Raw genomic sequence first — 554019 nt, forward strand, 5'->3', positions numbered from 1 at the left:
CATGTGGTCTGATGAGACAAAAATAGAGCTTTTTGGTCTAAACTCCACTCGCCGTGTTTGAAGGAAGAAGAAGGATGAGTACAACCCCAAGAACACCATCCCAACCGTGAAGCATGGAGGTGGAAACATCATTCTTTGGGGATGCTTTTCTGCAAAGGGGACGGGACGACTGCACCATATTGAGGGGAGGATGGATGGGGCCATGTATCGCGAGATCTTGGCCAACAACCTCCTTCCCTCAGTAAGAGCATTGAAGATGGGTCGTGGCTGGGTCTTCCAGCATGACAACGACCCGAAACACACAGCCAGGGCAACTAAGGAGTGGCTCCGTAAGAAGCATCTCAAGGTCCTGGAGTGGCCTAGCCAGTCTCCAGACCTGAACCCAATAGAAAATCTTTGGAGGGAGCTGAAAGTCCGTATTGCCCAGCGACAGCCCCGAAACCTGAAGGATCTGGAGAAGGTCTGTATGGAGGAGTGGGCCAAAATCCCTGCTGCAGTGTGTGCAAACCTGGTCAAGACCTACAGGAAACGTATGATCTCTGTAATTGCAAACAAAGGTTTCTGTACCAAATATTAAGTTCTGCTTTTCTGATGTATCAAATACTTATGTCATGCAATAAAATGAAAATTAATTACTTAAAAATCATACAATGTGATTTTCTGGATTTTTGTTTTAGATTCCGTCTCTCACAGTTGAAGTGTACCTATGATAAAAATTACAGACCTCTACATGCTTTGTAAGTAGGAAAACCTGCAAAATCGGCAGTGTATCAAATACTTGTTCTTCCCACTGTAGCAGGCTCCTACTGGACAGTTTTTCAGCACCAATGGCTTGTCATGATTGTACTGTAATGAACAATTCCTCTGACTATACAATCACGTGTTTTACAGAGAATATACTAACCCACAGTATATTAAATGTATAATTCACATAGTACACTCTAAATACACAAGCGCAAATTCCAAGATAAGTATTTACCTGTTAGCGAGAGCAAAACCAATAGGAGAAGCAACATGACAGGGAAAAAACTAAATGTCCACTGAAACTATCCAAACCATTCTCTTCCCTTTTTGTCCTTCTGTTAAGCAACTTGGGCTTCGTCACAGGGGCATTTAATGCCAAGACTAAATTAAACTGCAATTCAGTAGCATGTATCAGAGGTGACTAAGGTCGTAAAGGGTTACACAGAGGGCACTAATTAATCACTACATCTTAAACCAGATAAAAGTAAATTCTGGAGGCTATAGAAGGTGAGTCTTTATGACCCCTTTTGGGCAACTAGCTTCTGTGACCCACCACACCTACTGGCATGTTACGTGTTCATTATTAAAATATAACATATAGGGTTACTAGTGTAAACTCCCTGAGAATCCTATATGATTGCAGACATGCAGTATCTCCATAGGCTAAGGTATGTCATATGATTGACTAGACTACAGCATTCACTCTGTTCTTATTCATGCAATGGGACACATTTTTATTCTCGCTGTCTCTCTCTCTCTCTCTCTCTCTCTCACACAAACACACACGCTCTCTATTTCTCTAGGGGTTTCGAGGCAGGAGGACAAAATATGTAATGTAACAAAGTAATCAATGACAGATTAACCTGAAAGCCCTCTAGTTATCAATACATAGATCAGCTGAGAAAACACCAATAAATTCACTATCTGGGATTGCTCTTTGTTTAGCATTTAGCTTACTGGAGGCTTGCAAATCAGCGTGCAAAAGAGACATTTCTGAGTACTGATCTCATGGCTTGTCGAATTTCAATATTCATCATTTAAATAACCATGACTTTGGTGACAGAAATCGGTAATTCACTCCTAATCAATATAACATTGTTATCAAACTCCATACAGTCAAGCATGATTGGCTTTTCAGACCACATAGATTTTCAAAGGGTTGGCTGCCCCCTGGTGGATAGATTCTACAGTGTTCTGTCTCCATAGGCCAGATGCAATATCCTGGGTTGTGTTCAAGACAGGATGGTGCAATGTACTGAAAGTTGTCCAACTGTTAGAAATGCCATAAACAAAGCCGACATGATTCCTTACTCTACATGTCAGAATAGCGTATATCCATTCTACACAATATATTTATCTCAACACAATATATTTCGCAACACACTACTTGGAATATGAGATATTCCAATATTAAAATAAATTGCTTTTATACAGTGAAAAACATAACAAATGACAGGAGTTTGTACAGTTCTGATATATTTCAGCACGTTTATTTATTCATTACTCAGAGGCACAGATATAATTTAAAGGGCTACCCTTCTACGCGTGCGCCCAAAAGTAACTTCCTACTAGAGTACAGCAGCATGTGAGGCGTGACAACTGAGCTGGACAGCAGCAGAAAACACACACACACACACACACACACACACACACACACACACACACACACACACACACACACACACACACACACACACACACACACACACACACACACACACACAGATTCTCCCTCAGAACGGAGGCTCACTCCCCAATCCCTTATAATTGCTTCATATAAAAGATTGTTACTATGTACAGAGAAAAGAGAAAGCGATTCGACAGATTTCTTCTCCTTCGACAAAGCCTCCACGGCCACCTTGAGGTAGATTACATTCTCTCGTCACTTTAACCAGGTAAATGGAACATATACTGCTAACATACTGTCACCCAGAAGCCTTAGTTATGTGTCCTCTAAAAAAGGTTTGAAGTTATCTCTTCTGCTGCTATTCAGCTCAAGTAAGCAAGCTGTGCTGTTTTTAGTTCAACTTTATTTCTTACACTATTAACAACGTGATGTTTCATATCACAAACTCAAAGATTGTATCTTTGGTGGCTAAAAAACTAAAATAAAAATACATTTTCAATTAACTTAAAATCAGTAACATAACCCATTCTCCGACTGGCTTCTCAAAAATCATTTTGATGAAATCTCTGCCAAAGTCTGTGTTTCCAATGTGTTAGAGAAAAACACAAACAAAACATATCTGCAAACAACTTGGAATATATACCTCAAATCACCCACCCACCCCCACCCACCCATCCCACCCCTCCATAAAATCAAAATACTCCAGTCCTGAAAAGTAACACTTAAAGAGTATCAGAGAATCAAGTATAACATAACTGTTAAGTGCAAACAGACACTACGACTACAAGTTACACAGGTGTATGTCGAAAAAACTAAACAAAAACACACCGGAGACATAAGACATTGTCTAACTGATGGTCGACACTATAACAACAGACAGGTTTTTTTCATGACATACTGTAGAAAAATACAATGTTCTGGTTATAAAATACTGCACAGCTACGAAAAGGTTTCAAAATAAACTGTGGATGTAAATACAGAAGAGTTAGATGAGTGATTCCTTCCTTTCTTTGCCCTCAATAGTTTCATATATCTGGCAACTTCCAGTTGCCTATAAAACTGGGCTTCATGTGCCCTAGAAATCACAGATGCCATCCCTTCCACTGTCGATATGTAGCCTAAAAGGAATTCATTTTTGTAACCACAAACTCAGTGTCGCTCATCAAAATGGTCTGTTAGGTAAGAATTTGAGTTCAAATGTGTTTACCTCTGTGCGTCTCCAAATCAAAAGCATTAAGTGGTTATAATATTGTATTTACAATTTGAAGGTGATCTTGCTTTTTCCCCTGCCCTACAAGCACGTTCGACTGTTGGCGCGTGTCCTGTGGCTGACATTGACAAGCATATACTTTCAGTCTTAGTCTTTTGGCACGTTTCTTCCTATACAAAGTCAAAATGATTCATCAGGGTCAGTTGAAAACATGAAACCTAGAGAATATGCACGTACAATTAAAACACAAATACTATAAGAACAAATGCTGACATTGAACACTATGATCAACTGATACCTATGGACCACACCTATATGATTGACCTATGAGACAGCATGTTTTCAGAAACTCTACTCACCTACCCCACTCTGCATGGTGCTCACCAGAGAGACAAAACATTGATGGTTCGGACCACAACATGTGACATAGCCATTTCATAATGAGACTCTTCCAGAATATTCTATTCCAGTACAGAATCTTGGTTTGGTGTCCTGTGATAGACGTGATACTAACAAATCACAACCATGTGAATGTAGTGGTGTCACTGTATTACAACATCCCAGCCTAAATACTTCTATTATCAGAGCCAAACAATGCAATGCAATCTACCGTATCAGTGCAGTACTGTACATCAAAGATGGAGCAAAACGCTGAGTGTCGATGTCCCTAACGCCTACAGTACCTGTACAACCAACAGTGGCTAGGCCATCAGAGGACGACTCCAACAAGCACATTTCCTTCTGTTTCAACTGTCAAGCAACACAATTATTGATTGAGGGTCACAGAGAAGTTGACCAATTCTTTAGATGGTGATTAATTCAGATTCAGTTTTAGTGTCAAACCATCTCATGATTTTCCTATACGTTGATATATAGATCGAATGGGTAGGTGAAATACCTTGATGACCCCAGTTGTCCTAGATTTGTGAAGACGTGAATTTAAAGCAGCACTCCTGCACCTGAAAATTGGATCTTTACAAAAAGCTACCTTCATTCCTTGCACCCTTGCATACAATTTCCAATAATCACAATAAATATGCTTTATGCTATGTATTGGGTGTAACACATTTAACATGGGCTAAATACTAGAATACTGTATATACTATGGCTATTTCCAAATGCAATGGCTGAACTCTGGGGCTTTGACCAATGTTACAGAGCCAATAAAACAGGGTCAATTAAGGAGACCCCCCAGGCAAGGTGGACCACCTTCTGTCTCTCAGGCCTGTCTGCAAGTCACCATATCAACAGCATCTATTGCACATTAAAATCCTTGGCCTATCCTTGCCAAAGCCCCCCACCCCATACACACACACACACCTCTTTCAGAACGTCATGCTGCACTCAACAACGAGACGACAATTAGCAACAAGCAACATAAACAATAAATCCCTTTGACAAATTAAATACATTATTAAACCTAGTTCTCCTAGTCCTAGTATGGACTAACCAGATCGATCCACTTCTGAGTTAGAGCCCCTAACTTCCTCAATTATAATTGAGGTTGACAGAACTCCTCTGTGAGTAGCTTCAGGGGAATAAGAGGGTACCAGTAGGACAGAAGACCTCAAAATATGACCCCACCTTTAATAAACAAGGGACAGTGGAGCCATAGCAACACCTTGATCTGTGGGACAGACTTGAAATAAAAGTATGCTTCTTTTTTTATTGTTGCCTCCATCCGTTCTAACAGAGCTCCGCTGTAGGCTTGAATACTGGAAAGAGTCACAGAAGCATATTATTCTAGATAACAACGTTCCTATTGAGTTTTTACAGATAATAGGTGAGAGCAGGAACCGTATTTATCTCTTTCAGGATTCAAAGTAGATTTGGTTCTGAGCTAAGGGAGACTTTAGAGGCAGCACGTTGACTTTGTGCTTCCTCAAATCTCTGAATCTTACTTGAAAGATGAGGACAAAGCCAAAATGTAAAACCAAAATGAAGGCAAAGATGAACAAACTAGAGAGACTATGCTGCGTCTGAAATGGTATAGTGCCAAAGGGTGAAAAGTAGTGCACTATATAGGGAATAGGATGCCATTTCAGCCACAGTCCATATTAACCCTGTGGTCCTCTGCTGATTATGATACACAATTACCATGAACAGACATGAAAACTGAACACAGAGAGTGAGGGAAGGAGGAGAAAGGAAGAACATCCATACAATAAACAATAACACGAGTCAAATTAAAAGTAATGTCAGAATGCTCTATCCTCCAGTCGGTCAGCATGAAAGGTAGGCCCCAGGACACATGCTCTTTCCACTAATCAGGCTGATGCTATGACATCACATTGCCCTGATTGGTCGTCCCCTTCCGAGGCCAAAAAGCCCTCTGTCCAGTAACATGGCCCCCCTCCGACTATCCCCCAGTAACCCCAAGGTTTGTTTTTCCCCAAAAGGCCCCGTATTGTCGTGGCGGTGGCCGTGTGCGCCGTTTCGTGGCCGCAAGATTTTAAGAGTAGATAGTGATGACCTCGCGTCCGCCCCCACGGACCAGGAGGACCCGGTTGAGACCTTCCAGTAGAACCTCCAGGAACTCCATGTCTGAGACACCAAGGGTCAAAGAGGAAACAAGTCACATCACATGACAGGGGTTTATGCAGGTCACGTGACAAGGGAAGTACATTAGCTCTAAAGCTATTAGTTATTATACGTTTTAAAGATACACTACATGACCAAAAGTATGTGGACACATGCTCGTCGAACATCTCATTCCAAAATCATGGGCATTAATATGGAGTTGGTCCCCCCTTTGCTGCTATAACAGCCTCCACTCTTCTGGGAAGGCTTTCCACTAGATGTTGGAACATTGCTGTGGGGACTTCCTTCGGTAGTGAGTGTTGCAACCGAGGACAGACGATTTTTACGTGCAACACGCTTCAGCACTCGGCGGTCCCGTTCTGTGAGCATGTGTGGCCTACTACTTCGTGGCTGAGCCGTTGTTGCTCCTAGATGTTTCCACTTCACAATAACAGCACTTACAGTTGACCGGGGAAGCTCTAGCAGGGCAGAAATTTCATGAACTAACTTGCTGGAAAGGTGGCATCCTATGACGGTGGCTCGTTAAAAGTCGTCTGTCAGCCAATGTTCCCTCTAAGAGAGAAGCACAAGATTGAATTTCACTCAACTTTCTAGAGCAGTGGTCACCAACCAGTCGATCGGTATTCCTAGTCGATCGCCAAACAGCTCTGTAAAAAACCCAATGATAAAGCCTTGTGTTCCTATTTTGTTTTAAATACAGTGTCATATAGCCTAACTCAAATTTTAAAATATAATTTTATAAAATGGCCTGAACAACAATGCATTGGCAGGGCAATTCAAGCAAAGCCAATATGTGGTGATAATGTATTGGGCCTATAGCTTACTGCACAAACCTCATTGCTACAGTACTGTTTTTAATTGGTTAATGTTGCATAGGTTAACGTTTTTTAAGTAATGTTAACAAAATAATCTGAGCGGTAGATCTCAGCTTGCATTTTAACTCAAAGTGATCTTCTTGACTCAGAAAAGGTTGGTCACCACTGTTCTAGAGTTCCTGTTAATACTATCAACGTTTCCCTTTACTGTGGCAATTGTGATCGAATCAACACAATATTAGCCACTTTCAATGCAACATACCGAAACAAAACTAACTATGCAAGAGATTTTGTTGTAGGCAGAATGCATCGGAGTAGGATTCTATTGCATTGACAGGCACAACTCAGGCACATACTCTACACAGACCGGTGTGCCATAACCAATCAGAGCTGCAGTACGCCTATATGCAAATAGACCATTGCCATATATGGATCTTTGCCATTTACTTTGAACTGGACTGTGTTTACAGCATGAGCGGTCACGAGTAGATGCGCTTGTTTTGAGATCAAAGCGAGAGCTGCATGTAGCCACTTGTGCACATTTTGTTCACATCCTTTGCTAGTTAGTGAGTTATTAGCCCAGTTATATTGAATTTGTAGTCAGCAATAGGGGAGTGATTGCTTCCTACAAGAGCACAAAACATATACATTTCTAGACATCTTTGAAAAGCGAGTCAGATAAAGAGATTTTTTTTTGTCTTAAAGAGGCAGTGCTGTATTTTGAGACAGGCTTGAATAAGCTAAGTAGCCAATAGGCAGAGGGTAGCATAATTTGTCTGATTCTCTGTAATAATGGTATGGGAATAATAATGCATTTTATTTTGTAAAGTGGTTTCTTGCATCAAACAACAAAACATTTTCAGTCATCTCCTTGTCTGAAGGACAAGTGGATAAACAGGTTAATGTCAAGCCCTGCATGTTTTTTTCTCAAATATCTCATGGAATGTAGGCCTACATTGAACACCACACATTGGCTGCTACTGTAGGCTGAATGATAGGACAGCTATTTCCATGTTAAAATGTTATGGGATGCATTTTCTCCATTGTTTCTGGTAGGCCTACATTATGATCAAATAGCCACAGTAGCCTACTTGGCCACTGTTAAAACTGTAACAAAGCGGGTACAGTCTCAGTGTTCACAGTAAATGCGCGCTGGAAGTTGCACAGAATTTTCACGACATTCAAGTTTGCGCTCAGCAGACCTGAAATTTGCTCAGTGCGGGAAAATGTTTGAGGGAACATTGCTGTCAGCAACGGGTGAGGCTGAAATAGCCAAATCCAATAATTTGAAGGGGTGTCCACATAATTTTGTATATATAGTGTACAATCAACAACTTAACTATTAACAACTAAACAACCTTTTCAAAGAGATCGTCCTCGACCTTGTCAGATCGCTGATGATGATACCTTTCAAGTTAAGTTGGGGTAAACATATTCAACTAAGCAATAAACAATTAATCTGACATGCATAGTCAAATTTGAATAAACAGACATTTGGCTGTAAAGGATACAGTTCTCGTCGCCCCCTCTGTTTTTGGGTGGTCCCGGCATGTTGAGCAGGACCAGGTGGGCTCCCTGTGACTTGTTGACCACCACCTCATTCAGCTTGACCGCAGTGTGCATCCGGCGCACATTGGACTGGTTCCTATACCACACAAGGGTGACAGTGAAGAAGAGCAGGCTGAACCCACCTCAACCCTGACCTCTAACTTCTGACTCTGACTTCTCCAATAATATTAATGGACTGGATTTACATAACGCTTTATCAGATGCTAAAGTTTTTTACATTGAATTCTAACTAGAAATATGGCGCTCAACTCCATTGACATCAATGTATGATTTAGGCAAAAGTTTGAGTAAATAGCCCATATCTAAAATGAGGATTTAACCAATAGTAACTAATCTACTAATCTGTCACTCTTCTCATGTAACACTCAATAGTCTAAACATTCAGTAATGACAAAACACTTCTTGATCATGTTTTTTTAAATGAGCAATTACAGTGCAATTGTCAGATTGGCAGCCTTTAGCACACAGATGAGAACATGAAGTAGGACAGCTGGTGGTTATGATAGTGAAGCCTTGGGAGTCATTATTTCACTCGGAATGAAGGCTCAGGATGGGCAGTCAAAGCAGCGTCACACTTCAAACAGCAGCAGTAGCAGTAGGGTGGCAGAGAGGATACGCTACAGGGGCCTGTTGTAGACCTGGTGTACTGACAAATACAATGGGCAAGCCTGTGGGTATGAAATATTCCACTGTATAACTAAGCAATAAGGCCCAAGGAGGTGTGCCTGGATACAGCCCTTAGCAGTGGCATATACCACAAACCCCCGAGGTGCCTTATTGCTATTATAAACCAGTTACCAACATAAAAAGAACAGTAAACAAGTAGTTTTGCATCATACCCATGGTATATTGTCTGATATACCACGGCTTTCAGCCAATTAGCATCCAGGAGTCAAACTACCCAGTTTATAGTACTGCGTGGTATACACACTATTCCAATATTCAATTGACCAGTTCAATGTGATATTGGGTGTAATATTGAAAGCCCTTCTTGAGTTAGAGTGCACAGCAACACCAAAAATGCAGAGCATGATATGCAAATGGTTTGAAGCAGAAATCACCACATCACAAATACAATGAGGCACTTCCAAAAAAACATACGCTTTCCACCCAGTTGAGATTTGACAGCTTAAGGACAATATCATGATGATTGCAATGACCAATTGAAATGGATTTTGGACCACTGATATTGTTAATTTTTTGGTTCTATTCCTATACAGAACAGATACATGGGCAATAAAGCAATATTGTTTACACGGCTAAGGTCTGTATGGAAAGCGCAATTTTGATTGCACATGCTACATAACATGACATGTGTACCCTCCCATCACGCAGGCACGCACGCACACACACACAAACACACACGCACACACACACACTTGTATGCACGCAGGCACACACACAGACACACAGTCCCAGTGGCTGGGAGGAGACAGAAAAGGACTACTGTACACAGACATTCATCCACACAGCCTACAGCACTATGGCAAAGAGAAATGTGACTTACAGACTCTCCCACTCTCTAGAAGGAGGAAAATGAGACAAAACAACAAAAAACGTCTTAGATGTTTTATAGAAACCCCTTGCATGTCTACTGTTGTACATGCCAACCACCCCACAGTTAAACACTTCCCTCAGTTTAAAGGGATGGTTCAAGTCAGATGTTTTCATTCCTCAAAAGTAGTCAAGAGGTGCGAAAACATCAGACAAACTTTGATTTGGAGGTGAATTATCCCTTTAAAACGGTCTCTATAGTATCCAAATCATATTTGGGCTTGTTAGATTTTTTGGCCTATGTAATGAACTAGCGGTTCTATCTGCCCTTTTGAGATGGTGGGTTCTGAGACACAAAGACATGATGGTCATTAGTCCAGACGGTGCATGTGGTCTGTGTGGTGGGGCCATGCATTGGATGTGTCCACACACACAGTCACACAGGTCAACATGGAACATGCCAACGCAGCCTGAACACACACCATGCAGGCCATGTAACCATTTCAAACCGACAGGCTCCGGGGCAGCTAGTGTGAGCAACTATCCACTTGGCTCCTCCATTTAAGCTATGGAAGGTTTAAGGATAAGAGGGTTCATACTTAGCACCTGACTTACGGTTTCATGTTGAAGATGTCGCGCACGCCCATGTTGGCCTCGGCGCGGTTGCGGTTGCGCTCGGTGAGGAACTTATCCTTGGTCCAGGTCATGTGGACCCGGTCAGGGCCAGCGTCGGCCTTGTCGTTCAGCGCGGCGTGAGACGCCGTGTTTCTGTCATGGATCAGCTGGGCCTGAAGGAGATGGAGAGGGAGATGATGAGAGAGCGAGATAGAGAGAGAGAGAGAGAGAGGGAGAGAGAGAGAGAGAGACTACAGGCTAGAAACTATGGCGTTACACAAACCTGGTAGCAAGGTTATTATAGTTTTGTGATTTTATATTAGTTTTTATTTCTATTAGTTTTTCCATTTTTATTTAAAATTCAGTTTAGATTTGCTAGTTTTTAGTTAGTAAAAATATTTATTTTTCGTTTTTATATTATTTAGTGTCAGTTTTAGTTGTAGTGTTAGGGGCAGAAAGCATGCATGGGAGGTATAGTTACTTGTGTTATTTAGAATGTCACTTCTTGCAACTGGGGGACAGTAATACTTAAGGTGATGGGTCAGGTCATTAGTTAGGTTTAAATTATAAAGTAAATCTCAATGTGACTTGTATTTAAAAATAATAACACATAGACTGGTGCAAAAAATATGGTGGAAGGAAACCCTCTCTCGCCCATGTTTACACCAATCCAATGCTTTTTAGTAGTACATGTGAGAAGAATCAAGTTAGCTACCTAGCCAATTTTTTCCCTTATAGCTAGTATATAGCTAGTGATAGTGAGGCACAAGCTAGGCCTATTTGAAACATTGCCATCTCCCGGCCACATTTACCCACCAGATTCAGTAGCTTGAAAGCCCTCAAAAAGCATGAAAACCCTATTGAACACCACATTAGATCTTTGTCTAACGTTTAAAATAAATTAATAAATGAACATAATTCATGACGGTTTTTATTTTATTTAGTTAGTTTTAGAGTCAAAGATAATAGTTTCAGTATAGTTGTAGTTTTTCAAACAGGTTTGTTAATTATTTTATTTCAATTGACTAAATAGTTTTTTCATAATTGGTTTTAGTTTTAGTTTTAGTTTACTATAATAACCTTGCCTGGTAGAAAGACCAACACCACTCATACAGTCAACAAACATAGTAAAAACATTTATGACTGACTAATGAATAACTAATGACATTGAAGTGTATAGGGTTCATCATACCAAAATCCATGACATGCAAAACAACACCAGTGTTCTCTACACAGGCCAATAGCTCTTTAATAAGGAGTGAGGCACAAAGTACTGTCTGGATCTACGACACTGTGAGATGGAGTAATGGTGACGTCCACAGGGAATTAACCAGGTGGAGGGTGATGAGTGGAGGAAGGAGGGATGAACTAAAGGAGGATTACACCACAGTGCACTTGACGAATGGCGCATGCGGAATGAGGTGAGTCCATAACGTCCATAGGCCACTACGGTGAGTAACCTACACAGTTACACAGCCACAATCTACCATAGATGGTCTATCCGGGGATTACTTTAACTGGACATTTTGACTGGGCTTTAACTTACTTTAGGTCCCTGACTGTTAGCAGCTGTGGCTGTGGCTGTGTAAGTGTGGTCTCTGAGGGTTGGTGACTGGGGGGTAATGGTAGTCTCAGTGGGGGTGAGGGGCTGCAGTCACAGGGGCATTGGGGGTACAGATGGGGGGTGTTGGCTACCTCGTCTTCCTGTGTGTCCTCCAGCTCTCGACTGGGGCCAGATTCTGAGCCCGAGGCTCCGGTTTGATTATTCCTCCTGATGGAGCTACGTGACGAGTCAGTGATACTCTGAATCTGAGAGCCGTGTTGGCCCATACCGCATACGCAGCCAGACAGGAGAGGGGGCCAAAGGTCATACAACGAACACTAGGCCAAGGTGGGCTAGGAGAGCCCTGATACCCACAACCCAATAACATACAGTGCCTTCAGAAAGTATTCATACCCCTTGACTTATTCCACATTTTGTTGTGTTACAGCCTGAATTCAAAATGGATTAAATGGATTTGTTTTCTCATCGATCTACACCATAACGATAAAGTGAAAACATGTTTTTATAATTTTTAGCAAATTTATTGAAAATGAAATACAGAAATATCATTGTAGAAGCACCTTTGGCAGCGAATACAGCCGTCTTTCTGGGTAAGTCTCTAAGAGCTTTCCACACCTGGATTGTGCAACATTTGCCCATTATTCTTTTCAAAATTATTCAAGCTCTGTCAAATTGGTTGTTGATCATTGCTAGACAACCATTTTCAGGTCTTGCCATAGATTTTCAAGTAGATTTAAAAACTGTAACTTGGCCACTCAGGAACATATACAGTCTTTCCTGGTAAGCAACTCCAGTGTAGATGTGGCCTTGAGTTTTAGGTTATTGTCCTGCTGAAAGGTGAATTCATCTCCCAGTGTCTAGTGGAAAGCAGACTGAACTAGGTTTTCCTCTAGGATTCTGCCTGTGTTTAGCTCCATTCTGTTTCTATTGATCCTGAAAAAAGTACCAGTCCTTAATGATTACAAGCATACCCATAACATGATGCAGCCACCACTATGCTTGAAAATATGGAGAGTGGTAATCAGTCATGTGTTGTATTGGATTTGCCCCAAACATAACACTTCGTAAGACAAAAAGTTAATTGCTTTGCCACATTTTTTGCAGTTTTACTTTAGTGCTTTATTGCAAAACAGGATGCATGTATTCTGTACATTTTCGTGGTCCTCTGTCGCTCAGCTGGTAGAGCACGGCGCTTGTAACGCCAAGGTAGTGGGTTCGATCCCCGGGACCACCCATACACAAAAATGTATGCACGCATGACTGTAAGTCGCTTTGGATAAAAGCGTCTGCTAAATGGCATATTATTATTATTATATTATTTTCACTCTGTCAATTAGGTTTGTATTGTGGAGTAACTACAATGTTTTCTCCTATCACAGCCATTCAACTCTGTAACTGTTTTAAAGTCACCATTGTCCTCATGTTGAAATCCCTGAGCGGTTTCCTTCCTCTCTGGCTACTGAGTTAGGAAGGACGCCTGTATCTGTGTAGTGACTGGGTGTATTGATACACCATCCAAAGTGTAATTAATAACTTCACCATGCTCAAAGGGTTATTCAATGTCTGCTTTGTTTAATAGGTGCCCTTCTTTGCGAGGCATTGGAAAACCTCCCTGGTCTTTGTGGTTGAATCAGTGTTTGAAAATCACTTCTCGACTGAGGGACCTTACAGATAATTGTGTGTGTGGGGTACAGTGATGAGGTAGTCATTCCAAAATTATGTTAAATACTATTATTGCACACAGAGTGATTCCATGCAACTTATTATGCGGCTTGTTACGATTTTTTTTACTCCTGAACTTATTTTGACTTGCCATAACAAAGGGGTTGAATATTAATGTTGTAATAATGTTTCGAAAAACATAATTCCACTTTGACATTATGGGGTATTGTGTGTAGGCCAGTGACAAGAAAATCTCAATTTAATCAATTTTAAATTCAGGCTGTAACACAACAAAATGTGGAAAAAGTCAAAGGTTGTGAATACTTTCTGAAGGCACTGTATGTCCTATCTATTTCCTGTATGCTTATAAGGTAATATCAGGGATTTCTAACCAAGTGAGGTCAGGGTACATCCATGGCTGTTCAATGTGACCCAAAGCAATGATATACTAAATCACATTCCCATGACACTTTTCTCTTTACAGACCAACTGATAATAAGTGCACTCAAGAAAGACACCTGAAACAACCGCATTGCATTTAAAACCCTTCAAGATATAGTTCTAAAGGAATATACCATGAATTTCCTGATAAAGGTGTTGCAAAACAATAACAGATTATATCAATACTTGCTTCCTATTGACTTGGCTTGCATCCCAAATGGCACCCCATTCCATATTTAGTGCACTACTTTTGACCGGAGCCTATAGGCCCTGTTCAAATGTAGTGCACTATAAAGGGAATAGGGTACCACTTGGGGCATAACATTGAAGGGTAATAGTTTTGTAATGAGTGTGCCCTGCAGACAGGGGGCGGTGTTACCTCTCTCTCCCTCTCCGTCCGCGACAGCTGCATCTGTTTGAGCATCTGAGAGCGCTGCTCCATCACCAGGGTCTTCTCGTAGGTGAAGGCTGAGATGTCGCTGTCGTGCTGTTCACACACACATTATCCAAAGGGTTAACTAAGCATCATACATGTTTTATATCTAACGAAACCCTGATGAAGCTCTATTGACTGAAACATTGTATTGGATTTAAAGTGTTTGAGGCATATCCAAGATCACCAGAGTGCTGGAGTTTCTTCCTTTTAATATCAAAAGAAGCAGACAAATATTAGAGACATTTAAGTGTGCTTGACTTGATTGAGCTACACATCAGGTTAGGTTTCGTCATCTCAAGTTATAGGTCAATAGAGAGATGTCAGTGTCCTAGAGGTCTACAGGTAAGCTCACCATCTCTACCACCTCCACCTCTGCGTCCAGACGGAGGTGGTAGAGGAACATCTGCAGGTCCTTCTTCATCTGAATACTGTTGTCATCCATATTAGCCACCGTGAAGATACGCATCTTACACTTCCTCCACACCTGAGATGCGGGGAGGGAGGGAGGGAGGGAGGGAGGGGGAGAAAGAGAGAGAGAGAGAGAGAGAGAGAGAGAGAGTATAGGAAAAAACAGTGAGAAAGAAAGAGTAGGAGATGGAAGAAAAAGAGAGAAGGCAAATTAAACACTCACTTTGATCTATGTGTAACGCGATGCAATGTGTGAACACAAGTCATCCCTAAGCCTAGTGTATGGGGGTATAATGATATGTGCGCCTATTTGTATGTGTTAATAACTAAGTGTGTGCATATGTTTGTGTGTTTGTCTGTGCATGTGTGTTTTTATATTCCCCCCCAACAGAATGTCAATGGCGTAACCATAGATACCTTGTGCTGGCGGAGGAGGAAGGGCAGCAACATAAGCAGTCCTCCGTCGTGGACGATCCACCACACGTCTATGGTGCCCTGGCCCAGGCGGTCTGCGTTGGTGGGGAAGCTGTCCACGTTCTTGGCCACCAGCAAGGCCTGATGGGCCGCCGTGGTCTCACGCACAGTCTCTGTGGAGGGGACAGAGAGAAATGCTGTTAAATTAGCGCGTGCACGCATGCCATCTCAGTAATGGTATTGCATAGGGTTACGTACCGTGTAATGGGGGTTACGCTCGCATGATGAGTTACCTTCCTGAGCTAATGTTAAGACATTTTTGGTGTGGTCTCAAATCCAAGTGGGTCACACTGACTCACCTATGAAGTTCTTCCAGGAGACGGGGTCGTTGGACTGTTTCCAGGTGCCGGGCCAGGCCATGAGGACCGTGTTGTGTTTCATGCCCCCAAGGCCTGCTGTCTGGATGAGGTGGGAGAAACCATCACGCAGGTTGGACGATGCCACCACGTGGCAGAAGCCCTTGGTACGCTCCATCGTCATCGACGACTTGATGTTCTGATGGAAAAAGTCACGAAGTGTGAGAAAAGGTTTCCACTAGTTACCACAGCCACAAGGTCAAAATTGGCTATATCGTAAAAATCTTGGTCTTAATTTAAGGTTAGGGTTAGGCATAAGGTTAGCAGTGTGGTTAAGGTTAGGTTTAAAATCACATTTTATGAAGATCAATTTTAGAAATAGGCGGGGTTTATGACTTTGTGGATGTGGTAACTAGTGACGAATAGAAAAGAAGGACAAGAATATGATTTCCTGATTTGACAGAATCGGAATGGACTCAACCTGGTAATTAATGTCTATGTTGGTCTACCAGTAGAAGGCAGGCAGTCTCTGCCAGTGGAATAAGACTGGAAATGTCAGCAGCCTCTAAACTCCTCTCTGGTTGGTTCTCTTAACAGGTCTCTCACAGACACATCTAGTAGTCTAAAGTGCCTTTCTCTCCAGACCTCTGTTCCTCCCTAATCAATGGTACGTCCAAGACTTTTACACCATATTTCTCTCACCTACCAGGTTCACGTCAGCACAGATGAAGGAGAGGAGACAAGGATAGGAAGCCACTTACGACTATAGAGTCCACGGTGTATAAGCTGAGCCCGTGACTACAGTACCTGCTCGGCCTTCTTGACCTCGGCCTCCTTGGTCATGTAAGTGCCCTCCAGGACGGAGCCCACGATGGTCAGGCCTTTGCCCGCTTTGAGCTGGGTGCAGAAGGAGAGCAGGCGTGGGTGTTTCACTGTGTGGTCAGAGTCCAGGTTCAATAGCAGCAGCATCTGGGGCCTACGACCCGGGAAGACAGGGGCGGTGAGACATCAGACAAGTCATACTGTATTATATTATACAAGGCTGACCAAGACCCATACTGGTCCAACACATTGCTTTGAATTTGAATTTCAGATTATTGCCTAGCTATCTGTATTAACACCTGGGAACATTGCTGTTACATTTGTACAGACATTTGAGTTCAAAATGAGATTGCCTTAAGCCTGCACGACTAAAGGTGAACTTTTAAACACATCTATTGAAGGGATTCCTGACGGCTGCAGCTGATTGGATTAACTGATTGGGTCGTTCCATGTCATTTCAGCAAGCCACGACACCCACCATCTCAGATTTTTCAGAAATCATTTCTGTAGTTAGAAACAGATAAGATTAGCATTCCTGCAACATTATTTTGTTTAAATATAATTTGATCTCTGAGAAATTAAGCTAATTGATTGCACCCATTTTAATTTATAGGATTCATATAATATTCTATAAATATTTAGTACCTAACATCCTATTTGGCCAAACTTTTTCTAACAATGAGTAAAACATGAGGAATCCAACGAAATGGTCAAAAGCCACCCACGGATTCCCCACGGCAATCCCACCCAAATATCAAGTATACAGTATCATGTTTCTATGTCTGGCAAGTAGAATGGAGCTGCGGCTCTGAGTATTGTTTCTTCATTTTATGTTATGTATTCTCAGTGAATTTGGTGAAGGTTTTTTTCCCCTGTTCGGAGAAATTAGTCAATGAAGTTGTTAGGTTTATGTCCCATCCTACATCCTAATATTACCAGGTTCTGACCACTAGATGGTGCTGTTGCTGCTGTTTGGTGAAGTAATTTAATGTCAAGAATCATCAGTGAGGATACAGCAGCTTGCTGTAGAGTGGGAAAGTCATTAAGAGCTAATTGTATTTTGCTGTAACAGCATGGTTTAATCATAATGAAAGACAAACACACACACTGTGCTGCCAGTCACAGTGTAGGGCACAAGACGCAACTGAAATGTTGAGGGTGAGTAGAGAGTGAGAGAGGATGGAGGAAGCTTGCCTTGAAGAGCTGGGCATCTTGTTATGACATGCATTATCTGAATTAGGCCCATGGAATTATACCTACGGAGGAGAGGCTTCTATGGAGTAACTTTGAATGTCTTTGAACTTCCGAGTTGGTTTAAAGTTGGATCAGAGAAAACATTAGCTAGCTAGCTAGCTAGCAAGCTTATGTGTGCAGAGCAGCACCAGAATTAAAAACACGTCTTACCTTTTTGTAGTTAATAAATCCAATGTGAAAACGTGATAACTATAGTATCCTTAACTAGCATTGAAAAAGTCAATCCATTCTTCTCTTATTAAACATTTCTCCCTCATTTCTGAATTACACTTGTAACGTCATCAGTAGGCTACAGTAACCTATACTTCAGAGGGCAGGGGCAGGTAGCCTACACATACGCACACCCACTGGCAAAGATTTCCAGCTGGCAGGCAGACGCTGGAATAAGTTTCTGAGTGACAGATTGAGGGCTTTGCATAGGAGCTTGTTGCGATTTTTGTGGGACTGGAAAAAAATGCTCCACATGAAAGAATGTTATCAACCGGTTCCCATGCTTTTAAAATAACGGTTCTGTTCCTGAACAGTACAGATCCCTTTCGGTTTGGGTTCTGTTCCTCAAATAATTTTGTTATTTTCTGTTTTTCTGTTCTGTTCCCTGAACCGGTTCCAACCCTTGGTTTTCTTACCTTGTAAGAAGTTTATGGACAAGGTATGACAGCAACTCATAAAAATAAAATCACCAGGAACAGCACCATCTAGTGATCAGAACCGGGTAATATCAGGATGCAGGATGGAACATAAACCTAACAACTTCAATTACTTTCTCTGAATAGGGAAAGAAAACATCACCAAATTCACGGAGAATATATTACATAGAATGAAGAAACAATACTCCGAGCCACAGCTCCATACTAATTGTCAGACATAGAGGATTCCTAACGGCTCCAGTACGGGTCCTGCTGTCGAAGGCTGGTAGCACAGCGCCAGTTACTGTGTAAAGAGGCTTAGGGGCGCGTCGCCAGCCGAGCGTGGGCGATGTATGCACGTAAGTACTTGGTAGCCTGCCATTCGCGTCAGGCCAGATGGCACAGGGAGAAATATTGATTTTGACGCTGTAGATTAGGGCATTCCCAGGCAATGGGACTGTGGGCAACGCCAGGGGCAGGAGGGAGAGGACCCAAGACCAAAGTTTGATCTCATTCTTTCCTGATGTAAATGCTCCACTTTTTGGACAGGCACTGTCATGGGGCTGCTATGCTTAGGCTTAACGGTATCTTTTTTCACAGTGAGATTACAGAGAAGGCTCAGAGATTCATCAAATAGTAATTATCTTTCTCTGGATTACTCAGATGACAAGTGGTAACAATTCACTACGTTCTCTAGCAGAAAATGATACTGTTGAGAAAGCCCCACAGTTGGTTATTGCTGGATGTTCAGAAATGCAGCGTCAATGATGGCACAAACAAACGTATACGCACATAAACCTAATCACATGCACACACATTCGCCCACCTCCAGTTCTTGGTGTGGGGCGGCGCCTCCTCCAGGCGAATGAGGGCGTAGCGGGCGGCGTTGAGCGACAGACCATTGATACCGTCGCCCCACTCCTTCTCCGCCCTAAAGATGGAGAGAATGAGATAAAGGAGGATTGAGGAACAGAATCTAACATGCATCCTATTTGTGATAAGGGAACCAATGTACCATGCTACTGTGGAATCCGGTAGCTCTTACCCTCTGTATTCAATGTACTTGTAGATGCAGCCAGCGATAAGCATGGCCACCAGGGCATAGTACCAGGAGGAGATGAACATCAGGGAGAGACACAGACTGGCGCCCAGGAAAGACAGAGCCCTGTGGGGGACGAGAGACAGACAAGAGCATGGAGGTTACAGTCAGTCATATAGGAGTACATTTTGACAGCCCAAAAATGACAAGCTGATTCCTTAAGTAATCAAACCTATCGTATCAATTCAGATACTCTGCAGGGTACTTGGTTCAAAAACAAGATTGACAGTAGCACATGTTAATGTGCCCATAGAAATCGGAATGCACCATAGCACTACAAACAACGGAGCTAGTTCCATGGAATAGCTCAGCAGTTAACAATGGGGCTTTACTGTGGTATATATTCACTGTTACTGTGAAACCTTAATCCCAGACAGCAAACCCCTCTCTGTTTTAGCACAGATCCATTTATCGCTGGACACGCCATACAGGTGTGTGCATTCACTATACAAGCTTACACGAGCTGTAGTGTGGACCTTGAATACTTGGCCAGTTTAGGGTAATGAAATGTATGCTGCCGAGTAGGGGTGGAGGCAGTAACAGAGTTCGTATAGACAGTGGCAAGTCAAATTCGAGGACTTTCAAGTATTTCTTCAAGCACTAATATTTATTTTCAAGGACCATCAATTTGTAATAGTTCATATTATGTAATTGTTTCTAGTCGCCACCATATGCCACTATATCACCACAGCCTCATGAAAAAACAACAACTTAGTATTCATCACTACCTTACAAGTTCTACTCAATAATATTCTGTTTCACTACTTATTTACTACATACATGAGTGGTAAGTCAGTACTGATGATTTGTAATTTGAGTAGTGATGAGCAGAGTTTTGGGACATGTCTTTATTGGGCATTTGGGAATCTACTACTTAATAGCTATGAAAAAGCATATTGATTCTGACTGGTAGCTAGTGTCGCCGGTCGGGAGAAGGGCGGTGGAGGCAGTGGGCTGTGTGAGGAAAACGGCACGTGAACGGCCACCAGAACGGCAGGAGCACGGCTCCCGCTTGATAAAGCGGAATATCGCGGGTGCCCCGTGAATGAGGCAACAAGAGCCCCAAGAGACTGCTATAGTACTTAAGAAAGCAGGAGAAAACAGTGAAGCTAATTTGAGAGGGTATTAGAACAGCCAGCAGCACCATATAGAGTGAGAGAGAGGTGCTCCCTTTTACCAGTGATAGAACTTGAAGCGGGGTCTCCAGTTAGGGGTGCGCAGCAGTGTCTGGAGGGCACAGGCCAGGTTGACAAACAGGTAGCACATCAAAAAGAACCTGAGAGGGAGAGAGAGATACAAAATGAGGGAGAGGTAAGATTACACACGACTACCATCTGTCAGTAAACCTCCAGAGACCAGTTCTGCAAAACTAGGATTAGGCTACAGTAGATGGGAGAGAAGGATGGATGAAAGGAAGAAAGGAAAGAAAGAGAGAAAGGTAGAGAGGGGTGTGAGAGAAGAGAAGAGGGAGGAGATGGAGATGATAGTAGAGGTACTCACATGGAGAGGATGGGGGCGACGGCGTCCAGAGAGGCGATGAGGATGCCGATCTCACAGATCCCACCAGTCAACAGCAGGGCCCAGGTGGGCTCTCCATTAGCTTTGCCATGACCAAACACCTGGGACACAGGGAAATGCCAGAGAGTTTGTGTGTGTGTTCCTGTGTGTGTCTACAGTGTGTGCATGTGTGTCGCTGTGTGTGTGTGTCTACAGTGTGTGTTTGTTCTGACCTGTAGGAATGGCACAATGCCGTCTCGTGCGATGGCCTGCAGCAGCCGGGGGGCTCCAGTGAGACTCTGCAGACCTGCTCCACAGCAGGAGAAGAACGAGCCAATCACAATCACCCAGGGGGAAGGCCAAGCAAGGATGCCAATCACCAGGTTCCCTTTGACCGAGTCCCCAAACCTAGGACAGACAGACACACACAGACAGATGTATTCATTAGAAAAGTACTCAGATAAAACGCACACACGTACACACGAAGACATGCATACCCACACTGCTAAAAGTAGAAAAATACCTTGCCAGCTAGACAGAAACCCTTTGACCATTGTGTGCCCAGTGTAATTGGCTTGAGCTCTCAACCTGACAGTGCTATATGTGTAACAAGGGGCTACTATGTGTCACAGACAAATAGCTTTTTTAAGGGGAAACTGTGATGTTTTCAAACCAATTTTCCAATGTCCAAAAAACCTATTTGGGCTTCTTATCTCTTAACAAGGAGACACCTTAACCCATGGTCTGTTTCTACTTAAGAAAACATGTGTTTTTAAGGTAACTACAATAATTAAATAAAAGATTGAATGTCGAGATGGGGCTCAAGAAATAAACAAGACATTTGTGCTGCTTTCATACCAAGTGTGAAAGGTGAAACAACACTTACTTGTCTCTGAGCACCACGCCCTCGATGCAGGCGCCAAACAGTATAACAGAGGAAATGTCTGGGTGACGCAATTAAGGAAATTAGCCTTCAGAGGACAAAAGAGGTGAAAAATAAACCAGGGTCACATTAATTTGAGCACCAAATGAAGTAGAGTATAGCAGGGAGAGACTACATGGACTTGTCCAATAAGGAATGCTCAATTGCAATTACCATTGCAAAATGTTTTGCTACGTTTTGCTATTTAGTGCCCAAATTAATAAAACCTAGCTTTACAGTTTACACATAACAACGCATTGACTTGTCATGTTTTATAATAATTTGGTAGGTGCTTAAATTTGTCCTATTAGACACTTGTATGGTTGGGCTGTTGTTGCTGTCATTACAGATCATTAAAGATACAGATGAAGGTGGTGGTGGCGATGGCCATGATGGTTCCTATGGGGATGGACTTCTGGGCGTCCCTCAGATCACCAGACCTGTTGGATCCAGCCATGATTCCTGTGAAGAGGGGAAAGCAAGTATTATAACATCCAACTTGTAAGTCGCTCTGGATAAGAGCGTCTGCTAAATGACGTAAATGTAAAATGTAATTATCATGTAAGAGCTGTGTTGCTGCTTGTACTTTGGGGGGTCTAGGCAGGGTTACTGTCAACCATCAACAGCGCAACAACAATTAATGTAAAAAAAATAAAAATGGAATACACTTTAATGAATAGTATGTACACCTCTTAGAAATAGCTTACTTATGCTTACTTACTACTTATTAATGAAAGTTATTCTAAAGTGTTACCCGAATGACCACTTGAAACAAGTGAATGTGCCTTGGTCTTAACCCCTTTACCAAAGAGCTCCTTCTATCTACAAAAATCCCTATTGTGTACCCTAGCAACGCTTCCCTTACAGGTGGATGTCCATGTGAACGTACCAGTGACGGAGGGGAAGTAGATCCCTACCAGCAGGGTGAAGAAGGTGGTGATGTCGTTGGCCACGTAGGGCATGTAGATGTCCTGGGAGGTGTCTGCTGCCGGCTCCGATGCCTGGTGCTTATTCTCTACCAACATGCCATTAGGACCGTAGTCCCCCCAGATGTTATCTATTTGAGGGGGAGAGGAAGGGGGGATGGAGCGGAGGGAGAGGGAGAGGGGGAAGGGAAGAGGGGGAGATGGAGGGGTGGTTAGGAGAGAGGGAGGGAGAAGAGAAGGAAGGGGAAAAAGAGAGAGAGGAAGGGCGAAAAATCCCTAGTCACTATCCTCTGAGTCTGAAGGAAGAACACAGAGTACATATGGAACTCATCAATCACCTGCCAGCACACGCCCAATTCCATAACTTAGCGAATTTGAGGACTTTGTAAGTGATGATGGGGGAGTGGACATCAATGTCAGAGTTTTGGAATGTCCTGAACATCTTGGACGTTGTGGTAACCCAAAACTATGACTGTGTAAAGTCTTCTGGCAGCTGTGGTAGACCTGCAGCTCAGCATAAATCTATGATGTATCTAGATGATACTGGGCTGATTGAATTGAAGACAGTCCCATCTATCCTATAAAAAAGATCCTGTCAGTAAATAAGCCAGGGAACACTTCAACAATACAGGACAAGACTTTCTTCAAGCATCACTCTGTTGGATCTCAGGAATGGATCACGTTTCCTGTATATCTTCCTAATCAAATTTTCATAAGAGCTTCAAAGGCAATATAGTAAGTAGTCAGAGGAACACATACAGCATTATGCTTTAGAAATAAACTAATGATCGTAATCCTGGTTTCCATTAGGATAGGGTTTTGTAAGACTGAGAGGAAGCACAGGCTTTACATAAAGGTATAGTTTACCCCACAATCAAAGTTTGTCGGATAATTTCATACCAAAAAAGTCCATAGTCTACTTCATCAGTTTTGCAGATCTCATTATATGTATTAGGAGAAATCTGCCATAACAAAATGCCAATTAATGAATAGAAAAGATAGCCACCATCTAGGGCAATCTTTGTAAAGGTAGCCTAGAGAGGTTGGTTAGTTTTTTTTCTTCTCACCTCTGATGACGCCGCTGGTCAGGCCAGGGATGCCCTGGATCACAGTGACATTGTTTAGGGTGAAGTACTCATTGCAGGTGGCGTTGAGGTCTGGAGAGTCACAGAACAGGGACCACAGCTTGGTGGTGACTGTCACGTTGTCCACCTCCATCGTCTTCAAGCACTGGTCGAAGTTTTGGTTCTGCAGCGTGCGGTTCCCCAACAAGCAAATACTGGGAGGAGGATATAGAACAAAACATTGAAATAATACATTTGACAAACAAAAAAACAGAGACCTTTGATGTTTTGAGGAGACTTATGATCTGAGGTAAGAGCAATGTGTGTGTTCTCTTCTAGTTGTTTCTGGTTGTACTTTTATACAAGGCTGTGAGTTTAGACTAGACTCACGGGAAGTCTGGCGGTTCGAAGGCGGTCTTGATGACTCCGGCGTATATGGCCAGAATGGAGAGGATGACACAGGCCAGGAAGACCAGGGCCAGCTTGTTGACGTACTTGACCCCCACGAACACCACCAGGGACATGAGGGTGAGGCAGCAGGTGCCGTACACCCGCATGTTGTTGAGCAGCGCCTCCGGCTCATCCTCCTTCTTCTCTGCCTTGAAGATGGCCGCACTAGGCACAATGTAGGTCTGGGAAGAGAAGGGAGATGGGGTGTCATCAGGGAAGTTCAGTTCAGTAAGGGTACAGCGTTTTTGTACGTTCAAAAACCAGCCTTATCTGGCAGTGTTGTTATTGGTTGTTATTATGTATACGGAGCAGGTGGTAGCAAAAACGATGGTATCTTTGCAAAGGACACTCACCAGCAGAATCTCTATAGTACCAAGGATGTACATGGAGCCAGCGAAGGTGGTCCCCAGGTAGAAGCAGAGCCCCACGGCCCCGCCGAACTCTGGCCCCAAGGACCTGGAGATCATGTAGTAGGAGCCTCCAGCTACAGACCAACAACAACGGGGGACAGAGTCAGTCACAACCACAGCCCTTGGGGAAACTCACTTTAGGGTGTAGTGGCACATATTGTTCCCTCTAGTGCTGGAACCCAACTCGCTAATCCATTTAATCTTCATTTGAAGTTTAAATTCAATGTAATGTCTTGAGGTGAAGGAAATTATAGGGCAGCTCAATTCTATTTTGAAAAAGTAGAAATGTACCATTATCCATGTTGGAAGCCTACCTGGAACCACACCATTCGTAGCAATGGCACTCATTGATATGGCGGTCAGCATTGTCTGCAAAGAGGGAAAAAATCTCAAAATATTAGATTAGGTTCAGCAGGGGCAGGATTTTTTAATCTAAAACTCATGGAATCTACACAAAAATAATCAAAGGGGAGCTTATCCCATATTTAGTGGCTAAACGACTCAGATATGGCTTATAAATCTTTGGAAACACAATCGTGGGCGGCTGGTTAATTGATATGAGCCCCTTTTCCGTGAAATCGGTCAATGTTTTGGGAGGGTTTAATGGGTTTCAAGGATATTTGCATCTGGCTGGTTGGTGGTTACATAACACTCCTCCTGCCCTTGAGCTGACACGGGTGGCAATGATTGACCAAAATAAATCTCTGTCCCCTGCTTCCTGCTTCCTGCTTCCTGCTTTGCTTTCAGGCCATGTGCTGAACTGGAGAAAAGCCAATTAGCTGGCAATTTACCCCCTAAAGGCAGCTTATCCATTTGAATGGAAGCAGCGTTCAACAGAAGGCTACATTGGTGTCTGTTATGTGGAATGTGTGAAATGGAAAGTGCTGTCCAGCGTCTATGTCTAGCCAGGTGGAAGTGAATAGGATGAATGTGTGTATCTATGTAGACACAAATTACACTCTTAGGAAAAAAGGTACCATCTAGAACCTAAAAGGGTTCTTCGGCTGTCCCCCATAGGAGAACTCTTTGAAGAACCCTTTTGGTTTCAGTACCATCTAGAACCTAAAAGGGTTATTTGGCTGTCCCCATAGGATAACCCTTTGAAGAACCCTTTTTGGTTTCAGGTAGAACCCTTTTGGGTTCCATGTAGAACCCTTTCCACAGAGGGTTCTCCTTGGAACCAAAAAGGGTTCTCCTATGGGCAGATGTGTGTACAACAACCTTAAACTCAGTAAATGAAGTTTCTTTATGTATTTCTGATTGCATCGAATAGGTGAGCTTTGTACACAGGCTCACCTCTCCTGCACAAGTAGGCTATTCTTTCAATTCTTTACTGACATACACTTTCTTCATTATTACTACTAGAGGACAGAATGCATTTCTTCTTAGTTGTGTGAACTCGTCTTCCACATGTCCCAAAAAATATTGGTTCACACAACTGCTAAACTTTATGCCGATCACCATTAAAGCCTACTATTACTTTAGTGATCATGTCGACACATTTTGACGAGCAGTGGCTCTTGAAATGACATAGATGCAGCAACAGACTTGTGACGTGCACACACACACACACACACACACACACACACACACACACACACAGCCTAAAGCTGCTCAATCCATTACAGTCATTAGGTAACACACTGGGAGTCGCGTGGCTTCTATTGTTCACTGCTCTTAAGCCGATGGGCGAGGAGGGGAGTTATTCCCTCCGATAGCGCAAAGACAGGAAGGGCTCAATCTTGTGTCTAGCCTTTCTCTTTCCCTCCGCACCAAAGCTTTGAGAAGCCATTGTCTGAGGGGGCTGGGTTTATAAATATAGCCAGACCCCTGTGTGTCAGAGAGGCTTGTGGCAAGGGGTGACAGAGAGGGGGATTAGACATCAAGCTGCCAGGTGTCATCAGTAGCGGGAGCTCTACGTCCCTCTAAGTCGAGCTCCACAGCTAAATATAGGAGGATCAGTGACCAGGACTGACTGAATCACACACCTACTCTCACTGTCAATCTTTCTCCCGCTCTCTTTCTCACACTACCCCCCTTTCATTCTTTTTCTCACACTCATACAACACCACCCCCCTAATTCAAAATTAGTTGGTAATATAGCAGATTTTGATGGCATTGTCTGCACAGTCTATTATATACATACTGTTAGTATTCACATCAATGACCACAGCCTTCAAGGATGTTGTTCAAAGAGAGATTTTGAAATAAATAAATCCCTCTATTAGTATCACCTAAGATGATCTATTATATTGACAAGATGGTCAAGTGACCACTTGAACAATGGAAATACATGTCCTCAAAGATGGAAGGCAGGCAAGAGGAGGCTAGATCAGGTGGGACCATTCTAGCGAATGAGAGGTCAGATACGCGTGTGAACAACAGGCACAACTCCGATATAAAAGTTGCCGAAATGCCACGTGCATCTATTTATATCAGTGCATTTGTAACATCCTAACCATTCCGGAACTTCAAATAAGCCTCAAGTAGCAAAATACCAATTACATTTTTTGTTGACCAAATTCGACACGCTCTCATTGACCTCCATACAAACATTCCTCACTTCATGGTCTTATTTTAGTGGACAGATTCTGGTATCACTGTCAAAATTTGGTCTATAGTGTTAAAAGGGATGGGAGTCTCCGATCATGTGTGGGTCTTTGTTCAACCTAACATAGTCTTCAGACTCTGGTTAGGTAGTGGTCCTCTGTAGCTCAGTTGGTAGAGCATGGCGCTTGCAATGCCAAGATAGTGGGTTCGATTCCCAGGGCTACCTATTTATAAAACGTATGCACGCATGACTAGGTCGCTTTGGATAAATAATAATATTATTATATTACTTACACAGGAACAGGTCATAACCACAATGGCCAGGGACTCCATGATGCCGGCGGTGCCCACGATCCAGGTGAGGCGCAGGAACAGGATGACCCCCAGGATGTTCTGCAGACAGGGCAGGTACACCCCGATTAACGTGCCCAACGCAGGACTCTGAGGAGGGAGAGGGCAGGGTGACGACAGGTAAAGGAGAACAGTTTCACTATATTAATCATATTCAACTAGTATTTATAATGGATTACATTTAAGATATTGCTTTTCATTATCTGTCATGACACTTTGATATGGGGGTAATCCCATCCACCACCATAGTGTACCACACAACTATAATATTGCTCAGACCCACTATTAGGACAAAATGCACAAGGAGTGAAAAGCATCGGAAAATAGTTTTTTCTTTAACCATTAAATATTATTGTCTGGTCTGGTGCCTTATATGACACCATTGCCTTGGCCAGTCGCTTAATAACACGTTTGTATGATACATTGAACTAAATCCTTGTTTGCCAAAGATGGCAATCGAAATCAAATACCCCACCAATAAATGTGTTTTTTGATAAATACAAGAAATACATTCATTCAAGGTAAAAAATATACCAAGGAGTCATGGAGATACAGTACAAGCATTGTTGCTTGAGGAAAATGCCCCATTCTCAGGGTATAATCAATAGCTTGACCTTATCGCCTCCTGGAAAATGTACAGCGAAGTAAACAGTCCTACCCTGCACCGCGATGGAACTTTCCAGAACTTTCATCAGAGGCATCCCCCTCACAGATCCATTCCATCAAAAGAGAAGTTTCGCAACAGCTCAAAAAAAGGAGGGGGCACCGCGATTATTAAAAGAAACAGAAATGTACCCGAATATCCCAGTAGAGTACCCTCCCCTATTTCTTCAAAGGGGTGGCTGCCTTTTTGACCATCTCTCAATCTAAACCTAAAGGAAAGTCCCACTGATCCCGGTCTGAGAGTGGAGAACCGGACAAGCCAGGGGTGTCATTTTCACTCCATCCTTGGCACTCTAGGACCAATCAGAAATGCTCATCCGCATCTGGTCTCCGTGCAGAAAACATGATGGGGCAATTGGTATGGGACAGGGGCTGTGGTTACTGTGAAATTGCACCACTTGGAAAACAGTGTGGGTATTTTCTTTAGATTTTTTTGCAGCAAACAGGCTTGGAAGAACAACTTAATAAAAGGTTCCTCCAGGCTGTAACTCTGGGAGAGAAAGTATAAACGGCTGGATTGTGTCAGACCCATGTAAGAGAATGAGGCTTTTCTTAAACATCATTTTTTAAAACTTTTAAATTAATGATAAATTCCCATTGATTCTTGAAGAATATAACTTATAGATGCTTCATGAGCTTAGTTCAACTGTCGCACCCCATCAGAAATCAAAATATAAGCATTTGTTTGCAAACAATGTAAATGTAAACAAACACTGTATACAGTGGGGAGAACAAGTATTTGATACACTGCCGATTTTGCTGGTTTTCCTACTTACAAAGCATGTAGATGTCTGTAATTTTTATCATAGGCACACTTCAACTGTGAGAGACGGAATCTAAAACAAAAATCCAGAAAATCACATTGTATGATTTTTAAGTAATTAATTTGCATTTTATTGCATGACATAAGTATTTGATCACCTACCAACCAGTAAGAATTCCGGCTCTCACAGACCTGTTAGTTTTTCTTTAAGAAGCCCTCCTGTTCTCCACTCATTACCTGTATTAACTGCACCTGTTTGAACTCGTTACCTGTATAAAAGACACCTGTCCACACACTCAATCAAACAGACTCCAACCTCTCCACAATGGCCAAGACCAGAGAGCTGTGTAAGGATATCAGGGATAAAATTGTAGACCTGCACAAGGCTGGGATGGGCTACAGGACAATAGGCAAGCAGCTTGGTGAGAAGGCAACAACTGTTGGTGCAATTATTAGAAAATGGAAGAAGTTAAAGATGATGGTCAATCACCCTCGGTCTGGGGCTCCATGCAAGATCTCACCTCGTGGGGCATCAATGATCATGAGGAAGGTGAGGGATCAGCCCAGAACTACACGGCAGGACCTGGTCAATGACCTGAAGAGAGCTGGGACCACAGTCTCAAAGAAAACCATTAGTAACACACTACGCCGTCATGGATTAAAATCCTGCAGTGCACGCAAGGTCCCCCTGCTCAAGCCAGCGCATGTCCAGGCCCGTCTGAAGTTTGCCAATGACCATCTGGATGATCCAGAGGAGGAATGGGAGAAGGTCATGTGGTCTGATGAGACAAAAATAGAGCTTTTTGGTCTAAACTCCACTCGCCGTGTTTAAGGATGAGTACAACCCCAAGAACACCATCCCAACCGTGGAGCATGGAGGTGGAAACATAATTATTTGGGGATGCTTTTCTGCAAAGGGGACAGGACGACTGCACCGTATTGAGGGGAGGATGGATGGGGCCATGTATCACGAGATCTTGGCCAACAACCTCCTTCCCTCAGTAAGAGCAATGAAGATGGGTCGTGGCTGGGTCTTCCAGCATGACAACTACCCGAAACACACAGCCAGGGCAACTAAGGAGTGGCTCCGTAAGAAGTATCTCAAGGTCCTGGAGTGGCCTAGCCAGTCTCCAGACCTGAACCCAATAGAACATCTTTGGAGGGAGCTGAAAGTCTGTATTGCCCAGCGACAGCCCCGAAACCTGAAGGATCTGGAGAAGGTCTGCATGGAGGAGATATATATAGCCTCCCTACTGTCACTTTATTTTACTGTATATATAGCCTCCCTACTGTCACTTTATTTTACTTCTGCTCTTTTTTTCTCAACACTTTTTTGTTGTTGTTTTATTCTTACTTTTTTGTTTAAAATAAATGCACTGTTGGTTAAGGGCTGTAAGTAAGCATTTCACTGTAATGTCTGCACCTGTTGTATTCGGCGCATGTGACCAATAAAATTTGATTTGATTTGATTTGATTTGAGGAGTGGGCCAAAATCCCTGCTGCAGTGTGTGCAAACCTGGTCAAGACCTACAGGAAACGTATGATCTCTGTAATTGCAAACAAAGGTTTCTGTACCAAATATTAAGTTATGCTTTTCTGATGTATCAAATACTTATGTCATGCAATAAAATGCAAATTAATTACTTAAAAATCATACAATGTGATTTTCTGGATTGTTGTTTTAGATTCTGTCTCTCACAGTTGAAGTATACCTATGATAAAAATTACAGACCTCTACATGCTTTGTAAGTAGGAAAACCTGCAAAATCGGCAGTGTATCAAAAACTTGTTCTCCCCACTGTAGCTCAAAACATGGTTAAAACTATAATTTTTATATCATGGATGGTCAGTCCATGAGTTTGAGAGTGGTTATATTTCTCCAGCCCCATCCTTCCGCTGTTCAGCAAATCAGTGGCAGGGACTCCACTTTGTTATTGTTCAAACTGTAGATTGCCCCTTTAAAGGACAGCACCAGATAAAGCAACAGAACACCAGATAAACAGAACACCAGATAAAGCAACAGAACACCAGATAAAGCAACAGAACACCAGATAAACAGAACACCAGATAAACAGAACACCAGATAAATTCAGCCCAGTAGAAAAAGAGATTGCATTAATGATTATCAATCATGCTTTTTTACCCCATGGGACCACAGGCCCCTTCAACTATCACACTGTCTCAGGAGGAGGTGCTCTGCTCAGCCTATTACACAACACCCAGACCTGGGATGTGTCCAAAATGAAAGCCTATCTCATATAGTGTACTACTTTTGACCAGAGCTCTGGTTAAAAGTAGTGCACTATATAGGAAATAGGGTTCCACTTTGGACGCCGACCTGCATTCAATTCTTGCTATTTTGACCACATTTCCTGAAGAAAACAACTGTCTGTGAGAAATATGACAAGAATGTGTTTTTGATGTCGTTGTGGTGGCCAGAGTGGTTTGATTTCTTTATGGGAGGGTGACTTTCTTGGAGCATAACAAGTATTTATTTATTTATTTGACATTTTGCAGGATGATATCTCTTGAGATGCACCATCTCATTTTCAAGAGTGTCCAAAAATTTAAATTTTAAAATACTTTGTAACAATAAAAATATGGCAACTACTGTCTAATAATAATAACAATGAAATAATGATAATGATAAAAAACTTACATTAACAGCATAAAAAAGTTGTTGTACAACTACTAATACAACTAATAAAAACAAATGCTACAACTACTAATGCAACTAATAAAACTAAGTACCTGTAATACAGACATAGGGTACCTTCAGAAAGTGTTCACACCCCTTGACTTATTCCACATTTTGTTGTGTTACAGCCTGTATTTAAAATTGATTACATTTTGATTATGTGTCCCTGATCTACACACAATACCCCATAATGTCAAAGTGGAATTTTGTTTGTAGAACATTTCTTAAATTAATACAAAATTAAATGCTGAAATGTCTTGAGTCCATAAGTATTCAACCCCTTTGTTATGGTAAGCGTAAATAAGTTCAGGAGTAAAAATGTGCTTAACAAATCACATAATAAGTTACATGGACTCTGCATGGGTTATGTGTTCAATAATAGTGTTTAACATGATTTCTGAATGACTCAGTCAAGCAGTGAATTTCAAGCACAGATTCAACCACAAAGATCATGGAGGTTTTTCAATGCCTCTGAAAGAAGGGCACTGATTGGTAGATGTGTAAAAAATAAAAAAAGCAGACACTGAATAAAGCAATTGTACACGAGAAAGCGTGCTAATGAACTTTTTTTGCATGGCTGTGTTGCGGTCATAGGTACGAGGCGGAGCCGAGTGTGCAATTGCTTTTCTATAATGGGTTACCAATAAATAAAAAACGTTATTTTGATAAATGTATCAAGGGGAAATAATGTCTAGATGCCTTTTACAGTGAAGATCAAGTTAATGCATTGGCTGGCTAGGCTGATGGGACAGTGGATAAGCAGAGATTTCTCAGATGGAACAGAAAACATGATTCCAATTTTTGCATCATAGGCTTACCTGTTCTAAACAGTTTTTTTTTAGTATGGCTTAGACCAACCCGTTGTAGAATATCCCTTTGAGCATGGTGAAATTATTTATTAGGCTTTGGATGGTGTATCAATACACACAGTCACTTCAAAGATACAGGCGTCCTTCCTAACTCAGTTGCCGGAGAGGAAGGAAAATGCTCAGGGATTTCACCATGAGGCCAATGGTGATTTTAAAACAGTTACAGAGTTTAATGGTTGTGATATGAGAAAACTGACATTGTAGTTACTCCACAATACTAACCTAAATGACAGAGTGAAAAGAAGCCTGTACAGAATAACCTGTACAGAATACATCATGTTTGCAGCAAGGCACTTAAGTAAAAGTGCAAAAACATGTGGCAAAGAAATTAACTTTATGTCCTGAATACAAAGTGTTATGTTAGGAGCTAATCCAACACAACACATCACTGAGTATCACTCTTCATATTTTCAAGCATGGTGGTGGCTGCATCATGTTATCGGTATGCTTGTAATCGTTAAGGACTAGGGAGTTTTTTTTGGGATAAAAATAAATGAAATACAGCTATAAGTACAGGCAAAATCCTAGAGGAAAACCTGGTTCAGTCTTCTTTCCAACAGACACTGGGAGACAAATTCACCTTTCAGCAGGACAATAACCTAAAACACAAGGCCCAATTTACACTGTCACTGCTTACCAAGAGGACATTGAATGTTCCTGAGTGGCCTAGTTACAGTTTTGACTTAAATCTATGGCAAGACTTGAAAATGGCTGTCTAGCAATGATCAACAATCAACTTGACAGAACTTGAATAATTTTTGTTAAAGAATAATGGACAAATATTGTACAATCCAGGTGTACCCAAAAAGACACCAATTACCGCCAAAGGTGCTTCTAACAAAGTATTGACTCAGGGGTGTGAATAATTATGTAAACAATTTCTAAAAACATGTTTTTACTTTGTCATTATGGGGTATTGTGTGTAGATGGGTCAAATACAAAAATATTTCATCCATTTTGAATTCCGGCTGTTACACAACAAAATATGGAATAAGTCAAGGAGTATGAATAATATCAGAAGTCACTGTACATACATTTTTATTTACAAATATCGGCACATTATGTTTCTATTAGTTAAAAACACAAACAGTTTGTTCTTAACATTTGAAAAAAACCTTTCTTAAATTCACTGTGTGATTGTAATGCCCTGATTTCTATAGGTAAATAATTCCGGTTGGGCCTTTGTATCTGAAAGATCTTACTCCAACCTCATGATGTAACTTTTGAATTTGTAATTGCTGCTGTTGTCAAAAGGAGTCGTGTGAGTCTTGTAAAGTTAGGTGTTTCTTAATATATACAGGGAAATTTAAGTTGATACATAAAAAAAATGTCTTCTGTTTGGGAGTAACAGACAATTTAGTGATTCATATTTTGTGCAATGATGTCTTATAATGGCATCCAATAATGAATCTGCAAAGATTGTTATAAATAACATCTAATTCGCAAAGTAAGGTCTTATTTGTGTTTTGATACATGATGTCACCATATTCTAGGATAGATAGTAGCAGTTGGGTTAGTAAGTATAAAGGCAACACTGATCAATCACAGTGTAACGCATGCAGACAAACCAAGTGAGAATGTTTGCATGTCCTTTGTGCTGCACACGTGTTGCACACTGAATGTTTGCTCTGGTCAAAGACCCTGTTCTGCAATCATTAATTCAGCAGTTTTTAAAAGGGTACAAAAAATCAGGAGAAAATACGTATGATGGGATACACTAACCAATTGAAGACATTTTATAGACTTGAAACCATAGGCTGTCCCATTTACAGTACCAACAGTCTAAACCAAGCTATTTCCTCCACACTTCAGAACACACACAAAGTCCCCACGTTGAGAGGATTACATTTGCTTTGTCATTATCACCTATATCAGGCAGTAGGAGTCGGATGTGCATGGAAGTGGCTTGTGTCACTACGTGGATCTGATGTCGTAAGAAAATAATTAAAAAACGTAATTGTCCACACAATGTGGAGACGACAGGCTTACCTTGACTGGTTTCTTAGTCTTGGCTGGCCCCTCGTCGTCGTCTGCCTCCTCGTGCTCTTTGACCCCCTGGGTGAGGTTGGTGTAGTTAGCCAGCTTGTTGAGCAGAGAGGATACCATGGGGTTGCTGTCCATCTCTTCCTGTGAACAAAAAATACCATAACACAAAAAGTGTCATAACACCTCTTAGCTTTCAAGCTCTCTGCATAAGGGTCAGGGAAATAACTTGAGAAGCGCAATGATGAGTGAAACGGTCAAGAGGAATTTAGAAACTGTACAGAAATCAAAGGAGATTAGAAAAGCTTTGCTGGAGCGAATTATAGTAGAGAAGTAGAAATAGATTTCACAGTCCATAATTCATGTTATTCATAGGATTCAATATAATGGATCACTACCACAGAGAGGTTAGGGCAGCCAAATGGCATTAGACAGTGCCTTTGAAAACTGGTTAGAAATAACAGAGAAAGCCCCTTCCACACAGTTTTTGTCCCACTCCATTTAGCATTGAATCCCTGATCAACAGACCTAAGTCAAAGCTTAGGTCAAAGGTCAAATGAAATACCACAGATAACGTTATATATAAATCAAGGCGGTTGGATGTTGACAGTTACCTCAAAGAGGGCCATGTTCTTCCCATCGTATAGATTCCCTTTGTCATTGTCTGTGTTGTTTATGAACGGACTGCTTTCCTTTGGCATGCCATCGCCTGTGGAAGCAGAAGAGACCGTTTTTGAGAAAACAAACCTCCATTAAAGTAATTGAAGTGGAAAATAAAATATTAAAATGACTGTTCAGCTGAGGTAAGTAAATGGATGACAAAGTAGGTTAACTGGCTGTTAACCAGAAGACTTATGGTAAAAGCTAAAACCAACCAGGGCCTGGTTTCCCAAAAGTTAATCGTTAGAACATTCGTAGGAGCATTGTTAAATCTCAAAGCTGTTTCCCAAAACCATCGTTATTAATGTTGCCTGGATAAGAGCGTCTGCTAAATGACTAAAATGTAAAAATGTAAAAAGACTCATAATCTACACCTGCCTCAGACCACTCATAGAACAGCTAAGTGCGCCGTTTGATCATTTTTTCACCTCCCGTGTCACTTTATACATAGGAGATCTCCACTAAACATAGAATCACAGATAACTTCAGAAGAAAGTTGACTACAAATACAAAGTTGCCAATCTCTTTTCAATTGATACAAACAAGCAACGTACAGTATAAAATGATGCTTCAAAAGAAAACCGAGATGACTGCATTAAAATATAAACAGTAAGCTATAGGCCTATTTGAATCATATTGAAATACATTTCATGTTCAATCAATTGAGCTCTATTTGCAGCCGCAGGTGGTACGATCTCTGTAGGAGCTGATTCGTCGTCAGTACTGTGAAATAAATCTAATGTTAAAATATACTTGAATGGAGAAAGCTGATCCGAGCTCAGCGCTCCCTTTCTTTCGATCCTATCAGTATCGACACATGTTCAAACGACGCACTTAGCGAACGTTCTTTCTGCGTGGTGTTTTGGGAAACGCATGTTAAATCTTTGGCCGCTGTAAGAAAGATGCATTGTTAAAACTCTTGAATGCCTAAGTTCCATCGTTATCAGGAAACGGGCCCAGTTTGTTTGGAAGACAACAAAATGACTCCAACATTCACTTCAGTGAGTTTCAGCTCAGCCCCATAGATTTTCTTTACTGGGACATTGGGGGCCATGATGGTGATCGATGTCTATACACTGGTGGTAATGGTTCATTGATCCAGCTATTACAGCTTGTAATGGAGTTCTGGATGAACCATGAACACACACATCCTCCTCATGGTTGAGATGGTTCAAAAACATGTAGTACGAGTATGTAATTATAGTCCGCTAGAAGCAACACATATTCATTGATTGATTACATTTTATTGACATTAAAATTAGACTTGGCTAATGCTTGAAATCCAGAAGAAAAGAGAATGTCAATAAAATACTAAAATGAAGACCGCCACAGAAGGCAGTGGCAAGTGGAGATTCTTCTTATTTAGCCACTCTCTCATTTCCAATGGGTTCTGTTTTAGCATTAGTGTCAGTCTGGCTAGCCGATACCATCAACAGAGGAAAAACTACTGACCTAGACAGAGCATGAAGACTAAACAAACAATGGGAATGAGTTGTTTTGATCTGTGTTACAACCAGGCCTAAAAGCCGACTTGTTACAACAATCAAATAAAATGAGAGGTAATTGTAGCAAATGGCTCAATCTTATGATTCTGTTATGCTAAATAAAGTTCCCTCAAAAAGGGTTGATAAGATGATTTAGGACCTACTAAATCGCATTAAGCAATCACTAGGCAATATATTTTGCAATACAAGGCTCTACATTGTTCACCTAAATATGCAGGCATAATTCATCCCATATATTTTATCCAATGCTACTTTAGCTAATGCTAGTTTTCAGAGGCTAATAGTATGACATTTCCTCTTGTGAGGGCTTGTATATCAACACACAGCAGACTGGAATGTCAGAGGTGGCCTAAGGCCCACCTGAGGCCTAACAGCCTATGTGGAGAACATTCTGGCACCAAACTGTGAGCCGAGCTGGCCCTTTACCCAGCATTCTGTAGAGCATCGCGCTAAGCAAATGTTTAGAGTAAGCGGAGTAGCAGACAGCCTCTACATAGGGGGTTAAGATACCGTAGGCCTACGTATAGCGCTACTGAGACATTTGCGAGCATCTCCCATTTCAACACACCCGATAGCCAGTGTCTCCTTTCCACACCCATTTAAGTAAATATGTGAGTCAACCAAATTCATTCATTCAGACCTGGTGGAGTGTGACCTGTGACTGCTGTGTGCTTTCATCTGTGCAACTTTTGCTGCTTGATCCAGCTGCTGGGAATGAGAGGCTTGCATCCTAAGCCCTGTGGTAATTGTAAAGAAAGTCAGAATGTCATTTTGTGATAGGGGCCATTAAAGTAGAGTAGAGGGTGGAGAGATTATTGCAAATAAATTGATAATGTGTGTGGGGAAGGATAACATAAATATAGGGAATGTGAGTAAATGTGTGGCGGCGTCCGAGGCAAGAGGAAGCGATTCCATGTCACACTTTCGCACTGACAGAAGGTACACGCTACAGGTAATCATTGGCTTTAATGACACTAAATCCCAATGTCATCAAATCCCCTTTGAACCGAGGGTTAATTCCTGTGTGCTGTGTCTAATATTAGTGTGGTGCGTTTCTACTTGCAGCATGCCACGTGTGTAAGGGAACCACTGTGTAAGGATGTCAATGGAGGAGTGATCCAGCAAGAATCCTGGAAGTCAGGATTGCTTTTCAATGGATGATTATAGCAACTATTTATGGCTCCAATAGCAATAGCAGGAAAGTGAAAGTAAAAATTGCATTTTAGTACTTTAGCAGACAATCTTATCCAGGTCGACTTACAGTAGTGAGTGCATTTCAAACTAGTTCATATTGGTTCCCCAGTGGGAATTGAACCCTCAACCCTGGCGTTGCAAGCGCCAATCTCTACCAACTGAGCCACACGGGACCATTTTTCTCAGAGACAATTCAACATTTGTTATTCATGTTCTGATATCATAAGCCAATCCATATTAAAGAACACCTTCAAAAGGTTCAGGTCAAGTTCATAAATCTAAGCAAAATAAAACACCTAACGAATGGTAACCAGACAACAATCCTGTATTGTACCAATTCTCAGTTTCCCAGAGCTATAAATGTAGATGCGACCAATGCCAATGACTCTGCAGAAAACCTGTATCATGTCCAATCATGAGACATCCCAGCAGACATCACAGCAGGTGATGAGATCCAAAGTCCCACAGTGAGCATCAACACATCCTCACCATGCCAAAGGAATTCACACTGACCCTGACACTCACAGGATAGGTCCATGTGCCAACTAGCCTCTGTCCAGTCCCCAACAACCGGATGTTCCGGTTTTCAGGGGAAATGGAAAGAGAGCATGTGATGCAACTTCCGCTTTTGGACGATAACAAAGCGACACTCCGTCCTAACTCCTCCTTTAAATTGACTGGATTGGTAGGACAACAGAAGAGAACCTCCCAACACTTTTTTCTTCTTCTTCCCGTCACGACCAATATGTAGGGATCTAGTTTTAGCCGTTTCTTTAGGTTATGTGCCAACAGAGACATGTTGTTGTGCAGGACTGGAATATCATTCAGATGACAATGAGATTACCTCGCAATGCATGTTCGCTCTCTATGCACGAGTTGAGTGTCTGGAGCATTTTACCAGAAGTGTTTGCATGGGAGGTGTGGGTCAATGTTTGAGTGAGTAAAGGGGGGAGGAGGAGGAGATTTGTGTGTCTAGTCTTGACAATAAATGAAATGTTTGTGTGTGTGTCTATGTGTGTGTGTGTGTGGGGGGGTGTAGGAGGAGGGAATGGAGAGGGACGTCGAGGGAGCAGTTGGAAAAAGTCCCAGGAGACACGGTCCAGTTCCATATTGGCTAGCCTACTAAGGCCAAGCTGGTGACCTAGTTTACGGACATGTGGGCACATCATCGCTGGCGTCATACGTGCCTATTCGTCCCTTTTCAAGGTAGGCAGCTACTCCAGGCCAGACAATGGACTGGTTTACCTCTTCAAATGAGAGAACTAGCTGGAGAGAGCGAGAGAGAGGGAAAGAACATCAGAGTGGGTGAGACGGCCAGAGAGAACACAAGAGGGAGAAATAGAGAGCGAGAGCGAAAGAGCGCGAGAGAGAGAGAGAGAGACATACACACAGAGGTCTGAATGAGTGCGGGTCGGGAAAGAGTATACCGTATCCATTGATGGGGCTGGCGGTTGTTATTCTCTGCAGCGATGTTGCGTGTCTCCCCATGTTGTGTAGATTCGGCTGGCTGCTCTAGAAGAATACCGGAATTCTCGTCATTCTTCTCTAAATCTGTGCACAACAAACGCTTGCACGCCATGTCTGGACCCAGGACAGCTCACATAGAAGATATGGGACCCATGCGGTGCCATTTTCACTATGTTCTTTTGGTCGGAGTCTGTATAGTATGGATTGATGTTTCTACGTCATAGTATAAAGGTCAAACTACCACAGAGGTTGTATAAAGCTTTGCCTGGCCATGCATTAAACAAGCTAACCAAGCAGTGGTCAGTTAAGTGGTTGAGTATCTTCTGCATCGTAATGTAAGAGTCTTACATTGGGCCTATCCTTTGCAGCACTGTGTGTATGTAGGGACTGAGAAAGACCCAACAGTTAGGCCTATCCCAGTCAAAACTCTTATTAGTGAAGCAAACATCTTACTGATGCTGAAGGCCTACAACCAATGTTCCCTGTAAGCTCCCCCGGAACTGCCGCGCAGAAGAAATATCAGCGCGTGCAGAGAAACACAAGATTGAACTTCACTCAACTTTCTAGAATTTTCCCCATTAGTTAACACTTTCAACGTTTCCCTTTACTGTGGGAACTGTGATCGAATCAACGCAATATTAGCCATTTTCAATGCAACATATCGAAACAAAATGATCTATGCAAGACTTAGTATGCGAAACTAACTATACAAGAGATTTTGTTGTAAGCAGAACACATCGGAGTAGGATTCTATTGCATTGACAGGCACGACTCAGGCACATACTCTACACAGACCGGTGTGCCATAACCAATCAGAGCTGCAGTAGGCCTATATGCAAATAGACCATTGTATGGATCTGCCATTCACTTTGAACTGGACTGTATTTACAGCATCAGCGGTCGTGAGTAGATGCACTTGTTTAGAGATCAAAGAGAGCGCTAGCGACCACATCTGTACATTTGTTCATATCCTTTGCTAGTTAGTGAGTTATTAGCCCAGTTATAGATAATTTGTAGTCAGCAATGGGGGAGTGATTGCTTCCTACAAGAGCACAAAACATGTGCATTTCTAGACATCTTTGAAAAGCGAGTCTGGTAAAGAGCTTTATTTTATTTTGTCTTAAAGGGGCAGTGTTGTATTTTGAGACAGGCTTGAATAAGCTAAGTAGCCAATATGCAGAGGGTAGCATAATTAGTCTGATTCTCTGTAATAATGGTATGGGAATAATAATGCATTTTATTTTGTAAAGTGGTTTCTTGCATCAAACAACACAACATTTTCAGTCAACTCCTTGTCTGAAGGACAAGTGGATAAACAGGGTAATGTCAAGCCCTGCATGTTTTTTTTCAAGTCTCATGGATTGTAGGCCTACATTGAATACCACACATTGGCTGCTACTGTAGGCTGAACGATATAACAGCTATTTCCATGTTAAAATGATATTGGATGCATTTTCTCCATTGTTTTTGATGGTAGGCCACTCTGTTAGGCCTACATTATGATCAAATAGCCACAGTAGCGTACTTGACCACTGTTAAAAATATCTCAAAGCGGGTCAGCCTTAGTGTAAACAGTACATTTGCTCAGTGATGAAAAATATTTGAGGGAACATTGCATACAACCAAAGCTTACCTTAACTTCCATTCTAAACAGCCCCTCAAAAACCAAGGGATAAGCAATTGTTATTGATCAGCCAACAGCATACCACTGCACTGTCAACAAAATAAACCAATGCAGTTTCACCCAAATCATTAGGCCTAAACAGCAACAATGGAGTTTATTGTACGTAGGGGCGGCAGGTAGCGTTGGGCCAGTAACCAAAAGGTTGCTGGTTCAAATACCTGAGTCGACAAGGTGAAGAATCTGTCGATGTGCCCTTGAGCAAAGCACTTAACTCTAATTTGCTCCAGGGGTGCCGTACTATAGCTAACTCTATAAAACAACACTGCACCTATCTGGTGTATGTGACAATAAAATAGATATAGTATTCCCCAGTAAGGCAACGGTGCTTTAAAGTCAAAGGTGAATTGATACAGTTCAATTGCAATCGTGAGAGAGGATTAGCCGTTCAAATTCAATTTACAAGGTGTCTACACAGGCAGACATGCCAGAACTACCCACGCAATCCCAGTCCATCCAATCAGAGAAGTTGCATAACTTGCACTGCATGAACTTAGCTTCAATTATTGTTATCCAGGAGTACAGCAATAGCCGACATGCCCTTTAACTCCAGTTCTCACAACTTTCCTATTCCCAAATGTTTTGATCAGAGCGAGAGGGTGCCCAACAGATTTTCGATACGAAGTTTGGCAATATTATTGCCTTTATTTAACCAGGTTTGTTATTGAGAACACATTCATATTTTCTAAAAATGACCTGAGGGCCAGACAATGAAGGGGCAGGTTCTGCAAATAATAGCCTATGTTTCTTGGGTTGACTCATTCTTACATGTTGCTCACTAGTCTTCCTGTTCTGCCATTGGTGAAAGTTGTGTAAACCCTAACCAATGTGCTCTGGTGAAGCATACAATGGCAACAATGTCTACTGTAAACAGCACTACTGAACTGAGAAAGAGACCAGAATCAAGACTAATTTTGTCAATTTATGTAAAGGAAAATTTGCATTTTACAAAGCAATGTCCCCCCAAAATTTGGTTGAGTTGAAGGAGGGTGTGAGTAGCCAATGAGTTGCCAACAGGAAGTGAGACTCCATAGAGACTCCTCTACAGCACCATCTTTGCCTAAAATGTTTGATATTTCGTTGTTCATTGCTGAGGTAAATGGTTGCAGACACAACCAAAAGTTAAACAATCTTACCAGCCACATTTTTTTTTACATCCTGGGTCATTGGGAGATGCCATTTTAGGTCCCCCATTAGCAGGGTAGGGTTAAAGAAACTATGTGGTGGGTATGCAGAGTATAATAAACCCCCTATCAGTTTCATGCAATCCCAAACCTATCAGGGTGAACTGCTGTAGACAAGGTCAAACGAGTAGTGGAGGTGCCCTGATTTCCACATAGATGAGTATGGGGGTGAGACAGAAGGGGAGGGTAACGAGGAAGAGGAAGAGGAGTAGGGAGGAGGCATGTCCTGTCTGTGTTGATGAATGAATGCAGGTGCGTGAGCACGGCAGCAGACCGTGCCATGCCAGTTGTGAGTCCTTGAGCATTAACAATCCCTCTGTCATGACTTCGCCTAACATACACCTGTACAGATGTCACAGCAGGTTTTTTTTAGACCATAGATTTTGTTGTAATGTTTGAGTCACTCAAATATCACATGAATACACATTATACATGGCAAAATTTATAGAATTGCAATAAAATTATATTCATTTTTTTTGGGGGGGGGTTCTCCAATGCTGGAAGGGGGGCCTGAGTGAAAAAGTTTGGGAACCCCTGCTCTTATCAGGGACAGCAGTACTCCTTACCCCGGAAATCTTACCTTACGAGGTCTGGAGTACTGCTGTCCCTGATTATGTTTAGCTAGTATGAAAATTGGAACAGAACCGACCCACAGCAAAAGAAAACTTCAGAATCCATATGAACATCCCTCTGCAGAACGAGTCAATATTTCTGCTTCCTTCAAACAGAGAGGGTAGGAAGACAAGAAAGAGGGGAAACTACTGTGCACCTGTGCTGTGTGACTGAGCTTCAGGTAGTGGTGAACTAATGGGGGAGGCCAAGTGTCTCAGTCTCTATGGTAATAAATGGCCACACACACTATTTATAACCGCTAAGCTCCCCTCAGTGGAAGCTCTGTACAGTAAGCTTTCTAGCACTCTCAATGTTAGTTTGCCTATGGCTCACGGTACGACAGCCAGAGAGAGTGGGAGTCAGAAAGTACTCCCTTCAATCCCTTTAACACGCCTTACTACAACTCAAGCCCAATACAGACACCAAAAGTCATCCCAGGTAAATAAATCCACTTAAAATACCAAGTTTGGGAAAATCACTACTGTAAGTTGCTCTGAATAAGAGCGTCCACTAAATGACTAAAATGTAAGTGTAAAACCTTCACTTGTACAATAGAGAAATGCACACAAAACTAAACATCTCAAGCCGACAGCTACAGAAAATCTATAGAACCCCATAGAACGCCCTGTCAATAGCCATACAATAGGTTAGTACAGCAGACTTTGCAGCACATGTTAATTAGGTAGCAGCCTGGATCTAGGGGGGTAAGAAGGTTAGCGAGATAGAAGTCTGACTCTAGGGGGTAAAAAAATCCTCCAGGTGAGAGTCGGCCAGGCACTTACCCCTCCGTCGCGACTGTGAGCCTTCCCCTTGCTCCATGCTGGAGTGGAGAGAGGCCGAACAGGGGAGAAGTCCCTGTAGTGCTGCTGCTGTTATGGGGGTCCCAGGTGACGGAGGAGAGGCCGGGAGCTGTGTGGCTATGGTAGAGACGCTACGTCGCTGAGCGCTCTGTGAGTGAGGACCAGCTCAGTGTGTGTGTGTGTGTGTGTGTGACACTGGCCGACTGAGATGGCAGCAGCCACGCATCACAACCCCCCCACCCCGATCCTGATCATCACCGCCTCTCTCTCTCTCGCTCACACACACACTCAGAGGGGAGGAGCAGCGAAAGAGGGCCGGAGGAAGGCAGGGAGAGGGAGAAAGTGAGAGTAGGAGAGAGGAAGAGTGAGAGACACAAGTAGGAGGAGGGAGAGAGAACAGCTAGCGCTATTATATTCCAAGCCTCTGAACAGAGTGAATGCTTCAGAGGAGATTTACTGCAGGTAGACAATACAGTACAGACACTCGCATCCTCTAGCACAAACGCAATTGCCTACATGCTAACACACATTCTGTCCTAAATGCCCACACGGGACATTATCCATGATCTGCCTGCCTTGAAACAAAACTGAGACCTTTGCAGGAAAGCCCTGTGCATGACTAAGCAAGTTCCTCTGGTCCATGACAAGACAGATTCATTACAAAACAACAAAAGCTAGAGTACAATCAATGACAGAATATGTTGCAAGCTGTCAAGCTAGGTTTATAAAGCAAGGGCACGTATTGCAAGAATAATGTGAGTTAACAGAGTGGAGAATTGGGTTTGAGAACACTTTATTATGAGTTTAACTGTCGTCTGACTTTCAGTTGACTTTGCAGTTGGATGTGAAGTTGGATGTTTGGAGTATAGTAGGGGATGACGCCTAGCTAAAGCTGATCAATGCAAGTTCTACTAGGGTTTGACATATGATAACTTTGCTCCTGGACTGTACGTTAGTCACATGGTACTGTAGGTGTCTGAGGTGGACAATCGAGCTGTAACCTCACTCCTGGGATTTAGGGAGGTTAGCCTAATCCCAACCTTAGATCACTAAGGTTAAAAAAACCACACAGTAAAACAACAGGACAACGATATGATAGTGTCAAACAGTAAAGTAATGATGCAATTTACTGGATTTATCTCTAAATCAGTCGATGTATTGCAACAGATTTCTTTACAAAACAATAGAACCCAATCTAATATTATGTCACGCCCTGACTTATGGGACTCTAGTATGTTGAGTCAGGGTGTGGAGTTCTATGTTGTATTTTCTATGTTCTCTTTCTAGGTGTTGTATTTCTATGTTTGGCCGGGTGTGATTCCCAATCAGAGACAGCTGTCACTCGTTGTCTCTGATTGGGGATCATACTTAGGCAGCCTGTTTGCTATCATTAGTTGTGGGATCTTGTTCCGTGTAGAGGCTTGTATTGTGTTTAGCCTGAGGACTTCACGTTACGTTGTTTTGGTTTGTGTGTTTATCTTTGTAATAAACATGTATGCATTTCACGCTGCGCCTTGGTCTGACCCGTCCTTCAACGACCGTGACAGAAGATCCCACCACCAATGGACCAAGCAGTGTGCCCAGGAGGAGCAGAGAGTATGGACTTGGAGGGAGATAAGAGATGATCTAGCAAGGCAGATGGAGGCCCTGAAAGGGATCAGGGGGGAGAAGGAGAGACAGCCCCAAGAAAAAAAATGTGGGGGGCTAAATGGGTGGTCGGGGATCGACAGAGAGGAGCCCCGACCACTGCACTCATGGGGGCTCAAGGAGGAGTCCTCACTGGAGGAGGACGGGGCACGGAGTGTAAAGGACGGAGACAGTCGTAGATCTCCTGCGCCCCGTACCTGCTCCCCGCACCAAGCCAGTGGTGAGTGTTCCCAGTCCGGCCCGGCCCGTTCCTGCTCCTCGCACCAAGCCAGTGGTGCGTGTCTCCAGTCCGGTACGGCCCATGCCTGCTCCTCGCACCAAACCAGTGGTGCGTGTCGCCAGTCCGGCCCGGCCCGTTCCTACTCCTCGCACCAGACCAGTGGTGCGTGTTCCCAGTCTGGCCCGGACCGTGCCTGCTCCTCGCACCAAGCCAGTGGTGCGTGTTCCCAGTCCGGTACAGCCCATGCCCGTTCCACCGGTGCCTGGTCCAGCACCGGTCAGCGGCTCCACTCCGGAGCCAGAGCAGTCCGCTCCACCGGTGCTTAGTCCAGCTCCGGTCAGCGGATCCACTCCGGAACCAGAGCAGTCCGCTCCACCGGGGTCTAGTCCAGCTCCGGTCAGCAGCTCCACTCCGGAGCCAGAGCAGTCCGCTCCACCGGTGCACAGTCCAGCTCCGGTCAGCGGCTCCAGTCCAGACCCAGACGTCAGCCCCTCTCCAGGTTCGGGGTCTCCCACACCAGGGCCCAGACAGGGCTCGGTGCATCGTGGGAGGATTGCCGATCCAGGTCCAGACGTCAGCCCCTCTCCAGGTTCGGGGTCTCCCACACCAGGGTCCAGACAGGGCTTGGTGCATCGTGGGAGGAAGGGAAGCAGCGCGCCGAGGTCCAGACCAGACCAGGGGCGCAACGGGGAGGCTGAGAGAATGTGGTCGTCACGCCCGGAGCCGGATCCGCCTCCGAGGCGGAATGCCCACCCGGACCCTTCCCTGTTATGTCAGGTTGGTGCGGTCGGAGTCCGCACCTTTGGGGGGGGGTACTGTCACGCCCTGACTTATGGGACTCTAGTATGTTGAGTCAGGGTGTGGAGTTCTATTTTGTATTTTCTATGTTCTCTTTCTAGGTGTTGTATTTCTATGTTTGGCCGGGTGTGATTCCCAATCAGAGACAGCTGTCGCTCGTTGTCTCTGATTGGGGATCATACTTAGGCAGCCTGTTTGCTATCATTAGTTGTGGGATCTTGTTCCGTGTAGAGGCTTGTATTGTGTTTAGCCTGAGGACTTCACGTTACGTTGTTTTGGTTCGTGTGTTTATCTTTATAATAAACATGTATGCATTTCACGCTGCGCCTTGGTCTGACCCGTCCTTCAACGACCGTGACATATTATTACATGTAGCAAAAGGAAATGGTCTGGTAAACAGTTTTTCCTATAATTTTTCCATGAGAAACAGTGACATATTCTAAGGACCTTTTCACCTGACTTTTCAAGAAAAAGGGCTGTCAATGAGAGTGACGGGAGAGCCCATAGCCTAAGTAGTCCTAGAAAGAGTTTAACCAATCTGGTTTGAGATATAGAATTAAAACGGATACTGCCATGCCAACAAGGTACCAACATCGTGGGCTGGTTTGCCAAGCTCTGCACCTGTATCCAGGCTGAGAGAGAGAACGCTTGCCTACTGTAATGCCCAAGTCCACTGCCCATTAATCACCTCTCTAAAATCATGTGAACTAGACAGTAAATCACTTAAAAAGATTAGACAAATCCTGTCCTTTTTATAAAACACACCACTGAACTCTGTGCTCTGGTAGGGACATGCAATGGCTTATGGTGGTCACTGGTCAGAGGCTAAACAGTAGTACTAGAACGACCTCGCTTTGCCATCCAGTCACTGGGATTGGATTGACTGCATCTTGATGTCCCCTCTGAAATGGCCTTGGATGAACAAGCTACACTTTGTCATTGAAGCAAAGCTGAGGAGAGTTTGATTGTCAACCTAAAGTATAGGTTGTGCTGCATATTGTGCATATATAATGCAACCAGACTGAAATATCACACAAAGTCTTAAGTGAGGTGAAAGAGAGATACAGTGCGGTCACCAAAAATAGGGATGCTATGGTGAGTAGAGGGAGGAAGCTTGGCTTACTGAGGCTCTGTCAGGTCTGTTGTACTCTGGGAAGCTGTAAGCTTTTAAGACCATCAGGTAAATCACTGTTGTCCATTACGTAACAGGGTGGTGCACTGAGAGTGAGTGAGAGAGAGAGAGAATGAGAGAGTGAGTGAGTGTGAGAGAGAGAGAGTGAGTGTGAGAGAGAGAGAGAGCGAGAGAGAGAGGAGGGACTGAAGGACAGAGGGGGGTCAGCTGGGGGGCGATGATCTGGAGGCTCAATTATATGCTTAAACCAACTGACATCAATTACTTACACATACATCATAATGCAAGCAGCATCTACTATAAAGAAGGTACATAGGCTAATACATTCACTACCGCATATCATCCCAAAACTCTTGTTTGTAATGTTGCATGGTGCTCCTCCTTGTAGAGTGAGGGTTGATCAGAAGAGGAGGTAGGGTCTGTTGAAAGTATTCAGGTTAAATGAAAACGTCTGTGATGCTTTTGTTCAACTCACTGATGGAACACAATGTTGCTATGGTTTCCTCTAAGAGAAGTGCTCACGTACTGGCTTGGCATTGATTAACTTATTTTGTGGCCTCTTGTGAAATAAAATGCTACCATGATAGCTATGATCAAATTTATTAATATGAATTGCATGAAATTGGATACATTTGATCAATTTGTTAAGTGAAAAAGTCACTGTTTTATTAATATCACAAGAGATGTTATCGTTCGTTCACACACATTCACAGGAATAAAATATTACATCAATAAAAACTGTTAAACAATAAATTATTCAACAAACAATCGGCCTAAATATTTTCAACAAAATTTTTCTAAGTCATGGCTGAGTTGGGAAACATAAGGCAGCAATGAATGCCTGCAACCTAAACTGACCTTGAATAAGCAATGATTGAGATGCGGAAATAAAAGTAAAATGGTTGTGAAATTCGCCATTGCATTTGTGGGGAAAAAGTTTAGTTCCTTAAAAGAATCCCTGGTGAAGTCAAACCATCACATGATAAAATCATATATTTTTTAAAGATTTGCATAACATCTTGTAATTAACTCCTGAGAGGAAGAAGTTTACACAAAAGTCACAGTATGCCACTAATTCTCAATAGACTAAAACACAAGGGTTAATGGAGAAATGGACAGGATGGAGAGAAGTCGAGGCTTCTCCAGAGGGTGTCACTGTTAGGTAGGTCGGAGATGCAGGACACAACGTTTTGGAACGTTCAGATAGAAATATGGTATGTAGAACAAACATGACTGACATGTTGAATGAGGAATAACGTTGGCTCTATTCATGCAATGTTCGAGAATGTTTTGCAACTGAACGTGGCCCTGGTGCACGCACGCGTGTACACACACACACACGCACACACTTCTTAACAAGAGATTGTCCTTTGTGTGATCGTGATGAAAAGCACGATTACACCAAAACAATAGGCTACCTTTTGGCCAAGGTTGCCCTCTCAATAAGCATCAATGCAATGCACACTTCCTAACGGCATTTGCCAAAGCAATGAACAGGGATACATGAACATGAATAGCTCAAGTAGGAACCAGGTGTTTTCCAGTTTCCCCTTCTAAATTCCAGAACCCATGGTTGTCACAGCAGCCAAACCATAAACGTAGGAAAACAAGCTGCGGGCTGACCACTTTAATAACTGAGGCAATGGACTGAGTGAATCAGCAAATTTACCAGGACTCAAGAGAACTAATGGATGTTCCTCTCTAATAGATTTGAACTTCGTAAACTAAGGCAACAAACAAGACAACTACAGTTTCCACTTCATTTGGTTGCATTATCCACAGTCAGTGGATCTCATTAGTGGGCCTAATGGATGTAAAAGCTACAACCTAATGCCCCACAACACTTCAAGGTTCTCTTGTTTTCACAACTCAAAACTATCTAGCGAATGAACAACAGAAGAATGTCAATAGTGTCGATCGAAGACCACTTAATGGTGGGAGAGTAAGAATGGCAGTGTGTGGGGTCTGTACTGTCCACATTCAAATGCAGTTAAAACCATCCAGAGGCCCTGAGTGGAGTCAACGTCAGAGGAGAAATAAACTAGCACCAGAAATGATTATAGCTAAACCCAGGAACCTAACAGAACAGCACAGAGGGAGGACAGAGAAAGCAGAAGAGTGGTAGTGTGTGTGTAAAGTCCTGAATCTAATGAAGAAGCATGTGGAACTCACGTGCGCCCTGCAGTTGGGCTGGCCTCCAGAGAGAGGGAGCGAAAGAGAGAGAGAAAGAAAGAAAGAAAGATAGAAGAGACAGAGAGGGAGTGACTGAGGGAGAGGGGAGAGAGGGAGGGAGAGAAAGAGAGAGGGGACAGAGAAAGAGAAAGAGAGGGGAGAGAGAAAGAGAAAGAGAGGGGAGAGAGAAAGAGAAAGAGAGGGGAGAGAGAAAGAGAAAGAGAAAGAGAAATAGAAAGCCAGAGATAGAGAGATGACAAAAAGCTATCCACCAACAGGCAGACATGTCTCTCTCGCTCTCTCCCACATTCAGCCCCAGGTAAGAGTCTAAAAACACTGCACAGACAAGAGAGGCCTAGTACAGTATAGAACATACATCACTTTTCTCTCCTAACCTTAACCCTCAGGCCATTCTGCAACAAATGGAGTGAGAGAGACTGAGTCCAAACACGGAGTGATTTTCACTTTCACCAGTGGAGGATGAAGTGCATTTGATTGTTTTTGAAGTAGGTTACATGGCCATTTTGTAATTTAACTCTCTTTCATAAGGCCTATAATTCTGTCATCATAATAATAACATAACATACAGTTGCTATGAGCTGACATGTGCTGTCATTAACTGTTTATGACATCTGCTAGCCTATGTAGGCCCTTATGACAGAGGGTTCAAGCATTATCAAATGTAGAGATATGCTCTATCAAGCATTCCTTAGTAAACCTTTGGAAAAAATGGTGTTTGACCAGCTAAAATGCTGTTTCACAGTAAACAAATTGACAACATACTTTCAGCACGCTTATAGGGAAGGACATTCAACAAGCACAGCACTTACACAAATTACTGATGATTGGCTGAGAGGAATTGATGCTGGAAAATTGTGGGGGCTGTTTTGTTAGACTTCAGTGCGTCTTTTGACATTATCGATCATAGTCTGTTGCTGGAAAAATGTATTGTTATGGCTTTACACCCCCTGCTATATTGTGGATAAATAGTTACTTGTCTAACAGAACACAGAGGGTGTTCTTTAATGGAAGCCTCTCCAACAAAATCCAGGTAGAATGAGGAATTCCCCAGGGCAGCTGTCTAGGCCCCTTGCTTTTTTCAATCTTTACTAATGACATGCCACTGGCTTTGAGTAAAGCCAGTGTGTCTATGTATGCGGATGACTCAACACTATACACGTCAGCTACCACAGCGACTGAAATGACAGCAACACTTAACAAAGAGCTGCAGTTAGTTTCAGAATGGGTGGCAAGGAATAAGTTAGTCATGAATATTTCAAAAACTAAAAGCATTGTATTTGGGACAAATCATTTACTAAAACCCTAAACCTCAACTAAATCTTGTAATGAATCATGTGGAAATTGACTAAATTGCTTGGAGTAACCCTGGATTGTAAACTGTCATGGTCAAAACATATCAATACAACAGTAGCTATGATGGGGAGAAGTCTGTCTATAATAAAGTGCTGCTCTGCATTCTTAACAACGCTATCAACAAGGCAGGTCCTACAGGCCCTAGTTTTGTCGCACCTGGACTACTGTTCAGTCGTGTGGTCAGGTGCCACAAAGAGGGACTTAGGAAAATTGCAATTGGCTCAGAACAGGGCAGCACGGCTGGCCCTTGGATGTACACAGAGAGCTAACATTAATAATATGCATGTCAATCTCTCCTGGCTCAATGTGGAGGAGAGATTGACTTCATCAGTACTTGTATTTGTGAGAGGTATTGACATGTTGAATGAATCGAGCTGTCTGTTTGAACTACTGGCACACAGCTCAGACACCCATGCATACCCCACAAGACATGCCACCAGAGGTCTCTTCACAGTCCCCAAGTCAAGAACAGACTATGGGATGCACACAGTACTACATAGAGCCATGACTACATGGAACTCTATTCCACATCGAGTAACTCACGCCAGCAGTAAAATTAGATTTAAAAAACAGATAGAAATACACCTTATGGAACAGCGGGGACTGTGAAGCAACACAAACATAGACACATGCACACAAACACATGATAACATACACACTATACACACAGGTACACATGGATTTTGTGTTATAGATATGTGGTAGTAGAGTAGAGGCCTGAAGGCACACACTTAATATGTTGTGAAATCTGTTATGAATGTATTCTATTGTTTTAAAAATGTATAACTGCTTTAATTTTGCTGGACCCCATGAAGAGTAGCTGCTGCCTTGGATCCATAATAAATACAAATACAAAATACAAATCAAATGTGGGCTATTGTTTAATATTTTCTACTCAGGGCAGGTTGGTGTTGAGCCATTTCCTGAGGAAATAGCATGGAAACCAACTTGTGTTAAGTAGTAGTCTGCCAATGTGAGGGGGGAAACATGCAGGAGGCTTATCAGTGGTACCACATTGCAGGTCAAGCGCCCAGGAGAGGGGCTTTGTGGGGCGGGTTCATATGGCTTAAAAACAGAATGTGTGATTGGACGAGGCCACCGTAGCTCTCTCGTCCCAGACTCTCAACCAATCCGTTCAACCGCTTTTTACCAACAAACCACAGTGATACAGAGCCTGTCAATCAAATGAGTGTGAAAGCATGAGCAAGTGAAGATGAGAAACCATGTTGGCCCGAGGGTGTACCAACGGGACTCTCTTTTGTGAATCTGGCTGGGGTTGTGTAACCTGTCGCTGTGTGTTTGTGTGTGGGCATGCATGTGTGTGCTTATGTGTGTGTCTGGAAAACCCCTCCGAGGCACGCCAGAGTGCTGATGACATGAAGGGATGTAGTGGGGGCTATGGATCAAGGCCCGGGTGAGGGGGGGAGAGGGGCAAAAGGCTTGAGGGTGGGCGCCCATTATTCAGAGAACAGAGATACCAAAGAGAGACTCTTCATTCATAACCGCATACACAACCAGCTTCCTGTGCAGTACACACGCTTCCCCTGCGGCAAACAAGTGTAAGAGGCCATGCTCTTTTTGTGTCATGTGACTACCTCCCTTTACCTCCCTCCAACTGCAAACAATCCCAATGAACACATTAGATTAGGCAATCCTCAGACAAGGGAAGGCACTCGGAGGAACACCTCCTATCGGTATGTTTGTGTATAGAAAACATCACTGGGCCTGTCATGCCAAATAGTGTCCCCCTGCCCAAAAGTGCCCCCCCCCCCATACCCATACAGAGAGAGAGAGAGGAAAAAAGTGAGAAAGAAAGTGACAGAGGGAGAGAGAGAGGTGGGAAGAGAGTGAAAGACAGAGAGAGATGGAGAGAGAGAGAAACAGAAAGAGAAAGACAGCAGTGCAAATGTACTTAGACTTTAGTATTTCAACAACTTGACCATCGTCTGTCCGAGCCACCCAGGAGGTATCCCATCCACCAGAGCCAGTGAGTTCGGATCAGTCTGATTCTCTGTGCTCTGAGTCGGAAGGGGACCAGCTTAAGGTAGGCCATACTTTCAAAAACTGTTGAAAAGTACATATCTCCACTAATCCATCAAATGTTCTCACAGGTGGCTTGCGTCGGACTGGAGGAACAGGGGCAGGTAAGTCCACTCACTGAACTAGAAGATACTAGTGAGGTTCTCATCACTAGTGTCCAACAGGGGCAGGTACAGTGAGGGAAAAAAGTATTTGATCACCTGCTGATTTTGTACGTGATGATCAGTCTATAATTTTAATGGTAGGTTTATTTGAACAGTGAGAGACAGAATAAAAACAACAAATCCAGAAAAACGCATGTCAAAAATGTTATAAATTGATTTGCATTTTAATGAGGGAAATAAGTATTTGACCCCTCTGCAAAACATGACTTAGTACTTGGTGGCAAAACCCTTGATGGCAATCACAGAGGTCAGACGTTTCTTGTAGTTGGCCACCAGGTTTGCTCACATCTCAGGAGGGATTTTGTCCCACTCCTCTTTGCAGATCTTCTCCAAGTCATTAAGGTTTCGAGGCTGACGTTTGGCAACTCGAACCTTCAGCTCCCTCCACAGATTTTCTATGGGATTAAGGTCTGGAGACTGGCTAGGCCACTCCAGGACCTTAATGTGCTTCTTCTTGAGCCACTCCTTTGTTGCCTTGGCCATGTGTTTTGGGTCATTGTCATGCTGGAATACCCATCCACGACCCATTTTCAATGCCCTGGCTGAGGGAAGGAGGTTCTCACCCAAAATTTGACGGTACATGGCCCCGTCCATCGTCCCTTTGATGCGGTGAAGTTGTCCTGTCCCCTTAGCAGAAAAACACCCCGAAAGCATAATGTTTCCACCTCCATGTTTGACGGTGGGGATGGTGTTCTTGGGGTCATAGGCAGCATTCCTCCTCCTCCAAACACGGCGAGTTGAGTTGATGCCAAAGAGCTCAATTTTGGTCTCATCTGACCACAACACTTTCACCCAGTTCTCCTCTGAATCATTCAGATGTTCATTGGCAAACTTCCGACGGGCCTGTATATGTGCTTTCTTGAGCAGGGGGACCTTGCGGGCGCTGCAGGATTTCAGTCCTTCACGGCGTAGTGTGTTACCAATTGTTTTCTTGGTGACTATGGTCCCAGCTGCCTTGAGATCATTGACAAGATCCTCCTGTGTAGTTCTGGGCTGATTCCTCACCGTTCTCATGATCATTGCAACTCCACGAGGTGAGATCTTGCATGGAGCCCCAGGCCGAGGAAGATTGACAGTTCTTTTGTGTTTCTTCCATTTGTGAATAATCGCACCAACTGTTGTCACCTTCTCACCAAGCTGCTTGGCGATGGTCTTGTAGCCCATTCCAGCCTTGTGTAGGTCTACAATCTTGTCCCTGACATCCTTGGAGAGCTCTTTGGTCTTGGCCATGGTGGAGAGTTTGGAATCTGATTGATTGATTGCTTCTGTGGACAGGTGTCTTTTATACAGGTAACAAGCTGAGATTAGGAGCACTCCCTTTAAGAGTGTGCTCCTAATCTCAGCTCGTTACCTGTATAAAAGACACCTGGGAGCCAGAAATCTTTCTGATTGAGAGGGGGTCAAATACTTATTTCCCTCATTAAAATGCAAATCAATTTATAACATTTTTGACATGCGTTTTCTGGATTTTTTGTTGTTATTCTGTCTCTCACTGTTCAAATAAACCTACCATTAAAATTATAGACTGATCATTTTCTTTTTTTTTTTTTTTTTGGGGGAATGGATCAGCTTAATATTGCAGATAGATTGTATCTTCTATCAATGTAATTGTCTGCATCACTTCCAATCCCCCATTTTTTTTTTTTTTTTTTTTTTTTTATATATATACTCCCCTTTATTACTTTTCAACCCCACCATCCTTTCCCTACTTGGAGTAAATTAGTGAACAACAATGCCCAGGTCTCTACTTCCGGTCTATACTTACTATCTACACCTTATGGACACAGTTAATTTTACAATAATTCTATTATATATATACATATATATATACATATACATACATACATACATATATATCATTATTATTATTATTATTATTTATTTATTTTTGCTCCTGAACTACTTCTACTCTCAACCTCTCCGATCGTTTTCATGATGTCCATCCGGTTTGCTTCTATATGCCATATCTTTCTAACTGTGCTCTTTCCCAAAAGCTCCCAACATACAGCCTATATACTTATTATGGACACAGTATGCTTTACATTATTAGCTATCTTTGTTATTATTTGTTGTTATTTGTTATTAGTCCCATCCTTCAGCTCTATTCAATACCTCCCATCTATCTCTTAACACCATCCATATCGGATTTCTATTTGCCATATATATTTCAACCGTACTGTGATGTTTTACAATAATTCTGAACCTTTCTATTCTCATTGCTTCTACAGATTGAGAGTTAAAAATAAACAGCTTTGCTAAAAGTATTATTATATTATTGATTGATTGACTATGACTTTTCAGATCACCCAGTAATGCTATCTGCAAGGTTAGTTCCAGGTAAATATTGCAATCCTTTAGCCATTCCTGGACCAGTGTCCAAAAACAAGCTACAAATGGACAGAACCAAAACAAATGGTCCAATGATTCCGTCTCTTCACAGCAAAATCTGCAGAGCTGGGAGGATTGTATCCCCCATATAAATAACATTCTATTGGTAGCAAGGATTTTATATAATAATTTAAATTGAAAGATTCTAATTTTTGAATCCGGTGTCGTTTTGCGTGTCAGTTCATAAACACTATGCCATGGGATCGGTACATCAAAGATCTCTTCCCAACTATTTTGCAATCTATATGGGACGGCTGTCAATCCTTTGGTCCTTAAGTGAAACTGATATATTTTTTTATTTATCACAGTTTTCCTTAACCAATTATGTTCTTTAATGCAAGGCCGACAGACAAGTTCCTTACTTTCTCCCCCCTCCACTTTCCTCTTCCATTTTTGCGGTAATGCTGCCATTATTTGGTTGTAATTTTGGGTAGAGCAGACATTTCCATATGTTTTTGTTAGCTGCATGTGCGTCATAACTCCACCAGTCCTACCGATGATATCATTTACAAAGATTATACCTTTTTTAAACATTCTGTCAAAAAATAAAGGTTTTTTGTCAATTAGTATATTTGAATTTAACCACAATATTTGTTGCATTATTTGTTCTGTCGTTTCTGGAGGATTAAATTGAAATTGCAACCAACTTTCTATGGCTTGTTTTAGAAATAGTGACATTTGGGAGATTATTTCCTTTTCAAATAACTGAAAGTGTGAGGTTGTAATCTGAATAAAGGGAAAAAGGCCTTTCTTGAACATTGGGTGAGACAATCTTACTAATTTGCTTGAGAACCAGTTCGGATTTAAGTATAACTTTTGTAAGACTGAAGCTTTTAGTGATAGGTCTAATGCTTTAATATTTAATAATTTCTGTCCTCCGAATTCATATTCATTATATAAATATGCTCTTTTAATTTTGTCTGGCTTGCCGTTCCAAATAAAATTGAATATTTTTTTCTCATATAATTTAAAAAACTGTTCGCTAGGCGTAGGCAAGACCATAAGCAAATAGGTAAACTGTGATAATACTAATGAGTTAATCAGGGTGATTTTTCCACAAATTGACAGGTATTTTCCTTTCCATGGTAGTAAGATCTTATCTATTTTTGCTAATTTTCTATTAAAATTTATTGAAGTGAGATCATTTATTTCCTTTGGGATATGTATTCGAGTATATCCACATCACCATCAGACCATTTTATTGGTAAACTACATGGTAATGTAAAAATTGTATTTTTTAGTGATCCAATACGTAATATAGTACATTTGTCATAATTTGGTTGTAATCCAGAGAGGTTAGAAAATGTATCTAGATCCTCTATGAGGCTGTGGAGGGATTCTAGTTGTGGATTTAAAAAAAACATGAATCATCAGCGTACAATGCCACCTTTGTTTTTAAGGTCTTTATTTCTAATCCTCTGATATTATTATTAGATCTGATTTTAATCGCTAACATCTCGATGGCCACAATAAATAGATATGCCGATAGTGGACAACCTTGTTTCACTCCTCTTGACAGTTTAAAACTTTCTGAGAAATAGCCATTATTTACTATTTTACACCTAGGGTTACTATACATGATTTTGACCCATTTTATAAGAGATTCTCCAAAATTGAAATGCTCCAGGCATTTATATATAAACCCCAGTCGAACTTTATCAAATGCCTTTTCGAAGTCTGCTATGAATAGCAGGCCTGGTTTCCCATATTTTCCATAGTGTTCTAATGTTTCCAATACTTGCCTTATATTATCTCCAATGTATCTTCCATGTAAAAAACCTGTCTGATTAGAATGAATAATATCCGGCAATACCTTTTTAATTCTATGCGCTATACATTTTGCTAGGATTTTTGCATCACAACACTGAAGTGTAAGGGGCCTCCAATTTTGTAAATGGACTGGATCTTTATATTTTCCACTTGTATCCTGTTTCAGTAATAATGAGATCAGTCCTTCTTCTTGAGTGTCAGATAATCTACCATTTACATAGGAGTGGTTAAAACATGCTAATAACGGTCCTCTTAGTATATCAAAAAAGGTTTGGTATACCTCGACTGGTATGCCATCCAACCCTGGAGTTTTCCCAGACTTAAAGTCTTTAATTGCATCCAGAAGTTCCTCCTCTGTAATTTCACCTTCACATGAGTCTTTCTGTGTGGCTGTTAATTTGACATTATCAATAGAAAAAAAAATCTCTACAATTAGCTTCAGTTAGAGGAGATGGAGGCGACTGAAAAGAAAACATATGCTTAAAGTACTTTGTTTCTTCCTTCAAAATGTCATTTGGTGAATCATGGGTGACTCCGTCAATTGTAACCAGTTTCATTAAGTTCTTTTTGGTAGCATTCCTATGTTGAAGATTAAAAAAGAATTTTGTGCATTTTTCCCCATATTCCATCCAGTTTGCTTTATTTTTATAATATGTTACACTTGATCTTTCTTGAATAAATTTCTCCATTTCTTTTTGTTTTTCCTCTAATTTATTCTGAGCCTCTATGTTACAGTTTTTATTGCCATCTATCTGTTCTGTTAGACTTTCTATTTCCTTTCTTAGTATAAACTCTTTTGACCTAAATTGCTTTTGTTTTCGAGATGAGTACTGAATTGCATGGCCTCTAAAGGCACATTTAAAGGTGTCCCATACAATAAGGGGATTCGCTGTACCTATGTTATGTTGGAAAAAAATCAGTTATAAATTCCTTTGTTCTAATTATAAATAAATTATCATCCAATAGGCTTTGATTAAATTTCCAATATCCTCGCCCACGTGGAAATTCAGTAAGAGTAATATATATGCCTATTACATGATGGTCTGACCGCATTCTGTCCCCTATCAACACTTTTTTTACTTTTGGTGCCAACGAGAATGAGATAAGAAAGAAGTCAAGACGACTAGCTTGATTCAGTCTCCGCCATGTATATCTCACTAGATCAGTATATTTAAGCCTCCATATATCTACTAGTTCTAATGTATCCATGACATTCACAATTTCCTTAAGAGCATGTGGGTGATTGTTTGTGGTGTGATTTCCTTTACGGTCCATTGAGCTATTTAAAACAGTATTATAATCCCCCACCATAATAATATTGTCTTGAGTTGCTTGCAGGCTTGATAATTTATTATATATATTGTCAAAGAATTGTGGATCATCATTATTTGGTCCATAAAGGTTAATGAGCCATATCTGTTTATGGTCCAATAACATATTTAAAATAATCCATCTACCTTGTGTATCTATTTGTACAATTTGCACATTTGGATCGAAATTACTATTAATTAATATCATCACCCCTTTTGAATTTCTTTGCCCATGGGAGAAGTATATTTCCCCCCATTCTTTTTTCCACGCTACTTCATCTCGAATTGTTGAATGAGTTTCCTGTATACAATAGATATTATATTCCTTCTCTTTGAGCCATGTAAATATTGTTCTTCTTTTGTTATTATCAGCTAAGCCATTACAATTATAACTGGCTATACTTATTTCACCATACACCATAATGAGATATAAGTTTCAAGTCTATTTATCATTATATATGTTTGTAAATTTACCAATAAAAAATAGCGTAATGATTGAGTGTCCATATAGCTGTACCGTGATATTTGCATTGCTACGGAGTAGCCCTTCAATTGTTCTCCACTAATTCCCCCGCTAAAGCCCCTTCCCATCCCAAGTTGAGCCGTCATCGCCGTGATCAGCATCCCACCCACGTCCCTCCGTATCCCTAAGGCCCCGAGAGGCCAGGACCCATCCATCGAAAACAGCACATAGTGCCACCCACAAAACAAAAGCAGGTCAACCGCCAAAAGCATTTCCAATGCTTTCACCTCTATATATATATATCTATTTATTTATTTTTTAATTATGCATATCCTATTTTTCATCATTATCAATTAATATGCGTAATAATGTCGGCAGTTCACGCGTAGGATTCTAACATATAACCCGGATTGCCATTGTATTACATTTAATTCCTTGACAAGTAATCATTATCCCAGCAAATAATTCCCGCGGTCCATCCCATACCCTCCCCCCCAACATCCCCACCCCCCCACAACAGACGTCAGACAAGCACACACGCACATACTCACATACTCCAACACACTCAACCCCTCCCCTCCACAGTCCACCATAAAAACAGACTGATCATTTCTTTGTCAGTGGGCAAACGTACAAAATCAGCAGGGGATCAAATACTTTTTTCCCTCACTGTATGGCCAGCTGCGCTCTGTGGCCGGATGGAGGACCTTCGGGGGGGTCATTCTTCCGCACACTCCTGGTAAGACAATTTGACAATTGATCATGCTCAAGCTCTTTTGCATGTGCAGCATCCAGAAGCAGGACGCCTCCTCGTGGTGGGCGTCATCACCATGCTGTCAGCAGTACCAACACTGGCCCAGGGGTTTGTCCAGAGCATCGCCATGCTGTCAGCAGTACCAACACTGGCCCAGGGGTTTGTCCAGAGCATCGCCATGCTGTCAGCAGTACCAACACTGGCCCAGGGGTTTGTCCAGAGCATCGCCATGCTGTCAGCAGTACCAACACTGGCCCAGGGGTTTGTCCAGATAGTCAATCTCAAGGCTAACCACTGGGTCACGGTAAGTAACCTTCGCTGCCAGGAAGGTACTGTTAAGTATGGGTTATGACTCCAGTGGTCATGACACCACCCCAGAGTTTCTCTCACAACTCACCTCTCTCTTATCTTTTCCAGGGACCTCTGTGACTGTGGAGTGGCCGGCAGTCCAGCAGTAGAAAGGGGGTACAGATTGTGGGTTGTCTGCTATTGCAAACAGTCTTACTCTCTGCAGAGATGAGGAACATAAAACATATTTTCTCTTGTTTTCAGGCTGGGCGCCTGGCACCATTTCCCAGTCCCGATTCCAGTCCCCGTCCTGGTTCCAGGCCTCCCATGGTGTCCACACCCTACACAACAAGCGGTCAGTGTCCACTGCTTCTGCCGGAAATACGTGAGAGAAGGTAAGGTGGTGGCCTGGTGCAGGAGATGCGGCAAGCATTTTCATGTGCCTTGTTTGTCTCATGTCGCCTATGTGCGTGAATTTGTTTCCCCCACCCTTGTTTTCACTGCTTGACCGGCTCCCCACCTCAAAACGGTAGGTATTTTACTACATTACATCTTGTTGTAAATTGTATGTTATTGTAAATAACCTTAATCATGTTGTAATATTGTTTTTGATTTGTATAAAGATAAGTTACGTTTACAAGCATGTAAATATTTGTATATTTTTCCATTTGTTTGCTGGTAAATATTTGAAACTTGCTTGAATTGGCTGTAAATGTATACATTTGTATACTAAATGTATTCACTGCAAGTTACATTTTCAATTGACTGAAATTGACTGTTTCTTACTGGTCCTTAACCCCTTCTCCCTAGCCATTAATCTTTTGTGTACAATTCCAAATCAAACTTTAGGCCAGGGTTGGTATGGAATTGGACATTGGTTTCTGGTTAGTGTTTGCATATCTGGAGGTTCTAGATTTGTGTACGTAATATGGCAGAAGTGTCCTGGGGCCCATTACACAGCAGGGTTGAGTCATCACCATATTACCACACCTATCCAAGCCCCACGTACCTTGACGTGGTGAGAGGGCTTCCAACTAAACCAGGCCCATGTTGTTGAAAATTAAGTATCCTTTATGTTTGCTTTTCCATCCCACCACCCCTGACTGAGACTGGCTGCCTGTCAAGGACAAGTGACAGGAAGAACTAGCCGCAGCACCTGTCTCTTGATTCTGCCTCTTCCCTCTCTCCTCATCATTTAACTCTTTCTCTCCTCTCCCTCCAGACGAAATTCTGCATCTAGTGATGTCTGATTGGCCAACAATCTGCCCACTCATCCCCTCCCCTCCTCCATCTCATTACATAATCTAAAGCTACTGTTATTGTCATGTTGTCATTATCTGCTAATAAAGTTTGCTAGCCGTATCATAGTGGGCACATAATATGTGAGATACACAGATGAACTAAAAACACTAGCACTGCAAACACTCAGCACAAAGAGAGCAGCAGTGCATGGACCTCGCAGTCTCCCTCTTCAAGTCCCCCTTCCGAGACTGGCTGCACGTTGAGAACAAGTGACAGGCAGAACCTCCCAACCACACAGCACCGACCTCTCTATTCCACACACCAGAATTAAGTATTTCAGTCTGATTGCCATGAGAGTGTAAAAAAAATAATCTGTGAAAATAAATGAATGACATGTCTGTACCACAAAAATATAAAAGTTTATATATTTAAATCGTAAATATTGCCAGCATGGTTTTCACAGCTGTTTCACAAAGTGTTCATTGCTGTAAATTGTAACGTATCTCTTGATGGTATTTGTTAGTTCAACATTATTAATTATTGTATCCTAGTACATATATATTCAACCATAGGGGTGTACTAATGAGCTATGCAAGATACAAAAATAATGAATCATAATAGAGGACTACTGAAATAAAATAATAAAAAATAAGGGAAGGGAAGCTCTAAATAAAAACATGCCAGCCAGACAAGGCAGTGTATGAATCAAACTGATTTGCATATGAATGGAGAAATTAGCTGACTTTGTGATCTGTAAGGTAAGTAACATTGTGTCAAGCAGATTACACATTTTATTTGCTATTTCTGAAACGTAGCAATGTTTAAGACATTGATTTCATGTTGTTGAAATGTTAACAAGGTACCAAAAAGTGGTTTGAAGTAATGCTTTCCTCTTAGCTAAACAAAACTCATTTAAACAGCAAAATTATTGCGGAAATCAGCTTTGTTTAACATAGCGGGGATGAAAATAATGTAATTTAGGCTGTAATGATCACCAGAATTGGATGCATTAGGTCATCAAACCGTTGATATAGCAATGGACGCTAATAGGATACAAACTATATTGAAGGCAGGTGCTTTCACACGAAGGTATGGTTCCTGAGTTAATTAATCAATTAACATCCCATCATGCTTATGGTCATGTATAAAAATACTGGGCAGGCCATTATTTTGGCTACCATGGCTATGCCCCCATAGGATGGCAATGCCCCCATCCACAGGGCACGAGTAGTCACTGAATGGTTTGATAAACATGATAACGATGTAAAATGTTACGATATAAAATGTAAATGTAAACCATATGCCATGGCTGTCTCAGTCACCAGATTTCAACCCTATGGGAGATTATGGAGCAGCGCCTGAGACAGCGTTTTCCACCATGAACAAAACACCAAATTGTAGAATTTCTTGTGGAAGAATGGTGTCGCATCCCTCCAATAGAGTTCCAGACACTTGTAGAATCTATGCCAAGGTGCATTGAAACTGTTCTGGCTCGTGGTGGCCCAACGGCCTATTAAGACACTTTGTTGGTGTTTCCTTTATTTTGGCAGTTATCTGTACATAAGATAACTACTGTAAGATTTTCAGGGTATACAACTACAAAACCATAATCCATTGATGGAGCTGTGTGACGAGTATTGAGGATACGAAGAGGCAGGACGCAGACGCAGGAATCAACAATGTAAAGGTTTACTTAACACTGAGCAAGAGAACAACAAAGAGCGAGTACATGACAAGACACTAACAATCACACACAACACAACACTGAACAGTCCAGGGCTATATAGGGGTGGTGATGAGATGAGGTGCAGGTGCGCTGGAGGTGATTAGGGTGCGTTGGGTTTCCATTCCGGTGTTGCCGAGGTGGTGCGCTCAGACTGGTGGCTCAGTAGACCGGCGAATCAGAGCGCCGGATGAGAGCAACGGGAAGAGACGTGACAGTACACCCACCCCCCCCCAGATGCACGGCTTCCGCCGCAGGATGTCACCGGCCAGGAGAACGACCCCGAGGATGAGGAGCATTTGGGGGGGGTGGGTGTACTGTGCCAGGAGAACGACCCCGAGGATGAGGAGCGGGCCGGTCAGGGCGGTGACAGTGGAAGTCCCGAATTAGGTTGGGGTCCAGAACGTCCCCAGCTGGAACCCAGCTCCTCTCCTCAGGTCCATACCCCTCCCAGTCCACCAGGTAACGGAGCCGTCCCCCACGGAACCTGGAGTCCAGCAGGTCCCTCACCGCATACGCCGGAATCCTGTCAATGTCCAGGGGCGGAGGGGGCGTACCCCGGGGGACGGCATCCGCCAGAGGACCAGGAACCACCGGCCTGAGGAGAGACACATGAAAAGTGGGTGAGACACGGTAGTGAGGGGGAAGGAGCATCCGGTCCGATACCTAATTTATCCGCCAGAGGACCTTAAACAGCCCCACAAACCGGGGGCTCAGTTTCTTGCAGGGCAGGCGGAGAGGGAGGTTTTTTGTGGACAGCCAGACACAATCACCAGGCTGGAATACAGGGGCCTCACTGCGGTGGCGGTCGGCTTGGTCCTTCTGCCGACAAATGGCCCTCTGGAGGAGATGGACATCGGCGGCATCCCAAACCTGCCCGGCCCTGTGGAACCACTCGTCGACAGCGGGCGCATCGGTCTGGCTGGGTGTCCAAGGGGCCAGGGCCGACTGGTACCCCAGGACGCACTGGAAGGGAGTGAGCCCCGTGTAGGAGTGAACGTGGTAGTTCTGGGCATATTCTGCCCAGGGTAGAAACCTCGCCCACTCACCCTGCCGGTCCTGACAGTGGCAACGAAGAAACCTCCCCAGCTCCTGGTTCATGCGCTCCACCTGCCCATTAGACTGAGGCCTATACACGGAAGTGAGGCTGGCTGAGGCACCGATCTTCTCCAGGAAAGCCTTCCACACTCGGGAGGTGAATTGGGGGCCACGGTCCGAGACGATGTCCTCTGGAAGTCCATAATGCTGGAAGACCTGTTGGAACAGGACCTCAGCGACCTGGAGAGCAGAAGGAAGACCAGATAGTGGCAAAAAACTGCATGATTTGGAGAACTGATCTACGACCACCAGGACTGTGGTGAAGCTGTCAGAACGTGGGAGGTCTGTGACAAAGTCTATGGACAGGTGTGACCAAGGTCGCTGAGGCACTGGGAGAGGAACTAGTTTGCCTGCCGGGGAGTTCCGAGGTGTCTTCATTTGGGCACATACGGAACAGGAGTTGATATAGCGGGAGACATCAGTAGTCAAGGTGGGCCACCAGTATTTTTGTGAGAGAGAATGTAGGGTGCGCGTCATACCGGAGTGCCCTGCCTTAAGGGTGGTGTGTGCCCAGATCAGCAGGCGGTCACGGATCCTGGTTGGTACATACATGCGCCCCGGAGGGGTGTTGGCAGGCGCTGGGTCCTCCTGAGCCACCAGGCAGATGTCTTCGTCCACATCCAAAATGACAGGTGCCACGATGAGAGACGGAGGCAGGATAGGACCCCCCAGATCCTTCCTTTCTCCGGTATGGTGCATCCTGGAGAGTGCATCGGCTTTCACATTCTGGGATCCTGGGCGGTAGGACAGAATAAACTGAAAGGGAGTAAGAAATTGGGCCCACCTGGCTTGACGAGAGTTCATCCGTTTCGCTGCACGTATGTGCTCCAAATTCCGGTGGTCAGTGAGAATCCGGAATGGATGGACTGCGCCCTCCAGCCAGTGTCTCCATACCTCCAGAGCGAGGACCACTGCCAACAGCTCCCTGTCTCCAACTCCATAGTTCCTCTCTGCGGGGGTAAGCTTTTTAGAGAAAAAGGCACAGGGATACATTTTCTCTGGCTTATCTTGCCGCTGGGAGAGGACCCCACCCACGCCCTCCTCAGATGCGTCGACCTCCAGGATGAAAGAACGAGCTGGATCTGGGTGTTTTAGGAGGGGCGCTGTGGTGAACCTCTCCTTAAGCTTCTTGAAGGCAGCGTCAGCCTCAGGGTTCCAGGCCAGCTTCTGAGGCCCCCCCTTAAGGAGAGAGGTGAGCGGGCGGCTATGGAGCTGAAGGACCTGATGAAACGCTGGTAGACATTTGCGACGCCCAGGAAGCTCTGTAGGCCCTTGATGGTGGTGGGGACTGGCCATGACCTGACGGCGTCCGTCTTTGCTCTTTCAATGAACACCCCATGAGGACTGATCCTGTAACCCAGGAAGGAGATAGCCTGTTGGTGGAATTCGTATTTCTCCCCCTTCACCGACAGGCTGTGTTCCCGGAGGCGGAGTAGGACCGCTCTGATGTCCCTGACGTGCTCCTCGAATGTAGCCGAGTAGATCAGGATATTGTTGATGTACACCACCACCTGTCTACTCAGCATGTCTTGGAACACGTCATTGACGAAGGACTGGAACACGGAAGGTGCGTTGGCGAGGCCGTAGGGCATGATGCAGTATTCATAGTGGCCTGAGGTTGTGCTGAATGCAGTTTTCCACAAATCTCCTTCCCGGATTCGAATCAGGTTGTAGGCACTCCTCAGGTCCAACTTGGTAAAGTACCGGGCCCCTCACAGCTGCTCGATGGCCGACGGAACCAGAGGGAGGGGTACCGGTACTTGGTGGTGACTGCGTTCAGCCCCCGGTAATCAATGCACGGTCTCAGTCCTCCGTCTTTTTTGGCCATGAATAAGAAGCTGGCAGAGGCAGGAAAGGTAGAGCGTCTGATGAACCCCTGTTTCAGGGTCTCCGCCACATACTTCTCCATGGCCTCAGTCTCCGCTATGGAGAGGGAGTAAATGCGACTCTTCAGAGGGTGTTGTCCCTCCAGCAGGTCAATGGCGCAGTCCCAGGGCCTGTGAGGAGGGAGACACTTAGCCTTGGAGGCAGAGAAGACATTGGAGAGATCTGCATACTCACGTGGAATGTTGGGCTGGAGGGCGGACTCCAGACTCTCCACTGACGTGGAACAACAAACCACCGGCAGGCAGGTCCTCCGGCATGAGGGGGACCAGGCTGTGATCCTCTTGGTGATCCAATTGATGGTGGGGTTGTGTAGTCTGAGCCAGGGCAATCCCAAGACGATCCGGTGAAGGGGTGACGTGACGATGTGGAAGGACAGCTACTCGTGATGCTCCGGTAGTGTGGGAATGGTGATGGTGATGGGGAGAGTGACGTGCGTAATGGTGCCTGATCCAAGTGGTTTATTGTCCAGCGAGGTGACGTGTAGCGTAGAAGGCAGTGGCACGGTGGGCAACCCCCATTCAGAGACCAGCTCCTTATCTATAAGGTTCCCCGCTGATCCGGAATCTATCATTGCCGTGGAAAGTGAAAAGAAGGAAGAACCATTCACCGTTAGTGGAACTAAAAACAATGGTTTGGTGACAGGTGATGACGGAACACTCACGGAGCGGCGACAGGAGTCATACCGCCTAGATAGGGAGCCGCCAGGAGATCTGTGGTCCGTGTTGGTGTAGGGGGTGCTGCCCACCTCCATGGGTGAGGACTCGGAGACAGGGCGGCTTCCATAGCTCAGATGGGGTGAGCGTCGAGGCTCCGGGAGGTGTTGGGAACGCAGTCGGTCTCTCAACATGTCATCAAGATGAATGGACGTGGCGATGAGGGTATCAAGGTCCATCTCGTGATGCAAGTTCCGTCGTGATGTCCTCCCGTAAGCCCCTCCTGAAGGCCGTGCGCAGAGCATGCTCATTCCAGCCGGAAGACGCCGCCACCGTGCGAAAGCTCAGTGCGTAATCGCACGCGGCCCCCTCTCCCTGTTGTAGCCGGAGGAGACGCTCACCCCCGTCCTTTCCCTCCGTGGGATGATCGAACACCACCCTGAACAGAGAGAGGAAGATGGAGTAGGGAAGCGCCGCTGCCTCACCTACTTCCCAGACTGCCATGGCCCAATCCAGCGCCTTTCCCTTCAGTAGAGAAATCACCAGCGCTATCCTGGCTTGGTCCGATGGAGATGCCCCACACTGACGCACCAGATACAGTGAAACCTGCCTCTACATTTCGTTGTTTTCCCGTCATAGCGCTCCGGCAGGGTGAGGGGTCGCTCAGACATTGGTGATAGCCTGGGAGGAGGTGGACTGGGTGCACTCGCTGCTCCCTGAGGTGAAAACGGAGCGATGGTCAGTTTATGCAGCGTTTGGAGCACTTCCTGCATGGCGGCGTTCAGCTGGGCAATCTGCTGCTGGTGCTGGTCGAGGCGCTGGGAAACTCCAGGAGGATTACCTGCTGCATCCATCTCCGTGATTGGTGTGTGATTCTGTGACGAGTACTGAGGATACGAAGAGGCAAGACGCAGACGCAGGAATCAACAATGTAAAGGTTTACTTAACACTGAGCAAGAGAACAACAAAGAGCGAGTACATGACAAGACACTAACAATCACACACAACACAACACTGAACAGTCCAGGGCTATATAGGGGTGGTGATGAGATGATGAGGTGCAGGTGCGCTGGAGGTGATTAGGGTGCGTTGAGTTTCCATTCCGGTGTTGCCGAGGTGGTGCACTCAGACCGGTGGCTCAGTAGACCGGCGAATCAGAGCACCGGAGGGGAGCAACGGGAGGAGATGTGACAAGCTGAGTCTAATTATTAAATCAGAACTGGACTAGTAGTCTAAAAAGATAACAGTCAGGCCATGGAATGTCAGGAATGATGAAGGCTATATTAAATAAAATCCTGGACTGGTTCTGCAGGTTTCAAATAGTAACTACTAGATTGTAGAACCTGCTGACACTATAATTTGCTTGCATTGACCAAAAAAATAGCATTCTACTAGTGAAAATACACATGGGGGATACTGTACTGCACAGGACTTTAGACAGACAGTGTGACTCTGGGTGCAAACATGAGAGCAGAAGAAACAGGTTGGAAAATACTGATTATAATCTAGACAAGAGAGCTATTTTATGCTATCTGCTTATCAACCGGTAACAGTCACTGCACAACTACATAGCATGAGTACTGCTAGGGTTAACAACACCACCACTGCAACAGACAGTCTGGCGAGGTAGCCTGGCTTCAAACAATACCAGGCCTGGGAAAAACAGGAAGCACATGCCTGCAGAGATACACAACAGACTGAACACTGTGCCTACTGTTAGTCTGGTACAGAATGTTTCACCTGCTATGTTCTGTACAGTGACTGTGTCCATACTGCTAAGTTATAGCCAATCTGTGTCAAGGAAGGCCATACACAAGCATGGTAAATTCACCCAACTGCATTGTTTTTCACATCCACTGAGCAAACATGCCATCAGCACAGATTATTTTGGTCAATGTAAATTCCAATTGGACGAACATGAATAAAGGCGCTGCTTCTCATTTGGGGAGAACTACATTTAGCTCAGCTCAAATTTCTGTTTGAAAGTTGTGTACCAAACCACAGGGCATGGAAGGACAGTTTTGTCAAAATCAGTTTTCAAAAGCTCAATAACCATTTATCAGTTTCAAAAGATGCCTGTTTATAGAAAGGGCTTTTCCAAGCCAAGGCCGATGGAACTAGCCCGGCTGTTTAGTTTGGCTGGCTAGTGCAGTATGCTAAAGGCACGATGGCTTTAGCTTCGTAAACCTTTGAATGCAATGCATAAGTGCATGCTACATCTGAAATGGTTTACTCGTACCCTGTTATTCAATGTTTTTTTTCCTTCTTTTTTATTGTGCTCAGGAATAATTTGACACAGATGTCAGGGTTTGTGTTCCGTTCCAGTTTAAATACTCCTAAAGACAGAGGGAGAGGCGGAGAGAGACAGACAGACAGGCAGACAGAGAGACAATAGGTGTTTCTTGCCTTCCTGAAATATCTGGTGGGGCTGTGAGCACAAAGTATTGGGGTAAAGACAATAGACTCACAAACAACTGGAGTAGAGGTCAAGATTGTCTCAAATTTCCCCATGTTTTTCATCTTGATCTAACCAAAGTCTAGTATTGTTATTAAGGGGCGTGATAGTGTTATATAGGTACTACAAAGCAGAAACCAGACCCATTACATCTCACTGAGGGGGTGGGATCTCAACTCCCCCCGCAGAGAACCAACTGGAAGCCAACAACTAGACCAATCAATAACACTGACCGCTATCTGACTCTCGCTTTCTCGCAGTCTGGGAGTCAATAACATCAATGCATGGGTTTCAAACCCGTTCCCAACAGACAGACCCCTGCCAGACAGCTTATATAACCCACCATAATGGACGCCACTATTCTTCCCAGTCTGTAGAATCTCACACAGTGGGCGGCCGTAATTGCAAATCGCGATGGAAATTAGGAGGAGGACCCTGATTGGCCCTCGCCTTGTGAAATAGTAGAAAAACTAAAACAGTAACAACGGTTTGGCACAACAATGGGGCTCTGTGCAGTTCATTAGCACAGACTTGTGGGAAGTTGCACTTAATGACCTTCCCTCGTTAGGGCTTGCAATTAAGAGTTGGCTCTGGTGTTGAACACGGGAATGATGATGCAGTGGAACAGCATAATATACAATAATAATAAGTCATTTAGCAGACGCTTTTATCCAAAGCGACTTAGTCATGCATGCATACATTTTACATACGGGTGGTCCCAGGAGCCATGCTCTACCAACTGAGCTACAGAAGACCACGTGGCATCCCTGTGGTAAACTCTATTGTAGCAACACATACATTTACATTTTAGTCATTTAGCAGACGCTCTTATCCAGAGCGACTTACAGTTAGTGAGTGCATACATTATTTTAATTATTTTATTTTATTTTTCATACTGGCCCCCCGTGGGAAACGAACCCACAACCCTGGCGTTGCAAACGCCATGCTCTATCAACTGACATACACATAGTAGTGTGTAGCAGCATGCTAATGGAACAGAAAGACACTTGCGTCTCAATTAGAGAAGATGTGCCATTAAGCCTCTGGATGCTACGGCTAATTATTTCTGCCAACGTGACTATGGAGAGACTGAGGGAAGGGAACAATGAGATCAAGAAGTGCAGTAGCATGGACTGCAAAGCTGGATCTGAGAGAGAGAAAGAGAGAGACAGGGAGAAAGAGAGAGAGAAAGAGAGAGACAGGGAGAAAGAAAGAGGGAGACAGAGAATGAGTGGGAGTCGGGACAAATCAAAACCCTCGGAGGCTTCGGAAGCGCTTCTCTCACATGAGTGTGTTGAGAGGTTCAGAAGGGTGTGACCCCGTCTACTGTCTCCCATTTTCTTAATTACCAAAACCCACAGAAACACAGCCATAATGACACTAAACAAAAACCCAGCTTAACCCAAATGTATAGCGAAAGCGATTCTATCCCTAAAATGACATGGCCACTTCTTTGATAGGGTCAAGAAAGTGACGTGCTTGAACCTTTCCATTATCAACCATCTCCTTCCAATATACGTGATCCGATACCTGATCTGATAACACAACCATGTTCATCCAATATACTGTATACACCTGATACAAAAAAAACAGCCAAAACACAACTACAGAGTCATGCTCAGCCGCAACTTAGCAACAGCTACTCTAGCCCATAAAAGTAATGTGCTCATCTCCCTTGCAGGGTGAAGGGGGTGAGTTGTGTGGAGAGCAAAAGCCCCCAGAATCCCTCTCTCACCTGGGAAGGGGGCATCCTCGTCCTCCTCTCTGAAAACATTGTTGTCGTCTAGATCATCGTCCTCCCGGGACTTCCTGCCATCCTTCACAGGAATCACTGTGAAGTTTGTAGGCATTTTCACACCATTTGCCTCTCAGCGATTTGCCTGTCCCTCTCTCCTTGTTGGTTCTGTTTCTCGCCTTCTCTGTTCAGTCTCTCTCTCTCTCTCTCTCTCTCTCTCTCTCTCTCTCTCTCTCTCTCTCTCTCTCTCTCTCTCTCTCTCTCTCTCTCTCTCTCTCTCTCTCTCTCTCTCTCTCTCTCTCGATCTCTCTCTCTCTCTCGATCTCTCTCTCTCTCTCTCTCTCTCTCTCGAAGTTCTCCGTTCTTGCCCCTATCGCTTGGATACCAAGTGCCCAATGTAACCAGCCCTCCCTCTCCAAATACGGAAGTGCTGAACTTCCCCGCCCTGTAGAGGAAGGCTCGGCTCGACACACACCGTAACGTCTCGATCTGCCCGGAGTCAGCTGTATTTCACATACTCACTCCACAACACAGTGCTGTCTGGGTGAGAACACAGAAAAGGAAGCAGACAGCATTGATAATGGAGTTACACTGATGGGGGTAGGGTGACATACTTCCTCTCCTTGGTCATCTGAACCACACACACACAGAGAGAGGGCTGGGCTGTGTCACAGACACAATGCACAAACGCACACACGCAGAGAGGAGGAGGGGGGTTTGGAATAAGAGCCTATGTGGAGTTATCAGTCCCAGTGAGAGGGGTAGCCGTCCTGCTTATCTCTCCAGTGTGATTCAGAAGGGTTAGCAATGCCACCCAGACAGCCCCTTCATGCAGCGATGGACGGACACCCTCTCACCCCTTGGCGCCTGGTTTGGAGAGGTTTTGATAGTGTGACCGTGCGACTCCACTGTCTACAGCGTTCCTGTGTGTGAAGCCATGGGAACTCTCACTTCACATAAATGACCACAGAACAAAGTATTGTGTTACTGTTAAATCATTCTAGTATTTGAATTGCCCTTCCCTCGGCAGGTAGAATAACAGCCCCAGGCCAGTATAAGCCCCAAAGGAGGCCGATAGAGTGTTCTGGCTACAAGGACACATCTGGCCTCACAGCCGAGTCAAACACAACTGCAACCCCTCCTCAGAATGACATCACCAATGTTCTGGAGGATCAATCTGGCTCTGAATACTGGAAGTCAGAGGGGAGGGGTGCCGCCTCCGGATGTGCAGAGAATAAATGCCTCCTGTAGCTCAGTTGGTAGAGCATGGCGCTTGCAACGCCAGGGTTGTGGGTTCGATTCCCACGGGGGGCCAGTATGAAAAATGTATGCACTCACTAACTGTAAGTCGCTCTGGATAAGAGCGTCTGCTAAATGACTAAAATGTAAATGCAAATGTTATGAGAGCAGCACTCTCACTTCCATATGAAGCAGCAGCCCATGACTGTAGTCACGTACACATTGACTGCTCAGGGTCAGTGTGTTTCTTCAGTTCAAGTGGTGCTCTGTTGCATTTGACTAGCCAACAGTGCTAAGAAAGTGAATCTGTCCATGGTGTTACTTCTAACTGCTTTTCAGTTGTAAAACTGACTATATGCAGTTGTTCTGTCTTTAGTCCTAGCATGTAGAATATCCTGAAATGTCCTGTCGACTGAACATTGATCTGTTCAACTTATGCATTCTTCACACTCGTGAGTTGACGTGCACAAAGAGTTGCACTTGTCCGGCGTAATCCGATACATGTTCTGGAAATCAGTGATTGCAAATTACATTAAGCAGGCAGTGAGGTAGGCTTTGTCAGGGGTGGCCAGGAGCGGATCATATTCCTCAGTCACTCACGCAGTAAAGGAGGATAGGCCTCAGCAGTGCTTTAGCTACCAAGGCTAACACATCTGGGAGGTAGCCTAGAGGATGGAGACGTGCAGAAGCTAACCAATGCTTTGCTGTGTTTTGTTCACATCTCACCCTCTCACAAGTGTTTTCCACCAGTACAGAAAGGTCACATGCATAGACATGCATGTTCATCCATATCAGTGTCTGATAATGCTGAGAAAGAAAATCCTGTTTTCAAGGAATCCCGTGCTATTGAGGACTCAATGTCCACTGAGAGAATTGACTGTAGCATGCAGACTACCCAAGGCTGTCTTAGTGTAAATGCTCTAGAGATCCCACACTCTGCCAGTGTGCCACAGCCTGAAGGGCTTAGAGAGAGACTAGAGGAATGTCTAATCATGAAGGATTTGATTTGTGTACGGAGAGAATCCCTCTTTGCATTCTGAAATTAGTCCAGGGGGGTTGGAGGGTAAGGAAAGACAATCAGGGGGGATATTGGAAAATACCTGGGAAACAATCAATCTACAACACTGTGGGAAACAATTGAACAGGGCTATGTGGCCAAATGGGTCAAAGGTTACCAAAGGGTTAAACAGTGAGGTGCCACAGATCAATGTGTTGAGGTCACACAGCATGCCGTCCAATGTAGGTCAGCAAGTAACTAAGGCCTGTTCCCTAAAGTATTATATTCATTGTGTATTACCAATAATCTATACAGCACCTGTGTCTCCTTTAAATAGGCAGGGAAGCATGAGAAGCTATCAGCTATCTTATTTTGCATGATTCTGACATGTATTTGAATTGAAATATGAATTGCTCCTGCTCTCTGGTAACAATTCTATAGGTTTTATTGATGTCAATATGGTCAAAGTCACAGGAGGCTGCTAACGGCTCATAATAATGGCCGGAACAATGCGAATGGAATGGCATCAAACACCTGGAAACCATGTGTTTGATGTATTTGATACCATTCCACTTTTTTTTTTTTTTTTTTTTTTTTTAGTCATTTAGCAGACGCTCTTATCCAGAGCGACTTACAGGAGCAATTAGGGTTAAGTGCCTTGCTCAAGGGCACATCGACAGATTTTTCACCTAGTCGGCTCGGGGATTAGAACCAGCGACCTTTCGGTTACTGGCACAACGCTCTTACCCACTAAGCCACCTGCCGCACTTATAGCACTCCAGTCATTACCATGAGCCACCAACCTCCTGTGGTCAAACTGATGATTAAGTAGGTGGCATATAGGCTATATAAACAGCATACCATATATACATTGAAGCTGGAAGGCAATGCATGGAATGGAAGGGAAGGGTGTAGGGGATGGGACTTCAAGATAAGGTTACTACCTTTCAGAGTAAGAACTAAGAATACTATCTATTGCCCATTCCTGGCACAGCAGATTGTATCGTATTGCTTGCCCCGGCCGGAATAGGGAATATCGAGCGATGGGGAAACATCAGAAACACAGAGATAGGGTTTCTAATGGTTTCTAATGGATCCACGTCAAAGTACACAGTGGGCCATGTCTATAGACTCCGCTTTCTCAATGTTTGTTTACACTTCCTGCCTGCCCATTGAGAAGATTACAGGCCAAGTCAATTACCCTTTTGATATTGGGGAAGAGATCTGAAACCTAAACAGAGTTGTTGTGACAGCAAATAATCCCTTGCGTATAATCTGCTACAGTGTGTCTGTCAGCAGCTCCATAAGAACATAACATAACATAACATAACAAAGCTGACTCATATCGTACAGACAGAGGTGGTTCTCCATTTCAAAACAAATCTTCCATGTAACGTTATGCTGGAGGTTTTAGCCTCCCCCTTTCCTCAAGAGTAAACAGAACCAGAGCAGGATTTGGGATGAATGGTGGCACACTGCTGCCACTCTCTGGCCATGAGAGGAAATACACCACCAGTGTATGGCACTGGAGGCCAATGTACAGTACCTTCACAAGTTAGCCTATAGGAATGCTTTTATATGTATATCCGCTCTATTCACGTCATGGTGGAAAATGAGGAAAGCTAATAAATGAAATGGAACCCTGCAATAATCCAATGGAAACAATCTATAGGCTATGGTGTATTATGCAGCTATAAAACTCAACACACTTCCCTTGCAAAAATGACAGAGGAAAAACGGCAGTAGGCCTAACAGCCAGGCGGACCAGCCATAATTCAGAAGCATTCATATCTCATTTGAAAAACAAATCCATGCTGGCATATGAGCTTTATCCCAAGTCAAATTTTCCACAGGTTTAATGGCTAAATAAAAAAGCTTTTTGGTTCCGTTTGTTGGCAACATTTGCATGATATTTTTACATGTTGAGAACAAGACTCATAAAATCAGCCCAAAGCTGAAAAAGGCTCAAGTCCAGACAATTAAATTGACACGAAATGAGACACCAGACCAATCAATCCAGTAAATGTTTGTTAGGCTACCTCTTTTACAGTTAACCTACAGATTACTGGAAGGTCTGTGTAACCTATAAATGTCCCAAATCTGACGTCACCCCATTGAAGTTGACATTAAAAACCGTTAGAGTTAGGTAAGGGTTATGGTTAAGGTTAGGGGTTAAGGTTTAGGGTAGAGACGTCCCAAGGATACCGGATAGCACTAACCAAAAAATCAGCTGACAGAGATGCTTCACATTGATTTTCCCTTGTGTGTGAAGATTACAGATAATCACATTGAAACCTGACATTTCCCTCCACTGGGATGGCATTGCAATAAAATTGAAGTAGAGACACAGCTACTGTGAGAAGATGTGTCACAGGCTGTGGAAAAACAGGTTTATTCCATTTCAAAACATTCAAGACCGGTCTCTCTCACCATGGGCAGGGCCAACAGTATGTATAGGCTAAATTACAGGAGGCTCTGTGAAACAAGTGACTCACAACACAGTATGTGTCTAACGACAGTGGTTGTGTTGAGCCATCAGAGCTGAGTACACCATCCAGACGACCGAGTCCTCATCAATCCCTTTGTAATCCCTGGCGTACCTGACATCTGGAGGATGTGTCCTATTTGTAGTCTCTCCCAATCCCAAATGTGCAGTGTTCAATGGGAGAGCAGCAGCGTTGAGATTTAGGGTCAATTCCATTTAAAATCCATCTATTCCAGAGATGAATTGAAATCCCTATTAAAGAAGCTCTATAAATGAAGTCTATGGATAACTGCTATAAATCTGCCATAACTGCTGGTCAAAGCACTTTTTCCACCACAGTAGATAGGGTTCAAGAGAGTCGTTAAGCAATTATCTTTGACAGGGTACATTTTGTAGAGTCACCTATTATCTCTATTTCCAAACTCTAATGTCTAAGGACTAAGAGCCCATGAAAGGTTTTTTTGAGGCATGGTGGCAGGGTTTCTTTAGTGCTAGGGAAAAAAGCAGAAAAAGTACTGCGCAATTCCATAGTAACGCTGAGACATTTTCACTTTAGAATGTATGCCAAGCAAAAACCATTGATTGCAAAGTTGAACAAACCATACACCTACTACCATACACCTACTACTTTTAACAATTGCCACTGAAAATGTTACTAAAACACATTTACTTGAGGAACAGTGCAGATACAAAGTTTGGTAACAGAATGACAGTAAAATCTCCCTCAGTTTTTTTATGTGACACCTCGAGTTTGAAAAAATATATTTAGGTTATTGAACTACAACATGACAGTTACAGAATGACATGGGTCATTGATCTGTACTATACATAAATGCATAGTTATGAATATACTGTATTTCTTCATGGTGATATATCCTGAAAAGATACACAAAGGTAGAAAAATGAAATATCCTCCTATTATTCTACACACTGGCTATTATTCTAATGAGCTCGTCTCCCAAACTACCTCGGAGGGTTTAGAGCTTGGGGTAGTCACCTCATACAAGTACTTGGGAGTATGGCTAGACGGTACACTGTCATTCTCTCAGCACATATCCAAGCTGCAGGCAAAGGTTAAATCTAGACTTGGTTTCCTCCATTGTAATCGCTCCTCTTTCACCCCAGCTGCCAAACTAACCCTGATTCAGATGACCATACTACCCATGCTAGATTATGGAGACGAAATGTATAGATCGGCAGGTAAGGGTGCTCTCTAGCGGCTAGATGTTCGTTACCATTCGGCCATCAGATTTGCCACCAATGCTCCTTATAGGACACATCACTGCACTCTATACTCCTCTGTAAACTGGTAATCACTGTATAACCATCGCAAGACCCACTGGTTGATGCTTATTTATAAAACCCTCTTAGGCCTCACTCCCCCCTATCTGAGATACCCACTGCAGCCCTCATCCTCCACATACAACACATGTTCTGTCAGTCACATTCTGTTAAAGATCCCCAAAGCACACACATCCCTGGTCGCTCCTCTTTTCAGTTTGCTGCAGCTAGCGACTGGAACGAGCTGCAAAAAACACTCAAACTGGACAGATTAATCTCCATCTCTTCATTCAAAGACTCAATCATGGACACTCCTACTGACACTTGTGGCTGTTTCGCGTGATGCGTTTTGGTCTCTACCATTTTGTCCTTCGTGTTGTTGTCTGTGCCTAACAATGTTTGTGCCATGTTTGTGCTGCTATCATGTTGTGCTGCTGCCATGTTGTGTTGATACCATGTTGTGTTGTCATGTTGTGTTGATACCATGTTGTGTTGATACCATGTTGTGTTGATACCATGCTGTGTTGTCATGTTGTGTTGTCATGTTGTCATGTTGTGTTGATACCATGTTGTGTTGATACCATGTTGTGTTGATACCATGTTGTGTTGATACCATGCTGTGTTGTCATGTTGTGTTGTCATGTTGTCATGTTGTGTTGATACCATGTTGTGTTGATACCATGTTGTGTTGTCATTTTGTGTTGATACCATGTTGTGTTGTCATGTTGAGTTGCTGCCATGTGTTGTTTTAGGTCTCTCTATATGTAGTGTTGTGGTGTCCCTTGTTGTGATGTTTTGTCCTACAAAATATATGTTTTATCACAGCCCCCGTCCCCACGGTAGGCCTTTTGCCTCTTGCTCGGCCGTCATTGTAAATAGGAATTTGTTCTTAATTGACTTCCCTGGTTCAATAAAGGTTAAATAATATACAATTTTAAAAAACAACACCAAATCTTTACCAATCATAGACGTCTATGTCTCACAAGTTTGGACATCACAGTACAGCACAGTAGAACACAGTAAAGTACAGTAGAGCACAGTAGAGTTCAGTAGAGCACAGTACAGCACAGTACAGCACAGTAGAGTTCAGTACAGCACAGTACAGTATAGTAGAGTTCAGTAGAGCACAGTTTAGTACAGTAGAGCATAGTTCAGTACAGTACAGTATATTTCATAATACTGTACTCTACTCAAGTGTGCTCTACTTTACTGTATAAACTCTACTCTACTCTTTACTTTATGTACTGTACTCTGCTGTACTGTGCTGTATTCTACTGCAACTGTGGTTTGTGACTACTATGATCGCGTCTGCCGATTTAGTAACAGAGTGATGCATTTTAATCACTTAAAGGGATACTTCAGGATTTTGGCAATTAAGTACTTTATCTACTTCCCCAGAGTCAGATGAAATCATGGATACCATTTTTATGTCTCTGTGTCCAGTATGAAGAAAGTTAGAGGTCGTTTTGTGTGCCAATGCTAACTAGCTTTAGCACAATGACTGGAAGTATATGGGTATCTGCTAGCATGCTAGTAGATACCCAAAAACTAAATTATTATCAGTAAAAACACTATAATTAATTGGTAGGTCTACCTTTACGTGTCACTTCTGTGAACTTTCATAATCCTCCCTCCTCATGAGAGAGAAACATTTGAAAAAAACTTAAAGATATGTGGGTTTTTGGGAACAAAATGACAAGACACTAGGCAATATTTCTTAAAGCAGGCAAATCATTTCTGCAAAACTAAATATAAATGTTGATATTGGCAGGGACCTTTACTTCAACATAATGTGTTTTGATGTATTTCTAATACCTTTCTAATTTCTAAAACTTTTTCTAGTAGATGTTTTTCAAGATCCCCTTTCCATCTGTGTGACAAGAAATCAAAGCTTTTGCTTATTCCTAATTTTAAGATGGAAAATGGTTGTAAAACATATTTTTACATTTTACATTTTAGTCATTTAGCAGCATCTATGTTTTCATTTGACACAAATATAGATTCTTAGCTTTCATTTGACACCACATTTGATATGCTCCTATAAGCTTATGGCTCATTTTACATGGAAATTACCAATGATCTATATATACACTAGATGACTTCTAGTGGGCGCTGTTTTGAAGCCACAGCGCCTCCATCTTGGCACTCCCCACCATTGTAAAAATATTATTTTGGAAGCTATAAAAATGCATTTATTAATGGCTACATTTGTTTTTCCCACGTTAATTATATTAAAGACACACTAATGCAGGGTTCTTCAATCCTGGTCCTGGAGGGCTGAAACACTTCTGTTTTTTATTTCTACCTGGTAGTTAATTGCACTCACCTGGTTTTCCCAGGTCTGAATTAGCCCCTGATTAGAAGGAGAGGATGAAAAACAGAGGTGTTTCGGCCCTCCAGGACCAGGATTGAAGAACCCTGCACTAATGCATACTTTTAAATTATGTGAGATAAACATAATGTTTTAATATATAAAAACATTTTCCTTAAAGTATAATTTTAGAAAGTACTAATGTTAGTGTCCCCACCAAAACAAAAAAATACTTAAATACATGTACAGTGAGGGGAAAAAGTATTTGATCCCCTGCTGATTTTGTACATTTGCCCACTGACAAAGAAATGATCAGTCTATAATTTTAATGGTAGGTTTATTTGAACAGTGAGAGACAGAATAACAACAAAAAAATCCAGAAAAACGCATGTGAAAAATTTTATACATTTATTTGCATTTTAATGAGGGAAATAAGTATTTGACCCCCTCTCAATCAGAAAGATTTCTGGCTCGCAGGTGTCTTTTATACAGGTAACGAGCTGAGATTAGGAGCACAATCTTAAAGGGAGTGCTCCTAATCTCAGCTTGTTACCTGTATAAAAGACACCTGTCCACAGAAGCAATCAATCAATCAGATTCCAAACTCTCCACCATGGCCAAGACCAAAGAGCTCTCCAAGGATGTCAGGGACAAGATTGTAGACCTACACAAGGCTGGAATGGGCTACAAGACCATCTCCAAGCAGCTTGGTGAGAAGGTGACAACAGTTGGTGCGATTATTCGCAAATGGAAGAAACACAAAATAACTGTCAATCTCCCTCAGCCTGGGGCTCCATGCAAGATCTCACCTCGTGGAGTTGCAATGATCATGAGAACGGTGAGGAATCAGCCCAGAACTACACGGGAGGATCTTGTCAATGATCTCAAGGCAGCTGGGACCATAGTCAAGAAAACAATTGGTAACACACTACGCCGTGAAGGACTGAAATCCTGCAGCGCCCGCAAAGTCCCCCTGCTCAAGAAAGCACATATACATGCCCGTCTGAAGTTTGCCAATGAACATCTGAATGATTCAGAGGAGAACTGGGTGAAAGTGTTGTGGTCAGATGAGACCAAAATCGAGCTCTTTGCCATCAACTCAACTTGCCGTGTTTGGAGGAGGAGGAATGCTGCCTATGACCCCAAGAACACCATCCCCACCGTCAAACATGGAGTTGGAAACATTATGCTTTGGGGGTGTTTTTCTGCTAAGGGGACAGGACAACTTCACCGCATCAAAGGGACGATGGACGGGGCCATGTACCGTCAAATCTTGGGTGAGAACCTCCTTCCCTCAGCCAGGGCATTGAAAATGGGTCGTGGATGGGTATTCCAGCATGACAATGACCCAAAACACACGGCCAAGGCAACAAAGAAGTGGCTCAAGAAGAAGCACATTAAGGTCCTGGAGTGGCCTAGCCAGTCTCCAGACCTTAATCCCATAGAAAATCTGTGGAGGGAGCTGAAGGTTAGAGTTGCCAAACGTCAGCCTCGAAACCTTAATGACTTGGAGAAGATCTGCAAAGAGGAGTGGGACAAAATCCCTCCTGAGATGTGAGCAAACCTGGTGGCCAACTACAAGAAACGTCTGACCTCTGTGATTGCCAACAAGGGTTTTGCCACCAAGTACTAAGTCATGTTTTGCAGAGGGGTCAAATACTTATTTCCCTCAATAAAATGCAAATCAATTTATAACATTTTTGACATGCGTTTTTCTGTATTATTTTGTTGTTATTCTGTCTCTCACTGTTCAAATAAACCTACCATTAAAATTATAGACTGATCATTCCTTTGTCAGTGGGCAAAAGTACAAAATCAGCAGGGGATCAAATACTTTTTTCCCTCACTGTAATTTTGTCATTGCAACATTTAATTGAAATACTGTAGAATTCCATTGATTCCTATGGAGGACTGCTTCTTCTGATGAGTGCCAATATGGCCGACCGGTGGCTTTACAGCCTCTCATTGGCGAATAGTTAGCATAATTGGAAATGACCTACTATTCTTTTCAACGTGGGGTATTTGAAGCCTTTTTGACCACATAGGCATACAGTTCCTGTACTGAAACGAACCCGGAGACCATTCCCTATCAGTGTAATATGGGAAAATGCCCATCTATCGAGTCAGATGATAAGATGATACCTTGGCATTGAAATCATTATCCCGTACCCCACCCATCATTATCCTATTTGGAGGGTGATTTGATTTGCCTTGTCACCAGACTTATCCCTTATCACTAAATGCATTACAATAAATTAAATGTTGGAATGAAGCTATTATTAAAGCACTGATTAAAATATCAAGTTTGTGTAAGTAAGGAGATAGAGGAAACAGATTCCAAACCCAGGGGAATTGGAGAATTTGAGCTGAGATGACAAACTATTGTAAATGTGCTTCTCTCACTGAAACACATCCACAAACATATTCATGCACTGCGTGCACACACTCGCTCTCGCTCTCTCAAATTCACTTGTTTTGGAGTGCACTCTCTCTTGACATTTGAATTAATTTGTATGGCTGTCAATAACTTCATATTAAACACACAATACCAACCAGGTTCGAACTTGCCCTTTTAATAACAATTCTATAAGAATGTTTTCCATGCTGCAATAAATCTATACAGTCTTGGGTGGTCCCAAATACACTAAGAAAAGCCAATTAAAATACAGAGCCCACTGCTTTTGATTCTATATTCAGAAATAGTGGAGAGTTTACTCATGAGCAGGCAAGGACTTGATCGTATAGGTGACCAGTCATTGCATAGCTTCCCAAAATTAAACTAGTAATGTTGTTTATTTGCGAGAACATCTTCATACAATATGTCATTCAGAATGTCGCTGACAGCACACCTTTCCATATTCAGGTGGACAACTATTGGTTGAAATGGGGTAAAGATGTAAATGATCTATTCTTTAATTGGTTATCCCTGGTGATGCTGGCTTGACAACTGAATCTAATTTTAGAGGAGTACACTTTCACTACAACCTGTTGCCATGCAACACCTGACCGGTGGTAGGAGAGGGACACAAACAGTTTAAAAAAATACAAGCTTATACATAATTGCAAAATTATTAAACATGACTATCATCATCAATTATTACAGTTGTGCATAATAGCAGCAGAACAGATGAACGAATGTAGCAAAAACAGCTTTGAATGTCATGGTTAATTAGCTAGTGAATTATTGAGTTATGATCACTCACAAACATGAATATGTTATTAAAATGTAGGCCCTATGTGCGTGCACATGATAAAGGTGTCGCTCATTTCAGCTCGTTCCTAATGTATGGGAAGTACCATACATCAAGATCTATACAAACCCCTGGGTTCCATAAGCATAAACAACCCGTAGTGAAATACCTAGCTAATCCCCAGTAGATAATAACGGGCTGAGTAGGAGACAGGTAACATTTTACCGTATCTGTTGGGCTCCCTACTGTACTCGAGGATAGGAACAGCGTCTTGTGGTTCTATGGAGTCGCCTTCTGCCACTTCGCTGTCAGGTACATGGTAATTGTTGCCCCCGTCGGAGCACTCCTCATCGCCCTGACCGACAGGGACGACCACAAACCTGTCGCTCATGTCCCTCCTGCGTCCTCCCTTATCACACTTCTTACGGTGGAGCAAAACCTCCAGGCTCAAAGCCGCTTGTGCTGTGATTCAAACTCAACAGTCTAATCGCCACCGGGCTAGCAGGTACAGATGACAGTATGTATGGAACACGAGAGATGATCCATGGCTTGAAACACTCAAGGCGTGTCCATCGCATAGTGTCCTCTCATTGGTTGGGGGGCTCGCGGACCGGTGTCAATCCGCCAAATATATTTCAGAATAGGGTAATTTATGAAATAAGTGTCCTGAATATCCTAATGATAAGGCAATTAGATACCAGCCCAAGCTCTTTCTAACATTCACAAGAATTGTTTTGTATTTTTATGATGATTTTCTCAAAATATAACCAGGTAGTGAGTGCACAGGCTACTGGAATGACAACACAGGTGTTTTTGCTGCATATGGGATATGCTCCATTTTTTTGCCATTATCTCATGCCCTTGTACCTTCCTGATCATTATGTGTGATTGTGCAACATATAATTGTAACATATGGGATTAAATGGAGTCCACAAAGATTCTTACTATATTGTAATTGATTGCATGTCAGCATCACTACAGCCTGCAGTGTATTTCTGTAATTCTGAACATTTATGTTGCTTTTGTCAGTAAGCATGTAAAGAACAGAGTTTGATTCAATCACATGAAGGACAAAACCCTCATTGTACAGAAAATGATTAGACTATTATACATCAGTTCACATACAGTGCCTTCAGAAAGTATTCACACCCCTTGTGGTCCTCTGTAGCTCAGCTGGTAGAGCACGGCGCTTGTAACGCCAAGGTAGTGGGTTCGATCCCCGGGACCACCCATACACAAAAAAAAAAAATGTATGCACGCACGACTGTAAGTCGCTTTGGATAAAAGCGTCTGCTAAATGGCTTATTATTATTATTGACTGTTTCCACATTTTGTTGTGTTACAGCCTGAATTTAAAATGGATTCAATTGAGATTTGGTGTCACTGGCCTACACACAATACTCCATAAATTCAAAGTGGATGATGTTTAAGTATTCAGCCCCTTTGTTATGGCAAGCCTACAGTGCCTTGCAAAATTATTCATCTCCCTTGGAGTTTTTACTATTTTGTTGCATTACAACCTGTAATTTAAATGGATTTTTATTTGGATTTCATGTAATGGACATACACAAAATAGTCCAAATTGGTGAAGTGAAATGAAAAAAATAACTTGTTTCAAAAAAGTGGTGCGTGCATACAGTGGGGAAAAAAAGTATTTAGTCAGCCACCAATTGTGCAAGTTCTCCCACTTAAAAAGATGAGAGAGGCCTGTAATTTTCATCATAGGTACACGTCAACTATGACAGACAAATTGAGAAAAAAAAATCCAGAAAATCACATTGTAGGATTTTTAATGAATTTATTTGCAAATTATGGTGGAAAATAAGTATGTGGTCACCTACAAACAAGCAAGATTTCTGGCTCTCACAGACCTGTAACTTCTTCTTTAAGAGGCTCCTCTGTCCTCCACTCGTTACCTGTATTAATGGCACCTGTTTGAACTTGTTATCAGTATAAAAGACACCTGTCCACAACCTCAAACAGTCACACTCCAAACTCCACTATGGCCAAGACCAAAGAGATGTCAAAGGACACCAGAAACAAAATTGTAGACCTGCACCAGGCTGGGAAGACTGAATCTGCAATAGGTAAGCAGCTTGGTTTGAAGAAATCAACTGTGGGAGCAATTATTAAGAAATGAAAGACATACAAGACCACTGATAATCTCCCTTGATCTGGGGCTCCACGCAAGATCTCACCCCGTGGGGTCAAAATGATCACAAGAACGGTGAGCAAAAATCCCAGAACCACACGGGGGGACCTAGTGAATGACCTGCAGAGAGCTGGGACCAAAGTAACAAAGCTTACCATCAGTAACACACTACGCCGCCAGGGACTCAAATCCTGCAGTGCCAGACGTGTCCCCCTGCTTAAGCCAGTACATGTCCAGGCCCGTCTGAAGTTTGCTAGAGTGCATTTGGATGATCCAGAAGAGGATTGGGAGAATGTCATATGGTCAGATGAAACCAAAATATAACTTTTTGGTAAAAACTCAACTCGTCGTGTTTGGAGGACAAAGAATGCTGAGTTGCATCCAAAGAACACCATACCTACTGTGAAGCATGGGGGTGGAAACATCATGCTTTGGGGCTGTTTTTCTTCAAAGGGACCAGGACGACTGATCCGTGTAAAGGAAAGAATGAATGGGGCCATGTATCGTGAGATTTTGAGTGAAAACCTCCTTCCATCAGCAAGGGCATTGAAGATGAAACATGGCTGGGTCTTTCAGCATGACAATGATCCCAAACACACCGCCCGGGCAACGAAGTAGTGGCTTCGTAAGAAGCATTTCAAGGTCCTGGAGTGGCCTAGCCAGTCTCCAGATCTCAACCCCATTGAAAATCTTTGGAGGGAGTTGAAAGTCTGTGTTGCCCAGCGACAGCCCCAAAACATCACTGCTCTAGAGGAGATCTGCATGGAGGAATGGGCCAAAATACCAGCAACAGTGTGTGAAAACCTTGTGAAGACTTACAGAAAACGTTTGACCCGTGTCATTGCCAACAAAGGGTATATAACAAAGTATTGAGAAACTTTTTTTATTGACCAAATACTTATTTTCCAACATAATTTGCAAATAAATTCATTAAAAATCCTACAATGTGATTTTCTGGATTTCTTTTTCTCATTTTGTCTGTCATAGTTGACGTGTACCTATGATGAAAATTACAGGCCTCTCTCATCTTTTTAAGTGGGAGAACTTGCACAATTGGTGGCTGACTAAATACTTTTTTTCCCCACTGTATAACAAAGTATTGAGAAACTTTTGTGATTGACCAAATACTTATTTTCCACCATAATTTACAAATAAATTCATTAAAAATGTGATTTTCTGGAAAAAATATTCTCATTTTGTCTGTCATAGTTGACGTGTACCTATGATGAACATTACAGGCCTCTCTCATCTTTTTAAGTGGGAGAACTTGCACAATTGGTGGCAGACTAAATACTTTTTTTCCCCATTGTATGTATTCACCCCCTTTGCTATGAAGCCCCTAAATAAGATCTGGTGCAACCAATTACCTTCAGAAGTCACATAATTAGTTAAATAAAGTCCACCTGTGTGCAATCTAAGTGTTTTATGATCTGTCACATGATCTCAGTATATATACACCTGTTCTGAAAGGCCCCAGAGTCTGCAACACCACTAAGCAAGGGGCACCACCAAGCAAGCGGCACCATGAAGACCAAGGAGCTCTTCAAACAGGTCAGGGACAAAGTTGTGGAGAAGTACAGATCAGGGTTGGGTTAGAAAAAAATATCCAAAACTTTGAACATCCCACAGAGCACTATTAAATCCATTATTAAAAAGTGGAAAGAATATGGCACCACAACAAACCTGCCAAGAGAGGGCCGCCCACCAAAACTCACAGACCAGGCAAGGAGGGCATTAATCAGAGAGGCAACAAAGAGACCAAAGATAACCCTGAAGGAGCTGCAAAGCTCCACAGCGGAGATTGGAGTATCTGTCCATAGGACCACTTTAAGCCGTACACTCCACAGATCTGGGCTTTACGGAAGAGTGGCCAGAAAAAAGCCATTGCTTAAAGAAAAAAATATGCAAACACGTTTGGTGTTCGCCAAAAGGCATGTGGGAGACTCCCCAAACATATGGAAGAAGGTACTCTGGTCAGATGAGACTAAAATTGAGCTTTTTGGCCATCAAGGAAAACGCTATATCTGCCGCAAACCCAACACCTCTCATCACCCCATGAATAGTTATGCACGTTCAAGTTTTCTGTTTTTTTGTGTTATTTCTTGTTTGTTTCACAGAAAAAAATATTTTGCTTCTTCAAAGTGGTAGCCATGTTGTGTAAATCAAATTATACAAACCCCCAAAAAATCCATTTTAATTCCAGGTTGTAAGGCAACAAAATAGGAAAAATGCCAAGGGGGGTGAATACTTTCGCAAGCCACTGTACATGTAGTATAATCCTTTTCATATGAAGTTGAACATTTTAGAAATTTCCCTTTAAGGTTAAGGTTAGGCATAAGGTTAGCCGTGTGGTTAAGGTTGGGGTTAAGGTTAGGGTTAGGTTTAAAATCACATTTTAAGAAGATAAATTGTAGGTAGAAATAAGTGGTGTTTATGACTTTGTGGCCGTGGTAACTAGTAACGACCGGAACAACTGCAGACATTTCCAGTCTACTGCAGTCGAAAGTTCATGACCATTGATCACATGATTGTTGTCAGAAAATTTTTATACCCATAATTCAACACACTTTGAGAGGCGGTGACCAACACTGGTCTTGACGAAAGTGATCCGCTCATGCCTTTTTATCAAAAGCAAACAGATAATCCTACTCATTACTCCACGTGCACAACAAATTTGTAACATATTGTAAGAATGGATTCGTTGAAATGTAGGTTTTTCAAGATGTAACATACCTAACGAAATGAATAACATAGTACACAATTGGATGACTGGCTGGCTGAAATTATACAAAAGTTCTGGGAGTATCACATTAGTAGAAGCGTTGGTGTTCTCAGAGCAGTCCTGCCAGTTTTGACTAGCATAATTTACTTTTCGTAGTAGGTTAGGAGAATTAACATGTCAGGTGAAGAGAATTAGGTTAAGGTTAGGAAAAGGGTTAGGGTTAGCTAAAATGATGAAATTCTCCCGTCGCGACTCGAACATATCTAGCTACAACCAGGTCTGACCTGAGAACACGCTATGTTTCCACTAATGTGATTCTGCAATGTTCTGGAGTGTCACTTTAACCTATGTCACTTTTGTTTTGAGGCGACTTCGCCATCGGCCAATACGGAGTACCTGGCTCACGCCTGGGAGACAGCCCAGTTCCATAATTAATGCAATCAACTCTAACCTGGTGTGGTGATACTGATGATTTGTCGCCACAGATGGTTTGTTTACTTTTCTACCATTGTGACTAGATGGAGTAGGCCTACAGCTCCATCTAGTGGTCGTGTCGGGTACAGCAGTTGTTGACAACTGTAGCATTGTAGCTAAACCTAACCCTAATTATTTTCCTAACCTTAGTCTCATTCCACCCACAACCCAGACAGTTTATTTTTATGTGGTTTATTCTGTGAGTTACTTCCTCAAAGATTTGTTGTAATACTGGGTGGATCTACTAGTAGGCTGGGTCTACTGTAGGTCTCAGTAAAGGCCTAATTTTGGTAGCTTGTCATCCACTACTCCTATGATTAAATTTACTCCCAGTTTACTCAATTATACTTAAAGTGGTAACTGTTATCAATTACTGTAGGCTGTAAAGGGTTCCATATCTTATGTGATAGAGATTAGTACACAGGCAAGGAACAGATGAACCAGCAGTTGCAGCCGGCTACACCATGATCTAAATGTGTCAAATGAAAGTGTGAAATGCATCTCTATAGGTCAAATTACAGTAGCTCAACGCACAATTATTTAGGGAAATTATACAGTTATTAACAGCAATTCAAGCCCTTTTTTTCTTGCGGATGAGACAGTAGGCTATAGGGCCAAACGGAAACTGCAAGAGCAGAAGCTGTCTAGGATTACAAGACTGGAGAAGGTATTGATAAGAAAATCTAGCCTAAGACATTATACTGTCTTCTGTACACTTCTGTACAAAAAATGTGCTATCTAGAACCTAAAAGTGTTCCTTGGCTGTCCCCATAGGAGAACCCTTTGAAGAACCCTGTTTGGTTCCAGGTAAAACCCTTATGGTTCCATGTCGAACGCTTTTGGGTTCCATATACAAACACTTTCCACAGAGGGTTCTATGTGGAACCCAAAAGGGTTATCCTATGGGGACAGCAGAATAACCATTTTAGAACCCTTTTTTCTGAGAGTGTATATTTCACTGTCACTGTTCATAACACTGACCATGCACTGCTCAGTCAGGAGTCCTTACTAGCATGGTTGCTGCTGGCTGGCTCTTTTGTCTGCTAGCGTCCTCCTAATTTTCTGTTGACGCTCTAGTGCTCTCCCATGGCTGTTGTCATAGTGACTCTTCTCTTCAGAGAAGAAAATAAAACAAATTGGCCTTCCTGCCCGTAACTTAATAGCGGATTGTTAGGTGGTTGCAGGATGGATTTGTCTTACGTAACCAAACACTTTAGTTTTGCTACACTGTGAGAGCAGTGAGTGGTTATTAGAATTGTTGGAGATTTATGCCTTACCATAAATACAATATCACTGTTGTTGTGACAAATAGCTTAGGCTTGTCTTTATACAACTTTCACCTTCTTAAAGCATCACGCTTATCTCCATTAGTTTTAGGACTCAAATCATAGCACATATACTATATAATAGCCATATACCAAAAAACAGGTACATCGCAATAAGGCCTGCTGTAGCGTATCTGCTATATAGATTCTATATGAGTCTGCTAAGACTTACCTACTGTGACACAATCATATATGTCATGTACTGTATAGAAAGGGCCTCTAACCTTTAAGTTTGCCCTTTCATGTCAGTGTAATGTGGGTCATGAATGTGAGGCGTGAATCAGGGTCAGCAGTATACCATGAAAGGCACCTTTTATTCAGCACCGGTACCCCACTGCTCTGCAACACCCAACTGTGGATCACTGACACATCGAGGATCACCAACAGCAACATTTTAGGCTTGGTAGGGGAGGGTACAGGGCAGGATAAGGTGGCTGAGGTGGTTATGGTGGTGGCTTGTGTTTTGTTCTTATATTAGGCCAGGGGTTGCAGTCTTGCAGATGGGATCCTGTTTGTAACTGGATCCCTTGAGTGTTGTCTATTCATAAGGGACTTGTGTGTGCGTGTGTGTGTGTTAGTGTGAGTGTGTGTGTGTGTTAGTGTGCGTGTAGGCTCCAATGGCTGTATTGACTGGCTTTGTAAATGCATGAGCAGGCATCTCAGAGCCTCCATTATCAGGTTATGAAACGTGGTCGATCAGGGTCCTCCGATTGTTTCCTCTCTGGTGGAGCCGAGTTAGCAACAGTAGCAGTAACAGTAGCAGCAGTAGGGTCAGTGTGGGATTTTGTCCCCCAGCCCCCATGCCTCTCTGGGGACTGTGTGACAGTGGTGATGGCCCCGGTCACAATGAAAAGAGAGGCCTGGAAGATGGATCAAAACAACTGTTGGGGGTGGTGGAAATTATGCAATAGGGCTCAACCCTTCTCTGTGTTTCCATATTCACTGTCATCACCCCTGGGGGAATGAATGCCAGGCGCTGGCTATGTTCTGTTACAGTGTGGCATGATTCATGACACAATCACAGCAATGACACTAGTGAATCCCCATTTCAATGAAAACCATTTAACTAACATCACAGTTGTTTACTGGCTAAAAGACCCTGGGGGTCTTTGAATCCGTTTTCCGCCCTGCGGAGTGGATTGGACTGGATTCTGCCTGCCTGGCTGGCTGTCTGTCTCTCAGGCTTTGTCTAAGCTGCTCTGGGTTATTTTGAGAAGTGGACAAAGAGGAATGGGATGGTTGACATACCAGGGGAGACAGACGGGCCACCTAACCCCACTGCATGGAGGGAGCAATAGGCTGCTGGGGCACTGCTTGTTCCCACACGACCTCCTCTCTCTCCTCACACGTTTACATGTTAATCGTGCTTAAACACTGTACATAGAAGCCACTTACCATATATATGCACATAGGGACCTGAGTGTCCTTTATAGTAGGCCTTATATAGATATACTGAACAAAAATATAAATGCAACATGCAACAATTTCAACGATATTACTGAGTTACAGTTCTTATAAGGAAATCAGTCAATTTAAATCAATTCAGGCCCTAATCTATGGATTTCACATGACTGGGCAGGGGCACAGCTATGGGTGGGCCTGGCTCCCAAGTGGGTGGGCCTATGCCCTCCCAGGCCCACCCATGGGGAGCCAGGCCCAGCCAATCAGAATTACTTTTTGCCGACAAAAGGGCTTTATTACAGAAATAAATACTCCTCAGTTTCATCTGCTGTCCGGGTGGCTGGTCTGTGGTCAGACGATCCCACAGGTGAAGAAGCCGAATGTGGAGGTCCTGGGCTGGCATGGTTAAACGTGGTCTGCGGTTGTGAGGCCGGTTGGACGTACTGCCAAATTCTCTAAAGCGACGTTTGAGGCAGCATATGGAAGAGAAAATAACATAAAATTCTCTGGCTACAGCTCTGGTGGACATTCCTGCAGTCAGCATGCCAATTGCATGCTCCCTCACAACTTGAGACATCCGTGGCATTGTGTTGTGTGACATATGTTACGCTACTGTTGCTCACCATTCAGACATACACTACCGTTCAAAAGTTTGGGGTCACTTAGAAATGTCCTTGTTTTCAAAAGAAAAGCATTTTTTTGTCCATAAAAATAACATCAAATTGATCAGAAATACAGTGTAGACATTGTTAATGTTGTAAATGGCTATTGTAGCTGGAAACGGCTGATTCTTTATGGAATATCTACATAGGCGTACAGAGACCCATTATCAGCAACCATCAGTCCTGTGTTCCAATGGCACGTTGTGTTTGCTAATCCAAGTTTATCATTTTAAAAGGCTAATTGATCATTAGAAAACCCTTTTGCAATTATGTTAGCACAGCTGAAAACTGTTGTGCTGATTAAGAAGCAATAAAACTTGCCTTCTTGAGACTAGTTGAGTATCTAGTTGAGTATCTGTTGACGTTGAGACTGGTGTTTTGCGGGTACTATTTAATGAAGCTGTCAGTTGAGGACCTGTAAGGTGCCTGTTTCTCAAACTAGACACTCTAATGTATTTGTCCTCTTGCTCAGTTGTGCACCAGGGCCTCCCACTCCTCTTTTATTCTGGTTAGAGCCAGTTTGCGCTGTTCTGTGAAGGGAGTAGTACACAGCGTTGTACGAGATCTTCAGTTTCTTGGCAATTTCTAGCATGGAATAGCCTTCATTTCTCAGAACAAGAATGACGAGTTTCAGAAGAAAGTTATTTGTTTCTGGTCATTTTGAGTCTGTAATCGAACCTACAATTGCTGACGCTCCAGATACTCAACTAGTCTCAAGAAGGCCAGTTTTATTGCTTCTTAATCAGCACAACAGTTTTCAGCTGTGCTAACATAATTGCAAAATGGTTTTCGAATGATCAATTAGCCTTTTAAAATGATAAACTTGGATTAGCAAACACAACGTGCCATTGGAACACAGGACTGATGGTTGCTGATAATGGTCCTCTGTACGCCTATGTAGATATTCCATTAAAAATCAGCAGTTTCCAGCTACAATAGCCATTTACAACATTAACAATGTCTACACTGTATTTCTGATCAATTTGACGTTATTTTAATGGACAAAAATATTGCTTTTCTTTCGAAAACAAGGACATTTCTAAGTGACTCCAAACTTTTGAACGGTAGTGTATATGGGACTTCCATGTGTGAGTCATATTGACAGATAAAGTGTTGCTTAAATAAACAGGAACCTATTCTAGACTTTGACTCAACTCTTGAGTGTGATGAGAATGCTTCCCTCAAGCTGTCTAAGACTGTTTTCCACTAAACCGTGGTGTGTGAGGCTAAGCGTAGTGGAGGTTAAACACAAGTAAACACAGTTTACCCAGGATTTTGTTAGACTGGCTTCCTATGCGAGACAGGGAAGAGAGGTACATCTATTTGTATCCTGGAGGAATTATAAGGTAGATGGACATTTGCCCTGTTCAGTCTCAAGCTGAATCAGCAACAGAGCTACAGTCAGGCCGCACTGAAAGATCATAAACCTAACACGTTGTACTGTAAGAGCTTTGATCATGTGACCGCAACAACCTTGGTTAGGCATTGACTAAGTATAAAAATATTTCTGGTTGTTGTAGTGAGATGTCCAATATGCGGTATCCATGACAGTGAAACATGGGAGATGTGTTTGCTTTAAGTGTTGTGAGGACCATACAGGCCTACATTTACCTCTTCTAGTTGTCATATACAGTAAGTATTTAAGGCAGAAATGAAAGTAGTTAGTCATCTAACCACTAGATGGCAGTAGCTACTCACATCTTCCCTTCACAGCTACACTACACTAACCTAACATAGTATGCGTAAAAGTAACGCTTGCAACTAGATCCCTACATACTGGTCTTGATGAGAAGAAAAAAAACTGTCAGTGGAGGTTCTCTTCTGCACTGTTCAACCAATCCAGTACATTTGGTGAAGGAGTTAGGACGAGTGTCGCCTTGTAACGTCCAAAAGCAGAAGTCGCGTCACAGGGTCTTTTTCTATTTCCCCTGAAAACCGATCTGGTTGTTAGGGACTCAGCAGAGGCTACACCTACACAGACATGTTCCTGACCACCAACCACTTTGAGAGTCAGTGAGACTGATATTGAGTTTTTTTTAAATCAACAGACTGCTTTAGTAATGTTTTGCCCTGCAAACATATAAGATTGCATAAAGCCTATGAGTAGCACTATGTTTTTACCACAGGAGGTTGGTGGCACCTTAATGAGGGAGGATGGGCTCGTGGTAGCAATTGGAATGGAATAATTGCAATGGTATCAAATACATGGAAATCATGTGTTTGATGCCATTCGCTCCGTTCCAGCCATTATCATGAGCCATCCTCCCCTCAGCAGACTCCCCTGGTTTTTACTCTATTGCTGAACACATGGTCATATTTATGTAACTTAGAATACTGTGGCATTGATCTGAGGGTAGAGTTTTCAGTCCTTTACAACCTCATGTTTGCGTTCATCCCTTACAGCTTAGCCTTATGGCTATAAAACTGGTCAAATCAATGTCACAATCTATATTTGCCTTAGTATTTACCAGTTCAGGTGCGTAGGTTGTGGAGTAAAGGAGTAACCTTCATCAGGGAACCTCACTGCTAAGGTTGATTATGCTTATCTAAGATGGATGGCATTTGGTACTTTTTGTGCTTCAGGGAGGTGTTTTAACTAGGTTAAACACTTGACACAGTGATACTCAAACATCATTTCCCACTCTGCACTGTCCTTGCATGCACTGGCCCTCTTACTCACCAAGGTCCTTACTGCTGTTTTTTTGTACCTTTTACAACCTTCATCAATCTGTTTTTCTATTCTCTTGCATGAGCAAGGACAGAGGAAAGAATCAAGAGTAGGAGACGTTTGTTGACTCTTCCAGGCCAAGTCTAACCGGGAAGAACAGGTGAAATACCCCCTATAGCTAACCACTGTGTGATTTCCTGTATTAGTCACAGGCCAGTATTGATTGGTTTCCCACTGTGAGTCTTGACACTGTTTTCTTCCCTACAGTTTGTTCATTATAACACAGAGACCATCATTACTATGGCAAACCATAGGAATGCCAGTTACCCTAAAGCCCCCTCCCTTTTTACCCCATCTTCTAAAATAATCTGTCCTCCCCTGCTTTTTTTTGTCCTCTCCTGTCGTCTCTTCCTACTGCTTGCATGACTCTAATGGTACCCGTTTTTACCATATACCGTAAAATGTCGGCACACACTTTTATAAGGTTCTGATTGTAAAATGCCATAGACAACAATTGTTGGCTTAGGTTCCTGAAGCCTGCTTTTCACATTGCTGATGTTGAATATTTGCTTTTTGTCTGATTGTACAGCTACACAAGTGACTGCTGTCGTCAATGCTTGAAGACTAACACTTTCCCCACTTTTAATGTCATTTCCAAATTCCAGTGCGCTAGTACAGTTTGAGAATACACAGTCAAGTCAATCAATCTGATCAAAAACACCCAATTGAAAAGAAGCGATACAACCCAAATGTTATACCATTTGATTTAATCCAATTAGGTCTTTATTGTATCTAATTAAAAGTAGTCAGGAGTACCTGAAAGGAAAACTGTCCCAAAGATAAAACATATGGAGGGCAAACTGAGTTGTAGAACATTCTAGAATGTTCTATCGGTTCGCTCTCTGCATGTTGCATGGGGGCAGTTGGTTGCCCCGGACAATGGTGCAGGTGAATCCTCGACTGTTTATGGGGCAGTTCAGGATCTGCCTGTTTGCTCAGCTAACATAGGCCCAGTCGTTTTCCCCATGCAGGCCTGCTGGGATCCAGGAGCCTAGCGGACGGACAGTGGCTGATCCCGGCATCCTGCATCCTGGATGCTCAGAGCAACTAAACCCCGTCCATGGAGACCCTCACCCAACGGGATTCTGAGTGCTTTGACCCCCAGGCCTCACACACAATAAGGTTAGCATGACAACCACAGTAAAAAGGAAAACAATCATTCTGCTAGATCTAGGTCGGATACATGAGTATACACATGGCAACGCGTGTCTGTGAGTTATGATTATAGAGGATTTCTATTGAAATGTGCCTATGGATAAGAATGGTAAGTTGCTTCAATCAATTTGCGTACTCAAAAGAAAACGTAATACGACAAAAAATACCAAATATTCTTATTCTTTCACATTTCAACAGGTTCAGGTAAGATATCAACATAATGTTACTTTTGTTAATGCCTGTGTCTGAATGCATTCTTTTGCATTGAACTGAATTTTAAGTTAAATGTCGGAGTCAAGATTTAAATGTCAGCTCACATTAATTTGGCACCACTCAGACCCAAGGATGGAACCACCATTTTGTGTCTTTCCTGTCACTCACACCAGTCCCTCAGACTCCTGCATAGGTGCCGTTGTAGAAGAAAGGCTTGTCAGTCACACAGTGACCTACGACCTCTGGGGTCCATCTCTGGACCTTGGGCTTGCCCTCTTTATCTGGCCGGACAATGACGGTACTACGGGATGACAGAGAGGGGTCCTCATCGAAGAAGTTGAAGGGGCGCAGGAAGAAGCCCACAGCGTTGCCGGGCGTCGCCGTATTGGGGATGTCCTCCGAGTGGGGCACGTGCAAGAAGCCCACTGTCACCCAGGCAACCAGGTCCTACACAAGAGACATTGTCAGGTTGATTGATGAATTGATTGATTGGATTTATTATTGAGTTATACAATTCCGTAACCTGTGTAAGTAAGGAATTATACACAGTTATGTCATCCAGGGTTGAGAAGAGTCTGAGAATGAGTTGTGTTATTGATAGCAGCAGGTCTCACCTGGTTGGTGATATTTTCATTGTTGCGGATGTAGTCCTCAAAGGAGACCACAGGCTCCCAGGGGTCGTTCTGAGTGTAGATACTACTGCTGGTGGGCTCACTGTCCTTGTGCCTGGTCACAGCCAACGGGTATCTACAGAGGAAAAGTAATCCATTATCACTCTCACTAATACAGATCATATGTACTGCACTTAGATAGACTGAATCAGAACTTTCTGACAGTAGATGATTAGATAGATAGATAGATAGATAGATAGATAGATAGATAGATAGATAGATAGATAGATAGATAGATAGATAGATAGATAGATAGATAGATAGATAGATAGATAGATAGATAGATAGATAGATAGATAGATAGATAGGGTTGGTGGGTGGGTGGGTGGGTGGGTGGGTGGGTGGGTGGGTGGGTAGGTAGGTAGTTTCCCATATTCTCTGGATTATCATGGAATGACTGTATGTAGTTCATGGTACCTGTACGCTTTATTCATTATTTTATGTTAGGGTTTAATGGATAGTACCCCTACTACCCTACCATATAATTAGATGGTGCCAATCTTTCCCATTCATTTTGGGTTGCGGTCTACAGCGGGAGATGGAGTGGAATTAACTGAGGTTGACTTTAGACCTCTTCTGATGTGTCAAAAGTAACATTTGATTCAATTTTAGGGTGAACTATCCCTTAAACTAGCTGTGTGTGCTGTTACCTGGACCAGCTGATGCCGTTCTCCTCTCTCCAGCCACGGGGCAGCACACTGTTGGCGTGGGAGTTGTACTGGATGCGGTACCCCTTCTGGTGACCCCACTTGTTCTTCTCATTGGGGTTGTAGAAGTGCACGTAGCGAGGGAACTTCTTGCCGAATCGGAAGGCTGCGCTGCGTTCTGTTTGGTGTTGCGTCTTGATGAGCTTGGATTGGACGACGGAATGTTTATGGCTCCACGGGTTGGTGAAGTTCACGTACTTCAGGTCCATCGACTCAAAGCTGTTCTCCCGACCTGGACCATTTGACAAAAGCAATCAAATACTGAACAAAAATATAAACGTAAAATGTAAAGTGTTGGTCCCATGTTTCATGAACTGAAATCAAAGATCCCCGAAATGTTCCATACGCACAAAGAGCTTATTTCTCTCAAATGGTGTGCACAAATTTGTTTACATCCCTGTTAGTGAGCATTTCTCCTTTGCCAAGATAATCCATCCACCTGACAGGTGTGGCATATCAAGAAGGGGGGTGCTGCTGAGGAGTATTTCTTTCTGTCTGTAATAAAGCCTTTTTGTGGGAAAAAACTAATTCTGATTGGCTGGGCCTGGCTGCCCAGTGGGTGGGCCTGGCTCCCAAGTGGGTGGGCCTATGCCCTCCCAGGCCCACCCATGGCTGCGCCCCTGCCCAGTCATGTGAAATCCATAGATTAGGGCCTAATGAATTTATTTCAATTGACTGATTTCCTTCTATGAACTGTAACTCAGTAAAATCTTTGAAATTGTTGCTTGTTGCGTTTATATTTTTGTTCAGTATGTTAATGGTGTCAAGCAGGGTTGGGATCAAGAAGGCTTGAGGTTTGCAATTAATTCAATTTCAATTCAGCAAGTCCAAAGAAGAATGGAAGTTCAATTAGTGTTAGTTCAATTAAAACCTCCCTTTATTGGCATTTGTTGATTTGAAATGCAGTTGACCTTAGCACTAATGTCAAGTTCTGCAGCAGATATTGCACAGACTAGGCATACCATTTCATGTGTGATTTATCAATTGTATTGCCCATGGCACGGAAATGAGAGCTTATTTTGTGTTTCTTGTCAATGATTCATCAAAATGGCTGACAATCTCATGTTATTGTATTTGGCTGGGAGCAACACTCATAAACTATCTAGGAGCATCAGTTATAATGCAATGTTTGACCAAAGGTCTAAAATACATTTTAGAATCTACTTCCCTAGAAGTGTGACCACGCTACCAGATTATTAAAACAGAACTCACCGGCAATATCAAGGTCAACCTTGTAGTGGATGAGATGAGTGTGCAGGTTTCCCAATACGTAGTTATACACCTTAGAGCCGTAGTGCAGTCCGTTAGGCGTAAAGAAGGTGGCATGGATGTAACCGGTGGCACTAACCCTGGACTCCATCACTCCGTTCTGGTAGAAGAGGAAGTCCCAGATGTAATCATAGTTATAGACGGTGGAGGTGGTACGAAGCACCAGCACGTGGTTCTCCAGACCCCCGAAGAAGTTGTAACCCCCCTGGAAGTTACTGTTGAAGTGCCTCCTCAGAGGCATCCCCGTGGTCATTTCAAACACACACAAGGCGTTCTTGTAGCGCATGGGCTTGTCCGTGTCGTAGTAATGGTGCAGGTCTAGAAAGGTTGCGATTTCAGGGCAGTCGATGCCAGGCGCCAGCTCGTAGTCCACGGTGCCCATGGCCCAGCCGGCGTCAATGTATTTGGTCTGCATGGCGGCGGGGGTGTCACCCGAATAGAAAGCGATGGCCTCCTGGAGACTGACCTCGTAGGCGATGCGCTCTCCATTGAAGCGCAGGTCGAAGATCTGGAGACCGGCGGACGAGCGGACACGGAAGGCAAAGGACCAGCCGGCGTATTCCACAAAGTTCCCATCCACGTGGTAGCGAGGGCCTTGGGGCTCCACCAGCTTGGGCCCGTGAATGTCGGTGCGTGTGTTGCTGTGCCCACGGGGAATGTAAGTGGAGTACAAGTCTTCATCGTCATGGTCAGGAAGCTGGACCTTCTCCAGCGATCCCTTCTCATATCGCTCCGCCAGTTCCTCCACGTTGTCAAAGTACTGGCCGTTGTACCACACCTTCTCCACCGTCCAGCGCTCGGGGTCCAGATCTTTATGGTTCACCAGGACCTCAAAGCCCACAGGGTGGATGAAGTAGCCCTCCACGAACTTCTGCAGCATGATCCAGGTCCTCCTCTCGCCCGACTCCAAACCACGGGGCGCGATGTCCGAAAACGTCAGGCAGCGGTCGGTGCAGTTGTGGAAGGAAAATCCGCCCGTGGTCTCAAACAGGACCTTGTGGACTTTGGCGGTAATCTTCTGCAAGATGTCTATGATGTGCGAGTACTCCGCCACTGTGATGGGTCGCGACTCAAACCGAATGGGCCGGTCTCCCTTGAAAGTCTTCCCTGTGTACGAAGTAGGGAATGGCAGTGGACTCACAATGAACTCAGTGATGTTGGGCTGGGCCTGGTTCCCAAACTGCACCACCACCCTGGCCTGGCGTGTGGGCTTGGCCTGGCCCCGGTCCAGGGCCCTCAGGGCCTCGTGCTTGCGAGGCAGGTGGAGCTCCATTAGCAGGATGCTGTTCTTCTTCAGGTCCTTGCCCCGGGCCGCTGTCAGACCCAGCTCTGGCTTGCCTTGCAGGTAGTCCCGGACGTTGCGCATCTCTCGGGGGGTCAGGTCGGCGAACATGGAGGCTCCGTGGTGAGCCCACTCCTGGCTACGAGAGGCTTCACATACTCCCAGAGCAACCAGCAGCACCAGCAGACAGCAGCACCTCATGGCCATGTCTATGGAGACACAACAAGTAGAGAAGACGGTCAGGAAGTATTGGAGAACGTGCTCTTATAGTCACCGACAACCCAATTCTTTCTGTTGAAATGACCCTTGCACTTGAGTTATTGAGTCTGACGCTTATCTAATAAAAACGCTTGAGTAAACCCTACACTGATCTTATAGCGTGCATCCTCCATTTCCTCCAGTGCTGAAAAGAGAAACATACATACAGTCGTGGTCAAAAGTTTTGAAAATGACACAAATACTAATTTTCACAAAATCTGCTGCCTCAGTTTTGATGATGGCAATTTGCATATACTCCAGAATGTCATGAAGAGTGATCAGATGAATTGCAATTAATTGCAAAGTCCCTCTTTGCCATGAAAATGAACTTAATCCCCCAAAAAACATTTCCACTGCATTTCAGCACTGCCACAAAAGGACCAGCTGCCATCATGTCAGTGAATATCTCGTTAACACAGGTGAGAGTGTTGACAAGGACACGGCTGGAGATCACTCTGTCATGCTGATTGAGTTAGAATAACAGACTGGAAGCTTTAAAAGGAAAGTGGTGCTTGAAATCATTGTTCTTCCTCTGTTAACCATGGTTACCTGCAAGGAAACACGTGCCGTCATCATTGTTTTGCACAAAAAGGGCTTCACAGGCAAGGATATTGCTGCTAGTAAGATTGCACCTAAATCAACCATGTATCGGATCATCAAGAACTTCAAGGAGAGAGGTTCAATTGTTGTGAAGAAGGCGTAGGGGGCCCAAGAAAGTCCAGCAAGTGCCAGGACCGTCTCCTAAAGTTGATTCAGCTGCGGGATCGGGGCACCACCAGTGCAGAGCTTGCTCAGTAATAGCAGCAGGCAGGTGTGAGTGCATCTGCACGCACAGTGAGGCGAATACTTTTGGAGGATGGCCTGGTGTCAAGAAGGGCAGCAAAGAAGCCACTTCTCTCCAGGAAAAACAGCAGGGACAGACTGATATTCTGAAAAAGGTACAGGGATTTGACTGCTGCGGACTGGGGTAAAGTCATTTTCTCTGATGAATCCCCTTTCCGATTGTTTGGGGCATCCGGAAAACACCTTGTCCGGAGAAGACAAGGTGAGTGCTACCATCAGTCCTGTGACATGCCAACAGTAAAGCATCCTGAGACCATTCATGTGTGGGGCTCACTCACAATTATGCCTAAGAACACAGCCATGAATAAAGAATGGTACCAACACATCCTCCGAGAGCAACTTCTCCCAACCATCCAAGAACAGTTTGGTGACGACCAATGCCTTTTCCAGCATGATGGAGCACCTTGCCATAAGGCAAAAGTGATAACTAAGTGGCTCGGGGAACAAAACATCAAAATTTTGGGTCCATGGCCAGGAAACTCCCCAGACCTTAATCCCATTGAGAACTTGTGGTCGATCCTCAAGAGGCGGGTGGACAAACAAAACCCCACAAATTCTGACAAACTCCAAGCATTGATTATGCAAGAATAGGCTGCCACCTGTCAGGATGTGCCCCAGAAGTTAATTGACAGCATGCCAGGGCGGATTGCAGAGGTCTTGAAAAAGAAGGGTCAACACTGCAAATATTGACTCTTTGCATAAACTTAATGTAATTGTCAATAAAAGCCTTTGACACTTATGGAATGCTTGTAATTATACTTCAGTATACCATAGAAACATCTGACAAAAATATCTCATAACACTGAAGCAGCGAACTTTGTGAAGACCAATACTTGTGTCATTCTCAAAACTTTTGACCATGACTGTACTGTAGCATATCTGGCATCCAGATTGGGACACATTCCCCCCACCCCCATTATCTTCCCCGCACCCCCCGTTCTCTTCCCCCCACCTCCCGTTCTCTTCCCCCCACCTTCCGTTCTCTTCCCCCCACCCCCGTTCTCTTCCCCCCAACCCCGGTTCTCTTCCCCACCCCTGTTCTCTTCCCCCACCCCGTTCTCTTCCCTCCACCTCCCGTTCTCTTCCTCCCACCTCCCGTTCTCTTCCCGCCACCCCCGTTCTCTTCCGCCACCCCCGTTCTCTTCCCTCCACCCCCCGTTCTCTTCCATCCACCCCGTTCTCTTCCCCCATCCCCGTTCTCTTCCCCCCACCTCCCATTCTCTTCCACCCACCTCCCGTTCTCTTCCCCCACCTCCCCGTTCTCTTCCCCACCCCCCGTTCTCTTCCCCCACCCCCGTTCTCTTCCCCCACCTCCCGTTCTCTTCCCCCGCCCCGTTCTCTTCCCCCCACCCCCTTTCTCTTCCCGCCACCTCCCGTTCTCTGCCCGCCACCCCCGTTCTCTTCCGCCACCCCCGTTCTCTTCCCTCCACCCCCGTTCTCTTCCATCCACCCCGTTCTCTTCCCCCACCCCGTTCTCTTCCCCCCACCTCCCGTTCTTTTCCTCCCACTCCCGTTCTCTTCCCCCCACCTCCCATTCTCTTCCCCCACCTCCTGTTCTCTTCCCCCACCCCCGTTCTCTTCCCCCACCCCCATTCTCTTCCCCCACCCCGTTCTCTTCCCCCCACCCCCGTTCTCTTCCCCCCACCCCCGTTCTCTTCCCCCACCTCCCGTTCTCTTCCCCCATTCTCTTCCCCCCACCTCCCGTTCTCTTCCCCACCCCGTTCTCTTCCCCCACCCCGTTCTCTTCCCCCACCTCCCGTTCTCTTCCCCGCCCCGTTCTCTTCCCCCCCCACCCCCTTTCTCTTCCCGCCACCTCTCATTCTCTTCCATCCACCCCCGTTCTCTTCCCGCCTCCCCGTTCTCTTCCCTCCACCCCCCGTTCTCTTCCATCCACCCCGTTCTCTTCCCCCACCCCCGTTCTCTTCCCCCACCTCCCGTTCTCTTCCCCCCACTCCCGTTCTCTTCCCCCACCTCCCGTTCTCTTCCCCCCACCTCCTGTTCTCTTCCCCCCTCCCCGTTCTCTTCCCCCCACCTACCGCTCTCTTCCCCCACCTACCGTTCTCTTCCCCCCACCCCCCATTCTCTTCCCCCACCCCCGTTCTCTTCCCCCACCCCCGTTCTCTTCCCCCACCCCCGTTCTCTTCCCCCACCTCCCGTTCTCTTCCCCCCACCCCCCGTTCTCTCCACAGCTGGAAAAGCAAACCTCTTCCTTCTCATACTACCCCTCCTCCCCCTTTCTTTACCACTCTTCTTTCTACTCCCTCTGGTCTTCTAACAGTATGGATTAGTTTCCATGCAGTGGGGATCTTCGTACAATGTTTCCTTTCCGCCCCTCTCTGTTTATATTGCAAGTGTATCGACACCTGCCAAGTCTGTTCTGTTCTCAGCAGCACACCAATGGGTCCTCACTTGAATCTGGGACTTATGTGTTACAGATTGCCTCTTTCAAACAGTTTGATTTTATAACATGCTTATGTAACCCTATTTATGTAATATTGGGATGTGCTGCAATGAGGCAGAACACGAAAAGCATGCAAATCAGAGCACTGTTGGCAATGCACGCCTTTGTAACAAAGAAACTGACCTACCTACGGTATGCACTTCAAACGTTGAAGGGTACTCCTGTTTCCAGCCCTGAGTGAAACAATGTTCCTTTGTCCAGAACCAGAACAGCCCAAGCAGTTGTATCCTTCCCTTTGCAGTTCCAATGGAAGAGACGTAGTATGAAAACAGGGCTCAATGAGCAGCTGCTTATATTGAACCTTCAACTTGGCAGCGACGGAACAGGATTGGTCACAGAGGGGTTGTAAAAGTGTTGAAATCTCAGGTCTATTGTATAGATCATTAATCCCACACATCTGAATTGAGAGGGGCTTGCAGACAAATTGAGCAACAAGAGGTTTTGAAATGATTTGATTAGTGTAGTATGCTGACAATTTACTTAATGGGTCAACTATTTATCCTGACAGAAGATAGTGGTTCAGTGCACATGAGTAATATTCCCCTAACACACAGGAGGTCTGAAATAATATATTTCTCATACGGAGTCTGGAAAATGAAAGTAATTTTCACTGTAAGCGCATAAGGGATTATTTGACCCACAATAGGTGAGTCCCCCCAAAGGAAATTAATCTGTCTATTTTATGGTACTCCCCACCCACAGGGAAATGCTTTGGTATTGTAAATCTCCTGGACACATACAACATTGTGCCAGTTTTTCTGTTTACTTTGAACTGGTCAGTCTACCTAGCCCTGAAAGGTTTCAAAGGATGTGCATATTACTCCTAAAGAATCATGCAAGATATTGCCAACATGATATTGGTGAACACAAACATACAGCATCCTGCACCTTCTAGAAAACCATCCAGGGGAGCACACTGTGTTGTCTCTGTTCCTCAGCAACACATCTACTCTAACCCTATACTTATCTCATAGAAAACCTGTGGACATCATATGAAGTCCTCAAAGTAATTTGCAACTTCAGTCCGTGGAGGAAAATACAAGATTATCAGTGTCTATAGAATTGACATGCCATTATACGGCACAGTATGTGTTTGCAGTGTTTATTGGCGCCTGGATTGGCACCAAACTAGTATTTACATACCTAGTTTTGCTTTTGTAAGTTATAGCGTTGCATGACTTTGTGAACTTGCCATCACGGGCCCCCTCATTATGGTGAGGACTATACAGCTATGAACAGAATTGACTTTTCGTAGCAGGTTAGGAAAACGTATGCAGCAGGTTAGGATGATTAACATAGCAGGTTAGGATAATTACATTAAGGTTAGGAACATGGTTAGAGTTAGGGTTTGTTAAAATGCTAAAATCCTCCTCGAAACTACTCAAAAATGAAGATTTTGACGATTTACACTACTGTTCAAAAGTTTGAGGTCACTTAGAAATGTCCTTGTTTTCGAAAGAAAAGCATTTTTTTGTCCATATTCAAATAATGATGGACATATTTTCATTAAAAACATTATTTTGAAGAATTTATTCACACTATTTCATCCTTCCACAAGATATAGTCCCGACACAAATATAGGGTTGCTACCCAAACCAGCTGGTCGTTCGTTCTATTGGTTCGGTTGCTAGAGACACGACCCAGTCGTTTAGTCTTTTTGTTCTGTATCTATGGACACGACCCAGTCGTTCGTTCTAAATGTTCCATTGCCATACTGGCTGGCAACATTCTTATCCCTTGCTTACTAGCCAACTACGGCTAACTAACAGTCACGCCAAAAAGCGCAGCCAGAATAACAGCAAAGTAGCCGCATTTGCATTTGTTTAAGCTGTTTTCTAGTGACATTTATTGGGATACATCCATAACAATGAGCTAAAGAGGCGCGATTTTGCCTGGCATAGAACATTTGCTCACTCGTCAGGACACTGTTGTTCAGAGGAGCTAGCCAACAACACAGCTAACACAATCACTTCAAACTGAAGCTGGAAAGACTGCAAACTAACTGCACTTTGTTTGGTTTTACGTTTTTCAATGTACATTTTTATGTATATATCCATAAAAATTATGCCAGCTGATTCATGATTTCGACTGGCTGAGAAACGCTGCCTGACTGTCTGTCTCGTCCCGACTCCCGACACATTCATTACTCTGGGACAGCTGGAGATCAAATTTGAATGTTGAAACAATGTTGCAAATGTCGGAGAGACAGACAGCAAGGTTTATATAAATCTCCACTGTTGAAAACTAAATGTTAGTCTAAAAGAAATGTGAGATAATGTCTAGATGCTTTTTATAGTGGAGATCAAGTTGATAAATTGCTTGACAGGGATGATGAGTCAGATGGAACAGAGTAAATATGCATTTTAACATCCTAGATTTAGCTGGTGGTAACTTGTGGAATAGACACCGGCTGGAATGCGGTTTTAACGAATCTGCATTCAGGATTAGACCCACCCTTTGTATAACTTTGATCATTCGATTCTCTCTGCTGACCAACTGTAGTAATGTCTTGGAAGAGACTGTATTTCTATTACTGTTTCACGGCATGCAATAAACCCTCTGTGGTAATAATGTCCTTTATAATATCGATTATATCTGAGAATAATAGAAGTCCAAATGAGTAACTTATAAACAGAAGTCATTGGGGTAGGGATCACTGTGAATGAAAAATAAATCATAGTGGCCTGTACAGTGAAAATGAAATGACGTGGAAATCAAATCAAATCTAATTTTATTGGTCACATACACATATTTAGCAGATGTTATTGCGGGTGTAGCGAAAAGCTTGTGTTCCTAGCTCCAACAGTGCAGTAGTATCTAACAATTCACAACAATACACACAAATCTAAAAGTACATAAATTGAATTAAGAAATATATAAATTAGGACGAGCAATGTCAGACTAAAATACAGTAGAATAGAATACAGTATATACATATGAAATGAGTAAAGCAGTATGTAAACATTATTAAAGTGACTAGTGTTCCATTATTAAAGTGACCAGTGATTCCATGTCTATGGTGCAGGGTTGAGTAACCGGGTGGTAGCCGGCTAGTGATGGCTATTTAACAGTCTGATGGCCTTGAGATAGAAGCTTCTTTTCAGTCTCTCTGTCCCAGGTTTGATGCACCTGTACTGACCTCGCCTTCTGGATGGTAGCAGGGTGAACAGGCCGAGTGGTTGATGTCCATGATGAGTACTGTAGGTGTCCTGGAGGACAGGCAGTGTGCCCCCGGTGATGCGTTGGGCAGACCACACCAACCTCTGGAGAGCCCTGTGGTTGCGGGCGGTGCAGTTGCCGTACCAGGCGGTGATACAGCCCGACAGGATGCTCATATTGTGCATCTGTAAAAGTTTGTGAAGGGGCCAAGCCACATTTCTTCAGCCTCCTGAGGTTGAAGAGGAGCTGTTGCGCCTTCTTCACCACACTGTCTGTGTGGGTGGACAATTTCAGATTGTCAGTGATGTGTACGCTGAGGAACTTGAAGCTTTTCACCTTCTCCACTGCGGTCCCGTTGATGTGGATGGGGGGATCCTCCCTCTGCTGTTTCCTGAAGTCCACTACACCAGGGCCCTCACCTCCTCCCTGTAGGCTGACTCATGATTGTTGGTAATCAGGCCTACTACTGTTGTGTCATCTGCAAAATTGATGATTGAGTTGGAGGCGTGCGTGGCCACGCAGTCATGGGTGAACAGGGAGTACAGGAGGGGGCTGAGCACGCACCTTTGTGGGGCCCCTGTGTTGAGGATCAGCGAAGTGGAGGTGTTGTTTCCTACCTTCACCACCTGGGGGCGGCCCGTCAGGAAGTCCAGGACCCAGTTGCACAGGGCGGGGTTGAGACCCAGGGCCCCAAGCTTAATGATGAGCTTGGAGGGTACTATGGTGTTGAAGGCTGAGCAATAGTCAATGAACAGCATTCTTACATAGGTATTCCTCTTGTCCAGATGGGATAGGGCAGTGTGCAGTGCGATGGCGATTGCATCTTCTGTGGATCTATTGGGGCGGTATGCAAATTGAAGTGGGTCTAGGGTGTCAGATAAAGTAGTGGTGATATGATCCTTAACTAGCCTCTCAAAGCACTTCATGATGACAGAGGTGAGTGCTACAGGGCGATAGTCATTTAGTTCAGTTACATTTGCTTTCTTGGGTACAGGAACAATGTTGGACATCTTGAAGCAAGTGTGGACAGCAGACTGGGATAGGGAGAGATTGAATATGTCCATAAACACTCCAGCCAGCTGTGCTGCGCATGCTCTGAGGACGCGGCTAGGGATGCCGTCTGGGCCGGCAGCCTTGCGAGGGTTAACACGCTTAAATATCTTACTCACTTCGGCCACGGAGAACGAGAGCCCACAGTCCTTGGGAGCGGGCCGCGTCGGTGGCACTGTGTTAACCTCAAAGCGGGTGAAGAAAGTGTTTGGCTTGTCCAGGAGAAATACGTTGGTGTCCGCGGTGTGGCTGGTTTTCCCTTTGTAATCTGTGATTGTCTGTAGACCCTGCCACATATGTCTTGTGTCTGAGCTGTTGAATTGCGACTCCACTTTGTCTCTGTACTGACATTTTGCCTGTTAGATTGCCATACGGAGGGAATAACTACACTGTTTTTATTCAACCATATTCCAAGTCACCTTGCCATGGTTCAATGCGGTGGTTCGCGCTTTCAGTTTTGCGCTAATGCTGCCATCTATCCACGGTTTCTGTTTTGGGTATGTTTTAATAGTCACACTGTGAACAACATCCCCTATACACCTCCTGATGAACTCAGTCACTGTGTCCATGTATACGTCAATGTTATTCACAGAGGCTACCTGGAACATATCCCATGATATGACGTGAAAACAATAAAATGACGTGGAAACAACGTTGATTCAACCAGTGTGAGCCCAGTGGGACATAACACTGGGAGATAGATGTCTTATCTACTTTATGTTCTGTGGAAACAAAGTAGTTCGTACCGGAACTAGCTGAATCAAGCATTTCATCACAGTCGATGGAAACCCTGTCTGAGAGTTAACTCATTTCTTTCTCTCTCTGGTAACTAGTGAAGTGAGTTGAAGGGCTGTGGCCGCGCATGGATCCAAAATGGCTGCCATGCTCCAGATGAGCGCTACAGACAGGCAGGGCTTTGGTGGCAGCTGTGTTTGTGTCTCCTTTCTCTGGGGGTCAAAGGGTCAGGCCAGGGATATTGGCCGGGCTGAAAGCCCCCCGGCTCCCGGCCATTGACATGTTTTATTAAATAAACGCCCCTGCCATCCTTCCCGAAACGCCTCTCTTTATAGGATTAGAACCAGCACAAACATATCCCTCTATCATGGATGAGGTCTCTCTTTTTTTATGTACCCCCTCTGTGTCACTCATTGTCACCCACTTCCCCCTCCTTCCTCCTCCTTCCTCCCTCAGCCCCTATCCTGCTATGTCCTGTACCGTTGGACAGGCAGGAGGCCCGAGTGTCACCATACTTCCGTCTGGTGGCCAATGGCGGCCCTCCCAGCTGTGACCCTCAGGCTTCTCGGCCAATGACGTGCTCCTCAGATGGCACTGTACTCCTCCGTGAATCAGACGCCGTTTATAACCCTGTGACAGGGGCACCCGCCGCTCATAAAGCAACAGATCCCCTTACTGAGGATAGACTTTCAGGACCTGACAGAGAGAAAGAAAATGAAGATACCTTGATCTAGGAAAGGGAAGTAAATCAGTGGTATACTGTATTAGGAGCAACAGTCAAAGGAATACCCACAGGTTATTGAAGTGCCAAGCTCTACCTAAAACCAGTTATATCCAGGTGAGAATTCTATTATTCTACTCATAGCCTTCAGTTGGCTGTATTTTATCCACAGTTGTGAAATTATTCTCCTAAAACATCTTATTTTTCTTGAGTAACCTGTGCCATCTCTGCCTATGCCAATGTAAACATTTATTTGTTGCCTTAGTCACTTAATATAATAAAGGGTTGCACAACCACAGTTTAACATTTTACTCCTGTATGTGTGTAAATATTGAGAGATTTGTTTCCTCAGAGGTCTATTCCAAGGCATCACAGAGCAGAGAGAGGGAGCAGTATGTGGGCTCTACTGATGTCTCTGCTTGGACTGCGTGTGGTGATGGTGATGGGGTAAGAACTGACCACCGTAGAGTCTAAGAGAAAGGAAACCCAATTTATATTACTTTACATCCGTGCTTAACTTGGGACGGAATAGTCCTCATATTTTGTACTGCTTGAGTACCGGCACCTCTTATACATGTAGAATATTGGCTTAAAAGTATTGCAGAGTTCCGGCACCTAAATATAAACAGTACCATCACCCAAAATGAGTATTGGCACGTTTTTCCATACATTTCAAGCGCAGCTTTACATCATAGCTTAATGTAAACAAGGTGCTCAAACTGTTTGTGAATGGTCTGTAAAGATTCTATACAAAGAGGACAGTTGAAGAAACACCAACACTGCCATTTTATATTGCATTTCTATGGTCCGCTAAACTATATATCTATTGCGAGGGGTTTTTCTGCCGACAAGTTAATCATATTTACAAATCAGCATGTATAAAAGATGCAGTGAAATGCTTGAGCGATAGCTCCCTCAACATTGCAGTAAAATAATAAATAATAACAAAGTTAAATTAATAAAAAAGTATAATTAGAAGGTAGTATGCAAATGTCACGCCCTGGCTCTGGGACTCTGTTATGTTGAGCCAGGGTGTGTTGTTTCTATGTGTTTTGTTTCTAGGTTCTTTAGCTAGTTATTTGTTTCTATGTTGGCCGGTGTGGTTCTCAATCAGAGGCAACGTGAATCAGCTGTTGCTTGTTGTCTCTGATTGGGAACCATACTTAGGCAGCCTGTTTGGCCACAGAGTTTGGTGGTATCTTGTTCTGTTTGGTTTGTGTAACCGTAGGACTTCACGTTTCGTATCGTTTGTTGTTTTGTTCGTTGTGTTGTACATTCAATAAATATTATGTACGCATATCACGCTGCGCCTTGGCCCGCTTCTTCTCAAGACGATCGTGACAGCAAAGTGATAAACTGACATGTAAACAATAGGATATACAGTTTAGATTATAGAGCATAGGATAGGATGAACTTTAATGTCCTCGAGGGGAAAATTGTCTTAGACACCCAGTTCTGCTGTATACAAAATAGACAATGTACATTACACACTCAACATAATACATACATTGGACGTGTGATGGACATTTTAATGTTGGTGCTTTCCTATTCTATACATTTCTATATTCTATTTATGTGCTGTTCTAATAACCAATTTCTGTGTTCATGCAAGTGACTGATCGGACGAATCCTCACTTATCAGTATCTGCAATTTGGCAGTACGCCCAGACCTTGTTTTTAGAACGTGAGGAGAAAGATATTTCAGTTTCAAGGTCTCAGCTTAGAGAGAAGAAGCCTCGTGAGGTATTGGTCTGTCACATGTTATGAACCAGTATTGGTCGGTCACATGGATGAAACAAAATGGTAATGATTAATGAATTATGCTAAATCATGCAAATACAACTTGTCTGTATATAGCCGTATATAAGACAACTTCTGGGACTGCCCCAGGGTAGCTTCTGACAGACATGTGTACTATGGTGCATTGAGTTGGTTGGAACCTGTCACGAATGCTGATGTGGATGCGGTGGTGGAGTCAAACGCAGGACACAGAGGAATAAGTCAAAACAACTTTACTATAACCTCGAAAGGTACATACAAAATAAACGGCCTCAAAATACACTAGAGGTGAAACAAATACGCAAGTGCGTAAAACCAACACGAAGAGCCAAGGTACCGAACCTATACATCCATGACAGGCGGACAATAGCACACAAAATACAAACATAACATAGGGGAACTTATAGGTGACATAATCAATACAGAATACGAAACAGGTGCACTAACTAGACATGACAAAACAAACATCGAAAACATCAAACGGTAGTAGCTAGTACTCCGGGAACGATGAACGCCGAAGCCTGCCCGAGCAAGGAGGAGGAGCAGCCTCGGCGGCATCCGTGACAGTACCCCCCCTTGACGCGCGGCTCCAGCCGTGCGCCGGCCCCGGCCTCAGGGACGGCCAGGAGGACGCGGAGCAGGGCGCGTGGGATGACTCCGGTGGAACTCCGTCAGGAGGGAGGGATCTAAAATGTCCCTCCTAGGCACCCAGCACCGTTCCTCCAGACCGTACCCCTCCCACTCCACGAGATACTGCAGACCCCCCCATCCGACGTCTCGAATCCACGATGGACCGGACTGAGTACGCCGGAGCCCCCTCGATGTCCAGTGGGGGCGGAGGAGTCTCCCGTATCTCATTGTCCTGGAGTGGACCAGCTACCACCGGCCTGAGGAGAGACACATGGAACGAGGGGTTAATGTGATAATCATTAGGCAGTTGTAACCTGTAACATACCTCGTTCAATCTCCTCAGGACTTTAAATGGCCCCACAAACCGCCGACCCAGCTTCCGGCAGGGCAGGCGAAGGGGCAGGTTTTGAGTCGAGAGCCAGACTCGATCTCCAGGTGCGTACACTGGACCCTCACTGCGGTGGAGATCGGTGCTCGCCCTCTGCCTACGGATAGCCCGCTGCAGATGTACATGCGCAGCGTTCCATGTCTCCTCCGAGCGCCGAAACCACTCATCCACCGCAGGAGCCTCGATCTGGCTCTGATGCCATGGTGCCAGAACCGGCTGATACCCCAACACACACTGGAAAGGGGTCAGATTAGTAGAGGAATGGCGAAGAGAATTCTGGGCAATCTCCGCCCAGGGGATATACCCCGACCACTCCTCCTGCCGGTCCTGGCAATATGATCTCAGAAACCTACCCACATCCTGGTTCACTCTCTCCACCTGCCCATTACTCTCAGGGTGGAAACCCGAGGTAAGGCTAACCGAGACCCCCAAAGCGTTCCATGAACGCCCTCCAGACTCTAGAGGTGAATTGGGGACCCCGATCAGACACTATATCCTCGGGTACCCCGTAGTGCCGGAAGACGTGGGTAAACAAAGCCTCAGCAGTCTGTAGGGCAGTAGGGAGACCCAGCATTGGGATGAGACGACAGGCTTTAGAGAACCGATCCACAACGACCAGAATGGTGGTATTCCCCTGGGAGGGGGGAAGGTCCGTGACAAAGTCTACCGAGAGGTGAGACCACGGCCGTTGTGGAACGGGAAGGGGTTGTAACTTCCCCCTGGGCAGGTGTCTAGGCGCCTTACACTGAGCGCACACCGAGCAGGAGGAGACATAAACCCTCACGTCCTTAGCCAATGTTGGCCACCAGTAGTTTTCGATAAGACAGTGCACTGTCCGGCCAATACCAGGATGTCCAGAGGAGGGTGACGTATGAGCCCAATATATGAGACGATCCCGAATCTCGAGCGGAACGTACGTCCGCCCCACTGGACACTCTGGAGGAGTAGGGTCAGTGCGTAACGCCCGCTCGATTTCCGTATCGACCTCCCACACCACCGGCGCCACCAGACAAGACTCCGGCAGTATGGGAGTGGGCTCAATGGACCTCTCCTCTGTGTCATATCGCCGGGACAGGGCGTCTGCCTTACCGTTCTGGGACCCTGGGATGTAAGTGAGCTTAAACACAAACCGGGCCAGAAACATGGTCCACCTAGCCTGACGAGGGTTCAGTCTCCTAGCTGCCCGGATGTACTCCAGGTTACGATGGTCAGTCAGAATGAGAAAAGGGTGTTGAGCCCCCTCAAGCCAATGCCTCCACACCTTTAGGGCTTGAACCACGGCTAGCAGCTCCCTGTTCCCCACGTCATAATTACGTTCCGCCGGGCTGAACTTCTTAGAGTAAAAAGCGCAGGGCCGGAGTTTAGGGGGCGTGCCTGAGCGTTGAGACAGTACAGCCCCAATACCGGCCTCTGACACGTCCACCTCCACCTGGAACGCTAAAGTGGGATCCGGATGCGCCAGCACCGGAGCAGAGGTGAACAGGTCCTTCAGTTTACCAAACGACCTGTCCGCCTCAGCTGACCACTGCAAACGCACCGGGCCCCCCTTCAGCAGGGAGGTGATGGGAGCTGCTACCTGTCCAAAACCACGGATAAACCTCCGGTAGTAATTGTCAAAACCCAAAAACCGCTGCACTTCCTTAACCGTGGTAGGAGTCTGCCAATTACGCACGGCTGAAACGCGGTCAATCTCCATCTCCACCCCTGACGCGGACAATCGATGGCCCAGGAAGGAGATGGACTCCTGGAAAAACAGACAGTTCTCTGCCTTGACATACAAGTCATGCTCCAACAGCCTACCCAACACTCGACGCACCAGGGCTACATGCTCTGCTCGTGTAGAAGAGTAAACTAGTATGTCGTCAATATACATTACTACACCCTGCCCATGCAAATCCCGGAAGATCTCGTCCACAAAGGATTGGAAGACTGAAGGAGCATTCATTAACCCGTATGGCATGACGAGATACTCATAGTGACCCGAGGTGGTACTAAATGCTGTCTTCCATTCATCTCCCTCCCTAATGCGCACCAAGTTGTAGGCGCTCCTGAGATCCAGTTTTGTGAAGAAACGCGCTCCGTGTAATGATTCCGTCATACTCGCAATCAGAGGGAGTGGATACCTGTATTTCACAGTGATCTGATTGAGACTACGGTAATCAATACACGGGCGCAACCCTCCATCCTTCTTCTTCACAAAAAAGAAACTTGAGGATGCAGGGGAAGTGGATGGCCGTATGTATCCCTGTCTCAGAGACTCGGCTATGTATGTCTCCATAGCCACCTTCTCCTCTTGAGACAGAGGATACACATGACTACGTGGAAGTGCAGCGCCTGCCTGGAGGTCTATTGCACAATCCCCCTGTCTATGAGGTGGCAATCGCGTCGCCCTAGTCTTGCTGAACACGAGTGCCAAATCCTCATACTCAGGAGGAATGTGCAATGCGGGCAATTGGTTCGGACTCTCCACAGTGGTCGCCCCTACGGAAACACGTAGACATCGCCCAACACACTGGTCAGACCACTCCTTGAGAGCCCTCTGTTGCCACAAAATGGTGGGATCATGGGTGATTAACCAAGGAAGCCCCAACACCACGGGATACGCAGGAGAGTCGATCAGATATAACTGAATGATCTCTTCATGACCCCCCTGCGCCTTAATCTTTAGTGGTGCTGTGACCTCCCTAATCAAACCAGATCCCAACGGACGGCTATCTAGGGCATGAATAGGGAAAGGCACATCTACGGGTAGGAGGGGAATCCCTAACTTAACACAACATTTACGATCAATACAATTCCCAGCTGCGCCTGAATCGACTAGCGCCTTATGCTGGGAATGAGATGCAACCTGGGGGAATACTACAGGTATACACAGATGAACAACAGAGAGCTCTGGGTGAGTTGGGCGCCTACTCACCTGGAATGACTCCCCAGTGCGTGCCCTGTTGCCTCGATCCCCTGGAGGCCCTCCCCAGCACCGAACCTCAGTGTGTCCTCTACGGCCACAGTTGGTGCAGGGGATGACCTCCCTCCGGATCTCTCTCCTCTTCTCTCTAGCGCCAGCACCCCCGAGCTTCATAGGGCTCGGCTCGGAGGTGCTGGGGGATGGAATGGACGGCCCCAACTCCGGACGTCCGCGGGTAGCCAGCAGGGTATCCAGACGGATTGACATGTCCACCAACTGGTCGAAGGTTAGATTGGTGTCCCTGCAGGCCAACTCTCGTCGAACGTCCTCTCGCAGGCTGCACCGATAGTGGTCGATGAGGGCCCTCTCATTCCACCCCGCATCCGCCGCTAGAGTCCGGAAGTCCAGGGCGAACTCCTGTGCGCTCCTCTTCCCCTGTCAGAGGTGGAACAGACGCTCCCCCGCCGCTTTACCCTCTGGGGGGTGATCAAACACAGCCCTGAAGCGGCGGGAGAACTCCGCGTAGCTGATGGTGGCGGCGTCTATTCCCCTCCATTCGGCATTGGCCCACTCCAAGGCCTTGCCGGAGAGACAGGAGATGAGGGTGGAAACGCTCTCGTATCCCGAGGGCGCCGGGTGTATGGTTGCCAGGTAGAGTTCCACCTGAAGGAGGAACCCCTGACACCCGGCTGCGGTGCCATCATATGCCCTCGGGAGCGAGAGCCGAATACCACTGGACTCCAGAGCTGGTATGATGGGGCTGGCCGATGGTGGTGGTAAGGTAGGAGGAGGTGTGGGCAGGCCTTCTCTTTCCCATCGGCGCAGAGTGTCCATGACGCCTTGCATGGCGGAGCCGAGTCGCTGGATCATGGCGTCCTGGCTGCTGACCCGATCCTCCAGTGACTCGGTCACCGCCGCTGCTCCTGCTGACTCCATAGTTGGTGTGTTATTCTGTCACGAATGCTGATGTGGATGCGGTGGTGGAGTCAAACGCAGGACACAGAGGAATAAGTCAAAACGACTTTACTATAACCTCGAAAGGTACACACAAAATAAACGGCCTCAAAATACACTAGAGGCGAAACAAATACGCAAGTGCGTAAAACCAACACGAAGAGCCAAGGTACCGAACCTATACATCCATGACAGGCGGACAATAACACACAAAATACAAACATAACATAGGGGAACTTATAGGTGACATAATCAATACAGAATACGAAACAGGTGCACTAACTAGACATGACAAAACAAACATCGAAAACATCAAACGGTAGTAGCTAGTACTCCGGGGACGACGAACGCCGAAGCTTGCCCGAGCAAGGAGGAGGAGCAGCAGCCTCGGCAGCATCCGTGACAGAACCTCTCCAGCACACTGACAAATAAACTATGATTCATTTAAGATTGACTTCGAGTGTCCCTGTGTAAGAATTTCCACAACACACGTTTCCCAATATACACATTCTCCACTTCTCATATAGCCATATACATAAAACACATTGCACATTTCCCTTACATTCAGTCAGTGACGTACTAACACAGCTCAGCATTACTTATTGCTGTTCAGGTATTTGATGGACATGGGAATGAATGATGCTTATAGGGCCCCGTGTAGCTCAGTTGGTAGAGCATGGCGCTTGCAACGCCAGGGTTGTGGGTTCGTTTCCCACGGGGGGCCAGTATGAAAATGTATGCACTCACTAACTGTCGCTCTGGATATGAGCGTCTGCTAAATTACTAAAATGTAAAAAAGAAAATGTAAATTCCTGTTCAGTTTACATGTGGGGACCCTATAGCGTCTGCCTGAGGGGAGGAGCTGATAGCCTACTCAGAGTGAAGCACATGGGAGGGGTCTGAAATAAGTTTCTGTGCTTGTCTGATAATGGTCTGTTCAGAAATAGTCTGCAGGGAGGGATGCCGCCTCACACCCATGACCTTCATGGCAGTTTGTGTCAGGTGGGCAATTTGAGATTTTAGTTGGACTGATAAATTGCCAAGCCAGACTGTGATGCCGAATCTCAGGATAATCTCTATGACCGCATTGTAGAAAGGGAGCATTATTTTCTGGTCAACTCCGAAAACTCTGAGTCTATGTAGGAAATAGAGGTGTTGTTGGACTCTGGTGCAGACACTCTACTTGGACCTTCCAGCTAAGCACACCATCCAGCTAAGCACAAGCATGGCGCTTGCAATGCCAGGAAGGTGGGTTCGATTCCCGGGACCACCCATATGTAAAAACATATATGCATTCATGACTCTGTCGCTTTGGATAAAAGTGTCTGCTAAATGGCATCTATTATTGTATTATATTATTCACTTAATTTCATGTTGTTTATCACCACTCCAGGCACTGGTGTGAACACACAGTGGAGGAAAGAGTGGACCGGATCATTTCCCCCCGTCTTCAGCGTGAGGTGGACTGTTCCAAGGTGTACCAATTCAACACGCAGGACTGGATGCTGGATGTGGACAGGATGCGCCACAAGCACGGGGGGGATGACGGCATTGCACTGTACTACAAACAACTGGGTCGCAAGGCTGTCTGCTTCATATACAAGTGAGGAGTTGATTACTATGACTCCAAAATGTATTATGACTCCAAAATGTTAAATAATGATATGAAAGCTGCAATGACTTGAATGTATAAGAACAAAATGAAGATGCAAGTTATTGAGTGTATTTTGTGTTGCCTTGTGTAGTTTGTAATACTATGTACTGTATGTGTTTTGAGCAGACCCCCTGAGATGGAGACCCAGCGGGTGAATAAGACAGTGAGGGGGTGCTGCGAAGGCTGGGGAGGACCGCGCTGTTCACAGGGTAATAACAACTTACTATACAGTAGTACCATTCACTTTCTATTGATGCTATATGTGTCCATCTTAATGATCACACTGGCTATTAGTAGACTTTTGACAACAGGAGGGAGTAAAAAATTGACTGCATATTGAGAAGAATTTAACATATTTCCTCATCATTCTGTCTGACTAGCTCTCTTTCTCTCTCTCACACTGTCCCCTGTCTCTGGTCCAGGCGTGGGTGTGCGGGGCCAGTGCTACTCCACATGGAGCTGCGAGGACTTCCCAGGGGTGCACAACTCCTCTCTGATGCCCATGGAGCAGTGCTGTGGCAGCCTGTGGGGCCTGAGCTGGAGGAACGCGTCTGACCAGACCTGCCTGTCCTGTACCTACACCCTGCTGACTGGTCAGTGCTGTAGGGCTGTACCACTCCCCACAGCGCCACCCTCTCTACCACTCATAATATTACACTGATTGAGGACAACATTTGTTAGTGGTCGAATTTGACAGAGGGCAGTTGTCTAATTGAGGACAAAACCCCACTCTATATTCTCTAATGGCTTTGAATGTCTAATGTACTTGATACAGATCACTCATTCGGAATAGGAGGTCTAGACTGTCAGATGTTTTTCTTGTGGGGTTAAATGTTGAGGTTCTTGGGAACTTTTACCAGAGGGGATTGGTTATAAATATGTCTGCCAGTTAAAGACAGGAAGTTATTCCTGTGTGGCCTTGACAAAGAGCTGCCTTGAGTCAACATAATGATTCACATGTGAAGATGAAAAATAATTCATAAATTCAACACTGACCTCTCCATTGACCTTTCCTCTATCCATTTCTCTTAATTTCTCTCAATTTCTCTCCCTTTAGACTCCCAGTCGTCTCCCCTTGTGCGGGGGGGTAATTTGGGGAGCGCCCGGAACCCCCAGGGCTCGGCCACCTGTCTGAGCTGGGGAGGGGCTCACTATCGCACCTTTGACAGAAAGCACTTCCATTTCCAGGGCAGCTGTACGTACGTCCTAGCATCGTCTACAGATGGGACATGGGCTGTGTACATCAGCACTGTGTGTAACGGTCGAGGAGACTGCAGCAAGGTACAGTAGCTTCCGATGAGCTGAACTTTTACTTCTTGTTTCTCCACTGTGATAGCCCATGTGTGGAGTGTTCTCCCACAAAGTAGCTTGGTGGATGCTATAGAATGTAGAGCTTGAACAAAAATGCACAATTTCTGCCACCCATTTAACATGTTTCTCTGTATTTGTGTGTTTGTTGATTTGTCATTCTCCCAGGCACTGAGGATGATGCTGGGATTAGACCTGGTTTCTGTTCACCTCAGGAACCTAACATTAAATGGATTGCTAGTTCCTCAAGGAGAACCGCTCTTTCAAAATGGTAATTCAAACATCCCCTAGTCAGAACAGTTGAAATGCTTGCCTACTCCATTCCTTTTCTTCTGCCTGTCGATTCTGAAATTGTTGCCAAGCAAGCTCACATTCACATTCACACAATACCCCCTGTTTTGTTAGCTAGCATGTACGATGACAACTTTCTCTGCTTTCCTTCCCTCCCCTCATCGTGTCCGTGTACAGGAGTGAGTGTGCATTGGCTGGGGGACTTTGTGTTTGTGGAGAGCGGTCTGGGGGTGCGAGTGAAGTTCGACATGGGCAACACCGTGTACCTGACTGTCACCGCAGAACACCTGGCCACCACCAGAGGGCTGTGTGGAGTCTATAACAACAACGCAGACGGTGAGGGGACCAGACATGGGCTTCCTAGCTTCCTTTCCTTATCTCCTTCCCTTCATGAGTATTGAACGCACCTTACTGATCGTAAGGCTATGAAAAAGTTGGAACACTAGTGACTTTTTCTCTGTGGTCCTTCAACTCTCTTTCCTGTGTCCTCACAGATGACTTCACCACAGTGACTGGGAGGGTATCTGAGTACGCTGCCAGTTTTGGGAACTCGTGGCGAGTGCCTGACCATCAGACTGAGGCACAGTACCATCTGAAAACTAGGCTAAATATATACAGTAGAGGCTCAGTAGAGCCTTCAGAAAGACTTGAGCTTTGGCTGTTTTAGGCATTCTAGGTAATGTAGTTCTCCCATCCTCCATGTTTATCAGGGTTGCAACGACGCAGCAGAGCTAGGCCACAGCTGTGACGTCACAGGGGATTCTGCTCTGCGCAGGGAGGCAGAGTCAGTGTGTCACCAGCTGCTGGAGAGCCCCTTTGCACAGTGTCACCACAGGGTGAGGAACTCCAACATGCAGTGGGGAGAACAAGTATTTGATACACTGCCGATTTTGCAGGTTTTCCTACTTACAAAGCATGTAGAGGTCTGTAATTTTTATCATAGGTACACTTCAACTGTGAGAGACGGAATCTAAAACAAAAATCCAGAAAATCACATTGTATGATTTTAAAGTAATTAATTTGCATTTTATTGCATGACATAAGTATTTGATACATCAGAAAAGCAGAACTTAATATTTGGTACAGAAACCTTTGTTTGCAATTACAGAGATCATATGTTTCATGTAGGTCTTGACCAGGTTTGCACACACTGCAGCAGGGATTTTGGCCCACTCCTCCATACAGACCTTCTCCAGATCCTTCAGGTTTCGGGGCTGTCGCTGGGCAATACGGACTTTCAGCTCCCTCCAAAGATTTTCTATTGGGTTCAGGTCTGGAGACTGGCTAGGCCACTCCAGGACCTTGAGATGCTTCTACGGAGCCACTCCTTAGTTGCCCTGGCTGTGTGTTTCGGAACGTTGTCATGCTGGAAGACCCAGCCACGACCCATCTTCAATGCTCTTACTGAGGAAAGGAGGTTGTTGGCCAAGGTCTCGCGATACATGGCCCCATCCATCCTCCCCTCAATACGGTGCAGTCGTCCTGTCCCCTTTGCAGAAAAGCATCCCCAAAGAATGATGTTTCCACCTCCATGCTTCACGGTTGGGATGGTGTTCTTGGGGTTGTACTCATCCTTCTTCTTCCTCCAAACACGGCGAGTGGAGTTTAGACCAAAAAGCTCTATTTTTGTCTCATCAGACCACATGACCTTCTCCCATTCCTCCTCTGGATCATCCAGATGGTCACTGGCAAACTTCAGATGGGCCTGGACATGCGCTGGCTTGAGCATGGGGACCTTGCGTGCGCTGCAGGATTTTAATCCATGACGGCGTAGTGTGTTACTAATGGTTTTCTTTGAGACTGTGGTCCCAGCTCTCTTCAGGTCATTGACCAGGTCCTGCCGTGTAGTTCTGGGCTGATCCCTCACCTTCCTCATGACCACTGATGCCCCACGAGGTGAGATCTTGCATGGAGCCCCAGACCGAGGGTGATTGACCGTCATCTTGAACTTCTTCCATTTTCGAATAATTGCGCCAACAGTTGTTGCCTTCTCACCAAGCTGCTTGCCTATTGTCCTGTAGCCCATCCCAGCCTTGTGCTGGTCTACAATTTTATCCCTGATGTCCTTACACAGCTCTCTGGTCTTGGCCATTGTGGAGAGGTTGGAGTCTGTTTGATTGAGTGTGTGGACAGGTGTCTTTTATACAGGTAACGAGTTCAAACAGGTGCAGTTAATACAGGTAATGAGTGGAGAACAGGAGGGCTTCTTAAAGAAAAACTAACAGGTCTGTGAGACCGGAATTCTTACTGGTTGGTAGGTGATCAAAGACTTATGTAGGGCGGCAGGTAGTAGTGGGTAAGAGCGTTGTGCCAGTAACCGAAAGGTCGCTGGTTCTAATCCCCGAGCCGACTAGGTGAAAAATCTGTCGATGTGCCCTTGAGCAAGGCACTTAACCCTAATTGCTCCTGTAAGTCGCTCTGGATAAGAGCGTCTGCTAAATGACTAAAAATGTAAAAATGTTATGTCATGCAATAAAATGCAAATTAATTACTTAAAAATCATACAATGTGATTTTCTGGATTTTTGTTTTAGATTCCGTCTCTCACAGTTGAAGTGTACCTATGATAAAAATTACAGACCTCTACATGCTTTGTAAGTAGGAAAGCCTGCAAAATCTGCAGTGTATCAAATACATGCACACACGCACACACAAACACCAACATACAACTCACTTTCCATATTACACAAACAGATTTCAATCAATAGAATATCATATTCCAGCAATGGTATGACAATGGTAACCAATAACACTGCTGTGAAACCCATGACTTTGCCTTTCTGGTCAGGTGGACCCAGCAGCCTACATTGACACATGTCTGTACCTGCACTGCAGCCTGGGGACCAGAGACAGAGAGGAGGCCACGTGTGATACTCTGGCCAGCTATGCCCGCGAGTGTGCCCAACAACACGTCATCATCACCTGGAGGAGCTCAGGACTGTGTGGTAAGGCCCCACAGCCCCCTCCAGACTTCCAGTATTGGAAAGTACCAGGAAATACCCATTGTCTGTTAGGGATTTACTGTCTCTCTCTCTCTCTCTCTCTCTCTCTCTCTCTCTCTCTCTCTCTCTCTCTCTCTCTCTCTCTCTCTCTCTCTCTCTCTCTCTCTCTCTCTCTCTCTCTCTCTCTCTCTCTCTCTCTCTCCCCCAGGGCGTGTGTGTCCGCGGGGGCAGGTGTTTTCTGACTGCGTGTCCTCCTGCCCACCTAGCTGCTCTTCCCCCCAGCCCCCTGCTTCAGGCCAGTGCAGGGAGGAGTGTGTAGGGGGGTGTGAGTGCCCCCTTGGCCTCTACCTGCACCAGGGGCTCTGCCTGAGGAGGGATGACTGCCCCTGTTTCCACCGCCGACACACCTACCAGTCAGGAAACACCATCCAGCAGAGGTGCAACACCTGGTGAGTGGCTGGAATTACATGTCCATTATTGGAGGTGTCCTAAAAATGTGGGCAATCAATGTTATTATTAAAAGCTTAACGTGGTCCTCATTAATATATTTTCTATGTCCTCTCATCCGACCCACCCTCCTTTCATACCTTTCTCTCTCTCTCTCTCTCTCTCTCTCTCTCTCTCTCTCTCTCTCTCTCCTCTCTCTCACCCCTCTCTGACAACCCCCCATTCTTACTTGCTACCTCTAAAACTCATTCTCTCTCTCTCTCTGTCCCCCCGTCTCAGTGTATGTCGAGCAGGTGCGTGGCAGTGTTCAGGGGAGAGGTGTGCTGCCCAGTGCAGCCTAATGGGTGGTCTGCAGGTGTCTACCTTCGACAAGAAGAGGTATTCTCTGCAGGGAGGGGACTGTGGCTTCACTGCCGTAGAGGTAAGACGCCATCAGGAACCATCTCCATAGTAACTGGAACTAACTGAAAGTTAACCCATAAGAGTCTAAGCCCTGTCTAAGCCAGGGGATGGGAGGGGGAGGGGGTACTACTAAGCTATATGGAATTGTTTAAAGAAGGTCATACCAAAGATTTTTTCGACTGGCACAAGGGGACCTTCAGACGAGTCTTGTGAGGCCTGTGGGCATCCTAGAGCAAACCGACATGTACATGTTCGTGAGAGTCTCACCTTTGCACAGAGGGGTCATATTGGTATGCAGCCCAAACGGTTCGGACGCTACAGACAGAAGTTGGCAGATCAGCTGTACTGACTTCAGACGAGACCCAAGACGCAAGTGGGGTTCAAAGAGAAAAACAGAGAACACCATAGTGTTCGTGAGTCTCATCTTTCTATAGAGGGGAATAATGGTTTATAGGCTAAACCATTTGGACGCTACAGACGATTTTGTAAGAAGACTGGTTTTCGGGACGTCTCATGGTCTGACAAACACCGCTCTAGCTCTGTCACCTTTCACTGCAGATGCGGAAGTGTTACATAGGCGGATGCGTTGGATTGAGGCGTATCCAATGCAAATAAACAAATATCTATAGCTTAAACTGATGGATTTCTATGGGGATTTGTGTATTATGCTAATTAGTTTTCAGCGGGGGCGTGGACATCGACCATAGGGATTTTCTAACGAGTTAAAGGCACATTTCTTGTAGAAAGTGCCAATCAAGAAATCATCTGACATTTTTCCTTTGTCTTATTACATATTGCTCCTTTAGAATCTGTCAGTATCAAACCACGATGGCTCTTGTGAAAAGTCAGGCTTTAGCTGTTAGTTAAGTGGAGACATCTTAAGCTTTTCTTACTGCAATTTGTAGATCACTAAGGCACGTCTATGTGTCTTTGCTAGTGTGTCTAAGTCTGTTTGTTAGAGGTGAAACATTTGTTGTGTATATGCAGGACTTTGTGTACAGGAAGCTGGTAGTGAACATTCGAGGTGGAGAGTGTGTGATGGGTGGCGGACAGGGCTGTCTGAGAGAGATGTCTGTCACCGCTCTACGCACCACAGTGACCATCACTGACACAGGTGGGCTGACAGAACTGCATTGCATTGGTGTTGTCTGTAATGTGTTTTTAATCAGTCAATCAATCAACCAATCAGTTTGAACTGGCTGGCGCAGAGCCCTCTATGCAGGAAAAAAAATATGTGGTACATTGTTGTCCTGTTCCAGGTGCAGTGACGCTGAATAGCCAAAGGGAGGCGCTGCCAGTGGTGACGGCGGACTTGGTGGTGCGGAGGGCCTCATCCTCCTTCCTGGTGGTACAGGCGTTTGGGGCACAGATCCTGTGGCATCTGGACGGGCCCCTGGCCCTCATCACCTTGCAGCCTGTCTTTGCTCACAAGGTAAAACTCTACCTAGCTCCTACTCTAACTTCATTCTTTACCGAACCAAGGTCCTGACTCTCTGGTTGTGTTTACACAGGCAGCCCAATTCTGATCTGTTGCTCAATTATTGGCAAAATATCTGATTGGTCAAAATACCAATTATTGGCAAAAGTTTAGAATTGGGCTGCCTGTGTAAATGCAGCATCTGTGGTGGTATTTAATTGATGTGTGTGTTTTCCCCCAGATCCGAGGGTTGTGTGGTACATTGACCTGGAATCAGCATGATGACTTCACCACTCCCGAGGGGGATGTAGAGAACACTGTCTCCTCCTTCGCTTCTAAGTTCACCACGGGGGACTGTCTCCCTCCCCGGGCGGCCCCGCTGGATCCCTGTGGCTCCTACAGCCAAAGGAGACAGTACGCAGAGAGTGTCTGCTCTGTCATACACAGCCCTGTGTTCCAGGTGTGTGTGTGTGTGTGTGTGTGTGTGTGTGTGTGTGCGTGTGCGTGTGCGTGCGTGCGTGTGTGTGTGTGTGCATGCGCTGTTCAGTACAAAAGCTAAATGGTTCATTTTGATAGTGTTTAAATGTAGAGATCGTTCCAACAAAGAATGCATTTCTCCATCTCTCCTTCTCTGGTCTCTGGAGGCCTGTCATGATGTGGTGGAGAGAGAGCCCTACCTGCGTCTGTGTCTGACTGAAGTGTGTGGCTGTGGCCCCCAGAAACCCTGCCAGTGTACCGTCCTCACCGCCTATGCCCGCCACTGTGCCCAGGAGGGCGTGCCTGTTAGCTGGCGCAACCACACCTTCTGCCGTAACAGCCAATGTTTATATACCTAATACGCTACACAATGTTCCAATGTTAGTAGGAGGTTTAGGATTATTATCATTAGGTATATTGGGGGCACAATTTGTGTAATGTCAAAGGTTCTGAAAATGATCAGTTAAATACGCCGATCAAATATGAAAAAAATACATGTACGTTTTCAAATACTCTTCCACTCCCCTCCAGCGGTGCAGTGTTCGGGGGGACAGGTGTACCAGGAGTGTGGTCGGCCATGCGGTGGTTCCTGTACTGACCTCCGGCAGGGCTGGAGCTGTGAGCAGGGCAACCGGAGCTGCGTGCCAGGCTGCCAGTGCCCTCCAGGCCTGGCACAGGACGACAAGGGCCAATGTGTGCCCGTCTCCATGTGCCCATGCGTGCAGGGGAACAAGCTGTACCAGCCTGGTAGTACCGTCCATAACAACTGCAACACCTGGTTCGTGCCTAGGGGTCAAGAGTCAAATGACTTGTTGAATGCCCTGGTTTTTCATTTTCCCCACTCAACCCAACAATGATCCTGGGCTTTTTAGTATGTTTCATCATCTACTTTTTCTCTCTACTGAATATGTTGAATTGCAACACTTTCTTTTGACAACTACCACTATGAGACAAAGGGTGACTTGGCTGACCTGGTGTCTACCCGATCGTTCTTGAGACACCAGATACAGACTCAAGTAATATCCCTATAATTCTAAACTTACAGATAATAATAATAATAATATGCCATTTAGCAGACGCTTTTATCCAAAGCGACTTACAGTCATGCGTGCATAATGTTTTTTAGTGTATGGGTGGTCCCGGGGTTCGAACCCACTACCTTGGCGTTACAAGCGCCGTGCTCTACCACGGCGCTTGAGAGGGAAAAAGAGATGACTGAATGAACTTAGTTACCCGGTAGATTTTTACAATCTCTGCGATAAATGCTGTGTCTCTTTGTGACCGACACGGCATGTGAAGGCGGCACAGTATGTGAAAGTCTTTATCATCTGAAGCTGGTGAACAGCTCTGATAAATGAAAGGTAAGCATGAGTCAGCAGAAGTTATCTTTGACCTCAGGGTAGAAGGTCTAAAGCTCTATGTAGGCCAAAGGCAGATACAGAAAGACTTTGTCTACCAATGGAACCATTGGAATTTGTAGACGCCGTAGACATTGTAGAATAGGTTTGTTGCTGAAAATTGGATGAAAACAAACATTGTGTCAACTGTGTGGTCATTCAAGCTCTAATGAGTTATGGGGGTGAAGGGCCATTGTTTAATGCAGTAGTGCATTCATTGTGCAATTTATTCCCTAACTGGTGACACTTTACCATAAGGGTCCATTAATAAACCTGCGTTCATGAATAAATAGTTAATTCATCTTTTATAAACCTTGATATATGTCTCCATATATGTGAAGGTTTTTTTGCAAGCAGTGGCATGATATGGTACTGTGATATGCAAATGGGTGTACTTCCAATGTGTTATCCGTTTGTTCGTCCCTCATCCAATCTCAGTGGTGTAAGAGCTCTGATGAAATCACTCTATGGCCTGCTCTCTGCTACGTCAGGATAGGTTGATTTCATTGCATCTCTTTGCCACATAACAGCAAGAGTTAACCGGCTGGTGAATAGCAGTTATATAGCCCCGAACAGTAGTCATTTATCTGCCGTCCATGACTCTAACTGACATTTTAATTGCCGGGTTGAATATAGTGTGGTAATGTGGAGTTTTATTCAGCTTTAGGATTGGCTTAGATAATGAAAATGGTGATTCCCCCCCCCCCCCCCACACACTTATTTTTCTTTCTCGCACTCTCTCTGTCTTTATCTCCACCCCCCGCCCGCCCTTCTCCCCTCTCTGTAGTGTGTGTGAGCGTGGGGTATGGAACTGCACAAAGGAGGTGTGTCCAGAGGTAGCCCATTGTCCAGGTTCTTTGGTCTTCCATCCACTCTCCTGTCTACTCACCTGCTCCAGTCTGGACGCACCGGGACAGGCATCCCCTGGACCCCCTCCCTCCCCCTGCCAAGAGCCCAGGGCAGGCTGTGTCTGCCCTCAGGGGACCGTCCTGCTGGTGGGTCCCTCCCTCCTCCTCCTCCCTGGATGTTTGTCCCTCCCATCTCAGCACATACAGAATGAAGTAGGAATGTCTTAGCAGTTAAAGATTACAATCAATAACTCCAGACCCACACTAAGCATTAAAAGTTGTCACCCCTCATCCATAGACAAATTTTTTTGGGTGGAGGGGAGGGTAGATCAGCTTTAATATTGTAGATAGATTGTGGCTTCTATCAATGTAATTGTCTGCATCATTTCCAATCCCCCATATATTTGCCTGCCACCCCAGGGTGATCGCTGTGTCCTCCCAGAGAAGTGTCCGTGTCACCATAACGGTCGACTGTACTACAACAATGACACAATCACCAAAGACTGCAACACATGGTAAGCACCTGGGTTAACAAGTGGTCTAATGTCCATTTCCATGATGTCTGTTCTGATCAAGCTATTACACTATATGCATTGGGAGAAATCTGCAGGCCTCGATCCAAAATGATTAGAAAACATTGGCACTATGGAATTAGATGGTACCAATATTTCTCATGAATTTCATATTGAAGCTTAAAAATGAAACCCGATCTAAATGCACATCAGTGTCTTTAACTCCTCATTGCCTGGGATTTGGGCTTTCCTTACAGCATATGCAAGGAGCGCCGCTGGCACTGCGGCCAGTCCCTATGTGCGGGGACCTGCGTGGCAACGGGTGACCCTCACTATGTGACGTTCGACGGACGCTGCTTCTCCTTTCTGGGCGACTGTGAGTATGTGCTGGCGCAGGAAGCGGGCGGTCTGTTCAGTGTGACGGCGGAGAACGTGCCCTGCGGCAGCACGGGGGTCACCTGCACCAAGTCAGTCAGCCTCAGTGTGGGCAACACCGCCATCCACCTGCTAAGAGGTAAGGGAGGGAGGGGGGGTGGGGGAGAGAGGGAGGGAGAGGAAGGGAGGGAGGGAGGGAGGGAGGGGGAGGGAGAGGTAGGGGGAGGGAGGGAGCAGGGACGAGAGGGAGGGGGTAGAGGTAGAGAGGGGGGAGGGGTAGACAAAGGGAGTTGGGATGAGAGGGGGGGGGGGATGGGGGATAGAGGGGGAGGGTGAATGGATGGTACGTGAGAGAAGATACATTGAGAGATATAAATACAATGTTGTATGTTAGAAAGTCATTAATGTTGATGTCAGCTATAAAGAAATCAGGATGAAAACAGAAGTTGACCGACCATACAGTGTACTGTACCATTATGTCCCTTTGTGTCCCAGGTAAAGCCGTGACAGTGAATGGCATGCCGGTCACTCTACCCAAGTCCTACTCTGGCAGTGGTCTGACTCTGGAGAGAGTGGGTCTGTTTGTGTCCCTCTCCTCCCGCCTGGGGGTCACTCTGCTCTGGGACGGAGGTAGGGAATACCAAGACACACACACACACACAGACACACACAGACACAGACACACACAAACACACTGGTGATCATTGACTGTGACCATTGACTGTGACCATTGACTTTGACCATTGACTGTGACCATTGACTGTAACAATTGACTGTGACCGTTCTTCTCCCCTCCTCTAGGCATGCGTGTATACGTGCGTCTTGCGGCCCACCTGAGAGGGCGAGTGGGGGGTCTGTGTGGGAACTTTGACGGGGACACAGAGAATGACTTCACCACGCGTCAGGGTAGCTTAGAGTCTACAGCCGAGCTGTTTGGCAACTCCTGGAAGGTCAGCCCCTCCTGCCCCGATGTTCAAGACCAGGACCTCCGAGAACCATGCACTGTGAGTGAAATACACACACACACACATACAGATTCAAGCCCACATGGAGATTAAGCTTTCACACACACACACACACACACACACACACACACACACACACACACACACACACACACACACACACACACACACACACACACACACACACACACACACACACACACACACACACACACACACATGCACATACACATACACATACACATACACATACACACACACACACACACCTTAACCTTTGTCCCCTATTCCAGATCAACCCCCACAGGGTGACGTGGGGGAGGAAGAGGTGTGCTGTCATCACCCAGGACCTGTTTTCTCTGTGCCACTCTGAGGTGCCCTACCAGCAGTACTATGACTGGTGTGTCTTTGATGCTTGTGGGTGAGTGGCTAACCTTGAAATCACAGACTGGAGAGGTGATATTAAGGATTGCATAGCTTCCACAAATCTAACAATGCATCAGTCCAAAATGGTCAGAGGTCCTAAAACAAAATTGATTGCAGAACAGGTTAAATAGAGGTAAGAGAGGTTATTACATACTTAGGTCAAGTTTATAACACCAGTATCCTATTCTCTTACAGATGTTTAATCTACTAACGACTCCTTATGAAGCACAATGTGTTAATTAATCACTGTTCTCTGTGTGTGTTAGATGTGACTCTGGGGGGGACTGTGAGTGTCTGTGTACAGCGATCGCTGCCTACGCTGAGGAGTGTAACCGTCGTGGCGTCTACATCCGCTGGCGGTCCCAGAAACTCTGCCGTGTGTACAGCTTCTCTTTCTGACACACACACACACACACACACACACACACACACACACACACACACACACACACACACACACACACACACACAGATACACACACACACACACACAGATACACACACACACACACACACACACACACAGATACACACACACACACACACACACACAGATAAACACACACACAGATAAACACAGATACACACACACACAGACACACACACGGATTGGACATTGACACTGATTGAGCAACATTCATTTGAATTGGCTAGACCTTGGATGGACCTTTTTACACATGTTTACACCCTGCGTGACAAAATACAGATTAACTCTTTCCATTCCTCTCTCCCTCTCTCCACCCTCCTCCTCTGTGTAGCCCTGCAGTGTGAAAATGGTCTGGTTTATGAGGCCTGTGGGCCGGCTTGTTCTCCCACCTGTCCCAGTGAAGCCCAGAGCCCTGACTCCCAGTGTGGGGCCTTCTCCTGTGTGGAGGGCTGCTTCTGCCCTGCAGGCACTCTCCTCCACAGTAAGACAACAAGAGCTGCATCTCAATCCAGATTATAGTTCCTTCCCCTCTGTCATCATTCACACCGGTCCTGGAGAGCGCCTGGGATGTGCAGACTTTTGTTCTACCCCAGCACTAAGACACCTGATTCAACTTATCATGGAATTCCGTTTGGGTGTTCATTAGTTGAATCCGATGTGTTAGTGCTGGGCTGGAACAAAACCCTGCATGCCCCAGAAATTCTCCCTGGTTTATCATTTCCTTGCCCTGACTATGTGTCTCCCCCTACAGGTGAAGGCTGCGTGGCGCCCTCACTCTGTCCGTGTGAGTGGGAGGCCTCTGTTTTCCCCCCTGGGGCCAGCATCACCCAGCACTGCCAGAACTGGTCAGTCTGTCCCCTCGCTATCGGCTCAACTCATACACCGTCACCCGTGTCGTGTGAGGCCAATTTGACATGTGGGCTTTTCATTTGGGGTGTCGAAACGGATACTTAGTAACACTGGTTCTCAGTTCAGCTTGACTGATTTCGTCATTTTACAAACCTGAGAGGAACATTTGATTAGTTGTGTGAATAGGTTTTGTGGTAGGTTATGTGGCTGGGTGAATTAATAGAAAGGATGCTAACTTCGATAGTAAGTCGTGTTAGGATTTGCCCTTTTTGTTTATGTGTACCTTTTATGTGTTTTTATTGGTTTTATGTATTCTGTATGTCTGCCCTCATCCAGCTCATGCATTGAGGGCTTATGGCAATGTGAGGGCTCCCCCTGCCCCACTCCCTCCCCCTGTCAGGAGTCAGAATTCCTGTGCGCGGGGGGGCGCTGCGTGCCCTCCCTATGGGTGTGTGACAACGAGGACGACTGCGGTGATGGCTCTGACGAGCTGTGCCCGTCTACCTGTGCCCCGGGGCAGTACCGCTGTGCCAGCGGGCCCTGTGTGGACCTGGCGCTGCGCTGTGACGGGCACCCAGACTGTGCCGACCAATCAGATGAAGAGTTCTGCGGGCCTGCCACCCCTGTGCCCCTGTGCCCGCCGGGGGAGTTCCAGTGTGCCAGCGGGCGATGCCTGCCCGCCAGCCGCGTGTGTGACGGACGCCTGGACTGTGGGTTCGCTGACGGGTCTGATGAGCAAGGTGGGTGGGATTGGAAATGTATGTCTGTCTAGTGTCCATAAGTGTGTTTAACTACTCGATGTGTGTAGGCGTCTGTTTTTGTACAATTTCATATTAGTATTAACAAGCCTAGGTGTGTATATTCATGTCTATAAGCATTTCTGTTCATGTATACGTTCCTTCGATTTTGTACTTTACATGTATGAGTCTATTATTGTCTTTCCCCCTCAAGTTCAAGTTCAACTGTTTTTGTGTGTGTGGTCAGAGTGCGGGGTGGTGTGTGGCGAGGGGGAGTTCCTGTGTTCAGGGGGCCGTTGTGTGCTCTACCTCCACCGCTGTGATGGCCATGATGACTGTGGGGATCTGAGTGATGAGAGGGGGTGTGTGTGCGCCCCGGGAGAGTTCCAGTGCCCTGGGGACCAGTGTGTCCCCACAGACAGGGTGTGTGACGGACACAAAGACTGTCCCTCTGGCACCGATGAAGCCGTCTGCCCAACCAAAGGTACATGACTCCTTACTATCAGTCCTCACTATCACTTGAAAATAATAGACATTATGATATGATACATTTGACTGCAATGTAAAAAACAGGTTGATATTGAGTGATACAGTACTAATGACACATTCCTAGAAATTACACATTTTCAAACAACATTGAGAGCTCTGAGGCCTCTGGAAACACAATCTGATCAGCAAATGTGACTTTAGTGAGTGTGAGTGCATGCGTGTACCTGTGTGTATAAAATGAAATTATAATAACTGGTGGGTGTTTGTATTTGTCCTATTTCATGTGTTTTTTGCATATCCCAACTCCCCCTGCGTTGTGTCTAAACCTTTGTTTCTGTGACAGTGACCTGTGCCCCTGGTCAGTTCCTGTGTGCTGATGGCACCTGTGTGACACCCACCAAGCTGTGTGACGGGGTGACAGACTGCCAGGGCGGAGAGGACGAGGACCAGAACAACTGTCACCCAGTTACCATGGCCCCAGTTACCATAGCAACACCCATCACCCCGACTGCACCCACTTCAGGTAAGAGCAACAACACTGTTTAGAATGTCAAGAGCGAAGGCTGGCACTCTGCCCAAGAGTTACTCAAGAGTGTCTCCCACACAACTCCAACTCCAACCCCCACCATAACTCCTACCACAAGGCACTCCTGAAAGGATTGGATAGGTATCTGCAGTACAGACTTATTACTCATCAGGATTGCTGGGTGAAATATACTTAATATTGCTTCACACAACCATATTGCTACATACAAATATACTTCATACAACCATCTTAATCCTCTCAGATCTATAAGACCTCCCTAGCTAGGTGCATTGTGGGTAAGGGACAAACTGACCCCCCTCTCTCTTACCCCAGCCTGCCAGCCCTATGAGTTTGCCTGTGCCAATGGGCAGTGTGTGCCCCGGGCTTGGCACTGTGATGGGGAGACGGACTGTTTGGATGGGAGTGACGAGCAGGGCTGTCCCTGGGTGTGTGGCCCCGGCCAGGTGCCATGTCTCAGTGGTGACCAGTGTGTGGACTACCAGCAGCTATGTGATGGTATACCTCACTGTAGGGACGCCTCCGATGAGAGCGTGGACAACTGTGGTTAGTAATGCACCTGATTGAAATACATGAAACATATATTTTGTGCTGACACCTACTGGATAGGAACCATACTATATAATACATGCATAGCAATACTAATACAGTGGGGGGAAAAAGTATTTAGTCAGCCACCAATTGTGCAAGTTCTCCCACTTAAAAAGATGAGAGAGGCCTGTAATTTTCATCATAGGTACACGTCAACCATGACAGACAAATTGAGATTTTTTTTCTCCAGAAAATCACATTGTAGGATTTTTTATGAATTTATTTGCAAATTATGGTGGAAAATAAGTATTTGGTCACCTACAAACAAGCAAGATTTCTGGCTCTCACAGACCTGTAACTTCTTCTTTAAGAGGATCCTCTGTCCTCCACTCGTTACCTGTATTAATGGCACCTGTTTGACCTTGTTATCAGTATAAAAGACACCTGTCCACAACCTCAAACAGTCACACTCCAAACTCCACTATGGCCAAGACCAAAGAGCTGTCAAAGGACACCAGAAACAAAATTGTAGACCTGCACCAGGCTGGGAAGACTGAATCTGCAATAGGTAAGCAGCTTGGTTTGAAGAAATCAACTGTGGGAGCAATTATTAGGAAATGGAAGACATACAAGACCACTGATAATCTCCCTCGATCTGGGGCTCCACGCAAGATCTCACCCCGTGGGGGTCAAAATGATCACAAGAACGGTGAGCAAAAATCCCAGAACCACACGGGGGGACCTAGTGAATGACCTGCAGAGAGCTGGGACCAAAGTAACAAAGCCTACCATCAGTAACACACTACGCCGCCAGGGACTCAAATCCTGCAGTGCGAGACGTGTCCCCCTGCTTAAGCCAGTACATGTCCAGGCTCGTCTGAAGTTTGCTAGAGTGCATTTGGATGATCCAGAAGAGGATTGGGAGAATGTCATATGGTCAGATGAAACCAAAATAGAACTTTTTGGTAAAAACTCAACTCGTCGTGTTTGGAGGACAAAGAATGCTGAGTTGTATCCAAAGAACACCATACCTACTGTGAAGCATGGGGGTGGAAACATCATGCTTTGGGGCTGTTTTTCTGCAAAGGGACCAGGACGACTGATCCGTGTAAAGGAAAGAATGAATGGGGCCATGTATCGTGAGATTTTGAGTGAAAACCTCCTTCCATCAGCAAGGGCATTGAAGATGAAACGTGGCTGGGTCTTTCAGCATGACAATGATCCCAAACACACCACCCGGGCAACGAAGGAGTGGCTTCGTAAGAAGCATTTCAAGGTCCTGGAGTGGCCTAGCCAGTCTCCAGATCTCAACCCCATAGAAAATCTTTGGAGGGGAGTTGAAAGTCCGTGTTGCCCAGCGACAGCCCCAAAACATCACTGCTCTAGAGGAGATCTGCATGGAGGAATGGGCCAAAATATCAGCAACAGTGTGTGAAAACCTTGTGAAGACTTACAGAAAACGTTTGACCTGTGTCATTGCCAACAAAGGGTATATAACAAAGTATTGAGAAACTTTTGTTATTGACCAAATACTTATTTTCCACCATAATTTGCAAATAAATTCATAAAAAATCCTACAATGTGATTTTCTGGATTTTTTTCTCCTCATTTTGTCTGTCATAGTTGACGTGTACCTATGATGAAAATTACAGGCCTCTCTCATCTTTTTAAGTGGGAGAACTTGCACAATTGGTGGTTGACTAAATACTATTTTCCCCCACTGTACATGCATTATATACAGTATGTACAGCAAATATATACACACCAACACGAGTACATGCATCCCATAAATGAATATTAACAGATGTTTGTAAAAAGAGCACCATCTGGGGTTTTTTAGGCTCCGCAAGGATCCCACCTTGCCCTGGGAGCTTCCCATGTGACAACCGCACATGTGTGAACGCAACTCAAGTGTGTAACGGAGTGGCCGACTGTCCACACGGAGAGGATGAGCTGGTGTGTGGTGAGTTGTGAGAGGAAAAGAGAATCTAATGCGATGCACAAACCATCCCTCAGAGCCATGGAGCTCTGCAAACCTAGTTTCAGATGGTCAATTTCACTGACTTTTCAATGTTGTTTGATTGAATTGAGCCCCATAGTCTGTGGTTGTATTCTCCTGTAACTAGATAAGACCAGCCCGTCCCCTGCTCCCCCTGGTGATAAGAACACCAGTCACACCTGTCCTGAGTTCACCTGCCTGGACGGATCCTGTGTCTCCTTCAAAGCAGTAAGATTCCCCTAACCAAACATTTTACTTCAGTGCTTTAAAACATTAAACAAAACAAATTCTTCAGGCCAAAAATACGCAGTACAGTATAATATCATACCATGTCATTTATTTGTATATACCTGGGTCATGTTCATTAGGACATGCAACAGTAAAAACATTTTACAACAGAAAATATTTCAGTTTCAGTCGTTTTTCTTCTGTTTGGTGCCTGATGAATATGACCCTGGTATTTTTTGCAAATAAAGTGCTGCCCTGAATGTTCAAGGCCCAATGCAGACATTTTTATATCAATATCAAATCATTTCTGGGTAATAGTTAAGTACCTTACTGTAATAGATTTCCATTAAAACAGGTAAAGAAAGTTTTATAGCAAAACATTTTCTTTGCTAGAACTGTCTGGGAGTGGTCTGAGTGGGGAGGGGAAAACTGAAAACTAGCTGTTATTGGCAGAGAGGTTTGGAACTCTCTTTGTTTATTGGTCTATTAACCAATTTGCCGCATGGTGATGTCACCATGGAAAGCAGAAAATCACGCCCATGCAAACCTGCTATTTAGAAGGTCAAGTGTATATTATATTTTCAACCAGTAACTATCAAGAAATAACACTGATAATTTTTTTTCAAGCTTTTACAGTGTTAGATTGATCAGCTGTATGATATAAAATGTGATATATGAAATAAAACACAGGAAAAACTGAATTTTGACTGCACTGAGCCTTTAAGTAGAGTGATCTAGGTGTGGTTCTAGTTTTGGTTCTTGGTGTGTGTTCTAGGTGTGTAATGGCATGGCAGACTGTGCTGACTCCCTGCTGGGGTCCTTAGGGGGGCCCTCTGATGAGCAGGGCTGTAGGAGCTGGGCCCCATGGGGCCCCTGGAGTCCCTGTAGCCTCTCCTGTGGGACAGGCTCCATGAGCAGGCAGAGACTCTGCTCCCTGGGGGACGCCCTGGGTCAGTGCAGAGGGGACGACACCCAGAGACAGCAGTGTTTCAGCACGTCATGTCCTGGTGAGAGATGGGAGAGACAAGACATATGGTGGCTGTTGTTATCATATGTGATATTAGTCAGCAGCAGTAGTACCTTCATCATCATCCTCATCATCATCATGTTTGTCTTCACAATCAGCATCGACATCATCATCATCGCAATCATCATTTCATTTTACATTTACATTTTAGTAATTTTTTTGCAGACGCTCTTATCCAGAGCGACTTACAGTAGTGAGTAGCATCTTCAACATCTTCATCATCATCATTGTCATTTGAATCTTCATTAGATTTGTTATCTTTGTTCGCCATCATAATCATCATCATCATCATCACTTGTTATTTATCACAATGTGAACCCTCTTTGCATGACATACTTGCCTCTTGTCAACAGTGGATGGGCAGTGGTTGCCGTGGGTGACGTGGTCTAACTGCTCTAAGGATTGTGGGGGTGTGGAGGTGAGGCAGAGGGGGTGCATCCCACCCCAGAACGGGGGCAGAGATTGCACCCAGCTCCCTGGAGAGTCTACCCTGGCCACGGAAATCAGTAAGTCCACTAAGACTGAAATATATTTGACCAGATATGGAAAGACTAATAATTGATTAAGTTCCATGAAATGAACTGCAAAGTCAAGCTTTCATCCTCTCTTGCATTGTCTCTCTCCCCCCCCAGAGCCTTGCCCTGAAGAAGGCTGTGCCAACGTCACATGTCCTAGTGGCCTGGTGAGACTCAGCTGTGCCCCCTGCCCAGTGTCATGTGGCCACATCAGCAGTGGCTCCATCTGTGACACGACTGCACCATGTTTCTCAGGTCAGAGAACAGGAGAGGAGGATGTGCTCTATAATCAATAATCAATATCACATTTATTGGCTGCAGATCCCAAGACAACAGAACGCTTACCAACATGGAGAATAGAGGATGACTGACAGTTGATATAAAGCACTGAGTTTAGCCACACAATGCAAAGCTCAAACATTTGTTCATGCTGGGGAGTTGTTGTATTTCCAAGCCCTAGTCTTCACGATTCTTCACTTTACACTCTCCCCCTCTCCCTCCTCCTCATCCCTCTCTCCTGCAGGTTGCTGGTGTCCAGAGGGTCGGGTGATGAACCATGCCCAGCAGTGTGTGTTGCCGGAGGAGTGTGTGTGTGAGGTGGCCGGGGTGCGGTACTGGCCTGGGCAGCATGTCAAGAAGGACTGTGAGATCTGTACGTGTGAGAGAGGCAGACCTCAACACTGCCAGCCAAACCCAGAATGTTCAGGTTAGTCTACACAACACTACACAGTACACCCTACTGTTAGGTTGTGTTCAGTTGGAAGAAATGTTATGGAAAATAGTGTACTTATATGGAGAGATTGTACCACTTCCTGTTTCAAAAGCACTTTTAGTCCCTACATCTTTTCTCATTTCCTGTCTCTTAAACAAGACCCAGGCTTCACCTTTGTTCAAGTTCAAGTTAAAAAATGTAACTGTCTGTACAAGATTCTGTAAAGGCTTATGAAAACAATACAGAATGTACTTGGACAAGATGTCTAGTCTGTACTAGACTGCTGCATCACTGACTGTCTGTGTTTTGCCGGCAGATGGCCTAGCGGTTGTGTTGGGCCAGGAACCAAAACCCTCATTGCTCTGGATAAGAGCATCTGCTAAATTATTACAATGTAACATAGTGTGTGTGTGTGTGTGTGTGTGTGTGTGTGTGTGTGTGTGTGTGTGTGTGTGTGTGTGTGTGTGTGTGTGTGTGTGCCAGTCCACTGTGGTTGGTCGACGTGGTCAGCTTGGGGGGAGTGTTTGGGACCGTGTGGGATCCAGAGTGTCCAGTGGTCCTTCCGCAGTCCCAACAACCCCAGTAACCATGGCAATGGGAGAAAGTGCAGAGGAATCTACCGGAAAGCTCGCCGGTAAGGGACACAGTACACATTAAATCACATTCATCATGTTTATACATGATGATAAATAAATCTACATACACTACAATACGTTTGAATGTTTGTTTAACACATTGCCTTTCCTGTCAACTTACAGACATCTCAATAAGACATTCTGCAAGTACCAGTGATACTTAGAAATGGTTAAGGAGTGGAATTCCTTTACTCCCATACATTTTTGGAACATCCTGCACTCTGGAGTCTGGCAGAGGGATGGTAACATGACACCGTGTGTGTGTGTGTTTGTGTGCGTGCCTGCGTCTGTGCGTGTCTGTCCCCAGCTGTCAGACCGATTCCTGTGAGGAGTGTGAGTTCCAAGGCCAGTCCCATGCAGTTGGGGACCGATGGAAGGCGGGCCAGTGCCAGCTGTGCCACTGTCTACCCAACCTCACAGTGCAGTGTGCCCCCTACTGCCAACATGCTGCCACTGGCTGCCCCCAGGTCAGAAACACTGAGGTTTACAGTAACTGTGCGTGTGTGTGTATGTTTTTTATTTATTTATTTATTTATTTCACCTTTATTTAACCAGGTAAACCAGTTGAGAACAAGTTCTCATTTACAACTGCGACCTGGCCAAGATAAAGCATAGCAGTGCGATAAAAACAAACACAGAGTTACATATGGGGTAAAACAAAACAAAGTCAAAAATACAACAGAAATACATATAATATACAGTGTGCAAATTTAGCAAGTTATGGAGGTAGGCAATAAAATAGGCTATAGTGCAAAATAATTACAATTAGTATTAACACTGGAATGATAGATGTGCAAGAGATGATGTGCAAATAGAGATACTGGGGTACAAATGAGCAAAATAGATAACAATATAGGGATGAGGTAGTTGGGCGGGCTAATTTCAGATGGGCTGTGTACAGGTGCAGTGATCGGTAAGGTGCTCTGACAACTGATGCTTAAAGTTAGTGAGGGAGATAAGTGTCTCCAGCTTCAGAGATTTTTGCAATTTGTTCCAGTCATTGGCAGCAGAGAACTGGAAGGAATTGCGGCCAAAGGAGGTGTTGGCTTTGGGGATGACCAGTGAGATATACCCGCTGGAGCGCAGACTACGGGTGGGTGTTGCTATGGTGACCAATGAGCTAAGATAAGGCGGGGATTTGCCTAGCAGTGATTTATAGATGGCCTGGAGCCAGTGGGTTTGGCGACGAATATGTAGTGAGGACCAGCCAACATGAGCGTACAGGTCACAGTGGTGGGTATTATATGGGGCTTTGGAGACAAAACGGATGGCACTGTGATAGACTACATCCAATTTGCTGAGTAGAGTGTTGGAGGCTATTTTGTAAATGACATCGCCGAAGTCAAGGATCGGTAGGATAGTCAGTTTTACGAGGGCATGTTTGGCAGCATGAGTGAAGGAGGCTTTGTTGCGAAATAGGAAACCGATTCTAGATTTAACTTTGGATTGGAGATTCTTAATGTGAGTCTGGAAGGAGAGTTTACAGTCTAACCAGACACCTAGATATTTGTAGTTGTCCACATACTCTAGGTCAGACCCGTCGAGAGTAGTGATTCTAGTCGGGTGGGCGGGTGCAAGCAGCGTTCGGTTGAAGAGCATGCATTTAGTTTTACTAGTGTTTAAGAGCAGTTGGAGGCTACTGAAGGAGTGTTGTATGGAATTGAAGCTCGTTTGGAGGTTTGTTAACACAGTGTCCAATGAAGGGCCAGATGTATACAAAATGGTGTCGTCTGCGTGAGAGGTGGATCTGAGAGTCACCAGCAGCAAGAGCGACGTCATTGATATACACAGAGAAAAGAGTCGGCCCAAGAATTGAACCCTGTGGCACCCCCATAGAGACTGCCATAGGTCCAGACAACAGGCCCTCCGATTTGACACATTGAACTCTATCTGAGAAGTAGTTGGTGAACCAGGCGAGGCAGTCATTTGAGAAACCAAGGCTATTTAGTCTGCCAATAAGAATGCGGTGGTTGACAGAGTCGAAAGCCTTGGCCAGGTCAATGAAAACGGCTGCACAGTACTGTCTATTATCGATCGCGGTTATAATATCGTTTAGGACCTTGAGCGTGGCTGAAGTGCACCCATGACCAGCTCGGAAACCGGATTGCATAGCGGAGAAGGTACGGTGGGATTCGAAATGGTCGGTGATCTGTTTGTTGACTTGGCTTTCAAAAACTTTTGAAAGGCAGGGCAGGATGGATATGGGTCTGTAACAGTTTGGATCTAGAGTGTCACCCCCTTTGAAGAGGGGGATGACCGCGGCAGCTTTCCAATCTCTGGGGATCTCAGACGTTACGAAAGAGAGGTTGAACAGGCTAGTAATAGGGGTTGCGACAATTTCGGCGGCTAGTTTTAGAAAGAAAGGGTCCAGATTGTCTAGCCCAGATGATTTGTAGGGGTCCAGATTTTGCAGCTCTTTTAGAACATCAGCTGTCTGGATTTGTGTGAAGGAGAAGCGGTGGGGGCATGGGCAAGTTGCAGCGGAGGGTGCAGAGCTGGTGGCCGGGGTAGTGGTAGCCAGGTGGAAAGCATGGCCAGCCGTAGCAAAATGCTTGTTGAAATTCTCGATTATTGTAGATTTATCGGTGGTGATAGTGTTTCCTAGCCTCAGTGCAGTGGGCAGCTGGGAGGAAGTGCTCTTATTTTCCATGGACTTTACAGTGTCCCAAAACTTTTTGGAGTTAGTGCTACAGGATGCAAATTTCTGTTTGAAAAAGTTAGCCTTTGCTTTCCTAACTGCTTGTGTATATTGGTTCCTAACTTCCCTGAAAAGTTGCATATCGCGGGGGCTATTTGATGCTAATGCAGTACGCCACAGGATGTTTTTGTGCTGGTCAAGGGCAGTCAAGTCTGAGGAGAACCAGGGGCTATATCTGTTCTTAGTTCTGTATTTTTTGAATGGGGCATGTCTATTTAAGATTGAGAGGAAATTACTTTTAAAGAACAACCAGGCATCCTCTATGTGCATCTGTGTGTGTGTGCTTGTGTGTTTGCGTACGCCCATGCCAGAATACCTTATGTTAAAAATGTGTTTTTCTAGCACTGTTTGACTAAGAGGGTTCTTATCTAAAGGAAATGTTTTAGCCTGTGTGTTTCCTCAACCCCCTCAAAAAAAGTATCTATAATTCTGTTGACACATGACTCACTAGTTTCCTGTCATGGCCCTGTGTCATAGCAACAGTCAAATAGTGTATTTTGTCTTGCAGGGTCAGAGTCTGGTTCCAGGGGAAGGTGACATGTGTTGTTATTGTGAAGGTAACTAGTATCTACAGTACTAACCATATGTTCCCCTTTTGTCAATGATTCCAACGCTCAATATCAAGCTGGAAAAAAAGCAATATTTGACTAAAATGTTAGCTGATATGATAGCTGGTGAAGTGTGTATTTGAAATGGAAACCTGAAGTAGGTGTTATATCTGACTTACCAAACACAGTTAACCTAGACAGAGGATATTAGGTGGTGACAGAATGCCAGTGGGAATGGGATTTTTCTGTGCTGAAATTCTCCCTATTGTCAGGTGACATTGGCACCATTTCAGTGGCAACGACACCTGGGACTGTGTCAGTGAGTGTCCAACCCTCCACCCCAACAGATGGCAGTATACCCCTGGTCCCCACATACCCCCTTCCACCTGGAGGTCAGTATCTTTGATCTATTTAACAATTTATTTGAATAGGGACCGATACAATGAAAACACAAATTGATTTAACAATAATCAGATGCATTGTCCCACATTTTAGCTTGCTAGCTTTTTGTCATTGCATCTGGTTTATGAATCATTTTTTATCTGATGTAAAGACCACTGATGAATATTGTTGGAGATCTACCAAATTGTAACGCAATATTTAATCTGTTGATCGGTGGTATTTGTAGTTTATCAAATATATTTGTAAGTATGCTGTTTTTGTGCTTGTATAGAGGAGTGCTGGTCACCCCTGGGGGTCCAGTCTCTCCCTGACTCCAGCTTCAGTGCCTCCTCACACCAGTGGGGTCACCCTCCACGGGCAGGGCGTCTGTACGCACGGGACCCCCACAAGGACCTGCAGGGCTGGAGCCCTGACACAGAGCAGTACAGGGACCTTCCTCCAGGGGCCCCCGAGGACCACAGTGGAGCTGTGCAGGCCCCATATCTCCAGCTGGACCTGCTAAGACCCCACAACATCACTGGTAATGAACCACTTCAACCAAACCAAAACAAATCAAATCAGGGGGTCATATAGCTTGCAGCCAAATAATGAGAGGGAAACTATGTGTGCCTGTGTACATGCACAAGTTAGTATTATATGGGTGCTAGTTATTCATGATATAAAAACTCTATCAATGTTTTCTCTTCCTCTACATACTCACTATTTCTCTCTATCTCTCCCTCTCTGTGTCCACCAGGTGTGCTGACTCAAGGGGGAGGTGTGTTTGACACCTACGTGTCCAGCTTTTACCTGCAGTTCAGTAACGATGGCAGACAGTGGTACACCTACCAGCAGCTGATTGCTGATGCCCGCCCCAGAGCCAAGGTGCCCACTACCCATCAACCCTAGCACCAACTACTTTCCAATGTCTATTCTAGCATGCCCACTTCATTATAGGAAGTATGCTAGTGTAGATATTGGAACAGAGCAAAACTCTAATTTGCTGTTGAATTTCACAGGAATCCATTTTCTCTCCCATCATCCAATTGAGGTCGTTATTGTAAAAGAGAATGTGTTTTTAATTACTTTCCTGGTTAAACAAAGGCACACAAAAAATCCAATCAACTTTAATGTTGATGCCCCAGGTGTTCTTGGGTAACCGTGACGACCGGAGTGTGTCCTACACCAGGCTGGACAGGATGGTGTTGGCTCAGTTTGTACGTGTGCTGCCACATGACTTCCAGAACGGCATCTACCTTCGCTTGGAACTCATGGGCTGTGGAGATGGTGTGTGTTGGACGAAGTATTTACAGTTGTGTGTATGCATTGGTTTGAAAAGCTGCTACATTTTCTATATTTGAAAAATAAATGTAAATCTACCAGACATCAGCAAAACAATAAGAATATATGCTATAGAGTCAATGTAAGTACAAATGGTTACAAAACAATAACAGTCCCCCTTTACACTCCTCCTCCACTCCCTAGGTTCCCGCTGGCTATCCACCCCCTCCCCTCTCTCCCCTCTCTCCCCGTTCACCCCGGCCCGGCCCTGCAGAGCTAGAGAGTTCCAGTGTGGTAACGGGCGCTGTGTCCCCACGGGGCCCAAGGGGGTTGTCTGTGATGGGATCAATGACTGTGGGGACGGATCTGACGAGCTGCACTGTGGTCAGTTCTGATATTTACCCAGCATGACTTGGCTAGTGATATGGTGATAGTAGTGACATAGTGATAGTAGTGATATGGTGATAGTAGTGATATGGTGATAGTAGTGATATGGTGATAGTAGTGACATAGTGATAGTAGTGATATGGTGATAGTAGTGATATGGTGATAGTAGTGATATGGTGATAGTAGTGACATAGTGATAGTAGTGATATGGTGATAGTAGTGATATGGTGATAGTAGTGATATGGTGATAGTAGTGACATAGTGATAGTAGTGACATGCATTAATCAGAGTTATCAGATAGTTAGACAGACAGCGTACATGAAGCAAGGCACAGTATGCTGAGAAGCATAACCAATTCCATTGGTTTCATGCATTGAACTTTTTTACAGGTACTCAGCCCTCCCCTACATCTACAAGCCCACGGGGCTGTCCCAGAGGTCAGTACTCCTGTCCGCCACCAGGGGGCTGTATTGATGCAGCGCTGCGCTGTGACGGAATCCCCCACTGTCCCAATGGAGAGGATGAGACAGGATGCCACCCTCATGATAATACCACCCAGGCAGGGAGGCCTTACAGACCCACACCAGCTCCTCTAAGGACTCCTAGTATGGCCGCTGTCACTCTGCCTAAGACTACCCCTACACCAACAGTAGGTCAAGGCACTCCTGATACTATTGAGTGTGAATGAATGAATGAATGAATGAATGAATGAATGAATGAATGAATGAATGAATGAATGAATGAATGAATGAATGAATGAATGAATGAATGAATGAATGACATTTTATTTTCGTGTCAAATCGCCAATTGGCAACCCATCCCTTATGGGATTAATTGACACACAAACAAACATTACAATAATTCACTGTGGTAATTAAATGATAAGTGTGTATTCATGTTTTCTGAGGTTGTGTGTCTTTTGTTTTCATGTTACAATAACCTTTCTTTTTTTCTATACCCCACAGGCAGGTGGCCCTGGGTATGGAGGTCAGTTGGACATGGATTGGACATGAAGTTGTTTAGAATAGTGTCATTGTTGAATTTAGCTTATGTGAAATTATTATTTAAAGGAATCAAATTTTGACTAGAAATGAAAATGATAGATTGTGGCTTGAGGTACTGAAGTATCTGAATTGGGATGCATGCAGGCATCTGTTCCTCTGCACTGGGATTGGAGGACGGGAAGATTCGCTACGGTCAGCTGACCTCGTCCACCCAACGTGAGAACAACCCTGCGGATGCCGGGCGCCTCAACATTGTGCCTAACGTGTGAGCTCTCAAAACCAATAATGTATCAATAATTACATATTTTCTTGTTCTTGAAATATTTTGTTATTGACTTGTTATTTGCATATTTGTTATCGACAAATGTTCTTATTATTACGTCTTATGTTGGTCTCATCATCTCATAGTCTGATCATGGAGGTTATTGACTTGTTAATTACATATTGACCTATTTTCTCATTCATTTGTCTCATGTCAGTCTGATCATGGAGCCTGGATGGAGCCCCCTGCCAGGCGACCCTCAGCCCTACCTCCAGGTGGACCTCCTAGAGCCCACCTGGGTGTCTGGTGTGGTGACCCAGGGCAGTGAGAGGATGTGGGGCTACCTCTCCAAGTACCGTCTGGCCTTCGCCCTGGTCCAGAGCCACTTCACTGACTACACCGAGACTGGAGAGAGGGGCAGTCCTGCCAAGGTAGTAATGATTATGACCATAATACACTTTATTTGTAAAGTACTTTTTACATCTCAGGTAGGTACCAAACCTCTGGAATGACAGAGCAGTGCAATTATGTTTTTCTTCTTCAAAATCAATGTTTAATGAGCTTCAGTAAGATGGGGAAAACAGAAAATTGCATAAAATCAGTGCTTTTGTATTGTAACCTATGTGATCTTGACATGATGAGAAATAATTGTTGATATATTTACATTAGGTCATATTTATGATCATAAACCTTCTACAAATAGTTCCACTGATACATGTGATATTAGCTCCAACTGTGCTGCAGTATCAGTTTACTGTTCCACTGTTACATACAGAGGTGGTATCAACTCTAACTATGCTGTTCCACCACTACAGAGAAGATGTCACGGCACACAGGACAGGAGAGATCCTCCTCTGGGAGAGACGATCTAGAAGCCATTTTGTCTCCTCTGTAATGTTTATTTGTCTTTATTTAAGCAGTTAAGTCATTGAGAACACATTCTCTTTTACAATAACGACCTGAAAGTCAGAAGAGAAATCCAAGGTGAAGCCTTTATAATTGACTTGAATCAGTTGATTTAAAAGCACAACTTTTTGTCCAACCTCTTCTCCTTGTCTGTGTACAAGGTGTTTGAGGTGCGGATGGTGGGCAGGACCCCGGTGACGCGTTGGCTTGGGAGGCTGGTCCGAGCTCGCTACCTCCGCATCATCCCAGTAGAGTTCAGACACACCTTCTATCTCCGCGCAGAGATCCTAGGCTGCAAAGGGGGTAAGACGTCTGACATCAGTCGGCAGAAAAGTTGAGCAAATATTTGAAATGGAAGAGCTTGTGTCTTTTTTGTCCTTTAAAACTTTTTCTCCTGTTTGTGCCTATTGAGCGCAAACTAGATGCTCTCTCCATGATACAGTACATCACACTTATCACACAAGTATTATTTTCTCATCCCCATCTGTCAGTCTAATGTAAGGATTCACCCTATATAACAGATGAGTTGGTGACCCCTAGCAGCGCCACAACTCCCCGTGGTGTTGGGGTGGTGACAGTGAAGCGCTGCTACCCGGGCCAGTTTGCCTGCCACACTGGGGAGTGTGTTCCTGTGTCTGTACTGTGTGACGGCCGACTGGACTGCAAAGACCACTCGGACGAGATCAACTGTGGTGAGTAGGGGTCACCGATGTGTTTAGAATATGGAACCATGCAATATACACGTGTTACTGAGAGGATGAAAGTCTATTTTCCAATGTAAACAGAGTAATAACATTGGAACATTGGCACCCATGTCTGTACTATTGCAATCTTTCAAGAACTGATTACATCACCACTTCAATTTCTCAAGTATATCTGGAACTGATATGAAGTCAAATGCACAAATGAACCACTCTCTACACTTCAGGCACAGTGCCCACCAGGGGTCAACCCGGGGTACACACCAAGGAGCCCCAGGATGGCCGCCCTGGCATTGCCACCACGGGCACCCCGGGTCTCAGTCCTGACAGCTCTGGGGGCACAGGGGAACCAGGGGTTCATGGGTTCACCACCCCCAGGCCAGGGCAGTGGACATCCATATCCACAGGGTACCCAGGGGTTGGGCCCAGCACTCTCCACCCCGGAATACCTGGACTGCAGTCTACAACAGGTGAGATTCTAAAAGAAAACTATTACTAGTGGCCTGTTTTTTATCTTGTTATCTAAGAGTGTGTGTGTGTGTGTGTGTGTGTGTGTGTGTGTGTGTGTGTGTGTGTGTGTGTGTGTTTGTACACTATATGTAATGTGGTGCTTGACATGATCCCTGACATAGCAGATCTGGTATTTTAACCAGTGTTCTCAATTGACCCATAAAAGCCCAGGTATTTATGAGTCTGGAGCACAGGTACTTCAGGCCTGAGGAAGGAGACGTCACTGTACGATGCTAACTAGCCATCTCGCTACATGTTTATGTGCTTGTTGGTTTGTTTATCCCTAGCTCTCTGGGTCACCACGACCGCCCATGATGGGGGCCTACCCAGAGTCCTGTGCGTGGAGGGCCAGTTCTCCTGCAGGCTGTTTGGCTGTGTGGACGCTGCGGTGGTGTGTGACAGTCACCAGGACTGTCTGGACGGCTCTGATGAAGACCACTGTGGTACAGTACATGTCACCAGAGTCTGGTTCAATTTCCCCCTTCTCCTCTCCTCCTTCTCCTCCTCCTCCTCCTCCTCCTCCTTCTCCTCCTCATTGTCATCATCATCGTCATCATCATCATCATCATCTTCTTCATCATCATATTTGACTCACAGATTACATGAGTTGACCTGAAAATGTGACAGCATCAACTATTACCATTGCCTTGCCTATACTGACAGACATAGGAGGGTGTTGTATCACCTATTGCTCACTGTAATAGTCCTGATCATATTCCTGCTCTTCCTCAGGTACTACATCAAGGCCAGCAGTGACGACACGGCGCCCCCTGGTGCCCAGCCCCTGCTCCCCCAAGCAGTTCTCCTGTGGCAGCGGGGAGTGTGTGCACCTTGACAAGAGGTGTGACCTGCACAGGGACTGTGCTGACGGATCAGACGAGCGAGACTGTGGTACGGCAAGCCGGGAGGGTCAAAACTGGGGGGCTGATTTACATTTCAGTATGATTTACAGTAGATTGCATTGAATACATTACAAAGTAAAGTGCATGGAGACCTTACAAAAAAAGTGCTGCATTGCATCCATAAAGGGCAAGGTAATGTCATCTGTCCTTGTCTGTGACATTGTCCCCTGTCATTGTCCAGGATCATTGTCCAGTAATGGTCATTAATTAATCATTAATCATGATTATTGATGGTGTCTATCTGTCTGTCTGTCCCCTAGTGAACTGTATCATGTCAGCGTGGACAGGCTGGAGCCAGTGCAGTGTGACGTGTGGCCTGGGTTCCCTGTTCCGCCAGAGGGAGGTCCTGAGAGAGGCGCTGGCCGGGGGAATGTGTGGGGGCGCCCAGTTTGACAGCCGAGCCTGCTTCCCTAAGGCGTGCCCCGGTGAGGGGGCACCCCGAGATCTGACCCTCTCTTTTGACTGTTTTTGTCTGTCATCCTCTCTTTTGACTGTTTTTGTCTGTCATCCTCTCTTTTGACTGTTTTTGTCTGTGTCATCCTCTCTTTTGACTGTTTTTGTCTGTCATCCTCTCTTTTGACTGTTTTTGTCTGTCATCCTCTGTTTTGACTGTTTTTGTCTGTCATCCTTTGTTTTGACTGTTTTTGTCGGTGTCTTCCTCTCTTTTGACTGCCTCTTCTCAAGATCTGTCAGTTTTTGTTTTCTTTCTTTCTTTCTGTCTCCCTTCTCTCTCTTCTTGTCTCTGTACTCATTCTTTCATCTCTCAATTGCACTCTCTTTTGTTTTACACTAAAGTGCTCCATAAGTGCTTTCATTTTTGCCAACGCAAAGACTCCAACAAGCCCTGCTCATTCAAAGTTCCTCTTCTTTCTCCTTCTCTCCCACCTCCCCCGTCCCTGCATCTCTCATCTCTCTATCTCAGTGGACGGTCAGTGGTCAGAGTGGATGGGCTGGTCCCTGTGTGACACCCAGTGCGGGGGAGGGCTGAGGGGGAGGAACCGGACCTGCTCCAATCCTCCCCCTAAGAACAGGGGGCGTGACTGTGAGGGGATGAGGCTGCAGACCCAGAGCTGTAACAGCCAGCCCTGCGGCCCCAACACAGACTCACAGACAGGTGAGATGCATATAAATGCGATATGTTTTCGACTGTCCCCATAGGAGAATCCTTTTCGGTTCCAGGTAGAACCCTTTTTGGTTCCAGGTAGAACTCTTTTGGGTTTCATGTACTGTAGAACCCTCTGTGGGAAGGGTTCTGCATGGAACCCAAAAGGGTTCGACCTGGAACCAAAAGGTTTATTCAAAAGGTTCTCCTATGGGGACAGCCAAATAACCCTTATTGGTTCTAGATAGCACCTTTTTTTCTAAGAGTGTACAGATGATCATGTTGCCTTATGGTTTGATCATGTTGTCTTATGGTTTGATCATGTTGTCTTATGGTTTGATCATGTTGTCTTATGGTTTGATCATGTTGTCTTATGGTTTGATCATGTTGTCTTATGGTTTGATCATGTTGTCTTGGACTATGGTAGGTTTGTAACATTCTATAAAAACAATATGAATTCTGTGGCACACACAATTGAATGGGCAATTTCCCATTAAATTGTTACTGATAATAGTGAAACTTATCATGTCAATTGCTTGCTGTCTAGGCTGTACTAAAGGCATGGTGGTGGTAAGAGAGGCAGACTGCCAGTCTGGTAGAGTGGAGCCATGTCCCCCCACCTGTTCACACCTACACTACCCCAACTGCACCTCCCAATGCATCACAGGTATTACGTGGTGTGTGTGTGTGTGTGTGTGTGTATGTGCGTGCGTGCTCGTGCATACATACATGGGTATATGCAGTGTGTGTGTGTGTAAGCATTCATGTGTGTGTCTGTCTGTAGTTAACGCTCTTCTGTCTCTCTACCCAGGTTGTCGCTGTCCGGCTGGTTTGTTCCTACAGGATGGGCGCTGTGTGAACGCCAGTCAGTGTGTGTGCCACTGGGAGGGACTGGCATTGCAGCCTGGACAAGAGGTCAGCAAGGACAACTGCAGCACATGGTGAGACGCACACACACACACACACAACACCAAGCCTGCCTACAACCCACATCATTCCTGAGCTTACAGTCAATAGTTTTGTTGCGTTGTGTTGTCGTTGTTATGTCATGTTGCTACATGTTGTCCCTCTTCTTCTCTCCCTCTCTACCAGTGTGTGTGAAGAAGGCCGTGTCTCCTGTGACAACTCCAGCTGTGTGGCCAGCTGTGATTGGTCAGCGTGGTCCTCCTGGACATCATGTGACAGCTCCTGTGGGGTGGGACTACAGCAGCGCTATAGGTGGGTTCACCTCACCAGCATCCCATCAACAGTGACACATAAACCATTGTGTGGCTCATCATGTGTCTCTGATGGCTTTCTGTCCCTGTCCCCTGTCCTCTGTCATCTGTTCCCTGTCCCCTCTCCTCTGTCCTCTGTCCCCTCTCCTCTGTCATCTGTCCCCTATCCTCTGTCCTCTGTCCCCTGTCCTCTGTCCTCTGTCCCCTATCCTCTGTCCTCTGTCCCCTGTCCTCTGTCCTCTGTCCCCTGTCCCCTATCCACTGTCCTCTGTCATCTGTCCCCTATCCTTTGTCCCCTGTCCCCATCCCCTGCCCCCTGTCCCTATCCCCTATCCCCTATCCCCTGTCCCCTGTCCTCTGTCATCCCAATGGTGGAACAAGCTCCCTCACGACGCCAGGACAGCGGAGTCACTCACCACCTTCCGGAGACATTTGAAACCCCACCTCTTTAAGGAATACCTGGGATAGGATAAAGTATTCCTTCTAACCCCCAAATTGTAAAGTGGTTATCCCACTGGCTATAGGGTGAACGCACCAATTTGTGAGTCGCTCTGGCTAAGAGCGTCTGCTAAATGACGTTAATGTGCCCTTGAGCAAGGCACTTAACCCTAATTGCTCCTGTAAGTCGCTCTGGATAAGAGCGTCTGCTAAATGACTAAAATGTAAATGTAAATGTAATCTTTCCTCTATCCCCTGTTCCCTGTCCCCTCTCCCAGGTCCCCTGTGAGCCCAGCAGGAGTGGTGAGAGTCCAGCCCTGTCCTGGGGACTCCTCAGAGGCTCGTCAGTGCTTCACCCCCTGTCCCCCTGGTAAGGATGAGGCGGTGTGGGGGGAGTGGACGGCCTGGTCAGAGTGCAGTAAGACCTGTTTCCACCACGTGGACGAGGTTGGGCTGAGGAGGAGGTTCCGCACCTGTAACACACCCACAAACACACACACCTACACACACACCAACATACACAGCTACACACACACCAACACACACACCGACTGTGAGGGAGACGCAGAGGAACAGGAGCCCTGTAACACCGTGCACTGCCCAGGTACATCCTCCACACTCACACTTTATGTTTTGTCCTGCATCCACCATATTGCTTTCTCAGATCAGTGTAGATGAAAGGTAGGATAAAACGTTACACTATTGAGATACAACCCCCCCACCCGTCTCCCCCTGTCTCCCCCTCCTCCCCAGTGAATGGCGGCTGGTCGGAGTGGTCCCCATGGTCCCCGTGCTCGTCAGAGTGTGACTCGGGGGCTCAGACCAGAGAGCGCTTCTGCAGTTCCCCTCCTCCACAGCACAGGGGCAGCACCTGCCCAGGGCCTCACATCCAGACCCGAGACTGCAACTCCCACCCCTGTTCAGGTAATTAACTGGAATCATACACACATTCTGGAATCAAACACACATTCTGGAATCAAACACACATTATGGAATCATACACACATTATGGAATCATATACACACATTATGGAATCATACACACATTATGGAATCATATACACACATTCTGGAATTCATCATAACAAGGCTTTTACTACTAGTGCACCTAGTTTTACCTGGTCAGGTAAACAGTAACATGTGTTAAGTTTACTACATATTATCTGTGGAACTTAATGTAAAGTGGTAAAATAATTTGACAGATTAAATCGCATCGCATTGGTGTGTGTCCCACTATCTGTGTTGCATTATACATATAGGAGTGTGTCCAGAGGGCATGGCCTACATGAGCAAGGAGCAGTGCCAGGCTCACGGTGGTGCGTGCCCACGGGTGTGTATGGACATGACAACAGAGGTGGAGTGTGCCACGGAGTGTTACGACGGATGCTACTGTGCCCTGGGACTCTACCTGCTCAACAGCACTTGTGTGCCCCTCACCCAGTGCCCATGCTACTACCAGGGAGAGATGTACCCAGGAGGAGCTGGTGTGAAACTGGACGATTGCAACAACTGGTACTGCCTTAGAATAAACTAAAAAATAATGTTATTTAAAATGAAAAAAATATGAAAAAGTATAGTATTGGGCCTTTTTCAGTAGTTGAGGGCAGCAGGTATTCAGAGAAAGTTTTAAAAACCCTGTGGGAATTCCATCTATGCATCCTTTTTTTTCTTTTGTCCTTAGCACCTGCCATAATGGAGAGATGATCTGTGAAACAGCGCCCTGCGCTGGTGAGTGTGGTACAATGCAGCCTACTCATGACATATTGTTGATGATGAATTTGATCAAATATGTTCACTCAGTATTCCTCAGGAAAGTGCGGCCCTGGTCGGATTGAAGCCGGCACCCCAAACAATCAAGAGAGACTGTCAACCTCTCTCTCTCTCTGTCTCTCTCTCTCTCTCTCTCTGTGTCTCTCTTTCTCAGTGGACTGTGGCTGGAGCAGCTGGACCCAGTGGAGCGCCTGCAGCAGGACGTGTGACGTGGGCGTGAGGAGGCGGTACCGCTCGGGGACCAATCCACCGGCTGCGTTCGGGGGGCGTGTCTGCAGGGGCGACAGGGTGGGGATGGACACCTGCAGTCTGGAGCCCTGTCAGGGTAGGGGAGGTGACAGACAGACACCATCGTTACACTCCTACAATAGGCTGGTTCATTTCAATGGCTCCTACAGGTGTTTTCTTGGTCATTACAATATACAATATAAATAGAATGAGTAGGAATGACATACAGTAGATCTAAATCCCACATGGGTTACGACGGTGATTGTGCAATAGAAAGAATTCAGAGAGATTATGTGAATATTGCATATTGTATGGCCACTGGTCCACATACCTATACTTATGCTGGAAATGTCTCACCCACAATGTCTACATCAATGTGTGTGTGTGTGTGTGTGTGTGTGTGTGTGTGTGCCTATGCCAGGTGTGAAGGAGCCATGGAGTGTATGGTCAGAGTGTTCGGTGACGTGTGGAGGGGGGTACAGGAACAGGACACGGGGACCCCAAAGAACCCATGGTACTGCCCAGCAGTTCTCTGCCTGTAACCTGCAGCCCTGTGGTGAGTACAGAGAGAGCGGGAAGGAGTAACCAGGCTCTGATCTCCAACTCTGACTTACAGTATGACCATGTCTTATGAGCTTTGAGGATGTTATATTTGGATATTCATGTATTCCTTTCTTTCTCTTGATGCTGACACCGAGTGCAGCATCTCTCTCTGAAGCAGACCAGGCCACCTTGAGTACCCTTATTGATTCAAGATCATAGATAGGCATACCAAAAAGACCTACAGACACACTAAAATGTTCCAGAAGCGACTATATACTGGAACTATGCTGTATATATCTACGCAGCTATGCGATGGTCTTTCACACTTGATCTGGGGCAGCAGGTAGCCTAGTGGTTACAGCATTGAAGCGAATGGTCGCTGATTCGAATACCCGAGCCGACAAGGTGAAATATCTGTCGACGTGCCCTTGAGCAAGGCACTTAACCCTAATGCTCCAGCGGTGCCGTACTACTATGGCTGACCCTGAAAAACAACACATTTCACTGCACCTATCCGGTGTATGTGGCAATACATACTTTTTTTTATGAAGGCTGAATTTGGTGCCATGTTTTTGCTGAGCTTCTTTCTTGATGTTCCTATGAGTTTTGACTGCACCCCAAATTGCATTGATTGATTGGTTGATTGATTGAGGCGTTGTCATCTCATCCACCCTGTGTTAGGTGATGGGACGGGCTGTCCTGGGGGACAGGTGCGGACGGTGTGTGTGGAGGGGCCGGTCACCTGCTCTGACATCAGTATGGATTATGAGAGGAATTGTACACCGGGCTGTCAGTGTCCACACGGCACTGTCCTGCAGGTCTTTCTGTCTATGCTCTCACACACACACATGCAAACTGGACATGAACATGGATCTTCTGCGTGCCACAAAACTGTGTTAACCCACTGAGCTAAAGCCTGGGCAATAGCTCAAAGAGAAAACGGACCGTTCTCTGTTTCCTTAGGATGGCAAGTGTGTGTGGGTGTCTCAGTGTCGCTGTGATGTGGATGGGGAGCAGTATGAACCTGGAGATGTCGTACCTAGGGACTGCAACAACTGGTATTGGGAGTTGTAATACACCTATACAGTAGTATACAGTAGTATACAGAAGCATACAGTAGCATACAGTAGTATACAGTAGTATAGCATCACATAGTATGTACGTGAAACTATTTCATTATATTAAACCTGAATAGACCTCTGACTGTTTCTCTCCTCTCCTTCACAGCACATGTGATTCTGGGAGGCTGGTAAACTGCACTCAACTCAGCTGTAATGGTGAGTAGGGCATTGGCTTACTAAAAAGTAGAGAGAAGTAGGAGGAAACCACAAGGGGGAAATTGGTTTTGATACAGAAATTAGTTTTTCTCGCAATTTGCTTTGTATTTGGTTATTGTTGCAGTTCCTAGCTTTAACCCAAACCTAACCATAACCACCCCCTCTCACAGTGGACGGTCAGTGGTCTTCCTGGACCCCCTGGGGCCAGTGTTCAGTGAGGTGTGGACCAGGTCTCCAGTCCCGCTACAGGTTCTGTTCTAGTCCACAGCGGTCTGGGAGTGGTCTGCCCTGTATCGGACCTGACCACCAAGACCAGCTGTGTATGACTGCTCCCTGTGATCGTGAGTAATGCCTTAATGAAGTGCTCTCTTTATATCTTTGAATGATAAATACATTACTGAATTAGGTTACACTTTATTTGGATAGTCCGGATTTTTCATCTGTAGATGCTCTACAGATGGTCATATGATCAACAAACTATCTGTTGATAAGCAACTGCTTGCTAAGGTTACGGTTAGGTTTAGAATAAGGGTTAGGGTAAGGGTTAGGGCTAGGGTTAAGTTTAGGGTTAGGATAAGGGTTAAAGTTAGGGTTAGAGCTAGGGTTAGTAGATAGTAAGTTGAAATGTTACTGATAATCTTTACAGATGGACTATCTACAGATGGACTATCCAAATTAAGTGTTACCCTGAATTATTGACACATACTATATAATTTGAAGTGGTGGCTTTTACATTTTTTTATGGATTATCTATGACGATTCAGCACACAACCGTTTTTGGAGTAGAATAATAATTTGATTGAGCATTAGTCCTGTACAGTACTCACCCTTTTTTTTTTTTGCTACTTTGGTTTAGCCTGTGTTGTGTCATGGTCTTTACAGGTAATGGTGGCTGGGGGGAGTGGAGCAACTGGACAGACTGCACCAAGTCATGTGGTGGGGGTGTTCAGAGCAGACGCCGGGATTGTGATAGCCCCAGTCCAGAGGGAGAGGGGGACTACTGTGAGGGGCTGGGCACAGAAGTCATCTCCTGCAACACTGACCACTGCCCAGGTACGCAATCAGAATGTATGTGAGTGTGTGTGTTTGTTTGTGTTTGTGTTAAGTGCCACTTTTATAGTCATTTGAGATGGTAAAACATATTTTTTTATTAAACATGTGATCTTTATGACAGAATGTTAAAAGTAGGTGAAATTACACTACCCAAGGCACTCTATTTGTGGAATGACACATCATTTTACTGTTCCACTGTTACAGACAGAGGTGGTATCAGCTCTAACTATGCTGTTCCACCACTACAGAGACTTTCTCTGGTAAAATCCTCAGATGTTTACTACAAAAGCAGGGAAAGACTCTCTTGGTGAAATTGTGTGTAAATGTGTGTAGGTGGGTGTTATTAACAGGGTCAGAGAATGACAGCTTTCCTCTTTCCCAGTCCAGCTGCACTCTGATCCTCTGGGGTCTCAGTCTATTTGAGAGAGGGACGCTTTGCTCTGATGAGGAACGAGCTTTATATACTCCTTTGTTATTTTCTACACGCCAGTGTCCTCTCCTTAAGGCGGTGGCCCCCTTCCACTGGTCAGACTCTGTGGCCACACCAACAGACCATAAGATACTGTCCCCAACCTCAACGTCCCAGCTGTGTGTCCCTGAGTTAAAGCCCTCAGAACCCAGAACCGATCGGTACTTATCAAATCTCTCTGGGTTGTCAGGAAGCTGCAGTGTCTCCGTACTATGTCTCAAACTAATCAGGTTGTCAGACAGGATGAGATGGGGGTGAGCAGTGTTGGGGTCTAGAGTCACAGGAGTGAACTGAATAATCTCCTGCATCTTCTCCCAGACTCTGAACTGCAGGTTGCCCAGGTATTTGGCCACATCTATCAGCGCTCCTGAAACCCTCTCTGGATCCATTGGTGTGCACTCCAGAGCTCTTTTCTTTATAGCCTGGTAATTCCGTATAAACGCTATGTCTTCCCCTCTCAGCTCCACCTTTATGTCTCTGATTGTGTCTGAAAGGGATGATATCTCTCTGCTCATCTCTTCAATGTTCCTCTTCATCATCCGACTCTTCCTCTCCTCTTCCTCCTTCAGTGCAGCAATCCTGACTACCCTTTCATCTCTTAAGAACTGGTGAAGTATTTTAAATTCCTCCATGATCTGTTTTTCTGTGTGCTGGGCCTGGCTTCTGATGTGCTGTTCTGTTTTATCGCAAGTTAGTTTCACTGCATCAAAGACCTTCAGCTTCTCCTGTAAGACCTTCAGCACAGACGTAAGTTCCTCCTTGTAGTTCTGTGCAGCCTCATCCACGGGACAGAACTTATGGTTTGCGTGTTTTCTAGAAGTCTGACACACCACACATGCAGGCTGATTATCCTCTACACAGAAGAGCTTGAGTTTCTCACCGTGCAGACTGCAGACCACCTCAGACCCTGCTGAAGCTCCCCCCTCCTCTTTCTGACTTCTCTCCTGTAAGAAGGATTCACACAGGTTTCTCAGCGCCAGTGTCGTATATGATGAATGGTGGCAATTATTGCTGTCAACAAAAGGAGTCGGCTCATACTGAACATTGATCATAAGGTTTATTCAGACCACAAGCTTCAGCATGAGTTTACAGACACGCGTGGTCCGGAGAGCAGTGTCGTTCAATTCTAATGTCTGCTCTGTCCTATCTTCTTCGTGTACCCCTATTTATAACCAATGCAACAAGATGGGCTCCCTCTGCTGGCCAGTTTACAATACACTTCCTGTCTATTATATGTTACATTATACTAACCATTGTCTTGTGATACTAACATAACCAACATTCCATTTCGTCATGAAAAACATTTAACAAAGGCATAATCTTCAGATACGACATTCCCCCCTTTCGAGACGAAATAAACGTCTCGAAAACAAACAGAATAAGATTATGACTATTAACCATTTATCTCCTTGAGTATCTTTAACATTAAACCAAACACCTTCTCCTCTAGAGTGTAAATACCTTTCTATGAAATACCTGTTTATGAAGTGTGAATACATTACTATGACATATGAAGAAATCTCTATGGAGTGTAAGAGCGAAAAACTGTCCAGCAGCCATCCATCCATATCAATCAAGACAGTAAAATTCTCTCACGGTCCCTCTGCCCCAGGCAACCACCGTCGGTACTCCAGATAACCTCATTAACCATGTAAATGCATTTGAAACTATGATGTAATTAAATACACATGTAAACAAAATCCTATCCATAAATATCCATTGTACGGCTGGTCAACCCATCGAATCGTACAATGAATCTCTCCCTTCCTAGACCTTCTCTGTCCCTAAACATTCACCGAAATAAACAAAAGCATCTAAGATCCTCATCTGCATTCAATAACATCAAACATCATTCTACTAAAATCAATACCTAAGAATATGACACAATTATGTATTACACATCAAATATGTCTATATTTCATTGCAGACACTGGAATGTAGTCCACTACACTTCATCTCCTCCGTATTCTCCTCCTCCAATCTCGACTTCCACTGCATCGTTGATGATGGAATCAGCCACACCCTCCTTGTTTCATCTCCTCCAGTCATATTGTCCCTTCATATTGTCTTTGTTTGAGTCACATGTTCCCCCAAATGCTTCTGGAATGAAAAGAAACGACCAAACAGTATCCTTTGCAAAACAACATTTTCAAATTAAACCTCCACATCAATTTAAAAGAATATAAAAATGACATATCAATGATGTATGAATCACATTATCCATTCCCCCCTTTATTCATAAAATCATTCTAAAATCATATTAAAATCAGCCTACAAAATGTTTTCTTTGAAACAATAAACATAAAATGATCAAATAATCAAAAAGGATATTTATCCATCAGTTCCACTTGTCAATCTTTATCCAGATCAGGAACAGTCAACACCGGCATCTGAGTGTTGTCTCCAGGCACCACTTCTCCAACCTATCTCAATCTCATAACTTTATCAAAAGTCAGTACAAACATCACACAGTGTTATCAAAGCTGAAACTAAAATCTGACCCATCACTGCCCCTACTGGCCTAACTGATCTTGCAACCAAATCTTATCAGATCTCTCAAATGTTACACCATATCATGGAAGAGGTCCCCCCTTCTCCCTTAGACTCATTCTCCAATGGTAGGCTTGAAGACTATGACATGTAGCCATGTCACCCTTTTAACCCTAGATTTAGCTGTGTTCGGTGCTAACTCTCTTTTAATGGTAAAAGCCTCATATGGAAGCTTCAATGTTGACATGTAACCAAATCCTGTCCATCCCTAATGTAAGAATATAGATGCTTTATCACCCCCAAACCCCTAAATATCTCTAAAATTCTCACATTGTCAGTCAAAAGCTAATCATTTAACCATCAAAGTCCTGCTTTTCTACTACCTGGTACATAAAAATTACATTATATTTGTCATCTCTAACCTTATGTTCATGCTTATCCAAAGTTATCATATAGCATCCCAATATGATATTCCCATAAAAATACCCTTTACCTCATATGTTTTATTAGAACAACAATAACTTTTAGCCCTCAATGTTTCACCTGAATACTTCAGGTTTCCATTGTTACCTGACCTTACTTTCCATCTAACAATTCCCATAGGGTAATCCCTTTACCCAAGAACACTTAAACCCTACTGGTCTGACAACTACATTATTTTATCTGTCAATGACTGTTGCCGATACCACAGTCATGACAAAGCATAACCCTGACCCAGACCCGCTAGAGGCTGCGCAACCGTCCAACACGTCTTGGGCTGGCATCCCCAACAGACATCAACCCTCAAGATTCCTCACTGATTCTTACAGAATCAGTTAATCTATCTCTAATTTTCACAACAGAGGAACGAGCAGCACTGATCAGATGCCCCCCCCCCTCTGTCATCAAAATCAAAAGACCTCATCCTGCAGCTTCCATGATGAATCTCTCTTCTCCATTTCAGATTAATCTATATTGCTCTCTACAACTATCTGCTCTGCTTTTTTAACCCTATTCGTCCGTAACCTAAACCCCCTGAGTCTCTCTTACTGCCTCCTTTAATTTCAGAAAAGTTGTTGTCATCCTTCCTACATTTGCTATTACCATCGTATCATTAATCCCTTCCCAAAGTTACCATTAACGTTGTTGATTTAGTTGATGAATTAAAACCCTTAATTCCCTCTAGTGGGAAACTACCAACATCCTATTCGATTATTCCCTGTTGGAGTGACTACTGTAATAAACTTATCCTTAACTCCCTCTGTGACTGTAGAAAGTTTTACAGACTTCAAATCTTCCATTATAAGCATCACCTTATAAATTACATAGCCCTTTAACCCATAATTCTTAACCGGTACAAATTTCTATGCTTTCACTAGATAAGTACACATATTCTCCCTGATCTTTATCTGTAACCTTACACAAAATAAGTGAACAGTCACTCCTAACCCTCTTCTAAACTATACCTCCTTTTACTCCTGGTCCTGATAACAACACTTATTCTCCATAATTATCTCTCCATATGAGAGAAACGTCCCCATCCTAAACCCTAATAAGTGTTTTCCCCCTAAAATTGGTGCTGTATTGGTTCCCTTATAATCAAATGCGATATATTTATGACTTTAATACCTATCAATGTTGAAAGAGTGAAATTGCTTCTCTCTGTTGTTCTAATAGACTGAAGTGTTAATGTCCTTATTTACTCCTAGTTTTCCCCCAGTTTTCCCCTAAAACTTTGAACTCTTTCCTTGTACTTCCATCCATCACCACTAGTGTCACTTTTTCCCCAAATCTCAGTCCTATCTCTAAATCCCTGACTTTCAAACTTTTGATTACACAAAGTACACCTATAATGACCTTGATCTCCCTGCTGGAAACTGTAAATATAGATACTCAATCACCCTCAAATCATTCAGCAACACATACTTTCTCAATGCATCTGCTCCTAATCGATTTAAACTCCTACCATATCTCCCCACTAAACTTTAAAATGTCCTTCCTCACTGTTCTCTCTCTGTCTTACTACTAACTTTGAAACTTAGCTTACTGTCTCAGAGTTCCTTCACCCCTAGTTCTCCTAACTTATTTTAATCTAATCTTTTCTCTCATAACATTTAAAACCTTTTCCCCTGATTTATTGACAAAATTCCTTCCCCACCAATTTTTAGAATACGTGATTGGGAATTCCCCACCTGCTCCTGACTCCTTTACACAGACTTGGCAAAACCGACTAAACACCTTTTAGCCTAACCTCAAATCTCTTAGTGTAAGAATATAACCCAAAATAACAGTCACCCCTATTAAGTTTTCAGACAGATTGTCTTAGACAGTCTAGTGTACATCTTATTGTACAATTCAATTCTCTTCCCAACACTGCAATAACAGTATCTTCTAATATTAGTATGTCTATTTTGATTAACTGTTTTACTACCTCAAATCCCTATCCTAATTCGTTATCAATTAGTGATATGTTTAACCTCTTTAGGCTGAACCCAGATAAGTTTTTCCCCTATTCACTATCACTTCTAATGGTCGGTTGTTTTTACTTCAATTGTTGGCTATTTTCTCTTCTTCTCTAATCGATGCTATCAGCTGATACCCCCCTTCTGGATATTCTAGACACTCTAGAATATTTAGTGTTCACCTGGAGAACAGGTGATCTTGAATTGCCCCTGTATCTTCCTTAAAAATGTTCTCTTGTTTCCTCCTGACTTGTTGCTGTGGATAAGGAACATCTGGTACCCCCCCTTTGGCTGGTACAATTGCATTTGATATTGTTCAGTTGAAGCTGTGACAGTGATTGTTGATTTGGTTCACTCTGATTCTTCATACTTTTCTTCTTCTCCACCACCAGTTATAAGTTGTATTTGATTGAGTTTTCTTCGTCCAGTTCTTCTCGTTGTGGACCTATCAGTATTCTTCAACAGGTTATCTTCTAAGTTCTGTTCTTGAAATATCATCTTCCATCATCTTCTTACTTTTCTTCTGTGCCAGTCCTTGTAGGACAAACTCCTCTTGAAAATAAAGCACCTTTAATCTCCAAATCTTCATCACTTTCTTCATCAGAACTCGAATCTCTTGTCTCCTTCTTCGTTCAACTTTCATCAGAGATCAAGTCTCCAGTATCCTTCTTTCCTCTCTTGCCACTTCCTTCTGATCACAGAGTCACCTCCACCCATGGCCTCTCATCAATCACTCTCCTCTTCATCCTCCTCATCTCCTTAAGTTCCCAGACATCCCGGTTTTCCTTCCGTCTTCTGGATTCATCTTCATCGTTGTTTCTGCTCGTATTCGTCTTCATCTCTGATGCCATAATCACCCTGCTGGATGATGTCTTTCTGCTGAATCCGTATGTGAGAAAGGTGTACTAACTTCTGCCATTAGTCTCTCCTAACACTACTCTAACCCTACTTTGATTACTTTGATTAAAAATGACTATTTTAATCAATTTTCCCCTATATCAAGCCCTTTTAAATTCCTTTATTGTGAACTATCCTATTTTAGACTATATAAGTTATATAGGCTTCCCCCTGTAATTCTTAATATAACCTAAACAAATCCATTAACCATCCTGAATAATTAAACCCAATTTTATTCCTATGTCACCAATTTATCCATTAGTGTTGAGTATATTACCACAACCCATCAAATGCAAGTAAATGCAAGTTAGTCATCTTCAGACTAAAATACCCATAAACAAAGCCTTCTAACCTTACAACCCTTCAATACTCCAATTCCCATAACCCCTTGCTCTATTAGCTCTAATTATCATAAATTTACAGAAGACTCCTCAATCCATCCTGGATTCCCAACACATCTGTAATTAAACCCCAGTGATGCACATAGCCTCCAAAATGCAATTTTTAATGAAATAGTATTTGCCAAGTCTATGTAAAATCGTCATAACATCACATATCCTGTTAGGGAAAGATTTTGTAACCACAATCAGTACCAAAACCTTTTTGACTTGATCCTCTGCCACGTGACGTGATCACTTCCTGTATCTCCTCGCTCCCCCTCTCTCCTGTCTCTCATGACAAGGGACAAAGACACAAGAACAGCTTTTAGTAGTTCATGCCATCACTGAGTATTTCCAACCATTCAAAATTCATTCGTTCTACATTATTCACTCTAAGACTAAACTCAGGACTAATTATAGATCGCCCAAAAACATTTTGCTTTTAATCCGTCATTTAATTATTTAATTCAATCTATTATAATCCATTATCCTATATTTAATTTATAAATTCAATAGGCTACAAAACAAGTTTCATCTTTAACCAATCGCAGTTTAAACTAGAATCATCGTGTTAAAATCTCTTTATGCGTATTTGTTCCGTCGTCTGTGTTCCTCTGTCTCCCCCTGCAGTTTAACCAATGTGTTGTTTTACAGAATTCCACGCATGCGCAAATATCATTTATTACATAGATCGCTCCAAAACATTTCATTCAATTTTAATCGTCTTTTAATTTAATTAATTATACTCCGTCAACATATATTTGATTTATACCTTTACTACATCTCGCCAAATAGTTTAACGTTCACATAACAGTTACTTTAACGATTTTAAAAGAGTCGTGTTCACCTCTCTTCTCGATAGCTCTTAAACCCCTAAAAGAAACCCCAAACATAGGACCTTACGCCCCCATTTTGTTTCTTCGACCGCATGTCGTAGATTTAGTGCTGTAAACCAAAACGTGTCCTAATCTCGTGTCATAAACTCCAACTCCCACGTTTGGTACTGTAGTGTCGCAAAATTAAACGCATGCGCAAATATCATTCCTCAATACAATTTCACCGTGAAAGGAAGATTCTCTACTCTCTCTCTCCAAACAGAATACCAGTCCAGCTGTAATTCCCCATTTCCCCCTTATAGTCAAACAACATTTAACAGCGCTCACAAAACATATAACCTGACTTACAAACACATAAACAAGTTTAAGAGACTTTCACCCGTCGCAACGGAATCTCTAAGGATACGTTAGCATGTAGCACACAACACAATTAGCCTGTAGCATTAGCATTTAGCTTAGCCTAAGATACACTATAGCATGATTCCCACTTTAGCCTTACAAAGATTAGCCTGAGCAACGATGTACCACGTGGCCCAAAACAATGAAGAATAAGCTGTAGCCTCTAGCTAACTGCGGTATACTACACAAATCAATATCCTGCACCGTTGCCAAATAAATAATCGTCCAATTCTCCCCGTCTAACTTTTTGTTGCCTTGAAAGATGAATCTCATATCAAGCGGTTATCCCCAACCAATTTCCCGTCGACCAGAGGAGGAGTATAACGTAGCTACAACCATTCACTTCATAATTCCCGCTTAAGAAATCAACCTGACCCAACCTAACTAAGTCCAGGATTTGTAGCCCACCCAATAATAATAATAAGAATTATTACGAGTCGCCCCGTTTCGAGGTCTTTTCCGTATTCACGGTGCCCTAACTATGCAGATATCTTCCAACCTTTATTCTCTACCAATCCATTGTCCTAAACATGCTATTATTCCCCGTTACCCATCAACCAAATTTAAAATATTTTCGTTCAGACTCCCAGTTAACAGCCATAACGCCACCCGAAACACGGTCGTAAGGGTACACTCCTCCAGTGTACATAAGCAGTAACAAAACCAACAACTTAGCTGTGTCTAGTCGGGTCATGACTCCAGACCAAAGTCAGCCTGAGTTAGCTTGATGACTCCAAATGCAGCAAAGAAGGATTGCATCATCCCTCCTGGCAAGCTCGCCATTCTGTCGTATATGATGAATGGTGGCAATTATTGCTGTCAACAAAAGGAGTCGGCTCATACTGAACATTGATCATAAGGTTTATTCAGACCACAAGCTTCAGCATGAGTTTACAGACACGCGTGGTCCGGAGAGCAGTGTCGTTCAATTCTAATGTCTGCTCTGTCCTATCTTCTTCGTGTACCCCTATTTATAACCAATGCAACAAGATGGGCTCCCTCTGCTGGCCAGTTTACAATACACTTCCTGTCTATTATATGTTACATTATACTAACCATTGTCTTGTGATACTAACATAACCAACATTCCATTTCGTCATGAAAAACATTTAACAAAGGCATAATCTTCAGATACGACACCAGGTTACGGTGAGCTGCTCCTGAGCCAAATCTTTTCCTGCATACGGGACATTCATTCACTTTTCTTTGTCTCCAATATTCCTGTAGGCATTCATTACAATAGCTGTGGCTACATGACAGGATGACAGGATCCTTGAAGATGTCACAGCACACAGGACAGCAGAGATTCTCCTCTAGGAGAGACGATTTAGCAGCCATTTTCTCTCACCCTCCTCTGGAATTGCCTTTGACCAGATATGTTAACTTTCACTTACTTAAAATTAAGAGTGAAGTCAACAGCAGCACTTAGAAAGTTTCCCCTATCATACACTCTTTTGTTATTCTCTTCAGACTTTCTATTTGTCACGCGTATATTATTTAACAGCACTGAAAGTTTCTTTTCCACACTAAATGAGAGATCCACGGAGAACTGCTGCTGTTGTTCTGTATTTCCTCATTCAGGACAGTTTCGTTTCTGGATTCTTCTTTGGGGTTCTATGGTGGTTGGCAATTCCAGCTAATGTACAGTACCGCCATCTAGTGGACTGCAATGTGGAGAAAGAGACTGTGTGTGTGTGTGTGCGTGTGTTCGTGTGTGTGTCCATGTGTGTTTATATGACTGACACTGTGTGTGTTTTCAGTTGCGCCTTGCTCTCAGGTCCCTGGGACAGTGTTCAGTAGCTGTGGCCCCTCGTGTCCTCGCTCCTGTGATGACCTGTCTGTGAGTGTCACAAATTGTTTATATTTTCCATAGACATTATCTATACACACAGCTTCTGGCTCTGTCAATATCTATACACACAGCTTCTGGCTCTGTCAATATCTATACACACAGCTTCTGGCTCTGTCAATATCTATACACACAGCTTCTGGCTCTGTCAATATCTATACACACAGCTTCTGGCTCTGTCAATATCTATACACACAGCTTCTGGCTCTGTCATTATCTATACACACAGCTTCTGGCTCTGTCATTATCTATTCACACAGCTTCTGGCGCTGTCATTATCTATACACACAGCTTCTGGCTCTGTCATTATCTATACACACAGCTTCTGGCTCTGTCATTATCTATACACACAGCTTCTGGCTCTGTCATTATCTATACACACAGCTTCTGGCTCTGTCATTATCTATACACACAGCTTCTGGCTCTGTCATTATCTATACACACAGCTTCTGGCTCTGTCAGTAAGACGTAGGCATTTTGCTGACTCCTTTGTTAACTTTGCACGAGGATGAGTATGATGATGATGATGGTGATGATGGTGCTTATGGTGGTGGTGGTTATAGTGACGGTGATGATCATTATGATAATGATGATGATGATGATGATGATGATGATGATGGTGGTGGTAGTTATGGTGGTGGTGATAATGATGGCAGCAATAGTTATGATGATGAAGATGATGATTATGTTGATAGGTATTATAATGATGATTATGCTGATAAGTATTATAATGATGATTATGTTGATAAGTATTATAATTATGATTATGTTGATAGGTATTATAATGATGATTATGTTGATAGGTATTATAATGATGATTATGTTGATAGGTATTATAATGATGATTATGCTGATACTTCTATTGCTGCTGCTGCTGCAGATTATGGGAACAGCAATAATGCTACACCCCCCCATATCCCCCCTCCCCTATATCCCCCTCCCCCCATATCCCCCCGATATCCCCCTATATTCCACCTATATCACCTCCTATACCCCCTGCCCCCCTGTGCAGCACTGTGAGTGGCTCTGTGAGGCTGGGTGTTACTGCACGGAGGGCAAGGTGCTGTCTTCCAACGGGACATCCTGTGTTGAGAGAGAAAAGTGCCCCTGTCTGGACCTCAACACCGGCCTGAGATTGTACCCTGGAGAGAGCACCACTGCCCCCGACAGCTGCAACAACTGGTGAGAGAGAGAGGAGAGGAGGGGGAGAGATTGGGAAGAGGGGAGCTTTGTCATGTTGTCTTTTGATATGTGTATATTGAAGCTTCAATGGTGTGACATAGATTGCGGTAGGCTAAAAGTAGTGGTGGTGTGTGTGTGTGCTTACTTGTGTTTGTGCGTGTATTAGGTTGTTATTGATGTCATTTGTGTTTCAGCACCTGCGAGGGAGGGAGGCTCAACTGCACCAGTGACCCCTGTCCAGGTAAGTAATAGGTACAGTCTGAATACCCAGTTTCCATTCACATTCAATATATACAGTATATCACCAAAAGCACATGGACTCACATGTATGTCTGATCCATCCTGAGTCTCCCCCACCCTCTCCCCTGGTGGATAGTGTCAGGTGGGTGGTGTGAGTGGTCTGGCTGGACCCACTGTTCTAAGACGTGTGGGGCAGAGTGGGTGTCCAGATATCGCAGCTGTGGCTGTCCAGAGCCCAAGGCGGGAGGAGCCCCCTGCCAAGGGGAACAGGAAGTGCACGGTGGGGTGGGAGTACAGATCCAGAGGCATCCCTGCCCTGTGGTCACCTTCTGCCCAGGTAACAACATAGTACTCACGTCAAAGGGTTTGTGACTTATAGGTAGACAACATTATAGTATGTGGTTAGTGTAATGGCATGGATTTTGCCTTCTCTACCTCCTCCTGTCTCACCTTTTCTCTCTGTCACCTTTCTTTTCTGTTCCTCTACCTCTCTCACCCCACTTGTCAATTCCGGCCCCTCCCCCTCTTTTGTCTATTTATTTCCACCCCCTCTCTCTGTCTCTCTCTCGATCAGTCCATGGTTCGTGGAGCCTGTGGTCGGGCTGGTCAGAGTGTGATGGCTGTGAGGGGGTGTCTGTGAGGACCAGGGAGTGTAACAGTCCTCCTGCCAGGTTTGGGGGTCTGCCCTGCCAAGGGGAGAGCCGGCAGAGCCGCGGCTGCCATGACAACATCACCGTCTGCTCAGGTCAGCTGATGACATCATGGGTGACATTTTGACTGTGCCAAAGTACGGACATGTTACAAAAATGTCATTTCAAATACTTGATTCAAAGTGACTTGGATGTTATGATTGGATTGAATTTCACTCAAATCCTGCTGTAGTAAGGAATATTGTTGTTTTGATCTCTGTTTACTCCCATGATGCTCCTCTCTTTCAGACTGTGGCGGGGTGCAGGTGGACTGGCCATGTGGGAAGCCCTGTCCACGCTCCTGCTCTGATCTCCATGGCGACACAGAGTGTCTGGACTCTGTGGAGTGCAGTATGACCTGTGGTTGCTCGGGTGATCTGGTGCTACAGGACGGCCAGTGTGTGGAGAGGGAGGAATGTCGCTGTAAATACCACAACAGCACTACTGGTGAGACCAATGGAGAACACTTACCTAGACAACATGTTTTTAACACAACTTCATTGGTAATTACTGTCCTACTACTCCTATTGTTTTTCTCAACTCCTAATGCTATACTAAGCTGCAGCGAGGTCATCAAACATTTTGAGTCTCTCTCTTCTCTCTCTCTCTCTCTCTCTCTCTCTCTCTCTCTCTCTCTCTCTCTCTCTCTCTCTCTCTCTCTCTCTCTCTATCCAGGTGGGTTAGACTCTAGTAACACCTCGTGGGCGTGGCCTGGTAGGTCAGATTGGCAGTTCGCAAATCCAGGAGAGGCCATCATCGCTGACTGTAAAAACTGGTACAGTACACAACCTCATGTTTCCCCACCGGTAGCATAGCATATATTATCAATACAGTTTTTGTAATACAGTCTGCCTCGGAATGTATTCACAATCTTCTTTCTCTCCCCTATCCCGCAGCACCTGTGAGGCGGGTGTTCTCCACTGTCAATCAGTCCCTGGTTGCCATGTCGACGGTGGCTGGAGCCAATGGGGAGGCTGGTCAGAGTGCTCGGCCCCCTGCGGGGGTGGAGTCAAGCTCCGCGTGCGTCAGTGTGATAACCCCGCTCCTCAGAGTGGGGGGAGGGGCTGTGCGGGCATGGCTGAACAGCAGAGAGAGTGCAACAACCACACCTGTACAGGTACACACTGGGACAGACTTGGTGGAAACGTAACATTACATATCATAGTAGACTTCACCCACACAATGTTGAATGGTGATGATGCATACACTACCTTTGAACAGATTGCATTATATACAACCCCCCCAAGACATATTTCTTGGCATACAGTAATGTACTTGATACTACCTTACTACCTCCAGAATACCATGGTACCTGATGTCCCCTCTCTGGTGTTGTGCCCTCATCCAGACTCTGGTCACTTTCTGACCTGGTCCCCCTGGTCCCCCTGGTCTGTGTGCTCAGTGAGCTGTGGAGGAGGGGAACAGTCTCGTACCCGTCTCTGCAGCTTCCCGCCCTGCTCTGGCATGAGGAGGCAGAGCAAGACCTGTAACACACAGGTCTGTCTCGGTGAGTACATGTAGATGTTACACGTGTTCCTGTGTGGTTCAGTTGGTAAGAGCCTGGTCGCGTGGTGCTAGTAACGCCAGGGTTGTGGGTTCGATTCCCCGATAAATAGCAGACCGTGAGATAAAATACAGTTCAAATTCCCTTGCTGCAGCTACCACTGGCACCCAGTGTAAGAATCCTTGTCCCTGTAGAGTCCATGTACTGTACCTGTAGTAGATAGCTCAGTGTTTTTTGCGGTAAGGTGCACAGTAGCTCAGGGAGCAGCCAATTAGATGGCACTGTGTCATTTAGACTCACACCCCCGATGACTACCCATTGTAGGACCACAGGGCCTTGCAAGGTGTGAAGGTGTTTTGGGCCATGCCGCAACATTTTGTTTGAGTTATACTTCCTGCTTGCGTTCATTCATCCACTACCCAGAGCCAATGGAAGTAAATGGCTGTGTCTGAAATGGCACCCTATTCCCTATGTTTATAGTGTACTACTTTTGACCTTGGCCCATAGGACTCTGGTCAAAAGTAGTGCTCTATATACGGAATAGGATGCCATTTCAGACGCAGTCAATCACTAATATGACCAACATGTGGTGCCAGAGTGAAGGATAACTACATAGTAACGCCAGGAAATGCAGCGTTGAAGTGAAATGCCTCTTAAAGTGAAATAGCTCGGCGGCGGTGGAGTAGTCTTCATTTTTCACTCTGGCTTCCCCTTCTGTCTCCTCATTGGGGCTATTTTTGGGTTCTGTGTGTCGTTACTATGAGTGATAGTCCTCTGAGAATTGAGCCTCTCGTTCCAGCTCGGACTGAGTCAGAGTCAATCTGTTGAATGGAAAAAGATTTGCTGCCGGGACGAATAGAACATTTCTCTCCACATTTACAGTAGTAGTGGTATTACTAATAGTAGTAACTATATCCAAGGTGGGAGTAGAGGTACTAGACAGAAGTAGTTGTTGTAGTAAAGGTAGTATCAGTAATAGTGATTAATTCTGTATTTTAGAAAAAATATTTTTATACTACACTGCTCAAAAAAATAAAGGGAACACTTAAACAACACAATGTAACTCCAAGTCAATCACACTTCTGTGAAATCAAACTGTCCACTTAGGAAGCAACACTGATTGACAATAAATTTCACATGCTGTTGTGCAAATGGAATAGACAACAGGTGGAAATTATAGGCAATTAGCAAGACACCCCCAATAAAGGACTGGTTTTGTAGGTGGTGACCACAGACCACTTCTCAGTTCCTATGCTTCCTGGCTGATGTTTTGGTCACTTTTGAATGCTGGCGGTGCTTTCACTCTAGTGGTAGCATGAGACGGAGTCTACAACCCACACAAGTGGCTCAGGTAGTGCAGCTCATCCAGGATGGCACATCAATGCGAGCTGTGGCAAGAAGGTTTGCTGTGTCTGTCAGCGTAGTGTCCAGAGCATGGAGGCGCTACCAGGAGACAGGCCAGTACATCAGGAGACGTGGAGGAGGCCGTAGGAGGGCAACAACCCAGCAGCAGGACTGCTACCTCCGCCTTTGTGCAAGGAGGAGCAGGAGGAGCACTGCCAGAGCCTTGCAAAATGACCTCCAGCAGGCCACAAATGTGCATGTGTCTGCTCAAACGGTCAGAAACAGACTCCATGAGGGTGGTATAAGGGCCCGACGTCCACAGGTGGGGGTTGTGCTTACAGCCCAACACCGTGCAGGACGTTTGGCATTTGCCAGAGAACACCAAGATTGGCAAATTCGCCACTGGCGCCCTGTGCTCTTTACAGATGAAAGCAGGTTCACACTGAGCACGTGACAGACGTGACAGAGTCTGGAGACGCCGTGGAGAACGTTCTGCTGCCTGCAACATCCTCCAGCATGACCGGTTTGGCGGTGGGTCAGTCATGGTGTGGGGTGGCATTTCTTTGGGGGGCCGCACAGCCCTCCATGTGCTCGCCAGAGGTAGCCTGACTGCCATTAGGTACCGAGATGAGATCCTCAGACTCCTTGTGAGACCATATGCTGGTGCTGTTGGCCCTGGGTTCCTCCTAATGCAAGACAATGCTAGACCTCATGTGGCTGGAGTGTGTCAGCAGTTCCTGCAAGAGGAAGGCATTGATGCCATGGACAGGCCCGCCCGTTCCCCAGACCTGAATCCAATTGAGCACATCTGGGACATCAGATGCTTTAGTCCAGGTCTGGGAGGAGATCCCTCAGGAGACCATCCGCCACCTCATCAGGAGCATGCCCAGGCGTTGTAGGGAGGTCATACAGGCACGTGGAGGCCACACACACTACTGAGCCTCATTTTGACTTGTTTTAATGACATTACATCAAAGTTGGATCAGCCTGTAGTGTGGTTTTCCACTTTAATTTTGAGGGTGACTCCAAATCCAGACCTCCATGGGTTGATAAATTTGATTTCCGTTGATAATTTGTGTGTGATTTTGTTGTCAGCACATTCAACTATGTAAAGAAAAAAGTATTTAATAAGATTATTTCATTAATTCAGATCTAGGATGTGTTATTTTAGTGTTCCCTTTATTTTTTTGAGCAGTGTATATACAAGTATTTCACAATGAAACTCTACGCACACATTGATCATTGCTCTCCTGTCTGCCCATCTTACCCAAACCTCTGCCTTGGTACCAGAGGTGGGTTGCCCCCCGGGTCGTCTGTACAGGGAGTGTGTGCGGGGCGAGGGATGCCCCTTCAGTTGTGCCCAGGTCAGTGGGCGAGAGGGCTGCTACTCTGAGGGCTGCGAGGAGGGGTGCCACTGCCCCTTGCAGACCTTCCAGCACAACAGAGCCTGTGTACAGGTCAGTTACAGTGGTTATTTAATGTGTATTTCAGATGAATGAAAGGATACTTCATGAGAATTTCATATGAATAAACAGTTATTTCAAGCGTATTTCGAATGAATGAAAACTTTATGTTAGTGTTTTTCTGATAAGTAAAAGGTTATAACAAGTGTATTCCACATGAAAAAACTGTTACTTCATATGTATTCCACACAAATAAACAGTTACTTCATATGTATTCCACATGAATAAACAGTTACTTCACATGTATTCTACATGAATAAACAGTTACTTTATATGTATTCCACATGAATAAACAGTTACTTTATATGTATTCCACATGAATAAACAGTTACTTAATGTATATTGAATAAGGGAGCTAGTAAACCAAGCACTGTGTTTCATGTTTAGGAGTGCCCCTGCCTGGTGGACAAGGAGCTCCTGACCTCACTACAGAATGTTTCTGTGACCCCAGTGTTGGCCCATCATAACCTAACCCAGGGGGACGCGTTCCAGTCTGGGGAAACGTTCATACACGACTGCAGTGTCTGGTGGGTGAGAGAGATACACCACATCACACAAATAAGCACAAATATGTTCTTTAAAAGCTATTTGTTGTTTTTAGAGTGCACTGTTACTCCCACATCAGGTGCTATGAATGTGTGGTTTACAATATAGCTTGAACCCTTGTGGCACACAATGGGACTGAGAGGTGTCATAACGTGACTTTCATTATTGTGATGACTATTATATATCGAATAATTACCTACTATGTTTAATTGTTACTAGATTAAATGAATCATGTAACAATTAACTCATTAGGAATTTGGGGCACCACGGGAAAAGTTGTTTAGCGAGTTACCGTTTCCCAAATTAACTCTAAAGATATCTAGATATCTCTTATCATTTAACAGTAATTTAGTAATCATTTACCTCATATCAGTCTCATTCTGAAAGCCGTAGGCTCTTTAAGTCTGCACGAACCCGGGTCTTACTGATCATTCCATACCACACAAATTGATTTAATTATTTATTTACTAACTAATTAAAAATGATAACACAAGATACAAACACGTACACGGTATAGGTAGGGATTCTAAACTTAATACAATGAAAATGGGTCCCTAGCGTACTACCACAATATGACACTTGTTACAATAGATTGCGAGTTAAAGAGAGAGAGAGAGAGAAAACACTTGGATACACATGGATCTACGCACACAGTAATCCTAATACTCTGCCCCAAACTGCCGCCCGTTTGGGAAGAAAAGCAATGCATGTATTTACGTGTTGGAGGTCTTCGTCATGTATCTCTGTTGGATCCAGGCCTTCATGTGAAGGGGTCGATTGGGCCTTCTCTTTCGGATGGCCTTTTAGATGTAAGGCTCAGATTGACAAGAGGTCACAATGACCTTCTTCTTAGTTGTCTGTTTACTTTCACTCGTTCTGGAAGTGGTCTTCTGAGGACGGTTAATCAGCCGTGTCGATGATCCCCTGTGGGATGATGAGAGCAGTGTAGTAGACGATGGCTTGAAGAGAGTAACAGGATGGTCCCACTTAAATTCACCTTCTTAGATACAGTACATAGAACAGCTACTCAGCCGTAACATTGATTGTTAGTGGAGGCAACTTTGTTGTCTTCACCTCGTGTTGATTTTCAGGGTCGGGACCAATATGGACAAAAGCTGCAGCTTGAGGTCTGTCTAGTCTGATCTGATCATTCTTATCTCAATCTTTTATGCACTCTGGTAAAGAGGGGCATTTCCATCATACTGACACGCTCTCTGAGCTCCCTCGGGCGTGGCTAGTTACGAGGCAAAAGTATTATCATCACTATGATTTTGTTAGAAAGCTAAAATCGCATTCCTATCTTCAGGAAAATATTGTCTTCCTCCTTGATATTTTCTACCCAAGGTAAAGGATGTAAGCCTGATATACACAGTGTAAAAGCTCTTCAAGTCACAATGTTTTCGTTATAACGCCTTTATACCATTTTTTATGACATCACAAAATAGACATTAATTTTCCATATTCCATTTCTCATCATTCCCAACGTTTGGATGTTGAAATATATTGTCCCAGTGTTCATTGTTGGATGTTGAAGTTTTTGGGCGGCAAAAAGTATCTGAAACAAAGGCATTCCTTTCACCATACTAGAGTGCCAGATATATATTCTCCTCCTCTCTAATTTATGGCAGGATTAAGGTGTCTAGACCGGCACAGCCAAATCAGAGTCAGGCAGGTACAGAACGGCAGGTAATCGGTAGGTCAAGACAGGCAAAGGGTCGTAATCCAAATCAGAGTCAGGCAGGTACAGGAGGGCAGGCAGGTTCAGGGTCAGGACAGGCAGAAAGGTCAGAACTGGGAAGACTAAGAAAAACAAACTAGAGCACAGGAAACACGGGAACACGCTGGTAGGACTTGACGAACTGGCAACAGACAAACAGAAAGCACAGGTATAAATACACAGGGGATAATGAGGACAAATGGGAGACACCTGGTGGGGGGGTGGAGACAAGCACAAGACAGGTGAAACAGATCAGGGTGTGACAAGGACATAAAGTTAATTTCATTTTTTGCAGTGCCTTGTTGCAAACAGGATGCATGTTTATTCTGTAGAGGCTTCCTTCTTTTCACTCTGTCATTTAGGTTAGTATTGTGGAGTAACTACAATGTTGTTGTTTTATCCTATCACAGCCATTAAACTCTTTAACTGTTTGAAAGTAACCATTGGCCTCATGGTGAAATCCCTGAGCGGTTTCATTCCTCTCCGGCAACTGAGTTAGGAAGGACGCCTGTATCTTTGTAATGACTGGGTGTATTGATACACCATCCAAAGTGTAATTTACAACTTCACCATGCTCAAAGGGATATTCAATGTCTGCTTTTTAAATGTTTTACACATCTACCAATAGGTGCCCTTCTTTGCGAGGCATTGGTAAACCTCACTGGTCCTTGTGGTTGAATATGAGTTTTAAATTCACTGCTCGGCTGAGGGACCTTACAGATAATTGTATGTGTGGGGTACAGAGATGAGGTAGTCATTCAAAAATCATGTTAAACACTATTATTGCACACAGAGTGAGTCCATGCAACTTCTTATGTGACGTGTTAAGCAAATGTTTACTAACATTTCATTTTTTATTAATTTGTAAAAAAAAAAAAAAAAAAAAGTTCCACTTTGACTTGATGGGGTATTGTGTGTAGGGCAGTGACAAAAAATCTCAATTTAGTCCATTTTAAATTCAGACTGTAACACAACAAAATGTGTAAAAGTTCAAGTTGATATATATATATATATATATATATATATATATATATATATATATATATATATATACATACATAGTTACAGGCCTAGTTGAACTATTCACAGCACTTACCTAACTTATTTTTTTACCCTCCTGTCTGCCTGTAGCGAGTGTCAACATGGTTTGTGGAACTGTTCCCTGGAACCGTGCCCTATAGACGGGGGTCTGTCCCCCTGGGGCCCCTGGAGCCCCTGCTCCCTGTCCTGTGGGGGCCTGGGCCTAAAAACCCGCACCCGAGCCTGCAGCCACCCAGCCCCAGCCTACGGGGGCAGAGACTGCCTGGGGCCCCGGCAAGAGAGCACCTACTGTCAGGCTCCGGACTGCCCAGGTACTGAACTGTACTCTCCAGGAATGTAATACCATCATGTAAGAAATATACTAAAATATGACATTAACTTATATGTTGTGTAATCCTTTTTACAGTGATCATCGGCCCCACAGAAGAGCCGTCTCTACCAGGTAATTCAACACTCCACACACCACAGGGCTTCCTTACTCTAGAGACCTCTGTCTGTCTCACTATTGAAGCTCCCCACTCTCTCGCTCTCACTTCTATCTACAGTATGAACTATTCTGTTCTATGAACTCCTTAATTGTACAATAAAGACTTGTTAAGGCTCAATTGATCTCCCTCCCTCCCACTATCCCTCCTCCCTGTAGATGAGAATGCAGGCTTCTCTCAGTGGTCGTCATGGACCACCTGCTCTCGGTCGTGTAGCGATTCCCTGACCCCGGCCCTCAAGTCCCGTCAGAGGCGCTGTGTCAGACCCCCCTGCTCAGGGGACACCCATCAGGAGAAGGCCTGCAACCTGCCCCAGTGTCCTGGTAATGTCCCCTTTCTTCCCCAACCCCATATCCTGATGTCCAGCTACTGTTCCCTCAGATATGCTCTAATGCAGTAGCCCTATGTGTATTTTCTCTTGGGTTGTATGTGTCCTTTTTCAGTACAGTAGGGAAGTGAAAAAATACAAACATTTTAAGCATGGATCAGTGGAGGCTGCTGAGGGGATGACGGCTCATAATAATGTCTGGAAACCATGTGTTTGATGTATTTGATACCATTCCACTAATTCCACTCCAGCCATTCCCATGAGCCCGTTCCCCCCAATTAAGGTGCCACCAACCTCCTGTGGCATGGATGTATAATGTAAATGATGCTGCAGGCCTAAGTGCTCCTTCTTAATCTCATTCATGTTAGCAGTGTCCCTTATATTGAAATACAACAGTCCTCACTATCATGTATGTCTGTCTTTTGCTGTGTGTGTTACCAGATGGCGGTGGGGTGTGTGTGGGGGATGACTGTGCCCAGAGGAACTGCACGTGGATGGAGTGGGGCGAGTGGGTGGCGTGCTCGCGCTCCTGCGGCGTGGGTCAGCAGCAGAGGTTACGCACCTTCCTGACCCCCGGGGTCAACGGTTCCTGGTGTGATGACATCCTGGGGGGTAACCTGGAGAATCGCTTCTGTAACATAAAGGCCTGTCGAGGTTGGTGGACCGACACTGTTATAGACACAGCTACTGTACATGCTGTTTGTGTTCGTTAACAGGGGTTGAATTGGAATTATGTACTGTCCACTAAAATGTTTTGCCATTCCAAACTTATTTCATCTGATATGAATGTGTGGAAATGAATCACTTCTTAATAGTCACTCATATATCTGAAAGCATTTGATAGATAAGCACACGGTCTAGGGTTGATTTTGTGCCCCAGAGTAGAGGCATATTTAAAGGACCCTCTCTCTGTGTGTCAGTGGACGGAGGCTGGTCTCGCTGGAGCCCCTGGTCTCGCTGTGACAAGCGCTGTGGGGGCGGGCGTTCCATCCGAACCCGCTCCTGCTTCAGCCCCCCGCCCAAAAATGGTGGGCGCAAGTGTGAGGGAGAGAAGAACCAGGTGAAACCCTGCAACACCAAACCCTGTGGTAAGACCGATCTCTCTCTCTCTCTCTCTCTCTCTCTCTCTCTCTCTCTCTCTCTCTCTCTCTCTCTCTCTCTCTGCTCTCTCTCTCTCTCTCTCTCTCGCTCTCTGTATCTCTCTCTCACCTCAGTCACCGACTGATAAAAAAAAAAGATGGATGGATGGAGAAGTGTTTTTAACCATACTTAGCCATGCTGTACTATCATAAATCTGTCTCTCTCCCAGATGAGAAGGGTTGCCCAGCGGGTCAGGAGTTTGTGCCCTGTGCCAACGAGTGTCCTCAACGCTGCTCAGACCTCCAGCAGGGCATCCAGTGCCAGGGCAACACAGAGTGCCAGCCTGGGTGCCGCTGCCCTAAAGGCTAGTGACTGGTCACATTTTCACTGTCAACTGTTCTTTTAGTCATGAATTGACATTAACTATTATACTGAGCTATATTAAGTATTGTACACAGATCAGATGTCTTCCATTGCATGTATAAATCTACTAATAACACTATAAATGTGTGTGATGTTCCAGGTCAGCTGCAGCAGGACGGGGTGTGTGTGCAGGTATGGCAGTGTGACTGTGTGGACTCTCTGGGTCAGAGCTGGGCTGCAGGCAGCTGGCACCAGGTGGACTGCAACAACTGCAGCTGCGCAGACGGACTGCTTTCCTGCACCAATCAGAGCTGCCAAGAGGCCAGCTGCACCTGGAGCTCCTGGTCCAATTGGGCGTCCTGCAGCACTTCCTGTGGGCTGGGCCAGAGAACACGCTTCAGGTGAGAAAATAAGAAAAGAGACACACACACACATACACAGGATATCAGATATTGAGTGTGTGTGTCCTATCAGATCTCTAATACCAGAGCGTGAAGGAGCGGTTTGCCAGTTTGAGGAGGTGCAGCACAAGTCATGTGACCCCGGGCCCTGCCCACCCCTCTGTGTCTATGACAACCAGGAGCTGACCGTGGGAGACACATGGCTGCAGGGAGAATGTAAACAATGGTGAGGTCGTAGAACTAAAATATAGATGATGAAATATCTTGATGATAGAGTGTTATAGGGGCATTAGTGGTACAGTGGTACAGATTTTTGTACTGATTTTGAATTCTAACATTTTCCGTGTTTTTTCTCTCAGTACATGCACCCCAGAGGGAGACTATTGCCAAGATATTGACTGTCGAGGTGTGTTAAATATGTTCTTATACCTACCTGCACATTTGATGTATTTGATGTAATGTTATGTAATATTGTTCTTCTTTGATGGATTGCAAAATCAAATTTGATCATTCAAAAATACACATACAACCATATCACTGCAGAGAGAATACCTCTCACTTATGATAAAAACAATATATCGCATTCCAAGTATTGTGATTGGCTGTGTATCCTGCCAATCACTCCTCTTGTGGTTGACAGTGGATGGTGGTTGGACGCCCTGGTCGGTGTGGTCGGACTGTCCGGTGACGTGTGGGCGGGGCACTCAAATTCGGAGCCGGGCCTGTATCAACCCTCCACCCCGTAACAACGGGACAAACTGCAGCGGACCGGAGAGAGAGGCCCAAGGCTGTCACACACCTCCCTGCCTCGGTAACACAGACTACTGTGGCTCAATTAGAAACCCAACCCTAACACTTTTCCTTAGGCCCTTAATGTAGATCTGACAGAATTGGACAAAGTATCATATTGATTATACCATTCAAATGTATTCATAATGAATAACACTCAACTGGCTCAAGGAAAGTGTTACCAAAAACGGACCTATTCCACCTGGTTCTGTTCTGAACCAAAGGGAGTGGTCTGCACTCTGCACGTATAGAAACTGTAATCTTACAGGTCTACAGGGACACACCTGGTTCTCTCTCATCACTCTGTCCCTCCCTCTTTCTGTTTTCCACCTGGTTCCCTCTCATCCCTCTGTCCCTCTTTTGGTTTTTAACTGTTGTTCTGAACCACACATTTCCTGTTTCCAGATGACCTTTGTCCCTGGTCACCATGGTCCCCCTGCTCCCGCAGCTGCGGTGCGGGGGTGGTGTCGCGACGCAGGGTGTGTGTGTGTGAAGGGGAGGAGGAGGGCGCCTGCCCCCCTGAGGTAGAGGCGGAGAGGAACAGAGAGGAGACCCAGCTGTGCTATAAGAGACCCTGTCCAGGTAGCATGACCTCAATAATATCCCCTGGCTGTATTCATGTCTACTCCTAGATACCAAGCTCATTCTATAATGGCATGGCAGAATATATTCTGTGCTGTCTGTTCAGACAATATCTGAAGTCTATTGGTAGTTATTATTATTATTATTATTATTATTATTATTATTATTATAATTCAAACCAAAACTTGATTTACTTAGTCTGACCAGGAAATACTGCTATCCAGCCTCTGCCACAAAGTAAACCATTAGGACACAAACCCAAAGAGTCAATCGCAGTCTCTCTTAGCTAGACAATACTTTCACAATACTTTTCTCCATCTTTGACTTCTTCCCTGTTGTGTGTGTGTCCAGAGTGCCCCATGTCAGAGTGGACTGAGTGGTCCGCCTGCTGCTGTGTGTCCCAGAGGCAGCAGCGTCACCGCGCACCGCTCTCACCAGCCACCAAGGGACAGCACTGTTCACATCTGGACACCCAGAGCAGAAACTGCACACTAGACCACTGTCATGGTGAGGCCACATAGTAATGCTATGTGTGGGTTTTCTCGGTTTGTGTGTATGTGTGCTTGGGTTTTCTCTCTGTGTGTGTGTGTGTGTGTGTGTGTGTGTGTGTGTGTGTGTGTGTGTGTGTGTGTGTGTGTGTGTGTGTGTGTGCACGCGTGATTGTTTATGCATGTGTGCGTGCGTGTGACATGAGATCTTCTCTCTTCCAGACTCTTGTGAGAAGTCGTTCCAGTACTTGGAGTGTGGCTCTCCCTGTGAAAAGCAGTGTGCACTGCAGGGGCAGAATGCGCTGTGTGCGGGGATACAGGAGTGTACCCCTGGCTGCTACTGCCCTCAGGGCTTGCTGCAGCAGAACGGGACCTGTGTGCCCCCAGAGCAGTGTGGCTGTGTGCACCTCCAACATCAGGCCTCAGGGAGACCTGTCTCTGTGATTGTCCCACAGGGGACCATGGTCACTATAGACTGCAGCACCTGGTGAGTGACTTAACTATTTTAACAAGTGAAGGAGAACCTATACAAAGTTTCAATATGATACCCATAGTCTCAGAATAGACACAAATAATAACAAGGAAGCAAAGGCCAAGAGAGAGAAACACTAAGATAGACCATTAAATAGATATGTATTTTTAAAGCTACTTTGCCCCCCCCTGGGGCCACCGTAGATAGATCCATACACGGAATAATAAGTTGGCCTTATAAAGTCTGCATAGCACAATGTTTATGAGATGGTTTTAGAGGTATTATGACTCTCTTTGTATTGTCTGATTCCTTCCCAGCCTCTGTCATAATGGGACGTTGCAGTGTGACATGCGAGAGTGTGAAGGTAAGACATACTGTAGTCCAGGGATCATCAACTAGATTTAGCCGCGGGGTGATTTTTTCTTGGGTGGATGGTCGTGGGACTGGAACATAATTACAAATAATTTGATATAATATTTCACTAAAACATAATCATTTCGAACCTTGCTTACATTTGTACAGTGGGGAAAAAAAGTATTTAGTCAGCCACCAATTGTGCAAGTTCTCCCACTTAAAAAGATGAGAGAGGCGTGTAATTTTCATCATAGGTACACGTCAACTACGACAGACAAATTGAGAAAAAAAATCCAAGAAATCACATTGTAGGATTTTTTATGAATTTATTTGCAAATTATGGTGGAAAATAAGTATTTGGTCACCTACAAACAAGCAAGATTTCTGGCTCTCACAGACCTGTAACTTCTTCTTTAAGAGGCTCCTCTGTCCTCCACTCGTTACCTGTATTAATGGCACCTGTTTGAACTTGTTATCAGTATAAAAGACACCTGTCCACAACCTCAAACAGTCACACTCCAAACTCCACTATGGTCAGGACCAAAGAGCTGTCAAAGGACACCAGAAACAAAATTGTAGACCTGCACCAGGCTGGGAAGACTGAATCTGCAATAGGTAAGCAGCTTGGTTTGAAGAAATCAACTGTGGGAGCAATTATTAGGAAATGGAAGACATACAAGACCACTGATAATCTCCCTCGATCTGGGGCTCCACGCAAGATCTCACCCCGTGGGGTCAAAATGATCACAAGAACGGTGAGCAAAAATCCCAGAACCACACGGGGTTCCTAGTGAATGACCAGCAGAGAGCTGGGACCAAAGTAACAAAGCCTACCATCAGTAACACACTACGCCGCCAGGGACTCAAATCCTGCAGTGCCAGACGTGTCCCCCTGCTTAAGCCAGTACATGTCCAGGCCCGTCTGAAGTTTGCTAGAGTGCATTTGGATGATCCAGAAGAGGATTGGGAGAATGTCATATGGTCAGATGAAACCAAAATAGAACTTTTTGGTAAAAACTCAACTCGTCGTGTTTGGAGGACAAAGAATGCTGAGTTGCATCCAAAGAACACCATACCTAATGTGAAGCATGGGGGTGGAAACATCATGCTTTGGGGCTGTTTTTCTGCAAAGGGACCAGGACGACTGATCCGTGTAAAGGAAAGAATGAATGGAGCCATGTATCGTGAGATTTTGAGTGAAAACCACCTTCCATCGGCAAGGGCATTGAAGATGAAACGTGGCTGGGTCTTTCAGCATGACAATGATCCCAAACACGATTTTCTATGGGGTTGAGATCTGGAGACTGGCTAGGCCACTCCAGGACCTTGAAATGCTTCTTACGAAGCCACTCCTTCGTAAGAAGCATTTCAAGGTCCTGGAGTGGCCTAGCCAGTCTCCAGATCTCAACCCCATAGAAAATCTTTGGAGGGAGTTGAAAGTCTGTGTTGCCCAGCGACAGCCCCAAAACATCACTGCTCTAGAGGAGATCTGCATGGAGGAATGGGCCAAAATACCAGCAACAGTGTGTGAAAACCTTGTGAAGACTTACAGAAAACGTTTGACCTGTGTCATTGCCAACAAAGGGTATATAACAAAGTATTGAGAAACTTTTGTTATTGACCAAGTACTTATTTTCCACCATAATTTGCAAATAAATTCATTAAAAATCCTACAATGTGATTTTCTGGATAGTTTTTTCTCATTTTGTCTGTCATAGTTGACGTGTACCTATGATGAAAATTACAGGCCTCTCTCATCTTTTTAAGTGGGAGAACATGCACAACTGGTGGCTGACTAAATACTTTTTTTCCCCACTGTATATCATGTGTCTCTCTATTATGCTTCGGAACAGATTTTCTAAATTAAAATCACTTAAATTGTATTAAACATTTTTGCTCTGAATACTTGGGGGGCCAAATAAAACCACTCACGGGCCAAATTCGGTTGGGGAACCCTGCTGTAGTACATCCATTTCCTGGTTTTAGAGATAGTACCCCTCTCTATTTCTGTACCCCTCTAAACCCTTCCCCTCTTTCCTTCTCCCTCTTCCCTCCCCCCTTCCAACCATCCCTCCCTCCCTCTCTTTCTCCTTCAGTCATTCTCAGTGAGTGGTCAGAGTGGACCCCTTGCTCTCCGTGTGTGCCTGCCTCCTCCCTGCAGTCCTCCTCCTCTCCCCAGGGTGGCGCTGCAGCCCTGGTGTCTGTCCAGCGACGCTACCGAGCCTGTCTGGACCTGGACTCAGGCCAGCCAGTCTCAGGGGAGGAAGAGGGGGCACAGTGCTCCGGGGAGCTGGAGGAGGAGAGGCTCTGCCCAGACCCCAATGCATGCAGAGGTGGGTGGTATTGTACACTAAGAATATGCTACACTCAGTCAATACTAAACAACTGTCATGACTCATGACGCTCTTCAGTATGATGATGATGATGATGATGATGATGACAATGACAATGATGCTGATAACGATGTTCATGCCAATGTCATTTCCAGACCTGTGCCAGTGGAGTGTGTGGAGTGTGTGGAGTGTGTGTCAGGAGCCGTGCAGTGGTGGGGTCAGACAGCGCCACAGACAGCCCCAGGCCTCCCCTCCAGGACCCCAGTGTCGAAAACAGCAGACCCAGACCCAGAGCTGCAACACTGGCCTCTGTCCAGGTACCCTTTAACCCTTTACTGGACATTTTAACTGGTTAACAATGTTCCTATACTGTATGTGCCTAAAACTTCTTACAATGTGGTCTAAAAGGAGACAGTGTTGATTGACTCCTTTCTTGTGTGATCTAGGCGAGCGCTGTGAGGACAGGGGGCGGGTCTACCAGGTGTCTTGTGCCAATCAGTGTCCCCGGAGCTGTACTGACCTCTGGGAGCATGTGCAGTGTCTGCAGGGAGTCTGTCACCCAGGTACTGGACCTATGACCTCATGTCACTGTGTCCCTTATATCAGTGTATTATACTGGAACACTTTGTGACTTTCAGTGTGCTACCCTCACAAGAAGAGGAAGTCCATCCCAACCTCTCTCTCTCTCTCTCTCTCTCTCTCTCTCTCTCTCTCTCTCTCTCTCTCTCTCTCTCTCTCTCTCTCTCTCTCTCTCTCTCTGTCTCTCTTTCTGTGTCCCTGTCTATATCTCTCTCTGTCTCTCTCTCTGTTTCTTTCCCTCTCTCTGTCTCTCTCTCTCTCTCTCTCTCTCTCTCTCTCTCTCTCTCTCTCTCTCTCTCTCTCTCTCTCTCTCTCTCTCTCTCTCTCTCTCTCTCTCTCTCTCTCTCTCTCTCTCTCTCTCTCTCTCTCTCTCTCTCTCTCTCTGTCTCTCTCTCTGTCTCTCTCTCCCTCCCTCTCCCAGGGTGTCGGTGCCCAGAGGGCTGGCTGCTGCAGGACGGGGTCTGTGTTCAGGTGTCGGAGTGTCGCTGTGGGGTTCCCATGGGCAACGGCACCATAGAAATCAGCCCTGCTGAGAACATCACACTGGACTGCAACACCTGGTGAGAAATCTGGTTAGGAACCTGGAGGATCTGGACTGCGACACCTGGTTAGGAACCTGGTTAGGAACCTGTAGGAGCCTCATATCCACACGCCCTCAAATTTATCAACACTAGAAATATCATTATTATAGGCCAAATCTTAACTTGAGTGTAACTTTTTTTGTACATATCTCCGACTGACATCAATGGAAGATGTATGTGTGAGTTACACATGCAGATCTCAAGTTTGAATTCGGCCCTCTATAATTACTATCACATACAAGTTATTGCAAACAAATTACTATGTGAGTATGGTTTAGTGCTAGATTTCACCACAGTCATAATCAGAATATGATTATCTGACATGACTGCCGGGCGGCAGGTAGCTTAGTGGTTAAGAGCGTTGTGCCAGTAACCGAAAGGTTGCTGGTTCTAATCCCCGAGCTGACTAGGTGAAAAATCTGTCGATGTGCCCTTGAGCAAGGCACTTAACCCTAATTGCTCCTGTAAGTTGCTCTGGATAAGAGCGTCTGCTAAATGACCAATTTATTTAATTTAAGAATTGTAGGTAAAGTGACCTGTTGCATCTTGTATGGTCTATTTAATGGAGGCATCTTCTCATAGAGACAACAGCTATTGTTTTAGCCTTAAGAGTCTATTGACGCACAGGTGCGTCAATCTAAGTAACATAATTGTTTTAAATCCCCATCAACATCCGTCAGTTTAAGCTAGAGATATCTTGTTTTTTTGCATGGGCTGCGTCTCAATCCACCGCATACGCTTGTGTCGGCCTTCCGCATCTGCGGTGGAAGGTGGCCGAGCTACATCCGTGTTTGTCAGACCATGAGACATCCCGAAGATTGTTCTTTTCACAAAAACGTCTTTAGCGTCCGAACGGTTTGGCCTAATATGAACACTCTATGGAAAGATGAGACTCTCACGAATACAATTCTGTTCTCTGTTTTGCTCTACCCCCCGCAAAGGCTTAGACTTTTAGTGGTTAATTAACAATCTATCCATCTCTACTCTGTCCCTGTGTGCTCCAGTGTGTGTGAGAATGGCACCCTGGGGTGCATCGACCTGTTGTGTCCCGTCTATGGTCCCTGGGGACAGTGGAGCGCCTGCTCAGAGTCCTGTGGGACGGGACAGAGGATGAGGATACGTCCCTGCAATGACACAGAAGGAGGGCCACCCTGTGCTGAGACAGTCCACACTGAAACCTGTGTGCTGCCCCCTTGTCTAGGTCAGTGACATACAACACATGGTACCAAATAATATGGATGGTCCCACACAGATGACCTGAAGATGGTCAACATTTACAATTTGGAGTTTATCTGTTTGTTAGTTGAATAAATTATAATTCTCTCTCTCTCTCTCTCTCTCTCTCTCTCTCACACACACTCCCTCCCTCTCAATTAAATTTAAGGGCTTTATTAGCATAGGAAACGTATGTTAACATTGCCAAAGCAAGTGAAGTAGACAGTAAACAAAAGTGAAATAAACAATCAATATTAACAGTAAACATTACACTCAGATGTTCCAAAAGAATAAAGACATTTCAAATGCCATATTATGTATATATACAGTGTTGTAACAATGTGCAAATAGTTAAAGTACAAATGGGAAAATAAATAAACCCTCCTTTCCAGCCGGGTGTGTGTTGAGTGAGTGGTCATCTTGGAGTGAGTGCAGCGCCTCGTGTGGTGGAGGGGTGTCAGTGCGTAACAAGACCGTCTTACAGGAGCCACAGCCCGGGGGACAGGAGTGTCCTACTCGCTTAGAACAGCACACTGCCTGTAAAACCAACAGCTGTCTACCAGGTAACACACAAGACACCAGGTAACACAAAAACTTGAAGTTGAGCATGCTTTTATTTTAGAACTATACGGGTGGAAAATAGAGACATGTATCATCATACATACCTGGTACACTTAATAACGTACCATTGACATATTGAAAGCACACATTTACTGAAGCGTACTGGTCCTAAGTATTGACATGAAACATGTGTCCCTGTGCAGAGTGTTCATCCATCCAGGTGTTCAGCCAGTGTGCTGGCTCCTGCCCCTACAGCTGTGAGGACCTCTGGCCAGAGAACCAGTGTGTATCTGGACCCTGCATCCCTGGATGCACCTGTCCCCCAGGCATGGTCAGTACGCTCAGGCATCGTCAGGCAGTGACAGTGACAGTGTGCTTATTACTGAGTAACACACATTTCATGGTCAGTACGCTCAGGCATGGTCAGGACACTCTACCTACATGTACATATGACCTAAATTACCTCGACTAACCTGAGCCACCGCACATTGACTCTGTACCGGTACCCCCTGTATATTGCCTCGCTTCTGTTATTTTACTGCTGCTCTTTAATTATTTTTTACTTATCTATTTTTTACATAACATTTATTGTCTTAAAACTGCATTGTTGGTTAAGGGCTTGTAAGTAAGCATTTCACTGTAAGTTCTACACCTGTTGTATTCGGCGCATGTAACAAATACAATTTGATTTGATTTGAGTCAATACAATGCGAAAATATCTGATGTCCTTGGTATTGCTACTTGATAGTTGTTATGTAGTTACCAGGTGAAAAGATGACTGTAATTTACACTAATCTAATCTAACCACCACGCGACATCTACCTGTCATCTGATCGTCTTCCTTCACCAGGTGCTGTACAACGGATCATGTGTCCCTCATGATGCGTGTCCCTGTTCTCCGCACTCCCTCCCGGGGACTCTGAACATGACCCTGGATGACCCCAAAGAAGAGGTGGCCTCTGGGACGGTCTTACAACACCAGTGCAACACATGGTAGTCAACACCTCCATCAGTAGCCATTATTATACAGTTACTTACTAAGGCTTGTAGTATATCTTCAAAACGTGTTTTGTTTAAAAGATATGCAATCCAATTCCATGATTGACAGATTTGATTTGGGATATATAGCTAGCCTATTACCTTTGATAAGAAGTCATAGCGGTTGATTGACAGATATACATTACCTAGACCCAACATACTGTACAGTATTACACATCTTTGGAATGTAACTGATCGTCTCGGCACCCAAAACCAGAACTTGTGTGCGTGCTGGCCAGCTATATTTATGTACAGTATTTATGTCTGTCACATGAGACTATGTAATGGAGAGTCTGTCAGACTCAGACGTGAGGTAAGTCATTTCATCTTTCAGCCCAGGGTTTTGATACACAGCTAATAGACTGAGGGACTGAGAGACATGATTGTTTGATTAACTGACTGTTTGAGTTTCTCATCTTTGGATCCTAATGTGTCATGTATTTATCAATCCCTTGATAAATACTCTCTCTCTTTCTTCCTCTCTTCCTAAGTGTTTGTCGAGGAGGAGTATTCAATTGTACCGAGGACCCATGCAATGGTGAGTATAGCTCTTTGACCTTATCATGTTTTAGTAGCTGTGTACAATGTTGACATGATACAGAAGCCATTGCGTGTAGGAAACTAGAAACCTGCTCTACCAGCAAGTGCCAGCAGGTGGCATATGATAACATTGTAGTTTCCCACTGTAGCAAAACTACCAAATTAAATATTTCCCCAGCTAGACTATCAACTACCGACTATCACCAAAGGATTTCAGTGCCCGAATCTCTCTGTGAAATTACCCTCCTTTGTAATGGACAGTATGTGTCAGACCAAACATATCTCTCCCTCCCCTCGCTTTCTTTCTCTCACCCTTTCTCTTCCTCTATGCCGCTCTCTGCCTCCATCACTCCTTCACATCCTTATCTTCCTCCATGCGTCACTCCAGTGGACTGTGAGTGGGGTAGTTGGTCAGAGTGGAGTCAGTGCTCAGTGAGCTGTGGTTCTGGCCAGCGGAGCGCCAAACGGACCGTCTTCCAGGCTCAGCAATACGAAGGGGCAGAGTGTGAGGGCCCGGCCCAGCATACAGCAATCTGCAGGGCCCCTGATTGTGGTGAGTGTCTGAGGTCTAGTATGTAGGCCCTAAGTGAGGGACTGGGATTGCATTTCATTCTAGGGCAGTGTTTTCCAACCCAGTCCTCTGGGACCCCCAGCCTTTGCACATACAGGTATCTGCCTAAATAAAGGAAACCACAGCATAAAGTATCTTAATAGGGGGTTGGCATGTCTTAACAGCTTCAATGCGCCTTGGCATATATTCTAAAAGTGTCTGGAACTCTCCCATAATTGTTCAATTGGTTTGAGATCTGGTGACTGAGACACCCACACACAAACACACACACACTTTAAACCTCCTATGCTCCTTTGAGACCCCTCTTTCAAAGTCACTGAGATCTCTTATTCTAGCCCTGGTAGACAAAATAATGGGCAACTGGGCATTTTAATACATGACCCTAAGCATGATGGGATGTTAATTTATTAACTAAGGAACCACACCTGTGTGGAAGCACCTGCTTTCAATATATTTAGTGTCCCTTGTTTACTCAAGTGTTTCTTTTATTTTGGCAGTTACCTGTATTTGTTCTAATGCAGCACAAACACCACTTGATGATACATTGATTTGTTGAATAAGGTGTGCTGGAGCTATAATTAAAACAAATATGTGACTTGAAAGGAGTTTGGTGTGTAGACCCAAACGTATTTCCCCCCCCATACTGTCTTCCCCCCTCCAGTTTGTTGTTCTTCCTACAACTCTCACTACTTCCCCCTGTAGCCTGTCCTGGTGGAGAGATATGGAGGAGGAGTGTATCGGAGGCTCTGTCTGTGTGTGAGAGGAGCTGTGTAGAGATCTACCTGACCTCCCCACTCAACTGCAGCGCCTCCGAGGGGTGTGTGTGTAAGGAGGGGCTCTACCGAAACGCAGAGGGCCACTGTGTGATCCCTGCACTCTGCCCGTGTGAGGACCAGGGGACGCTGAGAGAGGTACACACACAGACAAACAAACAAACGAGTATGTTTATGTACACTTACATACACCCAAAAAGTTACATAAAAGAGTACAATTATATGCACCTATGCACATAACCAGACACACACACACAACAAAAGGGCCCAACATAAACTCCTATCCCTCCTGCAACGCAGATTGTACCTCATTGTCCTTCCTCCATTGGACTCTCACTCCCCTCCTTCCATTCCATCTGTTTACCTGCACTCCTTTCAATACCTTTGTGTGTTCACACATAAAGGAGGGATAAATAACGATGATGGAGTGTATGTATGTGTGTTTGGGTGTGTGTGTGTGTGTGTGTATTCACACACAAAGGAGGGATGAGTAGTGAGGATGGGCATGCCCCGTGGGCCACATTAAAGTACAATGCCTTAAAGTACAATGCTCCACTATCAATAATGCAGGGTACTGTTGAAAGCTATTATAGTGCTACAGAAATGAACTGCACCACCTCTTTAAAGACGTATAATAAGAATATTTCATAAGAAGATATTATAGGAAGGATTAATCATGTGATGACAGGGGGTCGGTTTCTCCTCTTTCTCTTAAGTTGTCATGAATAATGTCCACATGAAGATCAATGTGGGGGTTATAATCAGCCACCTCAATCATTAATGGCAATAGCACTGTAATAGCCACTGCAAATGCAACATATTTATTGTCGGTGTGTGTGTGTGCATGTGTGTGCGTGCATGCATGCTTTTATGCATGTGTGTGTGTGTCTGTGTGTGTGTCTCACAGGCTAGCTCTGAATGGAAGGAGGGCTGCTTGGTGTGCCGCTGTGTGAACGGGCAGAAGCGGTGCCAATCGGGATGCCCACCACTGCAGTGTGAAGAGGTGAGAGATAAGAAACAGCACTTCCACTGACATCTCAGTTATTCTTACAGCTGGAGAAATTCCCAGAAAAAGCCAAAAGGTTTGGGGGGTTGTGTGAGTTACAGCCCAGAGCTAAATCAATATGTACTTAAACAAAGTAGTCAGTATTTTTCCCTTTCTCAGTTCTGTTCTCACCCCCTTTAAATAACTGGGTTCTCCCTCACCTCCAGATTAAGAGGCTATCACTAGTTGGCTATCAATAGCTACCTAACCTTTAAATAACTGGTTTCACCATATCTTTTTCCCCCTCCCTTTTTTAAGTAGCTACAAAAATAACTGAGGATCACACTTACCTCCCCTTTAAATAACTGAGGATCACACTTACTTCCCCTTTAAATAACTGAGGATCACACTTACCTCCATTTAAATAACTGAGGATCACACTTATCTCCCCTTTGTTTTCATATTTGTATTGGAGTTTTTCTTCTTATTTTGTGCAAGACAAAACATAACATGCCACCTGGTGGCAGACAAGCCACATAACATCCATAAACAACAAATTCAAACAATAAAAGAAAAAACAACACTAACAAACAATTCACAAAAGCACAAAGAGCAATAATAGTGATATAGTTAGTGTGCCTCCTTTATGACACTGGCAAAGTTGTGATGTGAGCTTGGGCAAGGAAAATAAAACAAAATGGGTGCATCTACCCGACCTGTACATACCCTTTAAAAGAAAACTCCACCCAAAAGCTATCTTTTGGTATTGGTTTCATTAGTCCATTGTTGATATACTGTAGTCCCAAAATGTTTTGCATGTCAGAAATCACATTTTCAAGATACTGTATATAACTTTCAAAATACAGAAATACAGCTGGTATGATGCATTTAGCATAATATGATGCAAAACGCAGCATCATATAATGCAAAATGCATCATACCTTCTGTATTTTGAAAGTTATATAGCTTCATTACTTGATTGCTGACATGTAAAACATTTTGGGACTATATCAACAATGGACTAATGAAACAAATACCAAAATATAGTTTTTGCGTGGTTTTCCTTTAAATAACTGGGGATCACACTTACCTCACCTTTAAATAACTGAGGATCACACTTACATCTCCTTTAAAAAACTGAGGCTCACACTTACCTCCCCTTTAAGTGGCTGAGCTGACCTTCACCCTCCCTGGGGCCGGGACAGGTCTGGAGCAGTGCATTGTGGAGGGGCGTGGTGGTGCACTTGCTCCTGTCAGCAGACCTCTCCTGGAAGATGATGACTCATTCCTGAAACAGCTCTATTCTATTCTCAGAGCGGGACATGTTGGGGACTCAATTACTAAGCTAAGATAGTGACAAGTATTTTCTCCTCTTCCTCCCTCTCCTCTCCTCCCATCCACACTCTTCTCCCCTCCCCTCCATTCTCCTCTCCTCTCATCCCCTCTCATCCTCTCCTCTCCTCCCATCTATTCTCTTCTCCTCCCCTCTCCTCTTATATCAGGGGGAAGTGAAAGTGGAGGAACCAGGCAGCTGCTGCCCAGTTTGCAGGAAGGAGTTCCCTGGTAAGAGTTCAACATAAACAATGCTTAGTCCTTCTCTTCCTGTATTTATAAAATATTTTGTGTGAAACAAAGTGCTTTAGGTCCTAAATTGTCCACAGGGCATGTAGAATAAGACAGCATTTATCTTTTTCAATGTTGTATAATGGCACAGTTGGTGAAGGGGCATTGAAAGTCAATGTGCCTTTGGAGCTCTCTCTCTCTCTCTCTCTCTCTCTCTCTCTCTCATTCATTAACTCAAACACAAAACCCTCTTTTATTTTCTCAACTCCCTGTGCTGCCCCATCATTATCCTCTTCCTCCGCCGCTCCTCTTATCTCCCTCTCTCCCTTTATCTCTCTGCCCTGTCCTATTTTCTCCTCCATTCCTCTCATCTTACCAGGGGAGCCCGTGGCGGAGTGTCGCCGTTACACGGAGGTCAGGAACATCACTAAGGGAGACTGTCGTCTTGACAACGTGGAAGTCAGCTACTGTAGAGGGCGCTGTTTGTCCAAAACTGACGTCATTTTGGAGGTTTGCTGATGTCGCTGCTTTCACCCACTCTTATGCACTGGGTTGGGATGCAGTGTTGCAGACAGAAATGTGAAATGTAGAGTGGACCTGATTCCCTATCCTGTAAGATAGAGAAAGAACCATGTCTATTCTATACAATACATTTCTATGTGAATTTTCTGTAATGTTGCAATAGGCCCCATTTGTGTGCTTTTTTTCACCAGTTGAATGTAGAGCTATTGGCACTTCATCCAGAACAGAGAGATCCTAGACCAATCACCACAGTGATTTTTATTTTACTCTTAAACTCCCATGGTAGAGAAATAATGTAATGACATCACTGTAAAAATGTGAGTAAGTAAAAATAAACATGATCTCAGCTAAATGTTTCACTACCTTCCGTTACCATGGTAGCTAAAATAGCTGGTGATTGGTGTCAGTTTCAGTCCCGAACTCACACCTCTCTCACACGCGCGCACCCTTTTCCCTTTCTCTACCTCTCCATCCCTCCCTTTCTCCTCCTTCCTCCCTCCTTCCCTCACTCAGGAGCCTTACCTCCAGTCGCTGTGTGACTGCTGCAGCTACCGGTTGGACCCTGAGAGCCCAGTGCGCTTCCTTAGCCTCCTGTGTGACAGTGGTGAGAGTGAGCCCGTCGTCCTGCCTGTCATACACAGCTGTGAGTGCACCAGCTGCCAAGGTGGGTACAGTATACTCTGACACACACGTTGACCCCTCCTTATCACCTCATCAGTAGCCTCTTTAAACCTCCCACACACAGACAGACAAACGCATAGCCTACAGTACACGACCAGACACTCACACACACACACACAAGCTCATATGCACACACATACGAACTTACATGTGCAAACAAACACACGCTCACTCACTCTCACACACACACAAATAGCCCTCCACACACACACACACTCTCTCTCCCACCCACCCACTTCCTGCCAGCGCCCATGCTGTTAGTCATGCTGTCTATCAGTCCATCACTCCCAACCGTCATGGCCGCTGTCTCTGTCACTCACACCCAGTTGCTGTCCCACTGTCCTTCGCTGTCTCTTCCACTCTTTGTCATTCTCTGTTAATGCACTTTAAACACTATGATGGCTGCATCCCCCCTGCTGAACTTATGTTTATGTTTCCCAACATGCATAATTCAATCAGGACCCCACTTAGAATAACCAAATATTGTAGTTATCCATAATCAACATGGCTGATTGTATTAGCTAATTTGATATTTATATCACAAGGCAATTCACAGCGCTCAGATTCTTCAATCATACAGTTAGGAGGGCATTGCCTGCTGACAGATTTTTTATTGAGCAATTCCATGTTTAACATGTGTAATAAAATAATGTATGTAATACATTCTCAGTGAAGACTACATTTAAGGAAGATCACAGCTGTCAATCTGTGTTACTCTTGATATATGATACTTTGACATTTTTATTACAAAGCAATTATCTTCAATAGCTCTTATTTCATGGATGTGTTTGCATTCTTTTCATACACAGGGGGAGATCTGTCCAGACGCTGATTGTGTGTGTATAGGCCTAGTGTGTGTGTATGCGGAGGGACAGACAGACAGGTGGATGGACAGACCAGGTGTCCTGATTTCCTGTATTATAGACATGTTCTGTGGTCCATAGTCATTATATGACTGGATCAACTATCATAGAGTGCCTTCTGAAACTCTCAGATCCTTTACACTGTACAGCATTTTGCTACTTTTCTAATAAATCACTAGTGGTTTTAATGAAAGCATTTTCTGTTTCAATGTATTATTCTGTAAAAAAAGATATATATATTTAAAGATTATGTAATACTATGTATGCTGCTGAATGTGACATCTATACCAGTATATTTGGTAAATCTAATCATATGCATGTCTTTGTGAAAAGATTGGCATGTCAAATTTAAACAAGCAGTCTCAGAGAGAGACAGAGACAGAGAGAGAGAGAGAGAGAGAGAGAGAGAGAGAGAGAGAGAGAGAGAGAGAGAGAGAGAGAGAGAGAGAGAGAGAGAGATTCACAACCGAAGGCAGACTGGAAGAGCTCACTGGGGGACGCTTACATGAGACCACCGCGTGACTGTGTCCTCTCTCTCCTCCTGACTAAATAAGGGAGTTGGAACGAGAGGGAGGCAGCTCGCCGCCCTGCGGAGCGCTATGGATCCCCCTCCACTTCACATTACCGCCTTAAAAATAAAATACATTAAAATCTATCAGGATAACATGTGTTATTGTGTGTTTGTTGTATTTAGTTAAGAGGATACTGTGTATTGGTTGGGAGAGTTGAGCATCATGCTGTTAAATAACATCAAAGTGCATCAGACAGTGCCAACAACATGCATGCTGAACGCAGAGCGCGCCCTTTGTCTTATCTCGCACTGGTGACGAAAGGGGAACCCCACATCCAGTGCTCTTGCATAGGCAGTGACGTGTCTGCTAGTTTGAAACCCCTTCATACACGAGACAATTGAGGGTGAAGCCCCAGCATCCTCCCATTAAATTAACAAAGCGCACCGAGAGTCCTAAAAAAGCGCATTTTGACAAAGAGGTGAGTCAACGCATTGGGCACTTCACACGCCAATTTAAACCGACCACAATCAGCACGGGTTTTCGATTGCAATTTCACCTTTAATTTTGAATTAGACTCACAGCCTCATAATGAATAGCGACTGTTGTGTGTGCCAGTTCGGTTAAATTCTAGCCTACGCAGTGATGTCATGTGGGTTAGCCTTCACCTGTGAATGTAAATGCAGCTGCACCTGTGTGGACAGTCACCTAACCGTTTGACCACAGAGGCAGCAGTTTGGTTTAGCCTATTTTAAACCAGATTATGTTAGCTCTCTCTAGTTAAAGCAGACAGTTCTTCAGAATAGTCGCATCTCTTTCTCTTTGTTAATTCGCCTGCGCAGCTTCTATGCTAGATGGGCTAAATTAATGTAGGATATTTATATTACTGACCACAATATTATCAAAATGATGATTATATTTAATGGCTGACGAGGTTGTGCTTTGTATTATCAGCCAATATTTCAACAGTTCTGTTTGCCGACGACGAAGGGTTAAAGAGGCGCTGTCGCCAACCCCGGTGAGCAGCAATCATCTATGTCGAGCGCACAGACCACTCTCCTCCAGAGCGACCACATCACAACGAACTAGAACGGACGTTACCCTACGTTTTCTTCAACTAGACTACTGGGTTATCTCTGTTGCTTCCATCCAGTGCACGGAAACAGGGAAGAATAAGAGAGCCAGGGGAGAAAACAGGACGCAACTATGGCAAAACCAAGGTTCCTTGGCAGGCTGACCGACTCCCCCTCCCCTGAGTCTGCAATGACAAATGACAAGAAGTAACCTCTCGTCTTGCCATTCACCTGACAGCATATCATTTTTGACAGCTCAAGGGACGTAAACAAACACGCGCTCCTATCCGTGGAAACTGTCTCGCGATCCTCCTGGAGCGCAAATAAAGTGGAGGCTCATTTCTAGAACGCTCCTTTTCCCTTAGAGGACTGTCCACTTGGTCCGTCTCATAAAGTTACAAAAACGTCGGTCGAGGACTACAGTATTTATTATTCTATGGCACAGTGAATGTCGTCCGTTTGTCGGGACTCGTCGACGTAGAGGTCAGCATCAGCGACACAAAGTCCAACAACTCCAGTGGGATAGCGTACCGCAAAGATGCCAGTCCGAAGGGGTCACGTGGCACCACAGAATACTTTCCTCGATACCATCATCAGGAAATTCGATAGTCAAAGTAAGTTGTTTGACAATTGCATGCATGAGGATGTATTATTTGCGTCCAATAATAAGTTTGTGTCTATTAGCCTATTAATACATAGCCTAAACAAATTGGATGACAACGTTCTCTAACATAGGCCTACCACATTCATTTTTCTTTGCATGGTAAGAAAACTGTGGCATGCTCTTTCGCACATTTTTGACAAATATGATGCAAATAATATTGAATAATTTATTCTCTTGAGAATAGAGATAGGCCTACACTCTGCAGCTTTAGGTTTTGAACATGTTATGAGGACTTTTTATGAGAGCAGACTGAAAATGAAAACATAACAAATGATGCTGGTATGGCATTATTGAGTAAAGTTAATAAACACAATGTTGCAAAATACAGCTTGCTTATTCAATTGCCTAAATCAAAGCCCTTGCCGTTAAAGTTTAAAATGGAATGAAAATAATCACCTCAGCACCATAGATTAGATTAACCATATTGTAAAATAAAGTCCAATCACTTCAAACTAAATTATTTTGACACCTTAAGTTTCAGTTTTGCATTTCTTATGCTGTGCGTAGGTGACAGGATATGTTATAAATATATATTTGTGGATGTTTTGTACATTCAACTAATTCTGTGTATACTGTACATATCCAGCAATGCCAAGAAGACGACTAACCAATCACCTTGAACACAGGAGATAGCCTAGCCCTGGAGTTTACACATTCACACAGTGCATACAGTACAGTTGCAGTCTCAAATCCTGCTGAGATGAAAGTATTTGGTCTCTCACTATTAAATGTGGTCTGTTAATGATCAACAATTGTGCTCACAAAACAAAGGCCATATTTATTGTTTTAAAGCTGCAATATGTAAACTTTTTGTGCGACCCGACCAAATTCATATAGAAATGTTAGTTATAGATCTGCCATTCTCACTAGCTAGGTTTCCTTCCAATTGGAGACAGATTTTCATGTGAATATTCTAAAATATTCTTAAAGAAAATGGAAAATGTTCGCTTAAGCGTTCATATACCAAAGAAAAATCTAAAATTCAATGTGTTTCCATTTGTCACAAAAACTGCTGCGTTAAAAAGCAAATGTGGGTAGGCTGTGCGGGTAGGCTAGTCTACATGAATATTTTTATTTGTCAAACGGCAGTCAAGCATCGATCATCATGTCACCAGAATCAGACCCTCGATATTTATTGGAAAGGGGCATCAAGATCACTGTGCACGTTCACCAACCTGTGAAGTTCATCTTAAATTATTTAATCTGTAGCCTAATAAACTGCATGCTTCCCAGAGTCGTAGTGGGGTAGATCACACACCATATCATCGCGTGACTCCAAGTTTACTTCGGTTATTATATAAATGTTTGCGCATAAAGACGTTTCCACCACCATTTCTCGCATAATTAATTTTACTGACACAAAAAGATCCCACCATGTCGAACGAACAAATTGTCTGTCTGCGTTTATAGAATTGTACCGAAACGTACTGTTTCCATTACAGCTGTCGTGATTTTTTTATACGGTATGACTTTTTTATACAGTATGAAAGCAAGTCTAAGAAGCGGTAGATCTGTTCTACAGTGTGTGCACTATTTCTATGCTTCCCGTTTTGTTTTGGAATGTTTTACTTTCGGTTTTGTACACCAGCTTCAAACACCTGAAAATACAATACTTTTGGTTATTGAAAATATATTTCACAGCGGTTTAGATGGTACAATGATTCTGTATACTATACTTGCTTGTTTTGTCACATAAACTGAAATTAGACGTGCCATTAGAATTTTAGCAACCAGGAAATGGCAGAGCGATTTCTGCATATTGCACATTTAATAGTTGAATGTTTAGTTTCAAAAAGAAAAGAAAGTAAACATGTCGCCTGATTGGAGCCGTGAGCTTTCAGCCCCTTGATGTCTGTATTTCAGTGTTGCAAAGTGTTGACAAGCTTCATTGGACCTCAATGGCCTGCGGTGCTATCTTTGATGCAAATCGGCCATGTTTTTCAATTTCTAAATTGTCCCGTAGATGTGACTTGCTTCCCAAGCATGGCTCATGGAGAGGTGGTAAACACTGGTGTCACGAACAGTCACCACAGCACTGCCTTAGGGAAATTCACTTGAATCAGGGCTGAGAGAGAGAGAGAATTTGAAAACAAATCGGATGTGAGTCAGAGGAGTAAAAAGTGAACAGGAATCAGCATCTAGCACCTCTGGCCTCAGCGAGAGCAGCCTGATGGTGGTGTCTACTCAGCCACAAACCACCTAGCCTTGTATGCCTCTTTTCTTGGTGCTCCTATACAGTGTCCTCCTCCTCAGACACTTTACTGAAAAGGACAAATCGGGTGCAGAGAATAGACCAATAAGCAGGAATTTATCATAGGGAACACTTTCCAAATTTACAGTTGCCCTTGAACCTTACAAAATGATGAATATATGCCTTTTGCACTACAGTAGCCTATGTCTAATTCCAGTTAAGCGTATAGTAATATTCTCAGTCTGCCTGCACCCAGAGCCCTTGCCTGCTAAAGGGGAATCATTGACGTTTTCTCCCTAGGGTGCATTGACAGTGTTCCATGCCAATAGTTGCTAGGCATGGATAACTCACTAGATTACTGAAAAACGAATGAGCCCTAGGCACCCCAAGGAGCTGCTGCATGTTCCTAAAGTTTAACATTATCTTGGTCAATGTTGAATTTTGTTATTGCTAGTCCTTATCTCCTTAAGTATGTCTGTGCACCATTATGAATTGGTTTCACTCAATTTTCTCAGTCATATGGCAAAGCATGATGTTTTGATTTCAGTCTGTTTTATTATGTTATTGATTACCGCCACTATGCGTCCTTTTACACTGAGTGTACAAAACTTTAGGAACACCTGCTCTTTCCATGATATACAGTGAGCGCCAAAAGTATTGGGACAGTAATTTTGTTGTAGTTTTTTTGGCTCTGTACTCCAGCACTTTGGATTTGAAATGATACAATGACTATGAGTTTATATGCAGACTGTCAGATTTAATTTGAGGGTATTTTCATTTTCATCCACACCAAATGAACCATTTAGAAATTACAGCACTTTTTGTACATAGTCCCCCCATCTTAGGGGACCAAAAGTATTGGGACAAATTCACTTATGTATATTAAAGTAGTAAAAAGTTAACTACAGTGGGGGGGGAAAGTATTTAGTCAGCCACCAATTGTGCAAGTTCTCCCACTTAAAAAGATGAGAGAGGCCTGTAATTTTCATCATAGGTACACGTCAACTATGACAGACAAATTGAGATTTTTTTTCTCCAGAAAATCACATTGTAGGATTTTTAATGAATTTATTTGCAAATTATGGTAGAAAATAAGTATTTGGTCACCTACAAACAAGCAAGATTTCTGGCTCTCACAGACCTGTAACTTCTTCTTTAAGAGGCTCCTCTGTCCTCCACTCGTTACCTGTATTAATGGCACCTGTTTGAACTTGTTATCAGTATAAAAGACACCTGTCCACAACCTCAAACAGTCACACTCCAAACTCCACTATGGCCAAGACCAAAGAGCTGTCAAAGGACACCAGAAACAAAATTGTAGACCTGCACCAGGCTGGGAAGACTGAATCTGCAATAGGTAAGCAGCTTGGTTTGAAGAAATCAACTGTGGGAGCAATTATTAGGAAATGGAAGACATACAAGACCACTGATAATCTCCCTCGATCTGGGGCTCCACGCAAGATCTCACCCCGTGGGGTCAAAATGATCACAAGAACGGTGAGCAAAAATCCCAGAACCACACGGGGGGACCTAGTGAATGACCTGCAGAGAGCTGGGACCAAAGTAACAAAGCCTACCATCAGTAACACACTACGCCGCCAGGGACTCAAATCCTGCAGTGCCAGACGTGTCCCCCTGCTTAAGCCAGTACATGTCCAGGCCCGTCTGAAGTTTGCTAGAGTGCATTTGGATGATCCAGAAGAGGATTGGGGAGAATGTCATATGGTCAGATGAAACCAAAATATAACTTTTTGGTAAAAACTCAACTCGTCGTGTTTGGAGGACAAAGAATGCTGAGTTGCATCCAAAGAACACCATACCTACTGTGAAGCATGGGGGTGGAAACATCATGTTTTGGGGCTGTTTTTCTGCAAAGGGACCAGGACGACTGATCCGTGTAAAGGAAAGAATGAATGGGGCCATGTATCATGAGATTTTGAGTGAAAACCTCCTTCCATCAGCAAGGGCATTGAAGATGAAACGTGGCTGGGTCTTTCAGCATGACAATGATCCCAAACACACCGCCCGGGCAACGAAGGTGTGGCTTCATAAGAAGCATTTCATGGTCCTGGAGTGGCCTAGCCAGTCTCCAGATCTCAACCCCATAGAAAATCTTTGGAGGGAGTTGAAAGTCTGTGTTGCCCAGCGACAGCCCCAAAACATCACTGCTCTAGAGGAGATCTGCATGGAGGAATGGGCCAAAATACCAGCAACAGTGTGTGAAAACCTCGTGAAGAATTACAGAAAACGTTTGACCTGTGTCATTGCCAACAAAAGGTATATAACAAAGTATTGAGAAACTTTTGTTATTGACCAAATACTTATTTTCCACCATAATTTGCAAATAAATTCATTAAAAATCCTACAATGTGATTTTCTGTATTTTTTTTTCTCATTTTGTCTGTCATAGTTGACGTGTACCTATGACTCATCTTTTTAAGTGGGAGAACTTGCACAATTGGTGGCTGACTAAATACTTTTTTCCCCCACTGTATTTGGTCCCATATTTATAGCACACAATGACTACATCAAGCATGTGAATACACATTTATTGGATGCATTTTCTGTTTGTTTTGGTTGTGTTTCAGATTATTTTGTGCCCAATAGAAATGAATGGTAAATAATGTATTGTGTCATTTTGGAGTCACTTTTATTGTAAATGAACACTTCAACATTAATGTGGATGCTACCATGATTACAGATAATCCTGAATGAATCGTGAATAATGATGAGTGAGAAAGTTACAGGCACACAAATATCAAACCCCCAAGACATGCTAACCTCTCACCATTACAACAACAAGGGAGGTTAGCATTTTTGGGGGGTATGATATTTGTGCGTCTGTAACTTTCTCACACATTTTTTTTGTCACTGTCCCAATAATTTTGTAGACAACTGACCAGGTGAATCCAGGTGAAAGCTATGTTCCCTTATTGATGTCACTTGTTAAATCCACTTCAATCAGTGTAGATGAAGGGGAGGAGACAGGTTAAAGAAGGAATTTTAAGCCTTGAGACAATTGAGACATGGATTGTGTATGTGTTCCATTCAGAGGGTGAATGGGCAAGACAAAATATTTAAGTGCCTTTGAATGGGGTATGGTAGTAGGTGCCACTGCCAGGCGCACCGGTTTGAGTGTGTCAAGAACTGCAATGCTGCTGGGTTTTTCACGCTAAACAGTTTCCCGTATGTATCAAGAGTGGTCCACCAACCAAACGACATCCAGCCAACTTGACACAACTGTGGGAAGCATTGGAGTCAGCATGGGCCAGCATCTTTGTGGAACGCATTGGTCACCTTGTAGAGTCAGTCCATGCCCCAACGAATTGAGGCTGTTCTGAGGGCAAAAGGGGGTGCAACTCAATATTAGGAAGGTGTTTCAAATGTTTTGTACACTTAGTGTACGCTTGTCTTCTTGTAAAATTATCCTGTGAATTATATTATTCAACCTGAGTGAGTGGTTGATATACATTTTGCCAGGTGGGATTGAAAATGAAAAATGAGACCATGGATCAAATACTCCTAGCTGTTACGTTGCTGTCTAATCATTTGGTGTTGGATGCTTGGCTTTTCTCTCTGCCTATATGGGGAGCCTGGCTGTCATCCATTGCCAAGACTTTGATGTACTGTATCTATTCTTAAAGGGATAGTTCACTCCAAAATGAAAGATTGTCAGAGTTCATATCCCTGCCATCAGTTGTGTAGTTCTGGTATATGCTTAGACCCCAAATGAATGGGAAATACGCACCGTCTAATTTCCTCATTTTATTTGGTGCCCAGTTTTTCCATTCATATGGGTTTGAGGCATATATCTGCATCTACATAATCCATGGCATAGGATATGGACTCATCTCAACATAAGACTACTTTAGATGTATGAAAACATCGGACAAACTTTGATAGATACAGGAATTTACAGCAAAATCCTGTTTGATTAACACACCATTAACATTACAATAGGGCATCCTGAGACTTCCAACAAAATATCAAAATCCATTATTTTCAAAGGCTATACAGTCATGATTAAAACAATACATACTAAGCATCTATAACCAAACTCTGTAAAGCTGAGTATAGACACTAAAAATAAAAAGATTCCTATTCTATCCAAAGCATCTCAAGCTGAATTACCTCTTTCATTAGGACATCGGGACTAGATTAAGATCACTTTATTGGTCAATTGCATACAAGGTCCACCTGAAATTTGTTTTCCACTTTTAACTCAACCCCTCTGAAAGCCACACATACATATAAAGAGCCTTGCTCAAGGGCACAATGGCAGTCAATGGCATCAAGGATTTGATACCAGCAACTCTCCGGTTGCCAGCTCACTTCCTGTCATATTTTTCCCATCAGACCTAGGATTCGAACTGGCAATGTAAATGTATGTTTTTATATATACACTACCGGTCAAAAGTTTTAGAACACCTACTTACTCATTCAAGGGTTTTTCTTTATTTTTACTATTTTCTACATTGTAGAGTAATAGTGAAGACATCAAAACTATGAAATAACACATATGGAATCATGTAGTAACCAAAAAGTGTTCAACAAATCAAAATATATTTTATATTTGAGATTCTTCAAATAGCCACCCTTTGCCTTGATGACAGCTTTGCACACTCTTCGCATTCTCTCAACCAGCTTCATGAGGTAGTCATCTGGAATGCATTTCAATTAACAGGTGTGCCTTGAATTTCTTTCCTTAATGCATTTGAGCCTATCAGTTGTGTTGTGACAAGGTAGGGTTGGTATACAGAAGATTTTGTAAAAGACCAAGTCCATATTATGGCAAGAACAGCTCAAATAAGCAAAGAGAAACGACAGTCCATCATTACTTTAAGACATGAAGGTCAGCCAATACAGAACATTTCAAGAACTTTGAAAGTTTCTTCAAGTGCAGTCGCAAAACCCATCAAGCACTATGATGAAACTGGCTCTCATGAGGACCATGTGATGGGTGATTTGAAGGAGTCAAGCGCAGGATGGTAAATCACAGAATACAGAGTTTATTCCGGAGTACAGAGTTACGCAAGATAGCGTCAAACAGTCCAGTGCGCAAAGCAGGCGCACTGGAACAAAACAGGCACACAGGGAAAATATACCCCGGCAATACAAAATACACGTAGCTCAACCGAGCTACTCTCTCCTCACATTAAACAATCACCCACAAGGACAAGGGGGCAGAGGGAACACTTATACACGTACTAATGAGGGGATATGAACCAGGTGTGTGTAATAGACTAGACAAAACAAATGGAATGATGAGATGTGATGCGGCAGTGGCTAGATGGCCGGTGACGACGAACGCCGAATCCTGCCCAAACAAGGAGAGGAGGCAGCTTCGGAGGAAGTCGTGACAGACCACCACAGGAATGGAACTGTGGGAGCAATTAGGGCTGCAATTTCTGAGGCTGGTAACTCTAATGAACTTATCCTCTGCTGCAGAGGATAAGTTCATTAGAGTTACCAGCCTCAGAAATTGCAGCCCAAATAAATGCTTCACAGAGTTCAAGTAACAGAAACATCTCAACATCAACTGTTCAGAGGAGACTGTGTGAATCAGGCCTTCATGGTCGAATTGCTGCAAAGAAACCACTACTTTAGGACACCAATAAGAAGAAGAGACTTGCGGTGGAAATGAGTCCTTTGGTCTGGAGTCCAAAGTCTTTGTGAGATGCGGTGTGGGTGAACGGATGATCTCCGCATGTGTATTTCCCACCGTGAAGCATGGAGGAGGAGGTGTTATGGTGTGGGGGTGCTTTGATGGTGACACTGTCTGTGATTTATTTAGAATTCAAGGCACACTTAACCAGCATGGCTACCACATCATTCTGCAGCGATACGCCATCCCATCTGGTTTGGGCTTAGTGGGACTATCATTTGTTTTTCAACAGGACAATGACCCAACACACCTCCAGGCTGTGTAAGGGCTATTTTACCAAGAAGGAGAGTGATGGAGTGCTGCATCAGATGACCTGGCCTCCACAATCCCCCGACCTCAACCAAATTGAGATGGTTTGAGATGAGTCGGACTGCAGAGTGAAGGAAAAGCAGCCAACAAGTGCTCAGCACATCTGGGAACTCCTTCAAGACTGTTGGAAAAGCATTCCAGGTGAAGCTGGTTGAGAGAATGCCAAGAGTGTGCAAAGCTGTCGTCAAGGCAAAGGGTGGCTATTTGAAGAATCTCAAATATAAAATATATTTTGATTTGTTTAACACTTTCTTGGTTACTACATGATTCCGTGTGTGTTTTTTCATAGGTTTGATGTTTTCACTATTATTCTACAATGTAGAACATAGTAAAAATTAAGAAAGACCCTTGAATGAGTAGGTGTTCTAAAACCTTTGACCAGTAGTGTATATATTATTTTTAATATACAGTATATATACAATTTCAACGATTTTACTGAGTTACAGTTCATATGAGGAAATCAGTCAATTGAAATAAATAAATTAGGCCCTAATCTATGGATTTCATGTGACTGAGAATACAGATATGCATATGTTGGTTACAGATACCTTTAAAAAAAAATGGGCCTCACAATGGGCCTCAGGAGCTCGCTGCGGTATTTTTGTGCATTCAAATTGCCAATCGATAAAATGCAATTGTGTCTGTAGTTTATGCCTGCCTATACCATAACCCCACTGCCACCATGGGGCACTCTGTTTACGAAGTTGACATCAGCAAACTGCTCGCCCACACGACGCCATACACATGGTCTGCGGTTGTGAGGCCTGTTGGACGTACTGCCAAATTCTATAATACGACGTTGGAGGCGGCTTATGGTAGAAAAATGAGCGATTAATTATCTGCCAACAGCTCTGGTGGACATTCCTGCAGTCAGCATGGCAATTACACGCTCCCTCAAAACTTGAGATATCTGTGGCATTGTGTTGTGTGACAAAACTGCCCATTTTAGAGTGGCCTTTTATTGTCCCCAGCACAAGGTGCACCTGTGTAATGATCATGCCTCTTTAATCAGCTTCTTGATATGCTACACCTGTCAGGTGGATGGATTATCTTGGCAAAGGAGAAATGCTCACAAAATAGATGGCATCATGAGGAAGGAAAATGATGTGGATATATTGAAGCAACATCTCAAGACATCAGTCAGGAAGTTAAAGCTTAGTCGCAAATGGGTCTTCCAAATGGACAATGACCCCAAGCATACTTCCAAAGTTGTGGCAAAATGGCTTAAGGACAACAAAGTCAAGGTATTGGAGTGGCCATCACAAAGCCCTGACCTCAATCCTATAGAACATTTGTGGGCAGAACTGAAAAAGTGTGTGTGAGCAAGGAGGCCTGCAACCCTGACTCAGTTACACCAGCTCTGTCAGGAGGAATGTGCCAAAATGCACCCAACTTATTGTGGGAAGCTTGTGAAAGGCTACCCAAAACGTTTGACCCAAGTTAAACAATTAAAAGGCAATGCTACCAAATACTAATAGAGTGTATGTAAACTTCTGACACGCTGGGAATGTGATGAAAGAAATAAAAGCTGAAATAAATCATTCTCGCTACTATTATTCTGACATTTCTCATTATTAAAATAAAGTGGTGATCCAAACTGACCTAAGACAGGGAATTTTTACTAGGATAAAGGTCAGGAATTGTGAAAAACTGAGTTTAAATGTATTTGGCTAAGGTGTATGTAAACTTCCGACTTCAACTGTAGTTTCTACAGATTGTAAATTAAAGATAAACATTTTTGGTAAGAGTATTATTATACTCTCTCTCTCTCTCTCTCTCTCTCTCTCTCTCTCTCTCTCTCTCTCTCTCTCTCTCTCTCTCTCTCTCTCTCTCTCTCTCTCTCTCTCTCTCTCTCTCTCTCTCTCTCTCTCTCTCTCTCTCTCTCTCTCTCTCTCTCTCTCTCTCTCTCTCTCTCTCTCTCTCTCTCTCTCTCTCCCTCCCTCTCTCTCTCTCTCACTATGACTTTTCAAATCACCCAGCAGTTCTATTTGCAGAGTTAGCGTCAGGTAAATGTTGCAATTCTTCAGCCATTCCTGAACCTGCGACCTAAAACATATGGACAGTACCAAAACAAATGATATAATGATTCAACCCTCCAGTTGCTGGCTCGCCTCTCTAACCACTAGGCTACCTGCCACCTTGTTTCCTCTGTCTGTGTAGTCATTGCTCCCTGGCCCCATGAGAAAGAACCCTCCAATTAGGACTGTATGAGATGGGACCTGGGAAGGACATTAAGCTTTACAGCCCAGGCACAAACACACCATCACCAGGGCAACTAGCCAGGCCCACACGGAGTGCATGGTTCCCCAGAGGACAATGTCCTTCCAGTCTTCCAAGGTAGCTGACTCAATCCAGGCTCTGTCTGTAGATAGAGAAGCAGGATTGTGTGAATGATCTGAAGTCATATGCTACTGTACATTCGGCACCTGAACACTCCCCTGGTTTGAGCAGTGTTCAGGAGAGGGCCTTGATGTTCCTTCACACTGAACCTGCGGTGTCACAGCCTTAACGAGAGAGAGAGAGAGAGAGAGAGAGAGAGAGAGAGAGAGAGAGAGAGAGAGAGAGAGAGAGAGAGAGAGAGAGAGAGAGAGAGAGAGAGAGAGAGAGAGAGAGAGAGAGAGAGAGAGAGAGAGAGAGAGAGAGAGAGAGAGAGAGAGAGAGAGAGAGAGAGAGAGAGAGAGAGAGAGAGAGAGAGAGAGAGAGAGAGAGAGAGATTGTTTTCGTCTCAGTGTATCGGTACACTGGGGTTGTCAGGTAGCGTTGGGCCAGGTTAGGAGCGTTGGGCCAGTAACCGAAAGGTTGCTGGTTCGGATCCCCAAGCCGACTAAATGAAAAATCTTTCTGTGCCCTTGAGCAAGGCAATTAACCTTAATTGCTCCTGTAAGTCACTCTGGATAAGAGTGTCTGCTAAATGACTAAAATGCGGATGGATCACGACTAACATTGGCTGTGCATGGATTAGTTATAGGTGTTGTATATTTATAGGTGTCTATAGTAAGTGGTGTTTTCTCAACCTGATTCCTAGTCACTTAGCGATAGTGGGGCTGATGCATGCAGGGTCAATCTCTCTCACCCTCAATTGTGAACTTGTAATAATAATAATAATATGCCATTTAGCAGACACTTTTATCCAAAGCGACTTACAGTCATGTGTGCATACATTTCTACGTATGGGTGGTCCCGGGGATCGAACCCACTACCCTGGCGTTACAAGCGCCATGCTCGTGCGATCCTAGCCATATCGACACAGTGTGTTTAGGCTACAGCTGTAAGACCCCGTGCAATCATCTCCTTTAACCAAGACAGCCATTAACACAATCTTTCCATCTCTGTATCTGTAAAACTGTTATTTACTATACCTCTCTTCCCCCTCTCACTCCGTTTGACTCTCGTAAATGTCGGCGCATGCTACAACACTGAGAGTCTCTCTCTCTCTCAGCATCTTTCCTTCTGTACTCTGTTGTCTCTGTTACTAGCAGTCATTCCCAGTCTCTCCGAGCGACCCGCTGGGTTGCCATGGTCTAACAGTTTCATCCCCCCGCTGCTACCAAGCGCCCGTCCAACTGGGGAACATGGCACCTGCTGGGGAAATGAGCTCCATACTTCCGCTTCCAAGTGGGCTGCTGCTTTCAAAAGCCTTCCGCTTCCAGCCTGACCTGTCGTCACCAAGTGTCCTTTGTTTGTGCGTTCCAGCTTTAAACGACACAATGCTAGCTCGGGTAGCTAGGCTAGTGTGTCAGTTTGATTTGATTTTATATGACAATTTAAATACACAAAATGTTGGCCAAACATGGCAACAGATACATATACCAAAACTGTGAGGATCCAAAAAAGTCAAGAGACTTGTTTCCATTGTGGTCCTCTCAATGAGAAGATGAGGTTTCATTGTTGACGTGAACTACGCTAGCTACTCTGATAACGACGTGCTTTTTGTGTGAGACAGATTTAATTACCATGTTTTATTGTATTATCACATTTGAGATAAAGTGAGATATCTGAAACCTCTCAGGTGCGTTCTTCTCGGATGAGGAGGTGTCTTTGTAACAAAAGTATCTCCTTCTCTGTTTTTTCATTGGGATTGCCACGGTAACAGAATGACGATGAGACTCAGATTTCTCACTTTAAAATTATGCCAAACAAAAACCATTGATTGCAAAGTTAAAGAAACCATGCAATTCTATGCACAAGGACTACTTCTAACAATTTCCACTGAACATTTCACAAAAACACATTTACTTGAAGAACAGTGCAGATGTTTGATAATGAAATGATGGTAAAATCTCCCTCAGTTTTTTATGTGACCACATTTTTCAATTCTGAATTAAGATTAAAAAATGTATGCACAAAGAATGGGGTGTCAGCTATGATATGACACCTTGAGTTTGAAAAGATTGAACTACAGTGAGTGAAGTGGATTAACACTCGGTAACAGAATGTTGGTAACAGAATGACATCATGGGTCCCTGATCTGTACTATACAAAAATGTATAATTATGAATGTCACTATTTTCATGGTGATGTATCCTGAATAGATATACAGTACAAGGGTAGAAAAATGTACTATCCTCCTTTGCATGTTTGGGTATTATTCTACACACTGGCTATTATTGTAATGAGCTCCGCCCGCAAACAAGACAGAATTTGGTTGGTCCGGACCAGACCAAATATGTACCAATCATAGAAGTCTATGTTTCACAAGTTTGGACATCACAGTCAAATCAAATCAAATCACATTTTATTTGCCACGTGCCGAATACAACAGGTGTAGACATTACAGTGAAATGCTTACTTACAAGCCCTTAACCAACAATGCAGTTTTTAACAAAAGAAAGAAAAATGTAAAAAATAGATAAGTAAAAAAATTACAAATAATTAAAGAGCAGCAGTAAAATAAGATAACAGTAGGGAGGCTATATACAGGGGGTACCAGTACAGAGTCAATGTGCGGGGGCACCGGTTAGTCGATGTAATTTAGGTAATATGTACATGTGGGTAGAGTTAAAGTGGGGTATGGGGGGGGTGGGGGGCAATGTAAATAGTCCGGGTAGCCATGATTAGCTGTTCAGGAGTCTTATGGCTTGGGGGTAGAAGCTGTTAAGATGCCTTTTGGACCTAGACTTGGCGCTCCGGTGCGGTAGCAGAGAGAACAGTCTATGACTAGGGTGGCTGGAGCATTTAAAATTGTTTAGGGCCTTCCTCTGACACCGCCTGGTATAGACGTCCTGGATGGCAGGAATCTTGGCCCCAGTGATGTACTGGGCCGTACGCTCTACCCTCTGTAGTGCCATGCGGTCGGAAGCCGAGCAGTTTCCATACCAGGCAGTGATGCAACCAGTTAGGATGCTCTCGATGGTGCAGCTGTAGCACTTTTTGAGGATCTAAGGACCCATGCCAAATCTTTTCAGTCTCCTGAGGGGGAATAGGCTTTGTCGTGCCCTCTTCACGACTGTCTTGGTGTGTTTGGACCATGATAGTTTGTTGGTGATGTGGACACCAAGGAACTTGAAGCTCTCAACCTGTTCCACTACAGCCCCGTCGATGAGAATGGGGGTGTGCTCAGTCCTCTTTTTTTTCCTGTAGTCCACAATCATCTCCTTTGTCTTGATCATGTTGAGGGAGAGATTGTTATCCTGGCACCACACGACCAGGTCTCTGACTTCCTCCGTATAGGCTGTCTCATTGTTGTCGGTGATCAGGCCTACCACTGTTATGTCGTCGGCAAACTTAATGATGGTGTTGGAGTCGTGCCTGGCCATGCAGTCATGGGTGAACAGGGAGTACAGGAGGGGACTGAGCACGCACCCCTGAGGGGCCCCTGTGTTGAGGATCAGTGTGGCAGATGTATTGTTACCTACCCTTACCTATCCAGTACAGGACAGTACAGCACAGTAGAGCACAGTAGAGTGCATTACAGTAGAGCACAGCACATCACAGTAGAGTAGAGTTCAGTACAACACAACACAACACAACACAACACAGTAGAGTACAGTGCAGTACAGTACAGTAAATTATACTGTACTCTAAACTAGTGTGCTCTATTTTACTGTACCAAACTCTACTGTACAGTACAGTACTGTATTGTACTGACCTATAATTAGTATACTCTACTTTTCTTTAATGTACTGTACTGTACTGTGCTCTACTGTACTATTGTGCTGTCCACACTTGTGAAACAGATGTCTATGATTGGTTTAGATTTGGATTTGGACTGAACACATTTCAACATCCATGGGCGTCCGGGGTCAGTCCGAGTGGCCCAGTGGTCTAAGGCACTGCATCGCAGTGCTAGCTGTGCCACTAGAGATCCTGGTTCGAATCCAGGCTCTGTCGTAGCCGGCCGCGACCGGGAGACCCATGGGGCGGCGCACAATTGGCCCAGCGTCGTCCAGGGTAGGGGTAGTTTGTAGAGCATGGCGTTTGCAACGCCAGGGTTCTGGGTTCGTTTCCCACGGGGGGCCAGTATAAAAAATATAAAAAATATATAATGTATGCACTCACTAACTGTAAGTCGCTCTGGATAAGAGCGTCTGCTAAATGACTAAAATGGAAATGGAAAGAGAGGGGCCTCATGGGTAGGTGTCAGTAAGAGCCGGGAGAGGTGACATTAACTGGAGAGAGAGCGCGAGGGGTTGTCCAGACTGTTTTCACGCTCTTGCTTTGACCACCATGAAAGAGAAAGAAATCAGTTATGAGCTGAAAATAACAGTACGCCAGTAGAAGGGAGGAGAGTAGCAGGTGACCCAACTGTGGTTTGTGACTACTATGAATTCCCATTGTAGCCAATTCAGTTGCAGTCATTCTGTTACAGATTTTTTTGTCATTCTGTTACCGATTTGGTAACAGAATTACACATTTTAATCACTTTATAAATCATAAAACAAATTGTTATCAGTAAAAACACTAACCAATTGGTAGGTCTACCTTTACTTGTTACTTATGTGAACTTTCATTATTCTCCCTCCTCATGAGGGAGAGAAATTAGAAAATGTCTTAAAGATATATGGGTTTTTGGTAACAGAATGACAAGACTAGGCAAATAATTTCAGTGTTGATATTAGTTGACAGGGGTCTTTATGTCAACATTGTGTTTTCATGTATTTCTTTAATGTATTTACTCACTATTGTTATTATTGTTGTTTTTGTTATTCGTTATTCACTGTGTATTCATTCCTTGTGTCACTATTTCTATTTTGTATCTTATCTTTAACCCTGCATTGTTGGAAAAGGATCCGTAAGTTAGCATTTCACTGTTAGTCCACACCTGTTGTTTAGGAAGCATGTGACGAATAAAGATAGATGTATTTCTAATACCTTGTAAGACATTTTCTGCTAGACGTTTTCTAAGACCCCTTTTCCTTCTGTTTGGCCAGAAATCAAAGCCTTTGCTTATTCCTAATATTTAGGATGGAAAATGGTTGAAAAATGTATATACTATATGCCTTAATTTCTCAAGAATATAGACTCTTAGCTTTCATTTGACACCAAATTGGATGTGCTCCTATGAACTTCACTTGTTCGTCCTCACAGGGCTTTTTACATGGAAATGGATGTGTGAACGGTGAGACAAGCTGTGTTTCATCAAAAGTCTTGTCAGTTTGTTGCTCAAACTTTATTTCTTAGGTAACTCTGCCTTTGCTAAACATGGAGTACTACTGTGCATGTAATTCCCCATGTAACAGCTAAGAGGACAATTAAAGGAAATGGAACAACTGCAAACAATCATTTATTTATTTGTGTTATATTTAGGGAGTAGTGTACGTATACTATGAAGACTAGCAACCAAATCTGTGGCAACAAAAATTGTTTGAATTGAGTTTATAAACTAGTTTGAAAGCTATTCAAGCAGCACAGTTGGAAGCGAAGGTATATTTCAGTCCTCTGTGTCGCTTCTCTGTTAGTGGTCCACTCTGAGCTCCAACAGGCAGCACGTTGTCACTTTGTCCTCCACCCGCTGCCTCCCTCCTCCTCCTCCTCCTCCTCCTCTTTCTCCTCCTCCTCTTCGCTGTCCTTCACTCTCCTCCTCCTCCGCTCTCACTTCTGTGACCACTCTGCCATTCCAACACTCCATCCTGTGTCAGCCCCCCCTCTCTCTCTCTCTCTCTCTCTCTCTCTCTCTCTCTCTTTATCTCCTCTGCCCCTCTCTGCCTCTTCCCTGAAGCTCTTCGGCTATGTAAGTGTCTGCTCTACCAACTCTCTTAGCACTCGTCTAGGAAATACTAACCATTTTATAGACTAAAGTCCTCCCAGTGTCCTCAGAATAAAACCCACCTTGCATAAATCTGCATTACCCCATTTAGGGAGTTCACACTCACTTCATTGAGAAATGGCCCATAAAATATTATGTTGATTGTAAAAATGAAACGTGCTAGGGAATGCAAGAACCCTTTTAGGTTCTAGATAGCATCTTAGTTTTCAAGCTTATAGTTGGGGTTCAGATTGGGGGAGAGTAAGCCCGATCCTAGATCTGTCCCCAGAGTGGATGTCATAACATGTTATGATGACCTCAACATCCCTTTACACACTGCAGTCCTGAGGTCAAGATCCATTGACACAGGGACAGTCAATGTGGATACAATAAGCCAGGCATGACTACACTACTGTATATGCAATGACAGCTTTTGAATTTCTGCTTATAATCTCCAATATTTGTGCTTTTCTGGATGGGAAAGTTACATAATGTTAATGGGGTTATACATTGAGTATAAAAAACATTAAGAACTCTTTCCATGATATAGACTGACCAGGTGAATCCAGGTGAAAGCTATGATCCCTTATTGATGTCACTTGTTAATCCACTTTAATCAGTGTAGATGAAGGGGAGGAGACAGGTTAAAGAAGGATTTTCTGAGGGCAACGGAGGGCGGGGGGGGTGCAAGTCAATATTAGGAAGGTGTCCCTAATGTTTTGTACACTCAGTGTAAGTGCAGGCTTCGTGGGTTCAGTTGATTGTCCAGAGCAAGGCAAGGGGTTAATGATGATAGGTCACTCATACTGTTTATGTCTGTGTCTTCATGGTTTTGTCTGCTAGTCTCCTACACAGCATCAGCTGAGTGGGATGCAATAGGCATACACAGATAGAAAGCAGCTCCATGTCACACACACACACACACACACAATATTAGTGCACTGTTGTAGCTAGAAACAACTATTTTGCTGCACCTGCGATAACATCTGCAAATCTGTGTACGCGACCAATAAACTTTGATTTGATACATACACACACACTCACACACACAAAGACACACACACACACAGTCTTCCATATGCTAGTCATGGGGGTCCCTACGCCCCCTCACCATACGTTGCAGGTCCCCAAGCTACCCACTCACAGATGGGCTAACCACCGTGAACAGACGCCCCTGAGGCCTGGTGAAATATTCAGGCTGCATTGTGTTTCAGTGTGTGTAAGTCAGTGGGAATGTGAAATGCTGTCTCTTTCCTTCCCTGTGAGTTTCACTGGTTTATCTTTAATCAGCCTCTCTCCTCTTCCTCTGCCTCTCTCAGCCAGAGCCTCATTAGGAGGTGTTTGATAAGCACTGCCCCCGGTGACTCCCCAGCCTCTCTGCGCCCAAATGGAGCCTGCAGACTCCACTGAACAAAGCATACCAGAGTAAAGTTTTAAAACTCTTCATTTTTATTTTTATATTTTTTCGTTTCAGGAAGCATCGCAGGACAGGACAAAAGCTTTATCTTTCCCCGAACGTCTTTTATGATTCTCACATTGTTGCAGTTCTAAAGGGGAAGAATAAACACTGGTCTTTGTCAGCAGTTCCCTCGCAGTCATTCTGTGTGTGTGTGTCTGCCTCTATGGTAGGATATCTTTACTCCTGGCACCCATCTTAATATTTATTTTATTCCACTTAACCATTGTACTTACATATCAACTTACATATCAACATATCCTCACATCTCCTCCCTTAGATCAGCACCAAGTCTTATACAGTGGCTTGTGAAAGTATTCACCCCCTTGGCATTTTTCCTATTTTATTGCCTTACAACCTTGAATTAAAAGGGATTTTTTGGGGGGGTTGTATAATTTCATTTACACAACATGCCTACCACTTTGAAGATGCAAAATATTTTTTATTGTGAAACATAGAAGAAATAAGACAAAAAAACAGAAAACTTGAGCGTGCATAACTAATCACCCCCGCAAAGTCAATACTTTGTAGAGCCACCTTTTGCAGCAATTACAGCTGCAAGTCTCTTGGGGTATGTCTCTATAAGCTTGGCACATCTAGCCACTGGGATTTTTGCCCATTCTTCAAGGCAAAACTGCTCCAGCTCCTTCAAGTTGGATGGGTTCCACTGGTGTACAGCAGTCTTTAAGTCATACCACAGGTTCTCAATTGGATTGAGATCGGGCCTTTGACTAGGCCATTCCAAAACATTTAAATGTTGAACCACTCAAGTGTTGCTTTAGCAGTATGCTTAGGGTCATTGTCCTGCTGGAAGGTGAACCTCCATCCCAGTCTCAAATCAGACATAGAATTTTCCTTGATGGCCAAAAAGCTCAATTTTAGTCTAATCTGACCAGAGTACCTTCTTCCATATGTTTGGGGAGGCTCCCACATGGCTTTTGGCGAACCCCAAACGTGTTTGCTTGTTTATGGCCACTCTTCCGTAAAGCCCAGCTCTGTGGAGTGTACGGCTTAAAATGGTCCTATGGACAGATACTTCAATCTCCGCTGTGGAGCTTTGCAGCTCCTTCAGGGTTATCTTTGGTCTCTTTGTTGCCTCTCTGATTTATGCCCTCCTTGCCTGGTCCGTGAGTTTTGGTGGGTGGCCCTCTCTTGGCAGGTTTGTTGTGGTGCCATATTCTTTCCATTTTTTAATAATGGATTTAATGGTGCTCCGTGGGATGTTCAAAGTTTCTGATATTTTTTTATAACCCAACCCTGATCTGTACTTCTCTACAACTTTGTCCCTGACCTGTTTGGAGAGCTCCTTGGTCTTCATGATGCCGCTTGCTTGGTGGTGCCCCTTGCTTAGTGGTGTTGCAGAAAATGGGGCCTTTCAGAACAGGTGTATATATACTCAGATCATGTGACAGATTATGTGACACTTAGATTGCACACAGGTGGACTTTATTTAACTAATTATGTGACTTCAGAATGTAATTGGTTGCACCAGATCTTATTTAGGGGCTTCATAGCAAAGGGGGTGAATACATATGCACATACCACTTTTCCGTTATTTATTTTTTAGAATTTCTTGAAGAAAGTTTTTTTTTAAATTTAATTTCACCAATTTCAACTATTTTGTGTATGTCCATTACATGAAATCCAAATAACAATCAATTTAAATCACAAGTTGTAATGCAACAAAATAGGAAAAACGCCAAGGGGGATGAATACTTTTGCAAGGCACTGTACATTTCAGCGCTATCTTTGTAGCTATCCATTAGCGCTTGCCAAATGAGGCATGCTCAGACCGTAGTTCAATTGGTCATGTGACCCGTCCTCTCATTACCAGTGTTTAACCTGTTAGCTTTATGACCCGCTAAGGGCTCCATCGCTGCTTATTTATAGAGGGAAGCCATTGAACGTAGCGGCAACTTGGAGAAAGGATAGCCTTTGTTTCCATGCATATCTGAGTTGCCTTGCTCCAGGACCTGTTATTGTGTTTTAACTTTGGCCCTGGTATTTTATTTTATTAGGATCCCCATTAGCTGACTCCATGATGACAGCTAGTCTTCCTGTGATCCGAATTACAACAACTAATCTTCCCTAATTCTCTCACTAGGGATAGGGGGTTGATGTAGCAGTGAAGGCTAGATAGATGCAGTCTTTGGGAAAATAGCTGGGAACAGTACCAGTGAAATTTAATTGCTTTTTCATCCTATAGCTATTATTAAAAAGCTCAAAGTATAAGGTAAGATTTTAATAGTCAACAATTTTACAAGCCAAATTACAAGTCAAATGCCACTTCATTTGTGCGTAGCATAGGGTACAAGCTGTGCCTTATGGGAGATTGGATTTGGTCAGGGCCTTGCAGTGTTTTAGCCTTGCCCTCTCTTCCCTTTCCATACCTGGGTGGGAGTTGTTGTTTGTGATCTATCTGTGTTAGTGTGAGTGTGTGAGAGAGAAAGAGAGAGAGAGTTATGAGGGAGAGGTAGTAAATGAGAGGAAGCGTGAGAGAGAAAGCCGGCGTGTTGTTACTGTATGTATGTGGCTCTTTCTTCTTCAGACAGTAAGAGCTGGTGGTGTGAGGCCGGCGAGGGGTGTGTGCGTGTGTGTCTTTGTGTGTGCGAGAAAGCGAGAGAGAGAATAAGAGAAGACGGGTTGTTATTGTTGCTTTCCAGGGGTTTCTGGAACAGGTGAAAACAACAGACGGTGCATGTGCCGTGCCTGGAATACACAATGCCCCATCGCTAAACACACACAACACACACACATACACACACACACAACACACACACAGTTTGAGATCACAAAAGAAACTATCGCTGGGAGTGGGACACTAAGGAAGTCGATACTGTAAAAACAGATAGTGAGCCAAGTTATGGCTTGGCAATTGATACACAAACCTGTCCCACACTCATACATCTTTGGGCCATTAACTTTTAGTTTAGGACTACAGTTCAATACAAAACCCATTTTCAATACCATATCGGAATTAGGACAAGCGGATGTTATTCTTTAAACAATGTTTGTTGGTTCAGTCAAAAAACTTGAATGGAATCCATCTGCCACAATACCAGTTTGAATTGCCCATTTTGAACCACACTTGGAATAAGTCAGCTTCTTATTTAAGAGTCGTGATACATTGTGCTCAAGGTCTATGGTGATGCGTTGAACAAAAGGCAATTATGTGAGCAAAGTCTTAAGCATTCTCAATGCTGAGACACTTTGTGCTTTGTATGCTTTAGTCCTTGAGGTGGATTTATCGGCGACCGCTCCAGTAAAAACCTCAAATAAATGTGTCTAAAATATGGCGAGGCGGAGATACATCAAAGCTATAAAAAAAATATATAAAAAAAAAATTGAAGATGGTAAAACGTTTTCAGTGTAAACTTAAATGACTACAACCAGATATAAAGTATCTAACTAACAACCACCAAAATAAAAACTAGACAGTCGGAGAATGTAAAATTCCAAAAATGGCATGGCATGGGGGCCACTATTGATTTTGTTATGTTTGAGTCACACAGGAAGCATAGAAACATGGCATAACCCATGGCAAAATGTGTAGAATTGCAGGAAATTAGCTTTAAAACAGCAAAATGTTGTCTCTGTGGCCAAGCGGGCCTAAAAAAAATCTGGCCGGAGACCGTGCCATTGGCCACGCCCACTACCACGTCCCCCCCACACTAACTTTGCCACCACTGCTGAAAGAGTTTCCTGCTCATTTGGAGTTCTTGAAATGTTCCGGATTGAACGACCTTCATGTCTTAAAGTAATGATGGACTGTCGTTTCTCTTTGCTTATTTGAGCAGTTCTTGCCATAATATGGACTTGGTCTTTTACCAAATAGGGCTATCTTCTGTATACCATCCCTACCTTGTCACAACACAACTGATTGGCTCAAACGCATTAAGAAGGAAAGAAATTCCACAAATTAACTTTTAACAAGGAACACCTGTTAATTGAAATGCATTCCAGGTGACTACCGAATGAAGCTGGTTGAGAGAATGCCAAGAGTGTACAAAGCTGTCTTCAAGGAAAATGGTGGCTACTTTGAAGAATCTAAAATCTAAAAGATATTTTGATTTTTTTGACTTTTTTGGTTACTACATGATTCCAAATGTGTTATTTCATAGTTTTGATGTCTTCACTATTATTCTACAATGTAGAAATTAGTAAAAATAAAGAAAAACCCTTGAATGAGTAGGTGTGTCCAAACTTTTGACTGGTACTGTATATATATACACAAGTATGTGGACACCCCTTCAAATTAGTGGATTCGGCTATTTCAGCCACACCTGTTGCTGACAGGTGTATAAAATTGAGCATACAGCCATGCAATCGTTATAGACAACCGTGGCACCGTCATAGGATACCACTTTTCCAACTACTCACATTTCAGTTAAATCAAATCAAATCAAATTGTATTTGTCACATGTGCTGAATGCAACAGGTGTAGACCTTACCATAAAATGCTTACTTACAAGCCCTTAACCAACAACGCAGCATTTTTGTAAAAAGTAAGTAAGAAAATATTTGCTAAAAACATTAGTACAAAAATAAAATAAAATAAAGTAAGAGAAAAAGTAACACAATAAAATAACAATAACTAGGCTATATACAGGGGGTTCCCGGTACTGAGTCAATGTGTGGGGGTATAGGTTAGTCGAGGTATTTTAGGTATTATGTACATTTACATTTAAGTAATTTAGCAGACGCTCTTATCCAGAGCAACTTACAAATTGGTGCATTCAACTTAGGATAGTCAGTGGGACAACCACCACTGGGGGGTGTAGAAGGATTACTGTTATACTATTCCAGGTATTCCTTAAAGAGGTAGGGTTTCAAGTGTCTCCGAAAGGTGGTCAGTGACTCCGCTGTCCTGGCTTCGTGGGGGAGCTTGTTCCACCATTGGAGTGCCAGAGCAGCGAATAGCTTTGATGGGCTGAGCGGAAACTGTGCTTCAGTAGAGGTAGGGGGGCTAGCAGGCCAGAGGTGGATGAACATGGTGCCCTCGTTTGGGTGTAGGGTCTGATCAGAGCCTGAAGGTAAGGAGGTGCCGTTCCCCTCACAGCTCCGTAGGCAAGCACCATGGTTTTGTAGTAGATGCGAGCTTCAACTGGAAGCCAGTGTAGTGTAGGTGACATGAGAGAACTTGGGAAGGTTGAACACCATACGGGCTGCAGCGTTCTGGATAAGTTGTAGGGGTTTAATGGCACAGGCAGGGAGCCCAGCCAACAGTGCGTTGCAGTAATCTAGAAGGGAGATGACAAGTGCCTGGATTAGGACCTGTGCCGCTTTCTGTGTAAGGTAGGGTCGTACTCTGCAAATGTTGCAGAGCATGAACCTGCAGGATCGGGTCACCGCTTTGATGTTAGCGGAGAACGACCAGGGTGTTGTCCAGGGTCACGCCAAGGTTCTTTGCACTCTGGGAGGAGGACTCAATGGAGTTGTCAACCGTGATGGCGAGATCATGGAGCGGGCAGTCCTTCCCCGGGAGGAAGAGCAGCTCATCTTGCCGAGGTTCAGCTTGAGGTTTGTGATCCGACATCCACACTGATATGTCTGCCAGACATGCAGAGATGCGATTCGCCATCTGGTTATCAGAAGGGGGAAAGGAGAAAATGAATTGTGTGTCGTCTGCGTAGCAATGATAGGAGAGACCGTGTGAGGATATGACAGAGCCAAGTGACTTGGTGTATAGAGAGAATAGGAGAGGGCCTAGAACTGAGCCCTGGGGGACACCAGTGGTGAGAGCATGTGGTGCGGAGACAGATTCTCGCTGCGCCACCTGGTAGGAGCGACCTGTCAGGTAGGACGCAATCCAAGAGTGAGCAGCGCCGGAGATGCCCAACTCGGAGAGGGTGGAGGTAGGGTTATTGTGAAGTGGAAACGTCTAGGAGCAACAACGGCTCAGCCACGAAGTTGTAGGCAACACAAGCTCACAGAACGGGATCGCTGAGTGCTGAAGCGTGTAGCGTTTAAAAGTCTGTCCTTAGTTGCAACACTCACTACCAAGTTCTAAACTGCCACTGGAAGCAACGTCAGCAAAATAACTGTTTGAACTGTTTGTCCTGAGCTTCATGAAATGGGTTTCCATGGTCGAGCAGCCGCACACAAGCCTAAGATCACCATGCGCAATGCCAAGCGTTGGCTGGAGTGGTGTAAAGCTCGTCGCCATTGGACTCATGAGCAATGGAAACGCGTTCTCTGGAGTGTTGAATCACACTTCACCATCTGGCAGTCCGACGGACAAATCTGGGTTTGTCGGATGCCAGGAGAATGCTACCTGCCCCAATGCATAGTGCCAACTGTAAAGTTTGGTGGAGGAGGAATAATGGTCAGGGGCTGTTGTTCATGGTTCGGGCTAGGCCCCTTAGTTCCAGTGAAGGGACATTTTTACGCTACAGCATACAATTATATTCTAGAGGATTCAGTGCTTCCAACTTTGTGGCAACAGTTTGGGGAAGGCCCTTTCCTGTTTCAGCATGACAATGCCCCCGTGCGCAAAGCGAGGTCCATACAGAAATGGTTTGTCGAGATCGGTGTGGAATAACTTGACTGGCCTGCACAGAGCCCTGACCTCAACCCCATCGAACACCTTTGGAATGTATTGGAACGCTGACTGCGAGCCAGGCCTAATCGCCCAACATCAGAGCACAACCTCACTAATGCTCTTGTGGCTGAATGGAAACAAGTCCCCGCAGCAATGTTCCAACGCTAAGGATTTTATATACATACATGGTTAGAGGAAAGGTGTGTGTCGGAGAGAGGGGGGAGTTGACAGCTGCTTTGAGCCTGTGAACATCCTCCTTTGAAACAATGCAGAGCCTCGTTGGTTGTAATGGGTTTAAATAGCTCCTCCACTGTGAATGATTCTAGAGATTTGGCCATGAGATTGTAGCGCTCTCTCATTATGTCAAGGATGCACAAGTTTGCGCTAGTCACACACACACACAAACACACACACACACACACACACACACACACACATACACGCAAGCACGCGCTCACACACACCACACACACACAAGCGCACACATGCACATACACACTTTATCTCTCCCCTGCCATCTTCCTCATCTCCCTCTTCCTCTCATCCTCAGGTCGTAAGTTCATCATCGCCAATGCACGGGTGGAGAACTGCGCCATCATATTCTGCAACGATGGCTTCTGTGCCATGTGCGGCTACTCGCGGGCTGAGATCATGCAGAAGCCCTGCACCTGCAACTTCCTGTACGGCCCTCACACCAAGCGGCTGGCCATCGCCCAGATGGCTCAAGCACTGCTGGGCTCGGAGGAGAGGAAAGTTGAGATCAACCTCTACAGGAAGGACGGTAGGACGATACGCTGTGTGTGTGTGTGTTTGCTTTTTCATTGTAAGCTCATTTACTTGTGTGGCTGCCAGCCAAATAGCATTGCACTTCTGTTGTCATCTGATGAAAATTAAGCTATTTTCTGCCGAATGTGTTGCACAAAAGCATTTTCTGTGAAGGAAAACTATAGTTACAAGTCCCTGATCACTCTATTGAAGCAAAAAAACATGGTTGACTTTCAATATAAAACAACGACCCCTGTCAATACACAGCTGGTCTCACCTGCTCCCGCTTTCTCCTGTTGTGCTATTTACAAACAAACACATGACTGGCTCAACTGTTCTGGGGAACTACTTAAGCTTCATAATGTAAAATAATGTGACAGGTGAAATTAAATGAAATGTAGCCCATCCCAGGAGGCAACTTTGATTACAGACCTCTACATGCTTTGTAAGTAGGAAAACCTGCAAAACCGGCAGTGTATCAAATACTTGTTCTTCCCACTGTATGTACAGTGCGGTATCCCTCAGGGCAGTTGCCTTGGGCCGTTACTCTTCTCTATTTTTACAAATGATTTGCCACTTGTCTTACAAGAAGCTAAAATGACTATGTATGCTGATGATTGCACACTACATATCAGTACCTACAGCCAGTGAGCTCACTGAGACTCCTAGCAAGGAGTTACTCTCAGTGTCAGAATAGGTCATTAACAATAAACTGGTCTTAAATACATCTAAAACCCAAAGCATTGTATTTGGCTAAAATCATTATTTTAGACCTACACCTCAACTGGAGGTGTGCATAAAGGGACCCTTGAACAAGTTGAAGAAGCTGAACTGCTAGGAGTAACCTTGGATGGTCAGTTATCATGGTCAAGTCATATTGACAAAGTTGTTGTGAAGATGGGGAGAGGGATGTCTGTTATAAAAGATGTTCTGCGTTTTTTACACAAAGATCAACTGTACTAGTTGTTCAGGCTTTCATTTTGTTACTGTCTGGGAATATGGTCAGGTGCAGCAAAGAAAGACCTAGCAAAGCTGCAGCTGGTTCAAAAAAAGCAGCCATCCTTGCCCTTAACTGAACACACAGAACTAACATCAACAACATGCATGATAGTCTTTCATGGTTGAGGGTTGAGGAGAAATTCACTACTTCTCTTCTAGTCTTTTTAAGAAACATTTGTGTGTTGAAAATGCCTGACCACTTGTATAATCTATTTGCATACACTTCAAAACAGACAGACATACCCCACCAGACACGCCAGACACACCTTATGGGTTTCTTCACAGTACCCAAACCAAAAACAGATTTAATGCATCGCTCAGTTATGTATAGAGCCATGTCATCGTGGAATACGCGGCTTACTCAGGCAAAAAGTTTAGCTTTAAAAAACAGATTCAAAAACATTGTGTATCACAGCGCCTCTCCTCTTTCTAAAAATCTAATTTAACTGTACTGTATATAATAATATATATATATATATGAATAGTGTGTAAATAGTATTTTTGTTGTCTCTGTGTCTTTCGTATATATAACTCTTATTTATTTTATTTTATTTAATGTAATATCTTATGTTGTTCTTGTCTATTACTGTTCTGTACTTTGTCATTTATTTGTACGTTTTATGTTGACCCCCGGAAGAGTAGCTGCTGCATGTGTAGTAGCTTATGGGGATCCTAATAAACTAAACTCCAGGTAATAGAATGCTGTTATGGTACTAGAGCTAGACTCCCTGGGTAAGATCCAGGGATACTGTATGTTGGACATTTTCCACCTGTGGAAAGAGGAACAAAAGAAAAAGCAAGATTGATGAAGAGAGAGGAGAGAGATACTGAGAATAGGTGAGAAAAGAGAGAAAGAGATGATGTGGCATTTCTCACTTCCTTACACCGTGGAAATAAGTGAATTAGAAGGTGAGAGGGAGAGTAGAAAGGCAAGAGGAAAGAAATACATGGTAGAAGTAAGAGGAGAGAGAGGACGGAGAAAGAGTGAGAAAGAGAGTGAAAGAGAGAGAGAGAGAGACATAGCAGAGGTGAAAGGAGAGAGGAACAGAGAGAGGTGGTATTTCTCAGTTCCTCTCCTAGCATTATGTGTGGTGATTAAGAGGAGAGCCAGCTGTAACTGTAGCAGCAGAGAGTTACATGACGCCAGATGTTTGCTCTCAGCTGATAATTCACATTCTCTTGAGTGCTGCACCGGGCCACCCCTGGTCCACCAATCAGACTTTCCACTGTTTATACTCAAGAGTTATCGGTTTCGCCTGTATACACAACTCCCCCCTTAGCCTGCAATGGATGGAGAAAGAACCTCGTAATTCGTGTGTGTATTGTACTGACCCTCTAGTGCCCTACTCTGTTTCCAGTAGTTGCAACAATGCTAACGATAACATTTAGCTACAATAGTATGACTCATTCCTACACTCGAACTGTATAGGCTCTAGTAAGTGATAAGAGTTCTAGAGAGTGTTGACAGCTGCTATCTACTGCTTGGATGAGGCTGACCCTGTCCTCCTAAATGTGGAGAGTACTGAAGCACATATCCACTCTGGAACATTGTCAAGGGTGCGCTTTTTTGTACAGCAAGAGGTGTGTTTGTACTGTCACCAGGGAGACCGTCAAGAGGCTCTCTGCGTCGCCAGGGTTACCCAGGTCCCATGTGATTGGGGGATCACAAGAGGGAGTCCCAGCCCTCCTTTTCTGCCCACTCTCCCTATCTCCTTCTCCCTTCGCTCTTCAGTGTATGAAAGTCTTAGGACTGAGTTAATATGCCCTTTCAGGGGCTGGCCCGATCCATAATCTCTCACCTCTGATAGGTCAACGGGTCTCATCTCCGCCAACCCGTTCCAGTGGTGAGTCTCCCTCGGCTCATCAGAAAGTCACGATCGAAACGCAACACACCCTGGAACCTCATACATAACGCATTATGTGGAAATGCAACGCCTTCTCTCTCCTCCTTGTTCAAAGGAAAGAGTGGGGGGAAGAAAAATATTCTGTATCTTAAATGTTGGAAAGAGTGAGGTGACAGAAAGGGGGGAGGAGGAGGGGATGGGAAGGGTAGTGCAGCAATACCCCGCTCCATTCATCTAATGCTGCTCTCCGGCATTAGCCTTCACCATGATGGATTGGCCCTTCTCTCACGCTCGATTGTCCAACGCCGATCTGACCGCCACTTAATCATTTTCTCCAGGTAAACTCCGCCACCACTGATGCAGAAGCGGGGAGTTGGGGACAGTGCAATGTGTGAGTTGTACATCAGCGCCCGTTGCCCGTCAGCACACGGTCTGCTAACAGTCTCTCGATTTCAAAGAATCTGGACCTCTTGACTCAAGGCCACTGTGATCTGTTTTTACAGACCGTAGCCTTTTCTGTCCCAGCTCTGTCCCAGTTCTAGAAATGTAAACCGAAGCAGGTTGAAATAAAGACACAGACTCCCTGCTCTTGCTCTCAGTAAGCTCCACTCAGACTGCCAGTCTCTTTGTGTGTACCTGTTATCCCAGAGATCTGAGGCCTCCAGGGAGCAGGTACATGCTGCAGTCTGTGTCTCTGTATGGCAGCCCCCAGCAGCCCCCTGCTCATTGCCCACTTCCGGCCCCTGATTGGCCAGGAATGAGTGCCAAGGGAGCCCATAAATAGCCCTCATTTCCTTAAGTAACCCTGCATGCAGCCCTTCTGCAGCACCTGCCCTTTTTATGCTCCACTGGCTGGGCCAATCAGAGGCATCCCTCCTGGTTCGGTAATGGTACCCCCTCATTTTTGGTACCCCTTATATTATTCAGCATTGAGTTTTTTTTCCATTTAGCTGACAAAGACACACAAATCATGTTTGGCTATAGTCGTCCGCTCCACCTCCTCTTTGGAGTGGCTGGAGTCATCAGAGATGACAGCTACAGTAAGCAGGCTTGTGTGGGAGCCTTGGAGACGCCAGGTGTCTATTTGAGACTAGAGTAAGTCTCAGATGGCTGACAATAGCTGAAAGCCCTGGGCCTCTTCATGTGATTGCTTAGCAGCCGCAGCTAAGGAGCATGCTCAAAACTGGCCCTGAAGTACTTGCTTTTTTATGGAGATGACCTCCACGGCTGAATCAAACCACTAAAAGCCCCACTAAAAATCAACGCCGTTAGAAATGGCCCACACCATAAATTATCTTCATAATTACAGTTGCATATGCATGCAATGCCCTGATGTATTTAGCGCTCAAATCTCCGACAGCTGAACCATGAGGTGGACAATTATTGTTTTAGGAAAGTAAAAACCAATTAAACAATAGGCTATAAAGTTTTGAATATGCTACACATCAAAACAACAAATATATATACAGTATGTATATATAATGTTATAGGCAGTTAAGGACACGTAACTGTGGATCATTTGGCCAATATGTCTCGTTTATTGATGGTGCTGGCAGCACCCGGCCGGAGGTTTCTTTCGCTTTCTCTTTCTATTCTCAGATCTGAACGGGTTTCTCGGAACCCGAACCGGCACAGGTCTGTTTGGGTCTGTTTTTCCACGGGCCTTTTCAGAATGGATCTGACTGTCCTCAGATCCATTCGGAATGGGCGCAACGCTTTGGAGCCGTGAAGACTTCTAGTGTGCATGTGTCTTAACATCCACGGTTAGACATCAACAGCACTATTTGTGGGAGTAAATAGCATGTTCACATGTGAGAAAACACATAAGCACACTGAGTGCCATTCTAAACTACCAAAGTCAAGCTGAACGAGCCAAAGAAGAGAAAGCTCAGCAGACACAGAACATACAGTATTTCATACAGGTCTGCACACACTGTATATTCAATGATCCACTATTTTACGCCAACACAATTGGGCCTTTAGGGATAAATAAAATCTCATCAAATTGAATTGAATTAAACATAACCCAATACACCACAGTGCTACAATCACGATGAGTTCCTACTGTGGCAGCAGACTAGACCCATGCAGTGTTATTGTGGTGTATGGTTTTCTCCTCTTTTGTTGACACCCGAATAATGAATCATGACAAGGCGCTGTGTGATAGCGGTGGTGCCGTGTGTCTGCCTCATTACACACTCAATGTACTATAGTAATGTGTGTGTGTGTGTGCCCACTCTCCACCAGCCTCTCTCTCTCCGCAGGCCCAGGGAACCAGCTACACAAACAATCCCAACGGTTCACTTAACAACCTCTACCCACAAACACACATACAGTACATTAGATTATACATGCACACACACACTGCACATACACACTTGTGTATGCATGCACGTGTGTTCTGATGACATGCACTGTACATGCACCTGTGATTAACTTTGTTTTCACTGCACACGCAGGCTAACGTGTACACGCGCACACACACACACACACACCTCCTGTTTCACCAAACAACATAGTGCCAAAGTAAAGCTGAAAGGGTTAGTTTATGAGTCAGACAGGCAGTTGGATTATTTAACCCAATTATTATTACTATTATTATTTAACGCCGGTGCGTTTTGGACATCTAACCCATTTAAAAAATGGTGTGTTTGAACTACAGACTTCTGGGTTGTACCATTGGATTTGTCCATTTCTTTTTTGCATCCATAGATACCAACCATTAGTCTGTGTGATTAACGGGGGCTGAGCTAGAGCGGTGTTTGTGAGACAAAGGCAGATCCCGAGTAGGCCTGGGGCCGTGTCTTTTTTTACAAAAACGTCTGTAGAGTCCGAGTGGTTTGAGCTACAAACTATTAAAAACTATCTATGAAAAGCTGAGGTTCATGAATGCGCACATCTAACAGGTTCTGCTATTTGACACTCACAAGCTACACAATAATTGTTAAAAAGTAAGGGGTTCTTCTACATAGAAGATCATAGGTAATCCCACGACATACAGTGCATTCGGAAAGTATTCAGACCCCTTCCCTTTTTCCATATTTTGTTACGTTACAGCCTTATTCTAAAATTGATAAAATAATTTTTTCCCCTCATCAATCTACACACAATACGCCATAATGACAAAGTGAAAACAAGTTTTTAGACATTTTTGCAAATGTATTAAAAATAAAAAACAAAAATACCTTATTTACATAAGTATTCAGACCCTTTGCTGTGAGACTCAAAATTGAGCTCAGGTGCATCCTGTTTCCATTGATCATCCTTGAGATGTTTCTACAACTTGATTGGAGTCCACCTGTGGTAAATTCAATTAATTGGACATGATTTGGAAAGGCACACACCTGTCTATATAAGTTGACAGTGAATGCCAGAGCAAAAACCAAGCCATGAGGTTGAAGGAATTGTCCGTAGAGCTCCGAGACTGGATTGTGGGAAGGGTACCAAAAAATGTCGCAGCATTGAAAGTCCCCAAGAACACAGTGGCCTCCATCATTCTTAAATGCAAGCAGTTTGGAACCACCAAGACTCTTCCCGGAGTTGGCCGCCCGGCCAAACTCAGCAAGCGGGGGAGAAGGGCCTTGGTCAGGGAGGTGACCAAGAACACGATGGTCACTCTAACAGAACTCCAGAGTTATTCTGTGGAGATGGGAGAACCTTCCAGAAGGACAACCATCTCTGCAGCACTCCACCAATCAGGCCTTTATGGTAGAGAGGCCAGACGGAAGCCACTCCTCAGTAAAATACACGACAGCCCGCTTGGAGTTTGCCAAAAGGCACCTAAAGACTCTCAGACCATGAGAAACAAGATTCTCTGGTCTGATGAAACCAAGATTGAACTCTTTGGCCTGAATGCCGAGCGTCACGTCTGGAAGAAACCTGGCACCATCCCTAAGGTGAAGCATGGTGGTGGTATCATCATGCTGTAGGTATGTTTTTCAGCGGCAGGGACAGGGAGACTAGTCAGGATCGAGGGAAAGATGAACGGAGCAAAGTACAGAGAGATCCTTGATGAAAACCTGCTCCAGAGCGCTCAGGACCTCAGACTGGGGTGAAGGTTCACCTTCCAACAGGACAACGACCCTAAGCACACAGCCAAGACAACGCAGGAGTGGCTTCGGGACAAGTCTCTGAACATCCTTGAGTGGCCCAGCCAGAGCCCAGACTTGAACCAGATCGAACATCTCTGGAGAGACCTGAAAGTAGCTGTTTAGCGACACTCCCCATCCAACCTGACAGAACTTTAGAGGATATGCATAGAAGAATGAGAGAAACTCCCCAAATACAGGTGTGCCAAGCTTGTAGCATCATACCCAAGAAGACTCAAGGCTATAATCGCTGCCAAAGTGCTTCAACAAAGTACTGATTAAAGGGTCTGAATACTTCAGTACCAGTCATTAGTTTGGACACACCTACTCATTCAAGGGTTTTTCTTTATTTTCACTATTTTCTACATTGTAGAATAAAAGTGAAGACATCAAAACTATGAAATAACACATATGCAATCATGTAGTAACCAAAAAAGTGTTAAACAAATCAAAATATATTTAATATTCTTCAAATAGTCACCCTTTGCCTTGATGACAGCTTTGCACACTAATGGCCCCTAAGACCCTCACAAACTTTTACAGATGCACAATTGAGAGCATCCTGTCGGGCTGTATCACCGCCTGGTACGGCAACTGCACCGCCTGATACGGCAACTGCACCGCCCGCAACCGCAGGGCCCTCCAGGAGACCTACAGCACCCAATGTCATAGGAAGGCCAAAAAGATCATCAAGGACATCAACCACCCGAGCCACAGCCTGTTCACTCCGCTACCATCCAGAAGGCGAGGTCAGTACAGGTGCATCAAAGCTGGGACAGAGAGACTGAAAAACAGCTTCTATCAAAAGGCCATCAGACTGTTAAATAGCCAACACTAGCCGGCTACCACCCGGTTACTCAACCCTGCACGTTAGAGGCTGCTGCCTGGAATCACTGGTCACTTTAATAATGGAACACTAGTCACTTTAATAATGTTTACATTACTCATTTCATATGTATATACTGTATTCTATTCTACTGTATTTTAGTCAATGCCACTCCGACATTGCTGGTCCATTCTTTTACTTTTAGATTTGTGTGTATTGTTGTGAATTGTTAGATACTACTGCACTGTTGGAGCTAGGAACACAAGCATTTCACTACACCCGCAATAACACCTGCTAAATATGTGCATGTGACCAATACAGTTTGATTTGATTTGATTTTAAAGGGAAACAGTACAGAGGCAGGTATAAAGAACAAGCAAAGGTTATTAAAGCTTAGAGGATTAGGTTTGCTTGTTTGACACATAAATAACACACATTAACAAGAGTACACCAAAATGAGTTAGGTATGTTACTTCCACTAGATAGCTTTCTGAAATAAAACAGCGCTTTCACAGAGATTCAGCTAACCAAGTTCACAAGATGACCAAAAACAGTGACAAACAATACTGTACTTCTGATGGGAGAAAAGAAAGAACACTTAACCACTGCTTTTACATAATCAATAGATATTCTAGAAATACAAATGACTTTACTTAAAGACTATCACCTTATTGAAGGGTGCTGCCAGTAAACTGTCTGGACCTCAAACCAGAAACGCCTCTCCAAACAAACCAACTGAAAACAAAAGGACATTATTGCAGTGGCTTTCCGCAATGAACATCTTGAATATTGTCACACATGAATACACTCACTGATGGTCAAACTCAACACATTCAGAACAATCAACCACACCCCAAACATTTCTTCAAGACAGAATGGTCACAAAATGGTTGCTCACAGAAGTAAACCAACAGCAATGACGGCGTACGCACAGACTATACACACAAAGGACCTTCTAGGTACAAAGCTCTCACCTGAACATGACCAAGGGGCACTTTTGTACATTCCCTGCATGTTCTCCCCTAATAAGTGTGCCCATGGAAACACTGACCAGAACTTTGGTTTCTAGCCTGTCACACAATATTATTCAGTTACAAGATTGTAACTGATTGAGATTTAAGTGAGGGTTATCAGATCAATAGACTCTAAATGGCTGTTTGACTGAGCCGTTAGCGTTTCGCAGCCATTAATGGACGATATCAACTATACCAAACAAACAATGGTGAGGGAGTCCTCATCATATCCTCTTTTATAAGATAAAATAATTGTACTGACATTTCAATGACTGGTTGTTGTTTGTGAGAGTTGTTTGTCGTGCTCAACTACTCAGCTCTGTCTGGGTGAAGGACCTGATTGAAAGGAGGCACCCTCAAACCTGCCCGTATAAATAACTTGCCATATAATGATATAGAGAATACACCTCACGAGTGTCCTCCGTCCTCATGGTGATGGGTAGAGGGCACTCCTGCCACGAATGCCCTTCCCCGCATCCACTTCACTGAGCATGGAATTCTGTACAAAGATTAAAAACCAGATAGTGGCTAGCTCTACTCAGACAATAATAAATATGCTAGGTATTTGAAATGATCCTCTTTGATGATATGATACAGTATGTGACTTGAAGTCCTAAGTATTTATGATTGTCTGAGTTGAGCAAGCCACTATCTGGGTATGTGATATTGGTTTTCTGATGATTGTTGGTGATTTATACTGGTAAAGCCAGAAGGAACTGCTAGTTGCACAGATTCAACCACAAAGACCAGGGAGGTTTTCCTATGGTTCGCAAAGAAGGGCACGTATTGGTAGATGGGTAAAAACAAAAGCAGACATTGAATATCCCTTTGAGCATGTTGCAGTTATAAATGTTACACGTTGGATGGTGTATCAATACACCCAGTCACTACAAAGGTACAGGCACCCTTCCTAAACTAGTTACCGGATAGGAAGGAAACCACTCAGGGATTTCACCATGAGGCCAATGGTGATTTTAAAACAGTTACAGAGTTTAATGGCTGTGATAGGAGATCACTGAGGATGGATCAACAACATTGTAGTTACTCCACAATACAAAAATAAATGACAGAGTGAAAAGAAGGAAGCTTGTACAGAATACAAATATTCCAAAACTTGCATCCTGTTTGCAACAAGGCACTAAAGTAATACTGCAAAAATGTGGCAAAGAAATTAGCTTTTTGTCCTGAATACAAAGCGTTATGTTTGGGGCAAATCGAACACAACACATCACTCTTCATATTTTGAAGAATGGTGGTGGCTGCATCATGTTATGAGTATGCTTGTCATCAGCAAGAACTAGGGAGTTTTTTAGAATAAAAACAAATGGAAACAGGCAAAATCCTAGAGGTTCAGTCTGCTTTCCAACAGACACTGGGAGACAAATTCATCTTTCAGCAGGACAAAAACCTAAAACACAAGGCCAAATATACACTGTTGCTTACCAAGACAACATTAAATGTTCCTGAGTGGCCTAGTTACAGTTTTGACTTAAATCGGCTTGAAAATCTATGGCAATACTTGAACATGTTTGTCTAGCAATGATCAACAACCAACTTGACAGAGCTTGACAAATGTTTGAAAGAATAATGGGCAAATATTTTAAAATCCAGGTGTGCAAAGCTCTTAGAGACTTACCCAGAAAGACTCACAGCTGTAATCGCTGCCAAAGGTGATTCTAACATGTATTGACTCAGGGGGTTGAATACTTATCTAATTAAGATATATTAGTGTTTTATTTTCCAGTAATAAAAAATTAAATGACAGAGTATTTTGTGTAGATCGTTGACAAAAAATGACATTAAATCCATTTTAATCCCACTTTGTAAGAACAACATGTAGAACAAGTAAAGGGGTGTGAATACTTTCTGAAGGCACTGTATCTAGCTTGCTAGCTAATACAGCCTGATACCAGGGATGGTGTAGGCCTAAATCAGCATGTTGTTTGTGCAACGGTATATTCTAAATCAGAGAGGAATAGGCGAAGCATTAATATTATAGTTACATCAAAGCTACAGTAAGAGAAAACATTGAATATAACATTAATTAGGGTGCACTGGGAAACACTGACAAAAACTGGTTCCTACTTTGTCATAATAACCCCTCCCTGACTGTTACATTCAATGTCATGTCAAACACCAACAACACTGTATTCCAAATGCCCACTATATTCCAACTTTTGGTTGATGTTTCATTGAACAGTATTAAACAATCAGAATTGACAAAGACCCATTAAAAAACACGTACAATCTATGTGTTGCCACCCTAGGGTCATGCACTACTCATAAAGCATATTTAGAACTTGTATTATTTAAAATAAACTTCAAATACCGTCATACTGTCATACATTTGAAAAATATTGTGATATGATATTTTGGCCATATCACCCAGCCCTACTTGTACAGCAGAGAGTCCCTGGGGAGATGTGTTAGCTAGCACAGCCATGCCCCCGGCGTATTGACTTGTTTTACTGGCGACTATGGTCGTATGTGCTGCCCTATTATTAGATTGTGTTTATCTTGATGTCATATTGATTGGAGGCAGGGGGAAAACTGATAGACGTTGAATCCTACCGATCCCTTGAAGGACAATTAGTCACCATGCAGGGCCAGGCAGGCATGGCATGGAAGCCCCGGGCTAACAGCTAGCTAACAAACACACTGGCTGCACTCCCTGACTGATTGTATAACAATGAGGGGATATGATTGTCTAATTTTGGGATTTGCAATGTACTGTTGGGGAGTGTGTGTGTGTGTGTGTGTGTGTGTGTCTAAAGGTGCATGAAGTAGGGATGTGCTTCAGCACAATTCTCTCACTCCTTGCACACTGCCTTACGTGCCTGCTGCAGAGGAGAGAGAGAGAGCGAGAGAGGAACCTTGGGCTACTGTTGATTGTGAAGATGGAGGCCGTTTTCATTGAAGTAAAACTAAAGTTAGAGAGTATGCCTATAGTGAAAAGCCTACAAGGGGAATGTCCTCCATATGGACATGTTTTAATATTGTAGTGGACAAAGATGGGAAGAACGTTGGCGTGACCAAATGCAGGCTACTGAGCAACACGCTATTCAGGATGCAATTTTGGAACTTTATAAATGTTTTTGTATTTTTAATCGTTTTATCATTATTATTACTGCATATCATTGTTATTATTGTAGGCATATTTATTCATCTAAGCCAGTTCTTTAAATATGCAAAACGTGTTTTGTTTCATTCTGTTAAGACATTTTCGTTGGCTAAATTAAGTTATATCTGTCTTTTTAATTGTGTGCTCCGTATTTAGTTTAAGATAGGTTATAAGTAGGCCTGTTGTAAAATATATATAATTAGCCTATTGCTGTCATTTGTTGGGTATGGTAGGTAGGCACTAGCCTTTCTTGGTAATTGCTGCAATACAGCCTGTTCAAAACCTTTGTGAGGGTTTAAACCAGTTTGCTAATTTCTGGTTTCATTCTGAGCCATTTTCTTTGGCCAAATTAATTTCCAACTGTAATGTTGTGTTTGCCACAATATAATCCTGCTCGTATTTTCCCATCAAAAATTGGCTTGACTTACTTTTGATATTACCCTAATAAGTTTTAAAACGTTTTGAAGGTTTGGTGTGGTGTGGCTATTAGCCTATTATACTGCAAGCCTATGATATGAAGGCAGTGCGCACCGGCGCTCCAACTGACTCCGACAGTTGAACTTGACGTGAGGAAGAAGGTTTTAGTCCTACCAGAGTTACTTCTATAATCTTACAATATAATATTCTGATAGAAAATGTACGAATTAGCCTCCCGTTGTACGCCTATATCTGTATAGCAGACGCAGCAGGCTAGCCTATCTGACAAGGATAATGAAATGAATGTCAGTGTCGTCGCATGCCGCAGGCATATCTCTCTATCTCTCTCTAGGGCTAGGCCTAAGCTTCTCTTCCTTTATATTTTAAATATGAATATCATACAGTGGATGCCTAAGCCTATACGCCTATGCATGCAATACCCTGATGCATTTAGTGATCAAATTTCTGACAGCTGAACCATGAGGTGGACAATTATTGTTTTAGGAAAGTAAAAACCAATAAAAAAATAGGCTATCAAGTTTTGTAATGTCCCTCGTTTATTGATGGCGCTGGCTGCATGGGTGGATGCCCTAATGGGTTACGCACCCAATGCATATGGATAAATTCAAATCTTCCCGGTCACTTGTCCGGTGCCAAATTTTCCTAACTGAAACCCTGATATACCGCAGTCATAATTAACGCAGACCACTCTCTCCTAAAAAAGTTATTTAAAGTTAGTTAAATACCGTGACTTAACAAGACATTTATTAGAAAGAAAATACATCTAGGAATCGACTCCTAAGATTCTGTATTTTTGGAACGGAGGAGACTTTTGCCGTACTTCCAAGAACACAAACCCTCACAAACATTTGTGTCTTTCATAGCGAGCTAGCGAGGGATGGAGAGAGAGGGGAGAGGCACAGTATAGGCACGTCGGCCACCAGGCAGACAGAGTCAGAACCGTGCACTAGGCCTATCAAAAGCTGTATCTGGCAATGGAATGCTGTATTTAGCAATTTCTTGTCTGGCAATGTCTTGCAACCTCATTAAAGCAGGGCCTATCATCAATGAATAGACTAGGATATTCTACATGGAACAGACCGAAGACTAAACACACACTCGCATCATTAGCCAAGAGAAAGAGCAGCCAAGCCAACTGCACTGTGATTTTAATTTGGTTCTTTTTTTGTTAGGGATTTTTCCTTTAAACGTTTAAACGCTCACACCCCTAGCATGAAAACATGGGCTCTGTACAGTGACTGTACATTGTCAGAGCTCTGAAAGAGAACAAGCCAAACAAAACCTCAGTTTTCCCCTAACACACACACACACACGCCATCCCCTCTCTCTCTCTTATACAGTTGAGCCAGGTTGGGGAGCGACCCAGTGCTTGTGCGTGTTTGCCATTTCTGGGCACACAGGCTGTATTTTTAGCTGGTGTGTACACACAGGCTGCTCCAGGTCAGCTGGCAGGCCCACTGATGCATCCTGGTAAGCAAAGAGCAAACCCCCCTCCTCTCCCCACTGATCCCCTGTCAACTCCCAGACTGGGATAGAGGTGGACACCACTGCTACTGAATACCAACAACCTGCTAATCACTGTCTAAATAACTCTGAAAGACTAAAGATCATGGCGTTTTGTAGTAGTACTTTCTTGTGGTGTTGGGAGTTGTCTTAGTTTTGCACTTCTAATAAACTTTATCTTGCTTTTGGAGTTGTAATGTGCTGTAACATATTAAATGGATGAAATATTCAGTCTGCGTGTGTATGATCAACTGGTAGAACTGGGAATTGCCAGGGTCCTCACAATACGATATTATCAGTAGGGAGTTGTAGTTTCCAACAGGCCAATATTCTACATAGTTTAGCGCATAAAACGTAGAATTACCAAATGACCATAATCCATTGCGCATCTACTTGTCCGGTATGTGTTTCTTTTATGCCTGCTACGGAAGAGACAAGAATGCGAGATCGTGAGGGGATATAGAGAGCAGCTAAAATATTTTACATTAAAGTACATTAAAGTAATGTGAATAAATTAGGGTTAATAAGTGATAAGCAGTAATGGGCAGTCACTACCATCATGGGACGTTTGTTAATAGTTTTATTCTGTGTTGTTACAGCATTCAACCCACATAATCAAAACCGAAATCGAAAACAGTGACTATTTTGTAATATTCTAACCAAAACATAACCGACCTCAAAAAGTACTAATCGCTCAGAATTATTATCACGATACTTAGGTGAAAATACAATATGTATTGCAATTCTCACGATTCTATATGTATTGCGATTCGATACTGCGATTTTGTTTGCGATTTGATGTTCCAAACATATTGCTCTAGATTTTTTCCCCCATCTGGGGATCCATCCCGGGTCAACCTCAAGTCATTGATAGCCCTTTGAGCTAAAGCTTTAGCATAATCTTAGGAAGGTCACACAAGTCTTCACCGAACCACCTACAGTGCCTTCAGAAAGTATTCACACCCTGTCACGATCGTCGTTAAGAGAGGAGGACCAAGGCGCAGCGTGATGAACGAACATGTTTATTTATCATTAGCGATAAACACGGACAGTAAACAAAACCAACAAACGACTCGTAACGTCCTAGGTAACATAGACCAACACGGAACAAGATCCCACAAACACAAAGGGAAAACAGACAGTTTAAATATGGCTCCCAATCAGAGACAACCAGCCACAGCTGACACTCGTTGCCTCTGATTGGGAGTCACTCTAGCCAACATAGAAATAAACACAACTAGAACTCCCAACATAGAACTACAACACATAGAATGAGCACACCCTGGCTCAACATATAGAGTCCCAGAGCCAGGGTGTGACAGTACCCCCCCCTAAAGGCGCGGACTGCGACCACGCCTCCACTAGAACAAAACAGGGGAGGGCTGGGTGGGCATTCCTCCTCGGCGGCGGTTCTGGCTCCGGGCTTGCCCACCACCCTCCAATAAACCCCCCATAGCGCCCCTGGTCCGGTCTGGCCCCGCTGGCTGGAGCTGAACTGGACGTAGTAGGAGCGGATAGCTTCAGCTCCGTTGTGGAGCAGCTGACCGGTACCTGATTAGGCACCGGTGACCCAGGCACGGGTTGTGCCGGACTGACGACGCGCACCCCTGGCTTGGTGCGTGAGGCAGGAACGGACCGGACCGGGCTGACGATGCGCACCCCTGGCTTGGTGCGTGGAGCAGCAACGGGCCGGACCGGGCTGACGATGCGCACCCCTGGCTTGGTGCGTGGAGCCGGAATGGGCCTCACCGGACTGACGACTCGCACCCCTGGCTTGGTGCGTGGAGCAGCAACGGGCCGGACCGGGCTGACGATGCGCACCCCTGGCTGGATGCATGGAGCCGGAACGGGCCTTACCGGGCTGACGACTCGCACCCCTGGCTGGGTGCGTGGAGCTGGAACGGGCTTTACCGGGCTGACGACTCGCACCCCTGGCTTGGTGCGAGTAGCAGGAACGGGCTGGACCAGGCTGACGACTCGCACCACTGGCTTGGTGCGAGTGGCAGGAACGGGTGGACCAGGCTGACGACTCGCACCCCTGGCTGGGTGCGTGGAGCCGGAACGGGCTTTACCGGGCTGACGACTCGCACCCCTGGCTTGGTGCGAGTAGCAGGAACGGGCTGGACCAGGCTGACGACTCGCACCCCTGGCTTGGAGCGAGTGGCAGGAACGGGCAGGACCAGGCTGACGACTCGCACCCCTGGCTTGGTGCGAGTGGCAGGAACAGGCCGGGCCGGGCTGGCGACGCACACCGTAGGCTTGGTGCGAGTGGCAGGAACAGGCCGGGCCGGGCTGGCGACGCGCACCGTAGGCTTGGTGCGAGTGGCATGAACAGGCCGGGCCGGGCTGGCGACGCACACCGTAGGCTTGGTGCGAGTGGCAGGAACAGGCCGGGCCGGGCTGGCGACGCACACCGTAGGCTTGGTGCGAGGGGCAGGAACAGTCCGGGCCGGGCTGGCGACGCGCACCGTAGGCTTGGTGCGAGGGGCAGGAACAGGCCGGGCCGGGCTGGCGACGCGCACCGTAGGCTTGGTGTGAGGGGCAGGAACAGGCCGGGCCGGGCTGGCGACGCGCACCGTAGGCTTGGTGCGAGGGGCAGGAACAGGCCGGGCCGGGCTGGCGACGCACACCGTAGGCTTGGTGCGAGTGGCAGGAACAGGCCGGGCCGGGCTGGCGACGCGCACCGTAGGCTTGGTGCGAGGGGCAGGAACAGGCCGGGCCGGGCTGGCGACGCACACCGTAGGCTTGGTGCGAGTGGCAGGAACAGGCCGGGCCGGGCTGGCGACGCGCACCGTACACTTGGTGCGAGGGGCCGGAACAGGCCGGACCGTACTGGGGACACACACCACTGGCTCTACACCGGGATCTGGAACGGGCCGGACCGGACTGGTAACACACCCCAGTACCTCTCGCCGTGCCTCCACACCTTCCTTTCCTACTTTGGCCAGTGGCCCCCTTAACCTGGTGGCCCTCTGAATACGCCCCTTTTCTGCCTCCGTCAACCCCGTCATCCATGCCCTGTGCCCCCCCCCTAAAATTTTTTTGGGGTTGCCTCTCGACCGTCCGACGACGACACTGATCACGCCGTTGCTCCTCTCTCCGTCGCGCCTCTACCGTCTCACTCCATGGCCGGCGATCCATCCCGGCCAGGATTTCCTCCCAGGTCCAGGACCCCTGCCCGTCTAAGATCTGCTCCCACGTCCAGGCTGCCTGCTCCTGGACACGCTGCTTGGTCCTGGTATGGTGGGATCTTCTGTCACGATCGTCGTTAAGAGAGGAGGACCAAGGCGCAGCGTGATGAACGAACATGTTTATTTATCATTAGCGATAAACACGGACAGTAAACAAAACCAACAAACGACTCGTAATGTCCTAGGTAACATAGACCAACACGGAACAAGATCCCACAAACACAAAGGGAAAACAGACAGTTTAAATATGGCTCCCAATCAGAGACAACCAGCCACAGCTGACACTCGTTGCCTCTGATTGGGAGTCACTCTAGCCAACATAGAAATAAACACAACTAGAACTCCCAACATAGAACTACAACACATAGAATGAGCACACCCTGGCTCAACATATAGAGTCCCAGAGCCAGGGTGTGACACACCCCTTGACTTTTTCAACATTTTGTTGTGTTACAAAGTGGGATTAAAATTGATTTAATTGTAATTTTTTGTCAATGATCTACACAAAATACTCTGTAATGTCAAAGTGGAAGAAAAATTCTAACAACTGTAAACAATGTATGAAACAGGGCCTCCCGAGTGGCGCAGTGGTCTAAGGCACAGCATTGCAGTGCTTGAGGCGTCACTACAAACCCGGGTTCGATCCCAGGCTGTGTCACAACCAGCCGTGACCGGGAGTCCCATAGGGACTGATGAAAATTAAGCTATTTTCTGCCGAATGTGTTGCACTTATGTATTTTCTGTGAAGGAAAACTATAGTTGTACGTCCCTCTATTGAAGCAAAAAAACACTGTTAGCTTTCAATATAAAACGCGACCCCTGTCAATGCACAGCTGGACTCACCTGCTCCCACTTTCTCCTATTGTGCTATTTACAAACAAATACGTGACTGGCTCAACTGTTCTGGGGAACTACGGTAAAATATCTATGTATTGTACAAGTTGACTGCAGGTATTTACTTAAAAAGTAGCTACAAACATAAACATTTATTGAAAAACTTTAAATAAAATGTTTAAACGGTATTGACGGTATTGAAAACTCATCCTGTGGCCTTGTGCAAACAGGATGCATGTTTTGGAATATTTGTATTCTGTACAGGATTCCTTCTTTTTACTCTGTCAATTAGGTTAGTATTGTGAAGAAACTACAATGCTGTTGATCCATATTCTGTTTTCTCCTATCACAGCCATTAAACTCTGTAACTTTTTTAAAGTCACCATTGGCCTCATGGTGAAATCGCAAAGCAGTTTCATTGGGTGTATTGATACACCATCCAAAGTGTAATGAATAACTTCATCATGCTTAAAGGGATATTTAATGTCTGTATTATTATGTTTTACCCATCTACCAATAGGTGCTCTTCTTTGCGAGGCATTGGAAAACCTCCCTGGTCTTTATGGATGAATCTGCATTTGAAATTCACTGCTCAACTGAGAACCTTACAGATAATTGTATGTGTGGGGTACAGAGATGAGGTATTCATTCAAAATCGCTATTATTGCACACATATTGAGTCCATGCAACTTATTATTATGACTTGATAAGCAACATGTTTGCCATAACAAAGGGGTTGAATACTTGTTGACTCAAGACATTTCAGCTTTTCATTTTTTATTAATTTGTAAAAATGTCTAAAAACATAATTCCACTTTGACATTATGGGGTATTGTGTGTAGGCCAGTGACAAACAAAAACTCAATTTAATCAATTTTAAATTCAGGCTGTAACACTACAAAATGTGAAAAAAGTAAGGGGTGTGAATACTTTCTGAAGGCACTGTATGTTACATGTGCAATCAAATGTGTTAGTGACGATGTTGGCTTGGCCAGACATTACTAGCAGTGTGTTGATTGCTCTGGTGCAATGATCTCAGCTCCCCTGGCTAGGGAGCTAAGATATGCATCAGTGCAGGTGGAGAGGATCCACATGTTCAGGTTACAAAGGAGGTTTCCACTGGGGTGTTTCCACCAATACTTTTCCACTATGGAAAGAGACTGCGATACGGTGACCGCACACACGCAGACACAAACATGGACATATACGCAGACACTGACACGGACACACATACACACACACACCTCTTCCTCACCACTCAAGGCCCAGTAGGAGAAGGATCATATTTAGGGTTAGGGGTCAAAGCCACTAATGGAAAAATAGTCCACTCCACTCTGGCCATTATGCACTGGCCTTGACATGATCTCATCCCCATCACACACACACACACACACACACACAAGCTAATGGAGCCCTTAGATCTTGCACAATAGAGAGAAATGGAGAGAGAGTGTGAAAAAGGAAAGAGATAGAGAGAGATGGATGTCATTGAGAGAGATGAAAAGTGGGAGAGAGGGAGAGGGATATGAAAAAGAGGGCAATAGGTGTGGACTCATTTGCAAACCTTTATTGTCTCATTTCCTTTCTCATCAGTCCATCATTCCCTGTCAATCACAAGTCTGGCTTTATTATTTCACAAATAAAAGACCTCAAATATATAATTACATTTACATTTTACATTTTAGTCATTTAGCAGACGCTCTTATCCAGAGCGACTTACAGTTAGTGAGTGCATACATTTTTCATAAATTTTTCATAATTCCATCTTCAAGTCAGCTTCTTCCCTTTGTCAGTAGAGAAACACGAAGTGGAATGCTACCAGGGAAATGGCTTTGGAATTGAATGAGCTGGGAAATAGCCAGAAGTATACAACAGAAAAATAACCCATTGTTAGGATATCAGGATATTTTATGTAGATATTATATGATGCTGATAGGCTACCTCTATGTGCAGATAGTTCTTCCATAGAAGTCATTGATGTTCAGTAAGGCTATGATATTATATTGTATTTTTCATATGACATTGCTGGAGTCCCCAACTGTTCTTGTCAAAGCCTGCCTGGTGGCGGTGGAAATAGCTTCTCTCTGCAGTTTTTCTCCACTGTGACAAAGAATGCCTGCCACACATTTATTCACATACACACCGGCAAGTTTGTGCTTGTTTGTGTACCTATCCATATGTGTTAGAAACTCTGTGGTGACGGAAGCAGCGATGTCACTGACCAAGCTCAGGCTGACACTGTGCAGAGGCCTGGAAGTTAGTCTGGCTTAGTGTAAACTGTAGGTTTGGAATGGTATGTGGGACTCCCTCTGTCCACACACGCACGCACACACACACACACACACACACACACACACACACACACACACACACACACACACACAGATGAAGATCTAGGCAGAGATAAATAGGATGAGGGAGAGAAAGATGGACAGAAATGGGGAAAGAGTAATTAAGGAGAGGGAGATAGTGAGGGAGGGAGAGGGAGAGATAAGGGAGTTTCCCATACCAATAAAGCCCTTAAATTATATTGAGAAGGGAGGTGGAAAGATAAGGGAGGTGAGATGAGAGATAAGGGAGATGGAGGGTGGCATTGAGATGGTAAGAGTGAGGGAGGAAATTAGAGGAGCAGTGCAAGAGAGAATAGAGAGTGAGCGTGAGCGTGAGAGAGAGAGAGAGAGAGAGAGAGAGAGAGAGAGAGAGATAGAGAGAGAGAGAGAGAGAGAGAGAGAGAGAGAGAGAGAGAGAGAGAGAGAGAGAGAGAGAGAGCAAACTAGAATGCTATTTGGCCCTAAACAGAGAGTACGCAGTGGCAGAAGAATACCTGACCACTGTGACTGACCCAAACTTAAGGAAAGCTTTGACTATGTACAGACTCTGTGAGCATAGCCTTGCTATTGAGAAAGGCCACCGTAGGCAGACCTGGCTCTCAAGAGAAGACAGGCTATGTGCACACTGCCCACAAAATGAGGTGGAAACTGAGCTGCACTTCCTAACCTCCTGCCAAATGTATGACCATATTAGAGAGTCATATTTCCCTGAGATTACACAGATCCACAAAGAATTTGAAAACAAACCCAATTTTGATAAACTCTCTTATCTATTGGGTGAAATACCACAGTGTGCCATCACAGCAGCAAGATTTGTGACCTGTTGCCACAAGAAAAGGGCAACCAGTGAAGAACAAACACCATTGTAAATACAACCCATATTTATGTTTATTTATTTTCCCTTTTGGACTTTAACTATTTGCACATAATATGACATTTGAAATGTCTTTATTCTTTTGGAACTTTTGTGAGTGCAATGTTTACTGTTTATTTTTATTGTTTATTATCTACTTCACTTGCTTTGGCAATGTTAACATATGTTTCCCCTGCCAATAATGCCCTTAAATTGAAATTTAATTTAATTTAATTGAGAGAGGGAGAGAGAGCGAGAGAGAGAGAGAGAGAGAGAGAGAGAGAGAGAGAGAGAGAGAGAGAGAGAGAGAGAGAGAGAGAGAGAGAGAGAGAGAGAGAGAGAGAGAGAGAGAGAGAGAGAGAGAGAGAGAGAGAGAGAGAGAGAGAGAGAGAGAGAGAGAGAGAGAGAAAGAGAGAGAGAGAGAGAGAGATATGCACATCGTTACAACACTGTATATAGACCTAATATGACATTTGAAATGTCTTTATTCTTTTGGAACTTTTGTGAGTGTAATGTTTACTGTTAATTTTTTAATGTTTTGTTTATTATCTATTTCACTTGCTTTGGCAATGTAAACATATTTTTCCTATTCCAATAAAGCCCCTTAAATTGAAATTGAATTGAGAAAGCGATGGTACAGACAAATCAAATCAAATCAAATCAAATTTAGTCCGGGTGGCCATTTGATTAATTGTTCAGCAGTCTTATGGTTTGGGGGTAGAAGCTGTTATGGAGCCTTTTGGACCTAGACTTGGGCCTTCCTCTGACACCGCCTAGTATATAGGTCCTGGGTGGCAGGAAACTTGGCCCCAGTGATGTACTGGGCCGTACGCACTACCCTCTGTAGCGCCTTACGGTCGGATGCCGAGCAGTTGCCATACCAGGCAGTGATGCAACTGGTCAGGATGCTCTCGATGGTGCAGCTGTATAACTTTTTGAGGATCTGAGGGCCCATGCCAAATCTTTTCAGTCTCCTGAGGGGGAAAAGGCGTTGTCGTGCCCTCTTCACAACTGTGTTTGGACCATGATAGTTTGTTGGTGATGTGGACACCAAGGAACTTGAAACTCTCGACCCGCTCCACTACAGCCCCATCGATGTGAATGGGGGCGTGTTCGGCCCTCCTTTTCCTGTAGTCCACGATCATCTCCTTGGTCTTGCTCACGTTGAGGGACAGGTTGTTGTCCTGGCACCACACTGCCAGGTCTCTGACCTCCACCCTATAGGCTGTCTCATCGTTGTCGGTGATCAGGCCTACCACCGTTGTGTCGTAAGCAAATTTAATGATGGTGTTGGAGTCGTGCTTGGTCACGCAGTCGAGGGTGAACAGGGAGTACAGGAGGGGACTAAGCACGTACCTCTGTATGTGTGATAGAGAGATGAAGGGAGGATTAAAGGAGGTAGACAATTTGTGGAAGAAAAACATCACTTTATTCATTCTGCAGTTGTCCACTCGGTCACCTGTTGTTTTCCTCTGTAATTCCTTCTCTCTAGCATGATGTTGCTGTGTCTCCATTAGTGCAGATGGAGCCCTGGGCCAGGCAGACATATTTACTGCCATATTAGTTTCATCCTCATAATTACCATGGGCCTTTCCCCCAGAGGCCCAGCCCGAGGAAATGGTGCATTAGCGCCATGTGAGTCTGCGTGCGTGGGCATGCTGGCTGTCAGATGGACGTGCTTGATGAGAGCCTCCCTCTTTTCTTCCCTCCCTCCCTCCTTCTTCCCTCCATCCCTCCTTCTTCCCTCCATCCCTCCTTCTTCCCTCCATCCCTCCCTCCTTCTTCCCCTCCCTCCCTCCTTCTTCCATCCATCCCTCCTTCTTCCCATCCCTCCCTCCTTCTTCCCTCCATCCCTCCTTCTTCCCCTCCATCCCTCCTTCTTCCCTCCATCCCTCCTTCTTCCCCTCCCTCCCTCCTTCTTCCCTCCATCCCTCCTTCTTCCCTCCATCCCTCCTTCTTCCCCTCCCTCACTGCGGCATGTCACGATTATCTGGAGATCAGTGAAGCGGAGGCTTTGGCGTTCCTTATCGATCCAGCCTCCCTGTAATAGGCCTCTGGAATACAGGCCTGAGTCTCTCTCTCTCCCTGACTGAGACACAGTATTCACATTCACAAAGCCCTCAGAAGTCAGTGCCAGTGGAGCCTGGAACCCTGAAATGTGGGCTCACTCCAAGGTTTTTTACCTAGAATGGTGCTATAGTAATACATGTACCGCCAAATGCCAAAGGGATACTTCTAGGGCCTGGTTAAGTACCTTTCAAATGCATTCCTTCCTTGAGGAACGCAATGTATCCCTTTCCTGAGCAACCCAACCTCAGTGATGACTTCAAGGAAGGAAGGAAGGAAGGAAGGAAGGAAGGAAGGAAGGAAGGAAGGAAGGAAGGAAGGAAGGAAGGAAGGAAGGAAGGAAGGAAGGAAGGAGTTAGCTCTTTTTTGTTTGGCCTCATCTTGTCGTGAATTGGGGTTTTAATGTCAAAACGCATCAGCTTAGCAAAATGTGTTTTTATGATGTACCGTACTTGCGACTTGTTGTTCTATCTAACAGGAGAACCTTTGCGCAACGTTTCACAACTTTTTGGGAACATTTTGAATATGTTAATTAGCTATCTGGGTACAGCGCGCCCCTGTTGGTCGTCTGTGAGGTGTGTGCTCTCGTCTCTAAGTTGTGTGTATGTCAAAGGGATTTTTATCCCTCCAGCTCCGTTTGTCTGTCTCTGTCTGTCTGTCTGTCTGTATGTCTGTGTCTCTAGCTCTCTGTCTCTCTCTCTCTCTCTCTCTCTGTCTCTGTCTGTCGCTCGCTCTCTCTCTCTGTCTCTGTCTGTCTGTGTCTCTCTGTCTCTCACTCTCCCTCTCTGTTTCTTTCTCTCTCTCTCACTCTGTCTCTGTCTGTCTATCTGTCTCTCTCTGTCTCTCTCTGTCTCTCTCTGTCTCTCTCTGTCTCTGTCTCTGTCTCTGTCTCTGTCTCTGTCTCTCTCTCTCTCTCTCTCTCTCTCTCTCTCTCTCTCTGTCTGTCTCTCTCTCTGTCTCTCTCTGTCTCTCTCTCTGTCTCTCTCAGTCTCTCTCTCTGTCTCTCACTCTCTCTGTCTCTCTTTCTCTCTCTCTATCCCTCACAGCAGGCACATTGTGCAGAGAGAGAGAGAGTGAAAAAGAGAACATAACTGAAAACATCAAGCCTGCAGCCTGTATTCCAGTATCAGTGTGGTTGGTGCTTGAAGGGAGGTCAGGTCACAGAGTCCTTGTAGGGACATAGAATTGAGGACAGGGATCCAGGGGGGAGGAGAGAACATCAGAGGAGAAGGGCCCATCTGGTGTGCATCTCAATAGTCTAAAGTGGTTTCATCTCCTTGTCTCATTTACTATCCTTCTGTACTGATCTGAAAACACAGACATTGTTAAAGTAATATGAATAATAGTTACCGGAAGGTGCTTTCACCATAGACTATTGAGACTTGGCTTAGTATCTTGAAGTAGTGGTTGCCTACATCACTCAATGGGCCTATATGCACTTAGGGTCATATTTCCATTCTGGTTAGTGAATGCCTGTCTCTTTATGAAGTATATCTCTCTGTGCTGACTATAGGTTTCCACCTTTCCCTCTCGCGCTATTCTACAGGCTAATACATCAGTAGTATATTAACATGGTATATATATAATATAGTATATATTAATACAAGAAAACACTGGCTCTAGAAAAAGAGAGCCTTTAGCCGTGGGCACTCTTTCCCTCTTCTCATTGGAAAACACACACTTGGGCCGATCCCTTATGTTTTCTAGCTAGGTGATAGATGGAGTTGACATATTGTTTTGGGAGTCATGCCAGCTGGATGTTTAATAGTCCTGCAACATTTAATGATGTCGAACACGTATAACGTGGGGCTCGCTGTGCCATTGGATCCTCCACCACCGCATCTAGCAGCCCTGTTCCATTTCTCTCTGCTTAATGACTCTGTTTGCATTGTGAGCTCTACCGGCGTAAGATGGCGATGGCTATTATTACTCACATCAAGCGATCGCTGTATGACAATGTCAAATATTAGCTAGCTGAGATGAATACACAAAGCGCACGGAGCCATGACAAAAACAACTTGTATTGGCGATGATGGTGATGAAACAACGCCTTTTTTCCCCAACATGGATATTGTTATTACTGGGTCGGTTGTGAATATCAAGCCCCTACGTTTAATGGTGATGGTGTGTATTTATGTGGGCACTTTAAAAGAGAGAGAGGATAAATGGCACTTCAAGAAACTATGTTATTGGGCTTTATATCTTTCCCAGGCTATTTAGACTTAATGTAGCACAATTCAGAGAGACAGAGGGGGGAGGAGAGAACGCGTGATGGAAGAGGTTGGGTATAGGAAAGAGAGAGAGAGAGGCAGGGGAGAAGGGATGGTAAGTACAGAGCAGTAGAATACAAGGAAGCAGTATTCTATTTCCTGCTTGCTTGGAGCTTGCAGGTCAAAAGCACTGTAGGATATTTATGTAATGTACTGATAAAATATCCTAGCCGTCACAGGTTACATTTGTTACATGTACAGGTAACTGCCTAAATAAATTAAACACTTGAGTAAATGAGGGATAGCAAGTATATTGAAAGCAGGTGCTTCCACACAGGTGTGGTTCCTGAGTAAATTAAGCAATTAACATCCCATCATGCTTAGGGTCATGTATAGAAATGCCCAGTTGCCCATTATTTTGGCTACCAGGGCTAGAAGAAGAGATCTCAGTGACTTTGAAAGAGGGGTCTCAAAGGAGCATAGGAGATTTAAAGTGTGTGTGTGTTTGTGTGTGGGTGTCTCAGTCACCAGATCTCATCCCAAATGAACACTGGAGCAGCGCCTGAGACCACCGCCTCCACCACCATCAACAAAACACCAAGTGATGGAATTTCTCGTGGAAGAATGGTGTTGCATCTCTCCAATAGAGTTCCAGACATGTGTAGAATCTATGCCAAGGCGCATTGAAGCTTTTCTGGCGGCTTGTGGTGACCAAACGCCCTATTAAGACACTTTATTTTTTTTAAAGTGTTTTTCCTTTATTTTGACAGTTACTTGTATAGCCTTCTACAGTACCTGAGTGATGTCAACTGTAATGACATTTTGTTATGTTACAAAAATGTTACATAAACGTTCTAACCTTGCGTCAGTTGTCATCTCCCTTAGCACTGTTGATCCCCACCTCTATCCTCGCCATGCTGCCCTATTGTCCCCCTCACTCTGAAGGGGAGTCCCCTTGCCCTATGGTCTACGTCATAAACAGTGACACCCACACCGCTAAACTGCATTTGACCCAGCAGGCCAGGCTGATAACTATGGAGGCTGGATAGAGCCACCCTGGTGGTTGAAACAGGATCTGTGTTCACTGAGGGGCCGCCAGCTGGGTCCCACAACCCACTGATCACACAGGGGCCAATAAACCATCCATAGCAAAGATCCATGAATTATGCAAACAGTGGCCCCAGTGCCAAGTAATGTTTCTCATTACCGGCATCCTATGTGTGTTCTCCCTCTCTCTCAGCCTTGTCATAATGACCTGTTCCCCTCAGGTCTCTCCATACTGTCCATCAGTCAGGCTGGGGGGCTGGAGCTGGACCTTCTAACAATGTGTACAGGTATGATGGAGTACCCAATCCAATACCAATGCGCTGAACTACACTCTATGGATTTATGTGGACTCATAGTCCGTTTGTGGAGTGGGTGCTGTTTTAGTGAGGAAAATGAACACAGTAGAGTTCTAGCTTGTAATATTACGCATTACCTGTCGATTATTGATCTTGTGTTCATCTGGGTGTCACACAATGTACAGCACAGTATTTACTAGTTATGTAACTAACTTTATTTCGTATCATTAGTACGCTACTGCTAACACTATGTTTGTGTGGGCCCGTTGTGGCTGGCTGCACAGCCTATCTAGAACACAGAGATCTATAACAGTCTATGTTTGTGAGTCCGTTGTGGTCGGTTGCACAGCGAGGCAGTGCACAGTATCTTCAACACATCAGTGAGCTGGTGCTGTGTAGGTAATTGGTTGGAGAAGCTCTCTGGCTAGGTGGGGTTCATGACCAGGCCACATACTGTATGTTGTACCAACGACATGTCTGGAATGAGCTGGCCCCGTGCCAACATGTGTATGTGGTGTGTGTCTGGACTTAAAAGAGGGCAGAGGTGGATATTGAATCTGCTCTAATCGTGTGTGAAACAAGATCTGTTAATGCGATGTCACCTGCTGAGTTACTGTAATAGCTGGTGTCATGACTCTCCCTGGGTGAGGATCAAAGGCCTCACATCAGCTTGGCAAATGGCTGACAACAACCCTCTTACCCACAGGGGGCAGTGCCGGTCTTGACACCTTAATACTGCCATAAAATAGAGAGGAGGAGAATCTATCTCTGGCATTCTAGTATGGTGAAAGGAATGCCTTTGTTTCAGAGACTTTTTGCCGCCCAAAAACTTTAACATCCAACAATGAACATTGGGACAATATATTTCAAAATCCAAACGTTGGGAATGATGAGAAATGGAATATGGAAAATGTTCTGATGTCATTAAAAATGGTATAAAGGCATTATAACGAAAACATTGTGACTTGAAGAGCTTTTACACTGTGCATATCAGTTTACATCCTTCTTGTTGTCTAGAAAATATCAAGGAGGAAGACAATGTTTTCGTGAAGATAGGAATGTGATTTTAGCTTTCTAACAAAATCATAGTGATGATAATAGTTTTGCCTCGTAACTAGCCACGCCCGAGGGAGCTCAGAGAGCATGTCAGTATGATGGAAATGCCCCTCTTTACCAGAGTGCATAAAAGATTGAGATAAGAATCTAGACTAGTCAGACTAGCTTTTGTCCATATTGGTCCCGACCCTGAAAATCAACAAGAGGTGAAGAAGTCAATGTTACGGCTGAGATACAGATACAGCTGCACAAGAAGAAGCACATTATGGTCCTGGAGTGGCCTAGCCAGTCTCCAGACCTTAATCCCATAGAAAATCTGTGGAGGGAGCTGAAGGTTCGAGTTGCCAAACGTCAGCCTCGAAACCTTAATGACTTGGAGAAGATCTGCAAAGAGGAGTGGGACAAAATCCCTCCTAAGATGTGTGCAAACCTGGTGGCCAACTACAAGAAACGTCTGACCTCTGTGATTGCCAACAAGGGTTTTGCCACCAAGTACTAAGTAATGTTTTGCAGAGGGGTCAAATACTTATTTCCCTCATTAAAATGCAAATCAATTTATAACATTTTTTACATGCGTCTTTCTGGATTTTTTTGTTGTCATTCTGTCTCTCACTGTTCAAATAAACCTACCATTAAAATGATATACTGATCATGTCTTTGTCAGTGGGCAAACGTAAAAAATCAGCAGGGGATCAAATACTTTTTTCCCTCACTGTATATATATTAGTTGTTTTGATGTGTAGCATATTCAAAAATGTATAGCCTATTGTTTAATTGTTTTTTACTTTCCTAAAACAATAATTGTCCACCTCATGGTTCAGCTGTCGGAGATTTGAGCGCTAAATACATCAGGGCATTGCATGCATATGCAACTGTAATTATGAAGATAATTTATGGTGTGGGCCATTTCTAACGGCGTTGATTTTTAGTGGGGCTTTTAGTGGTTTGATTCAGCCGTGGAGGTCATCTCCATAAAAAAGCAAGTACTTCAGGGCCAGTTTTGAGCATGCTCCTTAGCTGCGGCTGCTAAGCAATCACATGAAGAGGCCCAGGGCTTTCAGCTATTGTCAGCCATCTGAGACTTACTCTAGTCTCAAATAGACACCTGGCGTCTCCAAGGCTCCCACACAAGCCTGCTTACTGTAGCTGTCATCTCTGATGACTCCAGCCACTCTAAAGAGGAGGTGGAGCAGACGACTATAGCCAAACATGATTTGTGTGTCTTTGTCAGCTAAATGGAAAAAAAACTCAATGCTGAATAATATAAGGGGTACCAAAAATGAGGGGGTACCATTACCGAACCAGGGGGGATGCCTCTGATTGGCCCAGCCAGTGGAGCATAAAAAGGGCAGGTGCTGCAGAAGGGCTGCATGCAGGGTTACTTAAGGAAATGAGGGCTATTTATGGGCTCCCCTGGCACTCATTCCTGGCCAATCAGGGGCCGGAAGTGGGCAATGAGCAGGGGGCTGCTGGGGACTGCCATACAGAGACACAGACTGCAGCATGTACCTGCTCCCTGGAGGCCTCAGATCTCTGGGATAACAGGCACACACAAAGAGACTGGCAGTCTGAGTGGAGCTTACTGAGAGCAAGAGCAGGGAGTCTGTGTCTTTATTTCAACCTGCTTCGGTTTACATTTCTAGAACTGGGACAGAGCTGGGACAGAAAAGGCTATGGTCTGTAAAAACAGATCACAGTGGCCTTGAGTCAAGAGGTCCAGATTCTTCGAAATCGAGAGACTGTTAGGAGACTTAGAACTGTATCTAAGAAGGTGAATTTAAGTGGGACCATCCTGTTACTCTCTTCAAGCCATCGTCTACTACACTGCTCTCATCACCCCACAGGGGAGCGGTGAGTCCTCAGAAGACCACTTCCAGATTGAGTGAAAGTAAACAGACAACTAAGAAGAAGGACATTGTGACCTCTTGTGGACAATCTGAGCCTTACATCAAAAAGGCCATCTGAAATAGAAGGCCCAATCGACCCCTTCCCACGAAGGCCTGGGTCCAACAGAGATACACGACGAAGACCTCCAACAGTATGAAAATGTATGCACTCACTAACTGTAAGTCGCTCTGGATAAGTGCTCTGCTAAATGACTAAAATGTAAAATGTAAATACATGCATTGCTTTTCTTCACAAATGGGCGGCAGTTCGGGGCAAAGTATTAGGATTACTGTGAGCATAGGTCCATGTGTATCCAAGTGTTTTCTCTCTGTCTCTGTCTCTCTCTTTAACTCGCCATCTTTTGTAACAAGTGTCATATTGTGTTAGTCCGCTAGGGACCCGTTTTCATTGTATTAAGTTTCTAATTCCTACCTATACCGTGTACATGTTTGTATCTTGTGTTATCATTTTTAATTAGTTAGTAAATAAATAATTAAATAAATTTGTGTGGTACGGAATGATCAGTAAGACCCGGGTTCGTGCAGACTTAAAGAGCCTACGGCCTTTCAGAATGAGACTGATATGAGGTAAATGATTAATAAATAACTGTTAAATGATAAGAGATATCTAGATATCGTTAGAGTTAATTCGGGAAACGGTAACTCGTTAAACAACTTTTCCCATGGTGCCCCAAATTCCTAATGAGTTAATTGTTACATGATTAATTGAATCTAGTAACAATTAAACATAGTAGGTAATTATTCGATAAATAATAGTCATCACAATAATGAAAGTCACGTCACGACACTGGCTTCGGCTTTTCACAAGAAAAGGTTGTGAAAGGGAGCATAGTTCAACATGTTAGCATATTAGAAAGTTGGTTGTTCATTGTTTTATAGGTATATGCATGTTCACGGTTGATTTGAAAGAAATATCAGATTTGGTGATGGTGAACGCCATTGGTCATAAATGTAATGCAATTCTGGACGCTATATGAGTTGGTTAACATGGTCAGTCTAGGGCTGGCAATGCCATTAGTGTTTCAACACCCTTCTCTCATATGCACATTGTTTCCATGTATTATGAGTCTGCTCTGAATCTGTTAGACTTCTTAAGGCGCTGTGCTGGATTTACGTTTCACCTCGGCACCCTCCATGTTATTCTGTATGTGGAAAGTATGCCTACCTGCCGGCGCCTGCCTTTGTGTCCGTATACGTCGGCCAGTCTCGAATGACACCGGCCCATCTCGTTAATTGCCCGAGTGCCCCACCCCCCTCGCTCTATGGTCCCAAAGGACCCACCGCATCTCAGCCCTCTGTCACGGACCACCAGGTCTGTCAAGGAACCCTCGGAAGGAGGGTAAGGAGAGACGGAACAGACAGAAACATGGGTTGAGGGCGATAGGGGCCCTCCCAGTAGCGCCTAGATGTCAAATCACATGTCAGATCTGGTGGCCTGAGAAGAGAGGAAGGAAGGAGGGGTGGAGGAGGAGAGGAAAAAGACAGATGGCCTTCAACCCTGAGGAAGACAGGTTGTACCGTACCGTAGGGCCTCTGGTCAGTCAGTGTGGAGTGTAACTGCAACTGTTACAGTAACTTCACTCCACTCCGGCCCCACCTGTGAAACCCACTACCAGACCTCTCCTCTACTTCTCCCCTCGGGGCACCACACCAGCAGCAGAGGCTATGGTTTCTCCTCCCTGCCTCCCTGTCTCACTGTTACAGTTGGCTGGATTTCCCCATTCATTTTTAATCCCCCAGTCCTAATCTAATTTTACCCTGGGTGGCTAAGGGTATAAGTAGTTTTGAAAAATCAGAAAAGCCCACGGATGTACTTAATGCTCAACGTTTTGTGCGGCTGAAAAGGCATCGAGCCCCACTAACGCACTCCTACTGTTGCAATTCGATTCGACATTTCAGCCAATGACCTTCAACTGTAGGAACAACAAATCAAATCCAGCCCGAGAGTTTGGGACTATAAGGTTGTAACTGCATTTTTGTCAAAATTTTATTATTGACATAGCATTGTTCTGTTCAATGTTCTCTACCTATATAGTACTCTAAATACCCCAATTCATGTTGTTAAGTTCAAAAGAATACAAGATAAAAATCACTGACACCATTCAAACCAACGAGGGTTCTGAACTTTAAAGCCAATGATGTCAGAATCATATTTTTGCAGGTAGAACCTTATAGTCCCAAGCTCTCGCGGTTGTTTGGAAAGACACTTGATCGAGGGAAAGACAGAGAGAAGGAGCTGGGTGGCTGTGGTCCTTTATCCCTTCTGAAACTTTCCATTCTGTCTCGGTGACAACGCCGCTGGCTCTAATGTCCTGGCTGACGGATGGAGATAATAGTGGCAGTAGAGCCAGCCCCGGGCCCGGCAGGAACTCTAAATCACAGTTCCCATTGCAACACCCAATCGCATCGCTCATTAATCAGAGTCCCATGTCTAACTGGGTGAGACAACAGAGCCAGCGGTGGATTTGCCAGATTGGGGGCTATAGCTAGTCGAAGCCACTTTTTTTGCTAGAGTTCACGTCTGACCCGGCCGACTGGTCCCAGTCAAAGTTGTTTAATCAGCAGGCAGGTGATAAATGGCATGTGGCTCGTGGCTTGGTGCTCAGGAGTGTCTTTATGCTCCTTGTTTTCCTGCAGCTGTAGCTGCCGGTGTGTTTGTATTCTCAGCGGTGGCCACTCCAGGAACAGGCCAGCAACCAGGGAAGCTCCAGGGATGGGAGGGTAACACCAGCAGTTATCAGTCCTAGTGCTGAGAGTAACACCAGCAGTTATCAGTCCTAGTGCTGAGAGTAACACCAGCAGCTGTCAGTCCCATTACAAAACACTGGCTAATTAAGTTGATCTTGCTTTGTGATACACCCGGTTTTATGCTGTTTTAGTCCACACAACATGTTGCCCTGTCACCTACAGTAGAACCTGATGAACAACATGGAGGGAAACAATACATTCCTACCAGATCCGCGGTAAGAAGGTTCTAGCTAGTGTATCCTCTGTCCTTCAACTCTTGTTGCATGGCCCCCCGTGTAGCTCAGTTGGTAGAGCATGGTGTTTGCAACGCCAGGGTTGTGGGTGCGATTCCCACGGGGGGCCAGTATGAAAATGTATGCACTCACTAACTGTAAATCGCTCTGGATAAGAGCGTCTGCTAAATGACTAATATGTAAAATGTAGTTGTCTGGTTTATCAGGTCCTAGGCTCCTATGGCTGTTATGATTATTTATTAATAAGTTAATTACAATTAGCTTTTTGCTTTAGCGCTATTTATACCTGATAGAGCAGATCTAGTCATGTTCAGAAGTAAGCCTTCTGGTGCGAGAAACTCATTGGGAGGAGGAGACTAGAGTGGACCCAGAAGTTCTGACTGAACGGACGCACATTTGAGCGCCTCAGGACGGTCCATTTACTTTGTGCTGTTATATTAATTTATGCTATGAAATCCTGCGATTTCATTGCGGCAGTTCCCCCTCATAGCAAATACAGTGGGGAGAACAAGTATTTGATACACTGCCGATTTTGCAGGTTTTCCTACTTACAAAGCATATAGAGGTCTGTAATTTTTATCATAGGTACACTTCAACTGTGAGAGACGGAATCTAAAACAGAAATCCAGAAAATCACATTGTATGATTTTTAAGTAATTAATTAGCATTTTATTGCATGACATAAGTATTTGATCACCTACCAACCAGTAAGAATTCCAGCTCTCACAGACCTGTTAGTTTTTCTTTAAGAAGCCCTCCTGTTCTCCACTCATTACCTGTATTAACTGCACCTGTTTGAACTCATTACCTGTATAAAAGACACCTGTCCACACACTCAATCAAACAGACTCCAACCTCTCCACAATGGCCAAGACCAGAGAGCTGTGTAAGGACATCAGGGATAAAATTGTAGACCCGCACAAGGCTGGGATGGGCTACAGGACAATAGGCAAGCGGCTTGGTGAGAAGGCCACAACTATTGGCGCAATTATTAGAAAATGGAAGAAGTTCAAGATGACGGTCAATCACCCTCGATCTGGGGCTCCATGCAAGATCTCACCTCGTGGGGCATCAATGATCATGAGGAAGGTGAGGGATCAGCCCAGAACTACACGGCAGGACCTGGTCAATGACCTGAAGAGAGCTGGGACCACAGTCTCAAAGAAAACCATTAGTAACACACTACGCCGTCATGGATTAAAATCCTGCAGCGCACGCAAGGTCCCCCTTCTCAAGCCAGCGCATGTCCAGGCCCGTCTGAAGTTTGCCAATGACCATCTGGATGATCCAGAGGAGGAATGGGAGAAGGTCATGTGGTCTGATGAGACAAAAATAGAGCTTTATGGTCTAAACTCTACTCGCCGTGTTTGGAGGAAGAAGAAGGATGAGTACAACCCCAAGAACACCATCCCAACCGTGAAACATGGAGGTGGAAACATCATTCTTTGGGGATGCTTTTCTGCAAAGGGGACAGGACGACTGCACCATATTGAGGGGAGGATGGATGGGGCCATGTATCGCGAGATCTTGGCCAACAACCTCCTTCCCTCAGTAAGAGCATTGAAGATGGGTCGTGGCTGGGTCTTCCAGCATGACAACGACCCAAAACACACAGCCAGGGCAACTAAGGAGTGGCTCCGTAAGAAGCATCTCAAGGTCCTGGAGTGGCCTAGCCAGTCTCCAGACCTGAACCCAATAGAAAATCTTTGGAGGGAGCTGAAAGTCTGTATTGCCCAGCGCCAGCCCCGAAACCTGAAGGATCTGGAGAAGGTCTGTATGGAGGAGTGGGCCAAAATCCCTGCTGCAGTGTGTGCAAACCTGGTCAAGACCTACAGGAAACGTATGATATCTGTAATTGCAAACAAAGGTTTCTGTACCAAATATTAAGTTCTGCTTTTCTGATGTATCAAATACTTATGTTATGCAATAAAATGCAAATTAATTACTTAAAAATCATACAATGTGATTTTCTGGATTATTGTTTTAGATTCCGTCTCTCACAGTTGAAGTGTACCTATGATAAAAAATTACAGACCTCTACATGCTTTGTAAGTAGGAAAACCTGCAAATTCGGCAGTGTATCAAATACTTGTTCTCCCAACTGTAGTTGGCAACACAATCCAAGCAACGTTCGCACTGCCTGTGCGCCCACGGAGGCGGAGCTGCTGCTGCTGGCAGTCACTAAGGGTCAGAGTAGTAAGTAACTGAACAGCGTGTTTTGAACAATATATTTTCGAAACAGTTTAATGTACACATTTACCGCACTTTTACAAGCATTTAAAACATAATCCATGAATTATACAGTACCAGTCAAAAGTTTGGACACACCTACTCATTCAAGGGCTTTTCTTTAGTTTTACTATTTTCTACATTGTAGAATAATAGTGAAGACATCAAAACTATGAAATAACACATATGAAATCATGTAGTAACCAAGAAAGTGTTAAACAAATCAAAATATATTTTAGATTTTAGATTCTTCAAAGTAGCCACGCTTTGCCTTGATGACAGCTTTGCACACTCTTGGCATTCTCTCAACCAGCTTCACCTGGAATGCTTTTCCAACAGTCTTGAAGGAGTTCCCACATATGTTGAGCACTTGTTGGCTGATTTTCCTTCACTCTGCGGTCCAACTCTTCCCGAACCATCTCAGTTGGGTTGAGGTTGGGTGATTGTGGAGGCCAAGTCATCTGATGCAGCACTCCATCACTCTACTTCTTGATCAAATAGCCCTTACGCAGCCTGGAGGTGTGTTGGGTCATTGTCCTGTTGAAAAACAAATGATAGTCCCACTAAGCGCAAACCAGATGGGATGGAGTATCGCTGCAGAATGCTGTGGTAGCCATGCTGTTTAAGTGTGCCTTGAATTCTAAATAAATCACAGACAGTGTAATCAGCAAAGCACCATCACACCTCCTCCTCCATGCTTCATGTGGGAACCACACATGCGAAGATCATCCGTTCTCATCAGACCAAAGGACAGATTTCCACCGGTCTAATGTCCATTGCTGGTGTTTCTTGGCCCAAGCAAGTCTCTTCTTATTATTGGTGTCCTTTAGTAGTGGTTTCTTTGCAGCAATTCAACCATGAAGGCCTGATTCACGCAGTCTCCTCTGAACAGTTGATGTTGAGATGTGTCTGTTACTTGAACTCTGTGAAGCATTTGATTGGGCTGCAATTTCTGAGGCTGGTAACTCTAATGAACGTATCCTCTGCAGCAGAGGTAACTCTGGGTCTTCCATTCCTGTGGCGGTCCTCATGAGAGCCAGTTTCATCATAGCGCTTGATGGTTTTTGCTACTACACTTTAAGAAACTTTCAAAGTTCTTGAAATGTTCCGTATTGACTGACCTTCGTGTCTTAAAGTATTGATGGACTGTCATTTCTCTTTGCTTATTTGAGCTGTTCTTAATATGGACTTGGTCTTTTACCAAATAGGGCTATCTTCTGTATACCACCCCTACCTTGTCACAACACAACTGATTGGCTCAAACACATTAAGAAGGAAAGAAATTCCACAAATGAACTTTTAACAAGGCACACCTGTTCATTGAAATCCATTCCAAGTGACTACCTCATGAAGCTGGTTGAGAGAATGTGAGGAGTGTGCAAAGCTGTCATCAAGGCAAAGGGTGGCTATTTGAAGAATCTCAATTTGTTTAACACTTTTTTGGTTACTACATGATTCCATATGTGTTATTTCATAGTTTTGATGTCTTCACTATTATATCTACAATGTAAAAAATAGTAAAAATAAAGAAAAATGCTTGAATGAGTAGGTGTGTCCAAACTTTTGACTGGTAGTGTATATATATATATATATATATATATATATATACAATTATTGTATTAAGTCATACAAAATTGTTACTGTGCATGAAGTTTAAGATGCATTCTGTCATTACTAAATGTATAATGTGATATATTTTAACATTACTATTTTTTAACACAAAAAAAAACATTTGATTAATAAAATATTTTATCAGTCTTCTTCCTCAAATGAAGGGGATGATGATGCAATCTTTGCAAGAGGGAGGAAATCTGATTTAATTTGTCCTCAACTCGTGGCATTTCATTCGGGGTTAGCCGTGAGATAGCCTGCCCCGGAGCAGGTTAGGTCTGAAGGATTCGTTGCCACATTCGTATGACCGGCTATCCCGAGTTGAACTCAGAGTTGAACAAAGTTACCTCGCTAACTCCTCAAACCCACTTTGTAGGATACCACTCTGGTCTTCATTACATGCACAGTTGAAGTCGGAAGTTTACATACACCTTAGCCAAATACATTTACACTCAGTTTTTCACAGTTCCTGACATTTAATCCTAGTAAAAATTAACTGTCTTAGGTCAGACAGGTCAGTTAGGATTACCACTTTATTTTAAGAATGTGAAATGTCTGAATAATAGTAGAGAGAATGATTTATTTCAGCTTTTATTTATTTCATCACATACCCAGTGGGTCAGAAGTTTACATACACTCAATTAGTATTTGGTAGAATTGCCTTTAAATTGTTTAACTGTTTCCTCCAGCATCTTCACAAGGTCCTTTGCTGTTGTTCTGGGATTGATTTGCACTTTTCGCACCAAAGTATGTTCGTCTCTAGGAGACAGAACGTGTCGCCTTCCTGAGCGGTATGACGGCTGCATGGTCCCATGGTGTTTATACTTGCGTACTATTGTTTGTATAGATGAACGTGGTACCTTCAGGCGTTTGGAAATTGCTCCCAAGGATGAACCAGACTTGTGGAGGTCTACCATTTTTTTTCTGCGGTCTTAGCTGATTTCTTTTGATTTTCCCATGATGTCAAGCAAAGATGCACTGAGTTTTGAAGGTAGGCCTTGAAATACATCCACAGGTACACCTCCAATTGACTCAAATGATGTCAATTACTGTAAGTCGCTCTGGATAAGAGCGTCTGCTAAATTACTCAAATGTCAAATGTAAATGTTATTAGCCTATCGGAAGCTTCTAAAGCCATGACATCATTTTCTGGAACTTTCCAAGCTGTTGAAAGGCACAGTCAACTTAGTGTATGTAAACTTCTGACCCACTGGAATTGTGATACAGTGAATTATAAGTTAAATAATCTGTCTGTAAACAATTGTTGGAAAAATTACTTGTGTCATGCACAAAGTAGATTTCCTAACCGACTTGCCAAACCTATAGTTTGTTAACAAGAAATTTGTGGAGTGGTTGAAAAACGAGTTTTAATGACTCCAACCTAAGTGTATGTAAACTTCCGACTTCATCTGTACCTTTTCTAACTCCCCCTTCCAATACCGCCCCTCACTCCTCCTATCTCTCCCCCTCTCTCATCTCTACGTCACCTCGACCTTTCACCCCTAGCTTCTCCTCTCTTCCATTACGAAACCCCCTCTTTCCCTCCCCTCTTTCTCCTGCCTCTCCCTCTCTCATCTCTACCTCACCCCACCAGTGGTTATCTTAACTTCCATGACGGTTATGGAAATGTTACCGGTGGGAATGCAAATGCGGACCAATCCAATTTAGCAAAGAGAAACCAGGCAGAAACAGTTAATTAGATGACACCTTTCTTCTCCCTCGCTCTCTTCTCCTCGGGCTGTGAAGTGTCTCTCCTCTCCTCGCTCCGCTCTGCCCCTCCGTCCCCGTAATTAGGGCTTGCTTTCTTGCGGCCTGGTGAGTGTGTGTGAGAGCGCACACACACACACTCCTACATACACCCATTTCGCTACACTTGCAATAACATTACATTTACATTTACATTTTAGTCATTTAGCAGACGCTCTTATCCAGAGCGACTTACAGTTAGTGCATACATTATTTTATCGAACCCACAACCCTGGCGTTGCAAACGCCATGCTCTACCAACTGAGCTAAATCCCCTGCCGGCCATTCCCTCCCCTACCCTGGACGACGCTGGGCCAATTGTGCGCGCCGCCCCATGGGTCTCCCGGTCGCGGCCGGCTACGACAGAGCCTGGATTCGAACCAGGATCTATAGTGGCACAGCTAGCGCTGCGATGCAGTGCCTTAGACCACTGCTAACATCTGCTAACCATGTGTATGTGACCAATACATTTGATTTGATTTGAAACAACACACACTTGTTCTTTTCACAGTCTAATACACATCCCACTCTGTCGGGAGAAACTCTATTAGCGCTCTCTCTCCACCACACTCAACCTCACATCTCTAATCACACATTTATATGGCCCACAATATCGGCTCCAGCCAGTACTCAGCAGGCCGCTCAGTCTGCCTACCCTGGCAGCACCCACCATTTGGGGAGAAAGGCCACTCCATTAGTGATCAAATCACATTAGGCCCTGCCTCCCTTCGCGAGACTGCTGCCTCCTTCCATCCATTTGTCTGTGATTGAATTACAAACATAGCGGCATGTGGTAAACTCTGAGCCTCTGACATTTCAACTAAGACAACCATTAACATAGTGCTCTCTCGCTCTCTGTCATTCTCCCCCTCTCTCTTTCACTCCTTCTCCCCCCCTTTCCCACTTATGTGTTATTCTGTGCTAATTGCTCTCTGCCATTTCTCCGTATTGCAGTGTGCATTATTAATGCCTAGGCTATGTGGCTTTGCATTGTATGCAATATTATGAGCAGTGTTATTCCCTGTTGTTAGTGTGACTGAGATTCTGTTGTAGCTAAGTGTATTTTTTCTCAGTTATTTTACAAATGCAGAAAAACCTCACAAGGAATTGGTTTTACATTGATTTATTTGAAACTGCTGAAACTTAGGGAAGATGAACAATACAGATGATTGTTTAGATGGTGTTTTATTTAAACCATGCCAGGACACACCTAAGTACACAAGCTTGGACCGTACCTAGACGGGCAATGGGCCTAACACACAATTATCTTGACACTTGATCATGGTGACTCCGTATGTCACCTGGCATTAGGGATATTCTGTACATTTTAAAAGCCTGCTCCTATTTTTCACTGTTTATTAAGGGTTTGTGTTCATCTGTAATTTAATTAGTTTGGAAACAAACACTTACACAGTTTTTGCCCCAGGCTTAGATTTTTGATTAGCGCCTAACTGAACTCCCATATTTCCTTCTATTGATAAATGAAACAGAGGTTTGGCTCTCAGTAAGAAAAGGCCTTATTAGATAAATCTTGATAAAATTACTTTCTGTGTATATGCATCTTCTCTTATGAAAACAACAAACATCAGCGTTTTTTTACATTTTGTTATCCATACTCCCTGTTGTCACTATACTGTAGCGCAACTAGATTCAGCTGCGGGACGAAATTTGTCGGGGTCGGGTGATTGTGGAGGCCAGGTCATCTGATGCAGCACTCCATCACTCTCCTTCTTGGTCAAATAGCCCTTACACAGCCTGGAGGTGTGTTGGGTCATTGTCCTGTTGAAAAACAAATGATAGTCCCACTAAGCGCAAAGCAGATGGGATGGCTTATTGCTGCAGAATGCTGTGGTAGCCATGCTGGTTAAGTGTGCGTTGAATTCTAAATAAATCACTGACAGTGCCAACAGAAAAGCACCCCCACACCATCACACCTCGTCCATGCTTCACGGTGGGAACCACACATGCAGAGATCATCCGTTCACCTACTCTGCGTCTCACAAAGACACAGCGGATGGAACCAAAAATCTCAAATTTGGACTCATCAGACCAAATCATCAGATTTCCACCGGTCTAATGTCCATTGCTCGTGTTTCTTGGCCCAAGCAAGTCTCTTCTTATTATTGGTGTCCTTTAGTAGTGGTTTCTTTGCAGCAATTCGACCATGAAGGCCTGATTCACACAGTCTCCTCTGAACAGTTGATGTTGAGATGTGTCTGTTACTTGAACTCTGTTAAGCATTTGTTTGGGCTGCAATCTGAGGTGCAGTTAACTCTAATTAACTTATCCTCTGCAGCAGAGGTAACTGTGGGTCTTCCTTTCCTGTGGCAGTCCTCATGAGAGCCAGTTTCATCATAGCGCTTGATGGTGTTTGCGACTGCACTTGAAGAAACTTTCAAAGTTCTTGAAATGTTCCGTATTGACTGACCTTCATGTCTTAAAGTATTGATGGAATGTCATTTCTCTTTGCTTATTTGAGCTGTTCTTGCCATAATATGGACTTGGTCTTCTACCAAATAGGGCTATCTTCTGTATACCACCCCTACCTTGTCTCAACACAACTGATTGGCTCAAACGCATTAAGAAGGAAAGAAATTCCACAAATTAACTTTTAAGAAGGAAAACCTGTTAATTGAAATGCATTCCAGGTGACTACCTCATGAAGCTGGTTGAGAGAATGCCAAGAGTGTGCAAAGCTGTCATCAAGGCAAAGGGTGGCTATTTGAAGAATCTCAAATATAAAATATATTTTGATTTGTTTAACACTTTTTTGGTTACTACATGATTCCATATGCGTTATTTCATAGTGTTGATGTCTTCACTATTATTCTATAATGTAGAAAATAGTAAAAATAAAGAAAAACCCTGGAATGAGTAGGTGTGTCCACATTTTTGACTGGTAATGTACTTACACTGACACCCCAACACACACATACACACACTACTCTGTGGCTAGTCACTTTACCCCTACCTCAATTACCTCGTACTCCTGCACATCGATCCGATACTGGTACTCCTTTTATATAGCCATGTTATTTTCTACTCCCTATATATAGCCATGTTATTTTCTGCTCCCTATATATAGCCATGTTATTTTCTGCTCCCTATATATAGCCATGTTATTTTCTGCTCCCTATATATAGCCATGTTATTTTCTGCTCCCTATATATAGCCATGTTATTTTCTACTCCCTATATATAGCCATGTTATTTTCTGCTCCCTATAGATAGCCATGTTATTTTCTGCTCCCTATATATAGCCATGTTATTTTCTGCTCCCTATATATAGCCATGTTATTTTCTACTCCCTGTATATAGCCATGTTATTTTCTGCTCCCTATATATAGCCATGTTATTTTCTACTCCCTATATATAGCCATGTTATTTTCTACTCCCTATATATAGCCATGTTATTTTACTTATTTTTATTTGTTATTCACTGTGTCACTATTTCTATTTTATTTATATATTTTTTCTTTATCTTTAACTCTGCATTGTTGGAAAAGGACTCGTAAGTAAGCATTTCACTGATAGTCTACAAATCACATTTGACAGAACCTCTTCCCTGTCTTGTCAGTGTGTCTTTGGTTCACCATACGAGGAACTGGTTACACTTTACTCGACCCCCTGTCAAAAGGCAACATAAAGATGTCATTGTAATGACATGATAGACAATATGGCATAAACTCATGTGCCGGCTGATGGTAGCTCATGACAGACTAGGGCCTATTAGACCAAGGATTAGACAAGAGTGTCTATATAAGGGGTAGGCAACCCTGACCAGTTCAGTGATTGCCTAAACACACCTGGTCTTCCAGGTTGGTTAAATAAAAAAATGAAGTGGCTGCGGCACTCCAGGACAAGGGTTGCCTACCCCTGGTCTATATGTGCAGGTCTAGCAGGTGCAATCAACCATAAAAAAGGATATTACTTATAAATGGTCAATGCCAAGGGGATTAGACTAGCAAAGGAGGGGGTGGTATTTCACATGAACGACCCATGACACAAATTTAACTGATCTCAGCCCCACGGTAGGGTTTTATTTGCAATCTGAATTACTACCCTACCCTCCCCACCCCAATATGCTTTAGCTACTGAAGTGAATCACAATCAACCATCAAAAGCCTTTCACTGCACCGTAAAAGCAGTTTGTCAGCTCTATTATCTGTCTATCCGCCTCCCCGTCCCAACACTGATCTGATTGAGTCTGGCAGGCAGCTGCAGTTTGCTCTGTAGAGAGATCGTTCACTCCAGTAGCTTTGGTGTAATGTCTATCAATTGGAAAATGGCACTCTCATAAAAGGGCGGTCAGGAATGACAGATGACATCTCATCACTGCAATACAATACACAGGTTGTATGTATTGTGATTGCTGCAAAATTAATTGCTTCATTGAGGACATTAAAGGTTTTTTAAATCTGAATCTGGCCTTTCTCTTTCTGAAATATTATGCTCCGCTGTAATAGTCTCCCTCCTTCTCTCACAAAACCCCAGTCCAGCCCCCCCATCATCCCACCCGGGCTCAGAGGGAGCAAACACTCTGATACTCAATGGATTTCTTCCCCCTCAGCGGGCGCGAAAGGTCAAAAATGTTATGCTTCAAGATGACATGAGATCTACTGCTGGGTAACCCCCAACGCCACCCACCTATCATTTACATGGTTTCACACAGCCGGCTGATATGGACGTTCAACAATCAAACACCACTTGAGGTCAGCCGGTGGATCGACCCCCTGGATTAAAGAGGAAACGTGGAGGTCGCAGCCTCGCCTCATATGCCTCTTATTAGCTGGGAATGGGCATTCGTTCTGGTTGCTCCCTTAACGCACCCCACCGGCCCCCCTCTAGTTAATTGCCTGTATTTTGACCTTGGCTTGGTCTCTGGAATAGGTTCACACACACAGTGTGAAATGCAGCCTGACTGCCTGTAACATGTTGAAATCGCATTAATATTTATAAAAAAAATTACCCCTTTTTCTACCCAATTTCATGGTATCCAATTAGTAGTTTCAGTCTTGTCTTATCGCTGCAAATCCCGTACAGACACAGGAGAGGCGAAGGTCGAGAGCCGTGCATCCTCCGAAACACAACCCAACCGAGCCGCACTGCTTCTTCACACAATGCCTGCTTAACCCGGAAGCCAGTCGGAGGAAACACCGTACCACAGGAGTCGCTAGTGCGCGATGGGACAAGAACATCCCTGCCGGCCAAACCCTCCCCTAACCTGGACGACGGTGGGCCAATTGTGCGCCGCCCCATAGGTCTCCCGGTCGCAGCCGGCTGTGACAGAGCCTGGACTCGAACCAGGATCTCTAGTGGCACAGCTAGCACTGCAATGCCAGTGCCTTAGACCACTGCGCCACTCGGGAGGCTGAAATGGCATTAATGATGATGCAGCTATGGCACCTGTGGCTCTATCTGCTCCTTAGGTCCCCTCAGCCCCTTTCCACACAGAGAAATAAGTGGTACTAATTAGGGCTGTGGTGGTCATGAAATTTTGTCAGCCAGTGATTGTCATGCAAATAACTGCTGGTCTCACGGTAATTGACCGTTAATTAACATAAACACGTTTAGCATCTCCGGCTTCCACGCATAGCCTACAAGCCACTGATGCAGACCTTTGGAACATCGACATTTTAAAAAGTCTAATAAATCCATTTAAAATAGCCTACACCATCACAACAAATCCATTATTTATTTTAGCCACATTATTTTATATTATTTTATAGTAAGAACAATACAATTGAACATAGCTGACTAAAATAGAAAGGATCTTTTTCCCAAACGTTTTCCAAAGGAGAGCGCACATGTGGCTATTCTGTGTGGAGCAGTTTACAAAGAAACAGGTCCTCTTATATGGTTAATTTGTAGTTATTTATGCAACTTTAGTTGTGATACAAATGTTAGGCTATAGATTTTGATTTCTAATACATTCTTAGGCTGCATGATGCTACTCTAATGATGATATGAAAAAAGTATCATGAAAAGCTCTATTTCTTGCGCAGGCTGCACACACTTCATCAGTCTCTCATTCACAATTTGACAAGCACTTGATAATATTCTCACCCATCAGACTATTCTCAATGTAATCTGGTCTTTACATATAGCCTATGAATATACACTGAGTATATCAAACATTAGGAACACCCCTTCCCCCTTTTGCCTACCCTCAGAACAGCCTCAATTTGTCGGGGCATGGACTCTGCAAGGTGTCGAAAAAAGCGTTCCACAGGGATGCTGGCCCATGTTGACTCCAATGCTTCCCACAGTTGTGACAAGTTGGCTGGATGTCCTTTGGGTGGTGGACCATTCTTGATACACACGGGAAACTGTTGATTGTGAAAAACCCAGCAGCATTGCAGCTCTTGACACAAACCGGTGTGCCTGGCAGTGGCCCCCACTACCATACCCCGTTCAAAGGCACTTAACCCTCCCGTTGTCCTAGGGTCAAAATGACCCGCCTCTGTGTTGAACCAACTTTATTTAATTTTTATATTTTTTGGATCATTTGTGAGAAGGAGGCAGTGATACTTTCTTTAAAGTCTCACTGACTCCTTCTCACAAATGATCCCAAAAATATAAAAATTAAATAAAGTTGGTTCAACACAGTGGCGGGTCATTTTGACCCTAGGACAACGGGAGGGTTAAATGTTTTGTCTTGCCCATTCACCCTCTGAATGGCACACATTCACAATCCGTCTCAATTGTCTCAAGGCTTAAAAATCCTTCTTTAACCTGTCTCCTCCCCTTCATCTACACTGATTGAAGTGGATTTAACAAGTGACATCAATAAGGGATCATAGATTTCAGCTGGATTCACCTGGTCAGTCTATGTCATGGAAAGAGCAGGTGTTCTTAATGTTTTGTATACTCAGTGTATGTGTGGAATTATTTTTGATTTAGAATGTCATCCATAGCCTGCACTCGAATAGCGAATGGAGGTTACGTGCGGTTATATCAGGTAGGCTACACCGTTTGTAAAGCGGATTAATGTGCTTAATTTTAAGAATTGAAAAATAAATATAGCAACACGAGAAAGCTGGGATCCTCTTTTAAATAGTGGCCAGTCAAAACTCTGTTTTCACACCCATTTGTACAATGACTGGGTTTATAAGAACATGTTTCACTAGGCTCTGTAGGCTATGGGCTCTCCAACCGTGTTCCAGGGGTCTTGGGCCTATAGGCTACGTTTGGAGTTATTTGGCCACTTTAGTTGTGATACAAACCTTATCAAAACATATAGGCCTATGGGCTAGGCTACAAAATCAAATCAAAATCAAATCAAATGTATTGGTCACATACACATGGTTAGCAGATGTTATTGCGAGTGTAGCGAAATGCTTGTGCTTCTAGTTCCGACAGTGCAGCAATATCTAGCAAGTAATATCTAACAGCTCCACAACAAAAACCTAATACACACAAATCTAAGTAAAGGATTGGAATAAGAATATATAAATATATGCATGAGCAGAGTGGCATAGGCTAAGATGCAATAGATAGTATAGAATACAGTATAAACATATGAGATGGGTAATGCAAGATATGTAAACATTATTAAAGTGTCATTATTAAAGTGACTAGTGTTCCATTTATTAAAGTGGCCAGTGATTTTCAAGTCTGTGTGTAGGCAGCAGCCTCTCTGTGCTAGTGATGGCTGTTTAACAGTCTGATGGCCTTCAGTCTCTCGGACCCAGCTTTGATGTACCTGAACTGATTTCGCCTTCTGGATGATAGCGGGGTGAACAGGCAGTGGCTCGGGTGGTAGTTGTCCTTGATTATCTTTTTGTCCTTCCTGTGACTTCGGGTGCTGTAGGTGTCCTGGAGGGCAGGGAGTTTTCCCCCGGTGATGCGTTGTGCAGACCGCACCACCCTCTGGAAAGCCCTGCGGTTGTGGGCGGTGCAGTTGCCATATGAGGCGGTGATACAGCCCGACAGGATGCTCTCAATTGTGCATCTGTAAATGTTTGTGAGGGTTTTAGGTGACAGGCCAAATTTCTTCAGCCTCCTGAGGTTGAAGAGACGCTGTTGCGCCTTCTTCACCATTTCAGTTTGTCAGTGATATGTACGCCGAGGAACTGAAAACTTTCCACCTTCTCCACTGCTGTCCCGTCGATGTGGATAGGGGGGTACTCCCTCTGCTGTTTCCTGAAGTCCACAATCATCTCCTTTGTTTTTTTTACGTTGAGTGAGAGGTTATTTTCCTGACACCACACTCCGAGAGCCCTCACCTCCTCCCTGTAGGCTGTCTCATCGTTGTTGGTAATCAAGCCTACTACTGTTGTGTCGTCTGCAAACTTTATGATTGAGTTGGAGGCATGCATGGTACAGGAGGGGGCTGAGCACACACCCTTGTGGGGCCCCAGTGTTGAGGGTCAGTGAAGTGGAGAAGTTGTTTCCTACCTTCACCACCTGGGGGTGGCCCGTCGGGAAGTACAGGACCCAATTGCACAGGGCGGGGTTGAGACCCAGGGCCTCAAGCTTGATGATGAGCTTGGAGGGTACTATGGTGTTGAATGCTGAGCTATAGTCAATGAACAGCATTCTTATATAGGTATTCCAATTAGCACTACATTAATGCATGCACTGTTTCTTGCCTTAGACTGCACATGCTGAGCATCATTCACAAGTGAAAATATTGTCACCCATCAGACTGCTCTCAATCTTGTCTATATACTAAATAATATACAGTGGGGGAAACAAGTATTTAGTCAGCCACCAATTGTGCAAGTTCTCCCACTTAAAAAGATGAGAGAGGCCTGTAATTTTCATCATAGGTACACGTCAACTATGTGTCACGGATTCTGCCGAGGCTGCTCCTCCTCCTTGCTCGGGCAGGCTTCGGCGTTCGTCGTCCCCGGAGTACTAGCTACCGCCGATCGATGTTTCGGTGTTTGTCTTGTTTTGTCTGGAGTAGTACACCTGTTGTCTATTATGTTTGATTGTTTAGCCTATAATTTCCCTTGTCTCACGTTTGCTATTTGTGTGTTATTGTTGTATGTCTAGTTGATGTTCGGCCTAGCTATTTCTCCATATTACGCATATGGTGTTTTTCCCTCCAGTGTTGGAGACGTTTGTTTTGTGCGTTACGTTCAGTAAAGTAGTCTACCTGATTCTCTGTGTCCTGCGTCTGACTTCACTCGCCGCGTACACATCACCTTCTGACAGAATAACACACCAACCATGGAGTCAGCAGGATCAGCGGTACCGACGGGGTCATTGGAGGAGCGCGTAAGCAGCCAAGACGCCATGATCCAGAGACTCGGCACCGCCATGCAGGATGTAATGGACACTTTGAGCCGATGGGAAAGAGGAGGTTTGCCCACACCTCCTCCAACAATACCACCACCATCGGCCAGACCCATCGTTCCATCTCCGGAGTCCAGTGGGATTCGGCTCTCGCTCCCGAGGGCTTATGATGGCACCGCGGCCAGGTGTCAGGGATTCCTGCTCCAAGTAGAGCTCTACCTGGCAACCATTCACCCGGCGCCCTCGGGATACGAGAGCGTGTCCGCCCTCATCTCCTGTCTGTCCGGCAAGGCCTTGGAGTGGGCCAATGCCGAATGGCGGGGAATAGACGCCGCCACCGTCAGTTATGCGGAGTTCTCCCGCCGCTTCATGGCGGTTTTCGATCATCCCCCAGAGGGGAAAGCGGCGGGGGAGCGTCTGTTCCACCTCAGATAGGGGAAGAGGAGTGCGCAGGAATTCGCACTGGATTTCCGGACTCTGGCGGCCAATGCGGGATGGAATGAGAGGGCCCTCATCGACCACTATAGGTGCAGCCTACGAGAGGACGTTCGCCGAGAGTTGGCCTGCAGGGACACCAACTTAAGCTTCGACCAGTTGGTGGACATGTCGATCCGTCTGGATACCCTGCTGGCTACCCGCGGACGTCCGGAGCTGGGGCCGTCCATTCCATCCCCCAGCACCTCCGAGCCGAGCCCTATGGAGCTCGGAGGTGCTGGTGCTAGAGAGAGGAGGAGAGAGACCCGGAGAGAGGCCGTCCCCTGCACCAACTGTGGCCGTAGAGGACACACTGCGGTTCGGTGCTGGGGAGGGTCTCCTAGGGATCGAGGCAGCAGGTCACGCACTGATGAGTCATTCCAGGTGAGTACGCGCCCAACTCACCCAGAGCTCTCTGTTGTCCACTTGTGTATCCAAGTTGTGTTTCCCCAGGTTTCTTCTCACTCCCAGCATAAGGCCCTAGTCGATTCAGGCGCAGCTGGGAATTTTATTGATCGTAATTTCTGTTATAGGTTAGGGATTCCCCTCATACCAGTTGATGTGCCCTTCCATATCCATGCCCTAGATAGCCGCCCTTTGGGGGTCGGGATTGATTAGGGAGGTCACGGCGCCACTTAAGATGAAGACGCAGGGGGGTCATGAGGAAATTATACAATTGTATTTGATCGACTCTCCTGCGTTTCCCGTGGTGTTGGGGCTTCCTTGGTTAACTTCTCATGACCCCAACATTTCGTGGCAACAGAGGGCTCTCAGGGAGTGGTCTGATCAGTGTGTCGGGTGGTGTATAGGTGTTTCCGTAGGGGCGACAACGGTGGAAAGTCCGAACCAAATGCCCGCACTGCACATTCCTCCTGAGTATAATGATTTGGCACTCGTCTTCAGTAAGAAGAGGGCGACTCAATTACCACCTCATAGACAGGGGGATTGTGCAATAGACCTCCAGGCAGGCGCTGCACTTCCGCGTAGTCATGTGTATCCTCTGTCTCAAGAGGAGACGGCGGCTATGGAGACATACATCGCCGAATCTCTGGGACAGGGATACATACGGCCCTCCACTTCTCCTGCGTCCTCAAGTTTCTTTTTTGTGAAGAAGAAAGATGGAGGTCTGCGCCCGTGTATTGATTACCGTAGTCTCAATCAGATTACCATTAAATACAGTTATCCTCTCCCTCTGATTGCGAGTATGACGGAGTCATTACACGGAGCGCGCTTCTTCACAAAATTGGATCTCAGGAGCGCTTACAACCTGGTGCGCATTAGGGAAGGAGATGAATGGAAAACAGCATTTAGTACCACCTCGGGTCACTATGAGTATCTCGTCATGCCATACGGGTTAATGAATGCTCCTTCAGTCTTCCAATCATTTGTGGACGAGATTTTCCGGGATTTGCATGGACAATGTGTAGTGGTGTATATTGACAACATTCTAATATACTCTGCTACACGAGCCGAGCATGTGGCCCTGGTGCGTCGGGTGTTTGGTAGGCTGTTGGAGCATGACTTGTATGTGAAGGCGGAGAAATGCCTGTTTTTCCAGGAGTCCATCTCCTTCCTGGGACATCGGTTGTCCGCGTCAGGGGTGGAGATGGAGATTGACCGCGTTTCAGCCGTGCGTAATTGGCAGACTCCTACCACGGTTAAGGAAGTGCAGCGGTTTTGGGGTTTTGACAATTACTACCGGAGGTTTATCCGGGGTTTTGGACAGTTAGCAGCTCCCATCACCTCCCTGCTAAAGGGGGGCCCGGTGCGTTTGCAGTGGTCGGCTGAGGCGGACAGGGCGTTTAGACATCTGAAGGACCTGTTCACCTCGGTTCCGGTGCTGGCACATCCGGACCCCTCTTTGGCGTTCCAAGTGGAGGTGGACGCGTCAGAGGCGGGGATTGGGGCTGTACTGTCTCAACGCTCGGGCACGCCTCCTAAACTCCATCCCTGTGCCTTTTATTCTAAGAAGCTCAGCCCGGCGGAACGTAATTATGACGTGGGGGACAGGCAGCTGCTAGCGGTGGTTCAGGCCCTAAAGGTGTGGAGGCATTGGCTTGAGGGGGCTAAACACCCTTTTCTCATTCTGACTGACCATCGTAACCTGGAGTACATCCGGGCAGCTAGGAGACTGAACCCTCGTCAGGCTAGGTGGGCCATGTTTCTGGCCCGGTTTGTCTTTAAGCTCACGTACATACCAGGATCACAGAACGTTAAGGCAGATGCCCTGTCCCGGCGATATGACACAGAGGAGAGGTCCATTGAGCCCACCCCCATACTTCCGGAATCTTGTCTGGTGGCACCGGTGGTGTGGGAGGTCGATGCGGAGATCGAGCGGGCGTTACGTACCGACCCTACTCCTCCAGAGTGTCCGGAAGGGCGGAAGTACGTGCCGCTCGAGATCCGTGATCGACTGATTTATTGGGCTCATACATCACCCTCCTCTGGTCATCCTGGTATTGGCCAGACAGTGCACTGCCTTAGTGAGAAGTACTGGTGGCCAACCTTGGCTAAGGACGTGACGGTTTATGTCTCCTCCTGCTCGGTGTGCGCCCAGTGTAAGGCACCTAGACACCTGCCCAGGAGGAAGTTACAACCCCTACCCGTTCCACAACGGCCGTGGTCTCATCTATCGGTGGACTTTGTCACGGACCTTCCCCCCTCCCAGGGGAATACCACAATTTTGGTCGTTGTGGATCGGTTTTCTAAGGCCTGCCGTCTCATTCCCATGCCGGGTCTCCCTACTGCCCTACAAACTGCTGAGGCCCTGTTTACACACGTCTTCCGGCACTACGGGGTACCTAAGGATATAGTGTCTGATCGGGGTCCCCAGTTTACCTCTATAGTCTGGAGGGTGTTTATGGAACGCTTGGGGGTCTCGATTAGCCTTACCTCGGGATTCCAGAGAGTAATGGGCAGGTGGAGAGAGTAAACCAGGATGTGGGTAGGTTTCTGAGGTCCTATTGCCAGGACCGGCAGGAGGAGTGGTCGGGGTATATCCCCTGGGCAGAGATTGCCCAGAACTCACTTCGCCACTCCTCCACTAATCTGACTCCTTTTCAGTGTGTGTTGGGGTATCAGCTGGTTCTGGCACCCTGGCATCAAAGCCAGATCGAGGCACCTGCGGTGGATGAATGGTTTCGGCGCATGTCCATCTGCAGCGGGCTATTCGTAGGCATAAGGCGAGCGCCGATCACCACCGCAGTGAGGGTCCAGTTTATGCACCTGGAGATCGAGTCTGGCTCTCGACTCGAAACCTGCCCCTTCGCCTGCCCTGCCGGAAGCTGGGTCGGCGGTTTGTGGGGCCATTTAAAGTCCTGAGGAGATTGAACGAGGTATGCTACAGGTTACAACTGCCCAATGATTACCGCATTAACCCCTCGTTCCATGTGTCTCTCCTCAGGCCGGTGGTAGCTGGTCCACTCCAGGAGAATGAGATACGAGAGGCTCCTCCGCCCCCACTGGACATCGAGGGGGCTCCGGCGTACTCAGTCCGGTCCATCGTGGATTCGAGACGTCGGATGGGGGGTCTGCAGTATCTCGTGGAGTGGGAGGGGTACGGTCCGGAGGAACGGTGCTGGGTGCCTAGGAGGGACATCTTAGATCCTTCCCTCTTGACGGAGTTCCACCTTAGTCATCCAACTCGCCCTGCTCCGCGTCCTCCTGGCCGTACCCGAGGCCGGGTTCGGCGCACGGCTGGAGCCGCGCGTCAAGGGGGGTTGTACTGTCACGGATTCTGCCGAGGCTGCTCTTCCTCCTTGCTCGGGCAGGCTTCGGCGTTCGTCGTCCCCGGAGTACTAGCTACCGCCGATCGATGTTTCGGTGTTTGTCTTGTTTTGTCTGGAGTAGTACACCTGTTGTCTATTATGTTTGATTGTTTAGCCTATAATTTCCCTTGTCTCACGTTTGCTATTTGTGTGTTATTGTTGTATGTCTAGTTGATGTTCGGCCTAGCTATTTCTCCATATTACGCATATGGTGTTTTTCCCTCCAGTGTTGGAGACGTTTGTTTTGTGCGTTACGTTCAGTAAAGTAGTCTACCTGATTCTCTGTGTCCTGCGTTTGACTTCACTCGCCGCGTACAAATCACCATCACCAAAATTTGAGAAAAAAAATCCAGAAAATCACATTGTAGGATTTTTAATGAATTTATTTGCAAATTATGGTGGAAAATAAGTATTTGGTCAATAACAAAAGTTTCTCAATACTTTGTTATATACCCTTTGTTGGCAATGACACAGGTCAAACGTTTTCTGTAAGTCTTCACAAGGTTTTCACACACTGTTGCTGGTATTTTGGCCCATTCCTCCATGCAGATCTCCTCTAGAGCAGTGATGTTTTGGGGCTGTCGCTGGGCAACACAGACTTTCAAATCCCTCCAAAGATTTTCTATGGGATTGAGATCTGGAGACTGGCTAGGCCACTCCAGGACCTTGAAATGCTTCTTACGAAGCCACTCCTTCGTTGCCCGGGCGGTGTGTTTGGGATCATTGTCATGCTGAAAGACCCAGCCACGTTTCATCTTCAATGCCCTTGCTGATGGAAGGAGGTTTTCACTCAAAATCTCACGATACATGGCCCCATTCATTCTTTCCTTTACACGGATGGATCAGTCGTCCTGGTCCCTTTGCAGAAAAACAGCCCAAAGCATGATGTTTCCACCCCCATGCTTCACAGTAGGTATGGTGTTCTTTGGATGCAACTCAGCATTCTTTGTCCTCCAAACGTGACGAGTTGAGTTTTTACCAAAAAGTTATATTTTGGTTTCATCTGACCATATGACATTCTCCCAATCCTCTTCTGGATCATCCAAATGCACTCTAGCAAACTTCAGACGGGCCTGGACATGTACTGGCTTAAGCAGGGGGACACGGCTGGCACTGCAGGATTTGAGTCCCTGGCGGCGTAGTGTGTTACTGATGGTAGGCTTTGTTACTTTGGTCCCAGCTCTCTGCAGGTCATTCACTAGGTCCCCCCGTGTGGTTCTGGGATTTTTGCTCACCGTTCTTGTGATCATTTTGACCCCACGGGGTGGGATCTTGTGTGGAGCCCCAGATCGAGGGAGATTATCAGTGGTCTTGTATGTCTTCCATTTCCAAATAATTGCTCCCACAGTTGATTTCTTCAAACCAAGCTGCTTACCTATTGCAGATTCAGTCTTCCCAGCCTGGTGCAGGTCTACAATTTTGTTTCTGGTGTCCTTTGACAGCTCTTTGGTCTTGGCCATAGTGGAGTTTGGAGTGTGACTGTTTGAGGTTGTGGACAGGTGTCTTTTATACTGATAACAAGTTCAAACAGGTGCCATTAATACAGGTAACGAGTGGAGGACAGAGGAGCCTCTTAAAGAAGTTGTTACAGGTCTGTGAGAGCCAGAAATCGTGCTTGTTTGTAGGTGACCAAATACTTATTTTCCACCATAATTTGCAAATACATTCATTAAAAATCCTACAATGTGATTTTCTGGATTTTTTTTCTCAATTTGTCTGTCATAGTTGACGTGTACCTATGATGACAATTACAGGCCTCTCTCATCTTTTTAAGTGGGAGAACTTGCACAATTGGTGGCTGACTAAATACTTTTTTCCCCCACTGTATGTGTGAGATTAGTTTTGATTTAGAATGGGCCATTATCATGCACCTGTCAGAACAGGAGCTGGGTAAAAAAAGACATGTCATGGAGGACACTTTTCCCGTGGTTCATTTTCAGGCCAGCCAGGTAGGCTACTCCTGTTGTAAAGCGAAGCAATGTGCTTAATATTAGGAAAGTTGATAAATAAATATAGTAGGCCTAGCCTATAGAAAGGCTAGTTTTAATAGAGGCCATCAAAACTCTGTTTTCTCACGCAATTGCATAGCATAGCCTATAGAAATGTTATGCCACATGGGCTTATAGGAACACTTATTTCATTCAATGCATCAACCAGCTATGAGGAGCTGGCTCTCGGTGCGCAACAGGTGATCCTATTCTGCTCAAACTCTGAATGCCAGGGCTCTCATAAAGTGTTTGATTTGATTTTCGATTTGATTTGCATTGATGTCAGAGTGATTAGAGGGACAATAGAGCAGTGAGTACCGGCCATTAGCAAGTTTGTTAGGCTACTAATGACCATCAGCGGAATCAGAGCACAGTTTTGAAGAAGCCTGATTACCATGACGGTCACGTGGAATTTGGCTGCGGTCATGACTCGTGACTGCTGGTGTGGCGGTAATATGGTCAACGTAACAGCCCTAGTACTAATACAGTGCCAGTACGAGACACTGTTTCCTTGACTTCTGTCTCCCACGGATATGGTGTTGTAGATACGAGCGGCGGGCCCGGACATTAATCGTGTCGTTGTCTTTTGGCTCGGAGGGCCAGCATCTGTTAATGCATGCAGCAGTTATAATTAGGAGGCGCCATGATCAGGGCCATTAAGAGTATTTCATTATTTAATTGACTTTTATTTATGTCAGATTCATTTGTTCGCTCTGCCTCCATCTCTACCTCCCTCTCTCACACACACATTCTCCCTGTCTGCCGATTTCTCACCCCTATGACACAGACACACACACACAATCACACACTGAAAGCCAGATCTCAATGGGAGGTGCGCCCCTTCATTTCCCTTTCCTTTTTCTCTGTTCTCCGTTCTCTCTCTTTCTTACTTTCACAGAAAAAACACTGATGAGCTCAATAGGAGGTAGACCTCTTTCACGCTCCCTCCAGTTTCTCATGTTCTCTTCCCTTGCTCTCTTCTCCTCCCTCCTTGCCCTCTTCTTGCCCATCCCCCGGCCTATCTGCTAATGTAAACCGCTGAATGTTTTCAATTAGCACTCAAATTTCCTGCATTGATTCATTATTGACTGGACGGATGGGGCCAGTGTCTCTGGGACCGAGCCAGCAGCCGGTAGTTCAATTGACGTAAATGGACACTGTTGTTGTAAATTAACCAAAAGGTCAGCCGGGGGTCGAGCGATGATGTCACGGAACGACCAACGAATAAGTCAACTCCAAAACACCTCATTTCTCTACAGGTGTGTTTCTCTTGCACCTCTGCCAGCGTGTTGGGAGCAGGGCCAGAAAAAGCCCTGCTGCTAACTGTCGATTGAAACTAAACACAGGGTATGATTAAAGGTAGCCTTGGTGAGTTTTCCCTACATTTTTTCATGAAAGGCCTCGCAGGACTCAATAAACGTGTGTGTTTATGGAAAGGACAAAACCTTAAATCAAGTAGGGCTGACCCCATTTAGTCGACTGGTCGATTGTTTGGTCGAAAGGCTGTTGGTAAACCGAGATTTTTTTTGTTGAGCAGTCTAAAATAAACAAATTTATGGAACATGAGACACCTGTCTGATTCACGCCTGTCTGAGTGGACTAATCCATTGCAGAGGCCGTGGGGATGGCACACCAGAATCACCAGTAGTACATTTACAGTTAATTCCCATAATTTCTAATCTACAATGTTTGTTTGGTTACGGTAATTTATGTTAATGCACAATATATTATTATTACAGTATTTTACCGTTCTAATTGTCGGAGTGGATACATTGTTTGCGGACTACACAACCTAGGCTACACTTGTGAGGAATACGTTTTGGTTTATTTCATTCCATTTAGGAGTTGTCAATTTATTCATTGTCATTTGTTTGTAGCACTCCTGTCAATGTTGAGTAAGGACACGCACTTGATTATACATAGAAGTAGGCCTAGGCTACCTGGCATGCTTGCAAATATAGGCCTATACTGTGCATTCGGAAAGTATTCAGAACCCTTCCCTTTTTCCACATTTTGTTATGTTACAGCCTTATTCTAAAATGGATTAAATAAATAAAAATCCTCATCAATCTACACACAATACCCCATAATGACAAAGCGAAAACAGGTTTTTAGAAATGTTTGCATATTTATTACAAATAAAACACACCTTATTTACATAAGTATTCAGACCCTTTGCTATGAGACTCAAAATTGAACTCAGATGCATCCTTTTTTCACTGATCGTCCTTGAGATGTGTCTACAACTTCATTGGAGTCCACCTATGGTAAATTCAATTGACTGGACATCATTTGGAAAGGCACACACCTGTCTATATAAGGTCCCACAGTTGACAGTGCATGTCAGAACAAAAACCAAGCCATGAGGTCGAAGGAATTGTCCGTACAGCTCCGAGACAGGATTGTGTCGAGGCACAGATCTGGGGAAGGATACCAAAAACATTCCGCAGCATTGAAGGTCCCCAAGAACACAGTGGCCTCCATCATTCTTAAATGGAAGAAGTTTGGAACCACCAAGACTCTTCCTATAGCTGGCCGCCCAGCCAAACTGAGCAATCGGGGGAGTAGGGCCTTGGTAAGGGAGGTGACCAAGAGCCCGATGGTCACTCTGACAGAGCTCCAGAGTTCCTCTGTGGAGATGGGAGAACCTTCCAGAAGGACAACCATCTTTGCAGCACTCCACCAATCAGGCCTTTATGGTAGAGTGGCCAGACGGAAGCCATTCCTCAGTAAAAGGCACGACAGCCCGCATGGAGTTTGCCAAAAGGCACCTAAAGGACTCTGACCATAAGAAACATGGCCTGAAGGAAACAAGTCTGGAGGAAACCTGGCACCATCCCTACGGTGAGGCATGGTGGTGGCAGCATCATGCTGTGGGGATGTTTTTCAGCAGCAGGGACTGGGAGACTAGTCAGGATTGAGGGAAAGATGAATGGAGCAAAGTACAGAGAGATCCTTGATGAAATCCTGCTCCAGAGCACTCAGGACCTCAGACTGGGGCGAAGGTTCACCTTCCAACAGGACAATGACCCTAAGCACACAGCCAAGACAACGCAGGAGTGGCTTCGGGACAAGTCTCTGAATGTCCTTGAGTGGCCCAGCCAGAGCCTGGACTTGAACCCAATCGAACATCTCTGGAGAGACCTGAAAATAGCTATGCAGCGACGCTCCCCATCCAACCTGACAGAGCTTGAGAGGATCTGCAGAGAAGAATGGGAGAAACTCCCCAAATAAAGGTGTGCCAAGCTTTTAGCGTCATGCCCAAGAAGACTCAAGGCTGTAATCACTGCCAAAGGTGTGTCGTAGAATTACAACATTATGTTAATCACATTACTTTTATATTAGAATGTATTCCTATATTAGTACATTCCCACTGTCTGTTTTTCTGAGGTAACATAATAAGGTTTTTAGAACTCTCATGTGTCTGTGTTAACTGAGATGAGCCTCTGAGATTTAACTCTGACAGTCGATTTGCGATGGCTTGGTGAAAAAACAACAATCCATAGACTGAATTGGTGTTTGTGTAATGGAAGGTAACAGGGAAAGATGGCTCGGGTTGAGAGGAACCTCGTTTTGTGCTCCAAACCCTGGTTTCCTTACAATGAGAACAGTCTTCACTGAATATACTGCTGTGAATTATTCATTTATTTCATACAAATCCTAACCTTTTGACCCATTCCACACATCTGCTGTTTGTCATGTATTCAGAAGGATGTGTCTTTTTTATAAAGAGCTGTAACTCAGTTCTGCTCTTCTGAGTTCTCAGTGATCACCTCCAGGGTGGTTACCCACCAACTCCATTACTGCAGTAATTAATAAAGTTCAATTGTTTTGAGGAAATCTAAAAGTCTCTCCTTTGATTAGAATAATTACCACGACAGGTGCTTCAACAAAGTAAAGTGTCTGAATACTTAAGTATTTTTTTCTTCACCACAAACAGCAAGTAAACAAAATCTGTTTTTACATCCATTGAGAATGACAATAGCTCCTCAACGTAGCCTTTTTGAAAAATCTTTCCAGCTCTCTTTCGATAACCACTCAGCGTGAAAGGGGGGAAAAAATGTCATGCTCTGATCTGGTGGAAACGTCATAAAATAGGCCTACCTGATTACTTCTTATCCCTTGTGCAAATAGCCTACAGCTATGTCTGTCTGGAGCTCACTGGAGCGGGAAACTCTGAGGGCCAAGAATATTTGATACAATGTTGCAAATTTGCTAGTGCCAGCTTCAGGCAGGACCCAAGTTAATTGTTGATACAATGTTTCAAGTTTCTTGCAGACAGGCCATGCATAGCCAATGTGATTTATAGGATATTTATTTTTATCAGGATATTTTCTATCTGCAGGCTGCAATGGTTTTATTTGTTGGCTTTATGTAGGCTATTTTTACATACAGTGGGGAAAAAAGTATTTAGTCAGCCACCAATTGTGCAAGTTCTCCCACTTGAAAAGATGAGAGAGGCCTGTAATTTTCATCATAGGTACACGTCAACTATGACAGACAAATTGAGAATTTTTTTCTCCAGAAAATCACATTGTAGGATTTTTAATGAATTGATTTGCAAATTATGGTGGAAAATAAGTATTTGGTCACCTACAAACAAGCAAGATTTCTGGCTCTCACAGACCTGTAACTTCTTCTTTAAGAGGCTAATTTACTCCAAGTAGGGAAAGGATGGTGGGGTTGAAAAGTAATAAAGGGGAATATATATATAAAAAATAAAAAAAACATGGGGGATTGGAAGTGATGCAGACAATTACATTGATAGAAGATACAATCTATCTGCAATATTAAGCTGATCCATTCCCCCCTAAAAAAATAAATAAAAATAAAAATAAAAATATGAAAATTATGAAAAAAACAAAAGGGAAAAAGACAAAATATAGAAAAAATAAAAGACACCTGTCCACAACCTCAAACAGTCACACTCCAAACTCCACTATGGCCAAGACCAAAGAGCTGTCAAAGGACACCAGAAACAAAATTGTAGACCTGCACCAGGCTGGGAAGACTGAATCTGCAATAGGTAAGCAGCTTGGTTTGAAGAAATCAACTGTGGGAGCAATTATTAGGAAATGGAAGACATACAAGACCACTGATCATCTCCCTCGATCTGGGGCTCCACGCAAGATCTCACCCTGTGGGGTCAAAATGATCACAAGAACGGTGAGCAAAAATCCCAGAACCACACGGGGGGACCTAGTGAATGACCTGCAGAGAGCTGGGACCAAAGTAACAAAGCCTACCATTAGTAACACACTACGCCGCCAGGGACTCAAATCCTGCAGTGCCAGCCGTGTCCCCCTGCTTAAGCCAGTACATGTCCAGGCCCGTCTGAAGTTTGCTAGAGTGCATTTGGATGATCCAGAAGAGGATTGGGAGAATGTCATATGGTCAGATGAAACCAAAATAGAACTTTTTGGTAAAAACTCAACTCGTCGTGTTTGGAGGACAAAGAAGGCTGAGTTGCATCCAAAGAACACCATACCTACTGTGAAGCATGGGGGTGGAAACATCATGCTTTGGGGCTGTTTTTCTGCAAAGGGACCAGGACGACTGATCCATCCGTGTAAAGGAAAGAATGAATGGGGCCATGTATCGTGAGATTTTGAGTGAAAACCTCCTTCCATCAGCAAGGGCATTGAAGATGAAATGTGGCTGGGTCTTTCAGCATGACAATGATCCCAAACACACCGCCCGGGCAACGAAGGAGTGGCTTCGTAAGAAGCATTTCAAGGTCCTGGAGTGGCCTAGCCAGTCTCCAGATCTCAACCCCATAGAAAATCTTTGGAGGGAGTTGAAAGTCCGTGTTGCCCAGCGACAGCCCCAAAACATCACTGCTCTAGAGGAGATCTGCATGGAGGAATGGGCCAAAATACCAGCAACAGTGTGTGAAAACCTTGTGAAGACTTACAGAAAACGTTTGACCTGTGTCATTGCCAACAAAGGGTATATAACAAAGTATTGAGAAACTTTTGTTATTGACCAAATACTTATTTTCCACCATAATTTGCAAATAAATTCATTAAAAATCCTACAATGTGACTTTCTGGATTTGTTTTTCTCATTTTGTCTGTCATAGTTGTCAAGGCGTGCTGTAGGTGCAGTGGCGGAATCAAACGCAGGACGCAGACGGATAATCCAACAGACTTGTATTAAGCCGAAACACGGCAAACGGACAACACTTGCCCGAAGGCGAAATACGCACAAAGGCGAAAAAGAAACAAAACAGCGCACAAACAGGTGCGTAAACTCCAGCGCAGTGGAGAGAAGCTCAACCGAGCGAAAACACGTCTGACACAATCAATAATACACAACACCTGACAAACACAACGGGAACTAAATAGGACACTAATGACACTAAATGAAAACAGGTGTGACAACACTCAGACAAAAGCAAACGAACATGAAACATACAACGGTGGCAGCTAGTATTCCGGAGACAACGAACGCCGAAGCCTGCCCGAACAAGGGAGAGAGGCAGCCTCGGCCGAAACCGTGACAATAGTTGACGTGTACCTATGATGAAAATTACAGGCCTCTCTCATCTTTTTAAGTGAGAGAACTTGCACAATTGGTCGCTGACTAAATACTTTTTTCCCTCACTGTATATAGTAACCCTAGGTGTAAAATAGTAAATTATTTCTCAGAAAGTTTTAAACTGTTAAGAGGAGTGAAACAAGGTTGTCCACTATCGGCATATCTATTTATTATGGCCATCGAGATGTTAGCTATTAAAATCAGATCTAACAATAATATCAAAGGATTAGAAATCCAGGGCTTAAAAACAAAGGTGTCATTGTACGCTGATGATTCATGTTTTCTTTTAAACAACTAGAATCCCTCCACAGCCTCATAGAGGATCTAGATACATTTTTTAACCACTCTGGATTACAACCAAATTATGATAAATGTACTATATTACGTATTGGATCACAAAAAAATTTAAATGTTACATTACCATGTAGTTTACCAATAAAATGGTCTGATGGTGATGTGGATATACTCGGAATCCATATCCCAAATGAAATAAATGATCTCACTCCAATACATTTCTATAGAAAGTTAGCAAAAATAGATAAGATCTTGCTATCATGGAAAGGTAAATACCTGTCAATTTGTGGAAAATTCACCCTTAATTAACTCTTTAGTATTATCCCAGTTTACCTATTTGCTTATGGTCTTGGTTACGCCTAGCGAACAGTTTTTTAAATTATAAGAGAAAAAAATATTCCATTTTATTTGGAACAGCAAGCCAGACAAAATTAAACGGGCCTATTTATATAGTGAATATGAATTTGGAGGACAGATATTATTAAATATTAAAGCATTAGACCTATCACTAAAAGCTTCAGTCATACAAAAGTTATACTTAAATCCGAACTGGTTCTCTAGCAAATTAGTAAGATTGTCTCACCCAATGTTCAAGAATGGCCTTTTTCCCCTTATTCAGATTACAACCTCTCACTTTCAGTTATCTGAATAGGAAATCATCTCCCAAATATCACTATTTCTAAAACAAGCCATAGAATGTTGGTTGCAATTTCAATTTAATCCTCCAGAAACGACAGAACAAATAATGCAACAAATATTGTGGTTAAACTCAAATATTCGAATTGATAAAAAAACATTTTCTTTTGACAAAATGTTTAAAAAAGGTATAATCTTCGTAAATGATATCATCGGTAGGACTGGTGGAGTTATGTCGCAACAAAAACATATGGAAATGTCTGCTCTACCCAAAATTACAACCAAATAATTGCAGCATTACCGCAAAAATGGAAGACGAAAGTGGAAGGAGGAAAAAGTAAGGAACTTGTCTGTCAGCCTTGCATTAAAGAACATAATTGGTTAAATAAAATTGTGATAAATAAAAAAGTATACCAGTTTCATTTAAGGACCAAAGGATTGACAGCCGTCCCATATAGATTGCAAAATAGTTGGGAAGAGATTTTTGACGTACCGATTCCATGGTATAGTGTTTATGAACTGATACTCAAGAGAGCGAGAGTTGCACCCCTTCTCAAAAAACCTACACTCGATCCCTCCGATGTCAACAACTACAGGACAGTATCCCTTCTTTCTTTTCTCTCCAAAACTCTTGAGCGTGCTGTCTTTAGCCAACTCTCTTGCTATCTCTCTCAGAATGACCTTCTTGATCCAAACCAGTCAGGTTTCAAGACTGGTCATTCAACTGAGACTGCTCTTCTCTGTGTCACGGAGCCTCTCCGCACTGCTAAAGCTAACTCTCTCTCCTCTGCTCTCGTCCTTCTAGACCTATCTGCTGCATTTGATACTGTGAACCATCAGATCCTCCTCTCCACCCTCTCCGAGTTGGGCATCTCCGGCGCGGCTCAGTCTTGGATTGCGTCCTACCTGACAGGTCGCTCCTACCATGTGGCGTGGCGAGAATCTGTCTCCGCACCACGTGCTCTCACCACTGGTGTCCCCCAGGGCTCAGTTCTAGGCCCTCTCCTATTCTCGCTATACACCAAGTCACTTGGCTCTGTCATATCCTCACATGGCCTCTCCTATCATTGCTACGCAGATGACACACAATTAATCTTCTCCTTTCCCCCTTCTGATAACCAGGTGGCGAATCGCATCTCTGCATGTCTGGCAGACATATCAGTGTGGATGATTGATCAACACCTCAAGCTGAACCTCGGCAAGACGGAGCTGCTCTTCCTCCCGGGGAAGGACTGCCCGTTCCATGATCTCGCTATCACGGTTGACAACTCCGTTGTGTCCTCCTCCCAGAGTGCAAAGAGCCTTGGCGTGACCCTGGACAACACCCTGTCGTTCTCCGCTAACATCAAGGCGGTGACCCGATCCTATAGGTTCATGCTCTACAACATTCGCAGAGTACGACCCTGCCTTACACAGGAAGCGGCACAGGTCCTAATCCAGGCACTTGTCATCTCCCGTCTGGATTACTGCAACTCGCTGTTGGCTGGGCTCCCTGCCTGTGCCATTAAACCCCTACAACTCATCCAGAACGCCGCAGCCCGTCTGGTGTTCAACCTTCCCAAGTTCTCTCACGTCACCCCGCTCCTCCGCACACTCCACTGGCTTCCAGTTGAAGCTCGCATCTGCTACAAGACCATGGTGCTTGCCTACGGAGCTGTGAGGGGAACGGCACCTCCGTACCTTCAGGCTCTGATCAGTCCCTACACCCAAACGAGGGCATTGCGTTCATCCAACTCTGGCCTGCTGGCTCCCCTAGGATAGGATAAAGTAATCCTTCTACCCCCCTTACCCCACCCCCAAAAAATAAAAATAATAATTGTAAAGTGGTTGTCCCACTGGCTATCATAAGGTGAATGCACCAATTTGTAAGTCTCTTTGGATAAGAGCGTCTGCTAAATGACGAAAATGTAAAATGATACGCAAAACCACGCCGGATTCAAAACTTAGTATTTTTCAATTTAAATGATTATATAAAATTCTTGCTACCAATAGAATGTTATTTATATGGGGGATACAATCTTCCCAGCTCTGAAGATCTTGCTGCGAAGAGACAGAATCATTAGATCATTTGTTTTGGTACTGTCCATTTGTAGCTTGTTTTTGGACACAGGTCCAGGAATGGCTAAAGGATTGCAATATTTACCTGGAGCTAACCCTGCAGATAGCACTACTGGGTGATCTGAAAAGTCATAGTCAATCGATCAATAATATAATAATACTTTTAGCAAAAATGTTTATTTTCAATTTACAATCTGTAGAAACAATGAGAATAGAAAGGTTCAGAACTTTTTTTAAACATCACAGTACAGTTGAAAAATATATGGCAAATAGAAATCCAATATGGATGGTGTTAAGAGATAGATGGGTGGTGTTGAATTAAGTTGAAGGATGGGACTAATAACAACTAATAACAACAAGATAACGAATAATGTAAAGCATACTGTGTCCATAATAAGTATATAGGTTATAGGTTGAGAGCTTTTGTGAAAGAGCACAGTTAGAAAGATATGGCATATAGAAGCAAACCGGATGGACATCATGAAAATGATCGGAGAAGTTGAGGGTAGATGAAGTTCACGAGTAAAAACAAACAAAATAGAATTATTGTCAAATTGACTGTGTCCATAAAATGTATATAGTATGTATAAGCTGGAAGTAGATGTCACGGTCGTCTATGTCGTCCAAATATGACCAAGGCGCAGCGTGTCCAAGAAACATGACTTTATTGTAGAATAAACGACAAAACAAAACAAGAACCGTAACGTCCTCAGTACACCGACTGAACTTAGAACAAAAACCCACAATTCCCACAGGAAAACAATCAGAATAAATATGGCTCCCAATCAGAGATAACGAGCCGACAGCTGACACTCGTTACCTCCGATTGGGAGTCATCGACCAAACCTAGAAATGCAGCCAACAGAAAGGCAAACCTAGAAACAAAACCAAAACCCAACAAAACAAAATACACCCTGGCTCAAATACAAAAGTCCCAGAGCCAGAGTGTTACAGTACCCCCCCCTAAAGGTGCGCACTCCGGGCGCACCAGCATACAGTCTAGGGGAGGGTCTGGGTGGGCGTCTGTCCACGGTGGCGGTTCTGGCCCTGGTCGTGGTCCCCACCCCACCTTAGTCACTATCCGCCTCCGTAGCCTCCTCCACATGACCACCCCCCAACTAAACCCCACTGGATTAAGGGGCGGCACCGGACTAAAGGGCAGCACCGGACTAAGGGGCAGCACCGGACTAAGGGGCAGTACCGGACTAAGGGGCAGCACCAGGATAAGGGGCAGCACCGGGCTAAGGGACAGCACCGGACTCAATGGCGGATCCTGGCTGGCTGGCTCTGGCGGATCCTGGCTGGACGGCTCTGGCGGATCCTGGCTGGACGGCTCTGGCGGATCCTGGCTGGACGGCTCATGGCTGGCTGAAGGATCTGGCTGCTCATGGCTGGCTGACGGATCTGGCTGCTCATGGCTGGCTGACGGATCTGGCTGCTCATGGCTGGCTGACGGATCTGGCTGCTCATGGCTGGCTGACGGATCTGGCTGCTCATGGCTGGCTGACGGATCTGGCTGATCCTGTCTGGCGGAAGGCTCTGGCTGATCCTGTCTGGCGGAAGGCTCTGGCTGATCCTGTCTGGCGGAAGGCTCTAGCGGCTCCGGTCTGGCGGACGGCTCTGAAGGCTCATGGCAGACGGGCGGCCTTGCAGGCTCAGTCCAGACGGGCAGTTCAGGCCCCGTTGGGCAGACGGCAGACTCTGGCCGTCTGAGGCGCACCGTAGGCCTGGTGCGTGGTGCCGGAACTGGAGGTACCGGGCTGAGGACACGCATCTCAGGGCTAGTGCGGGGAGAAGCAACAGGGCATGCTGGACCCTGGGAACGCACATAAGGCCTAGTGCGTGGTGCCGGAACTGGTGGTCCCGGGCTGAGGACACGCATCTCAGGGCTAGTGCGGGGAGCAGCAACAGGACGCACAGGACTCTGGGGACACACAGGAGGCTTGGTGCGTGGTGTAGGCACTGGTGGTACTGGACTGGAGCGGGGAGGTGGCGCCGGAAATACCGGACCGTGCAGGCGTACTGGCTCCCTTGAGCACTGAGCCTGCCCAACCTTACCTGGTTGTATACTCCCCGTCGCCCGACCAGTACGGGAAGGAGGAATAACCCGCACCCGGGCTATGTAGGCGAACCCGGGGACACCATGCGTAAGGCTGGTGCCATGTAAGCCGGCCCGAGGAGACGCACTGGTGGCCTGATGCGTTGGGCCGGCTTCATGACATCCGGCTCAATGCTCAATCTAGCCCGGCCGATACGTGGAGCTGGAATGTACCGAACCGGGCTATGCCTGCGTACAGGAGACACCATGCGCTCTACTGCGTAACACGGTGTCTGCCCGTACTCTCGCTCTCCACGGTCAGTCCAGGGAGTAGGCGCAGGTCTCCTACCTGACTTCGCCACACTCCCTTTTAGCCCCCCCCCAAGAAATTTTTGGGTAGTACCCACGGGCTTCCAGCCTCGACTCCGTGCTGCCTCCTCATACCACCTCCTCTCGGCTTTAGCTGCCTCCAGCTCTTCACGAGGGCGGCGATATTCTCCCGGTTGTGCCCAAGGACCCTTTCCATCCAGTATCTCCTCCCATGTCCATGAATCCTTGATAGGCGTCCATAAATCCTGTTGCCGCTTGACACGCTGCTTGGTCCTTTTATGGTGGGTTTTTCTGTCACGGTCGTCTATGTCGTCCAAATATGACCAAGGCGCAGCGTGTCCAAGAAACATGACTTTATTGTAGAATAAACGACAAAACAAAACAAGAACCGTAACGTCCTCAGTACACCGACTGAACTTAGAACAAAAACCCACAATTCCCACAGGAAAACAATCAGAATAAATATGGCTCCCAATCAGAGATAACGAGCCGACAGCTGACACTCGTTACCTCCGATTGGGAGTCATCGACCAAACCTAGAAATGCAGCCAACAGAAAGGCAAACCTAGAAACAAAACCAAAACCCAACAAAACAAAATACACCCTGGCTCAAATACAAAAGTCCCAGAGCCAGAGTGTCACAGTAGAGGCCTGAGCTGTCACGCCCTGGCTCTGGGGACTCTTTAATGTTGAGCCAGGGTGTTAGTTTCTATGTTTAGTTTTCTAGGTTTATGTTCTAGATCGTGTCGATCTATGTTGGCCAGGGTGGTTCCCAATCAGAGGCAGCTGATTCTCGTTGTCGCTGATTGGGAACCATACTTAGGCAGCCTGTTTGGCACAGTTAATTGTGGGATCTTGATCTGTATAGGTTTGTTTTGGTGTAGAACCTTTAGACTTCACGTATCGTTTTGTTGTGGATGTTAAGTACTCATTAAAAGATGTACGCCTATCACGCTGCGCCTTGGTCCGGTTCTTATGACGATCGTGACATGAGCATTGTTGTTCACTAGCTTACTCCAATTAGGGAAGGGGTGGTGGGGTTGGAAGGTAATAAAGGGAAATATATTTTTTTGTGTATGTGTATATGTATATACAGTGGGGAAAAAAAGTATTTAGTCAGCCACCAATTGTGCAAATTCTCCCACTTAAAAAGATGAGAGAGGCCTGTAATTTTCATCATATGTACACGTCAACTATGACAGACAAAATGAGAAAAAAAAATCCAGAAAATCACATTGTAGGATTTGTAATGAATTTATTTGCAAATTATGGTGGAAAATAAGTATTTGATCAATAACAAAAGTTTCTCAATACTTTGTTATATACCCTTTGTTGGCAATGACACAAGTCAAACGTTTTCTGTAAGTCTTCACAAGGTTTTCACACACTGTTGCTGGTATTTTGGCCCATTCCTCCATGCAGATCTCCTCTAGAACAGTGATGTTTTGGGGCTGTCGCTGGGCAACACGGACTTTCAAATCCCTCCAAAGATTTTCTATGGGGTTGAGATCTGGAGACTGGCTAGGCCACTCCAGGACCTTGAAATGCTTCTTACGAAGCCACTCCTTCGTTGCCCGGGCGGTGTGTTTGGGATCATTGTCATGCTGAAAGACCCAGCCACGTTTCATCTTCAATGCCCTTGCTGATGGAAGGAGGTTTTCACTCAAAATCTCACGATACATGGCCCCATTCATTCTTTCCTTTACACGGATCAGTCGTCCTGGTCCCTTTGCAGAAAAACAGCCCCAAAGCATGATGTTTCCACCCCCATGCTTCACAGTAGGTATGGTGTTCTTTGGATGCAACTCAGCATTCTTTGTCCTCCAAACACGACGAGTTTAGTTTTTACCAAAAAGTTCTATTTTGGTTTCATCTGACCATATGACATTCTCCCAATCCTCTTCTGGATCATCCAAATGCACTCTAGCAAACTTCAGACGGGCCTGGACATGTACTGGCTTAAGCAGGGGGACACGTCTGGCACTGCAGGATTTGAGTCCCTGGCGGCGTAGTGTGTTACTAATGGTAGGCTTTGTTACTTTGGTCCCAGCTCTCTGCAGGTCATTCACTAGGTCCCCCCGTGTGGTTCTGGGATTTTTGCTCACCGTTCTTGTGATCATTTTGACCCCACGGGGTGAGATCTTGCGTGGAGCCCCAGATCGAGGGGAGATGATCAGTGGTCTTGTATGTCTTCCATTTCCTAATAATTGCTCCCACAGTTGATTTCTTCAAACCAAGCTGCTTACCTATTGCAGATTCAGTCTTCCCAGCCTGGTGCAGGTCTACAATTTTGTTTCTGGTGTCCTTTGACAGCTCTTTGGTCTTGGCCATAGTGGAGTTTGGAGTGTGACTGTTTGAGGTTGTGGACAGGTGTCTTTTATACTGATAACAAGTTCAAACAGGTGCCATTAATACAGGTAACAAGTGGAGGACAGAGGAGCCTCTTAAAGAAGAAGTTACAGGTCTGTGAGAGCCAGAAATCTTGCTTGTTTGTAGGTGACCAAATACTTATTTTCCACCATAATTTGCAAATCAATTCATAAAAAATCCTACAATGTGATTTTCCTGATTTTTTTCCCTCAATTTGTCTGTCAACTATACTAACACCATACCTACTGTGAAGCATGGGGGTGGAAACATCATGCTTTGGGGCTGTTTTTCTGCAAAGGGACCAGGACGACTGATCCGTGTAAAGGAAAGAATGAATGGGGCCATGTATCGTGAGATTTTGAGTGAAAACCTCCTTCCATCAGCAAGGGCATTGAAGATGAAACGTGGCTGGGTCTTTCAGCATGACAATGATCCCAAACACACCGCCCGGGCAACGAAGGAGTGGCTTCGTAAGAAGCATTTCAAGGTCCTGGAGTGGCCTAGCCAGTCTCCAGATCTCAACCCCATAGAAAATCTTTGGAGGGATTTGAAAGTCCGTGTTGCCCAGCGACAGCCCCAAAACATCACTGTTCTAGAGGAGATCTGCATGGAGGAATGGGCCAAAATACCAGCAACAGTGTGTGAAAACCTTGTGAAGACTTACAGAAAACGTTTGACTTGTGTCATTGCCAACAAAGGGTATATAACAAAGTATTGAGAAACTTTTGTTATTGATCAAATACTTATTTTCCACCATAATTTGCAAATAAATTCATTACAAATCCTACAATGTGATTTTCTGGATTTTTTTTTCTCATTTTGTCTGTCATAGTTGACGTGTACATATGATGAAAATTACAGGCCTCTCTCATCTTTTTAAGTGGGAGAATTTGCACAATTGGTGGCTGACTAAATACTTTTTTCCCCCACTGTATATATGTATATACAGTGAGCGGAAAAAAGTATTTGATCCCCTGCTGATTTTTGTACAGTCGTGGTCAAAAGTTTTGAGAATGACACAAATATAAATTTTCACAAAATCTGCTGCCTCAATACTTATTTCCCTCATTAAAATGCAAATCAATTTATAACATTTTTGAGATGCGTTTTTATGGATTATTTTGTTGTTATTCTGTCTCTTACTGTTCAAATAAACCTACCATAAAAATTATAGACTGATCATTTCTTTGTCAGTGGGCAAACATACAAAATCAGCAGGGGATCAAATACTTTTTTCCCTCACTGTATATATGTATGTACAGTTGAAGTCGGAAGGTTACGTACACCTTAGCCAAATACATTTAAACTCAGTTTTTCACAATTCCTGACATTTAATCCTAGTAAAAATTCATTTCTTAGGTCAGTAAGGATCACCACTTTATTTTAAGAATGTGAAATGTCAGAATAATAGTAGAGAGAATGATTTATTTCAGCGGTTATTTCTTTCATCACATTCCCAGTGGGTCAGAAGTTTACATACACTCAATTAGTATTTGGTAGCATTGCCTTTAAATTGTTTAACTTGGGTCAAACGTTTCGGGTAGTCTTCCACAAGCTTCCCACAATAAGTTGGGTGAATTTTGGCCCATTCCTCCTGACAGAGCTGGTGTAACTGAGTCAGGTTTGTAGGCCTCCTTGCTCGCACACGCTTTTTCAGTTCTGACCACACATTTTCTATAGGATTGAGGTCAGGGCTTTGTGATGGCCACTCCAATACCTTGACTTTGTTGTCCTTAAGCCATTTTGCCACAACTTTGGAAGTATGCTTGGGGTCATTGTCCATTTGGAAGATCCATTTGCGACCAAACTTTAACTTCCTGACTGATGTCTTGAGATGTTGCTTCAATATATCCACATAATTTTCCTTCCTCATCTATTTTGTGAAGTGCACCAGTCCCTCCTGCAGCAAAGCACCCCCACAGCATGATGCTGCCACCCCCATGCTTCACGGTTGGGATGGTGTTCTTCGGCTTGCAAGTGTCCCCTTTTTCCTCCAAACATAATGATGGTCATTATGGCCAAACAGTTCTATTTTTGTTTCATCAGACCAGAGGACATTTCTCCAAAAAGTACGATCTTTGTCCCCATGTGCAGTTGCAAACCGTAATCTGGCTTTTTTATGGCGGTTTTGGACCAGTGGCTTCTTCCTTGCTGAGCGGCCTTTTAGGTTATGTCGATATAGGACTCGTTTTACTGTGGATATAGACACTTTTCTACCTGTTTCCTCCAGCATCTTCACAACGTCCTTTGCTGTTGTTCTGGGATTAATTTGCACCTTTCGCACCAAAGTACATTCATCTCTAGGAGACAGAACGCGTCTCCTTCCTGAGTGGTATGATGGCTGCGTGGTCCCATGGTGTTTATACTTGCGTACTATTGTTTGTACAGATGAACGTGGTACCTTCAGGCGTTTAGAAATAGCTCCCAAGGATGAACCAGACTGGAGGTCTACAATATATTTTCTGAGGTCTTGGCTGATTTCTTTTGATTTTCCCATGATGTCAAGCAAAGAGGCACTGAGTTTGAAGGTAGGCCTTGAAATACATTCACAGGTACACCTCCAATTGACTCAAATGATGTCATTTAGCCCATCAGAAGCTTCTAAAGCCATGACATCATTTTCTGGAATTTTCCAAGCTGTTTAAAGGCATAGTCAACTTAGTGTATGTAAACTTCTGACCCACTGTAATTGTGATACAGTGAATTATAAGTGAAATAATGGTTGAAAAACTAGTGGTTGAAAAACAAGTTTTAATGACTCCAACCTAAGTGTATGTAAACTTCCGACTTCAACTGTATGAATGTGTATGTATGTATGTATGTGTGTATATATATACACTGCTCAAAAAAATTAAGGGAACACTTAAACAACACAATGTAACTCCAAGTCAATCACACTTCTGTGAAATCAAACTGTCCATTTAGGAAGCAACACTGATTGACAATACATTTCACATGCTGTTGTGCAAATGGAATAGACAACAGGTGGAAATTATAGGCAATTAGCAAGACACCCCCAATAAAGAAGTGGTTCTGCAGGTGGTGACCACAGACCACTTCTCAGTTCCTATGCTTCCTGGCTGATGCTATGGTCACTTTTGAATGCTGACGGTGCTTTCACTCTAGTGGTAGCATGAGACGGAGTCTACAACCCACACAAGTGGCTCAGGTAGTGCAGCTCATCCAGGATGGTACATCAATACGAGCTGTGGCAAGAAGGTTTGCTGTGTCTGTCAGCGTAGTGTCCAGAGCATGGAGGCGCTACCAGGAGACAGGCCAGTACATCAGGAGACATGGAGGAGGCCGTAGGAGGGCAACAACCCAGCAGCAGGACCGCTACCTCCGCCTTTGTGCAAGGAGGAGCAGGAGGAGCACTGCCAGAGCCCTGCAAAATGACCTCCAGCAGGCCACAAATGTGCATGTGTCTGCTCAAACGGTCAGAAACAGACTCCATGAGGGTGGTATGAGGGCCCGACGTCCACAGGTGGGGGGTTGTGCTTACAGCCCAACACCGTGCAGGACGTTTGGCATTTGCCAGAGAACACCAAGATTGGCAAATTCGCCACTGGCGCCCTGTGCTCTTCACAGATGAAAGCAGGTTCACACTGAGCACATGTGACAGACGTGACAGAGTCTGGAGACGCCGTGGAGAACGTTCTGCTGCCTGCAACATCCTCCAGCATGACCGGTTTGGCGGTGGGTCAGTCATGGTGTGGGGTGGCATTTCTTTGGGGGGGCCGCACAGCCCTCCATGTGCTCGCCAGAGGTAGCCTGACTGCCATTAGGTACCGAGATGAGATCCTCAGACCCCTTGTGAGACCATATGCTGGTGCAGTTGGCCCTGGGTTCCTCCTAATGCAAGACAATGCTAGACCTCATGTGGCTGGAGTGTGTCAGCAGTTCCTGCAAGAGGAAGGCATTGATGCTATGGACTGGCCCGCCCGTTCCCCAGACCTGAATCCAATTGAGCACATCTGGGACATCATGTCTCGCTCCATCCACCAACGCCACGTTGCACCACAGACTGTCCAGGAGTTGGCGGATGCTTTAGTCCAGGTCTGGGAGGAGATCCCTCAGGAGACCATCCGCCACCTCATCAGGAGCATGCCCAGGCGTTGTAGGGAGGTCATACAGGCACGTGGAGGCCACACACACTACTGAGCCTCATTTTGACTTGTTTTAAGGACATTACATCAAAGTTGGATCAGCCTGTAGTGTGGTTTTCCACATTAATTTTGAGGGTGACTCCAAATCCAGACCTCCATGGGTTGATAAATTTGATTTCCATTGATAATTTTTGTGTGATTTTGTTGTCAGCACATTCAACTATGTAAAGAAAAAAGTATTTCATAAGATTATTTCATTCATTCAGATCTAGGATGTGTTGTTTAAGTGTTCCCTTAATTTTTTTGAGCAGTGTATATATATTTGCGAGATAAAAAAAAACATATGGGGGATTGGAAGTGATGCAGACAATTACATTGATGGAATGTATTGATCTGCAATATTAAAGCTGATCTACCCCCTAAAAATATATATATATATATATAATAATCTAAGATCCCTGTAGTCTTGTCTACATGTAATAATGATGTAACTCTTCAAAACTCACTGTAACTATGTCTGTAGACCTGGTGTCTCCAGCTACAGTATTGACTCTGTCCACAGTCTACTACTATAATTGGTTGTTCACAGAGATATCCCCATAGTCCTATTCAGTAGCCTTTTGTTGGTCCAGTTTTGGCTCGGCTTGGTTCGGCTTGGTTTGGCTTCGACTTGGTTCTGCTTCGGCTTGGCTTGGTTCGGCTTGGTTCTGCTTCGGCTTGGTTCGGTACGTCTGGATTTGGGTCAGTGAAAGGCAGACAGATTAGCTCGGCCTCGACCGGCCTCTCGCTGATTAATTACAGAGGCCCTGGCCTTAATATGGCTGGCACCCGAGCTCAATAGCCATTCTGTTTAGTTAATACTATCTGGACACACTCATAATGCCAGGTTTCCAATACACCTCGGTGTAATGGCATCGGAGCAGAGTTGTAGGGGTGGAGGGGGGGACTGTGGTAATTGATTCAAGGCAAAGCCTCTGATGGGATGGTGTTGGGGGTAAGGCTGTGCCAGTCATGACATTTTGTCAGCCGGTTAGGGCAAAAACCAAAACATGCACCCCTTGGGGTCCCGAGGACCGAGTTTGGGAAACACTGCGTATAGGTCCAATACCCCTGGAACACGGTTGGAGAGTCCATAGCCTGCAGAGACTATTGAAATGTGTTCTGATAAGCCCAGTCATTGCGCAATCGCGTGCGAAAACAGAGTTTTGACTGGCCACTATTTAAAAGAGGATCCCAGCTTCTGCGTGCTGTTATATTTATTGCTCAATTCTTAAGATGAAGCACATTAATCCGCTTTACAAACGATGTAGCCTACCCATTAAAAACGTAACCGCACGTATCGAATGCCCATTCGCAGCTAATATGAGGCATTGCAAGTTTGGTAGGCTACTAATGACAATCAGTGGCATCAGAGCGCAGTTTTGGAGAAGCCTAGTGACCGCGACTCAACAGTCACGTGGAATTTGACTGCGGTCATGACTCGCGACTGCCGGTAATATGGTTACCGTAACAGCCCTAGTTGGGAAAGGGAATAATGTTCTGTGACTTTTCTCCCCTGGCCTATTTTTGACATTTCCATTTGCCCGCAAACCCTCCAAAGTAATTACCCTGTGGAAAGAATGGCAAAAATCAAAGTCCTGCTGTCCACCTGTTTCTCACTCTGTCCTTTACTGGAACGAAGTACTGCGTTCCACTGTAATAGCCGCAACCTGACACCGGGGTTGTGTCTAAATCTGTGCCTTGTAGAGTCATGGTGACCTCAGCATTGAACTGAGTATAGAGCTAGTTAACATAGAGCAGTCCCACAAGCCTCTCTTCTAGCAGCCTATATATAATTTAACTCTCTTAAATCTTCCCAAGATAATTGGATGTTAGTGAATTTCAAAGGGAATGGACGGAATAACACAAGTTGACAGATTTGGTGTGGAAAACAATAGCTTTTAGTTCCATCTACTTGTAAGTCTACGTTTTTTCGGCTGTTTGGGATGTTTACTTCTATCCTCCTAAGACATAATAGGATCTTGATGGAATACCAGCGATACTCCTCGGCTGAAATATCGTTTTTCATCTCTCTCAAAATTATGTGTTGTTAAGTGGCAAGGGTGAACAGAGGAGGAGGGGAAGGGGGATAGGGAGGGAGAAAGAGAGAGAGAGAGAGAGGGATGGAGAGGGAGGGAGAGTAAGAGAGAGAGGGAGGGGTGGAGAGGGAGGGATGGAGAGGGATGAGAGGGAGGGAGAGAGAGAGAGAGAGAGAGAGAGGGAGGGAGGGAGGGAGGGAGGGAGGGAGGGAGAGAGAGAGAGAGAGAGAGAGAGAGAGAGAGAGAGAGAGAGAGAGAGAGAGAGAGAGAGAGAGAGAGAGAGAGAGAGAGAGAGAGAGAGAGAGAGAGTGAGTGAGTGAGTGAGTGAGTGAGTGAGTGAGTGAGTGAGTGAGTGAGTGAGTGAGTGAGTGAGTGAGTGAGGGAGGGAGGGAGGGAGGGAGGGAGGGAGGGAGGGAGGGAGGGAGGGAGGGAGGGAGGGAGAGATGGATGGAGAGAGAGAGAGATGGAGGGAGAGAGGGAGAGAGAGAGAGAGAGAGAGAGAGAGAGAGAGAGAGAGAGAGAGAGAGAGAGAGAGAGAGAGAGAGGTATTTCGATCTTCACAGACTGATTGATGGAATAGTGCCCTAAAATATTAATGCAGCACTTAAAGCACACAGCTGTAAACCAAGCATGTCTCCTAGGGTTTCTGGGGATGTGTCATCGATTTCTATTCCCCTCCATGGTAGCACATTATATAGTGTACTACTGTACAACTAGGGCCCAGAGTATTTCCTGATCTGGTCACATGGTCAGAATAAACTCTGCATTTTTCTCACGTTAACCATGTGAATTCATAATGTTTTAATGAATTGTGTCCATTGCTTCAAATGAACTGCATTGCGACAAGTGGTTCTTAGATAGAGGTGCATTCTGTGCAGTTTGTTCTTTGTGAGCATTCAGACACTCTTCAGTTCAGATGCCCATGGTGCTCAATGAATAGCCACTCAAACCAAGCTTCATATAGAGAGTGTTGGTTTAGAGGTGTTGGCTCATGAAAAGAGCTATATAACATGAATAGGTGTTCAACACATCCAGGTTGCCCATTGGCTCATGGTCTTCAAAGCACTACTGGTATGAGAAATAACGAGGACTTTCTTCCTGGGGTTTTCATTGAACAAAGTTATTTTTTTTTGTGGCTAGCTAGTGAACGTTGGACAGACAATGGCTTCTTTGAAAGTGGAAGCTTCGGATGATTCATCCATTAACGCACCCGGCGTACATGCTTTTAAGCGAAGACACACAGGCAAGCCGTTACAGAAGCCTAATGTGATGTATTCTCATCAACAATGTTAATGATGAAAGAGACAAACAAACACACTCACATGCATGCACATAGTCACGCACACACACCAAGCTGAAACATTGATGAGGAACACAGCAAACATCACATCAATTATTTATAGTTATTTTCCCCCTACGCAACTACAAATCTGGTGAAAAACACTGGAATCAATGTTTTGTAGCTAATTGATCTACCTAGATTAAAATGCTGTTGCACTTGACACTATTACTGCAAAATGCAGTCCATTCCAGGCCACTAATGTACTGAAGTCTACTGATGAAAATAAGGTCTAATTTAACGGGTTTCTACTAATCAAAGTGTTTACGTAAGGATTTGGATAACTAGAGACATACACCATTACATTTCACAAACAGGACGTTTGATATTGGATATTGGGTATTGGATATTGGGGTAGCATGGCAGTCAATAGCAAAACAAACCAAAAAGACAGAAATACTTTACTTAACAAAACACATTAAACCAAGAGCTAGAGAAACACTATCCAAACATAACAGTATGCCAAGCCCTCAGTACAACAAGCCAAAAAGGGATATGAAACACCAGTTCCAAAATGGCCTCTTAAACTGAGAAGAGTGCCTTGGCTTGTCACTGTGAGAGTAATAATAATTAATTGGAATTATATAGCGCTTTTCTATCAATTGAGGCACTCAAAGTGCTTTACTTACATGGTAGGGGGAAACACCTCATCCACCACCAATGTGTAGCAACCAGGTGCACAGCAACCATTTTTGTGCCAGAACACTCACCACACATAAGCTGGAGAGGTGAGGAGTGATATATGCCAATTAGGAATAAGGGGGATGATTAGGTGGCCATGATTGAATGGGGCCAGATTGGGAATTTAGCCATGACACCAGGGTTAACACCCCTACTCTTACAATAAGTGCATTGAGATTTTTTATGACCACAGAGAGTCAGGACACCCGTTTAACATCCCATCCGAAAGACAGAAAACCCTACGCAGGGCAATGTCCCATTCACTGCCCTGGAATCTCCTTAGACAAGAGGAAAAAGTGCCCCCTACTGGCCATCCAACACCACTTCTAGCAGCATCTGGTCTCCCATCCATGGACCAACTATGACCAACCCTGCTTAGTTTCAGATGCAAGCCAGCAGTGGGATGCAGGGTGGTATGCTTCTGGATAGAGTAGGGCAGTTATTGTTCATGATGGAGGAGCCAGCGTCCCTGCCTCCCGGCATGGCGCTAAAAAGTTTATTTCCCGCGGCCTGCGGCTCGATAGCCAGACCTGATGAGTTTCCCAGATCAATGCTGGACCCGTTGGATGTAACGCTGCACCTCACCTCTCTTTCTGGCATTTCAAGTTCCCTTGTTAAAAGGCAAACAGTGTTACATAACGACAGACTCCTTTTGCTTTTATGTAGTACCTGGCTGGTGTGGAACCAGCCTGTATCTGCCCATACCCTCCCCTCACCTCTCACTCCCAGATCCGATTGCCCCATAGTATGGTAGCTCCAGGTCGGTAAATGGGATCTGTAAATGTAATGATCGAACCTCTCTCTGTTTTTATTGGCTCTCCCTCTCCTAGGACCCCTGGCTATTGGCAGACTGTCAGCATGCCTTTAGCCCTCAGGTCAAGTTGAACTTGTTAAATCGGGGAAGCGTGGCTGTTAAAATGCAGTGGCGCTGGGAAATCTTCAGCGTGGTACGGAAAGAAAGGTAATCCTCTATAAAGGTGCAGTGGAAACAGGCTTACAGGTTTTCTTCTCTCATGTGCTAATTGGGTTGAAAAGTGCTGATCAAAATCATGTGAAATAAGTTAGGGAGAAAATAACAATGCACACCTCTTACCCCCCTACTACCTGTCATCTCTCTCCATCTCTCTCTCTTTCCATCTCTCTCTCTCTCTCTCTCTCTCTCTCTCTTTCCATCTCTCTCTCTCTCTCTCTCTCTCTGCTCTCTCTCTCTCTCTCTTTCCATCTCTCTCTCTCTCTCTCTCTCTCTCTCTTTCTATTCCCCATCTCACTCACTCTCTCTCTCTCGCTCTCTCTCTTTCTCTCTCTCTCTCTCTTTCTCCTTATCTCTCTCTCTCTCCATCTCTTTCTCGCTCTCCATCTCTCTCTCTTTCTCCATCTCTCTCCTTCTCTCTCTCTCTCTCTCTCTCTCTCTCTCTCTCTCTCTCTCTCTCTCTCTCTCTCTCTCTCTCTCTCTCTCTCTCTCTCTCTCTCTATCTCTCTCACTTTATCTATCTCTTTCTTTGTTTTTTCCAAATGTTCTTTTCCATGGTGGTTCTTTTCCAGATCCGCAAGGAGTTGGTTCATTTTGGTAAGTTTGCAAGTGGTTTTCGTGTGCCCTCGGCTGGGTGCCAAGCTGAATCCATTAAACAAGTTGTCTCCGTTCGTAGGCAAGTGTTTATGTTTCTTAACAATGCAGAACAGCAGCTAAATGTATACTTCAAGGTTAAGCATTTGGAGGGGTGGTACGCAGTGTTTGCTTGCACAGATAGTTTGCGAGGTTTTGAGTGTGGGGACTTACGTCACAAGAAGTTTGCATGCCCACACAAGGCCCCGAGAGAGGGAAATAGTGCTAGTGCAGACAAGCGCAACCAGCCGGCAGCGGGGGCTGGGTTGCGGGGGACAGAGGCTGGGGTTAGCTCTGCTGCGGGCAGGCTACTGGAGGGGGTACAGAGGGAAAGGAGAGTAGAGCTGGGCCAAGTGGTAGTGTGCAGCCCACGGAGACAGGTGGGGGGGCAGGAGCTAGTGGGTTTCTGTAAATGTGTACATGTAGGTTTGGTTAGGTGATTGATTGAAGTACTATGTACAGTTGAAGTCGGAAGTTTACATACACTTAGGTTGGAGCCATTAAAACTTGTTTTTCAACCACTTTTTTTTCTTGTTAACAAATTATAGTTTTGGCAAGTCGGTTAGGACATCTACTTTGTGCATGACACAAGTAATTTTTCCAGCAATTGTTTACAGACAGATTATTTCATTTATAATTCACTGTATCACAATTCCAGTGGGTCAGAAGTTTACATACACTAAGTTGACTGTGCCTTTAAACAGCTTGGAAAATTCCAGAAAATTATGTCATGGCTTTAGAAGCTTCTGATAGGCTAATTGACATCATTTGAGAAAATTGGAGGTGTACCTGTGGATGTATTTCAAGGCCTACCTTCAAACTCAGTGCCTCTTTGCTTGACATCATGGGAAAATCAAAAGAAATCAGCCAAGACCTCAGAAAATATATTGTAGACCTCCACAAGTCTGGTTCATCCTTGGGAGCTATTTCTAAACGCCTGAAGGTACCATGTTCATCTGTACAAACAATAGTATGCAAGTATAAACACCATGGGACCGCGCAGCCGTCATACCGCTCAGGAAGGAGACGCGTTCTGTCTCTTAGAGATGAACGTACTTTGGTGCGAAAAGTGCAAATCAATCCCAGAACAACAGCAAAGGACCTTGTGAAGTTGCTGGAGGAAACAGGTCCAAAAGTATCTATATCCACAGTAAAACGAGTCCTATATCGACATAACCTAAAAGGCCGCTCAGCAAGGAAGAAGCCACTGCTCCAAAACCGCCATTAAAAATACAGACTACGGTTTGCAACTGCACATGGGACAAAGATCATACTTTTTGGAGAAATGTCCTCTGGTCTGATGAAACAAAAATAGAACTGTTTGGCCATAATTACCATCTTTATGTTTGGAGGATAAAAGGGGCGGCTTGCAAGCCGAGAACACCATCCCAACCGTGAAGCACGGGGGTGGCGGAGGCCTGCAAACCTGAGTCAGTTACACCAGCTCTGTCAGGAGGAATGGGCCAAAATTCACCCAACTTATTGTGGGAAGCTTGTGGAAGGCTACCCGAAACGTTTGACCCAAGTTAAACAATTTAAAAGCAATGCTACCAAATACTAATTGAGTGTATGTAAACTTCTGACCCACTGGGAATGTGATGAAAGAGATAAATGCTGAAATAAATCATTCTCTCTATTATTATTCTGACATTTCACATTCTTAAAATAAAGTGGTGATCCTAACTGACCTAATACAGGGAATTTGTACTAGGATTAAATGTCAGGAATTGTGAAAAACTGAGTGTAAATGTATTTGGCTAAGGTGTATGTAAACTTCCGACTTCAACTGTAGGTAGGGGGTGAAAAGCAGAAAGTCCGGGTAGCCATTTAATTAACTGTTCAGCAGTCTTATGGCTTTGTGGTAGGAGCTGTTCAGGAGCCTTTTAGTCCCAGACTTGGCGCTCTGGTACCGCTTGCCGTGCAGTAGCAGAGAGAACAGACTATGACTTGGGTGGCTGGAGTAAATTGTTGGGCCTTCCTCTGACACCGCCTGGTATAGAGGTCCTGGATGGCAGGGAGCTTGGCCCCAGTGATGTACTGGGCCATACGCATTACCCTCTGTAGCGTCTTGCGGTCGGATGCCGAGCAGTTGCTATACCAAGCGGTGATGCAGCCAGTCGGGATGCTCTCAGTGGTGCAGCTATATAACTTTTTGAGGATCTGAGGGTCCATGCCAAATCTTTTCAGCCTCCTAAAGAGGCATTGTCGTACCCTCTTTCCGACTGTGTTGGGGTGTTTGGACCATGATACAGTGCCTTGCAAAAGTATTCATCCGCTTTGGCGTTTTTCCTATTTTGTTGCATTACAACCTGTAATTTAAATTGATTTCTATCTGGATTTCATGTAATGGACATACACAAAATAGTTCAAATTGGTGAAGTGAAATGAAATAAATAACTTGTTTCAAAGAATTCTAAAAAATAAATAACGGAAAAGTGGTGCGTGCATATGTATTCACCCCCTTTGCTATAAAGCCCCTAAATAAGATCTGGTTCAACCAATTACCTTCAGAAGTCACATAATTAGTTAAAGTCCACCTGTGTGCAATCTAAGTGTCAAATGACCTCAGTATATATACACCTGTTCTGAAAGGCCCCAGAGTCTGCAACACCACTAAGCAAGGGGCACCACCAAGCAAGTGGCACCATGAAGACCAAGGAGCTCTCCAAACAGGTCAGGGACAAAGTTGTGGAGAAGTACAGATCAGGGTTGGGTTATAAAAAAATATCAGAAACGTTGAACATCCCACGGAGCACCATTAAATCCATTATTAAAAAATGGAAAGAATATGGCACCACAACAAACCTGCCAAGAGAGGGCCGCCCACCAAAACTCACGGACCAGGCAAGGAGGGCATTAATCAGAGAGGCAACAAAGAGACCAAAGATAACCCTGAAGGAGCTGCAAAGCTCCACATTGGAGATTGGAGTATCTGTCCATAGGACCACTTTAAGCCATACACTCCACAGAGCTGGGCTTTACGGAAGAGTGGCCAGAAAATTTCCATTGCTTAAATAAAAAACGAAGCAAACACGTTTGGTGTAGGCTGTCTCGTCATCGTCGGTGATCAGACCTAACACCGTTTTGTCGTCAGAAAGCTTGTTTTTTTTATACTTTGGATTTCTATAGATTTTTCCACTAATGTACAGAAATTCACTATAGAAAAATGTATGCACCTAGTACAGTGCAGGAGAAGGGGCTCCTGTTTGGGTGTCTGAGGCAGGAGCTCGCACACTTAGCACTGAACGAGGTGCTATGTATATATTCTTAATTCCATTCCTTACTTAGATTTGTGTGTATTGGTTATATGTTGTGAAATTGTTAGATATTACTTGTTAGATATTACTGCACTGTCAGAGCTAGAAGCACAAGCATTTCGCTACACCCGCAATAACATCTGCTAAACACGTGTATGTGACAAATAACATTTGATTTGATTTGATTTGTGTTGGGGGGGATTGGAACTGCACCATTGACTTTACTAAAGATAAGAATAGTACCAGTACAGGAACCACATTTGGGCTCAGCAGGGGTGTTGAATGATGTTCTGAATCAGTTCCATCTAGTGGACACATGGAAAACTAAGTATCACACCTCAAAGCAGTATAGGTGGATGAAGGTGGTTTGGATCATATCTATACATTTAAGAATTTGAGCAAAAGGTTATTGAGTGCCTCCATTCTCCCAGTTGGGTTTTGGACCATCATATTGCCATGGCTCAGTTCTCTGTTTCACCAGAGCCCCAGCAGGCGTCCTGTTGGAAATTCAATATAAAGCTCTTACAAGATGCCACTTTTTGCTTAAGCTTCCAAGGCTTTTGGGAGAGGTGGGAACAGCAGAAAAGGGAGTTTAAGTCTCTCAGTTAGTGGTGGGACGTAGGGAAAGCCCAGATTAGGGTTTTCTGTCAGCAGTGTACAGCTTTTTCCTCTTTAGAGTCCAGGAGAGTACTGGGGAGCTTGAGTGTAGCATAAGTGAGGAGGAGGCTGAGCTGGTTGGTCAAGATAGGGTGGGGCTGCTAGCTAATCTATTTTAACTACGCAGGGACGTAGGGGCTTTTTTTCCGATCAAAGCAAAATGAGCACTTGTAAGAGCTAGGTTTTCCATTTTGAGAGAGATGGATGCTCCCAGCTCTTTCTTCTTTGGGTTGGGGAAACCAAGAAAATACATTGTTTATGTTTGTCTGATGAGCGTGTAACTTCTGTTGTGGGGGCGTTAAGGGAGCAGGCTGTGGAGTTCTATAGTGAAGAACTCTCCGATCCTGTGTTTTCTCAGGTTTTGCTCGCAGACCTTCCCAAACTCTCTCTGTCACAGAGAAATTGACATTTCCCTGGTCTTTCACGAACTCTCAGCTGCCGTCTCTGAGATGGCCCCCGACGGTCTGCCTGTGGAGTTTTCTGAAAAGTTCAGGAGAATCATTGGACAGGACTTGTTTTGCGAGTTGCGTGAGTGCGTCGGGGTGGGGGAGCTGCCGCTAAGCGGCTTTGACTCTCCTGCCCAAAAAAGGGGACTTAGCAACATTAAAGAACTGGAGGCCTGTGCCAAGGTCCTCGCTAACAGAGTCCCACCTGGACTCTTGTACACAAGGACCAAACATACTGTGTATCAGGATGCTCAATCACAGAAAATCTGTTCATAATCAGGGACATGCTGGGCCTGTCAAGGCATTCAAATGTGAACTTTGGACCTGTTTCCTTGAACCAGGAGAAAGCCTTTGATAGGGTGGATCATGAATATCTGTTCAATGTGTTGTCTAGTTTTGGTTGTGTGGAGAATTTTGTGGCCTGTGTTAAAATGTTGTATGCTGGGGCATAATGTATGGTCAAGGTGGGGGGACGGCGCAGTAGGCCAGTTTGGGTAGGGCGGGGCATTCTCTAGGGATGCACTCTGTTGGGGCAGCTATACATTGTTGTTATTGAGCCCTTTCTGTGCCTGCTACGTAGGAGGCTACAGGGAGTGTGTGAACCAGGCCTAGGGTTGGGGACAGGCATAGCAGTGTCAGCATACGCTGATGATGTCTCAGTGATGGTTAGGGTTGAGCAGGATCGACGGGCCCTGGAGAATAGTTTGAGGGTGTACGAGGGGGCATCTTTGGTTGAGGTAAACTGGGGCAAGAGTGAGGCTCTGTTATGTGGGGCATGTAGGGACAGGGCACCTCCGCAGCTTCCAGGGGGGTTGCAGTAGGGCTATGAGGAGCTCAAGATTCTTGGGGTGTATCTGGGCTCGGAGTTTAGGAAGAACTGGGAAGGAGTGTCACAAGCGGTGTTGTCGAAGCTGACGAAGTGGAGGTGGCTCCTCTCCCAAGTGTAATACAGAGGGAGGGTGCTGATCATTAACAACTTGCCGGCTTCCTCCCTATGGCATAAATTGTCCGTTCTCAATCCTCCCGGTGGTCTGCTTGCGGACCTGCAGCGCAAGTTAGTGGATTTTCTCTGGTTGGGAAAACCCCCTGTTAGCAGTTGATGTTATTGTTCAATAACACAGACCCCAAAGCAAATCAGGGGTAGAAAAATATATTTATTCAAAGAGAACAAATCATAGTTGTTATGCTGGGAAGTAGATGGTAGATGTTCATTCTTCCTTGTTCTCAATGTTTCTCCACTGAACAAAGAGCCAATGTAGTTTATAGCCTCAAGCCTAGCATGTGGCTGACCAATTAGAATTCCTTGCAATAAAATTGGGCTACTGGCCAAACCCCCAAGTATCCTGTTTCAGGCTCAATGTATCCTCTTGACCTCTAGTCCTCTATTGACCACTAGTCCTCTATTGACCACTAGTCCTCTTGACCACTAGTCCTCTTGACCACTAGTCCTCTTCATCGTGTATTTATCTTCGAATATTCTTACACCCCCAAGAGTTGGCACTCTCTTAGGTTGCTGGAGAAAGTCATGGAGGAGGTCCAGGAGGCGCTGCTGGAGCCATTGAGGAGGGTGCTCGAGTAGCCTCGGCAGAAGGGGCCACCACTGTTTCTACCACTACAAGTGACAGCAGAGACCGGGAGCTGCTAGGAGAGTTCGGAGGACGTACTGACTTTTATCACTCCGAGCCTGGGGTCAATTTACCCGGTGTTATTATTCAAAGGGTGATCTCTGCGCGCCTTAGAGTTGAATTTGTGTTTTATAAAATGATTAACAGTGTGGAGATGTTTCAGGAGGTATGGGGGCTCAGGATGTCTGTCTGTATGGCTGGAGAGGAGGGGTTGTATTGTACTGTGTTGTTGTGTACAGTGTAATGTGATTGTGTGGAGGTTGTGGTGAGGATGGCTCATTAAAGTAGGACAAAAAGTCAAAAGTCTCTCTCTCTTTCTCTCTCCATCTTTCCATCTCTCTCTCTCTCTCTCTCTCTCTCTCTCTCTCTCTCTCTCTCTCTCTCTCTCTCTCTCTCTCTCTCTCTCTCTCTCTCTGTCACTCTCTCTCGCTAGTTAATTTTTCATCCCTCCTGAAAGACTCCAGAGGCTCCCAGTTGGTTTTGCTGTTGTGATCTTTTGCTGTTGTAAAATTTTACTGTGCCTTTTGATAGTAACTTAAAAGACAGCTGTCCAATTTGCTTGTCTGTTTGGTCGTGATCCCATAAGCAGTGATGTTATGTACGATTTTGTACCAGATGCTTAGACGTGCCGGTCTCTTGTTTTTCATGGAATCAAATGGGCACCTGAGCTGACTGTGATATTCTATATCGTCATAATGTTGTGTCTCATTACCAGTGTTTCCACAAACAGACAAGCAGAAAGACAGGCAGAAAGACAGACAGACAGACAGACAGGCAGATAGACCGGCAGCCAGGCAGACAGACAGGCAGAAAGACAGGCAGACAGACAGGCAGACTGAAAGACAGACAGACAGACAGACAGATAGACTGGCAGACAGGCAGACAGACAGACAGACAGACAGGGCTACTGTGTGGGAAGGGAGGGTCTCCCTGGCCCTGTCTCACTCTATCCTCATCACAACACCTGTTCTGACTGGGTGACAGTAAGGGTTTGGGAATAATAGACAGATATGTAGACAGTTTGGGGAGAATACCTGTGTGTACCTTTCTGTACCTAATGGTGTGTGTGTGTGTGTGTGTGCGTGCGTGTGAATGTGCGTGTGCACTTTATGCAAGGGTGTAACCAGATCCAACTCATAGAAAATACACTAGCCTCTGCAGCCTTCATGTCCCTTTGCGGAGTTGTTTGCATCCCGCGTTGATGTCAAATCATCGATGTGGAAGTAAAATAATAGACACGATTGAGCCTAGATAAATAATATTTATGTGTACCCATAGACACAATGCCATGTGTTGTCTGTTTGAATATCAGATATCACATGCAAGCGTTATTTGTTGTGAGGGGACTTCATCAAATTCAGTTTGCCAAACCAAATACCCTGGTGGCGTATAAATCATAAGTGAGTCGTGCAGTGTTGTTGGGAAGGAGAGTTAATTGGAAGAACTGCTAGCGCTATATTAATTATTCAATATGTTCAGGGGGCTCCCATCCACTTACCGGGACTAGCAGTCAATAAAAAACGATAAGAAGAAGTCATGACAATTGATGTTGGGTGGATGCTAGCGCTCTGTAGTGTCCTCCCACCACCCTAGGTCAAACAAGGGTGTGTGGGAGAAAGAGAGAGAAAGGAGGGAGATATTCAGAGAAGGAGAGCACAGAAAAAAATAAGAAAATATTGGGAATCTATTGTGCTGCAAACCAGTATGGTTTCCTCAATATTCTTGTACTGGCCATATAGATCCTTCCATGTTGTCAAGTCCAAGTCAGGCTTGGGAATAAGCTGAAAAGGACATCTGGTACTGAACATACAGGTCATTAGAAGTTAATAAATAGAAAAATTATATACAGTGGGGAAAAAAAGTATTTAGTCAGCCACCAATTGTGCAAGTTCTCCCACTTAAAAAGATGAGAGAGGCCTGTAATTTTCATCATAGGTACACGTCAACTATGACAGACAAATTGAGAATTTTTTTTCCAGAAAATCACATTGTAGGATTTTTTATGAATCTATTTGCAAATTATGGTGGAAAATAAGTATTTGGTCATTAACAAAAGTTTCTCAATACTTTGTTATATACCCTTTGTTGGCAATGACACAGGTCAAACGTTTTCTGTAAGTCTTCACAAGGTTTTCACACACTGTTGGCCCATTCCTATTTTGGCCCATTCCTCCATGCAGATCTCCTCTAGAAGAGTGATGTTTTGGGGCTGTCGCTGGGCAACACGGACTTTCAACTCCCTCCAAAGATTTTCTATGGGGTTGAGATCTGGAGACTGGCTAGGCCACTCCAGGACCTTGAAATGCTTCTTACGAAGCCACTCCTTCGTTGCCCGGGCGGTGTGTTTGGGATCATTGTCATGCTGAAAGACCCAGCCACGTTTCATCTTCAATGCCCTTGCTGATGGAAGGAGGTTTTCACTCAAAATCTCACGATACATGGCCCCATTCATTCTTTCCTTTACACGGATCAGTCGTCCTGGTCCCTTTGCAGAAAAACAGCCCCAAAGCATGATGTTTCCACCCCCATGCTTCACAGTAGGTATGGTGTTCTTTGGATGCAACTCAGCCTTCTTTGTCCTCCAAACACGACGAGTTGAGGTTTTACCAAAAAGTTATATTTTGGTTTCATCTGACCATATGACATTCTCCCAATCCTCTTCTGGATCATCCAAATGCACTCTAGCAAACTTCAGACGGGCCTGGACATGTACTGGCTTAAGCAGGGGGACACGTCTTGCACTGCAGGATTTGAGTCCCTGGCGGCGTAGTGTGTTACTAATGGTAGGCTTTGTTACTTTGGTCCCAGCTCTCTGCAGGTCATTCACTAGGTCCCCCGTGTGGTTCTGGGATTTTTGCTCACCGTTCTTGTGATCATTTTGACCCACGGGGTGAGATCTTGCGTGGAGCCCCAGATCGAGGGAGATGATCAGTGGTCTTGTATGTCTTCCATTTCCTAATAATTGCTCCCACAGTTGATTTCTTCAAACCAAGCTGCTTACCTATTGCAGATTCAGTCTTCCCAGCCTGGTGCAGGTCTACAATTTTGTTTCTGGTGTCCTTTGACAGCTCTTTGGTCTTGGCCATAGTGGAGTTTGGAGTGTGACTGTTTGAGGTTGTGGACAGGTGTCTTTTATACTGATAACAAGTTCAAACAGGTGCCATTAATACAGGTAACAAGTGGAGGACAGAGGAGCCTCTTAAAGAAGAAGTTACAGGTCTGTGAGAGCCAGAAATCTTGCTTGTTTGTAGGTGACCAAATACTTATTTTCCACCATAATTTGCAAATAAATTCTTTAAAAAAAAAAAATCTCAATTTGTCTGTCATAGTTGACGTGTACCTATGATGAAAATTACAGGCCTCTCTCATCTTTTTAAGTGGGAGAACTTGCACAATTGGTGGCTGACTAAATACTTTTTTTTCCCACTGTAAACGCCACATGTAAAGTGTTGGTCCCATGTTTCATGAGCTGAAATAAAAGAGCCCCGAAATGTTCTATACACACAGAAAGCTTATTTCTCTCAGATTTTGAACACAAATTTGTTTACATCCCTGTTAGTGAGCATTTCTCCTTTGCCAAGATAATCCATCCACCTGACGGGTGTGGCATATCAAGAAGCTGATCCTTACACAGGTGCACCTTGTGCTGGGGACAATAAAAGGCCACTTTAAAATGTGCAGTTTTGTCACACAGTTTTGTCACAATGCCACAGATGCCTCAAGTTTTAGGGAGTGTGCAATTGGCATGCTGACTGCAGGAATGTCCACCAGAGCTGTTGCCAGAGAATTGAATGTTAATATCTCTACCATAAGCTGCCTCCAACGTAATTTTAGAGAATTTGGCAGTATGTCCAACCAGCCTCCCAACCGCAGAACACATGTAACCATGCCAGCCCGGGACCTCCACATTCGGCTTCTTCACCTGCCGGCATGTCTGGGGGGGGGGTGGGTGGTGCCCTCCATGGCCCACCCATGGCTGCACCCCTGCCGAGTCATGTGAAATCCATAGATTAGGGCCTAATTCATTTATTTCAATTGACTGATTTCCTTATATGAACTGTAACTCAGTAAAATCTTAGAAATTGTTGCATGTTGCGTTTATATTTTTGTTCAGTATAAGTGGACGCATGTGGCATTCCGACAACTTTTTATATTGGAGTTGTGCCTGTTGTTCACATGCGTATCTGCCCTCTCATTGGCTACAATGTTCCCGCCTGATTCTGCCTCCTCCTGCCTACCTTCAACCTTTGCAGACATTTATTCCCATTGTTAGAGTGGTCAGTCCACTATCTTGTCAGTATATACATAATCTCTGACTGACATAACAGACAAGGAAGGAGAAGACTTTAGACAGTTAAGATATACCCAAGATGGTTTCCTTTCCTTCCTTTGCCCATATATGGGCTAGTCCCGCTTCCTCCTGCAGCCAGGAACCATTCAAAACTATGCAGCAGTCACCATCCATGGTGCTGAATTACCTGAACTTTAATGTGTCTATCCACTTCTGCTTTAACATTTAGCTGAACGATCACATTGATTCTTTCCCTTCAAGCTCTGTAGCCACAACATTTTCTCTCGCCCTCTCTCCCCCCTCATTACAGTTATTCACTACCCCCCTGTCTCTCTCTCTGTCTCTCTATCTCTATATCTCTCTGTTTCTGTATTCCAGCTGCTGAGACAGCTTCCTATCCTCTTTCAACCTGTCAAAATGTATCACACATCACCACTTCAATGGAAGAGTCATGCATCAACCAAATACCTCCTCCAATACGGTTTAAAAACATTCAACTCTAAACACACAATCACATATTATATAAATGGTTGGTTGGGTGGTTTTATAGTGCAATATGCAAAGACGACTTCAAGCCAATGCAAGGTCAAACTGCAAGCAGCCAGATCTCCTTTCCCCAAGGCAGAGTAGATTATCATTCGTACAATAGAGTCTGTGTCTACTGTTTGACTGATATGGTTTCAGTGGGTGTGATTGCGTGGCCGTGATCTGGCCATCAGAAAGAAAGAAGATCACTTCTGGAGTGTCTGTCTGCCTCACAGAGCATCTGTTTTATCTCCTCATTAGTCACATAGCACCAGCCTCCTGGCGGGTCAGTGGATGTTATCCATGCATTACTCATCAACAGTCAGCCTGTCCTCCCAACTCTCCCTCAATCACCAGCCCTGCCCCGACGAGCCCAGCCCTGCCCAGACCAGCTCAGCTCAGCCCAGTCCTGCCTAGACCAGCTCAGCCCAGCCCAGTCCTGTCTAGACCAGCTCAGCCCAGCCCAGCCCTGCCCAGACCAGCTCAGCCTAGCCCAGTCCTGCCCAGACTAGCCCTGCCCAGACCAGACCCACCTGGGCGCCAGCTGTCAGGCCATCGTGTCATGTCTGATTGAGCCACCTACAGGGCCACTGAGGGGACCTCACTGATGGCCCCTGGACCCTCTCAGAGTCCCTTCTCTGTCTCCCTGAAAGGGGCTAAAACAGACCCCTGTCTCCTCTATCCCGCCCGACAACAGTGACAGGGCTATAATGAGGTGACCTTGAGGTTGGCCGACAAGTGGCGACTGATCAGAGTGCCCTCCAATCAAAGTGCTCTCTCTTTAGACTGAGGAGAGAGTTGTGAGGAGATTAGTTTGACACTGTAGGTCAGTGAGAAATGAACTGTTCAATGCAGATAAATGGACAGTTCAATGCAAATAAATGTTCCACATACTGGTTATGACAAGTGATAGGAATTTGTACGATTTTTCCAAAAGTCAAGCGTAAATATACAACTGTACTTTTACTATTGACATTACTCGAAATAATTGAACTCTAGGTTGATGGACTTATTTTAAGTAGAAACATGGGGAATAAACAGGATATTTTACACAGTATTTTCACATTTCTCTCTATCCCCCTATCTCTCTCTCTCTCTATAGATTCACACTGTAGTTAGCAGGTGAGGTGGTTTGAGTGGTGCGGATGTGTGCTGTCTCCATGCAGCAGAGGGCTGTTTGCAGCAGCAGGCGCTGCTCGGTGGCAGGTGCCCAGGGCATCATGGAGACGAGTACAGTAAGCATTATAATCCCCTGTACCCGCTCCTCTGACAGACTACACACTCGTACGCACACACACATATTACCCCCTGACACACACAAATACATAACTCCCTGACACACCAAAAACACCCCCAGTCCTTGTCTCTCTCCACAGACTGGCTCTTCACTTGGGGTGTATTCATTCCACCGATTCTGTTACAAAACGTTTTTTAAACAGAAGCAAATGGAACAAAATGGACCTACCTGAATTTGTCCAATAGAAACTCTTGTTTTGCTCTATTTGTTTGGTTCTTAAACAGTAAACGGTTTCCTTAATGAATACGCCCTAGGCATACGCCTGGCCTTGTGCCAGCCTGCTGGGCATGGCAGGGAGCCGACACTGAGCTTGGTGGGCACACCACCTGTACCCTCCAAAATGTCCAGCAATTTCAAAACAGTTTTCTGGTGCAAAAATGTTCTAACATCCTGAGACATTTTGTGAAGTTGGGATTTAATAAAACATTGTCTAATTTTGTGAGTGTTGATACTCCCAATTGATACTCACAAAGGTCTATGTGCTAGACCCAAACACACACACACACACACACACACACACACACACACACACACACACACACACACACACACACACACACACACACACACACACACACACTCACTCCTCCTCTGTTCATCAGTGATGGAGGTAGAGTAACACATGAGAATGAATGGAGGAGCAGACAGACAGACAGTGTGTGATGATGTATCTGGTCCCCTCCATGCTCGGTGGGGGTGACGCTGAAAATCTCTCTTATCTCTCTAGGCATATAGAGGGGACAGGAGGGGGGCGGACGTTTCTCTCACACCCTATCTGTATGCTGCTGTAGTCACACAACAGCCAGTCACACTCCCGCTGTTCCAAAATAAGACAGCTCCACTGTCACTGACCACCAGAAATGAGTTCAGGATGATGTCATGAATGCACGATTCAACACTTGCATGGGGATTTTAGGCAACGTAACATTGGATGTGTTGTTTACTTTGTAAGAGATGGAATGTAACAAATGCCTTATTACCAAAACTTGAATAAACATGCTGTCTCTGTTTTGGACCTTCCTATTCTGTCAGCCCTGTGAATCCCCAAATCTGTGTTAAAAACCCCTGTTTTCTTGAATGTAAATTCAAGTATTACTGACAACCTCTATAAGTTGAGAACTGGGTCACTCCTCTTAGAGGTGACAGGGTGTGGAGGTTATTGTGAGCTCTCTGCTGTGCTTTGCCCTGAGTGACATTCAACTCTGTGGGGTACTGTAAGTGCCCACATGGCCCATTGCTAATGGAGTACATCCCCTCAGACCTCTAATCCCCCCAAACACACACACACGCATGTACACACATATACACACACGCACCCTCTCTTGGTGCAGACAGAGAGCTGACGCGTCTCCAAGCCCGTACGGGGACTAGCCTAGTGGCGGCAAGGCAACAATCACCAGGACGATGCCAAGGGGACGAGGGCCCTTGTTATATTTTAATGGGATTGGGACAAAAGTCGGCGTGTTGTCTGTTATTATAATCGTCCCTGGCTTCCTGTGCGACCACTGACAAATCACTGATGCATATCTTCCCTTTGTCTCTTCTTGAATTTGAACGTTTGAGACAATTCTGTATTGATCCCTTGTTAGAAGCCCATTATAATCTTTCATACTGGGCCATGTAGTTAAAATTCATTCAGCTCCCATCCTTTTCACTCCTTCCAAATGCTCATTAGGCAACGGCGCTGTTTCGTTTTTGACTCTGCCTTTGCCCAGGCAGGCTGAGTTCCATCAGCCTGATTTACAGTGATTGCGCTCCTTGTCCAAACGAGTGGTAACTACAGCCCATCTCCTGATCCAGCCGGTCTTCAAAGAGGGTTTAACCAGCCTGCCAATGTGTGTCTGTGTATAGAGAAACTTATGAAGACAAGCACAGTGTTGAGCTGAGCATCTCAGAGAGTTTGGAGGCTTTTAAAACGTATTTTTTGGTCTTAGGATTTGCTGCACTATGCTGTATCTTACGTAACGCCTGTGTCATTCCCCATCCTGCAGATCAAAGCATATGTTGATCCCACACAGCTGTAACTCTCTCCAGAGGAACCCTTCACTCCAGGAGTCTCTGTCTGCAGTGAGTGGGGGACTGGAGTGCTTGATAATTACAGCTTCACCTGGGATAATGATGGAGTGGCAGTCTTTAACTACCCCATCATGCAGACAGGAGGTGCAAGTCGAGTGAGATAAATGTCAACAGTAGCCTGCCATCAACCAGATCGACCACGTGGTGCATTGTTAGCACAGCTTGCTAACAATGTGGCTAAGAGCCAGGCTAAATCAGAGTTCCAACCCCTATATTTGCCCCCTTACCAGAACCCATTGGGTTCTCTTGAGTGGGTGACACCATGTTCCACTCATCCCAAACATTCAAACAGCATTGCCAGATGCAGTCAGGGGATAGTCCATTTGTGGATGCGAAATAAAATAATGATGAGTCCTCGCAACTCTTTTAAAAAACCTCCACGCCGATGACATTTGCCCATCTGTAGTTGGCCCACTCTTTGGGAGAGAGCTATTTTCCCCCTCTGTTAAATGCCAGCCTCTCACCCTGAGGTAATCTAAGTCTGCATCCTGCCAGTTAATTAAACTGAGGCCGCTGCTCAGCTCCAGTGCTCTGACTGGGTTCCACACTCCTCCTCTCTCACCTGGAGCTGGTTCAAGGCTAGAGGCACCGCACCGCTCAGGATACTGAAGAGCCACTCTCTGTTATCTCTACACCCCTCAGTATTGTACTGTCCTTCAAGGCTGCCACTTTTCAAAACACTTGACTCTTTCAAGAATTGGAAAACAGTCTGAGGGCAAGATTTGTTGTGGTTGGTCTCAGTCATAGCAACAGTTTGTTGTGTCTGGGGGTCATGTTTTTGTTTCTGGGAGAAAGAACTGCAGGTGTGGGGATGTTCTACTTTCATTGGCTCCCAAAACAGTGTACTTTTTTATCACTACGGGAACAGAATAGCAAGCTACTATTTAAGCCTCTTTTCCATGTAAATCTGTGTTGCTTCTGTAGCTTATTGACTGGCCATGGTTCCCAATGTCATGCCAAGATTGACCATCACTCTCCAGTTAAGCCTAGAGCTTAAACGTTTTTTGTGTGGACTGCAGAAAAACTTAGGGCTTAAATGATTTTTGTACAGTCTACAATAACTAAATTCAGGCAAAAAGATAGATATTTTCTGCATGCTAATGCAGTATTGTGCATATTAGCTGATCCACACAGTAGTAACACAGTTTCTCCTAACTCTCTTACCTTGTGAGTCTAACCATAAAAAATGTGATGGTAAGCATGCTGCAGTAGGGGGCCATTGAGAATATATCAAAGGTCACTTCTTCATGAAAGGTCACTTCTTTCCTGGGTTCCAGGGGGACTCTATCAAACGTTGCTTTATATAATGAAGGTGAAATTCTTCCATTGAAAGCAGGCTGTGTTATCGGTCTCACGATCTCCTATCCTCCCCTATCCTTTTTTTCCCTCTCCTCTCCTGTCCGTGTCATAAATCTCTGCCTGGAAATTCCAAACTGACCCCAGAGCCACTTTATGAAAGGCTTAAAAATGACTCAGGTGTACATTAGCTGTCTCAGCTACTAGTAACATGGGCTGGTCTGGCAAGGTCTATCTAGAGTGGGCACTGATTGCCCCATGCTTTTAAGTGCAGTACAAGAGGATGGCATCTCAAACCAGTCACCTTGGTCTGGAGTGGCCAGTGTCCATGGGGATATGTTTAAGTGCCCGCCTCTTTGCCCTTAACCTTTCCTCTCCATTGGCTTGTCTGTTGGAGTGATTGTCGACCTGGCTCTCCCCAGCCAATTGGAATGGCATGTTATGTGAGTTAGAGAGGCTCTAGGAGGCCTAAACATCCTCAGAGGGAGGCGTCCCTATGCTGTCAAAACCATTATAGTTCTCATCTGTATCAGTCAGCATCCTCACTTCACGCATCCATCCATCAGCTATTCAGTGTGTAGCCTGCTGCACGTCAGAGTCTCGCCTCAGTGCAGCCGCATATACTGGAGCTCGCTAACCTCTCCCCCCAAAGCATTTGATGAGGAAATATGTGTTGGTTGTCTCAAGCACTGCTCGATATCAATTCAGACTTGTTACATTTATCATGATGTGTTGAGTCTCAGGGTAGTTGCTTTCCTCTCGAAACAGCCTCTTCTATCTTTGGTGTTCTGTCGCTCCCTCTAACTTGTAACAAAAGTATTACTCCTCCTCCTCTGTACCAAAGTTGCCACCTAAAGGCAACTAGCTCCTACTTTACCACTTTGGGATTCTGGACGTTCTCTTATTCTTTTGCACTCCCACGACTGGTGGGTAGCAATTGAATCACCAGAGTATTGGGTTCCTGTAACACTCTCCGATCCGTTCCCCTCCACCGGTCACCCCCTCAGGACCTGTGTTTCCTCCCCAGAGATCACACCGAATCAGATTGGGCTGTGCCTTCTCATCATGACCCCAGGGATGTTGCCTTTCCTTTTATTCTCAAACTCATTTAGAGAAACTTTGGTGTTTCCGTCCAAACCCCCACAAACACTCTAACCATATCTCCTTCCCTTCTACTAACAGAGAGTGACTATCTAATGACAGCACCTTCCTCTTTTTAATGTCTATCTTCCTTTGGGCCACTACAATTACTGTAAATCTCTAAGTGTAATTTAATTTGGCCATTAGCAGTGTCTACTTTGGCTGTCCCCGTCAGTTTTCTATTGATTCCCGCTCAGCGCCTGGCACGATGTCCCTGGATGCCACCAGCAGCCGGAACTGTCTGCCAATCTAATCGTGTGCCGGGACCCCATACCGATAAAAGCTGTGCCGTTTTCCCAGCCAGACCTTCAGCCTTTTTTCAGTCAGGCTCTGTCGCCTTCTCTATTTCTCTTCAAGCTCTCTTGTTACTGTGTGTTATTTGCTACGAGGCAGAGCCTGAGCTTCAAAGATTTTCTGCATGCATAGTATTCAGTTCACATCACGATGTAAGTTGGGTTATTCGCCTCAACGACTTCATCACACTCCAACACCAACTCCTCGTTTTGTTTCCCCTTGGAGTCACATTCTGTCCACATTCCCTTCCTTACCCAGAATGCAGGGGGAGTGTTCCATTACCCCATTAAGCCTTGTTGGGGAGATAAGGTTCTCTTGTCTCCTCTCCTCTCCCACGAGGAAGCCTGCTGTTGTCAGGAGAACATAAACACGCGTTTGGCCTTCGCTGTCTGGTCCTTCTCGCCTCCCTGTCACCCTGTGTGGTCTCCATAGAGACCATAGAGACATACTCCCCTTTTCCCTAGCACTGCTGTTCATCATCTTACCATCGCTACTGCAGCTCCTGCTGCCTTGCTGCTGTTATAACATGGCTGTCTAACAAATAGGACCTGGCTAATCATTTAGACTGATTATCCACCGGCCGGCCAGGTGTTCTGCTAGGTCTATAATGTTTCATGCAAAGCGTAACACTGGAATATAAATACATGATCTGTCAAGGTGTATAGTACAGTATGTCATCAGGAGATGCACAAATATCCATATTTCTCCAATATTTATAGACAGGAGTTTAGAGTCATTATGTACAGTATTTGCAGTATAGTCATTCATTCAGATTTTTTCATATTCTTTACATTGGGGTATTCAACCGGGGTCCGCAAAAATACTGTAGAGTTTAGGCCAGTTTCGCTGTTTGTTTGTTCGTAAAAAAAACTAAAGAAAACAGAGTCATTTTAGTTATTTTCTTTTTCAGTCCAGGCTGTAATTTATTCTGGCATACAGTTCCTTCAGAAATTATTCACACCCCTTTACTTTTTCCACATTTTGTTGTGTTACAGCCTGCATTTTAAATTGATTACATTGAGATTTTGTGTCACTGATCTATCCACAATACCCAATAATGTCAAAGTGGAATTTGGTTTGTAGAACATTTTTAACAATGAAAAGCTGAAATGTCTTGAATCAATAAGTATTCAACCCCTTTGTAATGGCAAGCCTAAATAAAGTAAAAATGTGTTTAACAAATCGCATAATAAGTTGCATGGACTCATTCCGTGTTCAATAATAGTGACTAACATAGGGCGGCAGGTAGCTTAGTGGGTAAGAGTGTTGTGCCAGTAACTGAAAGGTCGCTGGTTCTAATCCCCGAGCCGACTAGGTGAAAAATCTGTCGATGTGCCCTTAAGCAAGGCACTTAACCCTAATTGCTCATGTAAGTCGCTCTAGATAAGAGCGTCTGCTAAATGACAAAAATGTAAAATGTAACATGATTTTTGAATGACTATCCCATCTCTGTACCCCACACATACAAGTATCTGTAAGGTCCTTCCATCAAGTAGTGCATTTCAAGCACAGATTCAACCACAAGGACCAGGGAGGTTTTTAAATGCCTTGCAAAGAAGGGCATCGATTGGTAGATGTGTAAAAATAAAAGTAGATGCTGAATATTCCTTTGAGCATGATGAAGTTATTAATTACTCTTTGGATGCGTCCTTCCTAACCCCGTTGCCGGAAAGGAAGGAAACTGCTCAGGGATTTCACCAGGAGGCCAATGGTAATTTAAAAAAAGTTACAGAGTGATATGAGAAAACTGAGGATGGATCAACAACATTGTAGTAAATATTCCAAAACATGCATCCTGTTTTTTTCAACAAGGCACTTAAGTAATACTGCAAAAAATGTGGCAAAGAAATGAACTTTTGTCCTGAATACAAAGCCTTATGTTTGGGGCAAATCCAACATATCACTGAGTACCACTCTTCATATTTTCAAGCATGGTGGTGGCTGCCTCATGTTATGGGTGTGCTTGTCATCGGCAAGGACTAAGAAGTTTTTTTAGGATAGAAATAAACAGAATACAGCTATAAGCACAGGCAAAATCCTAGCGGACAACCTGGTTCAGTCTGCTTTCCAACAGACACTGGGAGACGAATTCACCTTTCAGCAGGACAATAACCTAACACACACAGCCAAATCTACACTGGAGTTGCTTACCAAGATGACAGTGAATGTTCCTGAGTGGCCTAGTTACAGTTTTGACTTAAATCGGCTTGAAAATCTATGGAAAGACTTTGATTAACAATCAACTTGACAGAGCTTGAATAATTTTTTTAAGAATAATGGGCAAATATTGTACAATCCAGGTGTGCAAGGTCTTAGAGACTTACCCCAAAAGACTCACAGCTGTAATCGCCGCCAAAGGTGCTTCTACAAAGTATTGACTTAGGGGTGTGTATGTAAATTAGCTATTTCTGTATTTCATTTTCAATACATTTGCAAACATTTCTAAAAACAATGAATGGAGCCAAATACAGGCAAATCCTTGATGAGAACCTGCTTCAGAGTGCAAATGACCTTAGACTGGAGGCGAAGATTTACGTTCCAACAGGACAATGACCCAAAGCATACAGCCAAAGCAACGCTGGAATGGCTTCAGAACAAGAATGTGAAAGTCATTGAGTGGCCCAGCCAAAGCTCAGACTTGAATCCCATTGAAAATCTGTGGAAAGACTTGAAGATTGCTGTTCTAATTTAACAGAGCTTCAGAAAATCAGCAAGGAAGAATGGGAGAAAATCTCCCAATCCAGATTTTCAAGGCTGATACAGACATACCCAAGATGACTCAAAGCTGCAATCGCTGCCAAACGTGACAAAGTTTTGACTCATAGGTCTGAATACTTAAGTAAATTAGATATTTCTGTATTTCATTTCCAATAAATTTGCAAAAATGTCTAAAAACTTTTTTTTTCTTCACTTTGTCATTATGGGGTATTGTGTGAAGATAAAAAAATTATAATATCCATTTAGCAGATGTTTTTATCCAAAGCAACTTACAGTCATGTGTGCATACATTTTTAGGTATGGGTGGTCCCAGGGATCGAACCCACTACCCTGGTGTTACAAGCGCCATGCTCTACCAATTGAGCTACAGAGGACCACAAGATGGGTGAGAAAAAATATATGAGTCAATATCACTATGAGGTGCCTTTGGTGTCCTCATCAGACTCACTCAGTCATCATGAAAATGTAGCAGAATAATGAAAGTCTGAGGTCTTATTATAAGTGGCCAAACATTTGCACACATATCAGTAGAATGATAAGTCTCTAAAAAAGTGTTTCCTTCATTTTATTAAATTTTTTTCATTGGATGTACGTGATTTTGGCATGTCCCACACACTGCTCTGCTAACTACAGTGTGTGTAATAAGTGGTTAAATGATACTAAATCCACATTTTTTTTTACATGGTTTTACTGTCCACAATAAGTTATTTGATAAAACAAGTAATTTTGATCATGTATATTGTATTTTCATAATCATATTGAACATTTTTCATGTGTCCCTGAAATTGCTGTCCACCCTGTCATTATGGGGTAACTGCCCCTTTAAGAAACCCACTGATGTTTTCAGTGACATCACTACGAGCATTTTGTCTTTCTTCAATGAAGGCTGAAGCAGTGTCTAGTTGCAGAGTAAGTATTTACACTTATGTTTCATAATTTTCATCATATTATGTGTGTAGTTGGATGTTGTCAAGCTTAACATGTCCACTCTGTCATAGTGAAATATCAATTGATAGAAAAACCTATCAGAACTTTGAAATATATTTGTAAAACAGTACACAGTCAGCTTGCTAACTGTAGTATGTTGCTAAGGGAAGGTCCACCATGTGCTCATTAAATGCTAACATTAGCCAAAAATGTCCACCCTGTCATTGTCCACCCTGTCAGCAAGCCTTCCATGACAGGGTGGACATGGTTCATGACAGGAAGGACATGTGCATAGTTTAGGCCACATACTGATAATGTTACACATATTACAACAGCTATTACACACATTTTATAACAGTACATGCTATACATAGTAAGAATGGACAATATGGACAATTTTTGTTGGCGATATCGGTATCAGCAAACCTAGTTTGATAATGCAAGCCTAGTTTACCGGGACTGCCAATTAAAGTGTGTAAGGGAACATTTTGAATCGTCTTTTTCAAGGAATGAGATCAAAAGGAGCTGAGATAGCAAGGAGATATCGGGAACGTCGTGATGCTGACCCAGACAGAAGAAGAAAGTACCTTGAGAAAGAAAGGGTCAAATGGAAAAAAGACAGAGAGACTGGAAAGAAGAAGGGTGTCAATGAGCTCAGTGAGAGAGAGAAGAGGGCAAAAAGAAAGAAATGGAGAGAGGCAAAAATTCAAGCCAGAGCCAGAAACAGGGCCAGTGCTTTGCTACAGTCAGAGACACCACCCAACTCATCTGTCGAGCTGTTCTTCATCCCAGAGAGGGATATTGAATCAAAGCCTGAGGTACCTGCAATAGCTGCCATAAAAGGCACTATGAGAATCCACCAAGCTATCAGTCTGACACCCGGCCAAATGAAATACAGAGACATTTCATGTCTGTGTAAAAGGGAGGAAGGTGTTTTGGACTGCCCCTGCTTTAACCTTCAAGAGGTCACTCTAGCTAATGTTCCTGTTTTATCTGACAAGTCCCCAGCATGTGGAAAGACACCAGATAATCCTAGGAGACCAGAAATGATTGAGGTAAAGCACATTGGAGAGTGGTGCGTCGTTAATTATGACAATGAAGCATACCCAGGTATCATCATGGATGCAGAAGGGCACAGTGTGAAAGTTAAGTGTATGCAACGCCATGGCATAAACAAGTTCAAATGGCCAAGTCTTCGGGACGACATCTGTTGGTTCCATGACTGGCAGGTACTTTGCCTAATACCAGAACCACAGGCTCTGAACAAGCGCTCTGTACAGATTGAAGTGTCTGCATGGAAGTATGTGGAACAGCAACTGCAGAACTGAGCCATGTCTCTGCAGAAAGGGGAGAGACTGTTTGGAGATGCGTCCAAGTGATCTTTCTGTAATATTCTGTTTTTTCAAATCAACTGTTCTCCACTTAAAAAACATTTTTCTTCTTGTTCTACAGTTGAATGTTTGACTTTCACTGTGCAGAATGATGTACAGAGTTTAACGCTAGAAGGCCACATTAATGTCTCATTTTGGGCATCTTTATTCAGTGGCTGCATGCAGGTAGAGTGGATCAAAAACAGTCTGTTCAACTTGTAATTTCCCCCTACATGGGAAAAGGCATTTTTTACATCATTTTCTTGCATTGTTCCTTGCATTTATGAGGCCATTCAATGACATTTCACAACGTGTCCACCCTGTCATGCCCAGGGTCCACCCTGTCATGTCACTGCCCACCCTGTTATTTTCATGTTCTATGAAAATAAACAAATTATTTTCACAAGTTAGCAAAATCTTTTGTGTGATTCCTTTATAAACAAATGAGGGCCAAATAGTATTGTTTGAAAGTTTGACCAGATATCTTTTTTGTTAGATTTTATTTAGAAAAGAAAGTGCAACTCTCGCAGATTTTATAGAGAAACAAATAGTTTTCCATCATTTCATTATTATCCAAATACTTTTCCCATAAACTAAAATATATTGTTGAGAAAGTGACTAAATAGTTTTCTGAAAATGTACGTTTTATAATCACTATGTAATTACAATGTATTTATTCTGCTTTGAAATTGTCCATGACAGGGTGGACATATTTTGCTGTTTGCATGTAAATTGTCTGCTTGCAGTTAATTTATAAAAAGTGTGGGAGCTTGACCAATATGCATTTCTAACAGCATAACATATACTTAATACAATGAATATGAAGTTCAATGGAAAATCTCAGCTTTTTTGGGGGGAAATGGGGAAGTCTCAAAGGCACCTTATGGTGATATTGACTCATATATTTAATCAATTTTGAATTCAGGCTGTGGTATGACTACTTTCTGAAGGCACTGTATCCATTTTTTTAACATAAGAACGTTATGATTTCACTACGCTGCGGTTTCGGCCAATGGTGAGAATGTTATTTTATTTTGTTTGTTTGTTTGTTTTTAGTTTCATCAACTTTTATTTCAAGCTACTGCTATTTCAACTGGCCATGTTGATGTAGAATAAGTTTGTACAGATTTTATGGTGAATAAGTAATGCAGGGGGTCCGCAAAAAAGTTGAACAAATATTTGTGTTTATTTATTTATTTAAATGTTATGAATATCGCTAACAACAACAGAATAAACACATTTTTTATTACATACAGACAGTAGAAAAGAGGAGAATATCTTATTTCTAATGATGTGAACTTTATTTCTTAACTCCTAATATTGGGATTAGGCTATCAGTGCGGTGGCTGCTGGTAAATTTTCTTGACTAAACAGCTGCTCTTAGCGAAAATGTGTTTGGAGTTACCTTTTAGCTAATAGGCTATGTTAGAGTTTACACTTCCTCTTCCAATTATAATGTGGGGAGGTCAAAATAATAAAAAACGATCTACCAAATCCATTCATCCCTGGGTCGCCAATTTACCTGGGAGGGGGTCCCTGGGCAAGAAAAGGTTGAAGACCCCTTCTTTACATACAATTCTTATCTATAATGAACTAAAATATAAACACAACATGCAACAATTTCAAAGATTTTACTGAGTTACAGTTCATATGAGGAAATCAGTCAATTGAAATAAATTAATTAGGCCCTAATCTATGGTTTTCACATGACTGGGAATACAGATATGCATCTGTTGGTCACAGATACCTCTAAACAACGTTGGAGGCGGCTTATTGTAGAGAAATGAACATTCAATTCTCTGGCAACAGCTCTGGAGGACATTCCTGCAGTCAACATGCCAATTGCACACTCCCTCGAAACTTGACACATCTGTGGCATTGTGTTCTGTTACAAAAAAGTAGGCTGGCCAACTCCTCTTTATAGGCTTCTCCAGGGGGGCCCGGGCTGTATCGTCACTGTGCCACTCTCTGATTTAATTGTGCTATCTAGATGACTGCATTTCACCTTCGTCTTTCCCCAGCTCAGCACATCTCAACCACGATGAACTACCGGAGACAGGACATTGCAAGACAGGAGAGAGGGGAAAAGGGAGATAGAGAGGAGGAGACAGGTGGGCTGGATAGAACGAGGGAGAACGAGAGAAAGATAGAGTGGCTTGACTGGCTAGAAAAAGCTATTTATTTAGTCTGCTAAATGGCATATTATATTATATTATTTACCCCTCTCAAAATGTCATTAAAAGCTGAAGAAATACTATGTCTGTTCCTTGAAGAGGAGCTTTGCTATTTCCTAATTGCCCATTGTGTACCTGCAAAATGTCCTGTCAGCAAAACGTGTTGTCCAGAGCCATTATTATTTCTTGGCCCTCTCTCTCTCTTCATTTAACAACAAACTGTAGGAATTTTTTCTTCTGAAATACCTGGTGACAAATACTAGGAAGGTCACAAAAGTTTTCTCTTTTTATCTACTTACATTTACATTTACATTTTAGTCATTTAGCAGACGCTCTTATCCAGAGCGACTTACAGGAGCAATTAGGGTTAGGTGCCTTGCTCAAGGGCACATTTACGTCATTTAGCAGACGCTCTTATCCAGAGCGACTCACCAATTGGTGCGTTCACCCTATAGCCAGTGGGATAACCACTTTATAAATTTTGGGGGGTAGAAGGATTACTTTATCCTATCCCAGGTATTCCTTAAAGAGGTGGGGTTTCAAATGCCTCCGGAAGGTGGTGAGTGACTCCGCTGTCCTGGCGTCGTGAGGGAGCTTGTTCCACCATTGGGGTGCCAGAGCAGCGAACAGTTTTGACTGGGCTGAGCGGGAACTATGCTTCCGCAGAGGAAGGGAGCCAGCAGGCCAGAGGTGGATGAACGCAATGCCCTCGTTTGGGTGTAGGGACTGATCAGAGCCCGAAGGTACAGAGGTGCCGTTCCCCTCACTGCTCCATAGGCAAGCACCATGGTCTTGTAGCGGATGCGAGCTTCAACTGGAAGCCAGTGGAGTGTGCGGAGGAGGGGGGTGACGTGAGAGAACTTGGGAAGGTTGAACACCAGATGGGCTGCGGCATTCTGGATGAGTTGTAGGGGTTTAATGGCACAGGCAGGGAGGCCAGCCAACAGCGAGTTGCAGTAGTCCAGACGGGAGATGACAAGTGCCTGGATTAGGACCTGTGCCGCTTCCTGTGTAAGGCAGGGTCGTACTCTCCGAATGTTGTAGAGCATGAACCTGCAGGAGCGGGTCACCGCCTTGATGTTGGCGGAGAACGACAGGGTGTTGTCCAGGGTCACGCCTACTTATCTGGGAAACTGTGAGCCACCGCTTAAGTTCCTGAACAGCCTTTTGGAAGAGTCACTGGGCCACTCAATTATGAGCATCGGTGAAAATGCCACAGCACTGGTGTCTTCGCATTAAATTGATTTGTTCAGACAATGCCATGTAGCATCCACGAATGAGAAATATGTGTGGAGGTTGAGAATGAGCTGAGTTCTGCAGCTGACTCAAAATAGTGCCTCTTTAGTGAACGATCACTTTGTTTTTGTGAGAGTGACACATTTAGAAGGAGAAGAAATAAGAAGAGAAACAGAAGCAACAGAAAGAGGCAGATTAACACAGACAGACCTAAAGAGAGAAAGACAGACCTGGATTGACAGATCGCTTACCGCTTGTGTCCACATGAGTCCACAGTACATACATTAAATCCACACTACTGGCAACAACAGGGATCTGGTCTGAAACCCAGGAGCTTGGTCTGTGTTTGAAGGTTACTAGGTTACTAGTTACGAGGTTACTACACTGAACACAAATATAAATGCCATATGTAAAGTGTTGTTCCCATGTTTCATGAGCTGAAATAAAAGATCCCAGAAATGCTTCATATGCACCAAAAGCTAATTTCACTCAAATGTTGTTCACAAATTTGTTTACATCCCTGTTAGTAAGCATTTCTCCTTTGCCAAGATAATCCATCCACCTGACAGGAATGGCATATCAAGAATCTGATTAAACAGCATGATCATTACACCTTGTGCTGGGGACAATAAAATGCCACTCTAAAATGTGCAGTTTTGTCACACAACACAATGCCCCAGATGTCTCAAGTTTTGAGGGAGTGTGCAGTTGGCATGCTGACTGCAGGAATGTCCACCAGAGCTGTTGCCAGAGAACTGAATGTTAATTTCTCTAGCAAAGCTAGCGTTGTTTTAGAAAATGTGGCATTATGTCCAACCGGCCTCACAACAACAGACTACGTGTATGGCGTCGTGTGGGCGAGCGGTTTGCTGATGTCAACGTTGTGAACAGGTGGTGCCCCATGGTGGCAGTGGGATTATGGTATGGGCAGGCATAAACTACGGACAACAAACACAATTGCATTTTATCGATGGCAATTTGAATGCACAGATATGGTGATAAGATCCTGAGGCCCATTGTTGTGCTTTCATCCGCCGCCATCACCTCATGTTTCAGCATGATAATGTAGGTCCCATGTCGCAAAGGATCTGTACACAATTCCTGGAAGCTGAAAATGTCCCATTTCTTCCATGGCCTGCATACTCACCAGACATGTCACCCATTGAGCATGTTTCGGATGCTCTGGATCAACGTGTACGACAGCATGTTCCAGTTCCCGCCAATATCCAGCAACTTCGCACAGTCATTGAAAAGGAGTGGGACAACATTCCACAGGCCACAATCAACAACCTAATCAACTCTAAGCGAAGGAGATGTGTCACACTGCATGAGGCAAATGGCGGTCACACCAGATACTGACTGGTTTTCTGATCCATGCCCCTACCTTTTTTTTAAGGTATCTGTGACCAACAGATGCATATCTGTATTCCCAGTCATGTGGAATCCATTGATTAGGGCCTAATGAATGTATTTAAATTGACGTATTTCCTTATATGAACTGTAACTCAGTAAAATCGTTGAAATTGTTACATGTTGGGTTTATATTTTTGTTCAGTATAGTTACTAGGTTACTAGTCTTATCTACTCTATTTCATTTAATTCTTTAATCTTAGCCTGCAATTGCTCCTGAGACCGGCCTCTGTCATTATTATGTAAATTACCTTATTTCACAGTAACTCATTTTGTTGTAAATAAATTGCACAGCAATTAGGAGCATAAATCATTTGCATAAGTACCAGAGTGCAGTAGCTAGGATGATGAGAGAGGTAGCATAATGTGAGGAGTTGGTTTAGAGAGACTTTTGCCTTTGTACTTAGGGTTATTTTCTGTCATCGCTCCCTTCAAAAATGTCACTGTTGTCATGGATCCTGCAAAGAACCCATCCACCTACCAGGGGACTCGATAAATTGATTTGTGTGAGTGTGCAAATGGCACAGCTGTGGAAAGGATAAGGGATAATTTTTGATATACCTCAGTGAGAATTACATGATATGTTGCATACTTTCCAGATTCAAGGGATGGGGAAAGGGTAACCTATTCTACTTGACTTCAATATCCCCAGGAATGATAATTTGCTTAAATGCCCAGTCAAAATTGGCTTAGATGTGGTCAGGATGAATGTACTCTCCTGGAAACTGTCCAGCCATCAAAGGGCAGCCTACGATAACACTTTATTTGGATAGTCCATCTGTAGATGCTCTACAGTCTATCTACAGACCATCAGTAACATTTCAACTAACTATCTACTAACTCTAGCCCTAACCTTAAGCCTTATCCTAAACCTAACCTTAACCCTTACCCTAACCCTTATTCTAAACCTAACCCTAACCGTAACTTTAGCAAGCAGTTGCTTATCAACAGATAGTTTGTTTGACCATCGTTAGCGCATCTACAAATGGACTATCCGGACTATACAAATAAAGTGTGACCCAGCCTACTCCTTTGATTAAATGGACCAAGTTGGCCTCTTTCCTGCGCACTCTAATTGATGCAATGTAGAAAAGCGATTGGTTTCCTGTTAACAGTCTGAAATGTTCCTTTTAAAAAGTTTACTCTCTTTAAAAACCGTGCTCATTATTTATCAATTTCTTCAGTGCAATATTATAATGGCTTTACGTGGCAATTTGCCCTAAAAGTGATTTATTATCAATTAGCCAAGTCAATTTGTCCCCATAAATAATTTAATCCCAATAAGTAATGTTGTCCCAAAAGTACACAAATGGACAATACATATTAATACAAAGCTAGCAGAGAGCACTCAGGCCGACCTCAGTCATATTCATTCAAAGAAGCACTCTCCATTGTTTTCTAGAGATGTCAAACGATCCATACTTGACATTTACAGTGCCATCAGATATTCAGGGAGCATGGTGCCACAACCACTGAGACTGCATTGTAATCCGCACAGATAACCTTTGCGATATCTGGCTAAATAAAATGGATGGAGGCATTCAGAGCCTGTGTGGGCTTATCTGGTCTACCCTGTCACAATCCTAACACTTTGTGTGCATCATGTATTAGCACATATTGTACAATGATACACGACGGTTACATTATAGGCCTGGTCTTCCAATTGACAATAAACACTTTACAGGCCTCATGCTCATACATCATTCTAATGGGCTTTTACCTATAACATCTGAAAGCAAAAACCATTAATGTTTTTAGTGAACATCCACAAATAATCAATATTAGCTGCACAGTGAGTGGCTCTAAGCCAGCGTTGCCCAAACTAGGGGTCACGACCTCATGTGGGGTCGACCTGATTTGAAAATGGGGTCGTGAGAGAAACTATTAAATACAAAAATAAAAAACTGCGCTTGGTTCATAGAACCGGGGTTACGTCAGTAGCCTCCAGTAGCCGCTAGATGCGTTTGTAATAATCAGAGCGGTTTCTGTTTTCTTCCTACAAAAGTGGCTATTGAAACATTTTAGGCTACAAAATATTATAACCCCATCACTGACATATAAGACTATCAAGAACACGCATGTGTCTTCTGTTTCCCTCTACAATGCCCAGAAGCCGAGCAGGACTCATTAGAACAGAGTGGACACTGTCAAAAGTACTGTCAGACTGATATTTAATAGACTGTCATAGCCTCAATTAAAAAAGTAAACATAAGCCGTTGATTACATTACTTTTTTTACATGGTGGGGTCGCGAAAACATTTTGTTATCAAAATGGGGTCACAGGCCCAAAAAGTTTGGGAACCCCTGCTCTAAGCTCAGTCATATATCTTCGTTTGAATGGATAGAGGGGGAGACATTGAAGGACATGTCCCACTACAGGACACAGCGGCCCACTGGCTGTTTGTCTGTCTGTCTCTGTCAGTGTGTCTGTCTGTACGGGAAAGTAGTGCATCATAGGTCACTGTAGCTAAGTGCTGGTGGATGAAACCCAATAATACTAGAACCTCTCATGGCTTTCGAGTGCCAGTATGTGTGTGATATGACCACAGAGACTGCTGAGAGTTTCCTGTTTAGAAACTCAATACACAGCTTTTTTTCCTTGACTTCCAGTGAACTGTGTTTCCTCTTAAACCCAAGATACGCAGACTCACTCACTGATGTGTTTTGTATTCCTATATCGTCCACTAAGCGAGCGGTTAGTAGAAAGTGAGGTCTGAGCATACCCGACATAATGGCTTTAATGATCAGGTATTTAATCATCCTGAGCAAAAAAGCCTGTCACATTTACCCACTTCCCTAGGCATTGATCTGCCCATACTCTACATACTAATCAGGTATGGGAGGGTGGGTGTGGGATGGATGTATTGTGGACATAATTGTAACAGACAGGTGGTGAGAAAGGGTTCCGGAGACTGCAGCCATGCATGCAGTAAACACTCATTAACACGTTATCATTGATCAGCGCCGGGGCAGGCAGAGCGCCGGACACCTATCCCCCCACACAGCTGGGCCTCTGTCCGAGGTGTCAGAGGAGCAGGTCTGCCAGATGTGTGGCATGATTCACTACGAGACACACAGGTCCTCCCCATTTTGACGCTGGGGAAAAATGGTGTTAGCATGAAAAGAGAACATAACTGTATGACTGACAAAACTCTTAGTTACTACTTTGACTCCTTTTTGGGATGTCCATATAAAGGCAGTGATAATCAATGCAGGTTTTAAATTCACACAGTGTATATGTGATGCTGTGTTTTTCCACTTTACTTTTTCCACTTCACTTCAGGCTTCTTGTCATTCAAAATGTTCAATTCGCTAGCCTTCTCCTGCTAGAATGAGCAATATGCATCTTCTAGTGATCTATTGATAGGACAGGCGCCTGTCAGTCACAAAGCGAGCGATGACAGGGAACACTACTGGTTTGTCAGTCTGCTTTCTGTCTCACCTCTCTGTGTTATTTTTGTGGGCTGGAGGAGGGAGAGCGTGATGCTTCTTCATCATCTCCTGTGAATGAATGTACATGTCCCATGTAATGTAAGTGGTAACGATGGGTTGAAATCCAATTAATTATTGCACATTCATTTATTTTCTTTCGTGTTTCAACTTTCATGTAGCCAGCCACGAAGTCAGGGCGCATCTTCTATTTACTGTGCTTTGATTGACGACTAAACAGCAAGTGTTCACTACTTTACAAAAGGTATCGAACTGACTGAATAAATTAAATCTCTTATAGCCTATTCCATAAATAATACAACATATGTTATATGTCCATGGTATCGCATCGGGACAAGTTAACCAAAGATCTTGTTTGTATTTTCCTAGAATTCGAAGCCCATGTCGAGACTTGCCAGTGATCGCTAAAGTGATTAGTCACTGTAGCCTAGTGATGGGTTGTTCACGAACGAATGGCTCTGTTTGAACAGCTCTTTTAGGTGAATGTCGGGAACCGAATCGCATCGGTGAGAGCCGTTCATTTGTCTCCCTAATTTGCATACTGGTAGGCTACTACTGCTTTTTGGCGATTATCTGCAGATAAATTGTGAAAACATTCGATGAAGATGTTGAATCCTCACTGCAGGAACAATAGGTAGTGGAGAGAGAGCCTCATTCTGGTCCAGAATATGATAAAATAAAACAGATTGAAGGTTATAGAAGCTATGATACTTATATGGTATTATTAAAGATATTGATGAAGGCCTATTGATTTGATTAAAGTGTTGAAAATGGGAGTAGTCAACTGCTGCTTTCTGTGTAGCAAAGCCCATCATTAACACCTGCTTCATTCTTCAATCATACCGGTAAGTCTATTCATGGGCGCCTGACTTGGTATAAAAGTGTAGGTGCACAATCTACCGGGGGTCTGGGGGTCCTCCCCCTGAAAATTTTTGCATTTTTAAAACCATTTTCTTTCAATTCTATATTGTTTTTCAACAGGGAATCCATGTTTACTTGACAGAACAAAACTTTTTGTCTTAGGTTTTTGCCACAATAAACTAAATTGAAAGAGTAAACTAGATTAAAAATACTTAAATCATAGTGATTCTGGGCTAATCTCTACAGCCAGCCAGCTAATTACGAGCAACTGGCTAAGTGAAAAGATGAAAACTTACCTCTTCTGAGATGTTAGAGTCAGTTTCCTGGTGCTTGACATACAGTGGGGGGAAAAAAAGTATTTAGTCAACCACCAATTGTGCAAGTTCTCCCACTTAAAAAGATGAGAGAGGCCTGTAATTTTCATCATAGGTACACGTCAACTATGACAGACAAAATGAGAAAAAAAATTCCAGAAAATCACATTGTAGGATTTTTAATGAATTTATTTGCAAATTATGGTGGAAAATAAGTATTTGGTCAATAACAAAAGTTTCTCAATACTTTGTTATATACCCTTTGTTGGCAATGACACAGGTCAAACGTTTTCTGTAAGTCTTCACAAGGTTTTCACACACTGTTGCTGGTATTTTGGCCCATTCCTCCATGCAGATCTCCTCTAGAGCAGTGATGGCAGGTAGCTTAGTGGGTAAGAGCGTTGTGCCAGTAACCGAAAAGTCACTGGTTCTAATCCCCGAGCCGACTAGGTGAAAAATCTGTCGATGTGCCCTTGAGCAAGGCACTTAACCCTAATTGCTTCTGTAAGTTGCTCTGGATAAGAGCGTCTGCTAAATGACGTAAATGTAATGTTTTGGGGCTGTCGCTGGGCAACACGGACTTTCAACTCCCTCCAAAGATTTTCTATGGGGTTGAGATCTGGAGACTGGCTAGGCCACTCCAGGACCTTGAAATGCTTCTTACGAAGCCACTCCTTCGTTGCCCAGGCGGTGTGTTTGGGATCATTGTCATGCTGAAAGACCCAGCCACGTTTCATCTTCAATGCCCTTGCTGATGGAAGGAGGTTTTCACTCAAAATCTCACGATACATGGCCCCATTCATTCTTTCCTTTACACGGATCAGTCGTCCTGGTCCCTTTGCAGAAAAACAGCCCCAAAGCATGATGTTTCCACCCCCATGCTTCACAGTAGGTATTGTGTTCTTTGGATGCAACTCAGCATTCTTTGTCCTCCAAACACGACGAGTTGAGTTTTTACCAAAAAGTTATATTTTGGTTTCATCTGACCATATGACATTCTCCCAATCCTCTTCTGGATCATCCAAATGCACTCTAGCAAACTTCAGACGGGCCTGGACATGTACTGGCTTAAGCAGGGGGACACGTCTGGCACTGCAGGATTTGAGTCCCTGGCGGTGTAGTGTGTTACTGATCGTAGGCTTTGTTACTTTGGTCCCAGCTCTCTGCAGGTCATTCACTAGGTCCCCCCGTGTGGTTCTGGGATTTTTGCTCACCGTTCTTGTGATCATTTTGACTTCACAGGGTGAGATCTTGCGTGGAGCCCCAGATCGAGGGAGATTATCAGTGGTCTTGTATGTCTTCCATTTCCTAATAATTGCTCCCACAGTTGATTTCTTCAAACCAAGCTGCTTACCTATTGCAGATTCAGTCTTCCCAGCCTGGTGCAGGTCTACAATTTTGTTTCTGGTGTCCTTTGACAGCTCTTTGGTCTTGGCCATAGTGGAGTTTGGAGTGTGACTGTTTGAGGTTGTGGACAGGTGTCTTTTATACTGATAACAAGTTCAAACAGGTCCGATTAATACAGGTAACGAGTAGAGGACAGAGGAGCCTCTTAAAGAAGAAGTTACAGGTCTGTGAGAGCCAGAAATCTTGCTTGTTTGTAGGTGACCAAATACTTATTTTCCACCATAATTTGCAAATAAATTCATTAAAAATCCTACAATGTGATTTTCTGGAGAAAAAAATTCTCAATTTGTCTGTCATAGTTGACGTGTACCTATGATGAAAATTACAGGCCTCTCTCATCTTTTTAAGTGGGAGAACTTGCACAATTGGCGGCTGACTAAATACTTTTTTTCCCCACTGTAGAAGCTCAGCCAAGATATAGCATTAAGTTAAAAGGAGGCACCGTTTTCCCACCTGCATCCTCACTTTAACCCTTATTTTTTTTGCTTAACGAGCTTGTCCTGCAACTGCCTCCACTTCTTGTGGCAAGCTTGCCCTTCCATAGATGCGGTAAAGACGTCAATGGAACTTGACCAAAACAATGGAAATGCAATGGAAACGCGTGGGGGAAAGATGCCGTGGAGGAAAGATCCCGAATCTCCTCATTGGCCCCCAGCAAAATTATCCTACATTTAGGCTATTGTTTATATGTGTATTTCACATTGTGTTGAGATAAATATCAGAGTATAATGTTTGTATGGATGTCAACCCCGTCATCAATCAACTGCATTACAGCATGACTTTGACCTCCACCACTGATTTCTGTATGCTAGCTATGCTACCAGCTTATACGAACGGGAGTTAGCATTTAGCAGTCACTTCTTCTAAACCTGAAAAGTGCATTCAGAAAGTATTCAGACCCCTTGACTTTTTCCACATTTTGTAACGTTACAGCCTTATTCTAAAATTGATTAAATTGCTTTTTTTTCTCATCAATCTACACACCCCATAATGACAAAGCAAAACATGTTTTTTTTTGTGTGTGCAAATGTATAAAAAAAAAAAAGGAAATATCACATTTACATAAGTATTCAGACCCTTTACTTGAGTCTTCTTGGGTATGACGCTACACACCTACACTACCGGTCAAAGTAAAGAGGCAATCTATATAGAGGCAATCAATAGCACATAAAGATCCAACCACCCATAGAAATAGAAATTCCATTATATTCTCTGCATTCAGCCAACCACACAGAGCATAGTAAATGTAGCATGCTTTAGTCACATGAAAAATCCACATGTGGAATTGATTGGTCCATGGTTTACAGGTGTATTGTTCAGGGCCAGTGTAATATATATATACACTACTGGCACTCATTCAAGGGCTTTTCTTTATTTAGAATTTTTTTTACATTGTAGAATAATAGTGAAGACATCAAAACACATATGGAATCATGTAGTAACCAAAAAAGTGTTAAACAAATATATTTTTATTTTTTTTGCACACTCTTGGCATTCTCTCAACCAGCTTCATGAGGTAGTCACCTGGAATGCATTTCAATTAACAGGTGTGCCTTCTTAAAAGTTAATTTGTGAAAAATCTAAAAACCAGTTTTCGCTTTGTTATTATGGGGTAAAGTGTGTAGATAGATGAGGATTTTATTGAATCCATTTTAGAATAAGACTGTGAAGTAACTAAGTGTAGAAAAAGTAAAGCGGTCTGAATACTTTCTGAATGCACTGTATATCCAAATCGGACTTTAGCAACCACATTGTGGGCCTGTTACAATACATCAACCATGACGGATTTGACGGATATTCACTTTGTTAGATCAGATTTGTTGAATGTGCGCCAATCCAGTGTCCTTCTATCCCCCATGGTCTTCGTTCCATTGACCTCTTTACCACATCCATCCCGATTACTTCCTTCGATCTCTTTCCTTTTCATTTTCGTGTCTTTGAAATCCCTACATGAGGTATCTCTACACAAGGTTTTGTCAAAGTTATCAATGTTTGTTGTGAAGGAAGTTGTCATGGAAGTGAGTTTGTGTTTATACAGGATCTACTGGCCCCACCTACCGTTAACCAATCATGTCAATGCAGAGCTATACGGAGCTATAAGGAGCCCTCTGCATTGTTAAAACATTTGGGAGGCACACAGCATTCCGTAAACAGCTTGATTTGGCCTCCGCAAGCCTCTGGAGGCTCCACAAATTGCGTCACACCCTCCATGCGGAGCCTCCACACCGCATTGCCGGATCAATCATAAATCGGCTTTTAGTGTCCACAGCCACAGAGCCAAAAAAATACATAATTTGAAGGACAAACATCATTGTGGCAATTCATATCTTGCAGTAAAACTGTAAATATGACTTCAATCTCGAGAGAAGAGAAAGTTTAATGTTAAAAAAAGTGATCTTACGTCCATCCAGATCACCCCTTCATACGATAGAGCGATAGAGGCAGCGGTGAGGAGTGTTTAACCTTGGAGCAGAGAGTAGGAAATGCACAGGACTCGAGTGACCCTGGTGACTCGAACCAGACCTCTGGCTGCGAATGAAATGAATGAATGAAAGGATAAGGACGATCAGTCGCAATTGCCAAAATGACTCAAGTAGACGGCGGATACAATTGCCCTTGAACCCTAGCCAGGCTGAGTCAGTTTGGTGATATACTAGTAGCCAAGCACTAACAAAAAAAAGCTTCCTCTTTCTCTATTGTCCTGGGCTGGTTCACGTTTATTTCCGCGCCGGGCCACTGGCGAAGCTCAAGGTGACTCTGGAGCAGTTGTTGGTGTGCGGGCGACTGTGTGACCGAGAGAGTGAGTGATGCCCCTGTGCATCTGTCAGCAAGGCTAATGGAGGCTGCCACACTTGGCCACCTGCAGACTGACAGGTGCCAGCCAGTGCCCACGTCAGCCACCCAGGACAGCACCAGGGAAGCCAGCTCGCTTTAGCTCGCTGAAGGGTGTCACCGAGAGAGCCCCGATGCTGAGCCCGGTATCCTTTATTATAATGCACTGTGACTCAGTGACTCACTGAAGAGAGGTCAACTACTGCTTAAATCTGCAGGCTGGCATAAGCCGACTTGTACAGTACTTTGTTGACAAAGCCTTTATGTACAGCAATAACTTCTTCAGCAGCGCGTGGGAGTGAGTCTGTTTGATGTCTTGATTTACAAGGAGAACTTAAGATCTTGATAATCATACGGTTGCTGGTAAGAATAGTACTTGAGGTTCTAAAAAGCGAGTTAAGAATCGGTTGTCTGCACTGTGATTACATAATACAGTGTGACTCACCTCTATGAAAAGTCACATGGACTTGACTAAATTGCTTGTCACAAATTCCTCGAATCCTAGGTGGCCATTTCAAAACAGTATTAGTCTCTATTTTGAGAGCATTTTAAAACCATTATAAATCAGAGATTTCCCTGTACAACCACACTTCAAGTCGTGAACAGTATCTTTCTAGAGTAGAAGGTTTCCAGGTTTCCACAGACCACACTAACAGCCTGACACACCAGGATGGAAAGTCACAACTATTTGACAAAATTGCTTTTCACAACCAGACCCCTGATTCTTCCAATCCAGGGTGGCACTTTTCAATTGTTTCCACCTCCCTCCCAGTTTATGAGAAGCAGCGGGGGCGGAGGGGAGGATTAGCATCCCTCTGAGATGTCACTGTATCTGGCCCTTCGTATCGGGTTCTCCTGAGAGACAGGTTGCTGACAGAATGGAACCAGTCAGGGCACCTGGTGACCTCATGTCTGTTTTAATTTAGTTTTAGCACAGTGGCCACCGGCTTGGCCTGGGCCCGGCCAGTCCGCTCTCCTCAGACAGCTCCATTTCCAGGGCTCCTGTGATTGAGGGGCCTGTGGTAATGGGTAACGGGACAGCGGGTCAAGAATTGAGATGTTCTGAGTAAGCCACTTACGGAAAAACCACATGATTTCACGTGGAAAATCACATGATTTCACATGAGAAATGTAACGTGAAATCATGTGAAAACATGTTTTTGGAGCACTTCACATGTGACCAGTGGTGTAAAGTACTTACGTACAAATACTTTGAAGTACTACTTAAGTAGTTCTTTTTGGTATCTGTACTTTACTTTGCTATTTATATTTTTGACTACTTTTACTTTTACTCCACTGCATTCCTGAAGAAAATATGCACTTTTGACTCACATACATTTCCCTGACACCCAAAAGTACTCGTTACATTTGGAATGCTCAGACAGGACAGCAATATGGTCCAATTCACGCACCTACTGTATCAATATAACGCGTTGTCATCCCTACTGCCTCCTATCTGGCGGACTCACTAAACATAAATACTGGGTTTGTAAATTATGTCTGGATGTTGGGAGTGTGCCCTTGTCTGTCCGTAAATTTAAAAAAAACAAGAACGTTTGCCATCTGGTTTGCTTAAAATCAGGAATTTGTGGTATAGCGTTTACTTTTACTTTTTACTTTTACTCAAGAATGACAATTTAGTACTTTTTCCACCACTGTACTTAAGTACATTTCAAACCTGATACTTTTAGACGTTTACTCAAGTAGTATTTTACTTGGTGACTTTAACTTTTAATTGAGTCATTTTCTATTAAGGTATCTTTAATTTTACTTTTATGACAATTGGGTACTTTTTCCACCACTGCATGTGACTTTTCACATGTGAAAACGTGGTTTTGGGAAAAATGTCACATGTGAATACAAAAAGAAATTGTTATGATACACATAGTGCTTTTAAACTTACATATTTGACACATTTCGACATACATGACTACATTGTGTATATTTATTTATACAGTAATTATTATTCAACGTGCCCTTACCCTGGGATTTGAACTCACAACCTCTTGGTTCACTTAATTCCAATATTTCTGCTACACCACCACGCCTGTGTTAATAACTGATTTCACCTGTATTCTTACACTTTGGACTTCAAAGTGAATCTCAGCTTTGTTAAAAATAAACTCAAGAAAAACGATTATATTTATCATAGTGAATCAGGAGTAACATTGCAACAGAACAATATGCTCTACCAACTGTAGACTATACAGAAAACCCACAAATGTGTGAAATAAGTAAATGAAATCAATTATGAGAGAATAGTTAGTGCAGATGGCAGTCTTTTGCTAAGTTAGAGATGTATTATAGATAATGAATGTTTTCACATGTGAAGTGTTCCAAAAACACGTTTTCACATGTGAAAAACCACATTTTCGCATCTGAAATGTCACATGTGAAGTGTTCCAAAAACACATTTTCACCTGTGAAATGTCATATGTGAAGTCTTCCAAAAACACTTGTTTTCACATGTGAAATCATGTGATTTTCCACATGAAATCATGTGGGTTTTCCATAAGGGGGATGCCAGCTATCTGAATTTCCTGCTACGCCACCAGGTCTGTGACCACAGATTTATTGGCAAGAATACATTTCTGCACTGCTAAAAGTTGCCCAGAAGTCAATAATTGTGCAATTATCTGATAACACCAACGAAAAAGTAGCAGTGCTCAGGGACACTTGACATTAATGCTTTCGGGAACATGCAACATTTTGGTCTGGAGTGCATTAATGTCTCAGCAGTGCCACTAGACATATTCGTTACCAAGAACATGTACACTCACCGGACAATTTATAAGGTACACCCATCTAGTACCAGGTCGGGGCATTCCACAAGGTGTCGGAAATGTTCCACAGGGATGTTGGTCCATGCTGACACGATGGCATCACACAGTTGCTGCAGATTGGATGGTGGTACACTCATGCTGCGAACAGCCCGTTCCATCTCATCCCAAAGATTCTTTATTGGCTTGAGGTCTGAGGACTGCGCAGGCCACTCAAGTAAACTGAACTCGCTGTCATGTTCCAGGCAATGTTTTTCCACTCCTCAATTGTCCAGTGTTGGTGATCGCGTGCCAACTGGAGTTGCTTCTTCTTGTTTTTAGCTGATAGGAGTGGAACCTGGTGTTGTGCGTTCTGAGATAATGTTCTGTACACCACTGTTGTACTGCGCCGTTATTTGTCTGTTTGTGGCCCGCCTGTTAACTTAATGTCAACTAACTGAATGTTGGTTATTGTACATTTCACAATAACTTACTGTAGCTAATCTATCACACCCACTGACCTGATAGTGTTGCAGGGAAGTGAGTAGTACAATAACATGGTGACTAGCAATAAATGAAATATTGCATGGCTCTGTTGTATCACATGCACTTATGTCAGCCTTAACCAAGGCTGGAGAACGGACCTTGTATAAGCTTAGTATTTATGACAGAATACAACAGAGCACATCAACTGGGATGACATTCTCTCTCATGGGAGACCAAAAAGAACTAGATGAAAGCCACGCCTGTAATATTCTGATAGGCTGCAGCTGCTACAGTATGCTGCCAATTAGCAAGTTATGTTGCATGTTGTCAACAGAAGAGTTGGTGAATGCACAATAGGTTTCAGGCATGTATTGCTAGTGGCAGCCAGTTTCCTGTAAGTTATTGTGAATTTTACAATAACTTACTGACAAATGGTTTCCAGTCAAGAAAAGTCCAATTCACAGCAATTTCTTTTTTTTTTTTTTTTTTTTTTATATACTTTGTTTATTGAATTTTCAGTACCAGCATTTAGTAAGTAATTACACTTGAAAGTTATTTGGTATGAATATGGAACAACAATTTGAAGACATCAATACAGCAAAACATGGAGAGACAGACATGAAAGAAAAAATAGACATTAAGTACATAAATAAGATAAAACACAAAAAAAAAAAAAAAAAAAAATAATAATAATAAAGGAAGAATATCTGTTTTGATCCAGTTGTTATAGGTCAGCTAGCACAGTTATTACCGTCCTTAACATCCGAGATGTCGTATATGCACATACCAGGCTTCTTACATCACCAATATATAAATATACATCACTCTGGAACTGCAGGGAAATGTATTCTTTTGACATAAGAAAAGAAGGGAGCCCACTTTGCATAAAATTTGTCTACAGACCCATTGAGTGTCTGTTTTATTTTCTCCAACTTTATGCAATTCAAAATAGATTTAATCCAAAGAGCATGAGAAGGGGCTGCAGAGGATTTCCATCTAAGTAAAATTAATCGTCTCGCTAACAACGTGACAAAGGCAATTACATCCTTATTCATTTTGGTCAATTGTATTGTGGGTAAGGAAACTCCAAATAATGCAATGAGAGGGTCTGGCTCGATCTGTGTGCCGCTTAATTCTGAGAGTGTGTTAAAGATGTCTTTCCAGAAACCAACAAGAGATGGGCAGCACCAAAACATGTGCACATGATTAGCAGGGGACTGGTTACATCGAACACAATTAGGGTTCACATCCTTGTAAATTTTTGATAGTCTTGCTTTGGTCCAGTGAGCCCTATGAATGAGTTTGCATTGGATGAGGCCGTGTCGAGCGCAAATAGAAGAGCTATGTACCCTTTTGAGTGCCTCTTCCCATAGTTCATCAGATATTTCCTCACCCAGTTCCTCCTCCCAAGAGGATTTGATATTGTTTAATGAGATGGCTTGTAGTGAGCAAATTTGACTATAGATTATTGACATTGTGCCTTTCTGATTAGGAAGAGGGGTGAGAAATGTGTCGAACTGTGTTCCACTAGAAAGGTTGGGGAATCCTGGATCTATGCTGCGGATGTAACTCCGGACTTGTAAGAATCTAAAAAAATGATGTCTGGGGAGACCAAATTTAGCTGTTAGTTGTTGAAACGTACTAAATGTATTGTTAGTATACAGATCTCTGAATCTTTTAATACCGAGATTAGACCATGTTGAGAAAGCACCATCAATCATAGATGGGGGAAAAGCTGGGTTTGAGGCTACCGGAGCCAAGGAAGAGGTTGTTTGAAACCCAAAGTGGCGCCTAAATTGATTCCAGATCTTCAATGTTGTTTTGACACATGTATTGTTGGTGAAGGAGGAGTAAGGGCCTGTAATAGAGGAGTGAGCGAGGGAAGACAGTGATGCCGGTGTAGACGAGGCAGCCTCCATCTCCAGCCAAGTTGGGGGTGGGAATATTACTCTGCTCTGCAACCAGTACTGAATGATCCTAAGGTTAGCGGCCCAATAATAGAATCTGAAATCTGGTAGAGCTAGACCGCCGTCTGGTTTGGGCCTCTGCAAGAGCTGTTTTCGCATCCTAGGAGGCTTTTTGTCCCATATAAAGGGTAGAATTAGGCCGTCGATCTTTTTGAAAAATGTATTGGGTAGAAATATTGGAAGGCACTGATAGAGGTATAAGAATTTAGGGAGAGTATTCATTTTAATAGAGTTAATTCTAGCAACTAAGGAGAGGTGTAGCAAAGACCACCGTTCCAAATCGTCCTTAGTACGGGTTAAGAGAGGAGCAAAGTTGGCTTGAAAAAGGTTTTCAAACCTAATTGTGACATGTACCCCGAGATAAATAAAACTGCTGTGTGCTATTTTAAATGGCAAGTTATGTAAAGGGGATTTTTTTGCAGCCATGTTAAGTGGCATCAATTCACTTTTACTGAGATTTAGTTTATACCCTGATATGTGACCGAAGGATGCGAAAGTGGCAAGGGCAGCAGGGACAGAGACAGAAAGATTGGATGTGTATATTAATAAATCATCTGCATATAAAGACAGTTTGTGTTCGTGCCCGTATCTGACTATGCCTTTGATGAGGGGGTTGGAGCGAAGTGCTATTGCAAGTGGCTCTATGGCGAGGGCAAACAGTAAGGGACTTAAAGGGGCAACCCTGACGTGTCGATCTTTGCAGAGGGAAGCGATCTGATTGAGTGTTATTAGTCCTGACAGAGGCTTGGGGGATGAGTACAGAAGTTTTATCCAGGTCATGAATTTGGAGCCAAAGCCAAATTTATTTAGAGTGTAAAAAGGTATTTCCATTCCACCCGATCAAACGCTTTCTCCGCGTCCAGGGATATAATGGCTTCAGAGGTATTGTTGACAGAAGGATTGTATATAATATTAAATAATCTTCGGAGATTGAAGAATGAGTGTCTATTTTTTATAAATCCTGTTTGATCCGGAGAGATAATTGATGGGAGGACTGTTTCTAGCCGCGTTGCCAGAATTTTGGCTAGAATTTTATAGTCCACATTTAGCAGGCTAATTGGACGGTATGATGCACAGTCAAGAGGGTCTTTGTTTTTTTTAAGAATAACACAAATGGTTGCTTGAGTGAGAGTATGTGGGAGAGCACCATTTACAAATGCATCATTGTACATTTCAATTAGAATAGGGGCTATTTTGGTGATAAACTTTTTATAAAACTCTGTCGGGTAGCCATCAGGCCCTGGGCTTCTCCCAGATTGAAGGGATTTGACAGCGTTAGACAGTTCTTCAACAGTGATCGGCTGCTCTAATTTTTTTACCAAATCCCGGCCGACCGAAGGCACAGATAGTGAGTGGAAGAAATTATCCAATTCCAGTGTATCCGCTTTACTTTCAGAGGTATATAGAGACTGGTAAAATCTCTTGAACTCCTCATTGATCCCCCCAGGATCTAATGATATCCCAGATGATGTACGAATTTTTGTAATCTGAGATGATGATGATTGTTGACGTAACTTGTGAGCTAATAATTTACTGGCTTTCTCTCCTTGTTCATAGTAAGTGCTCCTAGACTTGACAAGCATTTCAGTAACCTGGTCTGTTAATAGTGTGTCAAATTCTGCTTGCAGAGTTAAACGTTCCTTATAAATATCTGGGGATGGTGAAACGGCATAAATGTCATCTAATTGGGCAATACAGCGTGTTAGCATAGATAACCTATTCCTTTTCAATTTGTTCTCATGTGCGGTGTAGGAGATAATTTCACCTCTGATATAAGCTTTCAAAGTTTCCCAGAGAGTAGACGCAGAGATGTTTGGGGTTCTATTTGTAATCATGAAAAAGTCGATTTGACTCAAAACAAAGTTGACAAAGTGTTCATTACTGAGCAGTTGGGTTTTTTAGTCGCCAAGGCGGTCGCTGATTGTCAACATTTTGAAATGCTACTTCCATAGTAACAGGGGCGTGGTCAGATACAACAATTGGGTTATATGAACATGAAGTTATGGAGTGGAGGAGCCGGTCATCAACAAGGAAGTAGTCTATGCGCGTAAAAGTGTGGTGAACCGATGAGAAAAAGAGTATGCTTTCCCAGCTGGATTAACCATTCTCCAAGGATCTGAGACTGCGAATTCAGACATAAAGGTTCGAACAACTCTAGCTGAGGTTGATAGGGTGGTAGGTTTAGTGGAGGATCGATCCAATTGTGGGTCTAACCAACAGTTAAAGTCACCTCCTAAAATCAACATATGGGTGGACATATCTGGGAGTGTAGAGAAAACCGATTTGAAAAAATCACCGTTGTCCCAATTAGGAGCATAGATATTAACAAGAAGAACCTTTGTATTGAGCAGCCTACCACTGACAATTATATATCTACCATGGGGATCTGCGATCACCTTAGAACATGTAAAAGGTACCGATCTGTGAAGTAAAATAGCCACCCCTCTCGCCTTACTCTGAAATGAGGAATGGAACACCTGACCCACCCATCTGCACCTAAGACTTGGGTGTTGTGATACCTTCAGATGAGTTTCTTGGAGAAAGATGATGTGAGCTTTCAAATGATGAAGATGGTGTAGCACCTTACTACGTTTAACTGGGTTATTTATGCCCCTGCAGTTCCAAGTAATAAAATTAAAGCCATTCCCTCCAGCAGTATGGGCTACACTAGGCTGAGTCATATCTTAAGAGAGAGAGAGGATGTGTAAAGGACAAGGTACAATGTAAACTGAAGATCTTAGTTGAACCTAAAAGCGCAAATGTAAAAAAACAAAGACAAACGAAGAGGCACAAAAACATATACAAACTATATACATGAACAAACCCTTCCCTCACACCCGCCCTTGCCGAAGCATCTCCCCAAATGAGATGCAAGCAAAACCCTAAATACGAAGAAAGTTTAGAGCTAAGCATGATAACTCTTACTCTGTGCTACCTAAGATTAGTGACCATTTAACTAGAGTAAGCCAAACATGAATAGAATGGTCCCCAATAGAGTCTAAGGAAAACTATCCTCAATTAAGAGAGGTTTAACCTCGACGCAGATGGTAAATGATCAGACTGAAACAGCCATGCAGACCCCCAGATATTGGCATTAGAGGCGGCAAACCTGGGCTGGAAATAAAAGATAAAGAAGAGAATGACATTCATATGTCGATGAACCCAGCAGAGATGGCTTCGTTAGTCACCCATTCGGCCTGCTAACTAGCCTGCTAGGAAGACCAGCTAGCCAACCATTTGTTACAAACCATGCGGTACAACAGCCGCTTTCACGTTCTTGTTGATGAAATCTGCCGCTATAGCCGGGTCCTCGAATCTGTGCATGGAACCGTCCGGTAAAGTCAGTCTCAAAACCGCAGGGTAGATGAGGCCGAACTTCACGCCCGGGCAGGTGTGTAGTTGGCGTTTCACAGCTCCAAAGCTAGCCCGCCTCTTAGCCACAGCTGTTGTGTAGTCCGCAAATATCGAGACTCTTTTACCCTTATGTAGAAGAGGGGATGCTTCTCCCGATCTTCTCAGTATGTCGTTGCGGACGTGAAAGAAATGCACCCTGATGACAAATGGTCGTGGGGGTTCTCCATCCCTGGGTCGGCTACGCAGAGTGCGGTGAGCCCGGTCTAGCAATGGCTTCTCCTCTAGCCCGAGCAGCTCCTGAAGTAGCTGGGCCATGTACTCCGTGGGTCTTGGGCCCTCCACTCCCTCCGGTATTCCCAATAGACGAATGTTGTTCCTCCGCATTCTACTTTCCATATCTTCGCATCTATTATCGAGGAATGCCACCCTAGTTGTCAATGAGCCGACGCTTAGCCTCTAGCTCGCTAATGCGAGTGCCGTGGTCTGTAGCCCCTCGCTCCAAATCCGATAAAGTCACCCCATGTGCGTCGAGCTTATTCTGTATACTCTCGATAGATTTTTTAAGCTCGTCTTTGATCGTTGATATCTCTGACCTGAGGTTGGTAGAGAGACAGTCAATTTTTCCGAAAATGTCGGCTTTGAGGGTGCCTATCACGGATTGTAGCATCTCCACAGTCAGTGTTTCCGTGGGGCCGGCATTGGTAGCGTTCGATGGCGGGGGTGAGTCGGGGAGAAGTTGCAGGCTTGTTGCGGCCTGCTCTTGCAGACTCTGTTTTTGGTCGGGTTGATGTCATTACGAATTTAAATTTATTAAACTTGAACTGAGTTGTTTATGGGTCTCTTCAGACGCCTGGGCAAACAGAAATGTATGCAGTTTTGCAAAGTTAAATATATAAATTTGGTCACTAACTCAGGAGCGATAGGGAGACGCGTGCTACATCCTTGGCTTCCAACAGCGCCCCCTTCACAGCAATTTCTAGCAACAAGTTGCCATTAAATTACTGGAAAATGCACAATAACCTCCTTACGGTTCAGCTCATTTGTGACACATGCTCTTACAAAGTTTGCAGAACAGACAGAGTCAATCAACTTGCATTGGCATGACCTTTAAACACTTCCACTGATGGTTGGCACAAATACACATATAATTGATCACCTCCCCAAACATGCTCACCAGTACATTATAGCAGATTCTCTTATCCAGAGCGACTTACAGGAGCAATTAGGGTTAAGTGCCTTGCTCAAGGACACATCGAGAGATGTTTCACCTAGTCAGCTCGGGGATTAGAACCAGCGACCTTTCAGTTACTGGCACAACACTCTTAACCACTAAGCTACCTGCCGCCCAACTATCAAAGCACAGTGATGATCGTACCTTATATTCACAATATTGGTTTGAAAAAATGTCACATTATACCTACAAGGTACCAAACAATACCAATGTGAGTTCATATACTGTATGTACCTGTGAAGTGTACCTTTTACTTTTTTATACCCCTGGGCAACTTTTAGCAAAGTGCAGGAATGTATTCTTGCCATTAAAAGTCTGTAGCCATATCTCTTTTAGACCTGGTGGTGTAGCAGGACATGTAGCAGGACATTTCAAGTTGCTAGCGACCAAGAGGTTTTAAATTAAAATCCCAGTTAAAGCTGAGTCCCAAGTGTGGTCACATTACAAAATAATACATTATTTTTTTTACACTAATTGATATCAGAATAGAGCAAAAATAACACCTTCTAGGGATATAAAGGTCAATATATGTATAGCCAATCTCCATTCTGCCCACAGACCTGGTGGCGCAGCAGGAACTTCAGGTACCTAGCAACTGTAAGGTTCTGTATTTATTTTCTTAGTCAACCTTGTGTTCTTGAACGTAGCCCTGTCTTTCATTTTTGTTCATTGATTTCACCTGTATTTGTTACTCACCTGGTCTCATTAGCTCCTTATTTAGTTCAGATCATTCTGTTTGTGCCTTGTCTTTTCTAAACTCGTTTGTGAGAACCAGTTATAGCCTTCAGTCCTAGTTTTTGACTCTCCTGCCTGTTTGCCTACCTGTGTATGACCATTGCCTGCCTGTGACCACGATTCCTGCCTTTTGCGAAGGCGAAATAAACACCTGCCGCGCTCTGTGCGTGAATCTCCACCTATTTCTCCCTGAGTATTCATTACAGAATAGCTCACCGAAAAATGGAATGGATTCAGCGGAGCTACAGCGGCGCCTAACCCAGCAAGAGGAGTGTATGGAGGAAATCTGCCATCTTCTCCGCCAGCCTATCCCTACTCCTCCGATGCCAGGTATCGTAACCCCTTCATTCATATCCATGCCTGGAAAGTATGACGGTTCACCTGGGAAATGTCAGGGATTTCTGATGCAATGCAGCAAATACATTGAGCACAACCCCACTAATTTCGCCACCGACAAGAGCAGGGTGGATTTTGTTGTGTCTCTACTCACAGGCAAAGCCCTGGATTGGGCCACCGCCATATGGACTGCCAACAGCACAGAACTCGGATCCGAGACCCATTTCCACACCCTCTTCAAAGAGGTATTCGATCACTCTCCTTCCGGTCGTCCTATAAGAGACCTCCTCATAGAACTTCAACAAGGACGCAATTCAGCTGCTGAGTATGCCCTTGACTTCTGCACCATGGCTGCAGGGAGTGGATTGAGTGAGGCTGCTTTACTTACCGTCTACCGAAGAGGGCTCAACAGGGAACTTCAGGCGGAGCTGGCCTGTAGAGGTGACCTTCAGGATTTAAATCAATACATTCGTATGTCCATCCCCATCCACCACCTCATCGCCGACCGTCGAAGAACTCTGCCACCCAGGAACCTGACACCTTCTCTTTCCATGATTCCGTCATCCTGTCCGAGTCTTCCAGAGCCCATGCAGTTGGGCCATGCTCCTCACCCGCGGATCGAACGTCAAAGGCGGATCCAAGAAGGGCTCTGCCTATACTGTGGAGGGAAAGATCAACTACTCACCCATTGCCCTGTTTGCCCCCCACGGAGAGATGAGAAGGGTCCCTCTGCTGCCATGCAGGTAGGCGTGTCCTTATTTCTAGATATCTCCCTGAAGCAATTCTCCATCCCAGTGTTGATAACCGCGAAGGGGGTTACTAAGTACGTAGAGGGCTTGATAGATTCGGGAGCAGCAGGTAATTTTATCAATCACCAGCTAGTACAAGAGCTTGACATTGATCTAACACCTGTCACCCCTCCCTTAAGGATTAACGCCCTGGACGGGCAGCCATTGGGCACGGGCTTCATTACACACCTGACACAGTGTCACCCTCCAGATTGGAGTCTTCCACACCGAAACCATTCAACTCATGGAACTATCATCCCACAAACAGCCACTCATTCTCGGACACCGCTGGCTTTGTCGTCACGACCCTGCCATCTCGTGGTGACAAGGTGAACTACTGTCCTGGTCTTCTACCTGCTTCACCAGTTGTCTCAGCCTACCCTGCAGAGCCACCACCATTGAGGACTCTGCCTCTGCAGTGCCACCCACTATACCATCTGAATACGCCCAGTACAGCAATATGTTCAGCAAAATCAAGGCATCCACTCTGCCACCACATTGCCCAGTGGACTGTGCTATTGACTTACTCCCTGGAGTGTCCCCACCGAAGGGCCGTGTTTACCCCCTATCTATCCTGGAAAATTAGGCAATGGAGAACTACATTGATGAAGCACTCGAAAACTGTTTCATTCGTCCTTCTTCTTCCCCGGCTGCATCAAGCTTCTTCTTTGTTGGAAAAAAGGATGGTGGTCTCCGTCCATGTATTGATTACCGTTCCCTGAATGACGTTACGGTCAAGACCGTTTCCCTCTTCCTCTGATCCCAGCGACCCTTGAACAAGTGGGCCACGCCAACATCAAAACTCGGCCTGCGAAGTGCATATAACCTTGTCCGTATACGTGAAGGTGACGAATAGAAGACGGCCTTTATCACCGCACGAGGGCACTACGAATATCTGGTCATGCCCTACGGCCTTACTAACGCCCCCGCCGTCTTCCAATCCTTTATGAACAAGGTTTTCTAGGATACGATCAACCGCTTTCTCATCGTCTAAATTTATGACATCCTGATTTACTCCCACTCCCTGAAGGAACACATACAGCATGTACAAAATGTTCTTCAACGGCTCCTTGACCATAACCTTTATGTGAAGACTGAAAAGAGCACCTTCCATGTAAACATCCTCGGTTTTGTACTGACACCTGGAGGGGTCAGCATGGATGAAAACAAAGTCACTGCCGTCAGTAACTGTCCCAAACCCACCACCGTTAAGGAACTCCAACGTTTCATTGGGTTCTCCAACTTCTATCGCCGGTTCATTCAGAACTTCAGTTCTACTGCCGCTCCCCTCACTGCCCTTACCAGCCAAAAGACCCGGACCCTTCAATGGACTGATACCGCCCTGACTGCTTTCAACAACTTGAAATGCCTCTTCACCTCAGCTCCTGTCCTTCACCAACCTGATCCGACCCTTCCTTTCACCCTGGAGGTGGATGCCTCCGAAGTAGGAGTAGGAGCCATACTCTCTCAGCAGGTGGGAACACCTCCAAAATCACATCCCTGTGCCTTCTTCTCCAGGAGGTTATCTGCCGCTGAGAGGAATTACGATGTGGGGAACAGAGAACTCCTCGGCCATTAAGCTGGACCTCGAGGATTGGTGCCACTGGTTGGAGGGCGCACAACATCCCTTTCTCGTCCTAACAGATCATCGTAATCTGGAATATATCAGAGGGGCCAAGAGGTTAAACTCCAGACAAGCCCGCTGGGTTCTCTTCTTCACACGCTTCCATTTTCATGTTACTTACATCCCTGGAAAGAAAAACGTAAAAGCTGAAGCTCTCTCCCGCCAGTTTGACCTTCCGACCAGTAACTAAGACCCTACACCCATTCTTCCTTCCTCTTGCATTATGAGACCGGTACAGTGGGAGGTTCACTCTGCTATACAAGAAGCCATAACCTCAGACCCGGCTCCTCCTGAGACAACAGCTGGGAAGAGTTACGTACCAGCAGCTGTTAGACCCCAACTGATTCAATGACGTCACACGTCCTTGGGGTCAGGACATCCGGGCATTACATGAACCACCGAACTTCTAGCCCATAAATTCTGGTGGTCCTCTCTGGCATCCGACGTAAGGGATTACGTACTCTCCTGTCCAGTCAGAGCCCAAACCAAAAGCCCTCGTCATCTCCCTTCCGGTAAGCTTCAACCTTTGCCAATCCCTCACAGACCCTGGTCCCACATAGCTGTTGACTTCATCACAGACCTTCCTGAATCCTCTGGTAACACCACCATCCTTGTCATAGTAGACCGTTTTTCTAAAATGTGTCGTCTGGTTCCTCTTCCTCATTTACCTAACGCCATGGAATTGGCTGAGTATGTTCCAGCAGGTGTTCCGTCTGTATGGGATTCCGGAGGAAATCGTCTCTGACCGCGGGCCCCAGTTTGTCTCCCGGGTGTGGCGAGTCTTCTGTGACCGACTGGGTGTCGCCCTCAGCCTCTCCTCCGGGTACCATCCCCAGACCAACAGGCAGACGGAACGCCTGAACTAAGAAATAGGGAAGTACCTCCGCCAACAATGTTCTGCCTCTCCACACGACTGGAGTCGGTATATGGCCTAGGCCGAATACGCTCAGAACTCACTCATGCATTCATCCCTTCGCCTTACTCCGTTTCAGTGTGTACTTGGTTACCAACCCCCCCATGTTTCCCTGGGAGGCGGAGCCTGGTACTGTCCCAGCTGTCGACGACTGGTTTCGGCATAGTGAGCGGGTATGGGAGACCGCTCACCGGCATCTGCAGGAAGCCTCTAATACACAGAAACGCTTTGCGACAGACACCGCCGACCTACGCCACTTTCACCCCAGACAACGTGTGTGGCTCTCTACCAGAGACATTACATTTGACATTTTAGTCATTTAGCAGACGCTCTTATCCAGAGCGACTTACAGTTAGTGAGTGCATACATTTTTCAGACATCCGGCTCCACCTCCCCTGCAAAAAGTTCTGTCCTGGCTTCATTGGTCCCTTCAAGGTAACCCATCGCATCAACCCTGTAGGGGGTGTACTGTAAGGTTTTGTATTTATTTTCTTAGTCAACCTTGTGTTCTTGAACGTAGCCCTGTCTTTCATTTTTGTTCATTGATTTCACCTGTGTTTGTTACTCACCTGGTCTCATTAGCTCCTTATTTAGTTCAGTTCATTCTGTTTGTGCCTTGTGAGGTATTGTTCGTTTTGACTCTACTAAGCCTTTTCCTAGCTCGTTTGTGAGAACCAGTTATAGCCTTCAGTCCTAGGTTTTGACTCTCCTGCCCTGCCTGTTTGCCTACCTGTGTATGACCATTGCCTGCCTGTGACCATGATTCCTGCCTTTTGCAAAGGCGAAATTAACACCTGCCGCGCTCTGCGCGTGACTCTACACCTTTTTCTCTCTGAGTATTCATTATAGCAACCAAGAGGTTGTGAGTTAAAATCCCAAGTGAGGGGATCCAGGGGATTACTTGGGACTGAACATTATTGGGGATGTCCCTGGAATAATATAAAACCTGCAGGGGACCATGACTAATGCTAATGCCCATCTTAAATGTCCTCATTACAGGGTCCTAATTGTTACGTAAAGATGTTTGATCACAATACACCCAGAGTGTTTGTGATGGTGTCTTCTTTTCAAGCTTATCTGGGGGGTCTTGACTCCTGAAATGACCCCTCTCCTTAGATTCAACAGATTTCAGTGTAATAAAACACCTTACCCGTCATTTATTTTTTATTTTAATGGGACAAAATACTTTGTGGTTAAATCTAACACCACCTCTAATTGGCCCATAAGAAACCTGCTGCCATCGACACATCATTTGGGGGAGGTGCGGTCTACTGCTGTTTCTACAGTAACGATTCACACAGTTTAAATAGCTGAGAGTCCCCCTGATGACAGTCAGCGCCACACTGGAGCTAACAGACCTGTTGCTGCTGAGATAAACAAGTCGGTAATGAAGCCGCACTCTGGGATTTGTTATTTAACAGAACCGTGATTTACCGGCTGTGGCAGAGGGCCAAGAAGAGATGGGCCTGGTTCTCCAAGTCTCAGGACTCCCTGTCCCCCTCTCCTGCCCATTATAAAACACCTCTCGGCTGGGATGGCCATCCCTCGTTAATCACCCATCCAGAGGAATAAGCTTTTATCGATCCACTTCGTGGAGGGCTACATGATTCCACCGCCATTGAACCCCACAGTAAGAGATGGGAGTGAAATCAGGTTATGGCAATGGAAGATGTGGTCCTCTGTAGCTCAGTTGGTAGAGCACGGTGCTTGTAACGCCAGGGTAGTGGGTTCGATCCCCGGGACCACCCATACACAAAAATGTATGCACGCATGACTGTGAGTCACTTTGGATAAAAGCGTCTCCTAAATGGCATATTATTATTATTATTAAATGGCATATTAATAATATTAATATAAGATGAAAAAACACAGTAAGAGTTCCATCAGGGGCTCAAGTGAGGGAGACAGAGTGTAGCAAAGTGCTGGTCCCTCGGCCATAGGAATAGAGAAAGCTGCGATGGGAGGGGAGACATGCAGGAGCCAAAATGGGGCACGGGGAGGGTTTCTCAGAATCCTTACACCATACAAAGAGATAGTAATTGCCCAAATCAAATTGCGCCTCTACGTCTAGGGATATACAGTGAGGGGGAAAAAGTATTTGATCCCCTGCTGATTTTGTACGTTTGCCCACTGACAAAGACATGATCAGTCTATAATTTTAATGGTAGGTTTATTTGAACAGTGAGAGACAGAATAACAACAAAAAAATCCAGAAAAACGCATGTCATAAATGTTATGAATTGATTTGCATTTTAATGAGGGAAATAAGTATTTGACCCCTCTGCAAAACATGACTTAGTACTTGGTGGCAAAACCCTTGTTGGCAATCACAGAGGTCAGACGTTTCTTGTAGTTGGCCACCAGGTTTGCACACATGTCAGGAGGGATTCTGTCCCACTCCTCTTTGCAGATCTTCTCCAAGTCATTAAGGTTTCGAGGCTGACGTTTGGCAACTCGAACCTTCAGCTCCCTCCACAGATTTTCTATGGGATTAAGGTCTGGAGACTGGCTAGGCCACTACAGGACCTTAATGTGGTACTTCTAGAGCCACTCCTTTGTTGCCTTGGCTGTGTTTTTTGGGTCATTGTCATGCTGGAATACCCATCCACGACCCATTTTCAATGCCCTGGCTGAGGGAAGGAGGTTCTCACCCAAAATTTGACGGTACATCGTCCATCGTCCCTTTGATGCGGTGAAGTTGTCCTGTCCCCTTAGCAGAAAAACACCCCCAAAGCATAATGTATCCACCTCCATGTTTGACGGTGGGGATGGTGTTCTTGGGGTCATAGGCAGCATTCCTCCTCCTCCAAACATGGCGAGTTGAGTTGATGCCAAAGAGCTCGATTTTGGTCTCATCTGACCACAACACTTTCACCCAGTTCTCCTCTGAATCATTCAGATGTTCATTGGCAAACTTCAGACGGGCATGTATATGTGCTTTCTTGAGCAGGGGGACCTTGCGGGTGCTGCAGGATTTCAGTCCTTCACGGCGTAGTGTGTTACCAATTGTTTTCTTGGTGACTATGGTCCCAGCTGCCTTGAGATCATTGACAAGATCCTCCCGTGTAGTTCTGGGCTGATTCCTCACCGTTCACATGATCATTGCAACTCTACGAGGTGAGATCTTGCATGGAGCCCCAGGCCGAGGGAGATAGACAGTTTCTTCTGAGCTCTTTGGTCTTGGCCATGGTGGAGAGTTTGGAATCTGATTGATTGATTGCTTCTGTGGACAGGTGTCTTTTATACAGGTAACAAGCTGATATTAGGAGCACTCCCTTTAAGAGTGTGCTCCTAATCTCAGCTCGTTACCTGTATAAAAGACACCTGGGAGCCAGAAATCTTTCTGATTGAGAGGGGGTCAAATACTTATTTCCCTAATTAAAATGCAAATCAATTTATAACATTTTTGACATGCGTTTTTCTGGATTTTTTTGTTGTTATTCTGTCTCACTGTTCAAATAAACCTACCATTAAAATTATAGACTGATCATTTCTTTGTCAGTGGGCAAACATACAAAATCAGCAGGGGATCAAATACTTTTTTCCCTCACTGTAAAGCCTCCAGCATTAGTATTAACATTCTAATAGCTTCTTTCTAATTGCTTTAGACTGCTGCTTTGTTCAAATATCAACCAATCTGCCCCTTTGCCCCTCCCTTTTGTTTGACAACACCATCCTCAGCCCTTAGTGACGACTGACCTCACTGTAAAGCCAGAGTATCCTTTCATATTACAGTTTAGCACGCAATTACGTTTCCTTTCATTAAAGCCCAGGAACACTATGGCAACAACCTCGTTAGGGCAAACAAGCTAATATAACTAATCCTCAATGAGAGTGGAGGAGGGCAGGGGCCTTCAGGACCACGTGGGGGGATGGAGGGGTTGGTTTGAATCGACCCAGCAGCCCTGAGCCCAGAGACCAGACCCAGTATGGACAAGAAGCTGGTTTTAATTAGATAATTACATTGGCTGCGTTTAGACAGGCTGCCCTATTCTGATATTTTTTCCACTAATTGGTCTTTTGACCAATCATGTCAGATCTTTTCACATCCGATTTTCTTCCGAGCTGATCTGATTGGTCAAAAGACCAATTAATTAAAAAAAGATCAGAATTGGGATGCCTGTCTAAACGCAGCCACTGTAGCTCAAAGTGAGTAAATGAACTCACACAGTTGTGCAGGCTGCATAATTAGCACCTACTTTAGCTAACTGCATCTGATTGTGTCACTGTATTATAAATACGACGTTACCATGGCTATACCATGGCTATGGATCCGTGATACCGTCTACGCTTTCAGGGGCCCTTGTCACATTGTGCCTTTTCTGGGCAGAACTCTGTGTACTGTCACATCCCGATGAAACAAGTGCAGCAACTGACAGACTCATATATAAGCAGTGCCTAGGACTGCTGAGCTGGATTCTACCTGCACTGTCTGATGTTTGTGTTTCACTGTCATCAACAAATCATAAACATGACACAATGTCCATGTTATACTGTATCTAGACAATATGGGTGTTTGTCTATGTGTCCCTGCATGTGTTTATGCATGTACTGTATATAAGTTAATAGCCTTCATGTTTTGTGTGTGTGTGCATGTCAGCTTGTGTGTTCACACACCGCAGGCGCGGGAAACATGGCGAGTGTAAGCATCCACGCTCTGCGCCACAGTGGTAATTGCCGTTGCTCGGTGACGGATCCCAATCACACAGCAGGTGGAGGGTGTTCTCCATCACAGTAGGGCTGTCATCAGTTACATAGACCGTGTACAGCAGTGTCATCCCCGTCACAGGAATAAACACACCCCATATTTATCTCCATGAACACTGACATATCCAGGGGAGGGGGCTCGCCTCTCCAGAACAGACAGAACTAACTTGCATATCCACCCATCAACACATGGCCCATGTTTTTGGACTGTATGTCAATTGTGTACATGCAGTACAGTTATATAAAAAATACTTGGTGATTTGTCATTATTACCACTGCTGCAATGGAGCTAATCTGGTTGTCCCCAGGCCGTATTACAGTATGTATCCATTATGTAGTATGTTCAATTCTGAGTGTCCGCCTGAAGTGAATTTCTGTGTCTCGTTAGAACAGTGTTGCCAGCATAGACTAATAGAACACAGTTTTCTATAGTTTTAATAAACCTGTCAAACTCAAGACTCCTTCTTCATCTAATAACACAAACCTTTACAAATGGAGAATCTGGGAGTCTGATTAAGAAAGTAGTCATAACGTTAGAGGAAGTCTTGCAGAGCTTTCTCTGTGTGTTTAAGTGGAGAGCTGCTGCAGGATACTCCCTTATAGTGAGGTGCTGCAGGATACTCCGTTATAGTGAGGTGCTGCAGGATACTCCCATATAGCGAGGTGCTGCAGGATACTCCCGTATAGCGAGGTGATGCAGGATACTCCAGTATAGCGAGGTGCTGCAGGATACTCCCGTATAGCGAGGTGCTGCAGGATACTCCTGTATAGCGAGGTGCTGCAGGATACTCCCATATAGCGAGGTGCTGCAGGATACTCCCATATAGCGAGGTGCTGCAGGATACTCCAGTATAGCGAGGTGCTGCAGGATGCTCCAGTATAGCGAGGTGATGCAGGATACTCCCGTATAGTGAGGTGATGCAGGATCCTCCCATATAGGGAGGTGCTTTGACGTGCCAGTGCCCATCCTGTCACATCCCGTTTGAGAACTGGTCATCACCCCTCCATACACGAGCCCAGCTAATTTAATGAAGGGATGCTCCGCAGCTCAGCGGTGCTCCCGAACTCTCCTCACTCACCAGGGAGAGCCTCTTCAGAAAACACAATTCATAATTGTCCCCTAATATCCAAGCAAGGCCACATTGGAAAGCAGTTTATAATTGTCTGGCTAATTCATTGAGATACTGTTAAGCTGCAAGTTAAGCATTTGGGAATAAATTTGAGCTCATTAATTTTAATGACGCGAACAGCGTATTATCGGCGTTATGTGGCGGCGAATAAATCATTGCTCGGTAATCAGGTGCAACAAGGCAGTTTCTTTTTTTTGCACCGCGCCTGTAGAAACAGAGGGGAAAGGAGCCGCCATGATATCATAATCACTTGATTTAATTAAAGAGGAAAGCGGCCTTGCAGCAACACTCTCACGATTAACTGAGCTCCGGATCCCGCTTAATACATGCAGACAACGCGACAAACGGCGGAAACTTTGTTGCCGTGGCAACGGCCCAAAAAAAGTCCACATCGAGGGGAAGAATAAAAGGAGTCGGGTTTCGGGTTGGGAAGAAGTGAAGATTTGATTTTGGGTGCTGTTGCTGGTTCCCTGATTGTCACGACTTCTGTGTGGGTGTTTCGCTTCTGTCGACGGCCCCTCTGCTCACCTGTCATTTGTCATCAGGCTGAGGGCTTTCTGTGATGGAGCACAGGTCCTGTCTGGCCTGCTGCCTCTGCCACTATATACAACACCCGTAGAACAACCTGGTGCTGCTGAGTCCCTTATCACATTACACACAAACACTGATACACACAGATGCACTCACATGCCGCGCACACGTATGCATGCACACATACAGACAAACACACACACACAGCTGTCCAGATGGCTCAAGGCAAGTACTGGCTGCACAAGGCCACATCTGCATCTGGCCTTAGACAGGCCACTCTTCCACTCTACTCCTGTCCTCTCTCTCTCTCTCTCTCTCTCTCTCTCTCTCTCTCTCTCTCTCTCTCTCTCTCTCTCTCTCTCTCTCTCTCTCTCTCTCTCTCTCTCTCTCTCTCTCGTTCCCTGCCTTGTATATCCTTTCAGTCTTTTACTGAGCAGGTTTTGAAAACAATTCAAAGCTAAGCTCTGTGAAAACAGACAATACGATAGTATCTCCCACTCTCTCTTCTGTTTCATTCCTCTGAGCTGTGTTCGATACAGTCTGTCGCCTCACCGTGTCCTCAGCAGCCTAGCTGACTGGTCTAAGCAGCAGTGTTATGGAGCCCCATCCCTCTGGCTACTATCTGTCTGTCACCCTCCCAGGTAATGAGGCCTGCTGAGTCCATAGGGCTGGCCAGGGGAACAAGGCCCACTAATTGGAGCAGAGAGCCCAGTTCTCCTGTGGGTGCCATACATCAGAGCCAGGGACACTGTCCCACTGCTTCCCTCTGGTCTATAGCTATAAACTGATCACATCCCCTTTATTACATAACTCCCCTTTAACTCACTACTGCCCCCTAGCCTCCAGCTCTGTCTCTACAACATTTTACATTTTAGTCATTTAGCAGATGCTCTTATCCATAGCGACTTACAGTTAGTACATACATTTTTTTTTCATATTTTTTTTTTCATACTGGCCCCTCGTGGGAATCGAACCCACAACCCTGGCGTTGCAAGCGCCATGCTCTACCAACTGAGCTACACGGGGCCGGGTACAACCACTTCCTTATAGAGACACAGGTCTAGAATCAGATCAGTCTCCCCACATCCTAACCTGAAGCATACAATGGAAAATGCAAAACTTCGCTCAGATCAGTGTCTTCGGTAACTTCATCCTAACCCCCTCACCACCTGACCCAGGGTCAGATATAGTATATTAATCCCACTAATGGTTACAGTGAGGATGTTAGTGGTTGGCTGGTGGTAATCTGATCCTAGATCTGTGGTTAGGGGCAACTTCTTCCTGGAAATAGCAGCCTCCTGGACATCCACTCCCGACCCTAAGCCCCTGTATCATACTTCCTCAGCCGGCTCCATTGTTACATACAGTACTATCAGCCATGGATCCCTTGCAGGGATTACTGTCTCATAAATGTGGTCTCACTGAGGCGCTATCAATTACCCAGAAAGAATAAGAGGAGAGTGTGAGGAAGACCACACAGTCAGGAGACCAGGGACGTACAGGTAACTGCCAAAATAAAGGAAACACCAACATAATGCGTTGGGTCACCACGAGCCAGAACAGCTTCAATGCACCTTGGCATAGATTCTACAAGTGTCTGAAACTCTATTGGAGGGATGCGACACTTATTCTTCCATGAGAAATTCCATCATTTGGTGTTTTGTTGATGGTGGTGAAAAAACGCATTCTCAGGCGCCACTCAGTGTTACATTGGGTTGAGATCAGGTGACTGAGACGGCCACGGCATATGGTTTACATCGTTTTCATGCTCATCAAACCATTCCGTGACCCGTGGATGTGGCCATTGTCATCCTATGGGGGCATGGCCATGGTAGCCAAAATAATCGCCTGCCCAGCATTTTTATACATGACCCTAAGCATGATGGGATGGCAATTGCTTAATTAACTCAGGAACCACACCTGTGTGGAAGCACCTGCTTTCAATATACTTTGTATCCCTCAGGTACTCAAGTGGTTACATTATTTTGGCAGTTACCTGTATCTCAATAGTGTAAAGTGGCTTCCTCATCCCTTTGCCCTTTCCTTCTTCTCCACTGCACCAATCTATAACCCTGGACAAATTTAAAGCCAACAGGTGTTTCCTCATACCTATCCTATCTTGATTAGTGCAAATGAAGGAAAGGAGACAAGGCCTGGAGGATCAAGGCTGCTTATCATAACGATATCGATCGTTATGATTAACAGTAATCAATATCAATCTTAAGCAAACAAACCAAACCCCCAAACGATCACCAGCATTCCTCATAATATGAGTTCCTCTAGCATCACCTACAGCTCAAGGGCTTTCACGTCACCACCTGTGCTCATCCATAAACCTGTTGTCACCCATATCACCGTCCTGTTCTGTGCTACTGTAAACCTAGCGCCAGCTGAACAGATCTCTCCCCACCATGTGTGTGCCTTAACAGGGCTTTTTAGGAGCTTAAGGCACAGCTGGCTAGGAACCACCGTGGCTGGGTCCCTTCTGTTTACTTAGAAGTCTTATGAAGTAGCCGCCGGTGTCTTTGGGTGTGTCCGAAATGGCTTCCCTCTATCAGATGACAAATGCGATCCAATTGAGGCAGTCAGTGGATAAGCAAGTGTTTAGAGATAAGTAAAGGCAGTGTCACTCAACTCACTCTATCTCATTCTCTTTGAGAGAGAAAAGTAAGCAAGAGAAAAGTGAGCAAAACAAATTATGCCAGTTCCTCCCATCTCCTGTGTTGTTAAAGGGAATTTCTCTCCCCTGTAATCTGCAAAAGGGTGTTTGTGTGTGTGTCTTTGTGTGTTATTTATCATGGCTGCAAGCGGCTTTTGTATCGGCAGCTGTCTTCAGTCTACCCTGATCGCTGTTGTGGGTGTTACATGGCTTCTTTATGATGCTCCCCCCCTTCTGCCAACATACACACATATGCACAGTCTGTCTAATGACAGCCAGAGAGATGAGAATTTCTGGTTAGAAAACAAGCTGTAACACACAAACCTCTCTGCTTTATGTGTGTCTGGTGGTGTGTGTAGTTCTCTGTGTCTGGTGTGTATGCACCACATTCCCACCTTGAGATACACATTTCCCTATTTGCATATTTGTTTCTGGGAGTATACGCACTCACATGAAAAAGCCTGGAAGTTGTATGCAAATCGCTTCTCTCCTCCTCTCCTATTCATTTTGCATGGACAATAGCTCTCACTTGGGCTGATGAAAAAGCTCACACGACCTGTCGTTTTTATTCAAATGAGGTGTGCTCTCCCATGACCTCTCCGTGCAGTACCACTTATTGTGAATTTGATGTTCTACTATGATGACTCAACCCAGTGTACACCCGTAGGAATTCCTACATAGAGGAACAAGTCAAGAATGGGGGTGGCACACAGGGATATATGGAAGATTTGATATGAGTGTCTGTATGATCCCTAAGGCTATGGTGGTTGAGCTCCCACATACTGTGTGTGTGTGTGGCCATGTTCACGTGTTGTCCGTATTCTAGTGTGGCCGTGCAGGATGAAACAACGTGGCCGTGTTCAAGTGTTTGTTTTGCAGGATGAAACATCCTCAAGTGGCTGGATGATTGGCTTCTGTTATCCTAAGGCCAGGATGTATTATCCATCCAGTGATGAGGGAACCCTCCATGCCCTTGAGGAGCATAGAGAATGGTGTAATGTGTGTGTGGAAGCATCACCATTCCCCATGAGATCATTTGAGTGCCCCACTGTAAGAAATAGTACCTGACAACATGTTGCAATTAAGCTGCTGTTGCTCTATGTTCCACTGTTCTTCACGGCTCTTGAGATGTTTTGACCCTTTAGAAATGCACATATTCCTCCCTTTTTTATTTCAGGGGAGGAATTTCTACACTAAGAGTCGTTAGCTCATACTTCTCTCTGGACTAAGTGTGCATTCCACTCCGACTGTAAACATTAGCCTGAAGGAATGTCCGCCGGACAGGGAAGGAGAGGAGAGGAGAGAGGATCATAATCCTAAATCACCCCTGTTGGACCTTGTAGGAAATGGGCCACTCTTCCTCTCACTCTCTCTCAAATCTCTTCTACCCTCTCTCTCTCTCTCTTTTGAGATTCTTCTGCCCTCTCTCTTTCTCATTCTCTAGAACTGAGCCTCTTCCACTCTCTTCCCTTATCTCTCTCTCTCTTTACTTCTCTCTCTCTCCACATCTCCAGGGCCCAGGAACTACCCTGAGATTCTCATGTGTAGTCCACCTTCACCACAAAGTCATTACTCCACATGTACACTGAATAAAAATATAAATGCAACAAGTAAAGTGTTGGTCCGATCTTTTATGAGCTGAAAAAAAATATCCCTGAAATGTTCCATTCGCACAAAATGCTTATTTCTCTCAAATCTTCTGCACAAATTTGTTTATATCCCTGTTAGTGAGCATTTCTCATTTGCCAAGATAATCCATCCACCTGACAGGTGTGGCATATCAAGAAGCTGATTAAACAGCATGATCATTACACAGGTGCACCTTGTGCTGGAGAGAATAAAAGGCCACTGGGGAGAATAAAAGGCCTGGCTGCCAAGTGGGTGGGCCTATGACCTCCCAGGCCCACCCATGGCTGCACCCCAGCCCAGTCTTGTGAAATCCATAGATTAGGGCCTAATTTATTTATTTAAATTGACATATTTCCTTATATGAACTGTAACTCAGTAAAATCTTTGAAATTGTTGCATGTTGTGTTTATATTTTTGTTCAGTATAAATAAACATGCTAGCCCTTCAACAAAGACGGATGCCCACTTACCGTTGGTAACACACTATATCCTTCCTTTGGCTATTTTAAGTTTAATTTAAAGTGTCATTTACCATACTGATTGCCTTTAAACTGCACAGCTAACCATGTGTGAAGGGTTAATTAAATGGTACTGGAGTAGAAAGAAGTGTAGTTTTTCAGTTAAATAATACTTTTTCGCTGATGTAATGCAGTCTGGCAAATTTGTAAGGCTTTCATTTTCAAAATGATTACATCTTATTTCTCTACAGATCTTAAAAGAATAAGAACACCTCGATCTAATAATACCCCATAATGACAAAGTGAAAACATGTTTGCATTTATTGAAAATGAAATATAGAAATGTATTTACATAAGTATTCACACCCATGAGTCAATACTTTGTCACCATTGGCAGCGTTTACAGCTTTGAGACATCTTGGGTATGTCTGTATCAGCTTTGCGCATCTGATTTTTCTGAAGTTCTGTTAAGTTAGAACAGCAATCTTCAAGTCTTTCCACAGATTTCCAATGGGATTCAAGTCTGGACTTTGGCTGGGCAACTCAAGGACTTGTTCATTCTTGTTCTGAAGCCATTCCTGCATTGCTTTGGCTGTATGCTTGAGGTCATTGTCCTGGTGGAACGTAAATCTTTGCCCCCCAGTCTAAGGTCGTTTGCACTCTGAAGCAGATTCTCATCAACGATTTGCCTGTATTTGGCTCCATTCATTGTTCCCTCTATCCTTACCAGTCTCCCAGTCCCTGACGCTGAAAAGCATCCCCATAGCATGATGTGCCACCACCATGCTTCACGGTAGGGATGGTGTTATACGGGTGATGAGCTGTGCCTGGTTTTCTCCAGACATAGCGCTTTGCATTCAGGCCAAAGAGTACGTTTTTTGTATCATCAGACCACATAATCTTTTGCCTTATGATCTCAGAGTCTTTCACGTGCCTTTGTGCAAACTCCAGGCATGCTGTCATGTGCCTTTTTCTCAGGAGTGGCTTCCATCTGGGTACTCTCCCATAAAGCTCAGATTGGTGAAGTGCTGTAGAGACTATTGTCCTTCTGGCAGGTTCTCCCACCTCAGCCAAGGAACTAATTGGTGGGTGAATGAAATATTTGTCTTGAAAAAACATTAGGTTTTTCTAAAGCTAGACAAAAAGCTATAAGCATATTTTTGTTGTTTAGTGACTGTTCAACACATCAATATAAAAAAAAAAAAAAAAAAACTTATGTTGATTACTTTCATGTTATGCAAGAAAAACATAAAGTATTTTTTAAATCGATTTCCTTTTTTGTAGATATTTTTCTTTGGCTGAGGTATCTTAGAGCCTTTAGTCCCTGGGGGTTTTGATGTTTCTGTGTTGCCGTAGCGATGTAGTCTCATTGACATGTAATCTGCGATTGTGACATGTAATCTGTTAACAATAGTGTGTGTGACATGAGCAGTACGGGGAAAATGGGTACCAGTGTCCCGTTTCACAACTCTGAGCAGATCATCAGGTCAAACACTTAGACAGCCTGCTATTCATCTACTGCAGGTGTGTAATCAAGCTGTCACTGAGTATGTGAGTGGGGAATTGTATGGTTACATGTGTATGTGTGTGCGTGTGTGTGTGTGCGTGCGAAAAATTGTGTATGTAAGTGGGTTTACCATGCAGGTGTGTGGTGCTTTATGTGACATGAACTTCCCACTCCAAGTGAATGGGTTTACAGTTCCACAAGTTTACCTACAAGTTGTGAGAATGTGTTTGTGCTTTTGAAGGTCAGACTCAGACCGGTTTGATCTGGAAGGGCACAGTGAGTAGTGGGATCAAGCCTAGCGCTGTGATAGCTTAACCCGCTTATCGATTCCCTCTTCCCTCCCTCCAGCCCTCCATTACTCCATCCCTCTTTCCAGCCCATCGATAAAACACGACCCAAAGGGCCAAGCTGGAAAACAACCGCTGACGCTTAATGAAGGCTGAGGATGCCCATTAACTCACCCTCACCTGCGAGAGAGGGATGGAGAGAGAGAGAGAGAGAGAGAGAGAGAGAGAGAGAGAGAGAGAGAGAGAGAGAGAGAGAGAGAGAGAGAGAGAGAGAAGGCTGTGGTACCCTGAAAAGGCTGGGGTACCCTCACATTTACATTCAGTTTCATCATCATTCCATCCCGACATTATGAATGAGTCATGAATGGAGCAACAGTCTTTCAGCAGATTTAGGTAGAAGTTGCCCATTGACACATATCTAGGATCAGATTACCCTCCACAAATCCTTATCCTAATCCTAATCCTTAACCATTTGCATGGTCACACATCTGACCTTAGGTTAGTGTCTGATGACAACTTTATCCTACACCAACTACTACACATCAATCAGAGCTCCTCTGTCCATCAGTTTTCGTTTGTTGCCAGCAGGGGACGAGCTTTGTGACACACGACACTGAACATTTTTATGATATGGGGGGAAGGTTACTGTTAGGACATAGACAAACACACTATCCAAGTGACACTTCCACACTCCATTCCCCCAGGGGGCAGCAGCAACCTTGTCCAGATGCTGAGCCTGCTTGATAAGCACATCAGGTGCTGCCAACTACAGTTTATTTCGATTGCTAACAAGCATTGTTCAATACTGCGGATACATGTGCAAAACTCTAGGTCTTCAGTTACGTAATGTAGAATGAAAATCAGCTGTGAATAATTATTCGTTATTATTAATTATTATTATTTTAGTCTAATTCAATTTTCAGTAGCTTTTGAACTTGAGTTTAACAGTTTTGATAAGGGTATCTTAACATTTGCTAAATGGTCTGTAGATACATAGAGTTTTGCTGATAAATGTGTTTTTGTGAGACAAGTATTTATGTAATTTGAAAGATGTTGTCATTGAATGCATTTTGTGTCAAAGCAATGACAAATGATCCACAGGTTGCCACATAGAGTTTTGTTGTGATAATTGTATTTAGAGTTTTGCACATGTATCCGCAGTATTGAACAATGCTTGTTAGCAATCGAAAAAAACGGTATGGTGATCAGTCAGAGTGCCAGTTTGGAGAGCTGTGAGGCTGCTGGTGGGTTTGGTGGCCATGAGGCCTTTCGTTAGTTTGGGCATGCGTTAGTTTGTAGTTACCTTTTTGTACATATTTATGTTTTGTCACCATCTGAACACATAATAACCAAGAGGTTAAAAGAGACAGAGCTGGCCCTGGACCAAGGTAAGGTTGCTGTCTCCCTGGGCACATGTACCTTCAACACCTAGGCTCATACGCCTATTTCTCACATTCATTCAGGTTACAGACCATGTAAGTAGGCCTAGGACCCCTAGACAAAGCGAGTGCAACAATATCCGTAGGTTAGTTATGGGTTTTGTAACACAATCAATTCCAATCAGAGGAAGCACCGCTTTTAGAGTGCTGCCAATGCCTGTCTTAGTCTGTCCCTATTCAACACCATTACCCAGAGGGAATGTTGATGAATGACTGTTGGATGGGTTGGCCTTCTGTAGGCACTCACTGAGAACCAAACCTCAAATTAGGGTCAGGGGGTAATGTGTGTGTGTGTGTGTGTGTGTGTGACACTCTCCTGCCTGCCTCTTGGCACATATACTTTGTAATGAGTGTCTGGCATGCTACTATACTCCAGATGGTGCCCACTTCCAGAGTGAGGGGTATGAAGACCCCCCTCTGACACACCTCTCCTGGCCAAAACACCCACACACATCCATCTCACTCTATCCAGACCCTCCCTCCTCACTGCCACAACCCCTCTACCAACATCCCTCTGACTATAAGGATTGGTGTAAGCATGAGTTAGAGAGAGAGTGTCTACCATATCACACCAATCCAATGCTTTTACTGTATATAATTGAAAGGGAGTGATTAAGTGAATGAGTGCACACTGAGGAGAAAGGGTGTGAATCAAAATTTGCAACAAAGACAATGGCTGCGTCTGAAATGGCACCCTATTCCTTATATAGTGCACTACTTTTGTCCAGGACGCATAGGGTTCTGGTCAAAAGTAGTTTTGATGTCACATGCACAAGTACAGTGAAATGTCTTTCTTGAGCTCCAAACCCAACAATGCAGTAATCAATATCAATGTAGCACAAAAAAATAACATCAGGTAAAACAAAAACACACAATAAATAAGAATAAGAAAGAAGACGAACATGAGAAAGTAAGTAAGCATACTATATACAGGGTCAGTCAGTTCCAATACCATATTTACAATGTGCAGGAATACTGGAGTGGTAGATATGTATAGGGGTAAGGTGACTAGGCATCAGGATATATGATAAACAGAGTAGCAGCAGCGTAAATGATGATTACATGTGAGTGTGTATGCGTGTGTGTAGAGTCAGTATACATTTTACATTACATTTTTACATTTTAGCTGACGCTCTTATCCAGAGCGACTTACAGTTAGTGAGTGCATACATTTTCTTTTTCATACTGGTCCCCCGTGGGAAACGAACCCATAACCCTGGCGTTGCAAACGCCATGCTCTACCAACTGAGCTACACGGGACAGTATAAATGTGTGTGCATGTTATGTGTGTGTTGTAGAGTCAGTGTGCGTGAGTGTGTAGAGTTCTGTGAGTGTGCATAGATACAGTGCAAAAATACAAATAAAATACAAGGGTCAACTCAGATAGTCCGTGTAGCCATTCTGTTAGCTATATAGCAGTCTTATGACTTGGGGATAGAAGCTGTTCAGGAGCCTGTTTGTGTCAGACTTGATGCACCGGTACCACTTGCCATGTGGAAGCAGAGAGAACAGTCTATGGCTTGGGTGGTTGGAGTCTTTAATTTTCCCGACCTTCCTTTCACACAGCCTGATATAGAAGTCCTGGATGGCTTGGAGCTCGGCCCCAGTGATGTACTGGGCTGTCCGCACCACCTTCTGTAGTGCCATGCGATTGAGGGCGGTGCAGTTGCCATACCAAGCAGTGATGCAGCCAGTCAAGATGCTCTCAATGGTGCAGCTGTATATCTTTCTGAGGATTTGAGGGCCCATGCCAAACCTTTTCAACCTTCTGAGGGGGAAGAGGCGCTGTCGCACCTTCCTCACAACTGTGTGCGTGTGAGTGGACCATTTTAAGTCCTTAGTGATTTGGACACAGAGGAACTTGAAGCTCCTGCAGTCCACGATCAGCTCCTTGATCTGACTGACATTGAGGGAGAGGTTGTTGTCCCGGCACCACACTGCCAGGTCACTGACCTCCTCCCTGTAGGCTGTTTCATTGTCGCCGGTGATCAGGCCTACCAACGTTGTGTCGTCAGCAAACTTGATGATGGTGTTGGAGTCTTGCATGGCCACACAGTAGTAGGTGAACAGGGAGTACAGGAGGGGACTAAGCGCACACCCCTTTGGGGCCCCCGTGTTGAGGGTCTGCGTGACAGAGATGATGTTGCCTACCCTCACCACCTGGGGGCAGTCAGTCAGGAAGTCCAGGATCCAGTTGCAGATGGAGGTGTTCAGTCCCAGGGTCCTAAGCTTGGTGACGAGCTTGGAGGGGACAATGGTGTTGAACACTGAGCTGTAGTCAATGAACAGCATTCTCACAAAGGCATTCCTCTTATCTAGGTGAGTGAAGGCAGTGTGGAGTGCAATTGAGATTGCATCATCTATGGATCAGTTGAGGCGGTATGCAAATTGAGTGGGTGTTGTAGTGCACTACTTAGGGAATAGGGTGCCAATTCAGATGCACCAAATGAGATCTCCTGGAGTGTGTTTTGCCTGATTCCATAGGAGATACAAAAGAGATACACACACCCACACACACACACATATACTGTACACTACCGGTCAAAAGTTTTAGAGCGCCTACTCATTCAAGGGTTTATGATGGACTGTCGTTTCTCTTTGCTTCTTTGAGCCGTTGTTGCCATAATATGGACTTGGTCGTTTACCAAATAGGGCTATCTTCTGTAACCCCCCTACCTTGTCACAACACAACTGATTGGCTCAAACGCATTAATTCCACAAATTAACTTTTAAGAAGGCACACCTGTTAATTGAAATGCATTCCAGGTGAATACCTCATGAAGCTGGTTGAGAGAATGCCAAGAGTGTGCAAAGCTGTCATCAAGGCAAAGGGTGGCTATTTGAAGAATCTCAAATATAAAATATATTTTGATTTGTTTAACACTTTTTTGGTTACTACATGATTCCATGTGTTATTTCATATTTGTTATGTCTTCACTATTATTCTACAATGTAAAAAATTGTAAAAATAAAGAAAAGCCCTTGAATGAGTAGGTGTTCTAAAGTGTTGACCGGTACTGTATATACAGTTTTAGTCGGAAGTTTACATACACCTTAGCCAAATACATTTAAACTCAGTTTTTCACAATTCCTGACATTTAATCCTAGTAAAATGTCCCTGTCTTAGGTCAGTTAGGATCACCACTTTATTTTAAGAATGTGAAATGTCAGAATAATAGTAGAGTGAATTATTTATTTCAGCTTTTATTTCTTTCATCACATTCCCAGTGTCAGTGTAGCTGTAGGTGGGTGTGGTGGTGGAATCAGGCGCAGGACGCACAAAGTAAGTCCAAAATACTTTAGTTGTTTGGCAACAAAACACAGCACAAAAACAAATTCCCTGAGGCGAGAAACTCCGCACACAGGCGAAATAAAGCGGGCGCACAAAATACGTGCGACAAATTACTCCAAAAACACAGAATGGAGAGCAGCTCAACCGAGCAAACTGTACATACAAAAGCTAAGCGCACGACAGTGAAAACAATCACACACAACACTAGACAAACACAACGAGAACTTATAGGACACTAATTACACTAAACGATAACAGGTGTAACAACAATCAGACAAAAGCAAACGAACATAGAAACATGCAACGGTGGCAGCTAGTATTCGGAGACGACGAACGCCGAAGCCTGCCCGAGCAAGGAAGAGAGGCAGCCTCGGCCGAAACCGTGACAGTACCCCCCCTTGACGCGCGGCTCCAGACGTGCGCCGACTCCGGCCTCGGGGACGACCAGCAGGACGCGGAGCAGGGTGCGTCGGGTGCCCACGATGGAATTCCGTCAGGAGAGACGGGTCCAAAATGTCTCTCCTCGGCACCCAGCACCGTTCCTCCGGGCCGTACCCCTCCCACTCCACTAGATATTGGAGACCCCCATCCGACGTCTCGAATCCAAGATGGACCGCACGGAGTACGCCGGTGCCCCTCGATGTCCAATGGGGGCGGAGGAGTCTCCCTGATCTCACTTTCTTGGAGTGGGCCAGCTACCACCCGGCCTGAGAAGAGACACATGGAACGAGGGGTTAATACTTTTATACTCAACAGGTAGTTGTAATTTGTAACACACCTCGTTCAACCTTCTCAGGACTTTAAATGGCTCCTACAAACCGCCGACCCAGTTTCCGACAGGGCAGGCGGAGGGGCAGGTTTCTGGTAGAGAGCCAGACTCGATCACCAGGTGCGTACACCGGTCCCTCACTGCGGTGGAGATCGGCGCTCGCCTTTATGACGACGGAGGGCCCGCTGCAGGTGGACGTGTGCAGCGTTCCATGTCTCCTCCGAGCGCCGCGCCCACTCATCCACCGCAGGAGCCTCGATCTGGCTCTGCTGCCAAGGTGCCAGAACCGGCTGGTAACCTAACACACATTGAAAAGGGGTTAGGTTAGTGGAGGAATGGCGTAGGGAATTCTGGGCCATTTCGGCCCAGGGAACGTACCTTGCCCACTCCTCCGGCCGGTCCTGGCAGTATGTTCTAAGAAACCTACCCACATCCTGGTTCACGCGTTCCACCTGCCCATTACTCTCCGGGTGGTAACCCGAGGTGAGGCTCACCGAGACCCCCAACCGCTCCATAAAAGCTCTCCAGACTCTGGAGGTAAATTGGGGACCTCGATCAGACACAATATCCTCGGGTACCCCGTAGTGCCGGAACACATGGGTGAATAGTGCTTCGGCGGTTTGCAGGGCAGTAGGAAGGCCCGGCATAGGGAGCAAACGACAGGCCTTAGAAAACCGGTCCACAACGTCTCCATAGCTCGCTTCTCCTCCTGAGACAGAGGATACACATGGCTCCGTGGGAGCGCAGCTCCTGCCTGGAGGTCTATCGCACAATCTCCCTGCCTATGGGGAGGCAACTGCGTCGCCCTCGACTTACTGAACACAATAGCCAAATCCCCATACTCAGGGGGAACGTGCAATGCGGGCACCTGGTTTGGACTCTCCACCGAGGTAGCCCCTACGGAAACGCCTAAACATCGACCCACACACTGAGCAGACCACTCCATCAGAGCCCTCTCCTGCCACGAAATAGATGGGTTATGGGTACTCAACCAGGGCATGCCCAGCACCACCGGATACGCAGGCGAGTCGATCAGAAATAGCTGGATCATCTCCTGATGACCCCCCTGCGCACACATCCTGAGTGGCGCAGTGACCTCCCTGATCAAGCCCGCACCCAACGGACGGCTATCTAGGGCATGAACGGGGAAGGGAACGTCAACTGGGAGAAGGGGAATCCCTAAGGCTAAGCAAAACTTCTTATCAACAAAATTCCCAGCCGCGCCTGAATCTACCAGCGCCTTATGCTGGGAATGAGGTGCTACCTGTGGAAAACGCACAGGTATACAGAAATGTGCAACAGAGAGCTCTGGGTGAGTGGGGCGCCTACTCACCTGGAAGGACTCCCCAGTGCGGGACCTGTCGTCCTCTCCCCTAGGAGGCCATCCCCAGCACCTAGCCGCGGTGTGTCCTCCCCGACCACAGTTGGTGCCGGAGATGGACCCCCTCGTAAGCCGACCCCTCCTCTCTCTAGCGCCAGCGCCCCCGAGCTCCATGGGGCACGGCTCGGAGGCGCTGGAGGGTGAAATGGACGGACCCCCCTCGGGACGTCCGCGGGTAGCTAGCAGGGTATCCAGCCTGATGGACATGTCGACCAACTGGTCGAACGAGAGGCTGGTGTCCCTACAGGCCAGCTCCCTACGGACGTCCTCGCGTAGACTACATCAGTAGTGATCGATGAGAGCCCGCTCATTCCACGCTGCATCCGCCGCTAGAGTACGGAATTCCAAGGCGAACTCCTGGGCACTCTCTTCCCCTGCCGGAGGCAGACCAGACGCTCCCCGCCGCTTTCCCCTCGGGGATGAGTCAAACACCGCCCTGAAGCGGCGGGAGAAGTCGTCGTAGGTGATGGTGTTCGCATCGATTCTCCTCCACTCTGCGTTGGCCCATTCCAACGCCTTCCCGGAAAGGCAGGAGATCAGGGCGGACACGCTCTCGTGTCCCGAGGGCGCCGGGTGCACGGTGGCCAGGTAAAGCTCCACCTGGAGAAGGAATCCCTGACACCCGGCCGCGGTCCCATCGTAGGCCCTCGGGAGCGAGAGCCGAACTCCTCTGGGTTCCGGAGCGGGAATGGGCTGACCTGCCGATGGTGCGGGCAGGGAGGATGGCGGTGGAGGAGTCCTCGGGTCTCCCAGCCTCGGATGGTGGTGATCACCTCCTGCAGTGCGGACCCCATCCGCAGGATCTGGTCATTTTGTTCGCGGATCCTGTCCTCCAACGTCGCCTGTGCTGCTGCGGCTCCTGCTGACTCCATCGAGTAAAGGTGTGTGATTCTGTCAGTGTAGCTGTAGGTGGGTGTGGTGGTGGAATCAGGCGCAGGACGCACAAAGTAAGTCCAAAAGACTTTAGTTGTTTGGCAACAAAACACAGCACGAAAACAAATGCCCTGAGGCGAGAAACTCCGCACACAGGCGAAATAAAGCGGGCGCACAAAATACGTGCGACAAATTACTCCAAAAACACAGAATGGAGAGCAGCTCAACCGAGCAAACTGTACATACAAAAGCTAAGCGCACGACAGTGAAAACAATCACACACAACACTAGACAAACACAACGAGAACTTATAGGACACTAATTACACTAAACGATAACAGGTGTAACAACAATCAGACAAAAGCAAACGAACATAGAAACATGCAACGGTGGCAGCTAGTATTCCGGAGACGACGAACGCCGAAGCCTGCCCGAGCAAGGAAGAGAGGCAGCCTCGGTCGAAACCGTGACACCCAGTGGGTCAGAAGTTTACATACACTCAATTAGTATTTGGTAGCATTGCCTTTAAATTGTTTAACATGGGTCAAACATTTTGCGTAGCCTTCCACAAGCTTCCCATAATAAGTTGGGTGAATTTTGGCCCATTCCTCCTGACAGAGCTGGTGTAACTGAGTCAGGTTTGTTGGCCTCCTTGCTCGCGCATGATTTTTCAGTTCTGCCCACAAATTTTCCATAGGATTGAGGTCAGGGCTTTGTGATGGCAACTCAAATACCTTGACTTTGTTGTCCTTAAGCCATTTTGCCACAACTTTGGAAGTATGCTTGGGGTCATTGTTAATTTGGAAACCCATTTGCGACCAAGCTTTAACTTCCTGACTGATGTCTTGAGATGTTACTTCAATATATCCACATAATCTATTTTGTGAAGTGCACCAGTCCCTCCTGCAGCAAAGCACCCCCCCACAGCATGATGCTGCCACCCCCGTGCTTCACGGTTAGGATGGTGTTCTTCGGCTTGCAAGGCACGCCCTTTTTGATCATACTTTTAATGGTAGGTTTATTTAAATTGATTTGCATTTTAATGAGGGAAATAAGTATTTGACCCCTCTGCAAAACATGACTTAGTACTTGGTGGCTAAATCCTTGTTGGCAATCACAGATGTCAGACGTTTCTTGCACACATCTCAGGAGGGATTTTGTCCCACTCCTCTTTGCAGATCTTCTCCAAGTCATTAAGGTTTCGAGCCTGACGTTTGGCAACTCGAACCTTCAGCTCCCTCCACAGGTGTTCTTGGGGTCATAGGCAGCATTCCTCCACCTCCAAACACGGCGGGTTGAGTTGATACCAAAGAGCTCCATTTTGGCCTCATCTGACTACAACACTTTCACCCAGTTCTCCTCTGAATCATTCAGATGTTCATTGGCAAACTTCAGACGGGCCTGTATATGTGCTTTCTTGAGCAGGGGGACCTTGCGGGCGCTGCAGGATTTCAGTCCTTCACGGCGTAGTGTGTTACCAATTGTTTTCTTGGTGACTATGGTCCCAGCTGCCTTGAGATCATTTACAAGATCCTCCCGTGTAGTACTGGGCTGATTCCTCACCATTCTCATGATCATTGCAACTCCACAAGGTGAGATCTTGCATGGAGCCCCAGGCCGAGGGAGATTGACAGTTCTTTTGTTGTCACCTTCTCACCAAGCTGCTTGGCGATGGTCTTGTAGCCCATTCCAGCCTTGTGTAGGTCTACAATCTTGTCCCTGACATCCTTGGAGAGCTCTTTGGTCTTGGCCATGGTGGAGAGTTTGGAATCTGATTGATTGATTGCTTCTGTGGACAGGTGTCTTTTATACAGGTAACAAGCTGAGATTAGGAGCACTCCCTTTAAGAGTGTGCTCCTAATCTCAGCTCGTTACCTGTATAAAAGACACCTGGGAGCCAGAAATCTTTCTGATTGAGAGGGGGTCAAATACTTATTTCCCTCATTAAAATGCAAATCAATTAATACAAATTTTGACATGCGTTTTTCTGGATTTTTTTGTTGTTATTCTGTCTCTCACTGTTCAAATAAACCTACCATTAAAATTATAGACTAATCATTTCTTTGTCAGTGGGCAAACATACAAAATCAGCAGGGGATCAAATACTTTTTTCCCCTCACTGTATTACACTGGCCCTGAACAATACAGCTGAAAGCCATGGACCAATCAATTCCACATGTGGAGATTTCATGTGACTAAAGCATGCTTCATTTACTATGCTCTGTGTGGTTGGCTGAATGCATAGAATAGAATGGAATGTCTATTTCTATGGGTGGTTGGATCTTATTGTGCAATTGATTGCTTCTATATAGCACAAAGGATTTACCTCATTCAAAGATTTGGGAGTCTGTGACATCTTGTCATGCTCTTCCCCCAAGTGGTCCAAGTTCAGAATGTGGGTTTGTGTGTGTACGTGCACGCGTGTGTTCATGTGTGCATGCGTGCGTGTGTGTGTGTGACCTTGTATGGTGAGTGATTGAGTATGTATGGATCCTTATGATTGAAAGGTTTTTGCACTGATGGAGGACATGACACTTGTCTCCATTGTCAGTGTTCCAGGGTTGTCAGTTTAACCAGAGGGCTGTGGATATAAGTGGGGCTCTGTTGCCTTGGGAAATGTCAAGGAAATTATTTGCGAACTTTGACTCATAGCCAATATTTCAGCCTGTGTGTGTGTGTGTGTGTGGGGGGGGGCAGGCTTGTATTACTATCCTTGTGGTTACCGTAAATCCCCAAAAGTCCCCATAAGGTTACTAAAACAAGGACAATTCTCCCTTGTGGGGACATTTTCCAGGTCCCCATGAGGACAAAGGCTATTTTAGCTTAGCGGTTAGGGTTAAGGTTAGGGTAAGGGTAAAGGGCCATCCACACCAAGGACGATAACTATAACATAACTATAACAATAACAATAAATTATACATAACTATAAACGTTGGCAAGCATCCACACCAGCTGACAATTTATTGTTCTGAAGTACACCTGTCAATCAACTGATCAATGCATCCAACTGCAGGGCTGTAGGCATTTTAATAAGGTGGTAAAACACACCATCAGTGGAAGCTGCTGAGGGGAGGATGGCTCATATCAATGGCTGGAATGGAGTGAATGGAATGGCATCAAACACATGGAAACTTTTTTGGTTACTACGTGATTCCATATGTGTTATTCCATAGTTTTGATGTCTTCACTATTATTCTACAATGTAGAAAATAGTAAAAATAAAGAAAAACCCTTGAATGAGTAGGTGTGTCCAACTTTTGACTGGTGCTGTACATGTAATGAAAAATAATTTAAAAGCTAGGATTTAAATGTAGCAATTCAACAACAAACGCTGTTTAGCCTGCACATATTTTACATCATGTCATTGCTTCCCATTGGGCACACATTGGTTGAATCAGTGTTGTTTCCACGTCATTTTAATGAAATTACGTTGAACCAACGTGGAATAGATGTTGAATTGATGTCTGTTCCCAGTGGGTTGCCTCGTTGCTCAAGTGGTTTGCAAGTGATTTCAATTTTTCTAATGATTGTCAATTCGTTTGGATCTTCTTTTTCACAGTTATTTTCTCTCTGTCTGTCCTCTCTGCAACCATTTGCAATGCAACAATGGTATCATCACTGGCCAAAGTGATCACACCAACGCACTCTCTCTCCTTAATATTTAGTTTCCCCAACAGTTCATTTGGTCTAGGCCTATTTTACATTCAGCAGTTAACAAGAGAAAGCCTGCTTCTCTCCACGAAAAGCCTATTAAGCATAGTATAAAAAATTATAAAAATAAATGTCCTATAGCTTTTGTAACCTATAGCTTTTCCTGGGATTTCACGTGAAGAGGAATAGAGGAGAGGCTTGCGTAGCCTATAGCATATTGCACACGGGAACAGCTGGAAGAGAGAGGCTAGACATGTGTACCCGAAGTAAGAAGCTAAATATTAGGTAGATATTAGGCCATTCATCAAGGCTGCGCTCAGCGGTCCTGGACACGCAAATCGCTACTATTGATTTGGCCTACGTTTTTAGACAAGAACATTATTATATCTAGGCTACAACTACACAATGGAATGAGAAATGCATTATTGTTATCAAGTGAGTACACAATTATTGTCTGGGGCTCTAAACTGCAGTGATGTAGGCTAATTTTAATAACCGCTCAACCGTCCTGTTTTGAATGCTTAGGCCTGATTATGCAATCATTTGGATAAGTTATGGGTCTATTCTCGACAGTTTACAAGGTCCAGAAAGGTACATTAGCAGGCTACTCATATGGTGTATTTTGATCACACCATCTCTCTCTCTCTCCTTTCAAACTGCCCTATTTTACATTGAGCAAGCACGAGCAAGCTGGAATCTCTCCTCGATAGGCTAGTAGTAGTATATAAAATCGTCAAATTAAGTGTACAACAAGTTGTTGTAGTCTAGTTTTTCCTGGGACTCCAAGAGCTAAGAGGAATAGCTGTAGCTGAGAGGCAGCGGAGAGGGCAGGTGCGTAATTGCGCAAAGAGAACCGTGAAGACAGACTAGAGATGAGTAGCCTAAGTTAGAAGCGTATGCAACCCATCATTCATTAGCTGAATATTAGGACTAATACTGCAGTGAATAGCCTATACCCAATGAATTTACACAGTGAAATATTTTTTTTAGCAGATTATGAAATGACAGGTTAGCCTAGGATAGTCTGCTCTCCCAGTCCCCGGGGGCACGGAGCTCGAAAATCTCCCCAATTGGTTAAGCTTTTTAAGGACAAGAAAATTATCATACCTAGCCTATAACAACACAATGTATTTTATATTTTTTTTCTAGTGAGTAAATAATTGTAGTCTAGGCTGTGTAAACTGCAGTGAATATGCCATATAAATAACCACTAAAAAGCACTGCGTTTCGAATGCATGTTTCATTCCGAAATAATAATAATCTAGCCTAGGCAACCATTTGGATCAGTAATGGGTCTTTTCTCAACAGTTTACAAGATACAGAAAGGCACATTAGACTTTAGTGTGTATTTGTCAGGCTGTATCAGCGTAACAGGTAGGCCTATAACATCGGGAAATGGCCTTCTCATGCGCTGTTCATCCTATAATTAATGTGGCCAACAATATGCTCACACATGCCCAGTTATTCAGGCAAGTTTACCATGTGCTCTGCCTCCTCTCCATAGCCTCGTATGAACCATCCTGATCTAGCGAGCTCACATTCTGTTTTGCTACAAGAGAATGTGAGCTTGTGAGATCAGGATGGTTCGTTCGAGGCTCTCCTCTCCAAGCAGCTTAGCGCACCTAGAACCAAGAACGCTTCAGTAGAACTCGTCTTTGATTGGTTGTCAATGTTTCATCATCGGAGGGACAGGGAAAAAATTGTTCTGAAAGTGATCGAAATGATAGCACTTGTTAGCGTTCTCCACTCATTTTGTAATTGTCGTTGTAGTGTGAACGCTCCTGTTCACTTGAATTATATATATTTTTTATTATTATTATTGTTATAGTTATCGTTATAGTTATCCTTGGTGTGGACGGCCCGTTAGCGTTAGGTAAAATAGGATTTTGAATGGAAATACATTTTAGGCAGCGGTGGAAAAAGTACTAAATTTTTATACTTGAGTAAAAGTAAAGATACCTTAATAGAAAATGACTCAAGTAAAAGTCACCCAGTAAAATACTTATTGAGTAAAAGTCTAAAAGTATTTGGTTTTAAATATACTTAAGTATCAAAAGTAAATGGAATTGCTAAAATGTAGTTAAGTATCAAAAGTCAAAGTATAAATCATTTCAAATTCCTTATATTAAGCAAACCAGACGGCACAATGTTCTTATTTTTTTTTACTGACGGATAGCCACGAGCACACTCCAACACTCAGACATAATTTACAAACTAAGCATTTGTGTTTAGTGAGTCAGCCAGATCAGAGGCAATAGGGATGACCAGGGATGTTCTCTTGATAAGTGTGTGAATTTGACCATTTTCCTATCAAAATGTAATGAGTACTTTTGGGTGTCAGGAAAAATGTATGGAGTAAAAAGTACATTATTTTCTTTAGGAATGTAGTGAAGTAAAAGTAAAAGTTGCCAGAAATATAAATAGTAAAGTAAAGTACAGATACCCCAAAAAACTACTTAAGTAGTACTTTAAAGTATTTTTACTTAAGTACTTTACACCACTGATTTTAGGTCCCCACAAGGGATAGTAAAACATATGCTGTGTGTGTGTGTGTGTGTGTGTGTGTGTGTGTGTGTGTGTGTGTGTATGAGGGAAGTAGTTGTGTGTGTGTGTTTGTGTACTGTATGTGTGCGTGTGTGTCAGTTTGAGCAAAAGGGAAGATTTCAGAATGAGAGGAAATAGGATTTGAGGCAACCTCCTTCTGTGATTCTTCTGTCATCTCCCAGAGCAACAAAATAACCTCTTTGTCTTTGAGGAAGGATTGAGACCTGTGAGCTGCATTTCATAGTGACAGGTGTCATCATAATTGCAAATGGAACGTGTGAAACATGTTGGCAGTAAATCCTCACTGGTGGCAACAAGGCTGCATTTGTTACATCACAGTTTGAAGGTGACTGTTCTTTGAGTACTTTTACATAGTGCACTTGAGCGCAACTTCACTTGAGCAATACCTTTTTTTGCAGTGGCTTTTAGGTAGCTGTCCTCTTGGTTTATCTGGGTAGTCGGATAGCTATTGATAAACAATGACAATCTATGCTATGTTGTGTGGCGTCCTGCTGGGTTGTAGCACCAACTACTGTGTTGTCATTTTCCCTGATGTGTATTTTTGAAGAGAGCGTGTCTTGCTTACTGCTGGCCCACACGACTTTGCACAGACTTACCTAAAAATGACTGGCTATGCTACGCCACTGTTTGCTAGGGGTTTGACTGTACACCCCTCCAATCTTATCCTTGTGCAAATACAGTCTGTTGGCCACTAGAGGGCAATGCTATCCTTAGAAATAGTCATTCTGTGATTCTGGCTCTGCATTGACACAAACAATTATTTTGGCAAATTCACATAAAAAGTCTCTAATTTTGTGTATTGTCACTTAAATCTTGTATTTTCTCCACAAAGGTGTCACACTTTTACTCTGTCACACCTCTCTCTCCTTTCCTCTTCACCTTATTTTCTCGTCAAGTCTTTTCTTCAGTTTACCTCTCTCCTCAGCTCATAGACACTGTCTATTTTTGTCACCAATTCCCTGTCGAGCCGTTAATAACTTAACAGCCTTTCAATAGTGACCATGAACATTGTGTCACTGTCACATACTGTATAATGACTTGATCGTGACAACAAAGTGATACAGAAGGACAATAATTTGATTGAAAGTGATGGACACTTTCACAAATCAAAATGTCTGAAACAGATGTGATTCACAAAAAAAATAAAAAATGCCTCTAGTTCTAAACTCCATCTTTCATTCTGAGCCCAATGGAACATCATCATCATTATCACCATGATCTTCTTCATCATCTGTCAATCTTGCCATCCCAGAGCTCAGCTCTGCCCCCTTGACCCACCCAAAGGAAGGAAAGGAATGTCTAGCTTAATCTGTTATCCTCAATCCACTTGTTCCCTGCTGGAGATTACACGACTATGCCCTAATCCCACACATCACAGGGCGAAGAGAGATGGGCATTTCCTTTTTTGACAGGGGCACAGGGGTAGGTAAGGGTTACCTGGGGGGTGGCCCAAGCCATGTTTTCAGTTCTCTAATCCCTTTTCATCCCCTGTAAGCATTCCTAAAATGGACCTGGGATAATCCGCTCCGTACTCCTACAGATGTGGGACCCGACATGGTGTCCACCTATCGCCGCTGCAATTCAGCAATTCTCGTTGAAATACCCATAGAATAGGATGGGTTTGACATAGTGGCACCCTTACACTGCGTTCTGTTGGCTAAATGTTTGGCTACGTTCTGAACACTATGTTCTCTCAACTTTCTCTTCTCTTCTCTTTTAGCTATGTCAATTCATGGAAGTGTTTAAGAATAGTGATGTATCATCAACTGAGTTTTGTTTGGCAGGGTAGCACAATGTAGTTATGTTGCACACCAAAAACAGACTGACACCCAGGCTAGAGTGTGTTGTGGACCAATTGGATGACTCTTAACGTGCCAAATGCTCCCAAAGCTTGAAAAGAAGTCCTGTCAGTGTTAGAACTGTGTGAGATTATCGGGTTATAAATGTGGGATTGAGTTCTGTGGTTTTGAGCCAGCTGGCCACCTGGATAAATTAGTTTATCCCCTGATTACATTCCCATTCATCTTTCAGGTATTTGCATTGAGAGCTGGGGCTGTATGCCTTGGCATTATACAGAACAAATACAGTGGTGTGAAAAAGTGTTTGCCCCCTTCCTGATTTCTTATTTGTTTGCATGTTTGTCACACTTAAATGTTTCAGATCATCAAACAAATTTAAATATTAGTCAAAGATAACACAAGTAAACACAAAATGCAGTTTTGAAATGGTTGTTATTATTAAGGGAAAACAAAATCCAAACCCACATGGCCCTGTGTGAAAAAGTGATCACCCCCTACAGCCTAAAAACTGGTTGGGCCACCCTTAGCAGCAACAACTGCAATCAAGCGTTTGCGATAACTTGCAATGAGTCTTTTACAGCGCTGTGGAGAAATTTTGGCCCACTCATCTTTGCAGAATTGTTGTAATTCAGCCACAGCCCAACTGCCTTTTTAAGGTCATGCCACAGCATCTCAATAGGATTCAGGTCAGGACTTTGACTAGGCCACTCCAAAGTCTTCATTTTGTTTTTCTTCAGCCATTCAGAGGTGGACTTACTGGTGTATTTTGGATAATTGTCCTGCTGCAGAACCCAAGTTCGCTTCAGCTTGAGGTCACGAACAGATGGCCGGACATTCTCCTTCAGGATCTTTTGGTAGACAGCAGAATTCATGGTTCCATTTATCACAGCAAGTCTTCCAGGTCCTGAAGCAGCAAAACAGGCCCAGACCATCACACTACCACCACCATATTTTACTGTTGGTATGATGTTCTTTTTCTGAAATGCGGTGTTACATTTACGCCAGATGTAATGGGACACACACCTTCCAAAAAGTTAAACTTTTGTCTCGTCAGTCCACAGAGTATTTTCCCAAAGGTCTTGGGGATCATCAAGATGTTTTCTGGCAAAAATGAGACGAGCCTTAATGTTCTTTTTGCTCAGCAGTGGTTTCCATTTTTGCCCAGTCTCTTTCTTATGGTGTAGTCATGAACACTGACCTTAACTGAGGCAAGTGAGGCCTGCAGCTCTTTGGATGTTGTTGTGGGGTCTTTTGTGACCCCTTGGATGAGTCGTCACTGCGCTCTTGGGGTAATTTTGGTCGGCCGGCCACTCCTGGGAAGGTTCACCGCTGTTCCATGTTTTCGCCATTTGTGGATAATGGCTCTCACTGTGGTTCGCTGGAGTCCCAAAGCTTTAGAAATGGCTTAATAACCTTTTCCAGACTGATGGATCTCAATTACTTTCTTTCTCATTTGTTCCTGAATTTCTTTGGATCTCGGCATGATGTCTAGCTTTTGAGGATCTTTTGGTCTACTTCACTTTGTCAGGCAGGTCCTATTTAAGTGATTCCTTGATTGAGAACAGGTGTGGCAGTAATCAGGCCTGGGTGTGGCTAGAGGAATTGAACTCAGGTGTGATAAACCACAGTTGAGTTGTGTTATAACAGGGGGGGCAAACACTTTTTCACACAGGGCCATGTAGGTTTGGATTCTGTTTTCCCTTAATAATAACAACCTTCATTTCAAAACTGGATTTTGTGTTTACTTGTGTTATCTTTGACTAATATTTAAATTTGTTTGATGATCTGGAACATTTAAGTGTGACAAACATGCAAACAAATAACAAATCAGGAAGGGGGCAAACACTTTTTCACACCACTGTAGGTCTCAATGTACCTAAAGCATAGACTCTTACATACAGTGAGGGAAAAAAGTATTTGATCCCCTGCTGATTTTGTACATTTGCCCACTGACAAAGAAATGATCAGTCTATAATTTTAATGGTAGGTTTATTTGAACAGTGAGAGACAGAATAACAACAAAAAAATCCAGAAAAACGCATGTCAAAAATGTAATAAATTGATTTGCATTTGAATGAGGGAAATAAGTATTTGACCCCCTCTCAATCAGAAAGATTTCTGGCTCCCAGGTGTCTTTTATACAGGTAACGAGCTGAGATTAGGAGCACACTCTTAAAGGGAGTGCTCCTAATCTCAGCTTGTTACCTGTATAAAAGACACCTGTCCACAGAAGCAATAAATCTATCAGATTCCAAACACTCCACCCATGGCCAAGACCAAATAGCTCTCCAAGGACGTCAGGGACAAGATTGTAGACCTACACAAGGCTGGAATGGGCTACAAGACCATCGCCAAGCAGCTTGGTGAGAAGGTGACAACAGTTTGTGCGTTTATTCGCAAATGGAAGAAACACAAAAGAACTGTCAATCTCCCTCTGCCTGGGGCTCCATGCAAGATCTCACCTCGTGGAGTTGCAATGATCATGAGACTGGTGAGGAATCAACCCAGAACTACACGGGAGGATCTTGTCAATGATCTCAAGGCAGCTGGGACCATAGTCACCAAGAAAACAATTGGTAACACACTACGCCGTGAAGGACTGAAATCCTGCAGCGCCCGCAAGGTCCCCCTGCTCACGAAAGCACATATACAGGCCAGTCTGAAGTTTGCCAATGAACATCTGAATGATTCAGAGGAGAACTTGGTGAAAGTGTTGTGGTCAGATGAGACCAAAATCGAGCTCTTTGGCATCAACTCAACTCGCCGTGTTTGGAGGAGGAGGAATGCTGCCTATGACCCCAAGAACACCATCCCCACCGTCAAACATGGAGGTGGAAACATTATGCTTCACCGCATCAAAGGGACGATGGACGGGGCCATGTACTGTCAAATATTGGGTGAGAACCTCCTTCCTTCAGCCAGGTCCTCTGTAGCTCAATTGGTAGAGCATGGCGCTTGTAACGCCAGGGTAGTGGGTTCGATCCCCAGGACCACCCATACGTAAAAATGGATGCACACATGACTGTAAGTCGCTTTGGATAAAAGTGTCTGCTAAATGGCATATTATTATTATTATTGAAAATGGGTCGTGGATGGGTATTCCAGCATGACAATGACCCAAAACACACGGCCAAGGCAACAAAGGAGTGGCTCAAGAAGAAGCACATTAAGGTCCTGGAGTGGCCTAGCCAGTCTCCAGACCTTAATCCCATAGAAAATCTGTGGAGGGAGCTGAAGGTTCGAGTTGCCAAACGTCAGCCTCTAAACCTTAATGACTTGGAGAAGTTCTGCTAAGAGGAGTGGGACAAAATCCCTCCTGAGATGTGTGCAAACCTGGTGGCCAACTACAAGAAACGTCTGACCTCTTTGATTGCCAACAAGGGTTTTGCCACCAAGTACTAAGTCATGTTTTGCAGAGGGGTCAAATACTTATTTCCCTCATTAAAATGCAAATCAATTCATAACATTTTTGACATGCATTTTTCTGGATTTTGTAGTTGTTATTCTGTCTCTCACTGTTCAAATAAACCTACCATTAAAATTACAGACTGATCATGTCTTTGTTAGTGGGCAAACGTACAAAATCAGCAGGGGATCAAATACTTTTTTCCCTCACTGTATACGTAAATCCCTCATGTTCCAGGCATTTAAAGAATCAGGACACACACGTGTCAGGACCCCCCCACAGACGGAATCTTTGAGTGGATTAGTCCTTTTAAGTGGGATGGAAAAAAGAGAGCGTAATGAATTGAAGTCAAATCCTCTTCCCGACAATTTTGTAATCCTCTGTGTGTGTGTGTGTGTTTGTGTGTGCATGTGTGTGTGCGTGTGTTTTCCTGAGTGTAGCCTATTTGTGTGTATGTGTGAGATTTCATTGTGTGTTTGGGGTGGGTACAGTGTGTGTGTGTGTGTGTGTGTGTGTGTGTGTGTGTGTGTGTGTGTGTGTGTGTGTGTGTGTGTGTGTGTGTGTGTGTGTGTGTGTGTGTGTGTGTGTGTGTGTGTGTGTGTGTGTGTGCATTAGTGGCCAGAGAGAGAGGCAGAGGTGTTCCTACCACTAGGATTACTGAATAAACCCTCATGTCTGTCAGTAATAGATAAATTTATGAAATATTATATTACATGGTCCCATATTGTATCAAGTGGTGCTAAGACAATTGAGGATGTTACGTTGTAGTGAGTTGTTACACACGGTCCAACATTACTGTGTTGGTATGTTACAAAGTCTGTAACTCCAGATGTAATGTATATCAAATAACTATATTTTACTATGTAACTACTGTGTAAACAACAGTGCCATGTATGTAAAATGTGTGTAGAATGTTATTTATTTTATTAATTTTTTTACCTCTGATCAGATTGTTAAGATAAAAGCACTGCGTACACACACACACAAAGGGTGGGAGCCAGATGATGGTTGTGTGGGGACCTATAATCCTCAATACAGTTTTCCCTGTTTTAATCCGTGTGGGTGTTTACGTAGAGGTCCAATCCCTTCCATGGGCCACACTATTGTGGTGTGATGGCTCAGAGATGAATGACGGGTGGGCTGGGCGCTAGACTGAACACTCACTTGTGTGTCCACAACACAGTACATTACTCTTTAGACTGCCGTGGCTGCTGCCAACCTTGCTAACCCTGTATGCCAACACCAACCCAGCGCCAGTCACTGACTACCGACCAGGTAAGGGTAAGGGCATGGGATAAGGTAGGACAGGATAGAATAGGGTTAAGAGGAAGGAATAGTTCTCCTTTGTCTTGGAAGACTGTTGAGAAATGAGAACCTTGGATTTATGTTTCACACATGTGGAACACATGCAGTAGAGTTGAAGGTTTCTTGCATAGAATTAGGATTTAGAATAAGTCATTTTATAGGATCTCTATGGTTTCTTGTAGGTTTGAGAAGGAGCACTTCATATACTTGATGTACTGGTGGTGTCACTGTACCGTGTCTTTTTGGTGGGGGTATCAGTTACAACCTTGTTGATGCTTTCATACTTTGAATTCATAGAACAAAGTTGATGGGACGCCTGATTCTACTTTATTTATGAATGAGGCTTGATTTTGGCTAAATGAGAAAGAGACTGGCAAGCGAGCCATGTTTCTGAGTGTTTTGGCTTATTTAGCAGTGTAAATACCAGATGCTGTGTTGGTAGAAAAAGGCTTTATGCCATAACGTCTCTCTGAGCTGATAAAAGTACAGTATTGAAATGTCCACAGGGTCACTGCTGACATCCGCTACAGGAGTTAAAGCCCAATCAACATGTTGCCTTTCATTTCATCAAACCCTACTGAAATAGTAATTTCATCAAACCCTACTGAAATAGTAATTTCATCAAACCCTACTGAAATAGTAATTTCATTCAACCCTACTGAAACAGTGACTTCATCAAACCCTACTGAAATAGTGATTTCATTAAACCCTACTGAAACAGTAATTTCATTCAAATCTACTGAAATAGTAATTTCATCAAACCCTACTGAAATAATAATTTCATTCAACTCTACTGAAACAGTAACTTCATTCAATCCTACTGAAACAGTAATTTCATTCAACCCTACTGAAACAGTAATTTCATTAAACCCTACTGAAACAGTAATTTCATTCAACCCTACTGAAACAGTAACTTCATTCAACCCTACTGAAACAGTAAATTAATTCAACCCTACTGAAACAGTAATTTCATTCAACCCTACTGAAACAGTAATTTCATTCAACCCTACTGAAACAGTAATTTCATTCAACCCTACTGAAACAGTAATTTAATTCAATTCTACTGAAACAGTAATTTCATCAAACCCTACTGAAATAGTAATTTAATTCAACCCTACTGAAACAGGGCTCTGTAGGTGGACAGCTACATATGACCATTAAGTCGGATTTCATGCTCAGTAAAATAGATTTTTCACGCTCTTGTGAAGTGAAATCACTGTGGTTGTCTTATGGCATAGGCATTACGTAGGAATGTGTTCAAGCAGATCATGTCATGAAGTGAATTTCTGTGTGTGTGTGTGTGTGTGTGTGTGTGTGTGTGTGTGTGTGTGTGTGTGTGTGTGTGTGTGTGTGTGAGTGTGAGTGTGTGTGTGTGTGTGTGTGTGTGTGTGTGTGTGTGTGTGTGTGTGTGTGTGTGTGTGTGTGTGTGTGTGTGTGTGTGTGTGTGTGATGTGTGTGTGTGTGTGTGTGAGTGTGTGTGTTTATGCATTACGCTTTCTCTTTTTGCCATCCCACTTAAAAAGACTAATCCACTCTAAAATGCATCCTGCATTTTCAATCCCGTGTATAACCTAAGTCATTTCATATACAGGAGAACATTTGGCCGTGGGGGGATGGGGGTGGGGGTGGGTGTATGCCTGCGTGCGTGTGTCTGCATTGTTGTGTGTGTCAGTGTATGTGTGTCAGTGTATGTGTGTCAGTGTGTGTGTGTCAGTGTGTGTGTGTGTGTTTATGTTTTGTGTCATTATAAGCCCTCTATCTCTCTCTGTCTCTGTCTCTCTGTCAGGTGTGTGTTTCCCGTGTCTGGTGGATGTGGTGCCGGTGAAGAACGAAGATGGCCTGGTGATCATGTTCATCCTCAACTTCCAGGTCATTTCAGACGACAAACAGCCCAACCAGGACCTCAACCACAAGCTGCCCCCCTGGCTCCCCACAGGTAACCACAAGCCCTCCCAGGCCCACCCATGGTTGCGCCCCTGCCCAGTCATGTGAAATCCATAGATTAGGGCCTAGTGAATTTATTTCAATTGACTGATTTCCTTATATGAGCTGTAACTGAAATTGTTGCATGTTGCGTTTATATTTTTGTTCAGTATAAATAATCATTCAATTACATTTTTTAAAAAGATTGTTGGATAATCACTCGATTCAACTTAGTTCAGTTCAGTTTATTGCTCTCTCTGGTTTCTTCCTCCTTTTCTCTTTCCCACTCACTCTCTTTCTCTCCCTGTCGGCCTTTGTACCACTCTTTTTTACTCTCCCTCTCTCATTTTACCACCCCTCCCACTCTTTCTCCCTCCCACCCTCTTTCTCGCTCTGTAGGCCGGCCACGTGGCTTCAAGCTCCGCCTGCCCTCACTTCGCTCCCTCAGCAACAGCAAGGTCTCTCTGGACGACCCAGAGACGGGGCGCCTCCCAGCCCCTGGCTACCCCAGCCACGAGTCCCTGGCTCTGGGAGAGCTGCTCTCCTTGCCCCCATTACCTCCGGGGCACAAGAGCTCCAGAAGCGCAGGCAGCAGCAGCAGCAGGCCGGCCCTCCTGTGGCCCGAGGACCAGCGCGCCCTGCTGGGCTCAGAGCCTCCGCCGTCCGCCGCCACCTCCTCGCTGCCCCCTGGCCAGTCGCCGTCCTGCATCGCCCTCCAGACGCTCAACCCGGACGTCTCGCTATCCAACTGCAGTCTGTCACACAGTCGCTCCCGTGAGAGCTTCCACAGCATGCGGCGGGCATCGTCAGTGGATGACATCGAGGCCATGCGGCCGGCGTCAGGCCGGAAGTACAGCACAGCCCATCCCATCCACAGCAGCACAGGTGGGGGAAGAGGGGGGAGGGAAGGGCGGGCCCATACTTCCAAATGGCGTTGCACCTTGAGAAAGCAAATGCACACCACCTCCTTGCCTGTATTTGAGCTGGATACCAAACACCCACAAACACACAGAGGTAAATTGCGTGTGCATTAGGAACTAGGAATCTGTACGTTGTAGCACTTCCTTCCTTTGTCTTTTAGAAGCTTTGAAAAACATAAAAGGCACCTACATTCCCTGGTTGTATTTAACCACAAACCTTTCAGCCTCTTCCCATACTGTACGCTGTGGCAAACTACTTGACTAAAGCACAAACGGATCTGGACTCCCCCAGGCTAACCACTTACCGCTCAATGAGATCAATGCATGGTTCATGTGATAGGTCAAAGTTACACGCTTAGGATGTGGTTCTAATCACACCTGCATTCAAATTCTATTTGAAATCATTAAAATACTTGAGTGCAATATGGGCGGAGTTTGATGTTTTGGGACTATTCTATTGTTTCCATTGCACCAGGCAAGCTCAGTTAAGCACAGCTAAAGTATTTGAAACGATTTCAAATAGTGTTTGAACCCAGGTGTGATCCTAATAGTCTGGGCAGTCCTCTCACAGTGTGTTCTTTCAGGGGCGGTGAACAACAAGTCCAACATCCTCAACTCCACGTCGGACTCGGACCTCATGCGTTACCGCACCATCAGTAAGATCCCTCAGATCACCCTGAACTTTGTGGACTTCAGGGCGGACCCCCTCATCACGCTGCCCGCGGGGGACATGGACATCATAGCCCCCTGCAAGCTCATCGACCGCACACACCACGTCACCGAAAAAGTCACCCAGGTAAGAGGGCCGTCCATGTGTGTGTTCAGTGTGTGTAAGCTAGGTGTGTGTGGGGGTGGTGCGTGAGGTAGCGGTGTGGTTTCCTTCATTTCCTCCATCTGTGTTTATACTGTGTCTTTACTGGAGACTGCCATGCATCAACCAGGTGATAGCGTCTCATTGGTGGGGGATGGGATGAGTTACCCCACAAAGCGCCGACTTGTAGACCTAGTGAAAACGCTCTGCAAATACAATACTAGTGGATTGGTGGTTGAGATCTTGGGTTCCTGCTCTGAGTGGAAACTTTGTGTGGAAGCTTGGTGTTAGCTGTATTGGTGTCTTCAGCGAGAGACTGGGTTAACCTAATCCACTTACCAGTGCTCCTTGTCTGTGGTGAGCCAGGGTGTGGCTAATGTCTTAGCGCTAGCTAGCATGATTGAATGAGAAGCGGATGGATGGCGCTCAGATTAAACAGTGACCGATGATTCTGTCGCTCTGGCATTCTCGTGTGTGGTGCATAATAACATGTAATTGAGTTATAGGGACAGTAATTCATATGATGTGAAAGTGGGGGCTTGTTCCCCAGTTGGACACCTCTTTTAATTTGCTTTGTTGCGCAGAGATTTAATTTACTCATTAAGGGATGTTGTAGTATGAAGCAGAGCTTCATGAAGACTTCTCTGTGAGGGGAAATGGGAAAATGGCAAGGAGAGACAGAATGATGGAGAACTGAGCAAGGGATGAGAGTGGCTATGTGACCTTATCCAGAGAAACCTACAGTTAGTGCAATCATCTAACCGAGACAACCACATATCTCAGTAATAGCATGTTTTTTTCCAAAAAAAAGTAGCTATCAGCAAAGTCAGTGCTAGTAGGAACAGTTAAGTGTGAGTGTTAGTTAGTTGTTGTTGTTGTTGTTGTTTTTTTGGGGGGTGAGAAGGGGTTGCTGTGAGATTAATCAAGATACTTCTCTCTCGCGCTCTCTCACCCCCTCTTTTTCTCTCTCTCTCTGTCTCACTCTACCCCCCCGATGCTTTTTAGAAAGGCTACTGTACTGTATATCTTCATACCACAAGTCAACCATTTCACCAAATACTAGGTTATACCAAGAGCCACTACTCACTAAGGCAGGCTTTCTTTACAGTATACACAGCTTTTAAATAGATAAAGGGGGAGGGCAACCAGGACAGCTGCTACAGTACAGACTGGCTGTACTAGCGGTAAGTCAATGTCAGGGGTGTGACAGTGGTCCCCTGTCCTCTGGGTGCCCTGTGGTGGTGTCACCACACGTCAACGTGGTCCTGTGGCAGGTGGCAGGCAGGTGGCAGGCAGGCAGGGGCGTCTGGTACACCAGCCAGACCAGGAACCATCCGGATGGAGGAAGCACCAGCTGTTTCCTAATGCAGTTTGTGGTGGTAACCGGGGTGTTTTTAGTGCTGCATGGGAACTACAGTTGCAGCACACACAGCAGGTATGGGTACAATATGTATGCACATAAGTTATATACACACCTAATCAGCAGTTGTGGGCATGTGGTTACACAAACGCACACACACGCACATGCTCACGCGCGCACACACACACACATGCACCCACGCACGCATGCACACGCGAACACGCGCACAACAGCAATTGCACAGAGCTGTTCATTGACACACTATAAATACAATGACACAGACATACATAAAGATCTACAGCATACAATGTCATTATCAAAGTCAAGACAGAACATTGGGGTTTCCAGACAGCTTGTAATCTTTTTCCAATAAGTGATTTTAAAAAGAGTTAGTTATGAGGCCATAGAGTTTATTAACCGAAGGCAGAATAACTACTTTACCACCTATGGCCTGCAGGTGGCAGCACCATCCAACACTCCTCTGGGCCCAGTTTTTCAAAAGTTATCTATCTGGATTTCGCTTATCTGATAGGATTAAATGCATAGAAATAGAATGAATAGAAATGAATAATCATTGCCTTGAATGGGACTAAGAGTGGTCAGTCCAATGCCTCCCTGCTCACTGAGAGATCATGATCACACACACACACTCACACACACACACACACACACACACACACACCCTCCTCCACCACCTAAAGAGATACAGAGAACATGAAGCCATTCCTTCAGTCAAGGACCACAGGTCCCTACAGAGAGAATCTGCATATGAGCTCTAGGAATGTTTTATGTGTGTGTCGTGTATTAACTACAAGTTAGACAGGAGGGCTTGAGTGTACGGCTGACCTGTGTTTGAGACATAACCGGCTCTAATGAACAGGGGATGAAGGGACGGATGGAGGGATGGAGATCGCTGTGGAGGAGGGAGGATGAAAGACAGGAACAGTGATCATGATCTCTCAGTGAGTGTGTGAGCAGGGAGGCATTGGACTGATAACTCTGAGTCCCAGGGATCAGGCTCATGCACCATCACACACACACACACGCACACTCCCAGTGACACTCCTATAGCTGTACTGCACTCATGGCTCACTGCCCACACACACTCTGGGGTGACACACACACTCATGCACACACATACAGTGGGAAGAACAAGTATTTGATACAATGCCGATTTTGCAGGTTTTCCTACTTACAAAGCATGTAGAGGTCTGTAATTTTTATCATAGGTACACTTCAACTGTGAGAGACGGAATCTAAAACAAAAATCCAGAAAATCACATTGTATGATTTTTAAGTAATTAATTTGCATTTTATTGCATGACATAAGTATTTGATCACCTACCAACAAGTAAGAATTCCGGCTCTCACAGACCTGTTAGTTTTTCTTTAAGAAGCCCTCCTGTTCTCCACTCATTACCTGTATTAACTGCACCTGTTTGAACTTGTTACCTGTATAAAAGACACCTGTCCACACACTCAATCAAACAGACTCCAACCTCTCCACAATGGCCAAGACCAGAGAGCTGTGTAAGGACATCAGGGATAAAATTGTAGACCTGCACAAGGCTGGGATGGGCTACAGGACAATAGGCAAGCAGCTTGGTGAGAAGGCAACAACTGTTGGCGCAATTATTAGAAAATGGAAGAAGTTCAAGATGACGATCAATCACCCTCGGTCTGGGGCTCCATGCAAGATCTCACCTCGTGGGGCATCAATGATCATGAGGAAGGTGAGGAATCAGCCCAGAACTACACGGCAGGACCTGGTCAACAACCCGAAGAGAGCTGGGACCACAGTCTCAAAGAAAACCATTAGTAACACACTACGCCGTCATGGATTAAAATCCTACAGCGCACGCAAGGTCCTCCTGCTCAAACCAGCGCATGTCCAGGCCGTCTGAAGTTTGCCAATGACCATCTGGAAGATCCAGAGGAGGAATGGGAGAAGGTCATGTGGTCTGATGAGACAAAAATAGAGCTTTTTGGTCTAAACTCCACTCGCCATGTTTGGAGGAAGAAGAAGGATGAGTACAACCCCAAGAACACCATCCCAACCGTGAAGCATGGAGGTGGAAACATCATTCTTTGGGGATGCAAAGGGGACAGGACGACTGCACCGTATTGAGGGGAGGATGGATGGGGCCATGTATCGCGAGATCTTGGCCAACAACCTCCTTCCCTCAGTAAGATCATTGAAGATGGGTCGTGGCTGGGTCTTCAAGCATGACAACGACCCGAAACACACAGCCAGGGCAACTAAGGAGTGGCTCCGTAAGAAGCATCTCAAGGTCCTGGAGTGGCCTAGCCAGTCTCCAGACCTGAACCCAATAGAAAATCTTTGGAGGGAGCTGACAGTCCATATTGCCCAGCGACAGCCCCGAAACCTGAAGGATCTGGAGAAGGTCTGTATGGAGGAGTGGGCCAAAATCCCTGCTGCAGTGTGTGCAAACCTGGTCAAGACCTACAGGAAACGTATGATCTCTGTAATTGCAAACAAAGGTTTCTGTACCAAATATTAAGTTCTGCTTTTCTGATGTATCAAATACTTATGTCATGCAATAAAATGCAAATTAATTACTTAAAAATCATACAATGTGATTTTCTGGATTTTTGTTTTAGATTCCGTCTCTCACAGTTGAAGTGTACCTATGATAACAATTACAGACCTCTACATGCTTTGTAAGTAGGAAAACCTGCAAAATCGGCAGTGTATCAAATACTTGTTCTCCCCACTGTACATATATACAGTCATTTTTATGCCCACAAAACACACATGCATAGTACATTGTGAACACACCCATCGTGATACACACATACAGTACACACACATAGACACACTCACTTGCACACACTCCCATGTACAGATGTGCACGCCCACCACTTGCTTGCACACATCTCTATCCACACTGCCATGCTCCTCACCACCCAACACACAGAGAGACCCTCCCGTCCCAAGCAGCACTTCACCACCCAACACAGATGGAGGTTCCTAAGTAGGAATGGGGAGTCACACTTCTTCATCCAATGGCAACATGGTAGGAGCATGGACCTCACAGGCTGTAGAACCACCTACGAACTACACCACTAGTCAAATGCAAGCATGAGATTAAGCATTATTGTGAAAACTTTTCATGTTTAGTACCACTCACATTGTTAGAGTTGGCAGTTGGGAAGAGCTTCACTGTTTCCATGTATATTAATGCCTGATGTACTGAAATGCATGGAAGAGAGGATCTTGAAATGTTGAGATGATCTTTGATCTTGGATCATCTTGTGGGTGTCTCTTTGGCTTTCTAGCAGGAGACAGATTTCCAAAAGCTCCTGTGTCTGTATTAAGGAGACTGTATTCATTGTAATGCTGTAGGTCCTGCTAGATGACTCGGGGAGATAGCAGAGGGCTAGGGAGCTAATGTCTTCAATTAGAATTATAGCACAGTGGATTCAGACCATAATATACTGTGACTCTAACTTTAGGAACCAACTTAAAAGTTAGGCTCTCCAGAGGAGGTGAGTAGATATTAAATAGGTACATGCTTTACATTTATTTTTTATTAAAATAGATATACTGTGTAAATATATATATTATTTTTTATTTATGTATTTTAATTAAATCAAATAAAAATGAATTAAATCAAATTAACTGTATTATAAAGTGAAATGTGAACTAATATGAAGTGTGGAAAGTATGGCTGTATATAGACAGTTTTTTATATTTCCATACATCACAGTATACTGCATCCTGGCTTGTAACTTCCTGAATATGCGTATGACAACACGTCATATGTTGCTGCTGGGTTGTTAATGTTCAAATATTAGTTGTGTGGAGAGATAAATTATTAATGATGCCTCGTTGGATATGTTTCAAGTTTCATGTTTCAAAGTTTATTCACCAAGTGGACCGGATACAACAGGTGTAAAACAGTACATTAAAACATTCTTACCTTGAGAGCTCTTTCCCAACAATGCAGTGATAATGATAATAATAATAATAGTAATATAGATAATAAATATAAAAAACACACAAAGTATATAGGATATACAGGTCAGTGCCAGTACAACACTGCTTAATCTACAATGTCATTATCGAAGTCAAGACCGAACATTGGATTTTCCAACGAGCTTGTAATCTTTTTCCAAGAAGTGATTGAAAAAAAAAGTTAGTTATGAGGCCATAGAGTGTATTATGGCTCCTAACCAAAGGCAGAATAACTACTTTACCACCTATGTTGCAGGTGGCATCAAATGAGCAACATTGCAAATTTTTTATATAAACATCAACTTTAATAGATTCACATTGTATATATATATATTTTATATTATAATCTAGTCATTTGGTCACACAAAAATAATTTGAGTGGCTCTGCAAATCTCATGGAGAGAAGTATGTAATTTGACAGGTGGATGTGCAACGACTTTTTTGTTGTTTTTATTTGTTTTATTTGTTTGCTTTTCATTAGGCAGCTTTCAGCATTGTTCAACTCTACTTTATACTGTAACTGAATCAAAAAACTATGCCATGGTTGTGTCTCCACATTTCCTGTTATATTTGTTGTGAGCAGAGCAGATGGCTCCAAAATGTATTGTAGCGTTAGTGTCTGGGATGTAGAAATTGCTTGGCTCAAATGAATGTCTTGCATTTGCATACTTTGGATGAGTATACATGAGCTATTTAAATAGTGTATGACGTAAATGATTCAAAGCGGATATATTTAGCACCTAACATGTTTTCGCCTAGGACATGCTAGCGGCTTTTTAATATTATGCCAAGGTTGTTTTTATGAAATGCATGGATTCACAAATTGTGATGCACTCTCCCATTAGTTATGAGCTATGTAATAATTTTCAAAATGGACGCCTTGTGTGTTTTTCATGATATGCAATTTAATTCAGTTGAAAACCGCTGCTTTTCCAAGGTCTCCTCTTCACACACACACACACACACACACACACACACACACACACACACACACACACACACACACACACACACACACACACACACACGCACACACACACACACACAGGAAAGCCATAGAATCGTTCTTTCAATAAAAATGAACTATCTTTCAAGCATCTGATCTATATCACTGCAATCTATATCTCCCTCCAAACCCGCTATTAATTCGAAGAAAAAGAAAAATAATAATGGTGTCTATTGATTTTCTCATTTGAAACGCTCCATATACTTTGCGGTTTGCTGTTGAGTCTACGGGCTAACGTTGTTGTAGCCACACACTCTGTCAGAGGCTGCTCGTCAGCTTTGATTGATATTAGCTGATGTGCTGGACAGCTGTGCATCCAGATAGGGGGGTTAGGGTTCAAAACGTACAGTATCCTCTGACCCTCAAGGTCCTTTGAAGTTGCCCATTAGTTTGAACTAGTTTGAACTGGTTCCCCTAACGTTGCTCAATTCTTCACTGATCTCACCGTTTTACAGTACTCTGTTCAGAGCAAGCAAAACATTGTCAGCCTGTTAATTAGAGTTGACTGTGTGAATATTACTTTCAGGGTGTTCTAGCTGAGTCTACAGTCACATCCGAGTCCACAGATGCTGTTGTCTTTAAAGCTCAGTCAGGCAGAATAGATGAACGCTGATTGGAACACTGAAGAAGTCAGCGACCTAACAATAGAACAGGCCTTCGTTTTGGTTGCCAGGTCTTAGTTTGGGTTGCCAGGTCTTGATTTGGGTTGCCAGGTCTTAGTTTGGGTTGCCAGGTCTTAGTTTGGGTTGACAGGTCTGGTTGATTGAAAAGGTAGTGCTGGTCATTAGATTGTCCAATGTATCAATGTAGACATTTATTTATGTAATAATACGCATGTAGGAACTTAATGCTTTCAAATAACTTTTTGCTTAGTGCAGGAATTGAGACTGTACAAGGCTGTAGAATGAGCTCCACCCTGAAGACCAATAGGCTAAGTATGTTTCTTTTTCTCACCTGCCTCCTAACCCTTGGCCTTATGTGTCTAGAATGGCCAGTGAAGACCGCAGTTTATATTACAAGGCACTTTTAAGTGTTCATATCACAAGGCATTTTATGGTTGTTATGGGTATTTGAACTGCGCTGTGTTAAGACAGTATCAGCTTTTGCTCTCAGTTATCTCTTAAACCTTAGCCTTTGTGTCCAAACCTCCTCAGTTACCGCCACACTTGATATTACAAGGCACTTTTATGCGTACTGTTCATATGAAAAGGCACTTTATGTGTGTTGTTGATATTACACTTTATGCTTGTTGCAGTGATATGATCTGTACTGACTTAAGACCTGGGTCTACGCCCTTTGCTCTTACCTGTCAACCCAAAGCCATGGCCTTTGCCACCAATCTGCTTCCCCCTCTCTCTTTCTCTATATCTCCAGGGTTGGTTCCGCAGCAGGCACTGTGCCCATCCCATCCCTCCCTTGCTCATTAGTTTGTTACGGTGACATTGGCTAAGAGGCTGTCTGACTGATTTACGCCCAGGCAAGGGAGCTTCTCGCCTGGCTGATTACTTTTCCCCGCCGCTGGCTGTGACCCCGTGCGTGAGGAGGGAGGAGAGGGCAGGGAAGGGGAGGGGCTAAAGGAGGGCGCCAACGCTGACGTCCATGGCTACGCGGGGAGGCGGGCACTTTGACATCTTCTCCCGGAAAATGGCAGCACAACGCTACACAGTGGGAGAGGGGTAATAGGGTGATAGGTTGAGGGAGACAGAGGGTGAGAGAGGGATATGGAACGAAATGAAGGGAACGGAACGAAAGGGGCGAGAGAAAGATTGTGTAGTAAAAGGAGAACAAGAGTGTGCAGAAGGAGAGAGAGTGCATTGGTAGAAACAGAGAGAGAAAAGTAAGGTCAGAGTGTCAATGTTACCTCAACCCACACCTCTCCCATGTCCTTCCCCTCTATGTTTACCTCTCTCCTCCCTCACCCCTCCCTCTCTTCTCCCTCACCCCTCCCTCTCTCCTCCCTCCCTCTCTCTTTCTCCATCCCATCCACCTCTCTTTATCCCTCCACCTCTCCCTCATCCCTAGACCACCCTCCACCTCTCCCTCATCCCTAGACCTCCCTCCACCTCTCCCTCATCCCTAGACCTCCCTCCACCTCTCCCTAATCCCTAGACCTCCCTCCATCCCTCCCTCTCTCTGCTGGTGACCCATTTTTTTCTGCCCTGGCACCATTAATCACAGTAGATCCTGGCTGGGCCGTGCACCTCACCGCCCTACCTCATCACGGGAAGGTAATTGAATCTTGGAGGAATCTGGCTCCGAGAATAAGCACCATTGATTGGCCAGTAATTGACCCTTTTTATTTATGATCAGGTGTGGGTGGGAGGGACGGAGGGAGTGTTAGTCCAAGATGATGTAGTTCGATATGACAGGACGGTAAACTTGTTTGACCCAGACTGTAGCTTATAGAGTAGTTAAACCTGTGGACTGTCTCTAGGAGAGAAGGACAACATGGCAGGTGTTAATGTCTGCTGCTACTGTGTAGCAATGCAAGCTGCCCACGCTTCAACTGGTAGTGCATCCAATTGTCATGCCATCCACAATGATTCCTGACAACCCCCAACTGGGAAATGGTTAGTTCCAAGTTTGGCGCTGAAGCAGCCAGCGACACAGCGAGAGGCCAATCCATCAAAGGTGTGAGGGGGGCGTGGGGAGCGGACAGACTCATCTTGGGAGGCAGTGGAGGGAGCCGGGCCATAGTGTGGTGCTCCATCTCTGACAGAGAGACCCTAGTATCAATGTAGATCACTACACTGACCGCCTTTACCTGGCCTTGTCCCCTGACTGACTTTACCTGGCCTTGTCCCCTGACTGACTTTACCTGGCCTTGTCCCCGATATACACTCAGTCTGTAGGTGAATATACTGTACACTCTACCTACACTTTTATCAGGTCGCGCACAAACACACTCATTTTTTATTAAATCCCCATTCACACCAAAACCCTCTGCCTCAATCACACCCAAGGTTCAGTCTGCTTTTGTGAATAGCACCTCCATCGCTCCCGTACAGTACTGTACACCCAGGCAGCTCCCTTCCTCACAAAGACCCAAAGACACAGAATCCCTCCTGGGGCCCCTGGAAACCTCACGAGGGCCCTGGAGAAGAGCCTCTGTCTGCTATGAGGGCCTCTGAGGGGCTACCTGGGGGAATAGACTGCCAAGGCTGGCATTTAAAACACAGTCATTATCCTTCACCCCATAGACGACCCTGGACCTGCTGGAAATAAAACGGTAAATACCAACAGAGCCCCACTGCGCCTCAAGACTCACACCAAACTAGAAGAGACTGGAGCACTGTGTACTGTAGGGTACCTAGTGATCAGTTCTCCTGTCCTATACTCTTAAAAAAAGGGTTCCAAAAGGCTTCTTTGGCTGTCCCCATAGGATAACCCTTTTTGGTTCTAGGTAGAACCCTTTTTGGTTCCGGGTAGAACTCTTTTAGGTTGCACATAGAACGCTCTGTGGAAAGGGTTCTACATGTACTGTAACTAAAAAGGGTTCTACCTGGAGCCAAAAGGGTTCTAAATGGAACCAAAAAGGGTTCTTCAAAGGGTCCTCCTATGAGGATAGCAGAAGAACCCATTTAGGTTCTAGATAGCACCTTTTTTTCTAAGAGTGTACTGTACACTAGCTAAGCACATCGCACAACTGTAAGTCGCTCTGGATAAGAGCGTCTGCTAAATGACTAAAATGTAAAAGTGTAAACAGATGGAGTTGGGTTGCAAGCAACCCATTTGTATAATACTTTTTCAGAGTAGACAATATTGTTTTTCATGAAATGTATATTGGTTTTGCTTTTAAGTGTCTCCTTAAAAAAAAGTAAAATACACACACAAACTATCTTCTTTGTTTGAGTTGCTGGTTACCTTATTGCATTCACTCAGTGCCTTGACTCTCTGTTGAGTCCAGCTCACTTCCTGTGTTTGTTCTGATCATCCTACTTCCTTACAGAGAGCACCCAGCTGTAATGTTGGCCTGTTATCCGGACAGAGACATCAGTGGCAACCATGGATTTCCTACATGCTATTGTGTTTTTATGTTAAAAGGTTGTGATTTGTTCCAGTGAAGGTGTATGTGCGTGCTGGTACTTTCTTTCTAGTTATAGTGTGTGTAAAATCAAATCAAATCAAATTGTATACATGTGTTTAGCAGATGTTATTGCGGGTGTAGCGAAATGCTTGTGCTTCTAGCTCCGACAGTGCAGTAATATCTAACAAGTAATATCTAACAATTTCACAACATATACCCAATACACACAATGGAATTTAAGAATATATACATATATGGATAAGCAATGACAGAGCTGCATGGACTAAGATACAGTAGAATATTAGGGAATACAGTATATACATATGAGATGAGTAATGCAACATATATAAACATTATTAAAGTGACTAGTGTTCCATTTCTTAAAGTGGCCAATGATTTCAATAGGCAGCAGCAGCCTTCCTGTGACATCGGGTGCTGTAGGTGTCCTGGAGGGTGGATAGTTTGTCCCAGGTAATGCGTTCGGCAGACCGCACCACCCTCTGGAGAGCCCTGCGGTTGCGGGCGGTGCAGTTGCCGTACCAGGCGGTGATACAGCCCGACAGGATGCTCGCAATTGTGCATCCGTAAAAGTTTGTGAGGGTTTTAGGTGCCAAGCCAAATTTCTTCAGCCTCCTGAGGTTGAAGAGGCTCTGTTGCGCCTTCTTCACCACACTGTCTGCGTGGGTGGACCATTTCAGTTTGTCAGTGATGTGTACGCCGAGGAACTTGAAGCTTTCCACCTTCTCCACTGCGGTCCCGTCAATGTGGATAGGTGGGTGCACCCTCTGCTGTTTCCTGAAGTCCACGATCATCTGCTTTGTTTTGTTGACGTTGAGTGAGAGGTTATTTTCCTGACACCACACTCCCAGAGCCCTCACCTCCTCCCTGTAGGCTGTCTCGTCATTGTTGGTAATCAAGCCTACTACTGTTGTGTTGTCTGCAAACTTGATAATTGAAGTGGGTCTAGGGTGACAGGTAAGGGAGAGGTGATATCATCCTTAATACAGTGCACTGTATTGGTGGTCCTAGTAGTCTGCCCTCTTCGTCCTGTTTAGACTCTTCAAGGTGTAATGTCTCTGTTGCGTTGTGTCCATGGCCACAGTGACGGTAGCTGCCAGGTAGACTGTGACCAATGTGCTGGAGATGACAGGAGAGATGGTGACACACACACACACAGTGTTAAGAAATCGTTGCTCCTCGCGCCCCGTCCCAGCGCATGCCGTGGCGTCCCCCTCTATCCTTCGGGAAAGGTTCCCGAAACATGTTACCGATTGGCTCACCTTCAGGAAGTTTAACGTTATTTAATTCCAATAACAAATATTCTATCCTTCCAATAAGACACAAAGGGACAGTTCATCAATAGGCCATTTCTCTAGCGTAATCACAAGAAATTGACATTGTACCCATTTCCTATTGGTCACGCAGCTTGCTAATAGGATTGTGTGATTACAGTTGTTGCTAAATCATAAATCATTTGACTCTATGTTCCCTGAAGAGCAATGAACACCTTGACGAAGATTAATAATCTATGTTTACCTCAGTGTACTAGGAGTAACCAATGCACGGTTCAATTTGTTTTCTTGTTTCTTGTTTCCTTACTGCATAAGCAGCATTTGAAAATTGATGTTCCCCCACAAGCTTCCTTAACACACTATTGCTCACAACACCTGAGAGACGCCGAGACACGGTGTCCTATTGGATCTGCTACTGGAGGGTTACACCACTTGTGTCTTCGCAATATAAAATAGATACATAAAAACAAAACGTGTGCTGAATTCTAAAGAAACAGATTCTGTTCTGCTGGTCTATAAGTGGGATCCAGCTCCCTTTTATAGACGTTCCATTGGGAAATACTTTTCTAATTGTGCCTTCATGCTGTAGCTCTGAGAATAAGACAAATAATTTTTTTAAAGAAATACTTCACTCAACTATGTTTTTAACCATTTTTAGGGTGAAACTTTTAGTGACCCTAGAATATAATACATGGAATAATATTAGGCATGTGACAGGAAGTCCCAGTAGAGCCCCAGTGTCATGAAACAACCCGTTTTAAAGTCAGAGTTAAGGATGAGCGTTAGGATGGTTCCCTCCCTCTCATGGTGTTGTTAAAGACCCAGTTTGGTAATCTCTCCCCTCTAACCGCCCCTTCTACTGCTATCTGTCACCTCAATTTGGGCTCATCACCCAGCGGCCCCCATCCACCACAGTTCAGCGCCATGCATTCCATCTAAACGCAACCGTGGCTATTTGCGTAGCCCGGGGGTGACACGACTCCCTTGGAAGTGTGTGTGTGTGTGTGTGTGTGTGTGTGTGTGTGTGTGTGTGTGTGTGTGTGTGTGTGTGTGTGTGTGTGTGTGTGTGTGTGCGTGTTGACGTGGATCTCTCCACAGCTGACCACCTTTTATGGCTGTTCTCACCTCATATTATCCAAGTGGACCCTTATTAGCTGTGCCGATCTGGGAAAAACACTGCATTATTTATGAAGTGGTGAGACTGTGTGTGTTGTGGGGCGGGGTACTGTTTGCTTTCTCTGGCCAGCTCAGTGTTAGGTTGCTGTGGAGTCATCTGGGAAAACTTCCACGTCACCACTGGAGCCTTATAGGGATTGTCAGTGCCATCGCTTGGTCATCCAGCTGATTCCGTCCCATCAACTCCGATCTTTAGCTCCGAGGGTGGTTAATCACTTCTTGAAATGGCTGAGAAAGTGCGAGTGACTAATGTTTGTCTGTATTAACTTGAGTTGACGCAGAGAGGAAGAGGCGAAGCGAGAGGTTTCACTCTCGCCAAAATATGACCAAAATAAGCCCAATGCGTTTCTACGGGCTTATTTTGGTTTCTATGGGCCTTTGGGACAACGACTCCCATTGTTATGGTGGAGACATGAGCATCTCGTCATTATATGCAGATCTCTGGTTGACATCAAACTTCCATGTCACTGGCCGCACAGGAAGTACTTTGTGGAATAATTAATTGGGGTGATGCTGTGATTCTCCCAAAAATATACACTTTGATTCAAGTGCACTTTCTTGACAGACCCTGATAAGCTCTAACCAACATTTCGAGTGGTTACAGACCAAACAGCCCTAATGGTATAATGAAATTAGCTAGCGTATACATTGGTCATCCTGAAATTACACCAATGCCTTTATGCAACTTCCTGTTGATGCCATGAAAGTCCTGTATTTGACTGTGCTTTGCAGACTGGCTGCTTGCAAGTTAGCCAATAAGGGGAATCTCCCCAGAAGGACACTGCTTCACACCACCTCATAAAGATACTGTAGACAAATAATCATTCCCACTGGGCAAAAACTGGTTGAATCAACTTTGTTTCCACGTCATAAAAATAAATTAATTAATCAACGTAGGGGAAGTTCATATTTTTTCATCTAACTTTTAACCTAAATCCAATAAGATGTGGAAATGTTTGGTTGATTTTACGTTGATTTCACGTTAGTTGACAACTCAACCAAATGTCAATCAAAACTAGACGTTGAACTGACGTCTGTGCCCAGTGGACTGCTTCATTTGGTTTTTGTATCGATATGCAGGCTCTTCATTTATCACTCTATGCAGCCCAGTGAGCATGCTATCACCGCCGCTGTTGTTAGTCAATAGAAAGATACCATTAGCGATTAGCTGCGGTTTAATGTTTGCGTTAGCCATTAGCCATAATTATATCTCCCGAGGCACACCAATCCTTCTATGAGAACGACCCAACCCAGGTGAAGGACACTTTTGTCTCACTATTGACTTTGAGCTTGATTCTGTAAAACACAAAATGTATTCAGAATATGAAGAATTAATAGCATATACAGTACCGGTCAAAAGTTTGGACTTATTCTGCTCCAGTCATTACCACAAGCCTGTTCTCCCCAATGAAGTTGCCACCAACCTCCTGTGACACCATTACTTATTCAATATACACTACCAGTCAAAGGTTTGGACACACCTACTCATCAAGGGTTTTTCTTTATTTTTACAATTTTTTACATTGTAGAATAATAGTGAAGACATCAAAACTATGAAATAACACATATGGAATCATGTAGTAACCAAAAAAGTGTTAAACAAATCAAAATATATTTTATATTTGAGATTCTTCAAATAGCCACCCTTTGCCTTGATGACAGCTTTGCACACTCTTGGCATTCTCTAGATAATTTTTTTGGCAGTTGAATACAATGGCAGGTCTAAATTGGTCTAAATGCTTTAGAAACCTGCGTCCCATTTTGTGCAAATAAAGACACCACCATAACCCACCCTGGAGCAGGTTTAACTTAACCTAGTAACGAGAGGTTACAGAATCGAAGGGTTTAAACGGTCATTCAAAACCACCACTGTTTTGCCATTTAAAGAGCAAGTGCCTCAACCTTCAAACCTTTTCGCTCTCTCAGCATGTGTCTCTCTCCCCTGTCTTTGTAAGTGGTTGAGAAAGGTCATTTCCACCAACAGAGAGGTGCGAAGCGCCATCCAATTTGACTCGCCTGGGGAGCAAGCCCACTGATGATGTCTCTGTCCCCCTGTTGAGATTTGTGAACATAGTGTTTAGGAAGCAATTTCCCCTGTAACTCGAGGCATTATTGTAGTATACTGTAGATATTCTGAAAAAAGTGCAGTTTCGCAATGATGATTCAGAAATGTACATATGATGGTAATGAGGAAATAAAGTGCATCAGCATGTCTGGTTTGTTTATTCTGCAGCAGCATATGTTATTGGAGTAATTTACATATTTTTTTAACATGACATAATGGACTCATTAAGTGATCGTTATGTGAAACGGAATCACAGCCACTTGAATATGATTATAGTTCCATTTCAACTTTAACCCCCAGAGGCGTATTACTTTCCTATATGTACATGTCACGTCCTCATGACTCGCCTCATCTTCCCTCAGAGCACCCAGAGGGCATGTACACCCACATCACCCAGTCTGCCCCTTCAAAACTGTACACACACACACACTGGCTGTTTTCATCCCTGGAGAATCTTCCTCCTAATCTAACAGGGCTAATTTAAGCGTTTGATGATGAATAACGAAGCTGTTCATTAATGAAGGATTTGGCCCGGTTCTGACGCATGATAAATCCTGCCAGTAAGGATTTGGCCCGGTTCTGACGCATGATAAATCCTGCCAGTAAGGGTTTGGCCCGGTTCTGACGCAAGATAAATCCTGCCAGTAAGGGTTTGGCCCGGTTCTGACTCGTGATAAATCCTGCCAGTAAGGTATTGTCCCGGTTCTGACATGTGAGAAATTCTGCCGGCTCGGTAACTAGATTACCTCGCCACGTCGTCCGGGGAGCGTCAAGCGCTAATGAGACCGGTGAGTCATCACAATGCCATTTGCCACGCGATGAGAGGTGAGTGGTGGCTGGAGGTGGAGCTAGTTATTTGCATCAAACCAACAATACTTCGCTACACTCAATGGGTCATTAACGTCACGGACCCCCTTAGAACACACGCACACACAGACTAGTGTTACATTAGCAAGTCCAGGCACTCAATTTACCCCCACACACAAACAACCATGAACATTTGGGAGCTTTGGGCAGGGCATGAGGAACACAAGGTCGTCCTGCTCTATCCTTCACCCCCCTCCAGCTCTGGCGTTATCCCTCCATCCCTCCATCCCTGGATATAGCAGACCATCCGTCTCCCAGGGACCTCTTATCTGGCTCTCGTTGCTGGCACGGACGTCATTGGAGGCGGAGGGATAAAGAGGGGTGGGGCGTCCTTCGTCTCACCTTGAGTGCCATGTGGTATCACTCCTCTCTTGACACAACTCCCTCCCCCTAATACTCTCTCTCCAGTCATGATGCGTATTCCCGGCTGAAGACTGGTCTCTCCAGTCATGATACGTTTTCTCGGCTGAAGACTGGTCTCTCCAGTCAACGCAGGCCTTAAATAGTTCTCTTGGAGGGCGATAGTGCTCGTGAGTGATGTGGGGCGAGTCAGTGACAACTCATTTTCAAGGCTGTAATCGACATATCACTTTGGCAAAGTACAGTACATACGCAACTCCATGCAAGACTTGGACAACTTAAGCATTGAATCTCAGGGGGGAAAAGTTGTCAATGGCAACAGAGAGAATTTTGTCAAATAACATACAGATAGATGTAAGACCTTTATTTAACCACTATTGTCGCAGCAAAATAATCCTGCAGCAACAGGATTTGAACATTTTGTCCATAATGTTGCTTGATCGGTGGTTAGGCTATTAGCTGGCGAAAATTAAGCAACATGAAAAGTGCAATACTGTTAATATAATTGCATGTTAGTGCAGGTTTATCATTGAATTTATGTAAGTCACGAAGCTCATCTGCATTCAGGAAAATTTGCAAAACAACAAAAGAGTGATCAAATTAAGATCCTACATCTGTAGGTGTGTTACAACCAATCTCAACTGTCTAAAATCAACACACACACACACACACATACACACACACACATAGGGCCGTCATACGCCTGGAGTGCCTGGGAAGATGCAGGTGTTATCTCCCTCCACTCTCCACGGCTGGGGGGAGAGAGACAGTCCCAGAGCAGAGCTGCCTAGCTCAGCACTCCTCCCTAAGTGGGGCAGCGTGCTGAGCCAGAGAGAGGAGAAGTAATGGTGTCATTTGTTATCCGTGCAGGAGAAGGGAGGCGACGGGAGGCGGGAATAACACAGCGCTCAGTTTACTCTCACCTGGCAAGGCCTTCTCTCTGTCTGTCACTCGGTCTGTCTGTTGGTCTTTGTGTGAAAACCCATATGGAATGTGAAAGCGTGCTGTGCAGGTTTTTAGACACAGAGAGGAACGTAGCATAATCAAATTAAAGCAGCGGTTTGCTTTCCATGATGATAACTAGCAACTCTAGTATGTGTTATACACTGAGTGTACAAAACATTAGGAACTCTTGCCATGACATAGACTGACCAGGTGAATCCAGGTGAAAGCTATTATCCCTTATTGATGTCACCTGTTAAATTCACTTCAATCAGTGTAGATGAAGGGGAGGAGACAGGTTAAATAAGGATTTCTAAGCCTTGAGATGATTGAGACATGGATTGTGTATGTGTGCCATTCAGAGGGTGAATGGGAAAGACAAAATATTTAAGTGTCTTTGAACGGCGTATGGTAGTAGGTGCCAGGCGCACCGGTTTGAGTATGTCAAGAACTGCAACGCTCAACAGTTTTTTTGTGTATCAAGAATGTTCCACCACCCAAAGGACATCCAGCCAACTTGACACAGCTGTGGGAAGCATTAGAGTCAACAAGGGCCAGCATCCCTGTGGAATTATTTTGACACCTTGTAGAGTCCATGCCCCAACGAATTGAGGCTGTTCTGAGGGAAAAAGGGGGTGCAACTCAATATTATGTTTTGTAATGGTTTGTACGCTCACACATTTGATTCCTGACATATAATGGAGTTTAATGGAGGCTGATCTCACTTTTACCTGCTGTAAAGGAAATTTGCCCCCTGCCAAACTGTCTGGTTTGAGATGATATACTTTATTTCCTTGCAGGCGTGTCAAGGTACAGTGGAATCTTATTTTCTGACCCTTCTCCTCCCCATTAAAGTGAATAAAAGAAATCCAAAGTCATTTGAGGACATGATTTCGATTTAATCGATATCATTGGTGGCTCCTCTGACGCCATAAAGGAAATTGTGTCATCAAATCTTGATTGGTGTCCTGAAAGAAATTATGCAGAATTTCTCACACAGTCAGTGGACCCTGGGCACATCCCTGTACTGTATCAATCTCCTTGGCTGTCTTTGAGAAAATATGATCATTATTATCACTGCTATACTTCAACCAGTTACAGTGCATGGAACATTCTCTGTGCTCAAACCTCACAGGATATAATACTAGAATCGACTACCCATAGACGATGGTCAATATTTGCCCAATGAAACACAAGATATTGTCTGTGTGCCACTGGTTTGTGGATTTGTCTTCATACCGATAGTAGGCCTTGGTTTATATTTCAGACAGGGGCAGTCTTTCTGATCCTACCTCCCAGCCTGGACACATTGACCCTGGCCTTGCCTTGTGTGGGCTGAACTGTCAGATAAGGCAGCTAGTGACATTAGAACACCAGGGCCTGGATACACAAAGTGTCACAAAGAGTAGGTGTGCTGATCTAGGATCAGTTTAGCCTTTTAGATCATAATTATATGGACCAGGGTAACCTGATCCTAGATCAGCACTCAGGCGAAGACCTCTGTCATCCCATAATGGCTGTGTCAGTGTCCCATATACAGGCAGCTGTCACGAAGCCCCCAGAGGATCCATCCCCTCCTCCAGTCTCTTCTCCATTCTCTTCTTCCATTCTCCTGATAGACTGACTGACTGCCACCAACACAAGTAGCCTGTGGACTTTATGACTTCCTTATATAATTATGATTCCATTATGTCATCATGGCTCTGTTATGCAGTATCTCGTTGTATGTTCGTATTACAGCGTCCATCAGAGACCTACCTACAGCCTTGGTGTCGGTTACCACATATTAGATCTAACGCTGAGGTGTAACAGAGCGTGGAGGCATGAGCGCCAGGTCACGCCTCCACATACATATCCACCTGTGCGCCCACCTGTGTGTGTTTACACTATACTAGAATGATGCCCTTCGTCAAAGAGGACAGGCAGACAAGCTGTGGCGAGATCTACCCATTGTCCGAGCCATGTAGCTAATTGAAAATGGCTGCCGGGCTCATTATGCGAGGGAATCGTAGCGTGGTAGGAACAGCTGCGGCCGCCTCGGGAGAGAATGTCCAATACTGACGTTGGCTGAGAATCCGATGGCCTTGTAACAGGGGGACGTGATAGCGCCGGCTGACACATACTGGGAATAGCCGGCTGCAGCGCTGCATCCTCCCACGTCTGCAGCTGCAGAATGGATCCTTTGGAGAATAGAGAAAATAAGCCAGGAGGAGGGGCTTGGTTCTGTGGTTCGTGAATATAAACTAGTGTCTGTCTGTCTTGTCCAGTTTTAGAATGTTTATTGACGTAATATTCCTTTTGATGATAGGAAATTAGGAATTGTTTACCACATTGAGCTGCCATATTTGGTCAGACGGCACTACCAGACCTTATGTGATAAAGCTAACTTTAGGAAAAGGTATGTTTTCCCCTAGAAAGCTTTACTCTCGTTAAACACACGCTGTGAGGAGGATGTTCTCAACTGCGTCATGATTTTCCATTTCAAATAGAATGTTTGGCTCTTAGAGGAAATGAAGATATCCAGCAAAGTAAATAATTCCCTTAGTGCATGACCGAGGGGGCCATATAGATGTGTATGGGACGGCGTAGATCAGAGGGCCAGTAACACTCAGTTATCTCTAAAATCAATCAAGGCCCCGGCTTGTTCTACCCAGCCATAATCACTCCCTCAGATGAACAGACACTCTTTGCCCCGTCGTGATTGGCTACGGGCCGAGTGCTGCGTTTATTTAACGGCCACTCCGAGGAGTTCTTAACCCTGGGATTTATCCACAGGAAGTGAGGTCATTGAGTGACCTACACAGGCTTACCATAATCCAAGACGTCATCCCTGAGGATGGAGATGTTCTTGCTGAATAAACTACATCAGATGAGGATCCCATGCGGCCATAAAAAATGTCCTATACTAATGCAATGTATACATGTAGATTTAGATGGCATCTTGCAGAATGGCAAGTCACTTCAAGATCTCCTCTAATCTCTGTCATTGTTTGGTCGGTCTCCATTATTCAGAGGGAGTTGGGCTGGTTACTGTGTAGTGTATTGTAATAACATTATAACGACATTAGTCACTAATACGTCTGTTCCTCTCTGCTACCTTGAGATAGATGCCAAGACAGGGGACCCAATATAATCTCTGTGATTAAAGATACATTTATTCGGCCTGGCAACTTGTATTAAAACTAAAGAGCAGCGTCACTCTGGACTGAGACGGTGCGGGTGGGGTGGCTGGAGGGAGGTGCAGGCGAGGACGAGATCGTAATTGAAATAACAAATTATATGCCACAGACCCATTATGGCTAAATATTTGAAAGAGCAACTAATCACACATGAGCTCTCATTAAGATATTGGGAATGAGTTGACTGGAGATCAACTTAAAGGAAAAGCTGACTACAGTGTGTTCGATATACCAGTACAAACACTGAAACATTAAAACAATTGATTCCATAATTGACAAACTATAAACATATGTGGTGGACTTTTTAAAATACGCTGATTTGCACATCCATATGGGGGAAATTAATGAGAAGTCCTCGAACCAGATGTCACACTTTGGGTTGCTATAGGCAAGTAGAAATAGGACGTTGAGTTGTACATGGAGATGTCTTGTAATCAGAACCAGAAGAGACATGAGATGCCTGTTTCTAATGGAAAGGAATCAAATGCTCCCACACAAATAGACATACTGTGTCTTTAGGTTTCTATTTATTATGCAGAATTAACCTCCTTGAGATACATTGTTCTTATTTCCAAGGCAGTCCTGAAACAACAGCAAATGCACCATTAATGAAAACAACAGATTCTATCTACATTTTTACAAACACTTAAGTGCCTTGCTCAAGGGCACATCAACATATATTTCACCTAGTCGGCTCGTGGATTCAAACCAGTGACTTTTCGGTGACTGACTCAACACTCTTAACCGCTAGGCTACCTGCCGCCACTATTATTTCATATTCACTACTCCACAGATCTAATTAGGCCAAAACCCTACATCAAAACAGCTGAAGGTTCTTAGAAATATGTTTTTGTTTTTGTTTTTCAGCAGTTGCTCCTCTCCTTTTATGGAGCGATATCTCTCAAATGCTTTTTCAACCACACTTTCATGAATCCGTACTTTTGCCGTTTCTCAAATTTATCTCAGCTTGGTATTAAAATAAATTCTTTGATCAGCGTGTTTCTCATCATCAAATGACTGTTACATAAACATGGAAAGCATTAGGAAAACAGGCCTGATATTAGATCAGCATACTGGACTGGAGTCCAAATACTTTGAAGAGCAAATACAGGCATATATGGTTGGACTAATTCCCCTCACGTTTTGTGACCACCTAAGTCCATGGGAGCAGTGTTTATGCATGTATTCATCCGGAAACAAAAGCACAGTATTGTATTCAATGAGTCGTGGAAAAGTATAACATGCATAAATACTAATTAGTTCAACAAAAGGATGCAATAATTTTAGCCTGGACCCCATACGACCTTTTTAGCTGCATTTTAGACACTTGACTTCCCCATTACTGTAGCCATAAACTAACTATTGCAGCTCAAAATGTCACAGTACAGTACAGCAAGCTTTGCAGAATACACTCCACTCCTGATAAATGTTGGGTATACTGTACTAGCATGAAGCATGTTACTGATTATCAATAGCTCAAAATAATATATTTCAATAAGGAAGAGTAAACTGTATAAATAAGAGTAATACAGTGCCTTCAAAATGTATTCACACCCCTTGACTTTTCCCACATTTTGTTGTGTTACAGTCTGAATTTAAAATGGATTCAATTGAGATTTTGTGTCACTGGCCAGCACACAATACCCCATAATGTCGAAGTGGAATTACATTTTTATGTTTACAAATTTTTGAAAAATGTCTTGTGTCAATAAGTATTCAACCCCTTTGTTGTGGCAAGCCTAAATAAGTTCAGGAGTAAAAATGTGCTTAACAAGTCACATAATAAGTTGTATAGACTCACTCTGTGTGCAATAATAGTGTTTAATTTGATTTTTGAATGACTACCTTATCTCTGTACCCCACACATACAATTATCTGTAAGATCCCTCAGTCGAGCAGTGAATTTCAAACATAGATTAAACCACAAAGACCAGGGAGGTTTTCCAATGCCTCGCAAAGAAGGGCACCTATTGGTAGATAGGTAAAAATAAAAAAAAGCAGACATTGAATATCCCTTTGAGCATAGTGAAGTTATGAATTACTCTTTGGATGGTGTATCAATACACCCAGTCACTGCAAAGATACAGGCGTCCTTCCAAACTCAGTTGCCGGAGAGGAAGGAAACTGCTCAGGTATTTCACTATGAGGCCAATGGTGACTTTAAAACTGTTAAAGACTTTAATGGCTGTGAGAGGAGAACTGAGGATGGATCAACAACATTGTAGTCACTCCACAATACTAACCTAAATGACAGAGTGAAAAGAAGGAAGCCTGTACAGAATACAAATATTCCAAAACATGCATCCTGTTTGCAATAAGACACTAAAGTAAAACTGCAAAAAAATTGGCTAAGAAATTAACTTTATGTCCTGAATATAAAAGTGTTATGTTTGGGGCAAATCCAACACAACACATCACTGAGTACCACTCTTCATATTTTCAATCATGGTGTTGGCTACATCATGTTACGGGTATGCTTGTCATCGGCAAGGACTAGGGAGTTTTTTAGGATAAAAATAAACCGAATAGAGCTAAGCACATGCAAAATCCTAGAGGAAAACCTGCTTCAGTCTGCTTTCCAATAGACAATGGGAGACAAATAACCTTGCAGCAGGACATAAACCTAAAACACAAGGCCAAATATACACTGAGTGTACAAAACATTAGGAACAGCTTTCTAATATTGAGTTGCGCACCCCCTTTTACCCTCAGAACAGCCTCAATTTGTCGGGGCATGGACTCTACAAGGTGTCGAAAGAGTTCCTGACCCATGTTGACTCCAATACTTCCCACAGTTGTCAAGTTGGCTGGATGTCCTTTGGGTGGTGGATCATTCTTGATACACACAGGAAACTGTTGAGCATGAAAAACCCAACAGTGTTGCAGTTCTTGACACAGTCAAACCAGTGCGCCTGGTACCAACTACCACACCCCGTTCAAAGGCACTTTAATCTTTTGTCTTGCCCATTCACCCTCTGAAAGGCACACATACACAATCCATGTCTCAATTGTCTCAAGACAATTACAGCATCGAGTCTTGTTGGGTTTGACGCTACAAGCTTGACACACCTGTATTTGGGGAGTTTCTCCCATTCTTCTCTGCAGATCCTGTCAAGCTCTGTCAGGTTGGATGGGGAGCGTTGCTGCACAGCTATTTTCAGGTCTCTCCAGAGATGTTAGATCGGGTTCAAGTCCGGGCTCTGGCTGGGCCACTCAAGGACATTCAGAGACTTGTCCCGAAGCCACTCTTGCGTTGTCATGGCTGTGTGCCTAGGGTCGTTGTCCTGTTGGAAGGTGAACCTTCGCCCCAGGCTGAGGTCCTGAGTGCTCTGGAGTAGGTTTTCATCAAGGATCTCTCTGTACTTTGCTCCATTCATCTTTGCCTCGATCCTGATTAGTCTCCCAGTCCCTGCCGCTGAAAAACCACCCCACAGCATGATGCTGCCACCACCATGCTTCACTGTAGGTATAGTGCCAGGTTTCCTCCAGACATGACGCTTGGCATTCAGGCCAAATAGTTAAATCTTGGTTTCATCAGACCAGAGAATCTTGTTTCTCATAGTCTGAGAGTCTTTAGGTGCCTTTTGGCAAACTCCAAGCGGGCTGTCATGTGCCTTTTACTGAGGAGTGGCTTCCGTCTGGCCACTCTACCATAAAGGCCTGATTGGTGGAGTGCTGCAGAGATGGTTGTCCTTCTGGAAGGTTCTCCCATCTCCACAGAGGAACTCTAGAGCTCTGTCAGAGTGACCATCAGGTGCTTGGTCACCAAGGCCCTTCTCCCCCGATTGCTCAGTTGGGCCGGGCGGCCAGCTCTAGGAAGAGTCTTGGTGGTTCCAAACATCTTCCATTTAAGAATGATGGAGGCCACTGTGTTCTTGGGGACCTTCAATGCTGCAGAAATGTTTTGCTACCCTTCCCCAGATCTGTGCCTCGACACAATCCTGTCTCGGAGCTCTACGGACAATTCCTTCGACCTCATGGCTTGGTTTTTACCCTGACATGCACTGTCAACTGTGGGACCTTATATAGACAGGTGTGTGCCTTTCCAAATCATGTCCAATCAATTGAATTTACCACAGGTGGACTCAAATTGTAGAAACATATCAAGGATGATCAATGGAAACAGGATGCACCTGAGTCTCATAGCTAAGGGGCTGAATACTTATGTAAATATTATTTTTAGCAAAAAATTCTAAAAACCTGTTTTGGCTTTGTCATTATGGGGTATTGTGTGTAGATTGCTGAGGACATTTTTTTAATTTAAACAATTTTAGAATAAGGCTGTAACATAACAAAATGTGGGAAAAATCAAGGGGTCTGAATACTTTCCGAAGGCACTGTAGATGCAAATTCTTTATGTGACTGTCTACACTTATCTGTGCACTTAGTCATGAGTGATCATCAATGATAGTTTCTCCACCAGTGTAATATGAGTGAATCCATCATGGCCGACATATGATGATGGGTCTCCGGCAATCGATACACTCCTTCACCTCTACAGTAATGAGCCATCCATAGTGTATGATGACCTCACAGCGTAGCCTAAACCCTCTCTTTATAATCTACACCTTATCTTCCATCACTGTTCCGTCACTGCCATTGGCTCAATCAATCGCCTGGGCTGCTGCGCTATACGGGTGGCAGTGGGGGGATGTTGTGCTGTTATTTATGATGCAGGATTAGGGAGTGGAATAAATAAATTAGAATGATGGAGGAGTGATGAGCTGTCAGTGTATTAGGAACTGACATAGCTGGAGGGAGGGGGAGAATAGGTGGTTCGAGAGGTTCAGGGTCGAAATAAAGCTTTTAAAGGCACCAAACTTTTTTCGACATAGTGACCAACACCAGACAGTGTAAAGCGCTTTGAGCTCCTAGAAAAGCGCCATACAAATCCAATGTACTACCGTATTATCATGTTTTATTTATGTTCTTTCTCACATTGCTACTGCATTATGAATGGAATCACTTCAACTATCACTGTCTTTAATACTTCTCCAGTAGTGAGAAGGCATCTGAGGAAGCCTCTCTGATGAAGCCTCTCTGAGGAAGCCTCTCTGAGGAAGCCTCTCCAGGACGCCTCTCTGAGGAAGCCTGTGTGTATTGGGTGTACAGTACAGGATGTGTTCCTGGCTGTGCAGTGCAGACCGAGGCTAAAAGAACAGAGACTATGGCTTCTAATTAGTAGATGATTTACATCCTGTCTCCCCAGCCTCATCATTACTGTAGTAATGAGCTTTAGACTGCTGCACGGCCCTCTTCTCACCCCCCCTGCCCTGATACACTCTCTATGCTACGCTCTATACTACTGGAGCATCAGCTTTGGCATAGACTCTGCAATATCTAGTTGGCTCGGTGTGTGTGTGTGTGGGGGGCGGGGGGGGGGAGTTTGTGTGTGTAGTGGTGTGCGTGTGTTCACTTTGTAGCACTGTAGTAATGTATAATACCTTACTGTAACTGTCTGTTTTTTGTATATTTATGTAAACACCTATAACCGTACTTCCTTGCTGGTCAAGTTTGTCTGAGATTCAGTTGGAACAAGACGCCCTGGGAGTGTGTGCAGAACAGGGGACTCTGTGCAGACCTTCTCTGGATTTAAGAAAAAAATTGAGACTTTAAAAAAGGATGAACACTTTAAAAGTCAAGCTGAGGAGAGAGGAGCAGAGAGGAGACGCAGACGGTAATGGCTGCGCCACCATTCAGGTCACAATGCCCCCGTTTTTAGAAGGTGTCTGACCTCTGTCTCCGCCACGGCAAGTCAGCCCAGCTCACTTTAATTGCCTACCGTTGTCGAGGTAGCGACGAGGCGGACTACTTTATGGGTCCCGGCACTCAGCAGCTCAATGTTTTCCTGTGGCGTGCTGCACAAAGACTCATTAGCAGGGACCTGTCGTAAAGTGACGGAGCATACACGGCTCAGACTGGAGCCCCTACATGGAGCTCCGTCACCAGGCCCATTCATCTAATCTCCAGCTAAATTATGCAGCAGCTGGGTCTCTGAAAACACCACACAGGTTTTTCTCTTCTCCACCACTCTCCGGAGTTCCCCTATTGTCTGATGGCAGATAGTACAGTAGAGCAGGCATACACACACACACACACACACACGAACATGCTTGCATGCCCACACACACACACACACACACACACACAAACACACCCATACACACACAAACATGCTTGCATGCACCCACACACCTCAGTTAATTAAGTGGAGATGTGCTGTTTCCTTGTTTCCCTCTCCCAGTTCTCCACTTTGGAACGCTGCCTTGTTACATTCCCAGGGACAGGTACTGTTCTGCCCTGGTTGTGTATTTTGTCATGTACATAAGGTCTAATTACAATGTCTAGCTCTGTTTTAGTGTTTTCAAACTCCGTAATCCATAATTCAAAGTCGGGCACTGTTATTCCCTGTGGTAGGAGCAGAATGAGGCCTATGTAATGTTAATGATTTATTAGGAAATATTTCTGGGACATTAGGAGGAATGTTTGTTATATAATCAATTCAAAATGACAATCTGGTGGTTAAAACTTGGAACTGTTCATTTTTTTTATTTTGTTCAGATTTTCCTACAGAGTGGTGTTTTGGGTCTGTTATAAGAACAATCTCTCCTCTTGTGTCATCTTATATGCAGAATAGCAGAGAGGAGATCTAATATGTTTACATTCTTTATGGGTCAGACAGTGAATACTGTAAAGTAGGGCAGTAGCAGGTTATGTCATTAGACAGAACCAAAACCTTCAAGCCCAGCATGCCAGCCAGCAGGAAACCAATCGATATTAACAATAGCACTGCAAATGCCTATTGCATCAGACAAAATTACGATTGCTTGTACTGACGCAAGTAGATGTGGAGCACAGCATTGTGTGTTGAAGTCACAACATTTTGAAGACACAATCATTTGATTTGACCATTTAAAAGACATAAATGTGTTACGCCAGGCAACAGATACATATTACCAAAAATGGCAGAGGATACTGTACATACAAAAAAAGTCAAAAGACTAGTTTCCATTGTGGTCGTCTATTGGTAGACAAGGGCTACAGGGCAGAAATCAAGTCACATGGGCACTCTGTGCCATACATTCAATCATAAACAAAGTCAAAATATTTACATATATTTACAAAAGGCAAATATAAACACCTAGTAAATCAGTCCACTAGCGCAGAGTGGTTTACACTAGGAGGCTATCTCAACATTAACCAAGCCTTGCAAAAGTGTTTGAACCTATGACTGGCAGAAACAGTTTTAATCGCAGCTGGGAGTTTGTTCCCCTCTAACACTGCCGTGCCGTATAGAAAAACGTGTTCTGACCAGTACGACTCTTAAATCGACATGGCACAGAGTCTGTGGCACTGCCTCTCATGGCGTACCAATGAGAGTCCCTAACTGAAATAAAAATACAACTTCAGCTGAATAGCCCTTTTATCAACCGATAGTATATTATAATAGGATCTATAGCAGGGATCATCAACTAGATTCACCCGCGGGCCGATTTCTTCTTGAGGCGATGGTCGGGGGGCAAGAACATAATTACAAATAATTTGTAGACTGCAAATTGACCGCAAGAAGCCCAAACAGATCAAATATTTGACTAAAACATAATAATTTCAAACCTTGCTTACATTTGTATATGATCACGTGTCTCTCTATTATGCGTGGAAATACTTGGGAACAGATTTCCCAAATTAAAATCAAGCTGATTTCCTGGTGTTTTTACAGTTTTTTATGTCCAACAATGAAAATTCTACAAAAAAAGTTGGGGACCCATCAAGTACGATGTGTGTGCGAAAGGTAGCTAGAGAAATTGAGGTGCACAATGTGTTTGTTGAGTGAGTGAGAGAAAATGAATCAAGTCCTGCAGCCAGTGGTGAGGGGGGAGAGGAGGGGGAGGGGGGTGAAGGGGGAGAGAGGAAGAGGGCTGTGACAGACAGTAGCAATTAGAGCTGATCCGGAGGAGGATCTCCACAGAGGGGAGGGAACGAAAAAGACAGCGTCAGAGAGGGAGGGAGGATATAAGAGGGGGAGAGAGAACGAAAGAGGGAGAGGGAGGGAGAAAGAGATAGGGACAATGAGAGTTATAGTGGAAGGTAGAGGTACACGCAAGCGAGAGAGGAGAGAAATTAGGAGGACCACAAGAGTTTCACAGGCAGGAACTGTTACCATAAAGTGTAGAACATAATCTGATAACAAAGACAAGACAGAGACAGACAGAGAGAGAGAGAGAGAGAGCACCTGCAGATCTCGCTACTCTCTTGGCAGTTGAGAGAGAGAGAGTACGAGAGAGAGAGAGAGAGAGAGAGAGAGATGGGAGGAACCCAAGAGTAGCGGGAGAGTTCCAGCAGAGTCACTAACAGAGAGAGAAGAGAGGAAAGCTGCAGCACTTTGAGTTGGCTGGCTCAACTGTAAACCCTCTATTGGAGTGGCGCTGTGGTCTCTTTAACCCTCTACTGAGCCACGGGGCTCGGGGATCCCAGACGACTAGAAGGACCAGGAGGAGGTCATCAGGCCGCTGGCTCGCAGACTGAGTGCTGCTGCTGGAGGTGGAGGGTGGGGGGACCCGGACCTAGGGACGGCTGACGGAGTGGCAGCAGCACAGGGGTCCGACGGTAGCCTGGGGGGCCATGGCAGGGGGGATGGCCCCCGGGGGTCATTTGCTGCCTGGGGATCCGAGATGTCGCTGAGTGGGCGTGACAGCATCCCCCAGGAGGGGGCGGCAGGGGCGAGGAACGCGCGCGTCAAGCGGGCGGTGCGCATCTCGTCAATCGTGGCTCAGGAGGTGAGTTATTGGCCGCCTGGTATCCTTCGGGGATACCATACCATTTTGCTGATCAGACATTTTACATTTACATTTTAGTCATTTTGCAGACGCTCTTATCCAGAGCGACTTACAGTTAGTGAATACATATATATATATTTTTTTTATACTGGCCCCCCGTGGGAATTGAACCCACAACCCTGGCGTTGCAAACGCCATGCTCTATCAACTGAGCTACATCCCTGCCGGCCATTCCCTCCCCTACCCTGGGCCAATTGTGCGCCGCCCATGAGTCTCCCGGTCGCGGCCGGCTGCGACAGAGCCTGGAATCGAACCAGGATCTCTAGTGGCACAGTTAGCACTGCGATGCAGTGCCTTAGACCACTGCGCCACTCAGGAGTCACAGAGAGAGCCAGGATCCAGTGGGTTTGTGTGGGTTAACTTTGTTAGCCTCTAGGGAGATACCATGTGTTTTGCCTGTAGATGTATTAGTCTATGGAGAGAGACTGTACAGCTGCTACTGCCCAGGGTGATTGTTATTTGATTGGAAGATTCCAATTTTAGCAAACAAGACTCTAGCCCCACAGAGCAAATATAAATATCCAATATCTCATTTTCATAGAGATAGAGATATGGTTCTCTTTTAGATGTGCAAGACGAGGTGTTAAGAGTTTTTATTGCTGACATTCTTCAAATGTTGCCATTTACACTCCTCTCAGAGCCTTATTCTGTAAAAAGAGCCATTGGTGAGCTGTCACCATCTCCATTACTAGAGAGAGTAGGAGGAGTGAGGGAAGGAGAGAGAAGAAAGAGGTTGGAAAAAAGTTAAAGGGAGAAATATACAGGTCAGAATAGATACTGCGTGAAGCAAATGAGACAACTTTCTGGAACAAATTCATTGTAGTCTAACTCTAATAATGTAGTTGTCTGAATAAAGCTGTGAGCAAAACAGTCTTAGCTCAACTGTGGTCCATACAGTGGGTGGTGATACTGTATATCACAGTAAACATGAGGTGTAGTGTGTTAAACACAGAGAAATAAACAAATGTTTCTTTGTGAAGACTGGTAGTTCTGTAGTCTCTACAATTAACCACAGTGTGAGTTCACTCCATAGAAAGAGAATATTCTACCTTTATTTCTATGTTTCACTCATAATGAGCCCCTTGCATGGAGACTATGTGCTAGCTACTTTAACACAGCCGGTCAGTTGGTATTGATGGAGAATTAAGTGCATGCAGAATGGGATGATGTGCTGTGAGACTGTGCTGGGGGATATTGGCAGACATTATGGCATTGGCATCAATAGTGGGACATTGAACGTGTTGCCTTTACATAAGGCTCAGTCTCATTTAAATGCATCTGGTGTTACACGTCTGTATTTGTCCAAGTTCACTGCTCCATTCTACCTAAACAATGACCATAAGAGGTAATAGTGAGCAGGAAGAAATCAATGATCGTCTCTGAGACAAATAGCTTTTTTGTGTCAACAATTTCCAGAGAGATGTTTGGCCTTGCAACGCACAAGTGACTGGGGGGAGGAGGAGGAGGAGGAAGACGGGCGAGGCAAAGCGTGAGAGAGAGCCGTTCCAAGTAAACAACCGGCATCCATCACATTTACAAACAATCCCCTTGAAAGCAGCAATCAGTGATTCTGGACAAATAAATGAAGACACTCTTCCTCTGCTCCTTAAATTGTATCTCCTCCAGCAGCCAATCAGCCACTTCCTCGGCGTGGCACTTGATGGAGTGTGCCTGGTGCCTGGGCTGGAAGCCCCCCTTGGTCTCTCTCCCGTCCCTCCCAGTCTCTCACCCAGTCTTCCCCTCATTCTCACCTACTCTCTACCCCAGTCTCTTCACTCTCTCCCCCTCTCTACATCAGTCTCATAGCCCAGTCTCTCCTCCTCTCTCTTCCCCTCTCTACATCAGTCTCATAGCCCAGTCTCTCCTCCTCTCTCTCCCCCTCTCTACATCAGTCTCATAGCCCAGTCTCTCCTCCTCTCTCTTCCCCTCTCTACATCAGTCTCATAGCCCAGTCTCTTCTCTCTCTCCCCCTCTCTACATCAGTCTCATAGCCCAGTCTCTCCTCTCTCTCCCCCTCTCTACATTAGTCTCATAGCCCAGTCTCTCCTCCTCTCTCTTCCCCTCTCTACATCAGTCTCATAAACCAGTCTCTTCTCTCTCTCCCCCTCTCTACATCAGTCTCATAGCCCAGTCTCTCCTCTCTCTCCCCCTCTCTACATCAGTCTCATAGCCCAGTCTCTTCTCTATCTCCCCCTCTCTACATCAGTCTCATAGCCCAGTCTCTCCTCTCTCTCCCCCTCTCTACATCAGTCTCATAGCCCAGTCTCTCCTCCTCTCTCTTCCCCTCTCTACATCAGTCTCATAGCCCAGTCTCTTCTCCTCTCTCTTCCCCAGTTTCTCCCGTAGTCTAATCTCTCAACTCTATAGACTGAGTAGGAGAGAGACCAGCACAGCGCTCTGACTAGTATTTTCCACTGTCTGCCATTCTTGAATCCCTGAGCAACAAAACATGACTCACTCATAACAAAGGTTGACTACAGTAGCCTATATAGGATAGTGTGTGGCCAATATAAATATATATCCAGTCAGCAGCCACGCAGTAGGGTATTCAGTGACCATTATCAATGTACATAATCAGCATAAAGAAATTGTGTCATGGAGTTTGTCATTGGTGTTGGTTATTTAGTATGTAGAAATGCTAGACAGTAGTGCGTAGTGGTATATACAGTGAGGGAAAAAAGTATTTGATCCCCTGCTGATTTTGTACATTTGCCCACTGACAAAGAAATTATCAGTCTATAATTTTAATGGTAGGTTTATTTGAACAGTGAGAGACAGAATAACAACAAAAAAATCCAGAAGAACGCATGTCAAAAATGTTCTAAATTGATTTGCATTTTAATGAGGGAAATAAGTATTTGACCCCCTCTCAATCAGAAAGATTTCTGGCTCTCAGGTGTCTTTTATACAGGTAACGAGCTGAGATTAGGAGCACACTCTTAAAGGGAGTGCTCCTAATCTCACCTTGTTACCTGTATAAAAAACACCTGTCCACAGAAGCAATCAATCAATCAGATTCCAAACTCTCCACCATGGCCAAGACCAAAGAGCTCTCCAAGGATGTCAGGGACAAGATTGTAGACCTACACAAGGCTGGAATGGGCTATAAGACCATCGCCAAGAAGCTTGGTGAGAAGGTGACAACAGTTGGTGCGATTATTCGCAAATGGAAGAAACACAAAATAACTGTCAATCTCCCTCGGCCTGGGGCTCCTTGCAAAATCTCACCTCGTGGAGTTGCAATGATCATGAGAACGGTGAGGAATCAGCCCAGAACTACACGGGAGGATCTTGTCAATGATCTCAAGGCAGCTGGGACCATAGTCACCAAGAAAACAATTGGTAACACACTACGCCGTGAAGGACTGAAATCCTGCAGCGCCCGCAAGGTCCCCCTGCTCAAGAAAGCACATATACAGGGCCGTCTGAAGATTTTCAATGAACATCTGAGGGTGGGTGAAAGTGGTGTGGTCAGATGAGACCAAAATGAAGCTCTTTGGCATCAACTCAACTCGGCGTGTTTGGAGGAGGAGGAATGCTGCCTATGACCCCAAGAACACCATCCCCACCGTCAAACATGGAGGTAGAAACATTATGCTTTGGGGGTGTTTTTCTGCTAAGGGGACAGGACAACTTCAACGCATCAAAGGGACGATGGACGAGGGCCATGTACCGTCAAATCTTGGGTGAGAACCTCCTTCCCTCAGCCAGGGCATTGAAAATGGGTCGTGGATGGGTATTCCAGCATGACAATGACCCAAAACACACGGCCAAGGCAACAAAGGAGTGGCTCAAGAAGAAGCACATTAAGGTCCTGGAGTGGCCTAGCCAGTCTCCAGACCTTAATCCCATAGAAAATATGTGGAGGGAGCTGAAGGTTCGAGTTACCAAACGTCAGCCTTGAAACCTTAATGACTTGGAGAAGATCTGCAAAGAGGAGTGGGACAAAATCCCTCCTAAAATGTGTGCAAACCTGGTGGCCAACTACAAGAAACGTCTGACCTCTGTGATTGCCAACAAGGGTTTTGTGTGTGTGTGTGTGTGTGTGTGTGTGTGTGTGTGTGTGTGTGTGTGTATATTTATATACGTGGGTGTACTATGTATGAGGTACTGTATGTATGTAGTCATATGTATTTAGTATGTAAAGAGTAATTGTAATACCTGAATGTGGGGTGATCCTATTCTGTGTTATTTGACATGGGTGTCAGTCCACCACTTTGTTGTGGTATTGCATGGTACAGTAGATTAAATAGTATTGACTGGGAACATTATATTTAATTGATATCCCTCAGCCTCTCACATGGTAACCAATTGCTACAGTTCCGACACATACAATCAGGTGTTGTCATTTTAGTGATAGTTATCCATGCCTCGTTCCATAGTTATTTTCCCTATTTTTTTGCGCTTTTCCATAATACAGCAATGTGTCTGTGTGTGTTTGTGTGTGTGTGTGTGCATGTGTGTGCACATGTCACACTGTTCCTGCTGAAGGACAGAAGGGTTTTGTCTCTCCTTGAGGCACTGTGACTTGGCACCCATCACAGCTCAGTCTCTTTTGCTTTAAAAGCCGATTGGAAGGTATAATGGGGGGAGGGTGACTGGGCCTCTAGGGGATGCAGGGACACCTAAGGGGGCTGTTGGGACACCTAAACATGCACTAGAAATGAGTATGCACTCATTAGATGAGGAGCAATTGGGATTTACATAAAGTGCATTTATTTACATTTTAGTCATTTAGCAGACGCTCTTATCCAGAGCGACTTACAGGAGCAATTAGGGTTAAGTGCCTTGCTTAAGGGTACATCAACAGATTTTTCACCTAGTCGGCTCGGGGATTAGAACCAGCGACCTTTCGGTTACTGGCACAACGCTCTTACCCACTAAGCTACTTGCCGCCCCATCAGATGCATTTATTCATGCACATTTCCCATTGACATTAGTAATGATTTACATCACACACACACACACACACACACACACACACACACACACACACTCTGTCTCAACACTCCTGATATATCCTGCTGAGAGGTGTCACACACACAGCTTGGGACACAGATGAGGCATGTAGGGAATGACAAGAAAATAGATTGATAATTAATTAAACAACGAGTCAGAGAGCACAGAATCCCTAGTAACCTACTAACTATCTAACTCTTGTTTATTTGGAACCACAGTTCATAATGACTGATGTTATTATGCTTGTCATGTGGCACTGCTGTAATTATGTAGCATACCTGAATAAGCATTGTGGTATAATTGATTGGTTCGGATAGTCTCCGATACAACCCACTGTGTGTCATATTGGTGGAAGCCAAACACCAAGCTCATTTGAATTTAAATAGTGTGTTTAATTAACATTTGAGCCAAGTCGGGTCAAGTCGGACCAAGTCAAGGCCAAGTTGAGCCAAGTCGGGTCAAGTCAGGTGAAGTCGGGTCAAGTCGGGTCAAGTCAGGCCAAGTCGAGGATCACTGTTTTGTTTACTTTTATTATTTTCTCTTTTGCTTTTTAATTATAAAGCTAAATGACAGGAATAACAGATGCTTGAGTGTTGCGGAATCTGTTGTTTTATTGTACACATTGGTTGCGTCCCAAATGGCACCCTATTTCCTATGTAGTGCACTACCTTTTGATCAGAGACCCGGGGGGAAGGGGGTTATTATTTTGGGTTAAACACTCAAGGCCACTCTTGAACATCTAAAACTACGTATAAAGTATTAGGGCTGGGAATTGCCAGGGACCTCACGATATACGATATTATCACGATACTTGTGTGTGTGTGTGTGTGTGTGTGTGTGTGCGTGTGTGTGTGTGCATGTGTGTGTGTGTGTGCCTCTGCTTTACGTGTGTGTCAGGGATGGGCTCAGTGGCGCAGAGCATCGTATGTATGTACAGTTTGGCAGAATGGCTGTCTGGAGGCACCAGGCTGGTGGCTGTGGGCTGACAGTAATGGGCTCTCATACACATATCCTGCAGCTCCCCCATGAGAGATGAAATGCTAATAGGAAACGGAGAAGAGAGGGCACTGCACTGGCTCTCCCAACTGTTCTAGCACACAGAACACAGAGAACAGAACACAGAGAACAGAACAGTAGTGAAACACATGGCCTGGACAGCTGGTAGAGCACGGCACTTGTAACGCTAAGGTAGTGGGTTCGATCCCCGGGACCACCCATACACACAAAAAAATGTATGCACGCATGACTGTAAGTCGCTTTGGATAAAAGCGTCTGCTAAATGGCATATTATTATTATTATTATTAATACACCATTCACATAATGAACAGTGGACCCTCCATTTGCAACCCTAGACACAGATGATGCTCTGTCCCGTGACCGTCCATGTTATGTCATCCATCCTCACATCAAACGCCCCCCGTGTGACTTGACCAGGCCCAGAGCCAGATTGCAGCTTGTCAGCCCCTGACTGTATTAGGATCAGATCTGTACCCCTGTGCCTGGAGGTGCTGGAACATGAGTGATGGAGACAGATCTGAGATCAGTCATAGAGGGACCAGGTTGTGGAACTCTGATTAAGAGTCTCCTTTGCCGGGAGGTTGCTGATGCTGAAGGACTCCTCGGAGTCACAGCTCAGTTTATCACCCCCGGCGTCAGGAATCTGATTCGCTGCTGAGGCCGCCATTTGCCTGACCCAATCCATCAGGGCGAATGGAAGGACAAATGGCTGCGGGGAGGGCGGGATCATCCATCACCATGAGCCGCCCCATAGGACGATATCAGCCGGGACGAGCTCCGACAGTCAGCTCCCATGAATCACTGCATCATCTCACTCCTGTGGTGACTGGGACGTGTGTGTCACACACTGTTCGAGGTGAAGCGGTACCCATAGGGAATGTGTCAGTCAGAATGGAGAGGGTTAGGGTTGCATGTGTCTGTCACTCCAATGAAGTTCTATTCCCCATTCATACCAACCTGTGTAGCTCATTCCAACATCACCTACCTCTATGTGCATTCTGATTACTGTGACATCACTCACTCTTACAGGTGATAACCTAGTGAATAATCATTCCTAAAAAAGTACCATGTCACCAACTCACACCTCTGACAAAATGTGTGTTGCATCTTTCAGGAAGTATATGCGTCACTCGTGCATGGAGAGAAAAGTGTCCTAGCCATGTTTACGACGGCAGGCAGCCTAAATCTTTGTGGTGGAATATTCATGGATGCCATCCCTGTGTGGCAAATTCATCAGTGTTATTCGCTGGACAATCTGACATGCGTTTGCGTGCTGTGAAGGCGCTTCGTGCCTTCTTCAAAATGTAAAACTATTCCTCTGAGGGCATGTAAATGTGAATTTGAATGAATCATGAAGTCCCAATGACTGAGTAATATGGCTCGGGGTTGGATGAGACTGAAGATTAGGCTCTCGGTTTTTGGTCTTCGAGATCTTTCGAAGCCTTACTAGCTTACAGACTTACTTGATCTAAGGACAGTGTTGCCATCTTTACCCGTAATAGATGAGGTTAATATGTGGGGAAGGTAAGCGGATCCTAGATCTGTGCCTACTGGCACAGCATATTAAACTAGCATCTTCCATCAACCTGACCTTCACTTGAACTCTGTCATCGCACACATGTGTGTGTGTGTGTGTGTGTGTGTGTGTGTGTGTGTGTGTGTGTGTGTGTGTGTGTGTGTCAGTGTGTACTTCAGACAGAGCCGTGGGTTGCTGGTCACTGATGTGTGTGTCATGTGGATGAGATCAGCAGGAGGCCAACGTGGAGATTGAGGCCCATCTTGAGTGTGTTAGGATCAAGGATTTAGAGGGTCTGTAGAGAGCGGAGCTCTGATTAATGCTCAGGGACGTTGTGATCTCTCCACATCTCACCCCTGCAGGTGTCACACACACACACACTTACAGACTTACACATACACTTGACCAACCCTCCCACAAAGATGTTGTACACACACACACACTCCATCTCTCCCTCTCTCCCTCTCTCCCTCTCTCCACTCAGCCTCTGCATGTTGAAAGCACAGCTATTTGTCATGTTGTGTGATTTAAAGTGGAAGTAATTTGTGTTGTGACGAGACAGGGCTTATGATTTAGGTGGCAGCTGAAACGTGGCTTGAGTTGAGTGTGTGTGTGTCTGTTTCTGTGTGTCTGTGTGTGCGTGCCTTGGTGTGTGTGTGTGATGCTGATGAGTTTGATCAGCGTGGAGGGAGATTTTACAAGCTCCAGATGCTCCCATCTCTCCTTATCTCCACTGCTCAGCACCTGCAGCCTCTCTGAAGTTTGTACAAGTCGTACATTTAGCTAGCTGTGTTCTAGTCTGATGTGGCATCTGTGTTGCTTTGATCCATTTTTGTATTGTTTTGTTTGTGTTGTTAAATTTGTAACAAAGGGTTGATGGTTACCAAATTGAAAATCACATTTTAATGCAAAGCCTTGGCGTAAACAACGGTGATGTGAAGTACATATATGTCCTCTCCATATTTAGGTACAACATGACAATGAAACAACCTTATGGTCTGAAGTCAAAATAATATTATTTATTTTTCTATCAAATACTTTAGCTGTGCTTGATTGAGCTTGCCTGGCACAATAGAGCCAATGGAATAGTCCCAAAAGTGCAAACCCCACCCATCTGGCACTCCAACGCTCAAAGCTGAACCCAGCTCTATTCTTCGTCCACTAGTTGACCCAGCTCTTTTCTTCATCCACTAGTTGAACCAGCTCTATTCTTCCTACGCTAGTTGAACCCAGCTTTATTCTTCGTCCACTAGTTGAACCAGCTCTATTCTTCCTACGCTAGTTGAACCAGCTCTATTCTTCGTCCACTAGTTGAACCAGCTCTATTCTTCGTCCACTAGTTGAACCAGCTCTATTCTTCGTCCACTAGTTGAACCAGCTCTATTCTTCCTACACTAGTTGAACCCAGCTCTATTCTTCGTCCACTAGTTGAACCAGCTCTATTCTTCCTACGCTAGTTGAACCCTGCTCTATTCTTCATCCACTAGTTGAACCCAGCTCTATTCTTCCTACACTAGTTGAACCCAGCTCTATTCTTCATCCACTAGTTGAACCAGCTTTATTCTTCATCCACTAGTTGAACCCAGCTCTATTCTTCATCCACTAGTTGAACCAGCTTTATTCTTCGTCCACTAGTTGAACCCAGCTCTATTCTTCATCCACTAGTTGAACCAGCTCTATTCTTCCTACGCTAGTTGAACCAGCTCTATTCTTCGTCCACTAGTTGAACCCAGCTCTATTCTTCATCCACTAGTTGAACCAGCTCTATTTTTCCTACGCTAGTTGAACCAGCTCTATTCTTCGTCCACTAGTTGAACCCAGCTCTATTCTTCATCCACTAGTTGAACCAGCTCTATTTTTCCTACGCTAGTTGAACCAGCTCTATTCTTCGTCCACTAGTTGAGCCCAGCTCTATTCTTCGTCCACTAGTTGAACCCAGCTCTATTCTTCGTACACTAGTTGAACCAGCTCTATTCTTCGTCCACTAGTTGAACCAGCACTATTCTTCGTCCACTAGTTGAACCCAACTCTATTTTTCTTCCACTAGTTCCTCAGAGTTGAACCCAGCTCTATTCTTCGTCCACTAGTTCCTCAGAGTTGAACCCAGCTCTATTCTTTGTCCACTAGTTCCTCAGAAACACATGGGTGTCATGTGCTCATCCACCCGCCACACATAATGAATAATGTCATCAGTCTGCACCTTGGGGCAGTCAGGCCACATGTCACCGTGTTAGCTCAGGGCGTTGTCCAATCAGCTGGTCACCTGTCATGTTTCTGTAGTTACCATGGAGAGGCGGGTCCTGAAAGTCAGTGGTGAGCTGGCGATCCGGTCCGGTTGACATGGTACAAATGACTCCCCTCTCAGTTAGACCACTGTCACTATCTGTCAGGGAACCTGCAACTCAACCAGACTACAGGTCACACACATAAAGAGAGAAGGAGAGGAGGAGGAGAACAGAGAGAATGAGAGGAGTGTATTGTGTGAAATGATCCAATATGGGAAAATAGGACTTCAACATCAGAATATGTTACAACCCAAGCACAAGATACTAATTGGTCAGAAAAGCAACACAGTTACTAATTCATGCCTCTTTTATGTGTGTGTATGTTGACTAATTAAATTAGCAGCTTATAGCCAGTCCTTTATCCTGAGTCCAGCACCACCCAGAGAGGTCAAAGTTTATGTGAATCATTAATCACAAACAGGGCTTTAATTAAGGGAGAGCTGCGCTCATCAAACAGGCCTCAGCATGCTGTCTTGTCCCCCTGTGCGTGTGTGTGTGTGTGTGCATGTTTGTGTGCGTGTCTCTCTACCACTCTCCTTTTTCTCCCTCTCCCTCTCTCCCTCTCCCTCTCTCCCTCTCTCTCCCTCTCTCCCTCTCTCCCTCTCTCCCTCTCTCCCTCTCCCTCTCTCTCCCTCTCCCTCTCTCCCTCTCTCCCTCTCCCTCTCTCTCTCTCCCCACCCTTCTCCCTCTCTCCCTCTCTCTGTGCTACCTGTCAGGTGGTTTGGCTGTGTTTCCAGCCCCATCAGAGCAGGTATGGACACTCTGAGCTTGATAGAGAATAAGGAATAGATAGGGTGGCTGGGGTAAAGACAGCCTCACGACACAACACCTCCCATCCCCATAACCATGAACATGAGAGCTTAGTGTGCCAGTATAGCATAGCCACAGTGAACGTAAGCAGCTCAAACAGGACTGAGGGACTAACTGGGCACCTAGCAGCTGCTGTGTGACAAATTTAGCTTTACTCAATCACAGAGAACATGACTGGCTACAAATATTACTACTGTGTGTGTGTGTGTGTGTGTATTACCCCATAATAGAACATGAGCCTCACTTCTCCATTAGAGCAGGCAACCATTATCTATAGACACTATGATGATCCATCGAGGGTCTTTTATCATCTAGGACCATAATATACGTTTTTGGGAAGGTATTGATGTTTCTGGCTCGGTGCCAGTACAGTATGTCTGCGTCCCAAATGGCACCGTATTCCCTATTTAGTGCACAAATTCCGACCAGGGCCCATAGGGCTCTAAGAGTAGTCACTAAATAGGGAATAGGGTGTCATTTGCGATGCCCACTATAACAGTATGCCAGCGCTCTCTGTCATGTGACGTAACGACCATCGAGGGGAACTGCTCGCTCCTGGGAAGAGGAAAATAAATTTGTTGGGATGAGAGCAGTAGTAGTAGCAGCATGTAACATGGAATGACTGGCTGTGTGTGTGTGTGTGTGTGTGTGTGTGTGTGTGTGTGTGTGTGTGTGTGTGTGTGTGTGTGTGTGTGTGTGTGTGTTTGAGCATGCATACGTGCAACTGGTATCTGTGCATCTGTACTCATGTCTCTGTGTATGTGCCATGCTTGTGTATGTGCGTTTGAGTTTAATTGGTCAATATTTTGTTGTGTAACAGTACCCCATCATCCACTCACCAGTACCATGACACTGATGCATCACCATTATACGATACTAAAACCTGCTATACCCGTTTTCATATACTGGATTAATAGTTTTGGCCTTAGTGCCCTCCTCAGTTCTGGTTTTTACCAAGACAGTGGTCCATGCTGAGTTTATCCACTGATGCTGTGCACTGATGGAGAATAATGGATTTTAGATACCTCTAGTGTATATTTTCTGTTGCTTTGCCTGCATACCTGTTGTGTTGATTGATAAACAGCCTGAGAATTATGTAATTCAAAGCTCCAACAGCGCAGCTAAAAGCTACTGTGCTGTATTTATGTGGAGTGTCAGTGTAATTGTCTGTCTCTGTGGTTAATACTGAACTCGTGCCTTGTTGAATGAAGAGCTCAGCTCTTATGGTTTAATTTAGAACAGGGTATTTATCCCATAGAAGAGTTGGCTGCAGAAACTAACAGACAACTTTCATAGCAGACAATTACAAGTGGAATTTGCTGGAAAGCAAGCGATTCCAAGATGTGGAAATAACATTTACACAGAAAATATATATAAACGCAACATGTAAAGTATTGGTGTCATGTTTCATGAGCTGAAATTAAAAGATCCCAGAAATGTTCCATATGCACAAAAATATTATTTCTCTAAAATGTTGTGCACAAATTTGTTTACATCCCTGTTAGTGAGCATTTCTCATTTGCCATGATAATCCATCCACTTGACAGGTGTGGCATATCAAGAAGCTTATTAAACAGCATGATCATTACACAAGTGCACCTTGTGCTGGGGACAATAAAAGGCCACTCTAAAATGTGCAGTTTTGTCACACAACACAATGCCACAGATGTCTCAATTGGCATGCTGACTGCAGGAATGTCCACCAGAGCTATTGCCAGATAATTTAATGTTAATTTCTCTACCATAAGCCGCCTCCAACGTCGTTTTAGAGAATTTGATAGTATGTCCAACCGGCCTCACAACCGCAGATGTATGGCGTTGTGTGGGCGAGCGGTTTTCTGATGTCAACGTTGTGAACGGAGTGCCCCATGGTGGCGGTGGGGTTATGGTATGGGCAGGCATAAGCTACAGACAACGAACACAATTGCATTTTATTGATGGCAATTTGAATGCACAGAGATACTGTGGCAAGATCCTGAGGCCCATTGTCGTGCCATTCATCCACCGCCATCACCTCATGTTTCAGCATGATAATGCACGACCCCATGTCGCAAGGATCTGTACACAATTTATGGAAGCTGGAAATGTCCCAGTTCTTCCATGGCCTGCATACTCCCCAGACATGTCAACCATTGTGCTTGTTTGGGATGCTCTGGATTGACGTGTACAACAGCGTGTTCCAGATCCCGCCAATATCCAGAAACTTCGCAAAGCCATTGAAGAGGCCACAATCACCAGCCTCTATGCGAAGGAGATGTGTCGCGCTGCATGAGGCAAATTGTGGTCACACCAGATACTAACTGGTTTTCTTATCCACACCCCTACATGTTTTTAAAGGTATCTGTGACCAACAGATGCATATATGTATTCCCAGTCATGTGAAATCCATAGATTAGGGCCTAATGAATTCATTTAAATAGACTGATTTCCTTATATGAACTGTAACTCAGTAAAATCTTAGAAATTGTTGCATGTTGCGTACAGAGAGGGAAAAAAGTATTCGATCCCATGCTGATTTTGTACGTTTGCACACTGACAAATACATGATCAGTCTATAATTTTAATGGGAGGTTTATTTGAACAGTTAGAGACAGAATAACAACAAAAAAATCCAGAAGAACGCATGTCAAAAATGTTATAAATTGAATTGCATTTTAATGAGGGAAATAAGTATTTCACCCCCTCTCAATCAGAAAGATTTCTGTCTCCCATGTGTCTTTTATACAGGTAACGAGCTGAGATTAGGAGCACACTCTTAAAGGGAGTGTTCCTAATCTCAGTTTGTTACCTGTATAAAAGACACCTGTCCACAGAAGCAATCAATCAATCAGATTCCAAACTCTCCACCATGGCCAAGACCAAAGAGCTCTCCAAGGATGTGACGGAAGTGACATTGGAGATATGTCACGTCACATTACGTTGATGACTCCACTCTAGGGCCAGCCTATACCTGACAATGACTCGTCATTCACTAGCATCTCTGTGGTGTCTCTGTGATAGGAACGTAGCTCTGTGGTGTCTCTGTGCTAGGGAACGTATCTCTGTGGTATCTCTGTGGTGTCTCTGTAGTAGGGAACATATCTCTGTGGTGTCTCTGTGCTAGGGAACGTATTTCTGTGGTGTGTCTGTGCTAGAGAGTGTATCTCTGTGGTGTCTATGTGCTAGGGAACGTATCTCTGTGGTGTCTCTGTGTAGGCAACGTACAGTGAGGGAAAAAAGTATTTGATCCCCTGCTGATTTTGTACGTTTGCCCACTGACAAAGAAATTATCAGTTTATAATTTTAATGGTAGGTTTATTTGAACAGTGAGAGACAGAATAACAAAAAACAAATCCAGAAAAACGCATGTCAAAAATTGTATAAATTGATTTGCATTTTAATGAGGGCTCCCAGGTGTATTTTATACAGGTAACGAGCTGAGATTAGGAGCACACTCTTAAAGGTTGAAGACCTACACAAGGCTGGAATGGGCTACAAGACCATCGCCAAGCAGCTTGGTGAGAACGTGACAACAGTTGGTGCGATTATTCGCAAATGGAAGAAACACAAAAGAACTGTCAATCTTCCTCGGCCTGGGGCTCCATGCAAGATCTCACCTCGTGGAGTTGCAATGATCATGAGAACGGTGAGGAATCAGCCCAGAACTACACGGGAGGATCTTGTCAATGATCTCAAGGCAGCTGGGACCATAGTCACCAAGAAAACAATTGGTAACACACTACGCCGTGAAGGACTGAAATCCTGCAGCGCCCGCAAGGTCCCCCTGCTCAAGAAAGCACATATACAGGCCCGTCTGAAGTTTGCCAATGAACATCTGAATGATTCAGAGGAGAACTGGGTGAAAGTGTTGTGGTCAGATGAGACAAAAATGTAGCTCTTTTGTCAGCTTCCTGCCTCCTGTTTGTCTCCGGGCCTCTAGAGGTCATCTGTGTTCCCCTCTGCCTTAGTTCTTCCTCGTGTGTCCTTATTAGCTTGATCCAGGTCACCTGTGCCTTGTTTCCCCTAGAGTATTTTAGCTGTGTGTTTTCCCCTTGTTTCTCACTTGGTTTTTGAGTCCTGGCTATGTGTCTCCTGCTTTGTCCCACCGTGTCTTTCCAAGTAAGCTTTTCTAAGTTATCTTTAGTTTGTTTTTCTCCCCTCGTGGAGTTATTTTGTTTTGCCTCCTGTTTTGTTACTCTACCTCTGTTAATATACCTCCTTCGGAGAAGAACTTTTGTTGGACTATTTTTGAAGTGCGAAGAACCTTTGTTTTTACATTAAATCTACTTGCCTGGAGTATTGCCTTGGGTGTTTCATTTGGGTCCAACTATACCTCCTCTGTGGCTAAGGGGTAGAACCCCCAGCTCTCCACATCTGAGACCGGAGTTCTAGCCCAGCTTGTGACAGAAAAACCAAGTCAATCATGGACCCAGAAACACTCAGTTCCCAGGACCTGTTGGCGGTGATCACTCGACATGAGGCTTCTTTCCAGCGCCATGAAGCCGTTCTCAGCCGACAAGAAGAGCTGATGGCTAGTCATTCTCAACTCCTGGCCGAAATGATGAGTTCCCTCCGCCAGCTCTTTGAACGCCTCCCTGGTTCTCTCCCTTCCCCCAGGTCACCCCCCAGTGACGACAGGCCTTCTCTAGTGGCGGAGCCCCGACTACCACCTCCCAAGCCCTTTGCTGGGGATCCCAGCTCTTGCCAGGGTTTCCTCACCCAATGCTCCCTCACCTTCGAGCTCCAACCCTCAAGTTTTCCCACAGACCGTTCCAAGATTGCCTACATCATTACCCTTCTTTCAGACAAGGCGCTCGCCTGGGCCTCTGCGGTGTGGCAGTCCCAGGAGGCCTGTTGTGACTCCCACGCTGCATTTGTAGAAGAGTTCAAGCGGGTGTTCGATCATCCTGTCAGTGGGCGGGAGGCTTCCAAGCGCCTACTGTCTCTCCGTCAGGGCTCCCGAAGCACGGCAGATTTTGCCATTGATTTCCGGACCATAGCAGCAAGGAGCGGATGGAATGATGAAGCGCTGAGGGTCTGTTTTCAGGGAGGGTTATCTGAGCCCCTTCAAGATGAGTTAGCCACCCGAGAACCAGCTGGAGATCTCGAGTCCTCATAGCCTTGGCCATCCGCCTGGACAATCGTCTAAGAGAGCGGAGAACGGCTCGCCGCCAGATGTCTCAGTCCCAAGTTCCTCTGAGCAGCTCTTTTCTCCTGTTTGGACTCCGTCATTCAGAGCTTCCCCGGCTCCTGAACTGCTCCAGGATTCCCCGGAGAGCATGCAGTTAGGCCGTTCCAGGCTTTCTCCCAACGAAAGGGAACGTCGCATGAGGGAGCGTCGGTGCCTCTACTGCGGGGTTGCCGGCCACTTCCGCTCCACTTGCCCCGAGCTTTCGGGAAACGCCTGTCCCCGCCCAGCTACAGGAGGGCTGTGATGGGGAGAATTAGAGCTCCTCCTACTAACGCTGTCCTGGCTATTCCAGCCATTCTGTCCTGGGAGGGCCACCAGCATCGGGTCCAGGCTATGATCGATTCCGGTGCCGCAGGTGATTTCCTGGATGTAACCTTGGCTAAGGAACTTAAGATCCCTACCCAACTACTTCCTCAACCCCAGGCAGTTACAGCCTTAGATGGCAGACCTCTGGAACCAGGAAAGGTTACAGAGGCGACTCAGTCCCTGCGACTTACCATCTCTCAACACCAGCAGGAGGAGACCTTCTATCTCATTGACTCTCCCGAGTATCCTATTATCCTGGGTCACCCTTGGCTATGCAGACATAATCCCCAGATCGACTGGCCTACGGGCACCATTCTAAGCTGGGGTCCCACTTGCCAACTCACCTGCATGCTTCAGAGTCCCTCAGCCCCTAGTACCCAGTTTCAAGAGTCTGTTGACGTCTCCCGAGTCCCCAGTGTTTACCATCGGTTCAAGGCAGTGTTCAGCAAGGCCCGGGCTACTTCCTTACCGCCTCATCGCACGTATGACTGTGCCATTGAGCTACTCCCTGGGTGCTGCCCTCCTAGAGGTCGGATCTTTTCCTTGTCCTCCCCGAGCACGCAGCTATGGACACCTACATTAAGGAGTCCTTGGCAGCCGGCCTCATCTATGCCTCTACTTCCCCGGCTGGGGCGGGCTTTTTTTTGTTGAAAAGAAAGACGGGGTCTTAGGCCTTGTATTGATTACCGGGGACTCAACAAGATCACGGTTCGGAATCGATACCCCCTTCCTCTCATGGCCACTGCTTTTGAGCTGCTTCAAGGGGCTTCCATTTTTACTAAACTGGATCTCCGCAATGCTTACCATCTCGTGCGGATCCGGCAAGGAGACGAATGGAAGACGGCGTTCAACACGCCCACGGGGCACTATGAATATCGGGTGATGCCGTTCGGGCTCACCAATGCTCCCGCAGTATTCCAAGCCCTGATTAATGATGTTCTCCGGGATATGCTTAATCTGTTCGTCTTCGTGTACCTGGACGATATCCTCATCTTCTCGAGGTCACTGAAGGAGCATGAGGGGCATGTTAGCAGGGTTCTCCAGAGGCTCCTTGACAATCACCTCTACGTTAAACCTGAGAAGTGTGAATTTCATGTTTCTCAGACTCAGTTTCTCGGGTTTATTGTCACTCCCGGGCACCTAGAGATGGATCCCAAGAAGGTCAAAGCGGTCCACTGCTGGCCCACACCTGCCACGGTCAAGGAGGTTCAACGGTTCATTGGCTTTTCTAACTTCTATCGGAAGTTCATCAAGAATTTCAGCTCGGTGGTAGCCCCCTTGACGACGCTTACCAAGGGAGGAGGGACCAAGATTCACTGGGGTCCGGAAGCAGCAGGGGCCTTCGAGGATCTCAAGCGCCGCTTCACTTCTGCTCCGATTCTGGTGATCCCTGACCCAGAAAGACCTTTCGTGGTGGAGGTGGACGCCTCAGAGGTGGGGGTGGGAGCCGTCCTGTCACAGAGGGGTGAGGATGGGAGATTACACCCTTGTGCCTTCATGTCTCACCGCCTGTCTGAGGCCGAGCGCAACTACCACGTGGGGGATCGAGAGTTGCTTGCGGTAAAACTGGCCTTGGAAGAGTGGCGCCATTGGCTTGAGGGGGCTCAGCACCCTTTCCAGGTTCTCACAGACCACAAGAACCTGGAATATCTCCAACAGGCTAAGCGGATGAACCCTCGGCAAGCACGATGGTCCCTTTTCTTTAATCGATTCCAGTTCCTCCTGTCTTACCGACCTGGCACCAAGAACGTCAAGCCGGATGCCCTGTCTCGAGCCTATTCTCCCGAGGTACAAGAGAAGCCCTTGGCATCGATTATTCCGAGGTCTAGGATCGTCGCACCTCTTCAGTGGGAACTAGAAAGAGGGGTACGAGAAGCCCTTGTCCATGAGCCCGATCCAGGCGGTGGTCCTGCCCGGTCGCCTGTACGTTCCTCTCTCTGTTCGGGCCCGCGTCTTGCAGTGGGGTCATGAGTCGCCCTTGACATGCCATCCAGGCAGTGCTCGCACACTGGAATTCCTCCGACGGCGGTTTTGGTGGCCGTCCATCAAGAAGGACGTGCAGGTCTATGTTGAGGCCTGCCCTGTGTGCAACCAGGGAAAGTCGACACGCCAGCGACCCCAGGGACTGCTCCATCCCTTACCTATTCCTCGAAGGCCATGGTCACACCTTTCTCTGGACTTTGTTACGGGACTTCCTCCATCCCAGGGCAACACCGTCATCCTAGTGGTGGTAGACCGGTTCTCTAAGGCTGCTCGGTTTATTCCCCTGCCCAAGCTGCCCTCGGCTAAGGAGACTGCTGAGCTCCTCATGAACCATGTCTTCCGCATATTTGGTATTCCCCTGGACGTGGTCTCCGACCGAGGTCCCCAATTCTCGTCCCGGTTTTGGGGGGCCTTCTGCAGGCTTATTGGGGCCACAGCCAGCCTATCGTCGGGGTTCCATCCAGAGTCTAATGGCCAAACGGAACGGATTAATCAGGATCTGGAGACCACCCTGCGGTGTATGGCGGCCAGTAATCCCACGTCTTGGGCCACCTATATCATTTGGGCTGAATATGCCCACAACACCCTCCAGTCCTCAGCCACCGGATTGTCCCCCTTCGAATGCCAGTTCGGTTACAACCCTCCATTATTTCCAGAGGAAGAGGCGCAAGTTGGTGTTCCCTCGGCCCAGCGCTTTGTCCAACGCTGTAGGCGGACCTGGAAGAAGGCCAGGCGTACCCTCCTTCGGACCTCCCAGAGATACCAAAGTCAGGCTAATCGCCACCGCCGGACGGCCCCTAGTTTCCGAGCTGGTCAGAGAGTTTGGTTGGCCACTAAGAACCTGCCCCTCCGGGTCGAATCCAAGAAGCTTTCCCAGAGATACATCGGCCCTTTCCGCATAGCTAGAAAAGTTAACCCTGTTTCTTATCGTTTGGTTCTCCCTCGCTCCCTTAGAATTAACCCCACTTTCCATGTTTCACTACTTAAACCTGTCTTGTCTTCTCCCTTTGCCCCCACGCAGACCCCCGCCACCTCCCAGGATCATTGATGGCCAGCCAGCCTACACAGTCCGCCGGATACTGGACTCCCGGAGGGTCCAGAACTCTCTGCAGTATCTGGTGGACTGGGAGGGCTACGGGCCAGAGGAGCGCTCCTGGGTTCCAGCCAGGGACATCCTGGACCCAGGTTTGATCCGAGATTTTCGCACCCTGAGGCCAGGGTGTTCTGGAAGGAACGTCAGGAGTCGTTCCTAGAGGAGGGGTACTGTCAGCTTCCTGTCTCCTGTTTGTCTCCGGGCCTCTAGAGGTCATCTGTGTTCCCCTCTGCCTTAGTTCTTCCTCGTGTGTCCTTATTAGCTTGATCCAGGTCACCTGTGCCTTGTTTCCCCTAGAGTATTTTAGCTGTGTGTTTTCCCCTTGTTTCTCACTTGGTTTTTGAGTCCTGGCTATGTGTCTCCTGCTTTGTCCCACCGTGTCTTTCCAAGTAAGCTTTTCTAAGTTATCTTTAGTTTGTTTTTCTCCCCTCGTGGAGTTATTTTGTTTTGCCTCCTGTTTTGTTACTCTACCTCTGTTAATATACCTCCTTCGGAGAAGAACTTTTGTTGGACTATTTTTGAAGTGCGAAGAACCTTTGTTTTTACATTAAATCTACTTGCCTGGAGTATTGCCTTGGGTGTTTCATTTGGGTCCAACTATACCTCCTCTGTGGCTAAGGGGTAGAACCCCCCAGCTCTCCACATCTGAGACCGGAGTTCTAGCCCAGCTTGTGACATCTTTGGCATCAACTCAACTCGCCGTGTTTGGAGGAGGAGGAATGCTGCCTATGTTTTTCTGCTAAGGGGACAGGACAACTTCACCGCATCAAAGGGACGATGGACAGGGCCATGTACCGTCAAATCTTGGGTGAGAACCTCCTTCCTTCAGCCAGGGCATTGAAAATGGGTCGTGGATGGGTATTCCAGCATGACAATGACCCAAAACACACGGCCAAGGAAACAAAGGAGTGGCTCAAGAAGAAGCACATTAAGGTCCTGGAGTGGCCTAGCCAGTCTCCAGACCTTAATCCCATAGAAAATCTGTGGAGGGAGCTGAAGGTTCGAGTTACCAAACGTCAGCCTCGAAACCTTAATGACTTGGAGAAGATCTGCAAAGAGGAGTGGGACAAAATCCCTCCTAAGATGTGTGCAAACCTGGTGGCCAACTACAAGAAACGTCTAACCTCTGTGATTGCCAACAAGGGTTTTGCCACCAAGTACTAAATCATGTTTTGCAGAGAGGTCAAATACTTATTTCCCTCATTAAAATGCGAATCAATTTATAACATTTTTGACATGCGTTTTTCTGGATTTTTTTGTTGTTATTCTGTCTCTCACAGTTCAAATAAACCTACCATTAAAATTATAGACTGATAATTTCTTTGTCAGTGGGCAAACGTACAAAATCAGCAGGGGATCAAATACTTTTTTCTCTCACTGTATCTATACAGTGGGGAAAAAAGTATTTATTCAGCCACCAATTGTGCAAGTTCTCCCACTTAAAAAGATGAGAGAGGCCTGTAATTTTCATCATAGGTACACGTCAACTATGACAGACAAAATGAGAAAAATAAATCCAGAAAATCACATTGTAGGATTTTTAATGAATTTATTTGCAAATTATGGTGGAAAATAAGTATTTGGTCAATAACAAACGTTTCTCAATACTTTGTTATATACCCTTTGTTGGCAATGACACAGGTCAAACGTTTTCTGTAAGTCTTCACAATGTTTTCACACACTGTTGCTGGTATTTTGGCCCATTCCTCCATGCAGATTTCCTCTAGAGCAGTGATGTTTTGGGGCTGTCGCTGGGCAACATGGACTTTCAACTCCCTCCAAAGATTTTCTATGGGGTTGAGATCTGGAGACTGGCTAGGCCACTCCAGGACCTTGAAATGCTTCTTACGAAGCCACTCCTTCGTTGCCCGGGCGGTGTGTTTGGGATCATTGTCATGCTGAAAGACCCAGCCACGTTTCATCTTCAATGCCCTTGCTGATGGAAGGAGGTTTTCACTCAAAATCTCACGATACATGGCCCCATTCATTCTTTCCTTTACACGGATCAGTCGTCCTGGTCCCTTTGCAGAAAAACAGCCCCAAAGCATGATGTTTCCACCCCCATGCTTCACAGTAGGTATGGTGTTCTTTGGATGCAACTCAGCATTCTTTGTCCTCCAAACACGACGAGTTAAGTTTTTACCAAAAAGTTATATTTTGGTTTCATCTGACCATATGACATTCTCCCAATCCTCTTCTGGATCATCCAAATGCACTCTAGCAAACTTCAGATGGACGTGGACATGTACTGGCTTAAGCAGGGGGACACGTCTGGCACTGCAGGATTTGAGTCCCTGGCGGCGTAGTGTGTTACTGATGGTAGGCTTTGTTACTTTCGTCCCAGCTCTCTGCAGGTCATTCACTAGGTCCCCCCGTGTGGTTCTGGGATTTTTACTCACCGTTCTTGTGATCATTTTGACCCCACGGGGTGAGATCTTGCGTGGAGCCCCAGATCGAGGGAGATGATCAGTGGTCTTGTATGTCTTCCATTTCCTAATAATTGCTCCCACAGTTGATTTCTTCAAACCAAGCTGCTTACCTATTGCAGATTCAGTCTTCCCAGCCTGGTGCAGGTCTACAATTTAGTTTCTTGTGTCCTTTGACAGCTCTTTGGTCTTGGCCATAGTGGAGTTTGGAGTGTGACTGTTTGAGGTTGTGGACAGGTGTCTTTTATACTGATAACAAGTTCAAACAGGTGCCATTAATACAGGTAATGAGTGGAGGACAGAGGAGCCTCTTAAAGAAGAAGTTACAGGTCTGTGAGAGCCAGAAATCTTGCTTGTTTGTAGGTGACCAAATACTTATTTTCCACCATAATTTGCAAATAAATTCATAAAAAATCCTACAATGTGATTATCTGGAAAAAGAATTCTCAATTTGTCTGTCATAGTTGACATGTACCTATGATGACAATTACAGGCCTCTCTCATCTTTTTAAGTGGGAGAACTTGCACAATTGGTGGCTGACTAAATAATTTTTTCCCCCACCCTATGTGTGTCTCTGTGCTAGGGAAAATTGTTGTCATAATTTCACATTATCATAAGCAGAATGTCTCCAATCAATGTTGTGACGTCAACAAATGAAAGCTCCGTGATGGTACTGTACCTGTGTGTTATTGTGGGTCACATACATGGTCCTCCCTCTGCCTCCATCTCTCTGGGTTTAAATTTAGACAGAAGTTATCATCTCTCTCGTATCCAGGCAACCCAGCCCGTTGTGTAAAGAGTGAGGGCCTGTGGTGCTGCTCTCTTATCCCTGTCTGTCTCTGTCTGTCTGACTGACTGTCTGTCTATCTGCCTGACTGTCTGTCTATCTGTCTGCCTGTCTGCCTTACTGTCTGCCTGACTGTCTGCCTGTCTATCTGTCTATCTGCCTGACTGTCTGCCTGACTCTGTCTGTCTGCCTGTCTGTCTGCCTGCCTGTCTGACTCACTGACTGTATGTTTGTCTAAAAAGTGTTAACGTAAAAAATTGCTAACATTCTCAAAACACACAGCATGCAGAAATACACAAACAAACATGTACTGAACACCCCCTCTCTCTCACACACACAGACATACACACACACACAGACACACACACAGACACACACAGACAGACACACATACATCCCCCCGCACACATACACACGTATCAGGGGGTTGGGAGGTGAGCTGTCACGTATAATTCTGTCCCAGAAACAGCACAACGACATTTACCCCTGCAGACGTTAGCTAGCTTGCTGACAGATAGAGGCATGATGATGGAGATATAGAGGAACGGAGGCAGGGAGGGAGGCAGGGAGGGTGGGAGGGGGAGGGAGGGAGGAAGGGATGAAGGAAGGGTGGGAGGCAGGGAGGGAGGGAGGGAGGGAGGGAGGGAGGGAGGGAGGCAGGAAGGGGGAGGGAGGCAGGGAGGCAGGGAGGCAGGGAGGCAGGGAGGGAGGGAGGGAAGCAGGGAAGGAGCCAGGGAGGAAGGGAGGCAGGGGGGAGGGAGGCAGGGAGGGAGGCGGGTGGGGGTGGCAGACAGACAGATAGGGAGGGAGGGAGGGAGGGAGGGAGGGAGGGAGGGAGGGAGGGAGGGAGGGAGGGAGGGAGGGAGGGAGGGAGCAACCAGGCCAGGCCTACAGTAAGATGTTTAGCTCAGAACACAAACCAGGGAGAATTAAGGCAGAGATATGCCAGATCAGCAACCAGGGAGAGCTGAGCCGAGGAGGGAGGGGAGAAAAAAAGAGGAGAGAAAGTAGAAGAGGGGGAGATGGAGAGATTGGAGATATGTGTAGAAAGGGGGGTGTCGTGGGAGAGAGTAGGAAGTGGAGAAAAATACTTGGAGGGAGGGAGGGAGGGAGGGAGGGAGGGAGAGAGAGAGAGAGAGAGAGAGAGAGAGAGAGAGAGAGAGAGAGAGAGAGAGAGAGAGAGAGAGAGAGAGAGAGAACAGGTGCCTTTGCTACCCTTTTGGCATTTTCCTCCTATTAAGGTTGTCTGAGCATGTAATCATTAATGTAGTTAAGTATCACATGAATTCTGATCTAATTGGGGAGGTTGTATTAGAGGTGATTGGGGTCTATACATTGACTGACCCATCAGATCCACAATCAGATTTTAATCTGGAGAACCATGCCCTCATTGTGATTTGACCTGCACATATACAGGTCAAACACACACGCATGTACGCAAGCACACACACCTTTATGTACCCCTGGGGATAATCCAGACAGGTGTTCCTCAAATCCTTACCCCTCAGAAGAACCTCACACACACAGTGGTGATGACAGTCTCCCACTGTGTGCGTGTTAGCAGCCTCATTGTTAGCTGAACATCATTATCATATCTTTCTCACACTGCAGACACACACACGGCACTGAGGCTTTTTCTAAAATGTTTTATGAGTTGGAGAACCCATTGGGAGGGATCTTAGACCATTCCTCCATACATAATCCTTCCAGATCCTTGAGATCCTTCATATGTGCTTATGGACTGCCCTCTTCAATTCAAACCACAGGTTTTCAGTGGGTTTCAAGTCCGGAGACTGAGATGACCATTGCAATATGTTAATTTTTGCGGCCAATTAAGCATTTCTTTGTGGATTTTGATGTGTGCTTGGGGTTATTGTCTTGCTGGAAGATCCACTTGCGGCTATGTTTCAGCCTCCTGACAGAGGCAACCAGGTTTTTGGCTAAAATGTTCTGGTACTGGGTAAAGATGATGATGCCGTTGACCTTAAGAAGGGCCCCAGGACCAGTAGACCAAAATAGCCCCATAACTTCAAACATCCACCATCATATTTAACAGTAGGCATTCTAATTTCGACGCCAAACACACCAGGGGTGTGCATGGGCCAAAGAGCTCTATTTTCATGTCGTCCAACAAATGTAAACTCCTGGAGTTTGCTAAACGACATTGGCACTTGGATTGGAACCAGTGCTTTAGATGACATGAAAATATAACTATTTGGCCATGCACACAAGTGGTGGGTTTGGCGTCTAAATGTGCCTCTGTGTGCCTATGATGAGCCAAGGCAGAGAGCTTGGGAATAATACATAACGCTGGGAACAGTTTTCTGGCCCAATAAGCAGCCAATCTGGCAACCCAGAGGATTGACTCTGCTGTGTTTATTTCACTGTTCCTTATCGTTGGCTTTCGTCCGTCCGTCCGTCAGTCCGTCTGTCTGTCTGTCTGTCTGTCTGTGCACATAGATAAGTAACACTCTTTATTTTGAAAGTGTGTTGTATCACCATCCTACTATCCCTATTTTTCCCTTCCCTCTCTCTCTCCCTCTCTCTCTCTCCCGCTCTCTCTCTATCTCCCTTGCCCTCGCTCTCTCCCTTGCCTTCTCTCTCTCTCCCTTGCCCTCTCTCTCTCTCTCTTTCTCCCTTCCCTTCCCTTCCCTTCCCTTCCCTTCCCTTCCCTTCCCTTCCCTTCCCTTCCCTTCCCTTCCCTTCCCTTCCCTTCCCTTCCCTTCCCTTCCCTTCCCTTCCCTTCCCTTCCCTTCCCTTCCCTTCCCTTCCCTCTCTCTCTCTCTCTCTCTCTCTCTCTCTCTCTCTCTCTCTCTCGCTCTCTCTCTCTCTCTCTCTCTCTCTCTCTCTCTCTCTCTCTCTCTCTCTCTCTCTCTCTCTCTCTCTCTCTCTCTCTCTCTCTCTCTCTCTCTCTCTCTCTCTCTCTCTCTCTCTCTCTCTCTCTCTCTCTCCCTTGCCCTCTCTCTCTCTCTCCCCTCTCTCTCTCTCTCTCTCTCTCTCCCTTGCCCTCTCTCTCTCTCTCTCTCTCTCCCTCTCTCTCCCTTGCCCTCTCTCTCTCTCCCCTCTCTCTCTCTCTCTCTCTCTCTCTCTCTCTCTCTCTCTCTCTCTCTCTCTCTCTCTCTCTCTCTCTCTCCCTTGCCCTCTCTCTCTCTCTCTCTCTCTCCCTTGCCCCCTCTCTCTCTCTCCCTCTCTCTCTCTCCCTCTCTCTCTCTCCCTCTCTCTCTCTCTCTCTCTCCCTTGCCCTCTCTCTCTCTCTCTCTCTCCCTCTCTCTCTCTCTCTCTCTCTCTCCCTTGCCCTCTCTCTCTCGCTCTCTCTCTCCCTCTCTCTCTCTCTCTCTCTCTCTCTCTCTCTCTCTCTCTCTCTCTCTCTCTCTCTCTCTCTCTCTCTCTCTCTCTCTCTCTCTCTCTCTCTCTCTCTCTCTCCCTTGCCCTCTCTCTCTCTCTCTCCCTCTCTCTCTCTCCCTTGCCCTCTCTCTCTCCCTTGTCCTCTCTCTCTCTCTCTCTCCCTCTCTCTGTCTCTCTCTCTCTCTCTCCCTTGCCCTCTCTCTCTCTCCCTTGCTCTATCTCCCTTCCTCTCCTATTATCCTCAACAGAGTATTTATCGTATTGCGAAGGTGGATATTCTTTCTTTCTCTGCAAAACAGTTGCCAGCATATCTTCTCTCTTCTTGCTTTCTCTTTATATCTGTCTCTGTCACTCTCTCTCTCTCTCTCTCTCTCTCTCTCTCTCTCTCTCTCTCTCTCTCTCTCTCTCTCTCTCTCTCTCTCTCTCTCTCTCTCTCTCTCTCTCTCTCTCTCTCTCTCTCTCTCTCTCTCTCCGTTCCTTTGCCCAAGAGCCACAGCTGTATTATTAAATTATTCATCCTCCAGTAGCAGAGGAGCGAGCAGCAGCCGGGGCTTGCTGAACAAACACTCCAAAAACTCATTGAGAAATTCTAAAAAGTGCCGATGATCAGAGAGACTGACTCCCAGGAAACCAAGCCAGCATGAGGACGAGCTAAGAGAGGAGAGAAGGAATAGAGACGCAGAGGTTCTCTTTCCACTGAGGCGAGAGACGACCGAGCTGTATGTTGGTGTACTGTGCCGGTCGGGGGTGTAGAAGAGAGGAAGATGGGAAGAGGAGGAGTGGGGTTAACCAGGGAATGACTTGATGCCCGTTCCAGCCAGGACCTTCGATATGTGTGCCCGGCGCGGAGCAGAGTCAGGGGTGCCCACACACCTGGGCCACGTGGTTTCGGTGGTCGTGGCTTTTGGTAAAGTCCCGGATGGAGCCAGCGGGGGCAGCGGTGGTCTCCATGGCAACCCCACGGTGGCGAGGTGCTGAAGAACATGGTCGTGCCACTGGTCCTGAAGCTGCTCAACGTGCTGCTCCAATCCCAACGCGCCAACACCAACGACAGACTCTCTATCGCTCTCATGCTACGGCAGTCGCCCAGGCCGCCGCCGCCCGGCCGCTCCTGGGACGGCGACAAACCCAGGCCCGGGGGGGAGCCCCCCGAGGGGAGAGAGGTGAGGGGGGGAGAGAGGGAGGCAGTGTGGGGGATGAGTGTGTGTTGGGGGGTGAAGGAGTGGGTGTTTGATAGCGAGACAGAAACTGAGACAGGCAAAAGCATTTGTATTGTATCTCTTCAAGAGCCCGATACTGTAGATCTCAGTAGTCTAATATGAAATAGTTTGTTCCTGAGTTGTTGTTGTTGTTGTTGTTGTTTTGTATAAGTATCTGGGGTATTTCACAGTGAAATACATATGATACATACACTTGCTCTAAATGAAATTTCAACTGTGTAGGTTCTAAACCAGGACCAGCTTGGTGTTAGGTTCTAAACCAGAACCAGTCCTGACTGGAACACACTCTGCTACTGATCTACAAATATTCATCTCTGATCAGAGATTCAGGCTTTTCCTCTCTCTCTTCTCCTCTCCCTCCCACACCATTTAGAGATTGGCAGAGTGTGGGTTAGGAGGACCCTTAGAGGGACCAGCCAAACTGTGCTGCTGGAGAACAGGAGCCCAGATCGTGATGTAGAAACAGCAACAAACCAGCCCCTGGCAGAGGGAAAATGGAGGGAGAGAGAGAGAGCGACAGAGAAAGAGAACAAAACAAAGGGAGACAGAAAAAAAGAGGATGAAGGGAGAGTGAGACATCACCTTCTCTGTTACTCCCACGCGGTGTTATGCCTTCAACTTTTAGGCTGGTCATGCTGCTTTCTTCTGCCAATTCAGAGGTGTTGTACATTACAGTAGAGAGGGGTGGGGGGGGGGGGCTAGTGAGAGTGCCTTACTCTGCCTGTGAAAAGGGCATGTCGGGGACCTGTGTTCGCCCACCCCTACTCGTGTGCGTGTATTTGTGCACATTTGTGTGCGTTTGTGTGGCAAGTCAGCTCAGATAGCGCAGGTGGCGAAGCGTGAGGATATCGCCCTGATATCTTTAACCATGTGATCTTCGCCCGCCTCTTAAGGATTAAGGTACCTTGTGAGACGGCTTAAATCTGAGTGTCACTTATACCGAACAGAGAGTTATCCCTGACTGGGCTGACATGAGAGATGAAGGGAAGGAAGGAAGGAAGGAAGGAAGGAAGGGAGAGAGAGAGAGAGAGAGAGAGAGAGAGAGAGAGAGAGAGAGAGAGAGAGAGAGAGAGAGAGAGAGAGAGAGAGAGAGAGAGAGAGAGACAGAGGAGAACAGGTGCCTTTGCTACCCTTTTGGCATTTTCCTCCTATTAAGGTTGTCTGAGCATGTAATCATTAATGTAGTTAAGTATCACATTAATTCTGATCTAATTGGGGAGGTTGTATTAGAGGTGATTGGGGTCAGGCTAATCATAACTCTGACCTTCCTCCTGGTTAATACGGCTCTCTAACACACTGTATTGTTTCCCTGTTTATGTCGGCATGACAACACAAATCAAATCAAAGTTTATCTGTCATATGCACAGGAAATGCTTACTTGTGAGGTTCCTCAACAGTGCAATGAAAATTAGTAGGTAGAATACTAGAGCAATAAGGCAATAGTATGTGTGTAGTATGGGCAGTGAGTGGTAGAAAGATTACAGTTATACTATTCCAGGTATTCCTTAAAGAGGTAGGGTTTCAAGTGTCTCCGGAAGGTGGTCAGTGACTCCGCTGTCCTGGCGTCGTGGGGGAGCTTGTTCCACCATTGGGGTGCCAGAGCAGCGAATAGCTTTGACTGGGCTGAGCGGGAACTGTGCTTCCGTAGAGGTAGGGGGGCTAGCAGGCCAGAGGTGGATGAACGTAGTGCCCTCGTTTGGGTGTAGGGTCTGATCAGAGCCTGAAGGTAAGGAGGTGCCGTTCCCCTCACAGCTCCGTAGGCAAGCACCATGGTTTTGTAGTAGATGCAAGCTTCAACTGGAAGCCAGTGGAGTGTGCGGAGGAGCGGGGTGACATGAGAGAACTTGGGAAGGTTGAACACCCATACGGCCAGCAGCGTTCTGGATAAGTTGTAGGGGTTTAATGGCACAGGCAGGGAGCCCAGCCAACAGCGAGTTGCAGTAATCCAGACGGGAGACGACAAGATGTTAGTGGAGAACGACAGGGTGTTGTCCAGGGTCATGTCAAGGTTATTTGCACTCTGGGAGGAGGACACAATGGAGTTGTCAACTGTGATGGCGAGATCATGGAGCGGGCAGTCCTTCCCCGGGAGGAAGAGCAGCTCCGTCTTGCCGAGGTTCAGCTTGAGGTGGTGATCCGACATCCACACTGATATGTCTGCCAGACATGCAGAGATGCAATTTGCCACCTGGTTATCAGAAGGGGGAAAGGAGAAAATTAATTGTGTGTCGTCTGCGTAGCAATGATAGGATAGACCATGTGAGCATATGACAGAGCCAAGTGACTTGGTGTATAGAGAGAATAGGAGAGGGCCTAGAACTGAGCCCCGGGGGACACCAGTGGTGAGAGCACGTGGTGTGGAGACAGATTCTCGCCATGTCACCTGGTAGGAGCCACCTGTCAGGTAGGATGCAATCCAAGAGTGAGCAGTGCCGGAGATGCCCAACTCGGAGAGGGTGGAGAGGAGGATCTGATGGTTCACAGTATCAAAGGCAGCAGATAGGTCTAGAAGGATAAGAGCAGAGGAGAGAGAGTTAGCTTTAGCAGTGCGGAGAGCCTCTGTGACACAGAGAAGAGCAGTCTCAGTTGAATGACCAGTCTTGAAACCTGACTGGTTTGGATCAAGAAGGTCATTCTGAGAGAGATAGCAGGAGAGTTGGCTAGAGATGGCACGCTCAAGAGTTTTGGAGAGAAAAGAAAGAAGGGATACTGGTCTGTAGTTGTTGACATCGGAGGGATCGAGTGTAGGTTTTTTGAGGAGGGGTGCAACTCTCGCTCTCTTGAAGATGGAAGGGACATAGCCAGTGGTCAAGGATGAGTTGATGAGCAAGGTGAAGTAAGGGAGAAGGTCTCCGGAAATGGTCTGGAGAAGAGAGGAGGGGAAAGGGTCAAGCGGGCAGGTTGTTGGGCGGCCGGCCGTCACAAGTTGCAAGATAATAATAATAATAATAATTTCATCTGGAGAGAGAGGGGAGAAAGAAGTCAAAGCATAGGGTGCAAAAATAGAGAAAACCAGAAAGGTTTGGTCGAATGCTGCAATAGCCCAGTGTGGTCATCTGCTGCAATATCCCATCTGTGACTAGGACCTATAAGTTGTGTGTACCAAGATGCCGTTCTGCACACCACTGTTGTACTGCGCCGTTATTTGCCTGTTTGTGGCGTGCCTGTTAGCGTGCACGATTCTTGCCATTCTCCTTCGACCTCCCTCATCAACAAGCTGTTTTCGCCCACAGGACTGCCGCTGACTGGATGCTTTTTGTTTGTCACACAGTTCTCGGCAAAAACTAGACACTGTCATGCGTGAAAAGCCCAGGAGGCCGGCGGTTTCTTAGGTCACTTGTTTTGCCCATTCTAACATTCAATCGAACAGTAACTGAATGCCTCGATCCCTGTCTGCCTGCTTTATATAGAAAGCCACGGCCACGTGAATCACTGTCTGGAGGAGCGTACCATTTTCTTGAATGTACCTAATAAATTGGCCACTGTGTGTGTGTGTGTGTGTGTGACAAAGGCCACATGGATTTATTGAAGGCTAAAAAGGAACTCCCCCAGGGCTCCTATAAAATACATTCGGAAACAGACCAACTCATTTGACAGAATGCTTTCCTCTGATTGGGTTTCAAATCTAATTAGGATGTCCATCTAAGAATATCAAGAGAAGGAAAGAGATAATATGACAACATTTAACTGAAATTAACTCCGATCTGTTTTTTATCTATATTTGTTTACATATACAGTACCTGATATCCGCATTTCAGTGTATCCTGTGCGTGACCAAAAAGGTTAATTTGATTTGCATGAATGAATTAACCTGTTTATCTGCATATCCAATTGTTCAGGAAGAGAGAAATATGAAATAATACATTACAATGAACATGCATTATTTATTGAGATAAAGTGGACAATTTAAGGTTGTCTACCAGAATGCGGGGGTAAAAAACTGTAAATGCTTCCTGGGTTTGGAGGCAATCCCTCCACGGTGTACGAGGCTTTTAAACTTTGAAAATACAGTACCTAAATTCATATTTCATGCGAGTAAAGCAACAACACCAAGTTAATCCCCAACACTGTCATTTATCTTCCGGGGAATGTCGCACCCCACCACCAAAAACAAGTTAGGACAACTTTTGGGAGTCTTTTGGAATGTCGTAATAATTATCAAATAAAATAAAATGTATTGGTCACATACACATGGTTAGCAGATGTTATTGCGAGAGTAGCGAAATGATTGTTGTTGTTATTGTCGTAACATTTAAGTGCAATCACGTCATTTGCGTAGCATTTTAATGACACTGTATTTTTACATTCTTGTGTTATGCAATGAGGATTCCAGGGTCTTTCTCAAACCTCACTGGACTAAATGACGCTATCACATTCGTTCATAGACGGGTCAGACCAAGGCGCAGCGTGATATGCATACATGTTTATTATACCGAATAAACACAACGACAAAACAACAAACGAAACAAAACAAAACAAAACAAAACGAAACGTGAAGTCCAAGGTAGACACAAACAACATACCTTACACGGAACAAGATCCCACAACCCACTAGTGCCAATAGGCTGCCTAAGTATGGTCCCCAATCAGAGACAACGAGCGACAGCTGCCTCTGATTGGGAACCACACCTGCCAACATAGATCTAGAAAACCTAGATCACAAACCTAGAAAATCACACCCTGGCTCAACAAATAAGAGTCCCCAGAGTCAGGGCGTGACAGACGCAGATATCTTGTTTAGGGATTGTTATCACTGTAGAAATTAGAGTTGCACTTAATGCTATTTGAGAGCATAGTGTACACTGAAAAAAAAAGAAGTTTCTTAAATGGTTCTTCCTCAGCTCTTCAGGTTCCTTGGAGAACTCTTGCTCGATAAAGAACCTTTGAGTTAAGTGGGGGGTTCTTGACGTGGCATCTACGGTTCTTCAGAATTCTAAAAGGTTCTTAAAATGTATGGAAGCCTGCAGATGTATGCCTTTTGTAGCACACAGCAAATTGGCCAGTGTTAACTAGTCTTGATTTTTCAGTCTAACATTTCTAATTTTTGAAGTCCATGAGTTAAATGAATACTGTAAAGAATTAAATTAACAGTGATGTAAAAGAACCCCAGTGCTGGTTTTAATAACCAGAGTTAAACCAAAACCACGCTCATCATTATCATATTTCCAAGCATACTCTATTGCAGGTAGATTTGAGTTGTTTGTTTCAATATCTGTTTTTCATTGATTGATTAATTGTGCTACTCAAATATAAATAACATACATCTAAACTAATCCAATCTGTTTGCACCTGTTACTGAAATGGTTGTTCCAGTTTAGATGTTTTTATAAATTTTTATTTGATTTTTTTACATTTATTTAACTAGGCAAGTCAGTTAATAACAAATTATTATTTACAATGACGGCCTACCAAAAGGCAAAAGGCCTCCTGCAGGGACGGGGGCTGGGATTAATATATATATATATATATATATATATGGTGAAGGCTACAGGACTCAAAATGAATGAATGCAACAACCATGTTTCTATCACTTGCAAACACCGTCATGGCTGGTACTGGAAATTCACACTAAAGGCACCCAGGGAAATATGCAAATAAGGCCCAACACGTTATTTGCATAAAACAAGATGTTGAGTGTGTGTGGTGTTTAATAATAATAATATGCCATTTAGCAGACGCTTTTATCCAAAGCGACTTACAGTCATGTGTGCATACATTTTTGTGTATGGGTGGTCCCGGGGATCGAACCCACTACCTTGGCGTTACAAGCGCCGTGCTCTACCAGCTGAGCTACAGAGGACCATCCCATTAAGGTTCTTCAGATAACTTAAAATGATTCCCCTATGGCACGTGTCAAACTCATTCCACGGAGGGACGAGTGTCTGCGGGTTTTTGCTCCTCCCTTGAACTTGATTGATGAATTAAGGTCACTAATTAGGAAGGCACTCCCCTCACCTGGTTGTCTAGGTCTTAATTGAAAGGAACCAGGAGACACTATGCCATCCATGGAATAAGTTTGACACCCCTGCCCTATGCATTGCCCCCCCCCCTTCCACTCACTTTCAATCCCCCTGTTGTGCACAGATCGACCCGTGGATGGGAGAGACCATCGACCTGGCTGGGGGAGGGGGTCGATGTTAGCATCTTAGTGTGTTAGCGCAGGTACAGGAGTTGCTGAGTCACCTCATCTCTTAACATTGCACCGAACTGACAAAGCCTAGGTACGGATTAACATGGACCTGGATAGCTGTCTTCTCTAGTTAGCCTAGCTAGCCCCCTCCGCTTTACTCTCTTTTCTCCCTCACGCTATTTTAACATGGAGGTTCCCCTCCACAGCTGAGGAACTCTTATCAAAAGCTAATAGCCATGATAATGCTAATAGCTCACTTGTGCTTGTTTGTGTACACTTGGTGTATGACTGGAGCTGTATGAGTGAATTTATATGGATTTGTTACGTATGTTTGTGATGTGCTGACTTGAACAAGATTAATCAAGATAGGCCTATAATCAAGGTTCAGATTGTCTATTGTGTCATATTATATCGCATTGGCATTGCAACCAAAGTTGAAGTGCTAGTTGCAAATGGCCATTCATCAGATGACCCTGTGGTACCAAGCAAGGTGATTTGGGAGGCATTGAATGATCACAGCTAGCTCTGGTCCAGGGAAGGCCTTAGGAAGGCTCAGCGTTAGCAAGGCACATGTAGCGCCCTGTACCAGAGCTAGATCACAGCATAAGTGTATAACGCATAAGGAACATGGATATACAGCAGCCTATATGAGAGGATCTCTCTGGCTCTCTACACCAGAATAGTTTATTCAAGTGGCCTGATTGCATAGTTTGAATCTAATGAATTATGGCATACATCAGGGTTTTCCAAATGCCGGTCCGCAGGCACGTGATTTTATTTGGCCCCCCAATTTTTCTGAGCAAAAAATGTACAAAATAATGTTGTTTATTATTTTTGGACATAAAAGACTGTAACAACACCAGCAAATCAACTCCAAGTGATTTTCATTTTGGAAATCTGTTCCAAAGTATTCCCTCGCATAGTAGAGATAAATGTGATCATATACACATGTAAGCAAGGTTTGAAATGATTATGCTTTAGTCAAATATTATTTCTGTTTGGGCTTCTTGCGGCCAATTTGCAATCTACATATTATTTGTAATTATGTTCCGGCCCCCTGACCAACCATTCAAGAAGAAATCGGCCTGTGGCTGAGTCTAGTTGAATATCCCTGGCATACACTCACATGCAGTCAGCAGCAAGCCCACATGTAAGATGAACAGTTACTAGCACATTCAGCCATATTTAATGCATATGCAATATCTATTTTGATCATAAGATCGTATTTGATGTATAATTTAATACACAGCTTGGCCTCTTTGTTGATGCTACAAAACATCATAAACAGCTATTCTCTCCGCTGATTTTGTCTGCTGGTTTCTATCTGGAGTTTGCAGACTATCAGTATCTGAAGTTCAGTGGCGGTCGGTGCTTTTTTTATGAGCATGGCCTTATTTCTATTACAGCATATTGGATGACTGTCATTCATATTCCATTCACCCAGCTCAATGTAACATCAATAGGTTTAGGCTACTACATGATACTAAAATTTTCCCTGTACGCATTATGAGGTTGCTATCCCCGTTGGCAATACATTTATAAAACCAAATGCTTACCTTGACTTGGAAGAGTTCCAGTGTTGGATAGCCATAGCCAGCTAGCTAACATAGCATCCATCTCTGTTTGAGCCAGGTGTTTGAGTAGGCTAAACTAGCTAGCTGCATTCTCTAGCTAAGTGAAAGTAACAATGCAGTGCATAACATGTGGTGAGTAGTTGACTCAAAGAGAGAACGACAATAGTTAAACTGTTTTGAACAAATTAATTTCTTCCAAAATTAAGGAGAAGCGAGAGAGAGAGAGAGCGAGAGAGAGAGCTAGCTATATTTGGTTGTATTTTTTTAAACTTTCACTGCTAGCTGTAGCTTATGCTTTCAGTACTAGATTCATTCTATTTTGATTGGGTGGACAACATGTCAGTTCACGCTGCAAGAGCTCTGATAGGTTGAAGGACGTCCTCCGGAAGTTGTCATAATTACTGTGTAAGTCTATGGAAGGGGGTGAGAACCATGAGCCTCCAAGGTTTTGTATTGAAGTCAATGTACCCAGAGGAGGACAGAAGCTAGCTGTCCTCCGGCTACACCATAGTGCTGACCTACAGAGTGCTGCTGAGGCTACTTTAGACCATTGCAAAACAGTGTTTTAATCAATTATTTGAATATATTTAATATAGTTTTATCTAAAAACGGATAACTTTAATGTTTCACTATTTTTATTTTTATTAAATTCACTGAGGAGGATGGTCCTCCCCTTCCTCCTCTGAGGAGCCTCCACTGCTGAAGTTTGACTCCAGATGAAACGTAGCTACTCAGAGAGCGAGGATATTAACAACTGAAGTGGGGAGCTGACTCTAAGGTGCTCAACTCTTTCCCACGTGCCGTAGATTAATGCCTCAAATTCCTCCCCCAGACCTGCTTCAGTAACTTCACTAAAACTCCCCTTTTTGCGCGTTCTCTTATTGTGGTATTTATATTTAAAGCCCTACTCCTCCATGGTAGGTGAGTAAAGTGAGGGAGATTAGGGAGAAGAGAGCCTTTTTTAAAGTGATGATGGTGCTGATGAAAATTAAGGAGACGGTTGGAGCTTGGGGAGAGAGAGAGAGAGAGAGAGAGAGCTGGGGATGAGAGGATGTAGAGATGGAGGGGAGATTATGTCTGGCTTCTCTGGGAGGAAATATGCTCTTTTGTTATGTTTAATGGGAATCGCCAGTGGTGAAGAAGGAAAGGTCATGGAGAAAGCCAAGTGTCACATAGGAACACACAGGCACACACACACACACACACACACACACACACACACACACACACACACACACACACACACACACACACACACACACACTCACACTCTTTCTCACTCTGACTCGCTCACACTCTCTCTCGCAGCTCTCTTTCTCTCTCATTCTCCTGTGTGGGCTATGGCACTGAAAAGGAAGATATTCATCTCTCTCACCCCTTTCATTGTACTCCATGATAAGACATCTCAAGGCAGGGTGATGGCTGGGTATACAGTGAGGGAAAAAAGTATTTGATCTCCTGCTGATTTTGTACGTTTGCCCACTGACAAAGAAATGATCAGTCTATAATTTTAATGGTAGGTTTATTTGAACAGTGAGAGACAAAATAACAACAACAAAATCCTGAAAAAAACGCATGTCAAAAATGTTATAAATTGATTTGCATTTTAATGAGGGAAATAAGTATTTGACCCCCTCTCAATCAGAAAGATTTCTGGCTCCCAGGTGTCTTTTATACAGGTAACGAGCTGAGATTAGGAGCACACTCTTAAAGGGAGTGCTCCTAATCTCAGCTTGTTACCTGTATAAAAGACACCTGTCCACAGAAGCAATCAATCAATCAGATTCCAAACTCTCCACCATGGCCAAGACCAAAGACCTCTCCAAGGATGTCAGGGACAAGATTGTAGACCTACACAAGGCTGGAATGGGCTACAAGACCATTGCCAAGCAACTTGGTGAGAAGGTGACAACAGTTGGTGCGATTATTCGCAAATGGAAGAAACACAAAAGAACTGTCAATCTCCCTCGGCCTGGGGCTCCATGCAAGATCTCACCTCGTGGAGTTGCAATGATCATGAGAACGGTGAGGAATCAGCCCAGAACTACACGGGAGGATCTTGTCAATGATCTCAAGGCAGCTGGGACCATAGTCACCAAGAAAACAATTGGTAATACACTACGCCGTGAAGGACTGAAATCCTGCAGCGCCCGCAAGGTCCCCCTGCTCAAGAAAGCACATATATAGGCCCGTCTGAAGTTTGCCAATGAACATCTGAATGATTCAGAGGAGAACTGGGTGAAAGTGTTGTGGTCAGATGAGACCAAAATGGAGCTCTTTGGCATCAACTCAACTCGCCGTGTTTGGAGGAGGAGGAATGCTGCTTATGACCCCAAGAACACCATCCCCACCGTCAAACATGGAGGTGGAAACATTATGCTTTGGGGGTGTTTTTCTGCTAAGGGGACAGGACATTTTCACTGCATCAAAGGGACGATGGACGGGGCCATGTACCGTCAAATCTTGGGTGAGAACCTCCTTCCCTCAGCCAGGGCATTGAAAATGGGTCGTGGATGGGTATTCCAGCATGACAATGACCCAAAACACACGGCCAAGGCAACAAAGGAGTGGCTCAAGAAGAAGCACATTAAGGTCCTGGAGTGGCCTAGCCAGTCTCTAGACCTTAATCCCATAGAAAATCTGTGGAGGGAGCTGAAGGTTCGAGTTGCTAAACGTCAGCCTCGAAACCTTAATGACTTGGAGAAGATCTGTAAAGAGGAGTGGGACAAAATCCCTCCTGAGATTTGTGCAAACCTGGTGGCCAACTACAAGAAACGTCTGACCTCTGTGATTGCCAACAATGGTTTTGCCACCAAGTACTAAGTCATGTTTTGCAGAGGTGCTGGATACAGCCATGGTATATTGGCCATATACCACAAACCCCCGAGGTGCCTTATTGCTATTATAAACTGGTTATCAACGTAATTAGAGCAGTGAAAATAAATGTTTTGTCATACTCGTGGTATACAGTCTGATATACCACAGCTGTCAGCCAATCAGCATTCAGGGCTCGAACCACCTAGTTTACAATGTAATATTTATTGTAGTGTTTTTGCAGACATTACTGTAGTATTTACTATAGTGTTTTTGTTTTATGATCTTTGACAAAGAGGTGGTGGCTTTCTCCTTCAGGAAACCTACTGGAGAAAAACTAAAATAGTTAGTTAGTTAGTTAGTTAGTTAGTTAGTTAGTTAGTTAGTTAGTTAGTTAGTTAGTTAGTTAGTTAGTTCTGAACAGAGAGTTCAGTAACCTGTAGGGAACACAATATGGTAAATACTTGGTATGTAGGTTTCTCACTTATGGGTGGCACAAATTGCGTTATGGGGGAGGGGAATGGGCAGCGTATATGCAAGTAAAATTCTGTGGTATTTACTGTAGTTAAAAAAGTGTTGTGGTTTTGGAGAATGTAGTGTTTTTGCAGACATTACTGTAGTATTTACTGCAGAGTTTTTTAACTGATAATATTGTTGTATTTACATGTAGTCTTCTACAGTATACTACAATATTCTATAGTTAGTAATACATGATCGAGGGATACTACAGTGTGTAGTGTAGTATTCAACAGTATACTACAGTTTACTATAGAATTCTATAGTAAATACTGTAGTATTCTATAGTAAACTGTAGTATTTTTTCATGTGGGCCTATATTTTATATGAGCCATGAGTCGTACAGTGGGGAAAAAAAGTATTTAGTCAGCCACCAATTGTGCAAGTTCTCCCACTTAAAAAGATGAGAGAGGCCTGTAATCTTCATCATAGGTACACGTCGACTATGACAGACAAAATGAGGAAAGAAATTCCAGAAAATCACATTGTAGGATTTTTAATGAATTTATTTGCAAATTATGGTGGAAAATAAGTATTTGGTCAATAACAAAAGTTTCTCAATACTTTGTTATATACCCTTTGTTGGCAATGACACAGGTCAAACATTTTCTGTAAGTCTTCACAAGGTTTTCACATACTGTTGCTGGTATTTTGGCCCATTCCTCCATGCAGATCTCCACTAGAGCAGTGATGTTTTGGGGCTGTCGCTGGGCAACACAGACTTTCAACTCCCTCCAAAGATTTTCTATGGGGTTGAGATCTGGAGACTGGCTAGGCCATTCCAGGACCTTGAAATGCTTCTTACGAAGCCACTCCTTCGTTGCCCGGGCGGTATGTTTGGGATCATTGTCATGCTGAAAGACCCAGCCACGTTTCATCTTCAATGCCCTTGCTGATGGAAGGAGGTTTTCACTCAAAATCTCACGATACATGGCCCCATTCATTCTTTCCTTTACACGGATCAGTCGTCCTGGTCCCTTTGCAGAAAAACAGCCCCAAAGCATGATGTTTCCACTCCCATGCTTCACAGTAGGTATGGTGTTCTTTGGATGCAACTCAGCATTCTTTGTCCTCCAAACACGACGAGTTGAGTTTTTACCAAAAAAGTTATATTTTGGTTTCATCTGACCATATGACATTCTCCCAATCCTCTTCTGGATCATCCAAATGCACTCTAGCAAACTTCAGACGGGCCTGGACATGTACTGGCTTAAGCAGGGGGACACGTCTGGCACTGCAGGATTTGAGTCCCTAGCGGCGTAGTGTGTTACTGATGGTAGGCTTTGTTACTTTGGTCCCAGCTCTCTGCAGGTCATTCACTAGGTCCCCCTGTGTGGTTCTGGGATTTTTGCTCACCGTTCTTGTGATCATTTTGACCCCACGGGGTGAGATCTTGCGTGGAGCCCCAGATCGAGGGAGATTATCAGTGGTCTTGTATGTCTTCCATTTCCTAATAATTGCTCCCACAGTTGATTTCTTCAAACCAAGCTGCTTACCTATTGCAGATTCAGTCTTCCCAGCCTGGTGCAGGTCTACAATTTTGTTTCTGGTGTCCTTTGACAGCTCTTTGGTCTTGGCCATAGTGGAGTTTGGAGTGTGGCTGTTTGAGGTTGTGGACAGGTGTCTTTTATACTGATAACAAGTTCAAACAGGTGCCATTAATACAGGTAACAAGTGGAGGACAGAGGAGCCTCTTAAAGAAGAAGTTACAGGTCTGTGAGAGCCAGAAATCTTGCTTGTTTGTAGGTGACCAAATACTTATTTTCCACCATAATTTGCAAATAAATTCATAAAAAATCCTACAATGTGATTTTAGTTGACGTGTACCTATGATGAAAATTACAGGCCTCTCTCATCTTTTTAAGTGGGAGAACTTGCACAATTGGTGGCTGACTAAATACTTTTTTTCCCCACTGTACTTCCAATATTAAAAAGGCCATCAACCCCGAACGCTCCCGAAATAACAGCCAATCTAGAGTTGGTTGATGTAGAATGACCTAAGGTCCCCACGCCATCACATGTTTACAGTAGAAATTGAAGCCACTGATTGTTTTATGATTCCATTAGTGCCGGAAGAATGTCCAACGACAGCTACTGTAACACATGGCATGGACATCAGTGAGTATTTTGTCCAATTACATATTAAATGTGTTTATACAGGGTTGGTGTCTCTAATCCCTACAGTTTAGTCACTGTTCTACCACCCGGTACTCTACCCTGCACCTTAGAGACTGCTGCCCTATGTACATAGTCATTGAACACTGGTCACTTTAATAATGTTGACATACTGTTTTACTCACTTTATATGAATATGCTGTATTCTAGTCGTGGCTCATCCTATGTACTGTAACTACGGCTGCATACACCTTTTGTGTTCATATACTCTCCATACTGTCTTTACACTCCATTATATGTAAATATATTTATATTCCGGTCTCTGACATTTCTAAATTTTTTATTTATTTCTTATTTTCTGGATTGTGTGTGTATTGTTTTTTTTAAATGTTATTACTAGGTATTACTGCACTGTTGGAGCTAGAAACACAAGCATTTCACTGCACCTGCGATAACTTCTGCAAATCTGTGTACGCAACCAATAAACGTTGATTTGATTTGCGTTTGATCAGCAGAATTGAATGGCAATGGCTTTAGCCCACTGAAATGTCAAGGTTTATTTACCAAATGCACGGTTCAAATATTTCTTTTCCTTTGGGTTTAGCCTAATAAAAGTGCCCTGAAATAGTAGCCAAATAGTCGATTGGATGATATCTTTTGATGCTTTTGAGGGTGCCCATGTTATTCAAAAACATTTGGGGGTGCCCTGATTTGGGGCTCACAAACCAACCATTACATTTAACATTTAAGTAATTTAGCAGACACTCTTATCCAGAGCGACTTACAATTGGAATGAAGAACTCTATGTGTTGTTGTCTACGGCTGGAGCAGCGTTCTACTTCTAATTATCAAATAAATTAAATCAATCAGTCAATACATGATAACAGTATAGTGATAATGATGAGTCTCTCTGCTCCCATAATGTTTTAATCCACTGTGGTGATGCTACCACAGCTATAGAAAAACAAACCACAAAGAGTCTTGCATCACTCTTAACTCAAGGACAGACTTTTTCTCCTCCCAGTAATAGCGAGCTATTCAACTCCTAATAGCCCTGGTCCCTGGCTGGTACACAATATTACCTGTCAACCCAGACTTTCTATAGATCCTCATTTAAGAACTGCTAATAGTGGTACTTATCAATAGAAATACTTTCAGGGGGACATGGTGTTCACTTTATAAAAAAGTTATAAAGTAGTCGTCAGCTGGATGGGGTATTACAGCATGCCCTATGTATTCTATCAGACAGAGGGGAGGACCCTACGCATATTAAATCACAAACAGGTACAGTTTATCAGACAGAGGGGAGGACCCTACGCATATTAAATTACAAACAGGTACAGTCTATCAGACAGAGGGGAGGACCCTACGCATATTAAATCACAAACAGGTACAGTCTATCAGACAGAGGGGAGGACCCTACGCATATTAAATCACAAACAGGCACAGTCTATCAGACAGAGGGAAGGACCCTACGCATATTAAATCACAAACAGGCACAGTCTGCCATGCTGTATTCCAGGGAAACACGGAAAGTTCTCATAAATGGCCGGACATCTTGTACACTCTTAGAAAAAAGGGTTCACAAAGGGTTCTTTGGTTGTCCCCATAGGAGCACCCTTTTTGGTTCCAGGTAGAAACCTTTTGGGTTCTAGGTAGAACCCTTTTGGGTTCCATGTAGAACCCTCTGTGGAAAGGGTTCTACATGGAACCCCAAAATATTCCAACTGGAACCAAAAGGGTTCTATCTGGAACCAAATAGGGTTCTTCACAGGGTTATCCTATAGGGACAGCCGAAGAACCGTTTAGGTTCTAGATAGCACCTTTTTTTCTTAGAGTGTAGTGTTGTAATAATGTGCTTAGATGGCAGCGAGAGCTGTGGGGTTAGACATGCTAGTAATGTATAGGTCCTGTCGTATACACTCTGACACCATTGACTTTTTCTAACAGTGAGAATTGTTAGCATACATCTAGATTTAGATTTCCTTTGGTACCCTTCTCTACTTGGTTTAGTACACTCACATGACATGATGTTTGTGACAGGACTTGTTTGTATGTGTTGAGTCTGGTAGTGTCCACGTGACCCATGACTTGAGGGAAGAGGATGTCATTCCTATAACCGTACACAGTGATGGCAGTCCATCTATCATTATGGTGACCTTTACAGTGTGATCTACCACAGCGGTAAATTGGCCCATGCTGGTTGCTGATTATTTAATTTTTTTGCTGACATGTTAGCTCCCTTGGCTTTTGCTATTGTTATTTCTCATCCACATTCTTCACTGCGAGACTGACCAGGCAAAGCCAATGTCTTTTTAATGTGCCACAGTTTATGTAAACCTGTGCGCACACACACACACACACACACACACACACACACACACACACACACACACACACACACACACACACACACACACACACACACACACACACACACACACACACACACACACACACACACACACACACACACACACACACACACACACAGCCTGTAGGCATGTGTGTAGAGACCTGTCACTTCCCAGTTGCATGGGTGCCCTGCACATTGTCCTCCCACCCCCCACATTCCTCTCGCTTGTTGGCAAGAGACCACAAATCAAATCAAATCAAATTGTATTTGCCACATGCGCCGAATACAACAGGTGTAGACATTACAGTGAAATGCTTACTTACAAGCCCTTAACCAACAATGCAGTTTCTTAAAGAAAAATGTAAAATAATAAAGTGTTAATTAAAGAAAAAAATAAAATAAAAGCAAATAACTAAAGAGCAGCAGTAAAATAAAATAACAGTAGGGAGGCTATATACAGGGGGGTACCGGTACAGAGTCAATCTGCAGGGGCACCGGCTAGTCGAGGTAATTGAGGTCATATGTACATGTGGGTAGAGTTAAAGTGACTATGCATAAATAATAAACAGACTAGCAGCAGCGTAAAAGAGGGGGATGGGGTGGGGTGGGGGGCAGTGCAAATAGTCCGGGTAGCCATGATTAGCTGTTCAGGAGTCTTATGGCTTGGGGGTAGAAGCTGTTGAGAAGCCTTTTGGACCTAGACTTGCGGTAGCAGAGAGAACAGTCTATGACTAGGGTGGCTTGAGTCTTTGACAATATTGAGGGCCTTCCTCTGACACCACCTGGTATAGACGTCCTGGATGGCAGGAAGCTTGGCCCCAGTGATGTACTGGGCCGTACGCACTACCCTCTGTAGTGCCTTGCGGTCGGAGGCCGAGCAGTTGCCATACCAGGCGGTGATGCAACCAGTCAGGATGCTCTCAATGGTGCAACTGTAGAACTTTTTGAGCATCTGAGGACCCATGCCAAATCTTTTCAGTCTCCTGAGGGGGAATAGGTTTTTTCGTGCCCTCTTCACAACTATCTTGGTGTGTTTGGACCATGATAGTTCGTTGGTGATGTGGACACCAAGGAACTTGAAGCTCTCAACCTGTTCAACTACAGCCCCGTCGATGAGAATGGGGGCGTGCTCAGTCCTGTTTTTTTTCCTGTAGTCCACAATCATCTCCTTTGTCTTGATCACGTTGAGGGAGAGGTTGTTATCCTGGCACCACACGGCCAGGTCTCTGACCTCCTTCTTATAGGCTGTCTCATCGTTGTCGGTGATCAGGCCTACCACTGTTGTGTCGTTGGCAAACTTAATGATGGTGTTGGAGTCGTGCCTGGCCATACAGTCATGGGTGAACAGGGAGTATAGGAGGGGACTGAGCACGCACCCCTGAGGGAACCCCGTGTTGAGGATCAGCGTGGCAGACGTGTTGTTACCTACCCTTACCACCTGGGGGCGGCCCATCAGGAAGTCCAGGATCCAGTTGCAGAGGGAGGTGTTTAGTCCCAGGATCCTTAGCTTAGTGATGAGCTTTGAGGGCACTATGGTGTTGAACGCTGAGCTGTAGTCAATGAATAGCATTCTCACGTAGGTGGTCCTCTTGTCCAGGTGGGAAAGGGAAGTGTGGAGTGCAATAGAGATTGCATCATCTGTGGATCTGTTGGGGCGGTATGCAACTTGGAGTGGGTCTAGGGTTTCTGGGATAATGGTGTTGATGTGAGGCATGACCAACCTTTCAAAGCACTTCATGGCTACAGACGTGAGTGCTATGGGTCGGTAGTCATTTAGGCAGGTTATCTTAGTGTCCTTGGGCACAGGGACTATGGTGGTCTGCTTGAAACATGTTGGTATTACAGACTCAGTCAGGGACATGTTGAAAATGTCAGTGAAGACACTTGCCAGTTGGTCAGCACATGCTCCGAGTACACGTCCTGGTAATCCATCTGGCCCTGCGGCCTTGTGAATGTTGACCTGCTTAAAAGTCTTACTCACATCGGCTACGGAGAGTGGTCCTCTGTAGCTCAATTGGTAGAGCATGGTGCTTGTAATGCCAGGGTAGTGGGTTCGATCCCCGGGACCACCCATACGTAAAAATGTATGCACACATGACTGTAAGTCGCTTTGGATAAAAGCGTCTGCTAAATGGCATATTATATTATTATATTATAGTGTGACCACATAGTCATCCGGAACAGCTGATGCTCTCATGCATGCTTCAGTGTTGCTTGCCTCGAAGCGAGCATAGAAGTGATTTAGCTCGTCTGGTAGGCTTGTGTCACTGGGCAGTTCGCGGCTGTGCTTCCCTTTGTAGTCTGTAATAGTTTTCAAGCCCTGCCACATCCGACAAGCGTCAGAGCCGGTGTAGTACGATTCAATCTTAGTCCTGTATTGACTCTTTGCCTGTTTGATGGTTCGTCGGAGGGCATAGCGGGATTTCTTATAAGCTTCCGGGTTAGAGTCCCGCTCCTTAAAAGCGGCAGATCTACCCTTTAGCTCAGTGCGGATGTTGCCTGTAATCCATGGCTTCTGGTTGGGGTATGTACGTACGGTCACTGTGGGGACGACGTCATCGATGCACTTATTGATGAAGCCAGTGACTGATGTGGTGTACTCCTCAATGCTATCTGAAGAATCCCTGATCATATTCCAGTCTGTGCTAGCAAAACAGTCTGCGTCATCTGACCACTTTTTTAGTAACCGAGTCACTGGTGCTTCCTGCTTTAGTTTTTGTTTATAGGCAGGAATCAGGAGGATAGAGTTATGGTCAGATTTGCCAAATGGAGGGCGAGGGAGAGCTTTGTATGCGTCTCTGTGTGTGGAGTAAAGGTGGTCTAGAGTTTATTTTCCTTTGGTTGTACATTTAACATGCTGGTAGAAATTAGGTAGAACGGATTTAAGTTTCCCTGCATTAAAGTCCCCGGCCACTAGGAGCGCTGCCTCTGGATGAGCATTTTCCTGTTTACTTATGGCCTTATACAGCTCATTGAGTGCAATCTTAGTTCCAGCATCGGTTTGTGGTGGTAGGTAGACAGCTACGAAAAATATAGATGAAAACTCTCTTGGTAAATAGTGTGGTCTACAGCTTATCATGAGATACTCTACCTCCGGCGAGCAAAACCTCGAGACTTCCTTAGAGTTAGTTTTTATGTACCAGCTGTTGTTTACAAATATACACAGACCGCCACCCCTTGTCTTACCGGAGTCAGCCGTTCTATCCTGACGATGTAGCGTATATCCTGCCAGCTGTATGTTATCAATGTCGTCGTTCAGCCACGACTCGGTGAAACATAAGATATTACAGTTTTTAATGTCCCGTTGGTAGGATAACCTTAATCGTAGGTCGTCCAATTTGTTTTCAAATGATTGAACATTGGCTAATAGGATTGATGGAAGAGGCTGTTTACTCGCTCGCCGTCAGATCCTTACAAGGCACCCCGACCTACGTCCACGATATCTCTGTCTCTTTCATGCGAATGATGGGGATTTGGGCCTTGTCGTGTGTCTGTAGGATATCCTTCGCGTACGACTCGTTGAAGAAAAAATCTTTGTCCAATACGAGGTGAGTAATCGCTGTCCTGATATCCAGAAGCTCTTTTTGGTCATAAGAGACGGTGGCAGAAACATTATGTACAGAATAAATTACAAATAACGCGAAAAAACACACATAATAGTACAATTGGTTAGAGGGCTGTAAAACGGCAGCCATCTTCTCCGGCACCACTGTGCCTGTATCCACAAAGCATCTCAGAGTAAGAGTGCTGATCTAGGATCTGTCCATATAGCTCAAAAGAGAGAGGCTGTTTGATCACTTCGTTGGGGATGCAATGAGGGTCGCTATCAAGGTCTGGCATCTCTCTTCGGCAACAACTTGATATTGTCAATGCAACGAGGAAGTAAGAAGCTGGATCAAAAGTTGAGGACGAACTGTTCTCTAATGTTGAGGATGACATCACAGGAGAAGACAGGAAGCAAAGTCTTTTGCCACTCTCCCAGGGTGTTTTGTGGCTGTGGACTGGCCAGAAATCACTTCTATGTCTTAATGATCCACACTCTCCTCACGCCAATTTTGAGACTAAAGTAAACTAATTAACAAAGGACTATAAATACCGCATTCACTAGACCAAAAGCTCTCCTCGATTCTCTCAAGGCTTTGGCAAATCTCTTGTTTGTCTGTTCTGATTGTCATTGTTTTGGCGCCATGTTTTAGCATCTACTTGAGGTACCCTGCCAAATGAATTAGAATGTGAGAAATGGAATTGGCCCAAAACGCTACTTCAAATCAACACTTAAATAGATGGACTGGCATGTTAGGTATCCGAATCCTGCTGTGGCGCTCCTCGTAATCTTCACATTCTCTTACTGAGAGACGGAATCAGAATCCATATTCCTGGAGAGGGTTGTAAATGTACAGAGCCGTGCCATTAGGGAAGTGACCTCAGAGGTGACATTGCACTGCTTGTACCGCATCAATTCTCTGTTGCTTCTAACTTTCTGCCCTTGTAGTCTCCATTGACAGACACACTGAATGCCAAATCGATCCCTAGCCCCTAGTGGTGCGCAGGTCAGCTGTTTTTCACCTGCACCCTCCCGTAATTGCTAATAACCCATCCGCAACCACCTGACTATATGTGATAAAGTGAAAATCTGAGGCCCGCACCCGACCCTAACCCGCTAATATTGAAAATGCGTTGTAAACTACAGTCAGAGATGGCGGAACGATTTATTTTACAGGGGTGTAGGATTTTTTTTATGCCTGATTTAGATGTTTCTGCTTATTTCCAACATTTTGGAAGGCACATTTCTGACATTTTGGTAGGCTATTTGTTAGTCAACTTGTCTATAATTAGATAGCCTACAATATATGCAGCTTCTCTTCTGTCATTATATGTTGCCCTAGAAGACTAAATTAACCCTTGCTCACCAGAATAATTTCATAAATCGATAGAATTATTGATTAAATCTAATTGGCATCGGTAAAGTTTTCTCTGTCATCTCTATTTCTTTCGCGGAGCAAAGACGTTTAGGGACCGGGGATGAAATGTAATAACTAAAAAGAAATGGGAATTAATTTCTGTGCAAAACCGGTTGTAAGGAAATGGAAAGCTGTGAAAATGAACCAACATGTTTTTATCCGTGTCACGACTTCGGCCGAGGCTGACTCCCCTCCTTGTTCGGGCAGGCTTCGGCGTTCGTCGTCACCAGCTTACTAACCACTGCCGCCCCAATCATCATCACCTTTGTCTTGTCTTGTCAATCACACACACCTGGTTCTAATCCCCTCATTAGTCTGTGTATAAGTGTTCCCTCTGCCCCCCTGTCCTTGTGGGTGATTGTTATTTGTGAGAGTAGTGTAGCTCGGTGGAGCTACTCGTACATTTTGTTGCCAGGGTAGATTTTCCCCTGTGCCTATGTATTATTGGATTCTACCATTACAGTGTATTTGCCAGGAATGAGAGTTTCCCCTGTGCCGGTGATCGCTATTTGAGCGCATTTGTGTGTCCTCGAAGGAATAAACTCTGTATTCGGTGATTACCCTCCTGCGCCTGACTCCTTCCATCACACTCATCACAATCAGCTTTTATGATGCTGATAAAGATAGCACCAGTGGTGGGAAAAAGTACAAAATTGTCATACTTGAGTAAAAGTAAAGATACCTTAAAAGTAAATGACTCACGTGGAAGTGAAAGTCACCCAGTAAAATACTACTTGAGTAAAAGTATAAAAGTATTTGGTTTTAAATATACTTAAGTATCAAAAGTAAAACTATAAATCATTTCAAATTACTTATATTAAGCAAACGAGACTGCACGATTTTCTTGTTTAAAAAAAAAAAAATTTACGGATAGCCAGGGGCACACTTCAACACTCAGACATAATTTACAAACTAAGCATTTGTGTTTAGTGAGTCTGCCAGATCAGAGGCAGTAGGGATGACCAGGGATGTTCTCTTGATAAGTGCGTGAATTAGACAATTGTCACGATCGTTGACTGAAGACACGGACCAAGGCGCAGCGTGATAAGCGTACATACTTTTATTTAACGTACTTAACGACAAAAACAACAAACAAACGATACGTGAAGTCCTGAGGTTATAACACAACAAACCTTTACGGATCAAGATCCCACACACTAACTGGTGCCAACAGGCTGCCTAAGTATGGTCCCCAATCAGAGACAACGAGCTACAGCTGTCTCTGATTGGGAACCACCCTGGCCAACATAGATCAAAAAACACGATCTAGAACAAAAACATAGAAAACTAAACAATGAAAATCCACACCCTGGCTCAACATTTAAGAGTCCCCAGAGCCAGGGCGTGACAACAATTTTCCTGTCCTGCTAAGCATCTAAAATGTAAAGAGTACTTTTGGGTGTCAGGGAAAATGTAAGGAGTAAAAAGTGCATTATTTTCTTTAGGAATGAAGTGGAGTAAAAGTAAAAGTTGTCAAAAAATATAAATAGTAAAGTAAAGTACAGATACCCCAAACAACTACTTAATTAGTATTTTTACTTAAGTACTTTACACCACTTGGTAGCACCTCTACTGCACATATGCATTCTCTCAAGATGCTGAAAGAAAGAAATCATAGCCTATTTCTCCACTCCTGTTCCCAAGTCAAACTGTAACCTACATTTGGTTTATCATTTTACTGCAAGAAATACTTAATTCTGCAGGAGTTCATATTAAGGCTATGTGAGTGGTTATAGACCTACTGTCAGTGTCCAGATTTTAGTTTCCATTTAACCCAACTGAACAGTAGGCTACAGTTCCCTTGACGTGCCATAGGCCTATTTGAAGTCCCGGTCTTGTGACTATCGAATTTGTGTAGTGCCTCACAATCATCACACATAACACTGCTATCACCCTCTTTTACCACTTCACCAAATCTTTCACAAACATTACTTTTCTGGCCCTCCTTCTCTTTATTTTCAACTCCCTATTTCACAGATTTTCTCTTATTGAATTAAACTCCGACATTGTCCCTTTTGTCTGTTGCCAAAAGCATTTGGCGATTGGCATGTAGGCTATTTGGCGCGCAAACAGTTAGGCCCTAAATCTTAGGTTTACGCACTAATGCCAGATAGCCTTAAATAAGGAAAGAACAACCTCAATGTAGCCTATAGATATAAATTACACAAGAATGATACATTTATGGATTTTTTAAGGTATTGTTTTCTCTTTATTCAACCCGCCTGCCCTTCATCCACACAATATTTAATTACCCTAAATATAACCGCGGGGACTGCGGGTTATGAGTCAGCCCTCGTATCACTACTAGCACCTACTCCCTAGCCACTCCTAGATATCTGGCAAAGGTGGCTGGTGGCACATTAATTGGGGAGGACGGGCTCATAGTAATGGCTGGAACGGAATTAATGGAACCGTATCAAACACATCAAACATGGGTTCCAGATGTTTGATACCATTCCATTCACTCCATTCCAGCCATTATTATGAGCCGTCCTCCCCTAAGCAGCCTCCTGTGGTACGTAGGGAGTAGGCGCTTAGAGTCAGTTTGGAATTCAGCATTCATGTAGAGGCTACAGTAAGCTAACCAATGACCCTTGTTAGTTTCTCTCCTCAATACAGAGAGACCTTCCCTGTATCATGACAGCGTTAAATGAATGCCACCATGAAACCATATGCATCAGGTACACTACAATTCAAAGGGTTCTCAGAAGTTACAGTACATAAATGGAGGATTCCACCTTGCTCTGCCTGCTGGTCCTGCTAGCTCTTTCCATGGCCAGACGGCCAGCCACTAAGAGCAGAGAAAGAACAAGAGCCATGAAAGTAGTGAACGCCATGCAGGGGCTGAGTTGATGACGGCAGAGCTGTTTGAAGAGGGGACCATTCTCCTGGGTGAGAAGGCCCTTCCTATTATGTTTAATATTTCAATATGTTTGGCTTTTAGACCGAGGGGATGCGGCGTTATGAGCCTGTAGCCTTGTTATGTCACACACACACACATGCATATAGATACACACAAACACACATACTGTACACGTTCACACATGCAAAAAACATACACACACACGTACAAAGCATACATACACAACGGCCCCCTGCTTTACAACCCCTAGCCAGCCATCCTTTGATCCTAGCGCCGGCACAGCGCTCACACCAAGAGGTAAGAGAAAAAAACATGTGAAATCTATATTTGATATTGACCCCTGACAGCATAAAGTATCTTGGGTTTGCCAAGATGTCCGACACTGGGCTTGTTTTGTTTCATCAAGAGGAAGAGGACTTTTTATTTGAGCTCTAAGAAGTTGTAGATGCCTTCATTACTGGACAGTCTCTGCTCTGTCCCTTTTTACCCTTTCCTTGGACATCACCTTAATTCAAGTTGACATGTTCAATCAATATTTTGATCTTGAGTTCCTTTCAGCAATTTTGTAATAGAATTAGTTGTTCCGTACCTCAAGGCTTGACCCGGTCATCAATTTTATGTCTCGATATCAGCGCTATTAGGAGGAAACTGTGTTTCATATCTTAGGGTTGCTTTAACTCAAGGATGTCTGAAAGAGGCACTTGAGTACATTAAACCTTTCACATGGTTTGTTGTAGACAGTATCTGAAATCCTTACTGACTGTCTTTTATCATAGTTACTGACTACTTCAGATACATTACAACAAAGTAACATTTCAGAAGTGTTGTTGTCAGTGGTGTAGTGCTATTTTTATAGGTGAGGGAGCGAAAAAAAATATATATATATAATAATTTCCTCAATTGAAGTTTGTACCAACAGATGAAGCCTATTGAATATCATTATATAGAATATGCATAAAATGCATCCTCCAATTGCAACATCTGCCTATTGTCACGATCGTCTACGAGAGAGGACCAATGCGCAGCGTTGAAGGTGAACATAATATATATTTATTAACTGATCACACGATCAAAACAATAACCAACGATGCGTGACGTCTAAGGTTACAACACGAACAAACCTTAACGGAACAAGAAACCACAACACAAAGTGAAAAGACCGATAGTTAAATATGGCTCCCAATCAGAGACAACCAGCTGACACTCGTTGCCTCTGATTGGGAGTCACTCAGGCCCACATAGATATACAAACATAGACTTACATACCCTGGCTCAACATAACATAGTCCCCAGAGCCAGGGCGTGACACCTATGCCCACACATATTGTCTCAAGAACATTTTCTATTTTTAATACCTTGTAACACCAAGTTAGGCATACCTCATTTCAAAATAGGCCATCATCACTGTCAATCGGGAATGACAATTGTTCATGTTTTACTGGTGAAACTGCATCTGCATGCCAGTCATTTGATTGATCTCAATCAGTTTCATGGGAATAGACTATGCATTTAGATCTTCTTCAATTACTGTTTCGTGAGCGAATTAGAGCAGATGGTGTTAACAAACTATTAGTCTTTCTTGTATTTTGTTTCAGTCAAAGCATATATCCTGCCTAGTGGCGCGTTCTGTTGTGTTATTGCGCATGAGAAAAAAAGTGACTATTCAGCTTCAGCTAAACATACTAAAATCTAATTAGAAATCAGGTGTTTTTGCTGTAACAGTAACGTTATAGGCCTACTATGCTATGCTATTATATTCGGTTCTATTATGTAAAATACTCATTAATCATTATGTGATCTTGCAAGACATTGATTCAGCTTTGATCTAACTTTACTAAACGTGCACCATTGTGAGATGTGATAATATTATATTTGTATTAATAATAATAATAATAATAATAATAAGTGATGAATAGGAATTTTAGACGTAGGCAATAGATCTTGATGAGTGTTATTTTAAACGATTGGAGCCCTCTTCGTGGTTCTGAAAGTGCACCGCCAGGATCGCGCAATGATGTTAATGAAGTTGAACCAACTTGTGGAGCTGAAGGATAGCTGAAGGATAGCGCTGCCTATTCGGCTAGTTCAGGAACAAACAATAATAATTTGCAGAATAGCTTAATAGGCTTATGACAACATGGTATGTAGCTATTTGTAGGCTATAGCCTAATGTACATACAAATAGGCTACATATAGCTTAATATCATTGCACTGATTGCAAGGAGATCTTTATTGTGAGTAGGCATTTCATTGTATTGTGTAGTTTACACGCTGTATCATAAATAAACTTTGATTTGATTAGCTTGAACACATGTTTACAATATACCATATTACAGAATAAAATAAAACAGAGAGGTGAACTATCAATTCATATAATTTATTTGCATGGATTAAACATGGTATAAAATCAATTGACCAAGTAGTGAACATAAATCATTACTATGTAAAATTGCAGGAAATTTGTTTTAAAACAACCATAGAATCAAGCTTTTGGTGAGGTGTATTCATGCATCTCAATAAACTATAACGTAAATGCATTATTACCTCCAACTTGTCCCAAATCACATTTCCCACCCTGACATATCAAGCTAGAACGGGCCCTGCGTCTCAACCAATAGCCAATATAAGCTAAATATCCCAAGCAGGGCTATAGCAACTTCCAGAGAGGATCAGGCTCCTTGGCAACTTTGCGGTGGCCACTGGTTTGGGTGTCCTCGGAAGAACGGTGTCGTCGTAACCATGTGGCCACATATCGTTCTGGGTTCCACTGTGCAAGAGTAGAGAGGGGATCCGTGGAGTTTTATGAACATCAAGGCAGACACATGGTGAATTTAGATTTTTTTTCAACGTTCTGATTGGCCAAAGTGGTAAGCCTCCGACCGGCCTCTGCAGTGCACACACATAGCCTACAGTTCTTCATCATTCTCGCCACCGCCAGAGAGAAGACAGGGAACAAACCACCACTTACCTACCTCTAAGCTGCTATACATATTTATTTGGTATGTCATTCGATCGTTTTTCATGGAATTTTTGTGGTAATTAAATATAATTAATTTAGAATGTATCAGAATACATTTTCCGGAAATAGTTTTACCAGCTCTGTGTATTCTCAAATTGAAAAAGGTGAGGGAGTGGCGCTCCCCCGTGCCCCGGCAGCACTACAACCTTGGTTGTTATCCTCAAATGTAGCTTTTGTGATATCTGTGAAATGTAGACATGTTTTTTGACATCTGCAGTTGTCGTGTTCCTCTGGGGATGTTTTTTGAGAAAGCTGTTTGGTTTCACACACATCACAAAAAATAACCCATTAAGTCCTTTGGGAGGGGAGGCTCACTGGAGAAGGGTGCGGCACTGAACTGCATGTGCGCTTGCCTGCATGCCTGCGTGCATCTGACAGACACGTCATAGTGATTACGTTTTTCTATATATATATAGACAGTAATGTATCATTCATTACTCATCACTTCAGTTGGAGGTGCAAATGTTGATAAAAACTGTTGATAAAAATACTGTTTTGCCTCCTCTAGCTACCTCACCTGCTTCTACTCTTCCCTGCATACAGATACAATGTGTTTGCACTGTGCATGATACACACTACACACAAACAAACACTACTTACCGCTTTGCAACTCACTTTAACTCTCACTGTTTAAATCTTACTCTGGGAGCTAATAGCTCTCCACCCCTACTCCTCACCCCCTATACCCCACGCCTGCTCTCCACCCCTGTACCTCACCCCTATACCCCACACCTGTCCTCCACACCTGCTCTCCACGCCTGCTCTCCACCCCTGTACCTCACCCCTATACCCCACACCTGTCCTCCACACCTGCTCTCCACGCCTGCTCTCCACCCCTGTACCTCACCCCTATACCCCACACCTGTCCTCCACACCTGCTCACCACGCATGCTGTCCACCCCTGCTCTCTACCCCTGCTCTCCACCCCTGCTCCTCAACCCTGTACCTGACCCCCTATGCCTCACCCCTGCTCTCCACCCATCTCACTCATACTCACTCATACTCACCGCTACTTCTCACCCCTATTCAGCATCACCCCAGTTTCTCACCCCTGTTCAACCTCATGCCTCACTGAGTCATTGACTTACCAAGGCTAAGAGCGGATGATTTCATTGCTTCCGTCTGACCTCTCTTCATGACCCTGCAGTATATACTGGGTTTATGTTTTTGTTACTGTTTTATATATAGACCAGATGCACTCACTAATCAGCCTACAGCTAAAAGTCTTCCCAATTTTTCAATTGAACTTGAAGGCTCACTGAAGCAGCCATGCTTACTTTAGCCCCAAACCTCTAATATGCTTATGAAGATCACTAGGAAGATGTGCGTTAGAGTTAACACGGCCAAACTAATGTAGATGAACCATTGATTCTAAAGGGTACTGTATCTTATCACTCTCTTGTCGGGACTACCTGGTTTAAAACTCCTTTACCTCATGTGGTAGCCTTGTCCCAGATCTGTTTGTGCTTTTACCTACTCAATTGTCAAAAAATGCCAAACATGACATGACAATTCCATAAGGAGTTGGCAAGAGAGAAGAAACAGACTGGCACCCAGGCTAGTCATGTGGTTGTCCTATTGAGTAAGTCTTCCAATGTCTGCCTCCACCCCCAGAGATGATGGACTTTTGTTACAAGCAAAGTTGCCTGAAGTTGCTATGACGTGCACGTTTCACTGCAACCATGACATAAACAATACCATCTGCCTTTGTATTAGTCAGTGGGCGGCATGATAGAAACCCCCAGTGCCTGTCAAGCTCAGAAACATTGGACCTGACATGTCTCAGCTCCATAGAGAAGCGCCAACACACTGTGAATTATAGGCCTCACACATACACACAGACACACACATACACACATACACACATACAAACATACACACACACAAACACACACATACAAACATACACACACACAAACACACACAGGCCCTCTGCATGATGCACTACCTGCAGTCTAGCACAGCACCTGCCTTCCCAACACAATAACTGAACACTGTTCAGCTGAGCACCTGACGTACGTGTCCATGGACCCCCAAAGGCGACCTGCCAGTGAATCAGGCCCTCACCCTGAACGCCCCCAGCCCGCCTGTCTGTCTTTCTGTCTGACACGCTCAGCTGGAAATATCGCCACTATCTGAGTGAGAGGAGCATTCTGGGTACAGGTGCCACACTGAATCAACCTGAGGGCAAGACAACATGGTGTGTTATAGACGGCAGATACAAAATGTTATTGTGGAATGAGACCACACTGTATTTTTTACAGGCCTTTTACAGGTGGTGTCAACCTTGTATCTACAAAGGTAATAATGTGTTACAGTTGAAGTTGGAAGTTTACATACACTTAGGTTGGAGTCATTCAAACTCGTTTTTCAACCACTCCTCACATTTCTTGTTAACAAACTATAGTTTTGGCATGTCGGTTAGGACATCTACTTTGTGCATGACACAAGTGATTTTTCCAACAATTGTTTACAGACAGATTATTTCACTTATAATTCACTGTATCACAATTCCAGTGGGTCAGAAGTTTACATACACTAAGTTGACTGTGCCTTTAAACAGCTTGGAAAATTCCAGAAAATGATGTCATGGCTTTAGAAGCTTCTGATAGGCTAATTTACAATTGAGTCAATTGGAGGTGTACCTGTGGATGTATTTCAAGGCCTGCCTTCAAACTCAGTGCCTCTTTGCTTGACATCATGGGAAAATCAAAAGAAATCAGCCAATACCTCAGAAAAAAATGGTAGACCTCCACAAGTCTGGTTCATCCTTGGCAGCAATTTCCAAACGCCTGAAGGTACCACGTTCACCTGTACAAACAATAGTACGCAAGTATAAACACCATGGGACCACGCAGCCGTCATAGCGCTCAGGAAGGAGACGCGTTCTGTCTCCTAGAGATGAACATACTTGGGTGCGAAAAGTGCAAATCAATCCCAGAACAACAGCAAAGGACCTTGTGAAGATGCTGGAGATAACAGGTACAAAAGTATCTATATCCACAGTAAAACTAGTCCTACATCGACATAACCTGAAAGGCCGCTCAGCAAGGAAGAAGCCACTGCTCCAAAACCGTCATAAAAAAGATGGACTACGGTTTGCAACTGCACATGGGGACAAAGATCGTACTTTTTGGAGAAATGTCCTCTGGTCTGATGAAACAAAAATAGAACTGTTTGGCCATAATGACCATCGTTATGTTTGGAGGAAAAAGGGGGTGCTTGCAAGCCGAAGAACACCATCCCAACCGTGAAGCACGGGGGTGGCAGCATCATGCTATGGGGGTGCTTTGCTGCAGGAAGGACTGGTGCACTTCACAAAATAGATGGCATCATGATGAAGGAAAATGATGTAGATATATTGAAGCAACATCTCAAGACATCAGTCAGGAAGTTAAAGCTTGGTCGCAAATGGGTCTTCCAAATGGACAATGACCCCAAGCATACTTCCAAAGTTGTGGCAAAATGGCTTAAGGACAACAAAGTCAAGGTATTGGAGTTGCCATCACAAAGCCCTGACCTCAATCCTATAGAACATTTGTGGGCAGAACTGAAAAAGCGTGTGCGAGCAAGGAGGCCTACAAACCTGACTCAGTTACACCAGCTCTGTCAGGAGGAATGGGCCAGAATTCACCCAACTTATTTTGGGAAGCTTGTGGAAGGCTACCCGAAACGTTTGACCCAAGTTAAACAATTTAAAGGCAATGCTACCAAATATGAATTGAGTGTATGTAAACTTCTGACCCACTGGGAATGTGATGAAAGAAATAAAAGCTGAAATAAATCATTCTCTCTACTATTATTCTGACATTTCACATTCTTAAAATAAAGTGGTGATCCTAACTGACCTAAGACAGGGAATTTTTACTAGGATTAAATGTCAAGAATTGTGAAAAACTGAGTTTAAATGTATTTGGCTAAGGTGTATGTAAACTTCCGACTTCAACTGTATGTCTTTCTCAGATACTTCAAAGCCCTCAACACAATTCATATCTTCCTGGGTATTAACTAGTTCATGGTGGTGCTTCTTTCAATGAATCCCAAAGAAACAAAGGCAGGTAAATATAGGACTGTAACTAACCAATTGGCCCATATACTTTCTTTGATGTTCCATACATAGTCAGAGTGCTGATACTGTACCACCACATTAGCAAGAGGGTTCCCCATCTCTAGTTATGATGTTATGGTGAAAGGGCCATGCTCTGCTGGGTACTTCTACAACAATGACAACAACAGGAATGGGAACAGCTTGCCAAAGAGCCATCAGCTGCACTGGATTAGTAAGAACAGATTCCTCTGAGTATTTGGGTGTGGACGGAGAGAAGGAAAGAAAGAAAGAGAAAGTAGCCTTCCACAAGCTTCCCAAAATAAGTTGGGTGAATTCTGGCCCATTCCTCCTGACAGAGCTGGTGTAACTGAGTCAGGTTTGTAGGCCTCCTTGCTCGCACACGCTTTTTCAGAGCTGCAGCCGTGGCCTCAGCTGTTCTTGTCGGCTGGACTGGAGCTCACACAACCCACTGTTTATCCAGCTCTCTCTGTTGTTGTCCCCAGGCCTTGTCACACTGCTACACTCAGAGAGAAAATGCTCTCTCTCTCTGACCAAATCTAATATTAATTTCTGCCTTTTTATTGAGCCCTGGAGAGCTCAAAGTCACTTACAGTGTCTAGAATGTTCTCCTCCCATACTCTCACACACTGCCTGTCACTCTATGTCAGTGGTGACTCGTGACAGGGCTTACAGTCAACAAACCCAATTGGTTGTGTCATTCACAGAAGCTACTCACAGTCCCGCCCGACAACCCTAAGAACTTAGTCATAGATATTTGTCTTAGATTGCCTGACTTTTTTAACAAACTTTTTTTGCCTTGAATATACAGAACATAGCAAGGACCCAGAAGTCGCACTGTGTTGTCTCTGGAAGCCAGCCTGCTTTATATTTCAGGAATAACCACAAATATTCTTTACATTCATTTTCTACTTATTTTTATCACCTTTCACTGAAGCAGTTGAATCAAGTGTGTGTCGAATTGTGCAATTCTTCATATTTGCATTGATACGTGTGATAATACTACAACCTTATTTGTATAGCCGGTTTAAAATCTGTGTACGTGCGCACGTGTGAGAGCGTCTGTGCGAGTGACATGAGACACTGTCAAAGCAGCTTGTGTGTGTGTTCAGCTAGCTGCAAGTGTATACTGTTGCAGTATGCTTGTGCAGATGGTTAGAGAACGTCTGTCAATCTGTCCTCTCCTGGGGATGTGTGTGTTCAAGGCAGGGAGGCTGTTCTACCTGACCTGGGAAATGGAAGGTCAGACCAACCAGTGCAGACAAGAGGTAGTAAAGCTTTATTTTAATGCCCTATTTCAACTGAATACACTATACCTGTATAGTAGCTAAGATGTTATGTGACATAGTATATAATAAGTGTAACAGAAATGCTATTATTCTATTCACAGCATCATGCCCTTGTTATGATATAGCCTAGCAGTGTTATTGAGGCAGTGCTGTCTGTTAAGACGTTGGGTCGTGAGTGGGAGATGTACTGAGTTATGTCTGTGTTCCATTATTACTAATCAGTTCAACACACCATCCTGGCTGTGTGATTAACTACTGTTTAATTCTGGGAGACCAGGGGAAATGACTCTCTCATTGTGATTAGTTTAATTTTTCATTGCTGCTGACTGGAGTTGGAATACATTACTGAAACGAATCCAATCCACTGGAACTGCATGCTCTGGCTATGAATTTGACTGTTAATGTGCATGTGTGTGTGTTCATGTGCGTGTATGCGGGTTTGAGCGTTTGTTCCATTCTGCTTCAGGGGTTACCTTAGGAGAGTCCTTCCTATCACAACAGCTTCCTTCAGCCTCACTGGACACTGAACATTGCTGTAATTGTGAAACGTTGTTGTTTCCCCTCCCAGAAATACAGCACATGTGATCCAAGGAACTCCTGTGTATTCCATGCTACCTTATACAGGGTCACAGAGGCGTTGTGAGGCGATATTGTGAGGTTTTGGGGAAACGTTCATATTGTCCTTCCCTGCCCCTTTCTTTCTTTCTTTCTTTCTTTCTTTCTTTCTTTCTTTCTTTCTTTCTTTCTTTCTTTCTTTCTTTCTTTCTTTCTTTCTTTCTTTCTTTCTTTCTATCATATTGACCCAACTACCTGATCAGAAAGTCTTACACCTCCCCTTTTTCTCTCCCACCAGGTGCTGTCACTGGGTGCCGACGTCCTGCCAGAGTACAAGCTCCAGGCACCTCGCATCCACAAGTGGACCGTTCTCCACTACAGCCCCTTCAAGGCGGTGTGGGACTGGCTCATCCTGCTGTTGGTCATCTACACGGCTATCTTGACCCCCTACTCCGCCGCCTTCCTCCTCAACGACCACGAGGAGGCGGCTATGGTGAACTGTGGCTACTCGTGCTCGCCGCTCAACGTGGTCGACCTAATCGTGGACATCATGTTCATCGTGGACATCGTCATTAACTTCAGGACGACGTACGTCAACACTAACGACGAGGTGGTCAGCGCCCCGCTAAGGATAGCGGTCCACTATTTCAAGGGCTGGTTCCTCATTGACATGGTGGCGGCCATCCCCTTCGACCTACTCATCTACCGCAGCGGAGAGGAGGTGAGGGGAAGGGCATTGTGGGTAAAGGAATTTTGTGAGGACTATTGTGTGTTGGAATGCATCTTGGGTTATGAGGATTGTCAGATGTTATGATGGCCTACTTAAGGCCTACAGTGTACTTTTTTTACTCGATGCCTAAAGAACTGTGGTTGAATCTTGAATTTAAAGGTTTGATTCTGTATTTAAGGGTGGTTAGATACAGTGGCCTATAGAAAATCAATAAGGACCAATGAAAACTATTTGCATTGAGCTTTTGGGACCTCCAAAGTAAAATCTCCCTTTGAGGACTCCATAATTTATGGACCTCCAATTAACTAAAAGTAAGGGATATCCCCTCGAAGGCTGTGGAGCAGAAAAAACAACTGTGAAAGGTTGTACTTTCAACCTTCTTGCCAGTGTTTAATTAATTGAACCTGAAGTGGCCAGTAAGCCAAGGAAGTGGACATTTTCCCCAGAAGAGGACAAAAATGTATTGCAAAGTGAGAAACTAGGTTTTCTGCCAAGTAGGGAAGTAATCTGGACCTTATTTATTTGCTGTATTGATGCAGTGGGGGCTCCTTAAGACAAGTGTAATGGATGGGAACGGAACTGAACCAACCAACAACACAGTGTATAATAGAGTGGATTTAACTGCTGCTGAGGGATTGGGATTGGTTACAAGTCTAGGGCAGAGGATGACTCGCACGTTCTGTACAGTTCAGTAAGGTTGTTTATCCTAAATGGACAATAAAGCTTTAAAACTTTGAACCAACCTCCTAAATCAGGGGTGTCCAACCTTATCTGCAGAAGGCCAGTGTGGGTCCAGACTTTTGTTCCAGTCAAGCAGTCACACACCTGATTCAACCAGTCAACTAATAATATGAGATGAATGAGCTGTGTTACAGCTTGGCTGGAGCAAAAGCCTGCAACACGGGCCCTGACAAGGTAAGATCGGACACTAAACAAACCATTTCTCCTCTCTCCTGCCAGACGACCACTCTGATAGGCCTGCTGAAGACGGCCCGCCTCCTGCGGCTGGTGCGCGTGGCGAGGAAGCTGGACCGCTACTCGGAGTATGGCGCCGCCGTCCTCTTCCTGCTCATGTGCACATTCGCCCTTATCGCCCACTGGCTGGCGTGCATCTGGTACGCCATCGGCAGCGTGGAGCGCAACGGCAGCATTGGCTGGCTCCACACGCTGGGCGAATCTTTGGGGAAACACTACAATGACACGGTGCCGGGCTCGGGCCCCTCCATAAATGACAAGTACGTGACGGCACTCTACTTTACCTTCTCCAGTCTGACCAGCGTGGGCTTTGGCAACGTCTCCCCCAACACCAACTCTGAGAAGATCTTCTCCATCTGCGTCATGCTTATCGGATGTAAGTACGGGGGGGGGGGTTCTACTTCTGCTCAAATTTAATTTGTTCCTTGTTTTGTTGCAGTGTTTGCTATCTTGGTAGCTGCTAACACTGAATGGAAATGTGGGATAAAAACAGGTTTAGTGTTAGGGTTAAGATGACGGTTTTATGTCTAAAAAAGGATTGTGTGGATGTGACTGTTTAATTTTTCTGCCTCACCAAGCAGATCCCACTCAGTTCTGCAGCGTCGGGAGTGCAGAGAGGATTCTGTCACATTACAACATTAAGTGGATGATGATGATTATTATGCAGTTACGAGTCTGACAGTATTAACACAAGGTCAAAATGTTTTCTTGTAAAATATGCAATTAAGTACTTTTTCTAATGAAACTGGATTTAATCAAGCCATTTATAATTTAATGTCTTAATATATTAGCTAAATATTTCCTAGTACGACATCAGCTAATATCTTTTTAATATAAATACGCTTATCAAAGTATCTTCCTCTCCATGAAACAATTTCCTTCATCGTGTTTGCCTGCAGACACTCTCACACACGCGCGCGCGCTAACGATCAATATGGAGCAGGCAGAAAGCTATAACGATAATGACCAGATTTCATTACAGATCTCTGCAGAGTTAACACACATATGGAGATGATTATTCATCACTTACGCCTTGACTTTACAGCCATCCAACATGTATATAGATCTCATCTCTCAGAAGTATAGACCCTAGACGTCAGACCATACGATGGTAGTGAGGTCTCACTGTAAACTGTATGGGAGGTTGGGAGGTCAATCGATGGTCCAGGCTGGTAGAATCCCAGTACGGCAATGGTCTGTGGCTGTGGTAGTAGCTACTAGCTAGCAGGACTCCCTTAGGCTCTGACTGGGCCTCTGGTGAAGATGAATGAGCAGTATGGGACTGACACAGCACCAGATCCATCACCTCGCAGCTTCACAGTCACACTATGGGAGGGAAAGAGGTGAGGGGTGATTCCTAGCTGCCCTTGTTTAGGAGAGATCTACTCTCTGGGCCTATAATGGGAGGGCATGCAGTGGCTATGGCACATACAGTCACACACATGCATGCACACATAAATATACACACACACACACCTGAGATACCATAACGTTGAACGTTTGCTCAACTCACAGTGCCCAATGTGTAGTAGACAGCAGTAGTATTCTATTCACAAAATCCTAACTCTCTTCTCTCCTCTCACCCCTACAGCGCTGATGTATGCCAGTATCTTTGGGAATGTGTCGGCCATCATCCAGAGGTTGTATTCGGGTACAGCGAGGTACCACACCCAAATGCTGCGGGTCCGAGAGTTCATCCGGTTCCACCAGATCCCCAACCCACTGAGGCAGCGGTTGGAGGAGTATTTCCAACATGCCTGGTCCTACACTAACGGTATCGACATGAACGCTGTGAGTGAGATACATACACACACCCACACACACAGTACATACACATAAAGATACACACAGCACATTGACATCAACACAGTGCATATACGTAAACACATACATCAGGGATGGGTCACTTTTTTAGGAACTCAGTCAGGGTCTCAACTTAGTAATAGAATACACAAGGTGCAATTTTGAAATGTGGTTGTGCATCAGCAGTCACTCAATTAGTCCATGTCAGCTAAAATGTTTTATATTGGTAAGTTAGTCTAGCGGCCAGCTATCTAAACTTGTAGTATGCATGGTCGAATTACCGACCGGGGTGGGGCCCATTGATCATCTGTTATCATATTAACAACTGTTAACATTTGCCTCCACCCTATGGCAAAATGTGTAGAATTGCAGGAAATTAGCTGTAAAACTGCTAATTTTTCTCTCTGCCCCATGGCAAAATCAGTAGAATTGCATGAAATGAGTTATACAATTGCAAAATCTTATCTCCTCCTCATGGCAAAATGCAGGAAATGAACTTTAAAACTTTGCTGTCATGAGGGGGGCTGCTAAAATGTTTTGCTCGCAAGGTGGCCATTCCTGACATACTGTACATGAATGATATGAGTCATACACACACACAGTATATTTTCAGCACAGTCTTTTAAAGACATGCACCAGTTGAACTAAACAAATTAGTAATAATCCTCCAATCAACTCCTCTCTCTCCCTAGGACTGAGCCTACACTCTCTCCAACATTATTTAAGATGTAACTATTGACTTATTACATAATGTCTTCTAAATGATTCAAATGTAAATATATTACGCAATTTAGGAACAAAATTCCCAACACGAAATTCAAATTCTCCGTCTTAAAGCGGCAATCAACACTTGAACAATACGACTGGAGAAATTCATTGAGAGCTATGGATGCAAGGACTGACCATCCATGATATCAAAATTATAGTTTTAACCATGGTTTGAGGGTATATAGTGTTTGTTTACATTTACTTTGTTTACAAACATTGGAGTGAAACAAGGTTATATTTTGGGTTCTGATGGGGTACAACAGTTGAACTAAGCTCATGAGGCATTTATAGGTTATACAGTGCATTCGGAAAGTATTCAGACCCCTTGACTTTTTCCACATTTTGTTACGTTACAGCCTTTTTCTAAAATTGATTAAATAGTTTTTTTCCCCCATCATCAATCTAGACACAATACCCCATAATGACAAAGCAAAAACAGGTTTTTAGAATTTCTTGCACATTTATTACACATAAAAAAAGGAAATATTACATTTACATAAGTATCCTGAACCTTTACTCAATACTTTGTTGAAGCATCATTGGCAGCGATTACAGCCTCAAGTCTTCTTGGGTATGACGCTACAAGCTTGGCACACCTGTATTTGGGGAGTTTCTCCCATTCTTCTCTGCAGATCCTCTCATGCTCTGTCAGGTTGGAATGGGTGTCGCTGCACAGTTATTTTCAGGTCTCTCCAGAGATGTTCGATCAGCTTCAAGTTCAGGCTCTGGCTGGGCCACTCAAGGACATTCAGAGACTTGTCCCGAAGCCACTCCTGCGTTGTCTTGTGTGCTTAGGGTCGTTGTCCTGTTAGAAGGTGTACCTTCGCCCCAGACTGAGGTCCTGAACGCTCTGGAGCAGGTTTCCATCAAGGATCTCTCTGTATTTTGCTCTGTTCATCTTTCCCTCGATCCTGACTAGTCTCCCAGTCCCTGCCGCTGAAAAACATTCCCACAGCATGATGCTGCCACCACCATGCTTCACCGTAGGGATGGTGTCAGGTTTCCTCCAGACGTGATGCTTGGCATTCAGGCCAAAGAGTTCAATCTTGGTTTCATCAGACCAGAGAATCTTGTTTCTCATGGTTTGAGAGTCCTTTAGGTGCCTTTTGGCAAACTCCAAGCGGGCTGTAATGTGCCTTTTACTGAGGAGTGGCTTCCGTCTGGCCACTCTGCCATAAAGGCCTGATTGGTGGAGTGCTGCAGAGATGGTTTTCCTTCTGGAAGGTTCTCCCATCTCCACAGAGGAACTCTGGAGCTCTGTCAGAGTGACCATCGAGTTATTGGTCACCTCAAGGCCTTTCTCTCCCGATTGCTCAGTTTGGCCGGGCGGCCAGCTCTAGGAAGTCTTGGTGGTTCCAAACTTCTTCCATTTAAGAATGATTGAGGCCACTGTGTTCTTGGGGACCTTAAATGCTGCAGAAATGTTTTAGTACCCTTCCCCAGATCTGTGCCTCGACACAATCCTGTCTCAGAGCTCTACGGACAATTCCTTCGACCTCATGGCTTGGTTTTTGCTCTGACATGCACTGTCAACTGTGGGACCGTATATAGACAGGTGTGTTCCTTTCCAAATCATGTCCAATCAATTGAATTTACCACAGGTGGACTCCAATGAAGTTGTAGAAACATATCAAGGTGTCATAAATGCTGTAGGTGGGTGTAGTGGTGGAATCAAGCGCAGGACACCGAAGTATAGTCCAAAATACTTTAGTGGAATATCCAACAAGGAAAACAGAACAAACTTGCCCGAAGGCGAAACTACGCACGTAGGCGACAAACAAAAGGCGCACTACACAGGTGCGTAAAACGCTCCAACACAGTGGAGTAAAGCTCAACCGAGCGAATAAGGAAATCGACAAGCAACCATACGACAGGAACAATCACACACAAACACAGACACACCCAACGAGACTTAAATAGAACACTAATGAGGACTAACTAGACACAGGTGTACAACATCAAGACCAAACCAAACGAACATGAAACATAGATCGGTGGCAGCTAGTACTCCGGGGACGACGACCGCCGATGCCTGCCCGAACCAGGAGGAGGAGCAGCCTCGGCCGAAACCGTGACACAAGGATGATCAATGGAAACAGGATGCACCTGAGCTTATTACTTATGTAAATAATGTATTTCTGTTTTTGATATTTTATAAATTTGCTAAAATTTCTAAAAACCTGTTTTCGCTTTGTCATTATGGGGTATTGTGTGTAGATTGATGAGGAATAAATAAATATTTAATCAATTTTAGAATAAGGCTGTAACGTAACAAAATGTGGAAAAAAAAGGGGTCTGAATGCTTTCTGAATGCACTGTATTGTTCAAGAATCAATGGGTACATTTCATTAAGTACAACAATGGATTAAGCAACAGCAGATTGCCCCTTTAAATCCTGTGTTTTTGACTTATTAAATGTAAAAGATACAGAGGAAACAAACAAGCCGAGTCGCTTGTTAACTCAACTTCCTCATTATGTTAGGTTGAGAGTCCACTGAAGTATGTTGGATTAGTCAAATGTTTGTTGTAGTGATTATAGTGGTCGTTGTGATGTAGCCCCGGCCTCATGTCTGTCTGACTGAAGGTCAGTCGTTAATGATGAGCTGTGGTGAAAAAAGAATCCAATTGTCATACTTGAGTAAAAGTAAAGATACCTTAATAGAAAATGACTCAAGTAAAAGTGAAAGTCACTCAGTCAAATCCTAATTGAGTAAAAGTCTAAAAGTATTTGGTTTTAAATATACTTAAGTATCAAATGTAAAAGTATAAATAATTTAAAATTCCTTATATTAAGCAAACCAGACGGCACCATTTTATTTGTTTATTTTTATTTAAGGATAACCAGGGGCACGCTCCAACACTCAGACATCATTTATTAACGAAGCATGTGTTTAGTGAGTCCGCCAGATCAGAGGCAGTAGGGATGACCAGGGAGGTTTTCTTGATAAGTGTGTGAATTAGTCCATTTTCCTGTCCTGCTAAGCATTCAAAATGTAACGAGTACTTTTGGTTGTCAGGGTAAATGTATGGAGTAAAAAGTACATCAAATTCTTTAGGAATGTAGTGAAGTAAAAGTAAAAGTAGTCAAAAATATAAATAGTAAAGTAAAGTTACAGATACCCCAAAAACTACTTAAGTAGTATTTTTAAGTATTTTTACTTAAGTACTTTACACCACTGATGATGAGGAAATGTGGCTGCCATGTCCGTAACAGTTTGTCTGTCTGGGCTGGGTAGAGATGGACCAATGACTGTATATATGAATGGACAAAGCCATTGATCACGTGACACCATTCATTCCTATGTGAAGACTCAATAGCGCATTGAAAACAAATGAAGTTGGTTAAGATGGCGTCTCATGGAGACAACATGCACAGTTTGTGCTACTCCAGGAAGTGACGTTGCAGGCTAGCTCAGTGCTGCCCCCTCTCATTGAATAACTCAAGTTGAAGGCTGACCTGGGTACTGCAGGCTGCCATTAGCAACTAAATTATCGTTCTTTCTGTGTGCGATTTTAAAATAATCAGTTCAAGGACATACATCTGGTGTATTAGAATTAATTATTGGTACCATGATTGTCTTCTTTTTTGTTTTACATGAAGATTGACCACGAAGATCGGCATTTTTCTATTCACTATAATGGGGATCCTGTTTTCTGCTAACAATGGCTGCGGTACCGGGGTCGGCCTTGAACTTCCGTGGCATTAATGAGAGAGTTGTCGGATCAAGATGAGGGGGTATTTTCTAGACGTTAATCTGGTCTGACAGCTTTGTCCCAGAGTCACACATAGAAAAACTCCCACTCTTTTCTCTGAAATGAAATTGGGGGAAGCCCCTTCCTAGAGGGGAAAATCATTTAAAAGATTCGTAGGAATCGTTATAACTACATAGGTAGAGCTGCAGCCTTACAAGTGAAAGTATTACTAAGGCAGATTGCTGATAAAATATTGTAATTGTTTTGGTTAAATATTTACGTTGGCACTACATATCAGGAAACTAAATTTTTCACAGAATTGGTTTAATGTTTGTTGTTCAAAGATAGCAGTGGCATCTACACTGTTTGTCATAGACTCTATATATCTCTCTATCCCCCTCTCTCTCTCCCCCCCGCCCTCTCTCCCCTGCTACCAGGTGTTGAAGGGGTTCCCAGAGTGTCTCCAGGCTGACATCTGCCTCCACCTCAACCGTACCCTCCTGGAGAACTGCAAAGCCTTCAAGGGCTCCACTAAGGGCTGCCTGCGAGCCCTGGCCATGAAGTTCAAGACCACCCACGCCCCGCCCGGCGACACCCTGGTGCACGCCGGCGACGTGCTCACCGCCATCTACTTCATCTCCCGCGGCTCCATCGAGATCCTCCGAGGCGACGTGGTGGTGGCCATCTTGGGTGAGGATGATAGAGGATAGGAGCTACTATTAGTGTAGCATGTATCAACCCAAATAGTACAGGTTCTACAGCTAGTCTAGCATGTATATAGGCTACCAAATGAAAGACTATAGGGTCTACTGTCACTCTATAGGGTCTACTGTTGCTAGTGTAGCAAGTACCAAGCCAAAGGGGAAATAATTGAAGAACAAACTGAATTTGGTATATTCAGATATGATGTGCTAGGGAAACTCATAGATGGTCAGAGATGGGCAAATAAGATATACAGACTTTCAAAGACAATTCTCCCCAGCATAGATAATATATAGGCCAACACTGCCATCTACTGGGCAACAATATGACCCAATTTATACCTCATGCAGCTTCAAACTCTGGGCAGTCGAGATGGGTGAAATGCTATTTCAGCACTGCTATGTACCATTTTGAGTTATTCAAATATGTAAATTTGCCATGTAACTTTCCAGTAATACCATAGCACTGTAAAACATTAGCATTTTTCGATGTACTGTATGTAAAAATGTCCTCTCTTTACTCACAGGGAAGAATGACATCTTTGGCGAGCCCATCAACCTTTACGGGCGAGCTGGGAAGTCCAACGCCGATGTGAGAGCTCTGACCTACTGTGACCTCCATAAGATCCACAGAGAGGACGTCCTGGAGGTGTTAGACATGTACCCTGAGTTCTCCGACCACTTCTGGATGAACCTGGAGATCACATTTAACCTCCGGGATGTGAGTGTGACCTCTGCCCTTTGATTGCAATGACTTTTCCTCATATCCGAACTTCCTCAAGAAAAGTCAAGACCATAAAAATTTATATTCAAATATTAATGTATGAATGCAAATGGGTGAATTCATGAATTAATTGGTGAATTAATTCCATTGTGCATCCCTATGGAAGATCTATTTACGCATTGATACTATATAAGCCCTCTAACATCAGTATGTGATTTTTCGAGATGTTTTCTTTGTTAATCCCTGCAGACCAATATGATTCCTGGCTCTCCAGAAAGTGACAACTCAGACTGTATAGGATTCAACAAACTGCGCAGACGCAAACTATCATTCCGGCGCCGGACAGAGAAGGGTAACCACCACATTCCCTTTCACTCCTTCATCTCTGTTCATGAGAACAAAACATATTATTTTCTCTGTGGTGCCCAGAAGAAAACCCCTAATACCCAATGACTCCCATACACACTTAGTTGTTCATCACAAATAAAGTTTGTAGTGTGTCATCATCTGTCCTTGTTTCTAACACTTAAATGTTAGTCATTTAGCAGACGCTCATATCCAGAGCGACTTACAGTTAGTGCATTCACTTACTCATAGCTAGATGAGACAACCACATTTCAGTCATAATAAGTACATTCTTCCTCAATAAAGTAGTTATCATCAGCAACTCAACTTCTCCTCTCAGATGACGCAGATGCAGGAGAGAGAAAAAAAGAGAGATCCAATAAACCATTACGGCGGAGACGGGAGGAGGCGGCAAGTAACCAGGAGGAGGGGCCTCTGAACTCAGTGTCCTCCCACTCCAGTGGTGATGAGGGGGAGGAGTCTGTGGTCACATGCCCTGCCCCTCCGTCGGCTCTGCATGAGATGTCCCCGGCTCAGGCCACCACCCTGAACTTCAGCGACACTCCCGAGGGAGAGGGGGATCCCAAGGGGGGCAACACCTGCAACGCACTCACAGGTGGGTCTGGGCATCAATGTGGACACAAACGATACACACACACACACCTTGTTCACTTCCATAGCAGACATAACCCAGGACACAACAATGTAAAACAATAGAATATGACATCTTACCCTGTTCTTTACCTCTTTCTTCCTCTCCCCTCCAACCAGGAGCATTTTCAGGGGTGTCCAACATCTTCAGTTTCTGGGGTGAGAGTCGGGGCAGTCGTGAGTACCAGGAGCTGCCGCGATGCAGCCTGCCCTACCCTCCCCCTCTTAACACGCCCCTCAACAGCATCGGCCACAGGCAGCGCACCGAGCTGGAGAACAGACTGGACCTGCTGCAGAAACAACTTAACAGGTATAGAGATATACAGGGACAGAGACATACAGGGACAGAGACATACAGGGACAGAGACATACAGGGACAGAGACAGACAGGGACAGAGACATACAGAGACATACAGGGACAGAGACATACAGAGACATACAGGGACAGAGACAGACAGGGACAGATACATACAGACACATACAGGGACAGAGACAGACAGGGACAGATACATACAGACACATACAGGGACAGAGACATACAGGGACAGATACATACAGACACATACAGGGACAGAGACATGCAGGGACAGAGACATACAGGGACAGAGACATACAGAGACATACAGGGACAGAGACAGACAGGGACAGCGACAGACAGGAACAGAGACATGGACAGAGACGGAGACATACACGGGCAGAGACAGACAGGGACAGAGACATACAGGGACAGAGACATACACCGACAGAGACATACAGGGACAGAGACATACAAAGACAGTGACAGAGACATATAGGGACAGTGACACACAGAGACAGAGACATACAGAGACAGAGACATACTGTACAGGGACAGAGACAGACAGGAACAGAGACAGACAGGGACAGAGACATACAGAGACAGAGACATACTGTACAGGGACAGAGACATACAGGGACATAGACATACAGCGGCAGAGACATACAGAGACAGAGACATACAGAGACAGAGACATACTGTACAGGGACAGAGACATACAGAGACAGAGACATACAGAGACAGAGACATACAGAGACATAGACATACAGAGACAGAGACAGACAGGGACAGAGACATACAGACACAGAGACATACAGACACAGATACATACAGAGACAGACAGGGACAGAGACAGACAGGAACAGGGACAGGGACCGGAGCAGGGACAGGGACAGGTCAGGGACTGGGAAAAGGCAGGGGCAGAGACATAGTTAGCTATAGCCCTCAAACGGTTAGAATGACACCAGAGTGTGTAAAAGATGTACAAATGGGAATATAGGGCACAGCTGCTAGTCCACTCTAGCTGCTTCCATTACTCCTTGCACCACAGTGTCTGATACAAGTCTGTCCCCTGTCAGAGTAATGGAGGTACCCAGGTCTGGTGTTCGCACTGAGCTGACACCTCTCTCTTTAACCCTACCTCATTATTAATACGTATCTGTCTGATTCTGACAGACATCTTCCTCTCCTCTCCTCTTCTCTTGTTTTCTCTTCTCTCCTCTTCTCTCCTCTCCTCCGCAGTGGAAGAACTGTTATTGTAGTCCCTTATGGTCTTATCCAGTCAGTGCCCATTGTCAAGTCTCATTGAGGTCAAAGACCTACGTTATCTAGAAGGCTGAGGCTACGCCTGCTTGTGTATCTGTTTTGGGAGAGTTACTGTAACATGATTAGCCAGTAATGCTTCTTTGGGGATGCTCCGGGGTAGGTGTCAGCATTTCTGACGTGTGTATGCGTGTGTGTGTGTATGTCCGTGTGTTTCTCTCTTCAGGCTGGAAGCGAGGATGTCGACAGACATCGGGGCGATCATGCAACTACTACAGCATCAGATGGCCCTGGTTCCTCCAGCCTACAGCACCGTGTTGTCTCCCTCTCAGGCCTCACCCTACCCTGGCCCTGGCCCTGGCCCTGGCCCTGGCCCTGGCCCTGGCCCTGGCCCTGGTCCTGGTGAGACACTGGCCTCCCTCTCACAGGTACTACACACATACAGGAGATAGACACGTGCAGGCAGATACACCTCTAGACACATAAAATGCCTGTATACATGCGTACACACATGCACTCATACACACATGCAATCATACACATGGCCACACACTCACTTGCGTCCATACACACGCACACATATACAGACACACTCAAAAGGATCTTCACTGAATCCCTCCTCATCTGCATCTCTCCTCCAGATCTCGCACCCCCAGGACTTTGAGGAGTTCCCCAGCAAGTCGTGTGACTCTCTCCGCAGCCCTGATCAGCTGCACCCCCAGGACTCGCCTCTGGTCAGCCCCACCGAGGCACGACGAGCCACCACTGGACTGGGCAGCTTAACTCTGGACCTGGGCAGCTTGGGCAGCCTGGAGCTAGAACTAGGGGCTGGGTCAGTGGCAGAGATGGGGGCAGTGGCAGGGTTGGGGTCAGGGATGGGGGCAGGTTCAGGGTTGGGGCCAGTGGCAGGGGCGAGTGGCCTGGACCCTGACACCCAGCGAAGGCTCTCTCTGCCTGAGCCACAGACGCCCCTGGACTCACAGACACCGCAGAGGCACAGCTCCGACCCTGGGGGGAGCTAAGGAGTGGTGAGGGGGAGGGAGGAGAATAGGTCCAGAGAGAGGGAAAGGAGGGGTAGCTCTGTTTTTCCCTCTTTCTCAGTCACACATCTCATGGGATCCTTCCCTCAGTCCAGGCGTAAACACACACATAAGGGGGCGCCACTTTTCTCCCTTCGGCCTCTAGAACCTCACCTATAGGCACTGAGTGAGCCTCACCTCTGACCTCTAACCTCTGACCTGAGGAGAAACCTTGTTTGGAGAGGGGGGAAGTCTCTCTTTTTCAGGGGTCATTTTCCCTATCCGGCTCCTAACGTTACCACAACGTTACCAAACCCACATGCAGCGAGAGAGGGAGAGAGAGAGAGAGAGAGAGAGAGAGAGAGAGAGAGAGAGAGAGAGAGAGAGAGAGAGAGAGAGAGAGAGAGAGAGAGAGAGAGAGAGAGAGAGAGAGAGAGAGAGAGAGAGAGAGAGAGAGAGAGAGAGAGAGAGAGAGAGAGAGAGAGAGGAGCACAACCCTCCTGAACTCAGTCCGGTCCACTCTGGCCTACAGAGATGACTACAGAACGCACGCTCACATGACTGCTTCTGTTTAGAAACGTCCCTTTACTGCTGTATCCAGAATTGGATTACCATAATGGGAAGAAAAAAATTACGATAATAATTATACAAGTAGCCATTATGTCTTGCACTGAAAATTACAGACATTCTATCTAACATGTCCGTGACGCTTCCGAAAACTGGTTGGTTGATGGACTGTAGTGTTAGCTGGCCTAACAGAAACTCTGGTGTCCTGTCCCGTCATTGGCCCCTTTCCCCTAAGGTCTGTACCCCCGGAGGCAGAGCCAAGGCCCCAAGAGCATACTGGATTGGCTGGTTTTCACATCAGGGGTGGGGTTGGAGGAAGGGTTTAAAAGCCATGAATTCTTTGATGAACATATCAAATCCCTATCAGAACCTTGTACAGATTGCTAGAGAGTGGGAGTCTTTGTACAGTTCAATATGCAAACACTGGCGAGAGAGGAGAGTGTTGTATCCTATATCTGTGTTGATAATATCATATTCAGGTCCAAAGCTTTTTGCCCTAGTTTTGTCGGTAGTTCACAAAGCATGGCTTAGTTTCCCCCTATAACACTTGAAGAAGAAATGACCTACCTTTACCCGTCCAAGGAACTGACTACACAGCAATACGCAGCCCCAGGAGAGAACACACTCCACACACGTTATAACGTAGATCCTCCATCATCTCCCCATGTTACTGTACTACTACAGGGGTCCTGTCTCACTCCCTTCCTCCACCTGTCCTTTCTCTGGGGAGAGTCTCTGTACATGATAGTTGATGACACAAGGTGCAATGGCAGCCAGTGATACGCAGGGAACCTGAAGATTGTATTTAACCGCTTGCTGGTCTGAGCTTCTTTTTTATTTATTGGTTTTAAGAGTTTTATGTTCTTTGTAGATTGTACCAAATATGATTTCTCATTTTGCAGAAAGAAGATGTACAGTTTAAGCTTATTTTGTTGAGGGAGTGAAATAATATTGTTTTGTAAATGTGGACAGGTACTCTACCTCCCCACGTTTTTGTGTTTGTTTTAACAAATGTTATGTCAGTACAACCATTATAGATGTTTCTTGAGTAATATGACTGTTTGACAGGAGTTGCACTTTATTATAATTATAATTATAATTATAATTTAATCTTCATCAATCATGACCAGAGATGTTAGCGCCAATGTCAGTGTCCACCCACTGGGCACAGATATTAATTCAACATCTATTCCACGTTGGTTCAATGTAATTTAATTGAAATGACTTGGAAACAACGTTGTTTCAACCAGTGTGTGCCCAGTGGGAAGTAGGCTAATATTATCATCAGATGTGATCTGAGCAGGGGTGGAGAGCTATTAGCTCCCAGAGTAAGATTTAAACAGTGAGAGTTAAAGTGAGTCGCAAAGCGGTGAGTAGTGTTTGTTTGTGTGTAGTGTGTATCATGCACGGTGCAAACACATTGTATCTGTATGCAGGGAAGAGTAGAAGCAGCAAAACAGTGTTTTTATCAACAGTTGCGCCTCCAACTGAAGTGATGGGTAATGAATGGTAAAGACACACGCTATTAGGCCTACTGTTGCACATTTTTGTCATTTAGCAGACGCTCTTATCCAGAGCGACTTACAGTTAGTAAGTGCATACATTTATTTATTTTTTCATACTGGCCCCCCGTGGGAATCGAACCCACAACCCTGGCGTTGCAAGCGCCATGCTCTACCAACTGAGCTACACGGGGCCCTGTTCACTGTTAATCACTGTTAGTAATGTCTTTACATGTACAAAGTGCAGCAAAACCTGTGATAGTGAATTGGAAGAGCGATAATGCCTGAGTTGTGCTTTGGGATAGTGCATTTTAGTGTTGACCCAAAGCAACTGAAGGGAAGCAATTACTGTATTCTGCCTTGAATTGAATGGAAAGGGAAAAGTGATAAGAGATGGTTTTTGATCTAAGGAGGCCATTTAAGCTGCCCGAAGTTCAAAGCAGAGTAGACACCAAACCAAAAGAGACCTCTTTTCAACTGAGCGTATTTACTGTATCCAGTTCCATCACTGCACTGAACATCTTCAAGGGTTGTAACAGTGACACAACAAAAGCCCGACGACAACAAAAAACTACTGTAGGCCAATATCTACAATTTCTTAAACAATTGTTGTTGTCATTTTTGGGCTCTTGTTGTGTCACTGTTACAACCCTTGAAGATGTTCAGTGCAGTGATGGAACTGGATACAGTAAATAAGATCAGTTGAAAAGAGGTCTCTTGGTTTCGTCTCTTCTACTCTGTTTTTAACTTTGGGCAGTTTAAATGGCCTCCTTAGATAGTGAAAAGTCTCATTTTGTACAGTTTTACAGCCATCCCTCCCAGAACATAGACGACCCACACTATAGGATGTTATACTGTAGAGCCTTTCCTATATCCGTAGTCTGTCACTTCACATGATGTGTTTTTGTTTATATTTGGGTCCTCAATCATCACAGAACTGTGTAATGTCTATATACCATCTAAAATAGTTTTTAGTCACCTAATCTCGGTCTTGAAGGATATTCCCAACATTTTAGAATGCAATTTCCTTTTTGCATTCTTCAAAATCACCATCCTAATGTAGACTGACCGGGTTTAGATGTAGATATATTAAGTTATCTATCTTAAAACATAGCTACAGTATATAAAGAAATACTGTACTGTATGTAAAGTTGTCATAGAAAGCTCAAACAAGGAAAAGTAATTAGCTTCTCGTGAAACCTGTCCACCCACTGGGATGTGTCATGGTGGCTTAGTCAATGGGTCTCACATTTTAGCAACCTACACCAAAGATGAGCTACTATATTGACAAGATAGTCGAGTGACCGCTGTAATAATGGAAATACATGTCCTCAAAGATGGAAGGCAGGCGGGAGGAGGTGAGATCAGGTGGGACCATTCTAGCCAATGAGAGGGCAGATACGCGTGTGAACAACAAGAACAACATTGATGGTTGTTTTATATCAGTGCATTCGTAAAACAAACTACCAATTACGAAACTTCTATTCGATCAATTAAGCCTCACGTAGCAAATAAGCTATTCAATTTTTTATTGACCAAATTCAACACTCATTGACCTCCATACAAAAATTCCTGACATCTTGGTCTTATTTTCTTGGACATATTTTGGATGGAGTAAACCCTCTCGCTTCGCCTCCTCTCTGCCTACACACACACACGTCTGTTACACATGCCTCTCGCACCTCTCACATTTGGCAGAGCACGTTTCAGCTCTTTTCAACTTTATAGTATATTATATAAATATTATGCTGCATCATTGGCACAGGTCCCGAATTTGTAGATATTTTGAGCAGTGGGGTTTTTGGTAAAGTTTACACTGGATTGCTCTTTCCCGCCTCCCTCCTGTACATAAGAATGTCTCGTAAAGGAATACATTCTTGGCACTCATATATCCAGCACTATGCAGAAACTGACATTTCTTTGGCATGCTTTGAAATGCAGAAAAACTGTAGAGGAAACAACATAAAGTCTGTTCAACATTTAAAAAAATAATCATGTGAATAAAGATGTGAAAGATATTGTTAATAATAATTATGATGATGATGAGGAGTATAATGATGATGAACAAGACGACTTTAATATTATGCACATTTTATTTGCATGCTGCACTAAGAATCTTTTCAGAAATGAGAGGGTTTACAGTGCCTTGCAAAAGGATTCATCCCCCTTGGCGTTTTTCCTATTTTGTTGCATTACAACCTGTAATTTAAATGGATTTTTATTTGGATTTCATGTAATGGACATACACAAAATAGTCCAAATTGGTGATGTGAAATGAAAAAAATAACTGGTTTCAAAGAATTCAAAAAAATGAATAACGGAAAAGTGGTGCGTGCATATGTATTCACCCCCTTTGCTATGAAGCCCCTAAATGGTCCAACCAATTACCTTCAGAAGTCACATATTAGTTAAATAAAGTCCACCTGTGTGCAATCTAAGTGTCACATGATCTCAGTATACAGTGGGGAGAACAAGTATTTGATACACTGCCGATTTTGCAGGTTTTCCTACTTACAAAGCATGTAGAGGTCTGTCATTTTTATCATAGGTACACTTCAACTGTGAGAGACAGAATCTAAAACAAAAATCCAGAAAATCACATTGTATGATTTTTAAGTAATTAATTTGCATTTTATTGCATGACATAAGTATTTGATACATCAAAAAGGAGAACTTAATATTTGGTACAGAAACCTTTGTTTGCAATTACAGAGATCATACGTTTCCTGTAGGTCTTGACCAGGTTTGCACACACTGCAGCAGGGATTTTGGCCCACTCCACCATACAGACCTTCTCCAGATCCTTCAGGTTTCGGGGCTGTCGCTGGGCAATACGGACTTTCAGCTCCCTCCAAAGATGTTCTATTGGGTTCAGGTCTGGAGACTGGCTAGGCCACTCCAGGACCTTGAGATGCTTCTTACGGAGCCAATCCTTAGTTGCCCTGGCTGTGTGTTTCGGGTCGTTGTCATGCTGGAAGACCCAGCCACAACCCATCTTCAATGCTCTTACTGAGGGAAGGAGGTTGTTGGCCAAGATCTCGCGATACATGGCCCCATCCATCCTCCCCTCAATACGGTGCAGTCGTCCTGTCCCCTTTGCAGAAAAGCATCCCCAAAGAATGATGTTTCCACCTCCATGCTTCACGGTTGGGATGGTGTTCTTGGGGTTGTACTCATCCTTCTTCTTCCTCCAAACACGGCGAGTGGAGTTTAGACCAAAAAGCTCTATTTTTGTCTCATCAGACCACATGACCTTCTCCCATTCCTCCTCTGGATCATCCAGATGGTCATTGGCTAACTTCAGACGGGCCTGGACATGCGCTGGCTTGAGCAGGGGGACCTTGCGTGCGCTGCAGGATTTTAATCCATGAAGGCGTAGTGTGTTACTAATGGTTTTCTTTGAGACTGTGGTCCCAGCTCTCTTCAGGTCATTGACCAGGTCCTGCCGTGTAGTTCTGGGCTGATCCCTCACCTTCCTCATGATCATTGATGCCCCACGAGGTGAGATCTTGCATGGAGCCCCAGACCGAGGGTGATTGACCGTCATCTTGAACTTCTTCCATTTTCTAATAATTGCGCCAACAGTTGTTGCCTTCTCACCAAGCTGCTTGCCTATTGTTCTGTAGCCCATCCCAGCCTTGTGCAGGTCTACAATTTTATCCCTGATGTCCTTACACAGCTCTCTGGTCTTGGCCATTGTGGAGAGGTTGGAGTCTGTTTGATTGAGTGTGTGGACAGGTGTCTTTTCTACAGGTAACGAGTTCAAACAGGTGCAGTTAATACAGGTAATGAGTGGAGAACAGGAGGGCTTCTTAAAGAAAAACTAACAGGTCTGTGAGAGCTGGAATTCTTACTGGTTGGTAGGTGATCAAATACTTATGTCATGCAATAAAATACCCCAAGAGACTTGCAGCTGTAATTGCTGCAAAACGTGGCTCCACAAAGTATTGACATTGGAGGGGTGAATAGTTATGCACGCTCAAGTTTTCAGTTTTTTTTGTCTTATTTCTTGTTTGTTTCACAAAAAAATATTTTGCATCTTCAAAGTGGTAGGCATGTTGTGTAAATCAAATGATACAAACCCCCCAAAAAATCCATTTTAATTCCAGGTTGTAAGGCAACAAAATAGGAAAAATGCCATGGGGGGTGAATACTTTCGCAAGCCACTGTATGTGCAAGGAAGGCAGCTGATATTTGGCTGTGTGCTTGCGGTTGTGTAGAGTGATACACTGTATACTTCTGGGTCATGGGAGAGTAACATATACTGTACTTCCAGGTTATGGGAGAAAGGGACACTGAAAAGTTACAAGATACTGTAACATTATGGAGGATGTATGTGCAGGGTTATGGCCAGCTCTGCCACAGTTTGCTTTCAGACTAGGGAATATGAATAATAATTCTGGCCTGACCATGTTGAAGTGCATAGCCTATGCCACCCTGTTCATATCAGACACTACAGCAAGCTAGAAGACAGAAGCAGCTCCAGGTCTTGATTGTGTGATAGCGTTATACATGGTTGACTTTATATAACATTTCAAATATTTATTTCAATAAATCTCTTTGAAAACAAACTGGGTGTCTGCTATGTATGTCTGGAGCTTTATAGATTTTTCTTTATAGATGTTATGTCTCACCCATGCTGGAGTATTCCACCGTCCTCTCACAATTAATGTGGTCAATGGACATGCTATCGAGAACATTCGCTAACAAAAGTACAAGATCAATGGTATTGTCAGAGCCATTTTGATATATAAAATAAACAGTTGAAATTATATTAAGGAATGTATAAGAATTATGTATTAAATGTAAAGAAACTATTATTTGAAATAATGTATATGCTAATGTTTATAGAAACCCCTTTTTTATTTGTTTATTGTGACACCTGGCGGTTACCTGTAGTGCACCAGCAGGGTAGCATAAGGGGTTAATGGCAACATGGCCCTAGTCACTAATTAAGGTGGAACTGGCTGACACCAGGTAGAGTTACAGTTTCCAACTGTGTATATCCTATTATTTTCTACTGTCTATTTGATTTGTACCATTTAATTGAATACTTTTCCTACAATTCTTTAGTTTACATTTTCCATCATTATCACCTTTGGAATCATTGTCTAGCTCCAATTGTAACTAGGACCAGATCGGAGATTGAGTGTGTGTTCCTCTTCTCCGGCGAGGCGATGCAACAACCAATGGGCAAATTCCTGCCAGTTCACACCGGGTTCATCAACGAAAAAACTGTCCCAGCTCTTCCTAAAAATGACGCTGCTCAAAGAACAACGGAATGTTTGGTGGGAAAGAGGGGCTGAACACTGTCCCGTGTAGCTCAATGGTGCTTGCATGGTGCTTGCAACGCCAGGGTTGTGGGTTTGATTCCCATGGGGGACCAGTATGGAGAAAAAAGAAGTATGAAAATGTATGCAGTTCCTACTGTAAATCGCTCTGGATAAGAGCATCTGCTGAATAACTAAAATGTAAACACTGATCTATATGAGAGGTGTGAATTGCAGACAAGTGCCATGTGCTCAGGTAGAAGCCATTAGCCCAAACAAAGAAAACCATGTATCAAATCTAATTGTATTTGTCACATGCGTGGTAGACCAACAGTGAAATGCTTACTTAAGGGCCCTTCTGAACAATGCAGAGAGAAAAATAAACACATCTAGCTACATGTTGAACTTCCATCCTCTCAGGCCAGGGGAACAATGTATACATTTATGGTTGGATTAGAATCGCCGTTATAATCATTGGCCAGTCCGGAGAATTAAGTAAAACCACAAGTCCAAATCCCTATCTCCATCCATGGCTAATTTAGTAAATGGGATGATTTTAGCTAGCTAGCCTTTTTTTGGTGGGCCAGGACCATTCACAACTGTATATTCAATAAATCTCTGAGACTTGAACCATCTGCCTCACGTGTCTGCATCTGGGTCTCATCCTGAGTCATGATATCCCGGGGATTAGGGCCTGGTCTGGAGTAGGCAGAACGTCCAGAGCTGCCGACTCGTTGAAGTAGAAATGACCATCCACATCAAGGTTAGTGATCGCTATTCTGATCTCAAGAAGCTGTTTTCGGTTATAGGAAATGATGGGGGAGACATTATGTACAAAAAAAGTTACAATCAGCGTAAAAAAACACACAAAAGAGCAGAATTGGTCAGGAGCCCGTAAAACGGCTGCTATCCACTGCAGCACCATCTCAAAGTTGATACATGTACATCCTGGTATACTTACACTATATATACAAAATTATGTGGACACCTCTTCAAATTAGTGGATTCAGCTATTTCAGCCATCCCGTTGCTGACAGGTGTATAAAATCAAACCACACAGCCATGCAATTTCCATAGACAAACATTGGCAGTAGAATGACCTTACTTAAGAGCTCAGTGACTTTCAACATCACACCATCATAGGATGCCACCTTTCCTACAAGTCAGTTGGTCAGATTTCTGAAGCGCCTAGCACATAAAAATCGTCTGTCCTCGGTTGCAACACTTCCTACAGAGTTCCAAACTGCCTCTGGAAGCAACGTCATCATAAGAACTGTTTGTCGGGAGCTTCATGAAATGGGTTTCCAAGGCCGAACAGCCACATACAAGCCTAAGATCACCATGCGCAACGCCAAGCGTCAGCTGGAGTGATGTAACGCTCACCGCCATTGGACTCTGTAGCAGTGGAAATGCATTCTCTGGAGTGATGAATCACGTTTCACCATCTGGCAGTCCGATGGACGAATCTGGGTTTGGCGGATGCCAGGAGAACGCTACCTGCCCCAATGCATAGTGCCAACTGTAAAGATTGGTGAAGGAGGAATAATGGTCTGGGGCTGTTTTTCATGGTTCGGGCTAGGCCCCTTAGTACCAGTGAAGGGAAATCTTAACCCTACAGCATACAATGACATTCTAGACGATTCTGTGCTTCCAACTTTGTGGCAACAGTTTGGGGAAGGCCCTTTCCTGTTTCAGCATGACAATGCCCCCGTGCACAAAGTGAGGTCCATACAGAAATGGTTTGTCGAGATCAGTGTGGAATAACTTGACAGGCATGCACAGAGCCATGACCTCAACCCCATCGAACACAGTTGGGATGAATTGGAACGCTGACTGCGAGCCAGGCCTAATCACCCAACATCAGTGCCCGACCTCACTAATGTTCTTGTGGTTGAATGGAAGCAAGTCCCCGCAGCAATGTCCCAACATCTAGTGGAAAGCCTTACCAGAAGAGTGGAGTTTGTTATAGCAGAAAAGGGGGGACCAATTCCATATTAATGCCCATGATTTTGGAATGAGATGTTCAACGAGTAAGTGTCCACATATTTTTGGTCATGTAGAGTATGTCATGGATAGCCACCTTGCAAACAAATAATTTTTGCAGCCCCCCTCGTGACAGATGTCCACTTACTTTTGTTATGTAGTGTATGTGGGTGAGTCAACTTATTTTAATGACATTATTTCATATGATTTGATACATGTTATTAACAGTGTGCTCCATTTGAAGTAGAAATCTTTATTATTAAAACTTTATTACATGAAACAAAATGTTTAATCATTTTGAGACTACAGGAAATAGATTGACTGCTATGTTAAACAACTGCAGTCGTGACTGGTTTGGTTGTCAACAGCCTTGTGGCTATTGTAGTCTTTTGACTGTAGAAAAACTGGAATCTCTAAAGTTGTCTTATGTGAGGCAGGCATGTGAGGGAGGGGCAACTGTGACTGCGCAATGAACCATCTGAGCAAACGAACAAGGCCTGAATCTATCCATTATCTGGATTACAATCAACGGTCGCTCAGATGTTGCACGCATCAACCAATGGTTGCATGCCACATCATCGGCTGTGACATCAGGCACCAGATTGCTATAACATATAATGTGGTTAGCTGAAAGGTAAAATACCTATCCAGCCGTTGTAAGATCTGGCATGCATCAGCAACGCCTGGGCAGGGACCTTCATTATCCAACCCTGGAACTGCGATAGAGAATCTATCTTCAATTAAGTTGTTCATTATTGGATCAATTGGATTAATGGGAAACAAGTTGAAACCCTTTGTTTGAAGCCTATTCTAAAATATAGTTAATAGGCTTCAATATAGGAAAGGTATATTTCACCATGTGCTTATCTACTGTATATTCTGGGCATTCTTAAACGAATGGGCTCGTTTGAGTGGTAAGGCGAAAGCAACCAACTGTAGATGAAAGTCGAGGAGTTAAGTCGGGGGGAGGTGCATCTGCGACAGCCGAAAGTCGGACACTGATGTGGTTTTCCAACAGCAACGCTCAGTGCAACATGGCAGTGTTGCCATTGATGATAAAAGTTGTTCTTTATCATGTTGAAATAAAGATATTTCCATCCCCCATATCACACTCTCACAAACTGAAAATATAAAGTGTACATTGTGAAATCAATTGGTGAGAGAGAAATCCTAAAATATCACATTCCACTGTATACATGATTTGCAGCAAAGTTGGTTCCTGTTTCAGTCACGTCTTCGGTCACGTTTGCGTGGGTCAAAGAAAAACAACCTATTGATTGGTTGACAATAGAGCCTCCCACAATGCAGGTGATGGCTGCAGGATGAAGTTAGTGAAGACCAACTGCAAAAACTTGCAGTCGACTGCAGTCAAAACGTCATGACCTTTGATCACATGATTTTTGTAAAGTTCATGCAGTCGACGTGTAGGCACAAGTCGGACAATTTTTATCCCCCTAATGCCACACCTTTGAAAGACGGTGACCATCGACTTGACAAAAGTGATCCGCTCAAACGCGCTCATTGCCTTGAAATACAAAATGTATTTCTGATATCATAATGCCTACATAGCATTTTGATTGGACCAGGCCAGCATGACCTTAGTTAGAATACTGGAGTTGGAACCACCCATAGAGATAGTTAGAAGACGCAACATTGTATCTGTCCCGTTATGGCTTCTTTGAGAGCATGGGAAGTGCCATCAAAGATAGTATGCTACAGTATGAAGATTCCTAGAAACTGCTTCTCCAAAAGAAATCCCTGATCACTCTTCTAGCGATGTCATGGCGACGTTGGCTGGCTAAGCTCATGCGCAGAAACACATAATCGGGTCTAATGGTTGTCTTGTGCTAAACTGCGATTTAAAGTTGTTTTTGATGAGATTCAAGTTTGTTACTTTCACGAGGTTGGAGTAATAACATGTTCAGCTACTTAAGACATTGGCTCAAATCCAGTCGTGGAAAAAGTACCCAATCGTCATACTTGAGTAAAAGTAAAGATTCCTTACTCAAGTAAAAGTGAAAGTCACCCAGTAAAATCCTACTTGAGTAAAAGTCTAAATGTATTTGGTTTTAAATATACTTAAGTATCAAAAGTAAACGTAATTGCTAAAATATACTTAAGTATCAAATGTAAAAGTAAAAGTATAAATCATTTCAAATTCCTTATATTAAGCAAACCAGACGGCACCATTTTCTTGTTTTTTATTTATTTATGGTTAGCCAGGTGCACGCTCCAACCCTCAGACATAATTTACAAACGAAGCATGTGTTTAGTGAGTCTGCCAGATCAGAGGCAGTAGGGATGACCAGGGATATTCTCTTGATAAGTGTGTGAATTAGACAATTTTCCTGTCCTGCTAAGCATCTAAAATGTAGCGAGCACTTTTGGGTGTCAGGAAAAATGTATGGAGTAAAAAGTACATCATTTTCATTAGGAATGTAGTGAAGTAAAAGTATAAAGTTGTCAAAAATATAAATATTAAAGTAAAGTACAGATACCTAAAAAAAACTACTTAAGTAGTACTTTCAAGTATTTTTACTTAAGTACTTTACATCACTGCTCAAATCTATGTTGTGCCTTTAGATTTCAAGAAAATGAACAAGTAAGGAATAATTTTTCACTTCTCCCATTTACTTCCCAAACCCCAAACCCCTGTTTGGTCTGTCCAGTCTGCTTCGCAAAGCTTTGGTTCTCTGGGTTTAGAAACTATGTTGTGCCATTGAGGCCATCTCCATTTTGAAGTAGTCAATTTTCTTCAGCTACTACTTCTATGAGTTGGTAAACAAACCAAAAGGGTGCATACTGCCACCTGGAGTGTGTTGTTTGAAAAGGTTGGTGATTTTCTGCCACCTGCACTTCTAGAACGTTTGCTAACGATTATAATTAATTGGCTGATCCCTCCTGATGACCTGAATGGAATTATGTGATCCTTCCCAAACCCATAGGAAGTTCCACCCAGTTGACTACTTCAAAATTGTGAAAGTCTTCAATGGCGCTGCCCATGCTAAAACAAGATTTTGGGCACTAGAGTCCTCTATCTATCTCTATGCGTCCACCACTGAAAGGTGAGCTTTTGGCCATGCGATGGCGACATTGTATAATTTAACGCAAAGTGTTGAAATAGTCACTGAAATAGTTTCCAAACCAGGTGTTATAATGTTAATGGTTACAGTTCAAAACTGAAACATTACGTTCTGTTACAAAGTAATGCAGTAACTTAGTGTCAGGGTAAGTTTATGTAAGTTATGGTAATTTTCTATGCCTTTTTGGATGAGATATTAAGCATATTCTATAGCAATAACTGCCATTTACAACATGTATACAGTTTATAAAGGATATTATGATTTAGCAATTTCAACAGCCAACACTGCTCATTAAGTCGAATAATAAGATTAGGCCTAGGCCCTATGCTATAGCCTAGCAAGCCCATAGGCCTAATGAATAATTAACTTTTTTATGTATTCGAATTTAAAACTTGCATCGTCACACCACACAATTGGCTTGTTTGAGTGGTAAGGCTGAAGCAACAAACTGCAGACGAAAGTCGAGGAGTGAAGTCGGGGAGGTGCATCTGCGACAGCCGAAAGTCGGACACTGATTTGGTTTTCCAACAGGAAGGCTCAATGCAACATGGCAGTGTTGCCATTGTTTATAAAAGTTTTTTTTTGAAATGTCGAAATAAACATGTCTCCAACCTCCATATCACACACTGTAAATGTATGTGCGTAGGCTGACATTGTACTATTAATTGGGGAGAGAGAGACTCAAATATTACATTCATTTGTACACTACACATAATTGCGGCAAAGTTGCTTCCTGTTTCAGTAACGTCTTTGGTCCCGTTCGCGTCAGTCAAACAAAAACACTAATGATTGGTTGACAATTAGTGCCTCCCACAATGCAGGCGATGGCTGCAAGTTGCAGCTGGTAGGGAGCAACTACAGAAAATTGCGGTTGACTGCAGTTGAAACTTCATGACCTTTGATCATAGGGTTGTTGTAAAGTGAATGTAGGCGCAAGTCAGACATTTTTTTATCTCCATAATGCAACACAATTTGAAAGGCGTGACCACCGTCTTGATAAAAGTGATCTGCTCCAACGCGCCCAATAGCATTGATATATGATCTAGCCAGGGAGACTATCCGCCAGCGACATTCTGACGTTTTAGTCGGGTTGCGTGATATTCTTCAATGGCTGTTCTTATGGGTTGCCGTTTTCAGCCAGTGTTCCTTACAATGATTGGGCCCATACTGTCCCGTAAAAGGAGTCAAACTTACTCATTGTACGTTCCGGTTGTCTATCAAAAGTACATAACAGCGCCGAAGGAAACCGTCAGGGCGTTCCTTGTAAAATACGAAGTTATGATTGGAAGTAGCGTCTGTCAAAATGTTTTTTCCCCATTATCATTGGATGAAATTGCAGTCAGCTGGTATTTTTGGATTTTGATTGGAGGAAACTGTCTGTGGGCGTTAATGTTACCCTGCGGTCATTGAAGTGCAGTACGGGAGGGCGGATCTTCATCTTGGTGGCAGCTACACTCCGAGACTCCCGACAAACTGTCAAAAATATTCAGCAAACGGTGAGTCAACTCAAAAATAAACACAGCCTTTTATTGGGCAACTCATCTACGTACCTCGGGTTGTGGTTATCATGTTGTTCTGATACGGTTTGTTGATTTATCAGTGAAGAAGGGACGGTGGATTTTGGATGAGAAATACGCACGGTACACATCATAGCAAGAAGTGCATGGCTGAAGTCGCAGTGTCACACCCGAGTGTCACAGCGCAGGAGTTATGGCTGTACGCAAAGTTATGCACGTTTGTGTGTGTGTGGCCATAACGTCATTCAATTAGGGCTAAGCAACTGCGCACATGGTTCCTATTCGTATAAGCCTTTATAAAGTGCAATTCAATTCCCCATGGTATGGTAGTGTTTTTCTTTTTCGGGGGGCTTCAGCTCAGTCGGGATCTCCCGCAGAGCTTCTTTGTATCCGACTGTTGACAAATGTGAACTTTGAATACACTGCAACATTGTAACATTTGGATCATTTCGATGTGACCATTTTCAGTTTTGACTGTACAGCCTAAGTAAAATGTAGTTTTACTTTCCTATAAGGCTGGCCTAGGCTACGTGTTATGCTCTGATATAGTTAGCGGATTAAACTCAACGATTTATGATGGAGTTGAGTGGCGACTAGTGTTGGTTTTTATAAAAAAACAAGAACAATCTTGTGTTTAATTGCGGGCTATTCTTTGGGTGCTGAAATCGGTAATTTTGTATAAAAACGTCATTTTATATGACGGAGCTCGTCTGCCCACACTAGTTGCACGCTCAACTCCATCACAAATCGTGGAGTTGAGTCTAATCTGCTATGATTTAAATGAATATAATCTCCAAAACAACCTTCAGGCCTACTGCACAGCAGTTGAGATATTGCACTGTAGCCAGAAAGCAGTTTATCTTCAACATGTGCTGTCGGCTTAGGGCAGTTATTGACAATTATATCTTTCACTGCCATGTGTTTCAAAGTGCAGTCTGTAGGCCTATCCATGAAAAGGAACATGTACCTGCTGCTCACTGGCCACCCCATTGCCTCACATTATTGTAAACACTGAGCTACTTTCTCTCAGTGTTGGGCTGCCTATTCGATTTCTGTACATTATTATCAGCCCGTAGGCCTCTTGTGATGCCACTGAAGAGTTAACCATATCTCCTAGATATTGATGATAGGAATGATAAGAGGAAGAGCAGAGCGAGGATTATTCTTGTTATTAGAGAGGAGTGTGGATCCTGCAGTGGTACTGGACAATCCACCCCAGATTACTACAGGCAGGAATCAGAGGTGGGTCTGTCTAACCCAGCGGTGGCTTCATTACCGGCTACATTCTGTCTGATTGTCAAATGATATATTTTACCTATAGAAACATCCTCGCAGGTGAGGGTAACACTTTACATTAAGATGCTCTTATACATATGAGTGATGCTGTAATTACTACAGTATTAATGTTGTTGTTGTTGTTACTAATTATGGTATTATTACAGAATAGCAACTTTAATGTAAAGTATTACCAAGGGGGCAGGTAGCCTGTCGGTTAGAGTGTTGGGCCAGTAACCGAAAGGTTGCTGGTTCGAATACCCAAGCCGACAAGGTGAAAAATCTGTTGATGTGCCCTTGAGCAAGGCACTTAACCCTAATTTGCTCCAGGGTTGCCGTACTACTATGGCTGACCCTGTAAAATAACACATTTCACTGCACCTATCTGGTGTATGTGACAATAAAAAGCATCTTTATCTTAAGTGTGCATATGTTTTCTCCCTTTCTTTGACACAGTTAGAGAAATGTCCGGGACAAATCCACGCATTCATATCAGACCGAATTGGGCCATTGAGGTGGAGGCCTGATCTAATCTGCGTGTTTGTCGGTTTCCATTTCTTTGTCTCGTGGCCCATGCTAGCTTGTAGCATAGCTGAGCTAAGAGGAAAGAATGTTAGGCTGTGGATTTATCATGCAGACATGTACTCATTGATGTTTTCGCATACCAAGGATAACTTCTGGACTTGCACTTTTGTCCTGACCTGGAAAGGTTCCACTAGGATTACTGTGTCATATGTCAAAGATGTAAAAATGAAAGTAGCCTATCTAGCCTGCCCTGGGTAAAAGTCTGGTAACCCTTAGTGACATTTGGTTAGGTTGTCAACTGTGTAACTTCATGCATCCCCTTCTCCTAGTACAACAATTCAAACAGTGGTGATTTCATTAACCATGCTCACATTGTTGTAAAAAAAACAAATTGATATCTATTTTTGGTTGAAACTACCCATTTTATTGTCCTATTTGGTCCTGTTTGGTCTCTATGTCCCAGTGCCTGTAAATGTATTAGCTCTTTCAGCTTCTAGCTGTCTAAACAGGAGCAGGCAACCTGGAAGCTACAAAGTAATCACCCCATCCAGGACTTCCCAGGCGGCACAATAAAAAAGCGCTTTGGTTTGGAATGTATTTATTCAGAAACGCACCTAGTGGATTGTGGAAGCTTTGGTTTGGAATGTATTTATTCAGAAACGCACCTAGTGGATTGTGGAAGCTTTGGTTTGGAATGTATTTATTCAGAAACGGACCTAGTGGATTGTGGAAGCTTTGGTTTGGAATGTATTTATTCAGAAATGCACCTAGTGGATTGTGGAAGCTTTGGTTTGGAATGTATTTATTCAAAAACGCACCTAGTGGATTGAGGAAGCTTTGGTTTGGAATGTATTTATTCAGAAACGCACCTAGTGGATTGTGGAAGCTTTGGTTTGGAATGTATTTATTCAGAAACGCACCTAGTGGATTGTGGAAGCTTTGGTTTGGAATGTATTTATTCAGAAACGCACCTAGTGGATTGTGGAAGCTTTGGTTTGGAATGTATTTATTCAGAAACGCACCTAGTGGATTGTGGAAGCTTTGGGTTGGAATGCTACAGGGAGGAGTCACCGACAGAGAGAGGAATCCTAAGGTCAGAGCGCACGTTCACTGCAAAGGGCAAAAGTGACAAGAAATGTCAGCTTTGGGGCGGAGAACCTAACCTTTTACGGCTGTCAGTCGACAGTGTCTACATGCCTCAGGAAGAAGAAAATCTAAAACACAAACAAAACTTTTGGGAAAATTCATCAGGTGGATTTGTAATGTCATTACACTATCACAAGTTACGTTCTTTATATATCATGCCCTGCAAAGCTGAATGCTTCTCTGTTACACATGGCATGACTTACTACACTCTCTGGAGTTAAAATGTAACAAAATTAGCTTATCTAAAGCTCGACAGCACTGTTGGGAAACGTACCAAGTCTGTGTTAAAAAGATCTACAACTGTCATTCTTTTAAATTAGAAGTGAAAGGGCTATAGCAATAACATGAAGGCTACCTCAATAGAGACTGATGTGCATAGTGTGCAGTGACACGATCTTTAGATAAAATCATTTTAGGTGAGCTCGAACTACACGCATGGGACACATTTTCATTATGCACTAAAACCCTCACTTGCATGCTTGGATTATTACACAAGGACGGTTATTAGAAAATGACTGAATTAAATTGAGGTTATCAGGAAGGGTACGAATAAATGAACGAGCATACTAGGTGAGAGGGGCCCTTGATTATCCTCCCAGTCTGCCAGCGGCAGGTAGCTTAGTGGGTAAGAGCGTTGTGCCAGTAACCGAAAGGTCGCTGGTTCTAATCCCCGAGCCGACTAGGTGAAAAATCTGTCGATGTGCCCTTAAGCAAGGCACTTAACCCTAATTGCTCATGTAAGTCGCTCTGGATAAGAGCGTCTGCTAAATGACTAAAATGTAAATAAGGGGAAACCAATTGAGTGGAACTAAGAACTCTCAATTCCTCTCCACTCTCCCCCACTGCTAATCTGGTCTGATCTGTGTCTCCCATCCCTGTGGCTGCTGCTCACCATGACTCTGCTAGCCTGGCCTGGATGACCCATCTGAAGTGGGGGTGCGCTTTTCTATAGAACCCTCGGCAGCGCGTTGTGCAGCAAAGATAGGATGTCAAGCCACAGTAACTTTAGACCTAGAGGCCTGGTCAACCCTAGAGAGACAGGCCTTCTCAAAGAGCCTGTCAATGGAGTTTGGGCCTATGTGAAGCCTGGGAAATCACACATTTATTCAGTATTTTCAAACAATGTAGTATTTTTGCCCCTCAATAAGCCTCCAATACAGCCATGATGCGAGTGGCTGACCTCAGAGGGCATGTGTGATGCTGTGCGGTCCAGTAGGGGCAGTACAGCTCACACTAGGCCAGACAAAGGACAGGGATGGGTCAGGGCCTGTGATGGATATCAGGCGGTGTCAGTACAGTGAGGCAATGGTAACCAAACAGAGGCTGTAGTGCTTAGAGAGTTAGCGTGACTGTCTTTAGTCCTGATTGCTGTATCATGGTGTAGTGTACCCCAGCCTCCTACCTCTGCCCCAAGCCACTGATTGTCATGACAACCAGGACACTGTCATTATTGCTGTTGGCCCAATCTGTAATTGATAGGATAAATTATCCATCATGCAATTACAGCAGCCCTGTGTCCTGTCCATCCGGTCAATCTGGATATTTTATGATCTGATGAGCATCCGTGAGCAGGGATCAATACTAAGGTCGCCTGATTTTATGGCCACTAACAGCACAGTTACCTGTGAATGTGAATATAGCCATAATCTGTTTATGTTATATACTGTTAAAACTATCTATAAGGACAGTTTATACCTGTGTAATAGTTACTGTTTTGGCCTAATGGGTAGTTTGAATAGTTTCACTTACTTATACAATCATGTGTGATAATAAGTCAACTTTTTGTGGGCACATGCTCAAAGGCGATACATCATTGACAGGGAGAAGATGTTGTAAACCTAATGGGACAGGACTGTGTCTCCCTATAAAAGCATCAATCATTCACCCAATGGAACATCCCTCGCTTCATCTCTCCTAGCTCTGACTGTAACTGTCTCATTCAGACATGTTTGTGTGTTCGTTTTGGACCCATTCCAGGCAGTCTAATGTGCTGGCAGAAGGGTTCTTGTATTTCCAGGGTGCTCCGAATGGGACTGGAGTTGTACATTGTCTGCTGGCTGATTGGAAGAATATGGGTCTGTGATTGGATGGAACAATGGCCTATCTCAATTACGCTAGGTTGTCATTTCTGAGAGGATAATGAAGTGTTGTTGGCATTGTGTATAGCACCTCCAATATTTATTCTCACCTTGAAGTAGGTTGTGTTAGTTGGTGGTCGGTCATAGTTGTTACTTTTTCACACCTGGATAATAGCAAGAGGAATCAGTCCAAAGACGGCCATTTTACTTTGAGTTTTGTGGGATATCGATTGGTGATTTCTTAAGTGTTGTTTATGATTGTGCCAGATTGTGTTGTTTGAGCTTGTTCAGTATCGTTGTAGACAAGTTTCACCCATTCACATCTTGTGTTTCTATATTAGCCTATCAAATCACCATCCTCTTTTAGTTTGTTTGTGTTTTCTGCCAGTTCAAGGCAAAGCTCCCTCCCTCCATTTGGCAGTGCATCAACAGAAACCTTTCTAGTTTACATGAATTATGCATTCATAATCACTGGTCTTAAACCACGTCAATTGATCCATTATCAAACAGTACTATACTGTACAGCGCTTTGCTTGGGATCTCTTATGAAAAATTCAAAGCTTAGACTGCTACATAGACATTTTAAGTGCAAGCACTTTTTATCAAAACAGTGAAAAACAACAGGAAGATAGGATGGATAGAAGGGCAGAGAACCAGGGACACAACAACTATGGAATGGAATGGAATGATGGTGAGGTTAGAATGTAAGGATGGGAAGAGTAGGAGATTGCTATATGGGACTTTAGTTAAATGGAGGATAAACCGGCGAGCGATATCATTCTGTGCTTTAAATTGGTTGGCTTTCGGCCAAGTAGTCATCCATGACTTTGAGATTGTGTGACAGCAGCGGCTGAATGAAGAATAGAGAGAAGGATGGCGAGAGATGAGAGGAAAGAGGAGTGAAGTGGCAAAGGTTTGGCGGGCGGTGTAATCCCCTGCAACAGGACAACGGTAGCAGCTGGGCCGCAGCTCGGCTTTAACTGTCAATCAGGCCTCCAGCAGAATTATAGCTACCGTGTCCCCTGGGACACATCCAACACCACCATTATCCACACACACACAGACACACACACAGACACACACACAGACACACAGACACACAGACAGACAGACAGACAGACAGACAGACAGACAGACAGACAGACAGACAGACATGCTATTAGTACCGTTACTTGACTCTCTTTTGGAGTACTTACTATTAACCATTAATACCACATAACATAGGACTGAGCTTTAGTTTATTTGTTCACTAATGTTCCCTCAGACTTAGTGTGTCTGCTACCTGTGTGTTAGTGTTTGTTTTGGGATTACAATTGTCCTTTGTGTGTGTGCTGCTGTGCGTTCCATTGCGATGTGTCAAGCCTCGCTCTGCAACAATGGGCAGCATAGTTTCCAATCCTGGCAAACACATAGACCCATAACTGTGTCAGTGTGTGTGTGAACGTTTAGGGTGGAAGTGTGGTGTGTGAGCGAGAGAGTACCTACATGCACATACGCGTAGGAGGGAGACATTGGGGAATTGGCACAGGGAATTCATTCTCTGTCACTCTCTCCTCTAACCCAACCCCAACCCTCACCCTCCCACACAGAGACTCAGACGAGAAAGAGGCCCAAGGAGGAGTGGAGAGTGGGATTGGTTAGTACAGGGTGTGGCAGTGGCTTCGGTACTGTCAGAGCAGAACTGTGCTCTCTCTCTCTCCCTCCTCCCTCTTCCAGAGTACAACCTAATGGGCTACATCAGGGTCTGAATTATATAGAACAGAAATGTCCCTGAGTGCACTAATACCATTAGGGAGAGGAGGACATAGCTACAACTCACAGGACCTCTCTATCTTTTTATATACAGTTGAAGTCGGAAGTTTACATACACTTAGGTTGGAGTCATTCAAACTTGTTTTTCAACCACTCCACAAATTTCTTGTTAACAAACTATAGTTTTGGCAAGTCGGGTAGGACATCTACTTTTTGCATGACACAAGTAATTTTTCCAACAATTGTTTACAGACAGATTATTTCACTTATAATTCACTGTATCACAATTCCTGTGGGTCAGAAGTTTACATACACTAAGTTGACTGTGCCTTTAAACGGCTTGGAAAATTCCAGAAAATGATGTCATGGCTTTAGAAGCTTCTGATAGGCTAATTGACATCATTTGAGTCAATTGGAGGTGTACCTGTGGATGTATTTCAAGGCCTACCTTCAAACGCAGTGCCTCTTTGCTTGACATCATGGGAAAATCAAAAGAAATCAGCCAAGACCAATATAACAAAAATTTGGTAGACCTCCACAAGTCTGGTTCATCCTTGGGAGCAATTTCCAAACGCCTGAAGGTACCACGTTCATCTGTACAAACAATAGTACGCAAGTATAAACACCATGGGACCACGCAGCCGTCATACCACTCAGGAAGGAGACGCGTTCTGTCTCCTAGAGATGAACGTACTTTGGTGCGAAAAGTGCAAATCAATCCCAGAACAACAGCAAAGGACCTTGTGAAGATGCTGGAGGAAACAGGTACAAAAGTATCTATATCCACAGTAAAACGAGTCCTACAGTGAGGGAAAAAAGTATTTTATCCCCTGCTGATTTTGTACGTTTGCCCACTGACAAAGAAATGATCAGTCTATAATTTTAATGGTAGGTTTATTTGAACAGTGAGAGACAGAATAACAACAAGAAAATCCAGAAAAACGCATGTCAAAAATGTTATAAATTGATTTGCATTTTAATGAGGGAAATAAGTAATTGACCCCCTCTCAATCAGAAAGATTTCTGGCTCCCAGGTGTCTTTTATACAGGTAACGAGCTGAGATTAGGAGCACACTCTTAAAGGGAGTGCTCCTAATCTCAGTTTGTTACCTGTATAAAAGACACCTATCCACAGAAGCAATCAATCAATCAGATTCCAAACTCTCCACCATGGCCAAGACCAAAGAGCTCTCCAAGGATGTCAGGGACAAGATTGTAGACCTACACAAGGCTGGAATGGGCTACAAGACCATCGCCAAGCAGCTTGGTGAGAAGGTGACAACAGTTGGTGCGATTATTCGCAAATGGAAGAAACACAAAATAACTGTCAATCTCCCTCGGCCTGGGGCTCCATGCAAGATCTCACCTCGTGGAGTTGCAATGATCATGAGAACGGTAAGGAATCAGCCCAGAACTACACGGGAGGATCTTGTCAATGATCTCAAGGCAGCTGGGACCATAGTCACCAAGAAAACAATTGGTAACACACTACACCGTGAAGGACTGAAATCCTGCAGCGCCCGCAAGGTCCCCCTGTTCAAGAAAGCACATATACAGGGCCATCTGAAGTTTGCCAATGGACATCTGAATGATTCAGAGGAGAACTGGGTGAAAGTGTTGTGGTCAGATGAGACCAAAATCGAGCTCTTTGGCATCAACTCAACTCGCCATGTTTGGAGGAGGAGGAATGCTGCCTATGACCCCAAGAACACCATCCCCTCCGTCAAACATGGAGGTGGAAACATTATGCTTTGGGGGTGTTTTTCTGCTAAGGGGACAGGACAACTTCACCGCATCAAAGGGACGATGGACGGGGCCATGTACCATCAAATCTTGGGTGAGAACCTCCTTCCCTCAGCCAGGGCATTGAAAATGGGTCGTGGATGGGTATTCCAGCATGACAAAACACATGGCCAAGGCAACAAAGGAGGCCTAGCCAGTCTCCAGACCTTAATCCCATAGAAAATCTGTTGAGGGAGCTGAAGGTTCGAGCCAAACGTCAGCCTCGAAACCTTAATGACTTGGAGAAGATCTGCAAAGGGGAGTGGAACAAAATCCCTCCTGAGATGTGTGCAAACCTGGTGGCCAACTACAAGAAACGTCTGACCTCTGTGATTGCCAACAAGGGTTTTGCCACCAAGTACTAAGTCATGTTTTGCAGAGGGGTGAAATACTTATTTCCCTAATTTCAAATGCAAATCAATTTATGCCATTTTTGACATGCGTTTTTCTGGATATTTTTGTTGTTATTCTGTCTCTCACTGTTCAAATAAACCGACCATTAAAATTATAGACTGATCATGTCTTTGTCAGTGGGCAAACGTATAAAATCAGCAGGGGATCAAATACTTTTTTCCCTCACTGTAGATCGACATAACCTGAAAGGCCACTCAGCAAGGAAGAAGCCACCGCTCCAAAACCACCATAAAAAAGCCAGACTACGGTTTGCAACTGCACATGGGGACAAAGATCGTACTTTTTGGAGAAATGTCCTCTGGTCTGATGAAACAAAAATAGATCTGTTTGGCCATAATGACCATCGTTATGTTTGGAGGAAAGGGGGGGGGCTTGCAAGCCAAAGAACACCATCCCAACCGTGAATCACGAGGGTGGCAGCATCATGCTGTGGGGGTTCTTTGCTGCAGGAGGGACTGGTGCACTTCACAAAATAGATGGCATCATGAGGAAGGAAAAGTATGTGGATATATTGAAGCAACATCTCAAGACATCAGTCAGGAAGTTAAAGCTTGATCGCAAATGGGTCTTCCAAATGGACAATGACCCCAAGCATACTTCCAAAGTTGTGGCAAAATGGCTTAAGGACAACAAAGTCAAGGTATTGGAGTGGCCATCACAAAGCCCTGACCTCAATCTTATAGAAAATCTGTGGGCAGAACTGAAAAAGCATGTGCGAGCAAGGAGGCCTACAAACCTGACTCAGTTACACCAGCTCTGTCAGGAGGAATGGGCCAGAATTCACCCAACTTATTGTGGGAAGCTTGTGGAAGGCTACCCGAAATGTTTGATCCAAGTTAAACAATTTAAAGGCAATGTTACCAAATACTAATTGAGTGTATGTAAACTTCTGACCCACTGGGAATGTGATGAAAGAAATAAAAGCTGAAATAAATAATTATCTCTACTATTATTCTGACATTTCACACTCTTAATATAAAGTGTTGATCCTAACTGACCTAAGACAGGGAATTTTTACTAGAGTTTAAATGTATTTTGCTAAGGTGTATGTAAACTTCCGACTTCAACTGTATCTCTTTCTTTCACTCTCATGTCCTCTCTCCTTAATGGATCTCTCTCTCTCGCTCTCTCTCTCTCTCTCTCTCTCGCTTTCCTCCTTGCTTAATCATTGTAGGTCTTTCTGTCTCTGTATTTCTCGCTTTCTGTCTTTCTCTCTTTGTTGGTCTGTTTCTCTCGCTCTCTCTCTCTCTCACTCACACACACACACTCTGGGCCAGACACTGGTCCTTTCTCCGGCCCCTGACACAGGCCTACTGTGGGGTTAACAAGCCAGGCATCAGGCCCAATTCCCACTACAAGAGATGGAGAGTCTGAGGAGCTGAGTGGCAAAAGAGATTTTTACTTTTCAATTCACATTCCATCATTGCTTTCCAGTAGCCACTAGCCAGTAAGCACAAACTATTTAACAATCCAAGCAACTTTTCTTCTAAAACCTATTACAATTAGGGCTTGGCGATATATCAAATTAATTTGATTAATTTGAATGTATGTTTTAGAACGAAATTCCAAATGCCTGTATCGCAATAATCTTTTTTTTTTTTTTTTTAGCGTTTCAGTCCGCTTGTTCTCATGTTGTCTTTTTGGTCTCGTCTCCTTCGCTCCTTCTGTGCTGTGTACACCTTCCTGTTTACACACACCAAGCCCCTCCCCCTGCCACTCACAACAACAAAGATGAGAGATCACTTCTTCCTCTCTGACAAGCGGTTTCAACTCGCTATTTGCTTTTGAGATTTGTTCCAACAGAATCGGTCATATGGACACTGAAACACATTGAGATATTATATTTCTGTAATAGAGGAGAAGTGACCCTTTCTAACGGTACCCTTTTTTTGTCTCATCTAGGACTGTTACGGTTACCGTATTACCGCCACACCAGCGTTCACAAGTTATGATGGCAGTCAAATTCCACATGACAGTTTAGTCACGGTAATTAGGCTTCTCCAAGCTCTGATGCTGCTGATGGTCATTAGGAGCCTACCAAACGTGCTAACATCCTGGTACTCAGCACTTTATTGTCCCTCTAATCACTCTGACATCAATGCAAATGTTATCGAAAATCAAATCAAACACTTCATGAGAGGCCATGAGCTCATGTTGCGCAACATTTCTATACGCTATGAAATTGCATGAGAAAACAGAGTGATGGTCTCTATTAAAAAGAGAAGGATCCCATCAGGTACTATATTTATTTCTCAACTTTCCTAATATTAGGCACAATGCTTCTCTTTACACCAGGATGGCATGAAAATGAACCACGGGAATAGCGTCATCCATTCGCTATTTAAGTGTATAGGTGACATGTATTTTTTTCCGCTGCCCCTGTTTCGAGACAGGTGCATGATAATGGTCCATTCTAAATCAAAACTAATTTCACACATATATTATTTAGTATATCTAAAGACAAGATTAAATCAAGAATAGTCTGATAGGTGACAATATTAACCCATCATTTGTGAATGATATGTTTGCCGCCGGGAAATTCAAGGCATTATCAAGTGCTTGTCAAAATGTAGAGCTCATGCCTTTCATGCAACTTCTTTCAAATCATCATTAGAGTCGCATCATGCAGCCTTAGAATATATAAAAAATCTAAACATATAACCCAACATTTGTATCACAAGCAAAGTGGCCAAATAACTTCTTAAAATTAAGCAAATTAATCCACTTTACAACGGGTGTAGAGCCTAACTGGCATACATATGCAGCGCGTGAGTTTCAAGTTTGGGGAAGATAATTCTCACCATGAAAATGCACCTTTATAGTAAAAGCATTACACGCATAATCACACTTGCAGTCACTTTTGAGAATTGTGTTTTCCTGCTAATGGAACATTCCTGCTTATACAGTGGGGGAAAAAAGTATTTAGTCAGCCACCAATTGTGCAAGTTCTCCCACTTAAAAAGATGAGAGAGGCCTGTAATTTTCATCATAGGTACACGTCAACTATGACAGACAAAATTAGAAAAAAAAATCCTGAAAATCACATTGTAGGATTTTTTATGAATTTATTTGCAAATTATGGTGGGAAAAAAAGTATTTGGTCAATAACAAAAGTTTCTCAATACTTTGTTATATACCCTTTGTTGGCAATGACACAGGTCAAACGTTTCTGTAAGTCTTCACAAGGTTTTCACACACTGTTGCTGGTATTTTGGCCCATTCCTCCATGCAGATCTCCTCTAGAGCAGTGATGTTTTGGGGCTGTCGCTGGGCAACACAGACTTTCAACTCCCTCCAAAGATTTTCTATGGGGTTGAGATCTGGAGACTGGCTAGGCCACTCCAGGACCTTGAAATGCTTCTTACGAAGCCACTCCTTCGTTGCCCGGGCGGTGTGTTTGGAATCATTGTCATGCTGAAAGACCCAGCCACGTTTCATCTTCAATGCCCTTGCTGATGGAAGGAGGTTTTCACTCAAAATCTCACGATACATGGCCCCATTCATTCTTTCCTTTACACGGATCAGTCGTCCTGGTCCCTTTGCAGAAAAACAGCCCCAAAGCATGATGTTTCCACCCCCATGCTTCACAGTAGGTATGGTGTTCTTTGGATGCAACTCAGCATTCTTTGTCCTCCAAACACGACGAGTTGAGTTTTTACCAAAAAGTTCTATTTTGGTTTCATCTGACCATATGACATTGTCCCAATCCTCTTCTGGATCATCCAAATGCACTCTAGCAAACTTCAGACGGGCCTGGACATGTACTGGCTTAAGCAGGGGGACACGTCTGGCACTGCAGGATTTGAGTCCCTGGCGGCGTAGTGTGTTACTGATGGTAGGCTTTGTTACTTTGGTCCCAGCTCTCTGCAGGTCATTCACTAGGTCCCCCCCGTGTGGTTCTGGGATTTTTGCTCACCGTTCTTGTGATCATTTTGACCCCACGGGGTGAGATCTTGCGTGGAGCCCCAGATCGGGGGAGATTATCAGTGGTCTTGTATGTCTTCCATTTCCTAATAATTGCTCCCACAGTTGATTTCTTCAAACCAAGCTGCTTACCTATTGCAGATTCAGTCTTCCCAGCCTGGTGCAGGTCTACAATTTTGTTTCTGGTGTCCTTTGACAGCTCTTTGGTCTTGGCCATAGTGGAGTTTGGAGTGTGACTGTTTGAGGTTGTGGACAGGTGTCTTTTATACTGATAACAAGTTCAAACAGGTGCCATTAATACAGGTAACGAGTGGAGGACAGAGGAGCCTCTTAAAGAAGAAGTTACAGGTCTGTGAGAGCCAGAAATCTTGCTTGTTTGTAGGTGACCAAATACTTATTTTCCACCATAATTTGCAAATAAATTCATTAAAAATCCTACAATGTGATTTTCTGGAAAAAAAATTCTCAATTTGTCTGTCATAGTTGACGTGTACCTATGATGAAAATTACAGGCCTCTCTCCTCTTTTTAAGTGGGAGAACTTGCACAATTGGTGGCTGACTAAATACTTTTTTTCCCCACTGTAGCCTACTGCCGTGTGCGCATTGCTGCGCTTATAATGTGAAGAAATAGCCCAATAGTTTATCAACATTTTAAGCTAAACGCTCTGATCTGTTGCGTTAGTCTTATTACTTAATTTTTTGTGGGGATGCTAGTGGTTGTATTAATTTGGGATCTATCGCATCCCACAACTGTCCCAGACTATGTTTGGAGTATTTATTTATCGCATAGAATAGATCAACTTTTGTACTATGGGGGATAATGGATTGACATAGGCTAGTGCTTTTACTGTTCGTTAGGCCTACTCATCTTGTTGGCTGACAAATTAAATATGGACATTTCTTCCAAATTCTTCAATATGCGCCTCGGAATTGGATAAGGACTCCGATGTCCCCGATATGTATGTCTTCATTTGTAGCCTGTGAGAAAGACCCGATCACGTGACAGAGAGCCATATGAGTGAGAAGTGCTTCGGTGTGCCCAGCCGGGAGAAGGGAATTATAATGATTATATTCAGCCCAAGGGCAGGACAGCCACTGGCCGCAAAAGGCCTGGATTTTTTTAGGGGACATTATGGGCACACAAAGGGGATGCCGCCAGGAAATTCGAGGCATTATCAAGTGCTTGTCAAATTTGAATGAGAGACTGATGAAGTGTGTACAGCCTGTGCAAAAAACTAAGCAGAGCTCATGCCTTTCATGCAACATTTTTCAAATCATCATTAGAGTCTCATCATGCAGCCTTAGAATGTATTGCAAATCAAATCAGGGCCTAACATCAGGACAACTCAGAGTATGCTAAATTTTCTTCATATCATGTTTCTTTAGACCTGTCTAAAATAAATAATGGATTTATTGTGAAGGATTTATTAGAGTTTTTAAAATGTAGATGTTCCAAAGGTCCGCATCAGTGGCTTTTAGGCTATGTGTGGAAGCCAGGAGATGCTAAATGTGTTTATGTTAATTAACGGTCAATTACCGTGAGACCGGCAGTTATTTGCTTGACAATCACTGGCTGACAAAATTTAATGACCGCCAAAGCCCTAGTCTCAACTACTCAAATTGCGCGCAGAACAGACACTACTAAAATGGGAGTATCAATAAACATTGATTCTGGAAAATCAATGCTCAATTTGTCACGCGCTTAATTGCGGTACCACGTGCTGCTGGCAGCATTTTAGCCAAATACTTTTATACTAGCTGTTTAGTCTGTGTTTTTATAAATGTGCAATAAGCATAAAACACAATTATATAAGGAATTGGCAACTAGTTCTCATTCTGAGAAATAAGGTAGGTCACTAGATTTCAACGTCTGAACAAAATGGACAGGCTAGCATGTAGGGCCGGGACGATACCAGTATCGCGATACTCGTTAGTATCGCTGCATCGCTGCAAGGAAACAAAACACGAAGCAAATTTAACTTCTTTAGGAAAACAGCCCTAATGTTGGAAACAAACATCATTATGTTGTCATCCAGAATCACATTTATTTTAAAGGACAAAGGAGTTTGGTCTGCTTTGTGGTTTCATTTTTTGCCATGGAAAAAATATTGCGATACTGGTATCATCCCAGCCCTACTAGCATGCTGTTCAAATAGTTGGTCAGAAGGGTGTGTTCATAACAATTAAACTGTTCTACCTTGTTAGCTAGCAAATAGATCCACGTTGGCTAGACTTGAAATATAAAGATTAGCTGGCTACTCACTAGTATGTGGTGCTTGAGATATTGTTTATGAGACCTGTGGTAATTTTCTATAATGCCTGCTACAAGAAGATAGTCAGTATTAGTGAATGTACATTATTCATGGTTCTGGTTAAATATGTAACAAAAAGGGCATTTTCATAGACTTGAAAGCCAGATCAGTGATTATTACATAAAAGCATGTTAAACTATTTTGATAAAATAATTACATTATTAGTGGGTCTTATGGTTGTGGAAGGCTTATATTTAGCCTAGGTATAATTTCACAAGCCGTGAATTCATTAGATTATTGCTGACTGTTTGAAATGCAGTGTATTTGACATTTTATTGTACAACAAAGCTTATTTAGAGAAAACATACGTTTGACAAAATCAAGATATGATTTTTAGGCCATATCACCCAGCCCTAATTACACTCTTGAATAATGTGACCATCCACAAGCATGTGCAGACATTTAAATTGTTTATTTTCTGTCCGTACACATTCAATTAGCTGTTAGTACTTTTATATTTGTATTCCCATACAAATATAAAAGTACAGTAACATTATCATACACTGTCATTGATATTATAATATATGCTACACAGCTAGGTAACATTCGCTAACAAGCTAGCTAGCTAGCTAGCTAAACAAAATAACTTCTGCACCTTCACAAACGTGCTGGCTGTAGCTGAATGCTGATGTTTAGCTAAACCATAGCTAGCACAAGCTCTTAGGCTTATACAAGCTATCGTATTAAAGTTACCATAGAACAAACCAACCTTCAGTTGATCAATATCATGGAAGTCATTATATGAGGTAAAAGCAAATTGCGACTGAAAATGTTAGTAATTCCCTGGGGAGTTGCTTCTTGCATGGACCTTGGTGGCTTAGTGCAGTCAAGCAAAAACGTCTAAATAAACACTTGAGATTTAAAGCTACGGCTACAATTTCAGAATGTAACAGGCTGTTACTATAATTTCAGATAAAAACTCCTTAAAACAAGTCTAAAAAAATAAGGAAAATGTCTGTATATTTGAGCTGTTTCTAAAACATTGCTATGCAATTAAAATGTTTACTGTAAGAGTGTTGGCTCAGTGAGACATTTCTGTTTACACTGCCCTGCTTAGAGGGGGGCAACTGTCGGGCGGGTGTCAGAGGTAGCGGTCAACACATGACAAGTTCGCAGGTTTACATTGCAGTCTAGTAAGGATTGTAGTCTAGTAAGTATGAATACCCTCTGTGTCTGGAGGGGGCAGCAAACCAAACTGGAGCAACAAGCACAATATTAGCATGAATCACACTGGGTCTTTATTTGATTTATTTACCCTTTATTTAACTAGGCAAGTCAGTTAAGAACGCTCAGTGAAGAGGTCTACACATCAAAGACATACACAGGCTCTTCAGAGGAAACACTTGTCTTTAATATGGAGATGACTGGATGTGTGCTGCCACTCCTCCTCCACAGGCAAGGACAAATGCACAAAAGGAACACATACACACACACACACACACACACACACACACACACACACACACACACACATTTATGCAAATACAATCTCTGTGGCACACATGCACACTCATACAAGAACATCTGCTGTTGCATTTACAGATTTGCTTACACATACACACACACAATCTGAGCACAGATGACCTGTCTCAGTAATCAGTGTGCCGCTGCAATGTCAGCTCAGAGGATAAGCCCCATCTCTCTCCCCTCCTCCTTTCTTCCCTCTCTCCTTCTCCTCCCTCTCTCCTTACGCAGCAGTTGGATGGCTGACAGCAGTTTTTTGGGAGGCCGTCGTGAGGGACCCCCCCCTCCCTCCCAAGGGCTCTGCTGTTCTTTTTACCATCGATTTACCCAGACATTGGGAAAGCAAACACACACCACACAGCAGGAAAGAGCAAACAGTGCTAGTTGATTTCCCTCCTGCTCATAAAGCCTTAGAGGATGACACCATTGCATTATTAATATGTTTCTGACATATTATTCATATGTGGAACATACACCACTCATCCCTGATTGAGTGATGGTTGTGTTGCAGCACGTAACCAGACTATTTTGGTCCATGTGACGTGCCATCCTGACATGTTGTTTTCCCCGTACCAGGAGAGGAATGGCACCTCTGTGAAAATTGCATTTTGACATGTGGGTGGGTGCGTGAATGTATGTGTTTGTGTGTGACAGTGACAAACCATCTGTCTTTGTCTGCAACATTCTGAGCAGCAGTAGTCAATGTGAACACCAGGTCCAAGTTGACCAGAGGAACCAAACTGTTTGAATCGGGTGATCACAGAAACCACACCATGACTGAATGAGTGCTATGCCACTGCTGGTGCTCTCCACAGTGTATAATCCACAGGCTTTGTTTTGAACTGGGCCTTCCTACCTGCTAAGACAGAGCCCTCATGAGACTAACCCTACACCAGAGAGCAGGACAACGCATGCTGGGGTTTCTATGGCTTGCTGACCTGGGGATTATTCAAAGGGCTGCAATGTTTAGAACACTACAGATAGAAACATAATGTATAGAGATGGTACAGTTCTAAATACCTAGCATAACAGGCAATCATGTCTGCTCTACTGAATGTATTTCTACCTGAACGTGCATCCCCCTGGAAGCTCCCATTAACCACAGTCCACGTCTACATCTAGGGCAAAGTGCCAATTTCAGTATGCGCTGGTGGGGATATTTAAGACCAACAGAAAGCTGGTCTTAGCGGTAACATGGTTGGTCATGGCATGGATATTGACAACGGGAGCGCAGCCTATCCAGCCGTGATGCACAGTGCCCATATGTACATGGAACAAGAGAGATGTGCTTTTTGTGCCGGTAAACATCGTATTTAAAAACATAATGTTTCATTAGATTAAAAACCAAGCATAGCCTCCCCTCCTCTCAATGAAGGTAGTTTTTTTTGTTGTCCTGCCCAATGCATTCGCCAAGTAGTCAAGACTGTCGATAAAGGGTTTGGCTCGTGAGACCGCTTTGAAATAAATCACCAAAGCTTTATTAAAAGATCAAGTTTGGTAGCAGCAGAACAGTGAGGACATCCCCTTTTTATGTATGTAGGCTATTACATTATTTTAGCCAGCTCCTGTTATTATTTTGGAAAACATGGTAGGCTATATGCCCACCATGGAACAAGAGATGAGATAATCCGGTGACACTCACATTAGAAACATTAAAGTTATTTTCCTGTAACAATTGCTTGTTTTCCATTTAGTTTGATTACAAAACAAACCCTTAGTAGGCTACCCTTATCCTTCTATAATGAAAGCTGGGTCAACAGCAAAGCGTATGGCTATTTCTATCCATATAATAGTCTACTTGTGACATTTTTGTCGACGTGCTTTTGCATTATTCACAATTCACATATCCCTACCTGCAGTGCATACTCCATTCGGCTTGTATCCCTACCTGCAGTGCATACTCCATTCGGCTTGTATCCCTACCTGCAGTGCATACTCCATTCGGCTTGTATCCCTACCTGCAGTGCATACTCCATTCGGCTTGTATCCCTACCTGCAGTGCATACTCCATTCGGCTTGTATCCCTACCTGCAGTGCATACTCCATTCGGCTTGTATCCCTACCTGCAGTGCATACTCCATTCGGCTTGTATCCATCCCCATGTCCAAAGAGCGCCTTTGTCCGGTTACCAAAGACTCGCTCCTCCAAACATAGGCTTAATTGTTTCAGTATAACGCCATATCAACGGTAGGCACGGCTATATCTTGCTTATTGAGAACGTGCCTTTATTTGAAGAGAAGTGCCATGCGTAAAGGCCTATACTAGTTAAAGCCAATTACAACAATGTTGACTGTCAACACTCCAAACATATTGAGCAAACACTGGATGTTATTTTAACAAATGTTTTACTGTTGCTGTCACTCATTACTGTAGCCTATGCTATTTAATAAAATGTAGTATCAATCCACAATGGACTACGACAAAAATATTCCGTCCCCCAGCCGAATTGGAGTTGATGGCAACGCTAAGACCGTCAATAACCTACAGAACTTGAGACAAACACATGCAGTATAAGCAATGGAACGCCTTGATTGACCAGTGTTCATTTATCAAAACCCAGCCCTTTCGCGCCACTGCCAGCTATTGCACTCATAATAACGGCTGTCAAAATAGCTCAAATATTCCTGACACACACCCGAACCTATAGCTCTACCGCCAGTGCTTAAATTTGCTATTGTGTTTGGTTTGTTAAAATAGAGTCCGTATAGTCTTGACTAAAAAGGTGGTTAGCCTTGTGTCCTGAGCACTGAGCAGGGGGAGCGTGCTTGGCCCATGGAGTCAGCCCTGTCAATCACACTGTGTCTGCCTCGGGGTAGGGCTACACACCAGGGAGGCGGAGCCTGAGCCTCTGATCTGTACAGCCGTACATCCGGATCATTAACGGCAGCCACACACACACACACACACTATACCTCACTTGTAGTTCACAGTGCCACACCTGTTACCCACATGAGACCCATTATCAGTGTGTGCAGACATACACACACACACACACACACCTCCCTGGGGTTCCTGTGTGAGGCAGGGCTGCCACCTCCCTGCATTCCTGAGAGAACTCGTCTCACATTGTCAGAGCTGTAGCCTCCAGGGTCTTTCTCTCTCTTTCATCTCTCTCTCTCTCACCCTCTCTCTCTCTCTCGCCCTCTCTCTCTCTCTCGCCCGCTCTCTCTCTCGCCCCCTCTCTCTCTCTCTCGCCCTCTCTCTCTCTCTCTCGCCCTCTCTCTCTCTCTCTCGCCCTCTCTCTCTCTCGCCCTCTCTCTCTCTCTCTCTCTCTCATTAACCTGTATGAAACAGTAACTCCATGCAGGCCTTTGTGGCAAAGCCTGACTGAACATATACCTCTCCACGCTACCACACTCTTACATAAACAACCCTAGCACAAAGAACTAGAGCCCTGCACATGCATGAATTTTAAGCCCGAGCCCTACCCATGCCCGACATTCAGGCCCTACCCAGGCCTGATTGCTTCTGCCAAAAATAAGGCCCTGTTCTGCCCGAACCCGAAATCAGAAATAACTTAAATTGTTAGTATCCATAGCAACGGCTCGGCCTTGGGCGGCTCAATGACGAGACGCAAAAGAGCAGTTAGCTGTTAACTAGCTACTTTTCGTCACTCTAAGCTGTGAAATAACCTCTCCTGTTGACTCTGACAATGTTCTGATCTTATATTTGATGAGGTTGAAGCACTTCTGACACGCTGCTACTTAATAATCTGAATGGAGTTGTTGTTATTTGCTGTAGGATTCAGAAGGGGAGAAAGTCCACAGTTCAAGTTATGTAGCTAGTCTCAATTAGCCTAGCTAACGTTAGCTAGATAGCTAGCCAGCTTTACTATCTTATTGTAGCTACTGTTATAATACGGTTATGTCTACTATAGTGTCATGCTTGTTGCCATGTCCTACACTTCTGTTTGTCAAGTTGAAGTACATCAATACAGGCCCATGTCAGCAATTTTTTGGGGGGGATTGGTAAGTTAGTCTAGCCAGCTATCTAGTAATAGACTTGTAGTAATCATGGTCGAATTACCAACTGGAGGACCCCCATTAATTTACTTAGTCACTCTCACTCAGATATCAGAAACATTTCTATCCACCCAATGCAAAATGTGCAGAATTGCATGAAATTAGCTTTAACACTGAAAAATGTTCTCTCTGACCCATGGCAAAATTAGTAGAATTGCATGAGATGTGTTATAAAATTGCAATGTCTTCTCTCCGCCCCATGGCAAAATGTGTAGAATTGCAGAAAACTTGCTTTAAAAGTATAACATTTTCTCTACGCCCCATGGCAAGATGTGTAGAATTGCAGGAAAGTAACTCTTAAAGTTTTTTTTTTTTCTCTCCGCTGTCAAGAGGGGGGCCGCTAAAATGTTTTGGTCGCAAGGTTGGGGGGCTCCCCCCAACAATGTGTGGGTTTGGATGTAGGTACGCAGACCCGCAAGCCACTGCGGCCCCCACCCCCATCAAAATTGCCCATCCCTGATCTAGTCAGGGGTATTGATAGACACAGTGGTGCACAGTACAGTGCTGTTGATTGTGTGGCGTGGGCTGGTAGTGAATCAGACCAGGAGGAATGTTGAAGACACCATCTAACTTAGATCAACATCACAACTGGACACTGGGCCTGTTGTCAACATCATCAACTGACCCACAGTCAGTCACACAACCAGAAGGACTCTACAGCACGTTTTCATTTGAGAGGTATTTTGTTTCAGCTTTCACTGCTGCATACTGACTTTATTTTGGGTTTGAATTATCGAATGGGCACTTCCTTTTTAAATCAGCACTAGTAATAAAAAAAGGATAAGAAAATATTGTTGCAGCCATAAGCGTTGGAAATGTTGATGTTGGTCCGTCCCATTATTTTCAAAACCTGTCTTGGCCGTATATTTACAGTATATTGATTGTAGTGTGTTTTGAAACATTGTGAACAGGCTACATACTGAACTACAAGGCACGGTCTTCTCCTCCTCTGAGTGAACTGTTGAGTGGGTTGGGGGAGAGCTGCAGTTCATGGTCACCAGATAAAAGGAGTGAGTCCACCCTTTGAAGTGAGATCCCACTGTCTCTAGTCCTGTGTGGCTCAGTTGGTAGAGCATGGCGCTTGCAACGCCAGGGTTGTGGGTTCGATTTTCACAGGGGACCAGTACTAAAAAGTATGAAAATTAATGCACTGGATAAGAGCGCCTGCTAAATGACTGTAAATGTAAATGTATCTTTTAAGGCTGTGTATTGATTGATAAGGCAGGGGTTAGTCTTGGCGGTATTGAGTGTAACTGTAACCATAGCTAGCTTCAGATGGGGGCTAGGCTCAGCAGGCTTCCCCCAGGGCCACTCACTCACTCACTCACTCACTCACTCACTCACTCACTCACTCACTCACTCACTCACAGGGACATGTTATTGTACTGGAGAGAGATTGGAAGTGTTTAAATCTATGAATGTAGCCTAATCAGTTTTATCCCAGAATCTATCACAGATGTGGATAATAAGAAGGAAAGTGAGTTGCGTTAATTTTGTAATAATAAAATAAATAATACATTTTAAAACATAGTGGCATCCAGTAGACTGCAAAATCCAAGCGTAAAGACATTATCCAATTTGAATGATTTTAGAGTTTAGCTCCATGGAACCGTCACAGGGAACCACCTGCTTGTAATTTCAGCCATCAGGTCATGTGTGAACAGGCCTTTGAAAAACAGCATGGAGAAAAAGGCCTGTGTCAGCTGTCTATGCAGATCAGTAGAAACAAAAACAGAAGTGGTGGTGCAGAAAAAGGGAAGCGGTGCGCTGTACAGGGCCTCAGGCATACACACACACACACACACACACACACACACACACGGTTGGCTGGGGCCTATCAGATGCCAGTCCTGTTGAAGTTCAACTGAGAGGTGAGCGAGGGCTGTTTTTCAAGATTCAAAGACCACTGGGTGCCAGCCAGAAAGAGTCACTGCACAAAAACATACATATTCATTGAGTCTCAGACACACACACACACATTCAGAGATACGCTACATGCCATTAGAGTAAGAAGGACAGAATGCCTGCTAAACCAGAACAGTGTCATCACCTCTCCTAGAATGTGACATTCGAGGTCAGAATTCCTCCATAGCTGTTTTCTATCTGCTCAGTAATGAACATGACGTCTTGTCTGGGGTTTTTGTGATTTATTTAAAGATTTGTAGGAAGTAATTAAAGGTTCTATTAAAAGTTATAATACAAAATATTTTCCAATTGGTGGTTTGGAACTGATTGGTGTGTTGTGGCTAATTCCTTCAGGATCTTGACTTTGTTATTTTTTAGGACAAAAATAACTCTCCCAAACCTTCACAACACAAGGCTACTTTTCTGTAAAACCAGTTGACGTAGTAACAGTCCTAACCCCAGACGTCCTAGATGAACAGGAAAGGGTGTGGTCTACCTGAGAGAGGTCACAGCATAACGAGAGCACCACCGTGACCTCATTTCCTCCCACACAGACACGCCCCAGGAAGTGTCTGAGAAGCCAATGACCTCATTGGACAGACTGTGTGACCTCATCCCCCGGTTGTGACCGCAACCCAAATGGCAGGCCTACCACAGAAAATAAATGGTATCAAGCTGCCAGACAGTTGTTTTGGCGTCACAAGGACCGCGGACCTTGCAATTTAGGACAGCCCAGTACATGTGCCACTTTTCCCCTAAGGAAAACACTGTTGTTACAGCCGGGCAAACATTGACCAATGACCACAGTTGTCTGGGTCCTTCCAGTTCCTCATTCGTGTTCAAGGATGTCAGTGTCCAGAAGTGCTGTACTGTAGCTACAGTGTTTGGAAGAATTGGAATTGAGTTTGAAGTGATTTTGCAGAGGACAGGCAAGGAGAAGACAGCAGCACTAATCTAATTCGATACTAACCTTCACTTTCAAACTGTACTTGTGGGTGACCCTTGCATCCCTTGTAGGTCTGGGTCCTGGCTTGGCATAGTGCCAAGGGTGACTGCAGTAAGCTGATAGGGAAACCCACACACCACTTAGGCTGCAGCACACGCTAAATAGTGCACCTGCAGTATCTGCCATGTCTGTCGTGTCAACACGTACGAGTGCCACTTAAAGAACCCGCAAAGGCGCTGATCTACCACGTCATTACGTCAGGTATGGCGCACTGTCTGCTATTGTGGCTGCTTTTGTGACAGATGGCCATTTTGAAATACTCTTAAAGGGGCAGTGCAGTCAAAAAATATATTTTTATTTTTCCCACAATATGAGCTTGAAATAACACTTTGAAATCGTGATAATGCCCTTTTAGCGGAAGAGCTTTTAGAAAAAAAAAGTTCTAGAATTTCAGCCTGTTTAGAGGTAGGATGGAGTTTTTGGCTGACAGCATGACATCACAATCTGATCGGATTATTCTGAACAATGCATTTATTTGCATTTATAAACCGGGTGGATCAAGCCCTGAATGCTGATTGGCTGAAAGCCGTGGAATATCAGACCGTATACCATGGGCATGACCCTTTTTTTCTACTGGTCTAATTACGCTGCTAACCAGTTTATAATAGCAGTAAGGCTCCTCTGGGTTTGTGGTATATACCATGGCTAGGTGTTGTACCAGGCACTCTGCGTTGCGTTGTGCATAAGAACACCCCTTAGCCGTGGTATATTGGACATATACCACACCTCCTCTGGCCTTATTGCTTAAATATATCCGGGGTAGGCTAGACCAGGGGTATTCAACTCTTACCCTACGAGGTCTGCAGCCTGCTGATTTTCTGTTCTACCTGATAATTAATTGCACCCACCTGGTGTCCCAGGTCTAAATCAGTCCCTGATTAGAGGGAAAGAATGAATAAAAAGGAGTGGAACTGGCTTCGAGGTCCAGAGTTTAATACGAGGGGTATAAACGATCCTATCCACCAATCAGGGCTGTGTATGTAAATATATTTACATTTATATCAACACGCCCACACGATCAGACTGAGCATTTCAATGGCAAAAGGAGGCTCAGGAAAAGAAATGATACAAAAAATATATTTTGAGTTATTTTCATGAAATAAATGTACACAGTGATTTATTAGACATACAGCAACGATTTAAAAATACAATTTAAAAGACTGCATGGGGTCTTTAAACATTTGTTTATCTTTGTTTCACTCTGGTGAAAGATTTAGCTGTGAAAACATGCTGGTTATTTCGTCCTGAATTTCCAGTTTGCCTTTAGTATGACAGAATGTCAGTTTTGTTTATCCTCATTTCACATGTTTCTATGATTCACCTATGTGTGCTGTCGGCTACTTTACATACTATAGTGATCTGTTGCAGCAGATTAGAGAGGATTAACCTTATCCATGGCCTTATGTCATCCAACGGGGACACACACACACACACTGCCACATCAGCCAGAGTACTAGACGTCCCGTGGGACATTTGTTGGTCAGACCGCACAATAGAAAGCCTGGCTTTCCTTTGGTTTCCTTCCTTTGTTGAAACAAAATGGTTTCCGAGTGGCCACACCAAATTGTATTCAAGAGGTTAATGTTAGAATCTGAGCCAAAACTGCAGCAACAACCTTTGGGGTGTTTTCTTAGAGCTCTAGCAATTCAGCCAATTCAATTTCAACAGCAGTTTAAATGCCATGATTGTCAAAGATGCAAGTTTGTTAACAGAATGACTGTTTGTGCTGTTGGTGCCGTCATTCTGTTACCAACAACCGTCATTCTGTTACCAAACTTTGCATCTGCACTGTTCTTCAAGTAAATGTGTTTTTCTAAAATGTTCAGTGGAAATTGGTAAAAGTCACCCTTGTACATAGAGTTGTATGTAGTTTTTTTTTTTAAACTATGCAATCATTGGTTTTTGTTTGGCATACATTTTAAAGTGAAACATCTGAGTCTCAGCATCACTCTGTTGCCGTGGAATTGCCTGGATACTACTGAGGCATATAGACTGTTTGAGTCTTACACTCTGTATTGTGAATGTTCAAGTTTGAGTCGGTCTTCATAGCCCCGTAGGGAAATATAGTTTTCACTTCATACAGGACAACACATATGGGCAATTCCATGGTAACGGTATTACACTGACACTTAGATTTTGTCACTTTAAAATGTATGCCAAACAAAGTTTAACAAACCATGCAAGTCTATGCACAAGGACTACAATTATTATTATTTTTTCTCCCCAATTTCGTGATTACGACATTGTACTCATCGCTGCAACTCTCCAACGGGCTCAGGATAGGCGAAGGTCGAGTCATGCATCCTCCGAAACGACCCGCCAAACCGCGCTTCTTAACACCCGCTCGCTTAACCCGGAAGCCAGCTGCACCAATGTGTTGGAGGAAACACCGTTCAACTGATGACCGAAGTCAGCCTGCAGGTGCCCGGCCCGCCACAAGGAGTTGCTAGAGCGCGATGAGCCAAGTAAAGACCCCCCGGCCAAACCCTCCCCTAACCTGGACGACGCTGGGCCAATTGTGCACCGCCCTATGGGACTCCCGGTAACGGGATCGAACCCCAGGCTGTAGTGACGCCGCAATACTGCGATGCAGTGCCTTAGACCACTGCGCCACTCGGGAGGCCCCCACAAGGACTACTTTTAACAATTTACACAGAGAATTTGACAAAAACACATTTACTTGAAGAAGAGTGCAGACTCAAAGTTTGGTAACAGAATGACGGCTTGTGCTGTTGGTGCCGTCATTCTGTTACCAAACTTTGCATCTTCACTGTTAAAAGTAGTCCTTGTTCATAGAGTTGTATGGTTTTTTAAACTTTGAAATCAATGGATTTTGTTTGGCATACATTTTAAAGTGAAAAATCGGTGTCTCAGCATAATTCCGTTACCTTGGAATTGCCCATATGTAAAGCAGACACTGTTAAGTCAGACACTGTAAAACCAGTTCTGTGCCTCAATACTATAGCAATCTGCCATTGACTCAATGTTGTACCAATCAAATCAAGTCAAATCAAATGTTATTGGCCACATGCGCCAAATACAACAGGTGCAGACATTACAGTGAAATGCTTACTTACAGCCCTTAACCAACAGTGCATTTATTTTTAATAAAAAAAGTAGAATAAAACAACAAAAAAGTGTTGAGAAAAAAAGCCCAATGACTGGGCTTTCAAATCAGAAGTCACTGAAAAGGCAATACCTATAACGTGTTAAGGCGTCCGTATGCTTCCCATCCGAAACCGTTCGGAACAGTTTGTGCATATATTATGACAGCATTTTGTGATGTTTTGGTCTTCGGCAAGGTTTTTTTTGGCTGTTCGTGCACAAATGTTTTCTTCGGGAGGCAAGCCGAAGTTCGGAACCGAAGTCTACGCCCCTTCTTCGGTCATTGGTCAACAGTAGGGATTCATCAATTAAGTGTTTGTTGTCATTCAACGATAGATGACTTGTTTTCATGCAACATTTTTCACTTGAGAAATACTGCACCAAACATCTTTAAAATTGCTTGACTAAGATCTCCTCTGCAAAAACTTCTAAATGAATGACAGATTTCTTGAGTTATCTTAAATTAATTTGGACTTCTTTGAGGAAGTGTATACTGGCTACGGCATCTCAAGATGGACAAACAGTACTACGCTTTTAAAGGAAGCGCCAGCCGAACCGAAGCATGCGGAAGCCTATAGGCATTGTCACCTCCCAGACTGTCCAGCAGATGGAGCTCCTGTGTTATGCTGTAAATACACACAGACTGCTCTGTGAAAAGCGAGAGAGACAGAGAGAGAGAGAGAGAGCCCAACCATACAGACAGTAGCCCTACAATGAGCTCTGTCACTTCACACTGTACCAGTACACTGGCTGGTCACTTAGGAAACTCTTTATTTACGTCCACAATTTGAAAGTGTGCAGAGAAGGAAAGATGCAGAGAGAGGGATGAAGAGAGATGGAGAGAGATGCAGGCCAGGTTAGGTGCCCTCACTGCCCTGGGCTGGGAGGGAGGGAGGTTTTGCTGGAGCGTGTGCTGCTCTGCTCTTCTGTTCTTCCCTATCCCTAATCCCTCTCTCTGATACACCATTGGCACATGCTATCCTAATCTCCCTGATTGAGGAAGCCAGAGGGAGGAGGGGTTGGAGTGAAAAGGGAAGAATGGAGGAGAGATTATAGGAGGGAGAGGAACGGAGAGGAGGAAAGAATGAGGGAATGGTAATGCTTAGCCTGTGGGGAAATGAAAACGGAGAAAGAGAGAGCGAGAGGGAGAGGGAGGGAGAGAGGGATAGGGGATGGAGGGACCACTGAGCAGGATTATAACCTGTCATTACCCCTTCGACGTCGGTGAAAGATGACACCATATGACTCGGCAGATTCTCACAGCTGCCGTTGGTCAGATGACCCTAGAGCTGTGTCTTTCTCTCTGGCCTGATCATCAGCAGGCCTTTTCCCTGAGTGTCTGTCTGTCTGTCTGTGTACTTGCCCTAGTGCTATAGCATCATGTAGCCTAGAGTGTGCTGTTCTCTCATTGGGAACATCCGTGGATGTCCCAGATTATTGGGTCTGTGTGGGCCTAGCAGAGAGGCCTTGTGGCCCAGAAGGACATTACATTACAGGCAGTGTTAGATAGAGAGAGAGCTGGAACCTCAGGAGGCCTGCCCGCTGGCTCTGTCTGGGATGCTGGTTTGGAGAATTCATAAATGATGCTTCTGCTAAATATCAAATATGACTTGTTGGTACAGTTGAAATGTAACATACACTGATGTTTATAGCTCCACATCATGAAATTATGTTGTAGCTATTTTATTACCTCAAACTGTATGTGCAATCTGTATATATACATGTATGTGCATGTTTCTCCTGCGGTATATATTTTGACATTTGTGCATGTAACTCAAATGTTTCATCCATCCAAAACTGTCCTTCCTGCATCCCATTTAAATTCTGTATCCAACCTTACACCCCTGCTTGTCTCTGTCTCTGTCTCCCCCCAGAACCATGGCAGAGCTGGACCTGAGTCTGAGCGATGCTCTGACGGACAGTGTGCCCCAGGCTGGCCCCGAGGACCTGGTGGAGAGGGACTTTGTGGCCCAGCTGGAGGCTGAGGCCTTTGACGACCAGGTGGGCGAGACGGTGGGCAAGACGGACTACATTCCCCTGCTGGACAACGACGGGACCAGGGCAGGTGAGCTGACTGGAGGGACAGGGTTAGGGGGACAAGGGGGAGGAGGGAGGTAATTGAGCTCAGTCACTAACACAATCATAGGACAAGAGAAGGTGAGCAAAATGGTTGGTTGGTTGGTTGGTTGGTTGATTGATCGATGACAATGGGAATATGAAGGAACATCTGCCATGCTAGCCAACTATATGTAAATGTATTAACCTACAGTGGATAACCGCGGACTAATGCACCTCTGAGCTTCCTACTGTACATCCTTCCTAACCAGGGGGCAGTGCTTAGTGAAGGAAGGGTGACAGGTCGTGGTGAGGTGATGTGTAATACTCACTCTTCTCTCAGGGTAATGCAGGGTGATGTGTAAGACTCGCACTCTTTTCTCAGGGTAATGCAGGGTGATGTGTAAGACTCGCACTCTTTTCTCAGGGTAATGCAGGGTGATGTGTAAGAATCACACTCTTTTCTCAGAGTAATGCAGGGTGATGTGTAAGACTCGCACTCTTTTCTCAGGGTAATGCAGGGTGATGTGTAAGACTCACACTCTTTTCTCAGAGTAATGTGCTTGGCTTTTATTGTTCCCATCTCATCAACGACTTCCTTCCGTCTATTCTTCCTTCCTGGGAGAGATGAGAGAGTAAGACCAAAAGAAAGAAAGAAAGAAAGCTCTACAAATCTTCTTTCACATTACCCCCACGCCACACACTAACATAGGTTTATATCTATGACGCTTGTATGTTTCTGTAATTGTAATGTATGTGTGTCTATGTCTGTAATTTGATTAGGTTGAGTCCAAGTCTGTAAATTGTTATGTCTGATATTTGTCTGAAACATTGTTCCCCGCTGCTGTTGTCTTGGTTGGATCAGGTATCTCTTGAAAAACATATTTTATCTCAATGAGACTAACCTGGATAAATAAAGGTTCAATAAAACATAGGTGACTGTACTGTAGCACATGCAGCCAGGCGTCTTATAGAATTTCACATTCTATATGAGCAGATCATGCATGTTCTAATGAAATTAACCCCAGGATTAGTCCTTAGCGTATGGGCTTCACCGTCTATACCCAACTGATACTACAGTTAATCCATGGTATTGAATGTGCAGATAGCTGCCAACGTGTAATCTCACTTAAATTCAGACCTCCATGGTTTCTGGGAAGGGCTGCCATAACTAGGCACGTAACTAGGCCCAATGGTGTAGGAAAACTGTAATTGCAGTAATCCTAAAAGTGAGAAGAAGCGAGTGTGTAACGTTACGTAACCTTACGTAAGCAGCTCCAGATAAGAGACTGATAAAGCCAGACAGAGCTGGACAAGGCCTGCCATTCTGAGTCTTGACGGTGTGTCACTCCTGCGGCTGTGGCCTGATTTTAGTGGAGTGTGTGTGTGTGTGTGTGTGTGTGTGTGTGTGTGTGTGTGTGTGTGTGTGTGTGTGTGCATGCTTGTGTGTGTCCAGCAGACTGTGACTCAGCTGTAGGCCACATCTGTTGTCCAGGCAGTCTGTCCAGAGTTGCGGACTGTGTGTGTGGCCAGTTTTCCATGATGGCCAACTTCAGAAGTACCTTAGGTAGTAATTATGTGTTGGTTCCAGCTGACGCACCAACACGCCTTGTTGGGGTATGTGTGTGTGTGTGTCCAAGCAGAAAGCTAATAGGTAGTCGGCCTAATCTGTGTGTGTGTGTGTGAGCAGATGCCGACCCTGTGTTGGAGAATGGCGAGCAGGACGCCCAAGGGGCACAAAAACCTGGTAAGAGTTAATTCCCAGAATTTTCCACTCCTCTGTCCTCGGCCACTCTGAACGTACCACCTGACCATTCTCATGCACCTTCGTCCGTCACGCCTCTTTCTCGTCCTCTACTTCCTGCTTCCTGTGTCCTCGTCCTTTGCTTGAGTTATTTCTCCTTTTGAGTGTTTTGAGTGTGTGTGGTTGGGTTGACTCTATTTCTACTTGTATTGTCAACCAGGGACTTTCAGGGCAGGATGTGTAAGGTTAGTTATGTATTGGTTGGACCTTTTTGAGGTTCAACAGCATCCTGTCACACACTAAGAGTACAAGACCGATATTCTGTCTTTCATTTCCTCTCAAATTATAGAGACGTTCATCTTTACCTTACTTTTCACTTTCGTCTGTATCAGAGAGGCTGAATAGCCATCACTGCTGTTCACAGTAACTCTATAGAAGTTACAGAATCTCTGTCATCTTCAATCCTGCATTGTGTATAAGAACCTTGAAGGGACAAGAAAGCAGGTGTTTCTGTGAGCACTCATGTTGCACTTTCTCAAGTGCTGCCGTGGATCACTTCAGTTTCTCAAGTGCTGAAGTGCTGTCTCTACTCTCTTGTCCTTCCATCTGAAATGAAGTGTTCTGTGACTAGCTGAGCAGTCTTTATCACAGTGTTATGACTATCTGCTGGAAGCTTCATTATTCCCTCTCTCCTCTGTGGTAATTAACCAACTGCAGCACTACAGGGAGGAAATGAACGCTGCTCTGCCTTTGTACCGTCTCCTATTGAGCAGCCCTTTTAATTATCCACTAACAGACAAACCTGTGCCGTAGGATGTCTGCATATATTTCAATACATTTCAGGGGAATTCCACTTTGTGTGTGTGTGTGTGTGTGTGCTTTGTACACTCATTTTCTTTCTTTCTTTGTCTTTGGATTTCTTTGCCTTTCTGAGCATTCCAATCCACTTCACATAAACCTTTTCTTGAAGTACCGTGCATGACCAAGATGAGATTGCATGGAGGAAATACTTAGTCTGATGCACCCAATGCTTTTTGCTCTCCTACACTAACATTCATACCACACAAGTAGAGTACAACTCTCTCTCCCTTCAGCCCAGGTTGAGTTGAATAAGACTAGAGAGCTTGTGCCCATTGGCAGTGTGGCTGTGCCCAGTATGGCATAATGCCCGCCTGCCTTGCCCATCTGACCGTGGGTTGATGGGAGGGCGTTAATGGGGCGCAGGACTGCGGGCGGTCGTCTGTGTTGGCGTGACCTCTGTCCGTCCGTCTGTCTGTCTCCGTCCCTCGATCTGTTTGCATGCCTCGGTCAGCATCAGTCACTGCAGTTACAAACTGTCTGAGTGTGCGGGTGCAGTATGTGCGCACGAGTGTGTGTGTGGTGTGTGTGTGAGGGGGGGTATGCTGTGGGACAGGGGTGTTCTCAGGGAGGATGTATTTTGGAGTTTCAGACTATGCTCCAGTCCAGACTTAGAGCCTGTATTCACTTAATCCTGTCTGAATCTTGATTTGCCTCAAATCCACTACAGGATACAAGAAGATGTCATCAGCTATCTTATAGAGAGATTATTGCTTAAAAAGAAGATATGAAATAACGTCTACCCATTGATAGTAAGAGATTAAGATATGTTTATATGAAATAACGTCTACCCATTGATAGTAAGACATTAAGATATGTTTATATGAAATAACGTCTACCCATTAATAGTAAGACATTAAGATATGTTTATATGAAATAACGTCTACCCATTAATAGTAAGAGATTAAGATATGTTTATATGAAATAACGTCTACCCATTGATAGTAAGAGATTAAGATATTTACTACGTTTTGTGTAATAGCCAACTACTGGTGATGCCATTGTGCTGGACTACTTGCACGTAGCATCTGGCCTTTTCTGGGTGCATTGATTCCATTTATCATTGTTATCAAAAGTAACCTTTTGGGGAGTAGAGTACAGTAGAGGCAGGAGGGATAAGTAGGAACTAGGTCAGAGAATTGAGAACGTAAGCTAAATGCAGAGACAGGAACCAAAATTTGGGAGCCACGAGAAGCAGTCTGTGTGTGTGTGTGTGTGTGTGTGTGTGTGTGTGTGTGCGCTGCATGATGCCACTGGCTGGGACGCATGTATGCTACTGCATGGGGAAATGCTTGGAGTAGGCAGGTGTTGTAGTTGGCATATATGGTCCTGTTGTTATCGCTTTACTAACCAGCACTCTTGTTCTCTTCCCTATCGCCCCTCTCACCCACCATGTCCCCCCCACTCCTATTCATACTCACTCTTATACTCTCTTTCCCTTTCTCTTGGATCATTCATCTCTCTCTGCCTCATATCTACCATTCATCTCTCTCTGCCTCATATCTACCATTCATCTCTCTCTGCCTCCTATCTACCATTCATCTCTCTCTGCCTCCTATCTACCATTCATCTCTCTCTGCCTCCTATCTACCATTCATCTCTCTCTGCCTCCTATCTACCATTCATCTCTCTCTGCCTCCTATCTACCATTCATCTCTCTCTGCCTCCTATCTACCATTCATCTCTCTCTGCCTCCTATCTACCATTCATCTCTCTCTGCCTCCTATCTACCATTCATCTCTCTCTCTCTCTCATCCTCTTTTTCTTATTTCCTACATTTCTTTATCCTCGTCTTTTTCTTCCTCTCTTCCCTCAACTCTCCTCTCTCTTGTCTTTCACCAATCCAAGCTTCAGAGGACTAGAACGAGCCGCCGCCCGAGTGTCAGCTGTGCTTCTGCTTCTCTGCACCTCTCCTCTCCCTCCTCAGTACCCCCTCCCCCTCTAACCACCACCCCAATGCCCATCAGCCTGGAGACCTCTGTAGGAAACATTGTGGACCCCCTCCTGACTCTCGCCAACCTTCCATCAGAATAAAGGGTTAGGGTGCTCCACTGCCGCCTGCATAAGTCCACTCTCTTGCCTACTCTAAGCCTGGGTGATTGAGCCTAGAGGACTACATGAGCAGAAAGATGCCTCCACCTACACAGATTATCAGGCACACGAGCACACAATCGCAATGCAGATACAGACTCATACACACAAGGAACATTCGAACAGAATATAGACTCACACACACACACGCAAACGTGCTTTCTACACTCTTCTATACAAAACCACAGAGTCCCTCCCTGTTCCAACACCCTAGAGGTGTAGATGTTTGTGCAGTATGAGTAGGGTCCTATAAAATCTCTTTGATATTTTTGCCTGATTACATTTTTAAAAACCAAATTCCGTTTTCTCCATTTGTTTTTTCCAGGTTTCCGTTTTCCCCTGTTTTTTCAGGTTTATCGATTTCAAAATCACACATTTTTAAAATAGAAAAACAACTAAATTGGATGTTGTAAGTCCACAACAATGCTTAAACCACATCAGGAAACCACTTTTGAGGTCTGGGAAAATTTACAAATGTTGATTTTTGGGTGTAGTTACCCTTTTAATTCTAGTGGGCACCTGTTGTTTAGCTGTGTTTTTGTAGTGCACATGTGATGGTAGAGTTTGCAAAACAAACACCCACTGGACTGATGCGAATAATCATGATATCATTCTGCCAGGGAAGCATAGGCTACTTTGTAGTTAAACGAGAAGGTCGTTGGGAGCCTTTCCATCTACCAGAAGATTTTCATTAGCATCATAGCTAAGGCTACACAAAGTGGTAGAGGCTCGCACCGCTCATACACAGACGGGGAATTCTCGTTTCCTCCTCAGAAAGTTGCAGGAAATACGAATCACTGATACATTCTGTTCATGTCATGATAAACTTGGGCAAATTAAGTAATTTTCAATACATTTAGTTGATTCCCTATTAAGTCCAATACATTTTAGAATATTGTTGAATTCCGCTTTGTCTGGATTCCGTGATTCTGTCCGCGTTCTCCGCATCGCAGATTTTCTAGGGCCCTAGATGAGTGTTATTGGATGCTACAGCTCAGGGTGAAAGTACTGTTAATATGGCTGGTCATGATGACAGAGTACCGTCACAAACACGCCTGTCTGTCACCCTATCCTCTTCTCATTTCTGATATGGCCCCTTGGGCTTTTTACATGTTGTTCCTGGAAATTATGCACACTACTAGTAGCTTTAATATATTGCACACACATGAGCACCCCATGATTATTCTTAAACGCATATGCACACACACTTTTTATTTATTCATAAGTGGAGTTTACATACTCATCACCCTTCCACAAAGTTTCTCGACCCAATTTATAAAGTAGCATCTCTCTCTTTCATTCACTCGCTCTCCCTCTCTTTCTCTTCCTTGTCTCACTCACTTTCTTGGTGATGTTTTAATATGCTTCAGTAGAGAAGTTCATCTCCACACGCACACAAACACACACACAATAAACTCTGATTTGATTTGATAGACAGTACCAATGCCAGCCGCTCTCCTCCCGTCAGCACCTTGTCTCTTACTGGGATAGCTCTGCCAGCCTGTTCTCCTGACACCAAACTCACACTGCTTCTAGCTCTGATGTGAGGTTGTCTCTGTCCTAAAAGTCTGGGCTGTTTCTAAAACTCTGATATTTTTTTTCTAAGACACTGCTTTTTAACACAACACTCGACGTGAAACCACACCCGCTTTCTCATTAATCTTTTGTTTCCTTTTATTTCAATTTAAGTAAATAAAGTGAAAGTTAAGGATGACATACCAAATTCTGTTGCTCTCAGACAGTCGTCCCCTTGATTTTGACTACTCTTCGTGTTCTTGATATCAAACCTCCTCTTCCTCCACTGTTGTGTAGCGCATCTGTGTACAGCGCTCTATTTATAGACTATCTGTCTGTCTTAGTTTGTCCATCTGTCTGCACCTTGTTCTAATAAACTCTTACACAACCTGGCTTTGGATTTCTCTTTCTTCACGAGTTAACCTCCAATTAACCCCTTGTTGATTCTATGAATGCTGCTTTTTGCTTTTCAATGTTTGTTGATTCTGACTTTTATTTCCTGTTCAAATTATATCATGAAATGTTCATTCACTCCACCTAACACTTCAGATCTCATTGTCTTTTTATTGAAAGCTGTGATAGAGTGGTGCTACGCTAACGCCATTCTTACCATAGTAACCTTTCGATGCTGTGTGTTTTTGCCATATTAACTTTACAACTTACATTAGAAATGGCACTCTGCTTCAGAAGCCTGCTGGTGGCCGAAACGGGTACACTTTGAACAGGGCTTTTTAGCCTTTCTTAATAAACAGTATAATATATTATTAATATTAATGGACAAACTTCTTAACCCTCCATTTTAAGGCTGGGCGATTATATAGTATTAATTAGATTAATTCAAATGTATGTTTTTGCACGATATTCCAAATGCCTGAATCGCAAGAATAACGTGTTTTTAAGTTTTTAGTTTTATGAGCATTTATGTCCGCTTGTTTTAATGTTGTCTTTTTGGTCTCGTCTCCTTTGCTCCTTCTGTGCTGTGACTCTGCACCTTCCTGTTCACACAAACACACACACACATACACATATACACATACACACACACACACACCAAGCCCCTGCCACTCACAGCAACAAAGATGAAAGAGCACTTCTTCCTCTCTGACAACAAGCCGTTTCAACTCGTTATTTGCATTTGAGGTTTGGTCCAACAAAATCTTTTCTGTAATAGAGGAGAAGTTAGCCTTTCTAACTAAACCCTTTTTATGTTTCAACTCCTCAAATTGTGCAAAGAGCAGCCCCTAACAAAACGGAAGTATCAATGAACATTGATTCTGGAAAATGAATGCTCAGTGTACTAGCTATCTAGTCTGTGTTTTATAAATGTGCAATGAGCATAAAAACAATTATATAAGGAATTGGCAACTCGTTCTTATTCTGAGAAATAAGGTAGGTCACTTGATTTCAACATCTGAACAAAGTGGACAGGCTAGAATGCTGTTCAAACAGTTGGAGACGGACTGAAGGGTGTGTTCATAACAATTCTACTCTTTTACCTTGTTAGCTAGCAAATAGGTCCAAGTTGGCTAGACTTTAAATATAAAGATTAGCTGGCTACACACTAGCACGTGGGCTTTGTGCTTGAGAGATTGTTTATGAGACCTGTATTAATTTTCTATAATGCCTGCTAAAAGACGTTGGTCATTTTTAGTGAATGTGCATTATGCATGGTTCTGTTTAAATGTGTAACAAAAAGGGCATTTTGATAGACTTCAAAGCCAGATCAGTGATTACTGCAAAAAAGCAGGATAAACTATTATGATTAAATGATTAGTGGGTGTTATGGTTGTGGAAGGCTTATATTTAGCCTATGTATCATTTCACAAGCCCTGAATTCATTAGATTACTGCTGACTATTTGAAATGTCGTTTATTTTACCTTTAATTGTACAACAAAGGTTATTTAGAAAACATTTAAAAAATCAAGACATCGTGAATCACCCATAAGTTTGAAAAAATGAGATATGATTTTTAGGCCATATGCATTAGCTTATGGAAATGGAGAACCTGCATTGAAGTACTCTGCTTGGTTTAGTAATGTTTAACAATACAAGAGGGACTGGAAACACACTTGGCTTTTCCTACTGCTGCAGTGCAGGGAACTGTTTTGATGTCCTTGTCTAACACAGCCTTTACTCTTAGGAGAGCTCTATCCTTCTTCCTTCATTTAACTTTACTCGCACCCTTGTGAGATCAGATCATTCTGGCCTGTCTATTCCTTCTCCTCTTTGTGCCATTAGACTGGAGTTAGCACTGTGTGTGTCTGTGCATCTGTGTGTTGATGTTCATCTGTACAGTATGTGTATATGTGCTCTCCAGTTCTCTGCTGAGCGGAGCAGGGGGACTGGGTAGCACTGCTGTGTGGCCTCTTGGCAGGCTTCTCTCTGTCTCTCCGCTCCGGGGGGAGATCTCCAGCTCAAGCTGCAGCTATATGGGTCAGGTTGGCCTACTTACCTACTCCAGCTCAAGCTGCAGCTATATGGGTCAGGTTGGCCTACGTACCTACTTACAGTGGTCCTCTGTAGCTCAGCTGGTAGAGCACAGCGCTTGTAACGCCAAGGTAGTGGGTTCGATCCCCGGGACCACCCATACACACACAAAAAATTATGCACGCATGACTGTAAGTCGCTTTGGATAAAAACGTCTGCTGAATGGCATATTATTATTATTATTATTATTATTATTATTATTATTATTATTATTATTTACGACTGAGGGCTGCAACAGCAGTGAAAGAGAGAGACCGAGAGAGAGACAGACCAAGAGAGACAGACCGAGAGGCAGAGAGAGAGAGAGGCCGAGAGAGACAGAGAGAGAGACCGAAAGACAGAGAGAGACAGAGACCGACAGAGAGACAGAGAGAGAGAGAGACAGAGACTGAGAGACAGAGACTGAGAGGCAGAGACTGAGAGGCAGAGACTGAGAGGCAGAGACTGAGAGGCAGAGACTGAGAGGCAGAGACTGAGAGGCAGAGACTGAGAGGCAGAGACTGGGAGGCAGAGACTGGGAGGCAGAGACTGAGAGGCAGAGACTGAGAGGCAGAGACTGAGAGGCAGAGACTGAGGGGCAGAGACTGAGGGGCAGAGACTGAGGGGCAGAGACTGAGGGGCAGAGACTGAGGGGCAGAGACTGAGGGGCAGAGACTGAGGGGCAGAGACTGAGGGGCAGAGACTGAGGGGCAGAGACTGAGGGGCAGAGACTGAGAGGCAGAGAGAGACTGAGAAAGACAGAGAGAGACTGAGAAAGAGAGAGAGAGACTGAGAAAGAGAGAGAGACTGAGAAAGAGCGAGAGACAGCGAGAGAGAGCGAGAGACAGCGAGAGAGATAGAGAGAGAGAGCGAGAGACAGAGAGAGAGAGCGAGAGACAGAGAGCGAGCGCGAGAGACGGAGAGCGAGCGTGAGAGACGGAGAGAGACCGAGAGACAGAGAGACTGAGAGACAGAGACTGAGAGACAGAGACTGAGAGACAGAGACTGAGAGACAGAGACTGAGAGACAGAGACTGAGAGACAGAGACTGAGAGACAGAGACTGAGAGACAGAGACTGAGAGACAGAGACTGAGAGACAGAGACCGAGAGAGACAGAGACCGAGAGAGACAGAGAGAGACCGACAGAAAGACCGACAGAGACAGAGAGAGACTGAAAGAGAGAGCGACAGAGCGAGCGAAAGAGACCGAAAGACAGAGAGAGGGAGAGAAATTGCAGAGAGAGACCGAGAGAGCGAGAGAGAGCAAGAGAGAGAGAGAGACCGAGAGAGAGAGAGAGACCGAGACAGACCGAAAGAGACACAGACCGAGAGAGACAGACAGAGAGAGAGAGAGCGAGCGAGCGAGAGAGAGAGAGAGAGTGCGAGTGAGTGAGAGAGAGAGAGAGCGAGAGAGAGAGAGAGAGAGTGCGAGTGAGAGCGAGAGAGAGTGCGAGCGAGAGAGACCCAGAGAGACAGTGAGAGATACAGAGCGAGAGAGAAAGACCGCGAGAGAGCAAGAGACCGAGAAAGAGAGAGACAGAGAGAGACAGAGAGAGACGGAGAGAGAGACGGAGACAGAGAGAGACGGAGAGAGAGCGAGACGGAGAGAGAGAGAGACGGAGAGAGAGAGACGGAGAGAGAGAAACGGAGAGGGAGAGAGAGACAGTGCGAGAGAGAGAGACCGAGAGAGAGAGACAGAGCGAGAGCGTGAGAGACAGAGCGAGAGCGTGAGAGACAGAGAGCGAGCGTGAGAGACGGAGAGAGACCGAGAGACAGAGACTCAGAGACAGAGACTCAGAGACTGAGAGACAGAGACTGAGAGACAGAGACTGAGAGACAGAGACTGAGAGACAGAGACTGAGAGACAGAGACTGAGAGACAGAGACTGAGAGACAGAGACTGAGAGACAGAGACCGAGAGAGACTGAGAAAGACAGAGAGAGACAGAGAGACCGAGAGAGACCGACCATAGAGACAGATAGAGCGAGAGACAGAGAGCAAGAGACAGCGAGCGAGAGAGATAGAGACAGAGAGCGAGAGACAGAGAGCGAGAGACAGAGAGCGAGAGACAGAGAGCGAGAGACAGAGAGACAGAGAGAGACCGAGAGACGGAGAGAGACCGAGAAAGAGAGAGAGACCGAGAGAGACCGGAGAGAGACCGAGAGAGACCGACATAGAGACAGACAGAGAGCGAGAGACAGAGAGCGAGAGACAGAGAGCGAGAGACAGAGAGCGAGAGACAGAGAGCGAGAGACAGAGAGAGAGAGAGATTGAGAGAGATGGAGAGAGAGCGAGAGAGAGCGAAAGACAGAGAGAGACCGACAGAAAGACCGACAGAGAGAGACCGACAGAGACAGAGAGAGACTGAAAGAGAGAGACCGACAGAGACAGAGAGAGAGAGCGACAGAGCGAGCGAAAGAGACCGAAAGACAGAGGGAGTGAGGGAGAGAAATTGCAGAGAGACCGAGAGAGCGAGAGAGAGCAAGAGAGAGAGACCGAGAGAGAGAGAGAGACCGAGACAGACCGAAAGAGACACAGACCGAGAGAGACAGACAGAGAGAGCGAGCGAGAGAGAGCGAGAGAGAGCGAGAGAGCGAGAGCGAGAGAGAGAGAGCGAGAGAGAGAGTGCGAGTGAGAGAGAGAGAGTGCGAGCGAGAGAGACACAGAGAGAGATACAGAGCGAGAGAGACAGACCGCGAGAGAGCAAGAGACCGAGAAAGAGAGAGACAGAGCGAGAGAGAGAGAGACGGAGAGAGAGACGGAGACAGAGAGAGATGGAGAGAGAGAGATGGAGAGAGAGAGATGGAGAGAGAGAGATGGAGAGAGAGAGATGGAGAGAGAGAGATGGAGAGAGAGAGATGGAGAGAGAGAGATGGAGAGAGAGAGACGGAGAGAGAGAGACGGAGAGAGAGAGACGGAGAGAGAGAGACAGAGCGAGAGAGACAGTGCGAGAGAGTGCGAGAGAGAGAGACAGAGCGAGAGACACTGCGAGAGAGAGAGACAGAGCGAGAGAGAGAGACAGAGCGAGAGAGACAGAGCGAGAGAGACAGAGCGAGAGACAGTGCGAGAGACAGAGGGAGAGAGACAGTGCGAGAGAGAGAGACAGAGCGAGAGAGAGAGAGAGAGAGACAGAGACAGAGACTGAGAGACAGAGACCGAGAGAAACCGAGAGAGACCGAGAGAGACCGAAAGAGACACAGACCGAGAGAGAGACAGACCGAGAGAGAGACAGACCGAGAGTGACAGACCCGAGAGAGACACAGACCGAGAGAGACAGGCAGAGAGAGGCCGAGAGAGACAGAGAGAGAGAGACAGAGACTGAAAGACAGAGAGAGAGACAGAGACTGAAAGACAGAGACTGAGAGACCGAGAGAGACTGAGACCGAGACCAAGAGATCGAGAGATGGAGAGAGAGCAACCGAGAGAGACAGAGCGAGCGAGAGACAGAGCGAGCGAGAGAGACAGACAGAGCAAGCGAGCGAGAGAGAGACAGACAGAGCAAGCGAGAGAGAGAGACAGAGCGAGAGAGAGAGAGACAGAGCGAGCGAGAGACAGAGCGAGCGAGAGACAGAGAGAGAGACCGAGGGAGGGAGGGAGAGAAATTGACAGAGGGAAAGACCGAGAGATGCCGAGGCAGAGAGAGAGACCGACAGAGGGAGAGACCGACAGAGGGAGAGACCGACAGAGGGAGAGACCGACAGAGGGAGAGACCGACAGAGGGAGAGACCGACAGAGACCGACAGAGACCGAGAGACCGACAGAGACCGAGAGACCGAGAGACAGACAGAGACCGAGAGACCTCAGAGACTGAGAGGCAGAGACTGAGAGGCAGAGACTGAGAGGCAGAGACTGAGAGACAGAGACTGAGAGGCAGAGACTGAGAGGCAGAGACTGAGAGGCAGAGACTGAGAGGCAGAGACTGAGAGGCAGAGACTGAGAGGCAGAGACTGAGAGACAGAGACTGAGAGACAGAGACTGAGAGGCAGAGACTGAGAGGCAGAGACTGATAGGCAGAGACTGAGAGGCAGAGACTGAGAGGCAGAGACTGAGAGGCAGAGACTGAGAGGCAGAGACTGAGAGGCAGAGACTGAGAGGCAGAGACTGAGAGGCAGAGACTGAGAGGCAGAGACTGAGAGGCAGAGACTGAGAGGCAGAGACTGAGAGGCAGAGACTGAGAGGCAGAGACCGAGAGAGACAGAGACCGAGAGAGACAGAGACTGAGAGACAGAGACTGAGAGACAGAGACTGAGAGACAGAGAGGAGAGACAGAGAGGGAGAGACAGAGAGGCAGAGACTGAGAGGCAGAGACTGAGAGGCAGAGACTGAGAGGCAGAGACTGAGAGGCAGAGACTGAGAGGCAGAGACTGAGAGGCAGAGAGGCAGAGACTGAGAGGCAGAGACTGAGAGGCAGAGACTGAGAGGCAGAGACTGAAACAGAGAGACTGAGAGACAGAGAGACTGAGAGACTGAGAGACTGAGAGACCGAGAGAGACTGAGAAAGAGAGAGAGAGAAAGAGAGAGAGACAGAGAGACCGAGAGAGACCGACATAGAGACAGATAGAGCGAGAGACAGAGAGCGAGAGACAGAGAGACAGAGAGAGAGAGCAAGAGAGACGGAGAGAGAGCGAAAGACAGAGAGAGACCGACAGAAAGACCGACAGAGAGAGACCGACAGAGACAGAGAGAGACTGAAAGAGAGAGACCGACAGAGCGAGCGAAAGAGACCGAAAGACAGAGAGAGGGAGCGAGGGAGAGAGACCGAGAGAGAGAGAGAGAGAGACACAGACCGAGAGAGACACATACCGAGAGAGACGGACCGAGAGGCAGAGAGAGAGACACAGAGAGAGAGGCCTAGAGAGAGAGAGACCGAAAGACTGAGAGAGGGAGTGAGGGAGAGAAATTTCAGAGAGAGACCGAGAGAGCGAGAGAGAGCAAGAGAGAGAGACCGAGAGAGAGAGAGACCGAGAGAGAGAGAGACCGAGACAGACCGAAAGAGACACAGACCGAGAGAGACAGACAGAGCGAGAGAGAGCGAGCGAGAGAGAGAGAGAGAGAGACAGAGACTGAGAGAGAGAGAGAGAGAGACAGAGACTGAGAGACAGAGACTGAGAGAAACCGAGAGAGACCGAGAGAGACCGAAAGAGACACAGACCGAGAGAGAGAGTGACAGACCCGAGAGAGACACAGACCGAGAGAGACAGGCAGAGAGAGGCCGAGAGAGACAGAGAGAGAGAGACAGAGAGAGAGACAGAGACTGAAAGACAGAGAGAGAGACAGAGACTGAAAGACAGAGACTGAGAGAGCAACCGACAGAGAGACCGAGAGAGACTGAGACCGAGACCAAGAGATCGAGAGACAGAGAGAGAGAAACCGAGAGAGACAGAGCGAGCGAGAGCGTGAGAGACAGAGCGAGAGCGTGAGAGACAGAGAGCGAGCGTGAGAGACGGAGAGAGACCGAGAGACAGAGACAGAGACTCAGAGACAGAGACTCAGAGACTGAGAGACAGAGACTGAGAGACAGAGACTGAGAGACAGAGACTGAGAGACAGAGACTGAGAGACAGAGACTGAGAGACAGAGACTGAGAGACAGAGACTGAGAGACAGAGACCGAGAGAGACTGAGAAAGACAGAGAGAGACAGAGAGACCGAGAGAGACCGACCATAGAGACAGATAGAGCGAGAGACAGAGAGCAAGAGACAGCGAGCGAGAGAGATAGAGACAGAGAGCGAGAGACAGAGAGCGAGAGACAGAGAGCGAGAGACAGAGAGCGAGAGACAGAGAGACAGAGAGAGACCGAGAGACGGAGAGAGACCGAGAAAGAGAGAGAGACCGAGAGAGACCGAGAGAGACCGAGAGAGACCGACATAGAGACAGACAGAGAGCGAGAGACAGAGAGCGAGAGACAGAGAGCGAGAGACAGAGAGCGAGAGACAGAGAGCGAGAGACAGAGAGAGAGAGAGATTGAGAGAGATGGAGAGAGAGCGAGAGAGAGCGAAAGACAGAGAGAGACCGACAGAAAGACCGACAGAGAGAGACCGACAGAGACAGAGAGAGACTGAAAGAGAGAGACCGACAGAGACAGAGAGAGAGAGCGACAGAGCGAGCGAAAGAGACCGAAAGACAGAGGGAGTGAGGGAGAGAAATTGCAGAGAGACCGAGAGAGCGAGAGAGAGCAAGAGAGAGAGACCGAGAGAGAGAGAGAGACCGAGACAGACCGAAAGAGACACAGACCGAGAGAGACAGACAGAGAGAGCGAGCGAGAGAGAGCGAGAGAGAGCGAGAGAGCGAGAGCGAGAGAGAGAGAGCGAGAGAGAGAGTGCGAGTGAGAGAGAGAGAGTGCGAGCGAGAGAGACACAGAGAGAGATACAGAGCGAGAGAGACAGACCGCGAGAGAGCAAGAGACCGAGAAAGAGAGAGACAGAGCGAGAGAGAGAGAGACGGAGAGAGAGACGGAGACAGAGAGAGATGGAGAGAGAGAGATGGAGAGAGAGAGATGGAGGGAGAGAGAGAGATGGAGAGAGAGAGATGGAGAGAGAGAGATGGAGAGAGAGAGATGGAGAGAGAGAGACGGAGAGAGAGAGACGGAGAGAGAGAGACGGAGAGAGAGAGACAGAGCGAGAGAGACAGTGCGAGAGAGTGCGAGAGAGAGAGACAGAGCGAGAGACACTGCGAGAGAGAGAGACAGAGCGAGAGAGAGAGACAGAGCGAGAGAGACAGAGCGAGAGAGACAGAGCGAGAGACAGTGCGAGAGACAGAGTGAGAGAGACAGTGCGAGAGAGAGAGACAGAGCGAGAGAGAGAGAGAGAGAGACAGAGACAGAGACTGAGAGACAGAGACCGAGAGAAACCGAGAGAGACCGAGAGAGACCGAAAGAGACACAGACCGAGAGAGAGACAGACCGAGAGAGAGACAGACCGAGAGTGACAGACCCGAGAGAGACACAGACCGAGAGAGACAGGCAGAGAGAGGCCGAGAGAGACAGAGAGAGAGAGACAGAGACTGAAAGACAGAGAGAGAGACAGAGACTGAAAGACAGAGACTGAGAGACCGAGAGAGACTGAGACCGAGACCAAGAGATCGAGAGATGGAGAGAGAGCAACCGAGAGAGACAGAGCGAGCGAGAGACAGAGCGAGCGAGAGAGACAGACAGAGCAAGCGAGCGAGAGAGAGACAGACAGAGCAAGCGAGAGAGAGAGACAGAGCGGAGAGAGAGAGAGACAGAGCGAAGCGAGAGACAGAGCGAGCGAGAGACAGAGAGAGAGACCGAGGGAGGGAGGGAGAGAAATTGACAGAGGGAAAGACCGAGAGATGCCGAGGCAGAGAGAGAGAGACCGACAGAGGGAGAGACCGACAGAGGGAGAGACCGACAGAGGGAGAGACCGACAGAGGGAGAGACCGACAGAGGGAGAGACCGACAGAGACCGACAGAGACCGAGAGACCGACAGAGACCGAGAGACCGAGAGACAGACAGAGACCGAGAGACCTCAGAGACTGAGAGGCAGAGACTGAGAGGCAGAGACTGAGAGGCAGAGACTGAGAGACAGAGACTGAGAGGCAGAGACTGAGAGGCAGAGACTGAGAGGCAGAGACTGAGAGGCAGAGACTGAGAGGCAGAGACTGAGAGGCAGAGACTGAGAGACAGAGACTGAGAGACAGAGACTGAGAGGCAGAGACTGAGAGGCAGAGACTGATAGGCAGAGACTGAGAGGCAGAGACTGAGAGGCAGAGACTGAGAGGCAGAGACTGAGAGGCAGAGACTGAGAGGCAGAGACTGAGAGGCAGAGACTGAGAGGCAGAGACTGAGAGGCAGAGACTGAGAGGCAGAGACTGAGAGGCAGAGACTGAGAGGCAGAGACCGAGAGAGACAGAGACCGAGAGAGACAGAGACTGAGAGACAGAGACTGAGAGACAGAGACTGAGAGACAGAGACTGAGAGACAGAGAGGGAGAGACAGAGAGGCAGAGACTGAGAGGCAGAGACTGAGAGGCAGAGACTGAGAGGCAGAGACTGAGAGGCAGAGACTGAGAGGCAGAGACTGAGAGGCAGAGACTGAGAGGCAGAGACTGAGAGGCAGAGACTGAGAGGCAGAGACTGAGAGGCAGAGACTGAAACAGAGAGACTGAGAGACAGAGAGACTGAGAGACTGAGAGACTGAGAGACCGAGAGAGACTGAGAAAGAGAGAGAGAGAAAGAGAGAGAGACAGAGAGACCGAGAGAGACCGACATAGAGACAGATAGAGCGAGAGACAGAGAGCGAGAGACAGAGAGACAGAGAGAGAGAAAGACAGAGAGAGACCGACAGAAAGACCGACAGAGAGAGACCGACAGAGACAGAGAGAGACTGAAAGAGAGAGACCGACAGAGCGAGCGAAAGAGACCGAAAAGACAGAGAGAGGGAGCGAGGAGAGAGACCGAGAGAGAGAGAGAGAGAGACACAGACCGAGAGAGACACATACCGAGAGAGACGGACCGAGAGGCAGAGAGAGAGACACAGAGAGAGAGGCCTAAGAGAGAGAGAGACCGAAAGACTGAGAGAGGGAGTGAGGGAGAGAAATTTCAGAGAGAGACCGAGAGAGCGAGAGAGAGCAAGAGAGAGAGACCGAGAGAGAGAGAGACCGAGAGAGAGAGAGACCGAGACAGACCGAAAGAGACACAGACCGAGAGAGACAGACAGAGCGAGAGAGAGCGAGCGAGAGAGAGAGAGAGAGAGACAGAGACTGAGAGAGAGAGAGAGAGAGACAGAGACTGAGAGACAGAGACTGAGAGAAACCGAGAGAGACCGAGAGAGACCGAAAGAGACACAGACCGAGAGAGAGAGTGACAGACCCGAGAGAGACACAGACCGAGAGAGACAGGCAGAGAGAGGCCGAGAGAGACAGAGAGAGAGAGACAGAGAGAGAGACAGAGACTGAAAGACAGAGAGAGAGACAGAGACTGAAAGACAGAGACTGAGAGAGCAACCGACAGAGAGACCGAGAGAGACTGAGACCGAGACCAAGAGATCGAGAGACAGAGAGAGAGAAACCGAGAGAGACAGAGCGAGCGAGAGACAGAGCGAGCGAGAGAGACAGAGCAAGAGAGACAGACAGAGCAAGCGAGCGAGAGAGACACATACCGAGAGAGACGGACCGAGAGGCAGAGAGAGAGACACAGAGAGAGAGGCCTAGAGAGAGAGAGACCGAAAGACTGAGAGAGGGAGTGAGGGAGAGAAATTTCAGAGAGAGACCGAGAGAGCGAGAGAGAGCAAGAGAGAGAGACCGAGAGAGAGAGAGACCGAGAGAGAGAGAGACCGAGACAGACCGAAAGAGACACAGACCGAGAGAGACAGACAGAGCGAGAGAGAGCGAGCGAGAGAGAGAGAGAGAGAGACAGAGACTGAGAGAGAGAGAGAGAGAGAGAGACAGAGACTGAGAGACAGAGACTGAGAGAAACCGAGAGAGACCGAGAGAGACCGAAAGAGACACAGACCGAGAGAGAGAGTGACAGACCCGAGAGAGACACAGACCGAGAGAGACAGGCAGAGAGAGGCCGAGAGAGACAGAGAGAGAGAGACAGAGAGAGAGACAGAGACTGAAAGACAGAGAGAGAGACAGAGACTGAAAGACAGAGACTGAGAGAGCAACCGACAGAGAGACCGAGAGAGACTGAGACCGAGACCAAGAGATCGAGAGACAGAGAGAGACAGAGCGAGCGAGAGACAGAGCGAGCGAGAGAGACAGAGCAAGAGAGACAGACAGAGCAAGCGAGCGAGAGAGAGACAGACAGAGCGAGCGAGAGAGAGACAGAGTGAGCGAGAGACAGAGCGAGAGACAGAGCGAGCGAGAGACAGAGAGAGAGACCGAGGGAGAGAGGGAGAGAAATTGACAGAGGGAAAGACCGAGATATGCCGAGGCAGAGAGAGAGAGACCGACAGAGGGAGAGACCGACAGAGGGAGAGACCGACAGAGACCGAGAGACCGACAGAGACCGAGAGACCGACAGAGACCGAGAGACCGACAGAGACCGAGAGACCGACAGAGACCGAGAGACCGAGAGGCAGAGACCGAGAGGCAGATACTGAGAGGCAGAGACCGACAGAGAGACCGACAGAGAGACAGAGAGAGAGACAGAGAGAGAGACAGAGAGAGAGACAGAGACCGACAGAGAGACAGAGAGAGAGACAGAGACTGAGAGGCAGAGACTGAGAGGCAGAGACTGAGAGGCAGAGACTGAGAGGCAGAGACTGAGAGGCAGAGACTGAGAGGCAGAGACTGAGAGGCAGAGACTGAGAGGCAGAGACTGAGAGGCAGAGACTGAGAGGCAGAGACTGAGAGGCAGAGACTGAGAGGCAGAGACTGAGAGGCAGAGACTGAGAGGCAGAGACTGAGAGGCAGAGACTGAGAGGCAGAGACTGAGAGACTAAGAGAGACTGAGAGACTAAGAGAGACTGAGAGACTAAGAGAGACTGAGAGACTAAGAGAGACTGAGAGACTAAGAGAGACTGAGAAAGACAGAGAGAGACTGAGAAAGAGAGAGAGAGACTGAGAAAGAGAGAGAGACAGACAGAGCGAGAGACAGAGAGCGAGAGACAGCGAGAGAGATAGAGACAGAGAGCGAGTGTGAGAGACAGAGAGCGAGCGTGAGAGACGGAGAGAGACCGAGAGACAGAGAGAGAGACTGAGAGACAGAGACTGAGAGAAAGAGACTGAGAGACAGAGACTGAGAGACAGAGACTGAGAGACAGAGACTGAGAGACAGAGACTGAGAGACAGAGACTGAGAGACAGAGACCGAGAGAGACTGAGAAAGACAGAGAGAGAAAGAGAGAGAGACAGAGAGACCGAGAGAGACCGACATAGAGACAGATAGAGCGAGAGACAGAGAGCGAGAGACAGAGAGCGAGAGACAGCGAGAGAGAGAGAGAGAGCGAGAGACAGAGAGCGAGAGACAGAGAGCGAGAGACAGAGAGCGAGAGACAGAGAGCGGGAGACAGAGAGCGAGAGACAGAGAGCGAGAGACAGAGAGAGACCGAGAGACGGAGAGAGACTGAGAGACGGAGAGAGACCGAGAAAAAGAGAGAGACAGAGAGACCGAGAGAGACCGACATAGAGACAGACAGAGCGAGAGACAGAGAGCGAGAGACAGAGAGCGAGAGACAGAGAGCGAGAGACAGAGAGCGAGAGACAGAGAGCGAGAGAGACGGAGAGAGAACGAGCGAGACGGAGAGAGAGCGAAAGACAGAGAGAGACCGACAGAAAGACCGACAGAGAGAGACCGACAGAGACAGAGAGTGACTGAAAGAGAGAGAGCGACAGAGCGAGCGAAAGAGACCGAAAGACAGAGAGAGGGAGCGAGGGAGAGAGACCGAGAGAGAGAGAGAGAGAGAGAGAGACACAGACCGAGAGAGACACAGACCGAGAGAGACACATACCGAGAGAGACGGACCGAGAGGCAGAGAGAGAGACACAGAGAGAGAGGCCTAGAGAGAGAGAGACCGAAAGACTGAGAGAGGGAGTGAGGGAGAGAAATTGCAGAGAGAGACCGAGAGAGCGAGAGAGAGCAAGAGAGAGAGACCGAGAGAGAGAGAGACCGAGACAGACCGAAAGAGACACAGACCGAGAGAGACAGACAGAGCGAGAGAGAGCGAGCGAGAGAGAGAGAGAGAGAGAGACAGAGACTGAGAGAGAGAGAGAGACAGAGACTGAGAGACAGAGACTGAGAGAAACCGAGAGAGACCGAAAGAGACACAGACCGAGAGAGAGAGTGACAGACCCGAGAGAGACACAGACCGAGAGAGACAGGCAGAGAGAGGCCGAGAGAGACAGACACCTCGTCGATTTTACCCCTTCCAGGGAAGAGGCATGGGACACCTTTACACATATTCTGTACATGGCCTTCTTTCCCACCTCCTTGAACTCCCCCAGCTCCGGGGTATCGAAGGAAAGCAGCATTTCCACGTCCTCCTCGAATGCCCCCGCCGCAGCACTAACAATCAGTGCAGGGAACACATAATCCAGACCCTCCTTCCACCGATCAGAATTGGAAGTGTCAGTCACATACTGCAGATGAAGTACTGGCAAGGAATCACAGACATCAGCGACGACCTTCCTCAGTAGGCGAGACGATCGGATCCCCGCTCTTTCTCCCAGCTCCTCCAACGACCTATTCCTGTTCCACATCAGATGACCCAGCTTAGTACACCCCACGCCTAACAGGCATGAACGTAGGCTAGCTGAACCCAGAACACGGGACTGGATGGCAGTGTTGTGAAAAAGAGGCTCTTCAAAAGCCACATCCCTGGTGGCGTGCAGGCCTTACGGGACTTGACCAGAACTCTCCAAGCCTGCATAACAGACTCATAAAATGGAGTCAGGCCAGGCAACTCACCCCCTCCAGCTTTAAGAGGAAAAGGTGCTTGTCTAAGCCCAAACAGCCCGCTCTCCTCATCAATGCGTAGGCTGTGTCAACCCAGCTAGAACCGTCACTGTACAACAGTCTCTGGGCTGCTTGAAGCCGGAAAGCCATGATCCTGGAAGAAATGTCCACCAGGCCTTGCCCACCCTCGTGCAGTGGCAGGTACAGGGCTGAAGCTTTAATCCAATGTTGTCCAGACCAGAAGAAGTTGACAAGGGTCCTCTGAAGCTCTTGTATCAGACCCTTTGGTGGCTGTAAAATCATTAGTCTGTGCCACAGGGTAGAGGCAGCTAGGTTATTAGCTACCAGTACCCTTCCCCTATAAGACAGCTGGGGCAGCATCCATTTCCATCTTGACAGTCTGGCACACACTTTCTCCACTACACCCTCCCAGTTCTTTTCTGAAAGACATCGGAGCCTAGAAAAACCCCCAAAGTCTTCATCCCATCTCTGCCCCACTGAAGCCCCCCTGGTAACCGTGGGAGCGGACCCCATCTGAAGCTGGCCTGCCCACAGCGCTTCACTCTTTCCCCAATTGACTCTAGCTGAGGAGGCCCCCTCATACACCTTTAAAGCGTCTGAGAGAACCTTAACATCCTCACCCCCTGTAATAAAAACTGTCACGTCATCTGCATACGCAGACAGTGCTATCGTGGGACCCTTCATTACACCTGGCACAGAGAAACCAGTAAGCTTCGCTCTTAAAAAACAAAGCATTGGTTCAATCGCCAGACTGTATAACTGCCCTGAAATTGGGCATCCCTGCCTGATGCCCCTTTGGACAGGGATGGGACAACTCAAACCACCCCCCCACCTTCACCATACACGAGGCCCCAGCATACAGTAAATTCATCCAAGACAAAAAAACATCCCCAAACCCAAAGGCTTTCATTGTTTTAAACAAGTACTGGTGGTCCACACGATCAAAAGCCTTCTCCTGATCCAAAGAAAGTAAACCCACATTTACATCAGACAGTTTACAAATGTCCAAAACATCTCTTATTAGAAACAAGTTGTCAACAATAGAGCGATCAGGTACACAGTAGGACTGGTCCTTGTGGACCAACAATCCCAGATACTATTTCAACCTGTTTGAGAGACATTTAGAAACAATTTTATATTCTGCACACAGCAAAGCAACAGGTCTCCAATTTTTTATGAGAGCCAAATCCCCCTTTTTTGGCAACAGTGAAAGTACCGCACGTTGACAAGATACAGGAAGAGAGCCCTCATGAAAAGATTCACACACCACTTCATAAAAATCCTCCCAATAGACCCCCAAAAGTGCTTATAAAACTCAGATGGTAAACCATCAATGCCAGGGGCTCGGCCTGTTGAGAGCTGCATAACTGCTGTGGACAGCTCTTGCAGTGTAATGTCAGAGTCCAATGCGACTCTTTGCTCAGGTCCCAATTGAGGAAGACCGTGTAACAACTGTTCAGTACACAGAGAGTCACAATCCTCCGCCTTATAGAGGGCAGAATAGAAATCCACGGCATGTTGACGCATTTCACTGTCATCCGTGGTCACCTTCCCATCAGGGAGACGAAGGCAGACCATCTGTTTACGTTGCAATGTCGACTGTCCTAGGTTTAAAAAAAAAAAAGCACTAGGAGCATCCATATCCTTGAGGGACGCGAAACGAGACCTAATCAAGGCACCCTTCACTCTTTCATGCAGAAACGACCTCAATTCATGTTTCTTGTCCTGTAAGTTCATGACTAGTCCGGGGTCATTCTGAGTGAGCAACTTCAATTCAATAGATTTAATGTTCTGCTCAAGGGCCCTGATAGTCTCTTTAACTTCAATTCGAGACAGAGCAGTATACTGTTGACAAAATAATCGTATTTGGGCCTTCCCAACCTCCCACCATTGTCTCAAGGACTCAAAATTCCCTTTTGTAACCCTCCATTTTTCCCAAAACAACAAAAACCTTTCACAAAACATGACATCATGTAACAATTTAACATTACAATACCAATAAGATGATGACCTTCGTGGACAGGACAAGTAAATATCAACAGTGACAATATGGTGATCAGAGAAACCCACAGGAGTAATGTCACACCTTCCAACCCTACTACAGTATTGCTCAGATACATACAACCTGTCTAACCTTGCTGCACTGACATGACCTTCATTAACTTTTAGCCATGTGTACTGCCTAACTTTTGCATTCCTTACTCTCCACACATCAGAAAGCTCAAACTCAGTTAATAGACCAGACAGACAAATTGCTGACCGCAGGTGAGGTTCTTCAGCGGTGCGATCAACAGTAAAATCCACTGTACAGTTCCAGTCCCCCCCTAAAACCATACACCCCTCTTGGTCACACTGTCTTAAGGTTTCCTTTATTTTATCAAAACCAACAATACGCTCTGTACCCTCATTAGGAGCATAAACATTCAAAAAAACAAACAAAAACCCCATAACATCCACCTTGACCAATAAAACCCGACCCTTGACAATCTCTGTTGTAGATACAGTGGGGAAAAAAAGTATTTAGTCAGCCACCAATTGTGCAAGTTCTCCCACTTAAAAAGATGAGCGAGGCCTGTAATTTTCATCATAGGTACACGTCAACTATGACAGACAAATTGAGAAAAATAAAATCCAGAAAATCACATTGTAGGATTTTTTATGAATTTATTTGCAAATGATGGTGGAAAATAAGTATTTGGTCACCTACAAACAAGCAAGATTTCTGGCTCTCACAGACCTGTAACTTCTTCTTTAAGAGGCTCCTCTGTCCTCCACTCGTTACCTGTATTAATGACACCTGTTTGAACTTGTTATCAGTATAAAAGACACCTGTCCACAACCTCAAACAGTCACACTCCAAACTCCACTATGGCCAAGACCAAAGAGCTGTCAAAGGACACCAGAAACAAAATTATAGACCTGCACCAGGCTGGGAAGACTGAATCTGCAATAGGTAAGCAGCTTGGTTTGAAGAAATCAACTGTGGGAGCAATTATTAGGAAATGGAAGACATACAAGACCACTGATAATCTCCCTCGATCTGGGGGCTCCACGCAAGATCTCACCCCGTGGGGTCAAAATGATCACAAGAACTGGTGAGCAAAAATCCCAGAACCACACGGGGGGACCTAGTGAATGACCTGCAGAGAGCTGGGACCAAAGTAACAAAGCCTACCATCAGTAACACACTACGCCGCCAGGGACTAAAATCCTGCAGTGCCAGACGTGTCCCCCTGCTTAAGCCAGTACATGTCCAGGCCCGTCTGAAGTTTGTTAGAGTGCATTTGGATGATCCAGAAGAGGATTGGGAGAATGTCATATGGTCAGATGAAACCAAAATAGAACTTTTTGGTAAAAACTCAACTCGATCGTGTTTGGAGGACAAAGAATGCTGAGTTGCATCCAAAGAACACCATACCTACTGTGAAGAATGGGGGCGGAAACATCATGCTTTGGGGCAGTTTTTCTGCAAAGGGACCAGGACGACTGATCCGTGTAAAGGAAAGAATGAATGGGGCCATGTATCGTGAGATTTTGAGTGAAAACCTCCTTCCATCAGCAAGGGCATTGAAGATGAAACGTGGCTGGGTCTTTCAGCATGACAATGATACCAAACACACCGCCCGGGCAACGAAGGAGTGGCTTCGTAAGAAGCATTTCAAGGTCCTGGAGTGGCCTAGCCAGTCTCCAGATCACAACCCCATAGAAAATCTTTGGAGGGAGTTGAAAGTCCGTGTTGCCCAGCGACAGCCCCAAAACATCACTGCTCTAGAGGAGATCTGCATGGAGGAATGGGCCAAAATACCAGCAACAGTGTGTGAAAACCTTGTGAAGACTTACAGAAAACGTTTGACCTGTGTCATTGCCAACAAAGGGTATATAACAAAGTATTGAGAAACTTTTGTTATTGACCAAATACTTATTTTCCACCATAATTTGCAAATAAATTCATTAAAAATCCTACAATGTGATTTTCTGGATTTTTTTTCCTCATTTTGTCTGTCATAGTTGACGTGTACCTATGATGAAAATTACAGGCCTCTCTCATCTTTTTAAGTGGGAGAACTTGCACAATTGGTGGCTGACTAAATACTTTTTTTCCCCACTGTACCACAGTCACCCCTAAGCCTGAAGAAAACAAGATTGCCACCCCAGCACTGAAATTAGTACCATGACTGAGTATATGCTGCCCCTCCCACCACATACCCCAGTCAGCCTCATTTTCCTCATCACTATGTGTCTCCTGTAGGAAAACTACATTAAGCCTTTTCTGTTTTATTACTTCTAATACCCAAGCCCTCTTATTCCTGTCCCTTCCTCCATTAATATTGAGAGAACCTACCCTTTGTACCTCCATATAGAAAAGAAAAAGGAAAAGCAGAAGATACCACAGAGAAACCAGACAAAGAGAATAGAACACCCTGTGAGGCATAATCATCATCATTATTTAAATGTTCTCTTAACCTGACCACGTTTCCCACCACCTTTTGCTGCTGCAACAGCAGTAACAATTTTCCTCAAGCGAAACCGCTTCTTCTCACTCAACTGGTCTAACCCCACCGTCTTCTGTAACATCACAGCTGACCTCACAAACTTATCAACATCAAAATAATCTGCCAATTTGACAGATTTCCCAAAAGTCTGATCCAGAAACCCATTTACCACCTCTAGATTGTAAATTGAGTCCTCACCAGCTGATATCGTATCAAGAGA

General features: G+C 44.6%; 6 protein-coding genes across 18 annotated transcripts in view; 3 read left to right on the forward strand and 3 right to left on the reverse strand.

Annotated features, from left to right (window-relative positions):
- Positions 1-5151: 5151 nt before the first annotated feature.
- Positions 5152-83242, reverse strand: slc12a7b (solute carrier family 12 member 7b). Of its 6 annotated transcripts, none has more exons than XM_041879803.2 (26): positions 82989-83242; positions 35458-35552; positions 34850-34987; positions 27811-27957; positions 25281-25335; positions 24910-25040; positions 24497-24738; positions 24110-24321; positions 23006-23173; positions 22480-22578; positions 22081-22138; positions 21428-21602; positions 21198-21316; positions 20875-20973; positions 19644-19763; positions 19425-19529; positions 16704-16872; positions 15900-16095; positions 15544-15713; positions 15071-15202; positions 14662-14769; positions 12311-12424; positions 10616-10788; positions 10014-10028; positions 8449-8582; positions 5152-6125 (listed from the first exon to the last, which is right to left on the reverse strand). In XM_041879803.2, exons 1-26 carry the CDS (start codon positions 83152-83154, stop codon positions 6034-6036), a joined length of 3432 nt encoding a protein of 1143 aa, XP_041735737.2. In that variant the 5' UTR covers positions 83155-83242; the 3' UTR covers positions 5152-6033. The 6 variants fall into 6 exon arrangements, with proteins under 6 accessions (XP_041735737.2, XP_041735739.2, XP_041735741.2 ...); XM_041879805.2 differs by lacking the exon at positions 82989-83242 and adding an exon at positions 71260-71484; XM_041879807.2 differs by lacking the exon at positions 82989-83242 and adding an exon at positions 43929-44128.
- Positions 83243-94917: 11675 nt separating this feature from the next.
- LOC121569139 (amiloride-sensitive amine oxidase [copper-containing]) lies at positions 94918-103348 on the reverse strand. 2 transcript variants are annotated; one of them, XM_041879810.2, is made up of 5 exons: positions 103218-103348; positions 98186-99733; positions 96917-97205; positions 96210-96342; positions 94918-96042 (listed from the first exon to the last, which is right to left on the reverse strand). In XM_041879810.2, the coding sequence occupies exons 2-5, from the start codon at positions 99729-99731 to the stop codon at positions 95773-95775; spliced, it is 2238 nt and encodes a 745-aa protein (XP_041735744.1). In that variant the 5' UTR covers positions 99732-99733; positions 103218-103348; the 3' UTR covers positions 94918-95772. The 2 variants fall into 2 exon arrangements, with proteins under 2 accessions (XP_041735744.1, XP_041735743.1); XM_041879809.2 differs by having other exon boundaries at positions 103214-103348.
- Positions 103349-124401: 21053 nt separating this feature from the next.
- Positions 124402-193063, forward strand: sspo (SCO-spondin). Its single transcript, XM_045221570.1, is given in 95 exon segments — positions 124402-124413; positions 124512-124677; positions 124876-125122; positions 126640-126736; positions 127010-127104; positions 127359-127615; positions 127972-128106; positions 128278-128480; positions 128735-128862; positions 129134-129243; positions 129626-129775; positions 130046-130139; positions 130480-130649; positions 131128-131364; positions 131713-131892; positions 132229-132405; positions 134571-134671; positions 135447-135678; positions 136052-136204; positions 136331-136468; positions 136737-136919; positions 137409-137559; positions 137868-138027; positions 140767-140815; positions 141079-141198; positions 141480-141728; positions 141945-142072; positions 142333-142474; positions 142673-142852; positions 143245-143504; positions 143821-143842; positions 144004-144124; positions 144339-144552; positions 145189-145330; positions 145549-145719; positions 145956-146198; positions 146526-146681; positions 146971-147129; positions 147401-147565; positions 148063-148254; positions 148790-148909; positions 149054-149183; positions 149335-149460; positions 150176-150501; positions 150651-150821; positions 151157-151409; positions 151579-151625; positions 151822-151992; positions 152317-152451; positions 153120-153256; positions 153402-153496; positions 153666-153715; positions 153886-154056; positions 154598-154768; positions 164441-164520; positions 165542-165711; positions 165906-165952; positions 166088-166288; positions 166526-166696; positions 166890-167087; positions 167316-167415; positions 167537-167757; positions 167989-168147; positions 170779-170945; positions 171339-171478; positions 174346-174566; positions 174662-174697; positions 174899-175063; positions 175510-175722; positions 175989-176156; positions 176378-176512; positions 176672-176912; positions 176986-177138; positions 177272-177318; positions 177553-177723; positions 178107-178283; positions 178635-178790; positions 178994-179258; positions 179561-179607; positions 181694-181930; positions 182086-182247; positions 182377-182493; positions 182931-183069; positions 184095-184291; positions 184698-184868; positions 185070-185197; positions 185717-185859; positions 186396-186442; positions 186833-186997; positions 187718-187926; positions 188696-188791; positions 190276-190336; positions 190716-190846; positions 191372-191522; positions 192349-193063. Coding segments are annotated over 95 exon segments (14418 nt in total). The 3' UTR covers positions 192372-193063.
- On the reverse strand, positions 154856-164363 carry LOC121569140 (nuclear factor 7, brain-like). Its single transcript, XM_045221512.1, has 2 exons — positions 163821-164363; positions 154856-156214 (listed from the first exon to the last, which is right to left on the reverse strand). Exons 1-2 carry the CDS (start codon positions 164016-164018, stop codon positions 154991-154993), a joined length of 1422 nt encoding a protein of 473 aa, XP_045077447.1. The 5' UTR covers positions 164019-164363; the 3' UTR covers positions 154856-154990.
- A 1245-nt stretch (positions 193064-194308) lies between the features above and the next one.
- Positions 194309-485922, forward strand: kcnh2b (potassium voltage-gated channel, subfamily H (eag-related), member 2b). Its single transcript, XM_045221514.1, has 15 exons — positions 194309-194598; positions 219546-219776; positions 382467-382616; positions 383003-383488; positions 384108-384319; positions 472900-473334; positions 474292-474682; positions 475898-476097; positions 481008-481260; positions 481799-481992; positions 482245-482347; positions 482681-482956; positions 483112-483301; positions 484776-484977; positions 485191-485922. The coding sequence occupies exons 1-15, from the start codon at positions 194523-194525 to the stop codon at positions 485569-485571; spliced, it is 3780 nt and encodes a 1259-aa protein (XP_045077449.1). The 5' UTR covers positions 194309-194522; the 3' UTR covers positions 485572-485922.
- Positions 485923-499261: 13339 nt separating this feature from the next.
- Positions 499262-554019, forward strand: part of LOC121569141 (microtubule-associated protein 4) — a 143914-nt gene continuing 89156 nt past the window's right edge. For 2 of the 7 annotated variants that reach the window (XM_041879814.2, XM_041879816.2), the window contains exons 1-3: positions 499294-499469; positions 528076-528266; positions 529947-530003. In XM_041879814.2, the coding sequence (XP_041735748.2) occupies positions 528080-528266; positions 529947-530003 (244 nt within the window). In that variant the 5' untranslated portion in view covers positions 499294-499469; positions 528076-528079. Of the gene's footprint in view, positions 499470-528075; positions 528267-529946; positions 530004-554019 lie in introns of all 7 variants that reach the window. The other 5 variants (XM_041879817.2, XM_045221515.1, XM_041879815.2 and 2 more) reach the window with 5 other exon arrangements.

This window comes from Coregonus clupeaformis, chromosome 7 (genome assembly GCF_020615455.1).
Source record: "Coregonus clupeaformis isolate EN_2021a chromosome 7, ASM2061545v1, whole genome shotgun sequence".
Taxonomy (NCBI): Eukaryota; Metazoa; Chordata; class Actinopteri; order Salmoniformes; family Salmonidae; genus Coregonus; species Coregonus clupeaformis.

Bases quoted from the DNA above. Each gene is read 5' to 3' on its own strand.
- slc12a7b (XM_041879803.2), bottom strand. From the start codon at position 83,154: ATGAGCGACAGGTTTGTGGTCGTCCCTGTCGGTCAGGGCGATGAGGAG. The intron at 22,579-23,005 runs GTACGTTCACAT...CCCTCTTCACAG, and splicing joins CTACTTCCCCTCCGTCACTG to GAATCATGGCTGGATCCAAC. The intron at 15,714-15,899 runs GTGAGTCAGTGT...TCCCCTCCACAG, and splicing joins CTCCTGGAAGAACTTCATAG to AGACTGTGCGTGAGACCACG.
- LOC121569139 (XM_041879810.2), bottom strand. From the start codon at position 99,731: ATGGCCATGAGGTGCTGCTGTCTGCTGGTGCTGCTGGTTGCTCTGGGA. The intron at 96,343-96,916 runs GTAACAGCACAC...TTTCCTCTGTAG, and splicing joins AACGGCATCAGCTGGTCCAG to ATACCCGTTGGCTGTGACCA. The intron at 96,043-96,209 runs GTGAGACCTGCT...TCTCTTGTGTAG, and splicing joins ATGAAAATATCACCAACCAG to GACCTGGTTGCCTGGGTGAC.
- LOC121569140 (XM_045221512.1), bottom strand. From the start codon at position 164,018: ATGGCTGCTAAATCGTCTCTCCTAGAGGAGAATCTCTGCTGTCCTGTG. The intron at 156,215-163,820 runs GTGTCGTATCTG...TATACGACACTG, and splicing joins GAGCAGCTCACCGTAACCTG to GCGCTGAGAAACCTGTGTGA.
- kcnh2b (XM_045221514.1), top strand. From the start codon at position 194,523: ATGCCAGTCCGAAGGGGTCACGTGGCACCACAGAATACTTTCCTCGAT. The intron at 382,617-383,002 runs GTAACCACAAGC...CTCGCTCTGTAG, and splicing joins GCCCCCCTGGCTCCCCACAG to GCCGGCCACGTGGCTTCAAG. The intron at 384,320-472,899 runs GTAAGAGGGCCG...CTCTCCCACCAG, and splicing joins TCACCGAAAAAGTCACCCAG to GTGCTGTCACTGGGTGCCGA.